The 576716-nt window shown below is 28.4% G+C and overlaps 8 protein-coding genes and 1 long non-coding RNA gene across 15 annotated transcripts; 6 read left to right on the top strand and 3 right to left on the bottom strand.

Annotated features, from left to right (window-relative positions):
- Nucleotides 1-257503: 257503 nt before the first annotated feature.
- On the bottom strand, nucleotides 257504-464350 carry LOC142238010 (uncharacterized). Of its 2 annotated transcripts, none has more exons than XM_075309498.1 (3): nucleotides 464273-464350; nucleotides 430363-430749; nucleotides 257504-257673 (listed from the first exon to the last, which is right to left on the bottom strand). In XM_075309498.1, exons 2-3 carry the CDS (start codon nucleotides 430558-430560, stop codon nucleotides 257524-257526), a joined length of 348 nt encoding a protein of 115 aa, XP_075165613.1. In that variant the 5' UTR covers nucleotides 430561-430749; nucleotides 464273-464350; the 3' UTR covers nucleotides 257504-257523. The 2 variants fall into 2 exon arrangements, with proteins under 2 accessions (XP_075165613.1, XP_075165612.1); XM_075309497.1 differs by lacking the exon at nucleotides 464273-464350 and adding an exon at nucleotides 440568-442164.
- On the top strand, nucleotides 446763-451212 carry LOC142239121 (uncharacterized). Its single transcript, XM_075310899.1, has 3 exons — nucleotides 446763-446895; nucleotides 446958-447273; nucleotides 450655-451212. Exons 1-3 carry the CDS (start codon nucleotides 446840-446842, stop codon nucleotides 450736-450738), a joined length of 456 nt encoding a protein of 151 aa, XP_075167014.1. The 5' UTR covers nucleotides 446763-446839; the 3' UTR covers nucleotides 450739-451212.
- Nucleotides 458014-458610, top strand: LOC142238011 (ATPase inhibitor mai-2, mitochondrial). The gene is made up of 2 exons (XM_075309499.1): nucleotides 458014-458179; nucleotides 458281-458610. The coding sequence occupies exons 1-2, from the start codon at nucleotides 458127-458129 to the stop codon at nucleotides 458486-458488; spliced, it is 261 nt and encodes an 86-aa protein (XP_075165614.1). The 5' UTR covers nucleotides 458014-458126; the 3' UTR covers nucleotides 458489-458610.
- Nucleotides 464351-464505: 155 nt separating the features above from the next.
- Nucleotides 464506-467674, top strand: Mthfs (methenyltetrahydrofolate synthetase). Its single transcript, XM_075309496.1, has 3 exons — nucleotides 464506-464792; nucleotides 464886-465141; nucleotides 467379-467674. The coding sequence occupies exons 1-3, from the start codon at nucleotides 464673-464675 to the stop codon at nucleotides 467606-467608; spliced, it is 606 nt and encodes a 201-aa protein (XP_075165611.1). The 5' UTR covers nucleotides 464506-464672; the 3' UTR covers nucleotides 467609-467674.
- Nucleotides 467675-470704: 3030 nt separating this feature from the next.
- Nucleotides 470705-479115, bottom strand: vir (VIR_N domain-containing protein). Its single transcript, XM_075308936.1, has 4 exons — nucleotides 478913-479115; nucleotides 476480-478838; nucleotides 475137-476423; nucleotides 470705-472834 (listed from the first exon to the last, which is right to left on the bottom strand). Exons 1-4 carry the CDS (start codon nucleotides 478976-478978, stop codon nucleotides 470868-470870), a joined length of 5679 nt encoding a protein of 1892 aa, XP_075165051.1. The 5' UTR covers nucleotides 478979-479115; the 3' UTR covers nucleotides 470705-470867.
- An 11734-nt stretch (nucleotides 479116-490849) lies between these two features.
- On the top strand, nucleotides 490850-528621 carry LOC142239080 (uncharacterized). 3 transcript variants are annotated; one of them, XM_075310844.1, is made up of 7 exons: nucleotides 490850-490974; nucleotides 505749-506059; nucleotides 522822-523083; nucleotides 523144-523243; nucleotides 523313-523495; nucleotides 526801-527287; nucleotides 527356-528621. In XM_075310844.1, exons 2-7 carry the CDS (start codon nucleotides 506003-506005, stop codon nucleotides 528451-528453), a joined length of 2187 nt encoding a protein of 728 aa, XP_075166959.1. In that variant the 5' UTR covers nucleotides 490850-490974; nucleotides 505749-506002; the 3' UTR covers nucleotides 528454-528621. The 3 variants fall into 3 exon arrangements, with proteins under 3 accessions (XP_075166959.1, XP_075166957.1, XP_075166958.1); XM_075310842.1 differs by having other exon boundaries at nucleotides 505732-506059; XM_075310843.1 differs by lacking the exon at nucleotides 490850-490974 and adding an exon at nucleotides 491144-491299 and having other exon boundaries at nucleotides 505732-506059.
- Nucleotides 528622-537717: 9096 nt separating this feature from the next.
- On the bottom strand, nucleotides 537718-538725 carry RpS15 (ribosomal protein S15). Its single transcript, XM_075310344.1, has 3 exons — nucleotides 538605-538725; nucleotides 538337-538422; nucleotides 537718-538270 (listed from the first exon to the last, which is right to left on the bottom strand). Exons 1-3 carry the CDS (start codon nucleotides 538611-538613, stop codon nucleotides 537922-537924), a joined length of 444 nt encoding a protein of 147 aa, XP_075166459.1. The 5' UTR covers nucleotides 538614-538725; the 3' UTR covers nucleotides 537718-537921.
- Nucleotides 538726-548569: 9844 nt separating this feature from the next.
- Nucleotides 548570-548937, top strand: LOC142241561 (uncharacterized). Its single transcript, XR_012723693.1, has 2 exons — nucleotides 548570-548659; nucleotides 548727-548937. It is a non-coding gene; the product is annotated as an uncharacterized LOC142241561 (long non-coding RNA).
- A 724-nt stretch (nucleotides 548938-549661) lies between these two features.
- LOC142238644 (putative sodium-coupled neutral amino acid transporter 10) lies at nucleotides 549662-561954 on the top strand. 4 transcript variants are annotated; one of them, XM_075310341.1, is made up of 7 exons: nucleotides 549662-549963; nucleotides 550025-550323; nucleotides 558746-558863; nucleotides 558973-559378; nucleotides 559443-559591; nucleotides 559664-559800; nucleotides 559867-561954. In XM_075310341.1, the coding sequence occupies exons 2-7, from the start codon at nucleotides 550237-550239 to the stop codon at nucleotides 561511-561513; spliced, it is 2544 nt and encodes an 847-aa protein (XP_075166456.1). In that variant the 5' UTR covers nucleotides 549662-549963; nucleotides 550025-550236; the 3' UTR covers nucleotides 561514-561954. The 4 variants fall into 4 exon arrangements, with proteins under 4 accessions (XP_075166456.1, XP_075166455.1, XP_075166458.1 ...); XM_075310340.1 differs by having other exon boundaries at nucleotides 549662-550323; XM_075310343.1 differs by lacking the exon at nucleotides 558746-558863 and having other exon boundaries at nucleotides 549663-550323; nucleotides 559039-559378.
- The last annotated feature ends 14762 nt before the right edge of the window (nucleotides 561955-576716 follow it).

The raw sequence follows: 576716 nt of genomic DNA, 5'->3' as shown, positions 1-576716 counted from the left end.
GAAAAAGAGACCTGGAGAGTATGCTGCAAGTAAAATAATGGAAGTAACCAATTGGCACCTTAAAACTATATCCACACAAAGAAAATTTCATTAAATTTTTTTTCTACCAGTGTATGCCCTAAGCTGAAAAATAATATGTTTGAACAATACAATTAATATTTTGTTTGGACCAATTCTGAAAATATATATGCTTGAAGCAAAATGTGTTTGGGGTATATGTTACAGAAGCGATTTTTTTTTTTTTGAGGGTATATTTAAGAAAAATGTGACTGTTTTTGCTTGTCCCGACAAATACCGGAATGTACGGCGCAATGTCCCGGATTTTCGCAACCATCATCTGACAACCCTAGTTATCAAGGCATTGTTTTATTTTTATAGAAAATTTTGTGAAAATTTTATTTCTTTAGAAAATTTTGTGTAAATTTTATTTCTATAAAAAATTTTATCAAAATTTTATTTCTATAGAAAATTTTGTCCAAATTTTACTTCTATAGCAAATATTGTCAACATTTTATTTCTATAGAAAATTTTGTCCATCTTTTATTTGGCTATAGAAAATTTTGTCCAACTTTTATTTGGCTATAGAAAATTTTGTCAAAATTTTATCAAAATTTCATTTCTATAGAAATTTTTTTTCACAATTTTATTTCTATAGAAAAATTTGTCAAAAAATTATTTCTAAGAAAATATGTGCAAAATTTCATTTCTATAGAAAATTTTGTCAAAAAATTATTTCCATAGAAAATTTTGTCAAAATTTTACTTCTATAGAAAATTTTGTCCAAATTTTATTTCTATAGACAATTTTATCAACATTTTATTTCTATAGAAATTTTTTTCAAAATGTTATTTCTATAGAGTTTTTTTTTCAAAATTTTATTTGTTTAGAAAATTTTTTCAAAGTTTTATTTATTTAGAGATTTTTTTCAAAATTTTGTTAAAATTTTATTTCTATAGAAAATTTTGTCAAAATTTTATTTCTGTAGAAAATTTTGCCCAAATGTTACTTTTATAGAAAAAGTTTTATTTATTTAGAGATTTTTTTTCAAAATTTTTGCAAAATTTCATTTCTATAGAAAATTTTGCCAAAAAATTATTTTCATAGAAAATTTTGTCAAAATTTTATTTCATTAGAAAACTTTGTACAAATTTTATTTCTATAGACAATTTTGTCAAAATTTTATTTCTATAGAACATTTTGTCAAAATTTTATTTCTGTAGATTTTTTTCTTCAAAATTTTATTTATTTAGAAAATTTTCTCAAAATTTTATTTATTTAGAAATTCTTGTCAAAATTTTATTCCTATAGAAAATTTTGTCCAAATTTTACTTTTATAGAAAATTTTGGCAACATTTTATTTCTATAGAAAATTTTGTCAAAATTGTATTTCTATAGAAAATTTTGTCCAAATTTTACTTTTATAGAAAATTTTGTCCAAATTTTACTTTTATAGAAAATTTTGTCCAAATTTTACTTTTATAGAAAATGTCGCCAAAAAATTATATCTAAGAAAATTTTTCCAAAATTTCATTTCTAGAGAAAATTTTGTCAAAAAATTATTTTCATAAAAAATTTTGTCAAAATTTTATTTCTATAGAAAATTTTGTCGAAATTTTATTTCTATAGATAATTTTATTAAAATTTTATTTCTATAGAAAATTTTGTCAAAATTTTATTTCTATAGATTTTATTATCAAAATTTTATTTATTTAGAAAATTTTCTCATAATTTTATTTATTTAGAAAATTTTGTCAAAAAATTATTTTAGCTACACTTGTAGTTTAGTCAATGCATGGTTTTATTCCTATAGAAAAACTTTTTATTCCTATAGAAAATTTTGTCCAAATTTTACTTTTATAGAAAATTTTGTCAACATTTTATTTCTATAGAAAATTTTGTCAAAATTGTATTTCTATAGAAAATTTTGTCCAAATTTTACTTTTATAGAAAATTTTGTCAAAATTTTATTTCTATAGACAATTTTGTCAAAATTTTATTTCTATAGAAAATTTTGTCAAAAATTTATTTCATTAGAAAACTTTGTACAAATTTTATTTCTATAGACAATTTTGTCCAAATTTTATTTCTATAGAAAATTTTGTCAAAATTTTATTTCTGTAGCTTTTTTTTTCTTCAAAATTTTATTTATTTAGAAAATTTTCTCAAAATTTTATTTATTTAGAAATTCTTGTCAAAATTTTATTTCTATAGAAAATTTTGCCCAAATGTTACTTTTATAGAAAATGTTGTCAAAAAATTATTTCTAAGAAAATTTTTGCAAAATTTCATTTCTATAGAAAATTTTGTCAAAAAATTATTTTCATAGAAAATTTTGTCAAAATTTTATTTCATTAGAAAACTTTGTACAAATTTTATTTCTATAGCCAATTTTGTCAAAATTTTATTTCTATAGAAAATTTTGTCAAAATTTTATTTCTGTAGATTTTTTTTCTTCAAAATTTTATTTACTTAGAAAATTTTCTCAAAATTTTATTTATTTAGAAATTCTTGTCAAAATTTTATTCCTATAGAAAATTTTGTCCAAATTTTACTTCTATAGAAAATTTTGGCAACATTTTATTTCTATAGAAAATTTTGTGAAAATTGTATTTCTATAGAAAATTTTGTCCAAATTTTACTTTTATAGAAAATTTTGTCCAAATTTTACTTTTATAGAAAATGTCGCCAAAAAATTATATCTAAGAAAATTTTTCCAAAATTTCATTTCTATAGAAAATTTTGTCAAAAAATTATTTTCATAAAAAATTTTGTCAAAATTTTATTTCTATAGAAAATTTTGTCGAAATTTTATTTCTATAGAAAATTTTATTAAAATTTTATTTCTATAGAAAAATTTGTCAAAATGTTATTTCTATAGATTTTATTATCAAAATTTTATTTATTTAGAAAATTTTCTCAAAATTTTATTTATTTAGAAAATTTTCTCAAAATTTTATTTATTTAGAAAATTTTGTCAAAAAATTATTTTAGCTACACTTGTAGTTTAGTCAATGCATGGTTTTATTCCTATAGAAAAAATTTTTATTCCTATAGAAAATTTTGTCCAAATTTTACTTTTATAGAAAATTTTGTCAACATTTTATTTCTATAGAAAATTTTGTCAAAATTGTATTTCTATAGAAAATTTTGTCCAAATTTTACTTTTATAGAAAATTTTGTCCAAATTGTACTTTTATAGAAAATGTCGCCAAAAAATTATTTCTAAGAAAATTTTTCCAAATTTTCATTTCTATAGAAAATTTTGTCAAAAAATTATTTTCATAAAAAATTTTGTTAAAATTTTATTTCTATAGAAAATTTTGTCGAAATTTTATTTCTATAGAAAATTTTGTCGAAATTTTATTTCTATAGAAAATTTTATTAAAATTTTATTAAAATTTTATTTCTATAGAAAATTTTGTCAAAATTTTATTTCTATAGATTTTATTTTCAAAATTTTATTTATTTAGAAAAATTTCTCAAAATTTTATTTATTTAGAAAATTGTGTCAAAAAATTATTTTAGCTACACTTGTAGTTTAGTCAATGCATGGTTTTAAGCTGAAATCAAAAACAACAATAGTGATTGAAGAATAAACCAACAATAACAAAACAAAACGAATGAAGTATGTGGAAGCACGTTCAAAATAAACCCAGCCAATTGCACTCAAATCGATGATTTGAGAGTGGCAATTTATTTCGAATTTATTTCGGCATAAACCGGCTATCGTAAACCTTTTTTCGGAAGGTTAAAGTGTGGTTCACTTTGGGTTTAGTGAACTGCCTGAATTTATTCTGATAATTGGTTGATAGTTTTGCTGCAAGTAGAGGATGCTGATGAGGAATGTGGTAATTCCGAAACGTGCGTCCATCCAACCATCTTGCAGTCTATAGGGCTTTGCCCAAATAAATTTGACAAATATACTTTTCCTCTGTTGGTTAAGCTACACTTGTAGTTTAGTCAATGCATGGTTTTAAGCTGAAATCAAAACAACAAAAAAAAATTTTATTTCTATAGAAAATTTTCTCAAAATTGTATTTATATAGAATTTTTTTTTTCAAACATTTATTTCTATAGAAAATTTTTGTTAAAATTTTATTTATATAAAAAATTTTGTCAAAGTTTTATTTCTATAGAAAATTTTGTTAACATTTTATTTCTATAGAAAATTTTGTCAACATTTTATTTCTATACAAAATTTTGTCAACATTTTATTTCTATAGAAATTTTTTATCAAAATTTTATTTCTATAAAACATTTTGTTAAAATGTTATTTATATAAAAAATTTTGTTAAAATTTTATTTATATAAAAATTTTTGTGAAAGTTCTATTTCTATAGCATATTGTGTCAAAATTTTATTTCTATAAACATGTTTGTCAAATTTTTGTTTCTATAAAAAATTTCCCAAAATTTTATTTCGTTAGAAAATTTTATCAAAATTTTATTTCTATAGAAAATTTTGTCAAAATTTTATTTCTAAAGATTTTATTTTCAAAATAAAATCTATAGAAAATTTTGCCAAAATTTTATTTCTATAGAAAATTTTCTCAAAATTTTATTTCTATAGAAAATTTTGTCAAAATTTTATTTCTATACAAAATTTTATCAAAATTTCATTTCTATAGAAATTTTTTTTCACAATTTTATTTCTATAGAAAAATTTGTCAAAAAATTATTTCCATAGAAAATTTTGTCAAAATTTTACTTCTATAGAAAAATGTCGCCAAAAAATTATATCTAAGAAAATTTTGTCGAAATTTTATTTCTATAGAAAATTTTATTAAAATTTTATTTCTATAGAAAATTTTGTCAAAATTTTATTTCTATAGATTTTATTTTCAAAATTTTATTTATTTAGAAAAATTTCTCAAAATTTTATTTATTTAGAAAATTTTGTCAAAAAATTATTTTAGCTACACTTGTAGTTTAGTCAATGCATGGTTTTAAGCTGAAATCAAAAACAACAATAGTGATTGAAGAATAAACCAACAATAACAAAACAAAACGAATGAAGTAAGAGGAAGCACGTTCAAAATAAACCCAGCTAATTGCACTCAAATCGATGATTTGAGAGTGGCAATTTATTTCGAATTTATTTCGGCATAAACCGGCTATCGTAAACCTTTTTTCGGAAGGTTAAAGTGTGGTTCACCTTGGGTTTAGTGAACTGCCTGAATTTATTCTGATAATTGCTTGATAGTTTTGCTGCAAGTAGAGGATGCTGATGAGGAATATGGTAATTCCGAAACGTGCGTCCATCCAACCATCTTGCAGTCTATAGGGCTTTGCCCAAATAAATTTGACAAATATACTTTTCCTCTGTTGGTTAAGCTACTCCTGTAGTTTAGTCAACGCAATGGTTTTAAGCTGAAATCAAAGCAACAAATAAAATTTTATTTCTATAAAAAATTGTCTCAAAATTGTATTTATATAGAATTTTTTTTTTTTGCAAACATTTATTTCTATAGAAAATTTTGTCAAAATTTTATTTCTATAAAAATTTTTCTCAAAATTTTATTTCTATAGAAAATTTTGTCAAAATTTTATTTCTTTAGAAAATGTTCTCAAAATTTTATTTCTATAAAAAATTTTGTTAAAATTTTATTTATATAAAAAATTTTCTCAAAATTTTATTTCTATAAAAAATTTTTGTTAAAATTTTATTTATATAAAAAAATTTGTCAAAGTTTTATTTCTATAGAAAATTTTGTTAACATTTTATTTCTATAGAAAATTTTGTCAACATTTTATTTCTATAGAAATTTTTTATCAAAATTTTATTTCTATAAAAAATTTTGTTAAAATTTTATTTATATAAAAAATTTTGTTAAAATTTTATTTATATAAAAAATTTTGTGAAAGTTCTATTTCTATAGCATATTGTGTCAAAATTTTATTTCTATAAACATGTTTGTCAAATTTTTATTTCTATAAAAAATTTCCCGAAATTTTATTTCTATAGAAAATTTTGTCAAAATTTTATTTCTTTAGAAAATGTTCTCAAAATTTTATTTCTACAAAAAATTTTGTTAAAATTTTATTTATATAAAAAATTTTCTCAAAATTTTATTTCTATAAAAAATTTTTGTTAAAATTTTATTTATATAAAAAAATTTGTCAAAGTTTTATTTCTATAGAAAATTTTGTTAACATTTTATTTCTATAGAAAATTTTGTCAACATTTTATTTCTATAGAAATTTTTTATCAAAATTTTATTTCTATAAAAAATTTTGTTAAAATTTTATTTATATAAAAAATTTTGTGAAAGTTCTATTTCTATAGCATATTGTGTCAAAATTTTATTTCTATAAACATGTTTGTCAAATTTTTATTTCTATAAAAAATTTCCCAAAATTTTATTTCTATAGAAAATTTTGTCAAAATTTTATTTCTATAAAAATTTTTGTCAAAGTTTTATTTCTATAGCATATTTTGTCAAAATTTTATTTCTATAAACATTTTTGTCAAATTTTTATTTCTATAAAAATCTTTCCCAAAATTTTATTTCTATAGAAAATTTTGTCAAAATTTTATTTCTATAGAAAATTTTGTCAAAATTTTATTTCTATAGAAAATTTTGTCCAAATTTTATTTCTGTAGAAAATTTTGTCAACATTTTAATTCTATGGAAAATTTTGTCAAATTTTATTGCAATAGAAAATTTTTTTCAAACAATTATTTTCAGAGAAAATTTGTCTATAGAAATTTTTTATCAAAATTTTATTTATATAAAAATTTGTAAATGCCTCTTAGTTGGAGAAGAATATTTTGCAAAATCTATCAAAACGTCAAGAATTTACCAATCTGCCACACAATTACAAAATCGATCATTTTTTTTGGAGAATTCTACCAAAAAAGTTTTCATAAATTTTGATTCCGAATCCTTTTAAATTACTTATAATCAATGCTTTAACATAAAATCCAAAAAATGCGTCTAATACAATAATTTTGACCACATTCTGCTTTTAAAATCGTGGTGTTAAAATGTTGGAGCCTGAAAGTATGCAAAGTAATGCCACTATTCCTACACAAAGAAAATTTCATTAAAATTGGAGCCTGAAAGTATGCATAGTAATGCCACTATTCCTACACAAAGAAAATTACATTAAAATTGAGTCAACGAAAATATTTCATTGATATAATGAAACATTTTCATTGCGACAATGATAATATTCGTTAATAGTACGAAAAAATTCGTTGATAAATAGACAATTCATCTTAAAATTAAAATATTTCCATATATCTATAATTAACTACATATTAATCTATTTGACGTTAATTTTTGTTTTTTCTTAATCTACAAGCAATCACTAAAATATGCTTCCTACTAAAAATTTACTTATAAATTTGGAATCGGGTTTTTATTACATGAACATTTAATTTCCTCTTAGTTTCTTTTAGTTTTGAGTTAACACTAAAGGTTTTTAGGCATATGCAGTATATACTACCTACAGATAAAATTTTTTTTTTTAACACTTTTTATTATTTTTTTAAATTTTAATTATGGAAAATCGATATAGCTTCTGTATTCAATTATTGAAGTATTCAAGTATTCGGTGATAATTGTTATGCAAACATAAACTTTTGCAGATGCACAAAAATTATACAAAACAATTGAAAAAGTTTATATAGTTAAATACACAAAATATATACTCTAGTTATTTCTCTATGTAATTAAATTATATATTTAAGAGATTTGATTTACAGCTATTCGAATGTTTGTATGTGTTTTTAATTACAGGTAAATACGTAAAATTTTATGTTTATGTTTACTCAAGCTTTTGCCTAAATAATGATGTCAGTAAAAACACTGAATTTAAAGCATACTTTTAGGTGTTTAAGAAAGATTTAATATATTGCATACTTTAAGGAAATATATAAGCAAAAAATGCCTAATTTTATCAGTATTCATTCAAAAGACTAGATTTGTTTACAGAATTCATAAATCTTCGTTTCAAGCTACTAAGCCTCCAAATCAATGGCACAATATTTTTATCAGCTTGCAAAATCTAACTGACAACTGCAAATTTCACTTTTATTTATATTAGTAATACCATTACATTTTAAATATAGGCTTTGATGTTATTATTTCAATTGATTGTATATTTATTTTTAATTAAAATAATTTGTTTTTGTTTATTGAATTTTTATCTCCAACAAGGCAATGTGATAAATAAATACAAAATACAGAGAATCTATTAAATAAAAATATGATGCTGCCTATTTTTGGGATCAATTGGAAAAATACAAGATTAAAAAGAAGAATTTGGGGAAATTGACATGTAATGTATCAAATAAAATTTGCATACTTTGAGCAATAATTGAAATTTAAATTTATGGAAAATTTTAAGGATAGTAAGGACTAACTAAACGTTATAGTGACGAGGCCAATAGAAATGAGAGTAATTGCTTATTTTATTGAATTACTAAAAGACAATTTTTGCAATGGTTTTGGGAAAATAGACCACCACAAAATTTTCCCGCAAACATTTTATAAACACATCTGTCCATAAGAAATCGTTGTCGATTTCCGAGATTGTAATTTAATTGAGTAAAATTTTTTTGTAGTTTTGATTTTTTCAAATATGACGATATTTTAATAATTATAACGTTTATAGGTATATGCAATAAGCATTAAATATTTAATGTTGGTAATGCCGCTATTTCGATATATTAAAAAAAAAAATATTGTATGGCATACTTTTGGGGATTAATAGAAAATCAAATGTATTGCATAGTTCAAGTAAAGCGTATTATGAATATGGGAAAAGGCAACCATATTATGCTACTGATTTTTTTCCATTGAACACCAACAACAAGAAATCGTCTTTTCACTTGCTAGAAATATGTATATTAATAAATTGTATTATATGGCATACTTTTGGGATTAAAATAATCATATTAAATGTATTTCAAGCAAAACACGTTTAATTTAGAAAAAAAAAAACATATTAATAACAATTAAATTATTTATGTTTTTTTTTCAATAATTTATGCTATTTATCACAAAATTGTGTATGATAAGAATCCTGCAGACTTTCCCAGCAAAAAAAGAGCTTCAAACAAAGTAGTTTGGATCCCCAATTGTGATCCGGAAGTGACGAGGCCAATCAGCTCCAATGAATTTTACATGGGCTTGTCATAGGACTCCAGTTTTGGATCCTTTGCATTGTTTTAGAAATTGTGCCTTGGAAGTTCATTTGGATGAAGAAATTAAAAAAAAAAAAAACTAAAAAACAATTTCTTTTTCCAATTTCCCTGTTTTACTTTTATCTGGATTTGTTGTTACAATTTCATTTTCTTATTATTTAATTTTTTACAAATTGGAAAACTTCTTCGCTTTTACCTGGGGTTGAGCCTGGGTCTGTTGGCATCATAAGAGAACGCCTTAGCACACTCAGCCACAAACGCCATGAACCTAACATGACACCACGGCATGATATTATAACTAAAGGGTGATTTGTTAAGAGCTTGATAACTTTTTTAAAAAAAAACGCATAAAATTTGCAAAATCTGATCGGTTCTTTATTTGAAACGTTAGATTGGTCCATGACATTTACTTTTTGAAGATAATTTCATTTAAATGTTGACCGCGGCTGCGTCTTAGGTGGTCCATTCGGAAAGTCCAATTTTGGGCAACTTTTTGAGCATTTCGGCCGGAATAGCCCGAATTTCTTCGGAAATGTTGTCTTCCAAAGCTGGAATAGTTGCTAGCTTATTTCTGTAGACTTTAGACTTGACGTAGCCCCACAAAAAATAGTCTAAAGGCGTCAAATCGCATGATCTTGGTGGCCAACTTACCGGTCCATTTCTTGAGATGAATTGTTCTCCGAAGTTTTCCCTCAAAATGGCCATAGAATCGCGAGCTGTGTGGCATGTAGCGCCATCTTGTTGAAACCACATGTCAACCAAGTTCAGTTCTTCCATTTTTGGCAACAAAAAGTTTGTTAGCATCGAACGATAGCGATCGCCATTCACCGTAACGTTGCGTCCAACAGCATCTTTGAAAAAATACGGTCCAATGATTCCACCAGCGTACAAACCACACCAAACAGTGCATTTTTCGGGATGCATGGGCAGTTCTTGAACGGCTTCTGGTTGCTCTTCACTCCAAATGCGGCAATTTTGCTTATTTACGTAGCCATTCAACCAGAAATGAGCCTCATCGCTGAACAAAATTTGTCGATAAAAAAGCGGATTTTCTGCCAACTTTTCTAGGGCCCATTCACTGAAAATTCGACGTTGTGGCTCGTTAGTAAGTCTATTCATGATGAAATGTCAAAGCATACTGAGCATCTTTTTCTTTGACACCATGTCTGAAATCCCACGTGATCTGTCAAATACTAATGCATGAAAATCCTAACCTCAAAAGAATCACCCTTTACCTCTGAGAGGTTCTTTATTATTGAATGAAAAAAAAAATAAAGAACGCTGGTTCAAATCTCACCAGCGGCATTTTTTTTTATAAAATATCTTTCTTAAAAATATTTTTTTTATGTAACAGGTTGGCTGATAAGTCCCCAGTCTGACAAATAGATGACGTCACTAGTATTAAATGCATATTATTTTTATATAGTACCAACCTTCAAATGATTCGTGTCAAAATTTGACGTCTGTAAGTCAATTAGTTTGTGAGATAGAGCGTCTTTTGTGAAGCAACTTTTGTTATTGTGAAAAAATGGAAAAAAGGAATTTTGTGTTTTGATAAAATACTGTTCTCTGAAGGGAAAAAATACGGTGGAAGCAAACATTTGGCTTGAAAATGAGTTTCCGGACTCTGCCCCAGGGAAATCAACAATAATTGATTGGTATGCAAAATTCAAGCGTGGTGAAATGAGCCCGAAAGAGGTGGTTACCGACGAAAACATCCACAAAATGATTTTGAATGACCGTAAACTGAAGTTGATCGAAATAGCAGAGGCCTTAAAGATATCAAGGAAACGTGTTGGCAATATCATTCAGCAATATTTGGATATGCGGAAGCTCTGTGCAAAATGGTTGCCGCGCGAGCTCACATTTGACCAAAAACAACAACGTGTTGATGATTCTGAGCGGTGTTTGCAGCTGTTAACTCGTAATACACCCGAGTTTTTTCGTCGATATGTGACAATGGATGAAACATGGCTCCATCACTACACTCCTGAGTCCAATCGACAGTCGGCTGAGGGGACAGCGACCGGTGAACCGTCTCCGAAGCGTGGAAAGACTCAAAAGTCCGCTGGCAAAGTAATGGCCTCTGTTTTTTGGGATGCGCATGGAATAATTTTTATCGATTATCTTGAGAAGGAAAAAACCATCAACAGTCGAAATCGTGGCAAAACGGCCCAAAGGAAGAAGAAAAAAGTGTTGTTCCACCAAGACAACGCACCGTGCCACAAGTCATTGAGAACGATGGCAAAAATTCATGAATTGGGATTCGAATTGCTTCCCCACCCACCGTATTCTCAAGATCTGGCCCCCAGCGACTTTTTCTTGTTCTCAGACCTCAAAAGGATGCTCGCAGGGAAAAAATTGGCTGCAATGAAGAGGTGACCGCCGAAACTGAGGCCTATTTTGAGGCAAAACCGAAGGAGTACTACCCAAATGGTATCAAAAATTTGGAAGGCCGTTATAATCGTTGTATCGCTCTTGAAGGTAACTATGTTGAATAATAGCAAGTATATACGGCCGTAAGTTCGGCCAGGCCGAATCTTATGTACCCTCCACCATGGATTGCGTAGGAACTTCTACTAAAGGCTGTCATCCACAATCGAATTACTTGGGTTGCGATAACACTTGCCGATGGCAAGGTATCGTAAAACTTTAAACACTGTCTTCTAAATTGTAAGTTAGCCCATACGGGGTATATATTAAACAAAAAAAGGCCGATTAAATACGTATATAATATAGTTTGACAAAATTTTCTATAGAAATGAAAACTTGACAAAATTTTCTATAGAAATAAAAACTTGACAAAATTTTCTATAGAAATAAAATGTTGACAAAATTTTCTATGGAAGTAAAATGTTGACAAAATTTTGTATAGAAATAAAATGTTGACAAAATTTTCTACAGAAATAAATTTTTTACAAAATTTTCTATAAAAATAAAATTTTGACAAAACTTTCTATGGAAATAAAATTTTGACAAACATTTCTATAGAAATAAACGTTTGACAAAACTTTCTATAGAAATGAAATTTTGACACAACTTTCTATAGTAATAAAATTTGTCAAAATTTTCTATGGAAATAAAGTTTTGGTAGATTATTTTTGGCGATATGGACCAATTTTTGTGTAATAAGTCATCGGCTATATATAACTAAAGACCGATATTGACCAATTTTTACATGGCTGTTAGAGGCCATATATTGACAAAATGTACCAAATTTCAACCGCATCGGATGACTTTTGATATATATAATTATGGACCGATATGGACCAATTTTTGCATGGTTGTTAGATACCATATACTAACACCATGTACCAAATTTCAACTGGATCGGATGAATTTCGCTCCTCCAAGAGGCTCCTGAGGTCAAATCTGGGGATCGGTTTATATGGGAGCTATATATAATTATGAACCGATATGGACCAATTTTTGCGTGGTTGTTAGAGACTATATACTAACATCAGGTACCAAATTTCAACAGGATCGGATGAATTTTGCCCCTCCAAGAGGCTCCGGAGGTCAAATCTGGGGATCGGTTTATATGGGGGCTATATATAATTATGGACCGATATGGACCAATTTTTGCATGGTTGTTAGAGACCGTATACTAACATCAGGTACCACATTTCAACCGGATCGGATGAATTTTTCCCCTCCAAGAGGCTCCGGAGGTCAAATCGGGGGATCGGTTTATATGGGAGCTTTATATAATTATGGACCGATATGGACCAATTTTTGCATGGTTGTTAGAGGCCGTATACTAACATCAGGTACCAAATTTCAACCGGATCGGATGAATTTTGCTGCTCCGGGAGGCTCCCCAAGCCAAATTTGGGGATCGGTTTATATGGGGGCTATACGTAAACGTGGTCCGATATGGCCGATTTTCAATTCCGTCCGACCTACATCAATAACAACTACTTGTGCCAAGTTTCAAGTCGATAGTTTGTTTCGTTCGGAAGTTAGCGTGATTTCCACAGACGGACGGACAGCCGGACAGACGGACGGACATGCTTAGATCGACTCAGAATTTCACCACAACCCAGAATATATATACTTTATGGGGTCTTAGAGCAATATTTCGATGTGTTACAAATGGAATGACAAAGTTAATATACCCCCATCCTATGGTGGAGGGTATAAAAACGAATTTTGACAAAAAATGTGTTTTTCTTTGTTAGACCGGGGACTTATAAGCCAACCTGTTAATACATCGTTTTTATTATACCCTCCACCATAGGATGGGGGTATATTAACTTTGTCATTCCGTTTGTAACACATCGAAATATCGCTCTAAGACCCCATAAAGTATATATATTCTGGGTCGTGGTGAAATTCTGAGTCGATCAGAGCATGTCCGTCCGTCCGTCTGTTGAAATCACGCTAACTTCCGAACGAAACAAGCTATCGACTTGAAACTTGGCACAAATAGTTGTTATTGATGTAGGTCGGATGGTATTGCAAATGGGCCATATCGGTCCACGTTTACGTATAGCCCCCATATAAACGGACCCCCAAATTTGGCTTGCGAGGCCTCTAAGAGAAGCAAATTTCATCCGATCCGGCTGAAATTTGGTACATGGTGTTAGTATATGGTCTCTAACAACCATGCAAGAATTGGTCCACATCGGTCCATAATTATATATAGCCCCCATATAAACCGATCACCAGATTTGACCTCCGGAGCATCTTGGAAGACCAAAATTACTCTGATTCACTTGAAATTTGGTACGTGGTGTTAATATATGGCCTCAAACTCCCATGCAAAATTTGGTCGGTGTCGGTCCATAATTATATATAGGCCCCATATAAACCGATCCGCAGATTTGACCTCCAGAGCCCCTTAGAAGAGCAAAATTCTTCCCATTAGGTTGAAATTTGGTACGTGATGTTAGTATATGGTATCCAACAACCATGCAGGAATTGGTTCCTATCAGCCCATAATTATATATAGCTCCCATATAAACCGATCCCCAGATTTGACTTCCGGTGCCTTTTGGAGAAGCAAAATTCATCCGATCTGCTTGAGATTTGGTACGTGGCGATCGTATATGATATTTAACAACCATGCCAAAAGTAGTCCATATCAGTCCATAATCATATACAGCCCCATATAAACCGATCCCGAGATTTGGTTTTGGAGCTTCTTGGAGGAGCAAATTTCATCCGAGTGAGTTGAAATTTGGTACATTGTGCTAGTATATGGTCGTTAACAACCATGCGTAACTAGGTCCATATCGGTCTATAGTTATATATATCCCTTAGATAAATCGATTTCCAATCACACAAAAATTGATCCATATCAAGTTCATAATTGTATATAGCCCCCATATAAGCGACCCCCATATTTCAATTCTGCAAAGAGTTCATATCGATTCGTAATTATTTGTAGACTTAACTTTACATAACTTAACATAACTTTTTTGTCTAATATATACCACGTATGGACTAACTCACAATTCAGAAAACGATGTTAAGAAGTTTTAAGATACCACAACCCAAGTAATTTGATTGTGGATGACAGTCTTTCGTAGAAGTTTCTACGCAATCCATGGTGGAGGGTACATAAGATTCGGCCTGGCCGAACTTACGGCCGTATATACTTGTTTTATTTTTTTTTCGTCATGCATTTTTGTACAAATATATTTTTTCATTGGCCAAACCTTCTCAAAAGAACTTCCATGGAAGTGGAAAAGTCAAACGGCACAGGTTCAAATCCAGCGGGATGATTTCTTTTATATTTTTCTTTTTACTTTTTTTATTAATTTTCTATTCTCTTCTTTTTTGTGAAATTTAATTGTCCAAAATTTACTTAAAACGGTCCAATCCCGTACATTCTAAGACTTGTCCAAAAGGACTGCATCGGAATTGGAAAACAATTTATGGGGGATTCCGATATGCGCTTTAAACGAAATGTTTGTGGAACAACTTTCACAACTTGGTCCACAACGGTCCATAATTATCGGTAAATCGGTAAATAATTATATATAGCCCCTATATAAACCGATCCCCAGATTTGGCTTGCGGAGCCTCTAAGAGAAGCAAAATTCATCCCATCCGGCTGAAATTTGGTACATGGTGTTAGTATATGGTCTCTAACAACCATGCAAAAATTGGTCCACATCGGTCTATAATTATATATAGCCCCCATATAAACCGATCTCCAGATTTGGCTTGCGGATCCTCTAAGAGAAGCAAATTTCATCCGATCTGGCTGAAATTTGGTACATGGTGTTAGTATATGGTCTCAAATGACCATGCAAAAATTGGTCCACATCGGTCCATAATTATATATAGCCCCCATATAAACCGATCCCCAGATTTGGCTTGAGGAGCCTCTAAGAGAAGCAAATTTCATCCGATCCGGCTGAAATTTGGTACATGGTGTTAGTATATGGTCTCTAACAACCATGCAAAAATTGGTCCACATCGGTCCATAATTATATATAGCCCCCATATAAACCGATCCCCAGATTTGGCTTGCGGAGCCTCTTGGAAGACCAAAATTCATCTGATTCAGTTGAAATTTGGTACGTGGTGTTATTGTATGGCCTCGAACACCCATGCAAAAATTGGTCGAAATCGGTCCATAATTATATATAGCCCCATATGAACCGATCCCCAGATTTGACCTCCAAAGCCTCTTGGAAGAGGAAAATTCATCCGATTCGGTTGAAATTTGGTACGTGATGTTAGTATATGGTATCCAACAACCATGCAAAAATTGGTCGAAATCGGTCCATTATTATATATAGTCCCCATATAAACCGATTGACCTCCGGTGCCTTTTGGAGAAGCAAAATTCATTCGATCTGGTTGAAATTTGGTACGTGATGGTAGTATATGATATTTAAGAACCATGCCAAAAGTGGTTCATATCAGTCCATAATCATATATAGTCCCCATATAAACCGATCCCGAGATTTGGTTTTGGAGCCTCTTGGAGGAGCAAATTTCATCCGAGTCAGTTGAAATTTGGTACATTGTGCTAGTATATGGCCGTTAACAACCATGCCAAACTAGGTCCATATCGGTCTATAGGTATATATAGCCCTCAGATAAATCGATCCCCAATCATACAAAAATTGGTCCATATCAAGTTCATAATTGTATATAGCCGCCATATTAGCGACCCTCATATTTCAATTCTGGCTCTCTACGTGCCGTGCAAAAGTCTTTATCGATTCGTAAATATTTGTAGACTTACCTATACATACCTTTTTTGTCTAGTATATACCACGTATGGACTAACAATTTAGAAAACGATCTTAAGAAGTTTTAAGATACCACAACCCAAGTAATTCGATTGTGGATGACAGTCTTTCGTAGAAGTTTCTACACAATCCATGGTGGAGGGTACATTCGGCCTGGCCGAACTTACGGCCGTATATACTTGTTTCGACATTTTATTAATTCTTACTCTATTTTAATTCTTACTCTATTTTTATTTATTTTACTAATTCTTACTCTATTTTTAACTTATTTGAAACAAACGAAGTTTAATTTTTTTTGTTGGATTACTGTTGCCCAAAATATGCCAATTTGATGGTTCAACAATATTATATTATGTTTAATATAGAAATTTACTTCACTACATCATCTTAGCATAGTTGATTTTAAGTTGCTGTTAATGGAAAATATTCATAATTGCCACACTGGTACACATTTTTACTAATTGTTAATTTCAAAGGCAACATTCTAGCTAGCATCTTAGGTGAAATTAATGAAATCCTTGCAGATTTGCCCATTTCAATCAACATCAGTAGCTAATATATTTTCATCATAAAATGATAAATATCAATGAAATACAAATTAATATTCATATGATATGACCATGGTCAAGTCCTAATGTTGAAATAATGTCTTTAGATATTCATTGTAATCCGTTGTGATAGGTAAAAGGGACATACGTGTCTTAATTTAATTGGAATTGTCCTTGTTATGTTGCAAGGCTTAAATATATATTAATGTACTATATTTGTAGGCAGGACAAAGAATAAATTAAGTAAATTGCCACACTTGAAAAAAAAAATTAGAACATATTTAATTCTATTTAGTTAAATTTTTTTCTATTTAGTTAAATTTATTTTAATTTACCTTAATATTATTTATTTTAATTTTGTTTCATTTAATTTAATCAAATTTAATTCCAAATTAAAAAAAAAATGGAGTATCTCTGGAAACAAGAGTAACGATTAAATTTACTACAATTTATTTTAGAACATCCTTCACTAAAAGTTAAGGTAAAAATCTTTGTTATATTTCTTTTTTTGAGTGTATATTCTTTCATTGCTATTTCAAACGCTTCGAAACGTATGTACTTATTGAAAACGAATTTACTAGCCCAAATATTATGCAAAGCTTGAGGCATTAGTAAAATAATTACAAAGACCACTATAAAGAGTTTATTGTTTATACCCTGAAAAGCAATGGAAAGAATGTACCATCGGTATGGGCAAATGCTAATCTTTCGGTCTTCCATATTGTGTCTTTGAGATTTATTACAAATGTATCTAAGTAGGTAAACACATTTTAGGTCTATATAACCCCATTGACATGAATATTGAAATTATATGCAGGATATTATATTGTGTATCCTTACATTACATGACAATATTTTAAAGTGACCATTTTAATTGATAATTAATGAAATATCGTAGGATCACATATAAAATTATAGTATGTCACAACTATGAATAATTAATGAAATATTTTTGGGATTTATTTAATAGGAATGTCATTTCTATAGGAAATTTTCTGAAAATTTCATTTCTATAGGAAATTTTCTGCAAATGTCATTTCTATAGGAAATTTTCTGAAAATTTCATTTCTATAGGAAATTTTCATTTCTAAAGAAATATTTCTGAAAATTCATTTCAATAGAAAATTTTCTGAAAATTTCATTTCCAAAGAAACATTTCTGAAAATTTCATTTCTATAGAAAAATTTCTCAAAATTTCATTTTTAAAGGAAATTTTCTGAAAATTTCATTTCTATAGGAAATTTTCTGAAAATTTCATTTCTATAGGAAATTTTATGAAAATTTCATTTCAATAGGAAATTTTATGAAAATTTCATTTCTATAAAAACTTTTCTGAAAATTTAATTTCGATAGGATATTTTCTGAAAACTTAATTTCTATGGGAAATTTTCTGAAAATTTCATTACTACAGGAAATTTTCTGACAAATGTACTTCTATAGGAAATTTTCTGAAAATGTCATTTCTGTAGGAAATTTTCTGAAAATTTCATTTCTATAGACAATTTTCTGAAAACTTCATTTCTATAGGAAATTTTCTCAAAATTTCAATACCAAAGTAAATTTTCTCAAAATTTCAACTCTTTAAGAAATTTTCTCAAAACTTCATTTCTATAGGAAATTTTCTGAAAACTTCATTTCTATGGGAAATTTTCTGAAAATTTCATTTCTATAAGAGATTTTCTGAAAATTTCATTTCTATAGGAAATTTTCTGAAAATTTTATTTTTATAGGAAATTTTCTGAAAACTTCATTTCTATAGAAAATTTTCGGAAAAATTCATTTTTATAGGAAGTTTTCAGAAAACTTCATTTCTTTAAGAAATTTTATCAAAATTTCATTTCTATAGGCAATTTTCTGCAAATTTCATTTCTATAGAAAATTTCATGTCTATGGAAAATTTTATCAAAATTTCATTTCTATAGACAATTTTCAGAAAATTTAATTTTTATAGGAAATTTTATCAAAATTTCATTTCTATAGGAAATTTTCTGAAATTTTCATTTCTATAGGGAAATTTCTGAAAACTTAATTTCTATAGGAAATTTTCTGAAAATTTAATTTCTATAGGAAATTTTAATTTCTAAAGAAATATTTCTGAAAATTCATTTCAATAGAAAATTTTCTGAAAATTTCATTTCCAAAGAAACATTTCTGAAAATTTCATTTCTATAGAAAAATTTCTCAAAATTTCATTTTTAAAGGAAATTTTCTGAAAATTTCATTTCTACAGGAAATTTTCTGAAAATTTCATTTCGATAGGAATTTTTCTGAAAATTTTATTTCTATAGGAAATTTTCTGAAAATTTCATTTCTATGGCACATTTTCTGAAAATTTCATTTCTATAGGAAATTTTATGAAAATTTCATTTCAATAGGAAATTTTGTCAAAATTTCATTTATAGAAGAAATTTACTGAAAATTTCATTTCTATTGGCAATTGTCGGAAAATTTCATTTCTATAAGAAATTTTCTGAAAATTTCTGAAAATTTCATTTCTATAGGAAAATTTCTGAAAATTTCCTTTCTACAGGAAAGTTTCTGAAAATTTAATTTTTATAGGCAATTTTCTAAGAATTTCATTTCTATAAGAAATTTTCTGAAAATTTCATTTCTATAGAAAATTTATCAAAATTTCATTTCCATAGGATATTTTGTTAAAATTTCATTGTTGAAGGAAATTTCCTGAAAATTTCATTTCTATAGGAAATTTTCTGAAAATTTCATTTCTATAAGAAATTTTCTGAAAAATTCATTTTTAAAGAAAAATTTCTGAAAATTTTATTTCTATGGGAAATTTTGTAAAAAAAATTATTTCTATAGAAAATTTTATGAAAATTCCATTTCTATATGAAATTTTCTGAAAATTTCATTTCTATAGGAAATTTTCTGAAAATTTCATTTCAATAGGAAATTTTCTGAAAATTATATTTCCATAATTTCTGAAAATTTAATTTCTATATGAAATTTTCTCAAAATTTAACTTCTATATGAAATTTTCTAAAAATTTCATTTCTATAGGAAATTTTCTCAAAATTTCATTTTTATATGAAATTTTCTGAAAATTTCATTTTTATAGGAAGTTTTCTCAAAATTTCATTTCTATAGGAAATTTTCTGAATATTTCATTTCTATAGAAAATTTTCTGAATATTTCATTTCTATAGAAAATTTTCTGAAATTTCATTTCTATAGAAAATTTCCTGAAAATTTCATTTCTATAGGCAATTGTCTGATAATTTTATTTCTATAGCAAATTTTCTGAATATTTCATTTCTATAGGAAATTTTCTCAAAATTTCATTTCTATAGGAAATTTTCTGAAAATGTTATTTCTATAGAAAATTTTCTGAAAATTCCGTTTCTATAGGAAATTTCTCAAAATTTCATTTCCATAGGAAATTTTCTGAAAATTTCATTTCTATAAGAGATTTTCTGAAAATTTCATTACTATAGAAAATTTTATCAAAATTTCATTTCTTTAAGAAATTTTATTAAAATTTCATTTCTATAGGAAATTTTCTGAAAATTTAATTTCTATAGGAAATTTTCATTTCTATAGCAAATTTTCTGAAAATTTCATTTCTATAGGAAATTTTCTGAAAATTTTATTTCTATCGGAAATTTTCTGAAAATTTCATTTTATAGGAAATTTTCTGAAAATTTCATTTCTATAGGAAATTTTATCAAAATTTCATTTCTTTAAGAAATTTTATTAAAATTTCATTTTTATAGGAAATTTTCTGAAAATTTAATTTTTATAGGAAATTTTCTGAAAATTTAATTTCTATAACAAGTTTTCTGAAAATTTCATTTCTATAGGAAATTTTATCAAAATTTCATTTCAATAGGATATTTTCTTAAAACTTAATTTTTAAAAAAAATTTTCTGAAAATTTCATTTCCATAGCAAATTTTCTGAAAATTTCATTTCTATAGGAAATTTTATGAAAATTTCATTTCTATAGCAAATTTTCTGATAATTTCATTTTTAAAGGAAATTTTCTGAAAATTTCATTTCTATAGGAAATTTTCTGAAAATTTCATTTCTATAGGAAATTTTATGAAAATTCCACTTCTATAGGAAATTTTCTGAAAATTTCATTTCCATAAGAAATTTTCTGAAAATTTCATTTCTATAAGAAATTTTCAGAAAATTTCATTTCCATAGAGATTTTCTGAAAATTTCATTTCTATAGGAAATTTTCTGAAAATTTCATTCATATAGCAAATTTTCTGAAAATTTCATTTCTATAAGAAATTTTATCAACATTTCATTTCTATAAGAAATTTTATCAAAATTTAATTTCTATAAGAAATTTTGTCAAAATTCCATTTCTATAGGAAATTTTCAGAAAATTTTATTTCTATAGGACATTATCTGATAATTTAATTCTGATACGAAATTATCTGAAAATTTTATTTCTAAAGAAAATTTTCTGAAAATTTCATTTCTATAGGAAATTTTCTGAAAATTTCATTTCTATAGGAAATTTTCTGAAAATTTCATTTCTATAGGAAATTTTCCGATAATTTCATTTCTATAGGAAATTTAGTGAAAATTTCTTTTCCATAGGAAATTTTCTGAAAATTTCATTTCTATAGGAAATTTTCCGAAAATTTCATTTTATAAAAAATTTTCTGACAAATGCATTTCTATAGGAAATTTTCTTGAAACTTCATTTCTATAGGAAATTTTCTGAAAACTTCATTTCTATAGAAAATTTCTAAATTTCATTTCTAAAGGACATTTTCAGAAAATTTCATTTTTATAAGAAATTTTCTGAAAATTTCATTTCTATAAGAAATTTTCATTTCCATAGGAGATTTTCTGAAAATTTCATTTCTATAGGAAATTTTCTGAAAATTTCATTCATATAGCAAATTTTCTGAAAATTTCATTTCTATAAGAAATTTTATCAAAATTTCATTTCTATAAGAAATTTTATCAAAATTCCATTTCTATAGGAAATTTTCAGAAAAATTTATTTCTATAGGACATTATCTGAAAATTTAATTTTGATACGAAATTATCTGAAAATTTCATTTCCATAGGAAATTTTCTGAAAATTTCATTTCTATAGGAAATTTTCTGAAAATTTCATTTCTATAAGAAATTTTCTAAACATTTCATTTTTATAGGAAATGTTCTGAAAATTTCATTTCTATAAGAAATTTTCTGAAAATTTCATTTCTATAGGAAATTTTCCGAAAATTTCATTTTATAAAAAATTTTCTGACATTTCTGTAGGAAATTTTCTGAAAATTTCATTTCCATAGGAAATTTTCTGAAAATTTCATTTCCATAACAAATTTTTTGAAAATTTCATTTCTATAGGAAATTTTCTGAAAAGTTCATTTATATAGAACATTTTCTGAAAATCTCATTTCTATAAGAAGTTTTCTCAAAATTTCATTTCTATAGGAAATTTTCTGAAAAATTCATTTCTGTAGGAAATTATCTGAAAATTTCATTTTTATAGGAAATTTTCTGAAAATCTCATTTCTATAGGGAATTTTGTCAAAATTTCATTTCTATAGGGGATTTGTCAAAATTAAATTCTTTTGTTAAAATTTTTATGAAAAAAAAACATTTTTTGTGCATATTTTCGATGAGCTACAGATAGGATTAAATGCCCTTTTAAAAATACGAATTTTTAATGGAACTCCAGCATTCTTTTGCCATAGGTTATGTGTGTATGTGTTTTTTTTTTTTTTTTTTGCAACAAGCTTAGTCCTCCTTAAGTACTATTCCAATGCCAAAATCTCTCCTTAACCTCTATTCGTTGTAGTCACCCTTTATCCACCATTCATTTTATGACAAATTCTTTAATAAAATAAAACCGCAATTGTGTAAATAAACTGCATTTAAAAGTACTTTGAAATAAATTGTGTTTGCTCAACAAAACCAAAGGGATTACTAAACATTTTAAGATGTCAGCATAATTATGTAATTGTATGTGGTTACGTTCGATACACTCAGACACTCATACGCTGAGTGTAACATATGACAATAAAGGATTACACAGGTAACCATACAAAAGAAACGTGGGCATATATGACAGTAGGGGGTAGCTAGAGAGGATTATAATTCTAAAGAGTAATTTACTGGAACAATGGAGGATGAATTCAATGTAAATTAATGTAGGATATCGTTAAATTTTGGTTGCCTTCTTTCGGGATGGATACTTGAATTTGTCATTGCATAGTTTTTTGGGGGAAATACTTTTATGGTTTAACGAAATAGGTTGGTGGGGCGTGCGGATTCTATACCATTTTCTATCGAGAAAAAAAAATTGGGGAAACATTCTGTTCAATACAAATTAATTCGATGTGAGTTCTTTTATAATATTTAAATTGCATACTTTTAGGGATAGGACAATTTTATGATAACATATTGAAGGTCTAACAGAATAAGTCGGCCAGACTGGTATGTTCTATACCATTCTCTATAAATGCAAAGAATTTCATTAGTTGTAAGATTTCTCTCTTATAATGTTAGCAAAGAATTAATCATAACTACTAAACTATGACTAGTCCTGTTTCAATTGTCATATAAATGTCAGTCGTATCTAGCTTTCATATGAAAAAAATATTAAAAAGGTGAAAATTCAAAGTAAAACTCAAAGTAATGTTACTCTTCAATACCTGACATATGAAATGCTGGACAGTAAAATCTTTTCAAGAACCTTCGAGGAAAGAAACAAAAAATAGTATATGGTGTTACGGGCAACACTGGTATTCAGAATTTAGTACTTGTTAATGTTCCCTAATTTGCAGGTATCTGGAATTTCAAAGGCTATGAGATAGACATTGAATAGATAGGCCTCGAATCTCCGACAATCATTGACAATCGTCGATAATTTGATTGATGCTTACTTAGATTGTAATCAATTTCAGGGCCTTGGATTTCTAGATGCATATTAAAGAGGATAAATGGAAATTTCACAAAGTATTAATTTTCATAATTTTCATTAATTTATGACCCACAGAGGAATATCAGTTCTGAATGTCCAGAGGGTAAAATATTTTGCAATCAATATACACTCAACCCAACAAAAATTTATTCTATATTTTGAATAATTTGTGCTTAGATTGTAGTAAGATTAAAATCAGACTATTTAAACAAACTCCTACAGTCTGTCAACTATTTAATATTTAAATTTCAGAAAACTATGTGGAAATGCCTATTCTATACAAAATTGAATTAAAATATATACCATTCCCAACGAGTGTTGATATGAGACGATATCTATATTTTTAAATTGAAATGTTTGCTATGAAGAAACTAGAAGCTACACACATTGAAAGGAAGCAGTTTTACAATTTCGATCCTCTTAAGTTCAAAAACTAATTTCATTTTATTTTCTAATTTAACCTAAGTTTATTTAATTTTGTCAAAAATAATTTATTGAATTTTATTTAGTTTAATTTCGTGTAATTTAATCTAATGTAGGTTAGGTTAGGTGGCAGCCCGATGTATCAGGCTCACTTAGACTATTCAGTCCATTATGATACCACATTGGTGAACTTCTCTCTTATCACTGATTGCTGCCCGATTCCATGTTGAGCTCAATGACAAGGGACTTTTTATAGCCTTAACCGTGGGAAACCTTTCCCATATTTCTGCAAAAACTGACAGCGAAGGAGAACCACTATATAAGTCCAGCATAAGTGATCTGCTGTTTAGAGAGGATTTTATAAAATCTCTTTTTGAATTATTAAAGCCAATTTCGAGAGCAATTGCGGTGGATTATCCTACCTCAGTAATGCCGGTGACATTTCTGAGGGTTTCAAAGCTTTTCTAAGTGGTTTCACTGAATGTGGAACACCGTTCGGACTCGGCTATAAAAAGGAGGTCCGTTGTCATTGAGCTTAACATGTAATCGGGCAGCACTCAGGGATAAGAGAGAAGTTCACCAATGTGGTATCATAATGGACTGAATAGTCTAAGTGAGCCTGATACATCGGACTGCCACCTAACCTAACCTAACCTAACCTAACCTAACCTAACCTATGTATAGCCCATCACAAAAGATAATCTATCAAAATTTTATTTCTATAGAAAATTTTGTCAAAATTGTATTACTTTAGAAAATTTTGTAAAAATTTTATTACTATAGAACATTTGGTAAAAATTTTATTACTATAGACAATTTTGTCAAAATTTTATTGCTATACAAAATTGTGTCAAGATTTTATTTCTATAGCAAATTTTATTTCGTGTTTTGTTTTTTATTGTGGGTTTGTACTTCAATCATATTTGTTGTTTTGATCTCAGCTTTAAAACCATTGTGTTGACTAAACTACAAGAGTAGCTTAACCAACAGAGGAAAAGAATGTTTATTTCTATAGAAAATGTTGTCCAATTTTATTGCTATAGAAAATTTTATCAAAATTTTATTTCTATAAAAAATTTTGTCAAAATTTTATTTCTATAGAAAATTTTGTCAAAATTTTATTTCTATAGAAAATTTTGTGAAAATTTTGTTTTTATAGAAAATTTTGTCAAAATTTTATTTCTATCGAAAATTTTGTCAAAATTTTATTTCTACGGCAAAGTTTGGCAAAATGTTCTTTCTATAGGAATAGAAAATACAAAATTTTGTCAATATTTTATTTCTATAGAAAATCTTGTCAAAATTTTATTTCTACATAGGTTAGGTTAGGTTATGTGGCAGCCCGATGTATCAGGCTCACTTAGACTATTCAGTCCATTGTGATACCACAGTGGTGAACTTCTCTCTTATCACTGAGTGCTGCCCGATTCCATGTTAAGCTCAATGACAAGGGACCTCCTTTTTATAGCCGAGTCCGAACGGCGTTCCACATTCCAGTGAAACCACTTAGAGAAGCTTTGAAACCCTCAGAAATGTCACCAGCATTACTGAGGTGGGATAAACCACCGCTGAAAAACTTGTTGGTGTTCGGTCGTAGCAGGAATCGAACCCACGACCTTGTGTATGCAAGGCGGGCATGCTAACCATTGCACCACGGTGGCTCCCTTTTATTTCTACATAAAATTTTTTCAAAATTTTATTTCTATCAAAAATTTTGTCAAATTTTATTACTATAGAAAATTTGGTCAAAATTTTTTTTACTATACAAAATTTTGTCAAAATTTTATTGCTATACAAAATTGTGTCAAGATTTTATTTCTATAAAAATTTTGTTAAAATTTTATTTCTATAGAAAATGTTGTCCAATTTTATTGCTATAGAAAATTTTGTCAAAATTTTATTTCTATAGAAAATTTTGTCAAAATCTTATTTCTATAGAAAATTTTGTCAACATTTTATTACTATAGAAAATTTTGTCATAATTTTATTTCTATAGAAAATTTTGTCAAAATTTTATTACTTTAGAAAATTTTGTCAACATTTTATTTCTATGGAAAATGTTGTTAAAATTTTATTACATTAGAAAATTTTGTCAAATTTTATTACTATAGAAAATTTGGTCAAAATTTTATTACTGTAGAAAATTTTGTCAAAATTTTATTGCTATACAAAATTGTGTCAAGATTTTTTCCTATAGAAAATTTTGTTAAATCTTTATTTCTATAGAAAATTTTGTCAACATTTTATTTCCATAAAAAATTTTGTCAAAATTTTATTTCTATAGAAAATTTTATTTCTATAAAAAATTTTGTCAACATTTTATTGCTGTACAAAATTGTGTCAAAATTTTATTTCTATAGAAAATTTTGTTACAATTTTATTTCTATAGACAATATTGTCCAATTTTATTGCTGTAGAAAATTTTGTCAAAATTTTATTTCTATAGAAAATTTTGTCAAAATTTTATTTCTATAAAAAAATTTGTCAAAATTTTATTACTATACAAAATTGTGTCAAGATTTTATTTCTATAGAAAATGTTGTCAAAATTTTATTTCTATAGAAAATTTTGTTAAAATTTTATTTCTATAGAAAATTTTGTTAAAATTTTATTTCTATAGAAAATTTTGTCAAAATTTTATTTCTATAGATAAAAATTTTGTCTACATTTTATTTCTATAGATAATTTTGTCAAAATTTTATTTTTATAGATAATTTTGTCAAAATTTTATTTCTATAGGAAATTTTGTCAACATTTTATTTCTATACGTATTTAATCGGCCTTTTTTTTTTTGTTTAATATATACCCCGTATGGACCAACTTACAATTCAGAACTCGGTGTTAAGAAGTTTTACGATACCTTGCCATAGGCAAGTGTTACCGCAACCCAAGTAATTCGATTGTGGATGACAGTCTTTAGTAAAAGTTTCTATACAATCCATGGTGGAGGGTACATAAGATTCGGCCTGGCCGAAATTACGGCCGTATATACTTGTTTATATTCTATTTTAGTTTATTTTATTTTACTACTATTTACATTAGTTAATTTAACATAAATTGATTTAATTTAATTCACTTTAGCATAGTGTATCGTAATTAAAATTTACTTTAAATTTTAAATTATATGCATTGTTTTTTTTTTTTTTTATCAAAACCTCCATTTGCCATATGAAGTCTCAACAAATATTGCAATCTTCATGTTCACTATGTGGTATAGGTGTTGTGCAATGAAAAGCGGAAATGCCAAAGGACATTTGTTACACCATTAACCGTTGACAGACAGAGAGTAAGGCAGGGCGTTCCATATATGTTCCGACAGAGAGTAAGAGCATGAAACTCTAAAACTTTTGGCTCTTTGGCTACAGTACAAAATATGTGTCTTCAGAGTTGGCAATTTTTCCCAACAGTGGGTGGTGAAATGAAACCATTGTTCGAGGACCCTGTCCTGTTTGTCAGCCATATTTCGTAGTGCTACCCATTTGTAAAATAAAACCCAAAAACAAAAACAACAACAGCCATGCACACAAGTATGGGAATGACGAATAAGAAGAAAAAAAGAATACAAAACAGAACTCACAATGAGGTCTGCCAAGATTGAATTTTCTGGGTCATTAAACTTTTACATATGGGTACTGTTGGAACAGTAGGAGAGCTCCAAGCTCTGAATGAATGCAGCAACGGAACAAAAGTATTCGTTTCACCTTAGGGACAAACTTGCATTTGTGTTGTTTTTGTTTTGCATGTTTGAATGTGTGTTACTACATTCATTTGTTGTCGTTTTTTTATTTTTCTTTTGCTTAGTATCATTCAAACAAAGGACGACTGAAAAAAATTAGAAAACATTGTTTCTGGCTACAAAAATGAGAAATAAGAGAACATTTTAAGCAATTTGGGGGGGGGGAAAATCCAATGAAAAATCTTTAGTAAGTTTTGTTTTTAATAGAAACTATAGAATGGTCCTTCGAGATGCAATCAATTTTGAAGATCTAGAATAGGCCAGAGATTTTATGTCAGAGGATGATTTGAGCTTTTGTTTTCTTTTTTTTTTTATTAATTTGATGGTTAAAAAAGATTTTGTTTTCTAGCAGAAATGAAAAATCTTACCATTGTGTGATTATATGGGACTATCTTGTGAAGGTAACAGTGAAAATAAACTTACCTGAAAATATAAGAAAAAAAAAAAAACATTGAGGGTCAGTACTTGTAAAATTGCATGGCTTTGGCCCCGGAAGAGCCTTTGGGTTTATAAATACTTGGGAACGGTAACGCTGGCTGGAAACGGGGGCCCTCGTTTCCAGCCACAACATATAATAATATTTAATAATAATGTAAAGGGTGATTTGTTAAGAGCTTGATAACTTTTTAAAAAAAAAAAAACGCATAAAATTTGCAAAATCTCATCGGTTCATTATTTGAAACGTTAGATTGGTCCATGACATTTACTTTTTGAAGATAATTTCATTTAAATGTTGACCGCGGCTGCGTCTTAGGTTGTCCATTCGGAAAGTCCAATTTTGGGCAACTTTTTCGAGCATTTCGGCCGGAATAGCCCGAATTTCTTCGGAAATGTTGTCTTCCAAAGCTGGAATAGTTGCTGGCTTATTTCTGTAGACTTTAGACTTGACGTAGCCCCACAAAAAATAGTCTAAAGGCGTCAAATCGCATGATCTTGGTGGCCAACTTACCGGTCCATTTCTTGAGATGAATTGTTCTCCGAAGTTTTCCCTCAAAATGACCATAGAATCGCGAGCTGTGTGGCATGTAGCGCCATCTTGTTGAAACCACATGTCAACCAAGTTCAGTTCTTCCATTTTTGGCAACAAAAAGTTTGTTAGCATCGAACGATAGCGATCGCCATTCACCGTAACGTTGCGTCCAACAGCATCTTTGAAAAAATAAGGTCCAATGATTCCACCAGCGTACAAACCACACCAAACAGTGCATTTTTCGGGATGCATGGGCAGTTCTTGAACGGCTTCTGGTTGCTCTTCACTCCAAATGCGGCAATTTTGCTTATTTACGTAGCCATTCAACCAGAAATGAGCCTCATCGCTGAACAAAATTTGTCGATAAAAAAGCGGATTTTCTGCCAACTTTTCTAGGGCCCATTCACTGAAAATTCGACGTTGTGGCAGATCGTTCGGCTATTCATGATGAAATGTCAAAGCATACTGAGCATCTTTCTCTTTGACACCATGTCTGAAATCCCACGTGATCTGTCAAATACTAATGCATGAAAATCCTAACCTCAAAAGAATCACCCTTTATTACAATTTCAATTATATAAATACACTAGCGTAACCCGGCCCGCTTCGCTGCGCCTTCCGAAGCGTATTTTGGAGGAACATTTTGCGTTAACTTAGTCAACTTCGAAAAGATTTGAATTCTTTTAAACAAATCGGACTACTTGATTTTTTGTTTATAGGTACAAATACGGCGGGAGAGGGTGTACCTTCTTCTATATTTCTTGTGAATTTTAAGTGTGGTTTGTCAAGGAAAGGTATCCTTCTCCTCAACATATCTGAAAATTAAGCATTATATTATAATAACATATAAAGAATTACTGTTTCCCATCCAATAAATGGGAAAAGGCAAAAGTAGTAAAAAATTTTACCGCATTAACATTTGCTAAAATGTTGGAAAATAATGCACCCTCTACGTTGGCTGCCAATTTCATGTAAATTTTAATTCTTTACTAAAAAGAAGTCTGGCAGAAGCCTGTGCAAAAATCATAAAATTATGTACCGAGTTCCCATTTAAGGACAACCCTCTACTTTCAACTTAAGAAAAAAAAAACGGACAAAAGGGAACCCTCTCGTTACTAATAAGAAGTCTGGAAGATAGAAGTCTGTGCAAAAATCATAAAATTATATATACCGAGTTCCCATTTACGGACAACCCTCCACTTTCAATTTAAGAGAAAAAACCGACAAAAGGGAACTCTCTCCCCACCTTCGCTCCACTCTGACCTGACATCGGACTATCACGTACCCTATATTAATTTCGCAACTACTCAATGGTCCCTATAAATTCTATCGAAGTAAATCGACAAAGTTTATTTCAATTTTCCCCTTCCCCAACCAGATATCGCAAAATTAATATATTAATTTAAAAATCATGTATAAATTTCATCACCTCCTCCCACGTTCCCTGTAAATTTCAAGTAGATCGGAGATGTTTAATTTTTGCTCTATTGTTTTAAAGGGACGTCACTTTCCCCGATATAATATCGACAAACACCGTAGTGAATAGCACCCCTAACCTTCCCTGAAAATTCTTGAAACTTTCCTTCAAGTGTGGGGCAATGAAGGTTGCCTCTTCATTTTTTATTTCATGTTAGCCTGATACCGAAACAGGCAATTGACGTCCAAATGCATTATATCTAATTATACAATTATTTTTCGAGCTTTATGGACAGATATAGATTAAGGAACATGGTTAATAGAGCCATTTTTTTTTTTGCAGTTTTAGAGGAGGACCTCCTCCCCGACCAAATGTCGAAAAGCGTATCTTTTGTAAACGTCCCAGAAAATGTCAAGCAAATTATAAACCTAAAGGGGCGGCCTCTCTTCCGTCCAAAAATCACAAAATCAGGTATCAACTATTACGGTTGACAGAGGTAACGATCTCTCCCCAGTCCTCTGTAAATTTCAAGTAACTCGGTAAAGTTTAATTGTTTCTCTGCATGTACTTAAGAGAAGCGAATGTCTCCCTATGCCCTTTTATTTTTATTAAAAAATCAGGAACCTGATATAAATTTCATAACCTCACCCATTTTTCCGTAAAATTTCAGTCGGGGGAGTTTAGTTTTGTTTTCACTGTACTTTAAAAAAAGTCGGGCAAAGGGGTGGTCCCCCTCCCCGACCAAATATCGAAAAATAATGTAGCGGATTTTTGTCTACATGCCAACCCCAACATTCAATGAAAATTTCAAGCAAATCGCATAATTTTGTTCCAAGTTTCAAAAAGTAGGGCAAGGGGGAGGTCCCCCTCCCTATCCACATATGAAATCATCGGGTACCCCATATTAATTCCATAACCTCACCACATGTTCTCTGTAAATCTCAGATAATTTAGAGAATTTTAGTTATTTCACTGTACTTTAAAAAAAGTCGAACAAAGGAGAGGCCACCCTCCGCCACCAAATATCGAAATAAAAAGTAGCGGATCTTTGTCTAGATGCCAACCCCAATCTTCAACGAAAATTTCAACCAAATCGGTCAACTTTGGTCCAATTTTCAAAAAGTCCGACAAAGGGGAGGTCCCCCTCCGCGACCAGGTGTCAAAAAATGAGGTACCCTATTTTCACCACATGAACGCCCCCTACGATCTCTGAAAGTTTCAAGTAAATCGGTTCAGCCGTTTCGGAGCCAACTCGGTACATACAAACAAACAAACAAACAAATAAACAAACATAGATTGAATTTTATATATATATATATAGATAGATTTGAAATATTATATTATAAAACTACTAGCGTAACCCGGGCCCGGGTTTCGTTAACTTAGTCAACCATATCCTTCGAGCTGAAAACAAATTCGAAAATTCTTTTAAAAAGTAGGGTGGTCAGGGGAAGTCTGGCACAAAAACTAAAGAACTGATTACTCACTCCATGGTTTCCACACATATGTTCCGTATATTTCACAACAAGTGAGTAGAAAGTAGAAAGTCGGGCGGGGCCGACTATATCATACGCTAAACCACCTCTACTGAATTAGTAAACATTGTTTGTGGGGTACCAATGGTATGGGTTTGTGTGATAAACCGCATTTCCATATTTAAGAACATTAAGGGGTACATGGTTAAGGGAGTGTTGCAGTTGGTCTTTAGTGTTGATGTATGGTTGACAACCTGTCTGCCGTCTCGTCTGTGTAGATACTCTAGCAAGTGTTTGTCCAGCTCAAAGTTTAATACATTTCTGTCGAACTTATTGAAGTTTCGTCTCCTAGAAGTGTCGCGAATTTCTATAGGTAGTATAGCATCTTCGCTTTGCAATGCTAAAAAAAAATTGATGGTCGTTTCCTTGTCTCTAATTCCTTCGATTCTTTTATCTTCGAAATCAAGTTCTCAGGCCCAAAAGTAACATCTGGGATGGTGCTCTCACAACCGGACAGCCGGAATGCATAATAATCATGCCTATCCGTGCGAGCATATCTACAATCTTCCTTCCTCTTGGCTCTGTAGTTGTATGCCGAGAATACTTTCTTTAAATTTAGTCGGTAAGCAGAACAGCGGAGAGAGTTTGAAGATGGGCATGTCTCCCCGAGGAATGTAATCCACAAGATGGTACTTAGTAAGAGCAGCTGGAAGGACTTTGATCACCTTTAGTTTAGAATATTGCTATAAACAAGTCACCCCGCCCCTCCCACTATAATGAATTGGTTTTCGCATTTGAAGCAATTTTAATAAATAAATCAATTTTGTGTTTTTAATAAAAAAAAATATTCTTCTCTGTGTCATTGATTTTTGTTTAAATAAAAAACGAATTGAATCAAAGACTTTAATTAAAACAAGTATACACGGCCGTAAGTTCGGCCAGGCTGATTGTCATTCACAATCGAATTACTTGGGTTGCGGTAACACTTGCCGATGGCAAGGTGTCTTAAAAAATTCTTAACACCGTCTTCTAAATTGTAAGTTAGTCCATACGTGGGATATATTAAACAAAAACAAAGGCCGATTAAATGCGTATACAATTCAGTTCGACAACATTTTCTATAGATATAAAATGTTGACATAATTTTCTATAGAAATAAAATGCTGACATAATTTTCTATAGAAATAAAATTTTGACAAAATTTTCTATAGAAATAAAATTTTGACAAAATTATCTATAGAAATAAAATTTTGACAAAATTATCTATAGAAATAAAATTTTGACAAAATTATCTTTAGAAATAAAATTTTAACAAAATTATTATTAGAAATAAAATCTTGACAAAATTTTCAATAGAAATAAAATTTTGACAAAATTTTTATTAGAAATAAAATTTTGACAAAATTATCTATAGAAATAAAATTTTGATAAAATTTTCTATAGAAATAAAATTTTCACGAAATGTTCTATAGAAATAAAATTTTGATAAAATTTTCTATAGAAAAAAAATTTTAACAAAATTTTCTATAGAAATAAAATTTTGACAAAAGTATCTATAGAAATAAAATTTTGATAAAATTTTCTATAAAAAAAAATTGTGACCCAATTTTCTATAGAAATAAAATTTTGACAAAATTTTCTATAGAAATAAAATTTTGACAATATTATCTATAGAAAAAAAATGTTGACAAAATTTTCTATAGAAATAAAATTTTGACAAAATTATCTATAGAAATATAATTTTGATAAAATTTTCTATAGAAAAACAAATTTTGACAAAATTTTCTATAGGAATAAAATTTTGACAAACTTTTCTATAGAAATATAATTTTGACAATATTATCTATAGAAATAAAATGTTGACAAAATTTTCTATAGAAATAAAATTTTGACAAAATTATCAATAGAAATATAATATTGATAAAATTTTCTATAGAAAAACAAATTTTGACAAAATTTTCTATAGGAATAAAATTTTGACAAAATTTTCTATAGAAATAAAATTTTTACAAAATTATGTATAGAAATAAAATTTTGATAAAATTTTCTATAGAAATAAAATTGTGGTAGATTAGTTTTGGCGATATGGACCAATTTTTGTGTGATTGGCTATTGGCTATATATAACTATAGACCCATATGGACCAATTTTTGCATGGCTGTTAGCGGCCATATACTAGCGCAATGTACCAAATTTCAACCGAGTCTGGGGGTCGATTTATATGGGAGCTATATATAATTATAGACCTATATGGACCAATTTTTTCATGGTTGTTAGGTACCATATACTAACACCACATATCAAATTTTAACCGGATCGTATGAATTTTCCTCCTCCAATAGACTCCGGAGGTCAAATCTGGGGATCGGTTTATATGGGGTCTATATATAATTATGGACCGATATGGACCAATTTTTGCATGGTTGTTATAGACCATATACTAACACCACATACCAAATTTCAACCCGATCGGATGAATTTTGCTCCTCCAAAAGACTCCGGAGGTCAAATCTGGGGATCGGTTTATATGGGCGCTATATATAATTATGGACCGATATGAACCAATTTTTGCATGGTTGTTAGAGACCTTACACTGACACCACGTACCAAGTTTCAACCGGATCGGATGAATTTTGCTCCTCTAAGAGGCTCCGAAGGTCAAATCTGGGGATCGGTTTATATGGGGTCTATATATAATTATGGACCTATATGGACTAATTTTTGCTTGGTCATTAGACACCATATACTGACACCACGTACCAAATTTCAACTGGATCGGATGAATTTTGCTCCTCTAAGAGGCTCCGGAGTTCAAATCTGGGGATCGGTTTATATGGGGCTATATATAATTATGGACCGATATGGACCAAGTTTTGCTTGGTCATTAGACACCATATACTGACACCACGTACCAAATTTCAACTGGATCGGATGAAATTTTCGTTTCTTAGAGGCTCCGCAAGCCAAATCGGGGGATCGGTTTATATGGGGTCTATATATATAATTATGGACCGATGTGGACCAATTTTTGCATGGTCATTAGAGAACATATACCAATACCATGTACCAAATTTCAGCCGGATCGGATGAAATTTGCTTCTCTTAGAGGCTCCGCAAGCCAAATCGGGGGATCGGTTTATATGTGGGCTATATATAATTATGGACCGATGTGGACCAATTTTTGCATGGTTGTTAGAGAAATTTGCTTCTCTTAGAGCGATCACAAGCCAAATTTGGGGGTCCGTTTATATGGGGGCTATACGTAAAAGTGGACCGATATGGCCCATTTGCAATACCACCCGACCTACATCAATAACAACTACTTGTGCCAAATTTCAAGTCGATAGCTTGTTTCGTTCGGAAGTTAGCGTGATTTCAACAGACGGACGGACGGATCGACTCAGAATTTCACCACGACCCAGAATATATATACTTTAGGGGGTCTGAGAGCAATATTTCCATGTGTTGCAAACGGAATGACAAAGTTAATATACCCCCCATCCTATGGTGGAGGGTATAAAAATATATGCATAGTGATATATTCTAATTTTTATATACTTATACAAAAACTTAAAATAAATATAAAAACTATCTCCTTAACGCCCTCAAAAATATTTTCTCCCTAAATCCACTACCTAATAATTTTAGCAAAACTAAATCCCAAGTTAATCAAAACAAAATGAGGTACAGCTTTCGTTAGTGACCTACAACACAACCACAGGACTTTGTGTCATGTCTCCCAAATTAGTAAATTGGATTATATAAAAAAAAAAATTTGTCGGTAAATATTTTGTTATACATGAGACCGAGTTACATATTTAATATTTTTTCAAATAAACAAGTTCTCTAGTTTGTTTGCATACTTTTGGGTGAGGGAGATATTTAACATTTACTCCATGGCATAATTCTGGGAAAATTGTGTCAACCAGAGATTCATAGGATTTTTGTTTATTTATTTACTTTTTTTTTTTGCTTATTTTACATAAACAAAATTTATGACTTGGGTAGTTATTTTTCAAAAGTAATTACTCGAATGGGACGGAGAAAGGTTTACATTCCCACTTGGATATCAGTTTCCATGAAAATAATCTGGGGTCACACAAAAAATATATATCAAATTGAACCACATATCCATAGAAAAATGACAACATGGCAGAGTTGATTACAACCCACAATTTCCAATGAAATGCTGAATGTAGAGAGAGAGAGAGAGCAAGATATATAAAAATTGGATGAGATATTGTAATTCATTTCGTTGAAATACAATTTCCGTTACAGTGGTCTTTCCAAATAACCAACGTATTAGAAAATTTCCAATTATCCCCTGTGTCTATGACATTTTTATACAAGAATAATTTTTCTAATAATTAAATATATTTTATAAGAAACTAAAGATGTTCTTATGTAAGCCAATTTTAAATAAAAAATGAAACGGAACGAAACGAAATGGGACTGAGCTCAGGCTACCATCGGTGACGGCAGATGGTGGTTCGCTGGACAACCTATAAGGTCAGCTGTGAAAAATAAGCAGCCCCCAACTAAGAGCGGCGAAGATTGAGGACGTGCTATAAAAAGGCTAGTATATCCGATGGTGTCTTTGCGACATGGCGATCGGATGCCGCCATTAAGTAGGCATCCCGTCGAGCCGACAGTTGTGGCATTCTGTTACCTGAGTTCCTGGGAGTGAAATCTCAGGGAAATGGCTTCCAGTCTAATGTCACACCCGTCCCGTCTTGTTAAACCCCTGGCAGGGCTTGGAGAACGCTCTGTTTCAGGCAACTATTAACTTGGCATGTAGGTTCTGTTGATACGGCATCAGATTAACAGCCGACCTGGCTCTGAACACGAGTACACATAACGTCGTGGGTCAACCCTAGCGAGGGCCTTACTGCTTGCATAGAGACCCTCGGGATCACTCCAAAGGCAACTACATTGTCGGACACAGATAACGGCTCCAAGTTGAAACCCATATCGCATGGGTACTCTAACGACCAATGTAGCAGACGAGAGAATAGATTCTATTTTTGAAAGAAGCTCAAATGTACTCCATTCGCCGACAATTGCGGCGCGCCCCATGTTGACGAATGAAGGAGAGACAGGCTAGGTTAAGATTAAATTTAAAATTGAAATTAATATTAATATCAATATTAATGTTAATATTAATATTAAAACTAGCACATACTAGCAAATACTTTATGCGAAAGGGAAATTTCGTTTGTCTAAAATTTCATTCCGGAAGAAAATATTTTTTTTTGGGTGTACCCTCAAGAAGTTAAATCGGTCTATATCGATGCCTTACCAAGGTTAGGTTAGGTGGCAGCCTGGTGTATCAGGCTCACTTAGACTATTCAGTCCATTGTGATACCACATTGGTGAACTTCTCCCTTATCACTGAGTGCTGCCCGATTCCATGTTAAGCTCAGTGACAAGGGACCTCCTTTTTATAGCGTCCTAAAATACCTCTAGATTTCTAATTTCCGACAAATTGGATATAAACTACGGATTCTAGAAACCCCAAGAATAAAGTCTGGAGATAGGTCTATATGGGGGATATACCAAAACATGAACCAATAGGCACCATTTGCGACACACCTATTTGTGATCTTAAAATACCTCCAGATTTTCAATTTCAAGCAAATCGGCTAGAAAATATTGTCTCTAGACGCCTAAGAAGTAAAATCGGGAGATCGGTCTATATGGGGGTTATCCCAAAAAATGCACCGATACACCTCAATTTCGGCACACATATTTGTGGTCCCAAAATACCTCTAGATTTTCAATTTTAAGGCAAATCGGGTAATAAAAACAGTTTATAGAAGCCCAAGAATAAAAATCGGCAGATCGGTCTATATGGCGGCTATACCAAAACATGAACCAATAGGCACCATTTGCGACACACCTATTTGTGATCTCAAAATACCTCCAGATTTTCAATTTCAAGCAAATCGGCTAGAAAATATAGTCTCTAGACGCCCAAGAAGTAAAATCGGGAGATCGGTCTATATGGGGGTCATACCAACAAATGCACCGATACACCTCAATTTCGGCACACCACTTTATAGTCCTCAAATACCTCTAGATTTTCAATTTTAAGGCAAATCGGGTAATAAAAACAGTTTATAGAAGCCCAAGAATAAAAATCGGCAGATCGGTCTATATGGCGGCTCTACCAAAACATGGAATGATACGAACCATTTTCGACACACCACTTTATGGTCCTAAAATACCTCTCGATTTTCAATTTCAGGCAAATCGGATAGAAAACACAGTTCCTAGACGCCCAAGAAGCAAAATCGGGAGATCGGTCTATATGGGGGCCATACCAAAACATGGACCGATACGGACCATTTTCGGCACACCTTTTTATGGTACCAAAATACCTCTATATTTCCAATTTCAGGCAAATCGGATAGTAAATACAGTTTCTAGAAGCCCAAGAAGCAAAATCGAGAGATCGGTCTATATGGGAGCTATACCAAAACATGGACCGATGGGCACCATTTTCGTCACATCTTTTTATGGTCCTCAAGTTCCTCTAGATTTTCAATTTCAGGCAAATTGGATAACAAATCCGTTTTTTATAAGCCCAAGACCCCAAATCGGGAGGTCGGTTTATATGGGGACTATATCAAACCCTTGACCGATATAGCCCATCTTCGAACTTGACCTGCCTGCAGACAAAAGACGATTCCGTGCCAAATTTCAGGACGATAGCACCATTATTGAAGGCTGTAGCGTGATTACAACAGACAGACGGACATGCTTATATCGTCTTAGAAATTCTCCCTGATCAAGAATATATATACTTTATATAGTCGGAAATCGATATTTCGATGTGTTACACACGCAATGACAAACTTATTATACCCCCATCACCATTCTATGGTGGTGGGAATAAAAAGTAAAAGTAAAATTAAATTTAAAATGAAATTAAAATTAAAATTAAAATTAAATTTAAAATGAAATTAAAATTAAAAATAAAATAAAATAAAATAAAATAAAATTAAAATTAAAATTAAAATTAAAATTAAAATTAAAATTAAAATTAAAATTAAAATTAAAATTAAAATTAAAATTAAAATTAAAATTAAAATTAAAATTAAAATTAAAATTAAAATTAAAATTAAAATTAAAATTAAAATTAAAATTAAAATTAAAATTAAAATTAAAATTAAAATTAAAATTAAAATTAAAATTAAAATTAAAATTAAAATTAAAATTAAAATTAAAATTAAAATTAAAATTAAAATTAAAATTAAAATTAAAATTAAAATTAAAATTAAAATTAAAATTAAAATTAAAATTAAAATTAAAATTAAAATTAAAATTAAAAGTAAAATTAAAATTAAAATTAAAATTAAAATTAAAATTAAAACTAAAATTTAAATTAAATTAAAAATTAAAATTAAAATTAAATAAAAAATTAAATTTAAAAATTAAAATTAAAATTAAATTTAAAATGAAATTAAAATTAAAAATAAAATAAAATAAAATAAAATAAAATAAAATTAAAATTAAAATTAATATTAAAATTAAAATTAAAATTAAAATTAAAATTAAAATTAAAATTAAAATTAAAATTAAAATTAAAATTAAAATTAAAATTAAAATTAAAATTAAAATTAAAATTAAAATTAAAATTAAAATTAAAGTTGAAATTGAAATTAAAATTAAAATGTAATTAAAATTAAAATTAAAATTAAAAATAAAATAAATTAAAATTAAAATTAAATTATGATTAAAATTAAAATTAAAATTAATATTAAAATTAAAATTAAAATTAAATTAAGATTAAAATTAAAATTAAAATTAAAATTGAAATTAAAATTAAATTTAAAATGAAATTAAAATTAAAATTACAATTAAAATTAAATTAAAAATAAATTAAAATTAAAATTAAAATTAAATATAAAATAAAATAAAATTAAATTTAAATTAAGATTAAGATTAAAATTAAAATCAAAAAATTAAAGTTAATGCTAAAATTGAAATTGCAATCAAAATATTAAAATTAAATGTAAAATTAAAATTGAAGTTAAAATTAAAATTAAAAATAAAATGTAGTTTAAAACTTAAAATAAATATATAATTAAATTTATTGAAATTGCATTGAAAAACAAAAAACCAACTACCATTAATATTAAAATAAACTTATGTGTTAATAGTAAAAATTTTTCATAATGTAATTTTCTTCGTTGAAAAACCAATCGAACAATACTAACTTTTTAATAAATTCAAAGAAGAAACCTTGCTCATTATATTGCTTTTCTGATGACCACATAAAACCCAAGTGAGTATATGAGGATTTTCCAACAACTCGTAAATGGTCACTTTTGATGACTCGAGTATGAGATTTTTGCCTTTTTACTCTTGAAATCGTAGGATTGTGCCCTTCTAACAAATTTCATCATAATACACAAACAAGCCAATGTAGTGGCCATCAAGCATCATTACATCCAGCTCTAGTGGGTGTTTTTCAACATCGTTCAAAAGATGTGAGATGATAAAGAAGACTTTTGTCATATAAATTAAAGGGCTGGATTGTGAGGGACCACAAAATGCCACCACCACCACCACCATAAAGGATTTTTGTAATGCAACTCAAAATGGGAAAATAAAATGGAAACTGTAAAAAAAAACAAAATCCCCATTCATGGGCTAATGTTAAAGAAGATAAATAAATCTGCATTTAACTGTTTAACATCATCATCAGCTTTGGCACAAAATCCACCAGCTTTAGGACTTGGTCGAGTGAACGTTGCCACAAATGTTCTGGACATATGTTGGTTGCGAAAGTCAAAGTCAACTAAGGCAAGCGAGCGAGGATACGAATTCCGGGGAACCAAGTTTCACTTCAGCATATCCTGTTTGCTGTTTGGTCTCACCATTCGAAAAACGATCATCTGGCTGGCGATGAAGGTTTTTCATTCAACAGACACTCCCTCGCCTCACTCGACTACCATACCAACTACGCCACACCGCACCATTCAATGACAATTCGAAATTTACCATTTTGCAAAGGATATAGTGAAGTAAACCGCATTACAATGATTCCAAACAAGCCATTTGAAAATAGTCAGAGCGCATCCGCTGCCACAATCACTATTCATTCATTCAGTCGTTCGTTCGTTAGTTCTTCCATTTGCTATGCGGACATAAAATAGCCTTTATCCCTGATGGTGTTCAATTTAAGGATGAAAGTGTAATAAATGAGGAATGTACTAAAAATATTGAGAAATGGTAAAAAATGCAAGAAAGAGACTTTTGATAAATTTCTGATCTGTATTCTTTAGATCAGAAGACTTCCTTCCAAAAGATAAGAAGTCAGCGTTGCCATTGCGAATTTCGCAAAAAAAATGCTTAAAAAGTGCCAATCATGACATGAAAAGTGACACATTTCTTTATACACAGAAAAAAAATGCACGAAAATTTTTTCAATTAGAATTTTAATTAAATTTTAAAAAATATTCAATTAAAAATTTAATTGATTCAAGAAATGTTTTAATTGAAACAAAAATCAATCAAAAACATTAATAGTATCAATTAATTTTTTATTTGGATCAATTAATTTTTTAATCGGCCTTCAATTAATTTTTTAATTGATACTATCATTTCTGTAATTGAAGACATTTCAATTAAAAAATTAATTGAATCAATTAATTTCGTGATTGAATAAAAAAAAAATTTTTGTGTGCAATATATTGTGAAGAAATTGAATTTATCTAGTTTTTCTATATAATTGTGAAATTACTTTTTTTAATTAAGATCTAACGTAACGGAGGCGCACATTTGGAAGGGCAATTGTCAATGTATGGCATAGACAAAATTTTCTATAGAAATAAAATTTTGACATAATTTTCTATAGAAATAAAATTGTGAAATAATTTCCTAAAGAAATAAAATTTTGCGAAATTTTTCTAAAGATATCTTCTATAGAAAAGAAATTTGGACAAAATCTTTTAAAGAAATAAAATTTTGGCTCATTTTTCTATAGAAATATATTTTTGGAAAATTTTTCTATAGAAATAAAATTTTGACAAAATTTCCTATAGAAATAAAATTTTGACAACATTTCCTATAGAAATAAAATTTTGACAAAATTTTGGCAAATTTTTCTATAGAAATACATTTTTGACAAAATGTTCTATAGAAAAAAAGTTTTGATAAAATATTCTATAAAATAAATTTTGACAAAATTTTCTATGGAAATAAAATTCTGACAAAATTTGTATAGAAATAAAATTTTGAGAAAATTTTCTAAAAAAAAAATAAATTTTGACAAAATTTTCTATAGAAATAAAATTTTGAGAAAATTTTCTAAACAACTAAAATTTTGACAAAATTTTCTATAGAAATACAATTTGGGCAAAATTTTTTAAAGAAATAAAATTCTGGCAAAGTTTTCCATAGAAATAAAATTTTGACAAAATTTTCTATAGAAATAAAATTTTCACAATATTTTCTATAGAAATAAAATTTTGACAAAATTTCCAATAGAAATAAAATTTTGACAAAATTTCCTATAAAAATAAAATTTTGACAAAATTTTCTATAGAAATAAAATTTTGAGAAAATTTTCTAAAAAGAATAAAATTTTGACAAAATTTTCTATAGAAATAAAATTTGGGCAAAATCTTTTAAAGAAATAAAATTTTGGCAAATTTTTCTATAGAAATACATTATTGAAAAAAATTTTTCTATAGAAATAAAATTTTGACAAAATTTTCTATAGAAATAAAATGTTGGCAAAATTTTCTATTGAAATAAAATTTTGTCAAAATTTGTATATAAGCAAAATTTTGAGAAAATTTTCTAAAAAAATTAAATTTTGACAAAATTTTCTATAGAAATAAAATTTGAGAAAATTTTCTAAAAAAATAAAATTTTGACAAAATTTGTATAGAAGCAAAATTTTGAGAAAATTTTCTAAAAAAAATTAAATTTTGACAAAGTTTTCTATAGAAATAAAATTTTGACAAAATTTCCTATATAAATAAAATTTTGACAAAATTTCTTATAGATATAAAATTTTTACAAAATTTTCTATAGAAACAAAATTTTGACAAAATTTTCTATAGAAATTAAATTTGGGCAATATCTTTTGAAGAAATAAAATTTTTGGCAAATTTTTCTATAGAAATATATTTTTGGAAAAATTTTCTATAAAAATAAAATTTTGAGAAAATATTCTAAAAGAAATAAAATTTTGGCAAATTTCCTATAGAAATAAAATTTTCACAAAATTTCCTGTAGAAAAAAAAATTTTAGAAAATTTTCTAAAAAAATAAAATATTGACAAAATTTTTTTATAGAAATAAAATTTTGACAAGATTTCCTACAGAAATAAAATTGTGACAAAATTTTCTGTGGAAATAAAATTTTGCAAAAATTTTCTATAGAATAACAGTTTGACAACATTTTCTATAGAAATAAACTTTTGACAAATTTTTCTATAGAAATAAAATTTTGACAAAATGTTCTATAGAAATAAAATTTTGACAAAATTTTCTATAGAAATAAAATTTTTACACAAATTTTCAATAGAAACAAAATTTTGACAAAATTTTCTGGAGAAATAAAATTTTGACAAAATTTTCTATAGAAGTAAAATTTTGGCAAAATTTTGTATAGAAATAAAATGTTGCAAAAATTTGTATAGAAATACAATTTTGAAAAAAAAATCTATAGAAATGAAATTCTGAAAAATTTTTTTTATAGAAATACATTATTGACAAAAAATTCTATTAAATTTCTGACAAAATTTTCTATTGAAATAAAATTTTGCAAAAATTTTCTATTGAAAAAAACTTCGATAAAATTTTCTATAGAAATAAAATTTTGCAAAAATCTTCTATTGAAATAAAATTTTGCAAAAATTGGTATAGAAATAAAATTTTGACAAAAATTTCTATAGAAATTAAATTCTGAAATACATTATTGACAAAAATTTGTATTAAATTTCTGACAAAATTTTGTAAAAATTTTCTATTGAAATAAAATTTTGCAAAATTTTTCTATTGAAATAAATTTTTTATAAAATTTTCTATAGAAACAAATTTTTCTATAGAAGTCAAATTTTGCAAAAATTTGTATAGAAATAGAATTTTGACAAAAATTTCTATAGAAATGAAATTCTGACAAAATTTTTTATAGAAATACATTGTCGACAAAAATTTATATTTAAATTTCTGACAAATTTTTCTATAGAAATAAAATTTTGACAAAATTTTCTATAGAAATAAAATTGTGGAAAACTTTTCTAAAGAAATGAAATTTTTATAGAAGTAAAATTATTGTTGCTTTTTATCATGCATTGACTAAAGTACAAGTGTAGCTTAACCAACAGAGAAAAAGTATGCTTGTCAAATTTATTTGGGTCCTATAGACTGCAAGACGGTTGGATGGACAGTCCCAAGTGAACTACACTTGAACCTCCCGAAAAAAAATTGCAAAAATTTTCTATAGAAATAAAATTTTGCAAAAATTTTCTATAGAAATAAAATGTTGACAAAATTTTCTATAGAAATATGATTTTGATAAACTTTTCTGTAGAAATAAAATTTTGAACAATAAATTTTTCGTTTGGTAGGTTTTTTGGTAAAATTTTCTCCAATTTTAGGTAGATTATTGTTGGCTCGAGTGGCAACCGTGGTTATGGGGACAAAGCCATTATAGGAAGCACGAAAGTGTCTCTGAGGCCCATGCCTGGCATAGCGACGTCTGGAGAAGATCACCACTTTGTGGTGCAAGCCTCACTCTAAAATGGCCTGGTCGCATAGGTTCACCGAATCGGCGAATTATCGTGGCCATAGCTCGATAGAAATGAAGCGGTGAACCACCTTTTTAAACCCAGTCCGTGGTCTGCGACCAAAATGTTTCTAGGGGAAATGTACCACCAAAACTCCCTGCCGGAATGAGATTTCAACAATTCACCAACCTGTTGTTGCCGTTCCTCCTTCTGTGAAAGTGAGGAAGATTTAAAAAAAATATACTCTGAGTAATCTACCTACCAGTTAATCAAGCAATTCTAGCAACGGCACAATTTCCTGCATGGTCCAGTTAATTATGAGGTCATGATAGATATTCTTTTAACCTGACATCTTCATGATGCACACATATATGTGCGGGGGGGTGGAGGGGTGGGTACGCGATGACTACCATATCTAACGCAGTATGGTTTAAGTAATTCAAGTCATACAAGGTATCGTCCTCAATTGCAAAGGGAAGACGAAGAACACGTAGATCCTGGTCAGTTGCAATGTAGCAGCCCCAATATTGCATCTGTTTCTTGCCTCCCCCCATTGTGGAATCATGAAAGTGGTATATCTCCTCTTCAAAGTATAAAATCCTCTCCATTTGGTCATGGACATATGAACATATTTGTTACCTGTGAATGGCACAAGAGGAGGAAGGCACAGAAAAAAAGAGATTTATAAAGTGGACAACCTCATCTTGGGTCAAATCAAGCATACGAAGTGAATTTGAAAAAAAACTTGGTATGACCATATTATGGCCTAGAAAGGTTGGTAGAGGACGAATCAGGTATACTAGCACGTACTAACTGACAGTTTATTGGAAACAAAAAGAATCTGCTAACCTATCTCCATATGCAATAATGTTGGGAGAATGCTTGCATATATCAAGCTGGGGGAGATATCTGCATTATTTTCGATTAGGTTTTGCAAATCAATTCTTGTTGCATTACTTTGCATTTGCATTAGAGACCCTGGAATATATCAATGGAGGCCAAAGACATTGAAGTTCACTATGGGTGAGGTGTTTGATGGGGCTTGGGACTGAATATAGTAGTTGATGGTGGTCAACAAGAATGCTCTTAACGCATCTAGATGGGTAAATTAAGGCATCTAGATTCATTCGAACGAGTGATATCAAATGATCAACTATCGATAGAAATCTATCAATTATGAGTAATCTTTCACATCAGTAGATCGAAAAGTGGCTAAGAGCACTGAAAGAAAAATTAAAAACTACTCGACAAATCTCCTATAGAAATAAAATTACGAAATAATTTTCTATAGAAATAAAATGTTGACAAAATTTTCAATAGAAATAAAATTTTAACAAAATTTTCTATGAAAATAATATTTTCACAAAATTTTTTAATAGAGAAATTTAGACAAAATTTTTTATAGAAATAAAATTTTGACAAAATTTTCTATAGCGATAACATTGTGACAAAATTTTCTATAGAAATAATATTTTGACAAAATTTTCTATAGAAATAAAATTTTAACAAAATTTTCTACAGAAATAAAATTTTGACAAAATTTTTTAAAAATTTTTAACAAAAATTTTCTATAGAGATAAAATTTTGACAAAACTTTATATGGAAATAATATTTTCACAAAATTTTTTATAGAGAAGAAAATTTTGAAAAACTTTAGCACAATTTTCTATAGAAAAACAATTTTGACAAAATTTTATATGGAAATAATACTTTCACAAATTTTTTTATAGAGAAGAAAATTTTGAAAAATTTTAGCACAATTTTCTATAGAAAAAAAAATTGACAAGATTTTCTATAGAAATAAAATTTTAAAACATTTTCACAACATAATATTTTGCGAAATTTTGTATAGAGAAAAAAATTTTGAAAAATTTTAGCAAAATTTTCTATAGAAATAAAATTTTGATAAAATTTTCTACAGAAAAAAAAAAATTGTGACAAAATTTTCTACAGAATTACAATTTTGACAAAATTTTCTATAGAAATAAAATTTTGACAAAAATTTTTATAGGAATAAAATGTTGACAAAATTTTCAATAGAAATAAAATTTTCTATGAAAATAATATTTTCACAGCATTTTTTATAGAGAAATTTTGACAAAATTTTCAATAGAAATAAAATTTTAACCAAATTTTCTATTAAAATTATATTTTCACAAAATTTTTTAATAGAGAAATTTAGACAAAATTTTTTATAGAAATAAAATTTTGACAAAATTCTTTATAGAAATAAAATTTTGACAAAATTTTCTATAGCGATAACATTGTGACAAAATTTTCTATAGAAATAATATTTTGACAAAATTTTCTATAGAAATAAAATTTTAACAAAATTTTCTATAGATATAAAATTTTAACAAAATTTTCTACAGAAATAAAATTTTGACAAAATTTTTGATAGAGAGAATTTTTTATAGAGAGAGAAATTTTTGAAAAATTTTTAACAAAAATTTTCTATAGAGATAAAATTTTGACAAAATTTTATATGGAAATAATATTTTCACAAAATTTTTTATAAAGAAGAAAATTTTGAAAAATTTTAGCACAATTTTCTATAGAAAAAAAAATTTGACAAGATTTTCTATAGAAATAAAATTTTAAAACATTTTCACAACATAATATTTTGCGAAATTTTTTATAGAGAACAAAATTTTGAAAAATTTTAGCAAAATTTTCTATAGAAATAAAATTTTGATAAAATTTTCTACAGAAAAAAAAAATTGTGACAAAATTTTCTACAGAATTAAAATTTTGACAAAATTTTCTATAGAAATAAAATTTTATGTAATTATAATAAGATATAATGCATTTGGACGTCAATTGCCTGTTTCGGTATCAGGCTAACATGAAATATAATAAAATTTTGACAAAATTTTCTATAGAAATAAAATTTTGACAAAATTTTCTATAGAAATAAAATTTTTACAAAAATTTCTATAGGAATAAAATGTTGACAAAATTTTCAATAGAAATAAAATTTTAATAAAATATTGTATAAAAATAATATTTTCACAGCATTTTTTATAGAGTAATTTTGACAAAATTTTTTATAGAAATAAAATTTTGACCCAATTCTTTATAGAAATACAATTTTGACCAAATTCTTTATAGAAATACAATTTTGACAAAATTTTCTAAAGCGATAAAATTGTGACAAAATTTTCTATAGAAATAAAATTTTAACAAAATTTTCTATAGAAATAAAATTTTGACAAAATTTTTTATAGAGAAAAATTTTTGAAAAATTTTTAACAAAAATTTTCTATAGAAATAAAATTTTAACACAATTTTCTATAAAACTAAAATTTTGCCAAAATTTTATATGGAAATAATAATTTCACAAAATTTTTTATATAGAAGAAAATTTTGACAAAATTTTCTATAGAAATAAAATTTGGAAAAAATATCTATAGAAATAAAATTGTGAAATAATATATAATAAAGAAATAATATTTTGCGAAATTTTTTATAGAGAACAAAGTTTAGAAAAATTTGAGCAAAATTTTCTATAGAAATAAAATTTTGACAAGATTTTCTATAAAAATAAAATTTTGATAAAATTTTCTATAGAAAAAAAAATTGTGGCAAAATTTTCTACAGAATTAAAATTTTGACTAAATTTTCTATGGAAATAAAATTTTGACAAAAATTTCAATAGAAATAAAATTTTAACAAAATTTTCTATGGAAATAATATTTTGACAAAATTTTTTATAGAGCAGAAAATTTTTACAAATTTTTAACAAAATGTTCTATAGAAAAACAATTTTGACAAAATTTTATATGGAAATAATATTTTCACAAATTTTTTTATAGAGAAGAAAATTTTTGACAAAATTTTCTTTTTTTGAAATAAAATTTGGAAAAAATATCTATAGAAATAAAATTGTGAAATAATATATAATTTAGAAATAATATTTTGCGAAATTTTTTATAGAGAACAAAATTTAGCAAAATTTTCTATAGAAATAAAATTTTGACAAGATTTTTCTATAGAAACAAAATTTTGACAAAATTTTCTATAGAAATAAAATTTTGACAAAATTTTCAATAGAAATAATATTTTAACAAAATTTTCTATGGAAATAATATTTTGAAAAAAGTTTGTATAGAGCACACAATTTTTACAAATTTTTAACAAAATTTTCTATAGAATTTTGATAAAATTGTCTATAGAAATAATATCTTATTAAATTTTCTAAAGAGAAGAAAATTTTGAAAATTATTCTATAGAAATAAAATTTTGACAACATTTTCAATAGAATTAAAATTTTGACAAAAACTTTTAAAGAGAAGAAAATTTTGAAAATTTTTCTGGAAAAAAATGTTGACAAAAAATATTTTTGGCTCGCGTGGTAACAGTGTTTTTAGGGCCAAAGCCGTTATACACAGCACGAAAGTGTCTCTGAAGTATTTTGGCCTATGCCTGGCATAGCGATGTCTGGAGAAGATCGCCACTTTCACTATAAAATGGCCTGGTCGCATTAAAACTTTTGACAAAAATCTCTCTAGATATAAAATTTTGGCAAAATTAAAAAGTTTTGACAATATTTTCTATAGAAATAAAATTTTTACAATATTTTCTATAGAAATACACTTTTGAAAAAATTTTCTATAACAATAAAATTTTGACAAAATTTTCTATAGAAAAAAATTTTGACAAAATTTTCTATAGAAATAAAATTTTGACAAAATTTTCTATGGAAATAATATGTTACCAAGAAAACACTCTGTGCCAAATTTCATCAAAATCGATTAATAATTTCATACATGTCGATTAATAATTTCGTTGGCAATTTACACCAATTTCCCGTAGAGCGGTTAGTAAAGAAGCCCAATTTGGTCCCTTTTTTCGAAATTTAATGTGATTTTTTCCACATTCAATTGCCTTCGTCCATGTGCCAAGGAATAAAATTTTGACAAAATTTTCTACAGAAAAAAAATTACCAAAATTTTCTATACAAATAAAATTTTGACAAAATTTTCTATAGAAATAAAATTTTGACAAAATTTTCTATGAAAATAATATTTTGACCAAGAAAACACTCTGTGCCAAATTTCATCAAAATCGATTAATAATTGCATACATGGACAGAGGAACAGACAACAAAGACTAGATCGATGCATGAGATGATTTTGAGTCGATCGGTATATATTTTATGGTGTATAAAATCAATATTTCTGATAGGCACATTTTTTGGCAGATCACAGTTATTATACCTTGACCACTATGTGGTTTAGGGTAGGTTAGGTTAGGTTAGGTTATGTGGCAGCCCGATGTATCAGGCTCACTTAGACTATTCAGTCCATTGTGATACCACAGTGGTGAACTTCTCTCTTATCACTGAGTGCTACCCGATTCCATGTTAAGCTCAATGACAAAGGACCTCCTTTTTATAGCCGAGTCCGAACGGCGTTCCACATTCCAGTGAAACCACTTAGAGAAGCTTTGAAACCCTCAGAAATGTCACCAGCATTACTGAGGTGAGATAATCCACCGCTGAAAAACTTTTTGGTGTTCGGTCGTAGCAGGAATCGAACCTACGACCTTGTGTATGCAAGGCGGGCATGCTAACCATTGCACCACGGTGGCTCCCGTGGTTTAGGGTACAAAAATAAATTTTAAAGTTGATTGGTCGTTTTTTAAGATTGCAAAAATTCGACTACAACTATTCGATTTTTTTAACAAAAAGACGATTAGTCAAAAAGTTGATTTTCGACCTTGGCATCCCTACTATTGTATATTGCAAGTTCATGACCATATGCATTAACACCTAAACATATGCAACATACTGCAGCAACTTACATTGATATGGCAAAAAACCTCTTTGTGGCAAACAAAATCCAAACATTATTAAATAACACTCAATGCAAAACAAAAAAAAAAGAAAAAAAACTAAAACATAAAAGCAAAGACAAAAGTGCAAATTTTTCATTTTGTCACGTACTATAAATTACCTTTGTTTGTAAAAGCAATGGACTAAAATGAAAACGACAAAACTCAAATACTAATTTATGGCAAGGGGGTGGAGGGAAAAACGTCAGGTCTGCCACAATACAGTAGAAACTACAAAGAACAATAAACAATTAAAACTTATATAAAAACAAAGGAAAGTATATAAAAAATTGGGGGCAAAAACATATATAATCTCGAATTTATTCTGTGAGGCGGAGCAAGAAAATAATATAGAGACTCCCTGATGTATGCTTTAAAAAAAAACTACATACTTTTGTCATAAATATATCTCGTTTGTTAAACAAATATATCACACTTTTTTTATTTATTTAACTACACTATGCTAGTAGTGAAAATTTATTCAAGCAAGGACCGTAACCAGGGTTATTGTATAATAAAGTACCATAATTAATTAATTTATTTAATATCAGTCGGGGTTTCTTTCCTGACGCTTAACTCTAGAACGCACAAACCGATTTCCACGGTTTTGCATTCGTTGGAAAGGTCTCGGGCTCCGTAAGGTTTATAGCAAAGGCAATTTAAGAAAAGTTTCAATGGAAAAGCGAGAATATCTTTTTAACATACAGCGCACATTTCAACCATTTATAATTTGAATTCATTGCAGTTGCTTTTGTTATAAAATTATTTTATTTTATCACATGAAAAATGTTCGGAGAACGTAGATTGACCCTCATGTGGTGAAAATAGGATACCTCATTTTTTGATATGTGGTGGAGGTGGGCGACTCCCCCTTGCCTGACTTTTTGAAAATTGAGCCAAAGTTCTCCCGTTTAGGTGAAATTTCTAAGGAAGGTGTGGGTGATGTCTAGACAAAGACCCGCTTTTTTATTTTTCGATATTTGGTCGCGGAGGTTAGGTTAGGTTAGGTGGCAGCCCGATGTATCAGGCTCACTTAGACTATTCAGTCCATTGTGATACCACATTGGTGAACTTCTCTCTTATCACTGAGTGCTGCACGATTCCATGTTAAGCTCAATGACAAGGGACCTCCTTTTTATAGCCGAGTCCGAACGGCGTTCCACATTACAGTGAAACCGCTTAGAGAAGCTTTGTTGGGGAAAAGTATACCTCTCCTTGACAAACCACGGTTGAAATTCACAGGATATGTAGAAGATTGACCAACGATTTGAATACAGACCAATTAAAAACAAACAAGTATATACGGCCGTAAGTTCGGCCAGGCCGAATCTTATGTATCCATGGATTGCGTAGAAACTTCTACTAAAGACTGTCATCCACACCCTCAAAAAAAATCGCTTCTTTAACATATGTTCCAAACATATTTTGCAGGAAGCACATATATTATTGGATACTGCCGAAACATTAATATGTTTGTTTTATGTGAACATATGATATGTTTGGAAGCATTTTGAGCCCAAAAATATTATATGCTTGGAAGAATTTTTCCCAAAGACGATTGTGCTCATTCCCTAACATTATCGTAATTTTCACTTCCACGAAATTTTTAGTTCTTGGCACCTTTTTCTGTAATACAAATAATGTTGAAGAAATTATTCACTTTTATAAATTTTTTAAATTTTACCTTTCGCCTGCACGGAGAATCGAACCGAGGACCATACTGTTTGTAAACCAACACACTATCCACTGGGCTACGTAGCTGTTATGGTCACCAGCAGATAATTATCGTTATAAGTTACATTTATATAGCATAGTTTGCAGCGCCCACGAGCCCATGCAAACATAACATTATTTAACAGAAACATACATTTGTTTGCCACGTGGAGCAGTGGTCCCACCGAACATTTTTTTTTGTTTTTTTTTTTTTTAATTTACACATTTATATTTATAATATATTAAATTTTTATTATGAAACTTCGAAATGTGGGTTATTAAAGATTTATAGTCAGTAACAGTGCTTGATATAAACGAAATTGGCTGATTTTTGATAAAATATTATTTTTTTTATTGCAAAAATAACAATTTTGTAACAAAATATGTTTTTGGTACAAAACTTTAAAATTTGGAAGGAATTCAAAAACTCTAACAAAAGAAGAACGTGGAGTCGAGTATAAACATACATAAATAATTTTATAATATAAACATAAATTTATTTAGGCGTGAACAGTTTTTTACTAGCATTTAATACCATCGCTCTAAAATGCCTTTTATTTTTCTTTAATAATTCATTTTAAAGAAAATAAACTTTTTAAATTGTTTTAGCTGCAAAACTCGAACTTAATGCCCGCTTTTATATTTGAAGGTGTCCGTCAACTCCTCGTGGACTACTTATTAATAAAGAGGAACTAAACTTTGTTTTTATACATTTTACTGCGTAATTTGTCACAATTTCCTCCTTATTTCATTTTACTGTCCCAACTCTAAAAAGAGTATAGTGCCCTTTTTGTTATTTTTATGAAGACCACTGATTTCTTTTAACGAACCAAGAAAAAAATTGTGCCCATAATGCCAAAATGATAAACAAAACACATGTCCACACATACATAAAATGCTGCTCTCAAGGCGAAAACGTATGCTGTTTGTTTTTCAAATGTCTATTCTCTTGGTTCGGAATGTCCATTCTCTTTATTCAAATTAAATAATATTTAGACTTAAGCATATCAAATTTTTGGCCTTATAATAAAACAGTTTTCCGAAACAACATGCAAGCGGTTTCACAGAAATTGTTCTCTTTTGATTCTTTCGGTGTGTTATGTTGATATCTTTCGTCAACTCTCCCGGTTTCCATCTCTATTTCTTTCTCTATACTCTCTCTCTGTCGCTTTGAATAAAATATCACAACATATGTATGTTTAGTCGAAATTTGTAAATTCATATATGTTGGCATTCACACATATGATTTTTATGAAACATTCATGCCCCAAACATAATATATTCTAACATATTAACATAGATGTCCCAAACATTTAGTGTTAGTTTAGGAACATTACATGTTTGCACTTAAATAAATTGTGTTTAAAAATTGTGCCCGAAACACATTTTGTTTATATCGGAACATATGAAAAACATATTTTTCTAAGAGTGCACAATCGACTTTCTTGGGTTGCGGTAAAACTTGCCAATTGCAAAGTATCTTCAAACTTCTAAACATCGTCTTCTAAATTGTAAGTTGGTCCATACGGGCCGATTAAATACGTGTATAATTCAGTTTGACAAAATTTTCTATAGAAATAAAATTTTGACAAAATTTTCTATAGAAATAAAATTTTGACAAAATTTTCTATAGAAAAATTTTCGTAGATTATTTTTGGCGATTTGGACCAATTTTTATGTGATTGGTCATCGGCTATATATAACTATAGACCCATATGGACCAAATTTTGCATGACTGTAAGCGACCCTAACTAGCGCACATTACCAAATTTCAACCGAATCGTATGAATTTTGCTCCTCCAAGAGGCTCCGGAAGTCAAATCTGGGGATCGGTTTATGTGGGGGCTATATATAATTATGGACCGATATATACCAATTTTAGCATCGTAGTTAGAGACCATATACTAACACCACGTACCAAATTTAAACCGGATCGGATGAATTTTGCTCCTCCAAGAGGTTCCAGAGGTCAAATCTGGGGATCGGTTTATATGGGGCTATATACAATTATAGACAGATATGGACTAATTTTTCTATGGATGTTAGACACCATATACTAACACCACATACCAAATTTCAACCGGATCGGATGAAATTTGTTCCTCCAAGAGGCTCCGGAGGTCAAATCTGGGGATCGGTTTATATGGGGGCTATATATAATTATGGACCGATATGGACCAATTTTTACATTGTTGTTAGAGATCATATACTAACACCACGTACTAAATTTCAATCGGATCGGATGAATTTTGCTCCTTCAAGAGGCTCCAGAGGTCAAATCTGGGGATCGGTTTATATGGGGGCTATATACAATTATAGACCGATATCGACCAATTTTTGTATGGTTGTTAGACACTATATACTAACACCACGTACCAAATTTCAACCGGATCGGATGAATTTTGCTCCTTCAAGAGGCTCCAGAGGTCAAATCTGGGGATCGGTTTATATGGGGGCTATATACAATTATAGACCGATATGGACCAATTTTTGCATGGTCATTAGAGACCATATACTAACACCATGTACCAAATTTTAGCCCGATCGGATGAATTTTGCTCCTCTGAGAGGCTCCGGAGGTCAAATCTGGGGATCGGTTTATATGGGGGCTATATATAATTATGGACCGATATGGACCAATTTTTGCATGGTCATTAGAGACCATATACTAACACCATGTACCAAATTTTAGCCGGATCGGATGAAATTTGCTTCTCTTAGAGGCTCCGGAAGCCAAATCTGGGGATCGGTTTATATGGGGGCTATATGTAATTATGGACCGATGTGGACCAATATTTGCAAGGTTTTTAAAGACCATATACTAACAGCATGTACCAAATTTCAGCCGGATCGGATGAAATTTGCTTCTCTTAGAGCTATCGCAAGCCAAATTTGGGGGTCCGTTTATATGGGGGCTATACGTAAAAGTGGACCAATATGGCACATTTTCAATACCATCTGACCTACATCAATAAGAATTACAAGGGTTGTAACGACACCAAGCAACTATGGCCCCATTTAAACTTAAACCGCACACTAGATATGCTAGTGTTCTCAAGGCGTCAGATAGCACTCGTGATATCTGCTATAACGGGTCGCTGTCTGATTTGCAAAAACTATAGGTGCGAAGTATAATGACTATTGTATAAGCTGTCATAATGTGGAGGAAAAGGAATCAATTAAACACCTCTTGTGCGAGTGTCCTGCTTTTTGTGTAAGGCGTAAGCGAATTTTAGGAGCATATAGCTTTAGATTACTGGCTGACCTGGAAAACGTTAACTTAAGCAGTTTGTTAATGTTTTTGGAGCAATCTGGTTGGTTCCACAAAAGTAAATAATAGAGAAGGTTCAGTGGTTAAGACTAGAAGTGCCCATATGTAATAGGTACTTTTAGTTAAATGTGGTATCACAATGGACTGAATAGTCTAAGTGAGCCTGAAATTTAATCGGACTGCCTAACCTAACCTACATCAATAACAACTACTTGTGCCAGCTTGTTTCGTTCGGAAGTTAGCGTGATTTCAACAGACGGACGGACATGCTTAGATCGACTCAGAATTTCATCACGACCCAGAATATATATACTTTATGGGGTCTTAGAGCAATATTTCGATGTGTTACAAACGGAATGACAAAGTTAATATACCCCCCATCCTATGGTGGAGGGTATAAAAATAATTAAATAATCTTATTTCCTAATTGAAGACAAAAAAAAATATTTTACGTTACCTCGCAGACTTATAAAATAATTGTATAATCTTGTGTATATTTTTTATATATTTAATATAAAATTTAATTTATTTGTTGTTGGTCACTGCTGAAAAGAACTCTAAAATTAAGTGATAAAAAAGAAAGAAATTCATTACAGAAATATATGATTTAAACAAAGAAAAAAGAATGGAAAAAGTGGCTACAAAAACATTAGAAACAAATGGAAAATCTAATTAAGAAGCCATTCTTTTTTTTTGTGTGTTTAACTTCAGTAGTAACTGTTGAATCCTGGGGTATATCAAGAGCGGTTAGTAGTTCGACAGATAATTAAGCGACACAATGTGCTCAGGGCGAAAGCATATTCATTTATATATTGGAATGGTTAGATGATGTTTTCAACTGTTTTATCGTGCATTTGTATTAAGAGTTTCAGGCAGGGCTACCAATAAAATTTTAAGAAAAATCGTCAGTTTTTCAAAAAGAAAAAAAATCGTCATAATCGGCACATACATTTTAAAAATCATCAAAAAATCTGTAAAGTATATAAAATATTAAAATAAAACATATTTTTTTGTTTAAAAATATCACAAACATATTTATTTCATATAGAAAACAGAAAATGAACATGTACATCAATGTAATTCAATAGTAAAAATATAACGATTCAAGTTAATTAAATTAACTTAATAACTTTGATCTGCAAAAAATGTGCCTACCACATACATTGATTTTTAAATATATACCGATCGGTTGAGAATAACCTCCCGAGTCAATCTACCCCTTTGTGTTCGTCATTCCATGTATTTGTGTTCGCATGACTCCGGTCGTAATTATTAATCGAGTTGGATGAAATTTAGTTCAGAGCGTTTTTTTGGCACAAGGACGAACAACTATTGAATTTGGAAAACATCGGATCAAATTTAGATATAGCCCCCGTACATATATACCACCCGATTTCAACAAATGGGAGCATACTGCATTTATTTACTATTTAATCGACGGTCTTCAAATTGAAGACAAAGTAATTTTTCAGGCACCCTTAAAGTACGCAACATTTTATCGAAATAGATTCAGATTTCCATATAACTCCCATATAATAGGTTGGCTGGTAAGTCCCCGGTCTAACAAAGAAAAACACATTTTTTTGTCAAAATTCGTTTTAGTTTATAGTTCCCTTCGAGAGCGATGCAACTATTATAACGACCTTCCAATTTTTTGATACCATTTTGGTAGTACTCCTTCGGTTTTGCCTCAAAATAGGCCTCAGTTTCGGCGATCACCTCTTCATCGCAGCCAAATTTTTTCCATGCGAGCATCCTTTTGAGGTCTGAGAGCAAGAAAAAGTCGCTGGGGGCCAGATCTGGAGAATACGGTGGGTGGGGAAGCAATTCGAAGCCCAATTCATGAATTTTTGCCATCGTTCTCAATGACTTGTGGCACGGTGCGTTGTCTTGGTGGAACAACACCGTTTTGCCGCGATTTCGACATTCAAACGCTCCAATAACGTCATATAATAGTCACTTTTGATGGTTTTTCCCTTCTCAAGATAATCGATAAAAATTATTCCATGCGTATCCCAAAAACCAGAGTCCATTACTTTGCCAGCGGACTTTTGAGTCTTTCCACGCTTCGGAGACGGTTCATCGGTCTCTGTCCACTCAGCCGACTGTCGATTGGACTCGGGAGTGTAGTGATGGAGCCATGTTTCATCCATAGTCACATATCGACGGAAAAACTCGGGTGTATTACGAGTTGACAGCTGCAAACACCGCTCAGAATCATCAACACGTTGTTGTTTTTGGTCAAATGTGAGCTCGCGCGGCACCCATTTTGCACAGAGCTTCCGCATATCCAAATAATGATGAATGATTATTTAAGGCCTCTGCTATCTCGATCAACTTCATTTTACGGTCATTCAAAATCATTTTGTGGATTTTTTGATGTTTTCGTCGGTAACCACCTCTTTCGGGCGTCCACTGCGTTCACCGTCCTCCGTGCTCATTTCACCACGCTTGAATTTTGCATACCAATCAATTTTTGTTGATTTCCCTGGGGCAGAGTCCGGAAACTCATTATCAAGCCAAGTTTTTGCTTCCACCGTATTTCTTCCCTTCAGAAAACAGTATTTTATCAAAACACGAAATTCCTTTTTTCCCATTTTTTTCACAATAACAAAAGTTGCTTCACAAAAGACGCTCTATCTCACAAACTAATTGACTTACAGACTTCCAATTTTGACACGAATCATTTGAAGGTTGGTACTATATAAAAATAATATGCGTTTAATACTAGCGACGCCATCTATGTGTCAGACCGGGGACTTATCAGCCAACCTGTTATATGTATCGCCCAGTTGGCCCAAATTTAGATATAGCCCATACATATTAGATATAGCTCATACATATTAGATATAGCTCATACATATATAAATACTGTCATATTTTTACAAATTTGGCTATTTACCTACACTATTTGAGCGGTTTCCTTTTTTTTAATAATGGACTTAATTTTACTGCTATACGAATACTTTAGGTGTGAAATGAAGTATAGCTCCTGTGTGTAAGACATTTCTAGCAAAAACTTGCAATTTCGACGACTTCCAGTAAAAATTCTTGAACGAAGTTTATATCGAAAAATAGGCATTTGCTATTTTTTGAGTAAAAAATGCCGATAAATCGGCAAAATTGGCAGCCCTGGTTTCAGGTCCAAAGCAAAAATAAGAGATGTTTTTTTTATCTATAACTAGCATGATTTCAAAAAAAAAAAAAATAATAATAATAATAATAATAATAATGTACCTCTAATTCTTTAAGGACTTTGCCCGTCTAATGCGATATGATAAAATCCTAAGAACTCGCCATTTTAAATTTCAAAACGCCAAACAACATAACAACCTACCTTAATGTCTAATGCATGAGTGCATGTGTTGATGTCGATTTAAATGAAATGCACAGCCAACACTATTTATGGTTAGCAGCATTTGTTTGTATTCAAGTATTCACCAAAACACAACATTTTAATTAGCTCCTAAAAGTATGCCATATATATGTACACTTTAAAATTCATTAAATCAACCATAAGAAATCTGGACGATGAATATAATCAAAAGGAGGCAATGACGGTTTTGTTAAGGACCTTTACAAAGGAGCTACATTTTGTTAATTTTAAATAAAATTAATTAAAATTAAAATTACAATTAATACTAAAATTAAAATTAATGTTAAAATTAATATTAAAATTAAAATAAAATTTAAAACTAAAATTAAAGTTAAAAAAACGGGTCAATGACGGTTATGTTAAGGACCTTTACAAATGATATACATTTTGTTAATTTTAAATAAAATTAATTAAAATTAAAATTACAATTAATATTAATATTAAAATTAATATTAAAATTAAAATTAAAATAAAAATTAAAGTTAAAATTAAAATTAAAATTAAAACTAAAATAAAAACTAAAATTAAAATTAATATTAAAAATAAAATTAATATTAAAATTAACATTAAAATTAAAATTAATATTAACATTAAAATTAATATTAAACAAAGTTTAATTAAATAGAATTTAATTTAATTATAAAAATATATATATGAAATAGTAGTTGGTAGAACAGGCCCAATACTGCAAAATAAGCACGCAAATCAGACCTAATAAGTCGCATTTTGCGCCACTGGATCGGAATTTCATTCACTAAAATATGTGCTAAGCTTCATATGTAGCCATGGTTAATTTCGTTTTCTCTAATTAAAGCACAGACAGACATCTGAATATGTCAAAACAGAATTTTGCCAATTAAGAACTTTTCTTATAAAAATAATGCTGTTTAAACAAAATTTTTATCAAGTATTTATTAAATTCCAATTGCATCCTTTTTTGATAAAAAGCAAATAGGCAGTCTGGATAAAGTTTCAGGCTCTAAATATAGAAGGATTTCCAAGTTATTGTCTTATCTTTTGTCCTATCACTTTGTCAACTAATCAATTTCTTATCCCAAAAAGTCGAAGTCAACTCAATGTGACACAAGTCTACTTGTGATTTTTTTTTTGATAATTAATTAAATATGGAATGGAAAATTATTATATCCTGCGCCACACTGTCGAACAGGGTATTATAAGTTAGTGCATATGTTTGCAACACCCAGAAGGAGACGAGATAGACACATGGTGTCTTTGGCAAAAATGCTCAGGGTGGGCTCCTGAGTCGATATAGCCATGTCCGTCTGCCCGTGAACACATTTTTGTAATCAAAGTCTAGGTCGCAGTATTAGTCCAATCGACTTCAAATTTGGCACAAGTATGTGTTTTGAGTCAGAAGAGACCCCTATTGATTTTGGAAGAAATCGGTTCAGATTTAGATATAGCTCCCATATATATATTTCGCCCGATATGGACTAATACGGTCCCAGAAGCCAGAGTTTTACCCCAATTTGGTTGAAATTGTGCACAAGGAGTACAGTAAAGTCAAGTGTGTTAATTTTGATTAAAATCGGTTCAGATTTAGATATAGCTCCCATATGTGGGAACAACAAATTTGAAGGATTTCAGATGGTGTCGAAAATGGTCCACAAAGTGGTGCACTGTATTATGTAGTCGGCCCCGCCCGACTTTAGACTTTCCTTACTTGTTTTAACTATAAACGAATCCTTGTGTCCAAAAATGTATTTACGACCATTCTTAAATTTCCATATTGCATACTTTTAGGCTTTTTAGGAGCTGCTGAATGTATGTGAATATCTCCAAAGGGTATATTTTGGAACGGTACACTAAACATTTTTTTTTCTGATTCAACCACGAAATTAATTGATCAACTTAATTTTTTAATCGAAATGTCTTCAATCACAGAAATGATAGTATCAATTAAAAAATTACTTGAAAGTCAATTAAAAAATTAATTGAAAGTCAATTAAAAAATTAATTTAAAGTCAATTCAAAAATAATTTGAAGTCAATTCATTTTTGTGATACTCATTTTTGTGAGTGATTTTTGTTTCAATTAAAAAATTTGTTGAATCAATTAAATTTTTAATTGTATATTTTTCAAAACTCAATTTAGACTTTAATTGGAAAAATTTTGCTAAACTTTTTTCTATGTATTTCCTCCCTTAAACTGGAAATGTCAATGTCTAAACTTGGAAGAAATGGTAGGAATATTTTTTGGCAAATTAATTTAAAAAATTTGTGATAATTTTAAACCAAAAATTTAAAAAATTTTGTAATTTGTCACATAAAAAATCACAATTTAAAGGTGATATATTTTATGAGGATATATTTAAAAAACTGGACCCTCGATTACGATTGCCACAGTTGGTTGAAATCTACCAACAATGGTTGATTTTTTTTTTGTTTATTAGATTATTGATGTTTTGGTAGATTTTTCCAAACCCTCCACTCCAATTAAATAGTAGTTCAATTGTCTATAGAAATAAAATTTTTGAAAAAATTTTCTACAGAAATAAAATTTTGACAAAATGTTCTACAGAAATAAAATTTTGACAAAATATTCAATAGAAAGAAAATTTCTACAAAGTTTTCTCTAGAAATACAATTTGGACAAAATTTTCTATAGAAATAAAATTTTGCAAAAATTTTCCATAGAAATAAAATATTGACAAAATTTTCAATAGAAATAAAATGTTGACAAAATTTTTTATAAAAATAAAGTCTTGGCAAAAATTTCTACAGAAATAAAATTTTGACAAAATTTTCTACAAAATTTTTACAAAATTTTCTATAAAAATAAACTTTTGACAAAATTTTCTATAGAAATAAAATTATGCAAAAATTTCCTAAAGAAATAAAATATTGACTAAATTTTCAATAGAAATAAAATTTTGACAAAATTTTTTATAAAAATAAAGTCTTGGCAAAAATTTCTACAGAAATAAAATTTTGACAAAATTTTCTATACAAATAAAATTTTGACAACATTTTCTATAGTAATAAAATTTTGACAAAATTTTCTATAGAAATAAAGATTGGACAAAATTATCTATAACAAGTAAGGAAAGTCTAAAGTCGGGCGGGGCCGACCATATTATACCCTGCACCACCTTGTAGATCTAAATTTTCGATACCATATCATATCCGTCAAATGTGTTGGGGGCTATATATAAAGGTTTGTCCCAAATACATACATTTAAATATCATATTTAAATATCGATCTGGACAGAATTTGATAGACTTCTACAAAATCTATAGACTGTAAATTTAAGGCGGCTAATGCACTAGGGTGTTAGTAAAAAAAAAAATATGGGAAACATTTAAATCTGAAGCAATTTTAAGGAAACTTTAAAAGTTTATTTATGATTTATCGCTCGATATATATGTATTACAAGTTTAGGAAAATCAGAGTCATGTTTACAACTTTTCGACTAAGCATTGGCGATTTTACAAGGAAAATGTTCGTATTTTGACCATTTTTGTCGAAATCAGAAAAACATATATATGGGAGCTATATCTAAATCTGAACCGATTTCAACCAAATTTGGCACGCATAGCTATAATAATAGTTCTACTCCCTGTGCAAAATTTCAAATAAATCGGAGCAAAAACTTGGCCTCTGTGGTCATATGAGTGCAAATCGGGCGAAAGATATATATGGGAGCTATATCTAAATCTGAATCGATTTCAACCAAATTTGGCACGCATAGCTACAATGCATATCGGGCGAAAGATATATATGGGAGCTATATCTAAATCTGAATCGATTTCAATCAAATTTTGCACACTTGACTATAATACTAATTGTACTCCTAGTGCAAAATTTCAACCAAATTCGGCCAAAAATCTGGCTTCTGGGGCCATATAAGTCCATATCGGGCGAAAGATATATATAGGAGCTATATCTAAATCTGAACCGATTTCAATCAATTTTTGCACACTTGACTATAGACTAAGTTTTATGTTTGTACAAAATTTCAAGCAAATCGGTATAAAACTCTGGCTGCTGGGTCCATATTAGCCAAATTTGAAGGCGATTGGATTTAAATTGCGGCCTAGACTTTGATCACAAATGTGTTCACAGACAGACGGACGGACGGACAGACGGACAGACGGACATGGTTATATCGACTCAGGGACCCATCCTGAGCATTATTGCCAAAGACACCATGTGTCTATCTCGTCTCCTTCTGGGTGTTACAAACATATGCACTAACTTATGATACCCTGTTCCACAGTGTGGCGCAGGGTATAAAAATAAAATTTGGACAAAAGTTTGTGTAGAAAAAAATTTTGATAAATTTTTCTATAGAAATAAAATTTGGACAAAATTTTCTATAGAAATAAAATTTTGACACAATTTTCTATAGAACTAAAATTTTGACAAAATTTTCTACAGAAATACAATTTTGGCGAAATTTTCTATAGAAATAAAATTTTGAAAAAGTTTTCTATAGAAATATTTTTTTTTTACTGTTGGTTTGTACTCCAATCATATTTATTGTTTTGATCTCAGCTTTAAAACCATTGCGTTGACTAAACTACAAGTGCAGCTTAACGAACAGAGGAAAAGTATGCTTGTCAAATTTATTTGGGCAAAGCCATATAGACTGCAAGATGGTTGGATGTACAGCTGTTTCGGAATTACCACATTCCAAATCAGCAATTAATTACCAATTATCAGAATAAATTCGGGTAGTTCACTAAACCCAAAGTGAACCACAATCGAACCTTCCGAAAAAAAAGGTTTATGATAGTTGGCAAAAAATTTCTATAAAAATAAAATTTTGAAAAATTTTCGATAGAAATAAAATTTGGACAAAATTTTCGATAGAAATAAAATTTTGACAAAATTTTCGATAGAAATAAAATTTTGACAAAATTTTCGATAGAAATAAAATTTTGACACAATTTTCTATAGAAATAATTTTTTGAAAAAATTTTCTACACAAATAAAATTTTGGAAAATTTTCCATAGAAAAAAAAATTTTGAAAAAATTTTCTACAGAAATAATCTTTTTTATTGTTGGTTTGTACTTCAATCATATTTATTGTTTTGAGCTCAGTTTTAAAACCATTGCGTTGACCAAACTACAAGAGTAGCTTAACGAACAGAGGAAAAGTATGCTTGTCAAATTTATTTGGGCAAACCTCTATAGACTGCAAGATGGTTGGATGTACAGCTGTTTCCGACTTACCACATTCGTCATCAGCATCCACTACTTGCAGCAAAACTATCAACCAATTATCAGAATAAATTCGGGTAGTTCACTAAACCCAAAGTGAACCACAATCGATCCTTCCGAAAAAAGGTTTATGATAGTTGGCAAAAATGTTCTATAAAAATAAAATTTTGCAAATATATTCTTTAAAAATAAAATTTTGACAAATTTTTCTATAGAAATAAAATTTTGCAAACATTTTCTACAGAAATAAACTTTTGAAGAAATTTTCTATAGAAATAAAATTTTGACGAAATTTTGTATAGAAATAAAATTTTACAAAAATTTTCTATAGAAATAAAATTTTGACAAAATTGTCTATAGAAAAAAAATTTGGACAAATTGTTCTATAGAAATAAAATTAGGACAAAATTTTCTACAGAAATAAAATTTTGACAAAATATTCTATAGAAATAAAATTTTGCAAAAATTTTCTATGGAAATAAAATTTTGAAAAAATTTTCTATAGAAATAAAATTTTGTCACAACTTTAAAATATGACTTTTTTTTAATTTGGTGGATTGTGATAAAATTTTCTTCACATTTTGATAGACTACTTATGGAAATGTTACGGAAATGTTATTTATTAAAAATATATTTAACTCAGAAAATTGACTGATTTTGCCCATTGTGATAAATTCGGCCTGCCTTTGAAATGCTCAAGCACCAATTTACGGAGCTTGAATATTACGAACATGTTAAAGTGGCATTTATGCTGATATACAAAAAGAAAATTTATAAAAAAAAAACAAACAAACAAAAAAACAAAAAAAATCAAAATTTTTTTATGTTTGAGAGAACGCAACATTGGTAAACCATGATCTCTTCAATCGTTTGCCAAGTATATAAAAGTTAAAAGGACAATGTCAGCTATACATTAACAAATTGCCAGCAACATATACAAAATTTAATTGGAATTTATTTATACTCTCTATGCCAGACATTGGAGTATACTTGAACATATACACGCATATGGTGAAATGAACATTTTCAGTTTAATATTTTAAAAGGTAAATATGGATTTCCCCCTCATTATTATTAAAATGAAATCGGTGATGAGATCAATGTGGTAGGTAAAGGACATTTTTTTATGGCATGAATATTCCAGACGGTAGCTCATCTGACCTACAAAAGTCGAAAATCAATTTGTTGACTAATCGATATGTACGTGTAAAAAAATCGAACTGTTCGTGAAACTCAAAATCGATTCGAGAAGATGTGTTTGCAAAATTTTACTTCTACAGAAAATTTTGTCAAAATTTTATTCCTGTAGAAAATTTTGTCAACATTTTATTTCTATAGAAAATTTTGTCAGAATTTTATTTCTATAGAAAATTTGTCAAAATTTTATTTCTGCAGACAATTTTATCAACATTTTATTTCTATAGAAAATTTTGTCAAAATTTTATTTCTATAGAAAATTTTGTGAAAATTTTATTTCTATAGAAAAGTTTGTCAAAATTGTATTTCTGTAGAAAATTTTTGTGAAAATTTTAGTTCTATAGAAAATTTTGTCCAAATTTTATTTCTATAGAAAATTTTGTCAAAATTTTATTTCTATAGAAAAGTTTGTCAAAATTGTATTTCTGTAGAAAATTTTTGTGAAAATTTTAGTTCTATAGATAAATCTTAGTTCTATAGAAAAGTTTGTCAAGATTTTATTTCTATAGAAAATTTTATCAAAATTTTATTTCTATCGAAAATCTTGTCAAAATTTTATTTTTATAGAAAATTTTGTCATAATTTTATTTCTATAGAAAATTTTGTCAAAATTTTATTTCTATAGAAAATTGTGTCAAAATTTTATTTCTATAGAAAATTTTGTCAAAATTTTATTTCTATAGAAAATTTTGTGAAAATTTTATTTCTATAGAAAAGTTTGTCAAAATTGTATTTCTGTAGAAAATTTTTGTGAAAATTTTAGTTCTATAGAAAATTTTGTCCAAATTTTATTTCTATAGAAAATTTTGTCAAAATTTTATTTCTATAGAAAAGTTTGTCGAAATTGTATTTCTGTAGAAAATTTTTGTGAAAATTTTAGTTCTATAGATAAATCTTAGTTCTATAGAAAAGTTTGTCAAGATTTTATTTCTATAGAAAATTTTATCAAAATTTTATTTCTATCGAAAATCTTGTCAAAATTTTATTTTTATAGAAATTTTTGTCATAATTTTATTTCTATAGAAAATTTTGTCAAAATTTTATTTCTATAGAAAATTGTGTCAAAATTTTATTTCTATAGAAAATTTTGTCCAAATTTTATTTCTATAGAAAATTTTTTTAAAATTTTATTTGTATAGAAAATTTTTTCAAAATTTTATTTGTATAGAAAATTTTGTCAAAATTTTATTTCTATAGAAAATCTTGTCAAAATTCTATTTCTATAGAAAATCTTGTCAAAATTTTATTTCTATAGAAAATGTTTATTTCTATAGAAAATTGTGTCAAAATTTTATATCTATAGAAGATTTTGTCGAAATTTTATTTCTATAGAACTTTTTACCAATACTTTAATTTTTATAGAAAATTTTGTCAAAATTCTATTTCTATTGAAAAGTTAGTCAATATTTTATTTCTTTAGGAAATTTTTACTCAATTTTATATCTATAGAATATTTTTTCAATATTTTATTTCTTTAGGAAATTTTTGCATAATTTTATTTCTATAGAAAATTTTGTCAAAATTTTATTTCTACAGAAAATTTTGTCAAAATTTTATTTCTATAGAAAGTCTTGTCAAAATTTTATTTCTATAGAAAATTTTTATTTCTATAGAAAATTATGTCAAAATTTTATTTCTATAGAAAATTTTGTCAAAATTTTATTGCCATAGAAAATTGTGTCAAATTTTTATTTCTATAGAAAATTTTGTCAAAATTTTATTTCTATAGAAATTTTTACCAAGACTTTATTTTTATAGAAAATTTTGTCAAAATTTTATTTCTATTGAAAAGTTAGTCAATATTTTATTTCTTTAGAAAATTTGTGCATAATTTTATTTCTATAGAAAATTTTGTCAACATCTTATTTCTATAGAAAATTTTGTCAAAATTTTATTTCTTTAGAAAATTTTTGCATAATTTTATTTCTATAGAAAATTTTGTCAACATTTTATTTCTATAGAAAATTTTGTCAACATTTTATTTCTATAGAAAATTTTGTCAAAATTTTATTTCTATAGAAAATTTTGTCAAAATTTTATTTCTATAGAAATTTTTGCAAGACTTTATTTTTATAGAAAATTTAGTCAAAATTTTATTTCTATTGAAATTTAGCCAATATTTTATTTCTTTAGGAAATTTTTACACAATTTTATTTCTATAGAAAATATTGTTAAAATTTTATTTCTATGGAAAGTTTTGTCAAAATTTTATTTCTATAGAAAATTTTCGCATTTTATTTCTATAGAAAATTTTCTCAAAATTTTATTTCTATAGAAAATTTTCTCAAAATTTTATTTCTATAGCAAATTTTGTCAAAATTTTATTTCTATAAAAAATTTTGTCAAAATTTTATTTTTATAGAAAATTTTCTCAAAATTTTACTTCTATAGAAAATTTTCTCAAAATTTTATTTCTAAAGAAAATTTTGTCAAAAAATCGATTTTTTTATTAATTTCGAACAATTTAACTCGGTAATTTTAACTTTTGGTAATTTTCACAATCTAATCAGATTTTGAAGGTAACCAAAATCGACTAATCGATCATTAAGAAAAACAAAAAATTGGAGAGTCAAAAACCGACTGTTTCAAATTTAAAAAAAAAATAAAACTGAGATGTCTTCTTTTCAATTATTTGGAAAATTACATGCCCAATGGCAAATTTGCAAGCTTTACAGGCGATAATTGAACTATTCTCAAATGGTGCCTCTAAATGCCTTACCTTTATGATTTGTGTGTCACTTTCTGATCCCTTTATGGCACTTGCCGTAATGCTCTACAAAATGTCCTTTTTGTCAAAAATGTCAATGTCAAAAACATCGTAACATTTTAGATAGTGACCATGGTCTTTTAACTGAGAGTAAAATAAATTGGTCGAAGACTATAAACATTTTTGTTCCTTTAATTAATTGTATTTTTATTTGCACTGGGTGGAATTGGCTACGGTGAAATGTGTCGCCACAAAAACAAAAAGTCCTAATGACATTAGTTTTCCCTTCGAATATGATCGTGACAACTATATCAACTTCTCAACGTGCACCACCAAAACCAACCTAACCGAGCCTTTCTAACATTTAATTTAAACAATCCAATTATTTACATAAAATTTTCCTCGTTGTTTGTAAAATATTTATTGTAAACCCTTGCTAACTATATTGTGATAACACTGAAAAATATTTCTAAATTAATACTAAACTTTTCAAAAATTGTTAGCAAAGTGAATGGGAATTTATAGAATTACTCCTAAAACTATGCCACGCCATTATTGTTATTTTATAAAATAACAACAAAAAGTACAAACTAAAAGTATATAATATCTGCATCTACATATATGCATAGGAAATATGTAGCCATGGAAAACAGGAAAACTGTTGGCCATAGCAGGGTACGCGTGTGTGAGTGGTTGTGGAAATGCGTACATGTTAACCTTTTTTATATCACACAATGAAACGACCACATATTTTAACGAATTTGTAAACATTTTGTAAACAATTTTTATATGAAAACCACAAAAATAAATATACAATAAATTTATATGAATTACAAATACACAAAAGCAGATCCGGTGGAAAATTGTGAATATGTAACACACCCTTTCGATGTGGGTGGGTAAATGGGAGAACAACCAACAGGCAAATATTAACCCACACACAATAGCAAACTGTGAGAATTCGACCGACAAATGGATAGACCAACCAACCTAATAACTAAACATAACTGTAAACATAGTAATAATAATAAAAAAAAAAACAGTGAAGGAAACTAAAAGTTAACACAATACATATTTGTTTGCTGGAAGCTTGGAAGACAGGGTGAAGCGAAAGAAATACTAACTTTCTAATAATGAATACCCATGAGAATAGAAAATAATTATTTATACAAGACATAAATTATTTCTATAGAAAATTTTGCCACAATATTATTTCTATCGAAAATTTTGTCAAAATTTATTTCTATAGAAAATTTTATCAAAATTTTATTTCTAAAGAACATTTTGTCAAAATTTTATTTCTATAGAAAATTTTGTCAATATTTTATTTTTATAGAAAATTTTATCAAAATTTTATTTCTAAAGAAAATTTTGTCAACATTTTAGTTCTATAGAAAATTTTGTCAAAATTTTATTTCTGAAAATTTTGTCAAAATTTTATTTCTGTATGAAATTTTTACAAAACTTTTATTTCTATAGATATTTTTGTCGAAATTTTATTTTTCTATAGAAAATTTTTCCACAATTTTATTTCTAGAAAATTTTGTGAAAATTTATTTCTATAGAAAATTTTGTCAATATTTATTTCTATATAAGATTTTATAAAAATTTAATATAAATTTAAATTTCATAAAAATTTTATATCTATAGAAAATTGTATCAACATTTTATTTCTATAGAAAATTTTGTCAACATTTGATTTTTCTAGAAACTTTTGTCAAAATTTTATTTCTATAGAAAATTTAGTCAAAATTTTATTTTTATAGAACATTTTCTAAAAAATGTTGTTTATATAGAAAATTTTGCTAAAATTTTATATCTATAGAAATTTTTTGCAAAATTTTATTTCTATAGAAATGTTTTGCAAAATTTTATTTCTATAGAAAATTTGGTCAAAATTTTAATTCTATAAAAATATTTTTGTAAAAATTTTATATCTAGAGAACACTTTGTCGAAGACTTATTTCTATAGAAGTTTGTTTCAATATATTATTTCTATAGAAACTTTTGTAAAATTTTAATTCTAAAGAAAATTTTGTTAAAATTTTATATCTATATATAATTTTATCAACATTGTATTTCTATAGAAGTTTGTTGCAAAATATAGAAAATTTTTACACAATATTTTATCTTTGTATAGCAAAATTGTGCAAAATTTAATTTCTATAGACATTTTTGTCAAAATTTTATTTTTCTATGGAAAATGTTGCCACAATTTTATTTCTAGAGAAAATTTTGTCAAAACTTATTTCTATAGAAGATTTTATCCAAATTTAATTTCTATAGAAAATTTTATGAAAATTTTATTTCTAGAGAAAATTTTATCACAATTTTATTTCTATAGAAAATTTTGTCAATATTTAATTTTTATAGAATATTTGTCAAAATTTTATTTCTATAGAAAATTTTGTCAAAATTTTATTTCTATTGAACATTTTCTAAAAAATTTTGTTTCTATAGAAAATTTTGCTAAAATTTTAATTCTATAGAAATTTTTTGTAAAATTTTATTTCTATAGAAAATTTGGTCAAAATTTTAATTCTATAAAAATATTTTTGTAAAAATTTTATATCTAGAGAACACTTTGTCGAAGATTTATTTCTATAGAAGTTTATTTCAATATATTATTTCTATAGAAACTTTTGTAAAATTCTAAAGAAAATTTTGTTAAAATTTTATATCTATATATAATCTTATCAACATTTTATTTCTATAGAAGTTTGTTGCAAAATATAGAAAATTATTACACAATATTTTATCTTTGTATAGCAAAATTGTGCAAAATTTTATTTCTATAGACATTTTTGTCAAAATTTTATTTTTTTATGGAAAGTGTTACCACAATTTTATTTCTAGAGAAAATTTTGTCAAAACTTATTTCTATAGAAGATTTTATCAAAATTTAATTTCTATAGAAAATTTTATGAATCTTTTATTTCTAGAGAAAATTTTATCAAAATTTTATTTCTATAGAAAATTTTGTCAACATTTTATTTTTATAGAAAATTTGTCAAAATTTTATTTCTATTGAACATTTTCTAAAAAATTTTGTTTCTATAGAAAATTTTGCTAAAATTTTATTTCTATAGAAATTTTTTGCAAAATTTTATTTCTATAGAAAATTTGGTCAAAATTTTAATTCTATAGAAAATTTGGTCAAAATTTTAATTCTATAAAAATATTTTTGTAAAAATTTTATATCTAGAGAACACTTTGTCAAAAATTTATATCTATAGAAGTTTGTTTCAATATATTATTAAAATTTATTTCTATAAAAGATTTTATCAAAATTTAATTTCTGTAGAAAATTTTATGAAAATTTTATTTCTATAGAAAATTTTGTCAACATTTTATTTTTATAGAAAATTTTGTCAACATTTTGTTTTTATAGAAAATTTGTCAAAATTTTATTTCTTTCAATTTATCTCTAAAAAAATGTTGTTTCTATAGAAAATTTTGCTTAAATTTTATTTCTATAGAAATGTTTTGCAAAATTGTATTTCTATAGAAAATTTGGTCAAAATTTTAATTCTATAAAAATATTTTTGTAAAAATATTATATCTATAGAACACAACACTTTGTCAAAAATTTATTTCTATAGAAGTTTGTTGTAATATTTTATTTCTATAGAAAATTTTGTAAAATTTTAATTCAATAGAAAATTGCGTTAAAATTGTATATCTATAGATAATTTTATCAACATTGTATTTCTATAGAATTATATTTTATAGAAAATTTTTTAAAAATTTTATTTCTATAGAAAATCTTGTCAAAATTGTATCTTTCTATAGAAAGTTTTGTCAAAATTTTATTTATATAAAAAAATTTGTCAACATTTTATTTGAATCTGTCAAATTTTATTTCTATGGAAATTGTTATCATAGTTTTATTTCTATACAAAATTTTGTCAAAATTTTATATCTATAGAAAGTTTTGTCAAAATTTTATTTCTATAGAAAATTTTGTCAAAATTTTATTTCTATCGAAGATATTTGCAAACTTTTAGTTCTATTGAAATTTTTTGCGCAATTTTATTTCTATAGAAAATTTTGTCAAAATGTTATTTCTATAGAAAATTTTGTCAAAATTTTATTTCTATAGAAAATTTTTGCAAAATTTTATTTCTATGGAAAATTTTGTCAAAATTTTATTTCTATACAAAATTTTGTCAAAATTTTATTTCTATAGAAAATTTTGTCAAAATTTTATTTCTATAAAAAATTTTGTCAAAATTTATTTCTATAGGAAATTTAATAATTTCTATAGAAAATGTTATCAAAACTTTATTTCTATAGAAAATTTTGTCAAAATGTTATTTCTATAGAAATTTTTTTTAAAAATTTTATTTCTATAGAAAATTTTTGCAAATTTTTTTTCTATTGATATTTTTTGCAAAATTTTATTTCTATAGAAAATTTTGTCAAAATGTTATTTCTATAGAAAATTTTGTCAAAATTTTATTTCTATAGAAAATTTTTGCAAAATTTTATTTCTATAGAAATTTTGTGCAACTGCGATGAATTCAAATTATAAATTTTTGTAATGTGCGCTGTATGTAAAAAAAGATTTTTCCACTTTTCCGTTTAAACTCTTCTTGAATTTTCTTTGCTATAAACCTTACGAAGCCCGAGACCTTTATAACGAATTCAAAACTGTGGAAATCGGTTCGTGCTTTAGGAAGGAAAACCGGACTTATTATACCCACCACCATAGAATGGTGACGGGGGTATAATAACTTTGTGATTCCGTTTGTAACACATCGAAATATCGATTTCCGACTATATAAATTATATATATTCTTGATCAGGGACAAATTCTAAGACGATGCAACCATGTCCGTCTGTCTGTCTGGCTGTCTGTTGTAATCCCGCTAAACACAAAAAAATCTCACGAAAATTTTTCCAATTAAAATTTTAATTGAATTTTGAAAAATAGTCAATTAAAAATTTAATTGATTCAACAAATTTTTTAATTGAAACAAAAATCAATCACAAAAATAATAGTGTCAATTAATTTTTTAATTGGATCAATTAACTTTTTAATTGACCTTCAATTAATTTTTTAATTGATACTATCATTTCTGTGATTTAAGACATTTCAATTAAAAATTCATTGGATCAACTAATTTCGTGAGTGAATCGGAAAAGTTTTTTTGTTTGTGTGTACAGTCTTCAAAAATGAAGCAATCGTGCTGAAATTTTGCACAAACTCGTCTTTTGTCTGCAGGCAGGTCAAGTTCAAAGATGGGCTTTATCGGTCCAGATTTTGATACAGTCCCCACACACAAAAAAAATTTCACGAACAGTTTTCCAATTAAAATTTTAATTGAGTTTTAAAAAATATTCAATTAAAAATTTAATTGATTCAACAAATTCTTTAATTGAAACAAAAACCAATCACACAAATAATAGTATCTATTAATTTTTTAATTGGATCAATTAACTTTTTAAGTGACCTTCAATTAATTTTTTAATTGATACTATCATTTCTGTGATTGAAGACATTTCAATTAAAAATTAATTGGATCAATTAATTTCGTGATTGAATCAGAAAAACATTTTTTTGTGTGCATATAAACCGACCTCCCTATTTGGGGTCTTTGGCTTATAGAAACCGTAGTCTTAATCCAATTTGCCTAAAATTTTAAATCTAGAGATATTTTAGGATCCAAAAGAGGTGTGCCAAAAACGGTGAGCATCGGTCCATGTTTTAGTATAGCCCCCATAAGAACGATCTCCCGATTTTACTTCTGGGCTTCTAGAATCCGCAGTTTTTATCTAATTTACCTGAAATTGGATATCTAGAGGTATTTAAGGACTATAAAGAGGTATACCAGAAACGGTGAGTATCGGTCCATGTTTTAGTATAGAACGATCTCACGATTTAACATCTTTCCAGAAACCGTAGTTTTTATCGAATTTGCCTAAAATTGTAAATATAGTGGCATTTTAGACTCACAAAAACGTGTGTCGGATTTAGTTTTAATCGGTCCATTTGGTAAGGCCTCTATATAGACCGATTTCACTTCTTGAGGGTATAGACCGATCATGAAAATTACTTGAAACTCAATGTAAACTTTCCAGATTTTACTTCTCGGTTGAAAATCTACAGATTTACGATTTCAAATCAAGACGTTATTTTATAATTTTCTTGTACACTTACAAGAGATGTTAATGATTCCTCTAAAACTCAAACAAAAAAAAGTCTTCATGGGTAAAATCTTTGAATTTATCGTCGGGAAGTGTAATGGTTGAACTGCTCTGCTTGATCTGTCATCAAACCTTCCAGAAATTTCAAAGCAAACTATAATATATGATTCATGGTGGTGTGTATTTAAGATTTGGCCCGGCCGAATTTACTTACTGCTGTATATACTTGTTTTTATATATATTAGATTGGTTGCAAAATTTTATTTGTATGTAAAATTTCATCGACGTTTTATATCTATAGAAAATTTTGTCAAAATTTTATTTCAATAGAAATATTTTGCAAAATTTAATTTCTATATAAAAATTTATATATAGAAGTGCCTCTTAGTTCGATAGAAATGTATTGCAAGATATACCAAAACATCAAGATTTCTACCAACCTACCAAATGGAAAAACATCTAACATTTTTGGTAAAATTCTGCCAACTGTGGCAACCGTGCTCAGTGATCGGCCCTGACCAATACAACCAAAGAGACCCTGTATCTATTTTGTCTCCTAATTGGCTCTGCAAACATATGCACTGACTTGTAATACACTGTTCCACATTGTGGCGCAATTTATTAAAAGTAATAATATTAAATGAAATAAATTTTAAAATAAATTTTAATTCAAATTAATTTAATTGATGCAATTTATGTCAATAAATTTCCAATACTCTTTATAATGTATTTTTTTTTACTTTCAGCATTACTTTTGGTATGCCCCGTATAAAAAAACTAACATATAGAACAAATCTACTGAGAAAGAGAGGCAGAGGGATATGCAGAGAGAGGCTCCCAAATTCCACCAATTTTTTATTTGATATTTGTGTATACTCTACAATACTCTTTGTATAGTAGCCACCACTATAACCACAAAGTAATGGCATGATCCACAAAGACAATTACATACCAACAAAACACACCCACTGGCTTGAGCTGTGATGATTTAAAGGATTATAGTTTTTCTGATGTTTGTTTTTTGTCATATTTTTCGGCAAAACATTTTTTCACAATAATAGTTTTCGAGTTAAATAAATGGAAATCATCAGTGAAAAATAAAAATAAAATCCATCTAAAAACCTAAAAGGCTAACTGTAAAGGTATCTAGGAAATGAGAGACAGATGGGAGAGAGAGAGAGAGTGCGAGCGATGGGTAATTAGTTGGATATATAAATAACAAATATATGTTCGTCGTGAATATTATGTCCATTTACTAAAGTACTTTGTTGTGGATTTTAAATGCTGCCATTTTCAATTCATAAATATTTTATACCTAAACAAATGGTGAATTTTCTATGAAAGTTGGAAAAATATCTATTAATGATAGGATACAGGTCTGATAAAATGATAAACTGATAAAATGTGAGGATGATGAAATTCTCGAGTACAGAATAGAAGGACCATTGGTCATCGTTTACGCCATGATTCAAGGATTCAAACCCAGACTCTAACGTCCTTTCAAGGGGGGGGGGGGGGTTAGTTCCTTTAAGACTGGTATATTTTTTTAATCATAAACAAGTAAGGAAAGTCTAAAGTCGGGCGGGGCCGACTATATTATACCCTGCACCACTTTGTAGATCTAAATTTTCGATACCATATATAAAGGTTTGTCCCAAATACATACATTTAAGTATCACTCGATCTGGACAGAATTTGATAGACTTCTACAAAATCTATAGACTCAAAATTTAAGCCGGCTACAGCACTAGGGTGGAACACAATGTTAGTAAAAAAATATGGGAAACATTTAAATCTGAAGCAATTTTAAGGAAACTTCGATAAAGTTTATTTATGATTTATCGATCTATATATATGTATTAGAAGTTTAGGAAAATTAGAGTCATTTTTACAACTTTTCGACTAAGCATGGCGATTTAACAAGGAAAATGTTGGTATTTTGACCATTTTGGTCGAAATCAGAAAAACATATATATGGGAGCTATATCTAAATCTGAACCGATTTCAACCAAATTTGGCACGCATAGCAACAATGCTAATTCTACTCCCTGTGCAAAATTTCAACTCAATCGGAGTTAAAAATTGGCCTCTGTGGTCATATGAGTATAAATCGGGCGAAAGCTATATATGGGAGATATATCTAAATCTGAACCGATTTCAACCAAATTTGGTACGCATAGCTACAATGCTAATTCTACTACCTGTTGCAAATTTTCAACTAAATCGGAGCAAAAACTTGACCTCTGTGGTCATATGAGTGTAAATCGGCCGAAAGCTATATATTGGAGCTATATCTAAATCTGAACCGATTTCAACCAAATTTGGCACGCATAGCTGCAATGCTAATTCTTCTCCCTGTGCAAAATTTCAACTAAATCGGAGCAAAAAATTGGCCTCTGTGGTAATATGAGTGTAAATCGGCCGAAAGCTATATATGGGAGCTATATCTAAATCTGAACCGATTTCAACCAAATTTGGCACGCATAGCTACAATGCTAATTCTACTCCCTGTACAAAATTTCAACCAAATTGGGGTAAAACTCTGGCTTCTGGGACCGTATTAGTCCATATCGGGCGAATGATATATATGGGAGCTATATCTAAATCTGAACCGATTTCAATAAAATTTGGCACACTTGACTATAGTGGTAATGGTTCCTCTTGTGCAAAATTTTAAGCAAATTAGGGTAAAACTCTGGCTTCTGGGCCATATAAGTCCATATCGGGTGAAATATATATATGGGAGCTATATCTAAATCTGAACCGATTTCTTCCAAAATCAATAGGTATCTATTCTGAGCCAAAACACATACTTGTGCCAAATTTGAAGTCGATTGGACTAAAACTGCGACCTAGACTTTGATTACAAAAATGTGTTCACGGACAGACGGACATGGCTATATCGACTCAGGAGCCCACCCTGAGCATTTTTGCCAAAGACACCATGTGTCTATCTCGTCTCCTTCTGGGTGTTGCAAACATATGCACTAACTTATAATACCCTGTTCCACAGTGTGGAGCAGGGTATAAAAATAAGAAAATAGGAACAACTGATTACACTGAAAATTTATCATTGCACTCGGCTGTCGTATTTTCTTTTTATTAGCAATAATTATTTTGCACCCAGAGAAGGCATATGATCACCTCAAACATGTTTTAAGAGCAAAATGTTATTTTTGGGTGTTGACCATGTAACATGGTTTTCGCAACCATGTTATTTGCTCAGAAATCATGTATCTGATTTCGGCAAGCAGGTTATATTTGACGAGAAAATAACATTGTAGTGACAAACATGTTACATGGTCACCATCCAAAAATAACATTTTGCTCTTGAAACATGTTTGAGGTGATCATATTCCTTCTCTGCGTGTGGGTACAAGAAACATAAAACATTTACCTTATCAATACAATTTGCGGACCAATATATCCTATACCCGTTGTTAACTTACCTGGAAGAAGAAGAAAATATTTTTTAGTACATAAAATAAATTATGAATAATTTTACAATAAACAAGTATATACGGCCGTAAGTTCGGTCAGGCCGAAGCTTATGTACCCTCCACCATGGATTGCGTAGAAACTTCTACTGAAGACTGTCATCCACAATCGAATTACTTGGGTTGCGGTAACACTTGCCGCAACACTAAAAAAGGCCGATTAAATACGTATATAATTAAGTTTAAAGTTTCTATAGAAATAAAATTTTGACAACATTTTCTTTAGAAGTAAAATTTGGAAAAAATTTTCTATAGAAATAAAATTTTGACAAAATTTTCTAGAGAAATAAAATTTGGAAAAAATTTTCTATAGAAATAAAATTTTTAAAAATTTTCTATAGAAATAAAATATTTACAAAATTGTCTATAGAAATAAAATTTTGACAAAATTTTCTATAGAAATAACATTTTTACAACGTTTTCCATAAAAATAAAATTTTGGTACATTATTATGAATATGAACCGATATGGACCAATTTTTGTGTGATTGGGGATCGGCTATGTATAACTACACGGATGAAAAAGACTGTTTTTCATATGTTTGGCTATAAACATTATATGTTTGGAACACAAATTTTTAAACACAATATTTTTGAGTGCAAGCATATAATGTTCATAAACTAGTATAACATATTTGGGACATATATGTTAATATGTTAGAACATATTATGTTTGGGACATAAACTGTTTTTAAATATAATATGCTTGGATGCAAACATATATTAATTTAGAAATAGCATATAAATGTTTGGGCAATAGCCAAAAATATATATGCTTGAAGTAAAATATGTTTGGGAGTATATGTTACAGAAGCGATTTTTTGTGAGCGTGTATAGACCGATATGGACAAATTTTGGCATGGATATTAGCGGCCTTATACTAACACCACGTTGCAAATTTCAACTGGATCGGATGAATTTTGCTCCTCCAAGAGGCTTCGGAGATCAAATCTGGGGAACGGTTTATATGGGGGCTATATATAATTATGGACCGATATGGACCAATTCTTGCGTGTTTGTTAGAGACGACATTCTAACACCATGTTCCAAATTTCAACCGGATCGGATGAATTTTGCTCCTCCAAGAGGCTCCGGAGGACAAATCTGGGAATCGATTTATATGGGGGCTATATATAACTATGGACCGATATGGACCAATTTTTGCATGGTCATTAGAGAATATATACCAACACCATGTACCAAATTTCAGCCGGATCGGATGAAATTTGCTTCTCTTAGAGGTTCCGCAAGCCAAATCGGGGGATCGGTTTATATGGGGGCTATATATAATTATGGACCGATGTGGACCAATTTTTGCATGGTCATTAGAGAACCAATACCATGTACCAAATTTCAGCCGGATCGGATGAAATTTGCTTCTCTTAGAGGCTCCGCAAGCCAATTCGGGGGATCGGTTTATATGGGGGCTATATATAATTATGGACCGATGTGAACCAATTTTTGCATGGTTGTTAGAGACCATATACTAACACCATGTACCAAATTTCAGCCGCATCGGATGAAATTTGCTTCTCTTAGAGCGATCGAAAGCCAAATTTGGGGGTCCGTTTATATGGGGGCTATACGTAAAAGTGGACAGATATGGCCCATTTGCAATACCATCCGACCTACATCAATAACAACTACTTGTGCCAAGTTTCAAGTCGATAGCTTCTTTCGTTCGGAAGTTAGCGTGATTTCTACAGACGGACGGACGGACGGACATGCTCAGATCGACTCAGAATTTCACCACGACCCAGAATATATATACTTTATGGGGTCTTAGAGCAATATTTCGATGTGTTACAAACGGAATGACAAAGTTAATATACCCCCATCCTATGGTGAAGGGTATACAAATTAATAGAAATAATAAAGGATTAAAAACATTTTTTGAGTAGAACGAAACTAATTTATTGCAACATCTGATAAAGCAGTGTTGTACAATTTTGACAAAATTTTCTTTAGACATACAATTTTACCAAAATTTTTTTATAGAAATAACAATCTGCGAAAATTTTCGATAGAAATAAAATTTTGACAAAATTTCCTATGGAAATGAAATTGTGATAAAATTTCTTAAAGAAATAAAATTTTGATAAAATTTCTTAAAGAAATACAATTTTGCAACGATTTTCTATAGAAATAAAACTTTTACAACATTTCTTATAGAAATACAATTTTGACAAAAATTTTCTATTGAAATAAAATTTTGACAAAATTTTCTATAGAACTAAAATTTTGACACAATTTTCTATAGATATTTTTCTATTTCTATATTCTATAGAAATAAAATTTTGTAAAAATTTTGCAAACATTTTTTATAGAAATAATATTGACAAACTTTTCAATAGAAATAAAATTTTGACAAAATTTCCTACACTGGTAGAAACAGTTTCGTTAATACGATGAATTTCTACGTTGTATTAACGAAATTCTTCATTAAAAGTCAGCCAACGTTGCATTTCGTTATAACAACGTAATTTTACGTTATATTTGCGAAACCCTTTATGGAATACATTTCGTAGTATTAACGAATAATTACGTTGCTCTTACGTAGCCTTTTCGTTGCATTAACGAATATTATTCGTTGTATGAATGAAATTTATTCATTGTATGGATGCAGCTTATACGTTGTATGAACGAAAATCATTCATTGTATTAATATATAGAAATATATAGAAATAAAGTTTTGGCAAAATTTTCTAGAGAAATAAAATTTTGACAACATTTTCTATAGAAATAAAATTTTGACAAAATTTTCTACAGAAATGATATTTTACGAAAATTTTGACAAAATTTCCTATGGCAATGAAATTTTGACAAAAATTTGAAAAAAAAAATTTTGCAAAAATTTTCAATAGAACTGAAATTTTGACAAAATTTTGTATAGAAATAAAATTTTGCAAATCGTTTCAATAGAACTGAAATTTTGCCAATTTTATGTCTATAGAAAATTTTTGTAAAATTTTATGTCTATAGAAAATTTTTGTAAAATTTTATTTCTTTAGAAATTTTTGGCAAAATTTTATCGAAAATTTCAATAGAAACTTTTTGCAAAATTTTATGTCTATAGGAAATTGTCTATAGGAAATTGTAAGTTATATGAAAAGATGATGTACAGTGGGAGAAAAGATGATTCAATTTGTAAGAGAAAATTTCCCAAATGTTTTCTCCATAAGGAGTTAGCATAAAGGGCCCAAAATTGAGTTAAAGGGTGATACGGTCAAAATGTGGTCAATATAAACTTGACGTATTTCTTTCAATTTTGCATTTAAACCTGAACACCCCTCATTTTGAAGGTGTGTGTGTGTAGAATGTTGCTCCTATTTTGATTTTGGAATTCACTCTTCAGTTGTCAAAATGCCGTCCAAGCAAGACGAGCAGCGTATCAAAAATTTGCTCGCGCATCGTGAAAATCCGAGCTACTCGCACGCAAAGCTGGCAAAATCGCTAAAAGTTGCCAAATCAACCGTTACAAATGTAATTAAAGTGTTTGGGGAACGTTTGTCGACTGCATGGAAGTCTGTATCGGGGGGAAATCGAAAACCGGAAGCCGCTGAGACGACAAAGAGAGTTGCCGGTAGTTTCAAGCGAAACCCTAACCTCTCTCTCCGAGATGCCGCAAATAAGCTGGGTGTATCGTCTACAACCGTGCGTCGAGCCAACAAACGAGCCGGACTATCGACTTACAAGAAGGTAGTGACTCCAAATCGCGATGATAAACAAAATACGACGGCCAAAGCGCGATCCCGGAGGCTGTACACGACGATGCTGACGAAGTTTGACTGCGTGGTAATGGACGACGAAACCTACGTCAAAGCCGACTACAAGCAGCTTCCGGGACAGAAGTTTTATACGGCAAAAGGAAGGGGAAAGGTAGCAGATATTTTCAAGCACATAAAACTGTCAAAGTTCGCAAAGAAATATCTGGTTTGGCAAGCCATCTGTACCTGTGGCTTGAAAAGCAGCACTTTCATAGCTTCCGGGACTGTCAACCAAGAAATTTACGTGAAAGAGTGTTTGAATAAACGTCTGCTGCCTTTCCTGAAGAAACACGGTTGTTCCGTACTGTTTTGGCCGGATTTGGCAAATTGGCATTACGGTAAAAAGGCCATGGAGTGGTACGCCGCCAACAACGTGCAGCTCCGCCCAATTGAGAAATACTGGGCTATTGTCAAGCGGAACCTAAAGAAGACCAAAAAAACTGCTAAGGACGAGCAGCAATTCAAGGCAAACTGGCTTTCTGCGGCGAAGAAGGTGGACAAGGTGGCTGTACAAAATCTGATGGCAGGTGTCGAGCGTGAGGCTGGCAATTCGGGTTTGGATAAGCGAAAGCCTAACTGAATATTTTTCCTGAATTTTATACTAATTGAACTTGAAAAAGAAATTTAATTTGATTTTTTAAATAAACGATTTCACCGATTTACACGCGTTTTCCCTTGACCAAATTTTGACCGTATCACCCTTTATCTCTCCCAGCCAGATCTATACTAAAGGCTGTGGAAAGGTTCATTCGCCCGAACCGAAACATGTACAGTCCAGGCGTGTATAGATTTGTATCTGGCGTTTTCTTTTCAATGGCTATATTAACCATGTTCCTTAATCTATATCTGTCCATAAAGCTCGAAAAATAATTGTATAATTGGAAATTGTTCTGGAAATTTTATTTCTATGGACCATTTAGCCAAAACTTTATTTCAATAGAAAATTTTCCAAATTTTTGCAAAATTTTCAATATTTCTAGATTACCAATTTCAAGCCAATCTGGTGAAAATAAAAATTTCTAGATGCCCAAAAAATCATTATCATAGAAATAATTTGGTAATATATTTTCTGTGTATATTATAATTTTGTTGTAATTATGAATTTTTGCGCTTGTTTATTTATTTATTTTGTTTAATTAATTTTATTGATGCAGACAAACATTTATTTTCGGTGCACATAATCATTTGCCTATTACAGTAGAATTACTCTAAGGCAACATCTATAATCATTTAAAACTTTATATTCTAGGGATAAATACTGAAAATTATCAACTTTTATTTGGTTGAAACCCATTTTTAAACCCACTCTCTCCAATATCATTTTGCCAAATTTAGTGTTACATATTAGTGTTTTCCCATAGATTATGAATACCCACAAACGCGCTTTTAACTTGGCCCATTGTTTACTGGGCCAACAAAAGATTATAAAATTTCTAAACTGTCACATACAATTTTAATGTCCACCATGTAATACCACTTAAAATTTAAAATCCTATAATACCCCATATACACATACATACATACATACTCGTACATATAGATATAGGGCACATTCAAAAGCCTACAAAATAATCCTATCCCCCAAACACACACATACATAGGCGAACACAATGAATTGAGCCTAGTGGGTATTATGATTGTTTATCTGGTTAAAGCGATGGCTGAAGACCTTCATGTAGAGTATGCTTAAGTGTCATGTAGGTTTATATAAAAGAAAGAGTGAGAGAGCCAGAGAGCGAGAGATATAGGGTGAGTGTATTTTAAAATCTAATGTTTGTTTACCCAACGGGGTTTCTAATCATTTTCCTGTATGTAGTTTTAAACAATTTGCTGTGGCCTCGTTTATATTGACTATAAATTAATTGTGAATGAATGTTAGCTACCAGTGGCCATTGAAGCTAGAAGGACATTAAATGTTTTGTAGGCGTATTTGTAAATATATACCTATATGCGTGTGTTGGGTGTGTATGTTGTTGTTGTTCATATATTACTAAAACTATACTGTTGCATTATTGGTAATAATGATTTTAAGCCTACACTAAACAAAATATTAACCGAATGTAAAATAAAATCAAAAAATTGCAAAAAAGTTTAATTTTAATTAAAATAAAATCCTAAATTTCTACACAGAAAGAAAAATTTCATTACAATTATACCAATGAAATTTTTTCCATAGACATAATGAACAAATTTCATTAATGCAATGAAAAGATTCCACAATAGTAGACAAAAATTTGTGCAGAAATGAAATTTTGACAAAATTTTCTATAGAAATAAAATTTTATATTTCATGTTAGCCTGATAACGAAACACGCAATTGACGTACAAATGCATTATATCTAATTATACAATTATTTTTCGAGCTTTATGGACAGATATAGATTAAGGAACATGGTTAATAGAGCCATTGAAAAGAAAACGCCAGATACAAATCTATACACGCCTGGACTGTATAATTATAATTGTATAATTAGAAATAAAATTTTGATACAATTTTCTATAGAAATAAAATTTTGACAAAATTTTAGATAAAAATAAAATTTTGACAAAATTTTCTAGAGAAAAAAAAATTTGACAAAATTTTCTATAGAAATAAGTTTTGTCAAAAGTTTCTATACACCCTCAAAAAAATCGCCTCTCTAACATATGTTCCAAACATATTTTGCAGGAAGCATATATATTATTGGATACTGCCGAAACATTAATATGTTTGTTTAATGTGAACATATTATATGTTTGGAAGCATTTTGAGCCCAAAAATATTATATGCTTAGAAGAATTTTCCCCAAAGAAGATTGTGCTCATTCCCTAACATAATTTTCACTTCCACGAAATTTTTTAGTTCTTCGCACCTTTTTCTGTAATACAAATAATGTTGAAGAAATTATTCAATTTTATAATTTTTTTAAATTTTACCTTTCGCCTGGACGGAGAATCGAACCGAGGACCATACAGTTTGTAAGCCAACACACTACCACTGAGCTACGTAGCTGTTATAGTCACCAGTAGACAATTATCGTTATAAGTTACATTTATATAGCATAGTTTTCAGCGCCCACGAGCCCATGCAAACATAACATTATTTAACAGAAACACACATGTGTTGGCAACGTGGAGCAGTGGTTAGCATGTCTGCCGTACATGCCGTACATGGGTTCAATCCCACGACCCTTTGCATGCTTGATATAAACGAAATGGACTGAGCTTTTGGATAAAATATAATTTTTTATTGCTAAAATAGCAATTTTGTAATAAAAAACTGTTTTTGGTATAAAAGTTTGAAATTTTGGAAGGAATTCAAAAACTCTAACAAAAGAAGAACGAGTCGAGTACAAAACATACATAAATAATTTTATAATATACACATAAATTTATTTAGGCGTGAACAGTTTTTTACTAGCAATTAACACCATTTTAAATGCATTTAAAACTTATCATGATTTGTACTTAATTTAATTTTTAACTTTAAGACCGGTATTAAGTTGGCATTATCGCTTTAAAATGACCCTGTTTTGCCTTTTACTTTTCTTTAATAATTTATTCTAAAGATAATAAATTTTTCAAATGGTTACGCTACAAAACTCGAACTTAATGCCCGCTTTTATATTTGAAGGTGTCCGTCAACTCCTCTTGGACTACTTATTAATAAAGAGGAACTAAACTTTGTTCTTATACATTTTACTGTTTAATTTTTCACTATTTCCTCCTTTTTCATTTTACTGTCCCAACTCTAAAAAGAGTATAATGCCCTTTCGTTATTTTTATGAATATCCCTTTGTAATTTGTGTATATTTTCCACCGTTTTTTTTTTTTTTGTAATTTCCTTTGCCTGAATATTTTGACTTACTCCTCGTACGTTCCGGTTTCTTTTAACGAACCAAGAAAAATAGTGTACCCATAACGCCAAAATGATAAACAAAACACATGTCCACACATACGTAAAATGCTGCTTTCAAGACGAAAACACATGCTGTTTTTTTTCTCTTGGTTCTGAATATCTATTCTCTTTATTCCGAATACTCATTCTAATATTCAAATTAAATAATATTTAGACTTAAGCATATAAAATTGTTGGCCTTATCATAAAGCAGTTTCCGAAACAACATATAAGCGGTTTCACAGAAATTGCTCTCTTTTGATTCTCTCGCTGTGTTAATTTGATATCTATCGTCAGTCAACCCTCCCGGTGTCTATCTCTATTTGTCGCTCTCTGAATAAAATATCACAACATATATATGTTTACTCGAAATTTGTAAAATTATATATGTTTACATTCACACATATAATTTTTATGAGACATGTATGCCCCAAACATAATATATTCTAACATATTAACATATGTGTTCCAAACATGTAGTGTTAGTTTGGGAACACTACATGTTTGCACTTAAATATATTGTGTTTAAAAATTGTGCCCGAAACACATTTTGTTTATATCGAAACATATGAAAAACATATTTTTTTAACAGTGTAGAAATAAAATTTTGAGCAAATTCTTTATAGAAATAAAGTTTTGACAAAATTTTCTATAGAGATAACACTTTGACAAAATTTTCTATAGACAAAATTTTGTATAGAAATAAAATTTTGACAAGATTTTCTATAGAAATAAAATTTTGACAAAATTTTCTATAGAAATAACATTTTGAGCAAAGTTTTTTAGAAATAAAATTTTGACAAAATTTTTTATACAAATAAAATTTTGCAAAAATTTTCTATAGAAATAAAATTTTCACAAGATTTTCTATAGAAATAAAATTTTGACAAAATTTTCTATAGAAATAACATTTTGAGCAAAGTTTTTTAGAAATAAAATTTTGAGCTAAGTTTTTTAGAAATAAAATTTTGACAAAATATTTTATAGAAATAAAATTTTGACAAAATTTTGTATAGATATAAAATTTTGACAAAATTTTCTATAGAAATAACATTTTGACAAAAATTTCTATAGAAATAAAATTTTGACAAAATTTTCTATAGAAATAACATTTTGAGCAAAGTTTTTTTAGAAATAAAATTTTGAGCAAAGTTTTTGAGAAATAAAATTTTGACAAAATTTTTTATACAAATAAAATTTTGACAAAATTTTCTATAGAAATAAAATGTTGATATAAATCTCTATAGAAATAAAATTTTGACAAAATTCTCTATAGAAATAAAAGTTTGACAAAATTCTCTATAGAAATAAAATCTTCAGAAAATGTTCAATAGAAATATTTTTTTTTTGTTTTTCAAATTATTCTATAGAAATAACACTTTGACAAAAATTTCTGTAGAAATACAATTTTGACGAAATTTTTAATAGAAATATAATTTTGACAAGATTTTCTATAGAAATAAAATTTTAACAAAATTTTCTTATGAAATAAAATTTTGACAAAATTTTTTATACAAATAAAATTTTGACAAAATTTTCTATAGAAATAAAATGTTGACATAAATCTCTATAGAAATAAAATGTTGACAAAATTCTCTATAGAAATAAAAGTTTGACAAAATTCTCTATAGAAATAAAATCTTCAGAAAATGTTCAATAGAAATATTTTTTTTTTGTTTTTCAAATTATTCTATAGAAATAACACTTTGACAAAAATTTCTATAGAAATAAAATGTTGACAAAATTTTCTATAGAAATAACATTTTGAGCAAAGTTTTTTTAGAAATAAAATTTTGAGCAAAGTTTTTGAGAAATAAAATGTTGACAAAATTTTCTATACAAATAAAATTTTGACAAAATTTTCTATAGAAATAAAATGTTGACATAAATCTCTATAGAAATAAAATTTTGACAAAATTCTCTATAGAAATAAAAGTTTGACAAAATCCTCTATAGAAATAAAATCTTCAGAAAATGTTCAATAGAAATATTTTTTTTTTGTTTTTCAAATTATTCTATAGAAATAACACTTTGACAAAAATTTCTGTAGAAATACAATTTTGATGAAATTTTTAATAGAAATATAATTTTGACAAGATTTTCTATAGAAATAAAATTTTAACAAAATTTTCTTATGAAATAAAATTTTGACAAAATTTTCTATAGAAATAAAATTTGGACAAGATTTTCTATAGAAATACATTTTTGGCAAAATTTTCCATAGGAATAAAATATCAAATTCTTAGAATACGCAAATAGGCCTTACTTGAAAACAAAGCACAATCCTTAACAGAAAATTGGGGTTTATTTTCTTAATGCAAACGGGCCTGAAAAATAAAATAAAGTTACGCCCCAAAAAAATATAAAAATTTGGTGTTCCATATAATTTTTGTTGGGATCCATAGGCGCTATGTACATTACATAGCGCCTATGGACATTTTTCTAAAGTGTAAATTTAAATCCTCCACTTCCTCCTTTTCCCTCGTTATCATTATTCGTTGATAGGCCGGAAAACGAATATTGCCCATGTAGAAATTATCCTCTTTCCTTAGGTATTGTTCACGATAATTATTTTGATTGAAAATCCTTCATGACATCGTTAATTATATGACCAAAATGTGTACGTGAGATTTTCGTGGGAATGTTTGACAACGAAAGTGGATAACTTTCGAATGTTGAAAGGGGAGTTAGCTTGGTGGTTGTGGCTTTAAAGGAGCAGGTTATTGGGGACAATGGTGATGGAGTGGCAAGATGCGTGATTTCTTAACATCTATAACATCTTTCTACATATTCATAGATTGGTTATGGGATTTATACTCTTGACAGTTATAGGCAATTGACTTGGATTTTCCGAGCAATAGTGACAATTTCTTCATCAGCCAGGTATACATGTGAAAACTTTGGGATTTTCACATAACAGACATTTTATAGGTTAAACTAGTTTGGGATAAAATTAAAATGTGTTAAGGCATTTATGTGCATATCTTCTCATTGAAAATGCAGTAATAATGGTTTTAAGTAGTAAGAACACTAATGGTATAAAATGCCTACATTATTGTTGATAATATTGAGAAAGAGATCACAGATCAACATTCAAAGAAGGAGAATTTTTAAAGGAAAAGAAGCGTAGTAAAATATTGTGATTGGAAATATTTTGACGACAAGCATTTACGATTTTCATAGGATATAATTACCTGTGGTGAAAATTTTTTTACATTTAGGAAGAAGTTGTATGGACTTTTGGTTTTGTGGAAGGTTATCTGCAGTCTTCAAAGACACAAAATATCATCAATAACTTTCCAATTTAAGTCGTAATTGATTTTGGAAGAATATCGCACCAACTTGTTTAAGAAAAGTGTATCTCAAACTTACCAGTTTGAAGCTCTGATGGAAACTGTTACTCTGTTTCATTTTAGTTTTGGGACTGGTTTCCCTCGGAGCCATGTTCATGAAAATTGAAATGAAAAATGACTCAAAAAAATTATATGGAAAACATCTAAATAATTTGTTTATATTTTTGGAGAGTAACTTAATTTCGTTGTGGAGCCCATTTGCATTATGCAAATGAAAATACAAAAACCAAGTTTCCTTTGTGCGATTGTGGACTCTATGAATTTGAGCCCCAAGAAAATTTCCCCCAAAACTTAAAAGCAACAACTTTCACAGTTGGTAGAATTCTACCACAAATGGTAGATTTCATGCTGTTTGGTAGATTGGCAGAATTTCTGATGATTTGTTAGATTTTGCAATATATTAAATATTATTAAATTTTAACAAAGTCTTCTATAAAAATAAAATTTTGAGAAAATCTTTTATAGAAAAAAAATTTTAACAAAATGTTCCATAGAAATAAAATTTTGCACAAATTTTCTATAGAAATAAATTTTTGCAAAATTTTCTACAGAAATAAAATTTTGCACAAATTCTCTGTAGAAATAAAATTTTGCCAAATTTTTATATAGAAATAAAATTTTGCCAAATTTTTTTATAGAAATAAAATTTCGAAATAAAAATTATATAGACATAAAATTTTAAAAAAATTGTCTATAGAAATAAAATTTTAACAAAAATTTCTATAGAAATAAAATTTTTAAAAAAATTTTATCTAGAAATAAAATGTTGGGAAAAATGTTTATAGAAATAAAATTTTGACAAAATTTTATACAGGAATAAAATTTTGACAAAAAATTTTATAGAAATAAAATTTATACAAAATTCTCTATAGAAATAAAATTTTGACAAAATTTTTGATAGAAATAAAATTTCGACAAAATTCTTTACAGAAATAAAATGTTGACAAAAAATTTGATAGAAATAAAATTTCGACAAAATTCTCTATAGAAATAAAATTTCGACAAAATTCTCTATAGAAATAAAATGTTGACAAAAATGTCTAAAGAAATAAAATTTTTACAAAAATCTCTATAGAAATAAAATTTTAACAAAATTTTCTAAAGAAATATAATTTTAAGAAAATTCTTTATAGAAATAAACTTTTGACAAAAATCGCTATAGAAATAAAATTTTGACAAAATTCTCTATAGAAATAAAATCGTCAGAAAATGTTCAATAGATTTTTTTTTTTCAAATTGTTCTATAGAAATAACATTTTGACAAATGTTCTGTAGAATTAAAATTTTGACAAAATTCTCTATAAAAATAAAACTTTGACAAAATTTTCTATAGAAATAAAATTTTGACAAAATTTTCTATAGAAATAAAATTTTGACAAAATTTTCTATAGAAATAAAATTTTGACAAAATTTTCTATAGAAATAAAATTTTGATAAAATTTCCTATAGAAATAAAATTTTGCAAAAATTGTCTATAGAAATAAAATTTTAACAAAATTTTCTATAGAAATAAAATTTTAACAAAATTTTCCATAGGAATAAAATATCAAATTTTTAGAATGCGCAAATAGACCTTATTTGAAAACAAAGCTCAATCCAAAACAGAAAATTGGGGTTTATTCTCTATAGAAATAAAATGTTGACAAAATTTATGATAGAAAAAATTTTGACAAAATATCAAAAAAAAAAATCAAATTTTGAAAAATTTCTATAGGAATAAAATTTTGCCAATTTTTTTTAAAGAAATAAAATTTTGACAAAATTCTCTTTATAAATACAATTTTGAGAAAATGTTAAATAGAACTAAAGTTTTGACAAATTGTTTATAGAAACAAAGTTTTGACAAACATTTCTATAGAAATAAAGTTTTGACAATTTATTTTTATTTTTTTTTCCTATAAAATTGTGACAAAATTTTTTACAGAAATAAAATTTTAACAAAATTTTTTATAGACATAAAATAGTGACAAAATTTTCTAACGACATAAAATTTTGACAAAATTCTCCATAGAAATAAAATTTTGACAAAATTTTCTATAGAAATAAAATTTTGATAAAAATTTCTATAGAAATAAAATTTTGACGAAATTTTCTATAGAAATAAAATTTTGACAAAATTTTCTATAGGAATAAAATTTTGACAAAATTTTCTATAGAAATAAAATTTTGGGAAAATTTTCTACAGATATAAAATTTTGGGAATATTTTCTATAGAATTAAAATTTTGACAAAATTTCCTATAAAAATTAAATTTTGACAGAATTTTCTATAGAAATAAAATATTGACAAATTTTCTATAGAAATAAAATTTTGACAAAATATTCAATAAAAAACAATACAAAATTTTCTATAGAAATAAGATTTTGACAAAAAATTTTTTAAAGAAATAAAATTTTGACAAAATTTTTTTAAAGAAATAAAATTTTGACAAAATTTTCTATAGAAATAAAATTTTGACAAAATTTTCTATAGAAATAAAATTTTGAGAAAATTTCTACAGATATAAAATTTTGGGAATATTTTCTATAGAATTAAAATTTTGACAAAATAAATAGAAATAGAAATAAAATATTGACAAATTTTCTATAGAAATAAAATTTTGACAAAATATTCAATAAAAAACAATACAAAATTTTCTATAGAATAAAATTTTGACAAAAAATTTTTTAAAGAAATAAAATTTTGACAAAATTTTTTTAAAGAAATAAAGTAGAAATAAATTTTTGACAAAATTTTCTATAGAAATAAAATTTTGACAAAATTTTCTATAGAAATAAAATTTTGAGAAAATTTTCTACAGATATAAAATTTTGGGAATATTTTCTATAGAATTAAAATTTTGACAAAATTTCCTATAAAAATTAAATGTTGACAAAATTTTCTATAGAAATAAAATATTGACAAATTTTCTATAGAAATAAAATTTTGACAAAATATTAAATAAAAAACAATACAAAATTTTCTATAGATATAAAATTTTGACAAAATTTTTTTTAAAGAAATAAAATTTTGACAAAAATTTTTTAAAGAAATAAAATTTTGACAAAAAAAATTTAAAGAAATAAAATTTTGACAAAAAAAAAATGTTTGACAAACATTTTCTAAAGAAATGAAATTTTGACAAATTCTCTTTAGAAATAAAGTAGTGACAAAATTTTCTACAGAAATAAAATTTTCCAAAAAAAAAGACTTTTTGTTTAGTAGTTTTTTGGTAACATTTTCTTTAAAATTTGGTAGATTATTTTTGACTCGAGTGGCAACCGTTAGTGGGACCCCAAAAAATTATATGAAAAACAAGTATATACGGCCGTAAGTTCGGCCAGGCCGATACCCTCCACCATGGATTGCGTAGAAACTTCTACGAAAGACTGGCATTAACAATCGACTTACTTGGGTTGTGGTATCTTCTTAACATCGTTTTTCCATTCAGAACAAAGTGGGTATAATTACCCCCATTGTCAAACCCAGAATGCAAAATTGTAAATAAAAATAGGTCCCACTTAAAAACGAAGCACAATCCAAAAAAGGAATATTGGGGTTTATTTTCAAACGAGCCCCAAAAATAAAAGTTACTCCTGAAAGACATACAACTTTGGTGATGTTTTTTCATATAGTTTTTTAGGGTCCTACTTCATTTGGGTTTTTGGGGCCCATATTCATAAATCGCGTTATGAAGCATCGTCCCACTTTTGAGGGTCCTATTTTATTTTTTTTTTTTTTCCTTATTTTTATATATTTCATTTTTTTTATGTTGTTGGACTTTACTTCGTATCATAAAATGGAGATTAATTTTATTGTGAAATATAACCAAAATGTTTGGGTCTTATTTTGTTTCTCTATGGGGCGATATTTCGCGGAACCCCTAAAAATCCTTTTGAAAAATTATTCAATCTAAACTAATTATTTACTTCAATTAAATTTATTATTTTTTTATTAGCTATAATTTCCAACGGATTTAATATCTGTTTACCATTTAAAAAAAGCATAAATTCAAACAAAATATTATCGAAAATACACAAACATATATTGATGTTTGTTTTTCTCCTAACTTATTCCAAAGCATATACATATGAGCACAGGATCAAGCCACGTCAATAGATCTGTGCTGAGTGCAAATATTATGCCATTACTATAAACTAATGATAAATATTTGTATTCATTATGCAAAATAAAAAAAAAACATTGGTATTTTGATTTTTTTTTTCTCGTTTACCATAACTAACACAATCACATCCGGTGCGGAGTGCACCATGAGCGAAGTCAGGAAGCAGTTCGGCATTGCCACAGATATTTGGCAAACAGTTTTTGTTTTTGTTCTGTAGCTTTGACTGTTGGTGGCTCTTTCTCCGACTTTGGTTATGTGTGTGTGTGTGTGCAAGGGAAAGCCCAAAGTAAAATAGACATCTACAACAAACCAGGTTATTATTGCAGATTTTGTTATGTTGAGGTTTTCAGATTATGTAGGATATTAGAAGCAGTGTTGCCAGTATTGGAAGATTTTTTTCTGACATTTTCAATAGGAGATTTGATGGCGAATTTCTAGGGTATTAGAAGCAGTGTTGTCAGTTATGGGATTTTTTTTCACGCGAATGGATACGACATTTCTGCTAGAAGGTTTGACGGGGAATTATCCAAAATTTGCCAAATTTGTTGGGGAATTTTTGAAAATACTACTACAAGCCAGTTCTTGTGATGCTACGTTCCCACTGACTCGTTTTCCTCATTCGTTTTTATACCCACCACCATAGAATGGTGACGGGGATATAATAAGTTCGTCATTCTGTTTGTAACACATCGAAATATCGATTTCCGACTATATAAACTATATGTCCGTCTGTCCGTCTGTCTGTCTGTGGTAATCACGCTACAGTCTTCATGCTGAAATTTTGCACAAACTCGTCTTTTGTCTGCAGGCAGGTCAAGTTCGAAGATGGGCTATATCGGTCAAGGTTTTGATATAGTCCCCATATAAACCGACCTCCCGATTTGGGGTCTTGTCTAAATCATTTCATTGTTCTAAATCATTTCACCGTTCACACCGAGTTGAGACGGTTGCCATGGAAACTCGAAATTCCGATTTTCTCTAAATTCAAATATACGCACCGTTTGTTCAAATAAATACCGCGATCGCAAAGGGAAACATTTTTAAACCCTGCGCCACACTGTGGAACAGGGTTTTTAAGGGCAAGACCCAGAAGGAGACGAGATAGACACATGGTGTCTTTGGCAATAATGTTGAGGGTGGGTCCCTGAGTCGATATAACCATGTCCGTCTGTCCGTCCGTCCGTCCATCTATCTGTGAACACATTTTTGTGATCAAAGTGTAGGTCGCAGTTTAAGTTCAATCGCCTTCAAATTTGGCACAATTTCCTGTTTTGGGTCAGAATAGAAGCTTATTGATTTTGGAAGAAACCGGTTCAGATTTAGATATAGCTCCCATATACATCTTTCGCCCGATATGGACTTATATGGCCAAAGAAGCCAGAGTTTTGGTCCAATATGGTTGAAATTTTGCACTAGGAGTACAATTAGGAGTATAGTCATGTGTGCCAAATTATATTGAAATCGGTTCAGATTTAGCTATAGCTCTCATATATATATATATATATATATATATATATATATATATAGATATATATATAGATATATATATATATATATATATATATATATATATATATATATATATATATATATATATATATATATATATATATATATATATATATATATATATATATATATATATATATATATATATATATATATATATATATCGGGGATTAGGGATCGGCTATATATAACTATAGACCGAAATGGACCAATTTTGGCATGGTAATTAGCGGCCTTATACTAACATCACGTTGCAAATTTCAACCGGATCAGATGAATTTTGCTCCTCCAAGAGCCTTCGGAGATCAAATCTGGGGAACGGTTTATATGGGGGCTATATATGATTGTGGACCGATATGGACCAATTCTTGCGTGTTTGTTAGAGACCACATTCTAACACCACGTACAAAATTTCAACCGGATCGGATGAATTTTGCCCTTCTAAGAGGCTCCGGAATTAGAATCATGGGATCGGTTTATATGGGGGCTATATATGATTATGGACCGATATGGACCAATTTTGGCATGGTTGATAGGGACCATATACCAACATCATCTACCAAATTTCAGGCGGATCGGATGAAATTTGCTTCTCTTTGAGGCTCCGCAAGCCAAATGTGGGGATCGTTTTATATGGGGGCTATATATAATTATAGACCGATGTGGACCAATTTTAGCATGGTTTTTAGAGACCATATACCAACACCATGTACCAAATTTCAGCCGGATCGGATGAAATTTGCTTCCCTTAGAGTCTCCGCAAGCCAAATCGGGGGATCCGTTTATATGAGGGCTATATATAATTATGGACCAATTCTTGCATGGTTGTTAGAGACCATATACTAACACCACGTACCCAATTTCAACCGGATCGGATGAATTTTGCTCTTCCAAGGGGCTCCGGAGGTCAAATCAGGTGATCGGTTTATACGGGACCTATATATAATTATGGACCGATTGCGACCAATTTTTGCATGGGTGTTTGAGGACATATATTAACACCACGTACCAAATTTGAACTGAATCAGATGAATTTTGGTCTTCCAAGAGGCTCCGTAGGTCAAATCTGGCGATCGGTTTATATGGGGGCTATATATAATTATGGACCGATATGGACTAATTTTTGCATGGTTGTTAGAGACCATATACTAACACCATGTACCAAATTTCAGCCAGTTCGGATGAAATTTGCTTCTCTTAGAGGCACCGCAAGCCAAATCTGGGGATCGGTTTATATGGGGGCTATATATAATTATGGACCGATGTGGACTAACACCATGTACCAAATTTCAGCCGGATCGGATGAAATTTGCTTCTGTTAGAGGATTCGCAAACCAAATTTGGGGGTCCGTTCTGACCGATCTGGCCCACTTGCAATACCATCTGACCTACATCGATAACAACTACTTGTGCCAAGTTTCAAGTCGATAGACGACCGATCGACGGACATGCTCAGATCGACTCAGAATTTCACCACGACCCAGACTATATATATACTTTATGGGGTCTTAGAGCAATATTTTGATGTGTTACAAACGGAATGACAAAGTTAATATACCCCCCATCCTATGGTGGAGGGTATAATTATACCCAAATTAAATTCGTATTTCTCACAAAATAGTTCAGTATTTCTTTAAATTTGTAAATTTTACTACAAATGCGTCCATCATTAACTTCGTATGTCACTAAAGACATTCTTGCAATTTTGAACTCCAATTTTTTCCTTCAAACTACAAAATGTTCTTTATCAAGTGAAAAATATGTATGTCTAATAAAAATTTCTAGAATTTGGCGAAAAATATTTACTTATTTGTGTAATATGGGTTTTATATCAGTGTTTGTAATACTGTTTAGTTAAAATTTTCTAAAAATATTCAAAATTTTCTAAAAATTAAATAAAAGCTTTGTCTCTAGTGGGTTCACTGTTTTTTTTTTCAGAATATTTAGAAGAACGGTTTTGAAATTAAAGCAACCTGAAGTTTGAGGCAATACATATGAGCCACCCGGTATGTACTTCAGTTATTTTTCCTCACAAATTCAGACTACCTCCAATGTATCCTAAGCCATACCTAACAAAAGATCAAAGCCGCTATAACAGCAATAAAAATAAAACTAAAAAACTGTTAACAATAACTATTGCTTTGCGGTATATCCTGTCAGCATTACAATGGGCTTCGTGTGAGTGTGTGTTTGCGCTTGCACATCCGTTCTATTTAGGTTTTATTTTCTCTCCAAAAGGTTCACGCAAGCTAACAAATCCAGGCTTTGTTATTGTACATGAATATAAATTGATGTACCTATAACCACTCTCTCTCTCACACACACATATATACACAGTCACGCAAACATGTATTCATACATTCAAAAGCAATACGAACAGGGATCTGTTGTTGTTTACAATGGTTTCCGATTTTTCTTTTTCATTTTCTCTCTTCTAACAACGTAAAAAGCAAATTTTAAGCTTTGTGTGGAAGCATTGCCTATAGCAAAGAGCCTATAGTGATTTTATGTTTTTTTGTTTTTTTTTTCCAGAGAACAGGATATAGAATGTGGGTTTGGTGTATTTTTATAGATACGGATATATATGCAAATACAGTAGAGGTCATATAATTAGGAACCATCATTGTATACCATAGCTAATATTTAAAGGGATCATGGGCTGCAATCAAAAATTGGACTTTAATTAAAACATCGACACATATGCTTAACTTGTTCTCAATGGAAGCAGTCCGAATTGATCATAAAAAGCAACTTTTCCCTAAAAACTTAAAATTACCTAATATGGTGGAGCCTCAACACAAATTGATAAATTTTTCGTAGACAGTGAATATCTCCACTATGATTCGAAAATTTCAATGATATTCATAGTTTCATTTTTGGTTTATATTATATTCCCTCACGTCACCTTAGAGATGAGCTCAATGTATATTTGAATGTTGTCCTTACCAATACGACCACCACTGTATGAATCAGTACATGGGTATTATTATGATAATAGCATATTATTCTAGTATCTGCATAAGTATATACTAGTGTTTCTACTTAGGTTAGTATATGCATTATATTTACTATACCATGTATATGTATTTATTTGCATAAAATATTTCAGATTTAAAAAGGGGCCAAAAATTACAAGTGGTTCAGCAATAAAATGCAAACAAGTTTATTTGAAAACAAAAAAAAAAAAACAAAGACAAAAACATTGGAACTTTAGTTACACAGGCTTAAAATGTAAAATTTTTGTCCAAACGAACTTTTTGAGGAAATTTCATATAAAAAATTTTGCAAATATTTTCTATAGAAATACAATCTTGCAAAAATTTTCTATAGGAAAAAAAATTTCCAAAATTTTCTATTAAAATAATTATGACAACATTTTCTTAAAAAAATTAAATTTTGACAAAACTTTCATGGAAATAATGTTTTGCCAAAATTTCTATAGAGATAAAATTTTGACAAAATTTTCTATAGAGATAAAATTTTGCCAAATTTTCTATAAAGATAAAATGTTACCACAGTTTTCCATAAAATAAAATTTTCTATAGAAATATAATTTTGACACAATTTTTTTTTATAGAAATATAATTTTGACAAAACTTTATATCGGGACAAAATGTTGACACAATTTTCTACACACTCAAAAATAAGTTTACTTGGATTCAAAGATTGTGACTTTCCCTTAAGGATTTTGGTATTGATTCCGAGCCAAAGATGCGGTTTCTTTAAAATAAAAACAACGGACCTCCCTGGCTTTAAATCTAGGATAAATAAAATTAAAATTAGATACAGATCTCATTCATTGAATTTTTATCCTCCTTTTGCGATATATTAATAAAGATATTTATGAACAAACAAATTCCAATTTAAAATCCAAATTATGACAAAAACAGTTTTCTTAATATTAAAAAAAACTTTAAACCAAAGATGCAAATCCTTAAAATTAGTCTTAGCCTATATTTGAAGCGTTTTTATCTTAAATTTAAAAACACAATATGTTGATTGAAAGACGATTTCTTTAAATTAAAAGTATTTTTCTTTATTTTAAGGAAAATTTGTTTTACTTCAAAGATCTAAAACTTCAGCAGAGAGACGGAAAATTTCAAGATTTGTGTCCTAAATCTAATGAAAAAACAAGTAAGGAAAGTCTAAAGTCGGGCGGGGCCGACTATATTATACCCTGCACCACTATGTAGATCTAAATTTTCGGTACCATATCACATCCGTCAAATGTGTTGGATGCTATATATAAAGGTTTGTCACAAATACATACATTTAAATATCAATCGATTTGGACAGAATTTGATAGACTTTTACAAAATCTATAGACTCAAAATTTAAGTTGGCTAATGCACTAGGGTGGAACACAATTTTAATAAAAAAAATATGGGAAACATTTAAATCTGAAGCAATTTTAAGGAAACTTCGCAAAAGTTTATTTATGATTTATCGCTCGATATATACGTATTAGATGTTTAGGAAAATTAGAGTCGATTTAACAAGGAAATCATTGATCATTTTTGTCGAAATCAGAAAAACATATATATGGGAGCTATATCTAAATCTGAACAGATTTCAATCAAATTTGGCACACATGACTATATTACTAATTGTACTCTTAGTGTAAAATTTCAACCAAATTGGGCAAAACTCTGCTTTCTGGGGCCATATAAGTCCACATCGGGCGAAAAATATATATGGAAGCTATATCTAAATCTGAACCGATTTCAATAAAATTTTGCACACTTGACTATACGACTAAGTGTTATGTTTGTAAAAAATTTCAAGCAAATCGGTATAAAACTCTGACTGCTGGGTCCATATTCGTGCATATCGGGCGAAAGATATATATGGGAGCTATGTCTAAATCTGAACCGATTTCTTCCAAAATCAATAGGGTTCTATTCTGATCCAAATTAGGAACATGGGCCAAATTTGAGGGTGATTGGACTTAAATTGCGACCTAGACTTTGATCACAAAAATGTGTTCACAGACAGACGGACGGACGGACAGACGGACATGGTTATATCGGCTCAGGGACCCACCCTGAGCATTATTGCCAAAGACACCATGTGTATATCTCGTCTCCTTCTGGGTGTTACAAACATATGCACCAACTGATAATACCCTGTTCCACAGTGTGGCGCAGGGTATAAAAATTTTGAAGCAAGGATTATAAACTTTAATTTAATTAAAATGCCATTATCTTATAGAATTTTGTCCTCAACTTTGGGTAAATTTCGATTCCTAAAATTTAAGTTGCATTATCTTCCATATTAGGTTAATATTTTTTCAGTGCAGAGATAAAATTTTGACAAAATTTTCTATGGATATAAAATTTTGACAAAATTTTCTATGGAGATAAAATTTTGACAAAATTTTCTAGAGAGATAAAATTTTGACAAAATTTTCTAGAGACATAAAATTTTGACAAAATTTTCTAGAGAGATACAATTTTGACAAAATTTTCTATAGAGATAAAATTTTGACAAAATTTTTATAGATATAAATATTTGACAAAATTTACTATAGAGATAAAATTTTGACAAAATTTTCTATAGAGATAAAATTTTGACAAAATTTTCTATAGAAATAAAATTTTGACAAAATTTTCTATAGAAATAAAATTTTGACAAAATTTTCTACAGAAATAAAATTTTGACAAAATTTTTTACAGAAATAAAATTTTGAAAAAAATTTCTTTAGAAATAAAATTGTGAGAAATTTTTCTATAGAAATAAAAGTTTTAGAAAATTTTGAGATTTTTTTTTTGCTGAAATAAAATGTTAAAAATGTGTTTTTTTATAGCAGTAAACGTAGTTCAATAGAAATAAAATTTTGCCAACATTTTCTATAGAAGTAAAATTTTGCCACAATGTTTCGTAAAATATCATGTTTTCTATGGAAATAAAATTTTGCCAAAATTTTCTATAGAAGAACTGCTTGTCAATATTTTGCATAAAAAAAAATAACGGACAACTTTTCGTTAGGAAATAAAATTTTGTCAAAATTTTCTATACAAAAAAAATGCAAAAGTCTTCTAGAAATAAAATTTTCCCAAAATGTTCTATAGAAATAAAATTTTCCCGAAATTTTCTATAGAAATAAAATTTTGCCAAAATTTTCTATACAACTAAAATTTTGCTAACATTTTCCTTACAAAAAATTTGACAAAATTAACAAACAAATTTAATTAAAAAATTGTGACACAATTTTATATAGAAATAAAAGTTTGAAAAATTTTTCTATAGAAATCAAATTTTGACAAAATTTTCTATAGAAATAAAATTTTGCCAAAATTTTCAATAAAAATAAAATTTTGCCAACATTTTCTATAGAAGTAAAATATTGCCAACATTTTTCATAAACTATCATGTATTCTATGGAAGTGAAATTTTGCCAAAATTATTTATACAAATAAAATTTTGCAAACGTTTTCTATAGAAATAAAATTTTGTCAAAATTTTCTATAGAAATAAAATTTTCCCAAAATTTTCTATAGAAATAAAATTTTGCCAAAATTTTTTATACAACAAAATTTTGCCATCATTTTCCATAAAAAAAAAAATTACAAAATTTTCGTTAGGAAAAAATTGTGACACAATTTTCTATAGAAATAAAATTTTTTAAAAATATTTTTGAGTGTTGTTGACCTATTCTGTTTATTAATTTTGTTCGGCTTGAGGTCATAGAAACAATTAGTGGCACTAACCGAAATATTGGAAATATATATTAAAACAAATCAATAATCGATTGTTTCTATGACCTCAAGCCGAACAAAATTAATAATCAGAATAGAAATAAAATTTTGCAAACGTCTTCTATAGAAATAAAATTTTGTAAAAATTTTCTATAGAAACAAAATTTTGGCAAAATTTTCTATACAACTAAAATTTTGCCAACATTTTCCATAAAAAAATTGACAAAATATTCGTTAGGAAAAAAATTGTGACACAATTTTCTATAGAAATACAATTTTGCTAAAATTTTGTGAAGAAATAAAATGTTGCCTAAATTTTCTGTAGAAATAAAATTTTGCAAACAAAAAAAAAAATCCATAAAAATAAAAATATTCTATAAAACGACCATTTAGTAAAAAAATTCTCAAAATTTTCTTTTATAGAAAATTCATGTGTAGTTGACTTTGGGTTTAGTTAATTACCCAAATGTATTCTGATAATTGGTTGATAGTTTCACTGCACGTAGCGGATACTGATCAGGAATGTGATAAGTCAGAAATGGCCGCCCATCCAACAATCTTGCAGTCTAAAGGGCTTTGCCCAAATAAATTTGACAAATATACTTTTCCTCTGTTAGTTAAACTACTCTAGTAGTTTAGTCAACACATGGTTTTAAGCTGAAATCAAAACGACAACAATGATTGCCGAATATACAAACAATCATACAAACAGAAATAAAATTTGGTAAAAAAAAATTCAATAGAAATAATTTTTGAGAAAATATCTTATAGCAATAAAATTTTGAAAAATCAAAATTGAGAAAACTTAAAACAGTAATAAGATTTTAAGAAATTTTGTGAAAATTTTATATAAAAATAAACTTTTGAGAAAGTTTCCAACAGAAATAAAATTTTGACAAAACTAACAAAACAGTAGAAATTATATTTTGACAAAATTTTCTATAGAAATATAATTTAAAAAAAATGTTCTTTACAAATAAAATTTTGCAAAAATTGTCTATAGAAATAAAATTTGTCTACGGACAAAACATTTTGGGAAAATTTGTTATAAAAATAACATTTTTCAAACAAAAAATCATATAATTTTTCTATAGAAATAACATTTTGGAAAACATTTCTATAGAAATAAAAAATAGACAAACATTTGCATAGAACAAAAAGTGTGACAAAATTTTATATAGAAAGAAAATTTTGAAAAAAAAAAATTTTTTGCAAAGAAAAAAGTCTAAAGAAATAAAAATTTTGCAAAAATAAAAATCTATAGAAATATTTTTTAACAAAGAAATAAAATTTTGACAAAATTTTTTGTAGAAATAAAAAGTAAAATTAGACAAAAAATCTATAGAAATAAAATTTTGACAAAAATTTATGTGAAAATATAATTTTGAGAAAATTTTGCAAGCTGTCTATAGAAGTAACATTCTACAAAAATTCCCAATAAAAATAAAATTTCCAATAGAAATAAAATTTTCAAAACTCTTATATAGAAACTAGCGTAACCCGGCCCGTTTTGCTGCGCCTCCCGAACATATTTTCGTTAACTTAGGCAGCCATATCCTTCTATCTGAAAACAAATTTGAACTCTTTTAAAGAGTAGGGTGGTCAGGGGAAGTCTGGCACAAAAACTGAAGTACTGATTAATCACTCCATGGTTTCCACACACGAGTCCCGTACATTTCAAAAAATTCGGACTACTTGCTTTTTCGTTTATATACAAAAATAGGGCGGTTATGCAGATGTAAAACGGACCGGCTTAACAAAAGTCGGGTAGGGGGTGTTCCCTTTCAACCATTTTTTTTTATTTAATTGTTCTGTATTCAAATCGTTGGACAATCTTCTACATTTCCTGTGAATTTCAGGCGTGGTTTATCAAAGGGAGGTACACTTCTCCTCAACATACCGTCCAATAAATCGGAAAAAGTAAAAGTACTTAAAAATTGACCATATTAACATTTGTTAAAGTGTCGGACACGGAGAACATGCCTTTCCCGAACATATACTGGAAAATGAAGCACCCTCTACGTTGCCAGTCAACTTCATGTAAATTAAATTTTTTTACTTAAAAAAGTCTGGCAGAAGCCTGGGGCAAAATCATAAAATAAAATTATTTTATAATAAAAGCAACTGCGATAAATTCAAATTAAAATTTTTGTAATGTGAGCTGTATGTAAAAAAAAAATCGCTTTTTCTTTGCTTTAAACCCTACGGAGCCCGAGAACTTTCCAACAAATGCCAAACAAATGGAAATCGGTTTATGTGTTCTGGAGTTATTGCGTCAGGAAGGAAAACCCGACTTATTTTTATATAGTAGATAAAATGTTGCAAAATTTTCTAATGGAAAAAAAATGTATAAAATTTTCTATTTTTCTTTTTTCAAAAAGTTTCTATCGAAATTACATTTCTGCAAAAATTTTCAATAGAAATAAAATTTTTCAAAAATTTTCTATAGAAATTAAAATTGTTAAAAGTTTTCTGTAGAAATAAAATTTTTCTAAAGAACAAAATTTTTGCAAAAATTGTCTATAGTCATAAATTTTTTAAAATTTATCTACAGAAACACAATTTTGCAAAAATGTTTCTGCGAACCAAATATTGGTAATTTTTTGCACAAAATTTTGAGACAATTCTCTATATGTGTATACACAAAAATTTGGAGAAAAATTCCAGAAATAAAATTTTGACAAAATTTTCTATAGAACTAAAATTTTGACAAAATTTCTTATAGAAATGAAATTATTGACAAAATTTTATATAAATATAAAATTTTGCAAAAATTTTCTATAGAAATAAAATTTTACAAAAATTATAGAAATATATTGTTTTGAAATTGTGTATAGAAATATTTTTTTGAAAATTGTCTATAGAAATAAAATTTTGCCAAAATGTGATATAAAAGAAAATTTTTCAAAAATTTTCTATAGACTAAAATTTTAAGAAAATTTCCAATAGACAATAAATGTTGAGAACATTTTCTATAGAAATAAAATTTTGAGAAAAAAGAAATTATATTACAACTTTTTCTATAGAAGTAAAAATTTTGCAAAATATTTGTGTTTAAATTGAATGTTGTATATTTTTCTATAGAAATAATTTTTTTTTTTACATTTTCTGTAAAAATAAAACTTTTCGAAAATTTTCTATAGAATTAAATAATCTATAAAATAAAATTTTGAGAAACAAAAAATAATTTTACAAATTTTTCTATAAAATATAAATTGCAAAATATTTGTGTTAAAATTAAATGTTGTAAATATGTCTATAGTAATCATTTTTTGTTTTAATTGTCTATAGACATAAAATTTTGCACGAATTTTCTATGGAACAAAAATTTTACATATATCCCTATTATACATTATCTAAAAAATTTAAATTACAATAATAATTGTAATTTAAATGAAAAATTATAAGTAAAAATAGTATTATCATCTTGTTAAGGAAAATTAAGTCTATCTCTGGAAGAGCATATTTGGATGTACATTAATACGAATGACGTGGGAAAACTTCCAGTTTTTTTGCTGGGGTCTTATATGCAGCTCTTTGTTTTATTGCTATCTTTTGATAACTTCATTTATCCTTTAGCTTCTTTTAGGTTTTCTCCAAATTAAGTTTTCTTATCACATTTCAAGCAGACAGTAAATGGCATTGTTTCTTGAATTGAATGTCAGCCACTCATTCAGATAGCCAAGCGCACCCATTCATTGCATTATTTTATTTGTTTGTTTGCTTTTTTTTGTATTTTATTTCCCTTGATAACTTTTTCTTCTTATTTTACAGTCCCTCAATTGGAGTAAAAAAGATTTCTTTGATTTATCCAAATGTTGCGAAACCCAAGCAGTCCCAGTAAATGAAGCGATTTTATTTCGGTTTCTTTGGTATCTGCTGAGAGTTAAAAGCAGTGGCAGTGAGAATAAACCTTGAATAGGACACAGGGCAAGACATAGGGGGACAAACTGAGAAGAAGCTAAATAAATATGTTGTTTTTTTCATACATTAAAAATAAGAGATTTTCTCTGTATTATATATTTTTTCGTAATTTTTTGTTTATTAAATTTCAAATAATACATAATCCCTAACCTTATTATTATTTTTAGTGTTAATTAACACAATCATTTAAAGAAAATATTTTTGAAAGACATTGACTTGATTTTCCACAAACATAATTCACCTTAAAAATTTCGTTGTTACAACACAACACCATTTGGTAATTTTTGGCGTTACGCATAAATCCAGCTTAGAAACTCTCAAAGGGCACTTAGCATCGATAATTTCCTAAATAAATAAGCCAATGGCAAAGGCTCGAAGAAGAGAAAAAGCGTGTAAATGGGAAATGATATTTTGTGCCAAAATCGCATTAACGCACTTAGAGCTTTCATTTTATGAATCCCTTAAAATCCCTGTGGTATGTTGGCAAGGACAGGATAAAGTCAACATGAAGTTGGCTTGCCTTACAGTACATTTACATTACAGAACATACCCACCACAACAATAACACATACAGGGAGACATTTTACTCTCCTTCTAATAAAATTTGTGTAGTGATAAAAATGTCGCAATCTCTACCTCTCTCTCTCGCTCAGTCTCCATTGCTGACACGCATTAAAGTAAAGTTGAAACGGAAAACGGATATGAAAATGATAACTTCTGGTTTTTTTTTGTGGACATTTAGAAATTAGCGGAGACAATTATGAGAGAAACTATGACCACAATTAGAGTGTTTTTCATACTAAGTGCAGAATACCGAAGGCTTTCAGGATTTGTTGTTAATTTGTTTTGCTTAGAGAAAAATAAACGAAATTAAATTATTTAAAATAAAAACAAGTACAAGCAACTTTAAATCAGTCAAGCAGATACTTAAATATTTTAAATATATTCTTTTGAGCAAATTTTAACGTAACAGATTACAGGATAATTTATAAGTTTGTATGAAAATAAAATTCTGACAAAATTTTCTATAGAAATAAAACTTTGAAAAAAAAAAACAAAATCTATAGAAATAAAATATTGACAAAACTATCTATAGAAATAAAATATTGAAAAAATGTTCTATAGAAATAAAATATTGACAACATTTTCTATAGGAATAAAATTTTAACAAATTTTTCTATGGGAATAAAATTTTGACAAAATTTTCTATAGAAATAAAATTGTGACAAAAATTTCTATGGAAAAAAAATCTGACAAAATTTTCTATAGAAATAAAATTGCGACAAAACTTTCTATAGAAATAAAATATTGACAAAATTTTCCATAGAAATAAAAATCTGACAAAAGTTTCTATGGAAATGAAATTCTGACAAAATTTTATATAGAAATAAAATTTTGACAAAATTTTTTATGGAAATTAAATTTTGACTAATAATAAAATTTTGACAAAATATTCTATAGAACAAAAAATTTTGACAAAATTTTTTTATAGAAATAATATCTTGAAAAAAATTTCTATAGAAATCTAATTTGGACAAAGTTTGCTATTTTGACAAAATTTTCTATGGAAATTAAATTCTGACAAAATTTTCTATAGAAATAAAATTCTGACAAAACTTTCTATAGAAATAAAATATAGACAAAATTTTCTATAGAAATAACATTTTGACAAAAGTTTCTATGGAAATAAAAATCTGACAACATTTTCTATAGAAATAAGATTCTGACAAAACTTTCTATAGAGATAAAACTTGGACAAAATTTTTCTATAGAAATAAAATTTTGCAAAAATTTTCTATAGAAATAAAACTTTTGACAAAATTTTCTATTGAAATACACTTCTGACAAAATTTCCTTTTGAAATAAAATTGTGACAAAATTTTCTATAGCAATATTTTGACAAAATTTTCTATATAAAAAAATAAAATGTTGACAACATTTTCTGTAGAAATAAAATTGTGACAAAATTTTCTATAGCAATAATATTTTGACAAAATTTTCTATATAAAAAAATAAAATGTTGACAACATTTTCTGTAGAAATAAAATTTTGACAAAATTTTCTATATAAATACAATTTTGAAAAAAAAAACTTCTATAGAAATAAAATTTTGACAAAATTTTAATAGAAATAAAATTTTGACAAAATTTTCTATAGAAATAAAATTTGGACAAAATTTTCTATAGAACTAAAATTGTGACACAATTTTTTATAAAAATAAAATGTTGACTAAATTTTCAATAGAAATAAAACCTTGGCAAAATTTTCATAAAAATAAAATGTTGAAACAACAAAATTCTATAGAAATATAATTTTGACAAAAATTTCTGTAGAAATAAAATTTTGACAAAATTTCTGTAGAAATAAAATTTTGACAAAATTTTTATAGAAATAAAATTTTGACAAAATTTTCCATAGAAATAAAATTTTGACAAAATTTTATATAGAAAAAAAATGTCGCAAAAATTTTCTATAGAAATAAAATCTTGAAAAAATATTCTGTATAAATAAAATTTTTAAATAAATTTTCTATACAAATCGAATTTTGACAAAATTATCTGTAGAAATAAAAATTTTACAAAATTTTCTATTGAAATAAAATCTTGACCAAATTTTCTATAGAAACAAAATTTTGACAAAATTTTCTGTGGAAATAAAATTCTGACAAAATTTTCTATAGAAATAAAATTCTGACAAAACTTTCTGTAGAAAAATGTTCTATAGAAATAAAAGATTGACAAAAGTTCCTATAGAAATAAAAGTTTGACAAAATCTTCTATAGAAATAAAACTGCGACAAAATTTTCTATTGAAATAAAATTGTGATAAAATTTTCTATAGAAATAAAATTTTGACAAAATTTTCAATAGAAATAAAATTTTGAAAAAATTTTCTATAGAAATAATATTTTGACAAAATTTTCTATAGAAATAAAATCTTGACAAAATTTTCTATAGAAATAAAATTTTAACAAATTTTCTTTAGAAATAAAATCTTGAAAAAAAATCCGTATAAATAAAACTTTGATACAAAATTTCTATGGAAAATTTTTCTGTATAAATAAAAATTTTACAAAATTTTCTATTGAAATAAAATCTTGACCAAATTTTCTATAGAAATAAAATTTTGACAAAAGTTTCTGTGGAAATAAAAATCTGACAAAATTTTCTATAGAAATAAAAATCTGACAAAACTTTCTGTAGAAAAATGTTCTATAGAAATAAAAGATTGACAAAATTTTCTATAGAAATAAAACTGTGACAAAATTTTCTATAGAAATAAAATTGTGACAAAATTTTCTATAGAAATAAAATTGTGACAAAATTTTCTATAGAAATAAAATTTTGACAAAATTTTCAATAGAAATAAAATGTTGACAAAATTTTCTATAGAAATAAAATTTTGACAAAATTTTCTATAGAAATAATTTTGACAAAATAAAACTTTGGAAACATTTTCTATAGAAATCCAATTTTGAAAAAAAATTCTATAGAAATAAAATTTTTACAAAATTTCCGATAAAAATAAAATTTTGACAAAATTTTCTATAGAAATAAAATTGTGACAAAATTTTCTATAGAAATAAAATTTTGACAAAATTTTCCATAGAAATAAAATTTTGACAAAATTTTATATAGAAATAAAATTTCGCAAAAATTTTCTATAGAAATAAAATCTTGAAAAAATTTTCTGTATACATAAAATTTTGAAACAAATCGAATTTTGACAAAATTTTCTGTAGAAATAAAAATTTTACAAAATTTTCTATTGAAATAAAATCTTTATCAAATTTTCTGTAGAAATAAAATTTTACAAAAGTTTCTATGGAAATAAAATTCTGACAAAATTTTCTATAGAAATAAAATTCTGACAAAACTTTCTGTAGAAAAATTTTCAATAGAAATAAAAGTTTGACAAAAGTTTCTATAGAAATAAAATTTTGACACAATTTTCTATAGAAATAAAATTTTGTTGTTGTTTTTTTGATTTCAGCTTAAAACCATGCATTGACTAAACCACAAGTGTAGCTTAACCAACAGAGGAAAAGTATGCTTTTCAAATTTATTTGGGCAAAGCCCTATAGACTGCAAGCATAGGTTAGGTTAGGTTAGGTTAGGTTAGGTTAGGTTAGGTGGCAGCCCGATGTATCAGGCTCACTTAGACTATTCAGTCCATTGTGATACCACATTGGTGAACTTCTCTCTTATCACTGAGTGCTGCCCGATTCCATGTTAAGCTCAATGACAAGGGACCTCCTTTTTATAGCCGAGTCCGAACGGCGTTCCACATTGCAGTAAAACCACTTAGAGAAGCTTGAAACCCTCAGAAAATGTCACCAGCATTACTGAGGTGGGACCGCTGAAAAACTTTTTGGTGTTCGGTCGAAGCAGGAATCGAACCCACGACCTTGTGTATGCAAGGCGGGCATGCTAACCATTGCACCACGGTGGCTCCCTGCAAGCATAACTCTTTTCCTTTGCCAAACTCAAATCATCGATTTGAATGTAGTTGTCTGGGTTTGTTTTTGAACGTGCTTCCTTCATTCGTTTTGTTTGTTATTGTTGGTTTCTCTTCAATCAGTATTGTTGTTTTTGATCTCAACTTAAAACCATGCATTGACTAAACTACAAAGTTTCTATGGAAATAAAATTCGGACAAAATTTTCTATAGAAATAAACGTTTGACATACTTTTCTATAGAAATAAAAGTTTGACAAAATTTTCTATAGAAATAAAATCTTGAAAAAAATTTTCTGTATAAATAAAATTTAAAAAAAAAAAAACCTATAGAAATCGAATTTTGACAAAATTTTCTATAGAAATAAAATTTTGCAAACATTTTGTATAGGAATAAAATTTTGAAAAAATTTTCTATAGAAATAATATTTTGACAAAATTTTCTATAGAAATAAAATTTATAAATAAAACTTTGATACAAAATTTCTATAGAAAATTTTTCTGTATAAATAAAAATTTTACAAAATTTTCTATTGAAATAAAATCTTGACCAAATTTTCTATAGAAATAAAATTTTGACAAAAGTTTCTATGGAAATAAAATATTGACAAAATTTTCTAAAAAAAATAAAATTTTGACAAACTTCTCTATAGAAATAAAATTTTGACACAATTTTGATAGAAACAAAATTTCGACAACATTTTCTATAGACATAAAATTTTAAAAAAATTTTCTAAATAAATAAAATTTGACAAAATATTCTATTGAAATAAAATTTTGATAAAATTTTCTATAGAAATAAAGTTTTGACAACATTTTGTATAGAAATAAAATTTTGACAAACTTTTTTATAGAAATAAAACTTTGAAAAATTTGTCTATAGAAAAAAAAATTTAACAAATTTTTACAGAACTAAATTGTTGACCAAATTGTCAATAGAAGTAAATTGTTGGTAAATTTTTCTATAAAATGAATTAAAAAAAATCGATCATTTCAATCACCAATTAATCCATACATCTGTCATAATATCAGTTCGCATTATTTAAGTAGAAAAAGTTAAACCTTAAGCTCTTTAAAATTATATAGCTAAATTTATATAAATGAATATTGTAACTATTATTAAACAAAAAAGAAATTGAAATTGAATTGAACATTTCTGTTAAAATAAAATGTTGACAAAAATTTCTTTTAAAATAAAATTTTGACAATTTTTTTTATAGAAATAAAATTTTCCTATAAAAATAAAATCTTCACAAAATTTTCTATTAAAATAAAATTTTGACAAAATTTTCTATAGAAATAAAAATTTGAAAAAATGTTCTGTAGAAGTGAAATTTTGCAAAAGTTTTTCCATAGAAATACAATTTTGGCAAAATTTTCCATAGAAATAAAATGTTGACAAAATTTTCCATAGAAATAAAATTTTGACAAAATTTTCCATAGAAATAAAATTTTGTCAACATTTATTTTCTATAGAAATAAAATTTTGGTATCTCAATAATAGTAGCGTTTTCTCGTTTCCCGTTTTTCCATGTTCATATTGCATAATTTCCAGGACTGGGTCCGCCTGAAAATATGCAACTATTTTAATATCTTATTATTTGTACATTTGAATGGCAAATGACATTTGTAACAAAACTTTTACAATTTTAGCTATTTTACGTAATTAGCAATACTTAGCCTATATCAAATGGAGTCCCCATAAACAAAGCACATAGAAAAATTTACCTGAAAAGAAAAAGAAAGGTGATATTATTAAATGTTGGCATTTCTTTTTTTCTGTGAAGTTTAACAATGTAAAATATTAGAGAAGAAGAAAGAAAACAGAAGAACAAAACTTGTTTTCTTAAGAATAAAAAAGGATACAAATTAATAATTTTACAAACTGTTGCATACTTTAAGGGACCTAAAAAAAACTATTCATATATTGCCTACTTTTAGGCTTAAAAGTGACAATATGTGTTATGGAAAAGCAATAGAGGTAGATTAACAAGGCCTAGCCAAACAATGCTAACAAATGTGCAAGAACAGCAGTGATTCCATGTGGTATCCAAGAGATAGGAAATAAATCTCCCGTAGGGGTAGTAAAGAAGTCTTTTCTTGGCAAATAGCCAAAGATTTGTATTTTCTGTTGACTTCAATTTTCCAAACATCAGACTTACAAAAGTCAGGAAGTTATAGATAGAAAAATGAGATTTTTTTGACAAGAATGAAAGCTTATGAAAATAAAGTGTTAAAGAAAATTTATAGGGTTCCTTACGAACTGTCATAATTTCATCTGTACATGGACACAATTTGCATAAAAAAGTATAACATAAATGTTAATATGATACCGAAATATTATTTGTATATTCACCATTAAATGGTAATGCGAACCGTAGTTTCCTATATATTAAAAAAAAAAAAAACTTTGTTAACAAATTCTTAATAATAAATGTCTTATTAAAGAAATTTTCCTTATCGAAATTACAATACATTTTTAAGAGGCTTAAATGAAAACCGCTCTATTTTTAAATTTCATGGGAGAATTGTTCACTGTATCATAACTTCCTATCACTTTTTTTATGATGCCTTATACGGCACTGATATCTGTTTCGCAAACCATCTATTTTCTATCGCTGTTCTGCTTATTGCTTGGTTTCGTATTTTTTAGCATTTTTTTCTTTCTCTATGGAAATAAAATGGTAAGCGCCTGATAACACACTTTTTATTACCAACTGAAAAACAAGTTGGAATAGGGAGGCGCAAAATCAAATATTCAGAGGAATACATATTCCAGTGCATATGCAGGATAAGTACAGCAAACAATTGGGATTGCAAAATGTCAAGAGGAGTTGTTTAAGAAAATATTCAAGCATATGATACGTAATTTGGGAAAATCAGGCGAGACATATATATGAGAGCTATATTTAAATCTGAACCGATTTAGATGATACTGAGCAGGTTGGCTTGATATTACAAAGGATTACCTTGTATTAAGAAAGATCGGCTAGTAAATGATGGCATTATGATCAAAAATATATGGTTATTAGGGCCAAATTTGGGAAAATCAGTGGGTACATATATATGAGAGTTATATCTAAATCAGAACCGATTTAGATGATATTTTGCAGGTATAGTTGATATTGCAGAAATTTACTCTGTTCAACATTTTAATAAGATTAGTGAATAAATATGACTATTATGGCCAAATTTGGGAAAATTGGGCGATATATATATAAATGGGGATATATCTAAATCTGAACCGATTTGAATGATATTTGCAGGGGTATTTAGTACTATAAATATTGAAATTTTGCCATCTGTTAATATGATCTGTTAATGAATAAGGGTTTTATGTCTAAATATGGGGAAATCGGGCGATACTTATATATGGGAGCTATATCTCAATCTCAACCGATTTTAGTGATATTTTGCAGGTATACCACAGAGGGTTACGTTGCATCGGTGGTGAAATAGAATATTTTGTGTCAAATAAATAAATCAAATCAAATGAAACTTGATGATGATCGGTTAGTAAAGAAGCGCAATGTGACCACAGTTGCCACAGTTGGTAGAATTCTACCAACAATGGTAGATTGTTTACTGTCTGGTAGATTTGTAAAATTCTTGGTGTTTTGGTACATTTTGTAAAACGTGCCTCCCCAACTAAGAAGTAGTTGGAAAGGATATTGATAATATGTTGCAAAAATTATCATAGAAATAAAATTTTGCAAAAATTTTCTATAGAAATAAAATTTTGCAAAAATTTTCTATAGAAATAAAAATTTGACAAAATTTTCTATAGAAATAAAATAATGAAAAAATTTTTATAAAAATAAAATTTTGACAAAATTTTCTACAGAAATAAAATAATGAAAAAAATTTTCTATAGAAATAAAATTTTGACAAAATTTTCTATAATAATAAACTTTTGACAACATTTTCTACAGAAATTAAATTTTGACAAAATTTTCTATAGGAGTAAAACTTTTCAAAAATTTATTATAGAAATAAAAATTTAACAACATTTTTAATAGAAATAAAATTTTGACAAAATTTTCTATCGAAATAAAATTTTAACAAAATTTTCTATGGCAGTAAAATTTTGGAAAAATTTACTATAGAAATAAAATTTGGGCAACATTTTTAATAGAAATAAAATTTGGACAAAATTTTTAATAGAAATAAAATTTGGACAAAATTTTCTATGGGAGTAAAATTTTGGAAAAATTTACTGTAGAAATAAAATTTGGACAAATTTTTCTTTGGAAATAAAATTTTTAAATTTTTTTTATAGAAAAACAATTTTGACAAGGTTTTCTATAGCATTAAAATTTTACAAAAATTGGTATAGACATAAAATCTTGCAAAAATGTTCTATAGCAATAAAATTTTAAAAACATTTTTAATAGAAATAAAATTTTGACAAAATTTTTTATAGAAATAAAATTTTAACAAAATTTTCTATGGGAGTAAAATTTTGGAAAAATTTACTATAGAAATAAAATTTGGGCAACATTTTTAATAGAAATAAAATCTTCACAACATTTTCTACAGAAATAAAAGTTTGCTAAAATTTCTAGAGAAATCCAATTTGGACAAAATTTTCTTTGGAAATAAAATTTTTCAAAAATTTTCTAAGAAATAAATTTTTGTCAAAATTTTCTATAGAAATAAAATTTTGAAAAAATTTGCTATAGAAATAAAACAATGAAAAAATGTTCTATAGAAATAAAATTTTGACAAAATTTATTATAACAATAACATTTTAAAAACATTTTTAATAGAAATACAACTTTGACAAAATTTTCTATAGAAATAAAATTTTAACAAAATTTTCTATAGAAATAAAATTTTAACAAAATTTTCTATGGGAGTGAAATTTTGGAAAAATTTACCATAGAAATAAAATTTGGGCAACATTTTAAATAGAAATAAAATTTGGACAAAATTTTCTATGGGAGTACAATTTTGGAAAAATTTACTATAGAAATAAAATTTGGATAAAATTTTCTTTGAAAATAAAATTTTCCAAAAATTTTTTTCTTTTTTATAGAAAAAAAAATTTTTTGACAAGATTTTCTATAGCATCAAAATTGTGCACAAATTTCTATAGACATAAAATTTTGCAAAAATGTTTTTTAGCAATAAAATGTTAACAACATTTTTTAAAGAAATAAAATTTTGACCAAATTTTCTATAGAAATAAAATTTGGGCAACATTTTTAATAGAAATAAAATCTTCACAACATTTTCTATAGAAATAAAAGTTTGCAAATTTTTCTAAAGAAATACAATCTTTGGAAAATTTTGTCCAAAATTTTCTTTGGAAATTGACAAAATTTTCTATAGAAATAAAAATTTGACAAAAATTTCAAAAATTTCCTATAGAAATAAAACTTTGACAAAATAAAATAAAGGAATAAAATTTCGAACAAATTTTCTATAGAAATAAAATTTTGCAAAATATTTTCTATAGAAATAAAATTTGGACAAAATGTTCTACAGAAATAAAATTTTTTATAGAAATAAAATTTTTTACTGAAATAAAATTTTGCAAAAATGTTCTTCTGTATAAATAAAATTTTGACAAAATTTTATTTATATTTTATTCTATAGAAAAAAATTTTCAATAGAAATAAAATTTTGACAAAACTTTCTATAGAAATAAAATACTACAAAAATTTTCTAAAGAAATAAAATTTTCACAAAATTTTCTATAGAAATAAATATTTGACAAAATTTTCTATAGAAATAAAACTTTGAAAAAATTTTCAAAAATTTTCTATAGAAATAAAACTTTGACAAAATAAAATAAAGGAATACAATTTTGCACAAATTTTCTATAGAAAAAAATTTAGCAAAAAATTTTCTATATAAATAAAATTTGGACAAAATTTTCGATTGAAATAAAATTTTGCAAAAATGTTCTTTTATACAAATAAAATTGTGACAAAATTTTCTATAGAAATTAAATTTTTACAACAGTTTCTATAGCAATAATATTTTGACAAAATTTTGATGTGAGTTCAGAAATAAAATTTGGACAACATTTTCTATAGAAATAAAATATTACAACAAAATTCTAAAGAAATAAAATATCCACAAAATTTTCTACAGAAATAAAAGTGTGCTAAATTTTCTAGAGAAATACAATTTGGACAAAATTTCCTTTGGAAATAAAATTTTCCAAAATTTGTTTTTTTATAGAAAAAGAATTTTGACAAGATTTGCTATAGCATTAATATTTTGTAAAAATTTCTATAGATATAAAATTTTGCAAAAATTTTCTACAGAAATCAAATTTTGCAAAAATTTTCTACAGACATCAAATTTTGCAAGAATTTTCTACAGAAGTAAAATTTTGGAAAATTTTTCTATAGAAATAAAATTTTGAAAAAAAAAATCTATAGAAATAAAAGTTTTCTATAGGAATAAATTTTTGACAAAATTTTCTATAGAAATAAATATTTGACAAGATTTTCTATAGAAATAAAAATTTATAAAAATTTCAAAAATTTTCTATAGGAATAAAACTTTGATAAAATAAAATAAGGGAATACAATTTCGCACAAATTTTCTATAGAAATAAAATTTTGCAAAATATTTTCTATAGAAATAAAATTTGGACAAAATGTTCTATTGAAATAAAATTTTGATAAAATTTTTTATAGAAATAAAATTTTGACAAAATTTTCTACTGAAATAAAATTTTGCAACAATGTTCTTCTATATAAATAAAATTGTGACAAAATTTTCTATAGAAATAAAATTTTGACAAAATTTTCTATAGAAATAAAATATTACAAAAATTTTCTAAAGAAATAAAATTTCCACAAAATTTTCTACAGAAATAAAAAAGTGCAAAATTTTCTAGAGAAATACAATTTGGACAAAATTTTCTTTGGAAATAAAATTTTCCAAACATTTTTCTATAGAAAAAAAATTTGACAAGATTTTTTAGCATTAAAATTTTACAAAAATTTTCGATAGCAATAAAATTTTGCAAAAATTTTCTACAGAAATCAAATTATGCAAAAATTTTCTACAAAAATAAAATTTTGCAAAAATTTTCTACAGAAATCAAATTTTGCAAAAATTTTCTACAGAAATAAAATTTTGGAAAATTTTTCTACAGAAATAAAATTTTGGAAAATTTTTCCACAGAAATAAAATTTTGAATAAAATTTTGGAAAATTTTTATATAGAAATAAAATTTTGAAAAAATTTTCTATAGAAATAAAAGTTTGCAAACATTTCCATAGAAATAAAATATTGACAAAATTTTCTATAGGACTAAATTTTTGACAAAATTTTCTATAGAAATAAAACTTTGACAAAAAAAAAATAAAGAAATAAAATTTTGCCAAAATTTTCTACAGAAATAAAATTCTGCACAAATTTTCCATAGAAATGAAATTTTGCAAAAAATTTTCTATAGAAATAAAATTTGGACAAAATTTTCTATAGAAATAAAATTTTGATAAAATTTTTTATAGAAATAAAATTTTGACAAAATTTTCTACTGAAATAAAATTTTGCAAAAATGTTCTTCTATATAAATAGAATTGTGACAAAATTTTCTATAGAAATAAAATATTACAACAATTTTCTAAAGAAAAAAATTTCCACAAAATTTTCTACAGAAATAAAAGTTTGCAAAATTTTCTAGAGAAATACAATTTGGACAAATTTTTTTTGAAAATAAAATTTTTCAAAATTTTTTTATAGAACAAAAATTTTTACAAGATTTTCTATAGCATTAAAATTTTGCAAAAATTTTCCATAGCAATAAAATTTTGCATAAATTTTCTATAGCAATAAAATTTTGCAAAAATTTTTTACAGAAATCAAATTTTGCAAAAATTTTCTATAGAAGTCAAATTTTGCAAAAATTTTCTGCAGAGATAAAATTTTGCAAAAATTTTCCACAGAAATAAAATTTTGGAAAATTTTTCCACAGAAATAAAATTTTGAATAAAATTTTGGAAAATTTTTATATAGAAATAAAATTTTGAAAAAATTTTCTATAGAAATAAAAGTTTGCAAACATTTCCATAGAAATAAAATATTGACAAAATTTTCTATAGGACTAAATTTTTGACAAAATTTTCTATAGAAATAAAACTTTGACAAAATAAAATAAAGAAATAAAATTTTGCCAAAATTTTCTACAGAAATAAAATTCTGCACAAATTTTCCATAGAAATGAAATTTTGCAAAAAATTTTCTATAGAAATAAAATTTGGACAAAATTTTCTATAGAAATAAAATTTTGATAAAATTTTTTATAGAAATAAAATTTTGACAAAAACTTCTATTGAAATAAAATTTTGCAAAAATGTTCTTCTATATAAACAAAATTGTGACAAAATTTTCTATAGAAATAAAATTTTGACAAAATTTTCGATAGAAATAAAAATTTTTCAAAATTTTCTATAGAAATAAAATTTTGACAAAATGTTGGTGTTAGTTCATACTATCAAAATCCATTATGAGTAAGTTTTCCCATTTTCTATAGAAATAAAGGTTTGCAAAACTTTTCTATAGAAATAAAATTTTGGCAAAATTTTCTATAGAAAAAAAAATTAACAAATTTTTACAGAACTAAATTGTTGACCAAATTGTCAATGGAAGTAAAGTGTTGGTAAATTTTTCAATAAAATTAATTCAAAAAAAAAAAAGTCGATCTTTGTGATGAGACATTTTTAAATGAGATGGATTCTACTAAAATTTTATTTAAATTTTTGTAGATTTTTGTTGACATGAGTGGCAACCGTGTATATGAACCCTTTGTCGAAATCGTGCGATTGATATATGTGGGGGCCATATCTTCGTCCTTGTACCATAAAAAGGCTTTGTGCCAAATTTTATCAAAATCGGGTAAAAATTGCGAAAAACAAATACAGGACCAGGATGGGATCTTAGATAAATTTTTCTGATAACTACATGTTTTGGTAGATCAAACTTATTATGTGATTGAAATCGATTACACATTTAATCAAGTATAGTTTTTATGTCTAATTAGTTATGTGATTTGAAGTCTGGCATTTTCGTGATTGAATCCATTTTAATTAAAAAAATTAATTGGATCAATTGTGATTGAATCAGAAAGATACTGCATGTAGCCCTTATCTATATGAGTTACATAAATTTCTTGGGTTCTGAAAATCTCGTTCCAGTTGATTCCCTTTTAGACGATAGGAGAACTGATTTGTATGACACAGAATTGATAAGCGATTTTACGAAATCTTCATTAATCTCTTAAGGCTTATTGCACACCTCTTGAAGGAAAAATTTAACAACTTTTTAAAAATAAACAAAAAAGTTTGCTATTCTTTTCCATAACCATAGAATAATGTTCATACGAATCGGGGATTTGTATTTACAAGCTTTAATATGTGTTTCCAATGCTACTGGTGGTGGCAGAGTGTGTGTGTGCATGTGTTTTTTGTTAGAGTTTCATTCTATGTAGCGGTGATGGGCTCTGTTATGTGTGTGTATGTATGTGCTCGCATATAAGTACGAGTTTGTATTGCTGAAATAGAATGCCCTTTTTTATCCCTTGATAAGAAACGAAAAAAAGTTTACTCTCTCTTTTTTTTATTCTTTTGTGTATACAGATTTGCAAGGATTTTTGCTGTTATTTTTTTTTTACCTCTACGCGACAGAGATCAGGCTATGATGGCCTATTTGCATGTGAAAGAAAGAAGAAAGACCAAAGCAAATAAAGGCATACAATCGCATCCATAGATAACGATCAAATAGTTATAAGTAAACTAAACAGCTTAAATTTAGAAATGATTGCTCTTGGAGATTAGTCGTATGTATGTATGTATGTATGTATGTTAGTTTTTTTTTTTTTGTTTTTTTTTTTTTTTTGGTATTTGTAAATTTGCTTTGGTTTTTGATAACAACGGTTTTTTGTGGTTGTCTATTCCCTGGGCTGGTAAATTTTAAATCGATGTATTGAGAAAATAAAAATAAGCTCAAATTTAACAATAATGTAAAGAAAATAATTAGGAACAACAAAATTTTCTATAGAAACAAAATCTTGATAAAATTTTCTATAGAAATAAAATTTTGACAAAATTGTCTATAGAAATAAAATTTTGACAAAATTTTCTATAGAAATAAAATTTTGACAAAATTTTCTATAGAAATACAATTTTGACAAAATTTTCTATAGCAATAAAATTTTGACAAAATTTTCTATAGAAACAAAATCTTGACAAAATTTTCTATAGAAATAAAATTTTGACAAAATTTTCTATAGAAATAAAATTTTGACAAAATTGTCTATAGAAATAAAATTATGACAAGATTTTCTATAGAAATACAATTTTGACAAAATTTTCTATAGGAATAAAGTTTTGACAAAATTATCTATAGCAATAAAATTTTGACAAAATTTTCTATAGAAATAAAATTTTGACAAAATTTTCTATAGAAATAAAATTTTGACAAAATTTTCTATAGAAATAAAATTTTGACAAAATTGTCTATAGAAATAAAACAAGTAAGGAAAGTCTAAAGTCGGGCGGGACCGACTATATTATACCCTGCACCACTTTGTAGATCTAAATTTTCGATACCATATCACACCCGTCAAATGTGTTGGGAGCTATATACAAAGGTTTGTCCCAAATACATACATTTAAATAACGCTCGATTTGGACAGAATTTGATAGACTTTTACAAAATCTATAGACTCAAAATTTAAGTTGGCTAATGCACTAGGGTGGAACACAATTTTAGTAAAAAAATATGGGAAACAATTAAATCTGAAGCAATTTGAAGGAAACTTCACAAAAGTTTATTTATGATTTATCGCTCGATATATATGTATTAGAAGTTTAGGAAAATTAGAGTTATTTTTACAACTTTTCGGCTAAGCAGTGGCGATTTAATAATGAAAATGTTTGTATTTTGACCATTTTTGTCGAAATCAGAAAAACATATATATGGGAGCTATATTTAAATCTGAATCGATTTCAATCAAATTTAGTACACATGACTATACTACCAATTGTACTCCTTGCGCAAAATTTCAAGCTAATCGGGATAAAACTTTTGCTTCGGGGTCCATATAAGTGCATATCGGGCGAAAGATATATATGGGAGCTACATCTAAATCGGAATCGATTTCAACCAAATTAGGCACGCATAGCTACAATGCTAAATCTACTCCCTGTGCAAAATTTCAACCAAATTGGGCTAAAACTCTGGCTTTTAGGACCATATTAGTCCATATCGGGGGAAAGATATATATGGGAGCTATATCTAAATCTGACCCGATTTCAATCAAATTGTGCACAATTTCTGGCTTCTGGGGCCATATAAGTCCATATCGGGCGAAAGATATATATGGGAGCTATATCTAAATCTGAACCGATTTCCTCCAAAATCAATAGGGTTCTATTCTGACCCAATTTAGGAACATGTGCCAAATTTGAAGGCGATTGGACTTAAATTGCGACCTAGACTTTGATCACAAAAATGTGTTCACAGACAGACGGACATGGTTATATCGACTCAGGGATCCACCCTGAGCATTATTGCCAAAGACACCGTGTGTCTATCTCGTCTCCTTCTGGGTGTTACAAACATATGCACTAACTTATAATACCCTGTTCCACAGTGTGCCGCAGAAATTAAATTTTGACAAAATTTTCTATAGAAATAAAATTTTGACAGAATTTTCTATAGAAATAAAATTTTGCCAAAATTTTTTATAGAAATAAAAATTTTACAAAATTTCCTATAGAAATAAAATTTTGACAAAATTTTCCATAGAAATAAAAAGTTTCTATAGGAATAAAGTTTTGACAAAATTTTCTATAGAAATAAAATTTTGACAAAATTTTCTATAGAAATAAAATTTTGACAATATTTTCTATAGAAATAAAATGTTGACAAAATTGTCTAGAAATAAAATTTTGACAAAATTTTCTATAGAAATAAAATTTTGACAAAATTTTCTATAGAAATAAAATTTTGACAGAATTTTCTATAGAAATAAAATTTTGACAAAATTTTCTATAGAAATAAAATTTTGACAAAATTTTCTATAGGAATAAAATTTGGACAAAATTTTCTATAAAAATAAAATTTTGACAAAATTTTCTATAGAAATAAAATTTTGACAGAATTTTCGATAGAAATAAAATTGTGACAAAATTTTCTATAGAAATAAAATTTTGACAAAAATGCCTACAGAAATAAAATTTTGACAAAATTTTCTATAGAAATAAAATTTAGACAAAATTTTCTATAGAATTAAAATTTTGACAATATTTTCTATAAAAATAAAATTTTGACAAAATTTTCTATAGAATTAAAATTTTGACAAAATTTTCTATAGAATTAAAATTTTGACAAAATTTTCTATAGAAGTAAAATTTTGACAAAATGTTCTATAGAAATAAAATTTTGACAAAATTTTCTATAGAAATAAAATTTTGACAATATTTTCCATAGAAATAAAATTTTGACAATATTTTCCATAGAAATAAAATTTTGACAAAATTTTCTGTAGAAATAAAATTTTGACAAAATTTTCTATAGAAATAAAATTTTGACAATATTTTCTATAGAAATAAAATTTAGACAGAATTTTCGATAGAAATAAGATTTTGACAAAAATGCCTACAGAAATAAAATTTTGACAAAATTTTCTATAGAAATAAAATTTTGACAAAATTACACATCTACAGAATTTAGAACAAATCAAGCCGTTATTTCATTGTTATTTTATTAAACACTTACACAAGATGATTTAGAATTCCTCTTAAACTCAAACAAAAATGGATCTTATAAATCCAGAAGCTGATGGAAAGAGTATAATTTGAACCGATCTTCTTTAGGTTGAGTGTTTCTTAAAATCCACCTGAAATTCTATATATATATTACAAAATAACCTACTACGACGAAGAGCTATCAGATATTTGGGTATTTAAGATTCAACCCGGCCGAAATTTGGTAATGTTGGTAAAGAACCCTAAAGCACATAGTGGTCAAGTTCAAATACTAAATTTACAAAAAAAGAAACTAATTTAAAGCTACCTGTGCCAATTTATTTGTTCCTCAAAAATGTGCCTTTTTATTTTTTATAATTTAAATATTTAAAGAACATTTAAAAAAATGGTCTAGATGCTTAATGCAGATACAATCCAAATTATTTTTTTTTTTAATTTCAAATAGTATGAACGTATCATTTTTAACATGTGTTTTTTTAAACAAAATTGTTTGATGTACATATACTTATGTGTGTCACTGTACTTATTTTTAAGTCAAATTATTTCTAAATTTTTTTATTACCAAATCATTCGAATATGGGAATTTCTTAACATCTCTGTTGGGCCCATCCTTTTTGAAATTGTTATTATTCCTTACTTTCATCACTCATTTTGTGACATACTGTTGCTAAGGACATGGGAAAAATTTGTCTTTCAAAATCTGGTCAACAAGTCAGTTACATAAGAAATCACCCATCATATCTTACCAACACCACCAGTGGAAATTTTCTAAAAACATGTTTCTGTAATTCGATGGCAACTAGCCTATGACGGCAAAGATAAATTCCAAAGCAAAATGCAAGAGATATTGATGAATCTCAGCCTTTGTGGAACTAATACAAATGAATGGCTTGTATTTGTAAATGAAGATTTACTCAGAAGAATAGAGGATACTCACTCATTCATACAATTTTCTTTGTTTGTTGGCATTGGATTTTACTTCATTCCTAGAATAGAGGAGAATCCACTCACTCACTGATCACTCTTTATGCTAGTCATGTGTACGTACTATGCATCAATTGTTATCCTATCATCACACGACGAACGGCTGGGCTCATTCTTGTACTACACACACACTCAACACGCACAACATTTGTGTATGCAAATTCTTTAAAGGCGAGGTGGTTGAGCATTAGTAAATAACAACATTCATCTCTCTCTGTCTTATCTCAGTTATGTGTCTACGGGTTTGTGTGTTTATCGTATAACACTCAAGTCTTCCACTGTTGTTCTCACCCACAATCTTAATGTTAACAATAGCATACGCAAAAAGGGGCGTTATGTACAGCAAGTGACTGTGATGATTTTCGTTTGATGGGTGATGTTCATTCTTGGTTTTTGGCGATGCATTTTGATGATTTTACGTTTTCCTATAGAAGTTGAATTTCAATATTGTAGCTACATCTTTTACAAAAAAATGAGAAGAGCCAAAACCAATATCAATGGTTCATTTCTTTGGAAAAATTTTGCAAAAATTTATTTCTATAGAATACTAGCGTAACCCGGCCCGCTTCGCTGCGCCTTCCGAAGCGTATTTGGAGGAACATTTTGCGTTAACTTAGTCAACTATATCCTTCGTGCTGAAAACAAATTCGAAAAGATTTGAATTCTTTTAAACAAATCGGACTACTTGATTTTTCGTTTATAGGTACAAATACGGCGGGAGAGGGTGTACCCTTTCCTCCAAATTTTTTTAATAATGTTCTGTATTCAAGTAGTTGGACAATCTTCTATATTTCTTGTGAATTTTAAGTGTGGTTTGTCGAGGAAAGGTATCCTTTTCCTCAACAAATCTGAAAATTAAGCACTATATTATCCAATAAATCGGAAAAAGCGAACGTAGTAAAAAATTTTACCACATTTATTTCAATTTTCCCTTCCCCAACCAGATATCGAAAAATCATATACCAATTTAAAAATCATGTATAAATTTAATCAACTCCTCCCACGTTCCCTGTAAATTTCAAGTAGATCGGCGATGTTTAAATTTTGCTCTATTGTTTTAAAGGGACGTCACTTTCCCCGATACAATATCGACAAACACCGTAGTGAATAGCACCCCTAACCTTCCCAGAAAATTCTTAAAACTTTCCTTCAAGTGTGGGGCAAGGAAGGTTGCCTCTTCGTTCATAACGTTCCCCCACTGCTTTTGTAAATTTCAAGAAAACTTAATTTTTTTTTGCAGTTTTAGAGGAGGACCTCCTCCCCGACCAAATATCGAAAAGTGATGTAGCGTATCTTTTGTAAACGTCCCAGAAAATGTCAAACAAATTATAAGCCTAAAGGGGCGGCCTCTCTTCCGTCCAAATATCACAAAATCAGGTATCAACTATTAATATCGTAACCTCTCCCCAGTCCTCAAGTAACTCGGTAAAGTTTAATTGTTTCTCTGTATGTACTTAAGAGAAGCGGATGTCTCCCTATGCCCTTTTATTTTTATTAAAAAATCAGGAACCTGGTATAAAAGTCATAACCCGTTTTTTTTCCATAAAATTTCAGTCGGGGGAGTTTAGTTTTGTTTGTTCTTTCAAAAAAAAAAAAAATCGGCAAAGGGGTGGTCCCCCTCCCCGACCAAATACCGAAAAATAATGTAGCGGATTTTTGTCTAGATGCCAACCCCAACATTCAATGAAAATTTCAAGCAAATCGCATAATTTTGTTCCAAGTTTCAAAAAGTAGGGCAAGGGGGAGGTCCCCCTCCCCATCCACATATGAAATCATCAGGTACCCCATATTAATTCCATAACCTCACCACATGTTTTCTGTAAATCTCAGATAATTTAGAGAATTTTAGTTTTTTCACAGTACTTTAAAAAAGTCGAACAAAGGGGAGGCCCCCCTCCGCCACCAAATATCGAAATAAAAAGTAGCGGATCTTTGTCTAGATGCCAACCCCAATCTTCAATGAAAATTTCAAGCAAATCGGTCAACTTTGGTCTAATTTTCAAAAAGTCGGACAAAGGGGAGGTTCCTCTCCGCGACCATATGTCAAAAAATGAGGTAGCCTATTTTCAGCACATGAGTGCCCCCCACGATCTCTGAAAGTTTCAAGTAAATCGGTTCAGCCGTTTTCGCGCCAACCCGGAACATACAAATAAACAAACAAACAAATAAACAAACATAATTTGAATTTTATATAAAGGGTGATTTGTTAAGAGCTTGATAACTTTTTTTTTAAAAAAAAACGCATAAAATTTGCAAAATCTCATCGGTTCTTTATTTGAAACGTTAGATTGGTCCATGACATTTACTTTTTGAAGATAATTTCATTTAAATGTTGACCGCGGCTGCGTCTTAGGTGGTCCATTCGGAAAGTCCAATTTTGGGCAACTTTTTCGAGCATTTCGGCCGGAATAGCCCGAATTTCTTCGGAAATGTTGTCTTCCAAAGCTGGAATAGTTGCTGGCTTATTTCTGTAGACTTTAGACTTGACGTAGCCCCACAAAAAATAGTCTAAAGGCGTCAAATCGCATGATCTTGGTGGCCAACTTACCGGTCCATTTCTTGAGATGAATTGTTCTCCGAAGTTTTCCCTCAAAATGGCCATAGAATCGCGAGCTGTGTGGCATGTAGCGCCATCTTGTTGAAACCACATGTCAACCAAGTTCAGTTCTTCCATTTTTGGCAACAAAAAGTTTGTTAGCATCGAACGATAGCGATCGCCATTCACCGTAACGTTGCGTCCAACAGCATCTTTGAAAAAATACGGTCCAATGATTCCACCAGCGTACAAACCACACCAAACAGTGCATTTTTCGGGATGCATGGGCAGTTCTTGAACGGCTTCTGGTTGCTCTTCACTCCAAATGCGGCAATTTTGCTTATTTACGTAGCCATTCAACCAGAAATGAGCCTCATCGCTGAACAAAATTTGTCGATAAAAAAGCGGATTTTCTGCCAACTTTTCTAGGGCCCATTCACTGAAAATTCGCCGTTGTGGCAGATCGTTCGTCTATTCATGATGAAATGTCAAAGCATACTGAGCATCTTTCTCTTTGACACCATGTCTGAAATCCCACGTGATCTGTCAAATACTAATGCATGAAAATCCTAACCTCAAAAGAATCACCCTTTATATAGATTATAGGTAACTTTGTTTTCTCTTGTTTTATTAGCGTTGGTTTTCGACTAAACTACAAGCGTAGGTTAGGTTAGGTTATGTGGCAGCCCGATGTATCAGGCTCACTTAGACTATTCAGTCCATTGTGATACCACAGTGGTGAACTTCTCTCTTATCACTGAGTGCTGCCCGATTCCATGTTAAGCCCAATGACAAGGGACCTCCTTTTTATAGCCGAGTCCGAACGGCGTTCCACATTCCAGTGAAACCACTTAGAGAAGCTTTAAAACCCTCAGAAATGTCACCAGCATTACTGAGGTGGGATAATCCACCGCTGAAAAACTTTTTGGTCGTAGCTGGAATCGAACCCACGACCTTGTGCATGCAAGGCGGGCACGCTAACCATTGCACCACGGTGGCTCCTACAACTACAAGCGTAGAGGTATTTAAGGCGAATATGGAAGTTATTAAACTATCGTCCATGAAACGGTCTTGCAGTCTCAAGAGGTTAAGGTTACTTCTATACAAAATATTGTCCATATTTTATTGCTATAGAAAATTTTGGCAAAACTTTATTCTTATGGAAAGTTTTGGCAAAATCGTATTTCTATAAACATTTTTGGCGAAATTTCATCTTAACAAATATGTTTGCGAAATTTTATTTGTACAGAAAATTTTAGCAAATCTGATTTCTGAAAACATTGTTTTGATTTCAGCTTAAAACCATGCATTGACTAAACTACACTTTTATTTCTATAGAAAATTTTATTTCTATAGAAAATGCGATATTTTTATTTATATAGGAAAATTTTGCAAAAATTTATTTTTACTGAAAATTTTGGTGAACGTTTATTTCTATGAAAAAAAAATTGTCCAAATTGTATTTCTATAGAACATTTTGGCTAAATTGTATTTCTATAGAAATATTTCGCCAAATTTTACTTCTATAGAAAATTTGACAAAATTTTAGTTCCTTACAAAAATGTTTATCAAATTTTATTTCTATACAAAATGTTGACAAAATTTTATTTCTATTGAAAATTTTGCCAAAATGTTAATTGCTTAAAAAAAAATATTTTCATAGTTTATTGCTGTAGAAAATTGTGATCAAAATTTTATAGAAAATTGCATCAAAATTTTATTTCTATAGAAAATTGTCCTAAAACTTTATATTTGTACAAAATACATAGAAAGAAAATGTTTCTTTCTAATAAAATTTTCGCAAAGTTTTATTTCTATATAAAATTTTGACAAAATTTTATTTCTATATAAAATTTTCGCAAAGTTTTATTTCTCTATAAAATTTTGTGAAAATTTTATTTCTATAGAAACTACTGACGACATTTTGATCTATATAGAAAAATTTGGCAAAATTTTATTTCTACAAAAAAATTTAGCAATCGTTTATTTCTATGAATAAAAGAATTATCAAAATTGTATTTCTATAGACATTTTTGGCTAAATTGTATTTCTATAGAAAATTTTAGCAAAGGTATATTTTTATAAAATCATTTGACAAAACTGTATTTTTATATAAACTTTTGGTATATTTTATTTCTGTACAAAATTTTAGCAAAATTTTCTCTCTATAGAAACTTATCAAAATTGTATTTCTATAGAAAATTTTGTGAAAATTTTATTTCTATGGAAAATTTTGTCAACATTTTATTTATATATAGAAAATTTTGGAAACAAAATTATTTTTATAAACAATATTGGCAAAATTATATTTCTATGCAAAATTTTGGCAAAATTTTATATCTTTAAGAATTACATTTCTATAAACAATTGTTAAAAAATTCTAATTCCACAGAAATTTTTATTCAACATTTTATTTATATAGATTTTTTTTTTCAACAAAATCTTAATTCTATAGAAAATTTTGTCAAAATTGTATTTCTATAGAAAACAACATCTACATCTTATTTCTATAGAAAATTTTGTCAACATTTTATTCTATAGAAAATTTTGTCAAAATTTTATTTCTATAGACAAATTTGTCAAAATCTTATTTCTGTAGAAAATTTTGTCAAAATTTTACTTCTATAGTAGATTTTGTAAAAATTTTATTTCTATAGAAAATTTAACAAAAATTTTATTTCTATAAAAAATTTTGGTTAAAGTGTATTTCTATAGAAAATTTTATTAATTTTTTTTTATATAGATTTTTTTTTTCAAAATCTTAATTCTATAGAAAATTTTGTAAAAATTGTATTTCTATAAAACACTTAATCAAAATCTTATTTCTATAGAAAATTTTGTCAACATTTTATTTCTATATACCCTTTGTGCCAAAATTTTATTTCTATAGAAAATTTTGTCAAAATCTTATTTTTATAAAAAATGTTGTCAAAATTTTATTCCTACAGAAAATTTTGTCACAATTTTATTCTACAGAAAATTTTGTCAAAATTTTATTCTATAGAATTTTTTTTTCAAATTAGAAACTGTTGACAAATTTTATCTTATTTATTTTTTTTATTTCTATAGAAAATTTTGTCAAAATTTTATTCTATAGAAAGCATTATTTCTATAGAAAATTTTGGTTAAATTGTATTTCTATAGAAAATTTTAGCAAACGTTTGTTTCTATAAAATAATTTGACAAAATTGTGCTTTTATATAAACTTTTGGTAAATTTTATTTCTGTAAAAAATTTAGGCAACATTTTAGTTCTATAGAAAATTTTGTTAAAATTTTATTTCTATAGAAAATTTTGACAAAATTTTATTCTATAGAAAATTTTGTCAAAATGTTATTTCTATAGAATATTTTGTCAAAATTTTATTTCAATAGAAAACTTCATCAAAATGTTATTTCCATAAAAAAATTTTCAAAATTGTATTTCTATAACATTTTTTGTCAGAATGTTACTTACACAATCTTAATTCTATAGAAAATTTTGTCAAAATTTCATTCTATAGAAATTTTTGTCACATTTTTTACTTCTATAGTAGATTTTGTAAAAATTTTATTTTTATAAAAAATTTTGTAAAAATTTTATTTCTATAGAAAATTTTGGTTAAATTGTATTTCTATAGAAACTTTAGCAAACGTTTGTTTCTATAAAATCATTTGACAAAAATATATTTTTATATAAACTTTTGGTAAATTTTATTTCTGTAAAAAATTTAGGCAACATTTTAGTTATATAGAAAACTTTGTCAAAATTTTATTTCTATAGAAAATGTTGTCAAAATTTTATTTCTATAGAAAATTTAGTCAAAATTTTATTTCTATAGAACATTTTGTCAAAATTTTATTTCAATAGAAAATTTCATCAAAATGTTATTTCTATAAAAAAAAATGTCAAAATTTTATTTCTATAAATTTTTTTGTCAAAATGTTACTTACAAAATCTTAATTCTATAGAAAATTTTGTCAAAATTGTATTTCTATAGAAAACTTCATCACAGTCTTATTTCTATAGAAAATTTTGTCAAAATTTTATTCTATAGAAACTTTTGTCAACATTTTATCTATACAGAAAACGTTGACAAATTTTATTTCTATAGAAAATTTTGTCAAAATTTTATTTCTATAGACAATTTGCCAAAATTTTATTTCTATAGAAAATTTTGTCAAAATTTTATTCTATAGAAAATTTTGTCAAAATTTTATTCTATAGAAATTTTTGTAAAATTTTTTACTTCTATAGCAGATTTTGTAAAAATTTTATTTTTATAAAAAATTTTGTCAAAATTTTATATCTATAGGAAATTTTGGTTAAATTGTATTTCTATAGAAAATTTTAGCAAACGTTTGTTTCTATAAAATCATTTGACAAAATTGTATTTGTATATAAACTTTTGGTAAATTTTATTTCTGTAAAAAATTTAGGCAACATTTTCTATGTTGTCAAAATTTTATTTCTATAGAAAATGTTGTCCAAATTTTATTTCTATAGAAAATTTTGTCAAAATTTTATTTCTATAGAACATTTTGTCGAAATTTTATTTCAATAAAAAACTTCATCAAAATGTTATTTCTATAAAAAAAATTGTCAAAATTTTATTTCTATAAATTTTTTTGTCAAAATTTTATTTCTATAAAATTTTTTTGTCAAAATGTTACTTACAAAATCTTAATTCTATAGAAAATTTTGTCAAAATTGTATTTCTATAGAAAACTTCATCAAAGTCTTATTTCTAAAGAAATTTTTGTCAAAATTTTACTTATATAGAAAATGTTGACAAATTTTATTTCTATAGAAAATTTTGTCAAAATTTTATTTCTATAGACAATTTTGCTAAAATTTTATTTCTATAGAAATTTTTATCAAAATTTTACTTCTGTAACTAGAAGATTTTGTAAAAATTTTATTTCTATAGAAAATGTAACCAAAATTTTATTTTTATAGAAAATTTAACCAAAATTTTATTTCTATAGAAAATTTTAGAAATTTTTATTTAACAGTTTTTTATATAGATTTTTTTCAAAATCTTAATTCTATAGAAAATTTTGACAAAATTATATTTCTATAGAAAACTTCATCAAAATCTTATTTCTATAGAAAATTTTGTCAACATGTTATTCTATAGAAATTTTTGTCAAAATTTAACTTATATAGAAAATGTTGACAAATTTTATTTCTATAGAAACTTTTGTCAAAATTTTATTTCAATAGACAATTTTGCCAAAATTTTATTTTTATAGAAAATTTTGTCAAAATTTTATTCTATAGAAATTTTTGTCAAAATTTTATTTCTATAGAATATTTTGTCAAAATTTTATTATATAGAAAATTTTGTCAAAATTTTATTCTATAGAAAATTTTGTCAAATTTTTTACTTCTGTAGTAGATTTTGTAAAAATTTTATTTTTATAAAAAAAATTTGTCAAAATTTTATTTCTATAGAAAATTTTGGTTAAATTGTATTTCTGTAGAAAATTTTAGCAAACGTTTGTTTCTATAAAATCATTTGACAAAATTGTATTTTTATATAAACATTTGGTAAATTTTATTTCTGTCAAAAATGTAGGCAACATTTTAGTTCTATAGAAAATTTTGTTATTTCTATAGAAAATTTTTTCAAAATTTTATTTTTATAAAAACATTTTTTTCTATAAAAACATTTTGCTTTTATTTATATAGAAAATTTTTGCAACCATTTCTTTTTATGAAAAAATATTCGCAAAATTTAATTTCTGTATAACTTTTTGGCAAAAATTTTGTTTTAGGAAATTTTGTCCAATTTTGTTAGAAGGTTCTAGTGTATTCAGCCCTCTGGGATAAATTAGCTTTTATAGAAAATTTTGGCAAAAGTTTCTTGTTAAAATGTTCTTTTTTTATTTATTATTTTTCTTTTATTTTTTAAGTTTTATCAGTATATGTTTTTAAATTTTATTCTAATTTTTTAGAAGGTTCTAGTGTATTCAGCCCTCTGGTTTAAATTACCTTTTATCACTGAGACCAGCCCAATTCTATGTTATGCTTCTACGTTTTATAGCCGATTGCGAAGGGTATTCCACAATGCGGTGAAACTACTTAAAGAGGATTTGAAACACTCATAAATTTCATTTGTAATACTGAAAAAGTTTTTGGTGTTCGGTCGAAACTGGGATTGAACCAATTACCCTTTGTATATAAGGTGGACATGCAAACCATAGCACCACGATGGCTCTCGTGTGCAGTTCAAAATAGGTTTGATGAATTTACCGAATTTATTCTTATAGTTGGTTGATAGTTTCACTGCAATTCGGGTATGATGGCGAGGAATGTGGATGCTCTGAAATGATTGTCCATCAATGCGTCTGGCAGTCTGAAATGGGTATGCCCGCGTCATTCACGATTGCCACAGTTGGTAGAATTCTACCAAAATGGGTAGATTTTCTTTTTCCAATTAAGAAGTACAATTTTCGATAGAAATAAAATTTTAACAAGGTTTTTAATAGAAATAAATTTTTGACAAAATTTTCTATTAAAGTAAAAGTTTGCAAAAATTTTCTGTAGAAATAAAATTTTGATAAAATTTCCTATAGAAATAAAATTTTGATAAAATTTCCTATAGAAATAAAATTCTAACAAAATATTCTATAAATTCAATATACAAATTTTCTTTCGGATACCGTAACATTTTTTATACTAAACACAAACATTTGACCAACAACTTCAAAATAAGTTTTTTTTTTAATTTGGTAGCTTTTTTGTAAATTTTTTCAAACTGTGGTAGATTAATTTTAGCACGAGTGGCAACCGCTATTCTTAAAGTTTAGGCGACATATGGTAAATTAAAACAGTAATTTAAAAATGTTGCAATATTTTTATGTCTATGAAAAATATACAAAAAATTGTTAAAGTTTTTAAGATTTCTGTTGTTGTACAAATTTTATTGTGTGAATTCGTAAAATATCCTGCTGTAATTTTTGTGAAATTTCCATTTGGAAAATATTGCCATGAAACCAATATACAAGAAACAAAAAAAAAAACAACAAAAAGTGTTTATGATTTTTCAGTTCGACTTCAATTCTTACTATTTACAGTAATCTGGGTATTATCCTTGCTATTGTAGCCGAAGAAGGCTACAAACAGTTATCCAAAAATATGAAAAAATATTCTTACTGCAAGTGAAATGTAATATAATTTTCATCCTTTTCAATGGCATGTTGTCCGTTACATTTTTGCTATGAATTTTAATGGAAGAAATGTCTGAGAAGTTTCATTGAACTGGTATTACAAAATAAAGCTGATGTCGTTTGGCATAGTTTTCCTTTGCTTTCACATTTCTTGTTGGACTGGTAAGTGTAGATCCAATTGGAACTTTTGGACATTTTGATATTTTCAAAAGCAGTATTATCATAACTTAAAGTAGCTTAAAATGTCAATTCAAAATTCGATAGACAGAAGATAGACGCTTGTCCAAGTTGAAAACTTAGGTTAAGAATATTTGTCTCCTTGGTAACAATGACAGCTTACATGATTACATTTTAAAATTGCTCAAGTTCTTAAGAGTCCATTTGTAAAAGCATCGAAAAAATCATCATTTTTTGTTCCAGTTAAAACATTAATTGCATTTAAAAAATTATTTAATTAAATATATTAATTCGATGCAAATAACTAATTACTGAAATTAATTGAATTGAAAATTCATATTCAGTTAAAAATTTACAGCAAAAAAAGCGTTGCGAAAAATATAGTGAAAATGTTCTTTTTGGATCCGGAAGTGGTGCAAAATTGTCGCAGAAGCGATGAATTTAGCATGAGCTTGTCGTAAGACGGATGTCCACCATTTCAACAGCTGTTGCACTGAATATGCATCACTTCTTTAAATATGATCCGAATTCAGTGTTTTGGATGTGAATTAAAAAAATTTTGTGGTATTTTGACAAATAATTAATTTTTGTAAATTTTTATGATTTTTAATGCAATCTAAGGCTTGTCTGATACCCTTGATCTCGAATATTTTGAAAATTTCGAAATTTTTCTGGAATGAATTTAGAAAAATTTTCGACCAAATTTAAATAATTTATACCAATTTATTAATCCTTACCCTGTCTTTAACATAATTGAAACAAAAAATGTTAAAACTGCCCTTTAAAAGTATGCAAAAAAGCGAGTTATAAAAAAATTAAATTAAAAGAACTACCTGGGTACACCCTCACAAAAAATCGCTTCTGTAACATATACTCCCAAACATATTTTCCTTCAAGCATATACATTTTTGGGTATTGCCCAAACATTTATATGTTTGATCTCTACCAATATATAATATGTTTGAAAGCATATTGGTCTAAACAATATATGTTTGGGTAGTCTAAGTTCCAAACATTTTGTATTTTTGCATCCAAATTCAATAATGTTGTCTACCAAAAAACAATATGTTATTATGTGAACATATAATATGTTTGGAAGCATTTTGCACCCAAAAATATTATATGCTTAAAAAAAATTCTCCCAAACAATATTGTGCTCAAAATTTTATTTATTTATTTATATATTTACAATCATAATGAATTATGAAAATAAACAGGTAATATAGGTGCTAACAACATAGGTTTTCGACCTGAATGCTCAAAATTTTGTTTCTGCCCAATTGTATATTCCCCCACATCTTTCTCACTTCCACGAGATTTTTTAGTTCTTAGCACCTTTTTCTGTAATACAAACATTGTAGAAGAAATTATTCAATTGTATGATTTTTTTATTTTAATTTTACCTTTTGCCGGACGGGGATTCGAACAGCGGACCACACAGTTTTTAAGGATCAAAGAAGTAGCTGATCAATTGCCCAAGGAAAAATAAAATGTTAATTTTGTAATAACAAGCAACAACCACCAACTTAATTCAATATCGCTCCCTGTTAAATAGCGCTCCAAGCTACTAAACACATATATGTTTATAGGCTATTTCTAAATTAATATATGTTTGCATCCAAGCATATTATATTTACAAACATTTTATGTCCCAAACATAATATGTTCTAACATATTAACATATATGTCCCAAACAAGTTATGCTAGTTTATGAACATTATATGCTTGCACTCAAAAATATTGTGTTTAAAAATGTGTGTTCCAAACATATAATGTTTATAGCCAAACATATGGAAAACAGTCTTTTTCATCCGTGTAGTTATAATAAACAACATCTCTGGAAGGACATTTTTAGAAGTGCTTTTAAAGTTGTGCCTTTAGAAAAACTTCAAACTTTTGTTTGCTGGGAAGTTAATTTAGTAAACTGAAGCATGTTTAAGATTTATCTATATTTGGTTTATGTACCTGAATTTATGTATTTCTATACGTATTAATTAAATGTATAAATTTTGCCGTGGTCACTTATCACGGTTGCCATCCGAGCCAAAAATATTGAAGAAAATTTTACCAAAACAGCCAAAAACTTTTTTCCAATATTTTATTTTTATAGAAAATTTTGTCAAAAATTTTACTTCTATAGAAAATTTTGTCAAAATTTTAGTTCTATAGAAAATTTTGTCAAAATTTTATTTCTATAAAAAAATTTTGTCAAAATTTTATTTCTATAAAAAATTTTGTCAAAAATGTTTACTTCTATACAAAATTTTGTCAAAATTTTATTTCTATAGAAAATTTTGTCACAATTTTATTTCTATAGAAAATTTTGTCACAATTTTATTTCTATAGCAAATTTCATCAAAACTTTATTCTATAGCAAATATTGTTAAAAATTTTGTTTCTAAGAAAATTTTGCCAAAATTTTATTTTTTTACAAATTTTTGTCCAAATTTTATTTCTATAGAAAATTTTGTCAAAATTTTATTTCTATAGAAAATTTATCAAATTTTTTTTTTTATAAAAAATTTGTCAAAATTTTATTTCAATAGAAGATTCTATAAAAAATTTTGTCAAAATTTTATTTCTATAGAAAATTGTGTCAAAATGTTATTTCTAAAGAACTTTTTTCAAAATTTTATTTCAATAGAAAATTTTTGCAAAATCTTATTTTTATAGAAAATTTTGTAGAAAGTTAATTTCTATAGAAAATTGTGTAGAAAGTTTATTTTTATAGAAAATTTCATCAAAATTGTATTTCTATAGAAAATTTTGTCCAAATTTTATTTCTATAGAAAATTTCGTCAAAATTTTATTTCTATAAAAAATTCTAACGAAATTTTTTATAAAAAATTTCGTTAAAATTTTATTTCTATACAAAATTTTACTTCGATAGAAAATTTTCAAAATTTTATTTCTATAGAAAATTTTGTCAAAATTTTATTTCTATAGAAAATTTTGTCAAAATTTTATTTCTATAGAAGGTTATGTGGCAGCCCACTTGGACACAGGCTCACTTGGACTATTCAGACCATTGTGATACCACAGTGGTGAACTTCTCTCTTATCACAGAGTGCTGCCCGATTCCATGTTAAGCTCAATGACAAGGGACCTCCTTTTTATAGCCGAGTCCGAACGGCGTTCCACTTTCCAGTGAAACCACTTAGAGAAGCTTTGTAACCCTCAGAAATGTCACCAGCATTACTGAGGTGGGATAATCCACCGCTGAAAAACTTTTTGGTGTTCGGTCGTAGCAGGAATCGAACCCACGACCTTGTGTATGTAAGGCGGGCATGCTAACCATTGCACCACGGTGGCTCCCGTATAGAAGATTCTATAAAGAATTTTGTCAAAATTTTATTTCTGAAGAAATTTGTTTCAATTTTTTTTTATAGAAATTTTTGCAAAATTTTATTTCTATAGAAAATTTTTGCGAAATTTTATTTCTAGAGAAAATTATGCAAAATTTTATTTCTATAGAAAATTTTGTCAAAATTTTATTTCTATAGACATTCTTTTCAAAATGTTATTTCTATAGAAAAATTTTTCAAAATGTTATTTCTATAGATTTTTTTTTTCAAACTTTTATTCCTATAAAAAATTTTATTTCTACTAAAAAATTTTGTCAAAATTTTATTTCTATAAAAAATTGTTTTCAAAATTTTATTTCTATAAAAATTTGTTTTCAAAATTTTATTTCTATAAAACATTTTGTCCATATTTTATTTCTATAGAATTTTTTATCAGAATTTTATTTCTAAAGAAAATGTTGTTAAAAGTTTTTTTCATTCGTTTTGTTTTTTAAGCATTGTTGTTGTTTTTTTATTGCAGCTTAAAACCATACATTGACTAAACTACAAGTGTAGAAGATTCTTTAAAAAAATTTGTCAAAATTTTATTTATATAGATTTTTTTTTTCAATTTTTTTTTCTATAGAAATTTTTGCAAAATTTTATTTCTATAGAAAATTTTTGCAAAATTTTATTTCTAGAGAAAATTTTGCAAAATTTTATTTCTATAGAAAATTTTGTAGAAAGTTTATTTTTATAGAAAACTTCATCAAAATTGTATTTCTATAGATTTTTTTTTTTCAAAATTTTATTGCTACAGAAAATTTTTTCAAATATTTATTTCTATAGAAAATTTTGTCAAAATTTAATTTCTATAGGAAATTTTGTCAAAATTTTATTTCTATAGACATTTTTTTCAAAATGTTATTTCTATAGAAAAATTTTTCAAAATGTTATTTCTATAGAATTTTTTTCAAACTTTTATTCCTATAAAAAATTTTATTTCTTCGAAAAGTTTTGTCAAAATTTTATTTCTATAAAAATTTGTTTTCAAAATATTATTTCTATAAAACATTTTGTCCATATTTTATTTCTATAGAATTTTTTATCAGAATTTTATTTCTAAAGAAAATGTTGTTAAAAGTTCTTTTCATTCGTTTTGTTCTTTAACCATTGTTGTTAATGTACATTGACTAAACTACAAGTGTAGAAGATTCTTTAAAAATTTTTGTCAAAATTTTATTTATATAGATTTTTTTTCAATTTTTTTTTGTCTATAGAAATTTTTGCAAAATTTTATTTCTATAGAAAATTTTTGCAAAATTTTATTTCTAGAGAAAATTTTGCAAAATTTTATTTCTATAGAAAATTTTGTAGAAAGTTTATTTTTATAGAAAATTTCATCAAAATTGTATTTCTATAGATTTTTTTTTCAAAATTTTATTGCTACAGAAAATTTTTTCAAATATTTATTTCTATAGAAAATTTTGTCAAAATTTAATTTCTATAGGAAATTTTGTTAAAATTTTATTTCTATAGACATTTTTTTCAAAATGTTATTTCTATAGAATTTTTTCAAACTTTTATTCCTATAAAAAATTTTATAAAAATTTTATTTCTACGGAAAATTTTGTAAAAATTTTATTTCTATAATTTTTTTTTTCAAAATTTTATTTCTATAAAACATTTTGTCCATATTTTATTTCTATAGAATTTTTTATCAGAATTTTATTTCTAAAGAAAATTTTATTATAAGTTTTTTTCATTCGTTTTGTTTTGTTATTGTTGGTTTTGTTCTTTAAGCATTGTTGTTGTTTTTTTATTGCAGCTTAAAACCATACATTGACTAAATTACAAGTGTAGCTTAACCAACAGAGGAAAAGAATGTTTGTCAAATTTATTTGAGCAAAGCCCCATAGACTGCAAGATGGTTGGATGGACGCACGTTTCGGAATTACCACATTCCTCATCAGCATCCTCTACTTGCAGCAAAACTATCAACCAATTATCAGAATAAATTCAGGCAGTTCATTAAACCCAACAATGAACCACACTTGAACATTCCGAAAAAAAGGTTTTATATGATAGCCGGCTTATGCCGAAATAAATTCGAAACAAACATATCTCTTTCCCTATGCCACTGTCAAATCATCGATTTGAGTGTAGTTGGCTGGGTTTATTTTGAGCGTGCTTCCTCTTCCTTTTTCCATTCATTTTGTTTTGTTATTGTTGGTTTTGTTCTTTAAGCATTGTTGTTGTTTTTTTTATTTCAGCAATAATACCATACATTGACTATACTACAAGTGTAGTTTAACCAACAGAGGAAAAGAATGTTTGTCAAATTTATTTCGGCAAAGCCCTATAGACTGCAAGATGATTGGATGGACGAACGTTTCGGAATTACCACATTCCTCATCAGCATCCTCTTTTCCTCTGTTGGTTAAGCTACACTTTTAGTTTAGTCAATGTATGGTTTTAAGCTGAAATAAAAAAAAAAACAACAGCATTTTATTTCTATAGGAAATTTTGTCAAAATTTTACTTCTATAGGAAATTTTGTCAAAATTTTATTTCTATAGAAAATTTTGTAAAATTTTTTTTCTATAGAAAATTTTATCAAAATTTTATTTCTATAGAAAATTTTATCAAAATTTTTTCTATAGAAAATTTTGAGAAAGTTTTATCAATATTTTATTTCTATAGACAATTTTGTCAAAATTTTATTTCTATAAAAATTGTTTTTCAAAAATTTATTTCTATAAAACATTTTGTCCACATTTTATTTCTATAGAATTTTTTATCAGAATTTTATTTCTAAAGAAAATTTTGTTAATGGTTTTTTTTTTATATAAAACAACATAAAAAAAGTATCTCGTAGGTGGAGAGGAATATTTTGGAAAATCTACCAAAAACATCAAGAATTGTACCAATCTACCAAATAGTAAAAAATCTACTAATTTTGGTAAAATTCTATTAACTGTGGCTACCGTGTCACCTATACGTATAAGTATTATTAATATATTAATATCAATTATACGCAGGGACGTCATGGCAAATTAAATACGAACAATTTTCAAAATTAAAAATAAAAATCTACCTTTTATTTTTACATAAGGTTATATTAAAATATCACAAAATGTTTGCCATATGAGCATGGGAGAAAAAAATATATTCATTAAGTTTTGCTCATTCTGAAATTAAAACCAAACAATTTTTTTTTAGGTGTTCAGCATCTTTCTATACTTGGTTTGTCTATTTGAATGCACGTAATTCTTTATATAAATATATATTAAATGTATTTATTTATTTTTCTATGGATAAATGTTTGCCAAGGTCACCACTGCGTATAAGTGATATTAATATATTAATATCAATTATACGCAGGGATGTTATGGCAATTTTTATACCAAAAACTACGATATTTTCAAAATAAAAAGAGACTGCGTTTTTTTACATACATAGGATTAATTTGAACTATCATAAAATTGATGTCATATGACAATGGGAGAAAAAAAAATATTCATTAAAGTTTGACTAAAACACACACACTCCCTCACTTTTATTCAACAACTCCTGATTATGTGAAACATGCAAGCTGTCTTTTTCTGTCTCCTGATTTCAACAATTTCAACTATTTCCGCTTGTCCTGCATTCTCCTCGTGCAATGAATATCGACTAATGTGAGACCTACTTAGTCGGAAGCAAATTGCTGAGTGAAAACTTTAAAAGGAAATTGCATAAATAAGCATTTACAAATAAATCAAGAAACAAAAATTAATTTTATACGTTCTCTTTTCGTTTTCGTACAAACAAATCAAAGTTTTTCTTAAGCAAAACAAAAAATATATATATGCCAAACTTTACTTAAAAAGTGTAGTACGAATTGTACGACTTAAAATAAACTTATTTGCTTTGTGAGAAAGTGTCTTGAGAATGAACAGAAAACTTTTAATTATTTGAAATAGTTTTCTTAAGGCATGTGAATGAAGACGACAGCATAATAGGCATTTATAACTTAATTTCATTTGGGAGATTGTAGACTAACGTAAATTGGGAATAGTTTACAATTTTTCAAACAAAAGAAAAATTAAAAAAAACACAAAGAAAATTAAAAAAAAAATTAAAAAAATAAAAATAAATTTTTATAGGCATTTCTCCTGAATCTATATTCTATATACAATTTTGATACAATTAGGTAACATCATAACAGATTTTCCTGCAATGTTAACGGTATAGATTTTTGTGTGGCTGCGTTTCATGGTTATTACAAACTGGCTTCAGATTTTTGGTAGTTGCTGTAAATATTTCTTTTTGTGAGCTAATTTTCTACTTGAATAAATTCTGAAGGCTATTGCCTGGTTTAGGTAATGACTTATGCCAATAGTTTACAAGGGATTGAACAAAAATATGGCAAATATCTTTGCTCGAAAAAATATGAAACTGTGGCGCCATACTTATCTGACAGGTAAACTTAATAAATTTCTGTTTTTGATGACCATTTGTTCTACAAATTGGCTGTATAGGTTGACGGTATTTTCTAGTCCTTGTTGTTGAAACACAATAATGACTCACTAAATTGGTATATAGAACTAAATAATTTCAATTAGCCTAAGCGTTTATATACTAATTAAATTAAATTAAATGTTGTTGCAATGGGAATGTTGCCAACCATTTCAACAGAGTGAAAAGTCCGACTTTTATATATCGTGGTTATGAAGGCATCAATAGAATACGAATAATATTTAAATCAAATATTGGGCTAATAGAAGCCAATTAATGTATTTTGAGAATAAAAAAGGGCAAAACAAAGAAATCAATCGATTTTATATACTGTGATGGAATGACGGACATGGGTACGAATGAGTGTTTATAATTCAATTCATATCAATTATACGCACCAAAGGCCAATTTAATAACGAAAAAAAAACTATAAATAAAAACTATTAAACATTTTTTAAGAGAAAAGAATATTAATTGTATAAGCTTAGATTTGTAGATTTGATATATTTTATTCTACCATGTAGTGGAGAACAAACACAAATACTAATTATCGAAAATCGTTTCATTATTTTTCAAAAATTTTCCGATTACAATCTATAGCGTTTTGCATGCGTTTGAATTAATCGTAGGATCACTTTTGCCGCTCTGATTGAGGTATCTCCTAAACATGCATTCTGAACGTCTCAGGTGTCGAAATACCTCTCATTTTACGATAATAAAATGAAATCATTCGGAGCCATGTCAGGACTATACGGTGGATGACCAATCACAACGATGTTTCGAGTGCTCAAAAAAGCAGTTCTTTGAGACGATTTATGGGAGCTCGCGTTGTCATGGTGAAGAGGGATCGGCAGTTGGTTTTCCTGATTTCTTTGAAGACAACTCGCAAACAAACAGTTGTATATCACTCAGAATTAACTATTTTGAGTTGTTCTAGTGATACGATTGCGACATGTCCAGTTTATCTTGAAAAAAATATGCGATGATATGCTTGGAAGTGCTCCGTGAGCGAGCAATTTTTGTTGCAGGAATCGAACGGAACCACAACCTTGTGTATGCAAGGCGGGCATGGTAACCATTGCACCACGGAGGAATGGTTAGCGAACATTTTGTTGGGTGTCAAGATTTTTGATTTCTATTAAAAATTTGGTCAAAATTTAATATCTGTAGAAAATATGTCAAAAGGAAGGAATGTGATTACCCCAAACATGTTACAAGTGCACCATGTTAGGTTGGGTTATGTGCCAGCCCGATGTATCAGGCTCACTTAGACTATTCAGTCCATTGTGATACCACATTGGTGAACTTGTCTCTTATCAATGAGTGCTGCCCGATTCCATGTTAAGCTCAATGACAAGGGAACTCCTTTTTATAGCCGAGTCCGAACGGCGTACTACATTGCAGTGAAACCACTTAGAGAAGCTTTGAAACCCTCAGAAATGTCACCAGCATTACTGAGGTGGGATAATCCACCGCTGAAAAACTTTTTGGTGCTCGGTCGTAGCAGGAATCGAACCCACGACCTTGTGTATGCAAGGCGGGCATGCTAACCATTGCACCACGGTGGCTCCCGCACCATGTTACTATTTCACACGAAACATGTTACATATAAACATGATCATAGAATTTTGCCAAAATTTATTTTTATAAAAAATTTTCCAAAATTGCCCAAATTTTAATTCTATAGAAAATTTTGTCAACATTTTATTTGTACAGAAAGTGTTCACAAAATTTTCTTTGTAAAAAATTTCTATAAAAATTTTATTTCTTTATAAAATTTTATGAACACTTTATTTCTATAGAAAAGTTTGTCAAACTTTTATTTCTATAGAAAATTTTGTCAAAAATTTACTTTTATACTGTGAATTGATAATTAAATTAATATCGTTTACAAGCCCTAATGACCATCGAAAAACATTTAAATTCAAATAGTACAGAATCCAATATTATTGCATGAAATTTAATGTTTTCGTTACCACGTTTAAAATGATTCATTTCATAACACAAGCCGTCTAATGACAAACATTTTAATGAAAATTGAAAAGCCTCACATTTTCAACATTTTTTGGAAAAAAAATTCTAAAGAAAAATTTCGATAGGAATAAAATTTTGACCAAATTTTCTATAAAAATAAAATTTTGACAAAATTTTCTGTAAAAATAAAATGCTGACATAATTTTCCATAGAAATAAAATTTTGACAAAATTTTCTATAGAAATAAAATTTTAACAAAATTTTCTATAGAAATTTAATTTTGACACACTTTTTTTGGAAATGAAATTTTGACAAAATTTTTTATAGAAATGAAGTTTTGCCAGAATTTTCTATGGAAATAAAATTTTGACAAAAATTTTCTATAGAAATAAAATTGTGACAAAATTTTCTATGGAAATAAAATTTTAACAAAATTTTCTATTGAAATACAATTTTGACGTTCTATAGAAATAAAATTTTGACAAAATTTTCTATAGAAACAAAATTTTGACAAAATTTCTATAAAAATAATATTTTTGACAAAATTTTCTGTAAAAATAAAATGCTGACATAATATTCCATAGAAATAAATTTTGACAAAATTTTTTATAGAAATAAAATTTTGACAAAATTTTCTATAGAAATAAAATTTTGACAAAATTTTCTATAAAAATAATATTTTTGACAAAATTTTCTATAGAAATAAAATTGTGACACAATTTTCTATAAAAATAAAATTTTGACAAAATCTTCTATAGAAATAAAATTTTGACACAATTTTCTTTAGAAATAAAATTTTAAGAAAATTTTCTATAGAAATAAAATTTTGACAAAATTTTCTATTGAAATACATTTTTGACAAAATTTTCTATAGAAATAAAATTTTGAAAAAATTTTCTATAGAAATAAAATTTTGACAAAATTTTTTAGAGAAATAAAATTTTGTCCAAATTTTTCTATAGAAAAAAAATTGAAAAAAATTCCTATAGATATCAAATTTTGAAGAAAAAAATTCTATAAAATTTTGACAAAATTTTCTATAGAAATAACATTTTGAAAAAAAATCATATAGAAATAAAATTTTGAATAAATTTTCTATAGAAATAAAATTTTGACAAAATTTTCTGTAAAAATAAAATTTTGACAAAATTTTCTATAGAAATTAAATTTTGACACAATTTTCTTTAGAAATAAAATTTTGACAAAATTTTCTATAGAAATAAAATTTTGACAAAATTTTCTATAGAAATAAAATTTTGACAAAATTTTCTATAGAAATAAAATTTTGACAAAATTTTCTATAGAAATAAAATTTTCTATAGAAATAAAATTTTGACAAAATTTTCTACAGAAATAAAATTTTGACAAAATTTTCTATAAAAATAAAATTTTGACAAAATTTTCTATAAAAATAAAATTTTAACAAAATTTTCTATAGAAATAAAATTTTGACACAATTTTCTTTAGAAATAAAATTTTGATAAAATTTTCTATAGAAATAAAATTTTGACAAAATTTTCTATAGAAATAAAATTTTGACAAAATTTTCTATAGAAATAAAATTTTAACAAATTTTCTATACAAATAAAATTTTGAAAAAAAAAATCCTTTAGAAATAAAATTTTCTATAGAAATTAAATTTTGATAAAATTTGCTATAGAAATAACATTTTGACAAAATTTTCTATAGAATTAAAATTTTGCAAAATTTGCTATAGAAATAACATTTTGACAAAATTTTCTATAGAAATAAAATTTTGGGAAAATTTTCTATAGAAATAAATTTTTTACAAAATTTTCTATAGAAATAAAATTTTCATTCTTCTTGTTTTGTTATTGGTGGTTTTGTTCTTTAAGCATTGTTGTTGTTTTTTATTGCAGCTTAAAACCATACATTGACTAAACTACAAGTGTAGCTTAACCAACAGAGGAAAAGAATGTTTGTCAAATTTATTTGGGCAAAGCCCTATAGACTGCAAGATGGTTGGACGGACGTACGTTTCGGAATTACCACATTCCTCATCAGCATCCTCTACTTGGAGCAAAACTATCAACCAATTATCAGAATAAATTCAGGCAGTTCATTAATTGGTTGCTGCAAGTAGAGGATGCTGATGAGGAATGTGGTAATTCCGAAACGGCGTCCATCGAACCATCTTGCAGTCTATGCAATAAAAAACAACAGAAATAAAATTTGGACAAAATTTTCTATAGAAATAAAATTTTAACAAGTGAAATCAAATTTTAACAAAATTTTCTATATTCAAACAAAATGTTCAGATATTCTATAGAAATAAAAATTTTACAAAATTTTCTATAGAAATTAAGTTTTAACAAAATTTTCTATAGAATTAAAATTTTGACAAAATTTCTATAGAAATAAAATTTTGACAAAATTTTCTATGGAAATAAAATTTTGACAAAATTTTCTATAGAAATAAAATTTTGACAAAATTTTCTATAAAAATAACATTTTGACAAAATTTTCTATAGAAATAAAATTGTAACAACATTTTTTATAAAAATAATATTTTGAAAAAAAAAAACTTTTAACAAAATTTTATATGGATATAAAATTTTGACAAAATTTTCTATAGAAATAAAATTTTGATAACATTTGCTATAGAAATAACATTTTGACAACATTTTCTATAGAATTACAATTTTGACAAAATTTTCTAAAGAAATAAAATTTTGACAAAATTCTCTATAGAAATAAAATTTTGCAAAAATTTGCTATAGAAATAAAATTTGACAAAATTTTCTATAGAAATAAAATTTTGACAAAATTTTCTGTAAAAATATCATTTTGACAAAATTTTCTATGGAAATAAAATTATGACAAAATTTTCTATGGAAATAAAATTTTAACAAAATTTTATTTTCTATGGAAATAAAATTTTAACAAAATTTTTTATAGAAATGACATTTTAACAAATTTTTCTATAGAAATAACATTTTTGATAAAATTTTCTATAGAAATAAAATTTTTGCAAAATTTTCTATGGAAATAAAATTCTAACAAAATTTTTTATAGAAATGAATTTCGGCATAGGCCGGCTATCGATGTAAAACCTTTTTTCGGAGGGTTCAAGTGTGGTTTTTGTTGGGTTTAATAAACTGCCTGAATTTATTCTGATAATTGGTTGATAGTTTTGCTGCAAGTAGAGGATGCTGATGAGGAATGTGGTAATTCCGAAACGTGCGTCCATCTAACCATCTTGCAGTCTATAGGACTTTGCCCAAGTAAATTTGACAAACATTCTTTTCCTCTGTTGGTTAAGCTACACTTGTAGTTTAGTCAATGTATGGTTTTAAGCTGCAATAAAAAACAACAACAAATGAAATTTTAACAAAATTTTATATGGAAATAAAATTTTGACAAAATGTTCTATAGAAATAAAATTTTGACCAAATTTTGTATAGAAATAAAATTTTGAAAAAATTTTCTATAGAAAACAATTTTTAGAAAATTTTTTATACAAATAAAATTTTTGCAAAAATTTGCTATAGAAATAAATTTTTGACAAAATTTTCTGTAACAATAAAATGTTCACATAATTTTTTATAGAAATGAAAGGACAGGATTTTCTATGGAAATAAACAGGATTTTCTATGGAAATAAAATTTTGACAAAATATTCTATGAAAATAAAATTTTGACAAAATTTTCTATAGAAATAATATTTTGACAAAATTTTCTATAGAAATAAAATTTTGACAAAATTTTCTATAGGAATAACATTTTGACATAATTTTTTATAGGAATAAAATTTTGACAAAATTTTCTATAAAAAATAAAATTTTGACCAAATTTTCTATAGATATAAAGTTTTGACTAAATGTTCTATAGCAATAAAATTTTGACAAATTTTTCTATAGAAATAAAATTTTGACAAAATTTTCTATAGAAATAAAATTTTTACAAAATTTTATATGGAAATGAAATTTTAACAAAATTTTATTTTATTATTTTATTTTATTTCTATAGAAAAATAAAATTTTGACAAAATTTTCTATAGAAATAAAATTTTGACAAATTTTTCTATAGAAATAAAATTTTGACAAAATTTTCTATAGAAATAAAATTTTTACAAAATTTTATATGGAAATGAAATTTTAACAAAATTTTATTTTATTATTTTATTTTATTTCTATAGAAAAATAAAATTTTGACAAAATTTTCTATAGAAATAAAATTTTGACAAATTTTTCTATAGAAATAAAATTTTGACAAATTTTTCTATAGAAATAAAATTTTGACAAAATTTTCTATAGAAATAAAATTTTTACAAAATTTTATATGGAAATGAAATTTTAACAAAATTTTATTTTCTATGGAAATATAATTTTAACAAAATTTTTTATAGAAATGAAATTTTAAGAAATTTTATATGGAAATAAAATTTTGACAAAATTTTCTATAGAAATAAAATTTTGAGAAAATTTTCTATAGAAATAAAATTTTGACAAAAATTTCTATACAAATAAAATTTTGACAAAATTTTCTATACAAAAAAATTTTGACAAAATTTTCTATAGAAAACAATTTTTAGAAAATTTTTTATACAAATAAAATTTTTGCAAAAATTTGCTATAGAAATAATTTTTTGACAAAATTTTCTTTAAAAATAAAATGTTCACATAATTTTTTGCAGAAACGAAATTTTGACAAAATTTTCTATTAAAATAAAATTTTGACAAAATTTTCTATGGAAATAAAATTTTGACAAAATTTTCTATAGAAATAAAATTTTGACAAAATTTTCTCTAAAAATAATATTTTGACAAAATTTTCTATAGAAATAATATTTTGACAAAATTTTCTATAGAAATAAAATTTTGACAAAATTTTCTATGGAAATAAAATTTGGCAAAAAAATTTTCTAAAGAAATAAAATTTTGACAACATTTTCTATAGAAATATAATAAAATGTTGTTAAAATTTTCTATAGAAATGAAATTTTGACAAAAATTTGTATAGAAATAAAATGTTGACAAATAATCAAATGCAGGATTAATTTTAAAAATAACAACAAAAAGGAATAGTTTAATTTTAGATCACTTTAAGGGGGCGATCTTAGTTAAATACATAACATCTGAGTCTTATATAGCCCCCAAATTCGACATTTTCATATTTGATTTCTAGATCTATAATGATGATGTGCTTAGTAGTTATAATTGCGACCTGTAGTCATCTGCAATTGTCTAAAAAGACCAAAAGTCCACTCAGTACCAAATGTTTGAGTGCTACTGTCGTCTTTCATTCTCCATCGGTATTATACCACGTGAGATGGAGATAACTAAAGCTATATATTGGCCTATTTTACTACACCTAACATTTCTCTATTATTTTTGGTATATGTGTGCGTATAAGTACTGGTAATTGAATTAATAATCATTATACGACCCAATGGTCATGAAGGAACCACCTATAGATAAGTCACACATTTTTACAATAATAATTGTTGCAAAATATCCTCAATGCATACTCATTAATAAGATTTTATGGAGATGTTATTTTTTTATACTTTGGATTTCATTCAAATTATCCTTTGGCGATAGTTTAAAATTACAATAACTTATGAGTCCAATCTTCAAAGGAGTCCCATTATGCAAACACTTTAGATTTTTATAGATTTAATTTCCTTAAATTTCTTTGTCTTCATGCCTTTCCGTTCACTTGATTATCTCTGGTCGTCTATACTCAAAAGAGTTCACCTTAATCGATTAAGTATAATTACATAAACTCAAATCGATTAAGAGAATAAAAGATAAGGATGATGCCAAGAAAAAAAATTAACACTTCCCATAATGCCACCAACATTCATTACCTGCCCTGATATCGTCGCGAAACAGCAGAGTAACGGTAATGAGGAAACCCACTTTGAACTTTTGTATATAGCTCTTTGTGTGCCGCCTATAGAACATTCATTAGCATTAACCACCACTAAAAATTTCGATAAGCCATAGCGACTCCATAAGACCACGTTAATATGCTTTAAGTCGAAATTCAGGTGAAAAGACAGAATCCAAAAAAGCAAGTAAATACCGAAAAACATCCATACTAAATAGTATATTGATGCGTTCTCAGATAATGTATCGAATTTCCATTAACATATTCGCAATAAAGTCCCACAAAGTGAGTCATGCGTAAAAGCACTAGATGATATTAAAACGCAATAAAATTCCCAGAAGACTTAAAATATCTCATCATGAAAACACTGGCTTACAAAGTTTCATTATAAAAAGTTTAAATGAATTGAATTTACATATACTGACTAAATTACGTTTAAATTAAATGAAAATAAATAAAATTAAATTTAAATTAAATTTAAATTAGGTTTAAAATTAAATTTAAATTAAATCTTTATTTAAATTTTAGTTTTATAAATTTAATTTTAATAATTTAAATTTAAATTTTATAAATTTAATTTTAATAATTTAAATTTTAATTTTATAAATTTAATTTTAATAATTTAAATTTAATTTAAATTTAACTTTATTTAATTCATTCTAATTTTATTTAATTTAAATATAATTTAGTCAGTATATACAAATTTAATCCAGTTAAAATTATTCAAATTTAATTCAGTTAAAATTAAAATTAAAATTGAAACAAAAATTAAATTAAAATTAAATTGAAATTAAATTAAAATTAAATTATAATTCAAAATTAAAATTAATATTAAAATTAAATTATAATGCAAAATTAAAATTAAAATTTAAATTAATTCATTCAATTCACTAAATTTAAATTTAAAATTTTTAATTTAATTTAAATTTAACTTTATTTAATTCATTCTAATTTTAATTAATTCAATTTTATTTAATTTAAATATAATTAAGTCAGTATATATGAAAAGATGAATCTATATCTGTCCATAAAGCTCGAAAAATAATTGTATAATTAGATATAATGCATTTGGACGTCAATTGCCTGTTTCGGTATCAGGCTAACATGAAATATAATAAGCAACGATGAGCCCGTCGTAAAACTAGGAAAAACACGACTAATGTACGCGTTAGAATTGTTGTTGTATCCTGGAAACCAGTTTCTGTAAATTGTCGCATGTTGTAGTTGACTGTAGAAACAATAAGCATTGTTCGACTGTTCACCACTTAGGTGAATTTTAACAAATTCATTCATTCGTCGGTTCATTCGCCCGAACCGAAACATGTACAGTCCAGGCGTGTATAGATTTGTATCTTGCGTTTTCTTTTCAATGGCTCTATTAACCACGTTCCTTAATCTATATCTGTCCATAAAGCTCGAAAAATAATTGTATAATTAGATATACAAATTTAATTCAGTTAAAATTAAAACTAAAATTAAAATTAAATTAAATTTAAATTAAAAATAAATTTAAAACCATATGTGTATATGCCATACACCATATGTCTATATGCAATACAATTCCCAGAAGACTTAAAATATCTCATCATGAGAACACTGGCTTACACAGTTTCATTATAAAAAGTTTAGTTAAATTAAATTTAAATATACTAACTAAATTACGTTTAAATTAGATTAAAAAAAAATTAAATTTAAATTTAATTTAAATTAAATTTAAATTTAATTTAAATTAAATTTAAATTTAATTTGCACACAGGTCTTTATTTAAATTTTCGATTTTATAAATTTAATTTTATTAATTTAAATTTAACTTTATTTAATTAAATTTTATTTAATTTAAACATAATTTACTCAGTATATTAAAATTTAATTCAGTTAAAATTAAAATTAAAATTGAAACTAAAATTAAATTAAAATTAAATTGAAATTAAAATTAAATTAAAATTAAATTATAATTCAAAATTAAAATTAATATTAAAATTTAAATTAATTCATTCAATTCACAAAATTTAAATTTAAAAATTTAATTTTAATTTACCTTCAAAATTATAATTATAATTCAAAATTAAAATTTATATTAAAAGTAAATTAAATTATAATCCAAAATTAAAATTAATTAATTCAATTCACTAAATTTAATTTTAAAAATTTAAATTTAATTTAAACTTAACTTTATTTAATTCATTCTAATTTTATTTAATTCAATTTTATTTAATTTAAATTTAATTAAGTCAGTATATACAAATTTAATTCAGTTAATATTAAAATTAGATTAAATTACAATTTTAATTATAATTTAAATTAAATTTAAAACCATATGTCTATATGCAACACAATTCCCAGAAGACTTAAAATATCTCATCATGAGAACACTGGCTTACACAGTTTCATTACAAAAAGTTTAACTAAATTAAATTTAAATATACCGACTAAATTACGTTTAAATTAGATTAAAATAAATAAAATTTAATTTAAATTTAATTTAAATTAAATTAAAATTTAAATTTGCACACAGGTCTTTATTTAAATTTAAATTTTCGATTTAAATTTAAATAAATTTAAATTTTCGATTTTATAAATTTAATTTTAATAATTTAAAATTAACTTTATTTAATTAAATTTTATTTAATTTAAACATAATTTAGTCAGTATATTCAAATTTAATTCAGTTAAAATTAAAACTAAAATTGAAACTAAAATTAAATTAAATTAAAATTAAATTATAATTCAAAATTAAAATTAATATTAAAAATAAATTATAGTTCAAAATTAAAATTAATATTAAAATTTAAATTTAAATTTAAATTAATTCATTCAATTCACTAAATTTAAATTTAATTTAAATTTAACTTTATTTAATTCATTCTAATTTTATTTAATTCAGTTTTATTTAATTTAAATATAATTAAGTCAGTATATACAAATTTAATTCAGTTAAAATTAAAATAAAATTAAATTTAAAATTAAACTTAAATTTAAAAACTAAAATTAAAATTAAAATAAAATTAAATTAAATTAAAATTTTAATTTTAATTTAAATTAAAATTTTAATTAAAATTTAAATTTAAATTTAAATTTAAATTTAAATTTAAATTTAAATTTAAATTTAAATTTAAATTTTAATTTAAATTTAAATTTAAATTTAAATTTAAATTAAATTTAAAACCATATGTCTAAATGCCATACACCATATGTCTATATGCAATACAATTCCCAGAAGACTGAAAATATCTCATCAACAGTTTCATTATAAAAAGTTTAACTAAATTAAATTTAAATATACTGACTAAATTACGTTTAAATTAGATTAAAATAAATAAAATTAAATTAAACTTAAGTTTAAATTTGCACGCAGATCTTTATTTAAATTTAAATTTTCGATTTTATAAATTTAATTTTAATAATTTAAATTTAACTTTATTTAATTAAATTTTATTTTATTTAAACATAATTTAGTCAGTATATTCAAATTTAATTCAGTTAAAATTAAAATTAAAATTGAAACTAAAATAAAATTAAAATTAAATTATAATTCAAAATTAAACTTAATATTAAAATTTAAATTAATTCATTGAATTCACTAAATTTAAATTAAAAAATTTAAATTTAATTTAAATTTAACTTTATTTAATTCATTCTAATTTTATTTAATTCATTTTTATTTAATTTAAATATAATTAAGTCAGTATATACAAATTTAATTCAGTTAAAATTAAAACTAAACTTAAAATAAAATTAAAATTTAAATTAAATTTACAACCATATGTCAATATGCAATACAATTCCCACACACAAAAAAATTGTTTTCTGACTCAATCACGAAATTAATTGATCCAATTATTTTTTGTAATTGAAATGTCTTCAATCACAGAAATGATAGTATCAATTAAAAAATTAATTGAAGGTCAATTAAAAAATTAATTGATCCAATTAAAAAATTAATTGATACTATTAATTTTTGTGATTGATTTTTGTTTCAATTAAAAAATTTGTTGATTCAATTAAATTTTTAATTGAATATTTTTTAAAACTCAATTAAAATTTTAATTGGAAAATTTTTCGTGAATTTTTTTTCCGTGCAGAAGACTTAAAATATCTCATCATGAGAACACTGGCTTACACAGTTTCATTATAAAAAGTTTAATTAAATTAAATTTAAATATACTGACTAAATTACGTTTAAATTAGATTAAAATAAATAAAATTAAATAAAATTAAATTTAAATTTAATTTAAATTAAATTGAAATTTAAATTTGCGCACAGGTCTTTATTTAAATTTTCGATTTTATTAATTAAATTTTAATAATTTAAATTTAACATTATTTAATTGTATTTAATTACATTTTATTTAATTTAAACATAATTTAGTCAGTATATTCAAATTTAGTTCAGTTAAAATTAAAATTGAAACTAAAATTAAATTAAAATTAAATTAAAATTAAATTAAAATTAAATTATAATTCAAAAATAAAATTAATATTAAAATTTAAATTAATTCATTCAATTCACTAAAACCCAATTTAAATATATACAATAATTTTAAATTTAATTATATATGAAACATATTTAAATTTAATAAATTTGATTAAAATTAAAATAAATTATATCAAAGAGGTTTTCATTCCATTTTGATGATAATTTGATATAAAATATTTTCTCATTTTCGTGATTCCTTTCAGCACCTAAATAACTCCTTTGAAAGGAATGTAGTAATACCTTGCAGTATTTGCTGCAGTATAGTGCGCCATCAGCAATTTTATCAAATTTTTTAGCTATTCATTACTTTATATTCCTCTTTTTCAACTCTTATATCTAACGTTGACGAAAGTTTCCATTTCCAAGTGTTCACCTTGGTAATCGAAAAAAAAAATACACACGAACGAAATTGAGGAAAATAAAGCAAGAATCTAAACAAATAAACAGATAGATTTCAAAGCAGTATTTATAAACCTCAAGGTTTTACATCCTCCCCGGCAATGAAATATAACAGAAAAGTGTGGTGATACAAAAAGTAAACGTGGAAGCATTGAAAAAGCTAGCTAGCTACACAGCAAATCGTGTTGGTTTTCATGACGTTAGTACTCTCATTAATTGCTGAAAGCAATTTTCTATCAAATGTTCTTGTGGGTAGTGATGGTGATGACGACTATGATGTTGCCTCTTCTAGCGAAAATCTCTAAAGGAAAAAGATAACTCACATCGTTATTTTTTTTTTTTAATACAACAAAACAACTTTAAACGAACGGTAGAATGAAATAAATTTTTAAATGTTTCTTAATGGAATATATCTATGCATTGAAATTTTATTTAAATTAAATGATATACGAAATTGAATGAATATGGCATAGTACCCTGGAGCGTATGACTATTGATAATTCAATTAATATGACTTATACGCACCCTGTATTCCTTATGTGGTGCGAAAATATTAATAAACCATTTGCTTTATGATCGAAATCGCATTTTTATAAAATTTAAAATGCTTTGTTCGAAAGGAAAAAGGGCATTCCAAATTGCCAACGGGGAAATTTTCAATGTATTATGAATATAGTGTAATACATACAGCAGGAATGTAGGGAGAAAGTCTTAAGGACCGTGGGAGTAATGACCGAGTATTTCGGATTAGATAAACGAATGTTGTGGGTAAGGCATGTTTTGAAGAAGGAGAACAGGTATAGGTATGCAAGAAACCGGCCAAATGCAAAACAAAAAAAATTATAGTAGAATGAAAAAAAACTGGATGCTCTATTCACCCTGGCTTTATCGAACCTGATAGATTTGTGGAATCATTAGCAAATTGCTAGATGTTCGAAACAATTTTTTTTAAGAACGAAACTTTACTATTTCCAAAAATTTCAATATGAAGAATAAAATTAATCCACGGCTACATTTTGTTCTAAAGGGTGATACGGTCAAAATTTGGTCAATATAAACTTGACGTATTTCTTTCAATTTTGCATTTAAAAAACCTGAACACCCCTCATTTTGAAGGTGTGTGTGTGTAGAATGTTGCTCCTATTTGGATTTTGGAATTCACTCTTAAGTTGTCAAAATGCCGTCCAAGCAAGAAGAGCAGCGTATCAAAATTTTGCTCGCGCATCGCGAAAATCCGAGCTACTCGCACGCAAAGCTGGCAAAATGACTAAACGTTGCCAAATCAACCGTTACAAATGTAATTAAAGTATTTGGGGAACGTTTGTCGACAGCCAGGAAGTCAGGATCGGGGGGAAATCGAAAACCGGAAGCCGCTGAGACCACAAAGAGAGTTGCCGGTAGTTTCAAGCGAAACCCTAACCTCTCTCTCCGAGATGCCGCAAATAAACTGGGTGTATCGTCTACAACCGTGCATCGAGCCAAAAAACGAGCCGGACTATCGACTTACAAGAAGGTAGTGACTCCAAATCGCGATGATAAACAAAATACGACGGCCAAAGCTCGATCCCGTAGGCTGTACACGACGATGCTGACGAATTTTGACGGCGTGGTAATGGACGACGAAACCTACGACAAAGCCGACTACAAGCAGCTTCCGGGACAGGAGTTTTATACGGCAAAAGGAAGGCGAAAGGTAGCAAATATTTTCAAGCACATAAAACTGTCAAAGTTCGCAAAGAAATATCTGGTTTGGCAAGCCATCTGTACCTGTGGCTTGAAAAGCAGCATTTTCATAGCTTCCGGGACTGTCAACCAAGAAATTTACGTGAAAGAGTGTTTGAATAAACGTCTGCTGAAGAAACACGGTTGTTCCGTACTGTTTTGGCCGGATTTGGCATCTTGCCATTACGGTAAAAAGGCCATGGAGTGTTACGCCGCCAACAACGTGCAGTTGGTTCCCAAGGACAAGAACCCTCCTAACACGCCAGAGCTCCGCCCAATTGAGAAATACTGGGCTATTGTCAAGCGGAACCTAAAGAAGACCAAAAAAACTGCTAAGGACGAGCAGTAGTTCAAGGCAAACTGGCTTTCTGCGGCGAAGAAGGTGGACAAGGTGGCTGTACAAAATCTGATGGCAGGTGTCAAGCGTGAGGCCCGGCAATTCGGATTTGGAAAAGCGAAAGCCTAACTGAATATTTTTCCTGAATTTTATACTAATTGAACTTGAAAAAGAAATTTAATTTGATTTTTTAAATAAACGATTTCACCGATTTACACGCGTTTTCCCTTGACCAAATTTTGACCGTATCACCCTTTACCTGTATGTGTGATATAAATTTGGACATATAAACATAAAACTGTAAATCAGTGGGTGGATCTCTCGCGATTAGAAATTGAGTACTACGAAATTATTAGCATGCGGTATCATATTAGTCCATAATAGTATAGTAGCATTAACAAATTTCTCCCCATAAAAATAATAATTATTTTAAACAAATTTAGTTAGTTTAAACAAATTTAGTAATATTCTCTTATATTTTGAAAGACTATTTTTTCCACCAAGGCATTTTATTGTATAGCAAATTGCTATTGTATTTCGTGTCATGAAGCGTATGAATTTATCATACGCCACATGGTACGAGATACTGAAAATGTAATTAATATTACTTATACGCACTCTTGAAAAAAACCACTCACGATTCCATATTTAATACTACAAAATTGTTATCATGTTGAATTATTTTAGTTCATAATAGTAAGTAGAGTATCGTTACCAAATTTCTCCCCATAAAAATAAGAAAGAACAATTACAACTCTATTTATTTTCTCAAGGCATTATATTGCGAATTGCTATTGTATTTTTATACCTGCACCACACTGTGGAACAGGGTATTATAAGTTAGTGCATATGTTTGCAACACCCAGAAGGAGACGAGATAGATATATGGTGTCTTTGGAAATATTGCTCAGGGCCGGCCCCTGAGTCAATCTAGCCATGTCGGCCTGTCCATCTGTAAGTGAACACATTTTTGTAATTAAAGTTTAGTCCAATCGACTTCAAATTTGGCATAAGTATGTATTTTGAGTCCGAATAGAATCCTATTGATTTTGGAGGAAATCGGTTCAGTTTTAGGCATTGTCCCCATATATATCTTTATCTCCAATATCTACTAATATGGCCACTGAAGCCATCATTTCAGCCTGATTTACTTTAAATTTTGCCCAACGATTGCAATTGATAGTCTCGTAAAGTGTACCGAATGTGGTTGAAATCCGTGCAGATTTGGATATAGCTCCCATAGATATCTTTCGCCCGATATGCACTTATATGGCCCCAGAAGTCTGAGTTTTGCCCTAGTTTGCTTTAAATTGTGCATAGGTTGTAAAAATAGCATTGTAATTATGCATACCAATAGCATTTTTATTTCTATATAAAATTTTATTTCTATATAAAATTTTGTCAAAATTTTATTTCTATAAAAAATTTTGTCAAAATTTTATTTCTATAGAAAATTTTGCCAAAATTTTATTTCTATAGAAAATTTTGTCAAAATTTCATTTCTATAGACAAATTTCTCAAAATTTTATTTCTATAGAAAAATCTGTGAAAATTTTATTGCTATGGGATGTTTGTTTTTTCAAAATTTTATTTCTATAGAAAATTTTGTAAATTATTTTTCTATAAAAAAATTTTTCAAAATTTTATATCAATAGAAAATTTTGTCAAAATTTTATTTCAATAGAAAATTTTGTCAACATTTTATTTCTATAGCAAATTTTGCCAAAATTTTATTTCTATAGAAAATGTTGTCAAAATTTTATTTCTATAGAAAATTTTGTCATAATTTTATTTCTACAGAAAATTTTGGCATAATTTTATTTTTACAGAAAATTTTGTCAAAATTTTATTTCTATAGAAAAATTTTGTCAAAATTTTATTTCTATAGAAAAATTTTGTCAAAATTTTATTTCTATAGAAAAATTTTGTCAATATTTTATTTCTATGGAAAATTTTGTCAAAATTTTATTTCTATAGAAAATTCTGTCAAAATTTTATTTATATAGAAATGTTTTTCTAAATTTTATATCTATAGGATATTTTGTAAAAAATTGTTTTCTATAGAAAAATGTCAAAATTTTATTTCTATAGAAAATTTCTATAGAATATTTTTTCAAAATTTTATTTCTATAGGACTTTTTTTTTAATTTTATTTCTATAGAAAATTTTGTCAAAATTTTATTTTTATAGAAAATTTTGTCAAAATTTTATTTCTATAGAAAATTTTGTCAAAATTTTATTTCTATAGAAAATTTTGTCAAAATTTTATTTCTATAGAAAATTTTGTCAAAGTTTTATTTCTATAGAAAATTTTATCAAGATTTTATTTATATAGAAAATGTTGTCAAAATTTTATTTCTATAGCAAATTTTGTCAAAATTTTATTTTTATAAACAATTTGTCAAAATTATATTGCTATAGAAAATTTTGTCAAAATTTTACTTCTATAGAAAATTTTGTCAAAATTGTTTTCTATAGAAAATTTTGTCAAAATTTTATTTCTATAGAAAACTTTGTCAAAATGTTATTTCTATAGCAAATTTTGTCAAAATTGTATATCTGTAGAAAATTTTGTCAAAATTTTATTTCTATAGAAAATTTTGTCAAAATTTTATTTCTATAGAAAATTTTGTCAAAATTTTATTTCTATAGAAAATTTTGTCATAATTTTATTTCTGTACTGCAAGATACATGCATCTAAACTATCAACCAATTATCAGAATAACTGCCTGAATTTATTCTATAGAATTTTTTTCAAAATTTTATTTCTATAGAAAATTTTGTCAAAATTTTATTTCTATAGAAAATTGTGTCAAAATTTTATTTCTATAGAAAACTTTATTTCTATAGAAAATTTTGTCAAAATTTTATTTCTATAGAAAATTTTGTCAAAATTTTTTTTTTATAAACAATTTGTCAAAATTATATTGCTATAGAAAATTTTGTCAAAATTTTACTTCTATAGAAAATTTTGTCGAAATTTTATTTCTATAGAAAATTTTGTCGAAATTTTATTTCTATAGAAAATTTTGTCGAAATTTTATTTCTATAGGAACTTTTTTTCAAAATTTTATTTGTATTGAAAATTTTTTCAAAATTTTATTTCTATAGAAAATTTTGTCAAAATTTTATTTCTATAGAAAATAATGTCAAAATTGTATTTCTATAGAAAATTTTGTCAAAATTTTGTTTCTATAGGATCTTTTTTTAATTTTATTTCTATAGAAAACTTTGTCATAATTTTATTTTTATAGAAAATTTTGTCAAAATTTTATATCTATAGCAAATTTTGTCAATATTTTATTTCTATAGAAAATTTTGTCAAAATTATATTTCTATAGAAAATTTTGTCATAATTTTATTTCGGTAGAAAATTTTGTCAATATTTTATTTCTATAGAAAATTTGACAAAATTTTATTTCTATAGAAAATTTTGTCAAAATTTTATTTCTATAAAAAATTTTGTCAAAATTTTATTTCTATAGAAAATATTGTCAAAATTGTATTTCTATAGAAAATTTTGTCAAAATTTTGTTTCTATAGGATTTTTTTTTAGTTTTATTTCTATAGAAAATTTTGTCATAATTTTATTTCTATAGAAAATTTTGTCAAAATTTTATATCTATAGCAAATTTTGTCAATATTTTATTTCTATAGAAAATTTTGTCAAAATTTTATTTCTATAGAAAATTTTGTCAAAATTTTATATCTATAGCAAATTTTGTCAATATTTTATTTCTATAGAAAATTTTGTCAAAATTTTATTTCTATACAAAATTTTGTCAAAATTTTATTTCTGTAGAAAATTTTGTCAATATTTTATTTCTATAGAAAATTTTGTCAAAATTTTATTTCTGTAGAAAATTTTGTCAAAATTTTATTTCAACAGAAAATTTTGTCAAAATTTATCTATGGGCTGATTTTATCACGTTTATATTTTCGTGCCTGAAACGATTTATTTTGTTTGCGTATTCTATAGCCACATCCACAACAAATGTGGACAATTTCAATCATGTGGCGTAAATAGAACGTTCGTGAACATTAATTGGATGATTTATCCACCTTCATGGTTATGTAAAATTCTTAAAATAGAACATTTATAAAAAAATGATTTCATTCTTAGAAACCAGGTGAGAAAGATGTTGAAATTTGCCAAAAGAAGATTTCATTTTAATATCGTTGGAATTATTTTGGTGCAAAATTCCCATTAAATTCTCTACACCACAAATACAATTCCATAATCTCAGGCACACTCACACACACATATACATAGACACAAACCTAGCTAGTGTATATGTTCACTGTAATCCTTTGCCATAATATAAGATTACACTTAATTTACTTTCTACTCTAATGCTGTCAGAGCGTATAAGTGATATTAATTCAGATAAATAGAAAATGCCTGTACTAACAACCATGTATTTCCAACCAACACATAGAAAAATATTTTCCCACACACACCAGTGCAAATATCCTTTCGTTTTTACATATACATAGAAAGGTGTTAACCAAGTTTACGGTATAAATTCTCGTAATTTCTTACATTTCTTTTTTTGGAAATTTTAAGTAAATTGAAATATTTGTACATTTTAATGTAGGCAAATACGCGTAAATTCATTGTTAAGCCTGAAAAGAAGAATAATTGGTATTATTCTCACCGAGAACAATTCACCTATGGCACAATGTTTTTTCTTTACTAGTTAGCTGTTTGTGAAAGTGAATTACATTGTATGTGTGTGTACGTGTTAGTGTATATTGGTGTGTGTGTGTGTTCATATCCTTACAAGGTACTTTTGTTTTCGTTCTTCTCTACAGAAAATTAAATAAACTCGTATATCTTGGTCTTTTTTTTTTCGTTTCGTTTTTGTTTTGGCTTTCCTTGGTTCTCGTACTCGACATTCCATGGCAAGATATAGCATTTTACCCACCCAACGAAAACTTTGCCTTCTTATCTTTAGCTCTTAGACTAGGCTTAGAATGTAGTTAGCATAATAATGATAATGGGTTTGTTGAGGGGGGAGATGATATTCATGATGATAATGATGATAATGATGATGGTGATGGTGATGACGATTCTACCTTCCTTTTCTGTCTGGGTGGATAATATCGTTCTCCATTCTCAAGAATAAAAACATATTTGTAAGAAGAAGATATTTTTGCAAAAGACATAAATATATAAGGCTTACTGTCTACATGTAAAATAGGTAATAACGCGAAGTCTTCTTAAAGTTGAACAACTTGTGTAAAGGATTTTTTTTCAGTTTCTTATAGAAGGGAAAATTTTCTTTCTCAAAGTTTTAAGATAAACCATGTATGTATGCTGTAATCAATACAATAAAAATTACACAAATATTTTTGTACTTACGAAGAAAAAATATTTTATCCAAAAAGTTCCAGATATGTAATGCTTACCTAAAAAAGAAAAAAAAAAAACACAGAAAGTTAGAAAATCAAATTTTTCCTATACACAAATAAAATTTTTTCACTGAAACTAATTAATAAAATAACCAAAATAAAATGGTAGCGCAGAGGGTGAATCTCTTACGATATCAACTTGGGCAATAAAAAATTTTTAGCATGTGGTATTACTTTAGTCCACACTGAAGAAAGAATATACTTGTATTCAATCACGAAATTAATTGATCCAATTAATTTTTATTTGGCATTATAGAAATTATAGTACCTAGAAAAAAATATCGCCAACATATTTTCAATTAAAACTTTCATTGAATTAATAAAAAATCAATTAAAAATGTACACAATTAATTTTTATTTCAATTAAAAAAATTATTCAACCACGGAGTGATTAATCAGTACTTTAGTTTTTGTGCCAGACTTCCCCTGACCATGCTACTCTTTAAAAGAGTTCAAATCTTTTTGAATTTGTTTTACGCTAGTATTTTATAAAATTTAATTAAAATTTTATTTGTAAAAAATTTCGTTGCTTAAAAGTAAGTACAAACGTTCTCAACATAAATGTGAAAAAAGAATAATTACAGCGTTTTTATTATTCTTTGAGAGGCTATTGTATTTTGTATAGCATCCTATGAACACTGTTGCGCTCCAATTGGTAGAAATCCTCCAAAAATTTTTAGATTTTTTACTATTTGATAGAATTCTTGATGTTTTGGTAGATTTTGCAAAATATTCCTATCCAACTAAGAGTTACTTCAATTTTCTATAGAAATGAAATTTAGAAAAAAATTTCTAAGTAAATAAAATCTAGACAAAATTTTTTATGGAAATAAAAATTTTGAGAAAAATTTTTATAGAAATAAAATTTTGACAAAATGTTCTATAGAAATAAAATTTTGACAAAATGTTCTATAGAAATAAAATTTTGACAAAATGTTCTATAGAAATAAAATTTTGATAACATTTTCTATAGAAATAAAATTTTGAAGATTATCTATAGATATAAAATAAAATGTAGACAATATTTTCCACGGAAATAAACTTTTTGAAAAAAATTTCTATGGGAGTAAAATTTTGTCAAAATTTTATATGCAAATAATATGTTGACAAACATTTTCTATAAAAATAAAATTTTGAGAAAAATTTTCTATAAAAATAAAATGTTGACAAAATTTTCTATAGAAATACAATTTTGACAAAATTTTCTATAGAAATACAATTTTGACAAAATTTTCTATAGAAATAAAATTTTGACAAACTATTCTATAGAAACAATATTTTCTATGGGAGTAAAATTTTGCAAAATGTTACTAAAGAAATAAAACTTTTACAAAATTTTCTATAGAAATAAAATTTTGACAAAATTTTCTAAAGAAATAAAATTTGAACAACATTTTCTATAGAAAAAAAATTTTAAAAAATTTTCTGTGGAAATAAAATCTTGACAACATTTTCCATGGAAATAAAATTTTGACAAAATTTTCTATAGAAATAAAATTTTGGAAAATTTTTCTTTAGAAATAAAATATGGACAAAATTTTCTATAAAAATAAAATTTTGATAAAAATTTTCTATAAAAATAAAATTTTGATAAAGATTTTCTATAAAAATAAAATTTTGACAAAATTTTCTATAAAAATAAAATTGCAAACAGTTCCTATAGACAATATTTAATATAAAAATAAAATTTTGACAAAATTTTCTATAAAAATAAAATTTTGTCAAAATTTTCTATAGAAATAAAATTTTAACAAAGTTTTCTATAATTGAATTAGATAATCTTCTGCATGCATGTTAATTTTCAACAATATTTGACTTTTGTTTAATTTCATATAAAGGTCTTTAACCTGTTTTTGCCTTTAATAATATGTATCTTAAATAACATAGCTTATATTGCCAGCCAGTGTCTCATTTGTTGTAATATCTACTGTGATAAAATCTCATTAAATGAATTGTATTTAAAAATCAAATTAATAAAGAAGAATTTGAAAAATGGAAATGGAACAAAGTTTTCTATAGAAATAAAATTTTGACAAAATTTTCTATATAAATAAAATTTTCTGTAGAAATAAAATCTTGACGACAATTTCTATGGAAATAAAGTTTTGACAAAATTTTGAAATAGAAATAAAATTTTAACAAAATTTTCTAAAACAATAAAGTTTTGACAAACTTCTCTATATAAATAAATATTTTAAAATTTGTCTATGGAAAGAAAATTTTGACAAACCTTGCTATGGGAGTGAACTTTTGAAAAAATTTTCTATAGAAATAAAATTTTGACAACATTTTTTATAGAAATAAAATTTTAACAAAATATTCTACAGAAATAAAATTTTGACAAAATTTTCGATGGGACTAAAATTTTGCAAAAATTACGATAGAAATAAGATTTTGACAACATTTTTAATAGAAATAAAATTTTGACAAAATTTTCTATGGGAGTCAAACTGTGGAAAAATTTACCATAAAAATAAAATTTTGACAAAAATTTTCTACGAAAATATAATTTTGACAAAATTTTTTACAGAAATAAAATGTTGAAAAAATTTTGTATAGAAATAAAATTTTGATAACATTTTCTATAGAAATAAAATTTTGATAAGATTATATCTATAATTTTTCTATAGAAATAAAATTTTCTATGGGAATAAAATTTTGCAAAAAGTTACTATAGAAATAAAATTGTGAATAAATTTTTAATAGAAATAAAATTTTGACACAATTTTCTATAGAAATAAAATGTTGAAAAAATTTTCTATGGGAGTAAAATTTTGGAAAAATTTACTATAGAAATAAAATTTGGACAAAATTTTCTATAGAAAAAATTTTTGACAAAATTTTCTGTGGAAATAAAGTTTTGACAAATTTTCTATAGAAATAAAATTTGAGAAAATTTTTCTATAAAAATAAAATATGGACATAATTTTTTATTTTGGAAAAATTTACTATAGAAATAAAATTTGGACAAAAATTTTCTATAGAGAAAAATATTAACAAAATTTTCTGTGGAAATAAAATTTTGACAACATTTTCTATGGAAATAAAGTTTTTACAAAATTTTCTATAGAAATAAAATTTGGGAAAAATTTTCTATAAAAATAAAATATGGACAAAATTTTCTATAAAAATAAAATTTTGACAAAAATTTTCTATAAAAATAAAATAAAAAATTTGACAAAGTTTTCTCTAAAAATAAAATGTTTACAAAATGTTCTATGGGAGTAAAATTTTGAAAAAATTTACTATATAAATAAAATTTGGACGAAATTTTCTATAGAAAAAAATCTTGACAACATTTTCCATGGAAATAAAATTTTGACAAAAATTTCTATAGAGATAAAATTTGGGAAAAATTTTCTATAGAAATAAAATATGGAAAATTCTTATAAAAATAAAATTTTGACAAAAATTTTCTATAAAAATAAAATTTTGACAAAATTTTCTATGGGAGTAAAATTTTGCAAAAATTTACTATAGAAATGAAATGTTGACAACAATTTTAATAGAAATAAAATTTTGACAAAAATTTTAATAGAAATAAAATTTTGACAAAATTTTCTATAGAAATAAAATTTTGACCAAATTTTCTGTAGAAATAAAATCTTTCTATTCAAATAAAATATTAACAAAATTTTCTAAAAAAAAAATAAAATTTTGACAAATTTTGAAATAGAATTTTGAGTTGTCTATAGAAATAACATTTTGACAATATTTTCCATAGAAATAAAATTTTGAAAATTTTCTATGGAAAGAAAATTTTGACAAACCTTGCTATGGGAGTGAACTTTTGAAAAAATGTTCTATAGAAATAAAATTTTCACAAGATTTTTTATAGAAATAAAATTTTGACAACATTTTCTATAGAAATAAAATTTTAACAAAATATTCTACAGAAATAAAATTTTGACAAAATTTTCTATGGGAGTAAAATTTTGCAAAAATTACTATAGAAATAAGATTTTGACAACATTTTTAATAGAAATAAAATTTTGACAAAATTTTCTATGGGAGTAAAGTTGTGGAAAAATTTACTATAGAAATAAAATTTTGACAAAAATTTTCTATAGAAATAGCATTTTGACAAAATTTTCTGTGGAAACAAAATCTTGACAATATTTTTTATGGAAATAAAATTTAGACAAAAGTTTTTACGAAAATAAAATTTTGACAAACTTTTCTATAAAAATAAAATTTTGACAAAATTTTTTTTAAAAAAATAATATTTTGACAAAATTTTCTATAGAAATAAAATTTTGACAAAATTTTCTATAGAAATAAAATTTTGACAAAATTTTCTATAGATACAATATATTGACAAAATTTTCTATAAAAAATTAAATTTTGAAAAAAAATACTATAGAAATAAAATTTGGACAAAAATTTTAATAGAATAAAATTTTGACAAATTTTTCTATAGAAATGAAATTTTCTATTTATTTACAACATTTTCTGTTGTAAATAAACATTAAATGACTGTAGTATGTAGCATGTTCAAACATATTTTTTTCGGTGCCTGTATATAAAGAAATACATGTATCTGGTTCCTATCTACTTAACATTTTCCCCAACCTTACGATTTTCACATTTTGCAGAAGTACTTGAATATTTGAATCTCACGCACATAGACACACACACATACACAAGTACACTTAATGGTAAGATTTAACTTGATCTTATGCCTCAAATGGGGAATGTGTAGTGGTGGTATGTAAAGCAGGATTAACAGCATACGATGTTAAAATGTAAGTCAGTTATGTGCTATATGCAACAGTGTTTGTATGTGTGTGTGTGTGTGGTTACGCAGACAGAAAATTTTAATGTTACATTATTATATTAAGTATGTATGTATGGTATAATGTAATGGGTATTTAATGCTGTTTTATGTTATCCCATAAAAATTCATGTCATTTACATTAAAATACTAAGCAACAGCCATGTGACACCTGTGCGGTTATCACTCACTTCCTAGAAAGTGTCTTCATTTTTCGTTGCAGAGCTGTAAACTGGGAAAGTATGCAACCACGGATTACTTTGTTAAAGAAATTTACTTAAACGGTAACTTAATTAAAAAATATATATATATTTTATATATTAAATCAATAAATTATTTGCAAATCAAATTATATATACATAATTATAGCTAAATGGGATTAGAATTAATTAAAAAAAAATAAAACATAAAAATACATAAACAATATTTCTTCATTATTTTCTCTCAGCTTCAACCATCTCCAACTTCTCTGAATTCAATTTTTATACCCTTCACCACTACTGTAGTACAGGGTATAATAAGTTTGTGCATTTGTATGTGACGCCAAGAAGGAGTAATCATAGACCAACCTTTTACTATACGGATCAGCTTAGAATTAAATTCTGAGTCGATTTAGCGATGTCCGTCTGTCTGTCTGTCTGTTGATGTATTTTTGTGTGCAAAGTACAGCTCGCAGTTTTAGTCCGATTGTCGTAAAATTTGGTATAGGGTCCTGTTTCGGCTCAACGACGATCCCTATTGATTTTGGAAAAAATCGGTTCAGATTTAGATATAGCTGCCATATATATTTTTCACCGATCTGGTCATAATTGGCGTGTATATCAACCGATCTTCCTCAAATTTCGTACATCCGAATATTTTATGGGTCTCGAAAAACTTGCAAAATATCAGCCAAATCGGTTCAGATTTAGATATAGCTCCCATATATAGCTTTCGGCCGATTTACACTCATTTGCCCACAGAGGCCAATTTTTAACTCCGATTTAGTTGAAATTTTGCACAGGGAGTAGAATTAGCATTGTAACAATGCGTGCCAAATTTGGTTGAAATCGGTTCAGATTTAGATATAGCTCCCATATATAGCTTTCGGCCGATTTACACTCATTTGCCCACAGAGGCCAATTTTTAACTCCGATTTAGTTGAAATTTTGCACAGGGAGTAGAATTAGCATTGTAACAATGCGTGCCAAATTTGGTTGAAATCGGTTCAGATTTGGATATATCTCCCATATATAGCTTTCGCCCGATTTACACTCATATGACCACAGAGGCCAATTTTTAACTCCGATTTAGTTGAAATTTTACACAGGGAGTAGAATTAGCATTGTTACTATGCGTGCCAAATTTGGTTGAAATCGGTTCAGATTTGGATATATCTCCCATATATAGCTTTCGCCCGAGTTACACTCATATGACCACAGAGGCCAATTTTTAACTCCGATTTAGTTGAAATTTTACACAGGGAGTAGAATTAGCATTGTTACTATGCGTGCCAAATTTGGTTGAAATCGGTTCAGATTTAGATATAGCTCCCATATATAGCTTTCGCCCGATTTACACTCATATGACCACAGAGGCCAATTTTTAACTCCGATTTAGTTGAAATTTTACACAGGGAGTAGAATTAGCATTGTTGCTTTGCGTGCCAAATTTGGTTGAAATCGGTTCAGATTTAGATATAGCTCCCATATATAGCTTTCGCCCGATTTACACTCATATGACCACAGAGGCCAATTTTTAACTCCGATTTAGTTGAAATTTTACACAGAGAGTAGAATTAGCATTGTTGCTATGCGTGCCAAATTTGGTTGAAATCGGTTCAGATTTAGATATAGCTCCCATATATATGTTTTTCTGATTTCGACAAATATGGTCAAAATACCAACAATTTCCTTGTAAAATCAGTGGCGATTTTAGTCGAAAAGTTGTAAAAATGACTCTAGTTTTCCTAAACTTCTAATACATATATATCGAGCGATAAATCATAAATAAACTTTTGCAAAGTTTCCTTAAAATTGCTTCAGATTTAAATGTTTCCCATCTTTTTTTACTAACATTGTGTTCCACCCTGGTGCATTAGCCGACTTAAATTTTGAGTCTATAGATTTTGTAGAAGTCTATCTAATTCGGTCCAGATCGAGTGATATTTAAATGTATGTATTTGGGACAAACCTTTATATATAGCCCCCAACACATTTGACGGATGTGATATGGTATCGAAAATTTTGATCTACAAAGTGGTGTAGGGTATAATATAGTCGGCCCTGCCCGACTTTAGACTTTCCTTACTTGTTTATTTTTATTTATTATTTAGTTTTTTTTTGTAAAAAGGACATCTATAGACAAAATACAAAACGACTTTTTCTCATACCCAATACGAATTTAAATTGCTAAATTAAGTTAATTTAAACCAAATTAAAGTTTTTGTTTCTTTTTTTTTTTTTTTTGTTTTTATATTATATTATTCTCTTAGTGCAAATTTGTAAGGCCTTTAAATGTCTACCACTGGGATAAGTAAAATTTACGCCATAAATTTATGACATGGGAAACTCATTTAATACATTATATACGTAAAACGAATTTAATAAGCATACACAATGTAGATGATTACCAAAGCAAACAAAATGGCAATATAATTTAATGAGATTTACTGAGGGCGGGGGCAAACCACCATAATCTTTGTGGAACCAAAAAGGAATTACTCATGGATATAGAAAAGTGACAGAGACATTCAATTGCCGATTAAGAATGTTAAATATGATAAATAATAGTTCAAATTAATTTTAATTTTATTTATAATTTTAATGTTATTTATAATTTTAATTACATTTATAATTATTTTTTTTAGGTTAGGTTAGGTTAGGTGGCAGCCCGGTGTATCAGGCTCACTTAGACTGTTCAGTCCATTGTGATACCACATCGGTGAAATTTTCTCTTATCACTGAGTGCTGCCCGATTCCAAGTTAAGCTCAATCGGCTTTTTATAGCCGAGTCCGAACGGCGTTCCACATTGCAGTAAAACCACATAGAGAAGCTTTGAAACCCTCAGAAATGTCACCAGCATTACTGAGGTGGGATAATCCACCGCTGAAAAACTTTTTGGTGTTCGGTCGAAGCAGGAATCCAACCCACGACCTTGTGCATGCAAGACGGGCATGTTAACCATTACACCACGGTGGCTCCCAATTATTTTATTTTTTTTTTTTTATAATTTTAATTTTAATTTTATTTATAATTTTAATTTAAATTTTATTTATAAGCCACCGTGGTGCAATGGTTAGCATGCCCGCCTTGCATACACAAGGTCGTGGGTTCGATTCCTGCTACGACCGAACACCAAAAAGTTTTTCAGCGGTGGATTATCCCACCTCAGTAATGCTGGTGACATTTCTGAGGGTTTCAAAGCTTCTCTAAGTGGTTTCACTGGAATGTGGAACGCCGTTCGGACTCGGCTATAAAAAGGAGGTCCCTTGTCATTGAGCTTAACATGGAATCGGGCAGCACTCAGTGATAAAAGAGAAGTTCACCACTGTGGTATCACAATGGACTGAATAGTCTAAGTGAGCCTGATACATCGGGCTGCCACATAACCTAACATACCCTAACCTAACACCACGTACAAAATTTCAACCGGATCGGATGAATTTGGCTCCTCCAAAAGGCTCCGGAGGTCAAATCTGGCAATCGGTTTATATGGGGGTTATATATAATTATGGACCGATATGGACCAATTTTTACATGGTTGTTAGAGACTATAAAGTAACACTACGTACCAAATTTCAGCCATATCGGATGAATTTTACTCCTCCAAGAGCCTCCGGAGGTCAAATCTGGGGGCTATATATAATTATGGACCGATATGGACCAATTCTGGCATGGTTGTTAGAGACCATATACTAACACCACGTACTAAATTTCAACCAGATCGGATGAATTTTGCTCCTCGAAGAGGCTCCGGAGGTCAAATCTGGCAATCGGATTATATGGGGGCTATATATAATTATGGACCAATATGGACCAATTCTGGCATGGTTGTTAGAGATCATATACTAACACCACGTACTAAATTTCAACCAGATCGGATGAATTTTCCTCCTCGAAGAGGCTCCGGAGGTCAAATCTGGCAATCGGATTATATGGGGGCTATATATATGTATGTACCGATGTGGACCAATTTTTGCATGATTGTTAGAGACCATATACTAACACCATGTACCAAATTTCTGCCGGCTCGGATGAAATTTGCTTCTCTTAGAGGTTCCTCCAGTCAAATCTGGGGATCGGTTTATATGGGAGCTATATGTAATTATGGACCGATGTTAACCAATTTCTGCTTAGTTTTGGAGACCATATACTAATACCAAGTACCAAATTTCAGCCGGATCGTATGAAATTTGCTACTCTTAGAGTATCCGCAAGCTAAATCGGGGGATCGGTTTATATGGGGGCTATATATAATTATGGGCCGATATGGACCAATTTTTGCGTGTTTTTTAGATACCATATAGTAACACCATGTACCAAATTTCAGACAGATTGGATGAAATATGCTTCTCTTAGAGGCTCCGCAAGCCAAATCTGGTGATCAGTTTATATGGGGGCTATATGTAATTATGGACCGATATGGACCAATTTTTGCATGGCTATTAAAGACCATATACTAACACCACGTACCAAATTTCAGCCGGATCGGATAAAATTTGCTTCTGTTAGAGGCTCCGCAAGCCAAATCGGGGGATCGGTTTATATGGTGCTATATATACTAACACCACGTACCAAATTTCAGCCAAATTGGATGAAATATGCTTCTCTTAGAGGATCCGCAAGCCAAATCTGGGTATCCGTTTATATGGAGGCTATACGTATTTGCAATACCATTCGACCTACATCAATAAAAACTACTTGTGCCAAGTTTCAAGTCGATAGCTTGTTTCGTTCGGAAGTTAGTGTGATTTCAACAGACGGACGGACGGATTGCTTAGATCGACCCAGAATTTCACCACGACCCAGAATATAAAGGGTGATTCTTTTGAGGTTAGGATTTTCATGCATTAGTATTTGACAGATCACGTGGGATTTCAGACATGGTGTCAAAGAGAAAGATGCTCAGTATGCTTTGACATTTCATCATGAATAGACGAACGATCTGCCACAACGTCGAATTTTCAGTGAATGGGCCCTAGAAAAGTTGGCAGAAAATCCGCTTTTTTATCGACAAATTTTGTTCAGCGATGAGGCTCATTTCTGGTTGAATGGCTACGTAAATAAGCAAAATTGCCGCATTTGGAGTGAAGAGCAACCAGAAGCCGTTCAAGAACTGCCCATGCATCCCGAAAAATGCACTGTTTGGTGTGGTTTGTACGCTGGTGGAATCATTGGACCGTATTTTTTCAAAGATGCTGTTGGACGCAACGTTACGGTGAATGGCGATCGCTATCGTTCGATGCTAACAAACTTTTTGTTGCCAAAAATGGAAGAACTGAACTTGGTTGACATGTGGTTTCAACAAGATGGCGCTACATGCCACACAGCTCGCGATTCTATGGCCATTTTGAGGGAAAACTTCGGAGAACAATTCATCTCAAGAAATGAACCGGTAAGTTGGCCACCAAGATCATGCGATTTGACGCCTTTAGACTATTTTTTGTGGGGCTACGTCAAGTCTAAAGTCTACAGAAATAAGCCAGCAACTATTCCAGCTTTGGAAGACAACATTTCCGAAGAAATTCGGGCTATTCCGGCCGAAATGCTCGAAAAAGTTGCCCAAAATTGGACTTTCCGAATGGACCACCTAAGACGCAGCCGCGGTCAACATTTAAATGAAATTATCTTCAAAAAGTAAATGTCATGGACCAATCTAACGTTTCAAATAAAGAACCGATGAGATTTTGCAAATTTTATGCGTTTTTTTTTTTAAAAAAAGTTATCAAGCTCTTAACAAATCACCCTTTATATACTTTATGAGGTGTTAGAGCAATATTTCGATGTGTTACAAACGGAATGACAAAGTTAATATACCCACATCCTATGGTGGAGGGTATAAACAACTCTTGATCTTTATTCGGATAAAATCCAATTTAATTTCAGTTTTTCAATTTTTCTTCCGTTCCCTTTAACGGAAAAAAACTTCCTTATATTAAGGAACAAGTTCATTAACATTAAGACAACCAAATAAAACTTTCATAGATACTATGAAACTTTTCGTTATTGTTAGGATTTTTCTACGAAACAATGAAACTTTTCATAATATTAATGAACATTTTCACTATCTTAATGACAATTTAAAGTTATTTCAATGCACAATATCCGTTGGCTCAAATGTAATGAAACTTTTCAACATTTTCTGCTTAACAAAGGAACAGAATCATCATATTAATGAACAATTTCACTATTGTAATGAAAATTTAACATTAATGAAATTTTCTTTTGTGTGTTCAAACCCCCATATCCTATTTCTTTTTCGCCTGTTGTACCCAGCTATCAAATTTGAATGAAAAAACTCTTGATTTTTATTTGGAGATAACCCAATTTAATTTCAATTCTTCATATAGCCATTTAAACTTTGCCATTCCATCCATCCATCCATTTATATTGAGAGGATACTAAGCGAAACATTGGCTTTTTCATCAAGAAATCTGTGTACGCGGAAAAAAAAGAAACTCAAAACTGCAACATAACTATAAAAAGACCATAATAAAGACTTTAGTCATACATAAAAGTTTCACCAAACATCGAGAAAACTATGCGCAATAAAATGGGAACCGGAAACGTAGTCAGAAATTCAGACGTGAAACATTGCTTGGCGAGTGTTAAAAACAAAATTCCTCAACTATGGCCATCATCATCAGGCCTCAACAGACGGTGGAGAAATGGGGAGGGGGAAGGTAAGCATACAAGTAAATACTTCTGTCAGAGTATTGCAAAAGTCATGAAGAGAGTTGAGACGAAACCACAGAGTGTTGGATGTTGGAATTCCCAAAGTTTGGTATGACCCCGCATATGCAACGGCAGTAGCAGTAGCAGTAGCAGCAGGAATCTATGAAACTAAAGCAAGGATAATAGCAGCAATACACAATACTCATCACATTGCTGACTTTGTACTCTCAGTACTTTTGACATCCTGCCACAAACCCAGTGAGTAACTGCAATAAAATGCATAAAATCTCAAGTATGGCAAACACAGCGACTTTTGTAACAAACGAAAGAACATTCCAACGATCAGCAACGAAACAAGGAAAACGAAACTCTGAAATAAGGTCAACAATCGTAAATGTTTAAGCATCACGATGGTGGAAAGGACAACAATAATGTCCTGATACAAACAACGGACTAAAAGTCAACTACTTCAGATATCAAAGCAACAACAACAACATCAACACAAGAACTTTGGTAAAAGTTCATTTCAGGCAAAAGAAAAATCAAAAATATCACAAAAACACCAAGAATGGACCTCACCTTAAAGTTTAGTAGCAATAAGGTGAAAAACTTTAATGGTTTGAGTTTTAAGACAAAAAAGTAAAATATAAAGCATATATTAAGGGGTATTTATTACGGTTTAATTTTATGGAGTTAATTAGCAAAACATTCTGAAAAAAAATCCAGGAATTTCTACAAACAAAAACTCTGTGAAAATAATGTGATTAACTCTAATAGAGAAAATGTTAAAGAAAAAAAATAAGCATAAATAAGCATATCACAAGGCAAAGTTATTTTTACTAAAAATGAAGTATATTTTAAGGGGATTTATATGTGACAAACTAAAAAAAGGAGAGAAACCAAATTACCTTTCTAAATTTCCCAAGTAGTATTGTCTATGACATAGAAATGCCTCATGCGAAATACCATTAATATCAAAAACACCCTACCCCAAACGTCAATATATTATTTCTATAGACAATTTTATCACTATTTCTATAGCAAATGTTATCAAAATTTTATTTCTATAGAAAATCTTGTCAAAATTTTATTTCTATCGAAAATTTTATCAAAATTTTATTTCTATAAATTTTTTTCTCAAATTCTTATTTTTATCAAAAATTTTGTCAAAATTTCTATAGATTTTTTTTTTTCAAAATAATATTCCTATAGAAAATTTTGTCAAAATTTTTATTCTATAAAAAATTTTGTCAAAATTTTTATTTCTATAGAAAATTTTGTCAAAATTTTATTTCTATAGAAAATTTTGTCAAAATTTTATTTCTATAAAAAAATTTTGTCAAAATTTTATTTCTATAAAAAAATTTTGTCAAAAATGTTTACTTCTATACAAAATTTTGTCAAAATTTTATTTCTATAGAAAATTTTGTCAAAATTTTATTTCTATAAAAAAATTTTGTCAAAATTTTATTACTATAGAAAATTTTGTCAAAATTTTATTTCTATAGAAAATTTTGCCAAAATTTTATATCTATAGAAAATTTTGTCAAAATTTTATTTCTATAGAAAATTTTGTCAAAATTTTATTTCTATAGAAAATTTTGTCAAAATTTTATTTCTATAGAAAATTTTGTCAAAACTTTATTTCTATAGAAATTTTTCTCAAAATTTTTTTCTATAGAAAATTTTGTCCAAAATTTATTTCTATAGGAAATTTTGTCAAAATTTTATTTCTATAGAAAACTTCATTTCTATAGAAAATTTCATTTCTATAGAAATAAAATTTTGTCAAAATTTTATTTCTATAAAAAAATTTTGTCAAAATTTTATTTCTATAAAAAATTTTGTCAAGAATGTTTACTTCTATACAAAATTTTGTCAAAATTTTATTTCTACAGAAAATTTTGTGAAAACTTTTTATTTCTATAGAAAATTTTGTCAAAATTTTATTTCTATAGAAAATTTTGCTAAAATTTTATATCTATAAAAAATTTTGTCAAAATTTTATTTCTATAGAAAATTTTGTCAAAATTTTATTTCTATAGAAAATTTTGTCAAAATTTTATTTCTATAGAAAATTTTGTCAAAATTTTATTTCTATAGAAAATTTTCTCAAAATGATATTTCTATAGAAAATTTTGTCAAAACTTTATTTCTATAGAAATTTTTCTCAAAATTTTTTTCTATAGAAAATTTTCTCAAAATGTTATTTCTATAGAAAATTTTGTCAAAACTTTATTTCTATAGAAATTTTTCTCAAAATTTTATTTCTATAGAAAATTTTGTCCAAAATTTATTTCTATAGGAAATTTTATCAAAATTTTATTTCTATGGAAAAATTTGTGAAAATTTTATTTCTATAGAAAACGTTGTTAAAATTTTATTTCTACAAAAAATTTTGTCAACATTTTATTGCTATAGAAAGAAACAATTTTATTTCTACAGAAAATTTTGTCAATATTTGTTTAAGCAAAGCCAACTATTAAAAATCGTTTTCAGGAGGTTCACGTGTAATTCATTTTGGGTTTAGTAAATTACCCGAATTTGTTCTGATAATTGGTTGATATTTGTGCTGCAAGTAGAGGATGCTGATGAGGAATGTGGTAATTCCGAAACGGCTGTCTTGCAGTCTATAGGGCTTTGCCCAAATAAATTTAATGAAAAAAAATCAAATAAATCAAAATCGAAACAACTATAAAAATGTTATTTCGATAGAAAATTTTGTCAAAATTTTATTTCTACAGAAACTTTTTTTAAAATTTTATTTCTATAGAATGTTTTACCAAATTTTATTTAATGGGAAAAACACGGGGAAAATTTCAAAAATTTAATTTCGTGAATTATCCACTTTAATAAGACTTTACCTTAAAACCTTTTTTTTTTATTTCTTAAACACTTTTGTCGAAATTTTATTTCTAACAAAAATTTTGTCCAAATTTTATTTCTATTAACAATGTTGTCAAAATTTTATTTGTATAGAAATTTTTCTTAAAATTTTATTTCTATAGAAGATTTTATCAAAATTTTATTTCTATAGAAGATTTTATCAAAATTTTATTTTCATAGGAAATTTTGTCACAATTTTGTTCTTATAGCAAATTTTGTGAAAATTTTATTTCCATAGAAAGTTATGTCAACATTTTATTTCTATAGAAATATGTATCAAAATTTGTCCAAAATTTTTTCTATAGAAAATTTTAACAAAACTTTGTCAAAATTTTATTTCTATAGAAGATTTTATCAAAATTTTATTTTCATGAAAAATTTTTTTGTTTCTATAGACACTTTTGTCAAAAATTTTTATTTCTATAGAACATTTTCTCAAAACTTTATTTCTATAGACAATTTTGTCAAAATTTTGTTTCCATAGAATTTTTTTTTTTTTTTTATTTCTATAGAAAATTTTGTCTAAATTGTATTTCTATAGAAAATGTTTTCAAAATTTTATTTCTATAGTAAATTTTATTTCTATAGAAAATTTTGTCAAAATTTTATTTCTATAGCAAATTTTATTAAAATTTCATTTCTATAGAAAATTAGGTCAAAATTTTATTTCTATAGCAATTTTTATTAAAATTTTATTTTTATTGTTTTCGTGTTTTGTTTGTTACTGTTGGTTTTCTCTTCAATCATTATTGTTGTTTTTGATTTCAGCTTAAAACCATGCATTGACTAAACTACAAGTGTAGCTTAACCAACAGAGGAAAAGAATGTTTGTCAAATTTATTTGGGCAAAGCCGTATAGACTACAAGATGGTTGGATGGACGCAAGTTTCGGAATTACCTCATTCGCCATCAGCATCCTCTACTTGCAGCAAAACTATCAACTAATTATCAGAATAAATTCAGGCAGTTCGCTAAACCCAAAGTGAACCACACTTGAACCTTCTGAAAAAAGGTTTATGATAGCCGACAGTACAAACCAACAATAAAAAACAAAATTTTAGTTGTATAGATAATTAAGTCAAAATTTTATTTTTATAGGAGACTTTATCATAATTTTATTTTTATACAAAAATTTTTCACATTTTTATTTCTGTAGAAAATTTTGGCAAAATTTTATTTCTATAGAAAATTTTATCAAAATTTGATGTTCATAGAAAATTTTGTCACAATTTTGTTTCTATAGAAAATTTTGTGAAAATTTTATTTCTATAGAAAGTTATGTTTAAATTTTATTCTCTTGAAATTTTTATCAAATTTTGTCAAAATTTTATTTCTATAGAAAATTTTATCAAAACTTTGTCAAAATTTTATTTCTATAGAAGATTTTATCAAAATTTTATTTTCATAGAAAATTTTGTCAAAATTTTATTTTCATAGAAAATTTTGTCAAAATTTTATTTCTATAGAAAATTTTGTGAAAATTTAATTTCTATAGAAAATTTTGTAAGAATTTTATTTCTATAGATAATTTTGGCAACATTTTATTTCTATAGAAAATTTTGTCAAGATTTTATTTTTATAGAAAATGTTGTCAAAACTTTATTTCTGCAGAAAATTGAAGTACCTCTTGGTTGGAGAGGTATTCTCTAAGCCTACTGGGTTAAGCAGTATACTTTATTCTCAGTATTATCACAAAGATCCCTCATGACCCTCTAGGCTATTCGTGGAAGTATGTGCTATTCCAAACGGGTCCCTACTTGTTCATCATTTATTGCATGAAATAAAATATTTTACTAGTTACACAATATTCTCATGTATGAGTGTGTGTGTATTTATGTGCATCTGAATGTCAGTATCTGCATAAACTCATGCATGCTTGAGTATGCATAAAACATATTTACTGAACTGGATGCGACAATAGAGACAAATAAATCTTTTTTATGGCACTTGAAGTTACAACCAACTGTCTGTAACAATTGCCAAATGGCTACAAACACTCATGGCTTCCTTAAAGCCAAAAAGGGAAGTGCTGAACAAAAGCGCAAGAGGTGTGGCAGGCTATGTCCAAAACGGACACTAACATATATTAAGAGAAATAAGAGGGTATGTGTGTGTGTATCTATATGTGTAAAGATTGCTGTGACAACATGTACGGAATACAACAATGATATAAAACAATATTTATGGCCAACGCCAAAGCGTAATATCATAGAGGGAGTTTCTCCAGCGCCTACAAACTCAGATCTATGTATGGAAATTTAATATTTTAATTTCATTCAAAAGTTCTTATCGAAAAAAAGGTTGTACAATTTGTAAATAAGAAAAATAGACTAAAATTAAAATTAATAAATATAATTAAAAATTAAAATTGAAATTAGAACTAAAACTGAAACTAAAACTAAAACTAAAATTAGAATTAAAATTATTAAAATTAAAATTAAAATTAAAATTAAAATTAAAATTACAATTAAAATTAAAATTAAAATGAAATTAAATTAAATTAAATGATGAGATGGAATGGAATGAAATGAGATGAGATGGAATGGATTGGATTGGAATAATACAATGTTAATTAATTCTTAATTAAAATTAAAAAATATAATTAAAAATTAAAATTAAAATTGAAATTAAAATTGAAACTAAAATTAAACTTAAAATTAAAAATAAAATAAAAATTAATATTAAAATTAAAATTAGAATAAGAATTAAAATGAAATGAAATTGAATGAAAAATTAAAATTAAAATAAAACTAAATTAAATTTGAAGTTAGAATTAAAATTAAAGTTAAAATTAAAATAAAACTAAAATTAAAAATAAAATTAAAACTAAATTTAAAATTAATTATTTAAAATTAAAAATTCAAATAAAAAATTAAAATTAAAATAAAAAATTAAAATTAAAATTAAAATAAAAAATTAAAATTAAAATAAAAAATTAAAATTAAAATTAAATGAAACAAACCTAAAAACAAGTGTTTCACAAAATTCATTAGCTTAGTGAGTACGTATTGCAATTATGCTCATGTTACATTCATATGCTCTTTTTTGTCGTCAGTGCGAGGAGGTTGTTGTATATGCGTATGAAAAGGAGCAATGAACCTCTAGATCCTTGTATATCAACAAATCCCTCTTGGCTAGTGTTCTGGACTAGCCGTCAGACTTTATAGCATTGCTAAGTACAAATGAAAAATTGATAAATGAAACTAAAGGCAAGAAAAATGGCTCCAACAACTAAACCTGAGGCAGTTTTTGTTTCTGGTCCTTACAAAAAGGATGTAGGTGTTTATGGCAAAATTTATTTGGATAGGCAGACGAGGTATCACTGGCTAGACAAAAATGTTTTTTTTTTTATTTTTATATTTACACAAAAGAGAAGTCCAATGTGTGATGCCTCGTAACCGAACAACGAAAAATATACAAAAATGTTGTTTTGCCTTTTTTGGAATTTGGTATTGATTACAATCTAGATATTTCTCAATAAGGAATTATTTTGAAAATATTGATATATTTTTAATGGGATATTTTGCCTTAGAGGTTGCAGAAAGTTCTTCAACAAAAGGAGCTACTTTGAATTTCCAAGTATTTCGGCAGCTGTCACCTTTGAAATTTGAATACTATGATATTTGACAAATAGAAATTATGTCATTACTAAAAAAATTATGAAGAACTCATTAAAATTATATAAATGTACTATAAAAATGGAGAAAACCTTGAAGTTAAATTTCGCAAAAGTAAAAAATTGTTGGGTCGCCGTGAAGCACGTTGACATACAGCAGTAACCAAATTTCTAGAAAATTCGAGATATTGGTACATATTCCACTTCATTTTTCACTTCACTTTTGGTGTTCTGGTTAAAATTGATATTGAACCCATGACCCTTTGTCTGTAAGGCGGGCATGCTAACCATTGTACCACGGTAGCTCTCACAAATGCCATAATGCTGTCATATATAATTTGACACGTTTATTGTCTTCACCCATGTAAGTGAAAAAAAGAGCAACCTGTGTCAATATCAATTTTACTATCGGAATATTTTTGACAGATTTTATTACAACACCACATATATTGGAGGGAATGTCAATATTATTCCTTATGTTTTTGTTTGGAAAATTCCATCCAACCGAGTTAGAAGGTGAAGCCAAATCAAAATATGTATCTAAAGACAACAACATTCATAAGTAAATATTTTCCAAGATTTTTATGGAAACAAAGGAAATGATAACAGTGATTTTTTTGTATTCACGCAAAAGGAAACAAAAATTGGTTGGTTCTAAATTAGACATTTCACAATGATGGTCGGATAAATTCTTATTTGCACCATAGGATGCAAGAACAAGTCACTATTACATAGTGAATTATCGTAATCAGATACTGAATACATTTTAGACAGATCGGATACCTATAGTTTGTTTGTATTGTGTGAAGAAACGTGATTGTTTTGATAGATTTTGCAAAATTTCAATATCAACTAAGAGATACAATTTTCTATGGAAATAAAATTTTGACGAAATTTTCTATAGAAATAAGCTTTTGACAATATTTTCTATAGAAATAAAATTTGGACAATATTTTCTATAACAATAAAATTTTGACAAACTGTTCTATAGAAATAAGATGTTGACAAAATTTTCTATGGAAATAAAATTTTGGCAACATTTCCTATAGAAATAAAATTTTGACTAAATTTTCTTTAGAAATAAAATTTTGACAAAATTTTCTAAAGAAATAAGCTTTTGCCAATATTTTCTATAGAAATAAAATTTTGACAAAATTTTCTATAGAAATAAAATGTTGACAAAATTTTCCATGGAAATAAAATTTTGGCAACATTTTCCTATAGAATTAAATTTTTACAAAATTTTATTTAGAAATAAAATTCTGACAAAATTTTCTTTAGAAACAAAATTTTGACAAAAATTTTTATAGGAATAAAATTTTGACAAAATTTTATAGAAATAAGATTTTGAGAAAATTTTCAATAGAAATAAAATCTTGAGCAAATTTTCGATAGAAATAAAATCTTGAGAAAATATTCTAAGAAAATAAATTTCCAACAAAATTTTCTATGGAAACAAAATTTAGGGAAAATTTTCTATAGAAATAAAATCTTGATAAAATTTTCTATAGAAATAAAATTTTGACAAAATTTTCCATAGAAATAAAATTTTGACAAACTTTTCTATAGAAATAAAATTTTGACAAAATTTTCTATAGAAATAAAATTTTGATAATATTTTCTATAGAAATAAAATTTTGACAAAACTTTCTATAGAAATAAAATTTTGAGGAGATTTTCAATAGAAATAATATTTAGAAGAAATTTTGACAAAATTTTGTATCGAAATAAAATTTTGACAAAACTTTCTTTAGAAATAAAATTTTAACAAAAATTTTTATAGAAATAAAATTTTGACAAAAATTTTTATAGAAATAAAATTTTGTCAAATTTTATATACAAACTAGCGTAACCCGGCCCGCTTCGCTGCGCCTTCCGAAGCGTATTTGGAGGAACATTTTGCGTTAACTTAGTCAACTATATCCTTCGTGCTGAAAACAAATTCGAAAAGATTTGAATTCTTTTAAACAAATCGGACTACTTGATTTTTCGTTTATAGGTGCACATACGGCGGGAGAGGGTGTACCTTCTTCTATATTTCTTGTGAATTTTAAGTGTGGTTTGTCAAGGAAAGGTATCCTTCTCCTCAACATATCTGAAAATTATGCTCTATATTATAATAACATACAAAGAATTACTGTTTCCCATCCAATAAATCGGAAAAAGCAAAAATAGTAACAAATTTTACCACATTAACATTTGCTAAAATGTTGGAAAATGATGCACCCTCTACGTTGGCTGCCAATTTCATGTAAATTTAAGTTCTTTACTAAAAAGAAGTCTGGCAGAAGCCTGTGCAAAAATCATAAAATTATGTACCGAGTTCCCATTTACGGACAACCCTCTACTTTCAATTTAAGAAAAAAAAACGGACAAAAGGGAACCCTCCCCCCACATTCGCTCCACTCCGACCTGATATCGGACTACCACGTACCCTATATTTATTTCGCAACTACTCAATGGTCCCTATAAATTCTATCGAAGTAAATCGACAAAGTTTATTTCAATTTTCCCCTTCCCCAACCAGATATCGAAAAATCATATACTAATTTAAAAATCATGTATAAATTTAATCACCTCCTCCCACGTTCCCTGTAAATTTCAAGTAGATCGGCGATGTTTAAATTTTGCTCTATTGTTTTAAAGGGACGTCACGTTCCCCGATACAATATCGACAAACACCGTAGTGAAGAGCACCCCTAACCTTTCCTTCAAGAGTGGGGCAAGGAAGGTTGCCTCTTCGTTCATAACCTTCCCCCACTGCCTATGTAAATTTCAAGAAAACTTATGAATTGTTGTTTTTTTTTGCAGTTTTAGAGGAGGACCTCCTCCCCGACTAAATATCGAAAAGTGATGTAGCGTATATTTTGTAAACGTCCCAGAAAATGTCAAGCAAATTATAAGCCTAAAGGGGCGGCCTCTCTTCCGTCCAAATATCACAAAATCTGGTATCAACTATTAATATCGTAATCTCTCCCCAGTCCTCTGTAAATTTCAAGTAACTCGGTAAAAGTTTAATTGTTTCTCTGTATGTACTTAAGAGAAGCGGATGTCTGCCTATGCCCTTTTATTTTTATTAACCCATTTTTTCCGTAAAATTTCAGTCGGGGGAGTTTAGTTTTGTTTGTACTTTCAAACAAAAAAAAAAATCGGGCAAAGGGGTGGTCCCCCTCCCCGACCAAATATCGAAAAATAATGTAGCGGATTTTTGTCTAGATGCCAACCCCAACATTCAATGAAAATTTCAAGCAAATCGCATAATTTTGTTCCAAGTTTCAAAAAGTAGGGCAACGGGGAGGTCCCCCTCCCCATCCTCATATGAAATCATCGGGTACCCCATATTAATTCCATAACCTCACCACATGTTCTCTGTAAATCTCTGATAATTTAGAGAATTTTAGTTTTTTCACTGTACTTAAAAAAAAGTCGAACAAAGGGGAGGCCCCCCTCCGCCAACAAATATCGAAATAAAAAGTAGCGGATCTTTGTCTAGATGCCAACCCCAATCTTCAATGAAAATTTCAAGCAAATCGGCCAACTTTGGTCTAATTTTCAAAAAGTCGGACATAGGGGAGGTTCCTCTCCGCGACCATATGTCAAAAAATTAGGTACCCTATTTTCAGCACATGAGTGCCCCCCACGATCTCTGAAAGTTTCAAGTAAATCGGTTCAGCCGTTTTCGCGCCAACCCGGAACATACAAATAAACAAACATACAAACAAATAAACAAACATAATTTGAATTTTATATATATATAGATAAGATTTTAAGAAAATTTTCAATATAAATAAAATCTATAGCAAATTTTGGATAGAAATAAAATCTTGCGAGAATTTTCTAAGAAAATGAGTTTCCAACAAAATTTTCTATGGAAACAAATTTAGAGAAAATTTTCTATAGAAATAAAATTTTGACAGAATTTCCTATAGACATAAAATTTTGAGAAAATTTTGACAATATTTTCTATTGAAATACAATTTTGAGGAGATTTTCTATAGAAATAAAATTTTAAGAAAACTTTCTAGACAAATAAAATTTTTAGAAAATTTTGACAAAATTTTCTATAGAAATAAAATTTTGGCAAAATTATCTATAGAAATAAAATTTTGACAAAATTTTCTATAGAAATAAAATTTTGACAAAATTTTCTATATAAATATTTTTTAAGAAAACTTTCTAGAGAAATAACACTTTGAGAAAATTTTGACAAAATTTTCTATAGAAATAATATTTTGCCAAAATTTTCTATAGAAATAAAATTTTGACAAAATTTTCTATAGAAATAAAATTTTTCCAAAATTTTTTATAGAAATAAAATTTTGACAAAATTTTCTATAGAAATAAAATTTTGACACAATTTTCTAAAATAATAAAACACTATAGAAATATCAATTTTCTATAGAAATAAAATTTTGACAAAATTTTCTATAGAAATAAAATTTTGACACAATTTTCTAAAATAATAAAACACTATAGAAATACCAATTTTCTATAGAAATAAAATTTTGACAAAATTTTCTATAGAAATAAAATTATAACAAAATTTTCTATAGAAATAAAACCTTGACAAAATTTTCTATAGAAATAAAATTTTGACAAAATTTTCTATAGAAATAAAATTTTAACAAAATTTTCTATAGAAATGAAATTTTGACAAAATTTTCTATAGAAATAAAATTTTGACACAATTTTCTATAATAAAAAAACTATAGAAATATCAATTTTCTATAGAAATAAAATTTTGACAAAATTTTCTATAGAAAAAAAATTTGACAAAATTTTCAATGGAAATACAATTTTGAGGAAATTTTCTATAGAAATCAAAAAAAAATCTAAAGAAATAAAATTTTGACATAATTTTCTTTAGAAATAAAATTTTGAGAAAATTTTCTATAGAAATAAATTTCCGACAAAATTTGCTTTGGAAATAAAATTTTGACAAAATTTTCTATAGAAATAAAATTTTGACAAAATATAAATAAAATAATAAAATTTTGACAAAATTTTCTATAGAAATAAAATTTTGAGGAAATTGTCTATATAAATAAATGAAACAAAAATTTTCTACAGAAATAAAATTTTGACAAATTTTTAAAAAATTTTCTATAGAAATAAAAATTTGACAAAATTTTCTATAGTAATACAATTTTGACAAAATTTTTTATAGAAATAAAATTTTGACAAAATTTTCTATAGAAATAAAATTTTGACAAAATTTTCTATAGAAATAAAATTTTGAGGAAATTTTCTATAGAAATAAAATGTTGACAAAATTTTCTACAGAAATACAATTTTGACAAAATTTTCTATAGAAATAATATTTTAACAAAATTTTGACAAAATTTTCTATATTTAGAAATGAAATTTTGACGAAATTTTCTATACAAATAAAATTTTGACAAAATTCTCTATAGAAATGAAATTTTGACAAAATTTTCTATAGAAATAAAATTTTGAAAAAATTTTCTATAGAAATAAAATTTTGACAAAATTTTCTATAGAAATAAAATTTTGACAAAATTTTCTATAAAATAAAATTTTAACAAAATTTTCTATAGAAATAAAATTTTGACAAAATTTCGATAGAAATAAGATTTTCGATAGAAATTAAATTTAGACAACTTTTCCTATAGAAATAAAAGTTTTCACACAATTTTATATAAAATTTAAATGTTCAACAAAAAAAAAACTATAAAAATAAAATAATGTTAAAATTTTATATTTTTTATTATGATCTATAATAGAAAATTCCATTGTGAGTAAGATCTTCCATGCACTCGAAATATATAATATTGCAAAATCTGAAATAAACTTCTAAAATAAAATAATAAAACATTTCCTTCAAAGAAAAAAATTTTTGACACTATTTGATAAACTAAAAACATCAAAATAATGATTTTTGGTAGACTTTTTTAAAATTTGCTTCAAATTTTGGTAGATTATTTTTGGCACGAATGGCAACAGTGGTTTGAATTTGTGCCATGGCGTGATATTTTATGACAATCCTATCTCATATAATATTAGCAGATGCTGTTAATGTAATTGTGCAAACTACAACCCAGCAATTCTGTGATAAAAATTTCAATAATTTTTACATTAGAAAATTCTCCTCTGGTTTATGAAATTTTTGCATAATGCCTCTCTCTGTTAATTAAAGGACTGTCATGGATTTTAATTGATTTGCTAGACAATTGAAATCATCTTCAATTAAAAAAAACACTCACATCTCGTCCCGGTCAAGTATTTGCACTTGGAATGACTGACGATTTTGTTGTTGGTGGTATTTTTGAACACTTGATGCCATCAATGAGATTTGAGATACTTATGCATTGGCAGTTGAGCATAAATAAAATTCAATCGCTTTAAGTTTATGGACAATAAACGTTGCCTACTCAAAAATGCGGAAATGACAATTTTATTATATGGCAATAAAATTCATTTTAAATTTTATTTGTCTTCAATCAGTTGCTGAGTGTTTAAATCATAAACGGTGTGGGTTGGAAAATTATATTGGGCCAATAGAAAACTCAATTTGCAAAGGGAAAATAAGTATATTTTTAATGTCCGTCTAGAGGATGAATTCGATCGGCAGACGGACATGGATAAATCGTCAGGTATCACACTTCGATATGCTACAAAAGAATTAGGTTAACGCTTGCCACATTTGGTAGAATTCTAACTTTTTGGTTCTTAATAGAATTCATGATTTCTATAAGAAATAAAATTTTGACAAAATTTTCTACAGAAATAAAATTTTGACAAAATTTTCTATAGAAATAAAATGTTGACAAAATTTTCTATAGAAATAAAATTTTGACAAAATTTTCTATAGAAATAAAATTTAGACAAAATTTTCTATAGAAATAAAATTATGACAAAATTTTCTATAGAAATAAAATTTTGAGAACATTTGCTATAGAAATAAAATTTTGACAAAAATTTCTATAGAAATAAAATTTTGACAAAATGTTCTAAAGAAATATAATTTGGACATAACAAAATTTTGATAAAATATTCTATGGAAATAAAATTTTGATAAAATATTCTATAGAAATAAAATTTTGATAAAATATTCTATAGAAATAAAATTTTGACAAAATTTTCTATAGAAGTAAAATTTTGAGAAAATTTTCTATAGAAATAAAATTTTTGATTTTTGATTTAAGCTGAAATCGAAAAGAACAAAAATGATTAAAGAAAAAAACCAACAATAACAAGACAAAACGAAAGAAGTAAGAGGAAGCACGCTCAAAATAAACCCAGCCAACTGCACTCAAATCGATGATTTGACGGTGGCAAAGGAAAAGAGATATGTTTGAACGGATTTATTTCGGCATAAGCCGGCTATCGTGGAAACCTTTTTTCGGAAGGTTCAATTGTGGTTTTCGTTTGGCTTTAGTGAACTGCCACCGTGGTGCTGTAATGGATAGCATGCCCGCCTTGCATACACAATGTCGAGGGTTCGATTCCTGCTTCGACCGAACACCAAAAAGTTTTTCAGCGGTGGATTATCCCACCTCAGTAATGCTGGTGACATTTCTGAGGGTTTCAAAGCTTCTCTAAGTGGTTTCACTGCAACGTGGAATGCCGTTCGGACTCGGCTATAAAAAGGAGGTCCTTTGTCATTGAGCTTAACCATCGAATTGTGGAAGCACTCAGTGATAACAGATAAGTTCACCAATGTGGTATCACAATGGACTGAATAGTCTAAGTGAACCTGATTCAACCTAACCTAACCTATCCTAGTGAACTGCCTGAATTTATTCTGATAATTGGTTGATAGTTTTGCTGCAAGTAGAGGATGCTGATGAGGAATGTGGTAATTCCGAAACGTGCGTACCTCCAACCATCTTGCAGTCTATAAGGCTTTGCCCAAATATATTTGATAAACATTATTTTCCTCTGTTGGTTACGCTACACTTGTAGTTTAGTCAATGCATAGTTTTAAGCTGAAATCAAAAACAACAACAATGATTTAAAAAAAACAACAACAACAACAACAACAACAAAACCCGTCCTCGTTGCAGTCGGGTCTACGGCCCGGGACGGACACAGGGTTTTCAACCCTGTCCAAGGACTGCAAACCCCCATTTGGAGTATGCTTATTTCCCGAAAAACTCGAAAATGCCAACTCCAAAGGGCTACAACAACAACAACAACAACAAAACAAAACGAAATACAATTTTGACAAAATTTTCTATGGAAATAAAATTTTGTGAAAATTTTCTACAGAAATAAAATTTTGACAATATTTTCTTTCAAAATAAAATGTTGACAAAATGTTCTAAAGAAATATAATTTGGACATAATAAATTTTTGATAAAATATTCTATAGAAATAAAATTTTGATAAAATTTCCTATAGAAATAAAATTTTGATAAAGTTTTCTATAGAAATAAAATTTTGAGAAAATATTCTATATAAATAAGATTTTGACAAAATTTTCTATAGAAATAAAATTTTGATATAATTTTCTATAGAATTAAAATTTTGTGAAAATTTTCAATAGAAATAAAATATTGACAAAAATTTTCTGTAGAAATAAAATTTTGACAAAATTTTCTATAAAAATAAAATTTTGATAAAATTTTCTATAGAAATAAAATTTTGAGAACATTTTCCATAGAAATAAAATTTTGACAAATTTTCTATAGAAATAAAATTTTGACAAAATTTTCTACAGAAATAAAATTTTGACAAAATTTTCTATAGAAATAAAACTTTGACAAACTTTCCTAAACAACTAAATTGTGACAATATTTTCTATAGAAACAAATTTTGACAAAATTTTCTCGACAAATAAAATGTTGACAAAATTGTCTATAGAAATAAAATTTTGGCAACATTTTCTATAGAAATAAAATTTTGACAAAAATTTTCTATAGAAATAAAATTTTGACAAAATTTTCTATAAAAATAAATTATTGACAAAATTTTCTAATTAAATATAATTTGGGCATAATAAAATTTTAATAAAATATTCTTTGGAGACAAAATTTTGATAAAATATTCTATAGAAATAAAATTTTGAGAAAATTTTCTATAGAAATAAAATTTAGACAAATGTTATACAGAAATAAAATTTTGAAAAAATTTTTTACAGAAAAAATTTTTTTGTTTTGTTATTGTTGGTTTTGTTATTTAAGCATTGTTGTTGTTTTTTATTTCAGCTTAAAGTCTATAGGGCTTTGCCCAAATAAATTTGACAAACATTCTTTTCCTCTGTTGGTTACGCTACTCTTGTAGTTTAGTCAATGTATGGTTTTAAGCTGAAATAAAAAACAACAACAAAAATTTTTTTGACAACATTTTTTATAGAAATAAAATTTTGAGAACATTTTCTATAGAAATAAAATTTTGACAAATTTTCTATAGAAATAAAATGTTGACAAAAATTTCTACAGAAATGAAATTTTGACAAAATTTTCTATAAAACTAAAATTTTGATAAAATTTTCTACAGAAAAAAATTTTGACAAAATTTTCTACAGAAATAAAATTTTGACAAAATTTTCTGTAAAAATAAAATTTTGATAAAATTTTCTATAGAAATAAAATTTTGACAAATTTTCTATAGAAATAAAATTTTGACAAAATTTTCTACAGAAATAAAATTTTGACAAAATTTTCTATAAAAATAAAATTTTGATAAAATTTTCTATAGATATAAAATTTTGATGAAATAAAATTTTGACAAAATTTTCTATAGAAATAAAACTTTGACAAACTTTCCTAAACAACTAAATTGTGACAATATTTTCTATAGAAACAAATTTTGACAAAATTTTCTTGACAAATAAAATGTTGACAAAATTGTGTATAGAAATAAAATTTTGGCAAAATTTTCTATAGAAATAAAATCTTGACAAAAATTTTCTATAGAAATAAAATTTTGACAAAATTTTCTATAAAAATAAAATATTGACAAAATGTTCTAACTAAATATAATTTGGGCATAATAAAATTTTAATAAAATATTCTTTGGAGACAAAATTTTGATAAAATATTCTATAGAAATAAAATTTTGAGAAAATTTTCTATAGAAATAAAATTTAGACAAATGTTATACAGAAATAAAATTTTGAAAAAATTTTTTACAGAAAATTTTTTTTGACAACATTTTTTATAGAAATAATATTTTGAGAACATTTTCTATAGAAATAAAATTTTGACAAATTTTCTATAGAAATAAAATGTTGACAAAAATTTCTACAGAAATGAAATTGTGACAAAATTTTCTATAAAAATAAAATTTTGATAAAATTTTCGATAGATATAAAATTTAGATGAAATTTTCTATAGAAATAAAATTTTGACAAAATTTTCTATAGAAATAAAATTTTGACAAAATGTTCTAAAGAAATATAATTTGGACCTAATAAAATTTTGATAAAATATTCTATAAAAATAATATTTTATAAAAAAATATATACTAAAATTTGGAGAACATTTTCTATAGAAATAAAATTTTGGACATAAAAAAATATTCTATAGAAATAAAATTTTGAGAACATTTTCTATAGAAATAAAATTTTCTATAGATATAAAATTTTGACAAAATTTTCTATGGAAATAAAATTTTGTGAAAATTTTTATAGAAATTAAATTTGAAAAAATTTTCTATAGAAATAAAATTTTGACAAATATTTCAATAGAAACAAAATTTTCACAAAATTTTCTATAGAAATAAAACTTTGACAAAATGTTCTAAAGAAATATAATTTGGACATAATAAAATTTTGATAAAATATTCTATGGAAATAAAATTTTGACAAAATTTTCTATAGAAATAAAATTTTGAGAACATTTTCTATAAAAATAAAATTTTGACAAAATGTTCTAAAGAACTATAATTTAGACATAATAACATTTTGGTAAAATATTCTTTGGAGACAAAATTTTGACAAAATTTTCTATGGAAATAAAATTTTTTGAAAATTTTCTATAGAAATTAAATTTTGACAATATTTTCTTTCAAAATAAAATGTTGATAAAATTTTCTACAGAAATAAAATTTTGACAAAATTTTCTATAAAAATAAAATTTTGATAAAATTCTCTATAGATATAAAATTTTGATGAAATTTTCTATAGAAATAAAATTTTGACAAAATTTTTTTACAGAAATAAAATTTGACAAAATTTTCTACAGAAATAAAATGTTGACAAAATTTTCTATAAAAATAAAATTTTGATAAAATTTTCTATAGATATAAAATTTTGATGAAATTTTCTATAGAAATAAAATTTTGACAAAATGTTCTAAAGAAATATAATATGGACATAATAAAATTTTGATAAAAAATTCTATTGAAATAAAATTTTGATATAATTTTCTATAGAATTAAAATTTTGACAAAATTTTCTGTTGAACTAAAATTTTGACTAACTTTCCTAAAGAACTAAAATTTTGACAATATTTTCTAAGAAATAAATTTTGACATAATTTTCTATTGAAATAAAATTTTGACAAAATGTTCTATAGAAATAAAATTTTGATATAATTTTCTATAGAAATAAAATTTTGACAAAAATTTCTATAGAAAAAAAATGTTGATACAATTTTCTATAAAAATACAATTTTGACAATATTTTCTATAGAAATAAAATTTTGACATAATTTTCTAAAGAAATTAAATTTTTACAAAATTTTCTATAGAAATTAAATTTAGACAAAATTTTCCTATATCTATCTGATTTACGGCTATTTTCATGTAACTTTAACTGTCAGTTAACAGAAAATAAACTGCGAATATCTTCTCTCCAGTTGACTTTAACTGAAAAATTTTCAACAGTTAAGATCCTAACTGACGTATGGAATAAATAGGCAAAATGACAGATATCTCCACAGTACAACTTAAAAGTTCGTTAGCTAACGAAGCACTAACTGAGCTTCATGAAAATGGGAGTTAATAGTTTTTTTTGTTTCTTGTCAAAACGAAATCATTTTGCTTCTCCTGAAAACAAAGTAAAAAAAATCCTTTTCAAATTTGATTACAATCCATATTCAATTTTAGAAAATTTTTAAAATCTTTGCTTTTGCCAGAAACTTTTTGTCTCTAAATTAATTTTGATGTTTACTACACTTCATGGCTATCCTAGAGCAGGATACAGGCTATATGTATATATATTTTTCATTCAATAATAAAACAAAAATGGAAAACTTCAAACACTTCACATCCGTTGACCTAAATTTGAAGAAATAAAACAACAAAAAAAAGCGAAACAAACTGAAAACACCAACTGACGCTGGTACAATGCAAAACAGGACATAAACAAGTCCAAAATGAATGTGAATATCATCACATTGTGGTATACACCAAATGCTTAGATTGTTCAAGGAGTGTTTGTTAAATGTTGGATGTTGTTTTTTTTTTCTTGTGATTCCTGGTGGTATGTACGAACGATAGATCTGGGTTTGGATAGCATCCAAATTCTAACTCTATTGTAGATGGTTACGTGGCCAACATCACACAAAAAGTAGCTTTGAAGTGGTTTTCTATTCGGTTAAACAAAACAGGATCCTCTTGGGAAATACAATTCATTGAAAAGCTAACAAATTTTATTCGATGTGAAAACAGACATAGAAAAAAAAACTTGGGTGAGAATAAACAGAGAAGAGAATTGGGAACTGCTGGTATTCTACATTATGGAAAAATATGAGTAGGAAAAAACTGAAATTTAAATTTAATTACCAAGAATTTTGAGTAAACCAACTCCCTCAGATATCTTAGGCAAATCAAAACGTTATGAAAATTTTCACAACAAAAGGATACTTTAACAAGAGCTGTTTAAATGTGTAGTCTATTGTATAATTTTTCTTTTTTTTTAATTTAAAATGATTGATTTTTTTTAATTTTTAAAATTATATTAAATTTTAAATTTTTAAATTTTTATTATTAAATATTCGTTTTATTTATGTCACCTTTTTTATATCTTTTTTTTTCAATATTAAATGTCCAATAACTTACCACATATATTAATAAAAATAAGAAATTGTATAGCCTTAAAATATTTCATAATTGTATTATGAAATTTTCCTTATTGTATTGCAGTTCAATTTATGGGGGCAAACACATTTGTGACATACCTGTAAAGAAAATTGAGAAAGAGAAAAAAATATTTAATAAAAGCCATAACATAAATACAAATAAAAAATTATGACATGAAGCCAAGAAAGAAGAAAATATAGAAGAGGCGTTGTCATTTTTTTTTTGTTGAAACTTCCATAACTGCAATGCATTAATGAAATGAAAATTTATTAGAAAAATGTCTCATGGGAAAAAAATAACAGAAAAGGAAGGATGGTGATATCTAAACACTTTCCGATAATAACAGACTAGCATAGCACTTTGGCTTCAAACAGAGTATAAAAAAAAATCTCTTGTGGCAGAACTGAGTCAGTGATTAAAAGCGAGCGTTTATCTTCCAGCCTCCGTCTCCTACTTGATTCAATCTCCTCAAAATGTATTGAATTTCCTACATGCGATGTACAAGGTTAAGGTAGTAGTAAATAAAAAAGAGTAAAAACATAAGTACAAGGACGAATAATGTTGATTTTTTTTTTTTAGATTTAAATAATCTGCTTAATTTTATTTAATTTTATTCAGTTTGTATATTATTTTATTCTAAATTAATTTTTTATTGTAATTTTATTATTAATATTAGTGTTAAATAAAATTAAGTTATAAATTAATAAATTATCTTAATTTAATTGAAGTCATTTTAAATTAATTAAATTAATTTATTTATTTATTTTTGGAATCCAATTTAGTTTACTTTTACTTTTAATTGCAATTTAAATTTTAAATTTCAAATTTTAAGTTAATTTTTATTTTTATTTTTTATTTATCATTTTCAAATTTTAATTTTAAGTTTAATTTTAATTTGTTTCATTTTTATAGAATGGTGACGGTAGTATAATAAGTTTGTCATTCCATTTGTAACACATCGATATATTGATTTCCGACTATATAAAGTATATATATTCTTGATCAGGCAGAAATTCTAATAATTTAACTTAATTTAATTGAAATTATTTTAAATTTATTAAATTAATTAATTAATTAATTTTGGAATCCAATTTAGTTTACTTTTAATTGCAATTTAAATTTTAAATTTCAAATTTCAAAATTCAAATTTTAATTTTAATTTTATTTTTCATTTTTATACCCACCACCATAGAATGGTAACGGGGGTATAATAAGTTTGTCATTCCTTTTGTAACACATCGAAATATCAATTTCCGACTATATAAAGTATATATATTCTTGATCAGGGGGAAATTCTAAGACGATATAACCTATATGTGGCTGTCTGTCTGGCTGTCTGGCGGTCTGTCTGTCTGTTGTAATCACGCTACAGTCTTTAATAATGAAGACATCGTGCTGAAATTTTGCACAAACTCGCCTTTTGTCTGCAGGCAGGTCAAGTTCAAAGTTGGACTATATCGGTCCAGGTTTTGATATGGTCCCCATATAAAGCGATCTCCCGATTTGGGGTTTTGGGCCTATAGAAACCGTAGTTTTTATCCAATTTGCTTGAAATTTGAAATCTAGAGGTATTTTAAGACCGAAAAGAGGTGTGCCAAAAATGGTGAGTATAGGTCTATATTTTGGTATAGCCCCCATATAGACCGATCTCTCGATTTTACTTCTTGGGCTTCTAGAATCCTTAATTTTGATCCAATTTGTCTGCAATTAGAAATCTAGAGGTATTTTAGAACCATTAAGAGGTGTGCCGAAAATTGTGAGTATCGGTCCATGTTTTGATATACCCCTCATATAAACCGATCACCAGATTGTACTTCTTGGGCTTATAGACACCGTAGTTTTTATTTAATTTGACTGAATACTTATTTTGGTGCAATTGCCAGAAATTGGACATCTAGCGGTATTGTAGGGCCGTAAAGAGGTGTGTCAGAAATGGTGAGTATCGGTCCATGTTTTGGTATAGCCCCCATATAGACCGATCTCTCGATTTTACTTCTTGGGCTTCTAGAATCCTTAATTTTGATCCAATTTGTCTGAAATTAGAAATCTACAGGTATTTTAGAACCGTTAAGAGGTGTGCCGAAAATTGCGAGTATCGGTCTATGTTTCGGTATAGCCCCCATATAGACCGATCTCCCGATTTTACTTCTTGGGCTTCAAGAAACCGTAGTTGTTGTCCGCTTTGCCTGAAATTAGAAATCTAGAGGAATTTTAGAACCGTCAAGAGGTGCGCCGAAAATGGCGGATATCGGTCCATGTTTTGGTATAGCCCCCATATAGACCGATCTCCAGATTTGACTTCTTGTGCTTCTAGAATCTGTAGTTTTTATCCAATTCGCCTGAAATTGGACATCTAGCGATATTGTAGGGCCGTTAAGAGGTGTGCTGAAAATGGTGAGTTTCGGTCCATGTTTTGGTATAGCCCCCATATAGACCGATCTCTCGATTTTACTTCTTGGGCTTCTAGAATCCTTAATTTTGATCCAATTTGTCTGAAATTAGAAATCGAGAGGTATTTTAGAACCGTTAAGAGGTGTGCCGAAAATTGCGAGTATCGGTCCATGTTTTGGTATAGCCCCCATATAGACCGATCTCCCGATTTCACTTCTTGGGCTTATAGAAACCGTTGTTTTTATCCTATTTGCCTAAAATTGGAAATCTAGAGGTATTTTAGGACCACAAATACATGTACGGAAAATGGCTAGTATCGGTCCATGTTTTGGTATATCCCCCATATAGACCAATCTCCCGAGTTTACTTCTTGGGCTTATAGAATCCGTAGTTTTTATCTAATTTGCCTGAAATTGGAAATCTGTAGGTATTTTAGGGCCACAATGAGGTGTGCCAAAAATGGTGAGTATCGGTCCATGTCTTGGTATAGCCCCCATATAGAACGATCTCCCAATTTTATGTTTTGGGCTTCTAGAAAGCGTAGTTGTTGTCCGCTTTGCCTGAAATTAGAAATCAAGAGGTATTTTAGAACCGTTAAGAGGTGTGTCGAAAATTGTGAGTATCGGTCCATGTTTTGGTATAGCCCCCATATAGACCGATCTCCCGATTTGACTTCTTGTGCTTCTAGAATCTGTAGTTTTTATATAATTTGCCTGAAATTGGAAATCTATAGGTATTTTAGGACGACAATGAGGTGTGCCGAAAATTGCGAGTATCGGTCCATGTTTTGGTATAGCCCCCATTAAGGCCGTGCCAGGATTTTAATTCGGAGGGGGGGGGGGGGCTGTTCAACTTAAAAAAAAAAATATTCATATAATCTCATGTGTAGAAAATTTTATTTATGCATAGGTATGTATACAATATTTTTATAATATTAAATTGAGCCGACGGGCTTTTTGGGCAGCAAATAAATCAATGACTTCTTCAGACGGCACATTTATTCGGCGATGAACCGACATTAATGCCAATCCTTTGAGTCTAAAGGGTGATACGGTCAAAATTTGGTCAAGGAAAGACGCGTGTAAATCGGTGAAATCGTTTATTTAAAAAATCAAATTAAATTTCTTTTCAAGTTCAATTAGTATAAAATTCAGGAAAAATATTCAGTTAGGCTTTTGCTTTTCCAAATCCGAATTGCGGGGCCTCACGCTTGACACCTGCCATCAGATTTTGTACAGCCACCTTGTCCACCTTCTTCGCCGCAGAAAGCCAGTTTGCCTTGAACTGCTGCTCGTCCTTAGCAGTTTTTTTGGTCTTCTTTAGGTTCCGCTTGACAATAGCCCAGTATTTCTCAATTGGGCGGAGCTCTGGCGTGTTGGGAGGGTTCTTGTCCTTGGGAACCACCTGCACGTTGTTGGCGGCGTACCACTCCATGGCCTTTTTACCGTAATGGCAAGATGCCAAATCCGGCCAAAACAGTACGGAACAACCGTGTTTCTTCAGGAAAGGCAGCAGACGTTTATTCAAACACTCTTTCACGTAAATTTGTTGGTTGACAGTCCCGGAAGCTATGAAAATGCTGCTTTTTAAGCCACAGGTACAGATGGCTTGCCAAACCAGATATTTCTTTGCGAACTTTGACAGTTTTATGTGCTTGAAAATATCTGCTACCTTTCCCCTTCCTTTTGCCGTATAAAACTCCTGTCCCGGAAGCTGCTTGTAGTCGGCTTTGACGTAGGTTTCGTCGTCCATTACCACGCAGTCAACCTTCGTTAGCATCGTCGTGTACAGCCTCCGGGATCGCGCTTTGGCCGTCGTATTTTGTTTATCATCGCGATTTGGAGTCACTACCTTCTTGTCAGTCGATAGTCCGGCTCGTTTTTTGGCTCGATGCACGGTTGTAGACGAAACACCCAGCTTATTTGCGGCATCTCGGAGAGAGAGGTTAGGGTTTCGCTTGAAACTACCGGCAACTCTCTTTGTCGTATCAGCGGCTTCGGTTTTCGATTTCCCCCCGATCCAGACTTCCTGGCTGTCGACAAACGTTCCCCAAACACTTTAATTACATTTGTAACGGTTGATTTTGCGATTTTGCCAGATTTGCGTGCGAGTAGCTCGGATTTTCGCGATGCGCGAGCAAAATTTTGATACGCTGCTCTTCTTGCTTGGACGGCATTTTGACAACTGAAGAGTGAATTTCAAAATCAAAATAGGAGCAACATTCTATACACACACCCTCAAAATGAGGGGTGTTCAGGTTTTTTAAATGCAAAATTGAAGGAAATACGTCAAGTTTATATTGACCAAATTTTGACCGTATCACCCTTTACTCTCGCTAGTCGAATTTCTAAGATACGTCTTTAATCTCTTCATTGTTGAAAATGAACGTTCGGATGAGCACGTAGTAACTGCAGGGATGGAAAATGCAGTACTATAGTACTTTTTTCAAAACGTTTTCACCCCGGTCAGTACCGTAGTACCCCCGCGAATGATTTAGTACTTTTTGTGTATACATTTTTGCGTCGCTATCAGATTTGTGGTACAATAGCTTTGACAAAATATTTTAATATTTTGAGAAAGTCTTTATCAACCTTATTTGCTAATAGTCTTTTACAAATATGGCAAAACAGACATGTTCATGTGGGAAGAAAATCTCGATTTTGTAAAAGACATAGTCAATCGATTTTTTATTTCGGTAGAAAATGTCAAAATTTTATTTCTATATAGAATTTTTGCAAAATTTTATTTTTATAGAAAATTTTGTCAAAATTTTATTTCAATTGAAAATTTTGTAAAAATTTTATTTCTATAGGAAAGTTTTGCAAAATTTTATTTCTATAGAAAAAATTTTGCAAAATTTTTTTTCTATAGAACATTTTTGCAAAATTTTATTTATATAGAAAATTTTGTCAAAATTTTATTTTCTTTAAAATTCAGTCTCTTGACAATAATTTTCCAGTGAAATTTTTGTTGAAATTTAGTAAAATGTACCTTTCCGCTCAAACAATAACCATTTTTGTACTTTCTTAAAAATTGTATTTTCCATCCCTGAGTAATTTGATTTGTGCAAGTTTTATAGGTAAGCGTTTTTCAAAATAAAACCTCCAGCTTTTCTTCAACATCTTCGATAAGATTTTTCTATGCAGCTAAAAATATATATTTATTTATAAAGGGTGATTCTTTTGAGGTTAGGATTTTCATGCATTAGTATTTGACAGATCACGTGGGATTTCAGACATGGTGTCAAAGAGAAAGATGCTCAGTATGCTTTGACATTTCATCATGAATAGACTTACTAACGAGCCACAACGTCGAATTTTCAGTGAATGGGCCCTAGAAAAGTTGGCAGAAAATCCGCTTTTTTATCGACAAATTTTGTTCAGCGATGAGGCTCATTTCTGGTTGAATGGCTACGTAAATAAGCAAAATTGCCGCATTTGGAGTGAAGAGCAACCAGAAGCCGTTCAAGAACTGCCCATGCATCCCGAAAAATGCACTGTTTGGTGTGGTTTGTACGCTGGTGGAATCATTGGACCGTATTTTTTCAAAGATGCTGTTGGACGCAACGTTACGGTGAATGGCGATCGCTATCGTTCGATGCTAACAAACTTTTTGTTGCCAAAAATGGAAGAACTGAACTTGGTTGACATGTGGTTTCAACAAGATGGCGCTACATGCCACACAGCTCGCGATTCTATGGCCATTTTGAGGGAAAACTTCGGAGAACAATTCATCTCAAGAAATGGACCGGTAAGTTGGCCACCAAGATCATGCGATTTGACGCCTTTAGACTATTTTTTGTGGGGCTACGTCAAGTCTAAAGTCTACAGAAATAAGCCAGCAACTATTCCAGCTTTGGAAGACAACATTTCCGAAGAAATTCGGGCTATTCCGGCCGAAATGCTCGAAAAAGTTGCCCAAAATTGGACTTTCCGAATGGACCACCTAAGACGCAGCCGCGGTCAACATTTAAATGAAATTATCTTCAAAAAGTAAATGTCATGGACCAATCTAACGTTTCAAATAAAGAACCGATGAGATTTTGCAAATTTTATGCGTTTTTTTTTTTTAAAAAGTTATCAAGCTCTTAACAAATCACCCTTTATAAAAATATTCATTCATTTCGGGGGGGGGGGGGTTTGATCCCCTTCACACCCCCCCTGAATACGGCCTTGGCCCCCATATAGACCGATCTCCAGATTTTACTTCTTGGGCTTATAGAAACCGTAGTTTTTATCCAATTTGCTTGAAATTGAAAATCTGGAGGTTTATAGTACTATAGTTAGGTGTGCTGAATATATTATGTATAAACCGCCCCTCCGATTTGGGGCCTAGATTCTAGAATTCAATGTAAAATTTCCAGATTTTACTTCTAGTAATCATTTAAATAATGGTGGGTAAAAATCTGCAGATTTTAGATCAAGGCTTTATTTAACCATATTCTTGTACACTTACACGAGATGATTATGATTTCTCTAAAACAAAAATAGTTCTTTTAAATACGGAATCTGATCTAGTCTTCATAGGTAAAATTTTTAAATGTATCTTCGGGAAGCGCACTGGTTGAACTGATCTGCTTGAGAGAATATTTGTCATAAAACCCCCTGAAATATTATCAAATAAGCCGCTACAGCGAAGAATTTTCAAAGGAAACAATAATATTTGATTCATGGTGGAGGGTATTTAAGATTCGGCCCGGCCAAACTTACTGCTGTATACACTTGTTTGTTTTTCATTAATTCAAATCAATTAAAATTCTTAGTCACTTAGTCTACATATATTTAATAAATACAGTACATAAATAATAACCGAAATGAGGTTGCATATTACAATTTATATTTTAATTTATTTTAAAATTTATATATACAATGCAAATTTCATTCCTCTCGATGCTACACTTGTTTCTCAAACAAAGTGTAATCCCGTCCTCCGGTGAGGTCACAAAAATTAATGTGAATTCCATATAATGGATTGCTAGTGACAAAATGTCAGACAAGCTCAACTGAGGAAAAGCATTCTCTTATCCTTTGTTTATGATGTCGTCAACACTGATGATAATGTGATTTTCCCCATCATCTTCAAGGATTGATGGCAAGTTTTCTTTGACACATCTTAACATTACATGGACTTACGTATAATGTCATGTACTTGAGGTGACAAGGTACAATAATTATATTTTCGAAAATCCTAAGAATAGACTTTTCAAATGACATGCATTCAAAAACATAGAGATGAAATTCTTTCAGGACTACTCCAGTAATTATAACAATAATGAGTGTTAAGTTTGCTTCAAACAGTTCTCCATCATCCGTGATGAAAACTTAAAATTTTGTGAATTTCGTCTTCACTCAATTTTAAACATCTTCATTGGGAATTATTTCAAGCAAAGCTGCTAAATCACGTCTCATCGTTCTTGTTCGTCGTTGTCACGTAAGGACCTAATTTTACTTTTACATGTAAAACACATCATAAAAAATAATAAAAAGCCCAAGAAAATCTTCTAAACTTTCCCTAGAGTTGAGTAATTTTCCACCTCACTGTTTAGGAAACGAGAGTGAAAATGTTCATTTACTACAGCAAAAAAAAAAAAACGAACAGAACAGATGATAGAAGTCTGAAAAACCTCAGCAATTTCTTTCTTAACTATTCCCTATGAGAATCTACGAGATCGGGCGCGTGTGTGTGCGAACATTTTATTATTTCGTTACATGAGCCAAGAAAACTTCCGTCAGAGTCTTCACTTCGACCTCTCGGATAACCATGCCACAAGTAGCTTATTCAAGTAGTTCCTCCACCATCAACATCATCATCTGCACCATTACCTTTCGTCAATAGTTCCCTGTGGGAGTTTCCCTTTTGCTTATAGCTCTATAGTGCCAGTGAGTAGGAGTTTCAAGCATTTTTGTAAAAAAAAAAAGGGTTAATGAGTGGCAAATGAGTTTAACGCTAATGTACCTTAAATAATGGGTGTTTTCTTTGGGGAAATCTTTAAGACATTTTCTTTTGGATTTGGATTTTTTACGATTATTCGTTTGGATTTTTTTAATCTAACATAACATACAACAAAGAAATCAAGAACTATTTTAGTTTCTGTTAGTCGTAATAATAAACTTTGAAATGGAAAATCAGGAATTAAAAATAATTTGTATCGTTTTAAATTAAAAAAAAAAAAACAACAAAAACAAATGTAGATTAGATTGAAATTACATTTCCATAAAATAAGTTTTCATTAAATTATATTTAATATCCTAAGCGCTGGATAGCAAAAAAGAAAACATTTAATTATTTTAAAAATTTTCTTTCTTAATTATTATGTTATTAATTTTTAATTTGTATCAATCACCATTGCCAATTGAACAATTAATTCAAATAATTAATATTTTGGCTTGAGTTTGGTTTTAATTAAATAATTATGTGAATCCATAAAAGTTTTAATTGAGAATATTATTAAAATGTCAAAAGAATATATATCGTTATGTCTATTTTTACATAAGTTTCTTTTTTGGAGACACATTTCTCACTCGTTGCAAAAATAATCTACCCCAATTTGAGGAATATTGTCTCACAAATATACCAAATTTAAAAAATCTTATTTTGAAGTTTCTTTTTAAACTTTTAATTTCTATAAAAATTTTTCTCAAAATGTTATATCCATAGAAAATTTTTTTTATCAACATTTTATTTCGAAGAAAATTTTGTCAAAATTTTATGTTTATAGAAAATTTTGTTAAAATTTTATTTCTACAGAAAATTTTGTAAAAACTTCATTTCTATATAAAATTTTGTCAAAATTTTATTTTTATAGAAATTTTCTCAAAATGTTATTTCTATAGAAATTTTCTCAAAATTTTATTTCTATAGAAAATTGCATTGTTAATGAAAAATTTCCAAAATTTTATTTTAGTAGAAAATTTTATTTCTATAGAAAATTTTGTGAAAATTTCATTTCGTTGTTGTTTTTTTGGTTTCAGCTTAAAACCATGCATTGACTAAACTACAAGTGCAGTTTAACCAACAGAGGAAAAGAATGTTTGTCAAATTTATTTGGGCAAAGCTCTATAGACTGCAAGATGGTTGGATGGACGCACGTTTCGGAATTACCACATTCCTCATCAGCATCCTCTACTTGCAGCAAAACTATCAACCAATTATCAGAATAAATTCAGGCAGTTCAATAAACCCAAGGTGAACCACACTTGAACCTTCCGAAAAAAGGTTTACACGATAGCCGGCCTATGCCGAAATAAATTCGTACAAACATATCTTTTTTCCTTTGCCACCGTCAAATCATCGATTTGAGTGCAGTTGGGTGGGTTTATTTGGAACATGCTTCCTCTTTTTTTCATTGTTTTTTTTTTTTTTTTCTTTAATCATTGTTGTTGTTTTTGATTTCAGCTTAAACCCATGCATTGACTAAACTACAAGTGTGGCTTAAATTTCCTCAAAATTTTATTTTCATAGACAATTTTATCCACATTTTATTTCAAAGAAAATTTTGTCAAAATTTTATGTTTATAGAAAATTTTGTCAAAATTTTATTTCTAGAAAAAATTTGGCAAAATTTTATTTATTTAATTTTATTTCTAAAGAAATTTTTGCAAAATTTTGTCAAAATTTTGTGTTTTTAGAAAATTTGGTCAAAATTTTATTTCTACAGAAAATTTTGTGAAAATTTCCTTTCTAGAGAAAATTTTGTCAAAATTTTATTTATTTAATTTTATTTCTAAAGAAATTTTTGCAAAATTGTATTTCTATAGAAAATTCTATGAAAATTGTACTTCTATAGAAAATTTTATTTCTAAAGAAAATTTTGCAAAATTTTATTTGGTAGAAAATTTTATTTCTATAGAAAACTTTATCAAAATTTTAATTCTATAGAACATTTTCTCAAAATTTTATTTCTATAGAAAATTTTGTTAAAATTTTATTTTATAGAGATTTTCTCAAAATTTTATTTCTATAGAAAATTTCGTCAAAATTTTATTTCTGTAAAAATTTTGTCAAAATTTTATTTCTAAAGAAATTTTTTCAAAAATGTATTTCCATTGAAAATTTTAATAAAGCGTTAAATCTATAAAAAAGTTTTCTCCAAATTTTATTTCTATAAAAAATTTTGTCACAGTTTTATTTCTATAGAATATTTTGTCAAAATTTTATTTCTATAGAAAATTTTGTAAAAATTTCATTTCTGTAGAAAATTTTGTAAAAATTGCATTTCTATAGAAAATTTTATTCTATAGAAAATTTTATTTCTAAAGAAAATTTTGCAAATTTCTTTTTGGTAGAAAATTTCATTTCTATAGAAAAATTTGTCAAAATTGTAATTCAAAATTTTGTCAAAATTTTATTTTTACAAATTTTCTCAAAAATTTATTTCTATAGAAAATTCCATTGCCAATGAAAAGTTTGCAAAATTTTATTTTATGTTTATAGAAAATTTTGTCAAAATTTTATTTCTACAGAAAATTTTGTGAAAATTCCATTTCTAGAGAAAATTTTGGCAAAATCTTGTTTCTAAAGAAATTTTTGCAAAATTGTATTTCTATAGAAATTTTTGCAATATTGTATTTCTATAGAAAATTTTATTTCTAAAGAAAATTTAGCAAAATTTTATTTTTATAGAAAATTTTATTTCTATAGAAAACTTTGTCAAAATTTTAATTCTATAGAAAATTTTGTCAACATTTTATTTCTATAGAAAATGTAATTTCTAAAGAAATTTTTGCAAAAATGTATTTCCATTGAAAAATTTAATAAAGCGTTATATCTATAAAAAATTGTCCCAACATTTTATTTCTATAGAAAATTTTGTCACAGCTTTATTTCTATAGAAAATTTTGTAAAATTTCATTTCTATAGAAAATTTTGTAAAAATTGTATTTCTATAGAAAATTTTATTCTATAGAAATTTTTATTTCTAAAGAAAATTTTGTCAAAATTTTATTTCTAAGAAAATCGTCAAAATTTTATTTCTGTAGAAAATTTTATTTCTCCCGAAAATTTTATTTCTATAGAAAATTTTGTCAAAATTGTATTTCTAGAAAATTCTGTCATATTTTTAAATTTGGTAGAAAATTTCATTTCTATAGAAAACTTTGTCAACATTTTAATTCAAAATTTTGTCAAAATTTTATTTTTAACGAAAATTTTGTCAAAAGTTTATTTTTACAAAATTTTTCAAAAATTTATTTCTATAGAAAATTCCATTGCTAATGAAAAAGTAGCAAAATTTTATTTTGGTACAAAATTTTATTTCTATAGAAAATTTTGTCAAAATTGTATTTCTAGAAAATTCTGTCATAATTTTATTTATATAGAAAATGTCATTTCAAAAGAAATTTTTGCAAAAATGTATGTAAATGTAAATTTTAATAAAGAGTTATTGCTATAGAAAATTTTGTCAAAATTTTATTTCTCTATAAAATTTTTGTCAAAATTTTATTCCTATAGAAAATTTCGTCAAAAATCTATATCTATAGAAAATGTTGTCAAAATGTTATTTCTATAGAAAATTTTATTTCTAAAGATATTTTTGCAAGACTGTATTTCCATAGTAAATTAAAAAAAAAAAAGTTTTATACATATGTACAATTTTCTCAAAATTTTATTTCTATAGAAAATTTTGTGAAAATTGTATTTGTACAGAAAATTTTATTCATAAAGAAAATTTTGCAAATTTTTATTTTGGAAGAAAATTTTATTTCTATAGACACTTTTGTCAAAATTTTAATTCTATAGAAAATTTTTTCAAAATTTCATTTCTATAGAAAATTGTGTCAAAATTTTTTTCTATAGAAAACTTTGTCAAAATTTTATTTCTATAGAAATTTTCTCAAAATTTTATTTCTATAAAAATTTTATTGTTAAAGAAAATTGTGCAAAGTTTTATTTTGGTAGAAAATTTTATTGTTATAGAAATCATTGGCAACATTTTATTTCTGCAGAAAATTTTTTCAATTTTTTTTTCTATGGAATAATTGTCAAAATTTTGTTTCTATAGAAATTTCTTTTTGTAGAAAATTTTATTTCTAAACAAAATTTTGCAAAATTTTATTTTTGTAGAAAATTTTAATTCCATAGAAAATTTGTTCAAAATTTTATGTACATAGAAATTTTGGTAAAAATTTAATATATATAGAAAATTAAATGCAAAATTTACTTAAAAAGGTCTAGCATTCAACCAAAAAGTCAAATATCTACCATTTTTGGTAGATATTCGAAATTTTCTCATTAGAGTTAACTCTGGTTGACCATGATATTTTGCTATGGGTCGGAAAACATTTTAGGGAACACACGCCACCGACCCGCTGACAGCATCTGAAGGTTCCTAAATGGTAAATATAAAATAAATTGTATTATTGTATTTATTTCTTATTTTTATTATGAAATAACGATTTCAATTATTGGATACATTTTATAAACACTATTCATAAAATACATACTTTATTTTTTATATACATAGAAAACATTTGTCCCCTACCCCACAAAAAAAAACACCAAATTATTTGGACCACCTCATGATGTCGTGGCAACTGTACTCATGTCCATAATACAAGAACCCTGAAAAGCAACAAGCATAAGTTGCCATAGAAATGACCAATCATACGTAGGAAGTAGTAAAACTTATATGATGATTTTTATTTTATTTTATTTTTTTTTTTTTTTGTGAAAAGAAAACTTTCAAGTGCATACAACATTTTAATCATTGACCAAAATCCATTTGTAAAATGTCAAGTACATAACATCATCACATGTAGCACTAAAACTTTGTTAATTTTCCAAGAACAAAGATCATGCTAAGAAACTTTTAAGTGTAAATTAAACACTAGCAAATGCTTCAAATTAAACATGTTGAATGATTGTTTTGCAATGAGGACAAGGTTAACATTTTTTGGAGGAGAAAATCAGCGAGTGAAGCAACAAAAAGTCAAGGTTTCGTTTCGTGGAACATGTTGATCCAATCTACAAGGATTAGCTGTGGATTTATTCATACGGATGGTTTACATAAACTTACATAAATATGAAATCAAATTTTATATTCAAAGAAATAAAATTTTGACAAGATTTTCAATAGAAATAAAATTTTGAGAAAAATTTCTTTATAATTAAAATTTTGACAAAATTTTCTATAGAAATAAAATTTTGATACAATTTTCTTTAGAAATAAAATTTTGACATAATTTTCTATAGAAATAAATTTTGATAAAATTTTCTATAGAAATAAAATTTTGACAAAATTTTCTATAGAAATAAAATGTTGACAAAATTTTCTATAAAAATAAAATGCTGACAAAATTTTCTATAAAAATAAGGTTTGGCAAATTTTTCTACAGACATACGATTTTGATAAAATTGACTATAAAATTAAATTTTGACAAAATTTTATACAGAAATAAAATTTTTCTAAAATTTTCTATAGAAATAACATTTTGAGAAAATTTTCTATAGAATCAAAGTTTCGACAAAAATTTCGATAGAATCAACATTTTGAAAAAAATTTCTATGGAAATAATTTTGTGTCAATAAATAATAGAAATAAAATTGCAGAAATAAAAATTTGACAAAATTTTCTACAAAAATAAAATTTTGACAAAATTTTCTATAGAAACAAAATTTTGTTGTTTTTTTTTTTTTTTTTTGATTAAAACCATGTATTGACTAAACTACAAGTGTAGCTTAACCAACAGAGGAAAAGAACGTTTGTCAAATTTATTTGGGCAAAGCCTTATTGACTGGAAGATGGTTGGATGCAGCGTTGCCAGAATTGTTTCACCAAAAACCGCTAGATTTGCCCAAAAAAATAGCTAAAAAAAAGCTAAAAATGCTAAAAAATAGCTAGAAAAAAAGCTAATTATTTTGTATCAAAAGTCACATTTTTGATTGAAATTTAACAAACTTAAAGACTTTATTTCACTTACAATGCATATTATTTTCATTTTAATTCCACTTCTGTGAGACTGTAACAATATCTAAGGCATATTAGCTCTGTTTGCGTATTCGATACATTTTGATTACTATCACAATTTTTTTACTGGAAGTCCTTCGTTTTGTGGGAGCTACCTTCCCAACACCTCTATTTTATTTACTTGTTATTTTAAAATATTAAATGATCTAAGCATGCTTTGGATTTGGTAAAAAAATGATTTGTCATTTTTTTAAATAAAATTTTAGTTTGGTTTTGAAATTGTGAAAAATTCGAAATACATTACTTTTATTTAAATTGTAGAAAATACCTATAGTTTATTCCCATCTACTATTTTAATTTAGTAATATCGTAATAACTTTAGAACATTATAATAACATAAAAAGGATAAACGAGTCAAATAATAATATTCCCAATAATTTACTGACAGTTTATCTAACAAATTTGTATGGTAATAGTAGATTTAAAGTTTACGATAACTTTTATGTATATAATGAAAAAACTTTACAACAAGGTGTATTTGCTACAAAAATGCCCGAATAATGGCTGGACTCATTATTAATGTTTCACCTGAGCTTTGAAATATGTGGAAACCCTTATACTTGCAGCAAGGCTTAGATAAAAACGCCGATTTATCCATATTTCAATAGAAACATGTCGAAAATAAAAAAAGCCAAAAATAGCTAAAAGGGTCATGAAAAAAAGCCAGAAAAAAAGCTAAAAGCTAAATGCATTTTTTTCCCGCTAAACGTCTTCAAAAAAAGCCAAATCTAGCGGGAAAAAAGCTAAATTGGCAACGCTGGTTGGATGGACGCACGCTCAAAATTATTTGGACAAAGCCCTATAGACTGCAAGATGGTTGGATGGACGCACGTTTCGGAATTACCACATTCCTCATCAGCATCCTATACTTGCATCAAAACTATCAACCAATTATCAGAAAAATTCAGGCAGTTCACTAAACCCAAAAGTGAACCACACTTGAACCTTCCGAAAAACGGTTTTACATGATATCCGGCTTATGCCGAAATAAATTCGTACAAACATATCTCTTTTCCTTTGCCACCGTCATATCATCGATTTGAGTGCAGTTGGCTGGGTTTATTTTGAGCGTGCGTCCATCCAACCATCTTGCAGTCTATAGGGCTTTGTCCAAATAAATTTGACAAACATTCTTTTCCTCTGTTGGTTAAGCTACACTTGTAGTTTCGTCAATGCATGGTTTAAAGCTGAAATCAAAAAAAAAAACAACAACAATGATTAAAGAAAAAAACAACAATAACAATTTTCTATGGAAATAAAATTTTGACAACATCTGCTATAGAAATCAAATTTTGAAAAAATTGTCTATAGAAATCAAATTTTGATAAAATTTTCTGTAGAAATAAAATTTTGATAACATTTTTTTAGAAATAAAAGTTTTGACAAAATTTTTTTTAGAAATAAAATTTTGATAAAATTTTCTATAGAAATAAAATTTTGACAAAATTTTCTATAGAAATAAAATTATGATAAAATTGGCTATAGAATTAAATTTTGCCAAAAATTTATATAGAAATAAAATTTTCATAAAATGTTCTATAGAAATAAAATTTTCTTTAGAAATAAAATTTTGACAAAATTTTCTATAGAAATAAAATTTTGACAACATTTTCTATAGAAATCAAATTATGATAAAATTTTGATAAAATTTTCTTTAGAAATAAAAGTTTTGACAAAAATTTTTAGAGAAATAAATTGTTTATAGAAATCAAATTGTGATAAAATTTTCTATAGAAATGAAATTTTGACAAAATTTTCTGTAGAAATAAAATTTTGACAAAATTTTTTATAGAAATTAAATTTTGACAAAATTTTCTATAGAAATAAAATTTTGATCAAATTGGCTATAAAATTACATTTTGCCAAAAATTTATATAGAAAAAAAAAATTTCGTAAAATGTTCTATAGAAATAAAATTTTAACAAACATTTTCTATAGAGATACAATTTTAATAAAATTTTCTTTAGAAATAAAATTATGAGAAAATTGTCTATAGAAATAAAATTTTGAGAAGATTTTCTACAGACATAAAATTTTGGTAAAATCGTCTAAAGAAAAAAAAAAAACTTTTGAGGAAATTTTCTATAGAAATGAAATTTTGATAAAATTTTGCATAGAAATAAAATTTTGACAAAATTTTCTATAGAAATTAAATTTTGACAAAATTTTCTATAGAAATAAAATTTTTATAAAATGTTCTATAGAAATAAAATTTTGATAAAATTGGCTATAGAATTAGATTTTGCCAAAAACTTATATATAAATAAAATTTTTATAAAATGTTCTATAGAAATAAAATTTTGATAAAATTTTCTTTAGAAATAAAATTTTGACAAAATTTTCTACAGAATCAAAATGTTGACAAAATTTTTAAATTTTTAAAATTTTAACAAACATTTTCTATAGAGATAAAATTTTGATAAAATTTTCTATAGAAATAAAATTATGACAAAATTGTCTATACAAATAAAATTTTGAGAAAATTTTCTACAGACATGAAATTTTGGTAAAATCGTCTAAAGAAATAAAATTTTGAGGACATTTTCTATAGTAATAAAATTTTGAGGAAATTTTCTAAGAAATGAAATTTTGACAAAATTTTTTATAGAAATTAAATTTTGACAAAATTTTCTATAGAAATTAAATTTTGACAAAATTTTCTATAGAAATAAAATTTTGACAAAATTTTCTATAAAAATAAAATTTTGATAAAATTGGCTATAGAATTAAATTTTGCCAAACATTTATATAGAAATAAAATTTTTATAAAATGTTCTATAGAAATAAAATTTTGATAAAATTTTCTTTAGAAATAAAATTTTGACAAAATTTCCTATAGAAATAAAATTTTGACAAAATTTTTATAATTTTAACAAACATTTTCTATAGAGATAAAAGTTTGATAAAATTTTCTATAGAAATAAAATGATGACAAAATTGTCTATTGAAATAAAATTTTGAGAAAATTTTCTACAGACATGAAATTTTGGTAAAATCGTCTAAAGAAATAAAATTTTGAGGACATTTTCTATAGTAATAAAACTTTGAGGAAATTATCTATAGAAATAAAATTTTGACACAATTCTCTACAGAAATTAAATTTTGACAAAATTTTCTATAGAAGTAAAATTTTGATAAAATTTTCTATAGAAATAAAATGTTTACAACATTTTCTATAGAAATAAAATTTTGACAAAATTTTCTATAGAAATAAAGTTTTTACAAAATTTTCTATTGAAATAAATTTTTTACAACATTTTCTATAGAAATAAAATTTTTACAAAATTTTCTATAGAAATAATATTTTTACAAAATTCCCTTAGAAAAGAAAATTTTGAAAATTTTTCTGTAGAAAATTAAATCAAATTTTAACAATTTGTGCAAAATAGAGTTTTATTTAGAAAATTTAGTGTTCGAATTACAACGGTGGTATAAACCCCTTGTTTTATTGGTTTATTTAACTTAAAGGGTAACCTAACCTTGTTTAATCTCACCACCTAGAATTATGTGACTCTGTGAGAAATTACTAGAATTTATAATCCATACAAAGTGCATGAGAAATGAAAATTGTATTGTATTGGTTGGCCAACGTTTGTTGGAACACTAAATGAATTACTTTAAATTTACTTAACAAAAAAGAAAATACCCCAACAACACTTGGCACTATGCCTCTTCTCTCAACCATTTATTTTCTAAATATTTAGTTTTTGTTTTTATTATTTTTTTTTTTCAAGCACATGAGCACATTCATGAGTGTCAGTTTGCAAATTTATTTTCCTTTAAGCCTTTCAAGAACAATATACATAGTTTCTTGGTTATTTACCCCAAATAGCCCACATATCAGTTGTAAGGCTCTAAGGCTTAGCCAAGGATATTTTGTTGTAGTCGTCGTCATTTCGTTTGAGATAAACAATTGTGCTATGTTTAAAAAAACATCTATAGAGAGTGGTTATACTTGTTAAAAACAATACACTCAGAAAAAAAATTAACAACCTAGGGACTTAACCCTAGATTGGACTAAACTTAACTCAAACCATGGCGCCTGAAAATAGGCAAAAGAAATTTGAACTCCAACACTCTAACACCAAAGAAGATTTCTCTGCATGTATAGTGGTAAGTGTTGCTATCCTTTCTCGGAGTTTAATTTTATTTTGCTTTTATGTAACAGATTTAATTTGTTTCAAGAATTGTGTTGTACCTTGCAGCATTTAATGCAGCCTTCTTGCTATTTTGTCCTTAGATTTGTTTTGTTTCAATTTCTAACAGTATTTCTATAAAAGTGGTCCGAAAAATGCTTGTGCATTGCTGATATATGTGTTGTTTAGGGAACTTGATTTTTTCATACTCTTAACAATTCAATTATAAGAGATTTTTTTACCATATTGTTGCATATGACCAACAAACCAACAAAGGCACTAGGTTTCTAAAACTCAAAAAACGTTTTATTGGATCCATAGATTTTGACCTCCCCATAATGTCTGAACAAACACGTGGCTTCTTTAAAATAAATACAGTTTAGCTTTAAATCCAGGATAAATAATGTGAAAATTAGAAAACTGGTCTAATTTATCGAATTTTCATGTCACTTTTATAAATCCAATTTATAACATATACCTTGCAGTAAAAAAGGTTTTCTTGATTTCAATAAAAAAACTTTAACTACAAGATTCACTATTTTAACATAAAGTCTTAGCATATATGTGAAGGTTTTTATATTTAATTCAAAGATTCAATATATCAGTTAATTTAAAGATCACTTTTTTAAATCCAAAATGTTTTTCTATATTTTAAGGAAAACTTTCCTTAGATCAAAGCTATGCGACTTTATGGAGGGACGCAAATTTCTATAGAAAATATCAAAATTTTATTTTTATAGAAAATTTTGTCAGAAAGTTTTGTCAAAATTTTATTTCTATAGAAAATTTTGTCAACCTTTTATTTCACTTTTTTTCACTTTTTTTTTGTCAAAATTTTATTTCTATAGAGAATTTTGCCAAAATTTTATTTCTATAGAACATTTTGTCAAAATTTTATTTTCTATATAAATAAATTTTCAAGAACATTTTCTATAGAAATAAAATTTTGCAAAAATTTTCTATAAAAGAAAATTTGACAAAAATTTCTATAGAAATAAAATTTTGCAAAAAATTTCTATAGAATTAAAATTTTGGCAAAATTTTCTATAGAATTAATTTTTTGACAAAATTTTCGGTAGAAATAAAATTTTTTATAGAAATAGAATTGTGAAATAAATTCTCTATACAAATAAAAAATAGACAAAATTTTCTATAAAAATAAAATGTTGATAAATTTTTATATAGAAATAAAATTTGACAAAATTTTCCATAGAAATAAAGTTTTGAAATACCATTTTAACAAAATTTTCTATAAAAATAAAATTTCGGTTTTAAGCTGAAATAAAAAACAACAACAATGCTTAAAGAACAAAACCAACAATAACAAAACAAAACAAATGGAAAAAGAAGAGGAGGCACGCTCAAAATAAACCCAGCCATGTGAATTCAAATCGATGATTTGACAGTGGCATAGGAAAAGAGATATGTTTGTTTCGAATTTATTTCGGCATAAGCCAGCTATCAATGTAAAACCTTTTTTCGGAGGGTTCAAGTGTGGTTTTTGTTGGGTTTAATAAACTGCCTGAATTTATTCTGATAATTGGTTGATAGTTTTGCTGCAAGTAGAGGATGCTGATGAGGAATGTGGTAATTCCGAAACGTGCGTCCATCCAACCATCTTGCAGTCTCTAGGGCTTTGCCCAAATAAATTTGACAAACATTCTTTTCCTCTGTTGGTTAAGCTACTCTTGTAGTTTAGTCAATGTATGGTTTTAAGCTGAAATAAAAAACAACAACAAATTTCGCAAACATTTTCTATAGAAATAAAATTTTGCAACAATTTTCTAAGAAAGAAAATTTGACAAAAATTTTCTAAGAAAGAAAATTTGACAAAAATTTCTATAGAAATAAAATTTTGGCAAAATTTTCCATAGAATTAAAATTTTGACAAAATTTTCTATAGCATTAAAATTTTGACAAATTTTTCTATAGAATTAAATTTTTGAAAAAAATTTCTGTAGAAATAAAATTTTGACAAAATTTTCTGTAGAAATAACATTTTGACAAAATTTTCTATAGAATTAAATTTTTGACAAAATTTTCTATAGAAATAAAATTTTGACAAAATTTTCTACAAAAATAATATTTTGATTAATTTTTCTATAGAAATAAAATTTCAAGAAAATTTTCTATAGAAATAAAATTTAAAGAAAATTTTCTATAGAAATAAAATTTCAAGATAATTTTCTATAAAAATAAAATTTTGCAAACATTTTCTAAGAAAGAAAATTTGACAAAATTTTCTATAGCAATAAAATTTTGACATATATTCTCTATAGAAATAAAATTTTGACAAAATTTTCTATAGAAATAAAATTTTGGCAAAATTTTTTATAGAAATAAAATGTTGAAATAAAATTTTGACAAAATTTTTTACAGAAATAGAATTTTGACATAAATTCTCTATAGAAGTAAAATTTTGACAACTTTTTCTATAAAAATAAAATTTTGATAAATTTTTCTATAGAAATAAAATTTTGACAAAATTTTCTATAGAAATAGCATTCTGAAATAAATTCTCTATAGAAAAAAGTTGTTGATAAAATTTTCTATAAAAATTAAATTTTGACAAAATTTTCTGTAAAAATAAAATTTTGACAAAATTTTCTATAGAAATAAAATTTTTAACAAAATTTTCTGTAAAAATAAAATTTTTACAAAATTTTCTATAGAAATAAAACTTTGAAATAGAATCTTGAAATAAAATTTCGACAAAATTTCCTACAGAAATAGAATTTTGACATAAATTCTCTATAGAAATAAAATGTTGACAATATTTTCTATCAAAATAAAATTTTGATAAATTTTTCTATAGAAATAAAATTTTAATAAATTTTTCTATAGAAATAAAATTTGGACAAAATTTTCTAAAGAAAAAAAATTTACAAAATTTTCTAGGAATGAAAATTCATAAATTTTTATATAAATAATTATTTTGACACAATTTTCTGTAGACATAAAATTTTGACAAAATTTTCTATAGAAATAAAATTTTGAAATAAAATTTTGGCAAAATTTTCTATAAATATAAATAAAATTTATAAATAATTTTATAAATAAAATTTTGACATTTTCTATCAAAATAAAATTTTGATAAATTTTTTCATAGAAATAAAATTTTCTATAGAAATAAAATTTTGAAATAAAAATTTGCCAAGACTTTCTATAGAATTAAAATTTTGACAAAATTTTCTATAGAATTAAATTTTTGATAAAAATTTTCTGTAGAAACAAAATTTTGACAAAATTTTCTATAGAAATAATATTTTGAAAAAAAAAGTCTATAGAAAAAAAAATTGAAATAAAATTTTGACAAATTTTGATATAGAAATAAAATTTTGACATAAATTCTCTATAGAAATAAAATTTTGACAACATTTTCTATCAAAATAAAATTTTGATAAATTTTTCCATAGAAATAAAATTTTGACAAAATTTTCTATAGAAATAAAATTTTGAAATGAAATTTTGACAAAATTTTCTATAGAATTAAATTTTTTATAAAATTTTCTTTAGAAATAAAATTTTGACAAAATTTTCTGTAGAAATAAAATTTTGACAAAACTTTCTATAGAAATAAAATTTTGACAACATTTTTTATAGAAATAAAATTTTGAAATAAAATTTTGGCGAAATTTTTTATAGAAATAGAATTTTGACATAAATTATCTATAGAAATAAAATTTTGACAAAATATTCTACAAAAATAATATTTTGATAATTTTTTCTATAGAAATAAAATTTCAAGAAAATTTTCTATAGAAATAAAATTTCAAGAAAATTTTCTATAAAAATAAAATTCTTCAAACATTTTCTAAGAAAGAAAATTTGACAAAAATTTGCTATAGAATTAAAATTGTGACAAAATTTTCTATAGAATTAAATTTTTGACAAAATTTCTACAGAATTAAATTTTTGACAAAATTTTCTATAGAAATAAAATTTTTACAACATTTTCTACAGAAATAGAATTTTGACAAAATTTTCTATAGAAATAAAATTTTGACAAAATTTTTTTATAGAAATAGAATTTTGACATAAATTCTCTATAGAAATAAAATTTTGACAAAATTTTCTATAGAAATAGAATTTTGACATAAATTATCTATAGAAATAAAATTTCAAAAAAATTTTCTATAGAAATAAAATTTCAAGATAATTTTCTATAAAAATAAAATTTTGCAAACATTTTCTAAGAAAGAAAATTTGACAAACATTTTTATATAAATAAAATTTTGACAAAATTTTTTATAGAATTAAATTTTTGACAAAATTTGCTACAGAATTAAATTTTTGAAAAAATTTTCTATAGAAATAAAATTTTGAAATCGAATTTTGAAATAAAATTTTGACAAAATTTTTTACAGAAATAGAATTTTGACATAAATTCTCTATAGAAATAAAATTTTGACAACATTTTCTATCAAAATAAAATTTTGATAAATTTTTCTATAGAAATAAAATTTTGACAAAATTTTCTATAGAAATAAAGTTTTGACAAAATTTTCTATAGAAATAAAATTTTGACAAAATTTTCTATAGAAATAAAATTTTGACAAAATTTTTCTATAAAAATAAAATTTTAATAAAATTTTCTATAGAAATAAAATTTGAATTTTTGGTAGATTATGTTTGACATGAGTGGCAAGCGTCCATGCAGTCCCTTTATATACCTACTTCGACAACCCTTACTTTTACATACTTTTACCTAGGTTGGATTTGCAATTTTTACACATCATCATCATCATAAAGTAACTGAACTACTACTACTTTCAATTGAAAATGAAATTCCAATATTGATTTCTGATTTTCCATTATCGACAACAAACAATATTACATTTAAATTGTATCTCCCTAAGAAGTATGTCTGCCTACTGCCTATAGATGCTATAATAACATTCAAAGAGCGTATAAAATGGCACAAGAACACAACAAAAAAACACACACACAAAACAAAAGAGAAATATTGTCATTCAATCAATATCCTGACAAAAGCATTGGTAGACTTGGTAGTAATATAGATTGGAATCTCTGCCGCCACAGCATCAATGACAAAATGAATATGAGGAGCCAAGAGGAGACTATTGTAATACTGAATACGATATTAAAATATAAATTGACATCGTAGGTGACAACTAGTGTGGGGTGGGGGAGGAGGAGAGGAGTAGGGGAAGGCACTTTAGGGCCCCCGGCCTCTTCCCAGGTGTTCTATGGTTCATATGGAAATATCAACCATCAACTCCATGAGATGAAAATCTAGAGCATCATAAGTTCAGTCTGTAATAAGCAGGAGAATCTGGATAAAGCCACCTGATGTTCAATGGAGAATGATGACAGGGTGGGGTAGGCAAAGAAAACAGCCAGTATTAAAAACAAATATTGATGAATATTCCTTTTTTTCTTTCTTCCCCTTTCTCTGGCTTCTTTCAATTCCTCCTTCCTTCCCTTAAATAGTCAGATTGCAAGTAAATGGGTATTGGTTATATATCCCTTTTTGTTTACCAGCAGAATATCTTTATTCCATGAAGTATCCTCCTATCTATGCTACTTTTTCCTTTTAAGTAAATTGCAATCTTAGTTAATGGGCCATGGGAAAGGGTTGATATTTTACCATCAATATGCTGGTTCAATGTATTTGCTCTTGAAACATAAGACTTTTGGCATTATTCTCTAGTATTACCTGTGAAACTGTTTCTGTCAGTGACACCATTAACTTGGCCAAAGTAATAAAAATTTATTGGAAGGTTTTTATTTGTGTGTTTTTTTTTTTTTTTGTTTAATGAATATAATTTGTGGGAAAATTATAATATCATGAACACTTTTCATTTAACTATGTTATGGAATATAGAAAGTGAAGTGAAGTTATGATTATGACAGTAGTAATGATGCATTTTTTTCAAGAGGAAATGGGTATACTTGGAATGCAAAAGACTTCAACACAGAAATTAATTAATTTTTAATTGCAATATCTTCAATCACAGAAATGATAGTATCAATCACTAAAGTCAATTAAACATTTAATTGTTCCACTTAAAAAATTTATTGATGCAATTAATTGTTGTGATTGATTGTTATTTAAATTAAAAACTGTTTAAATTCAATTAAAATTTTAATTGGAAAATTTTTGGTAATATTTTTTTCTGTAAAGGAAAATTAGTTGGGGGCCACCATGGGTTCACTGTCGCAATGAAATCATTCCATCGATTCAATTTTAATGAAATGACTTCAAATCCGTATATACCAAAACACTTCATATGTTTGTAACTAACCAAATATTTACGCAAATTGGATACCATTGCATTCTTCAATCGTTCTTCAATGACGATAGAGAAATAACAGTTTGACTGTAATTGTGTTGCAATTGGTTGCCTCCTACTCTGGAAAAATATTGACGTTAGGTCAAAATTTTAGGACACGCAATCTACACATTATCAAGGACAATTTTGTTTTTTTTTTTTTTTTATAAAGAAATTTTAATTAAAAGAAAGTTTATAATATTTTCTTCACAAATTTATTTCATTAAACTGAGGACACGATTCTTGAAAATTTCCATCCCTTCGTTAAAAAAAAAGTATGATTACAAAAATCGTTGTCAAATTATCTGATATATTGAATCTTTAGATTAAAGATACAAACGCTTCATGTATAGGCCTTATGCCTTATTTTAAGAATTTTCCATCTTTGGTTTAAAGTCATCTTTGATTTAAAGTCTACGTGAATAACTTTATTAGCATATCACTAAACCAGAATGAAAATTTGATATATGAGGTCTGTATTTTAATTTTATAGAGCTTAAATTTAGGGCTAGCAAGCTCCCTAAAAAGTGTCATTAAGGGAATTTTAAAATTCCCTTTTTGGATCGAAGAAATTTTTTTTTTTTTGAGTGTATTTTAAGAAAAATTTGCATTAATATTTAATGTGCTGTTCCATTGGTACGATTGTGATACGTCGAGTTTATCCGAAAATATGCGAAGCATTTCCAAGTAAATACTTGGAAATGCTTCGTGCATGGTTAATTTTTTTTTGGATTTGGCTCATCTTAAAACACCCATACAGTCGACAACTTTTTACTTTCGGGGTCATACGCGTAACTCCAAAATTCATCACCACCACGATATCATAGACGTGTTTCGAAACACCACGAACCATGGACAATTCAACAGGACCAAAATCTCCAGATCTCAATCATGGTTGCCACAGTTGGTAGAATTCACGCTGCTTTGGTATATTTCGCAAACTATTCCTCTCAAACTAAGAGGAAAAAAAAATTTTCTGTACAAATAAGATTTTCTGTAGAAATAAAAATTTTCTATAGAAATAAAATTTGGACAAAATTTTCTATAGAACTAAAATTTGGACAAAATTTTATACAGTAATAAAATTTTGTCAAAATTCTCTATAGAAACAAAATTTGGACAAAATTTTGTACAGTAATAAAATGTTGACAAAATTCTGTATAAAAATAAAATGTTGATAAAATTTTCTATAGAAATAAAATTTTGACAAAATTTTGTATAGCAATAAAATCTTGACAAAATTTTATATAGAAATAAAATTTTGACAAAATTTTCTATAGAAATAAAATGTTGATAAAATTTTCCATAGAAATAAAATTTTGACAAAATTTTCTAAAGCAATAAAATTTTGACAAAAATTTCTATACAAATAAAATTTTGACAAAATTTTCCATAGAAATAACATTTTGACAACATTTTCTATAGAAATAAAATTTTGACAAAATTGTTTATAGAAACAAAATTTTGATAAAACTTTCTATGGAAAACAATTGACAAAATTTTCTATAGAAATAAAATATTGACAAAATTTACATAGAAATAAAACTTTGACAACATTTTCTATACAAATACTATTTTGACAAAATTTCCGAGAGAAATAAAATTTCGACAAAATTTTCTATAGGAATAAAATTTTCTTTGGAAAAAAATTTTACCAAATTTTTTGTAGAAATAAAATTTTGACAAAAATTTCTATAGAAATAAAATTTTAACAAAATTTTCTATAGAAATAACATTTTGACAAAATTTTCTATAGAAATAAAATTTTGAGAAAATTGTCTAAGTAATCAAATCTCGACAGAATTTTCTATAGAAATGAAATTTCTACAAAATTTTCTATAGAAATAAAATTTTAACAAAATTTTCTATAGAAATAACATTTTGACAAAATTTTCTATAGAAATAAAATTTTGATAAAATTTTGTATAGACAAAAAATTGACAAAATTTTTTATAGAAATGAACTATTGACCAAATTTTCTATAGAAATAAAACTTTGACAACATTTTCTATAGAAATACAATTTTGACAAAATTTTCGAGAGAAATAAAATTTTGATAAAATTTTCTTTGGAAAAAATTTACCAAATTTGTTGTAGAAATAAAATATTGACAAAATTTTCTATAGAAATAAAATTTAGAGAAATTTCTCTATAGAGATTAAATTTTGAGAAAATTTTCTATAGAAATAAAATTTTGAGAAAATTTTCTATATAAATAACTCTTGACAAAATTTTCATAGAAATGAAATTTTTAACAAATTTTGCTATAGAAATCAAATTTTGACAAACTTTTCTATAGAAATAAAATTTTGACAGAATTTTCTATAGAAATAAAATTTTGACAAAATTTCCTATAGAAATAAAATTTTGACAAAATTTTCTATAGAAATTAAATTTTGACAAAATTCTCAATAGAAATAAAATTCTAACATATTATTCCTTAGAAATAAAATTTTGACAAATTTTTTATAGAAAAAATTTTGATAAAATTTGCTATGGAAAAAAATGATAAAATTTTTTATCGAATTAAATTTTGGACAAAATTTTCTTGAGTAATAAAATTTTGACTAAATTCTCTATAGAAATAAAATGTTGATAAAATTTTCTATAGAAATAAAATTTTGAGAAAATTTTCTATAAAATTAAATTTTGAGAAAATTTTCTATAGAAATAAAATTTTGACAAAATTTTCTACACAAATAAAATTTTGACAAAATTTTCTATAGAAAAAAGTGTTGAGAAAATTCTCTATAGTAATAAAATTTCGACTAAATTTTCTATAGAAATGAAATTTCTACAAAATTTTCTATCGAAATAAAATTTCGAAAAAATTTTCTATAGAAATAAAATCTTGACAAAATTTTCTATAGAAATAAAATTTTGACAAACTTTTCTAAAGAAATAAAACTTTAACAAAAATTTTCTATAGAAGTAAAATTTTTACAAAATTTTCTATAGAAATAAAATTTTGAAAAAATTTCTACAAAAAATCAAATGTTGACAAAATTTTCAATAGAAATAACATTTTAACAACAATTTTCTATAGAAATAAAATTTTAACAAAAATTTTCGATAGAAGTAACATTTTTACAAAATTTTCTATAGAAATAAAATTTTGACAAAATTTTCTACAAAAAATCAAATGTTGACAAAATTTTCAATAGAAATAACATTTTAACAACAATTTTCTATAGAAATAAAATTTTAACAAAAATTTTCGATAGAAATAAAATTTTGACAAAATTTTCTATAGAAATTTGGACAAAATTTTCTATATAAATAAAATTTTAACAAAATTTTCTATAGAAATAAAATTTTGACAAAATTTTCTACAGAAATAAAATTTGGATAAAATTTTCTATAGAAATAAAACTTGGACAAAGTAATACAATTTTGTCAAAATTCTCAATAGAAATAAAATGTTGATAAAATTAATAAAATAAAAGAAATAAAATTTTGGCAACATTTTCTATAGCAAAAAAATTTTGACAAAATTTTCTATAGAAATACAATTTTGACAAAATTTTCTATAGAAATAAAATTTTGACAAAATTTTCTATAGAAATAAAATTTTGAGAAAATTTTCTATATAAATACTTTTGACAAAATTTTCATAGAAATGAAATTTTTAACAAATTTTGCTATAGAAATCAAATTTTGACAAACTTTTCTATAGAAATAAAATTTTGACAGAATTTTCTATAGAAATAAAATTTTGACAAAATTTCCTATAGAAATAAAATTTTGACAAAATTTTCTATAGAAATTAAATTTTGACAAAATTCTCAATAGAAATAAAATTCTAACATATTATTCCTTAGAAATAAAATTTTGACAAATTTTTTATAGAAAAAATTTTGATAAAATTTGCTATGGAAAAAAATGATAAAATTTTTTATCGAATAAAATTTTGACTAAATTCTCTATAGAAATAAAATGTTGATAAAATTTTCTATAGAAATAAAATTTTGAGAAAATTTTCTATAAAATTAAATTTTGAGAAAATTTTCTATAGAAATAAAATTTTGACAAAATTTTCTACACAAATAAAATTTTGACAAAATTTTCTATAGAAAAAAGTGTTGAGAAAATTCTCTATAGTAATAAAATTTCGACTAAATTTTCTATAGAAATGAAATTTCTACAAAATTTTCTATCGAAATAAAATTTCGAAAAAATTTTCTATAGAAATAAAATCTTGACAAAATTTTCTATAGAAATAAAATTTTGACAAACTTTTCTAAAGAAATAAAACTTTAACAAAAATTTTCTATAGAAGTAAAATTTTTACAAAATTTTCTATAGAAATAAAATTTTGAAAAAATTTCTACAAAAAATCAAATGTTGACAAAATTTTCAATAGAAATAACATTTTAACAACAATTTTCTATAGAAATAAAATTTTAACAAAAATTTTCGATAGAAGTAACATTTTTACAAAATTTTCTATAGAAATAAAATTTTGACAAAATTTTCTACAAAAAATCAAATGTTGACAAAATTTTCAATAGAAATAACATTTTAACAACAATTTTCTATAGAAATAAAATTTTAACAAAAATTTTCGATAGAAATAAAATTTTGACAAAATTTTCTATATAAATAAAATTTTAACAAAATTTTCTATAGAAATAAAATTTTGACAAAATTTTCTACAGAAATAAAATTTGGATAAAATTTTCTATAGAAATAAAACTTGGACAAAGTAATACAATTTTGTCAAAATTCTCAATAGAAATAAAATGTTGATAAAATTAATAAAATAAAAGAAATAAAATTTTGGCAACATTTTCTATAGCAAAAAAATTTTGACAAAATCTTCTATAGAAATACAATTTTGACAAAATTTTCTATAGAAATAAAATTTTGAAATAAAATTTTGACAAAATTTTCTATAGAAATAAAATTTTGACAAAATTTTCTATAGAAATAAAATTTTGACAAAATTTTCTATAAAAATAAAACTTGGACAAAATTTTCTATAGTAATACAATTTTGACAAAATTCTCTATAAAAATAAAATGTTGATAAAATTTTCTATAGAAATAAAATTTTGGCAACATTTCCTATAGCAATAAAATTTTGACAAAATTTTCTATAGAAATAAAATTTTGAGAAAATTCTCTATAGTTATAAAATCTCGACAAAATCTTGTATAGAAATGAAATTTCTACAAAATTTTCTATAGAAATGACATTTCGACAAAAATTTCTTTAGTTATACAATTTTGACAAAATTCTCTATAGAAATAAAATGTTGATAAAATTTTCTATAGAAATAAAATTTTGACAACATTTTCTATAGCAATAAAATTTTGACAAAATTTTCTATAGAAATAAAGTTTTGAGAAAATTCTCTATAGTTATAAAATCTCAACAAAATCTTCTATAGAAATGAAATTTCTACAAAATTTTCTATAGAAATAAAATTTTGACAAAATTTTCTATACAAATAAAATTTTGACAAAATTTTCTATACAAATAAAACTTTGACAGCATTTTCTATAGAAATACAATTTTGACAAAATTTTCGAGAGAAATAAAATTTCGACAAAATTTTCTAGAAAAATAAAATTTTTATAAAATTTTCTATTGAAATAAAATTTTGACAAAATTTTCTATAGAACTAAAATTTTGAGAACATTTTCTATAGAAATAAAATTTAGAGAAATTTCTCTATAGACATTAAATGTTGAGAAAATTTTCTATAGAAATAAAATTTTGAGAAAATTTTCTATAGAAATAAAATTTTGAGAAAATTTTCTATATAAATAAACTCTTGACAAAATTTTCTATAGAAAGGAAATTTTGAAAAAAATTTTTATAGTAATCAAATTTTTACAAAATTTTCTATAGAAATAAAATTTTGAGAAAATTTTCTATAGAAATTAAATTTTGACAAAATTCTCTATAGAAATAAAATTCTAACATATTTTTCTTTAGAAATAAAATTTTGGCAAAATTACATTTAATTTCCAGAGTATCTTGGGTTTGCGTTAATAAAAAATAAATTCCGATTTGTGATGATTTATCTCTCGTGCATCTGAGAAGAAGCTCTAATGCTCAATTTAATATCCCTTTCAAAAATCTACCGTCTACCATTGTCCTCGTTTCTGCAATATGAATTCTATTAAATTTACCACAATCTACCAATCATATTTTCGTTTCCGATTATGCTAGAAATCCTTAACAAAAGCATCCTCGTTAAGCTAGCGAACTTCTTGATTTGCTTTAGAATTGAAAAATAAAAAAAAAAAATAGAAATTCCTAAACCAAATCATTCAAGTGCCATAACCAGTGTGTGGGTAAAGAGCAGGATGTTAATGGAGAATGCAAATCGAAAACTTGCTATACCAAACAAATATAGACAGCTTATGGCACCACCTCTGCTAGTTCTACTACAATATCCATTGTCCTTAGTCACTTTTGGTTGCCCCCGCCTGCCGTTATGTACCATCACCACCACACAAACATAAGGTGCCTGCCAGGCAATCATAGTAAATTGTTGGCACTATGGTTGCCATTCGTTCATCCCAAAGTTTCAGTTTTACGGGCAATACAAGTGCAAAATGGAAATAGGTATAGTTCGCACTCGCACTCGCTCTCTTTCTCTTGGTATGTGATTGACATTTGTCGAATAGTTTTTGAACACAAAGTGTAGATGGCTGACTGACTGACTGACGATCGATCGATAAAAGCAATTTGCGTGTCATGCTGTAGTTAAAATTCCAGCAAATTGCCAACGATAAATTATATACATCGATGCTGTAAATGAAATGAGTTCAAGAAGACCAAAAAAAAAAAACAGCACACACACAGACATACATTCGACCAAGCTAGAAGATTGCTAAATTGGAATGCAAAGAAAAACATCATGGAAATCAGGTTCCAACAACAATACGCAAGCAATATACTTAAATTGAAGCTATAAAAATTGGTGATATAGAATAAATAGTGGCGCCACATCCAAGAGCCTTAGAGAAATTGTTTTCATTTTTATGTAGAAATTCATATTTAGATTTGTAAAAAAAAAATCACAATATTGAGCGAAATCAAGGAGCTTCCATTGACATAAAGAAGAATGAACATTTTCGTTAATACTATGAAATATTCATTACTATAATAAAGTAATAGGTACCCAACAAAACAGCGTAGCCAAACAAACAATGAAAACGTTCCTTTTGGATCCGATGTGTGTGAAGATAAATTCGAATTTGAAATTTGCAGCAAATGCTTAGCCGAGACACAAACCAGCACCAAAAATATTTTTCAAATTCGAATTTAGGATTTCAAATTCGAATTTGGATTTTTAGTATTTGGCTTATTATTCAAAAACTAAGCCGCGTGCGATATAGAGAGTAGGCTCATTGGAAAGGGCTTGAGCTCAGCTTTCATAATCACAAAAGTCTTCATTAGAAAACTATTTGTGAAAAGCGAAAATTTGAAAACAAAATTTTCAACAAATTTTTACAACGGGCCCACTATGCCAAAACTAAGCCCCGTGCGATATAGAGAGTAGGCTCATTGGAAAGGGCTTGAGCTCAGCTTTCATAATCACAAAAGTCTTCATTAGAAAACTATTTGTGAAAAGCGAAAATTTGAAAACAAATTTTTCAACAAATTTTTTACAACGGGCCCACTGTGCCAAAACTAAGCCGCGTGCGATATAGAGACTAGGCTCATTGGAAAGGGCTAGAGCTCAGCTTTCATAATCACAAAAGTCTTCATTAGAAAAGTATTTGTGAAAAGCGAAAATTTGAAAACAAAATTTTCAACAATTTTTTACAACGGAGCCCACTGTGGCAAAACTAAGCCGCGTGCGGTATAGAGACTAGGCTCATTGGAAAGGGCTTGAGCTCAGCTTTCATAATCACAAAAGTCTTCATTAGAAAACTATTTGTGAAAAGCGAAAATTTGAAAATGCTTTTTCAACAAATTTTTACAACGGGCCCACTGTGCCAAAACTAAGCCGCGTGCGATATAGAGACTAGGCTCATTGGAAAGGGCTTGAGCTCACCTTTCAGACCCACAATAGTCTTCACCATATAGATGTAATTAAATTTTAAAGTTTTATTTAAAGGATAAACAATTTCTCAATATTGTCAATATTCTTTTTTGTATACATACAATCACGAAATTAATTGATACATTTAATTATTTCATTGAAATTTCTTATATCACGAAAATGACATTAAAAAAATTAATTGATGTCAAGAGCAAATTTGAATTAATTTTTTAAATGACTAAATTAAAAATTTAATTGATGTTGATTGCAAAACTCAATTAATTTTTTCATTAAAAAGTTAATTGTATCAATTAGTTTTTTACTTAAAAATTTTAAGATTATTAATTAATTTAATGTTTCCATCTGGATTAAAAAGTTAATTGCATCAATTAATTTATTAATTGGAAAATTTTTCAACTTCTATCAACTTTTTCAAAGGAAATGTGTTAAAGCTTTTTTTTCTGTGTAGGACTCACACTTTGGGAACAGCTGATATTTATCAATAAACTTTTATGTTCACTGCGTTTGAATGCGAAAATCAAAATTTTGATATATCGCAAAATTAATTGCTCCAATCAATTAATTAAATGTTTTTTCTATCACGAAAATGATAATATCAATCATCTATAACAACTAAAAAATTAGTTGTTCCAATTGAATTTTGCAATTGATTTTTGTTTTAACTAAATAAATAATGAAATCAGTTAAATTGTGATTAAAAAGATTTTAAATTAAATTATTAATTAAAACATTAATTTAAAATATCTTGGTGGTATTTTTGCTGCGTGATGAAGATTTTGTTGATTCGCGAAAAAATACTACCAACGTATTTCCAATTAAACTTTTAACTGATCAATCACGATAGTATTAATCATAGAAGTAATTAGAAATAAAAAATATTCTTGGTTAAAAAAGCAATTGTTTTCTTCGGCTCTTTCACTTAATTTTTAATTGCTTCAATTAAAAATTTGATTGATTTTGGTAGAAAACTAAATTTTTTATTAGAGACAATCAATTGTATAATTTTCTATTATTTATTTATTTATAATTATTTTACCAGTCGAAGAAATATTTTTTTGCAATTGTTTAAGAGTTTATATTTTTTATATTTATTATTATATAATGGGCTTAAATTATTTAATGAACTGCCAATTGTATTAAAAAATGAAAATAACATACATTTCTTAAAAAAGCGCTCATTTTGTATGTAAAAGAAAATGTTGAACCTGCTTCGTAATGTCAAATTACCAAATTAAATAAACAAAATTTTAATTTTATTTTAATAATTTAAAGAAGTTAATTTAATAATTTAAAGAAGTATTAATTAAAATTAGGCATGTTATGCTAAATAAATAAATTGGATTTATTCATTTTCAATATGATATTTCTTTTTAAATTTGATTTTCATATTTGCGCTCTTCACAAATACTTTTCTAATGAAGACTTTTGTGGAAATGAAAGCTGAGCTCAAGCCCTTTTCAATGAGCCTAGTCTCTATATCGCACGCGGCTTAGTTTTGGCACAGTGGGCCCGTTGTAAAAATTTGTTGAAAATTTTGTTTTCGAATTTTGGCTTTTCACAAATACTTTTCTAATGAAGACTTTCGTAGAAATGAAAGCTGAGCTCAAGCCCTTTCCAATGAGCCTAGTCTCTATATCGCACGCTGCTTAGTTTTGGCACAGTGGGCCCGTTGTAAAAATTTGTTGAAAATTTTGTTTTCAAATTTTCGCTTTTCACAAATACTTTTCTAATGAAGACTTTTGTGATTATGAAAGCTGAGCCCTTTCCAATGAGCCTAGTCTCTATATCGCACGCGGCTTAGTTTTTAAATAATAAGCCAAATACTAAAAATCCAAATTCGAATTTGAAATCCTAAATTCGAATTTGAAAAATATTTTTGGTGCTGGTTTGTGTCTCGGCTAAGTTTTTGCTGCAAATTTCAAATTCGAATTTATCTTCACACACATTTGGATCCGTAAGTGTTGCAAAATTGGTTCAGAAGCAATGCATTTTACAAGGGTTTGTCATAGGGCAGAAGTCAGATTTTTAAGTATGCGCTCCATTTATTTCGTGTAGGTTTTTCATATATGATGTTTATACCCTAAACTGCATATTTTTCAAGGTATAATAACTGCCAAAAAAATGTGCCTACCAGAAATATTGATTCAAACCCCCCATAAAATATATACCGATCGACTCAGAATGCCCTCCTTAGCACGGTCACAACTCGTGCCAAATATAATCTAGTACAATTTTCGAAGAAAATATAACAAAAAAAAATTCCAAATCAAAATTTTATTTCTACAGAAAATTTTCCCAGAATTTTATTTCAACAGAAAATTTTCTCAAAATTTAATTTCTATAGAAAATTTTCTCAAAATTGTATTTCTAAAGAAACTTTTCTTAAAATGTACTTTTCATAGAAAGTTTTCTCAAAATGTCATTTTCATAGAAAATTTTCCCAAGAATGTATTTCAATAGAAAATTTTCTCAAACTTTTATTTCCATAGAAAAATTTTTCAAATTTTTATTTCCATAGAAAATTTTCTCAAATATTTATTTCTACAGAAAATTTTCTCAAAAATTTATTTATATAAAAAATTTTCTCAAAATTTTATTTCTATAGAAAATTTTCTCAAAATTTTATTTCTATAGAAAATTTTCTCAAAATTTTATTTCTATTACAAATTTTTTTAAAATTTTATTTCTAAAAAAAATTTTGTCTAATGTTTATTTCTATAGAAAATTTTCCCAAAATTTTATTTCAAAAGAAAATTTTCTCAAAATTTCACGTCTATAGAAAACTTAGTCAAAATTGTATTTCCATAGAAAATTTTCTCAAAATTTTATTTCTATAGAAAATTTTCTCAAAATTTTATTTCTATAGAAAAGTTTCTCAAAATTTTGTTTCTATTGATTTTTTTTTACATTTCTACAAAATTTTATTTCAATAGAATATTTGGTCAACATTTTATTTCTATAGAAAATTTTCTCAAAATTTTATTTCTATAGAAAATTTTCTCAACATTTTATTTCTATAGAAAATTTTCTCAAAATTTTATACCCATATAAAATTTTCTCAAAATTTTATTTCTATTAAAATTTTTTTTAAATTTTTTTTCTAAACAAAATTTTGTCTAAAGTTTATTTCTATAGAAACTTTCCCAAAATTTTATTTCTATAGAAACTTTCCCAAAATTTTATTTCTATAGAAAATTATCTCAAAATTTTATTTCCATAGAAAATTTTCTCAAAATTTTATTTTTATAGAAAAGTTTCTCAAAATTTTGTTTCTATTGATTTTTTTTACATATCTACAAAATTTTATTTCAATAGAATATTTGGTCAGCATTTTATTTCTATAGAAAATCTTCTCAAATATTTATTTCTACTGAAAATTTTCTCAAAAATTTATTTATAAAGAAAATTTTCTCAAAATTTTATTTCTATAGAAAATTTTCTCAAAATTTTATTTCTATAGAAAATTTTCTCAAAATTTTATTTATATAGAAAATTTTCTCAAAATTTTATTTCTATTCAAAATTTTTTTAAAATTTTATTTCTAAACAAAATTTTGTCTAAAGTTTATTTCTATAGACAATTTTCCCAAAATTGTATTTCTAAAGAAAATGTTCTCAAAATTTCATGTCTATAGAAAACTTAGTCAAAATTTTATTTCAATAGAATATTTGGTCAAAATTTTATTACCATAGAAAATTTTCTCAAAATTTTATTTCTATAGAAAATTTTCTCAAAATTTTATTTCTATATAAAAGTTTCTCAAAATTTTGTTTCTATTGATTTTTTTACATTTCTACAAAATAGAATATTTGGTCAACATTTTACTTCTATAGACAATTTTCTCAAATATTTTCTGTAGAAATATTTTCTCAAAAAATTATTTATATAAAAAATTTTCTCAAAATTTTATTTCTATTGAAAATTTTCTTAAAATTTTATTTCTATAGAAAATATTCTCATAATTTTATTTCTATAGAAAATTTTCTCAAAATTTTATTTTTAAACAAATTTTTGTCTAAAATTTATTTCTATAGAAAATTTTATCAAAATTTCATGTCTATAGAAAACTTAGTCAAAATTGTAGTTCAATAGAATATTTGGTCAAAATTTTATTTCCATAGAAAATTTTCTCAAAATTATATTTCTATAGAAAATGTTCCCAAAAATGTATTTCTATAGAATTTTTGTTTTCAAAATTTTATTTCTATTGAAAATATGGTCACGATTTTATTTCTGTAAGAAATTGTATCAACATTTTATTTCTCCAGAATTTTATTTGTACAGAAAACTTCCTCAATATCCCAGCAAAAAAATTGGAAGTTCTTCCACAGGCACAACTTTAAAAGCACTTCCAGAAGATTCACTCCCAATGATGTTCTTTATTTTAACTTCCCAGGAATTTCTTTTAATTCAATTTTTTATAACTCGGTTTGTTCATACTTTTAATGGGTAATTTTAACTTTTTTGTTTCAAATGGGTTAAAAGCAAAGTAAGAATTCATAAGATGGTTGATAGGTAGAATTCTCGATGTTTTGGTAGATTTTGCAAAATATTCCTCTCCAATAAAAATTTGAGAACATTTTTATAGAAATAAAATTTTGAGAAAATTTGCTATAGAAATAAAATTTTGAGAAAATTTTCTATAGAAATAAAATTTTGAAAAATTTTTTCTATACAAATAAAATTTTGACAAAATTTTCTATAGAAATAACTCATTTAAATTTTGTCGAAAAAAATGCTAAATCCAATTTGAAAAAATTGTGCATTTTTGAAAATATTTGAGGTCAAACGTTTCCGAAAAGCGTTAAAATCCATTAAAAATTATAAAAAATATTTATTTGACAAAATATTAAAAAGTTTTTTAATTTACATCCAAAACATTGAATTCGGATCACACCTAAAGAAGTGATGCAAATTCAGTGCCCATGTTAAATTCATCGCTTCTGCGCCAATTTTGCACCACATCCGGATTCAAAAAGAACACTTTCATTACTTTTTTGGCGATGTTATTTCCAATGAAAATTGTCTAAAAATTTTACTTCTATAGAAACTTCTTTCAAAATGTTAATCCTGTAGAAAATTTTCTCAAGATTTGATTTCTATGGAAAATTTTCTCAAAAATTTATTTTCATAGAAAATTTTCTCAAAAATTTATTTTCATAGAAAATTTTCTCACAATTTTATTTCTATAGAAAATATTGTCAAAATTTTATTTCTATTGAAAAATTTCTCAAAATTTTATTTCTATTTTCTCAACATTTTATTTCTATAGAAAATTTTGTCAAAATTTTATTTTTATTTGAAAGTTGGTCAAAATTGTATTTCTAAAGATAATTTCCTCAAAATTATTATTTTTATACAAAAATGTTTTCAGAATTACATTTCTAAAGAAAATTTTCTCAAAATTTTATTTCTATAGAAAATTTTCTCAAAATTTTATTTCTATAGAAAATTTTCGCAAAATTTTATTTCTATAAAAATGTTCGCAAAATTTTATTGGAGAGGAATATATTGCAAAATCTACCAAAACATCGAGAATTCTACCAATCAACCAAACATTAAAAAATCTACAATTTGTGGTAGAATTCTATGCCACCGTGGTGCAATGGTTAGCATGCCCGCCTTGCATACACAAGGTCGTGGGTGCGATTCCTGCTTCGACCGAACACCAAAAAGTTTTTCAGCGTTGGATTATCCCACCTCAGTAATGCTGGTGACATTTCTGAGGGTTTCAAAGTTTCTCTAAGTGGTTTCACTGCAATGTGGAACGCCGTTCGGACTCGGCTATAAAAAGGAGGTCCCTTGTCATTGAGATTAACAGGAGGTCCCTTGTCTTTGAGAATCGGGCAGCACTCAGTGATAAGAGAGAAGTTCACCAATGTGGTATTACAATGGACTGAATAGTCTAAGTGAGCCTTATACATCGGGCTGCCACCTAACCTAACCTAACCATTTCTATAAAAAATTTTGTCAACATTTTATTTCTATAGAAAATTTTGTCAAAATTTTATTTCTATAAAAAATTTGTCAAGATTTTATTTATATAGAAAATTTTGTGCAAAATTTTATTTGTATAGAAAATTTTGTCAAAATTTTATTTCTATAGAAAATTGTGTCAAAATTTTATTTCTATAGAAAATTTTGTCAAAATTTTATTTCTATAGAAAATTTTGTCAAAATTTTATTTCTATAGAAAATTTTGTCAAAATTTTATTTCTATAGGAAATGTTGTCGAAATTTAATTTCTATAGAAAAGGTTGTCACAATTTTGATCATATAAAAAATTTTGTCAAAATTTTTTTATATTATGACATAACCTAACCTAATCCATAGAATATTTTGTCAAAATTTTTTTTCTATAGAAAATGTTTTCAAAATTTTATTTCTCTAGAAAAATTTGTCAAAATTATGTTTCTTTAGAAAAATTTGTCAAAATTTTGATTCTTTAGAAAACATTCTTCAAAAATTTATTTTTATAGTAAAATTTTGTTAAAATTTTATTTCTATAGTAAAATTTTGTTAAAATTTTATTTCTGTAGTAAAATTTTGTCAATTTTTTTTTTCTATAGAAAATTTTATCAAAATTTAACTTTTATAGAAAATTTTGTTAAAATTTTATTTCTATAGATTTTTTTTCAAAATTTTATTTATATAGTAAATTTTACCAAATTTCGCCAAATTTCACTAATGTGGTATCACAATGGACTGAATAGCTAAGTGAGCGTGCTATCATCTCTGGCAAACGTGATAGTAAGCCGACTACTTCATTCAATGAGGACTTTGTACCCCAGTTCGTTGTGAAGGCATGCTGGTACTGTGAGAGCAATTTCTAATGGCTTCAAAATCACTGTGCTCCTCTTAAATAAAAATTCCAATTTATAAGACTATAACTATTTTTTTAAACTATTTTCATTGGGGAAATTTCCTTTTCATTCAGACATGCGTCATGGGAAAACCCCATTTGGAAAGTTCTAAATTTTATTACATTTATTATTGCAACTGCATTGTTAGTTACCATGGCATAATTTTTTCCATGGAAAAAAACAAACATTATCACGCGCTTTCTGTTTTTCTTTTTTTTTTTTTTCTATACGAAATTGGTATTGCTTGGTAGTCTCTGTTCATGCTAACTAACTTTGTTTGCATTGTCAATGGAGTGATTGCTATTGAAATGGGTGGTAGAAAAGAAACAAAGCAACAAAAAAAAACAGATAAAATTAAAATCAATTAAAATTTCATTGATTAATATTTTATGGATGTGCTTGCACAGAGATCCGTCCGATGCGTCAGTGGCTTGTGTCGGCTGCCATGCGTTTCATGTCATCATGTCCCTGTATGCCATGTAAATGCCATTTATCATGTGTCCCCTTCAATAATTTGCACATTGAATAAACGACTGTGACAAACAATGGAAGCAATATTGAAAATTTATAGCTCAAGGATAATCAAATATGAGAAATGAAACAAAGCAAAAAGCCAACAAGCCAAGATGGAAAAACTCAGGAAAATATGTAAACATTAATGGTGTTCAATTAAAAATCAATTGGACAAAAGGGTGAAAGAAAAAAATGGACAAAATAAGACACTAAAGTTTGCAATGTAGGTTATTTGGCACCCTAAACCAAATTGGAAAGTGTACTTTGTTTGGGATGAACAAAACTCCCAAATCACCGCCGAGTAAGATAGGACGAAATAAAATATATTGACGTAAAGCCAAAGATTTTATGTCTTTAAAATACTAACGAGTGAGTTTTACTTCCCAGCAAAAAAAAAATGGAAGTTGTTCCACAAACATTTCTTTCAAAGCGCATCCCTGAATTCCCCATAAATTTTTTTCACTTCCAATGCAGTATTTTTCGACGAAATTAGGCCGTTTTAAGTGAAAATCTAAGTTTTGAACAATTACATTTCGCAAAAATGAATAGAAAATCAATAAACAAGTAAAAGAATAATAAAAAAAAATAAAATAAAAATAATCTCCGCTGGGATTTGAACCTGTGCCGTTTGACTTTTTCACTTCCATGGAAGTTCTTTTGAGGAGATTTTGCAAACTACAATAATTTTTAATTTTTATACCCACCACCATAGAATGGTGATGGGGGTATAATAACAGGTTGGCTGATAAGTCCCCGGTCTGCAATATTACTTTTTTTTTTAAATACCAACCTTCAAATGATTCGTGTCAAAATTTGACGTCTGTAAGTCAATTAGTTTGTGAGATAGAGCGTCTTTTCTGAAGCAACTTTTGTTATTGTGAAAAAAGTGGAAAAAAAGGAATTTCGTGTTTTGATAAAATACTGTTTTCTGAAGGGGAAAAATACGGTGGAAACAAAAACTTGGCTTGATAATGAGTTTCCGGACTCTGCCTCAGGGAAATCAAAAATAATTGATTGGTATGCAAAATTCAAGCGTGGTGAAATGAGCACGGAGGACGGTGAACGCAGTGGACGCCCGAAAGAGGTGGTTACCGACGAAAACATCAAAACAATCCACAAAATGATTTTGAGTGACCGTAAAATGAAGATGATCGAGATAGCAGAGGCCTGTTGGTCATATCATTCATCAATATTTGGATATGCGGAAGCTCTGTGCAAAATGGGTGCCGCGCGAGCTCACATTTGACCAAAAACAACAACGTGTTGATGATTCTGAGCGGTGTTTGCAGCTGTTAACTCGTAATACACCCGAGTTTTTCCGTCGATATGTGACAATGGATGAAACATGGCTCCATCACTACTGAGTCCAATCGACAGTCGGCTGAGTGGACAGTGACCGGTGAACCGTCTCCGAAGCGTGGAAAGACTCAAAAGTCCGCTGGCAAAGTAATGGCCTCTGTTTTTTGGGATGCGCATGGAATAATTTTTATCGATTATCTTGAGAAGGGAAAAACCATCAACAGTGACTATTTTATGGCGTTATTGGAGCGTTTGAAGGTCGAAATCGCGGCAAAACGGCCCCATATGAAGAAGAAAAAAGTGTTGTTCCACCAAGACAACGCACCGTGACACAAGTCATTGAGAACGATGGCAAAAATTCATGAATTGGGCTTCGAATTACTTCCCCACCCACCGTATTCTCCAGATCTGGCCGCCAGCGACTTTTTCTGGTTCTCAGACCTCAAAAGGTTGCTCGCAGGGAAAAAATTTGGCTGCATTGAAGAGGTGAACTGAGGCCTATTTTGAGGCAAAACCGAAGAAGTACTACCAAAATGGTATCAAAAAATTGGAAAGTCGTTATAATCGTTGTATCGCTCTTGAAGGGAACTATGTTGAATAATAAAAACGAATTTTGACAAAAAAAAAATGTGTCCGGAGACTTATCGTCCTGAAATTTGGTTCGAAGAAGGGCTATATCGGTTCCCATATAAACCGACCCCCCGATTTGGGGTCTTGGACTTCTAGAAACCGTTTTTTATCCAATTTGCATGAAATTGGAGATCTAGAGGTACTTGAGGACCATAAAGAGATGTGCCGAAAATGGGGCGTATCGGTCCATGTTTTGGTGTAGCCCCCACATGAACCGATCTCCCGATTTTACTTCTTGGGCTTCTAGAAACTGAATTTTCTATCCGATTTGCCTGAAATTTGATATCTAGAGGTATTTGAGGACCACAAAGTGGTGTGCCGAAAATGGTGCCTATCGGTCCATGTTTCGGTACAGCCCCCATATAGGCCGATCTACCGATTTTACGTCTTGGGCTTTTAGAATATGTATTTCCTATCCGATTTGCCTGAAATTTTAAATCTAGAGGTACTTTAGGACCGCAAATAGGTGTGGCGAAAATGGGGCGTATCGGTCCATGGTTTGGTATAGCCCCCATATAGACCTATCTCCCGATTTTACGTCTTGAGCTTTTAGAAAATGTATTTCCTATCCGATTTGCCGGAAATTGGAATTCTAGAGGTACTCTAGGACCGCAAATAGGTGTGCCGAAAATGGTGCATATCGGTCCATGTTTTGGTATAGCCCCCACATGAACCGATCTCCCGATTGTACTTCTTGGGCTTCTAGAAACTGAATTTTCTATCCAATTTGCATGAAATTGGAGATCTAGAGGTACTTGAGGACCATAAAGAGATGTGCCGAAAATGGGGCGTATCGGTCCATGTTTTGGTGTAGCCCCCACATGAACCGATCTCCCGATTTTACTTCTTGGGCTTCTAGAAACTGAATTTTCTATCCGATTTGCCTGAAATTTGATATCTAGAGGTATTTGAGGACCACAAAGTGGTGTGCCGAAAATGGTGCCTATCGGTCCATGTTTCGGTACAGCCCCCATATAGGCCGATCTACCGATTTTACGTCTTGGGCTTTTAGAATATGTATTTCCTATCCGATTTGCCTGAAATTTTAAATCTAGAGGTACTTTAGGACCGCAAATAGGTGTGGCGAAAATGGGGCGTATCGGTCCATGGTTTGGTATAGCCCCCATATAGACCTATCTCCCGATGTTACGTCTTGAGCTTTTAGAAAATGTATTTCCTATCCGATTTGCCGGAAATTAGAATTCTAGAGGTACTCTAGGACCGCAAATAGGTGTGCCGAAAATGGTGCATATCGGTCCATGTTTTGGTATAGCCCCCACATGAACCGATCTCCCGATTGTACTTCTTGGGCTTCTAGAAACTGAATTTTCTATCCGATTTGCCTGAAATTGGATATCTAGAGGTATTTGAGGACCACAAATAATAGGTTTGCCGAAAATAGGGTCCATCGATCCATTTTTTGGTATAGTCCCCATATACACCGATTTCACGATTTTACTTCTTTTAGAAACCATAATTTTTATCCAATTTGCCTGAAATTTGATAATTACAAGCCATAAATAGGTGTTCTGAATATATTGTGTATTGTTAGAGATTTTGATATATCGCCCTAATAAACCGCCCTCCGAGTTGGGGTCTAAATTCTGTAGGTTTTTTCATGTTTTTGGCATAGCACCCATATAGACTGATCTTCCGATTTAACTCCTTTGACTTATATAAACCGTAGTTGTCATCAAAATTTCGCCTGAAATTTTAACGGATTTAGTTTTTATTGGTCCATTTGGTAAGGCCTCCATATAGACCGATGTTACTTCTTAAGGGTATAGAAGGCGCACTGATCATGAAAATTACATGAAACTGAAACAAAATTTCCAGATTTTATTTCTTCTAATCAATTGAATAATGGGGGGTAAAAAATCCACAGATTTTGGATTTCAAATCAAGGCGTTAGTTCATCATTTTCTTGCACTCCTACACTATAGTCAAAATATTGGTTCCAACTATGTTCAGATTTAAATATAGCTCCCAAATACATGCACACTAATTGAGTGATTTCCTCTTTTTTTAATAATGGACTCAATATTAGTGACATGCTAACTCTGTAGGTGAAAAATCAACTATAGCCCCTAATATCAGACATTTCTGCTAAGATTGTGACATAACTCCCATAAAATTGTACCCCTTAATGTTCTTAAATATGGAAATGCGATCTATCTCTCAAATCCATACCAATGTTACCCCACAAATGCTTATGTTTACTAATTCATTGGGGGTGGTTTAGGGTATGATATAGTCGGCCTCGCCCGACTTTCTACTTTACTTACTTGTTTTTCATAGATCTTATTTATTAATATTAAATCATTACATTTTTGAATAATCGTTATTATCGCTATTCCATTGGTGGCTATCTTCTATGTATATAGAGAGGCTACCAGCTTAGAAAAATAGCCCTTGACATGTGTGATTTCGTTCATATATATGTATAAAAATGATATACATGCGACAAATGCTATAGACTACAATTCGCAAATGTTATCACCATCATTTGTTATCTCTAACAACCAATATATTTGCATTAGAGCATAGGACTTCTCCCCAGAGATACATATAAGGGCCCTAAGAAAATAAACAGCAATGTACTCGCTCTCTCTCACTCTCCCTATTTTGTTTTCTCGGCCAGCCACACACAAAATAATGAACATGATTAAAATTGAAATTAAAGCAATATCACATTTCACACATAAATATTCTCCCTCACACACTCACATATAGAGAGATAGAGACAAACAATGACATACATTACACTTTGCTCTCCCCACTCCTCTTTTCGAGGGAAAAAACATATATCACCATACACCATCGTTTGGTTACTATAATGAGACATTGACAAATGAATTTAAACATGTTAGTCCAGTCTCAATGACATTGGCAGCCACAGCAACAGGACATCACTGGCAAAAGGAAGTAATATTGTAGCGACAAATTTAAGGTCAATAAATTTGCAAAATGGAAATATGTGGGGGAAGAAGTGATGTACATGTATAGGAATATTCTAACTGCATTTTTAGTAGGCAACGTAAAAACTTGGAAAATTGTGAAAAAAAAAGAAACGAGAAACAATGTAGATGTTTTTTTTATGGTAGAATAATCTCAATAACATAGTAAATAATATAGAATGACAACATGAGATTAGATCACAGTGGCTGTCAAAATCAATGCAGTGCAAAAATCTATAGAAATAAAATTTTGACAACATTTTCTATAGTAACATAATTTTGAGAAAATTTTCTATAGAAATAAAAGTTTAACAAAATTTTCTATAGAAGCAAAATTTTGACAAAATTTTACTATAGAAATAAAATTTTAACAAAATTTTACTATACAAATAAAATTTTAACAAAATTTTCTGAAGAAACAAAATTTTGACAAATTTTTCTAGAGAAATAAAATGTTGACAAATTTTTCTAGAGAAATAAAATGTTGAAAAAATTTTCTATAGAAATAAATTTTTGAAAACAGTTTCTATAAATATAAAATTTTGACAAAATCTTCTATCGATTAAAAATTTTGACAAAATTTTTTATACAATGAAAATTGTTACAACCTTTTCTATAGAAATAAAATTTTGACAAAATTTTCTATATAAATAAAATTATGCACAAAGTTTTCTATAGAAATACAATGTTGACAAAATTTTCTATATAAATAAAATTTTGCACAAAATTTTATATAGAAATAAAATTTTGGCAATATTTTCTATGGAAATAAAATTTTGACACAATTTTCTATAAAAATGTTGACAAAATTTTCTATAGACATAACATTTTGACAAAATTTTCTATAGAAATAAAAAATTTGGCAATATTTTCTATAGAAATAAACTTTTGACAAAATGTTTTATAGAAATAAAATTTTGACAAAATTTTCTTTAAAAATGAAATTTTGAAAAAATTTTCTATAGAAATAAAATTTTGACAAAATTTTCTATAGAAATAAAAAAATTTGGCAAAATTTTCTATAGAAATAAAAAATTTAGCAAAATTTTCTATATAACTAAAATTTTAACAAAATTTTCTATAAAAGTTACATTTTGATAAAATTTTCTATAGAAAAGAAAAATTGACAAAATTTTACTATAGAAATAAAATTTTAACAAAATTTTACTCTAAAAATAAAATTTTACAAAATTTTCTAAAGAAACAAAATTTTGAAAAATTTTCTAGAGAAATAAAATTTTCTATAGTAACACAATTTTGAGAAAATTTTCTATAGAAATAAAAGTTTAACAAAATATTCTATAGAAATAAAATTTTGACAAAATTTTACAATAGAAATAACATCTTAACAAAATTTTACCATAGAAATAAAGTTTAAACAAAATTTTACTATAAAAATAAATTTTTCAAGAAAATTTTCTAAAGAAACAAAATTTTGACAAATTGTCTAGAGAAATAAAATTTTGACAAAATTTTCTATAAAAATACAATTTTGAAAACATTTTCTACAGAAATAAAATTTTGACAAAATTTTCTACAGAAATAAAATTTTGACAAAATTTTCTATACAATGAAAATTTTGACAAAATTTTTTATATAATGAAAATTGTGACAACTTTTTCTATAGAAATAAAATTTTGACAAAATTTTCTATAGAAATAAAATTTTTACAAAATCTTCGATAGAAATAAAATTTTGACAAAATTTTTTAGAAATAAAATTTTAACAAAATTTTCTATAGAAATAAAATTTTGGCAAAATTTTCTATTGAAATAAAATTTTGACACAATTTTCTATAAAAATATTGACAAAATTTTCTATAGACATAACATTTTGACAAAATTTTCTATAGAAATAAAAAATTTGGCAATATTTTCTATAGAAATAAACTTTTGACAAAATGTTTTATAGAAAAAAAAATTTGACAAAATTTTCTTTAGAAATGAAAATTTGAAAAAATTTTCTATAGAAATAAAAAATTTGGCAAAATTTTGTATAGAAATAAAAAAAATGCCAAAATTTTCTATATAAAAAAAAATTAAAAAAAATCTATAGAAATAAAATGTTAACAAAATTTTCTATAAAAGTAAAATTTTGATAAAGTTTTCTATAAAAAAAAAATTGAACAAAATTTTGTATAGAAATAGAATATCGACAAAATTTTCTAGAGAAATAAAATTTTGACAACATTTTCTAAAGAAATAAAATTTTGACAAAATTTTCTATAAAAATTAAATTTTGACAAAATTTTCTAGAGAAATAAAATTTTGACAACATTTTCGAAAGAAATAAAATGTTAACAAAATTTTCTATAAAACTTAAATTTTGATAAAATTTTCTATAGAAAAAAATTTGACAAAATTTTACTATAGAAATAAAATTTTAACAAAATTTTACTATAAAAATTAATTTTTGAAGAAAGTTTTCTAAAGAAACAAAATTTTGACTTAGACTATTCAGTCCATTGTGATACCACATTGGTGAACTTCTCTCTTATCACTGAGTGCTGCCCGATTCCATGTTAGTCTCAAAGACAAGGGACCTCCTTTTTATAGCCGAGTCCGAACGGCGTTCCACATTGCAGTGAAACAACTTAGAGAAGCTTTGAAACCCTCAGAAATGTCACCAGCATTACTGAGTTTGGATAATCCACCGCTGAAAAACTTTTTGGTGTTCAGTCGAAGCAGGAATCGAACCCACGATCTTGTGTATGCAAGGCGGGCATGCTAACCATTGCACCACGGTGGCTCCCTTCTATACAAATAAAATTTTGACAAATTTTTTTATAGAAATAAAATTTTGACACAAATTTTCTATATAAATAAAATTTTGACACAAATTTTCTATATAAATAAAATTTTGACAAAATATTTCTATGGAAATAAGATTTTGACAAAATATTTCTATAGAGATAAACTTTTTGTCAACATTTTCTATATAAATTAAATTTTGACAAAATTTTCTATATAAATAAAATTTTGACAAAATTTTCTATAGAAATAAAATTTCTATAGAAATAAAATTTTGACAAAATTTTCTATATAGATAAAATTTTGACAAAATTTTCTCTACAAATAAAATTTTGACAAAATTTTCTCTAGAAATAAAATTTTGACAAAATAAATAAAAGTAATTTTTTTTGGTAATTTTTTTTTATTGTAACATAATGTTATGGATTGTATTATTATGGACCTTTGTTTAATTAAAATTTCTTAATTTTTAAGAAATTTGTCCTTTTTTTAGTGCATGAAAGGACCTCACATTAACTATGATTTCCTCATGACGCACACACACACCCACATCTATAGTCAAATATGTAGCCCCACATACAAACACTGAATTTCCCTTTGTTGAGAGAATACATTCAAAAGACCTGTTGGTGAAACATATCCGGATGGTCAGTGCCAAAAGTTCAAATGATACAAAGGATAATGCTGAAATGAACAAATATATGGTTTCACAAATAAAGAAGATTTTGCCACAAACTGATGGCATAAACAAGGACATGATTTGACACAATTCACCATGATGGAATATATGAGGAAAATGTCGAGATGGATGGTCATCAATGTGAATGGTTGGTGGTAGCTTATAGCTAGACACAATGTAACTATGCTCAAGACGTAAATAGAAAATGAGAGTTTACAAGGATATCAATTACATAGAAAGAAGAGATGGTGATTGAGAGGGTGTGGGAAGAGGTAAATTGTGTTGGGACAGTAGAAAGAATAAACTTGAATTGAAAAATTCTTAATGGAACGTCATTTACGGACACCAGTAATTACATAGAATTTCAACACAACTTAAACAAAAAAAAAACAAATTAAAAAACAACTTATTTTGAAATTTTAATGTTTATTATTTTATTTCAGAAGTTCATTTCAGCATTGGTTTCATCATATTATATATTATGATCTTTTTTTATTAGCGACAATTTTTTGGGTGTACAAATATCCCCTGAATGGTAACTGTGTATAATTTTAATTTTATTTCATAGCAAATTTATTGCAAAATTTATTTCTAGAAAAAAACTTTATTTTTAGCAAGAAATTTCAAAATTGTATTTCCATAGAAAATTTTGTCACAATTATATTTCTATAGAAAATTTTGTGAAAGTTTTATTTTTATAAAAAATTTTATCAAGATTTTATTTCTATAGAAAATTTTGTCAAAATTTTATTTCTATAGAATTTTTTTTTTCAAAATTTAATTTCTATAGAAAATTTTGTCAAAATTTTATTCCATTCTTTTTGGTTTGTTATTGTTGGTTTTGTTCTTTAAGCATTGTTGTTGTTTTCATTGCAGCTTAAAACCATACATTGACTAAACTACAAGTGTAGCTTAACCAACAGAGGAAATAAAAATTTATGTCAGAATTTTATTTCTTTTGAAATGTTTGTTAAAATTTTATTTCTATAGAAAATTTGATCAAAATTTTATTTTTATAGAAAATTTTCTCAAAATCTTATTTCTATAGAATTTTTTTTCAAAAATTTTACTTCTATAGAAAATTTTGTGAACATTTTATTTCCGTAGAAAATTTTTTCAAAAATATTATATCTATAGAAAATTTTCTCAAAAATTTTATTTCTATAGAAAATTTTGTCAAAATTTAATTTCTTAAGAATGTTTTGCCAAAATTTTATTTCTATAGAAAATTTTCTCAAAAATTTTATATCTATAGAAAATTTTCTCAAAATTTTATTTCTATAAAAATTTTTGGCAAAATTTTATTTCCGTAGAAAATTTTGTCAAAAATTTTATTTCCGTAGAAAATTTTTTCAAAAATTTTATTTCTATAGAAAATTTTTTCAAAAATTTTATTTCTATAGAAAATTTTGTCAAAATTTAATTTCTTAAGAATGTTTTGCCAAAATTTTAGTTCTATAGAAAATTTTCTCAAAATTTTATTTCTAAAGAAAATTTCTCAAAATTTTATTTCTATAGAAAATTTTCTCAAAAATTGTATTTCTATAAAAATTTTTGGCAAAATTTCATTTCCGTAAAAAATTTTTTCAAAAATTTTATTTCTTAGAAAAATTTCTCAAAAATTATATTTCTATAGAAAATTTTGTAAAAATTTTATTTCTACAGAAAATTTTCTCAAAATTTTATTTCTAAAGAAAATTTCTCAAAATGTTATTTCTACAGAAAATTTTCTCAAAATGTTATTTCTATAGAAAATTTTTTCAAAAATTTTATTTCTATAGAAAATTTTTTTCTATAGAAAATTTTGTCAAAATTTAATATCGTAAGAATGTTTTGCCAAAATTTTATTTCTATAAAAAATTTTGTCAAAATTTTATTTCTATAAAAAATTTGTCTACATTTTATTTCTATAAAAAATTTTGTCTACATTTTATTTCTTATATTACATGTTAGCCTGATACCGAAACAGGCAATTGACGTCCAAATGCATTATATCTAATTATACAATTATTTTTCGAGCTTTATGGACAGATATAGATTAAGGAACATGGTTAATAGAGCCATTGAAAAGAAAACGCCAGATACAAATCTATACACGCCTGGACTGTACATGTTTCGGTTCGGGCGAATGAACCTTTCCACAGCCTTTAGTATAGATCTGGCTGGGAGAGATAACTCAATTTTGGGCCCTTTATGCTAACTCCTTATGGAGAAAACATTTGGGAAATTTCCTCTTACAAATTGAATCATCTTTTCTCCCACTGTACATCATCTTTTCATATAACTTACAAGTCCCTTAATCTTATTTTTATTTCGTTTTGTTACATAGTAATGCAACAACACGAAATTTATTTTTAGAAAGCTAGTTTGTTAGAATTCACCTAAGTGGTGAACAGTCGAACAATGCTTATTGTTTCTACAGTCAACTACAACATATGACAATTAACAGAAACTGGTTTCCAGGATACAACAACAATTCTAACGCGTACATTAGTCGTGTTTTTTCCTAGTTTTACGACGGGCTCATCGTTGCTTATTATATTACATGTTAGCCTGATACCGAAACAGGCAATTGACGTCCAAATGCATTATATCTAATTATACAATTATTTTTCGAGCTTTATGGACAGATATCGATTAAGGAACATGGTTAATAGAGCCATTGAAAAGAAAACGCCAGATACAAATCTATACACGCCTGGACTGTACATGTTTCGGTTCGGGCGAATGAAACATGTACAGTCCAGGCGTGTATAGATTTGTATCTGGCGTTTTCTTTTCAATGGCTCTATTAACCATGTTCCTTAATCTATATCTGTCCATAAAGCTCGAAAAATAATTGTATAATTAGATACATTTTATTTCAATAAAAAAAAAATTCTCAAAATTTCATTTCTATAGAAAATTTTCTCCAAATTTTATTTCTTAAAAAAATCTTAAAATTTTATTTCTATAAAATATTTTGTTAAAATTTTATTTTGTAGAAATTTTTTTCAAAAGAAAATTTTCTCAAAAAATGTATATCTATAGAAAATTTTGTAAAAATATTATTTTATTTTCTTAAAATTTTATTTCTCTAGAAAATTTTGTCAAAATTTAATTTCTATAGAAAATGTTATCAATATTTAATTTCTATAGAAAATGTTCTCAAAATTTTATTTTTATAGAAAATGTTGTTAAGAAGTTAACAACAAAAGTACACAGGGCATTAAATTTGCCGGTTTTAATAACGCTTTGTGAATTTGGAAGAGAATTTGGTTTAATTTTCGAAGGAGGCAGTTCCTTGTTCCTTTAAAGCATTTTACTTTTTTTCTGTGCAGATTACAAAAATGTGCCTGCCTGCCTGTAAGACACACGGAAATGGCGAGATCAACTCAATGTAATTTATGGCGTTTTTCGTAAATATTATGTTAAAGTACATACATTTGATCTTATTTGCATAAAAAATTAGTTTATCGAGGGACATTTCTTTCTTTGACAATAAAACCTAACGTGGGATTCATTCTTTCCTAAAACTTTACATTGTGGACTCTCATTAAATACTCACATATTTAGCACCAGCAAATGCCTTAGGATCAATAAAAACTGACTGAGTGTGTGAACCGCATGGGAGGTAATTTCCATTATTCCTGCCTACAAATCCAATCATCTATCACTCTTGTAGACATTCACATACATCCTTTATAGGATTTTAGGGGGAAGAGATGCGGGTAGAGGCTAAAAGACCTCTGTAGGAATTTGTGCATATAGAAGACTTCTCATATGACGTTTCCCTATGACTGACCAATGACGCTTAAGCTGGACATGACATTAGTCCTAATGCAACATCATCATGTTCACCAATGAATGGCATGCATGCATACTCCCTGAACCCAACACCCACTTTTAACAATTGCTCTTGCTCAAAAATGAATCCACCTAAGAAGCAATATTTCGTTCTCTTCTCTAGCTATTATCCTAATGCATTCGCAGTATGTTGGCCTAAAATGATGGTCTTTGCCATGGTGGTGGTGGTCATTTGTATGTTAGCTTGTCCCCTTGTGCTTAGGAATTGATTTACAAGTTGCATATGTATATGGCCTCTCTTTGACCATATCTCATCCCTAGTTGTATTTTGCCTGAGTTCTGGGTCTTGGTAAGCAAGCTACTTTCCAACATTTGTACTTCATTAGGTATTAACGTTTCCACCATGGAATCCGATGGACTCGGGACAGAGAAGGGGAGAAAGTCTACTTCCATTTTTCAAAGAATTCCTATGGTAAACTACATCCTACTTTGGGTGAAGCGATATGCTTTGAACTTCGAAAGTAGATAGAATTTTGTAAGGTTTCTTCCTTGTTTGTAAATTTTCTAAAATATCACAAATGTGTCATCACAACATAGAACTAACACGAACAAAAAATTTTAAATTAAACTCCAGCTTGCATTGATTATCGAATACAGCTGAAAGATTTACTGTGGTAAAAACCACTGTTGCTAGAATATATTCCTCAAAATTTTCTGTAGAAATAAAATATTGACAAAATTGTCTATAGAAATAAAATTTTGACAAAATTTTCTATAGAAATGAAATTTTGACAAAATTGTCTATAGAAATAAAATATTGACAAAATTTTCTGTAGAAATAAAAGTTTGAGAAAAATTTCTATAGAAATAAAAGTTTGAGAAAAATTTCTATAGAAATAAAATTTTGAGAAAATTTTTTATACAAATAAAATTTTGATAAAATCCTCTGTAAACATAAAATTAAAAAAAAAATCTGTAGAAATAAAATGTTGACAAACTTTTGTATAGAAATAAAATTTTTACAAAATTTCGCTAGAAATGAAATTTTGCCAAAATTGTCTATAGAAATAAAATTCTGACAAAATTTTCTATAGAAATAAATTTTTATTATATTACATGTTAGCCTGATACCGAAACAGGCAATTGACGTCCAAATGCATTATATCTAATTATACAATTATTAATCGAGCTTTATGGACAGATATAGATTAAGGAACATGGTTAATAGAGCCATTGAAAAGAAAACGCCAGATACAAATCTATACACGCCTGGACTATACATGTTTCGGTTCGGGCGAATGAACCTTTCCACAGCCTTTAGTATAGATCTGGCTGGGAGAGATAACTCAATTTTGGGCCCTTTATGATAACTCCTTATGGAGAAAACATTTGGGAAATTTCCTCTTGTATCTGGCGTTTTCTTTTCAATGGCTCTATTAACCATGTTCCTTAATCTATATCTGTCCATAAAGCTCGAATAATAATTGTATAATTAGATATAATGCATTTGGACGTCAATTGCCTGTTTCGGTATCAGGCTAACATGTAATATAATAAGCAACGATGAGCCCGTCGTAAAACTAGAAAAAACACGACTAATGTACGCGTTAGAATTGTTGTTGTATCCTGGAAACCAGTTTCTGTTAATTGTCATATGTTGTAGTTGACTGTAGAAACAATAAGCATTGTTTGACTGTTCACCACTTAGGTGAATTCTAACAAATTAGCTTTCTAAAAATAAATTTCGTGTTGTTGCATTACTATGTAACAAAACGAAATAAAAATAAGATTAAGGGACTTGTAAGTTATATGAAAAGATGATGTACAGTGGGAGAAAAGATGATTCAATTTGTAAGAGGAAATTTCCCAAATGTTTTCTCCATAAGGAGTTAGCATAAAGGGCCCAAAATTGAGTTATCTCTCCCAGCCAGATCTATACTAAAGGCTGTGGAAAGGTTCATTCGCCCGAACCGAAACATGTATAGTCCAGGCGTGTATAGATTTGTATCTGGCGTTTTCTTTTCAATGGCTCTATTAACCATGTTCCTTAATCTATATCTGTCCATAAAGCTCGAATAATAATTGTATAATTAGAAATAAATTTTTGACAAAATTTTCTACTTGAAAAAAAATTTTGACAAAATTTTCTATTGAAATAAAATTTTGACAAATTTTTTTATAGAAATAAAATTTTGAAAAAATTTTCTATAGAAATGAAATTTTGACAAAATATTCTAAGAAGTAAAATTTTTACAAAATTTTCTATAAAAGAAAATGTAAACAAAGTTTTCCATAACGTGTGGACAAAACTTTCTATAGAAATACAATTTTGTCTAAATTTTCTATAGAAATAAAAAATGTTTTATACAAATAAAATTTTGACAACATTTTCTATAGAAATAGAATTTTGACAAAATTTTCTACAGAAATAAAATTTTGGCAAAATTTTCTTTGGAAGTAAAATTTTGATAAAATTTTCTATAGAAATAACAATTGACAATTTTTTTTATAGAAATAAAATTTTGACAAAATTGTCTATAGGGTGACAATTCTGACAAAATTTTCTATAGAAATAAAATTATGACCAAAATTTTCTATAGAAATAAAATTTTGACAATATTTTCTACAGAAATAGAATTTTGAAAAAATTTTCTATAGAAATAAAATTTTGGCACAATTTTCTTTTGAAATAAAATTTTGACAAAATTGTCTATAGAGTGAAAATTCTGACAAAATTTTCTATAGATATAAACTTTTGAGAACATTTTGAGAAAATTTTCTTTAGAAATAAAATTTTGACAAAATTTTTTATAAAAGAAAATGTAAACAAAATTTTCCATAACGTGTGGACAAAATTTTCTATAGAAATAAAATTTTGTCAAAATTTTCTATAGAAATAAAAAATGTTTTATACAAATAAAATTTTGACATTTTCTATAGAAATAGAATTTTGACAAAATTTTCTACAGAAATAAAATTTTGGCAAAATTTTCTTTGGAAGTAAAATTTTGACAAAATTTGCTATAGAAATAACAATTGACAAAAATTTTTTTATAGAAATAAAATTTTGACAAAATTTTCTTTAGGTCAAAAATTTGGAAAAATTTTTCTATAGAACTAAAATTTGGACAAAATTTTCTACAGAACTAAAATTTGGACAAAATTTTGTCAAAATTCTATTCTAGAAATAAAATTATGGCAAAATTTTCTATAGAATAAAAGTTTGAGAAAATTTTCTTTAGAAATAAAATTTTAACAAAATTTCCTATAAAAATAAAATTTAAAAAAAATCTATGGAAATAAAATATCACAATTTTCTATAGAAATAACAGTTTGAAAAAAAAAACTTAAGAAATAACATTTTGACAAAATTTTCTATAGAAATAAAATTTTGACAAAATTGTCTATAGGGTGAAAATTCTGACAAAATTTGCTATAGAAATAAAATTATGACAAAATTTTCTATTGAAATAAAATTTTGACAAAATTTTCTACAGACATAGAATTTTGAAAAAATTTTCAATAGAAATAAAATTTTGGCAAAATTTCTTTAGAAATAAAATTTTGACAAAATTTTCTTTAGAAAAAAATTTTGACAAAATTGTCTATAGAGAGAAAATTCTGACAAAATTTTCTATAGAAATAAACTTTTGAGAACATTTTGAGAAAAATTTCTTTAGAAATAAAATTTTGACAAAATTTTCTATAAAAGAAAGTGTAAACAAAATTTTCCATAACGAGTGGATAAAATTTTCTACAGAAATAAAATTTTGGCAAAATTTTCTTTTGAAATAAATTTTGACAAAATTTTCTATAGATATAAAATTTTGACAATTTTTTTTTTATAGAAATAAAATTTTGACAAAATTTTCTTTAGGTCAAAAATTTAGACAAAATTTTCTATGGAACTAATTTTTACAAACTTTCCTATAAAAATAAAATTTAAAAAAAATCTATGGAAATAAAATATCAAAATTTTCTATAGAAATAACAGTTTGAAAAAAAAAACTTAAGAAATAAAATTTTGACAAAATTTTCTATAGAAATAAAATTTTGACAAAATTGTCTATAGGGTGAAAATTCTGACAAAATTTTCTATAGAAATAAAATTATGACAAAATTTTCTATAGAAATAAAATTTTGAAGAATTTTCTATAGAAATAAAATGTTGACAAAATTTTCTTTGGAAATAAAATTTTGACAAAATTGTCTATAGAGTGAAAATTCTGACAAAATTTTCTATAGTAACAAACTTTTGAGAACATTTTGAGAAAATTTTCTTTAGAAATAAAATTTTGACAAAATTTTCTATAAAAGAAAATGTAAACAAAATTTTCCATAACGTGTGGATAAAATTTTCTATAGAAATAAAATTTTGGCAAAATTTGCTTTTGAAATAAATTTTGACAAAATTTTCTTTAGATATAAAATTTTGACAATTTTTTTTATAGAAATAAAATTTTGACAAAATTTTCGTTAGGTCAAAATTTTCTATAGAGTGAAAATTTTGACAAAATTTTCTATAGAAATAAACTTTTGAGAACATTTTGAGAAAATTTTCTTTAGAAATAAAATTTTGAGAAAATTTTCTTTAGAAATAAAATTTTGACAAAATTTTCTATAAAAGAAAATGTAAACAAAATTTTCCATAACGTGTGGATAAAATTTTCTATAGAAATAAAATTTTGTCAAAATTTTCTATAGAAATAAAATTTTGGCAAAATTTTCTATAGAACTAAAATTTGGACAAAATTTTGTATATAACCAAATTTTGGACACAATTTTCTATAGAAATAAAATATTGACAAAATTGTCTATAGAGATAAATTTTGACTCACTTAGGTCAATATTTTCTTATTTGCATTTTGTGTGTGTTTAAGCCCACTGTGCCACACCGTGGCAATAGTGAAAATGGCAACAAAGAATATAAACATAATGCGATTATGTTAATGTCTTTCGTTATTTTACCAATACATGATTAAAACGAATGCCAAAAGAAATGAAAGGAATATTCCTTGTCGAACCCTTTTGATAAACCAAACACAAAGAATGGAGCACAGATAAACAGAATGGGAGAATTTCAATTAATATTGTTCGAAGACTAAAGGCAAATCGTAAGGAATACCTACACATACACAATACAGGCACATAAAGTGAGATATAAAAAGGTGGGAGTATGTGTGTTTGTATGTATGGGAAGCCTTATGCCTTATGCCAGCAGATACAAAGTGGAGAACTATATCTACAATAGGCCTACTAATATCAATAAATGTGGCAAACTGGATCCAAAGAAGAATTTACTACAATCAGTTCTATGAGAAATATTTTAGAGATGCCCATCTGTATTTTTTTTATTTCTATAAAAAAATTTTCTCAAGATTTTATTTCTATAGAAAATTTTGTCAAAATTTTATTTCTGTAGAAAATTTTATCAAAATTTAATTCTATCGAAAATTTTGTCAAAATTTTATTTCTATAGAAAATTTTATCAAAATTGTATTTCTATCGGAAATTTTCTCAAAACTTTATTTCTATAGGAAAATTTGTCAAAATTTTAATTCTAAAAAATTTTTTTGTTCAAATTTTTATTTCTATATAAAATATTGTCAAAATTTCATTTCTATAAAAAATTTTGTCAATATTTTATTTATATAGAAAGTTTTGTCAAATTTTAATATCTATAGACAATTTTGTCAAAGTTTTATTTCTATAAAAAAAATTTGTGAAAATTTTATTTCTATAGAAAATTTTCTCAAACTTTTATTTCTAAAGAAAATATCTCCAAATTTTATTTCTATAGAAAATTTTGTCAAAATTTAATTCTATCGAAAATTTTGTCAAAATGTTATTTCTATGGAACATTTTTTAAATATTTTATTTCTATAGAAAATTTTGTAAAAATTGTATTTCTATCGGAAATTTTCTCAAAATTTTATTTCTATAGAAAATTTTATCAAAATTGTATTTCTATCAGAAATTTTCTCAAAACTTTATTTCTATAGAAAAATTTGTCACAATTTTATTTCTAAAGAATTTTTTTTTTAAATTTTTATTTCTATAGAAAATTTTGTCAATATTTTATTTCTATAGAAAGATTTGTCAAAATTTAATTTCTATAGACAATTTTGTCAAAGTTTTCTTTCTATAAAAAATTTTCTCAACATTTTATTTCTATAGAAAATATTGTCAAAATTTTATTTCTATAGAAAATTTTGTCAAAATTGTATTTTTATAGGAAATTTTGTCAAAATTTTATTTCTATAGAAAATTTTGTCAAAATTTTATTTCTATAGAAAATTTTGTCAAAATTTTATTTCTATAGAAAATTTTGTCAAAATTTTATTTCTATAGAAAATTTTGTCAAAATTTTATTTCTATAGAAAATTTTGTCAAAATATTATTTCTATAGAAAATTTTGTCAAAATTTTATTTCTATAGAAAATTTTGTCAAAATTTTATTTCTATAGGAAATTTTGTCAAAATTGTATTTCTATAGAAAATTTTGTCAAAATTGTATTTTTATAGAAAATTTTGTCAAAATTTTATTTCTATAGAAAATTTTGCCAAAATTGTATTTTTATAGAAAATTTTGTCAAAATTTTATTTCTATAGAAAATTTTGTCAAAATTTTATTTCTATAGAAAATTTTGTCAAAATTTTATTTCTATAGAAAATTTTGTCAAAATTTTATTTCTATAGAAAATTTTGTCAAAATTTTATTTCTATAGGAAATTTTGTCAAAATTGTATTTCTATAGAAAATTTTGTAAAAATTTTATTTCTATAGGAAATTTTGTCAAAATTGTATTTCTATAGAAAATTTTGTCAAAATTTTATTTCTATAGAAAATTTTGTCAAAATTTTATTTCTATAGAAAATTTTGTCAAAATTTTATTTCTATAGAAAATTTTGTCAAAATTTTATTTCTATAGGAAATTTTGTCAAAATTGTATTTCTATAGAAAATTTTGTCAAAATTGTATTTTTATAGAAAATTTTGTCAAAATTGTATTTCTATAGAAAATTTTGTCAAAATTGTATTTTTATAGAAAATTTTGTCAAAATTTTATTTCTATAGAAAATTTTGTAAAAATTTTATTTCTATAGAAAATTTTGTCAAAATTGTATTTCTATAGAAAATTTTGTCAAAATTTTATTTCTATAGAAAATTTTGTCAATTTTTAATTTTGTCAAAATTTTATTTCTATAGAAAATTTTGTCAAAATTTTATTTCTATAGAAAATTTTGTAAAAATTTTATTTCTATAGGAAATTTTGTCAAAATTGTATTTCTATAGAAAATTTTGTCAAAATTTTATTTTTATAGAAAATTTTGTCAAAATTTTATTTCTATAGAAAATTTTGTCAAAATTTTATTTCTATAGAAAATGTTGTCAAAATTTTATTTCTATAGGAAATTTTGTCAAAATTGTATTTCTATAGAAAATTTTGTCAAAATTGTATTTTTATAGAAAATTTTGTCAAAATTTTATTTCTATAGAAAATTTTGTCAAAATTTTATTTCTATAGAAAATTTTGTCAAAATTTTATTTCTATAGAAAATTTTGTCAAAATTTTATTTCTATAGGAAATTTTGTCAAAATTGTATTTCTATAGAAAATTTTGTCAAAATTGTATTTTTATAGAAAATTTTGTCAAAATTTTATTTCTATAGAAAATTTTGTCAAAATTTTATTTCTATAGAAAATTTTCTCAAAATTTTAGTTCTTTAGAAAATTTTGGCATAATAGTATATATTATGCCCTACACCCCCGAAATATCTGCCACTGGATACAAACATATGAAGAATATGAAAGAAATGCACAAACACCTGTACTAACTTTGTCTAAAGAATTTTCACAAGGAAAGCTTATCGCACATACCTAGAGCATTTAAGATAATGAAAATGGGAGGTGGTAGTGGTGGAGGTGGTAGTAAAGAAGCTATACAACATTAATTAAGTATGACATAAATTTCCGGTGAAAATTAAATACGACATTCCACAAGTGAGATTAAATGCGGCATTTTTGGTCGCAGTCATGTAGACCTTTCATGCATGTATGTGAAGTTGAATGTCACAAATAAATGGTGAGAGGATATTGTATGTTTTCGTTATTCTTTTGGTTTGAAAATTTTGCGTTAAGAATGAATGAGAATGTTAATGACATTTTCAATTAACAACAACGACAACAATCGTGAAAAGAAAAAACTTATTTAATTAAAACGGCAAATAATTTAAAACACACATTAGCCAACCACAATTTATTTTATAATTGGATAGTTTTATAAGTAGACTTTGATTTATTTCATTGTTTTGCTTTAAAAATAATCAATACCCAACAAAAACTCAAATTGGTAATTAATTACTATTAAATGGAAATCTTCTTTACCTTCCCAAAGGCATGTCCTATAAGGAGAGTACTGCCCAGCAGACTTAGTAAGAGCTAAATTGTCAGCATAGACTAAAAGTAAGAACCAAAATGATTTTGCGAGAAAACAAAACCTTTCATTACCAATTAATCTTGGAGGTAACCTAGTACCAAATCGGTAAGTAATTACTATTTGCACCTCAGTAATTACTATTTTCACCTCAACTACTTACCCAGGCTTTGCTATGTGGGAGTACTCATGAAAATCTGGTTTATGGTAAACGAAAACGTTCGGTAATGGCAAGTCATTATTTCCACGCATTCGGTAATGCTCGGGGTAAGGCATATATGGTCTTAATGATTTTCACATCAACCGTATTTGTTGGGTACAATTTCCAAAGTACTTAAATCCCTCCAATTTATGATGGCAGGCAAATTACAAAGTATTCCTACATTGTTAATTATTATTCAAAGAGTGACGTTCAGTCCTTGTCATGTTTGACAGCATTTGTCTAGCTCTTGTCCCTAAATTATGATGCTTTTGTCCCCAAAAAACCCAATTTAAATTAAAATTCTTCACAAAACATCACCAATACATTTATGAAACAAAAGAAAGAAATAAGCTCTGATGTATCAGTAATAATTTAAAAATTGAAAAGAATATAAAATTATTGTAAAACCGCCATCCAAATGCTCGAGATATGAAAATGGGGGTTCAGGTACCATGTATTTATGAATGAAAATTTACTTCTAAATATTCAAGTAGTAAACTGGGGTTGTAGACACGGATGCCACAGTTGGCGGAATTCTTCCTAAATGGTAGATTTTTTACTGTTTGGTAGATTGGTAGAATTCTTTAAGTTGTGGTAGATTTTGCAAAACATATTCCTCTCCTACTAAGAGGTACTTCATAATTAGAAATAAAATTTTGACAAAATTTTATATAGAAATAAAATGTAGAAAAAATGTTCTATAGCAAAAAATATTGACAAAATTTTCTACAGAAATTAAGTTTGTACAAAATTTTCTATATGAGTAAACTGTTTGCAAAATTCGCTATAGAAACAAAATTATGACAAAATTTTCTATAGAAATAAAATGTTGACAAAATTTTCTATAGAAATAAAATTTTGACAATATTTTTTATAGAAATGAAATTTTGAAAAAATTTTCTATAGAAGCAAAATTTTAATTTTTTTTTGCTTAGAAATAAAATGTTGGCAAAATTTTCCATAGAAATAAAATGGTGACGAAATTTTCTATAGAAATACAATTTTGACAAAATTTTCTATACACCCTCACAAAAAATCGCTTCTGTAACATATACTCCCAAACATATTTTGCTTCAAGCATATACATTTTTGGGTATTGCCCAAACATTTATATGTTTGATCTCTTCCAATATATAATATGTTTGAAAGCGTATTGGTCTAAACAATATATGTTTGGGTAGTCTAAGTTCCAAACATTTTGTATTTTTGCATCCAAATTCAATAATGTTGTCTTCCAAAAAACAATATGTTATTATGTGAACATATAATATGTTTGGAAGCATTTTGCACCCAAAAATATTATATGCTTAAAAAAATTCTCCCAAACAATATTGTGCTCAAAATTTTATTTATTTATTTATATATTTACAATCATAATGAATTATGAAAATAAACAGGTAATATAGGTGCTAACAACATAGGTTTTCGACCTGAATGCTCAAAATTTTGTATATTCCCCCACATCTTTCTCACTTCCACGAGATTTTTTAGTTCTTAGCACCTTTTTCTGTAATACAAACATTGTAGAAGAAATTATTCAATTTTATGATTTTTTTATTTTAATTTTGCCTTTTGCCGGACGGGGATTCGAACATATTTACAAACATTTTATGTCCCAAACATAATATGTTCTAACATATTAACATATATGTCCCAAACATGTTATGCTAGTTTATGAACATTATATGCTTGCACTCAAAAATATTGTGTTTAAAAATTTGTGTTCCAAACATATAATGTTTATAGCCAAATATATGAAAAACAGTCTTTTTCATCAGTGTAGAAGCAAAATTTTATTATTTTTTTTTTTTTGCTTAGGAATAAAATGTTGACAAAATTTTCTATAGAAATAAAATGTTGACAAAATTTTCTATAGAAATACAATTTTGACAAAATTTTCTATAGAAATAAAATTTTGAAAAAATTTTCTATAGAAGCAAAATTTTAATTTTTTTGCTTAGAAATAATATGTTGACAAAATTTTCTATAGAAATAAAATTTTGACAAAATTTTCTATAGAAATAAAATTTTGAAAAAGTGTTCTATATATGCAAAATTTTATTTTTTTTTTGTTTAGAAATAAAATGTTGACGAAATTTTTCTATAGAAACAAAATGTTGACAAAATTTTCTATAGAAGCAAAATTTTAATTTTTTTGCTTAGAAATAAAATGTTGACAAAATTTTGCATAGAAATAAAATGTTGAAGAAATTTTCTATAGAAATAAAATTTTGACAAAATTTTCTACAGATATAAAATTTTGAAAAAAATTGTCTATAGAAATAAAATTTTGAAAAAAATTGTCTATAGAAATAAAATTTTGAAAAAAATTTTCTATAAAAGCTAAATTTTAATTTTTTTTGCTTACAAATAAAATGTTGACAAAATTTTCTATAGAAATAAAATGTTGACAAAATTTTCTATAGAAATAAAATTTTGAGAAAATTTTCTATAGAAATAAAATTTTGAAAAATTTTTCTATAGAAGCAAAATTTTAATTTTTTTTTGCTTGGTAGTTTTTTTTTTTTTTTTTTGTAAAATTTTGTTTGTTTGTTTGTTTTTGGCTCGAGTGGCAAACGTGGTTGTATATCAATATGAAGATGAACCATCTTCATCATTTCTGTATGGGGTTGTAGAGCATAATATATAAAATTTTGAGAAAATTTTTTATAGAATTAAATTTTTGACAAAATTTTCTATAGAAATGAAATTTTGACAAAATTTTCTATAGAAATAAAATTTTAACAAAATTTCCGATAGAAATAAAATTTTGAGAAAATTTCCGATAGAAATAAATTTTTACAAAATGTTCTATAGAAGCAAAAATTTTATTTTTTTTTTTTTGTTTAGAAATAAAATTTTGACAAAATTTTCTATAGAAATAAAATTTTGACAAAATTTTCTATAGAAATAAAATTTTGAAAAAATTTTCTATAGAAGCAAAATTTTATTTTTTTTTTTTGCTTAGAAATAAAATGTTAACAAAATTTTCTATAGAAATAAAATTTTGACAAAATTTTCTATAGAAGCAAAATTTAATTTTTTTTTTTTGCTTAGAAATAAAATGTTGACAAAATTTTCTATTGAAATAAAATGTTGGCAAAATTTTCAATAGAAATAAAATTTTCTATAGAAATAAAATTTTGAAAAAATTTTCTATAGAAATAAAATTTTGACAATATTTTTTATTTCTGGATGATTATCGTTGACCTTTTTATTTATCTTTAAGAATTACTTTTGTTTTTCACACTCTGTGTAAAGCAGAGTGTGAAGCTGTGTACGCCAGAACAACTCCTTGAAAACGGTTTCGACGAAGTCAACCGAAATATTGGAAATAAAAATAAAAGAAAAACATCATATCTATGTTTTTTAATCGACCTATAGCCGAAACTATGAACAATAATTCTTAAAAATATTTTTTATAGAATCAAAAGTGTAAAAAAATATTTATAGAAGCAAAATTTTAATTTTTTTTTTCTTAGAAATAAAATTTTGACAAAATTTTCTATAGAAATAAAATGTTGACAAAATGTTCTATAGAAATAACATTTTGCCAAATTTTCTATAGAAATAAAATTTTGAAAAAATGTTCTATAGAAGCCAAATTTTAATTTTTTTTTTGTTTAGAAATAAAATTTTGACAAAATTTTCTATAGAAATATAATTTTGACAAAATTTTCTATAGAAATAAAATTTTGAAAAAATTTGCTATAGAAGCAAAATTTTATTTTTTTTTTGCGTAGAAATAAAATGTCGACAAAATTTTCTATAGAAATAAAATTTTGAAAAAATTTCTGTGGAAATAAAATTTTGACAAAATTTTCAATAGAAATAAAATTTTGAAAAAATTTTCTATAGAAGCAAAATTTTAATTGTTTTGCTTAGAAATAAAATGTTGACAAAATTTTCTATAGAAATAAAATTTTGACAAAATTTTTTATAGAAATAAAATTTTGAAAAAAATGTTCTATAGAAGCAAAATTTTAATTTTTTTTTGCAAAATTTTAATTTTGTTGACAAAATTTCCTATAGAAATAAAATTTTGACAAAATTTTCTATAGAAATAAAATTTTGACAAAATTCTCTATAGAAATAAAATTTTTACAAAATAGTCTATAGAAATAAAATTTTGAAAAAAATTTCTATAGAAGCAAAATTTTAATTTTTTTTTTTTTGCTTGGTAGTTTTTTTAGAAAATTTTCGTATTTTATTTTTGGCTCGAGTTGCAGCCGTGGTTGTAGAAGCAGAATTTTAATTGTTTTGCTTAGAAATAAAATGTTGACAAAATTTTCTATTGAAATAAAATGTTGACAAAATTTTCTATAGAAATAAAATGTTGACAAAATTTTCTATTGAAATAAAATGTTGACAAAATTTTCTATAGAAATAAAATGTTGACAAAATTTTCTATAGAAATAAACTTTTGAAAAAAATGTTCTATAGAAGCAAAATTTTAATTTTTTTTTTGCAAAATTTTAATTTTGTTGACAAAATTTCCTATAGAAATAAAATTTTGACAAAATTTTCTATAGAAATAAAATTTTGACAAAATTCTCTATAGAAATAAAATTTTTACAAAATAGTCTATAGAAATAAAATTTTGAAAAAAAATTTCTATAGAAGCAAAATTTTAATTTTTTTTTTTTTGCTTGGTAGTTTTTTTTTTTAGAAAATTTTCGTATTTTATTTTTGGCTCGAATTGCAGCCGTGGTTGTAGATCAATATGAAGGTGAACCATCTTTCTGTATGGGATAATTTGTCCAAATCTTGTTTCATTGGACACTTCAAAATAGTATAAATACCTGTTAAACATTTTTCATATTTCAAACATACCTGAAAAATAGAGAATAAAATATGTTCATTAGAATTTAAAAAAAAAACTTAATAATATAAATGTAATGCCGGTGACCAAGTAAAGACTCCTTGGGAGACACATAAATGTGCTAGAGCAAGTTGAGATGAAAAAAATTTCATTTTTCTTATATCATCTTAAAATTAACTGAAATTTTAATTACTCTAAAGACATACGACTGGAACCGCTATGGTCCTTAACAAACGTGCAAAAATTAGTCCACATCGGTCCATAATCATATATAGCTCCCACATAAACCGATCCACAGATTTGGCTTGCGGAGCCTCTAAGAGAAACAAGTTTCATCCGATCCGGCTGAAATTTGGTACATGGTGTTTGTATATGGTATCTAACAACAATTCAAAAATTGGTCCACGTCGGTCCATAATTATATATAGCCCCCATATAAACCGTTCCCCAGATTTGACTAGCGGAGTCTCTAAGAGAAACAAATTTCAACCGATCCGGCTGAAATTTGGTACATGATGTTGGTATATGGTCTTTAACAACCGTGGAAAAATTGGTCCACATCAGTCCATAATTATATATAGCCCCCATATAAACCGTTCTCCAGATTTGACCTCCGGAGCCTCTTGGAGGAGCAAAATTCAACCGATCCGGTTCAAATGTGGAATGTGGTGGTAGTATATGGTCTCTAACATCCATGCAAAAATTGGTCTACATCGGTGCACAATTATATATAGCCCCCATATAAACCGATCTCCAGATTTGGCATATTTCATCCGATCCGGTTGAAATTTGGAACGTAGTGTTAGTATATGGCCGCTAACAACCACACCTAAATAGGTCCATATCGGTCTATAGTTATATATAGCCGATCTCAAATCACACAAAAATTGGTCCATATCGGTTGCCACTCGTGCCAAAAATAATCTACCAAAATTTTATTTCTATACAAAATTTTGTTAAAATTTTATTTCTATAGAAAATTTTGTCAAAATTTTATTTCTATAGAAAATTTTTTCAAATTTTATTGCCATAGAAAATTTGGTCAAAATTTTATTTCTATAGAAAATTTTGTCAAAATTTTATTTCTCCAGAAAATTTTGTTAAAATTTTATTTCTATACAAAATTTTGTTAAAATTTTATTTCTATAGAAAATTTTTTCAAATTTTATTGCCATAGAAAATTTGGTCAAAATTTTATTTCTATAGAAAATTTTGTCAAACTGAATTATTTACGTATTTAATAGACCTTTTTTGTTTAATATATACCCCGTATGGACTAACTTACAATTGAGAACACGTTGTTAAGAAGTTTCAAGATACCTTGCCATCGGCAAGTGTTACCGCAACCCAAGTAATTCGATTGTAGATGACAGTCTTTAGTACAAGTTTCTATGCAATCCATGGCGGAGGGTACATAAGATTCCGCCTGGCCGAATTGACGGCCGTATATACTTGTTTTATTTTATTTTTTATTATTTATTTTATTATTTTATTTTTTTTTTATTTTTCAGCATTTTTATTTTCAGCAAATTTATCAGCTATGGTATTTGATCTCTGGCCACACTAGTGGCATTATTTTGTTTTGGTTTTTTGTGGTGAGAACAGTTTTAAAATCACTGGGAGATCATTGAGAGAACTAAGAGAGTGATGGATATTAAAAAGTTGAAGTATTGTTTCTGAGAGCAAATCATTGCTCTTATGGTATTTGTGAATATTCATTTGAGTGGGAACATGCCTATAATAAATAGATGTTGTGGTCCTACACGCAGAGAAGGAATATGATCACCTCAAACATATTTTAAGAACAAAATGTTATTTTTGTGTGGTGACCATGTAACATGTTTGTCACTAAAATGTTATTTTCTCGTCAATTATAACCTGCTTGCCGAAATCAGATACATGATTTCCGAGAAAATAGCATGGTTGCGAATACCATGTTACAGGGTCACCACCCAAAAATAACATTTTGCTCTTAAAACATGTTTGAGGTGATCATATTCCTTCTCTGGGTGTATTTGTCTTTTAATATGCATTGATTTAATAACTTTCTATTTCCAATGCCAATGACTATAATTTTCATTGTTTTTTTTTTTGTCATTCGACAATTTTCCATTTGACATCGCAATAAACTCTACGGAAATTTTTTGTGTTGTGTATGCAGCGATATTCCAACTATTAATCAATCAGCTTTAATAAATATCTGTTTTTAATTCCATTGAATACAAATTCCTATACACAGCTTCAGCTTCGGTTGACCTCCATTTCAAAAACAAATCTGCAATATTTAGCAATCATTCGATGCAATGACAAAGTATAAAAAAAAATCAAAATGAATAGTTAGAACGATTATCTCTCTAAAGACTAATATACACCCCAATATTGTAGTACAGGCGGGGGGGGGGGTTTATAAACGGCCAAATGTATTTCGAGAAAATTCGAAAACTGACCTCAACTTGATGATAGAGTACCAGCAATAGCAAGCATCTAACCAATGCTTGATCTCTGAGTCCTAGCCATCGTAACATCAAAAGCTTTTTAGTGTGGTATGGACAATGAGGATTTGTTACCCGATACCCGCGAGACCGCATGTCAATGTTTTGAACTTTATCTTGGTTGATTTAGCAAAATAATGCAGTGCAGTATATTTGAAAGTTCACTCACACACAAGAAATAGCCACATGTATTATTATTGGTCCTGTGGCCCATATGACCCGAAAAAAAACCAACACAACCATAAAGACTTCATTGGCGCTTGGCGCTTTATTTATGATGTTGTCTAATAGTGGTCGTGGTGGTGGTGATGGTATGTGGCTGTGATGGCAACTCTGATATTTAGGCTAGGCACCACCATCAAATCAACAACAACAGAAATCCAATATGGCTTAAATTACATATGGACTACATATAATGACAATAGCGTACTTAAAAGTTGTCGCAAAGCAAATGTAGTACACAACAGACACAAATACACAGTCTACGGACTCCCTTTGAGACTGGATTGTGAAGGCTTTTTAGTTGCTATCAGGACGATACAGTTCAAAAAGCATTCGCAATGCAATAGCCGGCAGCAACGAGGTTTGAATCGAAATTTAAAGAAAACACATCTGTTGATAAAATAAACCTTCTTTTATGCTTTTACAGTATAGCTGATATGTATTGCAACCAACTTCAGGTTGCTAACACTTCTCGCAGAGTAGGACTACGGTAACCTCAAATCGATTTCTAGAGCAAAATGTTAATTTTAATTAATTTTTTCATCAAATTTTTTTTATGCCCAAATAAAAATGTGATTTATACTATACTTTGCGTGATTGAAGATATTTTAATTAAAAAATTTATTAGATCAATTAATTTAGTGATTGAATCATAAACAGTTTTTTTTTGGATGCAGATTAGGTTATGGATAATGACACGGATCCGTGTAAAGCGGATTTTTTCCGCTTATACCATAGTTGGACTATTCCGGCCGGCATAATCCCATGGTATAATGTCTCTCAGATCTGCCTAGGTTCTTCACCCAGAGGTCTTGGTGAAAACGAGAATACTAATCTGACTGCAGTTTCGCAAATCGGCAATAGTCTGAAAGACATAAGAGCCCAATATGTTGTTTCTTCTAAAAGATAATCTATTAAGACGGAGGATATGGAATATTTTTATCGCAGAAATGAACATGTTTGCCAAAATCCAACACATAATGTTTACGGCAGCCATCTTCCCCGTCCACAAATAATATTTTGCTTACGAAAGATGTCGTTTGACAGCTGACGGATTTATTACGTAGACAGTTCATTTTACTGTTCAAAAGCTTTCAAAAGCATTTTGATCTATTGCATTCAAAAATAAAGCCATTCGTGATGGACTTAAAGCGCGGTAATGCGATTACGAAAGCCACTTATGGCTATAAAACCATAAGTGGCTTTTGCAAGAGGCTATCGATTTCTCATCACGGTGGCCACTTGTTCCAAAAATAATCTATCAAAGTTTGAAGCCATTTTTACCAAATATCTACAAAATTTACAAAAAAAAAATACTTACTCCCCATGGGACTTTGATACTATTATACGAAAATTAAAATATTAACCTTAAGAAAAATTTTATTTCTATAGAAAATGTTGTCAACATTTTATTTCTATAGAAAATTTTGTCAAAATGTTATTTCTATAGAAAATTTTGTCAAAATTTTATTTCTATAGAAAATTTTATAAAGATTTTATTTCTATAGAAAATTTTGTCAAATTTTTATTTCTATAGAAAATTTTGTCAAAATTTTATTTCTATAGAAAATTTTGTCAAAATTTTATTTCTACAGAAAATTTTGTCAAAATTTTATTTCTATCGAAAATGTTGTCAAAATTTTATATTCATAGAAAATTTTAGAAAAATTGTATATCTATAGAAAAAGGTGTCAAATTTCTGTAGAAAATTATGTCAAAATTTTTTTGAATTCATAGAAAATGTTGTCAAAATTTTATTTCTATAGAAAATTTTCGTTTTGTTTTGTTATTGTTGGTTTTGTTCTTTAAGCATTGTTGTTGTTTTTTGATTTCAGCTTAAAACCATGCATTGACTAAACTACAAGTGTAGCTTAACCAACAGAGGAATATAATGTTTGTCAAATTTATTTGGGCAAAGCCCTATAGGCTGCAAGATGGTTGGATGGACGCACGTTTCGGAATTACCACATTCCTCATCAGCATCCTCTACTTGCAGCAAAACTATCAACCAATTATCAGAATAAATTCAGGCAGTTCATTAAACCCAACAATGAACCACACTTGAGCCATCCGAAAAACGGTTTTGCATGATAGCCGACTTATGCCGAAATAAATTCGTACAAACATATCTCTTTTCCTATGCCACTGTCAAATCATCGATTTGAGTGCAGTTGGCTGGGTTTATTTTGAGCGTGCTTCCTCTTTTTTCCATTCGTTTTGTTTTATTATTGTTGGATTTGTTCTTTAAGCATTGTTGTTGTTTTTTGATTTCAGCTGAAAATCATGCACTGACTAAACTACAGCTCTGTTGGTTAAGCTACACTTGTAGTTTAGTCAATGCAGGGTTTTAAGCTGAAATCAAAAAACAACAAAATTTTATTTCTATAGAAAATTTCGTCAAAATTTTATTTCTATAGAAAATTTTTCCAAAATTTTATTTCTATAGAAAATTTTTCCAAAATTTTAATTCTATAGAAAATTTTGTCAAAATTTTATTTCTATAGAAAATTTTGTTAAAATTTTATTTCAATAGAAAATTTTGCCAAAATTTAATTTCTATAGAAAATTTTGTCAAAATTTTATATCTATAAAAAAATTTTGTCATAATTTTATTTGTATAGAAATTTTTTTTCAAAATTTTATTTCTAAAGAAAATTTTATTTCTATAGAAAATTTTGTCAAAATTTTATTTCTATAGAAAATTTTGTCAAAATTGTATTTCTATAGAAAATTTTGTCAAAATTTTATTTCTATAGAAAATTTTGTCCACATTTAATATATATAGAAAATTTTGTCAAAATTTTATATCTATAAAAAAATTTTGTCATAATTTTATATGTATAGAAATTTTTTTTCAAAATTTTATTTCTAAAGAAAATTTTCTCAAAATATTACTTCTATAGAAAATTTCGTCAAAATTTTATTTCAATAGAAATTTTTTCCAAAATTTGATTTCTATAGAAAATTTTGTCAAAATTTTATTTCTATACAAAATTTTGTCAAAATTTTATTCCTATAGAAAACCTTATCAAAATTTTGTTTATATAGAAAATTTTGCCAAATTTTATTTCTATAGAAAATTGTCTCAAAATTTTATTTCTATAGCAAATTTTTTCAAAATTTTATTCCTATAGAAAATCTTATCAAAATTTTTTTTATATAAAAAATTTTGTCAAAATTTTATTTCTATAGAAAATTTTGTCAAAATTTTATTTTTATAGAAAATTTTGTCAAAATTTTATTTCTATAGAAAAATTTGCCAAAATTTTATTTCTATAGAAAATTTTGTCTAAATTTTATGTCGTCTTGTTTGTTATTGTTGATTTCTCTTCAATCATTATTGTTGTCCTTGATCTCAGCTTAAAGCCTTTAAAATTTTATTTCTATAGAAAGAATTTCTGTAAAAAATTTTATTTCTATAGAAAATTCTTTCAAAATTTTATTTCTATAGAAAATTTTATACAAATTTTATTTCTGTAGAAAATTTTGTACAAATTTTATTTCTATAGAAAATTTTTGTCATAATTTTATTTGTTCAAGATTTTATTACTAAAGAAAATTTTCTCAAAATATTATTTCTATAGAAAATTTTGTCAAAATTTTATTTCAATAGAAAATTTTTCTAAAATTTTATTTCTAAAGAAAATGTTCTCAAAATATTATTTCTATAGAAAATTTTGTCAAAATTTTCTATTCATAGAAAATTTTGTCAAAATTTTATTTCTATAGAAAATTTTATCAAAATTTTATTTCTATAGAAAATTTTGTCAAAATTTTATTAACATAGAAAATATTGTCAAAATTTAATTTCTATAGAAAATTTTGTCAAAATTTTATTTCTATAGAAAATTTTATCAAAATTTTATTTCTATAGAAAATTTTGTCAAAATTTTATTTCTATAGAATATATTGTCAAAATTTTATTTCTATAGAATATATTGTCAAAATTTTATTTCTATAGAAAATTTTGTCAAAATTTTATTTCTATAGAAAATTTTGTCAAAATTTTATTTCTATAGAAAATTTTGTCAAAATTTTATTTCTATAGAAAATTTTGTCAAAATTTTATTTATATAGAAAATTTTGTCAAAATTTTATTTTTATAGAAAATTTTGTCAAAATTTTATTTCTATAGCAAATTTTGTCAAAATTTTATTTCTATAGAAAATTTTGTCAACATTTTATTTCTATAGAAAATGTTATCAAAATTTTATTTCGTCTTGTTTGTTATTGTTGGTTTCTCTTCAATCATTATTGTTGTCTTTGATCTCAGCTTAAAGATTTTAAGCTGAGATCAAAGAAATTTTTTTATATTTTTTTTTAGAAATTTTTTTCTAAATTTTATTTCAATAGAACATTTTGCTAAAATTTTAGTTCTATAGAAAATTTTGTCGAAATTTTATTTCTATAGATAATTTTGTCAACATTTTATTTGCTGTAGAAAATTGTGTCAATGTCCACCAAAATATCTGAATCTCAATGCGCTGGACTTATGCAGATGATCACTCCACACTCCTAATTTTGTCAAAATTTTATTTCTATAGAATATCTTGTCAAAATTTTATTTCTATAGAAAATTTTGTCAAAATTTTATTTCTATAGTCATTGAGCTTAACATGGAATCGGGCAGCACTCAGTGATAAGAGAGAAGTTCACCAATGTGGTATCACAATGGACTGAATAGTCTAAGTGTGCCTGATACATCGGGCTGCCACCTAACCTTACCTTACCTTACCTTCCTCTTTTTTCCATTCGTTTTGTTTTATTATTGTTGGATTTGTTCTTTAAGCATTGTTGTTGTTTTTTGATTTCAGCTGAAAATCATGCACTGACTAAACTACAGCTCTGTTGGTTAAGCTACACTTGTAGTTTAGTCAATGCAGGGTTTTAAGCTGAAATCAAAAAACAACAAAATTTTATTTCTATAGAAAATTTCGTCAAAATTTTATTTCTATAGAAAATTTTTCCAAAATTTTATTTCTATAGAAAATTTTTCCAAAATTTTATTTCTATAGAAAATTTTGTCAAAATTTTATTTCTATAGAAAATTTTGTTAAAATTTTATTTCTATAGAAAATTTTGCCAAAATTTAATTTCTATAGAAAATTTTGTCAAAATTTTATATCTATAAAAAAATTTTGTCATAATTTTATTTGTATAGAAATTTTTTTTCAAAATTTTATTTCTAAAGAAAATTTTATTTCTATAGAAAATTTTGTCAAAATTTTATTTCTATAGAAAATTTTGTCAAAATTGTATTTCTATAGAAAATTTTGTCAAAATTTTATTTCTATAGAAAATTTTGTCCACATTTAATATATATAGAAAATTTTGTCAAAATTTTATATCTATAAAAAAATTTTGTCATAATTTTATATGTATAGAAATTTTTTTTCAAAATTTTATTTCTAAAGAAAATTTTCTCAAAATATTACTTCTATAGAAAATTTCGTCAAAATTTTATTTCAATAGAAATTTTTTCCAAAATTTGATTTCTATAGAAAATTTTGTCAAAATTTTATTTCTATACAAAATTTTGTCAAAATTTTATTCCTATAGAAAACCTTATCAAAATTTTGTTTATATAGAAAATTTTGCCAAATTTTATTTCTATAGAAAATTGTCTCAAAATTTTATTTCTATAGCAAATTTTTTCAAAATTTTATTCCTATAGAAAATCTTATCAAAATTTTTTTTATATAAAAAATTTTGTCAAAATTTTATTTCTATAGAAAATTTTGTCAAAATTTTATTTTTATAGAAAATTTTGTCAAAATTTTATTTCTATAGAAAAATTTGCCAAAATTTTATTTCTATAGAAAATTTTGTCTAAATTTTATGTCGTCTTGTTTGTTATTGTTGATTTCTCTTCAATCATTATTGTTGTCCTTGATCTCAGCTTAAAGCCTTTAAAATTTTATTTCTATAGAAAGAATTTCTGTAAAAAATTTTATTTCTATAGAAAATTCTTTCAAAATTTTATTTCTATAGAAAATTTTATACAAATTTTATTTCTGTAGAAAATTTTGTACAAATTTTATTTCTATAGAAAATTTTGTTAAAATTTTATATCTATAAAAAATTTTTGTCATAATTTTATTTGTTCAAGATTTTATTACTAAAGAAAATTTTCTCAAAATATTATTTCTATAGAAAATTTTGTCAAAATTTTATTTCAATAGAAAATTTTTCTAAAATTTTATTTCTAAAGAAAATGTTCTCAAAATATTATTTCTATAGAAAATTTTGTCAAAATTTTCTATTCATAGAAAATTTTGTCAAAATTTTATTTCTATAGAAAATTTTATCAAAATTTTATTTCTATAGAAAATTTTGTCAAAATTTTATTAACATAGAAAATATTGTCAAAATTTAATTTCTATAGAAAATTTTGTCAAAATTTTATTTCTATAGAAAATTTTATCAAAATTTTATTTCTATAGAAAATTTTGTCAAAATTTTATTTCTATAGAATATATTGTCAAAATTTTATTTCTATAGAATATATTGTCAAAATTTTATTTCTATAGAAAATTTTGTCAAAATTTTATTTCTATAGAAAATTTTGTCAAAATTTTATTTCTATAGAAAATTTTGTCAAAATTTTATTTATATAGAAAATTTTGTCAAAATTTTATTTTTATAGAAAATTTTGTCAAAATTTTATTTCTATAGCAAATTTTGTCAAAATTTTATTTCTATAGAAAATTTTGTCAACATTTTATTTCTATAGAAAATGTTATCAAAATTTTATTTCGTCTTGTTTGTTATTGTTGGTTTCTCTTCAATCATTATTGTTGTCTTTGATCTCAGCTTAAAGATTTTAAGCTGAGATCAAAGAAATTTTTTTATATTTTTTTTTTAGAAATTTTTTTCTAAATTTTATTTCAATAGAACATTTTGCTAAAATTTTAGTTCTATAGAAAATTTTGTCGAAATTTTATTTCTATAGATAATTTTGTCAACATTTTATTTGCTGTAGAAAATTGTGTCAATGTCCACCAAAATATCTGAATCTCAATGCGCTGGACTTATGCAGATGATCACTCCACACTCCTAATTTTGTCAAAATTTTATTTCTATAGAATATCTTGTCAAAATTTTATTTCTATAGAAAATTTTGTCAAAATTTTATTTCTATAGTCATTGAGCTTAACATGGAATCGGGCAGCACTCAGTGATAAGAGAGAAGTTCACCAATGTGGTATCACAATGGACTGAATAGTCTAAGTGTGCCTGATACATCGGGCTGCCACCTAACCTTACCTTACCTTACCTTCCTCTTTTTTCCATTCGTTTTGTTTTATTATTGTTGGATTTGTTCTTTAAGCATTGTTGTTGTTTTTTGATTTCAGCTGAAAATCATGCACTGACTAAACTACAGCTCTGTTGGTTAAGCTACACTTGTAGTTTAGTCAATGCAGGGTTTTAAGCTGAAATCAAAAAACAACAAAATTTTATTTCTATAGAAAATTTCGTCAAAATTTTATTTCTATAGAAAATTTTTCCAAAATTTTATTTCTATAGAAAATTTTTCCAAAATTTTATTTCTATAGAAAATTTTGTCAAAATTTTATTTCTATAGAAAATTTTGTTAAAATTTTATTTCTATAGAAAATTTTGCCAAAATTTAATTTCTATAGAAAATTTTGTCAAAATTTTATATCTATAAAAAAATTTTGTCATAATTTTATTTGTATAGAAATTTTTTTTCAAAATTTTATTTCTAAAGAAAATTTTATTTCTATAGAAAATTTTGTCAAAATTTTATTTCTATAGAAAATTTTGTCAAAATTGTATTTCTATAGAAAATTTTGTCAAAATTTTATTTCTATAGAAAATTTTGTCCACATTTAATATATATAGAAAATTTTGTCAAAATTTTATATCTATAAAAAAATTTTGTCATAATTTTATATGTATAGAAATTTTTTTTCAAAATTTTATTTCTAAAGAAAATTTTCTCAAAATATTACTTCTATAGAAAATTTCGTCAAAATTTTATTTCAATAGAAATTTTTTCCAAAATTTGATTTCTATAGAAAATTTTGTCAAAATTTTATTTCTATACAAAATTTTGTCAAAATTTTATTCCTATAGAAAACCTTATCAAAATTTTGTTTATATAGAAAATTTTGCCAAATTTTATTTCTATAGAAAATTGTCTCAAAATTTTATTTCTATAGCAAATTTTTTCAAAATTTTATTCCTATAGAAAATCTTATCAAAATTTTTTTTATATAAAAAATTTTGTCAAAATTTTATTTCTATAGAAAATTTTGTCAAAATTTTATTTTTATAGAAAATTTTGTCAAAATTTTATTTCTATAGAAAAATTTGCCAAAATTTTATTTCTATAGAAAATTTTGTCTAAATTTTATGTCGTCTTGTTTGTTATTGTTGATTTCTCTTCAATCATTATTGTTGTCCTTGATCTCAGCTTAAAGCCTTTAAAATTTTATTTCTATAGAAAGAATTTCTGTAAAAAATTTTATTTCTATAGAAAATTCTTTCAAAATTTTATTTCTATAGAAAATTTTATACAAATTTTATTTCTGTAGAAAATTTTGTACAAATTTTATTTCTATAGAAAATTTTGTTAAAATTTTATATCTATAAAAAATTTTTGTCATAATTTTATTTGTTCAAGATTTTATTACTAAAGAAAATTTTCTCAAAATATTATTTCTATAGAAAATTTTGTCAAAATTTTATTTCAATAGAAAATTTTTCTAAAATTTTATTTCTAAAGAAAATGTTCTCAAAATATTATTTCTATAGAAAATTTTGTCAAAATTTTCTATTCATAGAAAATTTTGTCAAAATTTTATTTCTATAGAAAATTTTATCAAAATTTTATTTCTATAGAAAATTTTGTCAAAATTTTATTAACATAGAAAATATTGTCAAAATTTAATTTCTATAGAAAATTTTGTCAAAATTTTATTTCTATAGAAAATTTTATCAAAATTTTATTTCTATAGAAAATTTTGTCAAAATTTTATTTCTATAGAATATATTGTCAAAATTTTATTTCTATAGAATATATTGTCAAAATTTTATTTCTATAGAAAATTTTGTCAAAATTTTATTTCTATAGAAAATTTTGTCAAAATTTTATTTCTATAGAAAATTTTGTCAAAATTTTATTTCTATAGAAAATTTTGTCAAAATTTTATTTATATAGAAAATTTTGTCAAAATTTTATTTTTATAGAAAATTTTGTCAAAATTTTATTTCTATAGCAAATTTTGTCAAAATTTTATTTCTATAGAAAATTTTGTCAACATTTTATTTCTATAGAAAATGTTATCAAAATTTTATTTCGTCTTGTTTGTTATTGTTGGTTTCTCTTCAATCATTATTGTTGTCTTTGATCTCAGCTTAAAGATTTTAAGCTGAGATCAAAGAAATTTTTTTATATTTTTTTTTTAGAAAATTTTTTCTAAATTTTATTTCAATAGAACATTTTGCTAAAATTTTAGTTCTATAGAAAATTTTGTCGAAATTTTATTTCTATAGATAATTTTGTCAACATTTTATTTGCTGTAGAAAATTGTGTCAATGTCCACCAAAATATCTGAATCTCAATGCGCTGGACTTATGCAGATGATCACTCCACACTCCTAATTTTGTCAAAATTTTATTTCTATAGAATATCTTGTCAAAATTTTATTTCTATAGAAAATTTTGTCAAAATTTTATTTCTATAGAAAATTTTGTCAAAATTTTATTTTTATAGAAAATTTTGTCAAAATTTTATTTCTATAGCAAATTTTGTCAAAATTTTATTTCTATAGAAAATTTTGTCAACATTTTATTTCTATAGAAAATGTTATCAAAATTTTATTTCGTCTTGTTTGTTATTGTTGGTTTCTCTTCAATCATTATTGTTGTCTTTGATCTCAGCTTAAAGATTTTAAGCTGAGATCAAAGAAATTTTTTTATATTTTTTTTTTAGAAATTTTTTTCTAAATTTTATTTCAATAGAACATTTTGCTAAAATTTTAGTTCTATAGAAAATTTTGTCGAAATTTTATTTCTATAGATAATTTTGTCAACATTTTATTTGCTGTAGAAAATTGTGTCAATGTCCACCAAAATATCTGAATCTCAATGCGCTGGACTTATGCAGATGATCACTCCACACTCCTATTCATCCAACACGACGCAGGCCAATCCCACTCCACACGCGTCAACCAAACATTGCTTAAAAAAGATAGTCCTCGCTTCATTTCTTCCCCAAAATGGTCACCAAAATCGCGGAATCTCAAGTCGTTGGATTTTTGGACTTTTATCCTAGGCATAGGCGTTGGCAGTAAGGTTAGGGTGTAAGCTTGGCATCACAAAAAAATACAAAAATGTCGATCATGTCAAGACGGTGCCTAGTCGGCAATGGGCCAGAATATCGCAGAGCCATTTTCGTGCAGCGTGTCATGGCTTTGTTTGAAAGCCATAATTCGTGACAATGGTAACCAATTTGAACAAATCTAAATTTATTCAACACATCCGACAGTTGTTGCTTTGGAACTATAAAATTAAATAATGGCGCTTTATTTTATTGCATTACATTATCAGCATCCCTGTATATAACATACTCTACCCAGCAAAAAAGGCGTGGCCGAAAAAAGCATTGAAAATGTTCTTTTCGAAGCCGGAAGTAGGCTCAAACGCAAGCAATGAATTTTAATGGGCTTGTTATAGGATGGAAGTCATTTTTAATATATAATTAAATTTTTTACATTTGGTAAAAATCCTTTAACTCCCAACCTCGTTTGCAAAATAGATTTAGAACAAATGTATAATGAGAAAGTCAATGCTCTCCGTTTTGTTGTTGCTACCGATGGCGATGGCTATGTTTCTTTTGTTGCTTTGCATTGTTAGCTGCTGCCTCTGTTGTTACCAAAATGCCGCATTCGATTCAAATTTTCATGCCATTACTGCTGTTGTAACATTCAACCACAAATAATCATCAACAGTTTAAGCAACAAACGAAACGAGAAACAAAAACAAAAACAAGGACTGTGTAAAAAAATAAATATGATTAGAAAAAAAAAAACAACAAATGGCGCTTACAAATGGGTTAATTTAACACAGAGAAAAATATGACGAAAATATATCAAATTAAAAATTTGATTGAAGTTGAAAACTGATACAATTAACTTTTTAATCAAATTAATTAAGAAAAATTAAGAAAATTAGAAATCAATAATAATTGAAATTAATTAATTAAGAAAATTAGTGAACATTTTTAGATTATTAATTTAAATATCAACTATCTCAAAAACCCTCTTTAATTCAATAGAAAACATATAATTGAAAATTGTTCCTAAATAATTAATTTTATCCACACTGCAAACATATTAACATAATATGAAAGATTATGGAACCTAAATTTTAGGTTACATAATTTACACAATATTAAGGACAATTTTTTTTAAAATGAAGAAATTTTATTTAAAAGAAAGTTTATAACCATTGTTTTAAAAATTCTCAATTTTGCACCACATCCGGATCCAAAGAGAACATTTTCACTACAAGAAAGTAATTGAAAATACACAGAAAAAAATTTCACGAAATTTTTTTTAATTAACGTCTTAATTGAGTTTTAAAAAATATTCAATCAAAAATTTAATTGATTCAAAAAGTTTTTATTTGAAACAAAATCAATCACAATAATTAAAAGCATCAATTAATTTGACTTTCAATTAATTTTTTAATTGATACTATCATTTGTGTTATTGAAGACATTTCAATCAAGAAATAAATTGAATCAATTAATTTAGTAATTGAACCAGACATCTTTTTTGTGTATAGTTACGTTTTTAATTCAAGAAATTAATTGAGTTTTGCAATCACCATCAATTAAATATTTAATTGAATCAATTAAAAAGATTAATTGAAAATTTCCAATCAAATCAATTAATTTTTTTAAACAAATATTTTTTATGACCAATTAAAACTGTGAGTGCTACTATCATTTTTTGATTGAAGATATTTCAAAAACAAAACAAAAAAAAAACAAGTAAGGAAAGTCTAAAGTCGGGCGAGGCCGACTATATTATACCCTGCACCACTTTGTAGATCTAAATTTTCGATACCATATCACATCCGTCAAATGTGTTGGGGACTATATATAAAGGTTTGTCCCAAATACATACATTTAAATATCACTCCATTTGGACAGAATTTGATAGGCTTCTACAAAATCTATAGACTCAAAATTTAAGTTGGCTAATGCACTAGGGTGGCACACAATTTTAGTAAAAAAATATGGGAAACATTTAAATCTGAAGCAATTTTAAGGAAACTTCGCAAAAGGTTATTTATGATTTATCGCCCGATATATATGTATTAGAAGTTTAAGAAAATTAGAGTCATTTTTTCAACTATTCGACGAAGCAGTGGCGATTTTACAAGGAAAATGTTGCTATTTTGACCATTTTTGTCGAAATCAGAAAAACATATATATGGGAGCTATATCTAAATCTGAACCGATTTCAACCAAATTTGGCACACATAGCTACAATGCTAATTATACTCCCTGTGCAAAATTTCAACTAAATCGGAGCAAAAAATTGGCCTCTGTGGGCAAATGAGTGTAAATCGGGCGAAAGCTATATATGGGAGCTATATCTAAATCTGAACCGAGTTGGCTGATATTTTGCAAGTTTTTCGAGATTCATAAAATATTCGGATGTACGGAATTTGAGGAAGATCGGTTGATATACACGCCAATTATGACCAGATCGGTGAAAAATATATATGGCAGCTATATCTAAATCTGAACCGATTTTTTCCAAAATCAATAGGGATCGTCTAAAACTGCGAGCTGTACTTTGCTCACAAAAATACACCAACAGACAGACAGACGGACATCGCTAAATCGACTCAGAATTTAATTCTAAGCCGATCCGTATACTAAAAGGTTGGTCTATGATTACTCCTTCTTGGTGTTACATACAAATGCACTCACTTATTATACCCTGTACCACAGTAGTGGTGTAGGGTATAAAAAAAAACAAACAAAACAAATATATACGGCCGTAAGTTCAGTCAGGCCGAAGCTTCTGTACCCTCCACCATCCACAATCGAATTACTTGCGGTATCACTTGCCGATGGCAAGGTATCTTAAAACTTCCTAACACCGTCTTCTAAATTGCAAGGTAGTCCATATGTGGTATATATTAAACTGAAAAAAGCCTATTAAATACGTATATAATTCAGTTTGACAAAATTTTCTATAGAAATAAAATTTTGACAAAATAAAATTTTGACAACATTTTCTACAGAAGTAAAATTGGGACAACATTTTCTATAGAAATAAAATTTTAACAAAATTTTCTATAGAAAAAAAATTTTGTCAAAATTTACTATAGAAATAAAATTTTGACAAAATTTTCTATAGAAATAACATTTTGACAAAATTTTCTATAGAAATAAAATTTTGACAAAATTTTCAAGAGAATTAAATTTTTTATAAAATTTTCTAAAGAAATCAAATTTTGAAAACATTCTCTATAGAACTAAAATTTTGACAACATTTTCTATAGAAATTACATTTTGCCAAAATTTTCTATATATATAAAATTTGACAAAATTTTCTATAGGAATAAAATTTTGACAAAATTTTCCATAAAAGTAAAATTTTGACAAAATTTTCTATAAAAATAAAATTTTGGTGGATTATTTTTGGCTCGAGTGGCAATCATGATTATAAACCGATATGGACCAATTTTTGTGTGATTGGGGATCGGCTATATATAACTATAGACCTATATGGACCAATTTTGGCATTGTTATTAGCGGCCATATACTAACACCACGTTGCAAATTTCAACCAGATCGGATGTATTTTGCTTCTCCAAGAGGCTCCGGAGATCAAATCTGGAGATCGGTTTATATGGGGCCTATATATAATTATGGACCGATATGAGCCAATTTTTGCATGGTTCTTAGAGACCATATACTAACACCACATACCAAATTTCAACCGGATCGGATGAATTTTGTTCCTCTAAGAGGCTCTGGAGTTCAAATCTGGGGATCGGTTTATATGGGGGCTATATATAATTATGGACCGATATGGACCAATTTTTGCATGGTTCTTAGAGACCATATACTTACGCCATGTACCAAATTTCAGCCAGATAGGATGAATTTTGCTCCTCTTAGAGGCTCCGGAGTTCAAATCTGGGGATCGGTTTATATGGGGGCTATATATAATTATGGACCGATATGGACCAATTTTTGCATGGTTTTTAGAGACCATATACTTACGCCATGTACCAAATTTCAGCCAGATAGGATGAATTTTGCTCCTCTTAGAGGCTCCGGAGTTCAAATCCGAGGATCGGTTTATATAGGGGCTATATATAAATATGGACCGATATGGACCAATTTTTGCATGGTTCTTAGAGACCATATACTTACGCCATGTACCAAATTTCAACCGGATCGGATGAATTTTGCTGCTCTTAGAGGATGCGTAAACCAAGTCTGGGGATCGGTTTATATGGGGGCTATATATAATTATGGACCGATATGGACCAATTTTTGCATTGTTGTTAGAGACCATATACTTACGTCATGTACCAAATTTCAGCCAGATAGGATGAATTTTGCTCCTCTTAGAGGCTCCGGAGTTCAAATCTGGGGATCGGTTTATATGGGGGCTATATATAATTATGGACCGATATGGACCAATTTTTGCATGGTTGTTACAGACCATATTCTAACACCACATACCAAATTTCAACCAGATCGGATGAATTTTGCTGCTCTTAGAGGATGCGTAAACCAAGTCTGGGGATCGGTTTATATGGGGGCTATATATAATTATGGACCGATATGGACCAATTTTTGCATTGTTGTTAGAGACCATATACTTACGCCATGTACCAAATTTCAGCCAGATAGGATGAATTTTGCTCCTCTTAGAGGCTCCGGAGTTCAAATCTGGGGATCGGTTTATATGGGGGCTATATATAATTATGGACCGATATGGACCAATTTTTGCATGGTTGTTACAGACCATATTCTAACACCACATACCAAATTTCAACCAGATCGGATGAATTTTGCTCCTCTAAGAGGCTCTGGAGTTCAAATCTGGGAATCGGTTTATACGGGGGCTATACGTAAAAGTGGACCGATATGGACCAATTTTTGCATGGTTGTTAGAGACCATATACTTACACCATGTACCAAATTTCAACCAGATCGGATGAAATATGCTATTCGTATAGGCTTCGCAAGCCAAATCTGGGGGTCCGTTTATATGGGGGCTATACGTAAAAGTGGATCGATATGGCCCAATTGCAATACCATCTGCCCTACATCAATAACAACTACTTGTGCCAAGTTTGAAGTCGGTAGCTTGTTTCGTTCGGAAGTTAGTGTGATTTCTACAGACGGACAGGCGGACATGCTTAGATCGACTCAGAATTTCACCACGACCCAGAATATATATACTTTATGGGGTCTTAGAGCAATATTTCGATGTGTTACAAACGGAATGACAAAGTTAATATACCCCCCATCCTATGGTGGAGGGTATAATAATTGGAACAATTAATTTCGTGATTGTATCAGAAAATTTGTTTGTGTATATGTACCCTCCTCCGAGGATTGCGTACAGAGTTCTACCGATAACTACTTTGCCTTCCCAACTTAAACCATCTTAGCATCCCACAAAAAAGAGAGCTTCCAAAAAAGTAGTTTGGATGCCCAATTTGTGATTCATCTCCAATGAATTTCACATGGTTTTGTCATAGGACGGAAGTACTCCATTTTTGAATCATTTGCATTGTTTTAGGAGCTGTGCCTTGGAATGAATGGAAAAAGCGTCGAAATGTCGAAACGTCAATTAATTTCGTGATTGAATCAGAACAAAATTTTGTGTGTGCGTGAAAGTGATTGCCATTTGTTATATATATCATTCCATAATGATGGAGTGGAAAAAATTCCAAAGTAGTAAATTTTAATTCTTAAAAATTTATTAAGATGCATTAGCTGTTCTCTTTCGAAAATAGTTACGCTCCAGATAATTTCTACAGCCCTTTTTAGGTACTTGTGATTTATGAGATTATATCCTTCGTCATTTCTCAAATTTCAACAACAACAACACTACGCACTACATTTACAACATTGCTAACCTTGTCTACATTTTTTTGGCTGTATCTTAAAAAAAAAAACAAATTTAAAGCATATCATACAGGCGCAAGTTTCATCCATGGTTAAAAATTCTCATACTTGAAAATTTTTTAAATATGAAACAAAAATGAAAGAAGACCATAATAAAAAGTTCATTATTAACTTTAAGACATGTTTTCTGCTCGAGGGTTTAGTTGGTAAGTTGATGGATGTGTTGTGTGTGTGTGTTTTTTTTTTCGTTTTGTTTGGGGAATTTACAAAAATGTTCCGAGATAAAGGCTGAATGTGTGTGTGTGTATTTGTATGTGGCTCGAGAGCTTAAGGTCCTTTCATTAATATTAATTGTACTTGGAAAAAGTATTAAAAAATACATAGGCTTTCATAGACAAGTTATGAAGGCAAACAAAAAGAGAACTGAAGTATTATGGCCACACAGGATAATTCGTTAGTCCTGTACATGGAGAGAAAAAAATTGTTGTTTTTGTTCTTATGACAGCTTAAGAGCCATCCTATGCAATGATAAGTGCCACAGCAATAAATGGGTAACCAAGCAATACATGGATGAAAAGCTGTTTATTAAGAGAATTGATAGAATACCACCAACAATACCGTATGCGTGGGAATAATGACTTACCATCACTAAGCACTTTAGGTTACCATACATCCACACGTAACCCACACATTTGTCGCACACTAGATTGTTTGTTTATATCTCGTTCACGCTTATAATTTAGCTCTCGGTAATGCTGCAGAGAAATGCTATCCTTATAGGGCATGCCCTTGATTTTTTTCGTTGATTTTTTTTAGGAAAATAAAATTAGACATTCCTTTAAAAATTACGTGTTTTTATAAATTAATAAATAATAAACTGGTTATGATTGTTATTATTTTTTTTAACGCCGTCCATCGTTTTTGTATGCGGTGTTTGAAACCCGAGAAATCCCAACTTTCAAATAAATCCGGGGGTTTCGAATACGAAATCGAAATTCTGTTATATTTGACTAGAACTATTTAATAAAAAATATCTGATTTTAAATTTTTTGTTTAGTTAAGGTATAATTACATTGAAGAAGTGATCAAAAGAGCGAAACAAAAAGAAAATTTTAAACCTTTTTTACTTATTTCGGAATGGACAATTTTCCAATTTTTTCTGGCAATATTTTTAGAATTTTGTACTTACTGTGGTATCAGTAAGTACAAAATTCTGTTATATTAGTTTTTAAATATTTTTACCTTTGGACAGTGTTACCGTTGTCCCACTTTAGTAACAATTTTGCCACAGAGATAAAAATTTCACGAAAATTTGTCCAATCAAAATATTAATTGAGTTCTACAAAAATATTTAATTAAAAATTTAATTGATTCAACAAAATTTTTAATTGAAACAAACATCAATCACACAATTTCATAGTCATAATTTTATTTCTTTAGAAAATTTCGTCAAAACTTTATTGCTATAAAAAATTTTATCAATATTTTATTTTTATAGAAAATTATGTCAAAATTTTATTTCTTTTGAAAATTTTGTCAAAATTTTATTTCTATAGAAAATTTAGTTCTATAGAAAATTTTATTTCTATAGAAAATTTTGTCAAAATTTTATTTCTATGGAAAATTTTGTCAAAATTCTATTTGTTTAGAAAAGTTTGTCAAAATTCTATTTGTTTAGAAAAGTTTGTCAAAATTTTATTTCTATAGAAAATTTTGTCATAATTTTATTTGTATAGAAAATTTAGTCATAATTTTATTTATTTAGAAAATTTCGTCAAAACTTTATTGCTATAAAAAATTTTATCAATATTTTATTTTTATAGAAAATTATGTCAAAATTTTATTTCTATTGAAAATTTTGCCAAAATTTTATTTCTATAGAAAATTTTAGTTCTATAGAAAATTTTATTTCTATAGAAAATTTTGTAAAAATTTTTATTTCTAAGGAAAATTTTGTCAAAATTTGATTTCTATAGAAAATTTTGTCAAAAATTTTATTTCTATAGAAAATTTTGTCAAAATTCTATTTGTTTAGAAAAGTTTGTCAAAATTTAATTTTTATAGAAAATTTTGTCATAATTTTATTTGTATAGAAAATTTAGTCATAATTTTATTTATTTAGAAAATTTCGTCAAAACTTTTTTGCTATAAAAAATTTTATTAAAATTTTATTTTTTATAGAAAATTATGTCAAAATTTTATTTCTATTGAAAATTTTGTCAAAATTTTATTTCTATAGAAAATTTTGTCAACATTTTATTTCTATAGAAAATTTTGTCAAAACTTTATTTCTATAGAAAATTTTGTCAAAATGTTATTTCTATAGCAAGCTTTGTTTTATTTCTGTAGAATATGTTGTCAAGATTTTATTTCTATAGAAAATTTTGTCAAAATTGTATTTCCATAGAAAATTTAGTCATAATTCCATTTCTTTAGAAAATTTCGTCAAAACTTTATTGCTATAAAAAATTGTATCAATATTTTATTTTTATAGAAAATTATGGCACATTTTTTTTCTATTGAAATTTTTGTCAAAATTTTATTTCTATAGAAAATTTTATTTCTATAAAAAATTTTGTCAAAATTTTGTTTCTATACAATATGTTGTCAAAATTTTATTTCTATAGAATTTTTTTTCAAAATTTCATTGCTATAAAAAGTTTTGCCAAAATTTTCTTTTTATAGAAAATTATGTCAAAATTTTATTTCTTTGAAAATTTTGTCAAAATTTTATTTCTATAGAAAATTTTGTCAAAATTTTATTTCTATAGAAAATTTTTTCAAAATTTTATTTCTATAGAATATTTTGTCAAAATTTTATTTCTATAGAAAATTTTGTCAAAATGTTATTTTTATAGAAAGCTTTGTTTTATTTCTATAGAATATGTTGTCAAAATTTTATTTCTATAGAAAATTTTGTCAAAATTGTATTTCCATAGAAAATTTAGTCATAATTTTATTTCTTTAGAAAATTTCGTCAAAACTTTATATCTATAAAAAAATGTATCAATATTTTATTTTTATAGAAAATTATGTCAAAATTTTATTTCTATTGAAACTTTTGTCAAAATTTTATTTCTATAGAAAATTTTAGTTCTATAGAAAATTTTATTTCTATAGAAAATTTTGTCAAAATTTTATTTCTATGGAAAATTTTGTCAAAATTTTATTTCTATGGAAAATTTTGTCAAAAACTTTATTTCTATAGAAAATTTTGTCAAAACTTTATTTGTTTAGAAAAGTTTGTCAAAATTTTATTTCTATAGAAAATTTTGTCAAAATTTTATTTCTATAGAATATTTTGTCGTAATTTTATTTGTATAGAAAATTTTGTCATAATTTTATTTATTTACAAAATTTCGTCAAAACTTTATTGCTATAAAAAATTTTATCAATATTTTATTTTTATAGAAAATTATGTCAAAATTTTATTTCTATTGAAAATTTTGTCAAAATTTTATTTCTATAGAAAATTTTATTTCTATAGAAAAATTTGTCAAAATTTTATTTCTATAAGAAATTTTTGACAAAATTTTATTTCTATAGAAAATTTTGTCAAAATTTGATTTCTATCGAAAATTTTGTCAAATTTTAATTTCTATAAAAAAAAATTTGTCAAAAGTTTATTTCTATAGAAAATTTTGTCAAAATTTTATTTTTTGTCATAATTTTATTTCTTTAGAAAATTTCGTCAAAACTTTATTCCTATAAAAAATTTGACAAAATTTTACTATTATAGAAAATGATGTCAATATTTTACTTCTATAGAAAATTTTGTCAAAACTGTATTTCTATAAGAAATTTTTGACAAAATTTTATTTCTATAGAAAATTTTGTCAAAATTTGATTTCTATCGAAAATTTTGTCAAATTTTGATTTCAATAAAAAAATTTGTCAAAATTTTATTTCTATAGAAAATTTTGTCAAAATTTTATTTTTTGTCATAATTTTATTTCTTTAGAAAATTTCGTCGAAACTTTATTCCTATAAAAAATTTTGTCAAAATTTTACTTTTATAGAAAATTTTGTCAAAATTTTATTTCTATTGAAAATTTTGTCAAAATTTTATTTCATCCGTTTGTTTTGTTATTGTTGGTTTTGTTCTTTAAGTATTGTTGTTGTTTTTTGATTTCAGCTTAAAACCATGCATTGACTAAACTACAAGTGTAGCTTAACCAACAGAGGAAAAGATAAACCCAGCCAATTGCACTTAAATCGATGATTTGAGAGTGGCATACGAAAAGAGATATGTTTGTACGAATTTATTTCGGCATAAGCCGGCAATCATGTAAAACCTTTTTTCGAGAGGTTCAAGTGTGGTTCATTGTTGGGTTTAATGAACTGCCTGAATTTATTCTGATAATTGGTTGATAATTTTGCTGCAAGTAGAGGATGCTGATGAGGAATGAGGTAATTCCGAAACGTGCCTCAATCCAACCATCTAGGGCTTTGCCCAAATAAATTTGACAAACATTCCTTTCCTCTGTTTGTTAAGCTACACTTGTAGTTTAGTCAATGCATGGTTTTAAGCTGAAATCAAAAAACAACAACAAAATTTTATTTCTATAAAAAATTTTGTCAAAATTTTATTTCTATAGAAAATTTCGTCAAAACTTCATTCCTATAAAAAATTTGGTCAAAATTTTATTTTTATAGAAAGTTATGTCAAAATTTTATTTCTATAGAAAATTTTGTCAAAATTTTATTTCTATAGAAAATTTTGTCAAAATTGTATTTCTATAGAAAATTTTGTCAAAATTTTATTTTTATAGAAAATTTTGTCAATATTTTATTTCTATAACAAATTTTGTCAAAATTTTATTTCTATAGAAAATTTTGTCAAAATTTTATTTGCATAGAAAATTTTGTCCAAATTTTATTTCCATAGATAATTTTGTCCAAATTTTATTTCCATAGAAAATTTTGTGAAAATTTTATTTCTATAGAAAACTATGTACTTCTTAGATGGAGAGCAATATTTTGCAAAATCGACCAAAACATAAAGAATTCTACCAAACAGTAAAAATGTACCATTTTCGGTAGAATTCTTGCAACTGTGGCAACCGTGCTTGGAACACAAAATCATATCTCTAAAGTTTGATTTAATTTTATATTTATTTATTTTAACTTTAGACTAAAAACATAAAACTCTCCTGTTCTTTGGTTTATTTACTTTTTTATTTCAAACTACAAGAAAATGTTTTTGTTTTATTTTTAATTTTACCCTAAAAGGCTAAATTTTCATTGTTGACAAATTTTTTAAATGATAATATTAATTGTAGAAAATTAGCAAAATATTGTATCAAAGTTAACAACAAGTAGAAAACAAAATCGAAGACAGTATCAGAAAGATTTCATAAATATAATTTTTTGTTGCATTTCTAATTTTCCCAAAAAGGCAAAAATTACATTGTTAAAATTTATTTAAATAATATCGTTACATTACCAAAATAGCAAAATTTTATTTTTTTTTAGACGGAAGTTAACAACAAGGCCTCAAAGTATCACCTAGATGAGCAAAAGTCCGACAGAGCGGACGGACATCGTTATAGTCAAACTATATGACAAAATTTGTATAAATAATTTTAAATATAACAATTTATAATTAATTTTTCATTTCATTTATAATTCATTCCTCCTCAATTAATTTAATTTCTTAACATCTTTTATTTTCAGTGTCTCTAAGTGGATACGTTTTTGGATAAAGTTCAGCCCATTGTTGTCTTCCCTAACCATCGTCTTCGTCCTTCGATATGAAGGCTGGCATGAGTTTGTTGTATGTTCATTTTTATCGTTTATGTCCGCCTGTCAGTTTCGTTTTCGTTTTCAATTTTCCCTTAAATATTTATAGGAACCTTCTTTCTTTGTACAACGGCAAGGGATGTTGGTGTTTACCATCACCCTCCATATTATATATCAAGTTTCATAATTCTTTTTTTTTTCGCCTAAAGTTGTGTTTTCCAAAAGATTTTCTGTTTTCTACTTTCCCCACTATTTCTATTTTCCTTTCGTTAGTTGTTTTTTTTGATAAACGTATTTCCACGCCATATTTGTGAAAAGTTGGAAATGAAAAAAAAAATACTTCAAACTTTAGTTTTTTTTTGCTTTTCATGGATACAAACATGTACGTTACTTTTGTTATAGCTGTGTGTAGTAGTAGTAGTAGTAGAGCCTTCTGCTGAGGTGTTTCGTGCTGTTTTCTATATTGCGGAAATATAACGAAGAATAAGGACTCAATAGAACTTCACTTGAAAACAAGAAGAAGAAACAGAAAATGGGGAGAAGGAAACGAAAAGTTACTGGACTGATATGGGTATAAAAAAAAGAAAGCATGTACTTTCAACAGACCAGAACACTTCAACTGAAAAGTTATGAAAACTAAAATGTATGAAAGCCCAGATGATACAAAGAAGAAAAAATAATATATTAAAAAAAATAAATAAAGTAATTTAAACAAAAAAAACATGTTCCATTGATGTTTGGCATTTCATAGGAAAAATCATTTATTGGTAGTAGATCAATATCATTAACAGGAAATGGCTTTGAAAAGGTTTGTCAACGTAGTATATTCTCGTACATTGAATTTATTTTGTTTTCGCAAAGTTCTAAAGCGAAAATATATGATTGATTAAGATAACATAGTCGAAGAATCTGCCTGACAGGTTGAAACAAATATACATTGACATTTCGATATATTGGTTTATATTATATAAAGGAAAGTATTTTAAAAGATTCACTGGTTAGGTTAGGTTATGTGGCAGCCGAGGTATCAGGCTCACTTAGACTATTCAGTCCATTGTGATACCACTTCTCTCTTATCACTGAGTGCTACCCGATTCCATGTTAAGCTCAATGACAAGGGACCTCCTTTTTATTGCCGAGTCCGAACGGCGTCCCACATTCCAGTAAAACCACTTAGAGAAGCTTTGAAACCCTCAGAAATGTCACCAGCATTACTGAGGTGGGATAATCCACCGCTGAAAAACTTTTTGGTGTTCGGTCGTAGCAGGAATCGAACCCACGACCTTGTGAATGCAAGGCGGGCATGCTAACCATTGCACCACGGTGGCTCCCTGATCCATTGGTAGAAAACATCAAACATCAAATATTAATTTTTTTTTTTGGAAAAATTTATAAGCCATCTATTGACATTTCGGTCAAATTTATTATGAAAAGTATTTGAAAAGTATAAAATTTTGACAAAATTTTCTATAGAAATAAAATTTTGACACAATTTTCTATGTGTATAAAATTGTGATACTATTTTCTATAGAAATAAAATTTTGGAAAAAATTTTCTACAGAAATAAAATTTTTAAAAACATTTTCTATAGAAATAAAATTTTGACAACATTTTCTATTGAAGTAAAATTGACAAAATTTTCTCTAGGAATAAAATTTTGATAAAATTTCCTTGGGGAATAAAATTAAAAAAAATTCTAAAGATAAAAAAATGAAATTATGACAAAATTGTCTATAGAAACAAAATTTTGACAAAATTTTCTATAGAAATAAAATCTTGACAAAATTTTCTATTGAAATAAAATTTTGACACAATTTTCTATATGTATAAAATTGTGATAATATTTTCTTCAGAAATAAAATTTTCGCAAAATTTTGACAAAATTTTTTTATAAAATTAAAATTTTGACTAAATTTTCAATAGTAATAAAATTTTGACAAAAATTTCTTGAGAAATAAAATTTTGGCAATATTTTCTATAGAAATACAATTTTGACAAAATTTTAAATAGGAATAAAATTTTAACAAAATTTTCTATTGAAATAAAATTTTCACAAAATTTTCTAGAGAAATGAAATTTTGACAAAATTGTCTATAGAAAGAAAATTTCAACAAATTTTGTTCTATGGAAATAAAATTTCAACAGAATTTTTTCTATAGAAATAAAATTTTCACAAAATTTTCTATAGACATAAATCGTTGACAAAATTTTCTAGAAAAATAAATTTTTGACAAAATTTTGTATAGGAATAAAATTTTGACAAAATTTTCTATAGAAATAAAACAAAAGAATTTTTTCTATAGAAAAAAAAACTTCAACAGAATTTTTTTCTATATAAATAATATTTCGACAAAATTTTCTATATAAATAAAATTTCAACAGAATAATTTGTATAGAAATAATATTTTGACAAAATTTTCTATATGTATAAAACTGTGATAAAATTTTCTATAGAAATAAATCTCTGATGCAACATGCATTTTGAAAGCCAAAAACGACAAACAGAACAAGATAACATTTTGACAAATTTTTCTATATAAATAAAATTTTGACAAAATTTTCTATAGGAATAAAATTTTGACAAAATTTTCTATAGAAATAAAATTTGGAAAAAAATTTTCAATAGAAATAAAATTTTGACAAAATTTTCTATAGAAATAAAATATTGACAAAATTTTTCTATTGAAATAAAATTTGGACAAAATTTTCTAGAGAATTGAAATTTTGCCAAATTTTCTATAGAAAGAAAATTACGACAAAATTTTCTCTAGGAATAAAATTTCAACAGAATTTTTTCTATAGAAGTAAAATTTTCACAAAATTTTCTATAGACATAAGTCGTTGACAAAATTTTCTAGAAAAATAAATTTTGACAAAATTTTGTATAGGAATAAAATTTTGACAAAATTTTCTATAGAAATAAAACAACAGAATTTTTTCTATAGAAAAAAAAAACTTCAACAGAATTTTTTTCTATATAAATAATATTTCGAAAAAATTTTCTATAGAAAGAAAATTTTGACAAAATTTTCTATATAAATAAAATTTCAACAGAAAAATTTCTATAGAAATAAATCTCTGATGCAACATGCATTTTGAAAGCCAAAAACGACAAACACAACAAGATAAAGTTTTGACAAATTTTTCTATATAAATAAAATTTTGACAAAATTTTCTATAGGAATAAAATTTTGACAAAATTTTCTATAGAAATAAAATTTGGACAAAATTTTCAATAGAAATAAAATTTTGACAAAATTTTTCTATTGGAATAAAATTTGGACAAAATTTTCTAGAGAACTGAAATTTTGCCCAATTTTCTATAGAAAGAAAATTACGACAAAATTTTCTCTAGGAATAAAATTTTGACAAAATTTTAAATAGGAATAAAATTTTAACAAAATTTTCTATTGAAATAAAATTTTCACAAAATTTTCTAGAGAAATGAAATTTTGACAAAATTGTCTATAGAAAGAAAATTTCAACAAATTTTGTTCTATGGAAATAAAATTTCAACAGAATTTTTTCTATAGAAATAAAATTTTCACAAAATTTTCTATAGACATAAATCGTTGACAAAATTTTCTAGAAAAATAAATTTTTGACAAAATTTTGTATAGGAATAAAATTTTGACAAAATTTTCTATAGAAATAAAACAAAAGAATTTTTTCTATAGAAAAAAAAACTTCAACAGAATTTTTTTCTATATAAATAATATTTCGACAAAATTTTCTATATAAATAAAATTTCAACAGAATAATTTCTATAGAAATAATATTTTGACAAAATTTTCTATATGTATAAAACTGTGATAAAATTTTCTATAGAAATAAATCTCTGATGCAACATGCATTTTGAAAGCCAAAAACGACAAACAGAACAAGATAACATTTTGACAAATTTTTCTATATAAATAAAATTTTGACAAAATTTTCTATAGGAATAAAATTTTGACAAAATTTTCTATAGAAATAAAATTTGGAAAAAAATTTTCAATAGAAATAAAATTTTGACAAAATTTTCTATAGAAATAAAATATTGACAAAATTTTTCTATTGAAATAAAATTTGGACAAAATTTTCTAGAGAATTGAAATTTTGCCAAATTTTCTATAGAAAGAAAATTACGACAAAATTTTCTCTAGGAATAAAATTTCAACAGAATTTTTTCTATAGAAGTAAAATTTTCACAAAATTTTCTATAGACATAAGTCGTTGACAAAATTTTCTAGAAAAATAAATTTTGACAAAATTTTGTATAGGAATAAAATTTTGACAAAATTTTCTATAGAAATAAAACAACAGAATTTTTTCTATAGAAAAAAAAAACTTCAACAGAATTTTTTTCTATATAAATAATATTTCGAAAAAATTTTCTATAGAAAGAAAATTTTGACAAAATTTTCTATATAAATAAAATTTCAACAGAAAAATTTCTATAGAAATAAATCTCTGATGCAACATGCATTTTGAAAGCCAAAAACGACAAACACAACAAGATAAAGTTTTGACAAATTTTTCTATATAAATAAAATTTTGACAAAATTTTCTATAGGAATAAAATTTTGACAAAATTTTCTATAGAAATAAAATTTGGACAAAATTTTCAATAGAAATAAAATTTTGACAAAATTTTTCTATTGGAATAAAATTTGGACAAAATTTTCTAGAGAACTGAAATTTTGCCCAATTTTCTATAGAAAGAAAATTACGACAAAATTTTCTCTAGGAATAAAATTTTGACAAAATTTTTTCTATGGAAATAAAATTTCAACACAGTTTTTTCTATACAAATAAAATTTTCATAAAATTTTCTATAGACATAAAACGTATAGGAACAAAATTTTGACAAAATTTTGTATAGAAATAAAACAACAGAATTTTTCTATAGAAAAACAAGTATATACGGCCGTAAGTTCGGCCAGGCCGAAGCTTATGTACCCTCCACCATGGATTGCGTAGAAACTTCTACTGAAGCCGACGGCAAGGTATCTTAAAACTTCCTAACACCGTAATATATACCACATAGTCCATACGTGGTATATATTAAAAAAGGCCGATTAAATACGTATATAATTAAGATTATAAGTTTCTATAGAAATAAAATTTTGACAAAATAAAATTTTGACAACATTTTCTATAGAAGTAAAATTTTGACAAAATTTTCTATAGAAATAAAATTTTGACAAAATTTTCTATAGAAATAAAATTTTGACAAAATTTTCTATAGAAATAACATTTTGACAGTTTCCTATAAAAATAAAATTTTGGTAGATTATTTTTAGCTCGAGTGGCAACCATGATTATGAACCGATATGGACCAATTTTTGTGTGATTGGGGATCGGCTATATATAACTGCAGACCGATATGGACCAATTTTGGCATGGTTCTTAGCGGCCTTATACTAACACCACGTTGCAAATTTCAACCGGATCGGATGAAGTTTGCTCCTCCAAGAGGCTCCGGAGGACAAATCTGGGGATCGATTTATATGGGGGCTATATATAATTATGGACCGATGTGGACCAATTTTTGCATGGTTGTTAGAGACCATATAATAACACCACGTATCAAATTTCAACCGGATCGGATGAATTTTGCTCCTCTAAGAGGCTCCGGAGGTCAAATCTGGGGATCGATTTATATGGGGGCTATATAATTATGGGCCGATATGGACCAATTCTTGCATGGTTGTTACAGACCATATACTAACACCATGTACCAAATTTCAGCCGGATCGGATGAAATTTGCTTCTTTTAGAGCAATCACAAGCCAAATTTGGGGGTCCGTTTATATGGGGGCTATACGTAAAAGTGGACCGATATGGCCCATTTGCAATACCATCCGACCTACATCAATAACAACTACTTGTGCCAAGTTTCAAGTCGATAGCTTGTTTCGTTCGGAAGTTAGCGTGATTTCAACAGACGGACGGACGGACGGACATGCTCAGATCGACTCAGAATTTCACCACGACCCAGAATATATATACTTTATGGGGTCTTAGAGCAATATTTCGATGTGTTACAAACGGAATGACAAAGTTAATATAGCCCCCATCCTATGGTGGAGGGTATAAAAAAATCAACAAAATTTTTTCTATATAAATAATATTTTGACAAAATTTTCTATAGAAAGAAAATTTTGACAACATTTTCTATATAAATAAAATTTCAACAGAATTTTTTCTATAGAAATAATATTTTGACAAAATTTTCTATATGTATAAAACTGTGATAAAATTTTCTATAGAAATAAATCTCTGATGCAACATGCATTTTGAAAGCAAAAAACGACAAACACAACGAGATAAAATTTTGACAAATTTTTCTATATAAATAAAATTTTCACAAAATTTTCTATAGGAATAAAATTTTGACAAAATTTTCTATAGAAATAAAATTTGGACAAAATTTTCAATAGAAATAAAATTTTGACAAAATTATTCTATTGAAATAAAATTTGGCCAAAATTTTCTAGAGAACTGAAATTTTGCCAAATTTTCTATAGAAAGAAAATTACGACAACATTTTCTCTAGGAATAAAATTTTGACAAAATTTGTTCTATGTAAATAAAATTTCAACAGAATTTTTTCTATAGAAATAAAATTTTCACAAAATTTTCTATAGACATAAATCGTTGACAAAATTTTCTAGAAAAATAAATTATTGTTGTTTTTTATCTCAGCTTAAAGCCATGCATTGACTAAACTACAAGTGTAGCTTAACCAACAGAGGAAAAGTATGCTTGTCAAATTTATTTGGGCAAAGCCCTATAGACTGCAAGATGGTTGGATGTACAGCTGTTTCGGAATTACCACATTCCTCATCAGCATCCTCTACTTGCAGCAAAACTATCAACCAATTATCAGAATAAATTCGGGTAATTCACTCAACCCAAAGTGAACTACACTTGAACCTCCCGAAAAAGGGTTTGATAGTCGGCTACTGCCTAAACAAATTTGCAAGCATATCTCTTTTCCTTTGCCAAACTCAAATTATCGATTTGAATGTATATGGCTGGGTTTGCTTTTGAGCGTGCTTCCTCTATCTTCATTCGTTTTGTTTGTTATTGTTGGCTTCTCTTCAATCGTTATTGTTGTTTTTGATCTCAGCTTAAAGCCATGCATACACTGAAAAAAAAGCATACTCGGTTCCAAAGATTTTGTCTTTACTTTAAAAAATTTGGTATTGATTCCGAGCCAAAGAAGCGGAGAATACAAGTAAGGATGCTTTTAAGACACAATTCTCTTTTAAATTTAGGTTTTGTGTACTTGCTTCTAGGAAGCAAATTTTAATTTTTCACTTTCTCAGTATTTTGTCTTCATATGCTATCAAAGTCCTTTAAAAACGAGTTAACGGCAACTTTATTTTCCAAATTAGGACTCGACTTCCAATAGAAATTATGCTATGTTTGAAGTAAAAAACTTTAAAATAAAGTTTTGAAAAACATGTCCTATATTTGAACGATTTTTTGCTTTGTAGTCAAGATGCAAAAAGACAACAAATTTAAAGACAATTTCATTAAATTTAAAGAATTTTTCTGAATTATTAAAGTCAAGTTGACCTTAGCCTATAAATTGTTTCTTTCATGTTAAGATACCCATTTTTAAGTCAAATCACTTAATTATAAGGACAATACGACTTCATTGAAAAGTTTATCGACTTTTGGACAAGGAAAATAACTTTATTTTAGAGAAATGCGTCTTCTATGCTAAGCAAAATTTGTATTCGTATTTTAAAGACATGAAACATTTGACCTCACGACAATATTTTTTTCAGTGTAGAGTAAACTACAAGTGTAGCTTAACCAACAGAGGAAAAGTAAATAAATTTTTGACAAAATTTTGTATAGGAATAAAATTTTGACAAAATTTTGTATAGAAATAAAACGACAGAATTTTTTCTATAGAAAAAAAAATTCAACAGAATTTTTTTCTATATAAATAATATTTTGACAAAATTTTCTATAGAAAGAAAATTTTGACAAAATTTTTCTATAGAAATAATATTTTGACAAAATTTTCTATAAATTTTGACAAAATTTTCTATGGAAATAAAATTTGGACAAAATTTTCAATAGAAATAAAATTTTGACAACATTTTCTATAGAAATAAAATATTGAAAAAATTTTTCTATTGAAATAAAATTTGGACAAAATTTTCTAGAGAACTGAAATTTTGCCAAATTTTCTATAGAAAGAAAATTACGACAAAATTTTCTCTAGGAATAAAATTTTGCCAAAATTTTCTCTAGGAATAAAATTTTGAAAAAAATTCTAGGGGAATAAATCTCTGACGCAACATGCATTTTGAAAGCCAAATGACTGCATAAAACAACCAAATCAACAAGATAAAATTTTCACAAATTTGCTATAGAAATAAAACTTTGACAAAATTTTCTATAGAAATAAAATTTCGACAGAATTTTCTAAGAGAATAAAATTTTTAAAAAAATTTCTAGAGAAATAAAATTATGACAAAATTTTGTATTTGAATGAAATGTTGACAAAATTTTCAATAGAAATAAAATTTTGACAAAATTTTTTATATATATAAAATTTTGATAAAAGTTTCTATAGAAATAAATCTCTGACGCAACATGCATTTTGAAAACGAAAAGACTGCATAAAAGTACAAAATCAACGAGATTAAATTTTGACAAAATTTTCTAGAGACATAGTAATTTAACACAATTTTCTAGAAAAATAAAATTTAGAAAAATTTTGTATAGGATAAAATTTTGACAAAATTTTATATGTTGTTTATGGATATTTTGGTACAATTGATTTTCGATTTCGTCGATTAAATCGACTATCATTGAAATTATAGGTTTCTGTTTGCAAGACGGAATACAACCACTTAGTGGTAATAAAACGTTTTGACAAAATTTTATATTGAAACAACATTTTGACAAAAGTTTCTATAGAAATAAAATTTTGACAAAATTTTCTATAGAAATACAATTTTGACGAAATTTCCTACAAATAAAGTTATGACAAAGTTTTCTATAGAAATTAAAATTGGACAAAATTTCCTATCGAAAAAAAAATTTGAAGAAATTTCCTTTAGAAATAAAATCGTGACAAAATTTTCTATAGAATTATAATTTTGACGAAATTTTCAATAAACATAAAATTTTGACAAAATTTTCTAAAGAAATAAAATTTTAAAAAAATTTCCTATATAAGTAAAATTTTGCCAAAATTTTCTATTGCAATAAAATGTTGACCAAATTTGTTATAGGAAAAAAATTTAACAACATTTTCTACAGAAATAAAATTTTGACAAAATGTTCTTCAGGAATAAACTTTTGACATAAAAACGACTATCTATGGAACCATGACCATTCGAATACCACTGCATAGTCTTGCTAAAGTTCCATAATAGAAGATTTAATAAATATTGTTTATCGTTATTTTGGTACAATTGATTTCGTCGATTAAATCAACTATCATGGAAATAATAGGCTTCCGTTTGCAAAGCGGAATATAAGCACTCAGTGTACAAGCTTGCTACGATTTGTAATCTTTTCGCTTAAAATCGGTCAAATGGGATTTAGTAACGATCGACTTCCAATTGTTCTGTAAAAAAATCACTATTTGTAGCCCATCAAAATTGTCATAATAATCGGTGATTGCATTTTTCGATAAACTTCGGATTTCGGAATAGCCAGACAAATTATTCCATTTAAAAACGTCGTCAAGTATTAAGATTAGATAGGTTACGTGACATTTTTATTAAATGCTATTTTGGCATTTATGCAACATTACCGGGTTATCAAAAATTTGGGTAGACATTCGTATTTGCAGATTTAGATTTTCCTGTCTTATGAATTTCGATTTTTGTAATGAAGTTTTTTTTTTGACTCGGCAACAATCGTTAAATTAATTTCTTATATCCAATTCCATTAGTTCCATAATATTGAATATAAAGTAAAAATATGGTCTTCTCCTTGTCTGCTTATTTAAAATAATGGAAAAGTTTTTCACTTTTCCATTTTAGATTATCTCTAACACTTGACCCACATGATAAACGAGAAAATATTTATTTCTTAGCCCTCATCTGGCTCATAAAGATTTTATATTGCCATTAAGGAAATGTTCTGCTAATTGTTGTTATGACTCCCCCAAGGCAGCTCAACAATGGCTTTAAAACAAACGAATTTTTTTAACAACATGGGGAAAATATGTCAATTTTTCTAATCGCTTTGGAAAATTGTTATAGGATGGATGAATACTCAAAAAAGTATCTCGAAGAATGTTGATATTATCTAAATGTAAATAATCTCTACTTCATTGTCATATCACTGGTAAGGGTGGCGGATGACCCATTAAGAGTTATATCTCCTGCTATAATATTAAAAAAAATGTAAAAACAAACTATAATTATTATGATATTAGACACGTGTCATCCTTTCTTAATAGATTGGTGTTTCGATAAATATTTAACTATGTCTAAGGGCTTTACAAAATACACTGAAAAAAATTATTGTGCATATTGGAAATTTGTGCATATGTTTGCAACAGCCAGAAAGATGGACGAAATAGCCAAAAAATGTCTTTGGTTGTCATAGATGGTAGAATTCTACGAAAAATGATTTTTTTTTTTTAATTTTCTATAGAAATGTTGATACAATTTCATATAGAAATAAAATTTTGACAAAATTTTCTATAGAAATAAAATTTTGACAAAATTTTCTATATAAATTAAATTTTAACAAAATTTTCTAACGACAACAAATTTTAACAAAATTTTCTATAGAAATAAAATGTTGACAAAATTTTCTATAGAAATAAAATGTTGACAAAATTTTCTAAAGAAAAAAATTTAACAAAATTTTCTATACAAATAAAATTTTTACAAAATTTTCTATACAAATAAAATTTTAACAAAATTTTCGATAGAAATCAAATATTGACAAAATTTTCGATAGAAATCAAATTTTGACAAAATTTTCGATAGAAATCAAATTTTGACAAAATTTTCTATAGAAATCAAATTTTGACAAAATTTTCTATAGAAATCAAATTTTGAAAAAAATTTCTAAAGACAAAAAATTTTAACAAAATTTTCTATAGAAATAAAATGTTGACACAATTTTCTATAGAAATAAAATCTTTACAAAATTTTCTATAGAAATAAAATTTTGACAAAATTTTCTAAAGAAAAAAATTTAACAAAATTTTCTATACAAATAAAATTTTGACAAAATTTTCTATACAAATAAAATTTTGACAAAATTTTCTATACAAGTAAAATTTTGACAAAATTTTCTATACAAATAAAATTTTAACAAAATTTTCGATAGAAATCAAATTTTGACAAAATTTTCTATAGAAATCAAATTTTGAAAAAATTTTCTATATAAATTAAATTTTAACAAAATTTTCTAAAGACAAAAAATTTTTACAAAATTTTCTAAAGACAAAAAATTTTAACAAAATTTTCTATAGAAATAAAATCTTTACAAAATTTTCTATAGAAATAAAATTTTGACAAAATTTTCTAAAGAACAAAAAATTTAACAAAATTTTCGATAGAAATCAAATTTTGACAAAATTTTCTATACAAATAAAATTTTGACAAAATTTTCTATACAAATAAAATTTTAACAAAATTTTCGATAGAAATCAAATTTTGACAAAATTTTCTATAGAAATCAAATTTAAAAAAAAATCTATATAAATTAAATTTTAACAAAATTTTCTAAAGACAAAAAATTTAAACAAAATTTTCTGTAGAAATAAAATGTTGACAAAATTTTCTATAGAAATAAAATTTTTACAAAATTTTCTATACAAATAAAATTTTGACAAAATTTTCTATACAAATAAAATTTTGACAAAATTTTCTATAGAAATCAAATTTTGACAAAATTTTCGATAGAAATCAAATTTTGAAAAAAATTTTCTATATAAATTACATTTAAACAAAATTTTCTAAAGACAAAAAATTCTAACCAAATATAGAAATAAAATGTTGACGAAATTTTCTGTAGGAATAAAATTTTGACAAAATTTTCTAAAAAAAAAAAATTTAACAAAATTTTCTATACAAATAAAATTTTGACAAAATTTTCGATAGAAATCAACTTTTGACAAAATTTTCTATAGAAATAAAATTTTGACAAAATTTTCTATAGAAATAAAATTTTGACAAAATTTTCTATAGGAATAAAATTTTGACAAAATTTTCTATAAAAATAAAATTTTGACAAAATTTTCTATACAAATAAAATTTTGACAAAATTTTCTATACAAAAAAAATTTTGACAAAATTTTCGATAGAAATCAAATTTTGACAAAATTTTCTATAAAAATCAACTTTTGACAAAATTTTCTATAGAAATAAAATTTTGACAAAATTTTCTATAGGAATAAAATTTTGACAAAATTTTCTATAGGAATAAAATTTTGACAAAATTTTCTATAAAAATAAAATTTTGACAAAATTTTCTATACAAATAAAAGATTGACAAAATTTTCGATAGAAATCAAATTTTGACAAAATTATCTATAGATCAAATTTTGACAAAATTTTTTATAGAAATAAAATTTTGACAAAATTTTCTAAAGAAAAAAATTTTGACAAAATTTTCTATACAAATAAAATTTTGACAAAATTTTCTATACAAATAAAATTTTGACAAAATTTTCTATAGAAATCTAATTTTGAAAAAATTTTCTATATAAATTACATTTTAACAAAATTTTCTAAAGACAAAAAATTCTAACAATATTTTCTATAGAAATAAAATGTTGACAAAATTTTCTATAGGAATAAAATTTTGACAAAATTTTCTAAAGAAAAAAAAATTTAACAAAATTTTCTATACAAATAAAATTTTGACAAAATTTTCGATAGAAATCAACTTTTGACAAAATTTTCTATAGAAATAAAATTTTGACAAAATTTTCTATAGAAATAAAATTTTGACAAAATTTTCTATAGGAATAAAATTTTGACAAAATTTTCTATAAAAATAAAATTTTGACAAAATTTTCTATACAAATAAAAGTTTGACAAAATTTTCGAAGGAATCAAATTTTGACAGAATTATCTATAGAAATCAACTTTTGACAAAATTTTTTATAGAAATAAAATTTTGACAAAATTTTCTAAAGAAAAAAATTTTAACAAAATTTTCTATACAAATAAAATTTTGACAAAATTTTCTATACAAATAAAATTTTGAGAACATTTTCTATATATATCAAATTTTGAGAACATTTTCTAAAGAAATCAAATTTTGATACAATTTCCTATAGAAAAAAAATGTTGACACATTTGTCTATAGAAAAACAATTTGAAAAATTTTCCTATGAAGAAAAAAAAATAAACTAAAATATTGACCAAATTGCCTATAGAAATTAGAGGTGTGCACGTGACACGAAATTGTCGTGACTCACGCGTGAGTCGCGATTCGCGCTGACGGCAACGGCGTGAGTGTGCGTGAGTCACGAAAATAATATCTTCGTGAGTAACGAATTTCGGAAAGACACACTCACGAAAATAACCCCGGGTACAAACATAAAATGCTTACGAGTTGAATTCATTTATAATTTTAGTGACACCATAGGTGTAAAGAGTTTTATAACAAGCTCGATTTTAATCATACTCATGTTTTCAACCAGGTTCTATAAGTAAATTGCTCATAAAATTATAAATGGGTGTGAGTGAATAAGATTTCTCCGTCGTGAGTGTGCGTGAGCAAAATATTACTCACGTGCACACCTCTAATAGAAATCAAATTTTGACAAAATTTTCTATAGAAATAAAATTTTGTCAAAATTTTCTATAGAAATAAAATTTTGTCAAAATTTTCTATAGAAATAAAATTTTGACAAAATTTTCTATAGAAATAAAATTTTGACAAGATTTTCTAACAAAATTTCTAAAGAAATCAAATTTTGATACAATTTCCTATAGAAAAAAATTTTGATACAATTTCCTATAGAAAAACAATTTTGACAAATTTTCCTATAGAAATAAAATTTTGACAAAATCTTCGATAGGAATCAAATTTTGACAACATTTTCTATAGAAATAAAATTTTCACAAATTTTTCTATACAAATAAAATTTTGACAAATTTTTCTATACAAATAAAATATTGCCAAAATTTTTTATAGAAATAAAATTTTGACTAAATTTTTTATAGAAATAAAATTGTTCCAAAATTTTTTATAAAAATAAAATTTTGACAAATTTTTTTTATAGAAAAATTTTTACAAAAATTTTTATAGAAATAAAATTTTGAGAAAATTTTCTACAGAAATCAAATTTTGATACAATTTCCTATAGAAAAAAATTTACAAATTTTTCTATGGAAAAACAAGTTTGACAAATTTTCCTATGGAAATAAAATTTTGAAAAATTTTTCTATGGAAAAAAATAAAATGAAATATTGCCAAAATTGTCTATAGAAATAAAATTTTGACAAAATTTCCTATAGAATAAAAGTTTGACAATTTTTTTTATAGAAATAAAATTTGCTATATTTTCACAAATTTTTCTATACAAATAAAATTTTGACAAATTTTTCTATACAAATAAAATTTTGCCAAAATTTTTTATAGAAATAAAATTTTGACAAAATTTTTTATAGAAATAAAATTTTGCCAAAAATTTTTTATATAAATAAAATTTTGACAAATTTTTTTATAGAAAAATTTTTACAAAAATTTTTATAGAAATAAAATTTTGAGAAAATTTTCTACAGAAATCAAATTTTGATACAATTTTCTATAGAAAAAAATTGACAAATTTTTCTATGGAAAAACAAGTTTGACAAATTTTCCTATGGAAATAAAATTTTGACAAATTTTTCTATGGAAAAAAATAAAATGAAATGTTAACAAAATTGTCTAAAGAAATAAAATTTCGACAAAATTTTCTATAGAATAAAAGTTTGACAAAACTTTTTATAGAAATAAAATTTGCTATAGAAATAAAAGTTTTCGAAAATTTTCTATAAAACTAAACTTTTGACTAAATTTTCTACTGAAATAAAATGTGGACAAAATGTTCAATATAAAAAAATGTTGACAAAATTTTCTATAGAAATAAAATTTTGAGAAAATTTTCTATTTGAGAAAATTTCTTTTTGAGAAAATTTTCTTAAAATTAATTTTTCATTAAAAAATTTCAATTTTCGGTACACGAGTGGCAACCGTGGCGCCATCCCTATTTGCCTACAAAAAAAAAGTTAAAATTTATCGGCAATTTCTTTCGGAAATCTTTGTCTTCTATTAGGGGATTTCTTATATAAAATGAATTTCCGGTTTCTTAACCTTTCCTGTGAGTGTATATACCGAGAGCCATTCAAGCGGATGACAACAAGTTAGTATTTATGCCGGAGAGACACAGAGCAAAAAGGTCCAACATCTGACTATTATCTCATTGGAGGAGCATACTCATTATTCTTTACAAAAAGAAAAGGATATTTTACATTACCCCTTTGCATTTTCCCGTATTTTCCGGTTGTTCTAGCAAAAACCAACAAAAAGAATCAGGTCAAAATGTACACAAGATAAGAGAAGAAAGAATGATGGCAACCAGCACACACACACAAAAGGCCGAATGGGTTGAAAGTTTGTAACCCCAAAAAGAGTAATGCCTATATGTGAAGGTGGTAGGGAGGAAGGTTACCTCCTAGTGTCGTCATAAGATCGCCCATCATGGAGGTACAAAGTGAAATTGGTTAAGCAATGGTTTTGGGATGTTTGGTATACCCAAAGCACCCCCACCTGACCCACCAAAAACACTTTAAGGCCAAATTCCTTTGCCTTTTACGAATGTGGGAATTCGAATGCGTAATGCATGCGTGTTGTTGGGCCTATAAACCGCCAGCAAACGAGCACCATAACGAGCGTGGTTAACGTATGAAATTTGCACACATTTTAAAATCATATTCTTGAGTGGTTGTGGGGGGAGGGGGGACGACATTCGAGCCATTGTGGATAATAAACTGTAGTAGTCCACCAGTAGTGGGGAAGAAGCAGGACGATAATATGTCCACAATAGGTCATAGTACATTACATGTTACAACTATACCTTGGCACTTCAAACAATGACCCATAAATGAAACTTAGAATTATTAGTGGAGTAGAGGTTTGTGTTTCTTTAGATTTTCATTTTGTCCAGTGGAGGGGATCAGATCAGCAGCGTTTCGTTTTGGTATGGACGGGGTGGGGATGGGGTAGCGAATTCCATACGCTACTTCCAGTTTCTGTTTCAATTTTGTACCAAATTCTGTCTTAGGTTATGTTAAGTACAGTGGCCAGCTCGTTTTTGTAGGCTCACCTAGCCGCCTATTCAATCCATTGTGATATCATACGAGTAGGTGGTGAACTTCTCTCTTATCAATGAGTGCTGTCCGATTCTATGTTAAGCTCAATGGCAAGCCAAGCACTTAGTACTCTCACCAGAATTACTGAGGATATAACCTAAGGTTGAAAAACCTTTTAGCGTTCGCTTGAAATTGAGATTGAAACCGTGAATTTTCGCATGCAAGGCGGGCAAACAAACCATTGCACTATGGAGGCTCCTATGTTAGGTATCAGAACTGTCTGCCTCAGAGGATATAACCCAAGGTTGAAAATCCTTTTAGTGTTCGCTTGAAATTGGGATTGAAACCGTGAATTTTCGCATGCAATTGCATTACGGGGGTTCCTAGGTTAGTTTAGGGAATAGCGGAAGCCCGTTATTTTTCTACTGGCTTAGACTATTCAGTCATTTTGATCTCACAGGTGGAATACTTCTCTCTTATCAATGGTTGCTGCCCAATTCCACGTTTAGCTCAATGACAAGGGTCCGCGAAAAGTAAGTGGCAGGTCTGCTTGTTTCTTGTCAGATCTGCGAATGTCCACAATTCTGGCAAACACCTTGAATTGCTGGGTTCAGAAGAGGGGGTAATTGTCAAGTACCTGGAGATTCCGGATCTTAGCTGTCAGGTCTGTTGGATTCACAGGACGTACAAAAGATGCCTTGTGATGTCAGGCTAATGTCCACAAAGATCTTGAATTGCTGAATTCTGACCTAGAGGTAAATGTTTAAGTACCTGTAGATGCCGAATTTTGACTATGATAGCACCAGCTCTAGGCAGCCATCTCTCACCATCGCTAACAGGTGGTAGTCACAACGCTGCACTGTACACAAAGATCTTGAATTGCTGGATTCGGACATAGAGGTAAATGTTTAAGTACCTTGAGATGCCGAATTTTGACTGTATAGCACCAACTCCAGGCAGCCATATCTCACCATCGCTAACAGGTGGTAGTCACAACGCTGCACTGGTAGGAAGTCATTGTCTTATGAAATACTACAGTGTATATGACCTCCAATACCTCCCTTATTCCCTCAACACTGTCATCGCCCATCAGGTGATACTAAGAAGTCGAAAAGGCGCAGGACGCGCAAAAACTATCTTCGTAACGTAAAGCAAAAGTCCACAATTCGGGCTAAGATCTTGAATTGCTGGGTATAGAAATGAAGGTAATTCAAGTTCCTGGAGATGTCGGATCTTAGCTGGGATAGCACCGATCTGGTCTCTCCAGGCAGCAGTCTCTCATCATCGCAAACAGTTTGGGGTCATCCTTCCAGCGCAACACTGCACTGGTAGGAAGATATTGACTTCGTGCACGGATGAAAAAGACTGTTTTTCATATGTTTGGCTATAAACATTATATGTTTGGAACACAAATTTTTAAACACAATATTTTTGAGTGCAAGCATATAATGTTCATAATCTAGCATAACATGTTTGGGACATATATGTTAATATGTTAGAACATATTATGTTTGGGACATAAAATGTTTGTAAATATAATATGCTTGGATGCAAACATATATTAATTTAGAAATAGCCTATAAACATATATGTGTTTAGTAGCTTGGAGCGCTATTTAACAGGGAGCGATATTGAATTAAGTTGGTGGTGGTTGCTTGTTATTACAAAATTAACATTTTATTTTTCCTTGGGCAATTAATCAGCTACTTCTTTGATCCTTACAAACTGTGTGGTCCGCTGTTCGAATCCCCGTCCGGCAAAAGGTAAAATTAAAATAAAAAAAATCATACAATTGAATAATTTCTTCTACAATGTTTGTATTACAGAAAACGGTGCTAAGAACTAAAAAATCTCGTGGAAGTGAGAAAGATGTGGAGGAATATACAATTGGGCAGAAACAAAATTTTGAGCATTCAGGTCGAAAACCTATGTTGTTAGCACCTATATTACCTGTTTATTTTCATAATTCATTATGATTGTAAATATATAAATAAATAAATAAAATTTTGAGCACAATATTGTTTGGGAGAATTTTTTTAAGCATATAATATTTTTGGGTGCAAAATGCTTCCAAACATATTATATGTTCACATAATAACATATTGTTTTTTGGAAGACAACATTATTGAATTTGGATGCAAAAATACAAAATGTTTGGAACTTAGACTACCCAAACATATATTGTTTAGACCAATATGCTTTCAAACATATTATATATTGGAAGAGATCAAACATATAAATGTTTGGGCAATAGCCAAAAATGTATATGCTTGAAGCAAAATATGTTTGGGAGTATATGTTACAGAAGCGATTTTTTGTGAGCGTGTGTGTACGACATCAAATACCGTCCTAATTCCCTCAACACTGTCATCGCCGATCAGGTGATTAATCGAATATTGGTCTGTTCTGAAATTGAATAGGACGAGCTCGGCTCGGTTGTGCCCTCCTGGATGCGGCATTTTTTGGGTGGTTTTACGAAATTTTATCAGGTGCTGGAGGATGAGTAAGTCGCAGTGTTGCCTCATCGAGAGCATTTTGGACTCATGCTGCAGATGCTATTCTGGTGCCTAGAAGTGGCATCCAGTGGAAATCCAGACGAGGATTTTGTTATTGTAGTCGCTGGGAATTAATGAATGAACAAATAAGGAAAGATAGAGAAGACAAAACAAATTACAAGAATTAATCATTTAAGCTTCTACATCCAGTACGAGGAAGCGAGCTAGTGGATGAGTCCAAAGGGAATTAGGGGTCAAATCTGTTGGTTTCGCAGGACACGCAAAAAGATGTCTCGTGATGTCCACAATTGGAGCAAAGATCTTGAATTGCTGGATTCGGACGTGGAGGTTACTGTTCAAGTAACTGGAGATGGCGGATATCAGCTGGGATAGCATTAACTTGGTCTCTCTCGTCATCGCTGCCAGGTGGTTGTCTTCCACCTAGTGAAACATTACAATGGTAGGAAGATATGGGCTTCGGAACCGCTGCCTTGTGTATGGCATTCAATTCGACCATTATTCCCTCGTAGCTGTCATCGCCGATCAGGTGATTAATCGAATGTTAGTCTCGTCTATAGTCTACGAAGATGGGAGCCCTCCTGAATGTGCCATGGTTTGGGTGGTTTGCCGCATTTTTTCATGTACTAGTGGATGAGGAGGTCGCACTGTTACCTCACCGAAAGCATTTTGGACGCATGCTGCAGATGCTATTCTGGTACCCTGGAGTGACATACAGCGGTCATCCCCAGCGCGGTATTGCATTTCCAGTGGGTCTCGCTTATACTGTGGACCGCCAGTAACTTGGCCCCATAAGGAAACGATCAATAGATTCATAGGTAGTTGCAATCGTCCCTTTATCTTTCCCCCAAGTGCCACCAATACCTTCAGGAACTTGTTTCTACTAGCACCGTTTTTAGCAACCATTTCCTCATGCTTTCAAAAGTAGCACCAAGAGCCTTTGGGTTCTTGCATTTGAAGATGCTCTGGCCAAGAGTGCGGATATCGAGCTCTTGGTTAATCTCTTTGTTCCACAATGTCAAAACGGTTGTCGTCGAGCAGAAAGTTTCAGATTCCTGCGGACAAAAAAAATCCCAAAGAGCAGGAAGTTGAACTTCAATCTTCATCTCGAGCGCATTGTTTGTTCCTCCTGACCGAAGATTGTTTTCCTTTAAATTCCATATAGGACTATCTACCTGTCCTTAAAGTTTGCCAACTATCTCAATACGATGAAGGGATGGAGGCCTCCATAATACCTCTTAAGAGAGATGTGTGGTTTTTTGACCCATTCCCGACGAAGCGCCGTCTTCAGATGGTCGACATTTTGGTATTTTTAGAGTCAACCTTAATTTTCAAAATTTCCCAGGAGCAAAAGTTCAACGGGTTGAGATCCAAGATTTTGGTGGCCATTGTGCGGTATTAATGAACTGAGGAACCTCTTTGTAAGCCATTCCATATATGCGATAGTGATGAGTTCAGTCGTTGGAATGACCATGACATGCGGTCGCAATGTTTGTTTGCCCAGGTCTGTCTTTATTATAGTTTCCTGATAAAATTTGCCATTTATTTTATTAAATACAAGAGGAGAGCGAACATTGACCATTACGGCGACCGATATCATAACCATCGGCAGCGCTTGAGTTCTGTTGGGCAATCGCAAGTGTAAATTTTCAGCTGGCAAGTAAACCCGATCAATGTTCACTGTGGAATGGATTTTCATCGGAGAAACCGGTGGATTTCGTGAAAGCGAGGCACCTCTTTGGCACTTTCAAGTTTAGCTTATTTTTGTACATCGGTTAGATCTTAATTTTTTGGAATTTCAATAGCTTTAGTCCAAGCTCATTTTTCAATATTTTTTGCATCCGTTTTCGCGATATGTTCAGCTCATGTACAAATTTTCTAACACTGTTCCCTGAATTTCAATCAAATCTGACCTTCACTTTACGGGTCATTTCCGGTATTGTTAACATTTTTCGTCAACTTTTGGGATGTGATGCAACACTGCCAATATCACGAGCAATCGTGCAGTGCTAGTAATTCATCTGTTATCAACCTTTCTACAGAGCCGATATGGCTCCCTATTAAGATTCTTTCTGTCTTGCAAATCTTGAAAAATGCATATCCCTTTATTAATTCTAATTTGCCACGGCACTGCTTGGTGTCACTCTTACCTCTATTTTGTACTATGGCTGTCATACCTAAAAGGTGCTAGACTTTTATGGCACGTGACACATATAGCAAGAATACATTTTATTACAACTACAAGTCAACCTCTATCACAAATGAGTTTCGAAAGTAGTTGTGAAAATGAAAACGACCACGTGGATGAAAAGAAAGCATAGATATTCGCCTACCTACTGACCCCACCATCATCATCTTTAAAATCAAAAAACTAGGAAGAAGGGCAAAACAAGAAGTGAGATGGGGAAAAATGTAAAATGGGGAGAAAACATGGCAAAAAGAATTCCCAGAATACGTGATTTTTTTGCCTACCAATGTTCCTCCCACACCCAACAATCAAATGAAAAGACGAAGAAAAAGAAGAAGTGGAATGTTTCCTCCATCAACTAAGGCCCACGAAACAAAACGAAAAAACTCTCTGTATATTTTTAAATATCCGGCTAAAAAGAACGAAGGCAAAAAAACTTGAACGGATATGGTGGATTGTGTACGTGCCTATATGACTTTCGACAGGTATACCGGTCGTTTATGAGACCAAACGGCCATCATCGCTTTCCTCTCTAGAGAGTATCATAATCGCTGTGGTAATGACCAAGAATATATGAAATAAAATTTATGGAACCAGGAATTATAAATAAAAGTGATGATGATGGTGGGACTATACCATTAATAGCCGGTTATTTGAAATGTTATATGAAAGTTTACTTCATACTTTTGCTATAACGAGAACCATACAAACGGAAGCTATTGCGGGGACAAACAAGATGGGGTTTCCATATTCAAATTTTCAGTTAGAGAAAATTAAAAGAAAGTATTTAGGTAAGGTAAGCTATAGAGATCGAAGCCACCGAGGTGCAATGGTTAACAAGCCAAAGGTTCATGGGTTTAATAGCAGTTTCGAACAACCAACGCCTAAAAGTTTTTTCAGCCGTGGATTATCCCCTCTCAGTAATGCTGATTACATTTCGGAGTGTTTTAAAGCTTCTCTAAATATGGAACTATATATGTACTAATGCAAAACGTCGTTCCGACCCGGCCAAAAGATGGAGGTCTTACGGCCACGAGAACTCTAGCGCCACCCATGGACGCTCCCCTCTCGTATTCATCCACGTGAGGTCAAAATAAATGACGATTTTTACGAGGAAAATGTCCTAAAGACAGATTTGAAGCCCTGGTCAGACAAAGATTTCGGCCGAAAACCATGGACATTCCAATAGGACTCAGCACCATCGCACTCAGCACGCCTCAGGCAAGAATAGCCTAAAAATAAGGTCCCTCGCTTCATTTCTACCGGCACAATGGTCACCAACATCTCTGGAACTCAATCGGTTGGAGTTTTGTGTCTAGGGCATTTTGGAGATTAAAGATTCCAAAGTGCCGACCATCTCAAGACGACACTTGCCAGGAATAGTCCATAATACCGCAGAGCCACTTTGTACTACTTGCCACATGTAGCGCGTGATGACTTTGTCGAACGTTTGAAGACCACAATTCAAAGGTAGCGAATTCGAACAAAACTAAACTGATTCTAAAATTTTATGTTAGGAGGAAGGTGTGCGTCTGACGAAGATTGTACTTTGCAGGTAAAGGAGAAGGTGTTTGCCCAACGAAGATTATACTTAGCCGACGAATGGGGATAGGAGATTTTCCGTTAACGATTTTGCTTCACTAGCGACGGCGAGGGAAGTTGTGTGTCTAACGAAAATTATATTTCGCAGGTAAATGGGGGAATCACAGGCAAAATGGTGAAGACGAAGATTCTAATTCGCTGGCGTTGGTGAAGGAGTTTTTCTCACTAAGGTTTTACTTCGCAGAAGCGGAGGAAGCAGTTTGTCTGACGAAGAGTATACTTCGCAGACAAATGAGGAAGAAGAAGATTTTACTTCATTGGCGCTGAGGAAGGAGTTTGTCTCACGATTATACTTCGCAGGAAAATGGGGAAGAGTTTGTCCATGGAAGATTTTAATTTGCTGGCGCAGGCTGTGGAAGGCGTGACGAAGATTATACTTCATAGACCCGGATGAAGTAGTTGGTCTCACGAAGATTCTATTTCACCGACGCGGTGGGCAGGGACAGGAGGGACGGAGCACCCTGTCTTACGAAGATTAAACTTCGGAGGTAAATGGGGTAAGACGAAGATTTTACTTCGCTGGCACGGGGGCGAAGGAGTTTGTCTCACGAAGATTCTACCTCGCACGAAAATGGGGAAAAAGTTTGTCCGACGAAGATGTTACTTCGCTGGTGCAAGGGAAGGCTTGTGTCTGACGAAGAGTATTCTTCACAGGCGTGGTTGGAAGGAGTTTGTCTCACGAAGATTATACTTCGCACGCAAATGGGGGAAAGTTTGTCCGACGAAGATTTTACTTCGCTGGCGCGATCGCAAGGCCCGTGTTTGACGAATATTATACTTCGCAGGCGCAAGGGGAAGGAGTTTGTCTCACGAAGATTATACTTTGCAGGAAAATGGGGGAAGAGTTTGTCTGACGAAGATTTTTCTTCACTGGCACCTGCGATGGAAGGCATATGTCTGACGAAGATTATACTCGCACGCCCGGGGAAGTAGTTTGTCTCACAAAGATTCTATTTTGCTACGCGGAGGGGAAGTAATTTATCTTACGAAGATTAAACTTCGGAGGTAAATGGGGTAAGACGAAGAATTTACTTCGCTGGCACGGGGGCGAAAGAGTTTGTCTCACGAAGATTCTACTTCGCAGGAAAATGAGGGAAAGGTTTGTCCGGCGAAGGAGTTTGTCTCACGAAGTTCCTACTGCGCAGGAAAATGAGAGAAAGGTTAGTCCGACGAAGATTTTACATCGCTGGTGCAAGAGGAAGGCGTGTTTTTGACAAAGATTATACTTCGTTGGCGCGGTTGGTAGGTATTTGTCTCACGAAGATTCTACTTCGCGGACTTTACTTGGCTGACGTGGGGGGGGGGGGGTGGTGATGTGGTGAAGTAGTTTGTCTCACGAAGTTCCTACTTAGCTGACGAAGAATTTACATCGCTGGAGGGGAAGGCTTGTGTCTGACGAAGATTATACTTCGCAGACGTGGTTGGAAGGAGTTTGTCTCACGAAGATTATACTTCGTGTGCAAATGGGGGAAGAGTTTGTGCAACGAAGATTTTACTTTGCTGGCGCTGCCGCAAGGCGTGTGTCTGACAAAGACAATACTTCGCAGGCGCGGGGTAAGGGGTTTGTCTCATGAAGATTATACTTCGCATGCGCAGGGGGAAGGAGTTTGCCTCACAAAGATTTTACTTTGCAGACGCAAAGGATAGTCGTGTATCTGACGAAGATTATCGCTGGCGCTGGCGTAAGGAGTTTTTGTCACGAAGATTATACTCTCGCTAGCCGCCAAGAAGGCATATGTCTGACGAATATTATACTTCGCAGGTGCGAGGAAGGAGTTTGCCTCACGAAGGTTCTACTTCGCTACTTAACTAGCGCAGGGGTAGGCGTTTGCCTCACGAAGGTTCTACTTCGCTAGCGCGGGGGGAACGCGTGTGACTGACGACGATTATACTTTGCAAATGCGGGGAGGAAGGCGTGTGTCTAACGAAGATTGTACTTCGTAGGTAAATTGTACTTCGTAGGAAGGAGTCTGCCCGACGAAGATTTTACTTCGCTGGCGCGGAGAGGAAGCAGTTCGTCTGACGAAGATTTAACTTCGCAGGCAAATGGGGGAAGACAAAGATTTTACTTGGCAGGCGCGGGGGAAGGCGTGTGATTGACGAAAAGTATATTTCGTCAGCAAAAGGTGGAAGAATTAGTGCAACGAACTGAGCCAGTGATCCTCTACGGAGGTTTAGTACATTTTAGTTGAGGCTGAGATTTACTCGGCTCTAAATAAAATTCGGGTTTACCTCCTTGGCGATCGCTAACCAACTGCCCAGTCTTTTTTCCAGCTACTCCTTTTATAGATAAGGTCGTCCTGTGGCCAAGCATCACATACCTACTGTCATAATCAGTTGACACTCCAACTGGTCATTGTTTCTCAATTCCAATATGTGGCGCTATCCTACCTTCCTCTACATTTAAAACTTAACTTGAAAGGAACCATTATTACATTTTATTTTAATTTAACTAAAACAAAGCATTAATTTATTACAATAACTAATACAAAATCTCCTTCCAATGATACTACTTTCAAATTTATAATATTAGAAAAACTATAATTTACTTCTCCATGTTCTTGTGGGTAAAAACGAGTGGTTGCCCTTTTTGTGCACTTTTTGGACGCTTCACTATCTTCACTATCGATATTATAGTAACGACGATAGTACTAGAAACGAAATATTTATCAACATTTGAATGCTGGAGGGATGTAACAATAAGGTCCTGTATTTTTTTTTTTACAAAAGAAGGGCAAAATAAAAGGAATTAATTAAAACAAGTGGCACACCATGACAAAAAAGTTGTACAATAATGCAAAAAATATGATATTTAGTGGCACTCCAAAAAGTGTAAGTTTTCGAATGCAATCCGAAATTCAGATACATCACATCTGAAGAACGAATGCGAAATGAAGGCGGCAGATGCGTAAAAAGACGACTTCCTACCTACGCAAAGCCTTTGAAAAATTCAATCTTCCTAATCCGATTTTGCACCAGATCCAAAGCAGAATATTTTAATTGCTTTTGTTGGCAACAATTTTTTTCTGAGTGCGAGTTTACTCCACTTGCTATGTAGCACGAAGAGAAATTTGAATATAAATTTAATTAATGCACTTTCTATACCATTTAGCACAAACCAAAACTGAGACCTCTTCACCTATGGAGGTAAACCAGGCAAGAGTTTCTATCGGCAATAACCAAACTTTAGACAATATTTAGAACAAAATTCATTCAAAGTTCGAAACTTTGCGACAACAGATAACAAATAAGGGACCATAAAAATCCCAATCCCTACTCCTCTGGAGGTATTTTACTCTACAGTTCTTGTTCAATCATAAAACAAAACGAAATGTGCACCACCGATTCTCTGTAGTGGTACGGCAAAAGTTTCTCGTGTTTTTCAGCACCGCCACCACAACTATCACCACACGAAAAAAAAAACACCAAACCTAGCAAACGAGAAAGAGTTTTTAAATTGCTTTTTCATATACGACCTAGTCGATGCAAAACAAAAAAAACAGAAAGAGTTCACAGCAAGAGTATGTGAAAATTAACGCTTACTCTGTGTTTTAATATTAAGCTGTGGCATATAATACCAAGTAGGGTTCGGTTTCCAATGTTGTCCAATTTATTATTTACGTGGTGTTAAAAACTTGCACACATGAGCCTGATACTGATTCGTTGTTTAGGAAAACTCATTTCAAGTAGGAAAAATTGGAGGAAAGCCATAGAGTACAGCCATAGGGCCTTTACACCAGGGGAACAGTCGTTTTTAGTCAAAGACAAAGTTTTTTGTAGAAATAAAATTTTGGCAAAATTTTCTATAGAAATAAAATCTTTTAAAAATTCTCTATAGAAAACAAAATTTTGGCAAAATTTTCTATAGAAATAAAATTTTAACAAAATTTCCTACAGAAATAAAATTTTGACAAAATTTTCTATAGAAATAAATTTGTGACAAAATTTTCTATGGAAATAAAATTTTGACAAAATTTTCCATAGAAATACAATTTTGGCAAAATTTTCTAAAGAAATAAAATTTTCTATAGAATAAAATCTTCACAAAATTTTCAACACAAAAAATTTTTGACAACATTTTCTATAGAAAACTAAATTTTGACATAATTTTCTACAGAAATAAAATTTTGACAAAACACTCTATAGAAATAAAATTTTGACAAAATTTTCTATAGAAATAAATTTGTGACAAAATTTTCTATGGAAATAAAATTTTGACAAAATTTTCCATAGAAATAAAATATTGGCAAAATTTTCTAAAGAAATAAAATTTTCTATAGAATAAAATCTTCACAAAATTTTCAACACAAAAAAATTGTTGACAACATTTTCTATAGAAAACCAAATTATGACAAAATTTTCCATAAAAATAAAATTTTGACAAAATTTTCTAAGGAAATAAAATTTTGCAAAGATTTTCTGTAAACATAAAATGTTGGTATATTATTCTATAGAATAAAATGTTGGAAAAATGATGTATAGAAACGAAAATTTGGTAAAATTCAATAGATAGAGATTCAATTTTGGCAAAATTTTCTAAACAAAACCAAATTTTAACAAAATTTTCTATAGAAATCAAAATGTTGGCAACATTTTCTACAGAAATAAAATTTTGACAAAATTTTCTGCAGAAATAAAATTTTGACAAAATTTTGTTGACAACATTTTCTATAGAAAACCAAATTATGACAAAATTTTCCATAAAAATAAAATGTTGACAAAATTTTCTATAGAAATAAAATTTTGACAAAATGTTCCATAGAAATACAATTTTGGCAAAATTTTATAAAGAAATAAAATTTTCTATAGAATAAAATCTTCACAAAATTTTCAACACAAAAAAATTGTTGACAACATTTTCTATAGAAAACTAAATTATGACAAAATTTTCCATAAAAATAAAATTTTGACAAAATTTTCTAAAGAAATAAAATTTTGCAAAGATTTTCTGTAAACATAAAATTTTGGTATATTATTCTATATAATAAAAAATTTGGCAAATTGATCTATAGAAAAATTTTCTAAACCCAACAAAATTTTTAATTATTTGTGATGGGCTATTTTCGGTCAATTTTTTTTTTTATTGACAAACAATTTTATTTCATCATTTCCTGGACAAAATTTTCTATAGAAAACAAAATTTTCTATAGAAATAAAATTTTGACAAAATTTTCTACAGAAATAAAATGTTAACAAAATTTTCTACAGAAATAAAATTTTGACAAATTTTTCTACAAAAATAAAATGTTGACAAAATTTTCTATAGAAATAAATTTTTGTCAAAATTTTCTATGGAAATAAAATTTTGACAAAATTTTCTATAGAAATAAAATTTTGATAAAATTTTCTAAAGAAATAAAATTTTCACAAAATTTTCTATAGAATAAAATCTTCACAAAATTTTCTACACAAAAAAATTTTGACAACATTTTCTATAGAAAACAAAATTTTGACAAAATTTTTTATAAAAATAAAATTTTGACAAAATTTTCTAAAGGCATAAAATTTTGGTGTATTATTCTATAGAATAAAATGTTGGAAAATAATCTATAGAAACGAAAGTTTAGTAAAATTGAATAGATAGATAGATTTTCTAAAGAAAACAAAATTTTCTGTAGAAAACAAACCTTTCTATAGAAATAAAAGTTTGACAAAATTTTCTATAGAAATAAAATTTTGACAAATTTTTCTGTAGAAGTAAAATTTTGACAAAATTTTCTACAGAAATAAAATTTTGACAAATTTTTCTACAAAAATAAAATGTTGAAAAAATTTTCTATAGAAATAAAATGTTGACAAAATTTTCTATAGAAATAAAATTTTAATAAAATCTTCACAAAATGTTCTACACAAAAAATTGTTGACAATATTTTCTATAGAAAACGAAGTTTTGACAAAATTTTCTGTAAAAATAACATTTTGACAAAATTTTCTAAAACATTCAATTTTGGTATATTATTCTATAGAATAAAATGTTGGAAAAATAATCTATAGAAACGAAAGTTTAGTAAAATTCAATAGATAGAAATTCAATTTTGGCAAAATTTTGTAAAGAATTCAAAATTTTCTATAGAAAACAAAATTTTCTATAGAAATAAAGTTTTGAAAAAAATTTCTACAGAAATAAAATTGTGACAAAACCCTCTATAGAAATAAAATTTTGCCAAAATTTTCGATAGAAATAAATTTGTGACAAAATTTTCTATAGAAATAAATTTGTGAAAAAATTTTCTATGGAAATAAAATTTTGACAAAATTTTCCAAAGAAATAAAAGTTTGGCAAAATTTTCTAAAGAAATAAAATTTTCAATAGAATAAAATCTTCACAAAACTGTCTACACAAAAAAATTGTTGACAACAGAAAACTAAATTTTGACAAAATTTTCTATAAAAATAAAATTTTGACAAAATTTTCTAAAGAAATAAAATTTTGCAAAGATTTACTGTAAAGATAAAATTTTGGTATATTATTCTATAGAATAAAATGTTGAAAAAATGATTTATAGAAACGAAAGTTTGGTAAAATTCAATAGATAGAAATTCAATTTTGGCAAAATTTTCTAAACCAAACAAAATTTTAACAAAATTTTCTATAGAAAACAAAATTTTCTATGGAAATAAAATTTTGACAAAATTTTCTACAGAAATAAAATTTTGACAAAATTTTGACAAAATTTTCTATAAAAATAACATTTTGACGAAATTTTCTAAAGACAAAATTTTGGTATATTATTCTATAGAATAAAATGTTGGAAAAATGATCTATAGAAACGAAAGAAAGAATGTTGGGTAAAATTCAATAGATAGAAATTCCATTTTGGCAAAATTTTCTAAAGAAAACACAATTTTCTATAGAAAATAAACCATTCTATAGAAATAACATTTTGACAAAATTTTCTACAGAAATAAAATTTTGACAAAACTTTCTACAGAAATAAAATTTTGACAAAATTTTCTACATAAATAAAATTGTCAATAGCAATAAAACCTTGATAAAATTTTCTATACAAATAAAATTTTCACAAAATTCGCTATACAAAAAAAATATTCACAAAATTTTCTAAAGAAATACAATTTTGATATAGGTTTTTAAAAGAAAAATTTTTTGACAAAATTTTCTAAAGAAATAAAATTTTGACATAAATTTCTAAATAAATAAAATTTTGACAAAATATTCTAAAAAAACTAAAATTTTGACAAAATTTTCTAAAGATATAAAATTTTGACAAAATCTTCTATAAAAATAAAATTTAGAAAAAATTTTCTATAAAAATAAAATTTAGAAAAAATTTTCTATAAAACTAAAATGTTGGCAAAATTTTCTATAGAAATAAATTTTGACAAAATCGAAAAGTGCACTGTTGAAAAATTAGTCGAAAAATGTTTTTTTTTTTATACCCTAACCCACATAGTGGTTAGGGTATAATAACTTTGATCTGCCAAAAAAAATGTGCCTACCAGAAATATTGATTTTAGACCCCATAAAATATATACCGATCGACTCAGAATCACCTCCTGAGACGATCTAGCGCTTGGTGTCCGTCTGTCTATCCATGTATTTGTTGTTCACAGGATTCCGGTTGCAATTATTAACCGATTTGGATGAAATTCGGTATAGGGTGTTTTTTGGGCACAAGGACGAACGCTTCTGAATCTGGAAGAAATAGGATCAAATTTAGATATAGCTCCCATATATATGTATCGCCCGATTTCAACAAATGGAGTCACGTTGCGCTGTTTTACAAACCGATCGTCATCAAATTTTGCACATAGTAAACTTTTTCATCACCCTTTAAGTCTGCAAAATTTCATCGAAATCGGTTCAGATTTAGATATAGCACCCATATATATGTATCGCCCGATTTTCCAAAATTTGGCCATAAAAACCTTATTTATTAAGCGATCTTACTTAAACTTGGCTTACTCTAATCTTTTATGGTACTGAAAATGTGTGCTAAAAATTATCGAAATCGGTTCAGATTTAGATATAGGTCCCATATATATGCATCACTCGATTTTGGCATTTTTGACCATAATACTCTTATTTATTGACCAATGTTATTCAAATTTGAAATGTTGATGCACTAGCTGATCGTATTTAGACTTACATGTAACTCTTACATTATAATAATTCCCGATTTTTAAAAATTTGGATTTATTACCCACAACTAATTGACCGATTTCCTCTTTTTTAATAATGGACTCAATATTAGTGGCATACTAACTCTTTAGGTGAAAAATAAACTATAGCTTCTTATATTCTGATTGTTACAAAACTCCCATAAACATATACTTCCTTTATGTTTTTAAATATGAAAATCCTATACCAATGATTCCCCACAAATGCTTATGTTTACTAATTCAGTAGGGGTGGTTTAGGGTATGATATAGTCGGCCTCGCCCGACTTTCTACTTTACTCACTTGTTTTTTTTTTTTATTTCAACCATTAACTTCATTGGCCTTACACATAAGGCCCAAATGAAAATTATATCGTTTCAAAATTAGACCCTTCTCTAGATCTATTCACTCAACTCTTTAATGGACTTACAACACCAATCACTAACGCAGCAGCAGCAGCAGTGTCATCGACACAAAACCATCACCATGTAACGCCACCAGTGCCACAAAAATTCTATTCACACTAAATGACGACCAAAACTAAACGTGAACAAAACAACACCAAAATTCAATGAAATAAAATTGAATGAAATGTTGAATCCGCATGTACGACAGTCTATAGCTTATTCGGAAATTGCATGACACCCACACCTTGTCCATACTTGTACTTCTACTGAATGGAACTGATGTCATAAAACTCGAGGGGTTAGTAAATGAGCCTTACGAATGATGGTTACACCACAAGCGAGCCCACGATATCAGGACAACATTGGCTATTGATTTTATTTTTGTAGCTTCAAACTAAATTAGGGGTTTTCCCTTGTACCTACAAACAACCGAATTACCTGTTACATGTGTGGGGGTTCATTATGCGAGAATTCAAAGGATGATTAGTTTTGGATAAAACAAAAATGTTGGTATTCTGAGAAGTAACAAACATATATAGATTTTTGGTAATATTATATACATTGGGAATTAATTAGTAAAAATGAGATATACGAATGGAATATATATTTGAAATCGAAACATTTAGGTGAGGTTTAGTATGAAAGAGAAGTCAAACTACATCCGTCTCATGTGTACAGATATTCACCTAAAATTGTTTTTTTAAGTCATTATTTTTTTATTAAAAAAATATATCCATAAATTTTTTTTATTTCTGTAGAAAATTTTGCCGAAATTTTATTTCTAAAGAAATTTTTGTCACAGATTTAGTTCTATAGACATATTGTCACAATTTTATTTCTATAGAATATTTTGTGAAAATTCTATTTCGGGAGAAAATTTTGCCAACATTTTCTGTAGAAAATTTTGTCAAAATTTTATTTCTTTAGAATATTTTGTGAAAATTTTATTTCTTTAGAAAATTTTGTCAAAATGTTATTTCTATAGAAAATTTTGTCAAAATTTTATTTCTATAGAAAATTTTGTCAAAATTTTATTTCTATAGAAAATTTTGCCAAAATATTATTTGTATAGAAAATTTTACTAAATCTGTACTTCTGTAGAAACTTTGTCAAAATTTTATTTCTATAGAACATTTTGTCAAGATTTTATTTTAATAGAAAATTTTGTTAAAATTTTATTTCTATAGAAAACTTTGATCAACATTTTATTTCTTTAGAAAATTTTGTCAAAATTTAATTTCTGAAGAAAATTTTGTCAACATTTTATTTCTATAGAAAATTTTGTCAACATTTTATTTCTATAGAAATTTTTTTCAAAATTTTATTTCCGTAGAAATTTTTTTCAAAATGTTTTCTATAGAAAATTTTGTCAAAATTTTATTTCTATAGAAAATATTGCCAAAATATTATTTCTATAGAAAATTTTCCTAAAATTGTATTTCTGTAGAAACTTTGTCAAAATTTTATTTCTATAGAAAATTTTGTCAAAATTTTATTTCTTTAGAAAATTTTGTCAAAATGTTATTTCTATAGAAAATTTTGTCAAAATTTTATTTCTATAGAAAATTTTGTCAAAATTTTATTTCTATAGAAAATTTTGCCAAAATATTATTTGTATAGAAAATTTTACTAAAACTGTATTTCTGTAGAAACTTTGTCAAAATTTTATTTCTATAGAACATTTTGTCAAGATTTTATTTTAATAGAAAATTTTGTTAAAATTTTATTTCTATAGAAAACTTTGATCAACATTTTATTTCTTTAGAAAATTTTGTCAAAATTTAATTTCTGAAGAAAATTTTATTTTTATAGATACATTTTATTTCTATAGAAAATTTTGTCAACATTTTATTTCTATAGAAATTTTTGTCAAAATTTTATTTCTGGAGAAAATTTTATTTCTATAGAAAATTTTGTCAAAATTTTATTTCTGGAGAAAATTTTGTCAAAATTTTATTTCCGTAGAAAATTTTGTTAAAATTTTATTTCTGTAGAAATTTTGTCAAAATTGTATTTCTGCAGAAACTTTGTAAAAATTTTATTTCTATAGAAAATTTTGTCAAAATTTTATTTCTGTAGAAAATTTTGTCAAAATTGTATTTCTGTAGAAACTTTGTCAAAATTTTATTTCTATAGAAAATTTTGTCAAATATTTAATTTTTGTAGAATATTTTGCCAAAATTTTATTTCTATAGAAAATTTTGTCAAAAATTTATTTCTATGGAAAATTTTGTGAAATATTTAATTTTTGTGGAAAATTTTGTCAATATTTTATTTCTATAGAATATTTTGTCAAATTTTTATTTCTGGAGAAAATTTTGTCAAAATTTTATTTCCGTAGAAAATTTTGTCAAAATTGTATTTCTGTAGAAAATTTTGTCAAAATTGTATTTTTGTAGAAACTTTGTCAAAATTTTATTTCTATAGAAAATTTTGTCAAAATTTTATTTCTGTAGAAAATTTTGTCAAAATTGTATTTCTGTAGAAACTTTGTCAAAATTTTATTTCTATAGAAAATTTTGTCAAATATTTAATTTTTGTAGACAATTTTGTCAAAATTTTATTTCTATAGAAAATTTTGTCAACAGTTTATTTCTCAAAAAAAATTTTTGTCAAAATTTTATTTCTATAGAAAATTCTGTCAACTTTTTTTCTTTAGAAAATTTTGTCAAAAAAATTTTTGTTGCAGAAAATTTTGTCATAATATTATTTATAACGAAAAATTTGTCAACATTTTATTTCTTTAAAAAATTTTGTCAAAAAATTTATTTCCATAGAAAACCTTGTCAAAATTTTATTTCTATAGAAAATTTTCAGAAAATTTTCTATAGAAATAAAATTGTCAGAATATTATCTATAGAAATAAAATTTTGACAAAATTTTCTATAGAAATAAAATTTTCAGAACATTTTCTATAGAAATAAAATTTTCAGAAAATTTTCTATTGAAATAAAATTTTCAGAAAATTTTATATAGAAATAAAATTTTGATTTAATTTTCTATAGAAATAAAATTTTCAGAATAATTTCTATAGAAATAAAATTTTGACAAAATTTTTTATAGAAATAAAATTTTGACAAAATTGTCTATAGAAATAAAATTTTGACATAATTTTCTATAGAAATAAATTTTTAAAAAATTTTCTATAGAAAAATAAAATTTTACAAAATTTTCTATAGAAATAAAATTTAGAAAAAAATTCTAAAGGATAGAATTTTGACAAAATTTTCTATAGAAATAAATTTTTGACAAAATTTTCTATAGAAATAAATTTTTTACAAAATTTTCTATAGAAATAATATTTAAAAAAAATTTTATAGAAATAAAATTTTAACAAAATTTTCTATAGAAATAAAATTTTCTATAGAAATAACATTTTTACAAAATTTTCTATAGAAATAAAAATTTACAAAATTTTCTATAGAAATAAAATTTAGAAAAAAAAATTCTAAAGGATAGAATTTTGACAAAATTTTCTATAGAAATAAATTTTTGACAAAATTTTCTATAGAAATAAATTTTTGACAAAATTTTTTATAGAATTAAAATTTTAAAAAAATTTTCCATAGAATTAAAATTTTAACAAAATTTTCTATAGAAATAATTTTTTTACAAAATTTTCTATAGAAATAATATTTAAAAAAAAATTATAGAAATACAAATTTAACAAAATTTTCTATAGAAATAAAATTTTCTATAGAAATAACATTTTTACAAAATTTTCTATAGAAATAAAAATTTCAGAAAAGTTTCTATAGAAATAAAATTTAGAAAAAATTTCCTATAGAATAAAATTTTGACAAAATTTTCTATAAAATTAAAACTTTAACAAACTGTTCTATAGAAATAATATTTTAACCAAATCTTCTAAAGAAATAACATTTTTACAAAATTTTCTATAGAAATAACATTTTCAGAAAATTTTCTATAGAAATAAAATTTTTACATAATTTTCTATAGATATAAAATTTGGACAAAATTTTTTTATAGGAATACCATTTTGACAAAATTTTCTATAGAAATAAATTTTTTACAAAATTTTCTATAGAAATAAAATTTTAACTAAATTTTCTATAGAAATAACATTTTGCCAAAATTTTCTATAGAAATAAAATTTTGATAAAATTGTCTATAGAAATAAAATTTTGACATAATTTTGTATAGAAATAAAATTTTAACAAAATTTTCTATAGAAAAAAATTGTACAAAATTTTCTATAGAAAGAAATTTTTAACAAAATTTTCTATAGAAATAACATTTTGGCAAAATTTTCTATAGACATAAAATGTTGACAAAATTTTGTATAGAAATAATTTTTTTACAAAATTTTCTATAAAAATAAATTTTTGACAAAGTTTTCTATAGGCATAAAATTTTGACAAAGTTTTCTATAGACATAAAATTTTGGTAAAATTTTCTATAGAATTAAAATTTTAACAAAATTTTCTATAGAAATAAAGTTTTTACAAAATTTTCTATAGAACAAATTTAAAAAAAAAATCTATATAAATAAAATTTTAACAAAATTTTCTATAGAAATAAAATTTTCTATAGAAATAACATTTTTACAAAATTTTCTATAGAAATAAAATTTTCAGAAAATTTTCTATAGAAATAAAATTTTCAGAAAATTTTCTAGAAATAAAATTTTGAAAATATTTCTTAAAAAAAAATGTTGACAAAATTTTCTATAAAAATAATATTTTAACCAAATCTTCTAAAGAAATAACATTTTTACAAAATTGTCTATAGAAATAAAATTTTCAGAAAATTTTCTATAGAAATAAAATTTTGACATAATTTTCTACAGATATAAAATTTGGACAAAATTTTTTATAGAAATAAAATTATCTGAAAATCTTCGATAGAAATAAAATTTTGAAAAAAATTCCTATAGAAAAAAATGTTGACAAAATTTTATATCAAAATTAAAGCTTAGCAAAATTTTCTATAGAAATAATATTTTGACCAAATCATCCAAAGAAATAACATTTTTACAAAATTGTCTATAGAAATAAAATTTTGACATAATTATCTATAGAAATAGAATTTTGATAAAATTTTCTATAGATATAAAATTTTGACAAATTTTTCTATAGAAATAAAATTTTGACATAATTTTCTATAGAAATAACATTTTGGCAAAATTTTCTATAGAAATAAAATTTTAACAAAATTTTCTATAGAAAAAAAATTTACAAAATTTTCTATAGAATTAAAATTTTAACAAAATTTGTGATAGAAATAAAATTTTGATAAAATTTTCTATAGAAATAAAATTTTGACAAATTTTTCTATAGAAATAAAATGTTGGGAAAATTTCAAAATTCCATTAATAATACGAAAATTTTTCACCAATGAAAATAAAATAGATTAAATTCCGTAAGGAAGTTGTGTGTTATTTGAATTGAAAAATATGAAAAAATTCATTGAATTTAATCATTCTCATTACAAATGGCAAAATTTTCGTAAGTATACATTTTATTGTATTCAAACTCATCCTTATAGCAGAAGTGGTTTAGCGCTAAACCCATAATCGACTTTATCCTTCATGCATCACAGGATTAAATATGTTAACACTTGCCTTCCTTAACCAAATACATTTGTAAATATTTTATGTATTTGAGGGGTTGAGGGGGGAAAGCGTCAGCAAAAGGGTTGCCATTCACATTTCTGCATTTACTTTTATGGTTCTCCTTTGACTACATTTGTCGTTTGTGACGTTTCATTTCGTTGTCGTCTACAACAAAATAAAACAAAAACAAAAACCGGAACTTCCTTCATTACAAGGATGATGAAGAATCATTATGGTAGTTGACGTTGATGATGATGGTAATTATTTAGATACATATTGTATGTTGTTTTTGTTGTATTTTTTATTATCTGAGTTTATTTGCCTATGTCTCGTCTTCCGCCGTTTTATGTCCTCGTTAGAGTAGGCATCCTTGTCCATTACCAGATGTTCTTGTATAGTCTTCATCATTTTTTGTCTGAATTTTAATTTGAAATTTCTACTTGACTACAGTTAACCTATGCAAGTGACTTGTGTGTGATGTTTATTAAATGTCACTGTGATGGAAATTCCCATCTGTTACATGGTACGATTTGTTATGAGTACATTACAAGGAAACTGCTTAGATACTATGCCAAAGGATATAACTCCAGATGTATTTTTAAATGTATGAAATGGGATGTATTTCTTGATTTTTATTTGCACGAAAAAAACATATTCGTGAGGCCAAAGATTTTTTCTCTTTAAATTACAAATACGAATTTAGCTTAGCGTAGAAGGCTCATTTCTGTAATATACTGTTTTTTTTTTTTTCTTCTGCAAAAGTTGATAAACTGTTCAGTGATGTCATATTGTACTTATAGTTACGCGATTCTATTCAAAATTGGGTATCTTTACATGAAAGAAAAATTTGGAACATAGCATAATATCTACTTGAAGTCGAGTCGTTTTAACCCGTTTTGAAAGTATCCTGATAGCACATGAAAAAAGAAAACTGAAAAATCGAATAAATTCAAATTTTTTCCTAGTATCAAGTAACCAAAACTCAAATGTAAAATATACAATTAAAAAATATTTTTTGGCTGATATGTAATGCAACAAAGAAAATGGCTATATATTTGTATTAATTTTATTGATCGAAACAAAAATGTCGAAAATAACATTCAATTTAAGAATCAGTTTATATTTGTTCGAATTGGAAACCTTTGACACGAATTAGGACCTTCAAACGATCATCAAATTCTGCACGAAAGTGGCGCTGCGGTATTTGGGCCCATTACCGGCAAAGCGTCGTATTGCGATTATCGACACTTAAGTATTTTTTAGTGCCAACCTTATTACCCACACAACCCCAGATGCAAAAGTCCAACGGATTTTATCAAAAATCTACCAAATTAAAAAAAATGGTCAAAATTAATTTTTTATAGAAAATTTTGTCAAAATTTTATTTCTATAAAAAATTTTGTCAAAATTTTATTTTTTTAGGAAATTTTGGCAAAATTTTATTTCAATAAAAAATTTTGCCAAAATTATATTTCTATAAGAAATTTTGTCAAAATTTTATTTCTATAAAAAATTTTGTCAAATTTGTCAAAATTTTATTTCTATAAAAATTTTTGTCAAAATTTATTGCTATAGAAAATTTTGTCAAAATTTTATTTCTATGGAAAAATTTGTTCAAATTTTAACAGGTTGGCTGATAAGACCCCGGTCTAACAAGGAAAAACACATTTTTTTGTCAAAATTCGTTTTTATTATTCAACATAGTTCCCTTCCAGAGCGATACAACGATTATAACGACCTTCCATTTTTTTGATACCATTTTGGTAGTACTCCTTCGGTTTTGCCTCAAAATAGGCCTCAGTTTCGGCGATCACCTCTTCATTGCAGCCAAATTTTTTCCCTGCGAGCATCCTTTTGAGGTTTGAGAACAAGAAAAAGTCGCTGGGGGCCAGATCTGGAGAATACGGTGGGTGGGGAAGCAATTCGAAGCCCAATTCATGAATTTTTGCCATCGTTCTCAATGACTTGTGGCACGGTGCGTTGTCTTGGTGGAACAACACTTTGTTTTTCTTCATATGGGGCCGTTTTGCCGGGATTTCGACCTTCAAACGCTCCAATAACGCCATATAATAGTCACTGTTGATGATTTTTCCCTTCTCAAGATAATCGATAAAAATTATTCCATGCGCATCCCAAAAAACAGAGGCCATTACTTTGCCAGCGGACTTTTGAGTCTTTCCATACTTCGGAGACGGTTCACCGGTCGCTGTCCACTCAGCCGACTGTCGATTGGACTCAGAAGTGTAGTGATGGAGCCATGTTTCATCCATTGTCAGATATCGACGGAAAAACTCGGGTGTATTACGAGTTAACAGCTGCAAACACCGCTCAGAATCATCAACACGTTGTTGTTTTTTTTTATGTAAAAATTATATTTGTATACAAAATTTTGTAAAAATTTTATTTCTTATATTATTTTTGAAAAATTTTGTCCATATTTAATTTCTATAGAACATTTTATTTCTATACAAGATTTTTTTTTTTATTTTATTTGTATAGAAAATTTTCAAAAAATTTTATTTCTATACAAGATTCTTTTTTTTATTTTATTTGTATAGAAAATTTTGTAAAAATTTTATTTCTATAGAAAATTTTAGCAAAATTTTATTTCTATACAAAACTTTTGTTTATATAGAAAATTTTGTCCATATTTTATTTCTATAGAAAATTTTCTCAAAATTTTATTTCTATAGAAAATTTTATCAAAATTTTATTTCCATAGAAATTTGTGCCAAAAGTTTATTTCTATAGAATATTTTGTCAAAATTTTATTTCTATAAAAATTTTTCTACAGAAACTTTTGTCAAAATTTTATATCTATAGAAAATTTAGTCCAAATTTTATTTCTTTAGAAAATTTTGTCAAAATTTATTTTCTATTGAAAATTTTATTTCTATAGAAAATGTTGTCAAAATTTTATTTTTATAGAAAATTTTGTCAAAATTTTACTTCTATAGAAAATTTTGTCAAAGTTTTACTTCTGTAGAAATTTTTGTTAAAATTTTATTTCTATAGAAAATTTCATCAAAATTTTATTTCTATTGAAAATTTTTGCACAATTTTTGTTTATATAGAAAATTTTTGCAAAATTGTTGTTTATATGGGAAATTTTTGCAATATTTTTATATATATAGAAAATTTTTTCCATATTTAATTACAATAGAAAATGTTCTCAAAATTTTATTTCTATACAAGATTTTGTCAAAATTATATTTCTATAGAAAATTTTGTCAAAATTTTTGTTTCTATAAAAAATTTTGACAAAATTTTATGTCTATAGAAAATTTTATCAAAATTTTATTTCTATAGAAAGTTTTGCCCATATTACATTTCTACAAAAAATTTTCTCAAATTTTTATTTCTATACAAGATTTTGTCAAAAATTTATATCTATAGAAAATTTTTTCAAAATGATATTGCAATAGAAAATTTAGTCAAAATTTTATTTCTATAGAATATTTTGCCAAAATTTTGTTTCTATAGCAAATTTTGTCAAAATTTCATTTCTATAGAAAATTTTGTCAAAATTTCATTTCTATAAAAACTTTTGTCAAAATGTTATTTCTATAGAAAATTTTGTAAAAATTTCATTGCTATAGAAAATTTAGTCAAAATTTGATTTCTACAGAAAATGTTTGCAACATTTTTGTTTATGTAGAAAAATTTGTCCGTATTTAATTTCTATAGAAAATTTTCTCAAAATTTTATTTCTATACAAGATTTTGTCAAATTTTTATGTCTATAGAAGATTCTGTCAATATTTTATTTGTATAGAAAATTTTCTTTAAATTTTGTTTCTATAGAAAATTTTCTTTAAATTTTGTTTCTATAGAAAATTTTGTCAAAATTTTATTTCCAATTTAATGTCCAAATGCATTATATATAATTGCCTTTTTCGGTATCACGGTATCAGGCTAACATGAAAAATAATAAAATTTTATTTCTATAGAAAATTTTATCAAAATTTTATTTCTATAAAAAATTTTGTCCGTATTAAATTTCTACAAAAAATTTTCTCAAATTTTTATTTCTATACAAGATTTTGTTAAAATTTTATTTCTATAGAAAATTTTGGCAAAATTTTATTTCTATAGAAAATTTTGTCAAAATGATATTGCAATAGAAAATTTAGTCAAAATTTTATTTCTATAGAAAATTTTGTTAAAATTTTATTTCTATAGAAAATTTTGTCAAAATATTATTTCTGTTGAAAATTGTTGCATAATTTTTGTTTATATAGAACATTTTTGCAAAATTTTTGTTTATATGGAAAATTTTTGCAAAATTTTTATTTATATAGAAAATTTTGTCCATATTTAATTTCAATAGAAAATGTTCTCAAAATTTTATTTCTATACAAGATTTTGTCAAAATTATATTTCTATGGAAAACTGATATAAATCTTGGTTGGAAAGGAATATTTTGCAAAATCTATCACAACATCAAGAAATCTACCAATCTACCAAACAGTAAAAAACTACGATTTTTGATAGAATTCTACCAACTATAGCAACAGTGATTGAGATCCGCAGAGTTTAGAGGGCTATGTGCGGAAATAAAACGAGAAGGATCATCGTTTTTATGCTATTTTCGGTTAACGCGTGTTGAGTGCGTAGTGCTGAGTCCTGTCGGAGTGTCTATAGTGTACGGCTGTAATAGTTGTCTGTCCATGACTTCAATACTGTCTTTAGGACATTATTTCTATAAAATTTTCGGCATTTATTTTAACCCCACTGTTGATGAATACGACCGGGGAGCATCCATGGGCGGTGCTTCAATTCTGGCGTCGAACCGAAGGTGGAGATTTTCAGCTGACCTCTTCTACAATCGTAGAAGAAGTGAGTAAAATGATCGGTGAACAACCGATCATTTTGGTTGTTCACAAATTGCGAGGAGTCTTCGCGAGGAACTTCCGTGTTCAGCCCTTCTGGGTTGACGCATGGTGAGTCCAGTTTACAGTCTGTGGCCAAAATGTTTGTTTGTCCAGCCATCGGTATCTCATAAATGCCGACTATTTTCCCAATAATATTCGGAACGACCATCGGCAGCACTTGGTGTAAAATTTAGGTGTAAATTTTTAGCTGATCTCTTTGCCAAGTAAACGCCTTAATTTTTTTATGTTCACATTTAGATTGACTTCTTATCGAAGGAAATCAAATTTGGCAACTGACCATCTTCGTGCAAGCGAAGCAACTCCTTAACTCATTCCAGTCTAACGTTTTTTGTGCATCGTTGATCTCTTGCATTTTTTGTGGAACATCAGGAAGGATTAATAGAGTCATTAAGCATCGTTTGATGTCATTGCCGGTACAAAAATAATGTAAATCCCTCTTAAGTAAAAGAATATCCCAGTTATATCTGGAGTCTTTACACAATTTACCCCTGTCCCTATACTGGGGGCAATTCAAATATGAACTAAGTGAACACGAATAATACAAAGTTGGTGCGTTAAATTACCATTTACCCTTTTTGAATTTACCTTTTAAAAGCAAACCACACTCACCAACGCCATCATCATTTCTCACCGCCTGCTTCGCCATCAGATGATGTATGGTAACAAAAGTTTCCTCAGGCATCCCATCCGTTTGTTTGTTTATTATTTTTTTTTTTTCAACTTTTTTCGCTTTCCTTAACACACGACCACCGAACAAATTTCCATGCTGTTGATTTTTTGGGTTGTGTCCCATGTATGACAAAAGCAGCAGTTACCCAATAACCCATGGTCATTAAACTTTCGAGGTGACTTTATGGACAAATTGTAAATAAAAATGCCAAATATTCCCATGTCCAAACGCGCGCAAGAACGCTCGTTTATAAACACGCCCCAACAAAGAAAGAAGCAAAAAAAACGAAACGAAACGGTCACACTTCATACTATATCCGATGAACCAAATGTTACCTGATGCAAAATAAAATACAAATAACTCATTTGCCTCGAATCAGAGGCTAAGGGCAGAGGACAGAAAATTGTAAATTTTACAGGCGAATGAAGAAAGTGGACTACTACAAGAAAATAAAAATCAATAAAAACAATTCAACATTGTTTAAATAAAAACTTAAGAGAGATATAAAGCTCTGATGGAGTAATTGGCAAGATTTTTAGTATAGTTGTGAGTTCGATAGGGAGAGAAAATAACAAAATTTTCTCTATGTAACCGTTGGGAATTTCTGAAAGTCAACTACAATTTGTAGCTTTATAAATAAAAATTAACGAACAAACAAAAACATGGCACAACAACTGCCACATTTTAACATAAACGCAAATACGAATTAAATCCATTAATATCAATGAATTTTTTTTTCATATTAGATCTCAATTATATCAGTCATCGTTTTATCAATAATTCAACGAAACTAGCCTCTTGAAATTAAGTTCCTGTGACCCAGTTTTCCTAACATACATAAAATTTCCACTGAAATATTTGCATACTTTTAGGCTTAACACTTGTCCTTTTGATAACACTATCCCAGCAAAAACTTTATAAAATAACTATTTAAGGTGAAAAACGTATTCACATGCGTTGACTAAACTACAAGAATAGTTTAACAAAAGGAGAGAAAATGTCGAAATTTTGTGAAAATTTTATTTCTATAAACAATTTTGTCAAAATTTTATTTCTATAGAAAATTTTGTCAAAATTTTATTTCCATAGAAAATTTCGTCAAAATTTTATTTCTATAAACAATTTTGTCAAAATTTTATTTCTATAGAAAATTTTGTCAAAATTGTATTTCCATAGAAAATTTCGTCAAAATTTTATTTCTATAGAAAATTTTGTCAAAATTTTATTTCCATAGAAAATTTTATCAAAATTTTATTTCCATAGAAAATTTTGTCAAAATTTTATTTCCATAGAAAATTTTGTCAAAATTTTATTTCCATAGAAAAAAAATTTTATTTTATAGAAAAGTTTGTCAAAATTTTATTTTTATGGACATTTTTCACACAATTTTATTTCTGTAGAAAATTTTTGCAAAATTTTATTTTTATAGAAAATTTTTGCAAAATTTTATTTTTATAGAAAATTTTGTCAAAATTGTATTTCTATAGAAAATTTTGTCAAAATTTTATATTCTATGGATTTTTTTTTAAATTTCTATTTTTACAGAAAATTTTGTCAATCTTTCTACAGAAAATTTTGTTACAGTGTTATTTCCACACTTCTATATTTTAGGAAATTTTGCCAAAATTGTATTTCTGTAGAAAATTCTGTAGAAAATAAAAAAAATTTTATTTCTATAGAAAATTTTGTCAAAATTGTACTTCTATAAAACCAAAATTTTATTTCATATTCATATTCATCTTTATTTAATCAAACCGAGCCCATGCGGACTATATGTTGATAGATAATACAAACGATTACAGATATTTGCTTGAAATGATTAAACTAACTAATACATATTTTAAAAACATTAAGTGAAAAATACTATAATAAAACGAAATATATATGAAAATTATGAAAATAAAAAAAGAAAATTTATTCAAATTTTTATTTCCATAGAAAATTTTGTCAAAATTTTATTTCCAAAGAAAATTTTGTCAAAATTTTATTTCCATAGAAAATTCTGTAAAAATTCTATTTCTATAGAAAATGTTGTCAAAATTCTATAAAATTTTGTCAGAATTTTATATTCTATGGATTTTTTTTCAAAATTTTTATTTTTACAGAAAATGTTGTCAATTTTTTATATCTATAGAAAATGTTGTTACAGTTTTATTTCTAAAGAAAATTTCTCTTACCTCATTTTTTTTATTAAAATTTCTGTATTTTGGGAAATTTTGCCAAAATTTTAATTATATAGAAAATTTTGTCAAAATTTTGTTTCCATAGAAAATTTTGTAAAAATTCTATTTCCATAGAAAATTTTGTCAAAATTTTATTTTTATAGAAAAGTTTGTCAAAATTTTATTTCTATGGAAATTTTTTGCACAATTTTATTTCTGTAGAAAATGTTTGCAAAATTTTATTTCTATAGAAAAATTTGTCAAAATTTTATTTCTATAGAAAAATTTGTCAAAATTTTATTTCTATAGAAAATTTTGTAAAAATTTTATTTCTATCGAAAAATTTATCAAAATTTTATTTCCATAGAAAATTTATTCAAAATTTTATTTCCATAGAAAATTCTGTCAAAATTTTATATTCTATGTTTTTTTCAAAATTTATCTTTTTTTTCATAAAATTTTGTCAATCTTTTATTTCTATAGAAAATTTTGTCAAAATTTTATTTCCATAGACAATTTTGTCAAAATTTTATTTCTATAGAAAATTCAGTAAAAATTCTTTTTCTATAGAAAATTCTGTAAAAATTCTATTTCTATAGAAAAATTTATCACATTTTTCCTTCTATAGAAAATTTAATCAAAATTTTATTTCCATAGAAAATTTTGTCAAAATTTTAATTCCATAGAATATTTTGTCAAAATTTTATTTCTAGAAAATTCTGTAAAAATTTTATTTCTATAGAAAATTCTGTAAAAATTCTATTTCTATAGAAAATTTTATCACATTTTGCCTTCTATAGAAAATTTTGTCAAAATTTTATTTATATGGAAAATTTTGTCAATTTTTTTCTATAGAAAATTTTCTCAAATTTTTATTTCTATAGAAAATGTTGTCAAAATTTTATTTCTATAGAACATTTTCTCAAATTTTTATTTCTATAGAAAATTTCGTCAAAATTTTATTTCTATAGAAAATTTCGTCGAAATTTTATTTCTATAGAAAATTTTGTCAAAATGTTGTTTCGATGGAAAATGTTGACAAAATTTTATTTCTAAAGAAAATTTTGTAAAATTTTTATTTCTATAGAAAAATGTTGTCAAAATTTTACTTATATAGAAAATAATGTCAAAATTTTATTTCAATAGAAAATATTGTCAAATTTTTATTTCTATAAAAAAAAATTGGCAAAATTTTATTTGCATAGAAATTTTTGTCAACATTTCATTTCTATAGAAAATTTTGTAAAAATTTTATTTCTATAGACAGTATTATCAAAATTTTATTTCAATAAAAATTTTGTCAAAATTTTATTTCTATAAAAAAAAATTTGTCAAAATTTTATTTGCATAGACATTTTTGTCAACTTTTCATTTCTATAGAAAAATTTTTCAAAATTTTATTTCTTTAGAAAATTTCGTCAAAATTTTATTTCTATAGAAAATTTTTTCAAATTTTTATTTCTATAGAAAATTTTGTTAAAATTTTATTTCTATAGAAAATTTTGTCAAAATTTTATTTCCATAGAAAATTTTGTCAGAATTTTATTTATACGGAAAATTTTGTCAAAATTTTATTTCTATAGAAAATTTTTACAAATTTTTATTTCTATAGAAAATGTTTTCAAAATTTTATTTCTATAGAAAATTGTCTCAAATTTTTATTTCTATAGAATATTTTGTCAAAATTTTATTTCTATTGAAAATTTTGTCAAAATGTTTTCAAAATTTTATTTCCATAGAAAAATTTTGTCAAAATGTTGTTTCGATGTAAAATGTTGACAAAATTTTATTTCTAAAGAAAATTTTGTAAAATTTTTATTTCTATAGAAAAATTTTGTCAAAATTTTACTTCCATAGAAAAATTTTGTCAATGTTTCATTTCTATAGTGAATTTTGTCAAAATTTTATTTCTATAGATTTTAGTATCAAAATTTTATTTCAATAGAAAATTTTGTCAAAATTTTATTTCTATAAAAAAAAATTTGTCAACATTTTATTTGCATAGAAATTTTTGTCAACATTTCATTTCTATAGAAAATTTTGTTAAAATTTTTGTAAAAATTTCTATAGAAAATTTTGTCAAAATTTCAATTCTTTAGGAAAATTTTTCAAATTTTTATTTCTATAGAAAATTTTATCAAAATTTTATTCAAAATTTTATCAAAGTTTTATATTTTACGGAAATTTTTTTCAAAGTTGTATTTTTATAGAAAATTTTGTCAAAATTTTATTTCTATATAAAATTTTGTTACAATTTTATTTCTATAGAAAATTATCCCTTACCTCATTTTTTTATTAAAATTTCAATATTTTAGGAAAATTTGCCAAAATTGTATTTCTCTAGAAAATTTTGTCAAAATTTTATATCCATAGAAAATTTTGTCAAAATTTTATTTCTATAGAAAACTTTTGTCAAAATTTTACTTCTATAGAAAAATTTTGTTAAAATTTTATATCCATAGAAAATTTGTGAAAAATTTTATTTCTGTTGAAAATTTTTTTGTCAAATAAATAACTTGAAAATTATATTTCTTGTCAAAATTTTATTTCTGCCTTTTCATGTTTATTATTTATTATTCATTCATTTCGTAGCAGCACTGTGCTAGTATGTCCACATTTGCTTTGTTCCAATTTTCGTTGCTTTGGCATAATGGATATTGATGGATGTTATGTTGGTCCTGTATGCCACAACGTGGTGATTTAGTATTTGTCCTGAAGTTGTCATTGCAATAGAATAAAATTTATGACCTTCGAAAAAAAAAGAGTTAAAATTTCAACTTACCCCTTGTTGGACAAAATGCGAAAGGTCTTTGTAACAAACAAACACAAAAATACGTAAATAAGAATGATACCAACCTGAAATAAGAAAAAGGGGAAATAACGATTTTTATATATGCTACAAAGAAAAATTTTTGTTTCATAGGGTGTAACAAATCTATACAAAATCACAATGTCTAGAGGCCATTTTTTATTATTTATTATTAATATTACAAAAAAATAATTCCAGAAAAAACAAGCTCTTTGAAAATTTTCATTGGCATTGATACAAATCGAATGCAAAATTGCCAGACAAAATTGCAAAAATATTTATAAGCTTACACATCTTGGCAAAGCAAAAGCAAACAAAAAATCATATAGACATCACCAATTACGCCGACGTTATTGGATTCTAGCGGATATTTGGGGGCGTTAATGTGAGATGTAAAGTACAATCTATAAAATGACTTCATAAAGCCACCACCACAAAAAAAAATACAGAAAATTGAAACAGATTGAATAGACTTCACAGAACACGCAATGGTTGTGCTCAGGCGTTTTTAATAAAAAACTATAATGTCAGAATAATAATAAAAGAACAAAGAGAAAAATTGATTTAATAAACATTCCATGTTAAAAGATAAACAAGTAATTAAACACAAAAACAAAGTATCAACAGTATCTTTTTTTTCAATTACGATAGCTAGTGTCCTTACACATAAATTTTTTATTAAAATCTTTATTGTATTTCAAAAAAAAAAATGTCCAATTAAAATTTTAATTGATTTATTTAATTAGGTACACAAAATTAAAATCAATGGATATTTGCTAGGGAGGGGGACCTCCCTACCCTGAAAAAAATATTGTCAAGGATTTTATGTCCTTACAATAAAAATTTTGCTTAGCATAGAAGACGCATTTCTCAAACTTTTTTTTTCCTTTTTCAAAAATCGATAAACTTTTCAAGTCGATTTGTGCTTATACCCAGCCAAGCGATGCCAGAAAATAGTAAAAATGTTCTTTTTGGAACTATGAATTAAAAATGAGCTTGTGCATTATTTCAACCGTCATTGCACTGAATTTACATCACTTAAGGTGTGATTCAAATTCAGTGTTTTCGATGTGAAATAAAAAAAATTTGTAATATTTTGCCAAGTAAATAACTTAAAAAAAGCGAATTAAAAAAATTGAATTAAACTTATGACTACCGTTGTCCACTTAGGAGGACATTCGAAAACGACAACCATTGAAGAGAGACCATTTGATGAGATGACCATGAGACCAGTAAATGGACATTCATACAAAAACTATAGCTTTTATTTTTTCGGTTTTTTTTATTATTTTTTTTTTTATTTTTTCGCACATGTCGAAAGATATTATACACAGAACACAAGTCTATTATAAAACTGATTCTAAAACGAACTAATATTTATTGCAAAAATGTTATTTTGTTTTAGTTTATTTTTAAAAATTTGTAAAAAATTTTCCCCGGCCCAACGATTTGTTCTTTATTTCATGTATATCTCAAAAATTTTTTTAAACTAAATGGTAATAAAATTTCAATGACATACAAATTAGTTCAATTCGTACACTTCTCAAAAATTGTAAGCATGAACTACAGTGTGATTAAAATGGGAATGATCTAGCGCCTAAGATTTTTCATTCTTTTTAGTTCATTTTTTCTTTTCGAGAAAGATGCATTTCGTAAATGGTAATTAAAAATCCAAAAATATCGGAAATTTTTCGTTAATTTAATTAATCTAAAACTTTGGAATTTTATTTACTTCAATTTTCGCATGAGATAGTTAATTTTTCCCATAATGTAGTTTTTTTTGTGTAGACCAAATAGCCCTTATTTTCATAAGGCCATTTGGTCACAATACAAGAATCAAATCTTCAGCACAAACTCATATACCTCTTGAACTAATTGAGATTGTTTTTCAAAATTACAAATTTTTCATGGTCATAGAAGTCTAAATCGCCCGAAAGATATATATGGCTATATCCAAATCTGAACCGATTTCAACCAAATTTGGTATGTGTATCCACGTGTTCACAGACAGACGGACATGGCAAAATCGACTGAGGAGCCGGCCCCGATCATTATTTTCAAAGACACTATGTGTCCCTCTTGTCATCTTCTGGATATGCATTTACTTACAATACCCTGTTTCACAGCATGGCACAGGTCAAAAATTTAATTTTATAGAAAATTTTCTAAAAATTTAATTCTATAAAATTTTTTCAAAATTTTATCAAAATTTTATTTCTATAGACAATTTTGTTAAAATTCTATTCTATACAAAATTTTTCAAAATTTTATATCTATATAAAATTTTCTCAAATTTTTATATAGCAAAATTTTATTGCTATAGAAAATTTTCTCAAAATTTATTTCTACAAAATTTTTAGCAAAAATTTATTTATATAGAAAATTTTGTTAAAATTCTATTCTGTACAAAATTTTTCAAAATTTTATTTCTATATAAAATTTTCTCAAATTTTTATTTCTACAAAAATGTTTGCAATATTTTATTTCCATAGAAAATTTTCTCAAATTTTTATTTCTATATAAAATTTTCTCAAGTTTTTATTTGTACAAAATTTTTCTCAAATTTTTATTTGTACAAATATTTTTGCACAGTTTTATTTCTATAGAAAATTTTAGCAAAATTTTATTTCTACAAAAATTTTAGAAAAATCTTATTTCCACAGAAAATTTTAGCAAAATTTTATTTCTATAGAAAATATTTCAAAATTTTATTTTTATAGAAAATTTTCTCAAATTTTTATTTCTACAAAAATTTTTGCAAAATTTTATTTCTATAGAAAAATTGTATTTCTATATAAAATTTACTCAAATTTTTATTTTTACAAAAAAATTGATGATTTGACAGTGGCATAGGAAAAGAGATATGTTTGTTTCGAATTTATTTCGGCATAAGCCGGCTATCAATGTAAAACCTTTTTTCGGAGGGTTCAAGTGTGGTTTTTGTTGGGTTTAATAAACTGCCTGAATTTATTCTGATAATTGGTTGATAGTTTTGCTGCAAGTAGAGGATGCTGATGAGGAATGTGGTAATTCCGAAACGTGCGTCCATCCAACCATCTTGCAGTCTATAGGGCTTTGCCCAAATAAATTTGACAAACATTATTTTCCTCTGTTGGTTAAGCTACTCTTGTAGTTTAGTCAATGTATGGTTTTAAGCTGAAATAAAAAATAACAACAATGCTTAAAGAACAAAACCAACAATAACAAAACAAAACAAATGGAAAAAAATTTAACAACATTTTATTTCTATAGAAAATTTTTCAAAATTTTATTTCTATAGAAAATTTTCTAAAATTTTTATTTCTATAGAAAATTTTCTAAAATTTTTATTTCTATAGAAAATTTTATCAAAATTTTATTTCTATAGAAAATTTTCTAAAATTTTTATTTCTATAGAAAATTTTCTAAAATTTTTATTTCTATAGATAATTTTATCAAAATTTTATTTCTATAGAAAATTTTCTAAGATTTTTATTTCTACAACAATTTAAGCAAAATTTTATTTCAATAGGATATTTTATCAATTTTTTTATAGAAAATTTTATCAAAATTGTATTTTTATAGAAAATTGTATTCTATATAAAACTTTGTCAAAGTTTCATTCTATACAAAAATTTTCTACAAATTCTATTTCTATATAAAATTTGCTCAAATTTTTTATTTCTACAAAAAATTTAACAAAATTTTATTTCTATAGATACTTTTTCAAAATTTTATTTCTATAGAAAATTTTCTAAAATTTTTATTTCTATAGAAAATTTTATCAAAATTTTATTTCTATAGAAAATTTTGTCAAAATTCTATTCTATACAAAATTTTTCAAAATTTTATTTCTATAGAAAATTTTCTAAAAATTTTATTTCTATATCAAATTTTCTCAAATTTTTATTTCTACAACAATTTTAGCAAAATTTTATTTCAATAGGATATTTTATCAAAACTTTTTTTCTATAGAAAATTTTATCAAAATTGTATTTTTACAGAAAATTGTATTCTATATAAAACTTTGTCAAAATTTCATTCTATACAAAAATTTTCTCTAAATTGTTTTTCTATAGAAAATTTTCTAAGAATTGTATTTCTATATAAAATTTACTCAAATTTTTATTTCTTCAACAATTTTAGCACAATTTTATTTCTATAGAAAATTTTCTCAAATTTTTATTTCTATAGAAAATTTTATTAAAATTTTATTTCTATAGAAAATTTTGTTAAAATTCTATCCTATACAAAATTTTTCAAAATTTTATTTCTATAGAAAATTTTCTAAAAATTTTATTTCTATATAAAATTTTGTAAAATTTTTACTTCTACTAAAATTTTAGCAGAACTTTATTTCAATGGCAAATTTTATCAATTTTTTTTTATAGAAGATTTTATCAAAACTGTATTTTTATAGAAATATTTTTCAAAATTTTATTCTATAAAAAATATTCCCAAATTTTTATTCCTACAGAAAATTTTCTAAAAATTTAATTTCTCTTATAAATTTTGTCACAATTTTATTTCTATAGAAAATTTTGATAAAATTCTATTTCTATAACAAATTTTTTTAAAATCTTATTTCTACAAAAATTTTTCTAAAAATTGTTCTAAAATGTTATTTCTATAGAAAATGTTTACAACATTTTATTTCTATAGAAAATTTTTGCAAAATTTTATGTCTACAGAACATTTTTGCAAAATTTTATTTCTATAGAAAATTTTATCAAAATTTTATTTCAAAATTTTATTACTATAGAACATTTTCTCAAATTTGTATTTCTATAGACAATTTTATCAAAATTTTATTTCTATACAAAATTTTGTTAAAATTCTATTCTATACAAAATTTTATTTCTATAGAAAATTTTCTCAAATTTGTATTTCTACTAAAATGTTTGCAAAATTTTATTTCTATAGAAAATTTTTGCAAAATTTTATTTCAATAGAAAATTTTATCAAAATTTTAGTTCTATAGAATATTTTATCATAATTTTATTTTTATATAAAAATTTGTCCAAATTTTATTCTATAGAAAATTTTCTCAAAATTTTATTTCTATAGAAAATTTTCTAAAAATTTAATTTCTCTTATAAATTTTGTCAAAATTTTATTTCTACAGAAAATGTTGTTAAAATTTTATTTCTATAACAAATTTTGGTGAAATCTTATTTCTATAAATTTTTTTTTACAAATTTTATTTCTATAGAAAATATTCTCAAAATTTTATTTCCATAGAAAATTTTTGCAAAATTTTATTTCTATAGAAAATTTTCTCAAAATTTTATTTCTATAGAAAAATTTTGCAAAATTTTATTTCTATAGAAATTTTTCTAAAAATTTTATTTCTATAGAAAATGTTCTCAAAATTTTATTTCTATAGAAAATTTTTGCAAAATTTTATTTCTATAGACAATTTTTGCAAAATTTTATTTCTATAGAACATTTCATCAAAATTGTATTTCTATACAAAATTTTCTCAAAATTTTATTTCTAGATCGTCTATACGTTTGTTGACCCTTTGTTTCTTGACTATACTGAGAAAAATATTGTTCTAATATGGAAGATTACACAATATTAAATACATATTTCTTTAAAAGAATGACATTTTAATTAATGGAAAGATTATAATCGTGGCTTTTTTCATAAAATTAAGGCACAAATCATGAATTTTGGGCCCCTCCGTAAAAAACCTTAAGGTAGGGCAAATTTTCCTTAAAATAAAGAGATTTTTTTTTTATTTAAAAAAACCTTTTAAATTAACTGATATATTGAATCAGTTATAATTTGAGACTTATTTTCTGAATTTTGCATCTTTGGTCTAAATGTTTTATAATTATTTTTTTTAATAAGAAAACATTTATTTTCTTTGAAGTATCCAAAAAGATTCCTAAAAACGTGTTTATTTTAAGAAGATGCGGATCTTCGGCTGGAAATCAATACCAAAATAAAATCTTTGAATCCAAGTAAACCTTTTTGTTAGTGTACAAATCTTCCATGCTTTACAAAATATAGGAGATGTTTCGCAATACTTTATTTTAACGTTTTTACTTGAAACATAGCATACATTTTACTCTACGTCGAGTCTGAATTTGGCAATTTAATATGTCGTTATCTCGGTCCTGAAGGAATTTGATAGAACAAAATATCAAAATCATTAGTATAAAGACAAAATCTGTTCTTGCTACATACGTGCATTCGTGAAGCGCGGCCATATTTCTTACACTAATCCATTAAAATTTTATTATAATTTTATTTACTGATAAATTAAATTTTAAATTCATATTTCTCTCTCTCTCTCTCTCTCTCTCATTCCCTTCTATCAACGATAATTTATTTAAATTGTAATTGGTAGTAATTTATCTCAAATTGTGACCAGATTAAATTACAGCTGCACAAAATGACAGTTATAATTAATTCAATTGAGCAGAAAAAAAGAAACGAATAAATTTGTCGACGGGGATGCTGTTTAGTTTTTCCGCAAGGTGACTTTTTTCCATCGTTTTAGAAAAAAAAACCACAAACAGGCTTAAAAAATAGAACGTAAATAATGTCTGATGACTTTCAAAACAAGATGACTAAGTCACTGAAAATTATCATGATGCATAGACACAAAAACCCATGAAAAAAGTCAACCACAGGTTATCTGTCTATCTTGGGGGGTTTTCACATCTAGCAAATATGCCTGTGTTGATGGCCGCATAAAATTTTCTATAAAAATCAAATCTTGACAAAATTTTCTATAAAGTAAAATTTTGACAAAATTTTCTATAGAAATAACATTTTGATAAAATGTTCTATAGAAATAAAATTTTGACAACATTTTCTAAAGAAATAAAATTTTCCATAAAGTTTCTATAGAAATAAAATTTTGACAAAATTTTCTATAGAAATAAAATTTTGACAAAATTTTCTATAGAAATAAAATTTTGACAAAATTTTCTATAGAAATAAAATTTTGACAAAATTTTCTATAGAAATAAAATTTGGACAAAATTTTCTATAGTAATAAAATTTTGACACAATTTTCTATAGAAATAAAATTTTGACAAAATTTTTTATAGAAATAAAATTTTGACAAAATTTTCTATAGAAATATAATCCATAAAAAAGTCGACCACAGGTTATCTGTCTATCTTAAGAGGGTTTTCATATCTAGAAAATATGACCTGTGTTGACGGGCTTATAATTGACATTTCTGTTTTAGACGAAAAATTTCTATAGAAATAAAATTTTGAGAAATATTCTAAATTTTACAAAAATTTTATATAGAAATAAAATTTTGACAAGATTTTCTATTGAAATAAAATTTTGCAAAAAAAATAATATAGACATAAAATTTTGCAAAAATTTTCTGTAAAAATAAAATTTTGAGAAAATTTTTTATAGCAATACAATTTTGCAAAGATTTTCTATAGCAGTAAAGTTTTGACGAAATTTTCTATAGAAATAAAATTTTGACAAAATTTTCTATAGAAATAAAAACCGATGAAAAAAATCGACCACAGGTTATTTGTCTACCTTAGGGGGGTTTTTATAACTAGGAAGTATGGCCTGTGTTGACGGGCGTATAATTGATATTTCTGTTTTAGACGAAAAATTTCTATTGAAATAAAATTTTGAGAATATGTTCTATAGAAATAAACTTTTCAGAAAATCTTCTATAGAAATAAAATTTTCAATAGAAAGTAAAAATATTGAATTTAAGAAAGATCGAATAAAATCAAAATTTCTGAAATAAAATTTTGCAAAAATTTTCTTTAAAAATAAAATTTTGACAAACATTTTCATATAGAAATAAAATTTGGAGAAAATGTTCCTTAGAAATAAAATTTTGAGAACATTTTCTATAGAAATACAATTTTGCAAACATTTTCTATAGAAATAAGATTTTGACAACATTTTCTATAGAAATAAAATGTTGACAAATTTTTCCATAGAAATAAAATTTTGACAATGATTATAGAAATAAAATTGTGAGAAAATCATCTATAGAAATAAAATTTTCAATAGAAAATAAAATATTGAATAAAATAAAGATCGAATAAAATCAAAATTTCTGAAATAAAATTTTGACAAAGTTTTCTATAGAAGTTAACTTTTGCCAAAAATTTTTATAGAAGTAAAATTTTGACGAAATTTTCTATAGAAATAAAATTTTGATAAAATCTTCTATAGAAGTAAAATTTTGACAAATTTTTCCATAGAAATAAAATTTTTGCAAAAAATTTCTATAGAAATAAAAATTTGGCAAAAATGAGTATACGAGTAGAAATAAAATTTTGACAAAATTTTCTATAAAAATAAAATTTTGACAAACATTTTCATATAGAAATAAAATTTGGAGAAAATGTTCCTTAGAAATAAAATTTTGAGAACATTTTCTATAGAAATACAATTTTGCAAACATTTTCTATAGAAATAAGATTTTGACAACATTTTCTATAGAAATAAAATGTTGACAAATTTTTCCATAGAAATAAAATTTTGACAATGATTATAGAAATAAAATTGTGAGAAAATCATCTATAGAAATAAAATTTTCAATAGAAAATAAAATATTGAATAAAATAAAGATCGAATAAAATCAAAATTTCTGAAATAAAATTTTGACAAAGTTTTCTATAGAAGTTAACTTTTGCCAAAAATTTTTATAGAAGTAAAATTTTGACGAAATTTTCTATAGAAATAAAATTTTGATAAAATCTTCTATAGAAGTAAAATTTTGACAAATTTTTCCATAGAAATAAAATTTTTGCAAAAAATTTCTATAGAAATAAAAATTTGGCAAAAATGAGTATACGAGTAGAAATAAAATTTTGACAAAATTTTCTATAAAAATAAAATTTTGACAAACATTTTCATATAGAAATAAAATTTGGAGAAAATGTTCTATAGAAATAAAATTTTGAGAAAATTTTCTATAGAAATAAAATTTTGACAAATTTTCTATAGAAATAAAATTTTCACAAAATTTTCTATAGAAACAAAATTTGGACAACATTTTCTATAGAAACAAAATTTGGACAAAATTTTCTATAGCAATAAAATTTTGACCAAATTTTCTATAGAAGTAAAATTTTGACAAAAAATTCTATAGAAAGAAAATTTTGATAAAATTTTTCCATAGAAATAAAATTTTGACAATTTTTTTTCTATAGAAATAAACTTTTGACAATTTTTTTCTATAGAAATAAAATGTTGACAAAATTTTCTATAAAAATAAAATTTTGACAAAATTTTCTGTAGAAATAAAATTTTGACTAAATTTTCTAAGAAATAAAATTTTGCAAACATTTTCTATAGAAATAAGATTTTGACAAAATTTGTTATAGAAATAAGATTTTGACAAAATTTGTTATAGAAATAAAAGTTGGACAAAATTTTCCATAGAAATAAAATTTTGAGAAAATTTTCTATCGAAATAAAATTTTGACAAATATTTTCATATAGAAATAAAATTTTGAGAAAATTTTCTATAGAAATAAAATTTTGACAAAAATTTCAATAGAAATAAAATTTTGACAAAAATTTCAATAGAAATAAAATTTTGACAAATTTTTCCATAGAAATAAGTTTTTGACAATTTTTTTTCTATAGAAATAAACTTTTGACAATTTTTTTCTACAGAAATAAAATTTTGAGAAAATTTTCTATAAAAATAAAATTTTGACAAAATTTTCTATAGAAATAAAATTTTGCAAAAATTTTCTATACAAATAAGATTTTGACAAAATTTGTTATAGAAATAAAGTTTGGAAAATTTTTTCTATAGAAATATTCCTTTTAACCTTTATTTCTTAGAGATTGTATTAAAAATTTCCCCAAAGTATATCAGTTGATAGTTTTTTTTGGTAAGAAGAAGAAAAGATCATAAAGCCATCTCCATTGATGTCATTGTTATATTTCTGTTTAAAGATTACAAATCTGAGACTTTTATAGTCTGTTGACTTTTATTGAAGCTTAAATGCAATTAAATATTTTTTTATAAAATAAAAAAAATAAAAAAAAAAAACAAAATATGTATGCATTGCAATTGTGTTGTTGCCTAGAAAGATTCAAACGATTTTCCTTGAATTGATTTTGTTATTGATTTTGTCACTACTGAATTCCTATGGAAATGGATGAACCTATAAAAATGAAGCTATTGGAAATATCAACCACTTGCTATATAAATAAACGTATTAACACACCGATGAAGTGGATTCAGGCAAATTCGAACGATGATGATGGAAAACACAATTGTTGTTTATTGTTTCAAAAGATTAAAATGCATTTTTAAATACCCTCAAGGCTTGTCATAAATAAAAATAAATTAATAAAGTAAAACCAAAAAAAAAACACTGGCATAAAAGTGGACAATAAATCACAATTTCTCTATATCGACAGAAAAAAAAAATAAAATATGAAAAAGGCAAAACATTAATAGCATATGTATTTATGAAAATGAATGTTTATAAAAAAGAATGGAAGAAAAATCTACATGCATTGTTTTGGGATAAAGTTCGTTTGTGTTTTTCTATTATTTTTTACTTAAAAAAAATCCCAATACTGAATCAGAATTCAATTTTCCGTCTCATAGGAAAAACCATATATTTTCATATGACAAAAAATTTGTTTTTGTTTTTTGATTATAAATGAGAATACTGGTGTATGGCAGTATGTTGCTGCATGTTTGCATAAATATCATCTCTACACAGAGGTTAAATAAAAAAAGTGGATACATGTTTGAAAAAGCCCGTATGAATAATATTATCAATAAATCCATATTGTATAAATATAAATATTTAATTTACACATATCGAAAATAATTTAAAAATAATAGATAGATGTTTTTATTGCGTTTTTTGATGACAAGTAGAACAAGATTCTGAAAATAAAATTGAAAGTCTATGTTAATTTTTTCAATCACACACGTTAAGGTGAGTTTAGCCGCTAAAACCGAAATTAAATCAGTAAAAACAGTATAAAATTGTACCTCTTTGATGAACATTTTATTAAAACTTGATGTCCCCATCATATTATCCCTAAGCAACTTTTCACAAAGTTATCGCAAACAAGTAAGGAAAGTCTAAAGTCGGGCGGGGCCGACTATATTATACCCTGCACCACTTTGTAGATCTAAATTTTCGATACCATATCACATCCGTCAAATGTGTTGGGTGCTATATATAAAGGATTGTCCCAAATACATACATTTAAATATCACTCGATCTGGACAGAATTTGATAGACTTCTACAAAATCTATAGACTCAAAATTTAAGTTGGCTAATGCACTAGGATGGAACATAATTTTAGTAAAAAAAAATATGGGAAACATTTAAATCTGAAGCAATTTTAAAGAAACTTCGCAAAAGTTTATTTATGATTTATCGCTCGATATATATGTATTAGAAGTTTAGGAAAATTAGAGTCATTTTTACAACTTTTCGACTAAGCAGTGGCGATTTAACAAAGAAAATGTTGGTATTTTGACCATTTTTGTCGGAATCAAAAAAACATATATATGGGAGCTATATCTAAATCTGAACCGATTTCAATCAAATTTGGCACTCATGACTATATTACTAATTGTACTCCTAGTGCAAAATTTCAACCAAATTGGGCCAAAACTCTGGCTTCTGGGGCCATATAAGTCCATATCGGGCGAAATATATATGTGGAAGCTATATCTAAATCTGAACCGATTTCAATCAAATTTGGCACACATGACTATACTACCAATTGTATTCCTTGTGCAAAGTTTCAAGCTAATCGGGATAAAACACTGGCTTCTGGGTCCATATAAGTGCATATCGGGCGAAAGATATATATGGGAGCTATATCTAAATCTGAATCGATTTCAACCAAATTTGGAACGCATAGCTATAATGCTAAATCTACTCCCTGTGCAAAATTTCAACTAAATCGGTGCAAAATATATGCCTCTGTGGTCATATGAGTGTAAATCGGGCGAAAGCTATATATGGGAGCTATATCTAAATCTGAACCGATTTCAATCAAATTTTGCACACTTGACTATACTACTAATTGTACTCCCTGTGCAAAATTTCAACCAAATTGGGCCAAAACTCTGGCTTTTAGGACCATATTAGTCCATATCGGGCGAAAGATATATATGGGAGCTATATCTAAATCTGAACCGATTTCAATCAAATTTTGCACACTTGACTATACTACTAATTGTACTCCTAAAGCAAAATTTCAACCAAATTCGGCCAAAACTCTGGCTTCTGGGGCCACATAAGTCCATATCGGGCGAAAGATATATATGGCAGCTATATCTAAATCTGAACCGATTTCAATCAAATTTTGCACACTTTACTATACGACTAAGTGTTATATTTGTACAAAATTTCAAGCAAATCGGTATAAAACTCTGGCTACTGGGTCCATATTAGTGCATATCGGGCGAAAGATATATATGGGAGCTATATCTAAATCTGAACCGATTTCTTCCAAAATCAATAGGGTTCTATTCTGACCCAAATTAGGAACAGCCAAATTTGCCAAATTTGAAGGCGATTGGATTTAAATTGCGACCTAGACTTTGATCACAAAAATGTGTTCACAGACAGACGGACAGACGGACATGGTTATATCGACTCAGGGACCCATCCTGACCATTATTGCCAAAGACACCATGTGTCTATCTCGTCTCCTTCTGGGTGTTACAAACATATGCACTAACTTATAATACCCTGTTCCACAGTGTGGCGCAGGGTATAAAAACGGCAATTTTAGCGGCTAAACTCGAACTTAATACTCACCTTTAGGTAAAAATTTAAATTTTAAAAATTCCCTCAAGATTAAAAGAGATCACAAAAAACCATGGAATGCATTTTTTTTCCTTTGATAGAATTCACCAGCTCATTTCCTTTACTATTTCACTTCCATTTTAGATTTTCTCTATTTGAACATCGTACAGTAAAAGCATGAATAAAAATGAAAATTGATTTTTCTTGTAATTCAATTTATTATGGTAGTTACTGAAATTTTCCTAAATTCCTATTGCCATGGCCACACAGAAGGTGATATGAATTTTCTATGACTCAAATCAAAGCAGACTAGAGTGGTAGTAGTAGTAGTAGTAGTGGTGATGATGCTGTGCGTGTATGTGTGTGTATCTTTCAGTCGTCTATGGTCTACAATTTGCCTCAATCTAAATTCATGATAAATGTGTTTGCCTCAAAATTATTTAATTATTGAAATTTTATTTTAGTCTTTGAGTCTTGGTCATCTAACCATACCAAAATCATCAAAGCCAAAAACATTTTTCATTGATTCACTCTTTGAAGTTTATAGCTAAGGAATTTATTTATGTTTTTAGGGCCAATGGCAAAGGAAAATTGGGGCTAATTTAAATTTCCATTGTTTTTCTATTTTTAAAATAATAAAACTGTTCTTTGTTTTCTTAGGATCATGAAGGAGCCCATAAAATCAATCAAACAGAAAAAGGGTTCTTTCCATTTTTATGCCATAAACCATAAAACAATGGCAGAAATGTGTTAGGCCACAAATTAAAAATCATCATTTTCTACACCTCGTACATCAAGAAGGCAAGAAGAACATTAAGTATTCTTTTGAAGATTTGTTTTTTTTTGTTCTGGGGGAGAATCGTAATGTAAACAAATTTATCGATGAGTTGTATCAATTAGAATAGGGATATATAATATAAAAATAGAAATTAAAAAAAAATCTATGGAAATGAAATTTTAACAAAATCTCCTAAACAAAAATGAAATTTAGACAAAATTTCATAGAGAAATTAAATTTTGATAAATTTTCCTATAGAAATGAAATTGTTGCAAATTTTCCTATAGGAATGAAATTTTCACAAAATTTTCTAAAGAAATTTAATTTTTATAAAATTTCCAATAGAAATGAAATTTCACAAAATTTCCTTAAAATGAAATTTCACAAAATTTCCTTAAAATGAAATTTTGACAAAATTTCCTATAGTAATGAAATTTTGACACAATTTCCTATAGTAATGAAATTTTGGGAAAATTTATTTTTATAGAAATGAAAATTCGGTAAAATAACATTTTGACACAATTTAAATAAAATTTTGACAAAACCTCCCATAGAAATGAAATTTTGACAAATTTACACAGAGATATTAAATTTTGAAAAAATTTAAGGCAAGAAGAACATTAAGTATTCTTTTGAAGATTTGTTTTTTTTTTGTTCTGGGGGAGAATCGTAATGTAAACAAATTTATCGATGAGTTGTATCAATTAGAATAGGGATATATACTATGAAAATAGAAATTAAAAAAAATCTATGGAAATGAAATTTTAACAAAATCTCCTAAACAAAAATGAAATTTAGACAAAATTTCATAGAGAAATTAAATTTTGATAAATTTTCCTGTAGAAATTAAATTGTTGCAAATTTTCCTATAGGAATGAAATTTTCACAAAATTTTCTAAAGAAATTTAATTTTTATAAAATTTCCAATAGAAATGAAATTTCACAAAATTTCCTTAAAATGAAATTTTGACAAAATTTCCTATAGTAATGAGATTTTGACACAATTTCCTATAGTAATGTAATTTTGGGAAAATTTATTTTTATAGAAATGAAAATTCGGTAAAATAAAATTTTGACACAATTTAAATAAAATTTTGACAAAACCTCCCATAGAAATGAAATTTTGACAAATTTACACAGAGATATTAAATTTTGAAAAAATTTCTTAGAGATATTAAATTTTGAAAAAATTTCTTAGAGAAATGAAATTTTGAAAAAATTTCTTAGAGAAATGAAATTTTGATAAAATTTCCTAAAGACATTATATTTTAACAAAATTCCTTTTTGAAAAGAAATTTTGTTAAAATTTCATATAGAAAAGAAATTTTGCAAAACGTTTCCTTAAAAATGAAATGTTGACAAAGTTACACTGAGCCACCATGGTGCAATGGTTAGCATGCCCGCCTTGCATACACAAGGTCGTGTGTTCGTTTCCTGCATCGACCGAACACCAAAAAGTTTTTCAGCGGTGGATTATCCCACCTCAGTAATGCTGGTGACATTTCTGAGGGTTTCAAAGCTTCTCTAAGTGGTTTCACTGCAATGTGGAACGCCGTTCGAACTCGGCTATAACAAGGAGGTCCCTTGTCATTGAGCTTAACATAGAATCGGGCAGCCCTCAAACCCAGAGAGGGAATATGATCACCTCAACCATGTTTCAAGAGCAAAATGTTATTGTTGAATGGTGACCATGTAACATGTTTGTCGCAACCATGTTATTTTCTCGGAGATTGTGTGTCTGATTTCGGCAAGCATATTATTTTTGTCGAGAAAAGAACATTTTTGCCATAAACATGTTACATGGTCACCATCCAAAAATAACATTTTGCTCTTGAAACATGGTTGGGGTGATCATATTCCTTCTCTGCGTGCAGTGATAAGAGAGAAGTTCACCAATGTGGTATCACAATGGACTGAATAGTCTAAGTGAGCCTGATACATCGGGCTGCCACCTAACCTAACCTAACCTACACTGAAAAAACAGCGAACCCACCAGGAAGAAAACTTTTGGTTAATTTTAGAAATTTTTTTTAAATTTTTACAAAATTTTAACTAAGTAGTATTACAAACGCAGACATCTCGCCGATATCACAAAAATAAGTAAATATTTTTCGACAAATTCAAGAAAATTTTTTGGACATAATTAATATATTTCACATGTTAAAGAAATTTTTTTAGTTTGAAGGACAAAAATTGGAGTTCAAAATTGCAAGAATGTCTTTAATGACATACGAAGTTCATGATGGACGCATTTGTAGTAACATGTAAAAAATTTAAAAAAATAATGAACTATTTTGTGAGAAATACGAATTTAGTAAATCTTAATTTGTGTATAATTTTTTTTCTGTTTTTTAGTTCATTTAACTAACGTATGCAAAAAATTAGTAGAGTAAAGGAAACATAATAACTCCAAACATAATAATTCCCTGAACTAAAATAAAGTTAAATTGGCTTTAGTGAAATAGAGAATTTACTTTTTTTTTGAGTGTGCCTATAGAAATTAAATTTTCTAAAATTTTCTATAAAAATGAAATTTTGACAAAATTTCTTAGAGAAATTAAATTTTGACAAAAATTGCCCAGAGAAATGAATTTTTGACGAATTTTTCTATAAAATGAAATTTTTAAAAATTTCCTATAGAAATAAAATTTTGACAAAACATTCTATAGAAATGAAATTTTTCTAAAATTTCCTAAAGAAATTAAATTTTAACAAAATTCCCTATAGAAATGAAATTTTTGCTTAAAATTCTTATGGAAATGAAATTTTTGTTTAAATTCCTATTGAAATGAAATTTTGAGAAAATTCCCTATAGAAATTAAGTTTTGAGAAAATTTCCTATAAAAATAAAATTTTCTAAAGAAATGAAATTTTAACAAAAATTTCTTACAGAAATGAAATTTTGCTAAAATTCCCTATAGGAATTTAATTTTAACAAAATTTCATATCGTAGAAATGAAATTTTGACAAAATTTCCTGTAGAAATGAAAATTTGACAAAATTTTCTGTAGAAATGAAATTTTGTCAAAATTTCCCAGAAAAATGAAGCTATGCTAAAATTTCCTATAGAAATTAAATTAATTACCCAGAGAAATTTGTTTGCTAAAATTTCCCAGAGAAATGATATTTGACAAAATTTCCTATAGAAATTAAATTTTGCTAAAATTTTCTATAAAATTGAAATTTTGACAAAATTACCTATAGAAATAAAATTTTGACAAAATTTCCTATAGAAAAGAAATTTTGACATAATTTCCTATGGAAATGAATAGAAACGAAATTTTTGCAAAATTTCCCAGAGAAATTAAATTCTAACATAATTGCCCAGTGAAATGAAATTTTGGCAAATTTTCCCAAAAAAAAAAAATATAGACAAAATTTCTCAGAGAAATAAAATTTTTATAGAATTTCCTAGAGGGATGAAATTTTAACAAAATTTTCTAAAGAAATGAAATTATGAAAAAATTGCATATAGAAATAAAATTTTGAAATAATTGCCTATACAAATCAAATTTTTACAAAATTTTCTAAAGCAATGACATTTTAAGAAAATTTCCTATAAAAATTAAATTTTGAGAAAATTTCCTATAAAAAGAAAGTTAAAAACAAAATTTCCTATAGAAATAAAATTTCAACAAAATTTCCTATGTAAATGAAATTTTGACACAATTGTCTATGGAAATGAAACTTTGACGAAATTGTCTATAGAAATGAAATTTTGCTGAAATTTCCCAGAGAAAGGAAATATTAACAACATTTCCCAGAGAAATGAAATTTTTGCACAATTTCTTAGAGACATTTTTAGAAAATTTTGCAGATAAATAAAATTTTGCAAAAAAATTAATTTCTATAAGAAATAGAAATGAAATTTTGACCAAATTTTCTACAGTAATGAAATTTTGGGAAAATTTTCGAATAGAAATGAACTTTTAAAAACATGTTTTTAGGAATGAAATTTTGAATAGATTCCCTATAAAAATTAAATTTTGCTGAAATTTCCCAAATAAATCAAATTTTGCCAAATTTTCCTATAGATATTAAATTTTGACAACATTTTTTTTATAGAAATGAGAGTTTGAGAAAATTTCTTATAGAAATGAAATTTTGAGAAAATTTCTTATAGAAATGAACTTTTGAGAATATTTCCTATAGAAATGAAATTTTCGGAAAATTTCATTTCTATAGAAATTAAATTTCTATAGGAAACCTAACCTAACCTATAGGTTAGGTTAGGTGTCAGCCCGATGCATCAGGCTCACTTAGACTATTTAGTCAATTGTGATACCACAGTGGTAAACTTCTCTCTTATCACTGAGTGCTGCCGGATTCCACACTTAAAAAAAGTTTACTTGAATTCAAAGATTTTGACCTTCCCTTAAGGATTTTGGTATTGATTCCGAGCCAAAGATGCGGCTTCTTTAAAATACAAAAATTTTTTTGGCTTTAAATCTAGGACCAATAAAATTAAAATTAGGATACATATTTCATATATCAAATTTTCATTCTCTATTCGCGTTTTATTAATAAAGGTACTCAATGACAGTTAAAAAATTATAAATTATAAAATTATAAATTATACAAATTAAAATTATAACGGATACTACAAAGTACAAAATGTTTTATTAATTCCAAAAAAACCTTTAAACCAAAGACGCTAAATCCTCAAAATAAGTCTTAGCCTATATTTGAAGCGTTTTTATCTTAAATCTAAAATTTCAATATTTCAGTAAGGACAATTTCTTTAAATCAAAAATGTGTTTCTTTACTTTAAGGAAAATTAGCCTTAGAGCAAAGACATGCGACTTTAACGGAAGGACGCAAATTTACAAAATTTGTGTCCTAAATTTAATGAAAAAAAAATTTTGAAGCAAAGATTATAAACTTTATTTTAATTAAAATTTAATTATTTTAAAGAATTTTATCTATATATATAAAATTCAATCTATGTTTGTTTATTTGTTTGTTTGTTTGTTTGTTTGTATGTTCCGAGTTGGCTCCGAAACGGCTGAACCGATTTACTTGAAACTTTCAGAGATCGTAGGGGGCGTTCATGTGGTGAAAACAGGGTACCTCATTTTTTGACACCTGGTCGCGGAGGGGGACCTCCCCTTTGTCGGACTTTTTGAAAATTGGACCAAAGTTGACCGATTTGCTTGAAATTTTCATTGAAGATTGGGGTTGGCATCTAGACAAAGGTCCGCTACTTTATATTTCGATATTTGGCGGCGGAGGGGGACCACCCCTTTGTTCGACTTTTTTTAAAGTACAGTGAAAAAACTAAAATTCTCTAAATTATCTGATATTTAAAGAGAACATGTGGTGAGGTTATGGAATTAATATGGGGTACCCGATGATTTCATATGTGGATGGGGAGGGGAACCTCCCCCTTGCCCTACTTTTTGAAACTTGGAACAAAATTATTCGATTTGCTTGAAATTTTCATTGAATGTTGGGGTTGGCATCTAGACAAAAATCAGGTACATTATTTTTCGATATTTGGTCGGGGAGGGGGACCACCCCTTTGCCGGAATTTTTTTGTTTGAAAGTACAAACAAAACTAAACTCCCCCGACTGAAATTTTATGGAAAAAATGGGTTATGAAATCTATATCAGGTTCTCGATTTTTAATGAAAATAAAAGGGCATAGGGAGACATCCGCTTCTCTTAAGTACATACAGAGAAACAATTAAACTTTACCGAGTTACTTGAAATTTACAGAGGACTGGGGAGAGGTTACGATATTAATAGTTGATACCTGATTTTGTGATATTTGGACGGAAGAGAGGCCGCCCCTTTAGGCTTATAATTTGCTTGATATTTTCTGGGACGTTTACAAAAGATACGCTACATCACTTTTCGATATTTAGTCGGGGAGGAGATCCTCCTCTAAAACTGGAAAAAAAAACAAAAATTCTTAAGTTTTCTTGAAATTTACAAAGGCGTTGGAGAAGGTTATGAACGAAGAGGAAACCTTCCTTGCACGACACGTGAAGGAAAGTTTCAAGAATTTTCAGGGAAGGTTAGGGTTGCTATTGACTACGGTGTTTGTCGATATTGTATCGGGGAAAGTGACGTCCCTTTAAAACAATATAACAAAATTTAAACATCTCCGATTTACTTGAAATTTACAGGGAACGTGGGAGGAGGTGATTAAATTTATACATGATTTTTAAATTAGTATATGATTTTTCGATATCTGGTTTGGGAAGGGGAAAATTGAAATAGACTTTGTCGATTTACTTCGATAGAATTTATAGGGACCATTGAGTAGTTGTGAAATTAATATAGGGTACGTGATAGTCCGATATCAGGTCCGAGTGGAGCGAAGGTGATGAGAGGGTCCCCTTTTGCCCGTTTTTTTTTTTTCTTAAATTGAAAGTAGAGGGTTGTCTGTAAATGGGAACTCGGTACATAATTTTATGATTTTTGCACAGGCTTCTGCCAGACTTCTTTTTAGTAAAGAACTTAAATTTACATGAAATTGGCAGCCAACGTAGAGGTTGCATTATTTTCCAACATTTTAGCAAATGTTAATGTGCTTTTTTTTACTACTTTTGCTTTTTCCGATTAAATGGATGGGAAACAGTAATTCTTTGAAAGGGTACACCCTCTCCCCGACATTTTTTAAGACGAACCGTTTTACATATGCATATCCGCCGTATTTGTATCTATAAATGAAAAAACAAGTAGTCCGATTTGTTTGAAAAAATTAAAATCTTTTCGAATTTGTTTTCAGCACGAAAGATATGGTTGACTAAGTTAACGCAAAATGTTCCTACAAATACGCTTCGGAAGGCGCAGCGAAGCGGGCCGGGTTACGCTAGTCCTTAATATTTTGTAAATTTCGCATCCTAAAATTTAGGTTGCGTATTGCTTAATATCACGTAAATATTTTTTCTTTTGCCTATTAAACTCAATGACAAGCGACCGAGTCCGAAAGGCGTCGCACATTGCCATGAAACCACTTAGAGAAGCTTTGAAACACTCAGAAATGTCACCAGCATTACTGAGGTGGGATAATCCAACGCTGAAAAACTTTTTGGTGTTCGGCCGAAGCAGGAATCGAACCCACGACCTTGAGTATGCAAGGCGGGCATGCTAACCATTGCACCTAGGTGGCTGCCAAATTTCCTATAGAAATAAAATTTTCACAATATTTACTATAGAAATGAAATTTTGGGAAAATTTCCTATAGAAATGAAATTTTGCTAAAATATTCTACAAAAATTAAATTTTGACAAAACTTCCTAAAGAAATAAAGTTTTGACAAAATTTCCTATGAAATGTAAAAAATTTCATAAAAAAATTACATTTTGATAATTCTGTTGTTTTTTTTTTTTTTGACAAAATTTCCTATAGAAATGTAATTTTGATAAAATTTTCTATTGAACAGAAATTGTGACAAAATTTCCCACAGAAATGAAATTTTGCTAAAATTTCCCAAAGAACTGGAATTTTGCTAAAATTTCCCAAAGAACTGGAATTTTGATAAAATTTCATATAGAAATGAAATTTTGATAAAATTTTATATAGAAATGAAATTTTGCTAAAATTTCCTAAAGAAATGAAATTTTGCTAAAATTTCCTAAAGAAATGAAATTTTGACAAAATTTCCTAACGAAATGAAATTTTGCAAAAATTTCCTATAAAAATGACATTCTGAGAAAATTTCCTATAGAAATGAAATTTTGCTAAAATATTCTACAAAAATTGAAAAATTATAAAACAACAAAAAATTATAAAACAAAACTTCCTACAGAAATAAATTTTTGACACAATTTCCTATAGAAATGTAATTTTGATAAAATTTCCTAAAGAAATGAAATTTTGACAAAATTTCCAAAAGAAATGAAATTTTGACAAAATTTCTTGTAGAAATTAAATTTTGACAAAAATTTCCTATAGAAATAAAATTTTGCAAAAATTTCCTATAAAAATGAAATTTCGAGAAAATTTCCTATAGAAATGAAATTTTGCTAAAATATTCTGCAAAAATTAAATTTTGACAAAACTTCCTACAGAAATAAAGTTTTGACACAATTTCCTATAGAAATGTAATTTTGCTAAAATTTCCTATTGAAAGGAAATTGTGATAAAATTTCCCAAAGAACTGAAATTTTGATAAAATTTCATATAGAAAAGAAATTTTGATAAAATTTCATATAGAAATGAAATTTTGACAATAAATAAAATTTCCGAAATAAAATTTTGACAAAATTTTTTATAGAAATGAAATTTTGGAAAACTTCTGTAGAGAAATTATATATTTTTATACCCTCCACCATAGGATGGGGGGTATATTAACTTTGTCATTCCGTTTGTAACACATCGAAATATTGCTCTAAGACCCCATAAAGTATATATATTCTGGGTCGTGGTGAAATTCTGAGTCGATCTGAGCATGTCCGTCCGTCCGTCCGTCCGTTGAAATCACGCTAACTTCCGAACGAAACACGCTATCGACTTGAAACTTGGCCCAAGTAGTTGTTATTGATGTAGGTCGGATGGTATTGCAAATGGGCTATATCGGCCCACTTTTACGTATAGCCCCCATATAAACGACCCCCAAATTTGGCTTGCAGAGCCTATAAGAGAAGCATATTTCATCCGATCTGGCTAAAATTTGGTACATGGTGTTGGTATATGGTCTCTAACAACCATGCAAAAATTGGTCCATATCGATCCATAATTATATATAGCCCCCATATAAACCGATCCCCAGATTTGAACTCCGGAGCCTCTTAGAGGAGCAAACTTCATCCGATCCGGTTGAAATTTGGCACGTGGTGTTAGTATATGGTCTCCAACAACCATGCAAAAATTGGTCCATATCGGTCCATAATTATATATAGCCCCCATATAAACCGATTCCCAGATTTGGCTTGCGGAGCCTCAAAGAGAAGCAAATTTCATCCGATCTTGCTGAAATTTGGTACATCGTGGTAGTATATAGTCTCTAACAACCATGCAAAAATTGGTTCACATCGGTTCATAATTATATATAGACCCCATATAAACCGATCCCCAGATTTGACCTCCGGAGCCTCTTGGAGGAGCAAAATTCATCTGATCCGGTTCAAATTTGGAACGTGGTGTTAGTACATGGCCGCTAACAACCATACCAAAATTGGTCCATATCGGTCTATAGTTGTATATAGCCGAACCCCAATCACACAAAAATTGGTCCATATCGGTTCATAATCGAGCCAAAAATAATCTACCAACATTTTATTTTTATAGAAAACATTGTCAAAATGTTATTTCTATAGAAAGTTTTGTCAAAATGTTATTTCTATAGAAAATTTTGTCAAAATTTTATTTTTATAGAAAATTTTGTCAAAATTTTATTTCTATAGAAAATTTTGTCAAAATTTCATTTCTATAGAAAATTTTGTCAAAATTTTATTTCTATAGAAAATTTTTGTTAAAATTTTATTTCTATAGAAAATTTTGTTAAAATTTAATTTCTATAAAAAATTTTGTCAAAACTTTATTTCTATAGAAAATTTTGTCAAAATTTCATTTCTAAGAAAATTTTGTTAAAATTTAATTTCTATAAAAAATTTTGTTAAAATTTTATTTCTATAGAAAATTTTGTCAAAATTTTATTTCTATGGAAAATTTTGTCTAACTGAATTATATACGTATTTAATCGATCTTTTTTGATTTAATATATACCATGTATGGACTTACATACAATTTAGAAGGCGGTGTTAGGAAATTTTAAGATACCTTGCCATCGGCAAGCGTTACCGCAACTTAAGTAATTCGATTGTGGATGGCAGTGTTTAGAAGAAGTTTCTACGCAATCCATGGTGGAGGGTACATAAGCTTCGGCCTGGCCGAACTTACGGCCGTATATACTTGTTTTTTTTTTTTAATTTTTTCCAAAATCTGTTGATGTACATTAACACCCCCCAACCAGCTAGAAGAAAAATTATTGCGCTATCAATTTGCAGAATTTAAAATCTCCTAGAAAATAAGTCGATAAACCGCCCCCATTAACAATTTTTCTCACACTCCAAAATGGTCATAATTTTCGAGGAAATAAATGTCTAAATAGAAATTAACATACAACGCACATAGCCACCGCCACAACTAACATAATAAGTCAATATAAAAACGCAAAAAACACAATACAATACAATATATAATAAACTGACTATAAAAAAACACTCGAAAAGAGAATAATAAAGCCAATAAATTTTCAAACAAATAATCCTCCCCGCATATTCTACCACACAGAGAGCAAATAACAAAAAAAAACCAAACAGTGAAAAACAATTGATATTTATTATGTTGGAATTCTGCGAAAAGTAAGGAAGCGTGAATAAAAAAGGGGTTGAGGAAAAAAGTGGTGGCGTACTGAGTGAGTCTATGTACTTTAAGATACCCCAAGTCAGAAAACTTAAAAGATATGTGCGGGCGAGAATTAAATTGTTGATGATTGTGGTGATAATGATGATGATGGGTATGGATAAGAGTACCTTTTTGGAAGACATACTCTAGAAAGGACGGAAGGAACGAAGAGACGTAACAAACCCATCATCATTATCATCATTGACCGACAAAAAAAAACACCTCCTCGAATCCAACGCAAAGAATTTTGTTCTAAAGCAAAAATACTTTTGCCTAATTGGTATTCATTATGGGAAGCTATGAGGAGAAAACACATGTTCAGATGTTGGTTGTTTGTCGAATGGTCAGAATGATGGAATGACTGAAATACTTACATGCATTCGAATGAGAATTGGCCCCAAACCAATACGAATGTATCTACAATTGCTTTGAGATACACTGAAGGAAAAAAGACGATAATTTATTCTACGATTAAAATTTTAATCGACAAAGATTTATTATCGTGGCCATTGTGGATACGTTAGGTCGCTAGCAATTCATTACAATTCATAGGGGTACTGAAGAATACGCTTCAAAGTCCTGCGAAGTTAGGTTAGTTATAGTGGCAGCCCGTTATTTTAGTCTCACTTGGACTACTCAATTCGTTGTGATACCACAGTCAACGGCTGCTGCCCGATTGTATGTTTAGATCAATGACAAGGAAACAGAGAAGTGCAACCGGTGGTATTTTTTTTTCATCCGGTATTACTCGCAAAAAAACCGGTGGCATTGAGTAAAACACCGAAATACCTCCTGGTGTCTTACCGTTAATACAACTACAACAAGAACAACACTCGGAGTAAGAGTGCCAGGGTCGTGTGGTGTTTTTATTTTTGACTACCACAACCATACCCCTATTCCTACAAAAGCATTAGCGATAGCTAATAACAGTTGGCATTGCATAAATAGAGTGAGAGCTTATAGGTTGGATGTTTACTCCGTTGTTTTCAGCATCTCGATTTGCAGCTAAGCATAAATTTGAGCAGTGGTCTTAACAAGCATTTCTACTTTTGGTACTTTTCAACAGGAAATATGAATAAAAAACTAGTACACCGTATGGTACACCGGGCCTATTCAGGTACACAGGGTTTATTCCGATATACCGGGTATATTCCTTACACCGGCTCTAATCCGATATACCGGGTCTATTCCTGTAGACCGGGTCATTTTCCGGTATATGGGGTCTATTCCGGCCTGATACATCGGGCTGCCACCTAACCTAACCTAACACTACAGTCCGGAATTCATCTAAATCACTAAGTATTAGATCCAATGGCTGAGATTCCGTTCTACACTGAAACTTCCAATCACTTAGATTCCGGTATGGCTAAGTTATCGTGATACACAGTTGTGAACTTCTCTTTTTATCACTGGTTGCCGATTCCACTTTTAGCTCAATGACAAGGTAAATCGCAGATATCTGGAATAGTTCAGAGGCTCAAAGATATTAAAAGTCCTTTTGCTTCTGAAGTCTCTTCAAATTTCCCTAGTAAAAGTTAATCATTGGACCTTTTTGGTATTAACAGTAGATATTAAGCCCTATTCCCAAGATATGTTTTTTTTCTAACACTTTTCTAAGTGTATCCCATACACAATAAACTTTAGTAGAATGGGGTGAACCATTCAAAAGAGACATGCTACAACATAACATGAGGATGAGGGTGAAGCGTGTTTCATAATGACCATTTATGAAATTTTAGTTTATTTTATTTAATATTAACATCATAATTACGGAAATAACCATAAATTAAAGTCAACCGGCGGCAATGGCAATGAGCATTGACCAATGGACGATGGCGATGTGCACCAACCCCAATAACGACTCAACAAATCCAAAAATTAAAGCGCCAAAAACCCACAAACACGCGAACTCATTCCCCCACAAGAAGACATTTTGGTGTGTTTGGAGAAATATGAAATACCAGCATCAAAAATTATCTCAAACCAAAAGTGAATACATTTTCGAAGCAGCAGTCAAAGGAATATATTAGAACTTGTGTCTGCATTTATATATATGGGTTATTGCACTGAAGTCCGTTGGGAGAATAAGAATGGGAAACTAGGATTTTTATACAAGTTCTGAGCTGTTTCAATTCATTTTGGAAGCCTATAGCGGTAAGGACTCCTTTCCGCCAAAGTTTTTAGGCCTATAATGCCCTAAAAATCTTCTGGGCTGGTGGCCAGTATTTTAGAACCAGACTCACCTGGAGAAGAACAAGTATATATGGCGCAAAGTTCCGCAATGGCTTTTAAAATACCCTAAGAAATAAAATTTTGACAAAATTTTCTATAGAAATAAAATTGTGACAAAATTTTCTATGGAAATAAAATTTTGACAAAATTTTGTATGGAAATAAAATTTTGACAAAATTTTCTATAGAAATAAAATTTTTACAAAATTACGATTGACATAAAATTTTGACAAAATTTTATATAGAAATAAAATTTTGACAAAATTTTCTACGGAAATAAAATTTTGGCAAAAAAAATTTAGAAAAATTTTTTTATAGAAATAAAATTTTCTATTGAAATAAAATTTTAAGAAAATTTTCTATTGAAATAAAATTTTAAGAAAATTTTCTATTGAAATAAAATTTTGACAAAATTTTCGATAGAAATAAAATTTTAAGAAAATTTTCTATCGAAAAAAAATTTTAAGAAAATTTTCTATTGAAATAAAATTTTGACAAAATTTTCGATAGAAATAAAATTTTGACAATATTTTCTTTAGAAAACAAAATTTTGACAAAAATTTCTTTAGAAAACAAAACTTTGACAAAATTTTCTATAGATATAAAGTTTTGACAAAATTTTCTATAGAAATAACATTTTGACAAAATTTTCTATAGAAACAAAATTTTGAAAAAATTTTCTATAGAAATAAAATGTAGAGAAAAATTTTCTACAAAAGTAACATTATGAAAAATTTTTTATAGAAATAGAATTTTGACAAAATTTTCTGTAGAAATAAAATGTGGCAACATTTTATTTCTACAGAAATTTGGTATAGAAATAAATTTGGTATAGAAATAAAATTTTGACAAAAATTTTCTATAAAATAAATATTGACAAAATTTTCTATAGATATAAAATTTTGACAAAATTTTTTATAGAAATAACATTTTGACAAATTTTTCTATGGAAATAAAATGTTGACAGAATTTTCTATAGAAATAAAATGTTGACAAAAATTGTATACAAAAGTAAAATTTTGAAAAATTTTTTATAGATATAGAATTTTGACAAAATTTTCTGTAGAAATAAAAAGTTTCCAAATTTGCTATAGAAATAAAATTTGGACACAAATTTTCTATAAAATAAATATTGACAAAGTTTTCTATAGAAATAAAATTTTGACAAAATTTTCTATAAGAATAAAATGTTGACAAAATTTTCTATAAAGGGTGATACGGTCAAAATTTAGTCAAGGGAAAACGCGTGTAAATCGGTGAAATCGTTTATTTAAAAAATCAAATTAAATTTCTTTTTTAAGTTCAATTAGTATAAAATTCAGGAAAAATATTTTTTAGAGAAACTAAAGTTTTGCCAAAAATTTATATAGAAATAAAATTTCAACAAATTTTTACAATAGAAATAAAATATTGAGAACATTTTCTATAAAAATAAAATTTATGCAAAATTTTCTATAGAAATAAAATTTAGACCAAATTTTCTATGGAAAAAAAATGTTTGACAAAATTTTCCATAGAAATAAAATTTTGACAAAATTTTCTATAGAAATAAAATGTTGACAAAAATTTTATACAAGAGTAACATTCTGACAAATTTGTATAGAAATAGAATTTTGACAAAATTTTCTGTTGACAAATGTTTCTGCCAAATTTGCTATAGAAATAAAATTTTTGACAAAATTTTCTATAGTAGTAAAAATTTTGACAAAATATTCTATAGAAATTAAATTTTGACAAAATTTTCTATAGAAATAAAATTTTGACAAAATTTTCTATGGAGAAAAATTTTGACAAAATTTTCTATAGAGAAAAATTTTGACAACATTTTCTATAGAGAAAAAAATTTTGACAAAATTTTCTACTGAAATAAAATTTTGACAAAATTTTCTATAGAAACAAAATTTTGACAAAAATTTTCTATGGAAATAAAATTTGAGCAAATCTTCTATAGAAATAAAATTTTGATAAAATTTACAATAGAAATTAAAATTTTAGCACAATTGTCTATAAAAATAAAATTTTAACAACATTTTCTATAGAAATAAAATTTTGACAAAATTTTCTATAGAAATAAAATTTTGACAAAAATTTTCTATGGAAATAAAATGTTGCCAAATTTTCTATAGAAATAAAATTTCAGAAAATCTTCTATAGAAATAAAATTTTGATAAAATTTTCTATAGAAATTAAAATTTTGACAAAAATGTTCTATAGAATACAATTTTGACAAAAATTTTCTATAGAAATAAAATTTTGACAAAATTTTCTATAGAAATAAAAAATTTGACAAAATTTTCTATAGAAATAAAATTTGAGAAAATCTTCTATAGAAAAAAATTTTTGATAAAATTTTCTATAGAAATTAAAATTTTGACAAAAATGTTCTATAGAATACAATCTTGACAAAAATTTTCCATAGAAATAAAATTTTGACAAAATTTTCTACAGAAATAAAATTTTAGCAAAATTTTCTATAGAAATAAAATTGTGACAACATTTTCTATAGTAATAAAATTTTGACAAAATTTTCTATAGAAATAAAATTTTAACAAAAATTGTTTATGGAAATAAAATGTTGACAAAATTTTCTATAGAAATAAAAAATTTGACAAAAATTTTCTAAAATATAAATAAAATTTAAGAAAATCTTCTATAGAAATAAAATTTTGATACAATTTTCTATAGAAATTAAAATTTTGACAAAAATTTTCTATAGAATACAATTTTGACAAAAATTTTCTACAGAAATAAAATTTTGACAAACTTTTCTATAGAAATAAAATTTTAGCAACATTTTCTATAGAAATAAAATTTTGACAACATTTTCTATAGAAATTGAATTTTGACAAATTTTCTATAGAAATAAAATTTTGACAAAATTTTCTATGGAAATAAAATTTGAGAAAATCTTATATAGAAATAAAATTTTGATAAAATTTTCTATAGGAATTAAAATTTTGACAAAAATGTTCTATAGAACACAATCTTGACAAAAATTTTCTATAGAAATAAAATTTTGACAAAATTTTCTATAGAAATAAAATTTTAGCAAAATTTTCTATAGAAATAAAATTTTGACAACATTTTCTATAGAAATAAAATTTTGACAAAATTTTCTATAGAAATAAAATTTTGACAAAAATTTTCTATAGAAATAACATTTTGACAACATTTTTCTATAGAAATAAAATTTTGAAAAAATTTTCTATAGAAATAAAATGACAAAATTTTCGATAAAAATACAATTTTGACAAAATTTTCTATAGAAAACAAAAATTGACAAAATTTTCTATAGAAAACAAAAATTGACAAAATTTTCTATAGAAATAAAATTTTGACACAGTTTTTCTATAAAAATAACATTTTGACAAAATTTTTCTATAGAAATAAAATTTTGACAAAATTTTCTATAGAAATAAAATTTTGACAAAATTTTCTATAGAAATAAAATTTTGACAAAATTTTCTATAGAAATAAAATTTTGACAAAATTTTCTATAGAAATAAAATTTTGACAAAATATTCTATAGAAATAAAATTTTTACAAAATTTTCCATCGAAATAAAATTTTGACAAAATTTTCTCTAGAAAAAAAAAATTTGGACAAAATTTTCTATAGTAATAAAATTTTGACAAAATTTTCTATAGAAATAAAATTTTGACAAAATTTTCTATAGAAATAAAATTTTGGCACAATTTTCTATAGAAAAATTTAAAAAGTTTAATTCTAAAAATATAAAAAATATAAAATATAAAAAATATATTTCAAGGACATCCTTACCCATGCGCTAAGACTTAGAATAGTGCCAGCGTACTTTTATATACATACCTGAAAGAAAGAAAAAATAAAAAATTATTTAATAATAATTTTAATATATACGAGGCAAAATAAGGTATGATTATCCCTTGTTTTCAATAATAAAAGGACAATGTAATTATAGGATTGAATAAAATCGAATAAAGAATTAATTTCGAGCTCATCTTTATCCGTGGATAAACAAAGATTAAAGATCAAATCAAATTAAAGTTAGTAATGAAATTATTAAAATATTTTTTTTCTGAAAGTTAACTTATATATGAAACGGCTCATATAACCAATTATGTATCAAAATCATTGTCGTCATATAGAACTAAGTACAATGCCGACAGACAAAAACCCATCTGTAGCATTAACACCAGGCAAGAGTAAAAGAGGACTTATAAACTCAAATATACACCAACACACAAATATATCTACTAAAAGTGAACAGACACACACACTCCCATACAGACAAATACTCATTATTTAAACATTCAACATTAAATAGCCATTGGGCAAAACGAGCAAATGTTATGCATGAGAATTGTTCAACGAAATATTTTAAGTTTTAAGGAACCCAAAGCTCGAACTCAAAAGTCCTGTAGAGGGAATTGCCAAAGTAGAATGACCATATAAATGAGCCGAGAGAGAACGAGAGAGGGAGACGGGGAGAACGAGAGAAAGAACCTAAGCAAACATGAATATTATTTTAATTGCCACCACTGCAATGCATTCGAAATGAGACTTGTTGCAAATGCATAAACCATAAAAATGAAAACAATTTTCTTTCCATTGTTCTCATATGTGGGGGCTGGAATTTATCTAAGCTCCATAGGTATTCAGGAAAATGAATGAATGACGTGTTATATTTATAGTCATTGCGGTTAATATCTGCATTGTAGTAGAATTTCATACATGTGTTGTGTCATATGGTTCACACTTAATGTATGCAATATTTTGATTTAAAAATAATATTCATTATAAATTGAGGATTTTCTTTATGATCTACATATATTAATATTCTATTGCTGAATTTTATAAATGGTCATTTATTTTCAGATTTCATTACTAGGATTTGGTATATTTAGGATATTAGACTAAATAAATTGTTGTGTTATATACACAATTAGAAGTTTATATGAAGAAAGATTTAATTTCTAAATTTCCTGAATGAGAAAAGAAAGAAAATAAAACTTGAAATTTATTTGAACATTGCATATTCCATCTGACCACAAGGTAATGACATTAACAGAGCTCTGTTAAGTATTTAACAGTATGATAAAGTAAAACAAGTCCGAAAACGATAAATTTGGACGAAAAAAATATAAGTTCGTACACTGAAAAACAGTGAACCCACCAGGAAGAAAACTTTTGGTTAATTTTAGCAAATTTTTAATATTTCTAGAAAATGTTAACTAAACAGTATTACAAAGGCTGACATCACGCTGATATCACAAAAATAAGTAAATATTTTTTCGAAAAATTCAAGAAAATTTAGACATAATTAATTTTTTCACTTGTTAAAGAAAATTATGTAGGTTGAAGGAAGAAATTGAAATTCAAAATGGCAAGAATGTCTTTAGTGATATACGAAGTTCATGATCGACGCATTTGTAGTAAAATTTAAGAATTTGAAGAAATAATGAACTATTTTGTGAGAACTAAAATAAAGTTAAATTGGCTTTAGTGAAATAAAGAGTTCACTTTATTTGAGTGTAGCTTTGTGGAACAGTGTATTGTTATAAGCGAGAGAGAGATCCATGGTGTCTTGGGCAATAATACTCATTGTCGATCCCGGTTGCCACTCATGGCAAACAATTATCTACCAAAATTTGAAGAAAATTTTACCAAAAATTAACGAAATTAAAAAGAAATATTATTTTGAATTTTGTTGGTCAAATGCTTGGGGTTAGTATGCAAAAAAACTGTTTTATTATGTTATTTCAGAAACAAACTTTCAGAGGTTTCACTGTATATTATGATCTCTCCTAATAGCGACAAATTTTCGGATGTATAAATATTCCTAGAATTGTAAATGTTTCGAAATTTAAACGTTTTAAGTATTTGAGCTTGCCCCAAGGGAAGGTTACTACTTCTACCAAAAGGGAGAACTTGCTCACAATGGGTGGGGAGCCACCGTGGTGCAATGGTTAGCATGCCCGCCTCGCATACACAAGGTCATGGGTTCGATTCCTGCTTCGACCGAACACCAAAAAGTTTTTCAGCGGTGGATTATCCCACCTCAGTATTGCTGGTGACATTTCTGAGGGTTTCAAAGCTTCTCTAAGTGGTTTCACTGCAATGTGGAACGCCGTTCGGACTCGGCTATAAAAAGGAGGTTCCTTTTCATTGAGCTTAACATGTAATCGGGCAGCACTCAGTGATAAGAGAGAAGTTCACCAATGTGGTATCACAATAGACTGAATAGTCTAAGTGAGCCTGATACATCGGGCTGCCACCTAACCTAACCTAACCTACTCACAATGGACTTGATAGTATGACCTAACATGAAAATCCGTAGAAAATTTTCTCAAACTTTTTGGAGTTGTAAAAATTTTATTTCTCTAGAAAATTTTGTCAAAATTGTATTTCTATAGAAAATTTTCACAATATTTTATTTCTAATGAAAGTTTTCTCAAAATTTTAGTTCTCTAGTAAATGTTCTCAAAATTTTATTTCTATACAAAATTTTCTCAAAATTTTATTTCTATAAAAATTTTCTCAAAATTCTTTTTCTATAGAAAATGTCCTCAATATTTTACTTCCATAGATATTTTTCTCAACATTTTATTTCTGTAGAAACTTTTCGCAAAAGTTTATTTGTCTAGAAAATATTGTAAAAATTTTATTTCTATAGAAAATGCTGTCAACATTCTATTTCTACCGAAAATTTAGTCAAAATTGTAGTTCTATAGAAAATTTAGTTAAAATTTTATTTGTATAAAAAGAATTTTCAAAGTTCTATAGAAATAGCAAATTTGCTCAAAATTTTATTCTAAAGAAAATTTTCTCAAAATATTATTTCTATAGAAAATTTTGCTAAATTTTATTTCTATAGAAAATTTTGTCAAAATTTCATTTCTATAGAAAATTTTGCTAAAATTTCATTTCAATAGAAGAGTTTGTCAAAATTTTATTTCTATAGAAAATTTTGTCAAAATTTTATTTTTATAGAAAATTTTGTCAAAACTTTATTTCTATAGAAAACATTGTCAAAATCTTATTCCTATAGAAAAGTTTATCAAAATGTTAGTTCTCTGGAAAATTTTGTCAAAATTTCATTTCTATAGAAAATTTTGTTAAAATTTAATTTCTATAGAAGAGTTTGTCAAAATTTTATTTCTATAGAAGAGTTTGTTAAAATTTTATTTCTATAGAAAATTTTGTCAAAATTTTATTTTTATAGAAAATTTTGTCAAATTTTAATTATGTAGAAAATGTTGTTAAATGTTCTCAAAATTTTATTTCTATAGAAAATTTTGTCAAAATTTTATTTCTATAGAAAATTTTGTCAAAATGTTATTTCTATAGAAAATGTTGTCAAAATTTTATTTCTATAGAAAATGTTGTCAAAATTTTATTTCTATAGAAAATTTTGTCAAAATCGTATTTCTATAGAAACCATTGTCAAAATCTTATTCCTATAGAAAATTTTATCAAAATATTAGTTTTCTGGAAAATTTTATCAAAATGTTAGTTCTCTAGAAAATTTGGTCCAAATTTTATTTCTATAGAAAATTTTGTCAAAATTTTATTTTTATAAAAAATTTACTCAAAATTTTATTTCTATACAAAATTTCCCCAAAATGTTATTTCTATAAAAAATATTCTCAAAATTTTATTTCTATAGAAAAAATATTCTCAAAATTTTATTCGTAAAAATTTGTAATATTTTATTTGTAAAAATTTTATTTCTATAGAAAATTTTGTCAAATTTTAATTCTGTAGAAAATTCTAGTTCTCTAGAAAATTTTGTCAAAATTTCCATACAAATTTTATTTCTATAGACAATTTTCTAAAAATTTTATTTCTTTGGAAAATTTTCTCAAAATATTATTTCTAAAGAAAATCTTCTCAAAATTTTAGTTATCCAGAAAATTTTGTCAAAATTTTATTTCTATAGAGAATTTTCTCAAAATTTTATTTCTATAGAAAATTTTCTCAAAATTTATTTCTATAAAATTCAATTTCAATTCGAGAATCCTTCCAAACAGTAAAAAATATACCATTTTTAGTCGATCGACTTCAAATTTGCCACAAGTATGTATATAGGGGCAATCGGTTCAGATTTAGATATAGCTCCCACATATATCTTTCGACCGATTTGCACTCATATGACCACCATGTCATATGACCATATTTTTTTACGTGAAATTTTTCGGCAGTTATTAAAATGGGCCCAGGAAATTGAGCCCCAAACAGTGCCACATATGTGTAGCGATGCTTCATAATGAATATGAGTCCCAATAAAATGTAATTGAAGCATTAAAATCGACTGCGACTGGCTGCGCTTCTTATACTGAATATCGGGTGTGATGCAATTTTCATTTTAGCTATATTGAGTGGAAACGTATACAAATTAATCAAAGCGTGTTAACACCCCATTCACCATAACATGTTATTTAACTTCGATGTCAAGCTAAAAACCGCAGAGCTTAATGGTCTACCCTCTAATTACACTGTTAATTACAGACATGGATAGAATTCAACTGCTTCTCTCACCTATTAATTGCCTAATATCCACCTTTGATTACTTCTTCTAGTGTAAAGGTCAATTCACTATTAAATCACCACACCACCCTCTCCTTCCGCACTCTCCATTAATGACTTAAACAAACAACAAAGCTAATACAATGCATGGTATTAAAATGTGCTCTCTCTCTCTCACACTCTACATAGAGCAAAACAAATACTATTTAATGATGCTCATTTGATGAGTTAGCGAAGGGGACATATTATGGGGGAAGGGTAAGTAAAACAAGATAAATAATTGATTTGTGTGTTTTTATCTTTATCGGTCAACACACACACACTACACACTTACAAACAAACTCTCAGACTAAGTCAGTTCGTTGATAACCTTGAAAATGGGGGAAAGTAGTGTAGTATGTCTAAATATATGATATAGTAGACGTCTTAACACGAAATATCATAACAACAATAAAGTTAGTATGAAAAGACAAAGAGCATATTGAAAGAGAGATGATGGTAGCAATATACATAACAGCAGACAGTATAACATTGACTTAATAGTAATATTTAATTAACATTTAGACCTTTGAACTTCTTCCCTCTTTAAAAGCCAGAGTACATATGTGTGTGGGAGTACATGTGCGTGTGCAAAGAGGGAGCATTTTCATGACAATCCCTTTTTCAAAAAGCAAAAAGCAAAAAGCTAAAGCATGACTGAAGATATATTTGAGAATGTGGACACCATTAGCATGATTATGAGTCGTTTGATAAATTCAATGACCTACACATAGGCTTGTTGCATTATAAAGACTGCAATGAAATGATATTACTCATAACCTCACATCCGTATAACGCCAACAAACCATACATAAACTCAAATGCCCTGTGGCACCATATTTATGTACACCACTTTTAAGAGATGACTGTTTAAGAAGGGATAAAAGATATATGGGTGTATAATAAAATCTGACAACCCAGCAAACATTTTCACATTACAGAAAAAAATATGTATTGGAGCATGAAATTAATTGATTGATCAAATTAAAAATTAATTAGTACAATTAATATTGGTGATTGGTTTTTGTTTTAATTAAAAATTAATTGAATCGATTAAATTTTAAATTGAATATTGTTTAAAATTCAATTACATTTTTGGAAAAAATTTTGGTGACTTTGTTAATTGATAGAATGGCTTTTCACCCACCCCGTTTTGCATCGAAAACAATGTCCAGAATACTGAATACTTATAGCCACTCGTTTTGTATATTAATGATCGTCGTAAATTTCCAAAAAATATTTACGACATGACGTTGGAGGGAATATGTGTATACAAAGAAGAGTTAGCGAAGTGAGAGAAATGATGAAGACAACAATCAATGTGTGAAATGAAACGAATAACGTTGAAGGAGGTTGAACAGGGGAAAAACAATTTGTCGGCAAAACAAAAAAATATTGGTAATATTCAAAGAACAAAAATATTAATAGAAAATGTAATCACATTAAAATGGGTCGATCAAAATTGGGTTTGTAATAAAATTGAATTAAGTTAAAAAAAACTGTAGTCTCTACCAAGAAACAAAAATGATAATGTAGATACCCTACGGAAAAGAATCAGCCACAGGACTTGGGAAATTTTTGCCTAAATTTAGGGACTTTTTTATGGAATTTTTTCGAAATCAGTTCAGTATCATTAATTAGTTTTACATGAAACTCTTTATGTTTCTACATCATTGAAATAAAATGCTGTGCTATAGAAAATTTTGTTAAAATTATTGTTATTTCAATGATGTCAAAATTTTCAATGTCGTCAAAATTTAAAAAACAAAACTTTGCTCCTCTTTATTCCACGGCATACGGTAGGGTGCAAATGGAAAATTTGGGCTAGAAGCGGACACAGGATTTTATTTCAGAGGCTCAAGTGCTAAGTTATTATTTTGACCAGCTGGGCTAAAACAAATCATTTCATTAGAGCGCAGGCCTAACTATTGGGGGATCACTCTGTTCTTCACTCATTTGCACAATGTATCCAATGCTAAATATAGAAATGATGAAGATGGTTTACCATCATATTGATCTATTGACTATTTAGAATAAATTTTATTTTTAATTTCTCGACCGCTACCAGATCTAACACAATTTTATATTTTGTTCATTTTTTTTATCTTTTTTTTTTATAAAAAGTTGTCAAAAGGATATTGGGGATTTAAAATTGGAATATTCGGAAATTCTCAACGGTAACGTTTGATGGGACCCTGGTACACGGTTGTCACAATTGGAAGAATTCTACTAAAAATGGTCGATCTTTTTACTTTTTACTTTTTACTTTGCAAACATTTTCTGTAATAGCAATAAATTTTTACAAAATTTTCTATAGTAAGAACATTTTTTATAAAAATACAATTTTGACAAAATTTTCTACAAAAATAAAATATTGACAATATTCTCTATGGAAATAAAATTTTGATAAAATTCTCTATAGAAATAAAATTTTGACAAATTTTTTCGAGAGAAATAAATTTTTGCAAAAATTTTTTATAAAAAAAATTGACAAAATTTTATACAGAAATAAAATTTTAACAAAATTTTCTATAGAAATAAAATTTTCTACGGAAATGAAATTTTAACACAAATTTTCTATAGCTTTAAATGTTGATAAAATTTTCTATAGAAATCGAATGTTTACAAAAATTTTTACAGAAGTAAAATTTTAACAAAATTTCCTACAGAAATAAACTTTTGACAAAATTTTATATAGTAATAAAATTTTGACAATATTTTCTATAGAAATAAAATTTTTACAAAAATTCCTAAAATTTCACAAAATTTTCTATAGAAATAAAATTTTGACAAAAATTTCTATAGTAATAAAATTTTGACAAAATTTTCTATAGAAATAAAATTTTGACAAAATTTTCTATAGAAATAAAATTTTGACAAAATTTTCTATAGAAATAAAATTTTGACAAAATTTTCTATAGAAATAAAATTTTAACAGAATTTTCTATAGAACTAAATAAAAATAAAATTTTAACAACAAGTTTTTTGACTAAATTTTCTATAGCTTTAAATTTTGACAAAATTTTATATAGAAATAATTTTCTTTAGAAATAAAATTTTTACAAAATTATTTATTTATAGCAATAAATTTTGACAAAATTTTCTATAAAAAAATTGACAACATTTTCTACAGAAATAAAATTTTAACAAAATTTTCTATAGAAATAAAATTCTCTACGGAAATGAAATTTTAACAAAAATTTTCTATAGCTTTAAATTTTGATAAAATTTTCTATAGAAATAGAATGTTTACAAAATTTTTTACAGAAATAAAATTTTAACAATATTCTCTATAGAAATAAAATTGTGATCAAATTCTCTATAGAAATAAAATTTTGACAAATTTTTTCGAGAGAAATAAAAATTTTGCAAAAATTTTTTATAAAAAAAATTGACAAAATTTTCTACATAAATAAAATTTTAACAAAATTTTCTATAGAAATAAAATTTTCTACGGAAATGAAATTTTAACACAAATTTTCTATAGTTTTAAATGTTGATAAAATTTTCTATAGAAATCGAATGTTTACAAAAATTTTTACTGAAGTAAAATTTTAACAAAATTTCCTTTTGACAAAATTTTATATAGTAATAAAATTTTGACAATATTTTCTATAGAAATAAAATTCTGAAAAAAATTTTCTATAAAAATAAAATTTTGACAAAATTTTCTATAGAAATAAAATTTTGACAAAATGTCCTATAGGAATAAAATTTTGAAAAAAATTTTATAGGAATAAAATTTTGAAAAAATTTTCTATAGTAATAAAATTTTGACAAAATTTTCTATAGAAATAAAATTTTTACAAAAGTTTCTATAAACATAAAATTTTGCAAAATAAGATTTTTGTGTTTGGTAAAATGTTCTCCAAATTTGTTCGATTATTTTTGGCTCGAGTGGCAACCGCGCCCTGGTACCTATCCCAGTTTTCTTTAAACATAAAAAAGCGTTGCAGCGGCTTCATTCATAGTTGTTATAAGATTTATAGAAAATCTTGTCAAAATTTTATTTCTATAGAAATTTTTTTTCCAAGATTTTATTTCTATAGAAAATTTTGTTAAGATTTTATTTCTATAGAACATTTTATTAATATAGAAAATTTTTGCAAAATTGTATTTCTATAGAAAATTTTATATTTTATTTCTATAGAAGTAATATTTTAATAGAATTTTCTATAGAACTAAAATTTTTAAAAAATTTTCTACGGAAATAAAATTTTAACAAAAAATTGTTTGACTAAATTTTCTATAACTTTAAATTTTGACAAAATTTTCTATAGAAATAAATTTTTTACAAAATTATTTACAGAAATAAAATTTTAACAAAATTTTCTATAGATATAAAATGTTGACAAAATTTTATATAGTAATAAAATTTTTACAAGATTTTCTATGGAAATTAAATTTTGACAACATTTTCTATAGTAATAGAATTTTGACAAGATTTTCAATAGAAATAAAATTTTGACAAAATTTTCTATAGAAATAAAATATTTACAAAATTATTTACAGAAATAAAATGTTAACAATATGTTCTATAGATATAAATTGTTGACAAAATTTTATATAGTAATAAAATTTTTACAAGATTTTCTATGGAAATAAAATTTTGACAAAATTTTCTATGGAAATAAAATTTTGACAAAATTTTCTATAGTAATAAAATTTTGACAAGATTTTCTATAGAAATAACATTTTGACAAAACTTTCTATAGAAATAACATTTTGACAATGTTTTCTATAAAAATAAAATTTTATTACTATCGAAAATTTTGCCAAAATTTTGTTTCTATAGAAAATTTGTGAAGTACCTCTTATGACATAATCGACCCTTATTCAATAATAAGACCGATCAGTGAGTAAGTGATCAGTAGGCTCACAGCATCAATGATTTCCGGAACAACAACTTATTTTGGACGACCTTCGCGAAATTCGTCTTGGTGTAAACCACGACCTCGGATTAATTCATCATACGATCGATAAAAACTGGTTCTTAACGGAGCTTCATTGCCAAAAAATTGAATTAAGTTCATCTGCTACTGAGTTAGGTTAGGTTAGGTGGTAGCCCGATGTATCAGGCTCACTTCGACTATTTAGTCCATTGTGATACCACATTGGTGAACTTCTCTCTTTTCACTGAGTGCTGCCCGATTCCATGTTAAGCTCAATGACAAGGGACCTCCTTTTTATAGGCGAGTCCGAAGGGTGTTTCACATTGCAGTGAAACCACTTAGAGAAGCTTTGAAACCCTCAGAAATGTCACCAGCATTACTGAGGTGGGATAATCCACCGCTGAAAAAATCTGCTACTGAGTTAATCCACGTCGAAAGTTATAAAAACTAATCGCATGAAAATGTTCACAATTTGATTCCATTTTTTTTGGGTGAGATGAATATTTTAGCTCTCGTATGTCCAAAAATGTTCTAAGTACGTATAACCTCAAAAATGTCAAATTTTACAATAGAGCTAGCAGTTGACAAAGTACAACACTAGGGTTGCCAAATTGTGAAATATAAAAGGAAATCCTCGTAAAGATATCATGTCCAGTTTGTCCCATATACCAATGAGAATTTGAAAACACTTCGTGTCAGTTCAAATGTTAAAGTGGAACTGCATTTCATGCGTTAATCCGTCGGTTCATTGAAGAAGTACATTTTCTTTTGAAGGGAACGATTAGGGTACCCAAACTAATAAAAATCAATTCGGAGACATTTTTATTTTCCGCAGAACTTGTGGTTGAATCTGTGAACATAAAGGCGAAAGAGATAAGCATTGTTTCTAAACAATTCTTAGATGAAACAAATTCAAAACTTTAGGCTTAGCCAATATTGGCTCTTCTTCAATCGTCCCACTCTATTATTTTTACAAGTTCATATTTATAGCTATGCGGAAAGTGCGGAAGTACTGGGGAAATCTTTATGTGCATGGGAAATAATAAGAAATACAAATAAAAACAAAAAAATATACAAATAAGAAACGAACTTAAATAAACAAATAAATTATTCTTGAAGTCGGCAGAAAATAGAGGGCAAAAAAATAATAAAAAAAAAGTGAAAAGGTCCACCCATTTACATACGTAGTACGTGTGCATGGGGGAATAAGGAGAAATTTTTCTAATGTCAATGAGTGCGCCAGTTCAATAATTTTTTTAATGCATCGGTAAGGGACTTAATTTTCGAAGTGATGGGCCACACAGTAGTAGGCAACATCTATAGAGAAGAGTTATAGGAAATCAGAAGAATCGACGGCATATCATAGAGGTTCAATGACGATTGCTTTCGTTCGACTGAAGTGCAACAGCTGCGATTTAGTTTAAAATACATCTGTTTTTTACCATTTGTATACTATAATAGTTTTAATACAGCAAACAATAACGGCTTTGTATTTGTTGTTTATTACACATTAATTGTATTGGCAACTCTTTTTGTGACAGTTGATGCAAAACAAACGGCATTAATTACGATGTAAACACCTGCTCCTTCTACTTCTTCTTCTTTCTCGTTATATTTACCATACACCACAAACCAATGCCCCAACGTACCTCGTTAATTGAAAACCAATAGTTAACGACATTACCACGAATCGGTAAACAACAAAGAAAAATATAGAAATAGCTAGAATAAATAAAAAGAGCGATTGGATACCACAAAAACGTGCTATTTGAGAAGACAAAAAAAAACAAGCACAGAAAATGTAACAGAAAGGCTTGCATACGATTTAAGCGGTTGATAAGATAGGAAGAGTAAGAGCGAGAGAGTGTGTGTGCGTGTGTGTGTGGGAAAATAACATGAAATTCTCTTACATAAAAACTTCATTCAATATAACCAGGGCTGCCAATTTTGCCGATTTATCGGCATTTTGACGATTTTTTACTCACAAAATGGACAATTCCGATTTTTTCCGATTTTAGCGATATTATCTCCGTTCATTAGACAAATAGTTTAGGGAAATAAAGTTTTTACATTTTGAAGAAATTTTTGAAAATATTAAGTAAAGGTGAGTACTATGTTCGGTTTTTTCACCAAAACACTAAATTAAAAGTACAAAAATATTTATGAAGACTATTATATTTTTATCAAGTCCTATCAAATAATGGATGGAAAAGATGAATGAATTGATCAATGAATTGATTGATAATCATTTTATATTTCTAAGTTAATTAATTAAGAAAAGTAACCGTGAAAAAAGCTGGTTTTCAGCTTGAAAACTGAACATAGTACTCAGCTTAAATTTGAAAAATTTTGGGGAAAAATCGGAAACAAAACATGGAGTACTTTGGCTTTTCAATTTTTGTCCAAATTCGTACAAATAATCAGGATTCTTCTACACTCCACAGCAAACGTAGAAGCAAAAAACTAAAGTAGGATGATAGCTGGAGAATAATTCATTGGAAGGAATATTCTGTTCCAAAAATAACCTAAAATGAAATAACTCAAATTGTTTTAATACCAAAATTGATAATGATTTATTCAGCATATGCAAAACTTTTACTAATTATGATAAAATTCTAATACAGTATAAAAAAAATAACCACATATAGACATATCTATCGGAAAGACCATAAAAACACCTGTTTTTGAAAACACGGAACTTTTTTTGAGTTTCAAAATATTTAGTTTTTAAATAAAAATGTTACGCAAGTAATAACAATATTTTACAAAAATAGATTTTTATACAAAAATTATGAAATATTTTTGTTTAACTAGAAAATGATTTTTATGTTGTTATTTGCATGCAAAACTGATTTCTTTATAGTTTATTTTATTGATATGCATAGTTGTGTACATTAATTTTCTGTTTTGTATGTGAAATAAATAATTTTGTTGTGTGTTTATACAAAAAAGTTTAATAATATTTATATTGCCGATTTTTTGACGATTTTTAAAATGCAAGTGCCGATTATGAGGATTTTTATCGAAAAAAGTGAAGATTTTTCTTGAAATTTTATTGGCAGCCCTGAATATAACTCACCAAAACAGAGCATAAATGAAGAATTGAGAGAGTTTTGTATAGAATAGCAACAAAAATCAATGTTACAAGCAAGCAACAGAATAAAATACACATTGATAAGCAGAGTGATGGAAACATACGGAAGGACGGACATCGACGAACAATCGATTCACACATTCGCTCATTACTCCGTTTGCATATGAGAGCAATGGAGAATATTGGAGATGAAATAAAGTCCACAAAACACAGCAAATGGTAGAAAAAAAATAAAACACAAAACATACAGTAGGCATCACAAAAACACACATGACACAAACAATGTGGTGCATGTTTTAGTTTAAAAACGAATAAAATGTAAAAACGAAACAATTACACCGCCCCAACAAAATCGATTTCCTTTTGCCAAAACGAAGAAAACTCAACTAAAATAGAGGGGAGTTATAAAGCCGCCTGGCGGTTGTATGGCTGATTGGCAATGTCTGGTACATAGGTAGGTAGGTTCTTCAATACTCATCATTATTTCAAGTGTTGGAGTTCACACACACACGTACACGCCGACGTTCGCCCTCGTATATCAGCCTGGTGGATAGAGAAGAGAAACGAAAAACAACATAAAAACAAATGACTCAAAATGAACAAAACTCTAACAGAATGGTAAACCAACAGAGTCACTGCTGACTGCTGAGAGAGAACAACCATCAATGGCAACCATAGCTACTGCGGCCATAAACTGAAATATGGCAACACAGCGTAAACAATGTTGATTATTGACATTACTTTAGTGCTGCCACCCCAACACAAAATAATAATGGAACTTTACATTACAAGGATGATGAGTAAGAAGATGACTACGACGGCATTAACATGCGTTGACGCATACAATATTGTATCTGCCACCGTCAAAGAAGATGGCGTATGAAAAACCGACCGCATAAAAACTAAAAGTATTCACAACGCACACACACATATGGTGTAGAACAAAACAAAAAAATACGAAACAAACGTAAATAAATATGGTGGAGAATGACTACGAAACAAATGCCTTTTGGAGCATAGGAAGGTAGTATAGGGCTTAAGCTTTGGCAAAAAAAAGAAGAAAGACATTGTAGAAGGAAGAAATAAACAAAACACACACAACAAAATGATAACAACAATCCAGCAAACATGAGGCGGCTCAGAAGCACAGTGATTTATGATGGATATGCAAAGAAGTGGTCATTTAAGAAATCATGTTGCGTTGTTGGTCATAGTATGTTTTGGTTTTTGTGGACATTTTACAAACGGTGAAGAGGAGATTTATAAAATGGGTATTTTTTCATGGGAAAGATATATCAACATTAGCAGCCGTAAGGGACTAAAAGAAAACACAGTAACCGCTTATCCGAAACATGTAAACAAAATTGAGCAACTCTGACATGAGCTGTTTAAATATGAAGATGGAAAATAAATGAAATTCTAAATTTTTAATTCATAAATTAGGCAACTAGTAACAAATATTTGCTAGGGCAATTATTTATGGCACCTTATTGCTTTTAATTTCATATTATTGGACAAGGTAATCACAATAAATATATATTGTGAATCGTAGAAATGTCAAACTGGCAATACTGACGAGCAGTGTTGCCAATTTGGTGCTTTTAGCACCAAATTTAGTGCTTTTTGATTTCTAAAAAGCACCAAATTGCCTTGGTGCTTTCTGGCATTTTCATTTAGTGCTTTTGGTGCTTTTTTTATTTTGAACAGTATTAAGTTTAATTGATACAAAAATTTTGATTAGACTTTCAAGAGCGGAAAAAACTCAAATTTATTGCCAAATATAGAATTTGATTGTTATGAAGTTGTTATTGATTATTATACCCTCCATCATAGGATGGGGGTATATTAACTTTGTCATTCCGTTTGTAACACATCGAAATATTGCTCTAAGACCCCATAAAGTATATATATTCTGGGTCGTGGTGAAATTCTGAGTCGATCTAAGCATGTCCGTCCGTCCGTCCGTCCGTCCGTCCGTCCGTCCGTCCGTCCGTCTGTTGAAATCACGCTAACTTCCGAACGAAACAAGCTATCGACTTGAAACTTGGCACAAGTAGTTGTTATCGATGTAGGTCGGATGATATTGAAAATGGGCCATATCGGTCCACTTTTACGTATAGCCCCCATATAAAGGGACCCTCAGATTTGGCTTGTGGAGCCTCTAACAGAAGCATATTTCATCCGATCCGGCTGAAATTTGGTACGTGGTGTTGGTATATGGTCTCTAACAACCATGCAAAAATTGGTCCACATCGGTCCATAATTATATATAGCCCCCATATAAACCGATCCCCAGATTTGGCTTGCGGAGCCTAAAAGAGAAGCAAATTTCATCCGATCCGGCTGAAATTTGGTACATGGTGTTAGTATATGGTCTCTAACAACCATGCCAAAATTGGTCCACATCGGTCCATAATTATATATAGCCCCCATATAAACCGATCCCCAGATTTGGCTTGCGGAGCCTCAAAGAGAAGAAAATATCATCCGATCCGGCTGAAATTTGGTACATGATGTTGGTATATGGTCTCTAACAACCATGCAAAAATTGGTCCATATCGGTCCTTAATTATATATAGCCCCCATATAAACCGATCCCCAGATTTGGCTTGTAGAGCCTCTAAGAGAAGCATATTTCATCCGATCCGGCTGAAATTTGGTACATGGTGTTGGTATATGGTCTCTAACAATCATGCAAAAATTGGTCCACATCGGTCCATAATTATATATATCCCCCATATAAACCGATCCCCAGATTTGGCTTGCGGAGCCTCAAAGAGAAGCAAATTTCATCCGATCCGCCTGAAATTCGGTACATGATGTTGGTATATGGTCTCTCACAACCATGCAAAAATTGGTCCACATCGGTCCATAATTATATATAGACCCCATATAAACCGATCTCCAGATTTGGCTTGCGAAGCCTCAAAGAGAAGCAAATTGCATCCGATCCGGCTGAGATTTGGTACATGGTGTTGGTATATGGTCTCTAACAACCATGCAAAAATTGGTCCACATCGGTCCATAATTATATATAGCGCCCATATAAACCGATCCCCAGATTTGGGTTCCGGAGCCTCAAAGAGGAGCAAATTTCATCCGATCCGCCTGAAATTTGGTACATGATATTGGTATATGGTCTCTAACAACCATGCAAAAATTGGTCCACATCGGTTCATAATTATATATATCCCCCATATAAACCGATCCCCAGATTTGGCTTGCGAAGTCTCCAAGAGAAGCAAATTTCATCCAATCCGGTTGTAATTTGGAACATGGTGTTAGTATATGATCTTTAACAAGCGTGCCAGAATTGGTCCATATCGGTCCATAATTATATATAGCCCCCATATAAAACGTTCTCCATATTTGACCTCCGGAGCCTCTTGGAGGAGCAAAATTCATCCGATCCGGTTCAAATTAGGAACGGGGTGTTAGTATATGGTCGCTAACAACCATACCAAAATTGGTCCAATCACACAAAAATTGGTCCATATCGGTTCATAATCATGGTTGCTACTAGAGCCAAAAATAGTCTACCAAACTTTTGTTTCTATAGAAAATTTTGTCAAAATTTTATTTCTATAGAAAATTTTGTCAAAATTTTATTTCTAGAGAAAATTTTGTTAAAATTTTATTCGGTTCATAATAAAATTTTCATCATTGTCAAAATTGTATTTCTATAGAAAATTTTATTCAAATTTTATTCGGTTCATAATCATGGTTGCCACTCGAGCCAAAAATAATCTACCAAAAGTTTATTTCTATAGAAAATTTTGTTAAAATTTTATTTCTGTAGAAAATTTTGTCAAAATTTTATTTCTAATTTGTCAAACTGAATTATATACGTATTGGATCGATCTTTTTTGATTTAATATATACCACGTATGGACTTACATACATTTTAGAAGATGGTGTTAATCGGCAAGCGTTACCGCAACTTAAGTAATTCGATTGTGGATAGCAGTGTTTAGAAGAAGTTTCTACGCAATCCATGATGGAGGGTACATAAGCTTCGGCCTGGCCGAACTTACGGCCGTATATACTTGTTTTTTAATTAATATTGTTATTTAGGGTATTCTGTAGGAAAGTTGAGCGATGAGTGTCGAATTTTTGAATTTGGTAAAGATGTCATTAAAAACGTTTGTATTAGATTCAGAAAAGCACGCACAACTGAAATAAGCAATAGACTCCTTCCATATATTAATATTTTGAAAGTTGAAAAACATCACTGATCAAAATGAATTGGACGAAAACATTAAAACTGATCAAAGTGTATACTTGAATAGCGGTTCATAATGGTGAGTACTAAGTTCGAGTTTTGCCGCTAATGTGAAAACTATATCAGTAAACAAGGCATAAAATTATGCATATTTGCTGCAAATTTTATTAGAACTTGATGGGGAATAGCCAAAAGCAAATTTTCACAAAGTTTGTATTCCTTAAAATTAATTACTTAAGAAAAGTAATTATGAAAAATGGTAATGTTAGCAGCTAAACTCGATCTTAATACCCACGTTAACTTCTTAAACTTCAATTCACAAAAGTTGTATAATACATCTTCGGAAGTTTTTTTTTTTTTTTTTTTTTTTTTTTTTTTTTTTTTTTTTTTTTTAGTAGAGCGTTTAATTTTCGATTTTGTGGTGGAAGGTGGTATGTTAGAATTTATAATATATTTTTGGTGCTTTTTGGCCTTGGGGAGTTGGCAACACTGCTGACGAGATGTTCAGCAGAGAGAATAAAAACACAAAAGAACGAAACTGTGAAGCGAAACTGCGTCAGTAGGAGACAGTCATGAGGAAAATTTCTCTAATAGCATGCAGTTTTTATCGGCGCTTCTCTCAAATATCATACAGTTTGCATCGGCGTCACCCAGTTCAATTCTCTGCAGGCTAAATATCTTGGACTTAATAGGTTGGCTGATAAGTCCCCGGTCTGACACATAGATGGCTAGTATTAAATGCATATTATTTTTATATAGTACCGACCTTCAAATGATTCGTGTCAAAATTTGACGTCTGTAAGTCAATTAGTTGGTGAGATAGAGCGTCTTTTGTGAATCAACTTTTGTTAAAGGGTGATACGGTCAAAATTTGGTCAAGGGAAAACGCGTGTAAATCGGTGAAATCGTTTATTTAAAAAATCAAATTAAATTTCTTTTTCAAGTTCAATTAGTATAAAATTCAGGAAAAATATTCAGTTAGGCTTTCGCTTTTCCAAATCCGAATTGCCGGGCCTCACGCTTGACACCTGCCATCAGATTTTGTACAGCCACTTGTCCACCTTCTTCGCAGCAGAAAGCCAGTTTGCCTTGAACTGCTGCTCGTCCTTAGCAGTTTTTTTGGTCTTCTTTAGGTTCCGCTTGACAATAGCCCAGTACTTCTCAATTGGGCGGAGCTCTGGCGTGTTGGGAGGGTTCTTGTCCTTGGGAACCACCTGCACGTTGTTGGCGGCGTACCACTCCATGGCCTTTTTACCGTAATGGCAAATCCGGCCAAAACAGTACGGAACAACCTTGTTTCTTCAGGAAAGGCAGCAGGCGTTTATTCAAACACTCGTTCACGTAATTTTCTTGGTTGACAGTCCCTGAAGCTATGAAAATGCTGCTTTTCAAGCCACAGGTACAGATATTTCTTTGCGAACTTTGACAGTTTTATGTGCTTGAAAATATCTGCTACCTTTCCCCTTCCTTTTGCCGTATAAAACTCCTGTCCCGGAAGCTGCTTGTAGTCGGCTTTGACGTAGGTTTCGTCGTCCATTACCACGCAGTCAAACTTCGTCAGCATCGTCGTGTACAGCCTCCAGGATCGCGCTTTGGCCGTCGTATTTTGTTTATCATCGCGATTTGGAGTCACTACCTTCTTGTAAGTCAATAGTCCGGCTCGTTTTTTGGCTGGATGCACGGTTGTAGACGATACACCCAGCTTATTTGCGGCATCTCGGAGAGAGAGGTTATGGTTTCGCTTGAAACTACCGGCAACTCTCTTTGTCGTCTCAGCGGCTTCCGGTTTTCGATTTCCCCCCGATCCAGACTTCCTGGCTGTCGACAAACGTTCCCAAAACACTTTAATTACATTTGTAACGGTTGATTTGGCAACTTTTAGCGATTTTGTCAGCTTTGCGTGCGAGTAGCTCGGATTTTCGCGATGCGCGAGCAAAATTCTGATACGCTGCTCTTCTTGCTTGGACGGCATTTTGACAACTGAAGAGTGAATTCCAAAATCAAAATAGGAGCAACATTCTACACACACATACACCTTCAAACTGAGGGGTGTTCAGGTTTTTTAAATGCAAACTTGAAAGAAATACGTCAAGTTTATATTGACCAAATTTTGACCGTATCACCCTTTATTGTGAGAAAAAATGGACAAAAGGAATTTCGTGTTTTGATAAAATACTGTTTTCTGAAGGGAATAAAATCCGATGGAAGCAAAAACTTGGCTTGATAATGAGTTTCCGGACTGTGCCCCACGGAAATCAACAATAATTGATTGGTAGCAAAATTCAAGCGTGGTGAAATGAGCACGGAGGACGGTAACGCAGTGGATGCCCGAAAGAGGTGGTTACCGACGGAAACATCAAAAAAATCCACAAAATGATTTTGAATGACCGTAAAATTAAGTTGATCGAGATAGCAGAGGCCTTAAAGATATCAAAGGAACGTGTTGGTCATGTCATTCATCAATATTGGGATATGCGGAAGCTCTGTGCAAAATGGGTGCCGCGCGAGCTCACATTTGACCAAAAACAACAACATGTTGATGATTCTGAGCGGTGTTTGCAGCTATTAACTCATAATACACCCGGGTTTTTCCGTCGATATGTGACAATGGATGAAACATGGCTCCGTCACTACACTCCTGAGTCCAATCGACAGTCGGCTGAGTGGACAGCGACCGGTGAACGGTCTCCGAAGCATGGAAAGACTCAAAAGTCCGCTGGCAAAGTAATGGCCTGTGTTTTTTGGGATGCGCATGGAATAATTTTTATCGATTATCTTGAGAAGGGAAAAACCATCAACAGTAACTATTATATGGCGTTATTGGAGCGTTTGAAGGTCGAAATCGCGGCAAAACGGCCCCATATGAAGAAGAAAAAAGTGTTGTTCCACCAATACTACGCACCGTGCCACAAGTCATTGAAAACGATGGCAAAAATTCATGAATTGGGTTTCGAATTGCTTCCCCACCCACCGTATTCTCCAGATCTGGCCCCAGCGAATTTTTCTTGTTCTCAGACCTCAAAAGGATGCTCGCAGGGAAAAAATTGGCTGCAATGAAGAGGTGATCGCCGAAACTGAGGCCTATTTTGAGGAAAAACCGAAGGAGTACTACCAAAATGGTATCAAAAGATTGGAAGGTCGTTATAATCGTTGTATCGCTCTTGAAGGGAACTATGTTGAATAATAAAAACGAATTTTGACCAAAAAATGTGTTTTTCTTTGTTAGACCGGGGACTTATCAGCCAACCAGTTATATTGTGAATCGTAGAAATGTCACGAAAATTCAAACTGGCAACACTGACGAAATGTTCAGCAGAGAGAATAAAAACACAAGAGAACGAAACTGTGAAGCGAAACTGCGTCAGTAGGAGGCAGTCATGAGGAAAATTTCTCTAATATCATGCAGTTTTTGTCGGCGCTTCTCTCAAATATCATACAGTTTGCATCGGCGTCACCCACTTCAGTTCTCTGCCGGCTAAATCAACGTCAAAAATATCTTGGACTTATTGTGGGTCGCCCTTCATCATTAAACAATGAAGTCGTCAGCATAAGAGTCCGTTTCCTCCTCGTTTTCTTCAAAATATTCCGGTTCTCATAATCATCATCTTTTCCACATGAGATAGTATTTTCTTAAATAACTAGTAATCACTTTACCCTTCTCCCGGTAGTCGATGGGGATCGCACTATTTTGGCCGATGGAACAATCGTTGTTGTGAGTCGGGTAGGTTTGGCTGAACAAGCGAAAAGGCGACGCGTGTCATGTGGCTTTTGGTTGCAGATGGGAAACACGTCAGCTACGCTGCTATCAATTAGCAATTGAGGCAGCGGCACTTGCCGAATATTAGGGCGATTTCGATTCGGTGAAAAGGTGTAACCCTAGGGTTGCACAACTATTCCCCTTCTTTGTCTTATGCCAATGTTATAGAATCAACCTAAAAGGGGTGCTTTGGATTGTCCCTAGGCCTGGAGAGTGTACCAAAGGATCCATGGTTCTTTGATTGGAACAACTTGACGTTCCTTCTGATATCGCTTAATAAAAGTGAGACACCACTTGAAATGGTATCATTGTTGCGCCTTCTACCCGAAGCTAGCGAACACAGTAACCATAGAGCGAATTTCTCCTTAATGAATAAAATTTAATGAATAATTAGAGATTATGTTCCAGCAACAAGCTTACAGCGCTATAGAAATCACATTAAAATAAAAAATAAGAAATAGTCGACTTGTTCATATTTTAAAAAGTAAACTCTTGTGTGATGTGATTGCAATTCCCAATTTCGAGCATACAAAACCAGTGTTCGTAAAATAAGTTTAAACATTCAAGATTAGAAAGTACCTATCCAACAATATCAAACCATATTCTCGCCCAACAATGATGGAAAAACAGACAGAAAAACTCTCTGGAGATTGTTGCTATTTCCACACACACAGAAAACAAGAATTGTAAAGTGTGTTTTTCCAAAGGGAGCATTTTAGTGATTTCATCTAAATGATTACTTTAAAGAAAACATACAAACCAACAAAAAATGTTCTTAGATTCAGAAACGCCAACGTATAAAAAGCCAGCCCGCATGTATTTAAAACAAAAGTCTACGATGAGTACTAGCAACACTTGGATGAATGGTTGGTTGAAATTTTTCTGGAGGGAATGCCTCAAAACTATTTCAAAGCATAATAAATGCGTAGGCTGTGAATGAATGAGCGAAAGAACTTGGATTAATGCACTACAATGGTGAATGGTACACACATTTTTCCAACAAGAAAAAATTTAGCTCGAAGGCATAAAAAAAACAACACACTAGAGAAATTTGACAAAATTTTCTATAGAAATTTTAGCTCGAAGGCATAAAAACCAACACACCAGAGAAATTTGACAATATTTTCTATAAAAAAAAATGAGAAAATTGTCTAATTGCTGATAACATTTTTTATATAAATAAATTAAGAGAAAATTGTCTATAAAAATAAAATTTTGACAAAAATTTCTTTGGAAATAAAATTTTGACAAAAATTTCTATAGAGATAAAATTTTGACAAAATTTTCTTTAGATATAAAATTTTGACAAAATTTTCTACACAAATAAAATTTTGAAAAAATTTTCTATACAAATAACATTGGCAAACTTTTCTATAGAAATAAAATTTTGGCAACATTTTCTATAGCTCGAAGGCATAAAAACACACCAGATAAATTTGAAAAAATTTTCTATAGAACTAAATTTATAAAAATATATCTACAAAAATAAAATTTTGAGAAATTTTTCTACAAAAAAAAATTTTGAGAAAATTTTCTATAGAAATAAAACTTTGGCAAAATTTTCTATAGAAATAAAATGTCGACAAAATTTTCTATAGAAATACAATTTTGACAAAATTTTCTATAGAACTAAATTTTGACAAAATTTTCTATAGAAATAAAATTTTGACAAAATTTTCTATAGAAATAAAATTTTGACAAAATTTTCTATAGAAATACAATTTTGATAAAATTTTCTATAGAAATACAATTTTGATAAAATTTTCTATAGAAATAAAATTTTGGCAACATTTTCGATAGAAATAAAATATTGACAAAATTTTCGATAGAAATAAAATTTTAACAAAATTTTCTATAGAAATAAAATTTTGGCAAAATTTTCTATAGAACTAAATTTTTAAAAATTTTTCTACAAAAATAAAATTTTGAGAAAATTTTCTATAGAAATAAAATTTTGAGAAAATTTTCTATGGAAATAAAATTTTGGCAAAATTTTCTATAGAAATAAAATTGTGGCAAAATTTTGTATAGAAATAAAATTTTGACAACATTTTCTATAGAAATAAAATTTTGACAAAATTTTCTATATAAATAAAATTTTGATTTTGACACACACCAGACAAAATTTTCTATAGAACCAAATTTTTAAAAATTTTTCTACAAAAATAAAATTTTGACAAAATTTTCTATAGAAATAAAATTTTGATACAATTTTCTATAGCTCGAAGGAATAAAAAACACACACCAGGCAAAATTTTCTATAGAACTAAATTTTTAAAAATTTTTCTACAAAAATAAAATTTTGATAAAATTTTCTATACAAATAAAATTTTGACAAATATTTCTATAGAAATAAAATTTTGAGAAAATTTTCTACAGAAATAAAATTTTGGCAAAATTTTCTATAGAAATAAAATTTTGGCAAAATTTTCTATAGAAATAAAATTTTGACAAAATTTTCTATAGAAATAATATTTTGCAACATTTTCTATAGAAATAAAATTTTGACAAAATTTTCTATAGAAATAAAATTTTGATAACATTTTTTATAGAAATAAAATTTTAACAGAATTTTCTATAGAACTAAAATTTTCTACGAAAATAAAATTTTAACAAAATTTTCTATAGAAATAAAATTTTGACAACATTTTCTATAGAAATAAAATTTTAACAAAATTTTCTATAGAAATAAAATTTTAACAAAATTTCCTGTAGAAATAACATTTTGACAATAAAATAAATAAATAAATAAATAAATAAAATTTGGCAAAATGTTCTATAGAAAAAAAATTTTGACAAAATTTTCTATAGAAATAAAATTTTGATAACATTTTTTATAGAAATAAAATTTTAACAGAATTTTCTATAGAACTAAAATTTTCTACGAAAATAAAATTTTAACAAAATTTTCTATAGAAATAAAATTTTGACAACATTTTCTATAGAAATAAAATTTTAACAAAATTTTCTATAGAAATAAAATTTTAACAAAATTTCCTGTAGAAATAACATTTTGACAAAATTTTCTATAGAAATAAAATATTGACAATATTTTCTATAGAAATAAAATTTTGACAAAAATTTCTATAGAAATCTTAAAAAAAAACAAAATTTAATATCATGGCATTTGAGGACTTTCTTTTGTGTTTTGCTTCCAAATGGAAGTTATAAGGAACTGAAAAAAAAACCAATGGGATTTTACAATAAATTCTCTTTGGAGTATGTTTTCCTTATTTGTTTTTGTCATTTCCTATAGAAAATTTCTCTACAAAAAGAGAAAATCATGTGTTTTGTATAAACTCCATTACAATGAGTTAATGTGTAACCAGTTTGCCATTACAGACTATGGAAAATCCTCTCAAATCCATTTAAAAGTACACTCTTCTCATCTATGGCTCTCTCATTTAATATTAAACACTCTCTCTCTCTCTCTTTATGCTCTTTGGGATTATTTTCAAATCATTTCTCTTACTTTTGCCGCTTCCTTATTGTTGACGTTTCAATGGCCCCAGTTAAACTCTCAATGGTCCTTTGCTTCACAACTAATGACTGCCAAAGGGTTCAGTATTCTTTCCGTTCACACATTGATGGTTTATGGCCTACGCTTACACACACACACACACGTGTTCATTAGTTTCTTTCTACTCTGCTTTTCTTATTATCGTATGTCTGGCACGAGTTTTTACCTTTCTCGATGTGATTTTCTTGTATAGCCATATAGTTATGCGAGGGTAGTTGGAAAATTTCGTGTTGTTGCATTACTATGTAACAAAACGAAATAAAAATAAGATTAAGGGACTTGTAAGTTATATGAAAAGATGATGTACAGTGGGAGAAAAGATGATTCAATTTGTAAGAGGAAATTTCCCAAATGTTTTCTCCATAAGGAGTTAGCATAAAGGGCCCAAAATTGAGTTATCTCTCCCAGCCAGATCTATACTAAAGGCTGTGGAAAGGTTCATTCGCCCGAACCGAAACATGTACAGTCCAGGCGTGTATAGATTTGTATCTGGCGTTTTCTTTTCAATGGCTCTATTAACCATGTTCCTTAATCTATATCTGTCCATAAAGCTCGAATAATAATTGTATAATTAGATATAATGCATTTGGACGTCAATTGCCTGTTTCGGTATCAGGCTAACATGTAATGTTATTGTTTGTTTTTCCTATTCAACAAACAAAAAAAATTAAATAAATGGGAATATGATGCAAATGAGATTGTTTTGTGTGCTCTTTACTTCAACGTAAAACAGACAATTTCTCTGTGAAATGAGAGCAAAACAGCAATGATGGCAGATAGTAGAGTTGGTAGTTCAAAAATCAAAAGGAGTTTCTTGTCGTTTTGTTCAAACGTTGATGACTTTTTGACGAGGTTTCAATGAAATGATACCTGAACGAATTGACATTGTTATTGGAAATTGTTACCCTATTTCTAGGCTAAAGATGAAAGAGATGAAGAAGAACATCAGTAATGGTAATGGTGATGGTTATGATGGTGGTGGGTGAGGTATACAATTCGTTAGAGAAACCTATCGACAAAAAAGTCTTCATTAATTTTGAGGGGTTTAACCGGCTTTGGGGTGCAACATTGTTTGCTTTCTTTACCAGCCAGCAAGGATAGTTTGGATAACGGCTTACCTAGAAGATTACACAATTTTTTACGGTTTATTGGGGTGGGGGGAGCTAAACCAAAAAATTTCAAAATGAGATTAAAACAAAAACACACTCCACACAACAACCCTACGGATTTTTATACCCTCCACCATAGGATGGGGGTATATTAACTTTGTCATTCCGTTTGTAACACATCGAAATATTGCTCTGGGTCGTGGTGAAATTCTGAGTCGATCTAAGCATGTCCGTCCGTCTGTTGAAATCACGCTAACTTCCGAACGAAACAAGCTATCGACTTGAAACTTGGCACAAGTAGTTGTTGTTGATGTAGGTCGGATGGTATTGAAAATGGGCCATATCGGACCACTTTTATGTATAGCCCCTATATAAAACGACGCTCAGATTTGGCTTGCGTAGCCTCTAAGAGGAATAAATTTTATCCAATCCGGCTGAAATTTGGTACATAGTGCTAGTATATGGTCTCTAACAAACATGCAAAAATTGGTCCAAATTGGTCCATAATTATATATAGCCCCCATATAAACCGATCCCCAGATTTGGCTTGCGGAGCCCCTAACAGAAGCAAATTTTATCCGATCCGGCTGAAATTTGGTACATAGTGCTAGTATATAGTATCTAACAAAAATGCAAAAATTGGTCCATATCGGTCCATAATTATATATAGCCCCCATATAAACCGATCTCCCGATTTGGCTTGCGGTGCTTCTAAGAGAAGCAAATTTCATCCGATCCGGCTGAAATTTGGTACATGGTGTAAGTATATGGTCTCTAACAACTGTGCAAAAATTGGTCCATATCGGTCCATAATTATATATAGCCCCATATAAACCGATTCCCAGATTTGGCTTGCGGAGCCCCTAACAGAAGAAAATTTTATCCGATCCGGCTGAAATTTGGCCCCCATATAAACCGATCCCCAGATTTGGCTAGCGAAGCCTTTAAGAGAAGCAAATTTCATCCGATCCGGTTGAAATTTGGTACATAGTGCTAGTATATGGTCTTTAACGAGCATGCACAAATTGGTCCACATCGGTCCATAATTATATATAGCCCCCATATAAACCGATCCCCCGATTTGGCTTGCGGTGCTTCTACGAGAAGCAAATTTCATCCGATCCGGCTGAAATTTGGTACATGGTGTTGGTATATGTCCTCTAATGACCATGCACAAATTGGTCCACATCGGCCCATAATTATATATAGCCCCCATATAAACCGATCCCCAGATTTGACCTCCGGAGCCTCTTAGAGGGGCAAAAGTCATCCGATCCAATTGAAATTTGGTACGTGGTGTTAGAATATTGTCTCTAACAACCATGCCAAAATTGGTCCATATCGGTCCATAGTTATATATAGCCCCCATGTAAGCCGATCCCCAGATTTGATCTTCGGAGCCTCTTGGAGGAGCAAAATTCATCCGATCCGATTGAAATTGCAACGTGGTGTTAGTATAAGGCCACTAATAACCATGCCAAAATTGGTCCATAACGGTCCATTTGATTATATATAGCCCCCATATAAACCGTTCCTCAGATTTGATCTCCGGAGCCTCTTGGAGGAGCAAAATTCACCCGATCCGGTTGAAATTTGGAACATGGTGTTAGAATGTGGTCTCTAACAAACACGCAAGAATTGGTCCATATCGGTCCATAATTATATATAGCCCCCATATAAACCGTTCCTCAGATTTGATCTCCGGAGCCTCTTGGAGGAGCAAAATTCATCCGATCCGATTGAAATTGCAACGTGGTGTTAGTATAAGGCCACTAATAACCATGCCAAAATTGGTCCATATCGGTCTATAGTTATATATAGCCGATCCCCGACCACACAAAAATTGGTCCATATCGGTTCATAATCATGGTTGCCACTCGAGCCAAAAATAATCTACCAAAATTTTATTTTTATGGAAAACATTGTCAAAATGTTATTTCTATAGAAAATTTTGTCAAAATTTTATTTCTATAGAAAATTTTGTCAAAATTTTATTTCTATAGAAAATTTTGTCAAAATTTTATTTCTATAGAAAATTTTGTCAAAATTTTATTTCTATAGCAAATTTTGTCAAAATTTTATTTCTATAGAAAATTTTGTCAAAATTTTATTTCTATAGAAATTTTTTTTCCAAATTATCTTCTATAGAAAATGTTGTCAAAATTTTATTTTGTCAAAATTTTATTTCTATAGAAACTTTAATTATATACGTATTTAATCGGCCTTTTTTAGTTTAATATATACCACGTATGGACTACCTTGCAATTTAGAAGACGGTGTTAGGAAGTTTTAAAATACCTTGCCATCGGCAAGTGTTACCGCAAGCCAAGTTATTCGATTGTGGATGACAGTCTTCAGTAGAAGTTTCTACGCAATACATGGTGGAGGGTACATAAGCATCGGCCTGGTCGAACTTACGGCCGTATATACTTGTTTTATCTTAATGCCTAAACGACTAAATTTCCACGATAATTATACCTAAAAAACAAACAAACAGTGATGATTATGGTCAGGTCGAAGCTCATAAAGTATAACACTGCTCTCATTTGCTGAAAGAACCAGTGCCATGGTGTAAAGACGTATGAGTATTTGCTAGCGTTGCTCCTTTTGTAAGACAATTCATAGTTAAATTATAGACCACACTGAAGATGTTTGACAGTGTAACAAACCACGATACTTGCGTCAGCTGATTAAATCAAAGTTTGCCAAGAAAACAATAGCTAAAAAATCACCCTTTATCTTCTTTATCTTTATTGCTCTGCATAAATATTTAATACAATAATCTCACGAATAATACTGGTTTTATTTAAATTTTATATTATCATTTTTTATATTAAATAGCAATTTCGTGTCTATTATCCTTATCTATGAATATTCAGAAAATTACTTATATAGGTTAATGAACTTGAATTGCTTATAACATCGACTAGATAAGAATGCAAGAACAAAAGCTTAATACAAAAAACAAAAAAATAATTTAACAAAATGCAGTTAACCTTTGAATTTACAAATGATAAGTTTGTTTTTTTTTTTTGTTTTGATAGTTAATCACACAATGAAGCAGGTGTGATACTTGCTAAGCGGTACAAATCAAATGGTATTATGACGCCCATATAATCGATTACGTTGGAAGTAAATATCTAGATTTACGATAAGAAGCTCACCAGCAAAGAATTGGCCTTTGATCGCATACGTCAACAAATGAAATTAATGAGCTATTATAAATGATAGCAAACTAGAGAATGTAGAGTAGAAACTTAAGAGTTACGTAGTCAAAGATTTGAATATAAAACTGAAAAAAAAAACAAAATATTTCGTTTCTGCGAATGCGAAGTTTCCTTGGCATTTCTCTGATATAAATTTTTTCTTGTCCAAAAGTCAATAAACTTTTCAATGAAGACGTTTTGTCTTTATAGTTAAGTGATTCAACTTAAAATTTGGTATCCTAACATAAAAGAAAAAATAGTTTGAATAAGGTCAACTGTAATAGTTTAAAATTATAATATAATAATTTAAAATTAATAGAATCCTAAAATTTGTTGACTTTTTGTACCTTGACTTCAAAGCGAACAGGCTATCAAAATTGGAGATATTTTTCAACAATTTATTTTATAGACATTTTTACTTGAAACAGTAAAATTTCTACTTGAAATTGGACATTTAAGTTGCCGTTAACACGCTTTTAAAGGACTTTGATAGGACATGAAGAAAAAAGCTCAAAGGCAAATAAATTAAACTTTGTTTCCTAGAATCAAGTACGCAAAACTTAATTTTAAAAGAGAGTTGTGTCTTAAATTTGTCCTTGTTTCAATTCGCGGAATCTTCTTCTTTGGCTCGGAATCAATACCAAAATCACTATTGTAAAGATAAAATCTTAGGAACCAGACATGCTTTATTGTTTTTTTTTTTTTGTTTCAGTGCATATAGGGTCCATGATAGAAATGTTAAAATGTCCAAAGGTACATATACACTGACAATAAAAAACAAAAACTCGGAAAAACGTGTTAAACTTATGGGGAAAATGATGTATCTGGTCTAAAAATTTAAGTGAATTGTATTCCAGTTCTCGAGATTTCGATGGAAAGTGGAATCAACTTTTATGTTATTTAAATGCCATATTCCTTCTCATAAACGAAAAAATACAGAAAGTTCAAATCAACTACCTATTTCAAAAACAAAACTTTTCGCTACGAAATTTGCATACCAACTATACCAAGCGAAAAATGCATCCCATTGAATTTTGGTATACGAAGAGTTCATCCCAAAGAAATTTCTTTCTGTAGCAAAACGCCATCCCAATGAACTTTCCTATACGAAAATTTCATAGCATTCGATAGAAAAATTGCATTTCCATGAACTTTTCTATACGAATATTTAGTTCCAAAGAAAATTTCTTCACGTAAAATTGCATTCCAATTAACTTTTCTATACGAACATTTTATTCCAATGACCCTTCCTATACTTTCTATTTGTGCCAGTGAACGTTCTCCAAGAAAAATTCTTCCCAAAGAACTCTCCTGTACGGATATGTCATCCTATTACATTTTTCTTCAAGAAAATTTTATTCCAATGAACCTTGCGATAGAGAAATTTAATTCCAATTAACATTTCTATTGGAAACTACCCCCCCACCAATGAACCTTTTTACACGATAATATCATTCCAATAAAATGTTTAGAAGAAAAGTTTATTCTAAATAACTTTTCTATAGAGAAATTTCATCTCAAAATACTTTCTGTAGGAAAAGATCATCCCAATGAGCTATGCTATACTTCATAGCAGTGAACTTTCCTATACGAGAATTTCATTGCAATGGAATTTTCTACACGAATATTTCTTTCCAATAGTAATGAAATTTCTATAAAAAATTTGTGAAATTTTTATTTGTGTAGGAAATTTTGTCAAAATTTTATTTCTATAGAAAATTTTGTCAACATTTTACTTCTGTAGAAAATTTTCGTCAAAATTTTATTTCTATAGAAAATTTTCGTCAAAATTTTATTTCTATAAAAAAATGTTGTCAAACTTTTATTTCTATAGAAAATTTTGCAAAATTTTATTTCTATAAAAAATTTTGTCATAATTTTATTTCTATAGAAAATTTTGTCACATTTTTATTTCTATAGAACATTTTGTAAAAATTTTGCCAACATTTTGTTTTTATAGAAGATTGTGTCAAAATTTTATTTCTATAAAAAATTTTATTTTAAAAGAAAATTTTATTTCTATAGAAAATTTTCCCAAAATTCTATTTCTATAGAAAATTTTCCCAAAATTTATTTCTATAGAAAATTTAATCACAATTTTGTTTTCTAAAGAAAATTTTTGCCAAAATTTTATTTCTGTAGAAAATTTTCGGCAAAATTTTATTTCTATAGAAATTTTGTATTGAACATTTTGTAAAAAAAAAACTTTAAACTTTTAAAGAAAATTTTTGCCAACATTTTGTTTTTATAGAGAATTGTGTCAAAATTTTATTTCTATAGAAAATTTTGTCAAAATTTTATTTAAATGTTAGTTCTATAGAAAATTTTCTTTCTATAGAAACTTTTCTCAAAATTTATTTCTATAGAAAATTTTCTCAAAATTTTATTTCTAAAGAAAATTTTCTCAAACTTTTATTTCTACAGAAAATGTTTTTTTCTATAGGAAATTTTCTCAAAAAATACATGGTTTTAAGCAGAAATCAAAAAACCAGCAACAATGATTAAAAAAAACCAACAATTACAAAACGAAGAACATTTTGTCATAATTTTATTTCTATAGAAAATTTTGTCAAATTTTGATTTCTATAGAACATTTTGTAAAAATTTTGCCAACATTTTGTTTTTATAGAAAATTGTGTCAAAATTTTATTTTAAAAGAAAATTTTATTTCTATAGAAAATTTTCTCAAAACTTATTTCTATAGAAAATTTTATTTCTATAGAAAATTTTCTCAAAATTTTATTTCTACCTATAATTGTTCAAAGTTTTATTTCTATAGAATGTTTAATCACAATTTTGTTTTCTAAAGAAAATTTTGCCAAATTTTCGGCAACATTTTATTTCTATAGAAATTTTGTAAAAATTTTATTTCTATAGAAAATTTTGTCAAAATTTTATTTCTATTGAACATTTTGTAAAAAAAAAAAAAACTTTATAGAAAATTTTGCCAACATTTGGTTTTTATATAGAATTGTGTCAAAATTTTATTTCTGTAGAAAATTTTGTCAAAATTTTATTTTAAAAGAAAATTTTATTTCTATAGCAAATTTTCTGTCTATAGAAACTTTTCTCAAAATTTATTTCTATAGAAAACTTTCTCAAAATTTTATTTCTATAGAAAATTTTCTCAAACTTTTATTTCTACAGAAAATGTTATTTCTATAGGAAATTTTCTCAAAAAATTTTAGTCAATGCATGGTTTTAAGCTGAAATAAAAAAAAAAAACAGCAACAATGATTAAAGAAAAAAACCAACAATAACAAAACAAAACGAAGAACATTTTGTAATAATTTTATTTCTATAGAAAATTTTGTCAAATTTTTATTTCTATAGAACATTTTGTAAAACTTTTGCCAACATTTTGTTTTTATAGAAAATTGTGTCAAAATTTTATTTTAAAAGACAATTTTATTTTAAAAGAAAATTTTATTTTAAAAGAAAATTTTATTTCTATAGAAAATTTTCTCAAAATTTTATTTCTATAGAAAATTTTCTCAAACTTTTATTTCTGCAAAAAATGTTATATCTATAAAAAATTTTCTCAAAATTTTATTTCTACATAAAATTGTTCAAACTTTTATTTCTATAGAAAATTTTGTCAAAATTTTATTTCTATAGAAAATTTTACAAAATTTTATTTCTATAAAAATTTTTGTCAAACTTTTATTTCTATAGAACATTTTGTCAAAATATTATTTCTATAGAACATTTTGTCATAATTTTATTTCTATAGAACATTTTGTCAAATTTTTTTTCTATAGAACATTTTGTAAAAAACAAACTTTATAGAAAATTTTGCCAACATTTCGTTTTTATAGAAAATTGTGTCAAAATTTTATTTTAAAAGAAAATTTTATTTCTATAGAAAAATTTCTTTCTATAGAAAATTTTCTCAAAACTTATTTCTATAGAATTTTTTCTCAAAATTTTATTTCTATAGAAAATTTTCTTTTATTTCTTTTTATTTCTACAGAAAATGTTATTTCTATATAAAATTTTTCAAAGTTTAATTTCTATAGAAAGTTTTGTCAAAAATTTTATTTCTATAGAAAATTTAATCACAATTTTACCAAAATTTTATTTCTATAGAAAATTTTCGGCAAAATTTTATTTCTATAGAAAATTTTATTTCTACATAAAATTGTTCAAACTTTTATTTCTAAAGAAAATTTTGTCAAAATTTTATTTCTATAAAAAATGTTGTCAAACTTTTATTTCTATAGAACATTTTGTCATAATTTTATTTCTATAGAAAATTTTGTCAAATTTTTATTTCTATAGAACATTTTGTAAAAAACAAACTTTATAGAAAATTTTGCCAACATTTCGTTTTTATAGAAAATTGTGTCAAAATTTTATTTTAAAAGAAAATTTTATTTCTACAGAAAATGTTATTTCTATAAAAAATTTTCTCAAAAAAAAATTTTATTCCTATCGAAACTTTTATTTCTACAGAAAATGTTATTTCTATAGAAAATGTTCTCAAAAAATTTTAGTCAATGCATGGTTTTAAGCTGAAATCAAAAAAACAACAACAATTATTAAACAAACAAACCAACAATAACAACACAAAACGAAGGAAAAAAAGAGGAAACACGCTCAAAATAAACGCAGCCAATTGCACTCAAATCGATGATTTGATTTGGTGGCAAAGAAAAGAGATATGTTTCTACGAATTTATATCGGCATAAGCCGCCTATCATGTAAAACCTTTTTTCGGAAGGTTCAAGTGTGGTTCATTGTTGGGTTTAATGAACTGCCTGAATTTATTCTGATAATTGGTTGATAGTTTTGCTGCAAGTAGAGGATGCTGATGAGGAATGTGGTAATTCCGAAACGTGCGTCCATCCAACCATCTTGCAGTCTATATGGCTTTGCCCAAATAAATTTGACAAACATTCTTTTCCTCTGTTGGTTAAGCTACTCTTGTAGTTTAGTCAATGCATGGTTTTAAGCTGAAATCAAAAAAAAACAATAACAAATTTTGTTTCTATATAAAATTTTTCAAAGTTTTATTTCTATAAAAATTGTATTTCTATAGAAAATTTAATCACAATTTTGTTTTCTAAAGAAAACTTTGGCAAAATTTTATTTCTATGTAAAATTTTCGGCAAAATTTTATTTCTATAGAAATTTTGTAAAAATTTTATTTCTATAGAAAATTTTGTCAAAATTTTATTTCTATAGATTTTTTTTTTTAAATTTTATTTCTATAGATTTTTTTTCAAAATTTTATTTCTATAGAATTTTTAATTTTTCAAAATTTTATTTCTATAGAATTTTTTTTTCAAAACTTTATTTCTGTAGATTTTTATTTTTCAAAATTTTATTTCTATAGAAAATTTTGTCAAAAATTTTATTTCTATAGAAAATTTTGTGAAAATTTTATTTCTTCATAAATTTTTGTGAAAATTTTATTTCGGTATAAAATTTTGTAAAATTTCTCTTTCTATAGAAAATTGAAGCACCTCTTAATTGGAGAGGAATGTTTGGCAAAATCTACCAAAACATCAAGAATTCTACCTTGACACTACCAAACAATAAAAAATCTACTATTTTTGATAGAATTCTAGCAATTGTGGCAACCGTAGTTTCTATACGTACATTAAATCCTTATTTATAAATAGAATACGAGTTCACAAGAGATTTTCTGTTTTGAGTTTTTTCCGTTATTACTTTGGAATGAATTAAAGCACTCTTTTTCATTTATCAAAATGGATTAAAATACCAAGTTTGCCACAAATTCCTTTTCATCATACAAACAGTTCATATTTCGAAACAATTTTTCAGAAGTAATAAGCTTCTAAAACTCTTTTGAAATGACCAAATGACAGGTGTAATATAACTCTCTATGATTGTGGGTGAAAGTGAAACATGGAAATGCTCCAACTTAATTCCCAAATCGATGCGATACTAATCTTCTTGAAATACCAAGCATTTGCTGTCCACTGCCCCACAAAAAATTGTTGTTGTTCATCTTTTTTGTTTTTTTGGGAGAACATTTATTGGAAAATTCCAAGTAACCTCCCCAGCTCGTCACCTAAAAGTCGAAATTTGTCGGTCAAATCAATCAAAGGCACTTTGAAGTGGAATTAATGCTACTGCCAACTAAACTCAATAAATAAACTAATCGAATGCCATCATTGCGGGGAGTAAAGGTAAACACACTTAGATAAATCCAATGGATAAATGGACAAATGACTAGCTTGCTGGCTGGCTGGTAGGTTGAATAGAATGGATCGATGGATGGATAGATGGGATATGCTATGTACATATCTATGTCTGCAGTGGTCATTCCTGGTTCTCGCTCTCACTTGGTCCACAAACAAGCAAAGGCAAATAGACAGAGAAAATGCAAACTTTTTTTTTTTTTGCTGTGGGATGGCCTTACAAAAAGTGTCCATTAAATGGTTGACCAAAACACTTGTTCCCTGTGAATCTTCTTCATCCAATCCGGCCAACAACATTATTTGTCTGCCGGTTTGCTAGTCTGTAGCACATAAATTGTAGGCAAACAAACAAATAACACCAAAAAGTGGTATAGGAATAACAAGTGGAGATACATACGTTTCGAGGAGGCGCACGGAAAAATTACCCCACGCTAGACATATAAAGTGGAGATGTTACTGTAGACAACATATCAAGAATGTATAAATGGAGACCATTATTATATACCATCATGTATCCATGGACGATGGGGCAGACTGTTATCCATAAAAGATAAAAAACTCAAAAAAGTCATCATATGTGGCTAGGGAGAATTATTCCCAAATTTCTGAAACTTGATATGTAGAACGATTTTGTGTTTCAATTTCCGGGTAGCCTAACAACAACATGGTATGAAGTTCATCCATATACTAACTTTGCCCTCACTCATATTTCTAATCATTATTTCATATTTCTAATCATTATTATGACCAGCACCTTCCAAGCGGCATGGAAAGTTACAAAAATCACTCCAATGCCAAAAGGTAATGGAGAATTTCTTCCAATTGATATACTTCCGTATCTATCCAAAGGCCTACAGAGACTTTGTCAAAATCCTAGAGAAACATAAGAAAAACCTTCTACCCACAGGACAGTCGGGATTTAGGACTGATCACAGCTGTGAAACCACTTAGAGAAGCTTTTAAATACTCAGAAATGCCACCAAAACTTTTGAGAGGGATTAATCCACCGCTGAAGAAAATTTTGGTGTACGGTCGAAGCAGAGATTGAACCCACGACCCTTTGTATGCAAGGCGGACATGCTAACCATTGTACCATGGTGGCTCCCATTCATAGTCTTGGTCGTCGTGGAATTCCGGGCCGATCCGGAGATATTCGTCCGTCTGTTGAAATCACGCTAACTTCCGAACAAAAAAAGCTATCGACTGGAACAAGTAGGATGTAGGTAAGATGGTATTGCACATGAAATTTTTATTTGTATAGAAAATTTTGTCAAAATTTTATTTCTATAGAAAATTTGCGTTAACATTTTATTTCTGTATTGCACATGAAATTTTTATTTATCTGTAGAAAATTTTCGTCAAAATTTTATTTCTATAGAAAATTTTGTCAAAATTTTATTTTCGTCAAAATTTTATTTCTATAGAAAATTTTGTCAAAATTTTATTTCTATAGAAAATGTTGTCAAAATTTTATTTTTATAGACAACTTTGTCAAAATGAAATTATAGAAATTTTTGCCAACACCTTATTTCTATAGAAAATTTTGTCAAAATTTTATTTCTATAGAAAATTTTGTCAAAATTTTATTTCAATGGGAAATTTTGCAAAATTTTATTTCTATAGAAAACTTTGTCAAAATTTTATTTCTATAGAAAATTTTGTCAAAATTTTATTTATATTGAAAATTTTGTCAAAATTTTATTTCTATAGAACATTTTGTGGAAATATTATTTCAATGGGAAATTTCGTCAAAATTTTATATCTATAGAAAATACATTTTATTTCTATGGAAAATTTTGTCAAAATTTTATTTTTATAGAAACTTTGTCAAAACGAAATTATACAAAATTTTTGCCAACGCCTTATTTCTATAGAAAATTTTGTCAAAATTTTATTTCTATAGAAAATTTTGTCAAAATTTTATTTCTATAGAAAATGTTGTCAACATTTTATTTCTATAGAAAATTTTGTCAAATTTTTTATTCTATGGAAAATTTTGTCAAAATTTTATTTCTATGGAAAATTTTGCCAAAATTTTATTTCTATAGAAAATTTTGTCAAAATTTTATTTCTATAGAAAATTTTGTCAAAATTTTATTTCAATGGGAAATTTTGCAAAATTTTATTTCTATAGAAAACTTTGTCAAAATTTTATTTCTATAGAAAATTTTGTCAAAATTTTAGTTATATTGAAAATTTTGTCAAAATTTTTGCCAACACCTTATTTCTATAGAAAATTTTGTCAAAATTTTATTTCTATAGAACATTTTGTCGAAATATTATTTCAATGGGAAATTTCGTCAAAATTTTATATCTATAGAAAATACATTTTATTTCTATAGAAAATTTTGTCAAAATTTTATTTTTATAGAAACTTTGTCAAAACGAAATTATACAAAATTTTTGCCAAAACCTTATTTCTATAGAACATTTTGTCAAAATTTTATTTTTATAGAAAATTTTATTTCTATAGAAAATTTTGTCAAAATTTTATTTCTATTGAAAATTTTGTCAAAATTTTATTTCTATAGAAAATTTTGTCACAATTTTATTTCTATAGAAAATGTTGTCAACATTTTATTTCTATAGAAAATTTTGTCAAAATTTTATTTCTACAGAAAATTTTGTCAAAATTTTATTTCTATAAAAAAATTTTATTTTTATAGACAACTTTGTCAAAATGAAATTATAGAAATTTTTGCCAACACTTTATTTCTATAGAAAGTTTTGTCAAAATTTTATTTTTATAGAAAATTTTGTCAAAATTTTATTACTATGGAAAATTTTGTAAAAATTTTATTTCCATAGAAAATTTTGTTACTATAGAAAATTTTGTCAAATTTTTTATTCTATGGAAAATTTTGTCAAAATTTTATTACTATGGAAAATTTTGCCAAAATTTTATTTCTATAGAAAATTTTGTCAACATTTTATTTCTATAGAAAATTTTGTCATAATTTTATTTTTATAGAAAATTTTGTCAAAATTTTATTTCTATAGAAAATTTTGTCAACATGTTATTTCTATAGAAAATGTTGTCAACATTTTATTTCTATAGAAAATTTTGTCAAAATTTTATTTCTATAAAAATTTTTATTTTTATAGACAACTTTGTCAAAATGAAATTATAGAAATTTTTGCCAACACCTTATTTCTATAGAAAAGTTTGTCAAAATTTTATTTTTATGGGAAATTTTGTCAAAATTTTATTTCTATAGAAAATTTTGTCAAAATTTTATTAATATAGAAAATTTTGTCAAAATTATATTTCTACAGAAAATTTTGTCAAAATTTTATTTCTATAGAAAATTTTGTAAAAAATGTTATTTCTATAGAAAATTTTGTCAAAATTTTATTTCTATAAAAATTTTTATTTTTATAGACAACTTTGTCAAAATGAAATTATAGAAATTTTTGCCAACACCTTATTTCTATAGAAAATTTTGTCAAAATTTGATTTCTATAGAAAATTTTGCCAAAATTTGATTTCTATAGAAAATTTTGTCAAAATTTTATTTCTATATGAAATTTTGTCAACATTTTATATCTACAGAAAATTTTGTCAAAATTTCATTTCTATAGAAAATTTTGTCAAAATTTTATTTCTATAGAAAATTTTGTCAAAATTTTATTTCTATAGAAAATTTTGCCAAAATTTGATTTCTATAGAAAATTTGCGTCAACATTTTATTTTTGTAGAAAATTTTCGTCAAAATTTTCCTTCTATAGAAAATTTTATCAAAAATTTTATTACTATAGAAAATTTTGTCAAAATGTTATTTCTATACAAAATTTTGTCAAGATTTTATTTCTATAGAAAATTTTGTCAAAATTTTATTTCTATAGAAAATTTGCGTCAACATTTTATTTTTGTAGAAAATTTTCGTCAACATTTTCTTTCTATAGAAAATTTTATCAAAAATTTTATTTCTATAGAAAATTTTGTCAAAATTTTATTTCTATTGAAAGTTGTGTCAAAATTTTATTCTTTAGAAAATTTTGTCAAAATTTTATTTCTATAGAAAATTTTGTCAAAATTTTATTTCTTTAGAAAATTTTGTCAAAATTTTATTTCCATAGAAAATTTTGTCAAAATTTTATTTCCATAGAAAATTTTGTCAAAATTTTATTTCTATAGAAAATTTTGTCAAAATTTTATTTCTATAGGAAACTTTTTCAAAATATTATTTCTATAGAAAATTTTGTCAAAATTTTATTTCTATGGAAAGTTTTGCCAAAATTTTATTTCTATAGAAAATTTTGCCAAAATTTTATTTTTATAGAAAATTTTGTCAAAATTTTATTTCTATAAAGAAAATTTTGTCAAGTGTTACCGCAACCCAAGTAATTCGATTGTGGATGACAGTCTTTAGTAGAAGTTTCTACGCAATCCATGGTGAAGGATACATAAGATTCGACCTTGCCGAACTTACGGCCTTATATACTTGTTTAACTTTACAAACCCATTTGTGTTCTTTTTTTTGGCATTTTTTGTGCAGGAATATAAGTAATGAGAGTTTTCGCTAGGAGTTTTTCCTCCTTGTCCAAGTTATTTATTGGATGGTACTCATGAGTAATACGATTTACAATTTACTATATTATTTAAAAGACAAAAGAGTGAGCGAGAGAGAGAGCAAATATAACAGTTTCTTGTTGTAATGCCATATTAAGATCACATAGCCTTTAAGCTATAAGCTGACAACATTCTTCCAGTAGATGCCTCCAATGGGATTTAAACATTCTAGTTCAAGAGTAATTCAACATCTTGGTAGATGTGATGTTGGAATAGCAAAAAACAAAAAAAAACAACTGAAAATGCCAAACATTTTTCTCAACGTCACAACTGTCAACGTCATCATTGTCATAACGATGCGGATGCCAATGCCATTGATGATGACGATGACAATACTGGTGATGGCATTAGTAGTTCTTATACAAGACGATTATTTGATGCTTGGAATTGACCATAAAATGTCGTGAACATTAGAAAATACTTGGATTGTGTTGCTAGCTTAAGACGAAGGATGGTTGTGAAAGTGGAGTAGAAGTAGCATTCGCTTTACATTGAAGTTTTTTTGAAGAGTCTAAGACAGTGGGAACAGTTCAAAATCATACCATAAAACATTCATTGAGACAGATTTGCGGAAACCAAATGGGGCTCAGTAGACGAAACTTTCTCTCTTTCAGACTCTATATGAATGAGATGATAGAACATATGTACCTCAAAAATACAGAGACATGTCAAGCAAATTTAACAGTTCTGTTGTCTATGTTAACTACTGTGCACATACATTACATTCAATAGCGCATAGCATTCACTCTCTCTTTGGCATATCTCTCAATCAACATGAATTTAAAAAGAACTGATTTTGCAAAATTTTGATTGACTCTTGTAAAGCACAATTCGCTCTGGTTGATCTATCGTCGAAACCAACTTCAAGTTGCTCTCATTTCTAAATCCTAATCTAAGAGATTTATTCCAGTGTCAATTCATTTTATTATTTATAAGCTTACAATAACATTTTGTTCGATTGCCTTCAGAAATAAAGTTATTCGTTATGGAACTCAAGTGTGGTAGTGCGATTGCTTTATATTTGGAAGGAAAACTTGAAGCGGTTATCGTTAAAGCCGAACCATGGCTCGTACCTTGATACTGGCAAAAAAGTGAAGAGCAGATTCGATCCAAATCCACGCCGCCAGGGTAGAAAACTTACTTCGTTATCGGAACATATCGCGAGAACGGATGCAGCACCTATTGAACAAATGAGCATGTTCCAAAGCCATTGATTGATGCACAAAGAAAAGTTGAACTGGAAAGAGCCAAAAAATCTTCACTCTCATGAAAGTGGTCAAATACCTGTTCTGGTTTTGTCTATTCCAAATTGAACAGTTTGTGAAAAAAAAACAAAACAATCGGATTTACTTGCCAACGGGGTCAACCGAAAATTTACACCTTCAATTGCCCACCAGAACTCAGTGTCCTTAAGACAGTATTTTGGAGAGGTTGATACTAATAAATACCAAAGTGTCGATCATCTCAAGAGAGTGTTAGCTTTGGAACAATAAAATTAAAAAAAAAATCATATGACAATATATCACTTAATTTGTTACATTTTAAGTTTCATTTAACTAAAACAATATCCAATTCGGAGAAGTTGAAAAAAGGTTACAGCTGTTCAAAAACAAAAAGGGATGAAAATGCCATGCCGCATCAATTCGCGTAACACAACAATGGTTCTCTGGGTTCCGTTTTGGAAATTTCGATGTAAAAGACGATGTTTTGGGTACCCCATGAATTGTCTGTGAAAAAATTAAGCCATCGAATTGACATCCGCGATTCTGAAGCAAATGGTAACAAGAACCAAACATTGGATCGAATACAACAATAATGTGCGAAAAAGATCATGGTACATGTGTGGTGAAGCTCAAAAAATGGTCGCAAAGTTGGAATTAACGCCTCGAAAGGTTATACTTAGAGTTTGGTGGGATTGGAAAGAAATCATCCACTGTGTTCTTTCAGCGGGGTCGAACGATTGATTATCATTTTACTTGGTGTATCCACCATATAGCCTTATCAAAAGCGAGGGACAAAAACTAGTAAACCAGTCTGTCTTTTTATACCCTCCACCATAGGATGGGGGTATATTAACTTTATCATTCCGTTTGTAACACATCGAAATATTGCTCTAAGACCCCATAAAGTATATATATTCTGGGTCGTGGTGAAATTCAGAGTCGATCTGAGCATGTCCGTCCGTCCGTCTGTTGAAATCACGCTAACTTCCGAACGAAACAAGCTATCGACTTGAAACTTGGCACAAGTAGTTGTTATTAATGTAGGTCGGATGGTATTGCAAATGGGCCATATCGGTACACTTTTACGTATAGCCCGCATATAAACGTACCCCCAAATTTGGCTTGCGAGGCCTCTAAGAGAAGCAAATTTCATCCGATCCGGCTGAAATTTGGTACATGGTGTCAGCATATGATCTCCAACAACCATGCAAAAATTGGTCCACATCGGTCCATAATTATATATAGCCCCCGATTTGGCTTGCGAGGCCTCTAAGAGAAGCAAATTTAATCCGATCCGGCTGAAATTTGGTACATGGTGTAACAACCGGCTGAAATTTGGTACATGGTGTTAGTATATGGTCTCTAACAACCATGCAAAAATTGGTCCACATCGGTCCATAATTATATATAGCCCCCCATATAAACCGATCACCAGATTTGACCTCCGGAGCCTTTTGGAAGACCAAAATTCATCTGATTCAGTTGAAATTTGGTACGTGGTGTTAATATATGGCCTCAAACTCCCATGCAAAAATTGGTCGATATCGGTCCATAATTATATATAGGCCCCATATAAACCGATCCCCAGATTTGACCTCCGGTGCCTTTTGGAGAAGCAAAATTCATCCGATCTGCTTGAAATTTGGTACGTGGTGGAATTATATGATATTTAACAACCATGCCAAAAGTGGTCCATATCAGTCCATAATCATACATGCCTGATATAAAGCGATCCCGAGATTTGGTTTTGGAGCCTCTTGGAGGAGCAAATTTCATCCGAGTGAGTTGAAATTTGGTACATTGTGGTAGTATATGGTCGTTAACAACCATGCCTAACTAGGTCCATATCGGTCTATAGTTATATATGGCCCTCAGATAAATCGATCCCCAATCACACAAAAATTGGTCCATATCAAGTTCATAATTCTATATAGCCCCCATATAAGCGACCCCCATATTTTAATTCTGGCTCTCTACGTACCGTGCAAAAACTCCATATCGATTCCTAATTATTTGTAGACTTAACTATACATAACTTTTTTGTCTAATATATACCACGTATGGACTAACCACCGGAGCCACCGTGGTGCAATGGTTAGCATGCCCGCCTTGCATACACAAGGTCGTGGGTTCGATTCCTGCTACGACCGAACACCAAAAAGTTTTTCAGCGGTGGATTATCCCACCTCAGTAATGCTGGTGACATTTCTGAGGGTTTCAAAGCTTCTCTAAGTGGTTTCACTAGAATGTGGAACGCCGTTCGGACTCGGCTATAAAAAGGAGGTCCCTTGTCATTGAGTTTAACATGGAATCGGGCAGCACTCAGTGATAAGAGAGAAGTTCACCACTGTGGTATCACAATGGACTGAATAGTCTAAGTGAGCCTGATACATCGGGCTGCCACATAACCTAACCTAACCTAACCTATGGACTAACTCACAATTTAGAAAACCATGTTAAGAAGTTTTAAGATACCACAACCCAAGTAATTCGATTGTAGATGTTAATCTTTCATAGAAGTTTCTACGCAATCCATGGTGGAGGGTACATAAGATTCGGCCTGGCCGAACTTACGGCCGTATATACTTGTTTATTTTAAAATATACCGTATACCAAGTTATGAAAATAATCAGTTTTTTAAGCCGATAAAACCCGACTTTCACAAAAACAGTTTTTTTGTCACCCTAGCCGTGACCTTACACCATGAGTTTACCATTTGCTTCAGTCAACTCAGAACACCCTTAATAGGAATAAAGTTGACTTCAAGAGAAGGCTGTAAACGAATAGTTGTTTGCCTTTTTTGCAACTACCCAAAATTATTCATGAGAAAAAGCATCAAAAATTAAAGCAATACAAGTAGACGACTCGTATTCTCAATTATTCAGAATATTAAACTTTTAGAACAAACCTCGTTATGCCAGGCAAAACGATATCCATTAAAGGAAATTGGGTAGCTTTTCATTAAAAACCAACATAAAAACACAAACGGAGAAAACATACAAATAAGCGTTGATGGGGAGGTGTAAAATTCGAGGCCTTCATAAAAAATATTGGGAAATACGTGAAAGAAAAGTTTCTTCAAAAATTTTGCATATTTATTTTTTTAACTACAGAAACGTACATAAAAAAATATTTACATGCACACAAAAAAATGTTTGGTTCAATCAAAATGTCTGGTTCAATCACGAAATTAATTGATCCAATTAATTTTTTAATTGAAATGTCTTCAATCATAGAAATGATAGTATCAATTAAAAAATTAATTGAAGGTCAATTAAAAAATTAATTGATCCAATTAAAAAATTAATTGATACTATTAATTTTTGTGATTGATTTTTGTTTCAATTAAAAAATTTGTTGAATCAATTAAATTTTTAATTGAATATTTTTTAAAACTCAATTAAAATTTTAATTGGAAAAATTTTCGTGAAATTTTTTTCTGTGTGGTTTTAAATATTAGGCAACCTAAATTTAAGGATGCACAATTTACACACCATTAAGGCCAAATTTCTTTAAAATAATTAATTAACTAAAAGAAAGTTTATAGTCTTTGCTTCACAAAATGTTTTTATTAAATTTAGGACAGAAATTTTAGAAAATTGCGTATCTCCATTAATGTCATATGTTTGTGAACTAAGACAAATTTTTCTTAAAGTAAAGAAAAACATTTTTGATTTAAAGAATACGTCATTAAATTAACTGAAATATCGAATCTTTAGATTTAAAATAAAAAAGGTTCAAATATAGGCTAAGGCTTATATTGAGGATTTTTTATTTTTGGTTTAAAGTTTGTTTTTTTTTTTATTCACAAAAAAGTTTTACTTCTTTTTTATGAGAATAGCCTTATAAATATATTCCAAAAAAGAGAATGAAATGAAAAATAAATCTGTATCCTTATCTTAGGTTTATTGATCCTAGACTTAAAGCTACATAGATCCCCAGATCCTTATTTTAAAGAAATCGTATCTTTGGCTCGGACTCAATAATATAATCCTCAAAGGTGAGTACTTAGTTCGAGTTTAGCCGCTAAAATAAAATAAAAATCAGAAAAAAAAGTGAACTCTCTATTTCACTAAAGCCAATTTAACTTTATTTTAGTTCACACTGAAAAAATATTTACGTGATATTAAAGATTACGCAACCTCAATTTTAGGATGCGCAATTTACACACTATTAAGGACAAATTTCTTTAAAATAATGAAATTTTAATTAAAAGAAAATTTATAATTTTTGGTTCAAAAATTTTTTTCATTAAATTTAGGACACACATTTTGAAAATTTGCGACCCTTCGTTTAAGTTGCATGTCTTTAAATTAAACTAAGACAAATTTTCCTTAAAGTAAAGAAACACATTTTTGGTTTAAAGAAATCGTCCTTAAATTAACTGAAATATTGAATCTTTAGATTTAAGATAAAAACGCTTCAAATATAGGCTAAGATTTATTTTGAGGATTTAGCATCTTTGTTTTAAAGTTTTTTTTGGAATTAAGAAAATATTTTTTACTTCGAAGTATCCGTCATAATTGGCATTTGTTTGTACGTGAATAGCTTTATTAATATACCGGAAAAATAGAATGAAAATTCGATAAATGAGATCTGTCTCCTAATTTTAATGTTATAGATCCTAGATTTAAAGCCAGATAGGTCGCAAAAAAATGTCTTTATTTTAAAAAACCCCCATCTTTGGCTCACAATCAATACTAAAATCCTTAAAGGAAGGTCACAATCTTTGGATCCAGTATTTTTTTTTTTTAGTGCATGGAAATATTATGTTTGAAGAAACTTTCCTTTGCTCTAATAAGTTATTGCGTGCGTTAGTTAAATGAACTATAAAATCGCAAAACATTAAAGTGAAACCATTCAGAGAAGCTTTGAAACCCCCAGAAATGTCAACAGCATTACTGAGGTGGGATAATCCCCCGCTGAATAACTTTTTGGTGTTCGGTCAAAGCAGGAATCGAACCCACGACCTTGTGTATGCAAGACGGGCATGCTAACCATTGCACCACGGTGGCTCGTATGGCACTAAAGACATTCTTGCAATTTTGAAGTCCAATTTTTTCAAACTTCAAACTACAGGTGTGCACGTGAGTAATATTTTGCTCATGCTCACGCTCACTCACGACGGAGAAATCTTATTCACGCACACTCACGCACTATTTTTTTACTCACGCTCACGAAAAGAAAATTTGTACTCACGCCCGAAAATCTTTTAAATGTCGTGACTCACGAATAATATCGTGACTCACGAAAAATGTCGTGACTCACGAATAATTTTATGAGTAATTTATCTATAGAACCTGATTGAAAACATGAGTATGATTAAAATCGAGAGCGTTATAAAACTCTTTACACCTAGGATGTCACTAAAATTATAAATGAATTCAACTCGTAAGCATTTTATGTTCGTCCGCGGAATTATTTTCGTGAGTGTGTTTTTTCCGAAATTCGTTACTCACGCACACTCACGAAGATATTATTTTCGTGACTCACGCACGACATTTGGTTGGTTAATGACGCACACTCACGCCGTTGCCGTCAGCGTGAATCATGAAAATTTTCGTGAGTCACGACAATTTCGTGTCACGTGTACACCTCTACTTCAAACTACAAAATTTTCTTTAACAAGTGAAAAAAATTAATTATGTCCAATAAATTTTCTTGAATTTATCGAAAAATATTTACTTCTTTTTGTGATATCGGCGTGATGCCTGTGTTTGTAATACTGTTTAGTTAAAATTTTCTTAAATTAACCAAATGTTTTCTTCCTGGTGAGTTCACTGTTTTTTCAGTGTTGATGGGGTATAGCCCAAAATTGTGAATTTTGCGGCTAAACTCGAACTTAATACCCACCTTAAGGGAAGGTCAACTTTTTTGGATCCATATAAACTTTTTTTTTGAGTGTATAAAATGAATTATACAATTTTACTATATTTGAATGTCGTACTTTCTTTTAAGTGTAATTTGGAATTAATTTCAAAGATTAGATTTTTGGCCGAAAATAAGAGAAATACATATAAGACATTTTCCAGGTTTTTATAAATATACTTGTATCATTTGGCGGCGACTCAGCGGCTTCCATAAATATTTTTTGGCGTAATTATTTTTTCACTTGTTAAAGAAAATTTCGTAGTTTGAAGAAATAAAATGAAATTCAAAATTGCAAAAATATCTCATGTACCATACGAAGTTTAAAATTGACGCATTATTAGTAAAATTTTAAGAAATTCTGAACTATTTACCGTTTTTTTAAGTTAATTTATCTCAAAACATTATAATTCCATTAACGAAAATATAATTAAATTGTCTCTAGAGCCATATAGGGTTCTTTTTTTACTGTAGAGATCATTATTTACATTTCTAGCAAAGGCCCTTAACATTGTCTGAGATAACCTTATTTTCTCCCAATTCGTATACAAAACGCAAAAACTGAGAAAGTGTAACACATGTTATCAATATTTCGACGTAAGTATTACATTTCTCCTATCCATTGTAGTTCTTAATTTCATTTTTTCGCTGCTGCTGCTGCTGCTACGGCTGCAGTTATTCTACTCTCCTTGGTGGGGTGTATCATCATTTCATTTAGACACAATGTAAAGCATACTCACGAATGAATGGCAACCCCCAAGTCACCCATTAGGGTAGCGTCAAACGCTATTACTTATATGCATGTGTATATACAACAGCAGCAACAACAACAACAATAACAACAGGAAACAAAACTGCTAGAATAACGGTAGCAAAATAACATTACGTAGATATCGTACAAAAAATGACGACAATTTTCCCTTTTGTGGCTTTCCATCCTTGCTGTGTGACTTGTGGTCTCTCACCTCTTCTTACCACACACGCACACATATACACATGAACACACCCCACCCACCCAATCACCACAATCCACAGCTATACAAAAATGGTATCTCTAACCACGCAAAAATACTCATCACTCGTATCGAGTACATCTGCACTTTTGTTGTATGAATCAAAGTGTGAGTCTTGCCTGCTCTTCTCGGTCTACCTCTCTTGAAGCTCCACTCTGATACTCTGTTTCTCACTCCGTTTACATTGTAACACAATTGTTTGGTTGTTGTGTATATTGAGAGGAGAGAGTGTTTGTATGTTTATATTTGCCGCCTGTGATTTTCCTACTAATGGCAAACATTGTATGATTGCATTTGTGTTGGTAAACTCACACACCACATGGGCCAACACACGCCGCACTGCCATAGAGGAGCCTTTTGCATGCAGCCTTCCTTCCACTTATAGGTGGGATATGATGGTGAGAGGAGAGAGTACTACAACTAAAGTCATTACGCTTTTGCCTCAATTGTAATTGGAAATTGGTTTTTGTGTGTGAGAGATTTGATATTAAACGCCCACTACTCATTGAATGGCATAAAATTTTTGCTGGAAGAAGCGAAGGCGACAATAAAGGCCACTGTAGCCACCATAACCGGCGGCTACCAACGACCAACGAACCGACCGACTCAGTTAAATTTGTATTATGAACTGCCTCGCGCGTTTTTCAGTCATGCATTTAACTTGTGGCGGCATTTAATGGCCACATTTTTAACGCTTTCACAGAGAACTTCCATACCGTGTGCATACACATACAAAAAGGCAAAAATACTATGGATGGTGGGGGAAGATGCGTGTACAAACGGAGGTTCTCCACTTCCTGTATCCTCGCTGGCTTGTTTACTTAAATTGAATCTATGGCTATGGTGTATTTGTTGAAGTTGGCTTGACAATGGAATGAATTCTGCATTAAATTCCCTTGCACAAATGCCCGGCGAAAACATCCGTTTTCAAACGTAATGGAAAATTGTATGAAGGCTATTGAAATTCGTAAAACGATAAGAAAATGTAGTTTACGTTAAAGTGAGGTACCATTTCTGAGTTTCCTTTTGCCGTTGGGACATCGGAAAGAGTCTTGCGTTTTATTTTTTCTCAATGCAAGCAAGCAAAGCTCACTGGAAGATATTTAAAAAATCATCGAGGAAAAGTGCGGAGATGTAATAGAAATTTAAATGGAGTTTATCTGGTTAGAGATTTCAAAAAATGGCAAAATAAAATAACCAGTGCTAAGTACATTGAACTTCGAACTGCAATCCTTTCGTGGCATGTTCTATGTGAAAATTTACACGTTAGATGCCAATGGCACGAGGACTTCCTTAGGTTAAAGGAGGACTATATGCATGGAGTTTGAAGCGGGCAGACCTACACAGAGATACACCCTGAAAAAATTGCTTCTGTATCATATACCCCAAACACATTTTGCTTCAAGCGTATATATTTTCAGAATTGGTCCAAACAAAATATTGTTTGTATTGTTCAAACCTATTTTGTTTCACCTTAGGGCATACACTGGTAGTAAAAAGTTTTAATGAAATTTTCGTTGTGTGGATATATTTTTAAGGCGCCAATTGGTTACTTCCATTATTTTACTTGCAGCACACTCTCTAGGTCTCTCTTTCTAAACACATATATGTTTATAGGCTATTTCCGAATTAATATATGTTTGCATCTAAGCATATTAAAGTTACAAACATTTTATGCCCCAAACATAATATGTTCTAACATATTAACATATATGTCGCAAACATGTTATGCTAGTTTATGAACAATATATGCTTGTACTTAAAAATATTGTGTTAAAAAATTTGAGTTCCAAACATATAATTTGTACACCCAAACATATGAAAAACAGTCTTTTTCGTCCGTGTACACAAAAAAAATATCACGAAAATTTTTGAATTAAAATTTTAATTAACTTTTAAAAAAATATTCAATTATTTGATGAGTTTAGCTTGATGAGCTTAGCTTGCGCACAAGGTTAGGTTAGGTATAGTGGCAGACCGATATTTCAGGCTCACTTAGACTATTCAATCCAGTGGTGAACTTCTCTCTTTATCACGGTGGGAGCCACCGTGGTTCAAACGTTAGAAAGCCCGCTTTGCATACACAAGGTCGAGGGTTCTATTCCTGCTTTGACCGAACACCAAAAAAGTTGGATTATCCCACCTCAGTTATGCCGGTGACATTTCTAAGGATTTCAAAGCGGAGATTATTCTCATGAGGCTGAAGACCTAGACTCGCTGGGAAATGCGGTAAGCAGACACATGGAACTTGTTGCTTCAGTTGGGCGAGTTATTAGGACGGACTTTATAGCGACTCATCATGCATATGAGGGACAGCTGAGGTCGATTATACCAAGTATAGAGGAGTGGAGAGAGGGACGCATCCATTTTGGAGACCTGAACATATATACGGACGGCTCGAAGATGGATGAGGGCACGAGCAGTGGTATCTACTGCGAAGAGCTGGGTATCAGCGATTCATACAAGATGGATGACGGATGCAACATCTTTCAGGCAGAGGTGTTCGCCATTGCGAAGGCTGCAGAACTACTGTTGATGAGGCCGATATTCAGGAGCAACAACAGCTTCTTCATCGACAGCCAGGCAGCAATAAAGGCCTTAGGAAACCCGAACATAACGACGAAGGTAGTCAGCCGCTGTCGTATAGAGCTTCACTGAACAGCATAATATCACTCTGTGCTGGGTACCTGGACATTATGGAATAAGGGGAAATGAGGAGGCGGATGTGTTGGCTCGTCCTTTTTTAGCTTTAAGTTCAGTCTCCTGTCCAATATAACCCCAAAGTATTTTGCACACTCACCAACGGGAATTTCGATACCACCTAAGAAAATAGGCTTGACCATGGGAAAACTTTCACAAATTTCTGCAGAAACTCACAGCGAATGCTGTCAAACTAAATTAAAAAATGTTCAGGATTTCTTCTATTCAAAATTTGGTTTTCTACAGTAGGTTTACGACTTTTGCGACATACGTATTATACCGTCGCAAATGTATGTCGCAAAAGTCACAGTTTGTGACAGGCCAACCCTGATCGTCACAGATGTCTTCCCCCCGCTATCCTTATATACTTACAGGATCAATAAAAGATATGAGGATTTATGGAAGCAACGCTGGGCTTCATCTGCGACCTGCGAGTAAACCAAGTTGATTTGGGACGACAAGAGCCGCAAGAACTCTGATTTCCTGATGGCGACCCGCTGAGATGATCTGAGAGCACTGATAGGCATCATAACAGGACACAACGCCCTTGGAAAACACATGGTAAGGATTGGCTTAATGGCTGATGATATTTACAGATGGTGTCTGGACCCAGAGGCAACAGAAGACTCCTACCATTTTCTGTGCCAGTGTCCAGCATTATCCTTTAGAAGAAACAAGATACTGGGCTCTTTTTTCTTTCAGGACATAACGGACGTACGAAACTGCAACATGAAGGATATGCTTGCCTTCATAAAGGCCTCGGGATGGAAAACCTAGGAAAACTTTCTCTGGAACTCGCCTGCAAACTCAAATGATTAAGGAGGACGAAGAAGGACAACAATGAGGAAACACAATGGATCAAAATGGTCTAAGTGGGAGACCAGCCCTTCAGTTACGAGCTGGTCTCATCCTCCATAACCTAACCTAACCTAAGGGTTTCAAAGCTTTTCTAAGTGATTTCACTGCAATGTGTGGAACGCCCGTTCGGATTCGGCTATAAAATTTGACGTCTGTAAGTCAATTAGTTTGTGAGATAGAGCGTCTATTGTGAAGCAACTTTTGTTATTGTGAAAAAAATGGAAAAAAGGAATTTTGTGTTTTGATAAAATACTGTTTTCTGAAGGGAAAAAATACGGTGGAAGCAAAAACTTGGCTTGATAATGAGTTTCCGGACTCTGCCCCACGGAAATCAACAATAATTGATTGGTATGCAAAATTCAAGCGTGGTGAAATGAGCGCGGAGGACGGTAATGCAGTGGATGCCCGAAAGAGATGGTTACCGACGAAACCATCAAAAAAATCCACAAAATGATTTTGAATGACCGTAAATGAAGTTGATCGAGATAGCAGAGGCCTTAAAGATATCAAAGGAACGCGTTGATCATATCATTAATCAATATTTGGATATGCGGAAGCTCTGTGCAAAATGGGTGCCGCGCGAGCTCACATTTGACCAAAAACAACAACGTGTTGATGATTCTGAGCGGTGTTTGCAGCTGTTAACTCGTAATACACCCGAGTTTTTCCGTCGATATGTGACAATGGATGAAACATGGCTCCATCACTACACTCCTGAGTCCAATCGACAGTCGACTGAGTGGACATCGACCGGTGAACCCTCTCCGAAGCGTGGAAAGACTCAAAAGTCCGCTGGCAAAGTAATGGCATCTGTTTTTTTTTGGGATGGGCGTGGAATAATTTTTATCGATTATCTTGAGAAGGGAAAAATATGAAGAGTGACTATTATATGGCGTTATTGGAGCGTTTGAAGGTCGAAATCGCGGCAAAACGGCCCCATATGAAGAAGAAAAAAGTGTTGTTCCACCAAGACAACGCACCGTGCCACAAATCATTGAGAACGATGGCAAAAATTCATGAATTGGGCTTCGAATTGCCTTCCCATCCAATGTATTCTCCAGATCTGGATAATATTTGCTTCTGTTCTCTAATTCCGAAATAAAAAAGTCAACCCTCGTATAAATATCATCTCAATATCAGTGATCATGAAACTTTACAAATAACTATCTCATCTCAAGAAGAAATCAGTTACTGTAAGCCAACTAATATGCGAGTTCTGCAATTCAATAACACAATTCTGCGAGAGAAGCTAAATTGTAGTATGGTCAATGCTAATTCGATGTTTGAAAATTTTGAAGATTATTCAGATCTATTATTAAATGATATAAATTCTGCCTTGAAGTGTATGGTAATTTCAAGAACCATAAAAAATAAATCAAATCCGTGGTTCAACCAACACTTGAAATCAATGAAGCATAGAAAAATATATCTCCATAATATGGCCATATGGTATAACAATGAGTATTCATGGAATCAATACAGAATATTTAGGAATCAATACAAGAAACAGTTAAGCCTTGCCAAAGCAAATTACATCAATAGCAAAATAAATGAATGTAGATCACAAAAAGATATATGGAGATCTATTAAAAAGCTTGTGGTAAAGAAGGTGGACACTTGCGTAAACGAAATTGAAATTAATGGAAAAATTTTACGTAGCGAAAAAGACATAGCTGAAGGTTTGAATTTCTTCTTCATCCAAAGCATCAAAAATATATCTGATGGAATTGATTTTATAAATTATGAAAACATCATAAACGTAAATCCAGAATTAAAATTTAGATTCGAAATTTTGGATCTAACTCAAATAAAGGACACAATGAAAACCATGAACAACAAGAAAGATCAAAATATGTTGTCAGTAAATATGCTCACCCAAAACTTTGATATAGTAGGACCACATTTACAAAGAATAATAAATTCATCCCTCCAAAATGGAATTTTTCCCAAATGCTTAAAAGAGTCATGCGTTGTACCAGTTCAAAAAGTGCAAAATATCACTAATCCTGCGGAAATAAGACCCATAAATTATGTTATCTACGTTGAGTAAACTAATGGAGAAGATAGTATACAACCAATTAAGCAATTACTTTGAAGGTAATCAATTATTATATCCAATGCAATCAGGATTCCGAAAAAATCATAGCTGCGAAGCCTTACTAAATCTAGTGGTATCAGGATGGAAAATCGAAATGGTCCAACGAAAAGCTATAGTTGCTGTTTTTCTCGATTTTAAACGAGCGTTTGAAGTAATAAATAGAGACATTTTGATAAAGAAGTTAGAACAATATGGAATCAAAGGGACTGAGTTGGCATGGTTTAGAAGTTATTTAAGCAATAGAACGCAGAGAACAAAGTGTGGAAATTACATATCAGCTCCAATATCTAATGAATTTGGTGTACCTCAAGGTGCAGTTCTTGGAACTCTTCTCTTTCTCATATATATAAATGATTTAGAAAAAGTTGTTGCAAACTCAAAAGTATGTATGTTTGCTGACGATACTCTGTTGTATGTAAGTGGAGAGGATGCAGAAGAATGTGTGCGACAAGTAAATGAAGACCTTAAAGGAATTGAAACGTATTTAAAGATGAACAAGATTAAGATTAATACAAGCAAAACGAAAGCAATGGTATTAAACGGCAGTTCTACTCAAAATATTTGTATGGAAGGAGTAGAAATAGAAAAAGTAGAAGAAATCAAACATTTAGGAGTAATAATTGACAAACATCTTAAATTCGAAGCGCATTTTAACTATATTTGTAAAAAGATAGCCAAAAAGATTTCCTTTTTAAGAAGGATACGTAATCAAGTATCAACTATTTCTGCTATAAATATATATAATACCACAATTAAGCCACACTTTGAATATTGTTCAACGATATTGTTCATGGGAACATTACAATGGAAAGGAAGACTACAGAAGCTTCAAAACAAGGGAATGAGAACTATCCTCAAGTGTAACTTTTTAACACATATAAGCGACATGCTAGATGCACTGAAGTGGTTATCTGTGAATCAGAGAATTATGATGAACGCCTTGATATACATATTTAAAATAAAGAATGGATTGATGCCAAATTACATGCGTGAATATATAGTTTACGTAGCAGATGCCCAGCCCTATAACCTGAGAAATGCTATTGATTTTAGATTAGGATTTTCTTCAACAACTTTTGGTCAAAATTTACTGATCTATAATGGCTTAAGAATGTATAATAATATGCCGGATGAAATAAAAATCGAAACAAATTTGTATAGGTTTAAGCAAAAAGTTATTACATACGTAAAACAAAAATTTTAATTAAATGAAATCCAATTCAAGTAGATATTTATACATATAATTGTACTTAAAAATAGCATAAATATTGCTAAATAAATGAATGAAATGAATGAAATGAAATATAAGTCTACAGTTATCCATTCATTTATCATTACACTACAGTAAGGAAATTGTTTCCCTTTACCGTTAACTCTAAGTCCTTGCATTAATTGCATATTTTTCCTTGGGGGACATCAACGAGGTCCATGTGGACATGGTTTTTCCTGGTACCTTATCTATACTCGTAATTCCAAACTGTAAAAGAAAGCACACACACCAGCCACACCACACATATGTATCAGTTTTTTTTTTTTTTTGTTTTTTCTTCATTATCCAATATTTTGCATTTTCTGAAGACACTTCTTCATTTCCAATTGGAGAAAACAGGAAGAACTTCAATAAACAAAAACAGAAAAAAAAACAAAGACGACACCAATCAATCCAGTCACTTTCAGTTACGAATCCATAGCATGAAGTTGAGTATCAAATGGCCTATAGATCATCTTTGTTACCGGCCAAACAGTTGAAAGGAAATGGATTAAAGAGCCGCTCAGAGTCAATATACCCCGCCAATACGATGGTGGAGAATGGGGAACAATCGAGCAAGAAGGATGAAAAACAATTGACAGTAACACGCGAATGCTGATGACACTATTCACCATAAACGAAGCTGGTGGCAACAAGACAACAAACAAAGAAGATGAGCCAGTCTCCCCCTGGTTCAGAAAATAAAAAAAAAATCGCGCGATAACATCTTGACACGTAGCCAGACACCAGAAGGGGACAAGGAGAGAGAGAGAAAACACTTGAAAACAGAATAATCAAGTAAATGCATTGGCCATTAATGGACTACTGTGGTTCATGTATAGATGGGTAAGGCGGTCAATAATGCCACCATCAACAACAACAAAAAAGGAATGCAAGTGCATCAGCGAATAGTGCAAAAAAAAAGTCCAAGAAAATGCCACACAAAACCGCCTCATCAATTGATGGCAAATAATTACAGTCAAATCACAAAAAACATTTTACAAAAGAGAGTACCAAGAAAAAAAAACCTCACTATGAAGGGGCAATAGAAAGGCGTTTGATACATGCATGTGTGTGTGTGTAAATAGCCAAATAGGAAAATGTCAACAATGAGAAACATTAATGGAATGTACGCACGCTGCATAACAAAAATGAAAAAATGAAATGAAACAAAAACAAACAATCATTCAATCATTAACTCTCTCACTCTCTCTCTCTCTCACGCACAACAGAGTAAAAACACATATTCGCCTTTAAGAAAATTTTCGAATAAGAGAACAAAGGAAAACTGCTCATAAATATTCAATAGAATATGAACTTAAATACGCCACAAGTGTTGTGGTCACCAACAACATTGTAAACCGAGTGCGGTCATCGGTGTATTTTATTCGTAAAAGAGTGTGTGTGGTGTGTGATTTGTGGTAATTCACAATTTCTTGGAATTTGAGGTTAGTTCTAATGCATGTGTGACAGGAAATCAAAAATTTTGAAACAAAACGATAGGATCTATTTTTTTTTTTTAAATTCATATAAGAAAAATGGGTCGTTAATAGAATTTTGAAATTTTTAGTGAAGACCTGCCACAAAGATTGTATCTTATGTTGCTTTCAGTAAAGAAATTCTTTTGAAAACGATCCCAGGTGCGGAAGGTTCGATACTCAATTCCAGTTGAATATCAAAGCTGTGCAAGGCTACTGTTCTCCACTTCACATTTTAAACAAATAAAAATATTAATATGATACTTTGCATCATTTCCTCCAATTAATATTGATTTGAGAAAAATTATATACAATTTCATTTATGAGTTTCACTCTTAAAACATTAACAACTTAGCAGCAGCACAGAAAAAAATTTCACGAGTTTTTTTCCCAATTAAGTCTTAATTGAGTTTTAAAAAATATTCAATTAAAAGTTTAATTGATTCAACAATTTTTTTAATTGGAACAAAAATCAATCACAAAAATTAATAGTATCAACTAGTTTTTCTATTGAATCAATTAATTGTTTAATTGTCTTTCAATTAATTTTTTAATTGATACTATAATTTCTGTGATTGCAGACATTTCAATTAAAAATTAATTGGATCAATAAATTTCGTGATTGAAGACAAAAAAAATATTTGTGAGCCTTAACACAAGTGACTTAAGAGTCTTGTCTATCGAGTAGTTGTTGTTCGTGAGTAAAAAATTGTGGGAGAGCGTTTAATTCTATTTTAAAACACACACTCACGAACAAAATTATTTGTGGATTTAAGACCCAAACTCGCACCCAAAAAAAAATTGCCTTCGAAACTAAAGGAAAAATTTTTCATCAACATAGTTTATCCATTTTATTTCCATTAAGGTAAATTTTTGTGAGAAATAATAAAATTTACTCGTTTCAGTAAAAAAATCCTAAACTGTAAGCAGTTAGGAATAGTTCAATAACTAGAATAAGGCATGGAATTTTACTCATACTGTTTTCTTCGCTGGGTATAAGAATTTCCTACTGAACAAGAAAATTTTATTGACCGATAACAAAGCATTCGTAAAAATAAACAAAAAACGAACTAAAACCAAGTTTCCTCAAAATTAGTGAAATTTCTTATAAAATGATAATTGCGACTTCCTTTATAATAGAAACTTTTTCATATATACGAACAACACTTGGCTTATAAAAATATTTTAGTTCATTCGTACTAAGAAGTATGCAATCCTTTCAAAACTTAAGGAAACAAACTTGTTAGAATATAGGAAATTTTCCTATATTTATATTGTCTACCTGTAATCGATACTTGTCATCGTAATCGATGTGTTTGCGCGTGGGTGTAATCGATATATTTGCGCGTGGTTTGTTTTTTTAGTTGGAATCGCGTTGTTGTGGTATACGGAGAGATTGTTAAAAAATAATATGGTAAAATAATATAATAAATAGCAAATAAAATATATACAATATTTGTTATTTTAAATTAGTGAGAAAATTTTTCGTTTTTTGAAAATAAATCTATCAATGTCGTGATGGTGTATAAAGGAAGAAAACACCAGCAGAATAACAACCCTTTCATTTGTCTTCATTTTGGAATCTTCAAATATCAGGTAATATTCAGTGACGCTAACTTTTTGTAACAAAAATGTTTTATCATTTTTTATATTTGTAGATATTGAAATTGTAAAAGGAGGACAAAATCGTTAGGAAGCAACTTATTAAAAGTGAAAAGTACAAGAAGTAGATGAAAAAGTGCGTTTTACAGTTGATAATATCACATGGAAATTGGAAATAGTGGAATAATAAACTAATATTTCAAGGACAGTCGATGCGGTTGATTCTTAATAAATATATTCAATATATTAATAAAACATGTCTTTTATTGAAGATAAAATTGCTTATATAAATAAATAAAATTGTATTTAAAAACGAAGGCAAGCAGTTCTAATTATGAAGTAAAAGTTTTACCACAAATTTGTAAGATTTGTCCAAATGAATGAAAAAAATTTCAATAAAATCATTCCATATATGAATTCAAATAAGTTAAATTTATTTTCTTTCTTCACAATGAGTTCATTTTAACATAAAGAAGTGGTCACTTTTTTCTGGGTGCGGGGAATCACAATTTTACTGAAGAAAATGTGGCATTTAAATTGCAATATAATTAATCATTGCAATACAGGGTGGTTAATATGTAATGCCAGTAACTTCAGGATGCTATCATTTCTAAACCGCTCGTCTGACAGCTGACAGAATTATTCCAGTGACAGTTAATTTTATTGTTTACTAGCTTACAAAATTATTTTGATCTATTGCACGCAGAAATAAAGTCATTCGTGAGTTGCCACTCAAGCCAAAACTAATGTCAAACTTTGAAGAAAATTTTACAACAATCTATTAAATTAAAATTTTTTTTTGAAGTTTTTAATCAAATCGTTGAGGTTATTATAAAAAAAAATGATTTTTTTTTGCTTCATATGAATGAATAATCCCTCCTATTAGCGTCCTATTTTTTGGGTCTATATAAAGGGTGATACGGTCAAAATTTGGTCAGTATAAACTTGACGTATTTCTTTCAATTTTGCATTTAAAAAACCTGAACATCCCTCATTTTGAAGGTGTGTGTGTGTAGAATGTTGCTCCTATTTTGATTTTGGAATTCACTTTTCAGTTGTCAAAATGCCGTCCAAGCAAGAAGAGCAGCGTTTGTCGACAGCCAGGAAGTCTGGATCGGGGGGAAATCGAAAACCGAAAGCCGTTGAGACTACAAAGAGAGTTGCCGGTAGTTTCAAGCGAAACCCTAACCTCTCTCTCCGAGATGCCGCAAATAAACTGGGTGTATCGTCTACAACCGTGCATCGAGCCAAAAAACGAGCCGGACTATCGACTTACAAGAAGGTAGTGACTCCAAATCGCGATGATAAACAAAATACGACGGCCATATAGAAAATTTCCTGAAAATTTTATTTCTATAGAAAATGTTATTTCTATATAAAATTTTCTCAAAAATTATTTCCTATAGAAAATTTTCTCAAAAAAATTTTGGTCAAACATGTAATTCTTCAAAATATCAAGAATTCCACCAATTTACCAAACAGTAAAAATTTACCATTTTGTTTGGTATAATTCTACAAACTGTGGCAACCGTGGATGGAATTTAAGCCTGATAGCATGCTTACATTATAGTAGGCGGGAAAACTACAAGTGGCTATCGTTTGAGACCTCGGATGACATCATAATATTGGTATCGGGAAAATTGCTAAATACCATCTCAGAAGTGTTGAGTGAGGCTTTATAATATCTTTCAGACTGGACCAGAGGATGTGGATTAGGGGTTAATTCTGAAAAAAATTCCTTCCCTTGAAGAAGGAAGAGCAGGAAAGGAAGAGAAGGAAATACAAAGCTCTTGAATGGACGAACTTGTGTCTCTCGAAATCTGCAAGATATATGGGAGTTCTCTTAGTCGCTAAACTGAACTGGATGGAAAAACCGCAGAGCGCATAAAGAAGGCCCATGCGGCATCCGACAAAAATTTGTCGGAGAGCGATGGTGAATGAGACCTTCCCCTTTTGTTTCTTACTGCGGTTATTAGACCTGTGGCTAAATATGAGTGCCACATTTGGTGGGCAATCGCAAACCACAAAAATCAGATATCGAATAATAAAACGACACTTATGTATATGACACGCGCTATGACGACCACAACCACTGCTGCTTTAGAGGTACTGATGCGAGTCTGCCCACACGATTTGCACATAAAGAAAACATCACAAGTGACACTTATGAGACTTAAACGCTTAGATACACTGGAGATCACTGTTTACTGACATACAGAACTTCTTGCCGAGCGTTATAGAGAGACGGACTATAGGGCGGTTGATCACTTTTATCACGACAAACCGGAATATATTATAGCAAGTATGGCAAAGTGGGATGAATGTAGTATACATTTCGGAACTCTTAATATGTGTACAGATGGATCTAAAATGGACCAAGGAATTGGTAACGGCATTTAATGCAGTGAACTAGGAATACGGGAGTCTTACGCATTATATAGCGATTGCCAAAAACTACTGAATCGCCGTTATTCATCAGCTTCTTCATCGACAGTCAAGCTGCAAAAAGGCCTTGGACACATGTGGAATAGTGGAATAATGGGAAATGAAGAAGTAGAAGTGCTTGCCAAGAAGAGCGCTCGTAGACATTATCTTTGCGAACGTTTATCATCCGCTGTCTTATATCTTCAGATTCCTGTCAAATATGATGAACTATGGCGAAGACGTTGGATCTCTTCGAAAGGAACCGTAGGAATTGCAAAATTCTAATGGCGATGAACAGACATGAATTGCGGTCTTATATTGGCATTATAACTGGACATAACAGCTTGGGAAACAAATGGTATGAATATGCCTTAGGAATAGTGACAGTCCGATATTTCAGGCTCACTTAGACTACTCAGTCCATTGTAATACAACTGTGGTGAACTTCTCTTCTATCACTGTGTGCTGCCCGATTCCATGTTTAGATCAATGGCAAGGGACCTCATTTTTAAAGCCGAGTCCGAACGGCGTTGCACATTGCAGTGAAACCACTTAGAGAAACTTGGAAGCAATCAGAAATGTCAGCAGCATTACAGAGAGGGAATAATCCACCGCTGAAAAACTGTTTGGTGTTCGGTCGAAGCAGGAACCCTTTGCATGCAAGGCGGTTATGCTAACCATTGCACCACGGTGGCTCCCTTAGGACTTATAGACGATGACATCTGTCTGGACCCTTAAATTACAGAAGACTCTCCACTTCCTGTGGCAGTGTCCACCATTATCTTTTAGAAGAAACAAGATACTTAGCTTCTTTTTCTTTCAGACTCTCACCGATCTGCGGAAGAGTAGCTAAGGACTTCTGGATGGATGTTTTAAGCAACTTTTAAGAAAGACGGACAAATGGAAGTTCTTAAGCGAAGAAGAATCACAATCACTATAGTGGTCTAAGTGGACAACTAGTTTTGATAATCTCTACAACCTAACCTAACCTAGAGCCCTGGATGGAAAATAAAACAATAAAAACACAAGAAATAATTCTAAACGTGAATTTGATCGAAATCCATGCCGCAGGATAGTAGCTCATCTTCTGAACATATCGCATGAACGGACTCATATTGCAAAATGAATTTGAACTTAAGCCATTGCAGTTCCAAAAAGTGTAAGGGCTTTGCGATGCACAAACAAACAATACAACTGGAATAAGCAAAGGAGTTAGGTTAGGTGGCAGCCCGATGTATCAGGCTCACTTAGACTATTCAGTCCATTGTGATACCACAGTGGTGAACTTCTCTCTTATCACTGAGTGCTGTCCGATTCCATGTTAAGCTCAATGACAAGGGACCTCCTTTTTATATAGCCTAGTCCGAACGGCGTTGCACATTGCAGTGAAACCACTTAGCGAAGCTTTGAAAACCTCAGAAATGTCACCAGCATTACTGAGGTGGGATAATCCACCGCTGAAAAACTTTTTGGTGTTCGGTCGAAGCAGGAATCGAACTCACGACCTTGTGTATGCAAGGCGGGCATGCTAACCATTGCACCACGGTGGAGTTGCTTCGCTTGCACGAAAGTGGCCAGTTTTCTCCGATAAGAAGCCATTCCAAATTAAGCAGTTTGTGAACAAACTTCCGGATTAACTTCCAAAGAGGTCAGCGCAAAATATACACCAGAGAACTGAAACCGGTGGCTTTTTTCGTATTGCAATCTTACCCTTAAATTGTCGGTAGCAGTGAGTAAGACACCAATTACAATACGATCTTTTGCATTAATACAACGCAAAAATAAAAAAAGCACTAGTATATACCAACATTCGTTTGCAGTGTTAAACCAATTGGCATCGCAACAATGTTCGGTTAACCAAAAACGAATTTGGTCATATACACACAATGAGTGTGATTACACTCAACAACAACTAGCAGGAGTTGGCATCACCTTAAGAGAATTGAGAGAGTACCAAATAAGAGAATACCAAACTGCTGAGATATGAGGTAACCAAGTGGTTGAGTGGTTGTTTTACTACGTTGTTTTCGAGAGACCAACACTCATACTAACAACCTCCGATAGTCGTCGGTTGCGTTGAATATTGGTGGTTGAGATTCATTTTACCAATTGGTATTTTAACATTGCAAATATTGGTGTTTACTGAATACACTGGTCGGTTGCGGTAGATCGCAGCCGTTCTCTGATAGACACCTTGAGTTCAAGTGGTGTAAATCGAAATGAGAGCCTCCATAACGGCCGATGGTCGCCCTGTGCTCCTATTCATCAACCGTAGGGTCGATATAAATGCCGAACGTTTGCGAGAAAATAACCCAAAGACAGTATTGAATCCCTGGGCAGACAAACATTTCGGCCGCAGGCCACCGAAATTCAGCCCCATCGCACTTACCACGCGGCAATTAAAAAGAAGGTTCCTCGTTTCATTTCAACCGTACAATGACCCCCAAACTCTCCGAATCTCAAACCCTTGGACTTTTGCATATTTTAGGGAGTAAATATGGCGATACTCCTGAAATTGGTCAAAATACTGCAGAATCACTTTCGTACAATATGGGATGGCTTTGTCGGCCGTTTAATGCGCCTTGCAGACTATAAGTTTATCCGGACGACAGTGATCGTATCGAATATATCCCATATATTGACCACATTATAAGTTAAGTCCGAAGGCATAATCGATACTGCTGCATGTTTATGGGATCGATAACACATTTACCTATTATTTAGTCATCAACGAATTGTCGTATCGATTGGACACACTGTAAGATGATTTACAAACACAGACATTCCGCCCGGAAAACTTAAGGTTGAGTTACATATCATGCGTTAATCCGTGCGTTGATGGAAGGGTTGAAATTTTTCAGTTTGAAGCACTCTAACAAAACTGTTGCTTTCAAAGAGAAACTTCAACTCTTAAATCAACGGACGTATTAACGCATAGTATGTAACTCAGCGCATAAAGTCCATAATTCATGCTTAATGCATTAAGTTTATCCCTAGGATAATGCTCGTGTCCAACTATTCGAGATAAATCCCAAAGATTGGTCACACTCAGGGTTGGCCTGTCGCAAACTGTGACTTTTGCGACATACTTTTACGACGGTATAATACGTATGTCCCAAAAGTCGTAAACCTAATGTAAAAAAACCTAATTTTGAATTAAAAAAATTGTGAATATTTTTTAATTTTATTTTAGTTATGCTTCCCGATAAAAGGGATGCAAAAAAATGCTTTGTTCAAAACTGCACTAGTTTTACATCTCTCATTCGCAACTCCAAACTATTCTTGGTTTGCGTGGTCCATAATGTCCAGTGGCATCAGCGAATGACTAGCTACAATATTTAAAAATTTTAATTTGTATGGAAATTGGCTCTAATAAGCCAAAACGTGATTTTATAAAATTCTCTCTAAACAAAAATTCACTTTTGCAAGTCTTCTTTCCTTCTAGTTTCTGCAGAAATTTAGGAAAGAAAGGATGAGCGAATACCGGCCGTCACGTTTACTGCACCATCAAATAGTTGTAGTGTATTCGGTACATTAGTTTTAAGCCAGCTGTTCAATAGTTTAAGTTACATTGCAATACAAACAGCTGTTTAGTAATAAGTAATAGAACATATGATTAGATATAAGGATTGTTGTTTATTTTTAAGGATATGTTTGAAAAAAGAAAACAAAATAAGAAATGCCGTTATCTTTGTATAAAAGATCAAGAAAAATTAAATAAAGGGACATTCAAGTTTTGAAGCCTTTAACTGGCATTTCAACTTTAAAAGAAAATCTTTTTATTCAAATTGCTGTGGCACTCAATTGTGCCTGCAATAACAAATCACAACATTTTTTTTTGCCAAGTGGCGTTTTTAAGCGCCGGCACCTCATTAGGCAGGCCAACACATTAAATTTTTGCAACAACATCATCACATCAAACCAAAAATCAAAGTTCATTACATGGCGATCCTGCCGACACGAAAATTCATGCCTGTAGAAGACACTTGCACTGTGGAACCAACTGCTGGTCCGAAAAGGTTAACATTGGAAGAGTATTTAAAAAGAAAACAGAGGGCCTGTGAGGAAAAACTGACTCGAATTCCACCAACAACGAAACCAAAACACCGTAGGGGTGGCAAAATTGTTCGTCAGCGAAGGGAACTTGCAGCACTGAAAGAAGCTATCAACTCTGATCCACCACCATCGTGGCAGCGAGCATCAGAGATGTGGTTGCGTATTGATGCAATTCAGGCTGAGATGCAACAGAGAAGAAACAACAAAACAGCTTGTGAACACAACACTAATAACCACTAAACAACACAATAACTTAAAGGCTGGCACTTTTTGTTTTTATATTGTATATATATATATATTTTATTGAGGAAAATGAATTTAACAGTATATAATTAAAATGAATTATTAATAATATACACTAATTGGTTTTGCTTAAATTAATTAATATATTTATTTTTCACAAAAAGAATAATGTTGCGCTGAATTCCAATATGTCCGACTGATTGACATTTTCTTATTTGACATTTTATACGAATACTTAGGTAATCGGTACTCGGTTTGCATAGGTATGCCAGGGTTGCATTTTTCATATGAAGGGCGTATATACGATTTAAAGATCCGTTAATTTCAAATAGATATAAGGGAGCGTGTTCACATTGTGAATGCGATTTTTGAATAGATTGTATCTGTATTTAAGTTTAATTGAATATATTTTAAAAGTTGTTTGAAAAAAAAAGAAAGCCCAATAATAGTTGTAATACATTATTTATTGAATTCTAGTATTTTATATGGAGTCGTTAAATGGGTATATAAATGAGTTAGAGAAATTAAAGAGTAATTTGAGGAAGAGCGTGAATAGAACTTTCTCTAAGAAGTATATAGAAGACAAGTTTGCTCGGTTGAATTTTCTTAAAGATGAATTTAATGAAGTTGTTGATGAAGAAGAGGTCAAAACTTTAAAATTGCAATTTGAGAAACTACTTGGAGAAACTGAGAACATTTTAAAAACTTTAAACGTAAAAGAAGAAGTTGTGGAAGTAGAAAGTTTTCCCAGTATGGCGTCGTTTGACATATCTATGGTGGGCAAAAACCTACAGGTATTCAAGGGGACATTTAAATTTTTGGATGATTTTATTTCGCAAACTGAATTGCTGCACGATTTGTTGAAGGAAGAAGATAGACCCATATTCGTTAAGTATGTCTATAATTTCAAGCTGTCAACCCAGGTGAGGAGTATTTTAGGTCGTTCCAACAAACCAACAACATGGCGTGAATTGAAGAAAAGTTTAGAAGAGGCATTTCCGAATCCGAAAACGTTGCAACAGGTTTTAACTGAATTGGGTACTACGGTACAAGGAAGGTCGACTATAACTGAGTTTAGGGAAAAAGTTTCAGAGCTTGCAGATCAGTTAAGTGCGTTTGAAATTGGGAATTTGTCGAACCCATCACAGGAAACGAAGGATGCAATATATAAAGTGAGTGATGGCATGGCACTTAATGTATTTGTTAAGGGTGTTAGTGCTGAATATCAACCTATATTATTATCGAACATGCCAAAAACTTTGAGTGAGGCAGCACAGAGATGTATTACTGCCGAGAAGAATTTAGATTCGGCAGATAAGAACATGTTTTTCATAAATAGAGGTCATAATAGGAATTTTAGAGGTGGAAGAAGTAGGAATGATAATGGTAACGATAGTAGGTATAGTAATAATAATAGATTTGGGAACAACAATACATATAGTGGAGATAGTCAGTTTAAGCCTAGGGAGCGTTTCGACGATAGAAACAGACGCAACAATTGGCGACATAACAATACTAGTATCAACACTAACCGAAAACAAACCAATTATCAAAATAATAACAATAATTACACGAGGAATAGTGGGCACGACGACTTTCGCGGCAATTATTCTCAAAATACCCGGAACCGTTCATATGACGGAAGAACAAATCAACGTTTTCGAGCATTTCCTTATTCAGCCGATGAGGGAAACTACGAAGGCCGGACAATGGAGGAAGCTGTTGTCCAAGAGGGCCAAATATAAGAATTTTCAATATATCGGCAAAATCTAGCGCATTTGTATCTATAAAATGTGGCAATATTGATAAAGAATTAAGATTTTTGATTGACACGGGAGCTGATGTTTCAATTTGCAAAAACCACAATTTTGGCAATATAAATCAAAGTGAAACCGTGAAACTCACTGGCATTACTGAAGACGCAGTACAGTGTATTGGTACTACAACATTGGATTTACATATTGAAAGATTTGTTTTGGATGACAAGTTTTATATTGTGGATGAGAATTTTCCAATCCCAACAGATGGCATTATCGGGAGAGATATTCTGTCAAGATACTTGTGTAAAATAGACTTTGAAACATACACTATTTCGTTTAACATCAATGATGATGAAATCATATTACCAATGAATACGAGACCGATTAATCAAAGCGCCACCATTATACCAGCACGTTCAGAAATGATTTTCCCAATAAGTGTGGATGTGAGAGAAAATAGTATTGTATTAAATAAAAGATTGGCGGAAGGAGTTTTCTTAGCAAATACCATAATACCTGCTAAAGGCATAAAACATGTGAGGATACTAAATACTACAGATGCGGCAGTGAAGATTGACAGCATTGATTGTGAAATACATCCTTTGAGTGAATATGACATTTGTTATGCAAGTCATTCGAAGACACGTAATCCTGAAAGGATTAAAACTTTATTGACCAATATTGATATTGGAACATGTGATCCTGATTCCAGGGAGTCAATTATTGAGATTTTTAAAGAATTTGAAGATGTTTTCCATCTTCCTGGGGATAAATTGAGTATAAATAATTTTTATACTCAACAAATACAAACCATTGATGATTCTCCGGTTTATATAAAAAATTATCGTCTTCCCCACACACAAATGGATGAAATAAATAGGCAAGTTGAGCAAATGAGGAATGATGACATCATTGAAGATTCCACCAGCCCTTATAATTCACCATTGCTAGTAGTTCCGAAGAAATCTACAGATGGAACAAAGAAATGGCGTTTGGTAGTGGATTTCAGAAAACTTAATGACAAAATCGTTAACGATAAATTTCCATTGACACGAATTGAAGATGTATTAGATAGACTCGGAAGAGCAAGATATTTCTCAACGCTGGACATGACGAGTTCGTTTCATCAGATAGGTTTGCACGAGGATTCCAGACCACTCACGGCTTTTTCTACAGGAAATGGACATTTCCAATTTAAACGATTACCATTTGGATTAAAGATATCTTCGAACAGCTTTCAAAGAATGTTAACGATTGCTTTGAGCGGATTGGATGAATCAGCTTTTCTCTATGTTGATGACATAATAGTTTTTGGATGTAGCTTGAAGCATCACAATTCCAACTTGAGAAACGTATTTCAACGATTGCGGAAGTTCAATTTAAAGCTCAATGCCAATAAATGTAGCTTTCTTAAGCCTGAGGTAATTTATTTGGGCCATTTAATAACTGATAAAGGCGTGAAAACAGACCCTGCGAAGGATGAAGCAATAAAAAACTATCCCATACCAGTAAATACAGATGAAGTAAGAAGATTCGTTGCATTTTGCAACTACTACAGGCGATTTATTTCACATTTTGCCGACATAGCTAGACCCCTCAATGCACTGCTGAAGAAAGACAACAAATTTGTGTGGAGTGAAAAATGTCAGAATGCATTTGAAACACTGAAAAAGAAACTTTTACAACCAGAAATTCTTAAATACCCGGATTTTACGAAACCGTTTATTTTAACTACAGATGCATCCAACTATGCACTTGGCGCTGTTCTTTCCCAAGGGGAGATTGGTGCAGATTTACCAATATCATATGCAAGTGCTACACTGCAGAAACACGATTTGAACAAACCTATCATCGAAAAGGAATTGTTGGCCATTCATTGGGGAATAAATTTCTTTAGACCCTATTTATATGGCAGAAGGTTCTATGTGGTCACAGATCACAGGCCTTTAGTATCTCTTTTTACGCACAGTAATCCATCGTCAAAAATGACACGGATAAGAATGGATTTGAGCGATTATGACTTCGAAATAATTTACAAGAAAGGAAAAATGAACACGAATGCCGATGCGTTATCTAGAATAGTTTTAAATAGTGACGCCCTAAAAGCTATGATTCCGGATAAAGTTGAAAATGAAAGAAGGATATTAGCTATCACTAGAAGCATGCAGAGGAAAACTGCACATGGGAAAAACACTGACATGAGTACCGCAGCAAGTACCACGATGTTAAAGCCTGATCAACTTTACATTTGGGAGTGTACTTCTGTAGCGGATATAAAAAACTTGATGAAACTTAAATTTGTACCTCTAGAGGAAAATAGGAAAACAAAGATAGAAGTTGGAAAATACGAAATTATTGTAAGATGCAGCGATAATCCATCTGACTTACGAGCGAGTTTGGAGAAGCTGACGTCGTTGATGCGTGATCATAAGATACGCGAATTAGCTCTGAGCAGAAACGATAATATTTTTAAAACCATGGCCATGGAAGAATTTAAAATAATATTTACAAAAATGCAGAAACATATGAAAACGGATTTGAAAATTTTAATATACGATGAACCGAAAAGAATACACTGTAAAGATACACAACTGAAACTAATAGATGAGTTTCATAACTCAACACATGGAGGACACTTAGGTGTCAGAAAAACAACCCTAAAAATTAAACAGAGATATATTTGGAGAAATATGTACAAGATGATAAAAGGCTTTGTCCTAAATTGCCCGCAATGCAAAATGAATAAACAGACAAGACACACGAAAGAGCAATTTACACTTACCAATACACCAACAACTAGTTTTGAAACTGTTTCCATTGATACAGTAGGACCGTTGAGGTTATCGAATCATTATCGGTATATTCTCACGATTCAATGTGATTTGACAAAATATATTGTAGCGATTCCTATGGAATCAAAGGATGCGAAAACTGTAGCAAGAACGTTAGTCGAACACTTCATACTAATTTATGGGAATTTCAAAATTTTGAAAGCTGATAAGGGCACTGAATTTACCAATCAATTAATGGCAGAGGTATGTAGATTGTTGAGGATAAAACAAATTTTTAGTGCTCCATATCACCATGAAACCTTAGGTTCGATAGAAAGAAATCATAGGGTACTTAACGAATTCTTATTAAATTTCTCCAAAAATGATGAGTGGGATACTTGGATTCCTTATTTTACTTTTGCCTACAATACGTCACCGCATATAGATACAGGTTATTCACCTTATGAACTAATATTTGGAAAACTTCCTTCCTTACCCAACGATGAAATAAATAAAACTAGCCAATTTAACAACACTGATGATTATATTGCTGAATTAAGGCACAGGATAAAATTTTCTCTCGAAAGAGCTAAAGATTTATTAGAAAAAACTAAAATAAAAAGGGTACTCCAAGATGAATCATCAAATTCACTAAATTTGAAAGTAGGAGACCTCGTTCTTTTGAGAACAATGAATAGGAAGAAAAATCAACCGCCATATCATGGCCCATATAAGATACTAGTTAGAGATGGAGTAAACTCAATTTTAGATATTAATGGAATAAAGAAGAAGTACCATAACAATATGTTTAAAAAATGGAATGTATAGAATTGATAAATAATTGAAATGTATGTATTACACAATAAAAAATAATTGAATTGTAATAAAAAAATTCACTGAATTGTATGTATGCTATGTATATATTGATAGGATTTTCAAAAAATAATTTTTGGATATAAAAATTATTTTTTTTTCCAAAGGGTGAGGGTGTAGTGTATTCGGTACATTAGTTTTAAGCCAGCTGTTCAATAGTTTAAGTTACATTGTAATTCAAACAGCTGTTTAGTAATAAGTAATAGAACATATGATTAGATATAAGGATTGTTGTTTATTTTTAAGGATATGTTTGAAAAAAGAAAACAAAATAAGAAATGCCGTTATCTTTGTATAAAAGATCAAGAAAAATTAAATAAAGGGACATTCAAGTTTTGAAGCCTTTAACTGGCATTTCAACTTTAAAAGAAAATCTTTTTATTCAAATTGCTGTGGCACTCAATTGTGCCTGCAATAACAAATCACAACATTTTTTTTTGCCAAGTGGCGTTTTTAAGCGCCGGCACCTCATTAGGCAGGCCAACACATTAAATTTTTGCAACAACATCATCACATCAAACCAAAAATCAAAGTTCATTACATAGTTCATTGTAATTTCGGCTTGGAGTCTCCAATTGAAATAACTCTATTCTCAAGTTTTTTTAAACTCGTTTATAACTTCCTGAGAATTTAAATTTCTTCGCACATATCATCATCTTGGATATCATTCACTGCCTAGCTGAAGGGATTTTTGAGTATTTTGAGTTTGCGACGTTTGCTACTTTTCTTACATTTACGACGCGTATGTGACGTTTACAACTTTGCGACAGTCGCAAACCTAAAATAGCTTAATACAGACCATCTCTGGTCATACTATAAGTTATGTTCAAAGACATAATCGATACTGCAGCTTGTTAATGCGATCGACAACACATTTACTGATATTTTACTTTTCGCCGACAATTTTTAGCTTTTGGTCACACTGTAAGATGCTTTACATTCCGTCCGGATAAACTTATAGTTTTAACTGCGCATTAGGTAGTCAATTCGAATCTAAACTGACTGATTCTAAAATTTTATGTTATCTTCGACATTTTTTGCTTTAAAAAACTGAGACTTTGTGGCATTAAGTTTATCCGTACGATAATGTTCGTGTCCAACTATTCGAGATAAATCCTAGAGATTGGCCACACTATAAGTTATGTTCAAAGACATAATCGATACTGCAGCTTGTTAATGCGATCGAGAACGTATTTATTGATATTTTACTTTTCGCCGACAATTTTTAGCTGTTGGTCACACACTGTCACACACAGTATTTTTCCTCTCTTTGTCCAACTACCGATTTTGCCTAAATTAACACAAAATCTCCTGCTCCTTAACCTGCATCTTTTCAAACTATTCACCTAAATAGCAATCCTTTCTTCTCACAAAATTTGATTTCATTTTCTGATAATCATCTTGTAAATCGTTTCGTATAGCGTAAGGTAAACGAAATTGAAACTTACCTCATCTTTAGCACTGACAATAACTATTAATAATCCAAATAGTACAGCAGTCCAAAGCCATCGATTAGGGCCATAAAATGAACCCATGTGGCGGTGGTTTTCCTGTTGGTGGTATAGTTGACGACGTCGAAGACGTTGTTGATGATGACTAGCGTCGTAGGTCATCGTTGAAGTATTGCTGGAACTTGAAGACAACATTGGTGATGATGAGCTTCTTGTTGCTAGGATATCGTTAATGATGGTAATTTATTTTGTATAGAGGGGGGGTTGTGGTTCTCACTTGAGCGCTGATAGAAGGTAAGACACAAATTCTCAAAGGATTCTTATTGATTGCTTTCCTCACTTTGTTAATTTCGTTAGAATTTTATTTCTTTTATTCTATTATCACTGAAAGTAAATAAAATTATATATTTTTCTTGTTATTAATTAAATTCCTTGGAAATGCGATTTAGATTTATGAATATTAATAGAAGATGAATACTCTACGAGTTGCATTCTCAAAATGGTATACAAATAAGTCTGGAATAAATTTGAATCATAATTGTTCATATTTTTGTATGGTATTTAACCACGACATTGATAGGCTATGTGGTTAGTGTTGCCAGAAACGATGATTTAACGATATTTCAATGTTTTTTAGGGCAACATTTCTAATAGAAATCGCACTTAGACAAAAAAAAACTGTAAAGTATGAACTACGTCGTGTGAAAATAATAAAATTGAAATTTTAGGATTTCCACAAACCAGAAAAATTTAAATCCGGGAAGATTTAATGCCCCAGTGTACTTTTCAACTACAACTCACGAAATTGCATCCGCTCATAGAAAAAAAAAAACAAGTAAGGAAAGTCTAAAATCGGGCGGAGCCGACTACCACTTTGTAGATCCACAAATCCGTCAAGTGTGTTGGGTGCTTTATATTTCGGGTTTTTGTTCCCATATACATATATTTAAATCTGACTCGATCTGGACAAAATTGTTTAGACTTCTATAGACTCAAAATTTAAGTCGGCTAATGCCCTGGAGTGGAACAAAATGTTATTAAAAAATATGGAAAACATTTAAATCTGAAGTAATTTTTAGGCAACAAAAGTGTATTTACGATTTATCGGTCGATAGCTATGTATTAGAAGTATAGGGAAATTGGAGTCATTTTTACAAGTTTACGACTTAGCAGTGGCGTTTTTACAAGGAAACAGTGGGTATTTTGGACAAATTTGCCGAAATCAGAAAACAATATATATATATATGAGATTTATATCTAAATCTGAACCGATTTCAACCAAAGTCAGTCTGAGAACAAGAAAAAGTCGCTGGGGGCCAGATCTGGAGAATACGGTGGGTGGGGAAGCAATTCGAAGCCAAATTCATGAATTTTTGCCAACGTTCTCAATGACTTGTGGCACGGTGCGTTGTCTTGGTGGAACAACACGTTTTTCTTCTTCATATGGGGCCGTTTTGCCGCGATTTCGACATTCAAACGCTCCAATAACGCCATATTATAGTCACTGTTGATGGTTTTTCCCTTCTCAAGATAATCGATAAAAATTATTCCATGCACATCCCAAAAAACAGAGGCCATTACTTTGCCAGCGGACTTTTGAGTCTTTCCACGCTTCGGAGACGGTTCACCGGTCGCTGTCCACTCAGCCACTCCATCACTACACTGGACTCAGGAGTGTAGTGATGGAGCCATGTTTCATCCATTGTCACATATCGACAGAAAAACTCGGCTGTATTACGAGTTAACAGCTGCAAACACCGCTCAGAATCATCAACACGTTGTTGTTTTTGATCAAATGTGAGCTCGCGCGGCACCCATTTTGCACAGAGCTTCCGCATATCCAAATATTAATGAATGATATGATCAACACATTCCTTTGATATCTTTAAGACCTCTGCTATCTCGATCAACTTCATTTTACGGTCATTCAAAATCATTTTGTGGATTTGTTTGATGTTTTCGTCGATAACCACTTCTTTCGTGCGTCCACTGCGTTCACCGTCCTCCGTGCTCATTTCACCACGCTTGAATTTTGCATACCAATCAATTATCGTTGATTTCCCTGGGGCAGAGTCCGGAAACTCATTATCAAGCCAAGTTTTTGCTTCCACCGTATTTTTCCCCTTCAGAAAACAGTATTTTATCAAAACAAGAAATTCCTTTTTTTTCATTTTTTTTCCACAATAACATAACAAAAGTGGCTTCACAAAAGACGCTCTATCTCACAAACTAATTGACTTCAAGACGTCAAATTTTGACACGAATCATTTGAAGGTTGGTAATATATAAAAATAATATGCATTTAATACTAGCTACGCCATCTATGTGTTAGACCGGGGACTTATCAGCCAACCTGTTATATCGACAACGTTAATTCTATAGATATATATGGGAGCTATATCTAAATCTGAACCGAAATCAACCTAAAATTGGCATGTATATCGAGAACGTCAATTCTACTACCTGTACAAAATGTTAAGCTTAACAGGGTAAAACTCTGGCTTCTGGGGCCATATAAGTGCATATCGGATGAAAAATATATATATGGGAGCTATATCTAAAACTGAACCGATTTCTTCTAAAATCAATAAGGTTCTATTTTGACCCAAAACACATACTTGTGCCAAATTTGATCGATTGGACTAAAATTTCAACCTAGACTTTATCACAAAAAAAATGTGTTCACAGACAGACGGACGGACCGACAGGCGGACATGGCTAGATCGACCTGGGGCCGGCCCTGAACCATATTTCCAAAGACACAATTTGTCTATATCGTCTCCTTCTGGGTGTTGCAAACGTATGCACTAACTTATAAAGGGTAATACGGTCAAAATTTGGTCAAGGGAAAACACGTGTAAATCGGTGAAATCGTTTATTTAAAAAATCAAATTAAATTTCTTTTTCAAGTTCAATTAGTATAAAATTCAGGAAAAATATTCAGTTAGGCTTTCGTTTTTCCAAATCCGAATTGCCGGGCCTCACGCTTGACACCTGCCATCAGATTTTGTACAGCCACCTTGTCCACCTTCTTCGCCGCAGAAAGCCAGTTTGCCTTGAACTGCTGCTCGTCCTTAGCAGTGTTTTTGGTCTTCTTTAGGTTCCGCTTGACAATAGCCCAGTATTTCTCAATTGGGCGGAGCTCTGGCGTGTTGGGAGGGTTCTTGTTCTTGGGAACCACCTGCACGTTGTTGGCGGCGTACCACTCCATGGCCTTTTTACCGTAATGGCAAGGTGCCAAATCCGGCCAAAACAGTACGGAACAACCGTGTTTCTTCAGGAAAGGCAGCAGACGTTTATTCAAACACTCTTTCACGTAAATTTCTTGGTTGACAGTCCCGGAAGCTATGAAAATCCTGCTTTTCAAGCCACAGGTACAGATGGCTTGCCAAACCAGATATTTCTTTGCGAACTTTGACAGTTTTATGTGCTTGAAAATATCTGCTATCTTTCCCCTTCCTTTTGCCGTATAAAACTCCTGTCCCAGAAGCTGCTTGTAGTCGGCTTTGACGTAGGTTTCGTCGTCCATTACCACGCAGTCAAACTTCGTCAGCATCGTCGTGTACAGCCTCCGGGATCGCGCTTTGGCCGTCGTATTTTGTTTATCATCGCGATTTGGAGTCACTACCTTCTTGTAAGTCGATAGTCCGGCTCGTTTTTTGGCTCGATGCACGGTTGTAGACGATACACCCAGCTTATTTGCGGCATCTCGGAGAGAGAGGTTAGGGTTTCGCTTGAAACTACCGGCAACTCTCTTTGTCGTCTCAACGGCTTCCGGGTTTCGATTTCCCCCCGATCCAGACTTCCTGGCTGTCGACAAACGTTCCCCAAAACACTTTAATTACATTTGTAACGGTTGATTTGGCAACTTTTAGCGATTTTGCCAGCTTTGCGTGCGAGTAGCTCGGATTTTCGCGATGCGCGAGCAAAATTTTGATACGCTGCTCTTCTTGCTTGGACGGCATTTTGACAACTGAAGAGTGAATTCCAAAATCAAAATAAGCAACATTCTACACACACACACCTTCAAACTGAGGGGTGTTCAGGTTTTTTTAAATGCAAAGTTGAAAGAAATACGTCAAGTTTATATTGACCACATTTTGACTGTATCACCGTTTAATACCCTGATCCACAGTGTGGCGCAGGGTATAAAAATGAATTAAAAATAAAGAAAAAAGTCATTGGCGCCAAATCATGACCCTTTTAATCATACTCTAGTTCATTCTTATTATTTTTGGGAATCGTACGAAAAATTTCTTTTACTTTAGTTCATATTGAACTTATGGGTATGGTCAATGAACGTTATACCGACGTTTAGTTCATAAAATGTTTGAGACATACTTCAAAAGAGGAAAATTTCATTGGGTCCCGCGAAAATTTCAAAACATAATAAAATTTAAATAAAAACAAAAAGTTTTTGTTTGCAATAAAAATAAGTTAAATTTAGCTTTATTTTAACTACGCAATTTTTTTCGGTGGATATTTTACCGCAATAATGCGAACTTAATAAGGGTCTTAACCACGGTTGCCACATTTGGTAGAATTCTACCAAAAATGGTAGATTTTTTTACTGTTTGGTAGATTGGTAGAATTCTTGATGTTTTGGTAGATTTTCTATTTTTATATTTTATTTTCATAAAATTTTCTATAGAAATAAAATTTCGATAAAACTTTCTATAGAAATAAAATGTTGACAAAAATGTCTATAGAAATAAAATTTTGACAAAATATTCTACAGAAATAAAATGTTGACAAAATTTTCTATAGAAATAAAATGTTGGCAAAATTTTCTATAGAAATAAAATTTTGACAAAATTTTCTATAGAAATAAAATTTTGAAAAAATTTTCTATAGAAATATAATATTAACAAAATTTTTAATAAAATTATAATTTTGACAAAATTTTCTATAGAAATAAAAGTTTGATAACATTTTCTATAGAAATAAAATTTTGAGAAAATTTTCTATAGAAATAAAATTTCGATGAAGTTTTCTATAGAAATAAAATGTTGACAAAATTTTCTATAGAAATAAAATTTTGACAAAATTTGCTATAGTAATAAAATTTTGATGAATTTTTCTATAGAAATAAAATTTTGAGAAAATTTTCTATACAAATAAAATTTCGAAATTTTTTGTTTGGTAGAATTTTCTTAAAATTTTGATAGATTATTTTTGGCTCGAGTGGCAACCATGGTCTTAACTAAAAAATATTTGTATGTATAAGAGAAATGCGTGTTCTATGCATGTAGTGTTCAATCTGGCACCATTGCTTGTGGTTTGAAATATTTTTGTAAAATTATTAAAAGACTTCCACGCATACGAACATCAGTAATTATACCCACCACCATAGAATGGTGACGGGGGTATAATAAGTTTGTCATTCCGTTTGTAACGCATCGAAATATCGATTTCCGACTATATAAAGTATATATATTCTTGATCAGGGAGAAATTCTAAGACGATATAACGATATCCGTCTGTCCGTCTGTCTGTCTGTCTGTCTGTCTGTCTGTCTGTTGTAATCACGCTACAGTCTTCAATAATGAAGCAATCGTGCTGAAATTTTGCACAAACTCGTCTTTTGTCTGCAGGCAGGTCAAGTTCGAAGATGGGCTATATCGGTCCAGGTTTTGATATAGTCCCCATATAAACCGACCTCCCGATTTGGGGTCTTGGGCTTATAGAAATCGTAGTTTTTATCCAATTTGCCTGAAATTTGAAATCTAGAGGTATTTTATGACCATAAAGAGGTGTGCCAAAAATGGTGAGTATCGGTCCATGTTTTGGTATAGCCGCCATATAGACCGATCTCCCGATTTTATTTCTTGGGCTTATAGAAACCGCAATTTTTATTCAATTTACCTGAAATTGGAAATCTAGAGGTGCTGTAGGATCACAAATATGTGTGCCAAAAATTGTGAGTATCGGTCCATATTTTGGTATAGCCCCCATATAGACCCATCTCCCGATTTTACTTCTTGGGCTTATAGAAACCGCAGTTTTTAATCAATTTACCTGAAATTGGAAATCTAGAGGTATTGTAGAACCACAAATATGTGTGCCAAAAATTGTTAGTATCGGTCCATGTTTTGGTATGGTCCCCATATAAAAAGACGTCCCGATTTGGGGTCTTGGGCTTATAGAAACCGTAGCTTTTATCCAATTTGTCTGAAATTAGAAATCTAGAGGTATTTTAGGACCATAAAGAGGTGTGCCGAAAATGGTGAGTATCGGTCCATATTTTGGTATAGCCCCCATATAGACCGATTTCCCGATTTTACTTCTTGAGCTTCTAGAATCCGAAGTTTTTATCCTATTTGCCTGAAATTGGAAATCTAGAGGTATTTTCGGGTCATAAAGAGGTGTGCCGAAAACGGTGAGTATCGGTCCATATTTTAGTATAGCCCCCATAAGAACGATATCCCGATTTAACTCCTTGGGTTTCTAGAAACCGTAGTTTTTATCAGATTTGCCTGAAATTGTAAATATTCTGGTATTTTAGGCTCACAAAAACGTGTAACGGATTAAGTTTTTATCGGTCCATTTGGTAATGCCTCCATATAGACCGACTTCACTTCTTGAGGGTGTAGAAGGCGCACTTATCATGAAAATTGCTTGAAACTCAATGTAAAATTTACTTCTACAGATTTAAGATTAAATAAAGACGTTATTTTATAATTTTCTTGCACACTTACAAGAGATGTTAACGATTCCTTCGGGAAGTGTCCTCAAGTCCTCAAGCCCTCCTGACATTTCAAAGGAAACCCTAATATTTGGTTCATGGTGGTGGGTATTTAAGATTCGGCCCGGCCGAACTTACTGCTGTATATACTTGTTTTTATAATTATATTCTCATGGGATAAACGAAATAAGAACTATTTATGTACAATAATGGATATTTGCAATGATTGTTAAAGAAATGCCACAATGCCTTCTCATGCTATCTGAATGATTGGGAGTTTTTACCCGGCAAAATCAAACGACACGAAATATTACCTCAAGCGATAGTTTAGTTTAACCCTTTGTGGTTTTGTGGTTAACCAACTGACTATTTAAAAAAATTAAAAATTAATTTAAGTTAGAAAGACATGTGGTAAGATTCCCAACCGTATGATATCTAAAATTCATTCATAAATAGTAAAATATTTTTGTTGAAATTAAGAAGCAGTTTCTTTGAATTGCTAAAACTTTTATCAGTGACATACAAATATACATTGCTTGAGTGTCTAGATTTTTAGTGTACACAGAAAAAAGTTTTTCTGATTCAAACACGAAATTAATTGATCCAATTATTTTTTTTTATTGATATTGTTTCCAATCACGAAATTGACACTATCAATCACAGAATTGGAAATTAAAAATGTTCTTGATTACAAAAATTAGCTGAATTTTTCGAAACTTTCCATTAATTTTTTAAATTGGTTCAATTAAAAATTTACTCGTTACTTTATTTGCATATTCGATCTCCGAATGTAAGCGAATGGTCAGGGAGAATTTCTAAGACGATATAACCATGTCCGTCTGTATGTCTGGCTGTCTGTTGTAATCACGCTACAATAATGGATTGACCGGAAATTAGAAATCCCCAGGTGTTTTGGGACCATAAATAGTTGTGCCGAAAATTGTGCCTATCGGTCCATGGTTTGGTATAGCCCCCATATAAACAGACACCCCGATTTGGGGTCTTGGGCTTCTAGAAACCGCATTTTCAATCCGATTGACCGGAAATTAGAAATCCCGAGGTATTTTAGGACCATAAATGGTTGTTTGGAAATTAGAAATCCCGAGGTATTTTAGGACCATAAATAGTTGTGCCGAAAATGGTGCCTATCGGTCCATGGTTTGGTATAGCCCCCATATAGACCGATCTCCGATTTTACTTCTTTAGCATCTAGAAACTATATTTTGTATACGATTTGCCTGAAATTGAAAATCTAGACGTATTATGGGACCACAAATAGGTGCGGCGAAAATGGTGAGTATCGGTTGATGTTTTGGTATAGCCTTCATATAGACCGATCTCCCGATTATACTTCTTAGGTTTCTAGAACAAAACAAACTTTTGTTAAAATGTTGGACACGGAGAACATACCTTCTCCGAACATGTACCAGAAAATGAAGCAAACTCTACGTTGTCTGTCAATTTCATGTAAATTGAAGTTTTTACTTAAAAAAGCCTTGCAGAAACCTATTCAAAAATCATAAAATTATAACGACAACCCTCTAACTTCAATTTTCAAAAAATAGGAGAAAAGGGAACCCTCTCATTCGCTTCTCCCCGATCAGATATCGGAAAATCACGTATCCTATATTCCACTAACTACCCAATGGTCCCTCTAAATTCCAAATAATTGGAGTAAAATTTAGATTTTGCACTATTCCCCTTCCCCAACCAGATATCGAAGTCATGTACCCTTTAATCACCTTCACCAACGTTCCCCATAAATGTCAAATAAAATTTTGACAAAATATTCTATAAAAATAAAATTTTGACAAAATTTTCTATAGAAATAAAATTTTGACAAAATTTTCGATAGAAATAAAATTTTGACAAAATTTTCTATAGAAATAAAATGTTGACAAAATTTTCTATAGAAATAAAATTTTGACAAAATTTTCTATAGAAATAAAATATTGACAAAATTTTCTATAGAAATAAAATTTTGACAAAATTTTCTATAGAAATAAAATTTGGACAAAATTTTCTATAGAAATATAATTTTGACAAAATTTTCTATAGAAATAAAATTTTGACAAAATTTTCTATAGAAATAAAATTTTGACAAAATTTTCTATAGAAATAAAATTTTGACCAAATTTTCTATAGAAATAAAATTTTGACAAAATTTTCTATAGAAATAAAATTTTGACCAAATTTTCTATAGAAATAAAATTTTGACAAAATTTTCTATAGAAATTAAATTTTGACAAAGTTTTCAATAGAAATACAATTTTTACAACATTTTCTATAGAAATAAAATTTTGACAAAAATTTTCTATAGAAATAAAATTTTGACAAATTTTTCTATAGAAATAAAATGTTGACAAAATTTTCTATAGAAATAAAATTTTGACAAAAATTTTCTATAGAAATAAAATTTTGACAAAATTTTCTATAGAAATGAAATTTTGACAAAATTTTCTATAGAAATAAAATTTTGACAAAATTTTCTATAGAAATAAAATTTTGACAAAATTTTCTATAGAAATAAAATTTTGACAAAATTTTCTATAGAAATAAAATTTTGACAAAATTTTCTATAGAAATAAAATTTTGACAAAATTTTCTATAGAAATAAAATTTTGACAACATTTGCTATAGAAATACAATTTTGACAAAATTTTCTATAGAAATAAAATTTTGACAAAATTTTCTATAGAAAGAAAATTTTGACAAAAATTTTCTATAGAAATATAACTTTGACAAAATTTTCTATAGAAATAAAATTTTGACAAAAATTTTCTATAGAAATAAAATTTTGACAAAATTTTCTATAGAAATAAAATTTTGACAAAATTTTCTATAGAAATAAAATTTTCTATAGAAATAAAGTTTTGATAAAAATGTCTTTAGAAATAAAATTATGACTCCAATCCAATTGTAATTTTAACTTATCACTAAAGGGAAGTATAAAGAAATTGTAGCCAAACGAGTCTGTTCCGATTTCGAATATCAACATGGGAGATTATGTTTTGAGAATATTTCCTTATCTTTAGTAATTTTTTTTCGCGCGTTAGTTAAATTAACTAAAAAAGGGGTTCATCTTATACCCAATTATACCGAAAGGAGCCAAACAAATTTACTAAATTTGTATTTCCCATAAATTTTTAAATTTTACCCATGTTGAACTTCACATGGCGCAAAAGACATTCTTGCAATTTTGAACTCCAATTTTTTCCTCCAAACTACAAAATTTTCTTTATGAAATAGAAACATAAATAAACATAAACATAATGTCTATTAAGTTTCCTTGAATTTAACCAAATAATTGCTCTTCTTTTCCTTTGGGACAATTATTCTCAAGAGAAAGGTAAAGTTTTGACCATTTGGAAACCAATAAGTTACGGTTTTTGGTCAATGCCATATTAGAAAATTATTTTTGAATGCAACCTGACAAAATCAACTACTATACTATATAAATTTGTAGGTTTTTATTGTTTATTCATTATTGAATTATTTCAAAAATTCAGTTAGTCACCTTCTATCGGTTAAGTGTGGAGAGAAGCAGCAACAAATATGACATTAACGTTAGTTGTAATATACTCTGTTAAATTCTGGCGCTCTTCTGTATAGCGGTTACTGCGCTGTTGTGGGCTGTGTTGTTTCGTTTTGTGCATAAAATTAAATACCAATGACAAAACTTGTATTTATTTATTTTTTTTTTATTCTCCCTGAGATTGGCGTTTTTTCGGGGGGGAATGAACCACAATAGAAAACACTCTCACAAACAAGCTCTTAACGAAATTCAATTCACCTCAGATAAGTATGTTAAAACATAAACACACTAACAACATTTACTCTATGATTTACTCTTCTCATCAGCCGCTAAATGCTGTTTATTCTTCTTCTTGTTGATTTGCGATTCCAAAAAGAGTGTGTAACACTCTTGCTTCTATGCTGTTGTTGGTTAGGTATTATAAATTTATTTCACATAAAATTTGAGATTTATTTATTTTTTCAATCGCCAATTAATTTCTTTGCAAGTGATTTTTGTTTTTTATTAAATGATCAATTTATTTTTTTGTTATTGTTGTGGGAGAACACGTAAACGATCACGTCTGAAGTGGCGGGGAGCAACAAGGGTATAAGTATAAATTTCTAGTTGCGGCAACAAACACACACAACACGTCAAAAACTATTAGATTTTTTGTTTTTTTTTTTTTTAATTACGAAACGCGGCGTAACGCGACACTGGACACTGCGAGTTTTAATCGAATGAAATCTAAAGTGTAAAGCTCGATTTTATGTGGTGGTCATCGGTTGGTTTCGAATAACGTTTTTTCCTTCGATTTTTTCTGAAACTATGCGGTATTTTCGTTGTTTTTGTAGACTTTACAAAAACAGTACACTCTACTTAGGAGGGAGTAGGAGAGCCTGAGAGAGATATGATGGCGACGGCGGGGGTCTCTCAGACGTTTAGTTTATTTATTTTTTTTCTTTTATGTTTACATCAATTTAACTCACACACTGATATTTTCGTTTAATACAAGCACACATAGGCATAAGGTGACAAAAATGGGGGGAGGGTACAGCCGTTAAACAACACATACACCAGGAATTCGTTTGGATTCTTTTTTCTTTGCCGTTTCGTTGGTGTTGTAAAATTTGCGGCCTTCTTCTATTATTTTATTTCACAAATCTTGTAAGCACTTTGCACTTTTTCATTCACTTCTATGAATATTAAACACTTTTTTCTTTTCCAATATCGAATTTTCTAAAATTTCCATAGATTTATTATGGAGGATTTGTGAAAAATATATCATGAAGAATAGCAAACGACTTCTTCAGCCTTATTTCTCCCACTTACTACTGCTGATTCTTCTTCTTCTTCACCGTAATGTGTTTGGTGGTAGTGTAGTTGTTCAAGTACACATACAAAATATTGAAGAAGACTACAAAACAAAAAAACACACTGTATATTTCTCCTTTTTTGTGTGGGTATTCCGTATATTGATGATGTATTCTTGTTGTTGTTGTTGCAGTTATTTCAACCCGCGTTCGTTCGTTCTTCCGTTAAATGTTCACTAACGACCCGTACGACTCAACTTGTTCGCAAGCACTATGTGTACGATGCTACTACATGTTTTTACCCTGTATGCATTGTGGATTGATGGTTCTGCTTGGTATTCTATGTGGAGTTTATTGTTTGGGTACCCAATAAAATGCGCCTGTGTGAGTAAATGCACTCACATAGAGCGAGAGAGAGTGGGAGAAAGAGAGCAAAACAATCTACTACTCTCTTCATTTTGTAATTAGCATCCACAATAGCTGTTGCGAACTTGTTATTTTATTTGCTATTGCTTTGTTTTTATTATTTTTATCTCTCTTCGTCTTATATTTCTATACTTTAGTGCGGATTGTCAAATAATGAGAGATATTCTTTTATTCTCTTATTTTCGGAGCGTTTTTTTGAGTACTGTGATAAACGTTAGAAATGTTAAATAATAATAACAAGAGAAAAGTGGAATCCATTTTTTAAGAGAAATCTACTTGTTAACGAAGTATTGGAGCACTTGAGATTTCCTTTATTAACCGGTTTGTTTGGAGTGAAATTGTTTTGTTGTAAAACGAAATATAAGATGATTACAAATTACGAGGACCCAGTGAAAAGTTAAATCATATAATTTATACAGTGAAACCACTCAAACGTGGACAGCGGACACTTCTCAAAAGAAAACAATTTTCGTCCCAAGAACGCCAAAGTTCTTGATGTGATGTTTGGCTATTTGGTCGTAATTAGTAAACATGAGGAAGGTTAGACAAGACTCTGAAAGAAATGACAGGTAAATAGTGATACAATTATACGCAATTAGTCCTGGGATGAATTTGCCGCAATTGTTACACGCAAAAAAATAATTCTTTCCTCCCAAACGAAATTTTAGACAAACAAAGTTCGTTTCTCATTTGCTTTTCGCTGTAAGGAAGTGTATTTGGAAGAAAAGTATATACTTTTTGTGATAAACGTTTATTCTTTTCCAGGATGTAAAAACAATTTCATAAAGACTAGCTCAGAAAAAAAACATTATTTTCTTGCTAATTGCATTGTCCCTCACATCTTTCTCACATCCACGAGGATTTTTAGTTCTTAACACCTTTTCCTGTAATACCAACAATGTAGAAGAAATTATACGATTTTATAAATTTTTAAAATTTTTTTTACCTTTCGCCTGGACGGAGAATCGAACCGCGGACCATGCACATTGTAAGCCAACACACTAACCACTGAGCTATGTACCTGTTATGGTCATCAATAGATAAATATCCATATAAGTTATATTTATATAGCATAGCTTGCGGCGCCCACGAACCGAATAAACAAAGTTTATTTACCGGAAAAAAACATTTAGTTTGGCACCGTGGAGCAGTGGTAGCTACGTCCGACTCTCATGCCAAGGGTCGTGGGTTCGATCCCTGCTTCGGCCAAAGTTTTTTTTTTTGCTTTTGTTTTTTTTTTACATATATTCCAGATATATTCGGAAGATTCCGAAAAAATGTTCAACATTACATTGTACTATATTAAATTTTGAACTGTAAAATGTGTCTTATTAAAGACCTAAAGTCAGAAAAGAACAGTGTTTGATATAAACGAAATGGACTGTGTTGTTATTTCAAAAATAACTTTTTTATTGAAAAAATAAAAATTTTGTAACAAACGAATTTTTTTGGTGATAAAAGTTTAAAATTTTCGAAGCAATTCAAAAAACTCTAACAAAAGAAAAACGTTTTCGGTACACGTTTTCCAAACGTTTTTTTTCTTTGCGTGTAGCATCGCCTCCCAGCATTCAAAGTTTTTCAATGTTGTATCAGGGATGGAAAATACAATTTTGAAGAAAGTACATAAAGGTATTTTTTTTTTTTTGAGCGAAAAAGTACTTTTCACTAAATTTCAAAAAAAAAAAATCCATTAGAAGATTATTGTCAAGACCTCCTTTAGACTGAATTTTAAAGAAAATACAATTTTGTTTGTCAACTCCTCAATTTTAAATACAAATTTTCTGTAGACATTTTTGACAAAATTTTCTATAAAAATAAAATTTTGAGAAAACTTTCTGAAGAAATAAATTTTTGTAAAATATTAAAATATTTTGACAAAAATATTGTACCATAAATCTGATATCGGCTCAAAAATGTCTACAAAAAATGTACTAAATCACTCGCGGGGGTACTACGGTACTGGTGAAGAAGTATTGAAAAAAGTACTATAGTACTTCATTTTCTATCCCTGTGTTGTATTGTGCTCTCTCAATAATGCTGGTTACATCTGAATGTTTGCGGTTTCACCGCAATGTTAAATGCGATGTTAGATCGAGACACCTGTTCTAAATCGAGAGCGATCCCTCTAAACGTCTTCTGAAGATACATAAGATGAAATAAGCTCTATATATTCTGATTCAAACACACGGGTTCGGTATAGATATCGTTGTACACGTACATATATAATTGAACTTTAAGCGATTGAACCATTTGTAATCAATACTCGGACTGAACTCACTCGCATTAATGCCCGGGGCTCCAATTCGCTTGGTCTGCAAAACTTATAAATCTAATGCAAATCTGTTAAGAATTTCTCAAATAATTGCAGAGGGGTTGTATACACGGTTACCACTCGTGCCAAAAATAATCTACCAAAATATGAAGAAAATTTTACCAAAAATCTACCAAATTAAAAAAAAGTATTTTGAAGTTGTTGATCAAATTTTTGTAGTTAGTATAATTTTTTTTTTATGCGAAAGAAATATTTTATACTGAATTTATAGAAAATTTTGTAAAATGTTTATTTCTGTAGAACATTTTGTCGACATTTTATTTATATAGAAAATGTTGGTCAAAATTTTATTTCTATAGAAATTTTTGGTCAAACTTTTATTTCAAAATGTTATTTCTATATAAAATGCTGTCAAAAGTATCTATATCTATAGAAAATTTTGCCAACATTTATATTTATAGAAACATTTACCAAAATTTTATATCTATAGAAAACTTTGTCAAAATTTTATATCTATAGAAAATTTTGTCATAATTTTATTTGTATGGAAAATTTTGATCAAAGTTGCACTTTTATAGAAAATTGTTAAAATTTTATTTCTATAGATTTTTTTATAGAAAATTTTCTCAAAATTTTCTGAAAGTTTTATTTCTATAGGCATTTTTTTATTTCTACATAAAATTTTATTAAAAAAAAATATTTCTATAGAAAATTTTCTCAAAATTTTATTTTTTTCTCAAAATTTTATTTTTTTTAGAAAATTTTCTCATAATTTTATTTCTATATAAAATTTTCTAAAATGTTTATTTCTATAAAAATGTTTCTCAAAATTTTATTTCTGTATAAAATTTTCTCAAATTTTTATTTCTATAGAAAATTTTTATTTTATATTTATTATATACAAATTTTAAGTACCTCTTAGTTGGAGAGGAATGTTCTGCAAAATCTATCAAAATTTCTACCAATCTACCAAAGAGTAAAAAATCTAACATTTTTGGTAGACTTCTACCAACTGTAGTAACCGTGGTATCTTATGCGAGAATATACGCCTTATATTAAATACCGATGTTTTCATGTGTTTCTCATGGGGAAAATTCAAACAATCGATAACATCGTTAAAACTGAAATTTCAATAGGGCTGTTTTCTTTTTGCACTGAATGCAACATTTGTATGGGCTATCCAGAACATCGTTGCACTGGTGTTCTATCCAGAACATCTCATCAGTGCAAGTCGCGCCGATGTTGCCAGATTGTATTTGGATAAAGTGACGCTTCTTCGATTCACAATAGCAATTTATTGTGACTATTTTATCAAAAAACATGAAATTCAAAGTGATACAGTGTCATAAATAATCGCAGCAGTAAATATTTATTACTAATTGGAGCATTTTATACATTAAAAATGCAAGATTTCACTTCTTTTCTGTGATTGTTTTTAAACAGCTGATGACGGTGTTGCATATTTTTGGAGATGTCCTGGATAAACGAGTACTCCGTTTCCTTTTATTCCTTAACGGCTTAGCATATCCAGTGCTAAAAAAACAGCCCTAATATCAAATTTCGCTAGAACTGCATACAGGGCTTATGGACTATTGGCATAACAGCTTTATCAGTATGCGAAAACCGGTTTTTTGATATTAAAAACACCGGTTCTACCTACAAGTCGATCGAAAATGGGATTTTATATAAAACGGAAAATCGGTGCAAAACGAAAAACCGGTCCACCGGTCTACCGGTTTTCACCGACCGGTTTTGATCACTCTAGACACAGTTATCGGCACGTGAACTAAATTTCCACTAGAGCTCTGTACCAGGGTTTTAACAAAAACTCCGTAAGGGGTTATTATCGACGTTTAACATTTAGCCCCATAAGGAATCCATGGAAAAACTATTAACACGCAAATAAAGTTTACGTCAAACTGTAGCTAAAATGTATCTATATTGAAAGAAGGGGTTTCTTTTGCGATAAACGTAATTTTAGATAAGCGAAGTTTTCTTTCGATGCTAAATAGAAAATTGTTGTAACGTTATTTTTATTTTATTTATTTTATCTTACAGAAAAATTTTTATAACAAAGGGGAATTTCATTTGTCTAAAATTTCGTTTCGAAGGAAAGTACTTTTTCTTTGAGTGTAGGGGTAAATACTTGGTATTGAATTGAATATTTTTCAAAAATTAATTGTTAATGAAAAGAACTTTTTGTCAAAAAAAAAACAATTTATTTTGTTGTTGTATTATTTGCATAATATTTCTCTCTGCGGAAAATGTGGCAGCCAATATGTGGTGCTATAATTCGCTGTGTAATACGAAATCCATTCAGGTATATACGCAGAACAAAATGTAGCTACTCATTATGTTAAAAAAATTATGTTGTTTTTTTAGGTTTTCCAATTCCTTTCTACCGAAATTTCTTCGTTTGCGATTTTTCAGTGATGCTTCAAATCTTCCTATGGGCGGTGGTCTTGAAAAATTACAAGGTAGTTTCAAGGAAGAGGCTTATATTCAATTACAAAACTATAATCTCATAAAGAAAATCCGAGAACAAGGATCCCAATTGAAATGCGAGAGTTGCATAAACGATTGGACAGAATTCGAAAAGACTTTGGATGCTACTGCGTTATCAATGAAGGCTTTGCGAGAATCTTGTTCGGCGAGTAAACATAGGAATTGCAGGGAAGAAGCCTTCTTTTTGAGCGAAGTTAGTATATCCCTAAAAAAAGTATCAATACACAGATTAAAATACCGGTATGAAGCTCATGTTGCTTCTTATAGGAGCAACATTTATGCAATCGATAATACCGTCCCATATAGCAATGGATTTCTTTTATTTAGACAGCTGAAATTCCCGCTACCCATGAGAACTGCATTGCTACTTTTGCTAGCGAAAATTCCGTGAGACGGTAATATCGATTTTTACAATTTTCTCCCACAAGAAATGTATGGTAAAACTGTGTTATTAGGACACAAACGAAGTTGCACTATAAGCCTGATATGATCCTCTGGTGTATATTTCGGAAATTGGTCCCGTAAGAAAGGCATGACAAAACTGTGTTACAAGTACACAAACGAAGTTTCCATTAGATGTGTATACCAGACTATAAGCCTGATATGACCCTCTAGTGGATTTTTTTCGGAAATTGTGTACCGATAATACAGTTAATGGTTGATTTCTTACTTCAGTCGATAACAACTACAAGCGGCATGCTCCTTACCAAAAATAGCTATACATTTTTTACGACTTTACTTAAAAACAAAATTTTTATATCTATAGAAAACAGTTTTACCGGCTTCCACACGAAATTTCCGATTTTGATAAGAAACAATTAGTAAAACTAGCTTATTATCTTAAGTCTGGAGTACAACTCATGCCACATGTCCTTTTGCACATCAATAACGCTTTTTGACATGTGATTAAACGACGTTATCGACTCTTTACAATTCATCCCATAAGAAATACATTACAAAACTGCCGGCAAACAAACGAAGTTTTCGCTAGATGTGTATGTCTGGCTTAAGTCGGCGAAAATTTCGTTTGCGAGGCAATAACACAGTTTTGTCATTGTAGGCCGGTATGCACCTCTAGCGGATATTTCGTTTGTACAGTTTTGTAATGTATTTCTTAGGGGAGCAAAATTTATACAATCGATAAAAACTCCTCGTGGAATTTTTATTAACAAATATATAGTAATGCATTTATTATAAGTAAGGCAAATTTCCGCTAGAGGTACAAACACGGTTGCCACTCGTGTCAAAAATAATCTACCAATATTTGAAGAAAATATTACCAGACATCTACCAAATTAAAAAAAAAATACCAAAAAAATGGACAAACATACTTTTCCTCTATTGGTTAAACTCTTATAGTAAATCTGACCCGATTATTTAAGCTGAAATCAAAACAACAATAAAAATTTTATTTCTATGGAAAATTTTGCCAAAATTTTATTTCTATAGAAAATTTTGTCAAAATTTTATATCTATAGAAAAGTTTGTCAAAATTTTATATCTATAAAAAATTTCTATAGAAAATTCTGTCAACATTTTATTTCTATAGATTTTTTTTTTAACATTTTATGCCTATAGATTATTTTTTCAACATTTTATTTCTAAAAAAAAATTCCAAAATTTTATTTTTATAGAAAATTTTGTCAACATTTTATTTCCAAAACAAAAAAATGTTTCAAAATTTCATTTCCAAAAAAATTTTCCAAAATTTTATTTTTATAGAAATTTTTTCCAAAGAATTATTTCTATAGAAAACTTTGTCAACATTTTATTTCTATAGAAACATTTTTTTAACATTTTATTTCTATAGAATTTTTTTCTAACATTTTTTGTCTTTATTTTTAATATTTTAACATTTAACATTTTATTTCTAAAAAATTTTCCAAAATTTTATTTCTATAGAAAATTATGTCAATATTTTATTTCCAAAAAAAAAAAATCCAAAATTTTATTTTTATAGAAATGTTTTTCCAAACAATTATTTCTATAGAAAATTTTGTCAAAATTTTATTTCTATAGACAATTTTGTCAAAATTTTATTTCTATAGAAAATTTTGTCAAAATTGTATTTCTATAGAAAGTTTTGTCAAAATTTTATTTCTATAGAAATTTTTGGCAAAATTTTATTTCTATAGAAAATTTTGTCAAAATTTATTTCTATAGACAATTTTGTCAAAATTTTATTTCTATAGAAAATTTTGTCAAAATTATATTTCTATAGAAAATTTTGTCAAAAGTTTATTTCTATAGAAAATTTTATCAAAATTTTATTTCTATAATTTTTTTTTCCAAATTTTATTTCTATAGAAATTTTTTCCAAGAACAACAAAAATTCTACTAATCTACCAAACGGTAAAATTTTGTCAAAATTTTATTTCTATAGAAAATTTTGTCAAAATTTTATTTCTATAAAAAATTTTATCAAAATTTTATTTCTATAGAAAATTTTGTCAAAATTATATTTCTATAGAAAATTTTGTCAAAATTTTATTTCTATAGAAAATTTTATCAAAACTTTATTTCTATATTTTTTTTCCAAAATTTTATTTCTATAGAAATTTTTTCCAAGAACAACAAAAATTCTACTAATCTACCAAACAGTAAAATTTTGTCAAAATTTTATTTCTATAGAAAATTTTGTCAAAATTTTATTTCTATAAAAAATTTTGTCAAAATTTTATTTCTATAGAAAATTTCGTCAAAATTTTATTTCTATAGAAAATTTTGTCAAAATTTTATTTCTATAGAAAATTTTATCAAAATTTTATCTCTATATTTTTTTCCAAAATTTTATTTCTATAGAAATTTTTTCCAAGAACAACAAAAATTCTACTAATCTACCAAACGGTAAAATTTTGGAAAAATTTTATTTCTATAGGAAATTTTATCAAAATTTTATTTCTATAATTTTTTTCCAAAATTTTATTTCTATAGAATTTTTTTCCAAGAACAACAAAAATTCTACTAATCTACCAAACGGTAAAATTTTGTCAAAATTTTATTTCTATAGAAAATTTTACCAACATTTTATTTGTATAGAAAATTTTGTCAAAATTTTATTTATATAGAAAACTTTATCAAAATGTTATTTCTATAGACATTTTTGTCCAAAAACAACAAAAATTCTACTAATCTACCAAACGGTAAAGAATCTACCATGTTTGGTAAGATTCTACCAACTGTGGCAACTGTCGGTACATACCGGCTTTGTGGTAGAAAAATGTAAACAATCGATAACAACGCCCAACAGAATTTTTTTAGCAAATACAGTTATGTATTTTTTAAGGTTAGTCGTAATTTCGCCAGTGCTGTAAAATATGTAAATCGTCCATAAAATATGTATAACGTCGATAAAGTTGTTCTAACAACATTTTTGGAATCATAAAAAGCCATACATTTCTTATGGGTAGCATAATTTTCGTTGGACATGCATAGCGAATTAGGACTAGCACATTCTGGAAATGCTAGTGTAAATTGATATAAAGAAAATTGTCGCTGAAATTGCATTTTTTTTTTTAATTTTTTATAAAATAAAAAATTGTAACCCATTTTCTTTACCCATAAATATTTACAGCAAAACGAATGTTCAAAAATTTCGAAACAAAAACTAAAACTAGATGAAATGGAGCACAACACAATTTCAAAAGAGGAAATGTGAATTACAAATAAAGCAGCATAACCAGAATATCGATGAGTCCTCCAAATTCGAAGTCGTCCAAGCAGCTTATATTTTGTAATTTCTTATAGGCAGTTTTTGTGATTTTTAAACTCTATTTTTGTACAAGAATATTTTTTTTACTTATCTATTATTGTATTCCCCTCTGAAATGGCTTACTATGTATTCTGCTATGCAACTTGGACTGACGACTTCATACATTCAATTTTTCGAATTCGTTTTATCGATCTCCGATCATAATTTATTTCAAGTACAACTCAGAATATTTTATAATCGGAGATTCGGAGAAATCATTTTATTATTTGTATGAAAAGAAAGTTCAACTCGCAGTAGATTACATAGAAGGCTTATTAGATGAGTTCCGCAAATACCTCAAAGCTTTATACATAAAACTGGCTTGAGTTGGTTGCGGTGCTCAATATTTACACTTGTAATAAATGTCTACACTAAAAGAAACATGTTGTTAGTAACATCCAATGAATCGGGTAAGATAGCAGAATGCTAAGAAACAGCTAAATGTCCATGGTACACAAATTTGGGCCCTTAATTTTTACCGAAAATCAAAATTTTATTTCTATAGAAATTTTTGTCAAAATTTTATATCTATAGAAATTTTTGTCAAAATTTTATTTCTATAGAAAATTTTATCAAAATCTTATGTTTATAGAAAATTTGGTCAAAATTTTATTAAAATTTGGTCAACATTTTATTTTTATAGAAAATTTTATTATTTCTAATTAAAATTTTGTCAAAATTTTATTTCTATAGAAAATTTTGACAAAACTTATTTCTATAAAAAATTTTGTCAAAATTTTATTTCTATAGAAAATTTTGTCCAAATTTTATTTCTATAGAAAATTTTGTCCAAATTTTATTTCTATAGAAAATTTTGTTAAAAATTTTATTTCTATAGAAAATTTTGACAAAACTTATTTCTATAAAAAATTTTGTCAAAATTTTATTTCTATAGGAAATTTTGTCAAAATTTTATTTCTATAGAAAATTTTGTCAAAATTTTATTTCTATAGAAAATTTTATTTCTATAGAAAATTTTGTCAAAATTTTATTTCTATAGAAAATTTTGACAAAACTTATTTAAATAGAAAATTTTGTCAAAATTTTATTTCTATAGAAAATTTTGTCAAAATTTTATATCTATAGAAAAGTTTGTCAAAATTTTATATCTATAAAAATTTCTATAGAAAATTCTGTCAACATTTTATTTCTATATGCAATTTTTTTAACATTTTCGTCTACAGATAATTTTTTCAACATTTTATTTCTAACAAAAATTTCCAAAATTTTATTTCTATAGAAAATTTTGTCAAAATTTTATTTCCAAAACAAAAAAAATGTTTCCAAAATTTTATTTCCAAAAAAAATTTTCCAAAATTTTATTTTTACATAGAATTATTTCTATAGAAAATTTTGTCAAAATTTTATTTCTATTGAAAATTTTTGTCAAAATTTTATTTCTATAGAAAATTTTTTCAAAATTTTATTTCTTTAGAAAATTTTGACAAAACTTATTTCTATAAAAAATGTTGTCTAAATTTTATTTCTATCGAAAATTTTATTTCTATTGAAAATTTTGTCAAAATTTTATTTCTATAGAAAATTTTTTCAAAATCTTATTTCTATAGAAAATTTTGACAAAACTTATTTAAATAGAAAATTTTGTCAAAATTTTAGTTCTATTGAAAATTTTGACAAAACTTATTTCTATAAAATATTTTGTCAAAATTTTATTTCTATAGAAAATTTTGTCAAAATTTTATTTCTATAGAAAATTTTGACAAAACTTATTTCTATAGAAAATGTTGTCAAAATTTTATTTCTATAGAAAATTTTGTAAAAATTTTATTTCTATAGAAAATTTTGTCAAAATTTTATTTCTATAGAAAATTTTGTTAAAATTTTATTTTCATACGCGTAATATCGATATACAGTAATTTCGATATACACCTCTAACGAAATTTCCTCTATCCATAAGAAATGCATCGATACTTTTAGCGAAATCTTTGGCAGTAATAAATTGCAAAACTCTATCATAAGGAATAAATTGCAAATCTCTATTATCGGTGTGCAACAGGTATTTTTGCAAGGGCTGCATGTCGGGCTTAAATTGGGTTTTAAGTTGGAGTTTATCCGCTAAAATCGAAAATAAATCTGTAAAGGCAGAAAAAAATTATAATTTGTTTAGTATTTTTTACTTGAAGGGGAATGATCCCAAACAACAATTGAAAAAGTTAATTTTCTTTAAAATAAATTATTACAGAAAAGTAACCGTGAAAAATAGCTATTTTAGCGAGATAAGGTGAGTATTGAGTTCGAGTTTAACCGCTAAAGTGAAAACTAAATCGGTGAAAAAAGGCATAAAATTATACATATTTGTTGCAAATTTTATTATAACTTGAATAGCCCAAAGCAAATTTTCACAAGTTTTGTATTCCTTAAAATGGATTATTAAAGAAAAGTAATCGTGAAAAAATTACGATTTTAGCGGCTAAACTCGAACTTTATACCCACCTATTGTCTAGTACTAAGTTCGTTTATGCGAAAAACGAATATCTTCATATATCTCCGTAAATAGGGTCTCAAACCCAGGGATGTTAACTTATTTATGCGAAATAATATACCTGCCTATTTTTTCGTGCGAAAAATCCAGGGTTGTATAAATATTTGCTTTAAAATGCTCAAAACAAAGATTTCGCATTTATTCCGCGCTAACCTTTTTTATATGGAGTATAACAGTTTTTCGCGTGAAAACGTGATCTTAGTACTAGGCTTATAATTCGAAAATTTTCGCTGGTCGTTCATACCGGGCTGAACATGCGAACCCACCATATTAAATTTTGAATACTCATTCTGAATGCCTAATGTATCATAGTTGGCAACTCTATCCCATAGCAAAATAAATAAAAGAAACTGTTATGTTATTCACAATAGGGACAACAACAGAGCAGTAAACGCTCAATAGCACTAGGGGAAGGAAACAAGTTAAATCAGCATTAGATCATCCAAATTTTAAAAAACAAATTTCAAGATGTTTGCTTCATTAAGACGCATTACCCAAAATATAAATACCCAACAAATACGGTATGTATTTCTAAAGATTGGCGCTATATATAAAATATTAAATAAAATTAAGAGATAAACTTCTTTAACATATATTTTGTAATATAATAATATAAAAAATAATTACAAATTTACTATATTATACAAATCTTTTTATAGCCTTATGTCCAAAGGAAAAGGTGGCAGTGGTAAAGGTGGTGGCGGAAAAACTAGTGCACCCGAAGCTGAGGGCAATGTTGACAAAGTGAAAGCTGCTCGCGAAGAGGAATTTTTTCACAAACAAAAAAATGAACAACTTAAGAAACTTAAGAATAAGAAGGAATCTACAAAACAAAAATCTACTGAAGACAAGAAAAAGTAATAGCCACACAAATTTTATATAAGACTGATATGTTTGAAAATTATAAATTTTTTTAAAAACAAAATTATATATATTTATAAATTAAAAGTAAATAAAGTACAATCTGTTGTAACGTATAATTGAGAATACTGGCACAACATACAATTTCTAATGCTATTTTTGGGCATTTCCACTTATCCACACACATCTAAAAGAAATTGAAAGTGCAAATATATATGTACGATAAGCGCTTATATTGGCATCGTTTTTATTTTATTTTATTTTAGTTTTTGTGCCAACATATATGCGAATGACACATATTAGCCAATTAAGTGCATATGAACCTCTAGCAAAACTTTTTTGCTACCATTGGTAACTGCACTGCTATTTTTGCTAATGACAATACGACGCGAGGTATATACGGTACTATCGGCATGCAATACCGTTGGTATACGGTATTATCAGCATACAGAGGTTCATATCGGGATTTGAAGTCTATTGAAACGAAAGCGAAAATTTTGCTACACAAAAAACGCACATCTAGTATTTCTGTAAGGGCATTGCTATCGAAGAAACACGAGTAGAAAGTGTTTTATTGACAATCAAAGACAAAATTGAGGAAAACGCTATAGAAGAAATAGACTACAGATTTGTGCTAAGGCTGTCAGGATGGAATGACCCATGTCATAGTCTGGGTATGATTTTCGGATCGAGTTAATGGTATAAATAGAACTTTGACAAAACTTTCTATAAAAATAAAATTTTGTTAGAAATTTTGACAAAATTTATTATAGAAATAAAATTTTGACAAAATTTTCTATATAGAAATAAAATTTTGACAAAATTTTCTATAGAAATAATATTTTGACAAAATTTTCTATAGAAATAAAATTTTGACAAAATTTTCCATAGAAATAAAATTTTGACAAAATTTTCTATAGAAATAAAATCTTGACAAAATCTTCTATAAAAATAAAATTTTGACAAAATTGTCTATAGAAATAAAATTTTGACAAATTTTTCTATAGAAATAAAATTTTGCCAAAATTTTCTATAGAAATAAAATCTTGACAATATTTTCTATAACAATAAATTTTTGACAAAATCTTCTATAAAAATAAAATTTTCCCAAAATTTTCTATAGAAATAAAATTTTGACAAATTTTTCTATAGAAATAAAATTTTGACAAATTTTTCTATAGAAATAAAATTTTGAAAAATGTTCTATAGAAATAAAATTTTCACAAAACTGTCTATAGAAATAAAATTTTTACAAAATTTTCTACAGAAATAAAATTTTGACAAAATTTTCTATAAAAATAAAAGTTTTGACAAAATTTTCTATAGAAATAAAATTTTGACAAATTTTTCTATAGAAATAAAATGTTGAAAAATGTTCTATAGAAATAAAATTTTGACAAAAATTTCCTATATAAATAAAATTTTGACAAAAGTTCCTATAACAATAAAATTTTGACAAAATCTTCTATAAAAATAAAATTTTGACAAAATTTTCTATAGAAATAAAATGTTGACAAAATTTTCTATAGAAATTGTCTATAGAAGTAAAATTTTGACAAAATTTTCTAGAGAAATAAAATTTTGACAAATTATTTATAGAAATAAAATCTTGGCAAAATTTTCTATAGAAATAAAATATTGACAAAATTTTCTATAGAAATAAAAATTTGACAAAATTTTCTATAGAAATAACATTTTGACAAAATTTCTTATAGAGACAAAATTATCTATAGAAATAAAATTTTGACAAAATAAAAATATTGACAAAATTTTTTATAGAAACAAAATTTTCACAAAATTTTCTGTAGAAACAAAATTTTGACAAAATTTTCTATAGAAATAAAATTTTGACAAAATTTTCTATAGAAATAAAATTTTGATAAAATTTTCTATAGAAATAAAATTTTGACAAAATTTTCTATAGAAATAAAATTTTGACAATTTTCCAAAGAAATAAAATGTTGACAAAATTTTCTATAGAAACCAAGTTTTGCAAAAAGTGGCTATAGGAATAAAATATTGATACAATTTTCTATAGAAATAAAATATTGACCAAAATTTTCAAGGAAATAACATTTTGACAAAATTTTCTATAGAAATAAAATTTTAACAAAATTTTCTATAGAAATAAAATTTGGACAAAATTTTCTATAGAAATAAAATTTTTTAAAAATTTTTCTATTGAAACCAAATTTTGCAAAAAGTGGCTATAGAAATAAAATATTGATACAATTTTCTATAGAAATAAAATTTTGACAAAATTTTCTATAGAAACAAAATTATCTATAGAAATAAAATTTTGACAAAATTTTCCATAGAAATAAAAATTTTGACAAAATTTTCTATAGAAATAAAATTTTGACAAAATTTTCTATAGAAATAAAATTTTGACAAAATTTTCTATAGAAACAAAATTTTGACAAAATTTTCTATAGAAATAAAATTTTGACAAAATTTTCTATAGAAATAAAATTTTGACAATTTTCCAAAGAAATAAAATGTTGACAAAATTTTCTATAGAAACCAAGTTTTGCAAAAAGTGGCTATAGGAATAAAATATTGATACAATTTTCTATAGAAATAAAATATTGACCAAATTTTTTAAGGAAATAACATTTTGACAAAATTTTCTATAGAAATACAATTTTTTAAAAATTTTTCTATTGAAACCAAATTTTGCAAAAAGTGGCTATAGAAATAAAATATTGATACAACTTTCTATAGAAATAAAATTTTGACAAAATTTTCTATAGAAACAAAATTATCTATAGAAATAAAATTTTGACAAAATTTTCCATAGAAATAAAATTTTGACAAAATTTTCCATAGAAATAAAAATTTTGACAAAATTTTCTATACAAATAAAATTTTGACAAAATTTTCCATACAAATAAAAATTTTGACAAAATTTTCTATAGAAATAAAATTTTGACAAAATTTTCTATAGAAATAAAATTTTGACAAAATTTTTTATAGAAATAAAATTTTGACAAAATTTTCTATAACAATAAAATTTTGACAAAATCTTCTATAAAAATAAAATTTTGACAAAATTTTCTATAGAAATAAAATGTTGACAAAATTTTCTATAGAAGTAAAATTTTGAAAAATGTTCTATAGAAATAAAATTTTGACAAAATCTAACATATAAAAATAAGTTAAATCATTTGTCTTATAATAACCACAAAAAATTGATCTTGATAAAAATAAATTTTGATAAAATTTTCTATAGAAAAAAAATTTTGAAAAATGTTCTATAGAAATAAAATATTGACAAAATCGAATATATAAAAATATGTTGGGGTTTCCTTCCTGTAGAAGGACTCATTTACAATTCAGGGGCTATTTATAATATTGCATACACTGAAATAAACTGCTAAAATAAAAAAGCAAAAGATTGATCAAAAACTTAAAAATAAGACTTCTTTTTTAATTTTGGTAGATATTTAGTAAAATTTTCTTCAAATTTTTGGTATATTATTTTTAGCACGAGAGCAACCGTGTTTACATACCAATAATACAGCTTTCCCATGTATTTCTTACGGGAGCCAAATGTAAACAATCGGTAACAACGCCTCAGGGAATTTTCGCAGGCACATATAGCAATGCATTTCTGGTGGGTAGATGAAATTTTGTTAGAAGCACATGCCGGTCTTTCAAGACTAAAGTTTTTTCTTTAAATAACCGTTATGCTTTCTCTACATTTTTATAAGGAAAATATTATATGAAAGTTTGGCAACACTCCCACAAAAGAATCATCCCAAACAAAAATAAACAATGATTAAACGTCATTGAGGAGAAATCAATCACAATAATAAAATAAAAATAGAATAACCGGCGCAGTACTTGCAATTTAACAGAGATTTTGTGAAATTAAACTAAATCTTCTCATAAAATATATAAATAAAGCGCATTTATTTCTTATTCCAGTATGTTATTGACATTGAGACGTATAACACAACGATTGTATCCAAAACAAATACAGTGAGTAGTTTTGTTTTTATGCATATATTTAATATAAAAACAATGTGACCTCATTAAAGTGACGAAAATCTTACATAATTCTATTTAATGCAATATTCTAGACTTGCCAAAATGTCACAAGTAGGTGAATTAGGAAGCGGTGCAGGAAAAGGTGGTGGCGGTGGTGGTTCCATCCGGGAAGCTGGAGGTAGTTTTGGAAAAATGGAAGCTGCCCGTGAAGAAGAATTCTTCCATAAACAACAGAAAGAACAACTTAAGAATTTGAAGAACAAAACAGAAACAGCAAAACCAACAGAGCAAAATAAGTGAAAAATATCCAGTGAGGGAAAGCATAAGCACTTTTCTTTGCCACTCGCATTAATTCATGCAATTTTTTATGTGTAAGACTGTTCTTGTAGTTTCTATAAAAGAATTAAAATTTTTAAATTAAATTTAATTGTATTATTTTTAATATTGAGCCAATCGGATAAAAATTTTATGACACAAGTTTATGGATTTAAGTGTAATGTGAGCTACTTCTACGACATTCTCTACTACGATTATAAACCGCTGTGGTAAGCTAAGGAGTTTGTAACAATACTCCCAATTCCTTGCCTAATCTAAGGCAACTCTTATCCATAACTTGGATTCTAAAAAATATATACCGATATGGAGCACATTCCATTGGCACTACTAGCCAACCAAGTGTAAATAACATCTTTTGTGCACTACTTCATTACAAATTCGGAAAAATTACTTAAAATATCTGAGGATGGAAATTGTGGAACAACACCAGATTCCTGATTTCAATCATTTTGAGCATAGCACACTGTTCTGAAGCTAAGGAGCAACTCCATAATCTTAATTCTATTCATTTTAAATTTTGAGCAATTTTCCAAGGGAAAATCAAAAAAATACTAGACAATTGACTTTTGCAAGATTTATAAAAGCCTAAAATTTAAAAAGCCCAATTCGTCTTTTGCAAAAGTGTATTTTTCTACTTTTCAAAAATGTCTCAAATTGTTCCATTATTGCAGAGTTGACTTTTGAATGAACAAGTTTCAACATTTGCTAATAGGCTCTACATATTACGCTCAAAATCTGCATTTTTCGGTATTTTAAATCTGTTTTTTTTAAGATGATATTTAGTTAAAGTGGATTTTGGAAATGTAATGTGAATGCTGTATAAGGACCATTTTTTTAGGGGTTTAATTTCAGTTTCGGCCGATAAATAAATTTTTAAGTTATGGTACAATTTACCGAGTATTTCAAACCTCTGAGATTTTTTGAAAGGTTAAAGATATCAACATAATTTTTTCTTTGTGTGAAAGGAAAACACATCAGTTTCCTCTCTAATAGGTAGCGATATATGGTCACGATTGCCACAATTGGTAGAATTCTACCAAAAATGGTAGATGTTTTACTATTTGGTAGATTGTTGCAACTAGGAAAAAAAAATTTATAGAAATTAAATTTTTTGGAAAATTCTCTATAGAAATAAAATGTTGACAAAATTTTCTATAGAAATAAAATTTTGACAAAATTTTCTATACAAATAAAATTTTGACAAAATTTTCTATACAAATAATATGTTGACAAAATGTTCTATATTACTAAAATTTTGACAAAATTTTCATTACAAATAAAATGTTGACATAATTTTCTATACAAATAAAATTTTGACAAAATTTTCTATAGAAATAAAATGTTGGCAAAATTTTCTATAGAAATAAATTTCGACATAATTTTCTCTAGAAATAAAATTTTGAAAAAATTTCTATACAAATAAAATTTGGACAACATTTTCTATAGAAATAAAATTTGGACAAAATTTTCTATAGAAATACAATTTTGACAAAATTTTCTATAGAAATAAAATTTTGACCAAATTTTCTATAGAAATAAAATTTTGAAATAAAATTTGGACAACATTTTCTATAGGAAAAAGATTTTGAGAAAATGTTCTATAGTAATAAAATTTTGACAAAATTTCCTATAGAAATAAAATGTTGACAAAATTTTCTATATAAATAAAATTTTGACAAAATTTTCAATAGAAATAAAATGTTGACAAAATTCTCTATATAAATAATATTTTGCCAGAATTTTCTACAGGGTGATACGGTCAAAATTTGGTCAAGGGAAAACGCGTGTAAATCTGTGAAATCGTTTATTTAAAAAATCAAATTAAATTTCTTTTTCAAGTTCAATTAGTATAAAATTCAGGAAAAATATTCAGTTAGGCTTTCGCTTTTCCAAATCCGAATTTCCTGGCCTCACGCTTGACACCTGCCATCAGATTTTGTACAGCCACCTTGTCCACCTTCTTCGCCGCAGAAAGCCAGTTTGCCTTGAACTGCTGCTCGTCCTTAGCAGTTTTTTGGTCTTCTTTAGGTTCCGCTTGACAATAGCTCAGTATTTCTCAAGAACCCTCCCAACACTGGCGTGTCCTTGGGAACCACCTGCACATTGTTGGCGGCGTACCACTCCATGGCCTTTTTACCGTAATGGCAAGATGCCAAATCCGGCCAAAACAGTACGGAACAACCGTGTTTCTTCAGGAAAGGCAGCAGACGTTTACTCAAACACTCTTTCACGTAAATTTCTTGGTTGACAGTCCCGGAAGCTATGAAAATGCTGCTTTTCAAGCCACATGTACAGATGGCTTGCCAAACCAGATATTTCTTTGCGAACCTTTGACAGTTTTATGTGCTTGAAAATACCTGCTACCTTTCCCCTTCCTTTTGCCGTATAAGCTGCTTGTCCCGGAAGCTGCTTGTAGTCGGCTTTGACGTAGGTTTCGTCGTCCATTACCACGCAGTCAAACTTCGTCAGCATCGTCGTGCACAGCCTCCGGGATCGCGCTTTGGCCGTCGTATTTTGTTTATCATCGCGATTTGGAGTCACTACCTTCTTGTAAGTCGATAGTCCGGCTCGTTTTTTGGCTCGATGCACGGTTGTAGACGATACACCCAGCTTATTTGCGGCATCTCGGAGAGAGAGGTTAGGGTTTCGCTTGAAACTACCGGCAACTATCTTTGTCGTCTCAGCGGCTTCCGGTTTTCGATTTCCCCCCGATCCAGACTTCCTGGCTGTCGACAAACGTTCCCCAAACACTTTAATTACATTTGTAACGGTTGATTTGGCAACTTTTAGCGATTTTGCCAGCTTTGCGTGCGAGTAGCTCGGATTTTCGCGATGCGCGATGCTGTATAAGGACCACTTTTTTACTTTTGTATCCTTGGTGATGTTTGCCTTGTCTACAAAGGGGTGTAATTTCAGTTTCGGCCGATAAATAAGTTGTTAAGTTATGGTACAATTTACCGAGTATTTTAAACCTCTGAGATTTTTTGAATGGTTAAAGATATCAACATAATTTTCCTCCACACCACAGTTTCCTCTCTAATAGGTAGCGATATATGGTCACGATTGCCACAATTGGTAGAATTCTACCAAAAATGGTAGATGTTTTACTATTTGGTAGATTGTTGCAACTAGGAAAAAAATTTTTATAGAAATAAAATGTTGACAAAATTTTCTATAGAAATTAAATTTTTTGGAAAATTCTCTACAGAAATAAAGTTTTGACAAAATTTTCTATAGAAATAAAATTTTGACAAAATTTTCTATAGAAATAAAATTTTGACAAAATTTTCTATAGAAATACAATTTTGACAAAATTTTCTATAGAAATAAAATTTTCTATAGAAATAAAATTTTGACATAATTTTCTATAAAAATAAAATTTTGACAACATTTTCTATACAAATAAAATTTTGACAAAATTTTTTATAGAAATAAAATTTTGACAACATTTTCTATACAAATAAAATTTTGACAAAATTTTCTATAGAAATAAAATTTTGACATAATTTTGTCTAGAAATAAAATTTTGAAAAAATTTCTATACAAATAAAGTTTTGACAACATTTTCTATAGAAATAAGAGTTAGAGAAAATTTTCTATAAAAATAAAATTTTGGCAAAATTTTCTATGGAAATAAACTTTTGACAAAATTTTCTATAGAAATAAAATTTTGACAAAATTTTCTATGGAAATAAAATTTTGACAAAATTTTTCTATGGAAATAAAATTTTGACAAAATTTTCTATAGAAATAAAATTTTGACAAAATTTTCTATAGAAATAAAATTTTGACAAAATTTTCTATAGAAATAAAATTTTGACAAAATTTTCTATAGAAATAAAATTTTGACCAAATTTTCTATAGAAATAAAATTTTGACAAAATTTTCTATACAAGTAAAATTTTGACAAAATTTTCTATACAAGTAAAATTTTGACAAAATTTTCTATACAAGTTAAATTTTGACAAAATTTTCTATAGAAACAAAATTTTGACAAAATTTTCTATACAAATAAAATTTTGACAAAATTTTCTATAGAAATGAAATTTTGACAAAATTTTCTATAGAAATAAAATTTTGACAAAATTTTCTATAGAAATAAAATTTTGACTAAATTTCCTATAGAAATAAAATTTTGACGAAATTTTCTATAGAAATAAAATGTTGACAAAATTTTCTATATAAGTAAAATTTTGACACAATTTTCAATACAAAAAAAAATGTTGACATAATTTTCTATACAAATAAAATTTTGACAAAATTTTCTATAGAAATAAAATTTTGACATAATTTTCTCTAGAAATAAAATTTTGAAAAAAGTTTCTATACAAATAAAATTTGGACAACATTTTCTATAGAAAAAACACTTTGAGAAAATTTTCTATAGTAGTAAAATTTTGACAAGATTTCCTATAGAAATAAAATGTTGACAAAATTTTCTATATAAATAAAATGTTGACAAAATTTTCGATAGAAATAAAATGTTGACAAAATTTTCTATATAAATAAAATTTTGACAAAATTTTCAATAGAAATAAAATGTTGACAAAATTGTCTATATAAAAAAAATGTCGACAAAATGTTCAATAGAAATAAAATGTTGACAACATTTTCTATATAAATAATATTTTGACAACATTTTCTATAGAAATAAAATGTTGAAAAAATTTCTAAACAAATAAAATTTTGACAACATTTTCTATAGAAATAAGATTTAGAGAAAATTTTCTATAAAAATAAAATTTTGACAAAATTTTCTATAGAAATAAAATTTTGACCAAATTTTCTATAGAAATAAAATTTTGACATAATTTTCTATAGAAATAAGATTTAGAGAAAATTTTCTATAGAAGTAAAATTTTCGTTTTGTTTGTTATTGTTGGTTTCTCTTCAATCATTATTGTTGTTTTTGATGACAATAATGAAAAAAAATTAACAAAATTTTCTATAGAAATACATTGTTGACAATATTTTCTGTAGAATTAAAATTCTGGAAAAATTTTCTTAGAAATAAAATTTTTACAAATTTTTCTATAGAAATACAATATTTTAGAAAATTCTCTATCTTCTCGGAAAATTGTCTTTTTTCTATAGAAATAAAATGTTGACAAAATTTTCTATAGAAAAAAAATTTTGACAAAATTTTCTATAAAAATGAAGTTTTAAAAAAATATTTTATAGAAATAAATCTGCTACAATTTTCTATAGAAATTTTGGGTAAAATTTTCTGTAAAATTTGGTAGATACAATTTATTTTTTTTTTTCGAACATTTTAACAAAGTGGAGACAGTAGTTTGGTACTAAAAGGGCCGATTTTATGCGGAGTCTTGTTCTATTCCATACAAAATTCTGTGATTTATATTAAAATTGTAGACTCCACAATTTGGTATTTTAAAAAGTTGAGAATTTGAATTTTTCGAAATAGGTGTGTGAAATTTTGTTTCCAACATTTTTTGCTAGGCTTCTCTTAATATTTATTGCTTGTTTCTTATAGGACATCAAATAAAGATAGGTTTTAAGCTTTATATCGGCCATTTTTGGGGAAGTAGTGTATGTTTTTCTCATCCCAAAATCGTCATTTTTGACAGAAATTTTTTTTATTTAAAAAAATTCGGAAATGGCAAAGCACCGGTTGCTTACATTTTAGCTCTTGGTAATGCTGCAGATATGTACTTGCCTCATGCGCTTGGGAAATTAAACAAGATTTCCTTTTAATAGTAATTGCTTAGCAGTTTTGAACGAACTTACCTCCCAGATTATTTGGTAATGAAATTTTTTCCTCACTGAAAATATTACAATGTGTTTCTGAATCGATCTAGGTATGAATGCACCATATGCAGTATATGTATATATCTGTATTTAATTCCCAGAGAACTCACATTACATACCCCAAACTGATAAGAATAAATTTTCACTAAATATCCACCACGTACAGAGAACACCACGAATGAGAACGCAGAGATAGATCAGCTATGAACCGGTCTCAACTCGAAATGCTATTCAAACAAAAACATTCAATGAAAAACAAAAGTATCATTCATGTATGAGATTAATATTTAGTAAACAATGAGTGGTTGAAGAGTTCACACATAATACTATTCAAGACAATCTTTGGACTAGAATAAAAAAACACTGTTCATAAAAAAAGATGGCAAAAAATCTTTCGAATCCTCTCAAAGCCGCCCTTAGAAATCGCATGAAAACCGAAGTTCTTAAATCATTAACACCAGAATCAAAAGCTCGGCAATCTAAGGCCATAACTGAAAAGGTAATAACACAAGCGCCATTAATCCACTAATCTAATTTCGGCTATCTACTTTAGTCATCTCTAATCATCTAATGTTGTATTTATTTCAATTAGGTTCTAAAAACAGAAGCATTTCGTTCGTCAAAACGTATTAGTATTTATTTAAGCACGGCCACCGAAGTAGACACCAATGATTTGTTAAGTGAATGCTTTCGTTTGGAAAAGCATGTCTTTGTTCCCACCTATGAGGGCAGCAATATGGAAATGGTACGACTTAAGAATCTCAAGGATTATGACTCCCTACCGATGACCAAATGGAAAATTAAACAGCCAAGGGCCGATGAGGGTAGAGAAAATGCTCTAACAAATGGTAAGTTTACAAATCTTTTTTCGTCAAGCACAGGACTTTTGTCTTTGGGGGAGCCCTCGATTACAAAAGGCGAAGAGTGAGCCACACTGTTATTTCTCGCAACGAAGTAGGAATCGAGACGATGACATTTGACAGATTTCAGTGAGACAAAATCTTTTTTGACGACATTTTTAGGGGCCCTTGATTAGGCAGGTGAACCATATTATTATCTCTCGCAACAAAGTTGGAAACGAGATGGCGACATTTGACAAATTTCAGTAGGGCAAACCCAACGTCAATATTTGTGAAGGTCCTGTTAATCTAGGAATAGTTTTATCCTTGTATGGGAAAATGTGGATTTTAATTGTCGGCACTAACCCCCTCATGGAACCTAATCAAATTCAAGGACGTTAATTAGCGTTGCTAATTCCAATTTCTATAAAAACGACAAGCTGTAGCTGTTCACTGGTAGATTTTGCAAGCTAGGAATTCGATAATAAAAGTCCCCCAAAGATCATCAGGCATCAGGATGTATTCAAAACTGTCTTGCCTCTTAATCCCATTGACCAGAATCCAGATCATTTATGGCTGCCTTAGCGACTTTGAAACCTTCAGCCATCTGACAAATAAGGAAGATGAATCCTGAAAATCCAATACATAAGAGCAAGAATTATGGAGGGAATTTTTTCGGTCAATTTCTCAGAAAATGGAAGGAATATTATGGCCATATTCTCCGAAGCAATGTAGGCCCCAACAATGCATGCGATTCTGCCAGATTTTTTAAGATAAGTATTGGGCACCTATCTCCAAACTTGTCTTAGTTGATGATTCTCTAACTATATGGGTGATAGACAATGTGTAATTTCGGGACCATTTTCATTCTGATCCGAAGTCCCAAGAAAGTATTTCTATTTTGTCGTAACGACATGAACCGGATCCGAAGATCCCCAAGATTATTAAGTGATGACAACAAATTCATCTTAAAACATGTGGTGAAAAGATGAGCGACATAATACTACGGCCCAATAAGTCGGCTGGTCATCCTTTTATTGAGTACGATGACTACCAATATTACAATAGGATCATCTGAAGAAAACTGTTCTCGTTAACAGAGCACTACGCTTCCCTTAGAACTGCGGCAGAATGTCTCAGCAGTACACCCCTGGATCACCCTGGATATTTGGGTCTCCGTCCCTGGATCACCCTGGATATTTGGGTCTCCGAAACTGGATTTGAAACCACGACCCTATTAATGCAAAGCGAGCTCAATCCCTACCTGTCAGTAAGCAGAGTAGCTGACGTGTGTTCCATCTGCAGCCAGGGGACACGTCACCTTTTTCGTTCCCCAGCTAAAGCTACCCGATTCACCACCAGATCACTCTGGGCACAACCCATCCTAGTCGCAGTTTCTTGATCTGGATACCATAGAACAAAAAATAGATGAAATCACAAAAACATGATACAAGAACAACCCAAGTAACTTTTAGGAGGAAGCACTCAGAGAGACCTATCTCTACGAGTTTCAATTTAAGAATGGACATCAAGCAGCGCTATTCCTGCTACCATATGACAGGCGTCAGCTTTTTGCTTGCTCAGCTAAACCTATCCGTCTTACTACCAGACCACTCTGGACACACCGCATCCTTGGCGCAAAGTTTATTGAAATGGATACCAGCAAATGTACCAAAGCGTAGGACAAAAAATGTATAAAATCGCAAAAACTGTTACAACACCAACAACCCAAACAACTTTTAGGAGGAAACACTCAGAGAGACCTATCTCTGCAAGTTTTAATTTCAGAATGGTATTTCCCCTACTGATCCCAGTGATAGAGGATGGATGTACGAAATGTGGCCCCATCTCACATCAAAAAGTTTTCACAGGGTCCGGGCTCTCACCATTATTCACACATCCAGTATAGAACGCGCACGTTCTCCAAATGTGAATGCTTAACCCAAACAACTTTTAGGGGGAAACACTAAGAGAGACCTATAAATGAATGGGCATCAATCAGTTACTGTTTGGTATTTCCCTACATATCACAGCAATGGATGTCAGAAATGTGGCCAACCATCACACATCACAAAGTAAACCTTTGCATTTCCTTCGTATCCAAAAGTCCGGACAGCTACATCACTATTGAGACATCCAATAAAGAACGCACTCATTCTCCAACTAAATATGAATGCTTATAATGAATATCTATGACTCTCAAATCTCTCCCATTTTTTTTTTCGCAAATTTATCCCCTTTTTCAGGTCATGGCATCGATTTGTTCCTAATACCTGGAGTTGCTTTTACCTTAATTGGAGGTCGTATGGGTCATGGTATGGGTTACTATGATGCATATTTGACAAGACATCATGCCGCCTATCCGAATAAAAAGACCACATTAATGGCTTTAGCTTTTCGCGAACAAATAGTGGATGAGAAAGAATTGCCTCTGGAACCACACGATGTGAAATTACACTCCATAATAACAGAATAAAATTATAAGAAATCCTTTAAATAATATACATTTTGGAAATAAAGGAAAAAATTGTAAATAAGTAAACAGATACATATGTAAGTGATCGAAGGTGAAGGCTTAAAATATTTAATAAGGACTATTACAGGTTCACTTAGATTTACGGAGCCATTTGGGAAAAAATGTCCATGCAAATTAGAAATGAAGGAATGTAATCATAATTAAAAGGCCGAAATTTTGACTTTTGAAAAGTCTGGATAATAGTCGACCTTTTTAATTCTCGATTGAAAAATGAACTTCCAGACTATGTTTGTTGTTTCAGAAGACAGGCAATATTTTCCCTTTTTCGCAAAATTTTATTTCTATAGAAAATTTTCCCAAATTTTTTTTTTCTATAGAAAATTTCGTCAAAATTTTAATTGTATAGAAACTTTTGTCAAATTTGATTTCTATAGAAATTTTTTTCAAAATTTTATTTTTATAGAAAATTTTGTAAAAATTTTAGTTGTAAAGAAAGTTTTCTCAAAATTTTATTTCCATAGAAAGTTTTCTCAAAATTTTATTTCTGTAGAAAAATTTGCAGAAATTTTAGTTGTATAGAAAGTTTTCTCAAAATTTTATTTCTATAGAAAATATTTTCAAAGCTTTAGCTCTAAAGAAAATTTTCTCAAAATGTTATTTCTTTAGAAATTTTTTCAAACTTTTATTTCTATCGAAAATTTTGTCAACATTTTATTTCCATAGAAAATTTTGTCAAAATTTTATTTCTATAGAACATTTTGTCAAAATTTTCTTTCTGTAGAAAATTTTTGCAAAATTATATTTCTATAGAAAATTTTTGCAAAATTTTATTTCTATAGAAAATTTTTGCAAAATTTTATTTCTATAGAAAATTTTTGCAAAATTTTATTTCTATAGAAAATTTTTGCAAAATTTTATTTCTATAGAAAATTATTGCAAAATTTTATTTCTATAGAAAATTTTTGCAAAATTTTATTTATATCTAATTATACAATTATTTTTCGAGCTTTATGGACAGATATAGATTAAGGAACATGGTTAATAGAGCCATTGAAAAGAAAACGCCAGATACAAATCTATACACGCCTGGACTGTACATGTTTCGGTTCGGGCGAATGAACCTTTCCACAGCCTTTAGTATAGATCTGGCTGGGAGAGATAACTCAATTTTGGGCCCTTTATGCTAACTCCTTATGGAGAAAACATTTGGGAAATTTCCTCTTACAAATTGAATCATCTCTTCTCCCACTGTACATCATCTTTTCATATAACTTACAAGTCCCTTAATCTTATTTTTTATTTCGTTTTGTTACATAGTAATGCAACAACACGAAATTTATTTTTAGAAAGCTAATTTGTTAGAATTCACCTAAGTGGTGAACAGTCGAACAATGCTTATTGTTTCTACAGTCAACTATAACATGTGACAATTTACAGAAACTGGTTTCCGGGATACAACAACAATTCTAACGCGTACATTTGTCGTGTTTTTCCTAGTTTTACGACGGGCTCAAAATTTTATTATGTCCATAGAAAATTTTCTCAAAATTTTATTTATATAGAAAATTTTCTCAAAATTTTATTTATATAGAAAATTTTCTCAAAATTTTATTTCTAAGGAAATTTTGTAAACATTTTATTTCTAAGGAAATTTTGTAAAAATTGTATTTCTATAGAAATTTTTTCAAAATTTTATTTCTATAGAAATTTTGTCTAAATTTATTTCTATAGAAAATTTTTGCAAAATTTTATTTCTATAGAAAATTTTTTCAAAATTTTATTTCTATAGAAAATTTTTGCAAAATTTTATTTCTATAGGAAATTTTCTCATAATTTTATTTTTATAGAAAAATTTCTCCAAAGGAAAGGGAAAGAGAGATGTTTGTACAAAGATTTATTTAGGCCAAATACGAATATCAAAAAACTTTTTTTAGAAAGGTCAAGTGTAATTCACTTTTGGTTTAGTGAATTACCCGAATTTATTCTGATAATTGGTTAAATTAGGTTAGGTGGCAGCCTGAGGTATCAGGCTCACTTAGACTATTGTGATACCACATTTGTGAACTTCTCTTATCACTGAGTGCTGACCGATTCCATGTTAAGCTCAATGACAAGGGACCTCCTTTTTATAGCCGAGTCCGAACGGCGTTCCACATTGCAGTGAAACCACTTAGAGAAGCTTCGAAACCCTCAGAAATGTCACCAGCAATACTGAGGTGGGATAATCCACCACTGAAAAACTTTTTGGTGTTCGGTCGAAGCAGGAATCGAACCCACGACCTTGTGTATGCAAGGCGGGCATGCTAACCATTGCATTGCATTGCATTGTTTGACGTTTTGCTGTAAGTGGAGGATGCTGATGAGGTAATTCTGAAACGGCCGTCCATACAACCACATTGCAGTCTATAGGACTTTGTCCAAATAAATTTGACAAACATACTTTTCCTCTGTTGGTTAAGCTACTCTTGTAGTTTAGTCAACGCATGGTGTTAAGCTGAAATAAAAACCATAATAATTTTATTGCTATCGAAAATTTTCTCAAAATGTTATTTCTATAGGACAATTTTTCAAAATTTTATTTCCATAGAAAATCTTCTCAAAATTTTATTTCTATTCAAAATTTTATCAAAAATTTATTTCTAACGAAAATTTTCTCAAAATTGGTAGAGATTGTGAGAAATTTTTTCACAAAAAAAATCGACCATTTTTGGTATAATTCTGCCAACTGTGGCAACCGACCCGTCCGTTTCTCTGACCATTTCCATGCAGTCACATACAATCCGAGAATATTCACAAATAACATGGTCATTCGGCGGCGGACCATTATCCATTATAAAATCAATTTGAAGTTATTCGAATGGTAATGAGATTAGTTGTACAACCAATCTTACAATAAAATTTACAATGCCTTCAAATTTTATGAGCAATTTTTTTGCAAAATTATTACAGCAGCTTGAAATTTATTGATTGTACGTGGAATGTTCAAAATGTTGGAAAAATACGACAATTATTAATACTATCTTTGTCACAAGATTTTATACAGTCCGTATTGTTTTATAAACATTAGTTATATACAAAGTTATAAACAAAGTCATATATTTTTCTCAGTTGTATTTGTTTTTTATTTAGATAGTTTTTTTTGTGTAAAGAACCACATGTAGGTATGTCTTTATTATTAAAGTAAAATTTGTAATTGTTCGTCAAACAGGTATAATTAAAAAAAAGCAAAAAAGGGTGATAAAAAATAACTAAACATCGTTTAACGCATATAGGGCCGCGATCGAAGCCCGCGACCCCGAATTCTACCACTAAAATGCGAGGTGACATAATGTGGCTCTCCCGATGATCCGAAATGCTCACCTGAAGAACGATAATGGGAATGACTGCCCTCATTCCAGGTCAGTGGTGAATTGGTGCGAATGATTTTTGTCTTACGGTAAGCGGCAACAGCTGAAATCCTTGAACCTCGACTGCGACCACGCGAGCCACGCATAAGAGGAGGTATTTTGTTATAACCCGTAGGTCCTGTCGGTTGGGCTCCACATGTTTCCAATGCCAAAAAGTCATCAACATGCAACGAAGGAGGTCTTGAGGTATTCGGAGGTCGTGATCTAAACAGATCTCCCCTAGATGGTGGAGGTCTAACATAGCCTCTACCTCTCATGGAAGTAACAAAGATTTTCTTTTCTGGTCTTCCTGTACTCGGTTCGACTTCTACCCTTCGCGTTCGGAAACAGGGAGCAGTGGGTGTACGTTCACGATTCGATTGTGGTGAAGCCGATAAATGCAATACCCTCTTACAATCCGAAGAGAGATTACATTCTGGGGTCAAACATGTTTGAGCCAATTCAGTTAGATCACATGTCACACGTTCGTATTGTGTCTCAAAGTCTTGTTCTGTCAGATCATCAGTGTTTAATATTTGCAGCCAATATTCACTGGTCATATGATGCATATCATCATTCACATCATCATAGGTGGTGAAAATTGGTCTTACATCATATTGCGTTACAATACTCTCAGTCTGTGGTAGACTTGGTTCGGGAACATTGTTTGTGAGCGTTGATAAATTGGTTGTGTCATTACCAGAAGCTGTTGATTCCTCTTCATTACCTGATGCCGCCATAACCACATCTGTTGACTTCAATAGCTCTTGCAATTGTTGTATATCGGCCTTTAAAGATTTTCCTTCCTCACCAGGGTTTTCAGCTTCCAGAAGTGTAGACAGCTTATCCAGAATATGTGATTTTTCATCGTCTCTGTTAAAAGCCGTTATCAAGGCCAATTCTTGTCCAGTTAATCTCAACGTTCGCAATGGCAAATTGGAATAATTTAGGCTAAGATCTTCAATATGCGTTAGAGATCGCAACAGCAATATAAGCGACTCCACTAGGGAAGCATATACCGATGGTTCATTGATATCATTGAACTTTTTGAGCCATTCTTGAAATTCCGTTTTCTTCTGTTTCAATACCGTGGACAAATGATAGAAGGTTATATCGTGATCGGTTAGAATCACCATATTTCTTACTCCCATGGTGGCAATTTCCTCTTTTAGATCTGTTTGCATAACATTGGTGAATATAGCATCGACTATTTTGGGTATTAGCTCTCGATTGGGTAAAGCTGATGCCAAATTCAGCAAAGGATTTGTATTGTTGTTGGTTAGCAAGTTTTTTGTGGAAATAAACGAAATTTCCGTATCCAAAAAACTCTCCACAATACGATGTATGGAAATTTGACATTTCATGCCTACTTCTGTGGGATTCTTGATTACAAGAATTTGCTGAAACAGCTCCCATAACTTACCCGACAATATGGAGAGAGTTGAGATCTTCAAAGATGGATGAATATTGAGGCGTGCATAAAATTGTAGCAAACGAGACAGCTGAGCTGAGGGTTGTTGTCCTGCACTTGTCCACTCGTTGGTTAATAAATCACTTAGGGTTTTAGATATTAACAATGTCATATTGGGTGCCAAATCGGCTAATTGCACACATACACGAGTCAGAAGATCACTTAATTGGGGAAATGAAGAGGGTGCCATAGCTTCAATAAGTCGAGCTATTTGTGCTCCTTGTGGATGCAAATGAGCAGACCATAATTTTCTTTCTGTTAGCAAACGTTGAGCTTTGCTCTTAAGTGATTCCCGATTGAATGACGAGTCATTTAGGGGTAATGGTACGGGTAGCGGGAGTGGCAGAAGTTCAGCCAATACGAGTAAACCTAAAAACGGGGTGAAATAATTGTAGACAATGGTTATTAGTAGAATTGGCGTTTCACATTTGTGTAGAATTTTCTGTAAACAAATATGATAGCATGCGTAACAAGCTCTTATATTTAAATTGAATGATTCGAATTTTTGTAGTTTGCGAACAGTCTTACTCGGTGCGTGTGGTAAACTTAAGGAATTCACTGACACACAGATAAACAATTCTCAAATATGTTTCCAATTAAAGTCTTAATTATGTTATGCAACGAAAAAATTCTGTGGAGGACAAACCGAGTTTTCCCATGGATTGAGTTTCGATAAAATGGTTTGTAGGTTTATTTAGTTCTAATTTGAACAAGTATATACGGCCGTAAGTTCGGCCAGGCCGAATCTTATGTACCCTCCACCATGGATGCGTAGAAACTTCTACTACAGACTGTCATCCACAATCGAATTACTTGGGTTGCGGTAACACTTGCCGATGGCAAGGTATCTTAAACCTTCCTTAACACCGTCTTCTAAATTGTATGTTATACAATAAGGGGGATATATTAAACAAAAAAGGCCGATTAAATACGTATATAATTCAGTTCGACAAAATTTTCTATAGAAATAAAATGTTGACAAAATTTTCTATAGAAATAAGATTTTGACAAAATTTTCTATAGAAATAAAATTTTGACAACATTTTCTATAGAAATAAAATTTTGACAAAATTTTCTATACAAATAAAATGTTGACAAAATTTTCTATAGAAATAAAATGTTGACAAAATTTTCTATAGAAATAAAATGTTGACAAAATTTTCTATAGAAATAAAATTTTGACAAAATTTTCTATAGAAATAAAATTTTGACAAAATTTTCTATAGAAATAAAATTTTGACAAAATTTTCTATAGAAATAAAATTTTGACAAAATTTTCTATAGAAATAAAATTTTGACAAAATTTTCTATAGAAATAAAATTTTGACATAATTTTCTATAGCAATAAAATTTTGACAAAATTTTCTATAGAAATAAAATTTTGACATAATTTTCTATAGAAATAAAATTTTGACAAAATTTTCTATAGAAATGAAATTTTGACAAAATTTTCTGTATAAATAAAATTTTGACAAAATTTTCTATAGAAATAAAATTTTGGTAGATTATTTTTGGCGATATGGACCAATTTTTGTGTGGTTGGCCATCGGCTATATATAACTATAGACCGATATGGACCAATTTTAAATAAATAGAATAAATAGAAATAAAATCTTGACAAAATTTTCTATAGAAATAAAATTTTGGTAGATTATTTTTGGCGATATGGACCAATTTTTGTGTGATTGGCCATCGGCTATATATCCGATATGGACCAATTTTTGCATAGCTGTTAGCTGCCATACACTAGCCCAATGTACCAAATTTCAACCGAATCGGATGAATTTTGCTCCTCCAAGAGGTTCCGGAGGTCAAATCTGGGGATCGATTTATATGGGGTCTATATATAAGTATGGACCGATGTGGACCAATTTTTGCATGGTTGATAGAGACCATATACTAACACCACGTACCAAATTTCAACCTAACCTATGGCCCATTTGCAATGCCATCCGACCTACATCAATAACAACTTCTTGTACCAAGTTTCAAGTCAATAGCTTGTGTCGTTCGTAAGTTAGCGTGATTTCACCAGACGGACGGACGGAAATGCTTAGATCCACTCAGAATTTCACCACGACCCAGAATATATATACTTTATGGGGCGTTAGACAAATATTTCGTTGTGTTACAAACGTAATGAAAAAGTTAATATACCCCCCATTCTATGGTGGAGGGCATAAAAATCGTGACAAAATAGAAATTTATATAGGACGTCCTAGAGCGAACATTTCCCTTAAAAAATTCCCAATCCCTTAAAAAATTCAAATTCCCTTAATAGGATGTGACATGAACGCATTCAACAAACTCTTTTAAATGAAATAGATCGTATTGACTTTATAGACAATTGCATAGTGATAGCCTGTGATAGACTCACATTGACAACATAATCTTTGTGACACCTTTTTTATAACCTGCGCCACACTGTGCAACAGGGTTTTATAAGTTAGTGCATGTGTTTTTTAATTGTTATAATTCTCATTATCTGCTCTTGGAGCCTGTTGGCTGCTATTTATACAAATTAAAATATAATTAAATTTTGCTGCGTAAAAGTAAAACACCCTGTTTGTAGAGTTTGTAATTCTACAGACTCCGGATAAACCGAATTTTTTACCCTTATTTTTAAAATCATTAATAAACAAACTGCAATTTTCTTCACTTAGACACTTACCTGGAATAAATGTCGATGGACTATCGATATTCTTTAAAATCTCACGAATCATTTGGGTCCACAACGATTTGTGCAATAACTCTTCATCCTGCTCATTAGGCTGCGTATAAGCCAATAAAGTTTGTATAATTTCCTGTTTCGATTTAGCCACCTCAGTAGCTGCGGTACTAGTACTTGGGAAATAGTGTAACAAATAATAGGAACGCATTAAATGATCTATGGCAGTTAAATCCTTGAATTCCACATCACGACATTGTATGGCATATGAAAGCATTTCCCTCAAAATTTGTAAAGTGGGCAACATAATCTGAATGCAATAGGTACCTTGGAGGGTCATCATAGATGGTGTATGTAAGCCTGGTTGTTCAAAATAAGCACATATTTTCTCTAATATTTGTAACATGGTCTGTATGCCATCGGCAGCATAGAATTGTAAAGCCACATAACGATGTTTAAGCTCTTCAGTATCGGCAGATTTGTAGAGTTTTGTGAGGGGACCTATGGCCAGATAACGAAGAATTCTAAGACCCATAATTAAATCTCCAGGAAAAGTGGTTACATATTCCACTGAGCGACCAATTATGTCCACCAATGGGTTTATGTCATCATACGAGAAGATATTTGCCGCTTCCAAAGGTTTCAAGTGGACAAATAACTCTTGTAGTACCGCCGAAACAGAGGGTTCAAATGTTTCATGATTTTTGGCCAATTCCAGTATTCGTTTTCCAAACTCTACCAAATAATCCAAATTTTCAGCATAACGTACAACACAATCGACCATATCGACTGCATAACTCAACACAGGACTTTTGTATTTAGCTCCTGGCGATGATAACTGCCTCTGGGCTTGAAAACGTTGCTCTTGTTTTATAAGATCCATGAATATATGCAGATTGCTATTGAGTCCTATAACTTCAACAGTGTATTGGCGGCCTTCGGTATTGCATGTCTGTGAATAGAGAGCATGTAGATGTGTACTCAAAATACCCATATCGAAATTTTCTCCGGTATTCGAATAATAGACAATAGCATCAAGATGATAGCGGGTCTGCATTTTATAGGACAACTCAATTCCAGCTTTTGTTAGTTGAAGTTCATAGGAACGATTGGTAATTTTCTCTGATATGACCTGCATATCTTCATCCATCAGTTCGGATTCGGTTGAAGCCTCTTTTTCTTTACTTTCACTGCTAGCTTGTGTATCGGAAGATGTTGTTGCCGCTTTGGGAGATCCCGGTTTATCCTCTTCTGTTTTATTTTCATTTTGTGACGATTTAACAGCGATATCTAAAGAAGCATAATAGTGTAGAAAATCTCCAAGAGGCCAAATATATTCCACTTACCTTCCTCGTCTTCCTCTTCCAAATTGACATCATCTACTTCTTGTGGCACATCCTCAATACCCAATAGAATTGCCACCATCATTTGTGCAACTTCAAAACCATCATCCACAAAATAATCAATGCCAATATGAGTGGACAAAAGAGCCTGTAGCAAATCCAAACTTGACAAAAGTAAAAATGAAGGCAAAGAATCACCATTGCTGAATAACAAAAGTAAAGATTCAGCCAATGCATGATGATTAAAATACGATCTCAAAGAGTTGGCAAAACTTCTCTGGGCCGAAGTATCTACGGAAATTTCAAATTTCTTTGAGACCGGAAGAAATCGTCGAGGTTGCTGATACGACAAACAATTATCCTGTAATGCCTCTATAACCTGTTGTATCGCTGCTTCTAATGTTTGAAATGGTTCCATTGATGATGCCTCATAATTTGTAAGGACAAATAAATTGGTGCAAGTCTCTCGTATGGTCAACAAAGCCTCATTTAAATGCAGCTTCTTAATAAGCGATTGCAAAAAATATTTGGTCCTTGTTAGTTTTGAATTGTAAAGCAAATCCAAAATCAATTGATAGCCATCGACAGCAGGTGATAGGAAATGTTGTAGGGCTTGCTTTGTATCCAGTAGAGCGTAAATGGCCTTTAAGAGTAGAAGTTTTATGGACAAGGCCATATATTTCTGATGATATAGTATGAATATGGCCTTAAATGGATCATAGTTCTCAATGTGAAGAAGATATTCGAATAAATGTGGACTGGAGGCCAACAATTCCATTAATCTTGCTCCCGTTTTTATGTGCCTAATCTTAAAGGCAGGTTGTGGCTGCGAACAAGCAGCCTCAAAATCCAAAGCTACCACTAGAACATTGTACATCTGTTTCAAATTTTCCTTTTTCTCGAAAAATTTGGCCAATACTCCATTTCTCCTAGTGAAGTCTTGCGATAGGAAAGCCAATTGATTGATAAACTGCTCACAAAGATAAACAAAACTTTCCTTTTCTTCCGCACTGGTAGCAGCATCTTTAAAGGCTTCTACACAATCACACTTCGTTTGATGCTCATACTTTTTGAGAAGATTTTCGAAAACTTCCACGTCCTTTTCTTGTTGTTTATTGGAGTTTTCTGAGAATCTCTGAACTGTTTGCGTGTATGGATTGAAATCAACTATTGCGGGTTTTGCATTTGCTGCAGCCATTTGTATTTCCTGTTCAAATTCTTCTGCAGCCTGAGCCTGATCATCTATGGCATTAGACTCGTCATCGGGCTCATCATCTAATATTTCATCATCACTCAAGATGGGCTCGTATTGCTCCACAGGTGTTCCTGGGGTTTCTTCTTCTTCTGGCATATTAGTGTCAGGATTTTCGGGAGCACTTGCAGGAGTGTCCAAAGATTCAGTAGATCTTCGGCCATAATTACGTGATTTCAGTGTTTTGTAATGAGCTGCTGCAGCTTCCTCATCACTGTAGTCGGGTGAACGTGGTCTGGCCGGTGAAACAATCGAAGCTGGTGGTGTCCGAGGCCATTTATGTGTTTCTTCAATATCCGACCTGGAGCGATCTGAACGTTTTCTTCTTGATCGGTGACCATATACCGGGCTTCTGGACCAATCATCTCTCATACCTTTATCTCTATCCCTTTCACGCTCACGGTCACGTGAACGTATATACTCTCGATCATTACTTTCAGAGAGGCAACGGTTTCTAGAGGATGTGGGTGACCTTTCGGAAGATCTTGATGATTTTCGCAAACGCCTTTCTCTTTCCTCGGTCGAATCTCTGCGGTAATGTTCAGTTCCACTAGACCCGGACGTAATGCCTCTTCCTCGAATCGCTTCATACTCCAAGTCTTCTCGTTCAATGCCGTGTGCCACTGGTAATTCCCCAGGTAATGGTTCTTTCCACTCCTCTTTCATTTCGTCATCTTGCAAACTCGTATTTCTAGCATCAGCACTTATGTTAGCTGCAATCTCATCCATTTCTTCGGGTTCACAAGGTGCCGGCGGAGGACTGGCAATATTTTCCGTCAAGGAATTCGTCAAAATACCATAAACCGCCAATGTAATTGTGTTGTACCAACCTCGTAGCACTAAGCCATCTGTGGGTATTTTTTCTTGAGGGCACTCCAAATGAATACAATCGTTTTGATTGTACTGTAATTGGCCCAGATTTTCAAAAGCCGACGCTCCCGGCATACCCAAATCGTTTACGAAGAACTCAATGTCAAATTTTGACGGATTGGTGGCTCCCAAACGAACACCTCCTGGAAAATCGGCTTGTACCCGAGCCCCCAGAGGAATAATACGAACCTGTGTGATAAACACTGGCTTCGGAAATTGCACCAAATCTAAATTTATATCCTAAAAAGAGAAACCAATGAAAGAGTTTTCGTTGTGTTTTGTTTGATGTGTAATGAGACATCGATTTCACTCACCGCATCAGACTCATGGGAAAATGTGTCGAAAAATAGTAATTCACTAACATCTTCAGTCTCAGTCATTGTATATCAATTTACCAGACAATAAGTGATAAAATTTATAAGGAAATGTTCCGATTTATGCACAATAATATGCAATTTTCCTTAAATATATATTCACGCAAGCAACCAACCAACATAAAACAAATCTTCCAACTATATGAAAGCTACGTGCTGCTAAAATGCAATGCAAAAGAGTTGCCAACTTTCGGAGAAATATCAGAACAATTTCATGGTACAATCATAAGGTGACAAAAACAAATACAGCTGACTTCAATTTATTTTCAAAAATTTGTATAAAAGCGAGTTTATCCCCATTGCGTCCAAAGGCTCTTCTATAAAAGTCGAAAAGGGGAAATGTACCAAAATTTTTTTATGTATTTATTAGGGCTGTCATTTGGGATCGATTTTTATAAATTCCGGGATTCGGGATTTCAAAATATAGAATCCCGGGATCCCGAATTTTTTTCTGGATTCTTTAAATATTTTATGCAATAACAATATACAGTGCTAAAAAATTGTTATACATTAAACCAATTTAGTCCCTGCCAGCATTTCAGTGCTCAATTTCATTCTCATCGCTACCACAGACTCGTAGGTGACAATGCAACAATCGCCAGCTGTGATGGGGGAAGCGTATGATAAAGTATGAAATGTACATGAAAGTATTTTGTCATCACTATTGTTACAAGAACCATTTTATATTTTGTGAAACACCAAGCGCAACTAGATTCTTCCCTGCCTGCATTTCAAAGTTCCATTTCATCCTCATCGCTACCACAGACTCGTAAGTGACACTGCAACAATCGCCAACTGTGAAAGTATTTCACCATCACTATTCGCATGAAATTATTTTGCCATCACTATTGTTACAAGAGCCATTTTATATTTTGTGAAACACCAAGCACAACCCTGCCAGCATTTCAATGTTCCATGTCATCCTCATCGCTACCACTGACTCGTAAGTGACACTGCAACAATCGCCAACTGTGATAGTATTTTGCCATCACTATTCGCATGAAAGTATTTTGCCATCACTATTGTTACAAGAGCCATTTTATATTGTGTGAAACACCAAGCGCAACCGGCTTATTATAATTTATTTCAATGAAAACGAAAATAAAGTGCTGAAAACATAGTTATTACGCTTAAAATTGTGAAAAGTAAATTGGTGAACAATTTTTGACTCTCCAAATGGAATAAAGAGATAGTTTTTCAAATATTTTTCCAGACACGCTGCCTCCATTGGGAATAAAAGTACTGGCTGATAGACGCTACAACATTTAACTTACAACTTGTAACTCAACATCAATCTCTTATTAATGCATAAAAATGTGTTAAATGTGATGTGATAGCCGTATAAATGTTATATTTATGAGAATTTATAAATGTTTCATAAAATTAATAAACATCTAAACAATCGTGTTTTACTTGACCACAATGATTCTTTTACAATTATCTTAAAATGCACTTTGTCTGATTGTTTGAAGGGGCTCTTATTGGCGTCCTTCTAAATGTATCCAGAAGGGCACCTAATAATTGCACTCATGCGATACTTTTTTGTAGTAACTTCGCGTGGTACAACTTCTTAATAGTGACGGCGCTTTTCCAAGGAGTTTTGGATATGGTATACGACTGTTTTCGACGTAGTGGAGATTCTCAGAAGCGCCCCCAAAATTCAAAAAATGTTGGCAGGGAAGATTCAGACTTGACTTTTAAATTTGAATATTAAGCCATTTGTGTAAAAAAATACAGACTTAAATTTAACTTTAAATACTAAGTGTCTTATTTAGATTAGTGTAGATATATTAAAGCTATAATCACAGTAAGATTAGCCCTTGTGGGTTCCAGGTACACATTTGTTATAGAAATTCTGGTAAGCTTTTGAGTTTGGATCTTCGTTTAGAATACCAACTGGGGATAGGTAAGTAGCCATGTTCCAGGCAAGATGCTTCTCGTCCTCGAAGGTATCTACCATGAGATGGTTATCGTGGGATTCTAACCTTTCAACAAAACGTTGCATATGTTAAGTGAGAGGGAGTATGAACAAATAGGTGCTATTTTAGCCATATCGTATAAATATTGTTACGTTTTTATATTTAGGCGTTTTTAATTACCCAACAATTAAAACACAGTTCTTTTAAATAACGACAATCTACAATTTATTTACTATGACTTCACACTTTACAATTCGTTCACACTGAAGTTATTCGTTTGACGCTTTAATTAAGACTGACTCGTTAGCAGCATGCGAGCGCTTTTATATATGACGGTGTGGCAATACGAGAACATTCTGGTAGCACTACAATATTCTGGCAACGCCAGAACATTCTTAGACAATGCTAGAAGGATCTACGATCATTAAGTTATTCGTCTGGTGGCTGCCAAACACATACACACTCACATAGATATATGCTCGCATTCTACAACAACAATGACAATAGACAATGAGATGAAATGAGAATGCAGAATAACAAAGCAAAGGGGTTGCTATTCTATGAGAGAGTAAGAACTAACATTTCGGTAAGCAAACCAAAGAACATAAAAGAAATTCAGGAAAATACTAGAAAATGAATAGATGATTCCAACAAGTGATAGCGAAATTTTATCGTTACAATTTGAAGTTTTAAATTAACGGAAACTAATTTAAATAAACTTATATCTATAATTATCAAATTCGTAACACTGCCTCCCGCTTAAGCCTGTTCGTCCCGAACAGGCACAGAACCTGTTCCGTAAGGAGCCAATCGTTCCAGATGTACAACTTTCATCTTTGATCTAGGGCTGTCGTCCTTCTGAATCCGGTATACAACATCATTGATCTTCTTGATGACTTTGTATGGGCCTTCCCACTGTGTTTGCAGTTTAGGACACAATCCTTTCTTTCGTTGCGGGTTAAATAGCAGAACCAATTCTTCTTCTTGGAAGCCCTCAGTATTTACAGCACGATCGTATCTCGCCTTCATTCTGTTGCTGACCATTTTTATTTTGTTGCGCACTGATTCGTGAACTTCACCGAAAGTGTTTGAGATGTCGTTTCTGCTTTCTTCCATGGCGAGCTCATTAGGTTTAGCGCCGAATATCAGATCTCCAGGCAACTTCAACTCAGTTCCGAATAGAACATTGGCCGGTGTTCGGGAGGTGGAATCATGAATGGCAGATCTATACGACAGCAAAAACTTTGGTATATGCTCGTCCCAGTCCCTCTGGCCGTTGTCCACTACTTTTCGAAGATGTTCCTCCAGAGTGCGGTTAAACCTTTCTACCATGCCATCGGATTGTGGATGTAATGGTGTAGTCCTCGTTTTCTTGATACCAAGGGATTCACACATCTCTTTGAATATGGCCGATTCAAAATTTCTTCCCTGGTCTGAGTGAATCTCGGACGGCACACCGTAGCGACATATCCAGTTTTTGTTGACAACATCCACAATCGTTTTTGCCTCTTGGTTTGGAATTGCATACACCTCCGGCCATTTGCTGAAGTAATCCATGACCACAAGGACATAACGGTTTCCAGAATCACTTACTGGGAAAGGGCCTGCCACGTCCATTGCTATTCTTTCAAACGGGGCTCCTGGTCTATATTCTTGCATAGGACCTCGACTTTTCCTTGTTGGACCTTTCGCCTTCATGCACTTCTCGCAATTGGCTACCCATTCAGCAATTGATTTCTGGCATCCAACCCAGTAGAATCGTTGCTTCACTTTCTCGGCTGTTTTGGTTATTCCCAGATGACCTCCACTGGGACCATTATGGAACTCCGCCAAAACGTCTCTTATTTTGGAATCCGGTACGATGATCAAATTTCGGCTGCTCTTGCCATCTTCGCTTTCCCATTTACGTTGCAGGGATCCATTGACTAGAACTAAACTATCCCATTGAGCCCAGTATGATTTCATAAGTGGACTTTCGGCTGCGATGTCTTTCTTACCGGGCTTCTTGTTCTCTTCCTTTGCCGACATAATTTTGTTCAAAATGGGATCTTTACGCTGTTCTGTTGGCCAGTCCACTCCAGATTCGATGTGTAACAGCCGAATATCAACAATCTCCTCCTTATGTTCAGCTTTCGAGCAGTGCTTGCATTCTATACTGCAAGGTCGACGTGACAAAGCGTCAGCGTTACCGTGTTTTCCACCTTTTCTATGCTCGATACTGAAATCATAGCTTTGGAGCCTCTCGATCCAACGTGCCAGTTGAGCTTCCGGATTCTTGAATTGGAGCAACCATCGTAGAGCTGAGTGATCAGTCCTGAGCAAGAAGTGTTGTCCATACAAATATTTATGATAATGTTTTACACCCTCTATGACGGCTAGCAGTTCTCGTCGCGTTACACAGTAGTTCTTTTCGGGCTTGGACAACGTTCGGCTGAAATATCCGATGACCTTCTCCTTGCCGTCTATCTGTTGGGATAGCACACCTCCAATACCATGCGCGCTAGCATCTGTATCCAAAACAAATTTTTCGCCCGGAATAGGATACGCTAGAACAGGAGCTGAACATAAAAGTTCTTTTAAATGTTGGAATGAATCCTCCTGTTCGTCGCTCCACTGGAACTTCTGACCTTTTTGCGTCAATTTATGGAGACTAGCGGCGATGCTGGCGAAGTTTGGGACGAATCGTCGGTAATATGTACATAACCCAAGGAAACTTCTTAATTCGTGGAGATTTCGGGGTCGTGGCCAATCTATGACAGCTTGGATTTTGTCTTCATCGGTGGATATGCCCTCTGCAGTCACATGATGACCCAGGTATTTAACTTCCCGCTGGAAAAGAGAACATTTCTTTGCGTTAAGGCGTAGACCAGCGGCTGACAATTGCCGGATAACGTCTTTCAAGTTCTTAAGGTGCTCGTCAAATGTTTTGCCCATCACTATGATGTCGTCCAAGTATATCAAGCACGACTTCCAGTGCAACCCCTTCAGTACCCGCTCCATCAATCTTTCGAAGGTAGCCGGAGCGTTGCAGAGCCCGAACGGCATTACATTGAATTGCCAGAGACCGCCATTAACGCCAAAAGCCGTCTTTTCCTTGTCTTTCTCGGCGATCTCTACTTGCCAATATCCACTCTGCAAATCAAGCGTAGAAAACCATGTTGTTCCGGCTAGTGTGTCCAACGTGTCATCAATGCGTGGAAGCGGATAACTGTCCTTTTTGGTGACATCATTCAGTTTTCTGTAGTCCACGCAGAATCGGGTACTTCCATCTTTCTTTTTGACCAGCACAACTGGGGAACACCAAGGACTTGATGATGGTTCGATCACTCCACTCTCCGCCATTTCCTTTATGAGCTTTTGAACTTCGTCTCTTTTTGCCAGGGGAACACTTCGTGGTGCCTGTTTTATGGGCCTTTCTTCTGCGGTTTTAATTTCATGTTTCACTACAGATGTTCTTCCTTGATTTCCCTTTTCAGAAGCAAAAGCAGAGGCGTTTTTCCACAACAATTGCTTGGCTTTATTTCTCTCTGACGGCGATAGATGACGTGTCCAAGCCTCGAAATACCCTTCTAGATGTTTTCTCACTGCTCCATGTGTCTTTGATGAGTTGCCTTCCAAATTGACTATTGCCTCGGCTGGTGTACATTTTCCAATATCAGAAAATTTTACAATTTGCTCATGATTGTCAGACAAGTTCAAGACACGAACTGGTATTAGTCTCTCTTCGTTCGTTGTTACCAGGGCATTTGCTATCAAGATGTTGTTGCTTTTGTTTTCTGCTTGTTCAACAACCCACAATTGGCCGACTTCACAATCTCCATTCATAGAAACCCATATAATTGCTTCGGCATTCGGTGGTATAGACTCTGACTGGCTCGTTGTCAAACGTCTGACAGGTGTATTCTCGTCGTATCCCACGTTTACCGTTATTTCGGCATCGCACCATGTCATTACACGACGCTTCATATCCAGATTGAGGCCAAAAGCAATCATGAAATCCGCTCCAATTATAACTTCGTCCACTATATCGGCCACAATGAAATCATAAGTAACGGATTTGTTAGCAATAGTTAATTTTACGGTGACCTTTCCATATACCGTTGCGGGTTCCCCTGTAGCCGTGCGTAGCTTGACTCCAATCAGTGGTGTAACTTTTCCTTTTACTAAATCAGATCTAATGATAGACTTTGATGCACCAGTATCCAACGTCAAAGTACGCTTGTCGCCATTAATAACACCCGCAATAGTTAAATTGTTATTTTTCTGTTGAACTATTGCTATGGAGATGGTGGGGCCATCGTCTGTGGGAGCCAGCTCTTGCCCCGCTGAACTAGCTCGATTTAGTTTAAAGGTGACTCACTTGACTGTGGGGTCACCTTCTTATGGCTATTGTTTAATGGAGATGGTGATGTGGACCTTGACCGTTTGCGTCGTGCTTTGCATTCTCGAGCTAGATGTCCCGGCTTATCACAGTTATAGCATTTGATCCGGGATTTATTTGCCTCTTGCTTCATTTCTTGCATTGCCTGCTTCATGGCCTCTTTCATCGACTCAATAACGGACTTTGATTCATCACACTCTGTCTCTACTTTACGTACCTTGTGAATTTGAGGCCGCGCTAGCAATCTCGCAGTCTCCTGTGCAAGTGCGAATGTTACTGTTTCAGCGAATGTAGCCTTTTGTGACGCATATGTTGCACATTTTATATCTGGGTCTCGAATTCCATTGACGAAGGTTTCAATCTTGATACGGTCCACAAGAGGATGACTCTCACCTGGGTATGTCAAAAGCACTAGCCGCTCAACTTCTGTTGCGAAATCTTGTAGGGTTTCATTCGATTTCTGGATTCTTCCTCTCAACTCCATTCTGAAGATGTCCTGCTTGTGCTCTCCACCATACTTGCGTTGAAGTGCCGCTATTACTTCATTATAGTTATTTCTAGAAGCAGCAGGAATGCTTTGTATCACATCAGCAGCATTGCCCTTTAATGCCAATAGAAGTTCAATTGCTTTATCATCGTCATTCCACAAATTTCTACAAGCAACCATTTCGAATTGGAATTTGAAGACATCAAATGACGTTGAGCCATCGAAAATAGGAGTTTTGATTTTTGAGCCCTCGATGACGCGCACTGGACCACCTTTAATTTCCAGCTCTGACATTTTTTTCTCGATGTGCAGAAACTTCTCATCATGAACCATAATTTTCTCATCCACAGAAAGAACTTTCTTATCCAATTCCACAATTTGATTTTCTATATGGTCCACACGTTTTTCCATGCCTTCAGAAATTTGTTGTAGTTTTTCATTGAGAATTCTAGAATTTTCGTCCATCTTTTTTTGAATTTTCGTCCATTTTTTTTGAATTTTCGGCGAATTTTTCTTCCAATTTTCTAGAATTTGCTTCTATTTTTCTAGAATTTTCCTCCATTTTTCTAGAATTCTCATCCATGATTTTTCTAGAGTTTTCCTCCATCATTTTACTCAAAACACTGAGCATTGATGTGTAATCTACAACACTCGAAGCCACAGACGGAGTTTCTACACTGCTGGTATTGACGAGTATTGATTCATCAATGTCTTCCTTATAATCAAACTCATGCGTCGCAATGTCCATATTACGCCGTTCAAACTCTTCCAGTAGACGCTTTTGAAGCTGGGCCTTATTGCCTGTTGTCGGCAGCTCCAGTTTGCTCAATTCCTTTTTTAAGTCTTCCACACGAAGCTCATTAAACTTCATTGTAGATTTTTTTCGTTATCCCACTTCTGACACCAATTGTTACGTTTTTATATTTAGGCGTTTTTAATTACCCAACAATTAAAACACAGTTCTTTTAAATAACGACAATCTACAATTTATTTACTATGACTTCACACTTTACAATTCGTTCACACTGAAGTTATTCGTTTGACGCTTTAATTAAGACTGACTCGTTAGCAGCATGCGAGCGCTTTTATATATGACGGTGTGGCAATACGAGAACATTCTGGTAGCACTACAATATTCTGGCAACGCCAGAACATTCTTAGACAATGCTAGAAGGATCTACGATCATTAAGTTATTCGTCTGGTGGCTGCCAAACACATACACACTCACATAGATATATGCTCGCATTCTACAACAACAATGACAATAGACAATGAGATGAAATGAGAATGCAGAATAACAAAGCAAAGGGGTTGCTATTCTATGAGAGAGTAAGAACTAACATTTCGGTAAGCAAACCAAAGAACATAAAAGAAATTCAGGAAAATACTAGAAAATGAATAGATGATTCCAACAAGTGATAGCGAAATTTTATCGTTACAATTTGAAGTTTTAAATTAACGGAAACTAATTTAAATAAACTTATATCTATAATTATCAAATTCGTAACAATATGCATTGAAAAATCGCCTTGTTTGGGATTGAAAATTCTTTCCGATGCATTTTCTCAACACAGACCGCTCGAAGACTTCCATCTCCTTTGCAACTGAGGGAGAGATTGAAAACCATATTGGAAAAACATAGATCAGAATATATCTAATTGCTGCTTTGTAAATCAGCAGTTTGGTTTCACGAGGAAGATATCGGTTAGGAAGGACTCTGGAGAGAATTCCAGTAATCTTTTTTGCCTTGATTTGGTTCGATCTACAATGATTATTGAATTTAAATAAATTGATATTTCTTTGTTGTTTTGACAGGAATTGCAATGCCATTGACAGAAATATTTAGATTTTTGCTTTGAGGCACTACATGGCGCGCGCATTTCCCTGAGGGGTTCCTTATACATATTGTTTCAGATTTGGATGCATTTACTTTTATGCCCCACTTGGTATAAAATTCATTGATAATGTTGAGATGGATAGTAGAAGAGGAAACTCGTTATGGGTATAGATCATGCAGTCGTCAGCATAGAGAATGGCTTTGGATCTGAGAGTTGTGTGCGGAAAATCGTGTTGGAATAAATTGAACAATAGTGGTGCGAGGACACTGCCTTGCGGCACTCCACTTTTGACATTCCCATATGACGATTTTATGTTGTCGATTTCCACGCAAAATCTACGGTCCGTAAAGTAATTAAAAAGAATTTTTACAATGAATGGATCCACATCTAGGCCACATCTACAAACTTATCATTAACAAGATGATGGTAAACAATGAATATAAAAAAATACACCCAAAGAAATTAGTAGAACAGAAGCACAAAAATATAACAACAAACAACGACTGCTGTTTTAGCAGACTTTTTTCTATGAGTGTAATAATAAATAATTAAAAAAAAAATTGAAGGATAAACAAGTAAGGAAAGTCTAAAGTCGGGCGGGGCCGATATATTATACCCTGCACCACTTTGTAGATCTAAATTTTCGATACCATATCACATCCGTCAAATGTGTTGGGTGCTATATATAAAGGTTTGTCCCAAATACATACATTTAAATATCACTCGATCTGGACAGAATTTGATAGACTTCTACAAAATCTATAGACTCAAAATGCTAATGCACTAGGGTGGAACACAATGTTAGTAAAAAAAATATGGGAAACATTTAAATCTGAAGCAATTTTAAGGAAACTTCGCAAAAGTTTATTTATGATTTATTGCTCGATATATATGTATTAGAAGTTTAGGAAAATTAGAGTCATTTTTACAACTTTTCGGCTAAGCAGGGGCGATTTTACAAGGAAAATGTTGGTATTTTGACCATTTTTGTCCAAATCAGAAAAACATATATATGGGAGCTATATCTAAATCCGAACCGATTTCAACCAAATTTGGCACACATGACTATATTACTAATTGTACTCCTAGTGCAAAATTTCAACCAAATTGGACCAAAACTCTGGCTTCTGGGGCCATATAAGTCCATATCGGGCGAAAAATATATATGGAAGCTATATCTAAATCTGAACCGATTTCAATCGAATTTGGCACACATGACTATACTACCAATTGTACTCCTTGTGCAAAATTTCAAGCTAATCGGGATAAAACTCTGTTTCTGGGTCCATATAAGTGCATATCGAGCGAAAGATATATATGGGAGCTATATCTAAATCTGAATCGATTTCAACCAAATTTGGCACGCATAGCTACAATGCTAAATCTACTCCCTGTGCAAAATTTCAATCAAATTAGGCCAAAACTCTGGCTTTTAGGATCATATTAGTCCATATCGGGCGAGCTATATCTAAATCTGAACCGATTTCAATCAAATTTTGCACACTTGACTATACTAATAATTGTATTCCTAGTGCAAAGTTTCAACCAAATTCGGCCAAAAATCTGGCTTCTGGGGCCATATAAGTCCATATTGGGCGAAAGATATATATGGGAGCTAGATCTAAATCTGAACCGATTTCAATAAAATTTTGCACACTTGACTATACGACTAGGTGTTATGTTTGTACAAAATTTCAAGCAAATCGGTATAAAACTTTGGCTACTGGGTCCATATTAGTGCATATCGGGCGAAAGATATATATAGGAGCTATATCTAAATCTGAACCGATTTCTTCCAAAATCAATAGGGTTCTATTCTGACCCAAATTAGGAACATGTGCCAAATTTGAAGGCGATTGGACTTAAATTGCGACCTAGACTTTGATCACAAAAATGTGTTCACAGACAGACGGACGGACAGACTGACATGGTTATATCGACTCAGGGACCCACCCTGAGCATTATTGCCAAAGACACCATGTGTCTATCTCGTCTCCTTCTGGGTGCTACAAACATACCGTGGGTGCTACAAACATACTGTGGAACAGGTGTGGCGCAGGGTATAATGAAATAATATTAAAAAAAATATTAAAGGTAAAAACAAATGGTAAATTGTTTAAATCTAAATTTAAAATTCAGTGAAGATAATCAAAAGCTACAATGAATTTGAAAATATTGTACAAGTTCCCAACATAAAAAATACTCCCGTCAACGTTTCTCACAAAAAAATATACTTTTCTACCAAAACAATTTTTTTACCACGAAAAGAAGGAAGCTTCATCCAGAAGTTTAAGATCAAGGTATCAATGAAAGAATAAGATCGAAAAACTGTATTTTAAATATTAACAAAAAGGACTGACTGACTGACAAAAAAAATGAAAAAAATCTTGAGGGAAAACCGCTTGGAACACACACACACTTATTATGACAAAGAAATATTCTGCCTTATTAAAACAAAGAAGTGGATCAGATTGAATAAACCTGTGCCGTGGAAGACATTACCCATGATGGTAATGTCCATCATGGGTAGGAGACATAACAAAGTCTTATAAATTTATGGTATGATTGTTGCAGAAAATTGTTCATACATAATCTCCATGCGGCTATTATTACTTTCCTTACCAGAGATCCAATGCATTCGTGGGTTCAATGGACTACAGTTTTCAACAAAAGCTATGCATGCAGTTACATGTACTCGTCTGGTAAATTGGCATATTAATCAAAGGAGAAAAGAACAAAGTGTGAATGGATTTGGTGCAAAACTCTCTGGTAGTATATTTCCTAGTCTACACTAGGATAAAAATTTCATTGTTTTCAATTTTGCCGCATATTTGCTTTTATTTACAAAAAATATAGACTCCTGGAAAATTTTTTCGCTCTCTCGCTCTTTGAAAATCAATTTCGAAAATTTTCTCTGAAAATTTACCATAAATTTCTATAGTTATAAATGTGTTTGATTGCGTTCATATTTTCGATTTCTTTGAGAATGCGAAAAATGAAAAAAAAAAACTAAATAGACAAACATTTCTGGGGTCTTGCTGCTCGGTAAATTTTCTTCATATTCATTTTGGGGGAAAACAAACAAATGGCCCTCTCAATAATATACACTTCAGTTGCTCTAGATGAGTATAAGCAAATTGTGGTTGTTGTTGTTTTTGATTTTGTTGTTGTTGTTTTTTTTTTAATTTTCGAAATTATAGACCCCAAATGAATTTGAGATTTTTTCGAATATGGATCTTTAGTCTGTTTTAGTTTCTCCTGCGGGTCGGTATAAAAATCGAAAATTCTCGGTGTCATTGAAGAAAAACTACATAGAGTGCCTGAGATTGCATTTTAAAAATAGCCATTTTTAGTTTAACAAATTATCGTATAAACGGTATTAAAAGAAAATATCTCTCAAATATATACAACCTATAAAATGCGATTAATTTAAGAAATAAAATTTTTATAGTCAAATTTCAAAAAAAAAAACAACGACAAAAAATAAAACAGAAATCAAAAGTTACTCCCCCAATAAATTGACAAAAAACGAAACCATTCAATCAATTACTTTGTGTCTTCGGTGTTTTTTCCTCTATTCCTTGTGCTGTGCTAAATGAAAATTTCTTTTCAAAAAAATCATTCATAATTTCTATTTTATATAAGAATTTTCTACCATCATCCCAAAAGAACAACAGAAAATATGTACAAGTTTTGAGGAGGTATCCAAGCGAAAAAGTGGACAAGTGAAATTTGTTTTTCTTTATTTTTTGATGTTCGCGTTTGATCATGATGAAGATGAAGAATTAAAAAAAAAATAAATACTGAAATAATACAGTAGCCAGCCAGTGGCTGGTATAATGCGACGTGTAGTGATGATGTGAAAATCAAGTGTATATGTAGCACAATATGCATATACACACACACACACAGCTATACTATTACAAATACGACAAGATTGCGAATATTTGCCCCCTGCTGTTATTACCGATGAATGATGCCACTGTTGTCTCTTCCAAATCCTTATGTACCGTTATGCATCGTTTTGTTGTGGTAGTTGGCAATGTTTATTTCGAAATAATAGAACAGGGTGTCTGTCACTTAACTTGTTTTGTGTTTGACAAGATCCCCTATGTGGTGCAATTGGTATGTGATGAAATGATAAACGGATCAAAAAGTGCCTACGAAGCTTTTTAAAATTAAATTGATTTTGTTGGTTTGCTACGGTTTTAAAGTACTTATAAAAAATAAATTAAAAACAAGATCCCGGGATCACGTTCCCGGAAAAAATCCCTAAGCCACATACATACCCTATTTACAATACATATGGTACATAAAAACAATACATATTTTTATCAAATTTGATTTTCTTGCACTTGAAATTTCCCTTTTCCAAAAATTTTAATATGCCATTACAAATGAAATGAATGAGATCATATAGCGTCCAGGGATGGAAAATAAAGTACTATAGTACTTTTTTAATACGGTCAGCGAGTACCCCCGCGAATGATTTAGTACCTTTTGTGTAGAGTTTTGAGCCGATATCAAATTTATGGTACAAAATAGTTTTGACAAAATGTTTTAATATTTTGAGAAAGTCTTCAACAAACTTATTTGCTAATAGCCTTTCACAAATTTGGCAAACCAGTCAAGTGTGCATGTGAAGAAAATTTTGTCAAAATTTTATTTCTTTAGAAATCTTTGTCAAAATGTTATTTCTATAGAAAATTTCGTCAAAATGTTATTTCTATAAAAAATTTTGTCAAAATGTTATTTCTAAAGCAAATCTTGTCAAAATTTTATTTCTGTAGAAAATTTTGTCAAAATTTAGTTTGCTATTGTGAAAATTTTATTTCAATAGAAAATTTTTGGCAAAATGTTATTTCTATAGAAAATTTTGTCAAAATTTTATTTCTATAGAAAATTATGTCAAAATTTTATTTCTATTGAAAACCATGTCAAAATTTTATTTATATAGAAAATTTTGTCAAAAAATTTATTTCTATAGAAAATTTTGTCAAAGTTTTATTTCTATAGAAAATTTTGTCAAAATTTTATTTCTATAGAAAATTTTGTCAAAGTTTTATTTCTATTTTATTTTGTCAAAATTTTATTTCTATTTTATTTTGTCAAAATTTTATTTCTGTAGAAAATTTAGTCAATATGTTATTCCTATAGAAAATTTAGTCTAAATTGTATTCCTATAGAAAATTTTGTCAAAATTTTATTTCTATAGAAAACTTTGCCAAAATTTTATTTCTATAGAAAAATTTGGCAAAATTTTATTTCTATAGAAAACTTTGTTAAAACTTTATTTCTGTAGAAAATTTTGTCAACATTTAGTTCTATAGAAAATTTTATCAAAATTTCATTTCTATAGAAAATTGTGTCAAAATTTTATTTATATGGAACATTTTGTCAAAATTTTATTTCCATAGAAATTTTTGTCAAAATTTTGTTTCTATAGAAAATTATGTCAAAGTTTTATTTCTATAGAAAATTTTGTCAAAATTTTATTTCTATGGATCATTTTCTCAAAATTTTGTTTCCATAGAAATTTTTGTGAAATTTTTATTTCTATAGAAAATGTTGTCAAAATTTAATTTCTATAGAAAATTTTGTCAAAATTTAGTTTCTATAGAAAATTTTGTTATTTATAAAGAAAATTTTGTCAAATTTTTATTTCTATAGAAAATTTAGCAAAATGTTATTCCTATAGAAAATTTATCAAAATGTTATTCCTATAGAAAATTTAGTCAAAATTTTATTTCTATAGACAATTTTTTGAAAATTTAGTTTGCTATAGAAATTTTGTCAAAATTTTATTTCTATAGAAAATTTTATCAAAATTTTATTTCTATAGAAAATTTGTCAAAATTTTATTTCTATAGAAAATTTTGTCAAAAATTTATTTCTAGTGCAAATTTTGTCAAAATTTTATTTCTATAGAAAATTTTGTCAAAGTTTTATTTCTATAGAAAATTTTGCCAAAATTTTATTTCTATGGAATATTTTGTCAAAATTTTATTTCCATCGAAATTTTTGTCAAAATTTTATTTGTGTGAAAAATTTAGTCAAAATGTTATTCCTATAGAAAATTTAGTCAAAATTGTATTCCTATAGAAAATTTAGTCAACATTTTATTTCAATAGAAAATTTTGTCAAAATTTTATTTTTATGGAACATTTTGTCAAAATTTTATTTCTATAGAAAATTTTGTCAAAATTTTATTTATATGGAACATTTTGTCAAAATTTTATTTCCATAGAAATTTTTGTCGAAATTTTGTTTCTATAGAAAATTATGTCAAAGTTTTATTCCTATAGAAAATTTAGTCAAAATTTTATTTCTATAGAACATTTAGTGAAAATTTTATTTCTATGGAAAATTTTGTCAAAATTTTGTTCATATAGAAAATGTTGTCAAAGTTTTATTTCTGTAGAAAATTATGTCAAAATTTTATTTCTATTGAAAACCATGTCAAAATTTTATTTATATAGAAAATTTTGTCAAAGTTTTATTTCTATAGAAAATTTTGTCAAAATTTTATTTCTATAGAAAATTTTGTCAAAGTTTTATTTCTATAGAAAATTTTGTCAAAATTTAATTTCTATGGAACATTTTGTCAAAATTTTATTTCTGTAGAAAATTTTGTCAAAATTTTATTTCTGTAGAAAATTTAGTCAATATGTTATTCCTATAGAAAATTTAGTCTAAATTGTATTCCTATAGAAAATTTTGTCAACATTTTATTTCTATAGAAAACTTTGCCAAAATTTTATTTCTATAGAAAAATTTGGCAAAATTTTATTTCTATAGAAAACTTTGTTAAAATTTTATTTCTGTAGAAAATTTTGTCATAATTTAGTTCTATATAAAATTTTATCAAAATTTTATTTCTATAGAAAATTTTGTCAAAATTTTATTTATATGGAACATTTTGTCAAAATTTTATTTCCATAGAAATTTTTGTCAAAATTTTGTTTCTATAGAAAATTATGTCAAAGTTTTATTTCTATAGAAAATTTTGTCAAAATTTTATTTCTATGGATCATTTTGTCAAAATTTTGCTTGCATAGAAATTTTTGTGAAATTTTTATTTCTATAGAAAATGTTGTCAAAATTTAATTTCTATAGAAAATTTTGTCAAAATTTAGTTTCTATAGAAAATTTTGTCAAAATTTTATTTTTATAGAAAATTTTGTCAAATTGTTATTTTTAAAGAAAATTTTGTCAAATTTTATTTCTAATGAAAATTTTGTAAAGATTTTATTTCTATGGAACATTTTGTCAAAATTTTATTTCTATAGAAAATTTTGTCAAAATTTTATTTCTATAGAAAATTTTTTCAAAATTTTATTTCTAAAGAAAATTATATCCCTATAGAAAATTTTGTCAAAATTTTATTTCTATAGAAAATTCTGTCAAAATTTTATTTCTAAAGAAAATTTAGCAAACTGCTATTCCTATAGAAAATTTATCAAAATGTTATTCCTATAGAAAATTTAGTCAAAATTTTATTTCTATAGAAAATTTGTAAAAATTTTATTTCTATAGAAAATTTTGTCAAAATTTTATTTCTAGTGCAAATTTTGTCAAAATTTTATTTCTATAGAAAATTTTGTCAAAATTTTATTTCTATAGAAAATTTTGTCAAAGTTTTATTTCTATAGAAAATTTTGCCAAAATTTTATTTCTATGGAATGTTTTGTCAAAATTTTATTTCCATCGAAATTTTTGTCAAAATTTTATTTTTGTGAAAAATTTAGTCAAAATATTATTCCTATAGAAAATTTCGTCAAAATTGTATTCCTATAGAAAATTTTGTCAACATTTTATTTCTATAAAAAAATTTTGTCAAAATTTTATTTTTATGGAACATTTTGTCAAAATTTTATTTCTATAGAAAATTTTGTCAAAATTTTATTTATATGGAACATTTTGTCAAAATTTTATTTCCATAGAAATTTTTGTCAAAATTTTGTTTCTATAGAAAATTATGTCAAAGTTTTATTCCTATAGAAAATTTAGTCAATATTTTATTTCTATAGAAAATTTAGTGAAAATTTTATTTCTATGGAAAATTTTGTCAAAATTTTATTCATATAGAAAATGTTGTCAAAGTTTTATTTCTATAGAAAATTTTGTCAAAATTTTATTTCTATGGAACATTTAGTGAAAATTTTATTTCTATAGAAAATTTTGTCAAAATTTTATTTCTGTAGAAAGTTTTGTCAAAATTTTATTTCTGTAGAAAATTTAGTCAAAATGTTATTCCTATAGAAAATTTAGTCAAAATTGTATTTCTATAGAAAATTTTGTCAAAATTTTATTTCTGTAGAAAATTTTGTCAAAATTTTATTTCCATAGAAAATTTTGTCAAAAGTGTATTTCTATAGAAAATTTTGTCAAAATTTTATTTCTGTAGAAAATTTTGTCAAAATTTTATTTCTGTAGAAAATTTAGTCAAAATGTTATTCCTATAGAAAATTTTGTCAAAATTGTATTTCTATAGAAAATTTTGTCAAAATTTTATTTCTATAGAAAATTTTGTCAAAATTTTATTTCCATAGAAAGTTTTGTCAAAAGTGTATTTCTATAGAAAATTTTGTCAAAATTTTATTTCTGTAGAAAATTTTGTCAAAATTTTATTTCTGTAGAAAATTTAGTCAAAATATTATTGCTATAGAAAATTTAGTCAAAATTGTATTCCTATAGAAAATTTTGTCAAAATTTTATTTCTATAGAAAATTTTGTCAAAATTTTATTTCCATAGAAAATTTTGTCAAAAGTGTATTTCTATAGAAAATTTTGTCAAAATTTTATTTCTGTTGTTTTTTTTTTGCAGCTTAAAACCATACATTGACAATACTACAAGTGTAGCTTAACCAACAGAGGAAAAGAATGTTTGTCATATTTATTTGGGCAAAGCCCTATAGACTGCAAGATAGTTGGATGAACCTTTTTTCGGAAGGTTCAAGTGTGGTTCATTGTTGGGTTTAATGAACTGCCTGAATTTATTCTGATAATTGGTTGATAGTTTTGCTACAAGTAGAGGATGCTGATGAGGAATGTGGTAATTCCGAAACGTGCGTCCATCCAACCATCTTGCAGTCTATAGGGCTTTGCCCAAATAAATTTGACAAACATTCTTTTCCTCTGTTGGTTAAGCTACACTTGTAGTTTAGTCAATGTATGGTTTTAAGCTGCAATAAAAAAACAACAACAATGCTTAAAGAACAAAACCAACAATAACAAAACAAAAAAAATTTATTTCTATAGAAAATTTTGTCAAAATTTTATTTCTATAGAAAATGTTATGAACATTTTATTTTTATAGAATATTTAGTCAAAATTTTATTTCTATAAAATATGTTGTCAACATTTTATTTCTATAGAAAATGTTGTCAACATTTTTTTTCTATAGAAAATTTTGTCAAAATTTTATCCATATAGAAAATTTTGTCAGAATTTTATATTACATAGAAAATTTCGTCAAAAATTTATTTTTATTCATTTATGGAAAATTTATGGAGTATCATGAATTCTACTAATATAACAAACAGCAAAAAAAACTAAAATTTTTGGTAGAATTCTAACAACTGTGGCAACCTTGATTACAATACTACCAGAGAGTATTAAGAAAACAAGAGGACGAAAATTTCTCTTCTACACAAACAACAAATGTCAACCGTATAGATGTCGCACAATGCCTGCAGCTTTGGTATAACCGACGTTGCGGTCGAAGCGCTGCTTTGATAAATTCTTTATTAAGGCATCGGCAGTTTGTAATTTCAAATTGTCTGCCAAAAAATTTACTAGAATGAAAAGATTTATATAAAAGAACATTTGTTATTACAAAGTAGGTTCTAAATCCTATTTTTCTTATGTTTCATAAGGCCGGCAGAGATCTGAACTGAGTGACGGCGACGCAAACGGTATGATATTTGAGAGAAGCGCCGACAAAAACTGCATGACATTAGATAAATTTCCTCATAACTGCCACCTACTGTCGCAGTTTCGCTTGACAGTTTCGTTCTCTTGTTTTCTTAACACTCTCTGATACTACGGTGGTCTTTGTAAGGGGATATAAAACTAAATAAATATTTAAAATTGTGGAGTTGACAAACAAAATTTTATTTTCTTTAAAATTCAGTCTAAAGGAGCTCCTGACAATAATCTTCTATTTGAATTTTTGTTGAAATTTAGTGAGAAGTACTTTTTCGCTCAAAAAAAGCCTTTTTTGTACTTTCTTAAAAGTTGTATTTTCCATCCCTGATAGCGTTTAGCTTTAACATATATTGATTTCCTTACATATTTATTTCACTGTATGCAATCACCGACAATGACATAAAAAACAGTTTGTCTTTATTTAAAAATACTTAAAATAGAAAAAAAAAAACAACACAAATTAAATAGCATTTGTACATGATAAATGAATGTTAAGTATTTTTTTGTTCACATTCCTCCTAAAATAAATCAAGAAATACCAGAATTTTGCTTTGATAATGAAAGTAATTTACAAAGTAAACTGAGACAAATATCATATGATTTTAGTAAGATTTTGTAGGCGCCATTAAAACAAATCCTCCAAGGATAAAAAAGCGTGGATAGATAACGAATAATTTTTCTAGTGTCAAAAAATTATTATGATAATAATGATGGACTCATACGCTTTCAAATCCAAACCTCATGAGTTTCACGCAATTTCTTGAGTCACGACGAATTTCATTTCACGCGTTCTCCTCTAGTACTCACATAATCTTACTTTAGAATAATGTCAAAGGAATGTATCAACAGCTAACACAGACGATATAAATTAAATCACAACAGAAAACAAATAATATAAGTATGTATATTCCGTCACACCCACCTTGTCTTCGTGTCTACTGGGCTTTATTGCGACGCATGAGTGTTATTTTCCATGAAATTGCCTTTGACTATACTTACTGTATAAAATAAATGCCAAGAAGCGTGTCATTTTACTTCGTATTAAAAATGATGAAATTGGTTTATATAAATACGAAAAAAAACATGCCCGGTTCCAAAGATTTTGTCTTTACACTAATGATTTTGGTATTGATTCCGAGCCAAAAAAGCGGAGAATTGAAGTAAGGACACATTTAAGACAAAATTCTCATTTAAATTTGAGTTTTCCGTAAAATTCGCCTTTAAAATAGTCTTGAAAGACCTCTCCTATATTTGAACGCTTTTTTGCTTTATAGTTAAGATGCAAATTTAAATGCAATTTCATTAATTTTAAAGAATTTTTCACAATTATTAAAGACAAGATGGCCTTAGTCAAACAAGATTTTCTTTCATTTTAAGGTACCTATTTTTAAGTCGAATCACTTAATTATAAGGACAAACTGCCCTTATGGAAAAGTTTATCATCTTTTGGACAAGGAAAAAAACTTAATATCAGAGAAATGCGTCTTCTATGCTAGGCAAAAAATGACAGATATTCTCCCATCCCATCAACCTGTACACTTCCCGAAGATAAATTTAAAGATTTTACCTATGAAGACTATATCAGATTCCGGATTTATTATTATTATTATTTAAAAGAACAATTTTTGTTTGAGTTTTAGAGGAATCATTAACAGAAAGTGTGCAAGAAAATAATGAAATAACGCCTTGATTTGAAATCAAAAATCTGCAGATTTTCTGGCAAATTGGATAAAAACTACGGTTTCTATAAGCCCAAGAAGTAAAATCGGGAGATCGGTCTATATATATATACCAAAACCTGGACCGATACTCTAAAATTTCGGTCTAAAATTTCGGTCCTCAGAAAGGAAAACTTTTCATTTACAAAACTTATAGTCGGATATCTACAATAGGTCAACGAGTATTTTCAGCGCAAAAGGAGCGCCTTAACAGCATTCAATTTTCCTGTCAATACTAAAATACTTCTAGATTTCCTAAAACCTCCAGATTTTCAATTTCAGGCAAATTGAATACAAACTACGGTGTCTATAAGCCCAAGAAGTACAATCTGGAGATCGGTCTATATGGGAGCTATACCAAAATATGGACCAATACTCACCATTTTTGGCACACCTCTTTTTGGCCTTAAAATACCTTTAGATTTCCAATTTCAGGCAAATTGGATAACAACTACGCTTTATATAAGCCCAAGAAATAGCATCGAGAGATCGATCGGGCTATACCAAAATATGGGCCGATACTAACCATTTTTGGTACACCTCTTTATGGTCCTAAAATATCTCTAGATTTCCAATTTAAGGCAAATTGGATAAAAACTACTGTTTCTAAAAGGCCAAGACCCCAAACCGGGAGGTCGGTTTATATGGGGACTATATTAAAATCAGGACCGATATAGCCCATCTTCGAACTTGACCTGCCTGCAGACAAAAGACGAGTTTATGCAAAATTTCCCCACGATTGCTTCATTATTGAAAACTGTAGCGTGATTACAACAGACAGACAGACAGAATTAGGACAGACGGACATGGTTATATCGTCTAAGAATTTCTCCCTGATCAAGAATATATATACTTTATATAGTCGGAAATTGATATTTCGATGTGTTACAAACGGAATGACAAACTTATTATACCCCCGTCACCATTCTATGGTGGTGCGTATAAAAAGAAGTTTGTCTAGATTCACATTTTTACTTCCTTAAGGATTTGACCTTCCCTTAAGAATCTTGGTATTGAATCCCAGCCGAAGATGCTGCTTGTTGAAAAAATAAGGACATTTTTTAGGGAGCCAATATAGCTTTAAATCTAAGCTGAATAAAATTAAAACTAGGATTGATATCTTATATATCGAATTTGCTTTCTTTTTTGTGATAAATATACAAAAAATAAATATACGGGGTTGATCCATTTCCCGTAGGGAAATGGATCCACTTAGTTGTAACGTCCACTTAGTTGTAACGTCCACTTAGTTGTAACGTCCTTTCTTTGACATTGTTGCAAATCCTTTTTTATCTGCTTGAGAAAAGAAAACATTTCTTTTACAAAACTTATAGTCGGATATCTACAATCAGTCAACGAGTATTTTCAGCGCAAAAGGAGCACCTTAACAGCATTAAATTTTCCTGTCAATGTTCTATAAATTGTTATTTTTATTACAATGAATTTTTATTTATTTTTTTTTTAATAAAATGAGTATTTAAAACTTATTTTCACTAATTTCTATAATTTCGGTTTTAACCGGTTAACCGGTTTTGAGCAAAATAAAAAAACCGGAAACCGTTTTTTAAAAAATTGTAATTTTCGGATAAACCGAAAACCGTTTTTTCATAAAATCCGGTTATTTGGACACCCTAATCTCTACTCTAATGAAAATTTGCCTTACTTCAATGACAATTAGACTTTTGCGGAGGGACGCAAATTTCAAAGATATGTGTTCTAAATTTAAAGAAAATAATTTTAAAACTAAGATTACACTGTGACGCAAATATCAACTTTTTGACACCAAACAAAAAATCATCTATTCCAGCCGCAAGTACTTGATGATACGAGAAAAGTAATTTCTAAATTGGTTGTTTGGATTTGTTGTGTCCTCCTAAGGGGACATCGGTAGTCAAAGGGTTCAAATAAGGAAATTTTAATTTAAAAAATGTTCATAACACAGTACATTTTTTAAATTAAAATTTCCTTATTTGAACCCTTTGACTACCGATGTCCTCTTAGGAGGACATTGGAAATAAAATCTTAATAAACTTGAAATAATTTCCATACGAGTGAGCACTAAAATGCATTTGTATAATTTGTTTTTTTTAATTTTGAGACAATTTTTCTACTGTACGTCTCTAGTAAATGGACATTAATACAAAAACTTTACCTAATATTATTTCGGATTTTTTTTTTATTTTTCTCACACTTCGATAGATATAGGTCAAACTATTTTCGCAAGGCCATTTGGTCACACAAACTACAGAATAGTCTTCAGGCTTGTTTTTTTTTTTTTTAATTATATGTTCCATAGCAATTGAATCTAAAAATTATGCATTTTGCAATTGTGTTTAATTTAAACCCCTCTTAAACGTTTAATGAGGAGAATTTTAAGCAATACCAAAAGCCACCATGTCGTATGAGTATTTCTTTTTGACTGGGAAATCATTCATTCGTCACCATGGAGAAGTTCACAATAAACTCAATATCACGCCTTTTTAAGATCTTTTCATACAAGGCAAAAGCCAAGACAAAGCAATTTCAACCCTACACCGAAAAAAATAATTATCTAATATAAATGAACCGAATAGTCAAAGTGAGCCTGAAATATCGAAATGCCACTTTACCTAAGCTAACCTAATATAAAAAAAATTAAAAAAGGATAACGTTTAAATCTTTTCTTTAAAATTTTTAAATTAAATTTGGGAAGCGAAATTTGTTTCCCTCCGTTAAATTCATATGCCTTTGAAATAAGGCAAATTTTCTTTAAAGTAAAACAAATGATTTTTGATTTATAGAAATATGCCCATATAGAAAACAATTTGTTGACAGATTATAGGGAAAATTAGTTTATTTTATTTTTTTTTTTGTATATTTGGGAAATTCTAAATGCTCCCAAAAAAAAAAATATTTCCAATTCTATACTTCGTCACTACAGCATTTGATATTATGTTTATAATACATCGTAATATAAGTTGTCAAAACATAAATTATTCCCACAAAATTGGTTGAATCATATTAAATGTTTAATTGCATAAATTGTTTTCATTGATATTGATGAGTGGTGCTATCATTTCCATGATTGAAACAATTTCAATTAAAAATCAAATTAATCAATTACTTTAATATACATGTACAGTATATGTTCAAAATTAATATATTAGATATACGGCCATTTTCATGTAGCTTCGTTATAATTAACCAGTTAACAGAAAATAAATTGCAAATATATTCTCTCCGGTTAACATAAACTGAAGAAATTTCAGAAATTAACTTCCTAATTGACATATGGAATATGTAGGCAATATGACATATATGTCTATAATGCCATTTAAAAGTTCGTTAGCCAACATAGCACTAACGGCCTTAAATTAAAATGGCTAAACATTTTTTACATTTAAATTTTAAATATTTACTTAATGAATGAATGGGTGGGTATATAGTAGATATGAAAAGCCACCTACAACAATGCCGAATGAGAACAATTGAGATTTAGTCCGACAACTCAATATGTGAAATATTTCAATATACTATTTGACACGAAAACAAAAATATGAATTGAATCACAAACCTTTTTATACCCTGCGCCACACTGTGGAACAGGGTATTATAAGTTAGTGCATATGCTTGCAACACCCAAAAGGAGACGAGATAGACACATGGTGTCTTTGGCAATATTGCTCAGGATCGGTCCTTGAGCCGATATAGGTATGTCCGTCTGTCCGTCCGTAATCAAAGTGCAGGTCTCAGTTTTAGTCCAATCAACTTCAAATTTGGCACAAGTTTCTGTTTTGGGTCAGCATAGAACCTTATTGATTTTGGAAGAAATCGGTTCAGATTTAGATATAGCTCCCATATATATATATATATATATATATATATATATATATATATATATATATATATATATATATATATATATATATATATATATATATATATATATATATATATATATATATATATATATATATATATATATATATATATATATATATATATATATATATATATATATATATATATATATATATATATATATATATATGTTTTTTTCGATTTGGGCAAAAATACCCACATTTTCCTTAAAAAATCACCACTGCTAAGTCGAAAACATGTAAAGATGACTCCAATTTTCCTATAATTCTAATATATATCTATCGACCGATAAATCATAAATATACTTGTGCGATTTCAGATTTAAATGTTTCTCATATATATACCCTGCGCCACACTGTGGAACAGGGTATTATAAGTTAGTGCATATGTTTGCAACACCCAGAAGGAGACGAGATAGAAACATGGTGTCTTTGGCAAAAATGCTCAAGGTGGGCTTTTGAGTCGATAGAGCCATGTTCGTCTGTCCGTCTGTCTATGAACACATTTTTGTAATCAAAGTCTAGGTCACAGTTTTAGTCCAACCGACTTCAAATTTGGCACAAGTATGTGTTTTGGCTCAGAATAGAACCCTATTGATTTCGGAAGAAATCGGTTATATGGCCCCAGAAGCCAGAGTTTTACCCTAATTTGCTTAACTTAAGAAGAACAATAAGTACTTTAGTCAAGTGTGCCAAATTTTATTGAAATCGGTTCAGATTTAAATATAGCTCCCATATATATATTTCGCCCGATATGAACTAATATGGTCCCAGAAGCCAGAGTTCTACCCCAATTTGGTTGAAATTTTGCACTAGGAGTACAATTAGTAGTGTAGTCAAGTGTGTCAAATTTTATTGAAATCGGTTCAGATTTAAATATAGCACCCATATATATCGTTCGCCCGATTTACACTCATATGACCACAGTGGCAATCTTTTACTCCGATTTACTTGAAATTTTGCACAGGAAATAGAATTAATATTCCAACTGTCTGTGCCAAATTTGGTTGAAATCGGTTCAGGTTTAGATATAGCTTCCATATATAGCTTTCGCTCGATTTACTCCCATATGACCACAGAGGCCAATTTTTTACTCCGATTTAGTTGAAATTTTGCACAAGGAGTAAAGTTAGCATTGTAGCTATGCGTGCCAAATTTGGTTGAAATCGGTTCAGATTTAGATATAGCTCCCATATATATGTTCTTCTGAATTCGACAAAAATGGTCAAAATACCAACATTTTCCTTGTAAAATCGCCACTGCTTAGTCGAAAAGTTGTAAAAATTACTCTAATTTTCCTAAACTTCTAATACATATATATCGAGCGATAAATCATAAATAAAGTTTTTTGAAGTTCCTTTCAGATTTAAATGTTCCCCATATTTTTTTATTAACATTATGTTCCACTCTAGTGCATTAGCCGACTTAAATTATGAGTCTATAGATTTTGTAGAAGTCTATAAAATTTTGTCCAGATCGAGTGATATTTAAATGTATGTATTTGGGACAAACCCTTATATATAACACCCAACACATTTGACGGATGTAATATGGTATCGAAAATTTATATATACAAAATGGTGCAGGGTATAATATAGTCGGCCCGCCTGACTTTAGACTTTCCTTACTTGTTTTATTGTAGGTTTTATATTAAAATTTATTTGATACAATTTCCTTTTTTAAAACTTTCTAAATCGAATTAACTTCACCTTAAAATATACAACATGCCATTTTTTAAAAACTACACTTTTAGTTTTCCATCTATTTGTGTTTAATATACACATAAAAATCGTGTAAATTCTTAAGCATACATAAATTAAATTTATATTCCAGGAAATTATTAAAAGCAAAACACATCATACGAAAGCCAAATTACAAACGATTTATATATATAGTCATGACTGTGTAAACAAGAACACACATATGCAATATATATATACACAAAGAAAAAATTACTTTGTGTATATATGTAGCATTTGAGTAATTCAAAATATTAAAAAAAAATGAAAAAGAATCCAAATGAAGGCAAGTGACCAAAAGCCTCAACTTCATACACTGAAATAATTTTTTATCCTAAGTACGAGTACAAAGATTTAATGGCCCGACTTAGATTCGTTCTTACTTATTTGTTTTTAAATATTTTTTTTTTCAGAATTGATACAAAAAAAATCTTTTTTATTCAAAATTTATAATAACAAAAGTCTACAAACATTTTTAATTTTTTGTTTGTCGCCTTTCGCCCGCTTTGGGTATGCAATGGCAGCCGGTATTGCGCGGTGACTGTGAAATTTCTAAATATACATATTTTTTTATGTTACAACCGAAATTGTGCGATCAAGCGATTGACACACGCCTGGCCTAAAATGTCCGGCTGTTGGCGGCCCACATATTCATACACACACGATGCGCCCAAATATTTGTTTATAATAAAAATATTCTAAATTAAAAACAACAACAACAACAACAACAACAACAGGACCCAGCTAGACAACAACGTTATTGTGGCATCGTTCATCGCCAGAACCGAAATTGAATTTAACGCGCGCCGCACACACAAAAACGTGCAAAATATAAAATTAAACTCAAATTGTTTTCCTTTCGTTTCGTTTTGTGTAAATATTTCAGTTTATTGTTGTATCAAGGAGTAAATAGAGCAAACCAAAAATAAATTTCATTGTTGAATTATGATGGCTAAAATATCAGCCATTAGATAAACTGTTTTACATACAATAAATTAAAGAAAAAAATTATTGAAAAAAAAAATAAAATTAAAAAACAACTGTGTGAACAAAAGAACGAAAACGTGCGTTTGTAATACTTTGACTGATCAATAACATTTAGTGAAAATAAAAATTTCTTCAATGCAATTTGTGAGCTGATTATTACATTGGAAAATATGTCTAAAAAGCCACGAGGGAATATTCATAAAATTCGCCAATTCGAATTGGAAAAGGTAAGAAAAAGTTTAATATATATTTTTTTAAATCCTTTAGAAATAACAAGTGTTTATATAGGCGATTAATAAAAGCTATAATTAAATACTATTAGCATATATTTGGTTTAAAAATTTTGGCTAATACACAGCAATAAATTAAAAAGTTATGAACTACCTCAGGTAAAAATTTAACAAAATTATATTTATTTTTTTTAGATTTCCATAATGCGTTTTTACAATAACGAAAATTTACTGACATTTTTGGATTATTGAACGAAGCAGATTTCGTTAATTCTGCTTCGTTCTCATAAAATCCAAAATAAACCAATAGTAAATTCCTAACAAATTTTAACTAAACATCGAAATATTGGTTTCAGACCCTATAAAGTCGATATATCATCGGTCGTAGTGAGATTCTTAATCTAGCTAGCGATTCCTTTCACGGTTGCTACTCGTGCCAAAAATACTCAATCAAAATTTTGGGGAAAATTGTAGCAAAAACCACCAAAAAATTTTATCAAAATTTTATTTGCTATAGAAAATATTGTCAAAATTTTAGTTCTATAGAAAATTTTATCAAAATTTTATTTCTATAGAAAATTTTGTCAACATTTTATTTCTATAGAAAATTTTGTCAAAATTTTATTTCTATAAAAAATTTTGTCAAAATTTTATTTCTATAGAAAATTTTCTCAAAATTTTATTTCTATAAAAAATTTTATTTAAATTTTATTTCTATAGAAAATTTTGTCACAATTTTATTTCTGTAGAAAATTTTGTCAAAATGTTATTTCTATAGAAAATTTTGTAAAAAATTTATACCTATAGAATATTTTGTCAACATTTTATTTTTTATGTCCAAATTTTATTTCTATAGAAAATTTTGCCAAAATGTTGGTTCTATAAATTTGCTTGCCAAAATTTTATTTCTATAGAAAATTTTGTCAAAATTTTATTTCTATAGGATATTTTATCAAACTTTTATTTCTATAGAAAATTTTGGCAAAATTTCATTTCTATTGAAAATTCTGTCAAAATCTTATTTCTAAAGAAAAATTTATCAAAACTTTATTTTTACAGAAAATTTTGTCAAGATTTTATTTCTATACAAAATTTTGTAAAAATTTTATTTCTATAGAAAATTTGGTCAAAATTTTATTTCTATAGAAAATTTTGTCAAAATTTTATTTCTATACAAAATTTTGTGAAAATTGAATTCTTAAGAAAATTTTGTCAAAACTTTATTTCTATAATGATGTAGGTCGGATGGTATTGCAAATGAGTCATATCGGATCACTTTTAGATATAGACCATATAAACTGATCTCCAGATTTGATTTTGTGCCAAAAATAATCTACCAACATTTTGAGAAAATTGTACCAAAAAATGATGTCACATTTGTATTTTTATAAAAAATTTTATTTCTATAGAAAATTTTGTTCAAATTTTAGTTCTATAGAAAATTTGGTCAAAGAAAATTTTGTCAAAATATTTCTAAAGAAAATTTTGTCAAAATTTTATTTCTATATAAAATTTTGTCAAAATTTCATTTTTATTGAAAATTCTGTCAAAATCTTATTTCTAAAGAAAATTTTATCAAAACTTTATTTTTATAGAAAATTTTGTCAAGATTTTATTTCTATAGAAAATTTTGTCAAAATTTTATTTCTGTAGAAAATTTTGTCAAAATTTTATTTCTATCGAAAATTTTGTGAAATTTTATTTCTATAGAAAATATTGTGAAATTTTATTTCTTTAGGAAATATTGTGAAATTTTATTTTTATAGACAATTTTAAGCTACACTTGTAGTTTAGTCAATGCATGGCTTTAAGCTGAGATCAAAAAACAAAAAAACAACAATAACGATTGAAGAGAAGGCAACAATAACAAACAAAACGAATGAAGATAGAGGAAGCACGCTCAAAAACAAACCCAGCCAAATACATACAAATCGATGATTTGAGTTTGGCAAAGGAAAAGAGATATGCTGGCAAATTTGTTTAGGCAGTAGCCGACTATCAAACCCTTTTTCGGGAGGTTCAAGTGTAGTTCACGTTGGGTTGAGTGAATTACCCGAATTTATTCTGATAATTGGTTGATAGTTTTGCTGCAAGTAGAGGATGCTGATTAGGAATGTTGTAATTCCGAAACAGCTGTACATCCAACCATCTTGCAGTCTATAGGGCTTTGCCCAAATAAATTTGACAAGCATACTTTTCCTCTGTTGGTTAAGCTACACTTGTAGTTTAGTCAATGCATGGCTTTAAGCTGAGATCAAAAAACAAAAAAACAACAATAACGATTGAAGAGAAGCCAACAATAACAAACAAAACAAAATTTAATTTCTATAGAAAATGTTGTCAAAATTTAATTTCTATAGAAAATTTTGTCAAAATTTTATATCTATAGAAAATTTTGTCAAAATGTTTTTTCTATAGAAAATTTTGAAAAATTGTTATTTCTATAGAAAATTTTGTAAAAATCTTATACCTTTAGAAAATTTTGTCAAAATTTCATTTCTATAGAAAGTTTTGTCAAAATTTTATTTTTATAGAAAATTTTGTCAAAGTTTTAGTTCTGTAGAAAATTTTGCCAACATTTTATTTCTATAGAAAATTTTGCCAAAATTTTATTTCTACAGAAAATTTTGTCAAAATCTTATTTCTAAAGGAAATTTTATCAAAACTTTATTTTTATTGAATATTTTGTCAAAATTTTATTTCTATAAAAAATTGTGTCAAAATTTTATTTTTATAGAAAATTTTGTCAAAATTTTATTTCTATAGAAAAATTGGTCTACATTTAATTTCTATAGACAATTTTTTTCAAAATTTTATTTCTATAAATTTGCTTCCCAAAATTTTATTTGTCAAAATTTTATTTTTATAGAAAATTTTGCAGAAAATTTTATTTTTAAAGAAAATTTTGTCAAAGATTTATTTCTTTAGAAAATTTTGTTATAATTTTATATCTATAGGAAATTTTGTCAAAATTTTATTTCTATAGAAAATTTTGTCAAAATTTTATTTCTATAGAAAATTTTGTCAAAATTTTATTTCTATAGAAAATTTTGTCAAAATTTTATTTCTAAAGAAAATTTTGTCAAAATTTTATTTCTATAGGAAATTTTGTCAAAATTTTATTTCTATAGAAAATTTTGTCAAAATGTTAGTTCTATATAAAATTTTGTCAAAATGTCAAATTTTTTATACCTATAGAAAATTTTGTCAAAAGTCTTTTTCTATAGAAAATTTTGTCACCATTTTATTTCTACAGAAAATTTTGTCAAAATTTTATTTCTATAGGAAATTTTGTCAAAATTTTATTTTTATAGAAAAATTTTCCAAATTGTGTTTCTATAGAAAATTTTGTCATAATTCTATATCTATAGGAAATTTTGTCAAAATTGTGTTTCTTTAGAAAATTTTGTCGTAATTTTATAACTATAGGAAATTTTGTCAAAATTTTATTTCTATAGAAAATTTTGTCAAAATTTTAGTTCTATAAAAAATTTTGTCAAAAATTTTATTTCCATAGAAAATTTTGTCAAAATTTTATTTCTAACGAAAATTTTGTCAAAATTTTATTTCTATAGAAAATTTTGTCAAAATTTTATTTCTATAGAAAATTTTGTCAAAATGTTATTTCTATAGAAAATTTTGTAAAAAGTTTATACCTATAGAAAATTTTGTCAACATTTTTTTCTATAGAAAATTTTGTCAAAATTTTCTTTTTATAGAAAATTTTGTCAACATTTTATTTCTATAGAAAATTTTGTCAACATTTTATTTCTATAGAAAATTTTGTGAAAATTGTATTTCTATAGAAAATTTTGTCAAAATTTTCATTGCTGTAGGAAATTTTGTCAAAATTGTATATCTTTAGTAAATTCTGCCAAAATTTTAGTTCTACAGAAAATTTTGTCAAAATTTTAGTTCTATAAAAAATTTTATCAAAATTTTAGTTCTATAAAAAATTTTGTCAAAATTTTATTTCTATAAAAAATTTTTCAGAATTTTAGTGCTATAAAAATTTTGTCAAAATTATATTGGAGGAACATTTCATATGATCCGGTTGAAATTTGGTACGTGATGTTAGTATATAGCCTCTGACAAAATTGGTACATATCGATCTATATTTATACATAGCCCCTATATAAACCGATCCACTGATTTATTTTCGGGAGCATGTTGGAGGGACAAATTTCCGATTCTGTTGAAAATTGATACGTGAAGTATGGTATATGCCCTCTAACAACCATGCAAAAATTCTTTCCGAATCATAAAAATATATAAACCGTATAGAAACCGATCCGCAGTTTCTACTCCTTGAGTCTTCGGAAGGAGCATGGAAACTCTTCCGATCAGGTGGACATTTTGGTACGTTAATATATGCCCTCTAATAACCAAGCAAGAATTGGTCCATATCGGTATATATTTATATATAGCCCCCATATAAAACGATCCCCATATAATAATAAACGTTATCAATCTTTGGTTCATTATTGATACCGAATTGTACCGATTTCAGCATATATGATATGAATATATTCATATTAATTAATTACTATTATATATATTTCAACGGTAATAAATGTACTAAATACATATATATTTTTGCACTTTAATAATATATAATAAAATACTCGTAGACAAAAAATAATGAAAATATGCTTTCTTTAAAACGTAAATAATTTCTAACAGCTTCCATGCATTATTCAGCTTTGCCCATTCATATCAATTCACATTGATTTATTGTTTTAAATTATAATTGTATATTGAATTGGGTTATGTTTTGGTATTGAATACAATTTTTCTAAAATTCATAAGTAAAAAAATTTATTTGAATTAGTCTGAAATATAGAAATTTCAAAAAAGGGTATAGCAAAAACTTGACACTTGTGGTGTGTTTCACATTCAACATTGGGCAACAACATTAACCTCACTTTAGATGGATACTCAGCTACACCAAAAGAAATTTTAAAATTTGTTCGCTAGACTATGCAGTGCAAATATACAATAGCACACAGAGAAATCCAATTCAATCACGAAATTAAGTGATCCATAGAATTATTTACTTGAAAATCACAGTTTTATTTGGGCATAAAAAATACTTGATTAAAAAATTAATTAATTTCTCAAGGAAATTTCAATTAATTTTTTAGTTGATTCAATAAAATGTTCCACACTGTAATAAGTTAGTAAGTTAGTGCATATGTTTTTAACACCCAGAAGGAGACTAGATAGACACATGATGTCTTTGGCCATATTGCTCAGGATCGGTCCCTGAGACGATATAGCCATGTCCGTCCATCTGTCTGTGAACACATTTTTGTAATCATAGTCCAGGTCGCTGTTGTAGTCCAATCGACTTCAAATTGGGCTCAAGTTTCTGTTTTGGGTCAGAATAGAAACCTATTGAAATCGGTTCAGATGTAGATATAGCTCCCATATATATATTTCGCCCGATATGCACTTACATGGCCCCAAAAGCCAGAGTTTTACACTGATTTGTTTGAAATTTTGCACACGAAGTACAATTAGCAGTATAGTCTAGTATGCTAAATTTGATTAAAATATATCTTTGATTTATATATCTTTCGCCCAATATGGACTTATATGGCCCCAGAAGACAGAGTTTTACCCTGATCTGCTTGAAATTTTCTACAAGAAGTACAATTATTAGTATCCTCAAGTGTGCCAAATTTGATTGAAATCGGTTCAGATTTATATATAGCTCCCATATATATCTTTCCCCCGATTTTCACTCATATGACCACAGAGGTCAAAGTTGTACTCTGATTTACGTGAAATTTCGCACACGGAGTAGAATTAACACGTAACTGTGTACATCAAATTTCGTTGAAATCGGTTCAGATTTAGATATAGCTTCCATATATATGTTTTTCCGATTAGGGGAAAAATGGCCTAAATAGACACATTTTCCTTGAAAAATAGCCACTGCTAAGTCGGAAACATGTGAAAATGAGTTCAATTTTCCTATAATTATAATACACATCTATACACTTTTGCGAAGTTGGCTCAAAATTGGTTCAGATTTAAATGTTTCCCATATTTTTAACAATGTGTTCCACGCCAGGGCATTAGCCGACTTAAATTTTATGTTTATAGATTTTGTAGAAGTCTAACAAAGTTTGTAAAGATCGGGTCAGATTAAAATAAATATGGGAACATAAACCTTTATATATAGCACTCAACACATTTGGCGGATTTGATATGGCCTGCCCGACATTAGACTTTCCTTACTTGTTTTTTAATTAAAAACGTAAATTTATTCAATCAATTTCTTAACTTATGCAGTGGTTTTTGTTTGATTAAAAATGGATTGTTCCAATTAAATTTTTTATTAAAAATTAAAAAAAAACGATAATTTTTTTAAATTAAACTAGTATATAGGCCGTAATTTCGGCTAGACCCACGCAAAGAAAAAAACGTTTGGAAAACGTGTACCGAAAACGTTTTTCTTTGTTAGAGTTTTTTGAATTGCTTCGAAAATTTTAAACTTTTATCACCAAACAAATTCGTTTGTTACAAAATTTTTATTTTTCAATAAAAAAAGTTATTTTTGAAACAACAACCCAGTCCATTTCGTTTATATCAAACACTGTTCTTTTCTGGCGTTAGGTCTTTAATAACACACATTTTACAGTTCGAAATTTAATATAGTATAATGTAATGTTGAACATTTTTCCGGAATCTTCCGAATATATCTGGAATATGTGTAAAAAAAAAAAACAAACACAAAAAAAACTTTGGTCGAAGCAGGGATCGAACCCACAACCCTTGGCATGCAAGTCGGACGTAGCAACCACTGCTCCACGGTGCCAAACTAAATGTTTGTTTCTGTTAAATAAACTTTGTTTATTCGGTTCGTGGGCGCCGCAAGCTATGCTATATAAATATAACTTATATGGATAATTATCTATTGATGACCATAACAGGTACATAGCTCAGTGGTTAGTGTGTTGGTTTACAAAGTGCATGGTCCGCGGTTCGATTCTCCGTCCAGGCGAAAGGTAAAAAAAATTTTAAAATTTATAAAATCGTATAATTTCTTCTACATTGTTGGTATTACAGGAAAAGGTGTTAAGAACTAAAAATCCTCGTGGATGTGAGAAAGATGTGAGGGACAATGCAATTAGCAAAAAAAAACAATGTTTTTTTTGAGTTAGTCTTTATGAAATTGTTTTTACATCCTGGAAAAGAATAAACGTTTATCACAAAAAGTATATACTTTTCTTCTAAATACACTTCCTTGCAGCGAAAAGCAAATGAGAAACGAACTTTGTTTGTCTAAAATTTCGTTTGGGAGGAAAGAATTATTTTTTTGCGTGCCGAAGCTTATGTACCCTCCAGCATGGATTGCATAGAAACTTCTTCTAAACACTGCCATTCACAATCGAATTACTTGGGTTGCGGTAATGCTTGCCGATGGCAAGGTATTTTAAAACCTCCTAACGCCGTCTTCTAAATTGTAAGTAAGTCCATACGTGGTAAATATTAAATTCAAAAAGAGCGATTAAATGTGTATATAATTCAAACAAATAAATATAGAAATAAAATTTTAACAAAATTTTCTATAGAAATAAAATTTTGACAAAATTTTCTATAGAAATAAAATTTTGACAAAATTTTCTATAGAAATGAAATTTTAACAAAATTTTCTATAGAAATAAAATTTTAACAAAATTTTCTAAAGAAATAAAATTTTGACAAAATTTTCTATAGAAATAAAATTTTGGTAGATTATTTTTGGCTCGAGTGGCAACCATGATTATGAACCGATATGGACCAATTTTTGGACTGAATAGTCTGAGTCTGAAACTTAATCGGGCTGTCACTTTAACCTAACCCAACTATAGACCGATATGGACCAATTTTGGTATGGTTGTTAGCGGCCATATACTAACACCACGTTCCAAATTTCAGCCAGATCGGATGAAATTTGCTTCTCTTTGAAGCTCCGCAAGCCAAATCTGGAGATATATATAATTATGGACCGATGTGGACCAATTTTTGCATGGTTGTTAGAGACCATATACCAAAACCATGTACCAAATTTCAGCCGGATCGGATGAAATTTGCTTCTCTTTGAGGCTCCGCAAGCCAAATCTGGGGATCGGTTTATATGGGGGCTATACGTAAAAGTGGTCCGATATGGCCCATTTGCAATACCATCCGACCTACATCAATAACAACTACTTTTGCCAAGTTTCAAGTCTATAGCTTGTTTCGTTTGGAAGTTAGCGTGATTTCAACAGACGGACGGACGGACATGCTTAGATTGACTCAGAATTTCACCACGACCCAGAATATATATACTTTATGGGGTCTTAGAGCAATATTTCGATGTGTTACAAACGGAATGACAAAGTTAATATACCCCCCCCCCCATTCTATGGTGGTGGGTATAAAAAAATCGATAATTTTTTTTAATTAAAAATTACAGTTTTAATACTCTTTTTAATTCGAAATGTTGAACTAAACATGGAATCGGGCAGCATTCAGTCATGAGAGAGAAGTTCAAATTCGATCATTTTTAATTACTACCAAATTGTATTAATAGTTAATGGTATCATTTAATTTTTTAATTGAAAAAAAAAAAACGTAAGCTTTAATAAACTTTTTAACCCTATTCGTACCAAGCAGTGACTTCGAAAGTTGCTTACTTAACTGTAAAAAATGACCTTAAAATGATACGAAAAGCGTTTTGTTTTTTTTTATGCCTTTAACTTTGAATTGTCCTTTTAATTTGCCTTATAATGAATAAAATATTAACAAGTTATCAGGGTTAATTGGAAATGTTACACTAAATATGGAATCGCAGCTTTCAGTGATAAGAGAGAAGTTCACCACTGTGGTAAAAAAAAATGCCACTGTAGCTAACATAAAATAAAACAAGTAAGGAAAGTCTAAAGTCGGGCGGGGCCGACTATATTATACCCTGCACCACTTTGTATATCTAAATTTTCGATACCATATCACATCCGTCAAATGTGTTGGGGGCTATCTATAAAGGTTTGTCCCAAATACATACATTTAAATATCACTCCATTTGGACAGAATTTGATAGACTTTTACAAAATCTATAGACTCACACAATTTTAGTAAAAATATATGGAAACATTTAAATCTGAAGCAATTTTAAGGAAACTTCGCACAAGTTTATTTATGATTTATGGCTCGATATATATGTATTAGAAGTTTAGGAAAATTAGAGTCATTTTTACAACTTTTCGACTAAGCAGTGGCGATTTTACAAGGGAAATGTTGGTATTTTGACCATTTTTGTCGAAATCAGAAAAACATATATATGGGAGCTATATCTAAATCTGAACCGATTTCAATCAAATTTGGCACACATTACTATATTATTAATTGTACTCCTAGTGTCAACCAAAATTGGGCCAAAACTCTGGCTTCTGGGGCCATATAAGTCCATATCGGGCGAAAAATATATATGGAAGCTATATCTAAATCTGAACCGATTTTAATCAAATTTGGCACACATGACTATACTACCAATTGTACTCCTTGTGCAAAATTTCAAGCTAATCGGGATAAAACTCTGGCGTCTGGGCCCATATAAGTGCATATCGGGCAAAAGATATATATGGGAGCTATATCTAAATCTGAATCGATTTCAACCAAGTTTGGCACGCATAGCTACAATGCTAAATGTACTCCCTGTGCAAAATTTCAACGAAATTGGGCCAAAACTCTGGCTTCTGGGGCCATATAAGTCCATATCGGGCGAAAGATATATATGGGAGATATATCTAAATCTGAACCGATTACAATCAAATTTTGCACACTTGACTATACGACTAAGTGTAATGTTTGTACAAAATTTCAAGCAAATCGGTATAAAACTCTGGCTGCTGGGTCCATATTAGTGCATATCGGGCGAAAGATATATATGGGAGCTATATCTAAATCTGAATCGATTTCAACCAAATTTGGCACGCATAGCTACAATGCTAAATCTACTCCCTGTGCAAAATTTCAACAAAATTGGGCTAAAACTCTGGCTTTTAGGACCATATTAGTCCATATCGGGCGAAAGATATATATGGGAGCTATATCTAAATCTGAATCGATTTCAATCAAATTTTGCACACTTGACTATATGACTAAGTATTATGTTTGTACAAAATTTCAAGCAAATTTGTATAAAACTCTGGCTGCTGGGTCCATATTAGTGCATATCGGGCGAAAGATATATATGGGAGCTATATCGAAATCTGAACCGATTTCTTCCAAAATCAATAGGGTTCTATTCTGATCCAAATTAGGAACATGTGCCAAATTTGAAGGCGATTGGACTTAAATTGAGACCTAGACTTTGATCACAAAAATGTGTTCACAGACAGACGGACGGACGGACAGACGGACAGACGGACATGGTTATATCGACTCAGGGACCCACCCTAAGCATTATTGTCAAAGACACCATGTGTCTATCTCGTCTCCTTCTGGGTGTTACAAACATATGCACTAACTTATAATACCCTGTTCCACAGTGTGGCGCAGGGTATAATTAGCTTAATATACTCGTAGCTTTCATAACTAACTTGTTCTTTTGAGTGTAGAGTTGAATATCATCTACAAATTTATTTAGACCCACCTTATTGTATACGTGAATATAGATATAGATTGATTGTATCATAAACACCTACAAATACGATGAAAAAACTGAAATGTTTCGTATTGAGTATTTATTCTAATAAATATTTTTATAGGATAGCCACCTGTTTTGTCATTTTTTCGTGATTTGTTTGTAAATAAAAAAAGCGAAATTTTTTATAGTGATGAAAACTTTGCATCATTTGTTATGGCTATCGATGAAATAAAAATAACCATAAACAATAAGAAATATGTAAAAACAGAAGTAAATTCTATATAATAATCCAACTCAACCCTACTGCTTCATAATTTCACTATATTTGAGAGTTATTATTAAAAACAAGTATATACGGCCGTAAGTTCGGCCAGGCCGAATCTTATGTATCCTCCACCATAGATTGCGTAGAAACTTCTACAAAAGACTGTCATCCACAATCGAATTACTTGGGGTGTGGTATCTTAAAACTTCTTAACATCGTTTTCTAAATTGTGAGTTAGTCCATACATGGTATATATTAGACAAAAAAGTTATGTATAGTTAAGTCTACAAATAATTACGAATCGATATGGACTTTTTGCACGGTACGTAGAGAGCCAGAATTGAAATACGGGGGTCGCTTATATGGGGGCTATATAGAATTATGCACTTGATATGGACTAATTTTTGTGTGATTAGGGATCGATTTATCTGAGGGCTATATATAACTATAGACCGATATGGACTTTTTGCACGGTACGTAGAGAGCCAGAATTGAAATACGGGGGTTGCTTATATGGGGGCTATATAGAATTATGCACTTGATATGGACTAATTTTTGTGTGATTGGGGATCGATTTATCTGAGGGCTATATATAACTATAGACCAATATGCATGGTTGTTAACGGCCATATACTAGCACAATGTACCAAATTTCAACTCACTCGGATGAAATTTGCTCCTCCAAGAGGCTCCAAAACCAAATCTCGGGATCGGTTTATATGGGGGTTATATATGATTATGGACTGATATGGACCAATTTTGGCATGGTTGTTAAATATCATATACTACCACCACGTACCAAATTTCAGCAAGATCGGATGAATTTGCTTCTCCAAAAGGCACCGGAGGTCAAATCTGGGGATCGGTTTATATGAGAGCTATATATAATTATGGACTGATATGAACCAATTCCTGCATGGTTGTTGGATACCATATACTAACATTACGAATCGGATGAATTTTGCTCTTCCAAGGGGCTCCGGAGGTCAAATCTGGGTATCGGTTTATATGGGGGCTATATATAATTATTGACCGATTTCGACCAATTTTTGCATGGGTATTTGAGACCATATACTAACACCACGTACCAAATTTCAACTGCATCAGATGAATTTTGGTCTTCCAAGAGGCTCCGGAGTTCAAATCTGGTGATCGGTTTATATGGGGACTATATATAATTATGGACCGATGTGGACCAATTTTTGCATGGTTGTTAGAGACCATATACTAACACCATGTACCAAATTTCAGGCGGATCGGATGAAATTTGCTTCTCTTAGAGTCTCCACAAGCCAAATCGGGGGATCGGTTTATATGGGGGCTTTATATAATTATGAACCGATGTGAACCAATTTTGGCATGGTTGTTAGAGACCATATACTCACACCATGTACCAAATTTCAGCCGGATCGGATGAAATTTGCTTCTCTTAGAGGCCTTGAAAGCCAAATTTGGGGGTCCGTTTATATGGGGCTATACGTAAAAGTGGACCGATATGGCCCATTTGCAATACCATCCGACCTACATCAATAACAACTACTTGTGCCAAGTTTCAAGTCGATAGCTTGTTTCGTTCGGAAGTTAGCGTGATTTCAACAGACGGACGGACGGACGGACGGACATGCTCAGATCGACTCAGAATTTCACCGCGACCCAGAATATATATACTTTATGGGGTCTTAGAGCAATATTTCGATGTGTTACAAACGGAATGACAAAGTTAATATACCCCCCATCCTATGGTGGAGGGTATAAAAACAGCACATTGCCAAAGTCGGCTTATATGTATGAATGGGAGCTACATTTAAAACATCTGCTTATTATGTGCAAGTTTTTTTTTTTTGTGAAAATTCGGGTTGCTATATTTATTTTGAAAAAGTTGACTTTCGAATTTTCAACATTTTAACTTTTTTATTCATTATTTATTGAAAAGTCCACTTTTTTGTGAACTTTCAGCTAGAAAAATCTCCATCCAAAAATAATCTACCAAAATTTGAAGTCAATTTTACCAAAAATCTACCAACTAAAAAATCTTATTTTGAAATTTTTGATCAAATTTTTGTGATTAGTATGAAAAAAAATTTTTTCTGGAAAGAAATTTTTTATTTTTTTATTTTAGCACTTTATTCCAATATTTTCAATTATTTTATATTATGATCCTATTAACGAAAATATTTCGGATGAATTGTGTCGTATTTTAAACGTGTTAACGATTTTAGCTTGCTCCAAAAAGGAAAAGTTACTACCTCTACAAAAAGGGAGCACTTACAATGGACTTTGATAGTATAATCAAACTAGCGTATCCCGGCCTGCTTCGCTGCGCCTTCCGAAGCGTATTTGTAGGAAAATTTTGTGTTAACTTAGTCAACCACACAGATAAAAATAAGTTTGAGAACCAATAACTTTTGTTGGAAAACCAATAACAAAATTTGTTAATTTTCCTGCAACAAACTAATTTGTACTTTTAATAACCATTATTACAAAAAAGTTGTTAGCAATCGTTACCATCAGAAGGCAACAAATAATCTGTGTTCTCAATAACATAATTTGTAAGTAATTTGTTGAGTACAAAATATTTGTTGTTGAACGTTAGTTTAATCCTCAACAAATATTTTTGAATTTGGACGAAAAAATTTGTATGTGGTTTGTTGGAGTCTATCAATGACCTGTAACTAATTTATTGGTGTATTGACAAAAAATTAAATTGAAATTAAAATTGACCGAATTATGCTATGAATTGTACCAAAATTGCCGGAACAATTTTGGATATATTTTGTTAAGTACACACTGAGAAGAAATGTGCCCAAAATGTTATTTTTGGATGGGGAACTTGTAACATTTTTATGTCGAAAATCCTATACTCACTTTTGTAAATGTATGACGATTTTAAATTTGAGTATTAGTCCAGGGTCTAGCAAACATTTTGACAACTTCTTGCCCAGTGCTAAACATTCTAGTTAATTAGAATTGTAATAACTCTAATCCCGATATTAATATGGGTTTCTCAATTATCTCATACAACAAACACATTTAAGAAACTATCAAACTGAAAAATATAAATTTTTCACAGATATTTATAAATGCTTTTCTGTATTCTCTGATGAGTGAGCTCTTTGTTTGCTATCATACACCATAGACCTTTTAATACATAGATGATCCACTATTCTCTTTAAAAAAAATGTGTCAGTTCCAAAAATTAATTTTCTGACATTTCGTTTTGATTTTTTCGTAAAGAGTCAGTCCCAAACATTAATTTTCGTGCATTTGCTTTTGTGTTGTTCGTAAAGAGCAATGCTGCTCAAAATTAAATTTCGTATTTTCGCGATTTTGGTCACAATTTTTTGTTCAAATATGAACTTTTAATATTTTAATTTATTTATAAATCCTCTGTTGCATCATAAACGTTCTAATTTTGTGTAAAATTGGCAAACTACAAAAAGGAAAACGAAAGAGATTGTAAGCGTGCTCTTATTTTTCTCGTTTATTCTTAATCTTCGGAACTGTCAAAAATAGTTTGACACTCATGGCTCATCTATCTAAAGTCTATAGTCTATGTCATACACGTGCATGTGCTCATACTCATTTTGTTCTAACGGTATTCTTCGCATACTTCTTTTAGCTTTCGTACATATTCTCAGAGATGTGCGCGTAACCAGTCTTGTATTTTTGTTTTTGTTTTCATATCGAAAGCAGTCAACTATTTTCGCAACAAAATAATTTGTTGAAAATTCACAATATTTCTATTATTTCCTCTGTCAAGCATCTACAAACACATTTCAACAACAAATGCCTCATATTCAATAGACAAATTTGTTGAGCATCAGCAGATTTTACATACAAATAAAGTTGTTAATATTTATTTGCAGTTATTTTTTTGTGTGCATATCCTTCGAGATGAAAATAAATTCGAAAAGATTTGAATTCTTTCAAACAAATCGGACAACTTGCTTTTTGGTTTATAGAAATACGTCGTATATGCAGATGTAAAACTGTTCGCCTTAACAAATGTCGGCGAGAGGGTGTTCCCTTTCCATGTTCTGAATTCAAATCATTGGACAATCTTTTACATTTTCTGTGAATTTTAAGTGTGGTTTGTCAAGGAAAGGTATCCTTTAAGCATTATTTAAGCATTATATTTCAACAACATACAAAAGAATCATTGTTTTCCGTCTAATAAATCGGAAAGAGCAAAAGTACTTAAACAATTTACCACATTAGCATTTGTTAAAATGTTTGAGAAGGAGAACATGCCTATCCCAAACATACACCGAAAAATGATGCATCCTCTACGTTGTCTGGCAATTTTATGTAAATTTAAGTAATTTAATTTCAGTTTTTTTGGAAGAAGTCAGTGCAAAAATCATAAAATTATGTACCGAATTCCCATTTACGGACAAACTTTTACTTTCAATCACCTCCTCCCACGTTCCCTGTAAACTTCAAGTAGATCGGAGAAGGTAAATTTAGCTCTGTTGTTTTAAAGGGCCCTCACTTCACCCGATAATATATCGACAAACACCGAAGCACCCTTAACCTTCCCTGAAAATTCCAAGAAATCTATAAACTTTCCTTCAAATATTGGGGAAGAAGATGGTTCCCTCTCCGTCCAAATACCCAAACAACAGGTACTCCACATTGATTTCATAATCTTCCCCCACGGCCTTTGTAAATTCCAACAAAACTTGAGAATTTTAGTTTTTTCAGTTTTGGAAGAGGTCCCCCCTCCCCGACCAAATATCGAAAAGTGATGTAGTGTATCTTCTGTAAACGTCCCAGAAAATGTCAAGCAAATTATAAGCCCAATTTTCAAAAACCAGAGCAAGGAACGGCCCCTCTTCCCGTACAAATATCACAAAATCAGGTATCCAACATTAATTTCATAACCTCACCGCATGTTCTCTGTAAATCTCAGGTAATTTAGAGAATTTTTGTTTTTTCACTGTACTTTAAAACTGTACTTAAAAAAAAATCGGACAAAGGGGAGGCCCCCCTCGGCGACCAAATATCGAAAAATAAAGTAGCGGACCTTTGTCTAGATGCCAACCCCAACCTTCAATGAAAATGTCAAGGTCCAATTTTCAAAAAGTCAGGCAAAGGGGAGGTGGGGGAGGGAGCCACCGTGGTGCAATGGTTAGCGTGCCCGCCTTGCATACACAAGGTCGTGGGTTCGGTTCCTGCTTCGACCGAACACCAAAATGTTTTTCAGAGGTGGATTATCCCACCTCAGTAATGCTGGTGACATTTATGAGGGGTTCAAAGCTTCTCTAAGTGGTTTCACTGCAATGTGGAACGCCGTTTAGACTCGGCTATAAAAAGGAGGTCCCTTGTCATTGAGCTTAACATGAAATCGGGCAGCACTCAGTGATAAGAGAGAAGTTCACCAATGTGGTATCACAATGGACTGAATGGTCTAAGTGAGCCTGATACATCGGGCTGCCACCTAACCTAACCTAACCTAAAGGGGAGGTCCCCCTCGGCGACCAGGTGCCAAAAAATGAAGTACCCTATTTTCAGCCGGTTCAGCCGTTTCCGAGCTTACCCGGAACATACAAACAAACAAATAAACAAACATACTTTGAATTTTAATATATATTTTAAAAAATTAAAATTTTAAAGGTATTGAATTTATAGAAAATTTTGCCAAAATTGATTTCTACAGAAAATCTTGTCAATATTCATTCATTTCTATAGCTATTTTTTAAATTTTATTTCTATAGAATTTTTTTCAAAATTTTATTTCTAAAGAAAATTTTTTCAAACTTTATATTTAAGAACATAATGAAATATACCTTGTGTATATAATATAATATATAATTTATCTTCTTTAATGATCAATTAATTGAACTAATCGAAATTTAATTTTACCTTTTCAGATACAACTAATCGATGAATTTGATATCCTGCAAATTGTTGGTGAAGGATGGTTTGGAAAAATTTTATTGGTTGAACATCGAGCTTCACAAACCGAAATGGTTTTAAAAGCCGTACCCAAACCATATGTGTCGCTAAAGGATTTCTATCGGGAATTTCACTATGGTCTACATTTGGGGATACATCGAAATATTGTAACCACTTATGATGTGGCATTTGAAACAGCAGGATTTTATGTATTTACACAAGAATATGCACCATTGGGTAAGAATTTCGAAATTTACAATTATCAAATATCATTAAATAATTTTTATTTTCTTCCAGGAGATCTAACGTCAAATGTCACAGATACAGGTGTTGGGGAGGTCTACAGTAAGCGGGTGGCAAAACAAATTGGTTCTGCCTTAGACTATATGCATTCAAAGTAATTTAATTTAATTGATTTTATTTTTGTTTTGTAAATGTTATAAGGTTTTTTTTTTGTATTTTTTAGAGACATTGTGCATCGTGATGTTAAATTAGATAATGTTTTAATCTATCGTTCCGATTTTACTCGTGTTAAGCTATGTGATTTTGGTGAATCGTATGAAGCTGGAACTATTGTTGAGCGGCGTAATGAATGGTTACCATACAGTCCACCTGAAGTATTAGAAATAAAACCCGAAGGAACCTACAAGTAAGTACCAATATATGCATATAGCATAGTGAAGCGTTCCAAAATGGGACGCTTCGTCCCCAAATATCTTCAACTAAAATTAAAATTTCTTACAAAAACCAATTTGCGACAGTTGGTAGAATTCTACCAAATAAGAGGTGCTTCAATTTTCTGTAGCAATAAAATGTTGACAAAATTTTTTATGAAAACAAACCTTGACAAAATTTGCTACAACATCTTTTCAAAATTTGCTATAAAAATTAAATTTTAAAAAAATATTCTAAAGAAAAAAATCAAAAACTAAAATTTTATATAGAAATAAAACTTTGTCAAAATTTTTACAAAATTGTCTATAGAAATAAAATTTTGACAAAATTTTCTATAGAAATAAAATTTCTAGAAAATTTTCTATAGAAATATAATTTGTAGAAAATTTTCTATGGTAATAAAATTTTGACAAAAATTTGCTGAAGAAATAAAATTTTGACAATATTTTCTATACAAATAAAATTTTGACAAAATTTTCTATAGACCTAAAATTTTGACAAAATTTGTTATAACAATAAAATGTTGACAAAATCTGCTATAAAATTTTGCCAAAATATGCTAAACAATAAAATTTTGGCAAAATATGGTAAACAATAAAATTTTGGCAAAATATTCTACTAAAAACAAAATTAAAAAGTAAAGTTTTCTATATAAATAAAATTTTGAAAATTTTTTAAAAAAGTAAAATTTTTACGAAATTGTCTATGGAAATAAAATTTTGACACAAAAATTGCGGTAGAAATAAAATTTTGGCAAAATATTCTACGAATAAAATAATTAAAAATAAAATTTTCTATATTAGGGCTGTTTTCTTTTAGCACTGGATACCCTAAGTCGTGAAGGACTAAAAGAAAACAGAGTACTCGTTTATCCAGGACATCTCCAAAAATATGCAACACTGTCATCAGCTGTTTAAAAACAATCACAGAATAGAAGTGAAATCTTGAAATTTTAATGTATGAAATGCTCCAATTAGTAATAAATATTTACTGCTGCGATTATTTATGGCACTGTACCACTTTGAAAATCATGTTTTTCGACAAATTAGTCACAATAAACTGCTATTGTGAATCGATGAAGCGTCACTTTATCAAAATGCAATCTGGCAACATCGGCGCGACTTGCACTGATGAGATGTTCTGGATAGAACACCAGTGCAACGATGTTCTGGATAGCCCATACAAATGTTGCATCCAGTGCAAAAAGAAAACAGCCCTATTAATAAAATTTTGAAAATTGTCTATAAAAGTAAAATTTTTACGAAATTGTATATAGAAATAAAATGTTGACAAAAATTGCTGTAGAAATAAAATGTTGACAAAATTTTCTATAGAAATGAAATTTTGACAAAATTTTCTATTGAAATACAATTTTGACAAAACTTTTTATGGAAATAACATTTTGACAAAATTTTTTATAGAAATAAAATTTTGAAAAAATATTCTAAGGAAAACATTTAAAAAAAAATTTGATAGAAATAAAATTTTCTATAGACATAAATTTTGACAAAATTTGTTATAAAACTAAAACGTTGATAAAATTTGCTACAAAATTTTGTCAAAATTTGATATAAAAATAAAATTTTGACAAAATATACTTTAGAAAAAAAAATCAAAAAGTAAACTTTTCTATAGAAGTAAAAGTTTGACAAAATTTTCTATAAAAATTTTGACAAAATTTTTAATAGAAATAAAATTTGGAAAAAAATTTCTATAGAAATAAAATTTTGACAAACATTTTTTGATTTTGGTAAATTGCAAAAATTTGTCCATAATTATATATAGCCCCCATATAACCCGATTTCATGTCCAGAGCCTCTCGGAGGAGTAAATTTTATCCGACTCGGCTAGAATTTCATGCATATGCCTTCGCACAATCATGCAAAAACTCGTCCATATCGGTCCATAATTATATATAACCCCCATATACATTTTTATAGAAATAAAATTTTGACAAATTTTTTTATAAAAATAAAATTTTAATAAAATTTTTCATAGAAATAAAATTTTGACAAAATATTCTAAGGAATACATTTCAAAAAAAAAAAAAAAACAATTTTGACAAAACTTTTTATAGAAATAACATTTTGACAAAAAATTTTATAGAAATAAAATTTTGAAAAAATATTCTAAGGAAAACATTTAAAAAAATTTTGATAGAAATAAAATTTTCTATAGACATACATTTTGACAAAATCTGTTATAAAACTAAAACTTTGATAAAATATGCTACAAAATGTTGTCAAAATTTTTTAAAATTTTGACAAAATATACTTTAGAAAAAAATTCAAAAAGTAAAATTTTCTATAGAAGTAAAAGTTTGACAAAAATTTCTATAAAAATTGTGACAACATTTTTAATAGAAATAAAATTTTGATAAAATTTTATTTTTAATAGAAATAAAATTTTATTTTTAATAGAAATAAAATTTTGAAAAAACATTTCTATAGAAATAAAATTTTCACAAAATTTTCTATAAAAATAAAATTTTGACAAAAATTTGTTGATTTTGGTAAATTGCAAAAATTGGTCCATAATTATATATAGCCCACATATAATCCGATTTGATGTCCAGAGCCTCTCGGAGGAGTAAACTTTATCCGATCCGGCTAAAATTTCATGCATATGCCTTCGCACAATCATGCAAAAACTCGTCCATATCGGTCCATAATTATATATAGCCCCCATATAAATTATATATAGCCCCCATATTACTTCCTGAGCCTTCTGGAGAAATAAATTTCAGCCGATCCAGTTCACATTTGTACGTGATGTCAGGATACGCCCTTCAACAATCCATCCATAGTAGAGGTGTGCACGTGAGTAATATTTTACTTACGCTCACGCACACTCACGACGGAAAAATCTTACTCACGCACACTCACGCACGATATTGTTTGGTAGGACTCACGCTCACGCACACTCACGCACGAAAATGCCATGACTCACGAAAAATACCGTGATTCACGAAAAATATCGTGACTCACGAAAAATGTTGTGGCTCACGAACAATTTTTTGAGTAATTTACCTTAGCGACGTGTCTGAAAACATGAGCATTATTAAAATCGAGAAAAAAACGACTCACGCGTGAGTCACGAAAATTTTCGTGAGTCACGACAATTTCGTGTCACGTGCACACCTCTAATCCATAGCCCTGGTGAAGGGTACATAAGATTCGACCTGGCCGAACTTTTTGTCGCATATTCTCGTTAATCCTTAAATAATTTGTAATGGAATTTAACCAACATTATTTGTGCATTCGTTTTTTTTTTTTTCAGAGCTGATCCCAATCACGATGTTTGGCAATTTGGTATCGTTATATTCGTATGTCTCACCGGATGTTTACCCTGGCAGAAGGCCGCTTCAGACGATCCACGTTATGTACGCTATCTATTGTGGCAAAACAGTATGATGTTGGCAATAAGACGTACACCAAAACTCTTCAAGTTACTCACATCGCGAGCACAACGTATGTTTAAGAGATTCCTGGAGCCTAGAGCCGATCGCAGACCCAAAAACCTATCGGACTTAACAAAATTCTTGGATGATCGTTGGCTAGCCAAGACCGCTGAAAAAGAAATGGCCGAATATGAAACAGATGAATTGTGTCCATCCATGTATTCATTTCACAGCAGTCCCGATGAGAAGAACCGTTTGCTGTATAATTTGGCTGATTGTGGCATTGAGACCAATGTCGATAGACAAACCAAAAAAATAAGGATTAAGGAGTGGATTGAATCATCGGTAATAACGGAAGAGGACGAGGTGAGCTTTGATGATAAGAACGTTATTGTTAAATTTAAATTACTAAATTTTTCTATTAATTTCCTTAGGATGAAATGGAAGAAACCAATTCGGCATCATCACCTTCCTCTTCGGTTTCCCGAGAACCAGTTCGAGGCCATATATCATCATTGCGTTCTTCGTCCACCGAAAAGCCCAAAGAAATAAAAACCACACTTAAAGATGCCAATCAAAAACATTTTGATCCTCGTACCGGAGTCGTCCAAACTGGGCCCAGTGAAATGGGTATGGCCCAATTCGATACCAGACATAAATCGGATAGTCCTTCCTCCATGGCCAGTAATCTATCTACGATGATGAATAATGATAGTTTAGCTGGAAGTCTTATGACATTGGGTTCTCGAGGAGATTTATTATCAAGCAATTTTGATATATACACATCGAATAATACGGATATAAATCGTAGTGGTGGCCTAAGCAATAGCTATGATCAATTAAGTGATGTCGGTGAGAGTTTTTCCAATCTGCAAACAGTGTCAACTACGAAAAATTCAATTGGTGTTGGTACATCGAGGACCATGAATGGCAAAGGGATATTGCAACGATCCAAATCGGATTCTTTGAAAGCTGCTCTATTTGGCAGTACTCCCGCGATACCGGATAATAGTGGGGTCCAATGGCACACAGGAATTACAACTCCTTTACAGCCACAGCTAAACAACAACAATAATAATAAATCTGTAACCTTTTCCGGTTTGGCCACATCCTTTCAAACTATTGCTCCTATCTTAATGCCTGGTAATATAGCTTCACCACCCAACAATCAACAGCAGCCGCAAGCGCAAGGGCAACAACCCCGAACAAATCAAACTCCTAATAAAAATCAATCAATTTTTTATGATACTCACATAAAGGATAGTGCATATGGTTCGGCAGAAATCAATGATTCTCAATGGAATCAACATAACTCCTATGGGCCATTGACTATGACCGCTAATGGTACCAGAGCACAGAATGGCAATCAAATGCCAACAATGCATAATGGACAGAAAATCAATAGTCCCCCGTCTACAGTGCGAACCCAAAGTTCACAGCAACAAAGAGCTTACACGGGCTCATTAACCGCCAGCATGAAGGATACCGCATACGATCGTGTTAATCCAAATAATTTCAAGATGAACAGATGAATTGTGCCAAAGTGATTTACATTCGTCGTCGTCATCATCTTCTTTTGTATTTGTAGTCCGAACATATACAAGTATCTGTCTGATATTTTTTAATATATATAATATGAATTTAATTTTATGTATTTTTATTGTTAGTATTAAATAAAGAAAATATTGAAAACTCCAAAATTTGTAGCACCAGCATCCATTTATTACATTTGAGGGTTACTTTAAAATATCAGAGGGACCGTGGTAGGTAAGTTTGTCAAAAATTTATTTCAACAGAAAATCATGTCAAAATTTTATTTCTATAGAAAATTTGAACAAAATTTGATTTCTATAGAAAATGTTGTCAAAATTTGATTTCTATAGAAAATTTTGTCAAAATTTGATTTCTATAGAAAATTTTGTCAAAATTTTATTTCTATAGAAAATTTTGTCAACATTTTATTTCTACAGAAAATTTTGACAAAATTTTATTTCTGTAGAAAATTTTGTCAACAGTTTATTTCTATAGAAAATTTTGTCAAAATTTTATATCTATAGAAAATTTTGTGAAGTTTTTATTTCTATAGAAAATTTTGTCAAATTTTTATTTCTATAGAAAATTGTGTCAACATTTTATGTCTATAGAAAATTTTGTCAAATTTTTATTTCTATAGAAAGTTTTGTAAAATTTTATTTCTATACAAAATTTTTGCAAAATTTTATTTCTATAGAAAATTTTGTCAAAAAATTTATTTCTATCGAACATTTTGTCAAAATTTTATTTCTACAGAGAATTTTGTCAAAAATTTTATTTCTATCGAACATTTTGTCAAAATTTTATTTCTATAGAAAATTTAAATTTTGTCAAAATTAAATTTCTATAGAAAATTTTGTCAAAATTGTATTTCTATAGAATTTCTTATCAAAATTTTATTTCTATTGAAAATTTTGTCAAAATTTTATTTCTATTGAAAGTTTTGTAAAATTTTATTTCTATAAAAAATTTTGTAAAAATTTTATTTCTATAGAAAATTGTGTCAAAATTTTGTTTCTATAGAAAATTAAATTTCTATACAAAATTTTATTTCTATAGAAAATTTTTGCACAATTTTATTTCTATAGAAAATTTGTCAAAAATTTTATTTCTATAGAAAATGTTATCAATATTTTTATTTATCTATAGAAAATTTTTTCAAAAATTTTTTTCTGTAGAACATTTTGTCAAAAATTTTATTTCTATAGAACATTTTGTCAACATTTTATCTCTATAGAAAATTTTGTCAAAATTTTATTTCTATAGAACATTTTGTCAAAAATTTTATTTCTATAGAAAATTTTATCAACATTTTATCTCTATAGAAAATTTTGTCAAAATTTTATTTCTATAGAAAATTTTTGCAAAATTTTATTTCTATAGAAATTTTTTTCAAAATTTTATTTCTATAGAAAATTTTTTCACAATTTTATTTCTATCGAAAATTTTGTCCAATATTTTATTTCTATTTCTATAGAAAATTTAATTTGTCAAAATTAAATTTCTATAGAAAATTTTGTCAAAATTTTATCCTAATAGAAAATTTTTTTAAAGTTTTATCCCAATAGAAAATTTTGTCAAAATTTTATATCTATAGAAAATTTTGTCAAAATTTTATTTCTATAGACAATTTCGTTAAAATTGTATTTTTATAGAAAATTTTGTCAAAATTTTATATCTATAAAAAGATTTTTTCAAAATTTTATTTCTATAGAAAATTTTTTCAAAATTTTATATATACAGAATATTTTGAAAAAATTTTATATTTCTATAGAAAATTTTGTCAAAATATTAATCCTTTAGAAAATTATGCGAATGTTTTTTTTATAGAAAATTTTGTCAACATTTTATTTCTATTGAAAATTTGGCAAAATTTTATTTTTATAGAAAATTTAGTCAAAATTTAATTTCTATAGAAAATTTTGTCAAAAGCTGAAATTTTACTTCTATAGAAAATTTTGTCAAAATTTTATTTCTATAGAAAATTTTGTCAAAATGAAAGAAAATTTTTTCAAAATTTTATTTCTATAGAAAATTGTTTCAAAATATTATTTCTATAGAAAATTTTGTCAAAATTTTATTTCTATAGAAAATTTTGTCAAAATTTTATTTCTATAGAAAATTTTTTCAAAATTTTATTTCTATAGAAAATTTTTTCAAAATTTTATTTCTATAGAAAAATTTGTCAAAATTTTATTTCTATAGAAAATTTAAATTTTGTCAAAATTAAATTTCTATATAAAATTTAAATTTTGTCAAATTTTTATTTCTATAGAAAATTTTGTCAAAATTTTATTTCTATAGCAAATTTTGTCAAAACTTTATTTCTATAAAAATTTTGTAAATTTGTATTTCTATAAAAAGTTTTGTGAAATTTTTGTCAAAATTTTATTTCTATAGAAAATTTTGTCAAAAATTTTATTTCTATAGAAAATTTTGTCAACATTTTATCTCTATAGAAAATTTTGTCAAAATTTTTTTTCTATAGAAAATTTTTGCAAAATTTTATTTCTATAGAAAATTTTTGCAAAATTTTATTTCTATAGAAAATTTTTGCAAAATTGTATTTCCATAGAAAATTTAAATTTTGTCAAAATTTAATTTCGATAGAAAATTTTTTCAAAATTTTATTTCTATAGAACATTTTGTCAAAATTTTATTTTTATAGAAAATTTTGTCTAAAATTTTATTTCTATAGAAAATTTTCTGAACATTTTTATAACTATAGAAAATGTTGTCAAAATTTAATTTCTATAGAAAATTTTGTCAAAATTTAATAATAAAATAAATAAATTTGTTTATTTGATTTTTTTTTTCGTTTTTCGTAAACCACGCATTTTAAACGTTTAATGACTTCCCAGCAAAAAAAAAGCGTTGCCAAAAAAATAATGAAAATGTTCTTTTTGGATCCGGAAGTGGTGCAAAATTGACGCAGAAGCGATGAATTTAACACGGGCTTGTCATAGGACGGAAGTTCTCCATTTCAACAGCCATTGCACTGAATTTGTATCACTTCTTTAGATGTGATATGAATTCAATGTTTTGGATGTAAATTAAAATCTGTGATATTTTGTCAAATAGATAATTGTTATAATTTTTTATAATTTTTATTGGATTCTAACGCTTGTCGGAAATGTTTGACCTCCATTAAAAGTATGAAAAAACCAAGTTATAAAAAATTGAATTAAAAGAATTTCCTGGGTAGTTAAAATAAAGAACATCATTGGGAGTTCAACTTCTGGAAGTGCTTTTAAAGTTGTGCCTTTGGAAGAACTTCCATTTTTTTTGCTGTGTTTTCGATTAAATTGATGTTTTTTGCGTTTTAATTTTTATTATGTGTGTGGGTTCTTGCACACAAGAAATATATGTGCCAGAGCTATTAATAGCTCTGAGATGCATGTGAAGTATGATGTGCCCCTTGGAATCGTTTCGAGTGTCACCTGCTCGATCGTTTTTATAACACTTGTTTCGGGCCTCAGATGAATTTTTCGAAAGGCAATCTACAATTACTACCGAAAAGTCATTTATTTGAGATAAATATACTAATACTTTGTATATTGTGGCAGACATCGGGTACCATTCGTATTTTGAAAATATGAAAAATATTACACTATTTTTAATGCAATGAGGACGAGACTTTTGAGTACCATTGTCGGGTTTGTCATCTCCCCCTAACAAATACCATGCGGTATTTCCTCAAACTATGATTATATATCATTGAATTAACTATTCTGGTTGCTTCCCATCCACAAGAATTTATTTTTCTCTCTTTTTGAGATATCTTAACAATGACCACACATTGTAGCTTTTACCCTTTACGAAAATGTTGCTAGCTACGCAAATGTTTAATTGACAATTGTGACAAATAAAAATTCAAAATAACATTTTTTAAACCAAAGATTTTGAAATTTTCAATTTGCTTTAAATTTACGACAGAAAAGTATCGAAATAAATTGTCCTCATAATTGACGGTAAGAATTATTTCAATTATTCTTGCGAACCCTAAGAAAAGTTCCTCATACATCGATACATTTCCAGATTTTCTCTATGGGCCCCTCACCGAATTGTTTAAAATTAATATATGTTGTGTCATTCGGTGAGCCGATTCCAACAAAGTGACCATACCCGGGGGAAGTACCCGGGTCTTAAGATATAGCCCTCCAAAGGGTCAATAAAAACTTGATATATCTCTTTTGTTTTTTGCCCAATCTAGACAAACTTGGTATCATATGAAAGCTTATTCAATGCACTTTTATACGCAAAAAATTTTTAATATTTTTTTAATATTTAATTTAGTTTGGGAGATATAAATAAAAAAAGAAAATTTTTACCCTATTTTTTTGTTATTTTTTACACATAGCTTGAAATCCTATATTCTGGCTTTTCGATTGATGTACAACATGTCTTTATAAGTCCACTTTTAGCAAAGTTATGGAGTTTTTATTCTGAGTAGAAAAAAAAAAATGTATTATTACTGAAATAATTTTTGTATGTTGTAAGTATTAACCCAAGGGGGAAAAGTGGCTGGCCGGACAGAGTCCAAAGTGGGCTAACGTGGACCCAAGGGGGGAGAGTAAATATGTTCCCCCCTTGGGTCTGCGTTAACCCACTTTGGACTCTGTCCCTGGGAGAAAGTCTTAAACCCCGGCCGAAGGCCGGCTACTCTCCCCCCTTGGGTCCACGTTAGCCCAATTTGGACTCTGTCCGGCCGGCTACATTTCCCCCCTTGGGCCTGTGTTAGCCCACTTTGGACTCTGTCCATAGGAGAAAGTCTTAAACCCCGGCCGAAGGCCGGCTACTTTCCCCCCTTGGGTCTGCGTTAGCCCACTTTGGACTCTGTCCATAGGAGAAAGTCTTAAACCCCGGCCGAAGGCCGGCTACTCTCCCCCCTTGGGTCCACGTTAGACCACTTTGGACTCTGTCCGGCCGGCCACTTTTCCCCCTTGAGTTAATACTTACAACATACAAAAATTATTTCAGTAATAAAACAATTTTTTTTCTACTCAGAATAAAAGCTCAATAACTTTGCTAAAAATGGACCTATAAAGACATGTAGTACATCAATCAAAAGGCCAGAATATAGGCTTTCAAGCTATGTGTAAAAAATAACAAAAAAATAGGGTAAAAATTTTCTTTTTTTATTTATATCTCCCAAACTAAATTAAATATTAAAAAAATATTAAAAATTGTTTGCGTATAAAAGTCCATTGAATAAGCTTTCATATGATACCAAGTTTGTCTAGATTGGGCAAAAAACAAAAGAGATATATCAAGTTTTTATTGACCCTTTGGAGGCTTTCAAGCTATGTATAAAAAATATTAGGGTATCATCGAAGACTTTTTGAGATATAATGAAAATAACAAAAAAATAGGGTAAAAATTTTCTTTTTTAATTTATATCTCCCAAACTAAATTAAATATTAAAAAAATATTTTTTGCGTATAAAAGTGCATTGAATAAGCTTTCATATGATACCAAGTTTGTCTAGATTGGGCAAAAAAAGAGATATATCAAGTTTTTATTGACCCTTTGGAGGGCTATATCTCAAGACCCGGGTATGGGTCACTTTGTTGGAATCAGCTCACCGAATGACACAACATATATTAATTTTAAGTAATTCGGTGAGGGGCCCATAAACTGCAGTTGCTCCCTGATAAAACTTCAAAATTTCACAAAAAAAAATACACATAAAAAACCATAAAAATAAATACGAAATATAAACATTTAGCAAATTTTATTTGCATATAGTAAAACTACTCGCCTTGAGTGCAAGAACTCATATGTATGTACTTACCTTTTATTTATAAAAATATTTTAATAAAAATTGCCTCCGGTTAAAAGTTTTGTAAACATTAACGGCTGTTTGTACATAACAGGGTTGCCAACAGTAACAATTTATTTTGATTTTTTACTATCAATAGGCCGTTTTCTTTTAGCACTGGATGCAACATTTGTATGGGCTATGCAGAACATCGTTGCACTGGTGTTCTATCCAGAACTTCTCATCAGTGCAAGTCGCGTCGGTGTTGTCAGATTGCATTTTGATAAAAGACTCTTTTTAGATTCACAACAGCAATTTATTGTGACTAAGCCCCGGTATGCACATCTAGCTAAAAATTTCGTTACTATAAGAAATGCATTGCTATTTATGCTAACGAAATTTTCGGTTGCGTCCAATTTCGTAAGCTGGTACGCACCTCTAATGAAAATTTTAGTTCATAACAGTGTTGTCGATAGCATATTTTGGAGAGATTTTGGCAACTCATGGCAGCAAACATTTAATTTATTACATTCCTTGTGTGTGTGTAAAAGCTTTAAGAGGTCTGTAAATAATCAACAATTTATTTAAGGATCATTTGGAACAAATATTAACTATTTTTAATAGCGATTAGCTGGTTTAAAGTTTGTGTACATTATGCTTCTCTACACTCTATACACAACTCGTTTTTTGTTGTAGACTTAAATAAATTTTTGCTACCGAAAATTTCGGGAGAGGTGCATACCGGCCTTAATCGAAAAACATGAGATTCAAAGTGGTATAGTGTCATAAATAATCGCTATTACTATTTGAGCATTTCATACATTAAAAATTTAAGATTTCACACTCATAGAAAAAAGTCTGCTAAAAACAGCAGTCGATGTCTGCTGTTATATTTTTGTACTTCAGGGTCAAAGGAACATCAATTTATAAAATTTTTAGGTTATACATTTTTCCCTAAACCATATTTAAGAACCAAAAGTAGTGTTTGGTATATTTTTGCAGTGTAATATGCTTACAAACTCCTAAATACGATCAGCAAATATTTTGTTTGCTGTTATGCCTCAATTCGATAAATATTCAGATTTTTGGTCAAATACTATAAATATTCATAAAATATTGTTTTAATTATGTTAGGATAGCTCTTAAATTGACATTTTTATTTGTTTTAGCAAAAATAAAACATGTTTTAGTGTAATCGAGCTTCAAAAATAGCAGGTAATGTTTGCTATTTTAGCAAACAGTGACTGCTGTCCCTTTTTCAGCAGACTTTCTGCTGTTTTAGCAGACTTTTCTGCTGTCCCTACTAACAAATTTCTTTGGGTGCACTTGTTTTCCGTGATTTTTTTAAACAGCTGATGACGGTGTTGCATATTTTTTGGAGATGTCCTGGATAAAGGTAAGTACTATGTTCGCTTTTCGCGTTGAAATTTTCGTGGTTACTTTATTAAAACAGTTCAATATAAAACAGATAAATTAACTCAATTGATGCGCTGTTTCTTGTTTCTCTAGATTTCGACAAGACTTTACAGGAATAAGTTTGTTTTCATTTATAATTTTGATTATTTGAGGAAAAGTAATCGCGAAAATAAAGTGGTTTTCAACTCGAAAACCGAACATAGTACCCACCTTAAACCAGTACTCTGTTTTCTTTTAGTCCGTGACTGCTTAGGGTATCCAGTGCTAAAAGAAAACACCCCTAATATGTTCGTTAGTAAACCCCCATCAACTGACTTTTTGCCGCAAAAATCGCGTTTTCAGCCATAATAGAGTGTTGAATTTGTCCCAATCAAACCATCCAAATAAAAATAACACCAATTACAAAAATTAAGTTCTACATATGGGAAAAAGGAACAAATCTACTTTAGCACAAGTTGTTCAAAATAAAAAAAACATTTTTTTTGAGTGTAGGAGAAGGGATTTTTAATCGAAAATGTAAAGTAAAAAATTTGGCGGAGGAGCCTAGTTTTCGAGATATCCACATCTGAAAATCGGTATTTTCCTTTATATTTCTGTTAATTCTGACAGCAATTTTTCATGAAATGAATAAAATTCCGTTTTTTTCGTATTTGGTAAAAGTGGTACATTTTAAGCAGAAAATATTAAGTAACAATTTTGTCGGAAGAGCGTAGTTTTCGAGATACCGACCCTTAAAAATTAGTTATAGGTGGAATTCGATAAATATTCAGATTTTTTGTCAAATACTATAGATATTCATAAAATATTGTTTTAATTATGTTAGGATAGCTCCTAATTTGACATTTTTATTTGTTTTAGCAAAAATAAAACATGTTTTAGCGTAATCGAGCTTCAAAAATAGCAGGAAATGTTTGCTATTTTAGCAAACAGTGACAGTGCGAACCCGTAACTCCGAAAATAGGTCTTTCCGACAAAAAGTGGTATATAACATTTTGTGTTTAGAATCGAAAAGTCTACACGCTGACCAAAAATTGGACTAATCGGACCACTTGTACTAAACTAGATTTATGCCGGGAAAAACTTGACTCCATGTCTAATAAAAAATGAAATGATTTCATATGTATATTCTACTTTTCAGCATTTACGAGCAGCAGCAATAAAATATTTATGCTCTCCTTGGTGGAGAGTGTGGGCAGCGAACTATTGTTCAGTACTTCGAGTCTTTTTTTTGACAGAAGATCGAGTTTGCATGGAGAAAATTTACCAAAACAACCTCTTTTGCAATTATGTCAAAATACTGAATTTTGAATATTAAAAAATCAGTATTATAAGACATAGACTGAAGACCATTTATTGTTGTTTTCCTAAAACACTCGTAACTTCTTTAATTAGAAATATTAGGAAAATAATAGGCTTCATACGATAAATACTTTTTTACAGAGCATCGGCCTGCCTCGGTCGAGCTCTAATTTACGCACAGTTCGAAGTGGGCTAGCACAATTCGAAATTCTTCGTCCGGGGTTAAAAAAGTCTTTCTCCTATGGGCAGAGTCGGAAAGCGGGTCAACGCGATTCCAAAGTAATTGTAATGGTTCAATTTCAATAAGGCTAAGGTTTATTTTCACACAGTCTCTTAAATCAAAACAGAAAATAATTTTGCTTTGGGGCTCACATTCATTACGAAGCGTCGACCCACTTTTAGGGCCCGGTTTCATTTGGGTTTTGGGATTAGTTTTTTTAGTTGACCCATTTTCATACCGCCATTCCTACAGTGTGTCGGTAATTTTGCCAAGTTTCAGTACTTTTGAATAGACGCCAAAACCTACGTGTCCATCCACTATAAACCATTCTTAATAAATATAGTACGTGACCATTTGAAATGTAGACCTCCTGTTTACTATGATTATAGAATCTTTTTAGACGTTCGTTTGTAAGTAGTTTCTCTCCTCCAGCGACACGACGAAATTTCGTCTAGCTAACAACTTAAATATGGACTACAAATGTTCAGTGATACAATGTCCCGCTTAGTTCACAAGCCTTTCTCTTTCTTTTCTTTAAATAGTTCCCAAATAATCACACTTGCTCAATTTGATGTACATCATTGAATTTGGGTTTCTTTTATTCACTTTTTTAAATAGTAAGAAACTGACAAACCACTTCCAAATACAATATGCATTTCATCAGTAGTGGCTTGCATGTACATTATGGAAAAAAAAACACTATAAACTTTTGGGTTGATGACGACGCAGGAGTTGTTCTATCCAATAATAGTAAATGTAAACAAGTTCCCTTTACTTCAATGGAATGAATCTGGAGCTGTGGGTAGCACCAATACCGGGACGACCGTGCTTAACGGGTTTGTAGGTCAAAGCGAATTCACCCAAGTAATGACCAATCATTTCAGGTTTAACTTCAACTTGGCCGAAATCTTTGCCATTGTAAACACCGATGATGGAGCCGGTCATTTCGGGAACAACAATCATGTTTCTCAAATGGGTCTTGACAATTTCAGGTTTCTCATTTGGTGGAGCTTCCTTCTTGGCTTTGCGCAATTTCTTGATCAAAGCCATGGGTTTGCGTTTCAAACCACGGGAGAAACGCCTGCGGGCACGGCTATGCATCAATTCAACCAATTGGTTGCTAAAACATGAAAACGGAATCCATAAGTAACTGTTATCAATTTAGAACCAACACCTTTATACATACTTGGGCATATCCAACAATTGGTCCAAATCGACACCGCGGTAGGTGTACTTTTTGAAGGTACGTTTCTTCTTAAGAGTTTCATCAACCTACAAATAATAAAATTACGATATTTTAACACCACTTCAGAGAAATTGAAAATTCAAGTTTTGTATTCGAAATTTCTCTCATATGTTGTTAAAAACGCAAAATAACACAGATTCACGGGTCATTTTGCTTTTTTTCTTTAAGGATGCAACATATTTTGAAGGATTTTCGTAATTTTTTTTACCTCAGCCATCTTGACGTATCAGTTTACGGAGCGGAAAGAAAAACAAAAGGGATGGGTATTGCCAGCCTTAATTTTTTTCTTCTACATATCAGTGTTGTCAGCACTGATGGCAAGAGTTGCCAGTTGCATGTCAAATAACAATAGCATTGCCATCATTCAAACACTTATTTATATGTACAACGTTCACATTAGCCATTTTTTTTATTTTTAAGGCCGGTATGCACCTCTAGCGAAAAATTTCATTCCCATTAGAAATGCATTGCTATTTATGCTAACGAAATTTTCGGTAGCGTTCAATTTCGAAAGCTGGTACGCACCTCTAATGAAAATTACAGGGTTGTCAAAGCATATTTTGGCAGCAAACTTTTAATTTATTACAATCATTGTGTGCGTAAAAGTTTTAAAAGGTCTGTAAAAAATAAACAATTTATTTAAGGAATATTTGGAACATATATTAACAATTTTTAAAAGCGATTAGCTGGTTTAAAATTTGTGTACACAGCCCTGTTTTTTTGTTGTAGATTTAAATAAATTTTTGCTACCGAAAATTTCGCTAGTATGCACCTCTAGCCTTTAGCATCAAAATATCTTTACAAACCTCAATTGTTTTTAGTGACAAAAATTGAATTGCGAATTTAACAACTGGTGTATCAGCGTCTATCAGCCAGTGAGTTTCTGCTCGACCGAGGCAGAATGTCTGGAAAAAGAACAGAAAAATATCTCTTTATTCCATTCGGAATATCGAAAATTGTTCATCAATATACCTCTCACAATATTAAGGTGGGTATTAAGTTCGAGTTTGATATAATGATTAATTATTATATTTGGCAACCCTACTAAAGTTAAGTACCAAATGTCATATAAACGAAATAAACACAATATCACTTCTTGTGCAAATCTCAAAGTGAGCGGATGTTTTTCATTTATGATAATTTGGCGACGAGTAAAGAAGAGAACACCACAAGTGTAGAGAAAAAGTGGATTTTGTTTTTACCGTTAGTTATTCACAAGAAAGTCGTAATATATATATTTTGTTTTTGAAACCATGGTGAACGAGAATGGAAGTGCTGTTGTATCCTTTTTTAATTTCGAGCCATTTGATAATAAAAGAACATCATGGTCAAGATGGGTGAAGCGGTTTCAAACAGCACTATCACTTTATGGATGTGATTCTTCCAAGCATCAAATGTTGTTGTTGCACTTCATTGGCCCCGAAACGTATAATATACTGTGTGACAAATTAACTCCTACGTTGCCGGAGAGTAAATCATTTGAAGCCATAGTAAAAGTGTTACAAGATCATTTTGACCCAAAGCCAAATGAGTTATTGGAAAATTTCCGATTCAATATGAGGAAGCAGAAAGAGGGTGAAAAGGTGTCGGATTTTGTGATGGAATTGCAGAGGTTGGCAGCGAATTGCAATTTTGGTGATCATCTGGAGAAGGCCTTGAGGAATCAATTGGTGTTTGGTTTGTTGGATAAAAAGGTTCAGAGCAGGCTGTTGGAGAAAAAAGGGCTGACTTTTGCTGAAGCAATGGATATGGTGATGGCGAGCGAGATGGCAGAGACGGGTGGAAATGAATTGCAGTGTAAGGTGGAGAAGATGAGCGTGAACAAAATGGCGGTCAAGTCGACTAAAGAAGGAAGGTATAAGAAAAGAGTAAGTCGTTATGAAGCAAAAACCTGTTTTCGCTGTGGGGACAACAGACACATGGCCGATCAATGCAAATTTAAAGACGCCGTATGTCATTTGTGCAAAAAGAAAGGGCACATTAAGAAGGTATGCTATAAAGGCAAAAATAAAGTGAATATGATAAACGACAGTGAAGAAGAGAAAACAGTAGAAGAAATTCTGCACATTGCAGAAATACAGAGCCCAACAAAATTACGTAAGAAAATTGTGGTGCCTTTAAAGGTCAATAATCACTTGATTGATTTCGAGATGGACACGGGTGCTCCTGTTTCCATAATGAATTTAAACGACGCAAAGAATTATTTCTCAAAAATTACAGTCGAACCATCAGATATACAACTAACAAGCTATTGTGGCACGAAACTAAAATGTGTAGGTTTCATTCGAGTGAACATAGCTCAATGTCATAACAAGAAATTGAAGTTGTACATCGTCAAGTCGGATCGGAAGCCATTGATGGGTCGAGATTGGTTGCGTCAAATAAAGCTAAATTTGGACGAAATAATTAAAGGCGATGAGGGTAGAGAAGTTGTTAATTCAATACAAACCGAGAACGAATCAAAAATTAAAAAATTGCTTGAAAAGTATCCTGTAGTGGTTTCAAAATCAGTTGGCAAAATAAAAGAACTTCAAGCCCGTTTATATTTGAAGCCAGACGTAACACCAAAATTTGTGAAGGCTAGAAGGGTACCATTTCCACTGATGGAAGCTGTTGAAAAACAATTGGATGAGCATGTTGCTGATGGCTTATTTGAAAAAGTCGAGAAAAGCGAATGGGCTACCCCTGTGGTTATTGTGCCAAAAAAGAATGGGGCGGTAAGAATATGCGGCGACTACAAAGTAACCCTTAACCCGGCTTTAGTAGTAGATGAGTATCCTCTTCCTACGATTGAGGAACTTTTCAGCAAGATGGCTGGAGGAAAAAAATTTTCTAAAATTGATTTGACGAAGGCGTACTTACAACTGGAAATTCATCCAAAGGACAGACATTTGTTAACATTAAACACACATAAAGGTCTATACCAACCGACTCGGATGATGTATGGCATAGCCAGTGCACCTGCAAAATTTCAAAGGTTAATGGAACAAATTCTGAGCGACATTCCTGGCGTTTCAGTTTTCTTAGACGATATCAAGATTACGGCTCCAGACGACCAAACCCACCTGTACAGACTAGAAGAAGTTTTAAAAAGATTCTGTAAGTACAACATGCGAATAAATATTGATAAGTCGGAATTCTTGCAAAACGAAATTGTTTACTGTGGGTATGTGATAAATAAATCGGGCATTAAGCGCATGGAAAGTAAAATACAAGCAATACAACAAATGAAAATGCCATCGAACAAAGACGAAGTTCGTGCTTTTCTAGGCCTTATTAATTACTACGGTAGATTCGTAAAAAACCTCGCCGATATTGCATATCCATTAAACCGGCTATTGCAAAATGAGGTACAATTTTGTTTTGATAAAGAGTGTGAAGCAGCGGTTAATGAAATTAAAAGGCAAATGCAGTCCGATACGGTTCTAACCCATTACGACCCAAGGTTACCAATAACATTAGCTGTCGACGCTAGCCCTACAGGTGTGGGCGCAGTACTTAGTCACATTTGCGAAGATGGTTCTGAAAAACCCATACAATTCGCGTCACAGACCCTTAGTAGAACACAGCAAAAGTATTCCCAAATAGATAGAGAGGCGTACGCTATAATTTTTGGTGTCCGCAAATTTTATAATTATTTATTTGGTAAGAAATTTACTCTAATTACAGACAATAGAGCCATATCGCAAATTTTCTCACCAAAGAAAGGACTACCAGTATATTCAGCAACAAGAATGCAACATTATGCCATATTTTTAGAGCAGTTCAATTATGATATCCAATGCAAGAGGTCAAAAGAAAATTCAAATGCAGATGCTATGTCACGTTTGCCAACACCTGAAAGCGACGAGTTCATTGATGAAGTCCATGTTGTGGAAGAAGAGATTATTGATAATTTACCTGTTACAGCTGAGGAACTAAGGTATGCAACAAAGATGGATTCAGAGGTAAAAACTTTGTTAAATTGCTTGCAGTATGGTCGCGAGTGTAATAGTAAAGACCGTTTTGGAATCACTCAAACGGAATTTTCTTTGAATAATGGCTGCATTTTACGCGGCATTAGGGTGTACATACCAAAAAAGTTGAGAGAACGTGTCTTAGATGAATTACATACAGCACATTTCGGTATATCACGTATGAAAAGTTTAGCAAGAGCCTATGTATGGTGGAACCAAATGGACAACGACATTGAGAATTTAGTGGCTAAATGCGAATCGTGTCAATTAGTACGCCCGGATCCAAAAAAGGTTGAAACGCATTGTTGGGCCAGGCCGAGCAAGCCATTCGAGCGTGTTCATGCAGACTATGCAGGACCTTTCATGGGAAAATACTTGTTCATACTTATAGATTCATTTACAAAATGGCCAGAAATTCATATTGTTCCCAATATAACAACGGAGACAACAATCCAAAAATGTCGGGAAATATTTGCCCAATTTGGTATTCCGAATATATTTGTGAGCGACCATGGAACGCAATTTGTATCCAATGATTTTAAGAGGTTTCTCAAAGAGAATGGTATCGAGCACAAGCTAGGCGCACCCTACCATCCAGCAACTAATGGCCAAGCCGAACGGTATGTACAAACGTTTAAAAACAAATTATTAGCATCGAAGTGCAGCCCAAGCTCAATGAGCAAAGAATTGGCAAAAATATTATTTTCTTACCGGCGAGCTATCCATCCTGTTACTGGAAAATCACCAGCGATGTTGATGTTTGGTAGACAGATTAAATCCCGACTTGATTTATTGTTACCAAAAAATGGTGCCCAGATATATAACCCAAATACAAATGTCAAATATTTTTCAGTTGGTGATAGAGTTTCAGTGCGAGACTATCTGTCTCTTAGCAAATGGAAATTTGGAGAGGTGAAGGAGAGGCTTGGGAAGCTCCATTATAACATTAAATTGGACGATGGAAGAGTATGGAAGCGACACGTGGACCAAATACGGAAAGTAGGCGTTAATAAGAACACTATTAGAAGCGAATCGGAAAGGAAATCTTTTGTAAGTCAACAAGAAATAATCATTTCAAGTAAGCAACAACATCTAGGAATTCCACGAGCTGTGTTACAAGAATCCCTACCACCAGCAAACTTAAATGAAGACCCATCTAAGACTGTCTCAGAAGCAACTCAACTTTCAACTCCTAATAATGCTCTTAGACGCTCTGAAAGACAACGAAAAGTACCAGCACGATTTTTGGATTATTAATTTAAAACAAAAATTATCTATTTTTCATATCATAAACTACCATATATATGCACAGATATTTTATATGAAAGGGAAATGAATTTTCATGTATAAGTACACATCATATATATATATATTTAACAAAAAATTATGTATATATCAAACTCTTTTAAGGGGGGGAAAATGATATAATGATTAATTATTATATTTGGCAACCCTACTAAAGTTAAGTACCAAATGTCATATAAACGAAATAAACACAATATCACTTCTTGTGCAAATCTCAAAGTGAGCGGATGTTTTTCATTTATGATAGAGTTTAAGGTGAGTATTGAGTTCGAGTTTAGCCGCTAAATTCGTCATTTCTTCACTAAGGATGGGTATTAAGTTCGAGTTTAGCCGCTAAAATCGTCATTTTTTCACGATTACTTTTCTTTAAGTTCGAGTTTAGCCGCTAAAATCGCCATTTTTTCACAATTATTTTTCTTTAATAATCCATTTTATGAAATACAAACTCTGTGAAAAGTTGCTTTGGGCTTTTCCCCATCAAGCTTTAATAAAATTTGCAACAAAGATGTATAATTTGATACCTTTCTTTACTGATTTAGTTTTCACTTTAAGGTGGGTATTAAGTTCAAGTTTAGCCGCTAAAAACGTCATTTTTTCACGATTACTTTTCTTTAATGATCCATTTTAAGGAATACAAACTTTGTGAAAATTTGCTTTGGGCTTTTCCCCATCAAGTTATAATAAAATTTGCAACAAATACGTATAATTTCATGCATTTTTCTTACTGATTTAGTTTTCACTTTAGCGATTTTAGCGGCTAAAGGCCGGTACTCTGTTTGTTGGTGCGAAAAAAGTTCCACTCAATCATTGTTTCGCGTTGAAAAATGATAGTGTTGACAATATATTTTGAAGGAAAAAAACATCCATTTTGGAACTTTTTCGCGTTTATTTCATCGAAATGTATTGACAACATCGCAAAATGTCACGAAATTATTACATATACACAGGCAACTAGTGGCTCGATTTACATACACACGCATACAAAATAAATAATTTGAAAAAGAAGAAGAAGGCGAAGTTATTTTACAAATATCTTTGGAATTATAAAAATAAATTTTACAGTGCTGCATTTTATTTTTTGGAACATAGCAATTAATTCTTGTGATTCCATTCATTGCTACCTCGGTACTATACATGTTGGTTGAAGTGCTAATGCTTGTTTTGGAACATCAATTGCTGTGCCTCCTTTTGTTTAAATTATGTTTTGTGTTTATTATCCCGATGCCCAGTACAAATGAAACGATTGTAAAATATAATTCACCAAATAAAGCTTTTATTTTGTTAACATTTGTGTTTAAATTTCATGTTATATATGTACATTATTTATATTCTACCATATATTAGGGAGTGGCTAGATATTGTTGCTAGTTTATTATGGAAATACAACTCCATGTTATACTTTGTTTTATCAATCATCAGATTACATTTTTAAATATTAATCAGATCCACTTTTGTGTTAAAAATTCACAAAAATCAGTTTAATAAATAAATTATTTCTTAATTCACATTGCAAATGGCGCCAAAACATGCGAAAAACTAGCGAAATTTTTTCCATTTGTGGTACTTTGTTTTTTTTCGAGTTGAAAAACTGACGTAACTCGCGTAGTCAGTATTTTCATAACATGGCGCCATTTGCAATGTGAATTAAGAAATAATTTATTTATTAAACTGATTTTTGTGAATTTATAACACAAAAGTGGATCTGATTATTATTTAAAAATGTAATCTGATGATTGATAAAACAAAGTATAACATGGAGTTGTATTTCCATAATAAACTAGCAACCAACATCTAGCCGCTCCCTACTATATGGTAGAATATAAATAATGTACATATATAACATGAAATTTAAACACAAATGTTAACAAAATAAAAGCTTTATTTGGTGAATTATATTTTACAATCGTTTCATTTGTACTGGGCATCGGGATAATAAACACAAAACATAATTTAAACAAAAGGAGGCACAGCAATTGATGTTCCAAAACAAGCATTAGCACTTCATCCAACATGTATAGTACCGAGGTAACAATGAATGGAATTACAAGAATTAATTGCTATGTTCCAAAAAATAAAATGCAGCACTGTAAAATTAGTTTTTTAATTCCAAAGACATTTGTAAAATAACTTCGCCTGCTTCTTCTTTTTCAAATTATTTATTTTGTATGCGTGTGTGTGTAAATCGAGCCACTAGTTGCGTATGTATATGTAATCATTTCGTGACAGTCTGCGATGTTGTCAATACATTTCGACGAAATAAACGCAAAAAAGTCCCAAAATTGCTTTTTTTTTTTCCTTAAAATATATTGTCAACACTATCATTTTTCAACGCGAAACAATGATTTAGTGGAACCTTTCTCGCACCAACAAACAGAGTACCGGCCTTAAACTCGAACTTAATACTCACCTTTAAGCTGAGTACTATGTTCAGTTTTCAAGCTGAAAACCAGCTTGTTTTCACGGTTACTTTTTTTTAATTAATTAATTTAGAAATATAAAATTATTTGCAAACAATTCCTTGGATCTTTTCTATCCATTATTTGACAAGACTCGATCAAAATATAATAGTCTTCATAAATATATTTGTACTTTTAATTTAGTGTTTTGGTGAAAAAGCCGAACAAAGTACTCACCTTTATCCCTGCCAACATTTTTTGAATTTGGGGGCGCTTCAGAGAATCCCCACTACGTCGAAAGCAGTCGTATACGATATCCAAAACTCTTCGGAAAAACGCCGTCACTATTGAGAAGTTGTACCACGCCAAGTTACTACAAAAAAGTATCGCATGAGTGCAATTATTAGGAGCCCTTCTGGATACATTTAGAAGGACGCCAATAAGAGCCCCTTCAAACAATCAGACAAAGTGCATTTTAAGATAGTTGTAAAAGAATCATTGTGGTCAAGTAAAACACGATTGTTTAGATGTTTATTAATTTTATGAAACATTTATAAATTCCCATAAATATAACATTTATACGGCTATCGCATCACATTTAACACATTTTTATGCATTAATAAGAGATTGATGTTGAGTTACAAGTTGTAAGTTAAATGTTGTAGCGTCTATCAGCCAGTACTTTTATTCCCAATGGAGGCAGCGTGTCTGGAAAAATATTTGAAAAACTATCACTTTATTCCATTTGGAAAGTCAAAAATTGTTCACCAATTTACTTTTCACAATTTCAAGCGTAATAACTATGTTTCCAGCACTTTATTTTCGTTTTTATTTAAATAAAATATAACAAGCTGGTTGCGCTTGGCGTTTCACAAAAAATAAAATGGCTCTTCTAACAGTAGTGATGGCAAAATACTTTCATGTACATTTTGTACTTTTTGATATTCACAGTTCGCGATGGTTGTAGTGACATTTACGAATCTGTGGTAGCGATGAGGATGAAATGGAACTTTGAAATGCTGGCAGGGTAGCGGCTAATGCTTAGTACTAAGTTCGTTTCTGCGAAAACCGAATATCTTCATCTATCTCCGTAAATAGGGTCTCAAACACAGGGATGTTAACTTATTTATACGAAATAATATGCCTGCCTATTTTTTTCGTGCGAAAAAAACCAGGGTTGTATAAATATGTGTCTACCCTGCCAACATTTTTTGAATTTGACGGCGCTTCTGAGAATCCCCACCACGTCAAAAACAATCGCATACGATATCCAAAACTCGTCAGAAAAGCGCCGTCACTATTAATAAGTTGTACCACGCCAAGCTACTACAAAAAAGTATCGCATGAGTGCAATTATTAGGTGCCCTTCTGGATACATTTAGAAGGACGCCAATAAGAGCCCCTTTGATTGTTTGAAGGGGCACCTAATAATTCAAAAATGTTGGCAGGGTATTTACTGCTGCGATTATTTATGACACTGTACCACTTTGAATTTCATGTTTTTCGATAAATTAATTACAATAAATTGCTATTGTGAATCGAAGAAGCGTCACTTTATCAAAATGCATCGGCGCGACTTGCACTGATGGGATGTTCTAGATAGAACTCCAGTGCAACGATAGGTTAGGTTAGGTGGCAGCCCGATGTATCAGGCTCACATAGACTATTCAGTCCATTGTGATACCACATTGGTGAACTTCTCTCTTATCACTGAGTGCTGCCCGATTCCATGTTAAGCTCAATGACAAGGGACCTCCTTTTTATAGCCGAGTCCGAACGGCGTTCCACATTGCAGTGAAACCACTTAGAGAAGCTTTGAAACCCTCAGAAATGTCGCCAGCATTACTGAGGTGGAATAATCCACCGCTGAAAAACTTTTTGGTGTTCGGTCGAAGCAGGAATCGAACCCACGACCTTATGTATGCAAGGCGGGCATGCTAACCATTGCACCACGGTGGCTCCCCAGTGCAACGATGTTCTGGATAGCCTATACAAATGTTGCATCCAGTGCTTAAGGAAAACAGCCCTATTATAAATAATTATACCATGTTTAGGTAAGTACTATGTTCGCTTTTCGAGTTGAAATTTTCGCGGTTACTTTATTAAAACAGTTTAATACAAAGGCATATAAATTAACTCAATTGATGGGCAGTTTCTTGTTCCTCTAAATGTTGGCAAGGCATTATGGGAATATTTTTGTTTTCATTAATATTTTGATTATTTCAGGAAAAGTAATTGCGAAAATAAAGTGATTTTCAAATGGAAAACCGAACATAGTACTCGTCTTTTAAGGCCGGTATGCACCTCTAGCGAAAAATGTCATTCCCATAAGAAATGCATTGCTACCCTGCCAGCATTTCAAAGTTCCATTTCATCCTCATCGCTACCACAGACTCGTAAATGTCACCACAACCATCGCGAACTGTGATGGGGAAGCAGATCAAAAAGTACAAAATGTACATGAAAGTATTTTGCCATCACTACTGTTAGAAGAGTCATTTTATTTTTTGTGAAACGCCAAGCGCAACCAGCTTGTTATATTTTATTTAAATAAAAACGAAAATAAAGTTCTGAAAACATAGATATTACGCTTAAAATTGTGAAAGGTATATGGTGAACAATTTTCGACTTTCCAAATAGAATAAAGTGATCGTTTTTCAAATATTTTTCCAGGCACGCTGTCTCCATCGAAAATAAACAAACTGGCTGATAGACGCTGCAATATGTAACTTGCTACTTAAAACTCAACATCATTGTTTTATTAATGCAAAAAATTATGTTAAATGTGATGAGATAAACCGAAAAATGTTATATTTATAAGAAATTATAAATGTTTAATCAAATCAATAAACATCTACACAATCGTGTTTTACTTGACCACAATGATTCTTCTACAATTATCTTAAAATGCACTTTTTCTGATAGTTTGCAGGGGTTCTTATTGGCGTCCTTCGAAATTGATCTAAATAGGCACCTAATAATTGCACTGATGAGAAACTTTTTCGTAGTAACTTGGCGTGGTACAACTTCTCAATAGTGACGGCGCTTTTCCGACGAGTTTTTGATGTCGTATATGATTGTTTTCGACGTAGTGGGGATTCTCAGAAGCGCCCCCAAATTCAAAAAATGTTGGCAGGGTATTTATGCTAACGAAATTTTCGGTAGCGTTCAATTTCGTAAGCTGGTACGCACCTCTAATGAAAATAACAGGGTTGTCAAAAGCATATTTTGGCAGCAAACATTTAATTTATTACAATCATTGTGTGCGTAAAAGTTTTAAAAGGTCTGTAAATAATAAACAATTTATTTGAGGCATATTTGGAACATATATTAACAATTTTTAAAAGCGATTAGCTGGTTTAAAATGTGTGTACACAGCCCTGTTTTTTTTTTTGTTGTAGACTTCAATAAATTTTTGCTACCGAAAATTTCGCTAGAGGTGCACACCGGCCTTTTGGGGGGAAATATGCCATGGTAACACTGCTTCAGTAAAAAACAGCTGCTGTCGGCACCAGTATTGTTACATAAAAACGCTCCATTCGCAACCCCCGCACACCGTACCATTCTCAGACCATTTGTATTGATCGTCGTCAGACCAGAAGTATTCAGTGATGTGTTGTGGGGGCGATGGAACGCTTTTAAATTTTAAAGACGCGTATTAATTTGACACATCGTTATTACTACAAGTGCTTTTCGTTTACACTGCTTTTTGTTTTGCTAACAACAAGGATGATTATTTATTTATCTCGCTAAGAGATAATTTATCAATTTTAACATATAAGTGTTAACACAGTATCGACAACAAAATGAAATTACACCGTATTAGATTTGAAGTTTTTCGATTTTAGTTCGAAATTTGTGTCACGTAGATATTTTGTGTTTTTGGCTATAAAAAGTAAATATTGTTGAAGTGAGTTACGAAAAAAGTGCTAAAATATTGCCAAGCTTAACATTTAATACCATATTTGTAGAAGCTTCAACATTGGCTTCATTTCGGTTGGTAACATCATCGCCCACAACACAAAAAGTGAAAGTTTTACTTGTAAAATTAACTTTCAATGGTAAAGTTCATTGGAACTTAGTTCCTGCTAATAAGATTGGACTTGACTTTGAAGATTCCTTTTATCTCTTTCGGTTTGGTGACCTCTTAGCCGGCTAGTCAACCTTGAAAAATTATTGCAAAATGTTGGCCAATTCCGGTTATGTTATGACACTAGCCAATGGTATCATCGGTGTTGGTATCTTGGCAATGCCGTTTTGTTTTCAAAAGGTATGTATAATCAACGTAGACACAAATAGTATGGTATTTAATCATTTTAAAATGCTTGTTTACACACACACATCTTTTTATGTAAATATTTTCATTTATCTTATACTAATATTTGCATAAATTTGTTAATAACTCAAAGGCACACTAAAACTATTCCTGCTACAGTATGTTAAGTCGAATACAATAGTTTTTGACTGAAGCCAATTGGAGTTGAATGAGTCAGAGTCATTTCTAATTTAAATTAAAAGTTAAAAACTCAGAATTCCGAAGGGATTTTGTCTTTCAACTGGTATTTGAGTTAATGTATGGCTTCCTAAACATAGGCTTAGAATAGGCAGAAGCATTTTCGGAATAAATGGATATCGTTTTCTCCTACCATGATCTGTATTAGATTCCTGTTTCGCTATTGAAAACAATTAAACAATCGGCATTACAAATATCAATTGTGCAATTTTTTTTTTCATTTTTAAAATGCACATAAATTTCTTCCATTCTAATTTTGTTATCTCTGAAACATCGAATTTCTTCTGCTATAACTGAATGTTGGCTATCACTAAAAACTATAAATAATGCAGTGAAGTTCCTTGAAATGTAGGTTATGTTCGTATTCATATCGATATGACGAAAATTAATCAAAAACAAAACCAAGCAAATTAATAGTCACATAAAAATCAGATTTCCTCATTCATCTTAAAATTTTATATTTAAATCTTAAGTCTGCCTAAAGTCTACATAGAAACAAAAATGTCTCCAAAATTTTTCCAATATCAATTTTTATTGGAATAAAACGAAATTTTGATTGGATTAAAACGAAGTTAGCATATAGTCGTATCTTCGACCAAAGAGCAAAAAAAGTTCTCCAGCGGTGGTTTATCTTCTCTCAGTAATACTGCTGACATTTCTAAGTGTTTCAAATCTTCTCTTAGTGGTTTCCCGTGATGTATAACACAGTTCGTGATGTATAACACAGGAGGTCACTTGTCATTGAGCTCAACATGGGTTCGGGTAATTCTCAGTGATAAGAAAAAAAATCACCACATTGGTATCACAATCCTATCCATATTATTACTGGAGTATTCAGAAGCCGTAGGAATATAAAGTTACTGAAGGAATAACAAAGTATTTTTAGCCAACAGTCCTAAGACTGATATTACGAATTTCCCTTTTAAAACGTACCTGAAAAGTAGCTGTTGCCGCAAGACGGAAAATTCACCACGGTGGTATCACAGTCAATCCAGTAACTGTCTGTCACTATACCTACCCTACTTCGTATTATTACTGGAGTATCCAAAAATCGTAGGGATATAAAGTTACTGAACGAATAACGATTTGTTTTTAGCTAACAGCCCGAAACTACTATTACGAATTTCCCTTTTAAACTCAACCCAAAATATTGCTGTTGCCCCAAGAGGGCAATTTAAATAAAATTCTGTTATATTGGTTCTCAATGGATCGTTCACCTCAACTTTTCATCTTTTCTGCCAATTTATTATTTTAATTCTGGGCCATCTATAAAAGCTATTGTTTTTTTTATCAAATTTGCATGCATTTTGAAACGAGCTTTGTTTTTTTTATAGATAAGCTGCGGCTTATGTTTATTACCCGATTTTACTTGCTAAGCAACAAGAAACCATAATTGTTGTCAACTTTATTTTATACACATTTTCTGATATGCTGAGAACGGACTGTTATATTGCTCTATGCATATCGATCAACCCATTTTACTACAAAGTTGCTGATAGGTGTGCAGTGATCCAATGTAACTGAAATTAGAATATGATATTCCATATAAATTGATCTTATAAATATCCTTCTAAACATCCAGAATACTTAATTAGGAAAAACTTTCATTTAAGCCTTCTAGGATTTACGGGTTTCTCTTCATTGACTGGTGGAACCTCTCCTTAGAATGAGTAATGATTTTTATTAACTAACTTAAGTATTAAAGTGATTTAGTCTGGATTAACAACACGTTTAAATAATTAATTAAGACTTTATTTGTATTTTTATGTCCAGCTGATCAGTTTATTTCTCTGCAACTCGTTTCAATCTGTTGTCTCCATCCGCCATGATCTGGATAATGGTGCAATATTCTATAGAAAGTTTGTCAAAATTTAATCTATAGAAAATTTTGTCAAAATTTTATTTCTATAGAAAATTTTGTCAAAATTTTATTTCTATAGAAAATTTTGTTAACATTTTATATCTATAGAAAATTTTGTCAACATTTTATATCTATAGAAAATTTTGTCAACATTTTATTTCTATAGACAATTTTGTAAAAGTTTTATTTCTGCAGAAAATTTTGTTCAATAGGAAATTTTGTCAAAATCTTATTTCTATCGAAAATTTTGTCAACATTTTATTTCTATAGAAAATTTTGCCAAAATTTTATTTCTTCAGAAAATTTTGTCAAAATTTTATTTCTTCAGAAAATTTTGTCAAAATTTTATTTCTATAGAAATTTTTTTTTAAATTTTATTTCTATAGAAAATTTTGTCAAAATTTTATTTCTATAGAAAATTTTGTCAACATTTTTTCTATAGAAAATTTTGTCAAAATTGTATTTCTATAGAAAATTTTGTCAAGCTTTTATTTCTATAGAAAATTTCGTCAAAATTTTATTTCTATAGAAAACTTTGTCAAAATTTTATTTCTATAGAAAATTTTGGGAAAATTTTGTCAACATTTTATTTCTATAGACAATTTTGTAAAAATTTTATTTCTGCAGAAAATTTTGTCAAAATTTTATTTCTATAGAAAATTATGTCAAAATTTTATTTCTACAGAAAATATTGTCAAAATTTTATTTCTACAGAAAATTTTGTCAAAATTTTATTTCTGCAGAAAATTTTGTCAAAATCTTATTTCTATCGAAAATTTTTTCAACATTTTATTTCTATAAGAAAATTGTCAACATTTTATTTCTATAGAAAATGTCAAAAACTTATTTTGTCATATTTGTAGAAGTTATGGTCTGTAATTTCTGTAGAGAATTTTGTCAAAACTTTATTCCTATAGAAAATTTTGTCAAAATTTTATTTCTTCAGAAAATTTTGTCAAAATTTTATTTCTATAGAAAATTTTGTCAAAATTTTATTTCTATAGACAAATTTTGGTCAAAATTTTATTTCTATAGAAAATTTTGTCAAAATTTTATTTCTATAGAAAATTTTGTCAAAATTTTATTTCTATAGAAAATTTTGTCAAAATGTTGTTTCTATAGAAAATTTTGTCAAAATTTTGTTTCTATAGAAAATTTTGTCAAAATTTTATTTCTATAGAAAATTTTGTCAAAATTTTATTTCTATAGAAAATTTTGTCAAAATTTTATTTCTATAGAAAATTTTGTCAAAATTTTATTTCTATAGAAAATGTCAAAAACTTATTTCTATAGAAAAACCTACCAAAACGTCAGTAAAAAATCTACCATTTTTGGTAGAATTCTACCAACTGTGGCAACCGTGATTGTAATATTTGTAGAAGTTATGGTCTGTAATTTCTGTAGAGAATTTTGTAATAATTTTATTTCTATAGAAAATTTTGTCAAAATTATATTTCTATAGAAAAATTTGTCAAAATTTTATTTCTATAGAAAATTAGGACAAGAAATCACTTTACAGATGTTACTCTCATTAGTCTGTCTTTTACATTAATTTTTGTCTTATTTGCACTTTCAGTGTTGATGTTTTTATGAATAAGGTCGTTAATCTATTGAAACGTCTTTTATGTATTATATATTATATACTTTATGGCATAAGTTGTTTAAAATTGTAACTCTACCAGATCAAATCACACACTGCAATCATAAGATTATAATATCTTATTGTGTGTGAAACTTCGAACAAATACAAATTGAAAATTTATTTCTATAGAAAATTTTGTCAAAATGTTATTCCTATAGAAAATTTTGTCACAATTTTATTTCTATAGAAAATTTTGTCAAAATTTTATTTCTACAGAAAATTTTGTCAAAATTTTATTTCTACAGAAAATTTTGTCAGAATTTTATTTCTATAGAATATTTTGTCGAAATTTTATTCCTTCAGAAAATTTTGTCAAAACTTTTATTTCTACAGAAAATTTTTTCAAAATTTTATTTCTATAGAAAAATTTGTCAAAATTTTATTTCTACAGAAAATTTTGTTAAAATTTTATTTCTATAGAAAAATTTTTCAACATTTTATTTCTATAGATATTTTTTTCAAAATTTTATTTCTATAGAAAATTTTGTCAAAATTTTATTTCTACAGAAAATTTTGTCAAAATTTTATTTCTATAGAAAATTTTGTCAAAATTTTATTTCTATAGAAAAATTTGTCAAAATTTTATTTCTATAGATAATTTTTTTTTCAAAATTTTATTTCTACAGAAAATTTTGTCAAAATTTTATTTCTATAGAAAATTTTGTCAAAATTTTATTTCATAGGAAAACCTACCAAAATATCAGTAAAAAATCAACGATTTTTGGTAGAATTCTGCCAACAGTTGCATCCGTGGTTGTAATATTTGTAGAAGTTATGGTCAACAACTATTATTTCTTTTAAAATGAATTCAAGTTGTAATTGAAAAATATTTCTTGAATTCACAAGTATACTCTTTGTTTGATGACTGATGACATTTTTTCAAAGCTTATTGAATTAGAATATATAAAACAAATTATATAGTAGTTTAAAAAACAAATAAGAGCACGTTTCAAACAGTTGGTTAAACACCACTCCTAAAGCTAACAGTTTATTTCTTTATATTAAAATATGAAAATGGCAAACAAATGTGCGAGTTAAACAACGTACTGTTAGGGCTGAAATAGGCTGCTAATTCAAATTGGCTCATATATATTTTAAAATAATCATTATTTCGAATATTTATATCTGCTTTCGCAAGTATCATCTCACAAAGGTACCGATAATATCAATGGAAAGTGATATCGTTCATTTTTTGTTGATATGTTAGCAAGAGAAATCTACTATTGTGTGGTATATTCTCGTAAAGGTCTACTATACATTTCATTGTTTTTTTTCACATGGAAAAAGAAATCAATCTCACCGGTCAAAGCAATGCCAATATCTGTAAGAATTTAAAAACAGCTATCACCAAATAAATGTTCACTATCACTGTTTTTTTACACACACATCATTCAACACGTAGTTGACAGAGTAGATTTCTCGGTCAGTGGTAAAATTCGCAGTGTCAGTGTAGACTCTACAGAGAAGCAAGGGTGTGAAGTTAAAGTTGTTTTTTTAGTCCAGACACAAACCATCGGGGAATTTTTTAAATTTCACTTTGCAACGCAAATTTCGCAAATATTCAAACAAATTTCACCTGAATTTTTTACTATTCGACTAAAAGCAATCAAATATAAACAACTTTAGTTAAGGTTTTTACCAAAAATATATCTAAAGTGTTCAAAGGACTTTTTGGCCGTTTCTGATGGATGACAACGAAAGATAGAGGGTATACGCTGTTAACCCAAACATAGGAGTATCCTTCAGTGAAAGCCTCATGAGAGAGGAGAAATAAGGGAAGTTCAACTCAACTTTTGTATATGTTATTGAACACACTACGGACACAATTTCCACCACATTTTTAAATGAGTAAAAGGTCCAGATTAAGAAGAAAGCTACAGTTTTATTTCCATGACCATAGCTTATTACAATTTTCAAAGGGAAAAAATTATTTATGGCAAAATTTCGATGCGGATTTTCGCCTATTTACACCCTACGACAACGAACTAAGGTGGTTACACGTATGTATGTTAGCTGCACCCTTGGAGCATCCCCTAGTGAAAACCCCAATGAGAAAACACCATCCGTGAGAGGATAAAACTTAAACTTCATCTTTAATTTCACACCCTTCAGAGAAGCGACCGTTAGAGAAAGCCATAATCTTCCATAAAATTCAGGGTCGAGTCTCTTTGATCAGGCAGGATAGCCAACAGGTCTGAAAATGATTTTTGAAGTTACTGTAGGGAAACTATCAATATAGCTACAAGTAAAAATCTTGTTCTCGAAAAGAAGTCGATGTCGACTTTTTGTAATCTTCAATATTTGAATTTTTGGAAAATTGACACTAATCGAAAATCGAATATGAGTTGAAAGGAGAATTTCGAAATTTCTCTAACCTTGCATAGGAAATCTCTCACTAAAACATATGCCTACAAATATCAAGGAAATCATTGATTTTATATCGTTAAAATTCATGTCAGTAATATCCATTTTGTCCGACAATAACTCAGTCTTATTCTATCTTTAGAATGGTACACAGAAACAAATTTCACGTACATTTTTTCTAATTAAAGTCTTTTTTTATTAAGTCTATAGATTAAATAATCCTTACAGACTAATTCTATAAATACATATTTACAAATAACATTATGTATTCAAAAATAGTATTATTTTACGCTTAAGTGTGGTATGATTTTCAGATAGGTCCAGTAAGAAGAAAGACTTATTGAATTGGGAGAACAGACGATGTATTGGGTTATTATTCTCATAATTTGACGTGGAACAAGGGATTTTGAGCAGCTGGTAGTACCGTGACGGCCTCAGAGGAACATTCACAAGGATCCGATTCAAAATATAGACACAATCCGTTCGTCCGTGAATAACATTAGACAAGAAGCTAATATTTAGCATTGCACGGCGGCGACTCTTTAAAGTTGGGAGTTTGATTATATTCAGCCTGTATTCATAACTAGGAAGGTTACTAGAATTCCACCCATATCTGCGAAGACAGAACAAAAGAAATTGTTTCTGAACCGATTCTATTGAATTGGAGTGTATCGCATAAACAGGATCCCAAATTACAGATGCATATTCAAGTATACAGCGCACAAACGAAATATATAACAGTTTTGTTACAACCGGATCAGAGAACTCGTTGCTCCACCTTTTGATGAAGCCAAGAGTTTCATATACTTTGTTAATGGTTAATGAGATATGTCGTCGAAAATCCAATCGTGGGTCCAATGTGACTCCAAGGTCTAGTATAGAATTAACAGATTCAAGTTCACGATCGTTCAAGACATAGCATGAGTGCAACAGTTTTATTCTAAAAAATGGCATATGTTTACATTTCGATATGTTCAGCTCCATCACATTCACTTTGCACCACTGAAATAATCTGTCTAGATCTTCTTGTAAAAAAATATTTTTTTAATTGAAACAAAAAATCAATCACAAAAATTAATAGTAACAATTATGTGATTGAAGACATTTCAATTAAAAATTAATTGGGTCAATTAATTTCGTGATTGAAGGCTAACATTATTTTTTGTGTGTAAGATCGATCTCTGATTAACTGAATTCAGATCTCATTTTGTCCAATACTTTGTCCATTTCTTTTCGGTTCCATTAGGAATACCCTCCATCGAGAATTTTTTGTTGGTCTTTGCTTCATCCTATTTGAACTCACTTCAAATTAAAAAAAAAAACTTCAAAACATGATAAAAATAAAAATTGACTTTTGAAAATTTTCCACTTTTCCAAATTCTGTAAAAATCTAACCTACATAAGATGCGCGTTCCCATATAAGTTCTTAAAAAAATTGCCCATTTGTTCTTTCATGAGATAACCCAATTAACCTTGTCTACACTGAAAAAACAGTGAACCCATCAGAAAGAAAAATTTTTCACGCCGCTATCACAAAAATAAGTAAACATTTTTCAACAAATTCGAGAAAACTTATAAGCCGTAATTAATTGTTTTCACTTGTTAAAGAAAATTTTGTAGTTTAAAGGAAAAACTTGGAGTTTAAAATTGCAAGAAGTGCCATACGAAGTTCAAGATGGGCACATTTGTAGTAATATTTGCAAATTTAAAGAAAAAGATGAACTATTTTGTGAGAAGTACGAATTTAGTAAATCTTTATACATATTTCCCATTTTTTTTACCCCTTTACTCTAAAAAATGTTTAGAGTAAAGGGAAATTTCTCCAAACATAATAATTCTATGAACGAAAATAATGTTAAATTGGCTTCAGTGAAATACCAAACCAAATAATAACCCCCAGTTTCTTAAGGACCAAAAAGAAAGTATCCAATCGGTTGAATTGTAAAGTTATAAAATCAGCTGTTTCGAATATTTCAGTTAAACGACAAGAGTTCGTTCGTTATAGAGAAACTGATCATTACCCCGACGTTTTTGGAGTAAATATTTAGTCAATTTAATTTTGAGTTTTCAGAGATTAGTGTCTATTTTGTTTATTATCAAATATCCACGTATCAGTTACATATATATTTATTCCGATTTAGATATAGCTCTCATATATTGCACCATAATACTTTCTCATATATCACCAAAGTGATTAACTGCATGAATTCGCCTTAGTTTATAACTTTTTCATCTGCATGAAATTCGATATTCAAAAAAAACTTTTTTTTTTAAGAAAAACCCCCCTCATATCATATTTTCTACACTTTTAGTGCGGCATCATTTTATCAATACTACTACTTGTGATTAGTAACTGGGTAACACGTATTACCAGTCATTATCTTATAAAAACATCGCTGCTAACACGAAGAAAAAGTTTTGAACTTTTAGGTGAGTGTGTCTTTTTGCATTACAAATGACTGTATATTAACACCACAATTGGCATATCATAATGTCATACATATTAACAAGGTCTCTATGTATATCTCCCTCCTCATAGGATTTCATGCCTTTGGTACATCAGGTAAACTTTTAGCAGAGTTATGTATTATTGGTTATTTGTTAGGTACATGCATTACCTATTTCGTTGTTGTTGGCGATCTGGGGCCACAAATTGTCAAGAAAATGCTATCGTTGGAAAATGACTATCATCATTTGCGTACGATCTTAATGTGTGCCGTCACAGCGGTTTGCATTATTCCCTTGGGAATGTTGAAAAATGTCAGTAGTCTTTCGACAGTGTGTACCGCCTCTATAGGCTTCTATGTTTGTTTGGTTTTCAAAATTATTTTGGAATCAAAAACGCATATTGTAAACAATGATTGGGTAGGTGAAGTTGTGTATTGGCGACCGGCTGGAGTTTTACAATGTTTGCCCATTTTCAGTATGGCATTGTCGTGTCAAATGTAAGTGTGTCCCAACAAAAAAAGGTTTCAAGTAATTTTCATTCAATTTTGTTTTTAATTCAAGGCAACTTTTTGAAGTCTTCACCACCATCAATAATCAAAGTTTGGAAAAACTAAATGATATAGTCCGTAATGCTACATGGATTTGTACATTTGTTTATATAGCCGTAGGTTTCTTTGGCTATGTGGCATTTTGTACCCAAACATTTTCGGGTAAGTTTTTGTTTACGCCCCCAAGGTCTATAAGAAATTTGAAGTCCAATCAATGCTTGCTTAATTTTATAGGTAATATTTTAATTAATTTATCGCCTTCTTTTGGAAGTGATGTCATTAAAATTGGATTCGTTTTGTCTGTGGCCTTTAGCTTTCCCTTGGTTATTTTCCCCTGTCGAGCTAGTTTGTATTCTTTGTTATATCGTAAGGTAAGACAATACTTATATGCGGTTTTAAAGTTACAACTAAATGTTGCTTATTTACTGCTCTCACAGGGACAAATGGATGTATCTGCCTATATACCTGAAACCAGATTTAAAGTCATTACCCTTTTTATTGTTATATTTTCCTTAACGGTGGCTTTGATGATCCCCTCAGTTGAATTGATCATTGGCCTAGTGGGTTCAACTATTGGTGTTGCTATTTGTATCATGTTTCCGGCGGCTTGTTATCGGGCCATCATACGCAAAGATACCATGGAGCGAAGTTTGGCCCAGTTAATAATTATTTGTGGTTTTTGTCTTATGATTCTTGGAACCTATGCCAATCTCTCGGCGATCGATGAGAAAAGTTCAGGAGCTCATTTAGAGATACCACAAATTAATGAAAATCTCATAAAACCCAGCGAAATGCCAAAAGATTTTATAGATGAGAAAATCAAAAATATTGAAAAGGCTATTGAACAAAAATTGGCTAAAGAGGAAGAGGAAAATAAAAATATATTAAATCCGAAATCTCCATTGAAGGTAAATGCCTCACAAATAGCAGAACCGGTTGTGCAGAAACCATCTCCGCCACCATTGCCAGTAGATGAAATACATTTAGAAGGAAAAAACGAAGAAAAGGCCAAAGTTCAGGAGAAAATAAAAACGCCCGAGAAAGTCAAAGAAACACCAAATCTGAATCAAGTAAAGCCCAAGGACAATAACGTACCACCTCCTGAAATAAAACCTGCTGAGAAATTACCCGAAAAAGAACAGAAACCCGAAAATCTAAAACCTACTACAAATTCTGGCATTCAACAACAAACCATCGATAATGATGCCATACGAAAAGATGAAGAAATTGCTAAAGAAGAAATGAAACTTGAAAAGAAAGAGGAAAATGAAGAATTAAAGAAAACAAAAGAAGAATTGGAAAAAACCAAAGATTTACTTGAGAAAAAGGTAGAGGAGCTCAAAGTAGAATTGGTCAAACAAAATCAAGAAACTCAAAATCTGGTAGTAGAAAAATTAGGTGAAGTCGTAGAGAAATTTGAAGAAATTGAACGTAAAGTGCAACATCAACAAGATGAAAATTCCTCAATGGTAAAACAACCAGCGAAAGAGCAACCCAAAGAAGACTTAAGTCCCCAAAAGGAAGAGGCGAATAACAAACCAAGCAAAGGAGGAGGGGGTTCCTTAATATCGATTTTGACTGAAAATAGAAATTTAAGCAAAAATCAAATCGAAAACGAAAGTCAAGTATATGAACCACTTTCCTATAAGACAGGTGAATTAATTGAGAATAGCCGTAATGCAAGCAATATGGAAAAACGTTTACCTCTACCCTTGGCCCTGTTGATTAATGCATCACAGGCCAAAATAAATGAAAGTAATGTAGCAAATAAAATAAATGAAACCTTGCAAGTACAAACTCTGAATTCATCTAATAATAAGAGCCGAGATGATGATAAAATAAATGTGGATTCTATAAGGCGGGAAATATTACAATTACGCGAGAAAGACGAAGAGATATCCTCCGACAAACTAGACCCCAAACTAGAAAGCCATCGTAATAAACGCTCTTTCACTGGGGACAAGGAAAATTGTCTACCCGAACCTAAAATAGAAAATCTAATGGCTTCCAGTTTAAATAACAATGGTGGAGGATTAGAAATGAAAATTGGTCATGATTTAAAATCAATTAATTCTCAAGATTAACCTCACGAACCTACAAAGCAGAAAACAAAACCAAGAAAATAGAAATTTCAAGAGATATTGAACCACCCTAAGATAATATATAAGTACAGATACTAGTTTTAATATTTTACAATTTGCATTTAATAGAGCGATATCTGTGTAAACCGTATAGCGGATTCCATATACAAATATATTTTTGTTATAAACGCCACTCTATCGAAATGGAAACAAACCCCCTCTTAATTTAGACTATGAAATGAAATGAAAATGTACCTTCTTAGTATTGTTTTAAGATAGTCTCTAATATATATATATAGAATAGAATGTATCATATTTTTTATATATATTTATTTATTTGTAAATAAATGATCCAATATAAATAAGTTTAGAAAATATTAGACAAAAAAATAATAACTAAAAATAATTTTAACTAAAACTAATAAAAAAAATTGAAAACAAAAATTTCGAAATTATTACGTTAGAGATAATCAATGTACGGTTTGGAATATGTTTATAAAAAAAAAAAAAAAACAAATACATGAAGTACGTTACAATGCCTCAGACCACCTCCCAACCACTGTGATAGTTCATTCAGAGACAGATACCTCCATTGCCGAGAGGATCACGTTTCTCATCTTTGGTAAAGTGGAAACATTTAATCTTGCTCATGGAAAACTCTATCTTATAATCCCAAGCATAGTGAAAGTCCGTTAGTCTTGCATGACGAAGGAGATGTTGCATGCGTAAATTATGGAATACATCACTTGTTTGAGTGTATGCTGATTTATTTACAACCCGTCGCCCTTCATTCTAAAAATAAAGTAAGGAAGTGTTGTATCTCCAAATCACAACAAACAATCTCTACCTGTCCTCGATTCCACACCCCTCCTGACGGCGTCGAGATTGTATCATATGCGACCGATTGCACAATCATGGCATCCGGGCCCACTGTTGATGACATATGCGACCGATTGAACGTCTACCAGTTATTTCACTGCAAGAAATTTGAGGATAACTCCCACCAAATCCTCAGCCACACTATTCACTACATGGAAGTATGCAGGCAGTTGAATGTCACAGTCGACGGTGAAATAATTCCGACCACAAATTACCACAAGATTCTCGGGGTCACATTCGACAGCCTTTTTAAGTCGCCCGCCCATGCCACTGCAATTTGTGATAAGATTCGCGATAAGGCAATTGGCCGTTCAGTGGTAAACTATACAGCGCCAGTGTGGACACCTCAAACGAGCGACACGCAGTGGAATAACATAAAGACCTGTCAGAACGCTGCCCTTAGAACTGCAACAGGATGTCTCCGCAGTACACCCCTGGATCACCTTTATGCGGAGACCAAGATCATCCCAGTGCGTCGACACAATTACATGTTGGCAAACCAGTACCTCTTGGGTTGCTATCGTAGTTTTCATCCAAATCACCATCTTGTGGATAGACAACCTCCACCCAGGAATGTAAGGGTTGATCTTCACCTTCTAGAGCTCGAGATCCAGCGTTATACAAGAGAGCCTCTAGAACAGGCAGCATACCAGACAGGTCTGAACAGGATTCATGAGGATACTGTAGCTGAAGCGGTGAGAAGCTACAAGGTTAATCCTGTTCTCGGAGTCCGACCGCCGCCCATAGCACCGGAGGAGAGAGACCTCCACGGCAGACCAGGGTAGTTTTGGCCCAACTAAGATCAGGCAAGTGCAGCCGCCTCAATTCCTACTTATCAGTGATTGATAGCGTAGCTGACGTGTGTCCCATCTGTAATCAAGGGCCACATGACACTCGTCACCTTTTCGCTTGCCCAGCTAAGCCTACCCGTCTCATCACCAGATCAATCTGGACACACCCCATCCTTGTCGCAGAGTTCCTTGATCTGGCTACTAGTTGAACTACACAAGCATAGAACAAAATGGATGATACTACATTAAAAACTGTTACAACAACAACAATAACTATAAATATAACTGACTAGCAGCGCCTCTAGAGAGAATAGTGGCGAAACTCAATCAACACCCATTCATTAACAAAACGGCCGCTGATCTAAATACGGATAATATAAAACAAGTGAGTAAAGTAGAAAGTCGAACAGGGCCGACTATATCATACCCTAAACCACCCCTACTGAATTAGTAAACATTGTTTGTGTTGTATGAGTGGTATAGGATTGGAAGATAACGCATTTCCATATGTAAGAACATTAAGGGGTGCATAGTTATGGGAGTTTTATCACAATCTGACCAGAAATGTCTGATATTAGGAGCTATAGCTTAGGAGCTTCCATTATTAAAAAAAAAGAGGAAATCGCTCAATTAGTTTGGGTAATAAATCCAAATTTATGCAAATCGGCCAATATATTTATGTACAAGCTACATGTATGGCTAAATGGATCGTCTAATACATCAAAGTTTGAAATTTAAGTAACGTTGGTTAATAAATAAGAGTAACATATGAATATGAAAACAAAAAACAATTCTGTCAAACTTTATTTTAGTTTTAATGGGAATTTTAGCGCCTTCGACGCGTTTTCGACTATAGCCACCTTTATTGTTAATAATTTGGCTTCGTGATTCATTGCATTTCAATATGTCTTATAAGAAAAGTGTAATAGTGGTTTGAAAAAAATTCCAAAATTTTTTTATTTTTGTATTGATTTAGAAAATGCGTTTGGTGGGTGAAGTTTGTTTTCTTAAAATGATGCAAGATAATGCTTTTCATTAATAAAACATCATGGCGCATCTCGTGGTACTATGCCAAAAAATTGGTTATAGCCATAGTGTCCAAATAAACGTTTTTTTTTGAAAATTTGTTTTCTGTTTGTCTCAGGTTTTCGGGTTTTTGTTTTGTTCCAAATATAAAAATGAGTGGAAACAAGTATATACGGCTGTAAGCACCATGGATTGCGTACAAATTTCTACGAAAGACTGTCATCCAAAATCGAATTAATTGGGTTGTGGTATCTTAAAATTTCTTAACATCGTTTTCTAAATTGTGAGTTAGTCCATAGGTGGTATATATTAGAAAAAAAGGTATGTTAGGTAAGTCTACACATAATTACGAATCGATATGGACTTTTGCACGGTACGTAGAGAGCCAGAATTGAAATATGGGGGTCACTTATATGGGGGCTATATACAATTATGAACTTGATATGGACAAAATTTTGTGTGATTGGGAATCGATTTATCTGAGGGCTATATATAACTATAGACAGATATGGACCTAGTTAGGCATGATTGTTAACGGCCATATACTAGCACAATGAGCAAATTTAAACTGACTCGGATGAAATTTGCTCCTCCAAGTGGCTCCAAAACCAAATATCGGGATCGGTTTATATGCGGGCTATATATAATTATGGACTGATATGGACCACTTTTAGCATGGTTGTTAAATATCATATACTACCACCACGTACTAAATTTCAACCAGATCGGATGAATTTTGCTTCTCCAAAAGGCACCGGAGGTCAAATCTGGGGATCGGTTTATATGGGGGCTATATATAATTATGGACTGATATGAACCAATTCCTGCATGTTTGTTGGATACCATATACTAACATCACGTACCAAATTTCAACCGAATCGGATGAATTTTGCTCTTCCAAGGGGCCCCGGAGGTTAGATCTGGGGATCGGTTTAGATGGGGGCTATATATAATTATGGACCAATGTGGACCAATTTGTGCATGGTTGTTGGATACCATATACTAACATCACATACCAAATTTCAACCGAATCGGATGAATTTTGCTCTTCCAAGGGCTCCGGAGGTCAAATCTGGGGATCGGTTTATATGGGGGCTATATATAATTGTGGACCAATTTTTGCATGGTTGTTAGAGACCATACGCTAACACCATGTACAAAATTTCAGCCGGATCGGATGAAATTTGCTTCTCTTAGAGGATCGGCAAGCCAATTTGGGGGTCCGTTTATATGGGGGCTATACGTCAAAATTGAACCGATATGGCCCATTTGCAATACCATCCGACCTACATCAATAACAACTACTTGTGCCTAGTTTCAAGTCGATAGCTTGTTTCGTTCGGAAGTTTGCGTGATTTCAACAGACGGTCGGACATGCTCAGATCGACTCAGAATTTCACCACGATCCAGAATATATATACTTTATGGGGTCTTAGAGCAATATTTCGATGTGTTACAAACGGAATGACAAAGTTAATATACCCCCCATCCTATGGTGGAGGGTATAACAAAGAAGAACAAACTATCCTTCATGCTGTACTGGAAGTACAGTGTGATTTTCGTTTCAAATTTTTCTTTAGAAGCGAATAAAAATGAATTGAGAGAATCGTCAAAAGGCTTCTATTATATACGGATTAATTTGGTCTTAAAGAAAGGACTTAACCACAAAAAAAACACAACGTTCCGAAGGGAAATATTTTTTTATATTTAAATATTTTTTCTTAGGATTAAAGATATCCTATAGATAGTGGCGTAGTAAACGATTATTTTGTGTTACTTAGTGAAAAATGTTGTAAGTGGTTTTTGTTGTTTCTTATTTTCAGTATTTCTCTACAAAAAGTTCGACTTCGGAAAAAAACATATGACAAAGTAGATAGAAATCCCTTAGAAATACACAAAAACCAGTTAGCCGATGGTCAAAAACTGGATTTTACCAATTTCTTCCTTATCCGGTTTCGGTGTAATTGAATCCGGCTAACCAGTGTCGGGTTTGGACACCCTATGTGGCAGTGAGTAAATTTAGCTTGGCGGGACTAGAGAGTAAGTAACATTTACGTTTTTATAGTTAAACCACGAAAAGATCCTGGGGGACTGAATTTCTTGCAGCGAAAAAAACTGGAGAGATAAGTAAAACAAAGTTTACGTATTATAGTCTGTATTGGGTAGCACTCATTAAGAAGATCACCACCTGTGGTGTCACAATAGACTTGTTTATCCGAGTGTGTTTGCAAAAAGCGCTGTTGAAGTATTTGTTTGTTATTCGATTCACTGCAAATTAAGCTTAGGAAACCAATACCCGCCCTCTAACAACCGCACAAAATCGATTTGACATCTGGACACCTCTGGAAGGCTTATTTTGAAGCCAATATCGTTCAATAATTGTATAATGTCTTTATGTGAACCTCCTGGGATTGCAATTTTCTGCCGATTAATTCGACCTGTGAAGTCAGTATCCGTTTTCTAACAATCTCACAAAAATTGGGGCTATTTTGAGTTACATTTAGTCCGAATCTCAAATTTGGCTTTTATTTGATTTTGATATTAGTATTTGTTATTTACCAATAACAAAATCATTGATACATATCGGCTGATAATTGTTTGTAGCCCCCATATACCAGGCATACCGGTAAGAAGTGAGCATAAATATACAAATGTCTCGATGTCGAATTTTGTATCAGAAAGTGATGATTTGCAGAAATCATTAATTTTTTGATTTCATTCGAAGAAAAGTGCTGCAGAGTCGCATCGAATGTTTATCGAGACATATGGTGATCATGCTCTATCAGAAGCAACATGCAAAAGATGGTTTCAATGGTTCAGAAGTAATGATTTTGATGTAAGAAATGAAGAACGTGGAAGACCTCCATAAACGTTTGAAGACGCCGTATTGGATGGAGATTGCACTTCGAGTTAAAAGCAATTGGCAGCAATGTTAAATGTTGCACAACAAACAATTTTAAAGATATGGGAAAGATCCCAAAGTGTGGAAAATGGGTGACAAATGCTAGAATGGGCGCTCATTTCATACCGGTATATCTGGTAAACCCATCTTAGGTTAGGTTAGGTGGCAGCCCGATGTATCAGGCTCACTTAGACTATTCAGTCCATTGTGATACCACATTGGTGAACTTCTTTCTTCTCCCATCTTAGATATTAGAAGCTCAAAAGAGCTTCTTGAGACCGCAATTTTCATCTGATCCGTTTGAAATTTGGTGTTGGTATCGATTCCAAAAAAAGTCACATAAAAAATTAATTCAAAATTATATATGGTCCCCATATAAACCAATCTCTAGATTTGATTTGTCGCGCTATAAAATAACGTAAAAAATAAGTCATACATGACTGCTAGAGCGCTCCTGGATTAATTTTGTCTTTATCGGATATTTCGTAAAATCCAGCCGTTTAAAAATGAGAATTTGTGTACGGCTATAACTTTCGGCTCCATTAAGTCTGGAAGATCTGTGGGAACGAATACATATAGAGTTGAAAGGTATAAGATCTATTTTGAAAGCTTGTCATATCATATTACTATGATGCTAAAAAAATAAACGGCTTTGTGGTTCAAATATTAATAGAGTGCTTCACAAACAACTTTATTAAAAAGTGCAAAAAAGTACATTCCAATTTAAGGTTATATGTATTTGATATTAAATTAATTGTGGAACATTTAGATTCGAACACAATACTAATTCTAAATTATCTATGCATAGGGAATTAAAATAAAACAATTTATTTTTGGTAATAAAAATTATTTCAATTTAGTATCATTGTTTTGTCCATGAAGTTATGACCAGAGAATGAAGCCGACCAATTCTGACAGCGGTTGACATTCAATTTTTGCAATCGGCAGGTGAATCTTGACTGCTGAGCCAACGCAAATATGTCTTCTTGGTGTTGGTCACATATCAATTGATATACCAAACTAACGACTATTTTTATTTATCTTATTTTCCAAATTTTATTTCTATAGAAAATTTTGTCAAAATTTAATATCTATAGAACATTTTGTAAAAATTTTACTTCTATAGAAAATTTTGTTACAATTTTATTTCTATAGAAAATTTTGTCAAAATTTTATTTCTATAAAAAATTTTGTAAAAATTTTATTTCTATAGAAAATTTTGTCAAAATTTTATTTCTATAGAAAATTTGGCATAATTTTATTGCTATGGAAATTTTGTCAAAATTTTATGCTGATCCAACGCAAATATGTCTTTTTGGTGTTGGTCACATATCAATTGATATACCAAACTAACGACCATTTTTATTTATCTTATTTTGCAAAATGTTATTTCTATATAAAATTTTGTCAAAATTTTATTTCTATAGAAAATTTTGTCAAAATTTTATTTCTATATAAAATTTTGTCAAAATTTTATTTCTATAGAAAATTTTGTCAAAATTTTATTTCTATAGAAAATTTTGTCAAAATTTTATTTCTATTGAAAATTTTGTCAAAATTTTATTTCTATAGAAAATTTTGTCAAAATTTTGTTTCTATATAAAATTTTGTCAAAATTTTATTTCTATATAAAATTTTGTCAAAATTTTATTTCTATAGAAAATTTTGTCAATATTTTATTTCTATAGAAAATTTTGTCAAAATATTATTTCTATAGAAAATTTTGTCAAAATTTTATTTCTATTGAAAATTTTGTCAAAATTTTATTTCTATAGAAAATTTTGTCAAAATTTTATTTCAATAGAAAATTTTGTCAAAATTTTATTTCTATATAAAATTTTGTCAAAATTTTATTTCTATAGAAAATTTTGTCAAAATTTTATTTCTATAGAAAATTTTGTCAACATTTTATTTCTATAGAACATTTTGTCAACATTTTATTTCTATAGAACATTTTGTCAAAATTTTATTTCTATAGAAAATTTTGTCAAAATTTTATTTTTTTTTTTTTTTTTTTTTTTTTTTATTATTATTTTATTCAAAAATTCAACTTTAATACAATACAAGTCTGTCCCGCGCCATAAGGCATTAATGGGACTAGTTGGCCAATTATTTATACAATATTAAAAACAAAAATTATACCTATTTAAAAGGTTCATTCATATATGGTTTAATATTTGTTTCAAATTACAATATTATAAATATTACAATTATAGCAGAAGCGATTCAAAGCTATTGCAAAGATAGTATTTGCTCATTTCCTTAAATCTCGATATACGTTGAATGGATTTCAATTCGAGTGGAATATTATTGTAAGTTAAGCCACCTATATAATCAATCCGTTGCTTTGTTTTTTCGAATCTACACCTGGGCAAACGCAAATTCATTCTATTCCTTGTATTAAAATTTGTTTGATTCGTATAGAACTTTATTGTATGGTAACCAATGTTGTAATTACACTTGAAAACATACTTTAAAATATTATATTTATATAAACCATTGATTGGTAAAATATTTTTTGCAAACTCTTCAAATAGCGACAAGGTTGAGAAATTTGGAGATAGATTAAAAACAACTTTCAAAGCTTTATTTTGCATAGATTGAAGTGATCTTAGCTCACTATTATTTTTATTGTATGCATATGATGTAACCATATAATTTAAATGCGATTGTATTAAACAGGAAAATATTGTTAATTTTGTCTTTGTGTTTAATTTGTTTTTCATCTTGTAGAGAAATCCAATTGCGGGAGCTATTTTCCTTTTTAAACTGCGTATATGACAATCCCATGCTAAATTATTTTGTAACATCACGCCTAGATATGTTACGCTTATACATTCATGTATTGATTTTCCATCAATATAGACACTGAAATCGTTGTTAACTGAAGGATTTGGTCGAAATCGAATAAGTTTTGTTTTATCAGCGTTCAGAACTAGTCTGTTTACTCGTGCAAACTCACAGAGTAATGCAGAATCCCTTTCTATGTTTGCACGCAGAGCGATGTCATATTTATAGGGATAGAACAAGCAAATGTCATCAGCGAACATAAATAATTTTCCGCTAAGCTGGAGATTCCGGATATCATTAATAAAAATGGAAAACAATAATGGACCCAAACAACTCCCCTGTGGAACTCCGTGCACTACGGGCCCCACAAAACTTTTCGATTTACTGACATCAACGTACTGTTTCCTATTCTCCAAAAAACTTCTAAATAATAAAAACTCTTTCCCTCGAATCCCATAGATATGCATTTTTTCCAGCAATAATTGGTGATCGACAAGATCAAATGCCTTTGAAAAATCAAAAAATACTCCAGCAACTCCATTGAATCCCCCGTCTAAACCACTACAAATAAACTTAATTACATTTAATACAGCTTCCTCTGTTCCGCATCCACGCCTAAATCCATATTGATTCTCATAAAGCAAATTATTCGATTCACAGTATGTATATAATTTATCATAGATAATCTTTTCAAAAATCTTGTCTATTGTTGACAATACGGCCACTGGTCTGAAGTTAGATACGTCACTAGCATTCACTATTTTGGGTATAGGAACAATTCTATGCAATTTCAAAATGTCTGGATATATCGATAAACTGATCATCCCATTGAAAATTTTTGCTAAGAAAGGTGAAACTATTTCACTGCATTCTTTGAGGAATATGGAAGAAATGCCGTCATGTCCTGGACTCTTACCTGCCTTCAGATTCTCTATAACTTCCATAATACAGTTGTTATCGACTTGTTCAATGGAAAATACGGAATCTATATCACCTGACAATGTATGGAAAATATTAATGTTATCCCCAGGATCAACTAAAATTCCTCGCCTCAAACTCATTACAGAATCTAAAAAGTATGTATTGAGTGCATTCGCCTTATCCAAGTTATTTGAAATCCTTCTTCCTTGTACGTCTTTAAGTTCTAGTTCTTTATGCCCCTTTTTCCCTAGAACCTCATTAATAAAATTCCATCCCCTTTTGGGATCATTTGCTGCCCTGTCAATATTCTCTGCATAATACGCCTCTCTACTTCTCTTGTTGGCAATACTAATTATTCTACTAATCCTCTTTAAGGAATCCTGTATCGCCTCATTTCCTCTTTCCTTCTTTCTCCTCTTCAGCAATTTAAACTTAATCGTTATCAAATGCTGTAAATTTACATTTATCCATGGGGTCATCATAAACCTAGCATGTTTCAAAGTTTTACTGACTGTTGTTGAATATGCAATAGCACCTTGTATACAAGATGTTAATCTGTCTGTCTGATCCTGTACATTCAGTGAACCAAAGTCAGGAGACAACCCATCTGATAAGTAACGTTTGGCCTTTTGGTAGTCACACTTAGTTTTCATTACCTCCACAAAATCATTTCTCATAATCTTACTTTTTATCTTGCAAAAAACTAAATTATGATCTGAAATATCACATTCCACAGAGTCAACATCGACTCTCTCTACAAAATTGGAAAACACATGATCAATGCAAGTATTACTTAAAGGTCTTGTAACCATCTCATGAGCATTCTCACATCCAAAACTCTGAAAGAGATCCAGCATTTCGTTATAATAAGAGCTGTGATAACGATCTATATTAGTATCTCCAACCAAAACTATTGGACTTCCAGCGTGATCATTCAACATTGATTCCAGTGTAAACTTAAATTGTTCAACAGAACATTTCTGAGAACGATAAAAAGTTAAAAATTTCATTGGTCTTGCATTAACTTTAAAGTTTAATAAGGAAATAGCAATAATATCCAAAAACGATTCACTTTTGCAATAATCTACAGTATATACCCATTTATCCCTTACATAAACCGATGTTCCTCCATACCCATCTTCTCTACAACAATGAACTACCTTATAACCAGGAATCGAATAAATTTGAGTGATTGCATTTTGAAACCAAGTCTCTTGAATTGCTATTATATCCGGTAAAATAGGGATACTCGATAGTAATCCTTTCAAACGATTGAATTTATTAATAGATGAAACGCTTCTGCTATTCAAACTTACTATTGTGAAATAAGATTGCTTTAAATTACAAATATTCTTTTGGAAAGATTGAAAACTTTTAAAATATTTATTTTTATTTAACATTAATATCAAAAAATAGAAAATTTAATTCAAAATAATATATTTAAACAGAAAATCATGATGTTAAATAATCATCATCTTCCTCGCCATTCTCCCGATCTTCTGTCTCCGCACCTCTTGCCATCACCTCAGATCTTCTCTTCCAATGCCTATTTGTAGTAGCGTTCAAAAGCATTGTGTCAACGTCATCTTCACATCTTAATAATTGAGGTCTTGAAATATTAGTTTTTTTACAATATACTCTCCCGTTGCGAGAATAAATTTGTTGGTAACCAATCGTTTTCAATGTTTTTGCATGATGTAACAAATTCATATTTTCTTTGCTCAAAAAGTCATTTATATATACATTTTTTGTTTTCTCATCTTCTTTAAGTTTATTTTTTGCTTCCATTATTTTTTCCTTTTCTGCTTTAGTAGTAAATTTCACCACAATAGTTTTCTTTTCATTTTGTCTCTTATTTCCAATAACGTAAACATCTTCAATAGCATTTTTCTCCAGATTTACACCAATAGTTTTCGATAGATTCATTACAGCACTCCTCGGATTTTCATCGCTACCGATTTTCATTCCACTAATTAAACAATCATTTCTAACTCGATAATTATTTAAATCCTTTACTGAATCTTTTAAAGCTTTGTTTTCTGTTTTCAATTGTTTGTTTTGTTTTTCCAGCTGTGATATTTTCTTTTTGTTTTCATTCACGTCTTTCATGATTTCATCAAATTTTTCTGACATATATATTATTGACTCAGACAGCTGATCTAGTTTATCAAGTTTTTTCAATTGCTTTAACTCAGTTTTTATTGTTTTCAATTCATTCTTTATGTCACTCTCTTTCTCTCTTTCACTGTCATCATCCTCTTCCTCTCTGCAATATTCGCACTCAAATGTCTCACTCTCGTTATCAATTAACATCTCAAACTCTCTCTTCGTTAAATCAGTGCAGCTGAGGTGAAATGTTTTCTCGCACTTATCACATTTTATGTAATTTTGCGTTTCTTCTTTAATAACTTTCTTGCACTTGAGACAATTTATTTTCGTTTTTACCAAACTACTACGAACAGTTCTTTTGGGCATTTTATTTCTGTTTGAGCACAGGAACTTATACTTGAATTTTAAAAAGTCTCAATGATTAAACGTTAACGTTTCAATGAAAAATTCAAATAATTGTTAGAGGCGATGAGAACACAGTTGAAAAACACGTCCGATCAGTAGGGTTGCCAACTCTTTTGTCAAAATTTTATTTCTATAGAAAATTTTGTCAAAATTTTATTTCTATAGAAAATTTTGTCAAATTTTATTTCTATAGACAATTTTGTCAAAATTTTATTTCTACAGAAAATTTTGTCAACATTTTATTTCTATAGAAAATTTTTTTTTTTTTTTTTTTTTTTTAATAATTCTGTTTATTTGCAATCTATTTTTCTACAAAACATTAAGCAAATTTTTTGTTACATATCTTAAACTGAATTGTTTAGGCTCCATTGAACCTAACAATATATTCTTTAAAATATCTAATATTTACATGACATTGATAGTTAAGCTTTACTTAAATAAAAGGGAGATCAAGAACATGTCGCCTTTTTAGTCTTCTTACTTCATCGGTATCATCTAACAAATTAATTGCTAATACATTAGAGTGATAACTTAATCTATTCAGATAATTACTACTAAACTTTTTAATTTCGTCTTTAACAAGAGGAATGTTGAGATCTTTGTGAATGTTGTTGTTGTTGACAAACCAGGGAGAGCCAGTAATAAGCCTCAAAGTTTTTGATTGGTATCTTTGAAGAATTTCTATGTTGGAATTGCTGGCAGTACCCCATAATTGAATTCCGTAGGTCCATATTGGTTTTAAAATTGTTTTATAGAGCAGAACTTTGTTATTTAAACTTAGTGTAGATCTCTGACCTAACAACCAATGCATTCTTTTTGTTTTAATGTTTAGATGCTGCCTTTTCATTCGAATGTGCTCATTCCAAGTTAGTCTTTTATCCAAGTGAAGTCCAAGATATTTTACAGAGTATGCTGACTCTATTACTGTTCCATTGAATACAGGTGGAGGACATTCCTTTTTTCGAAGACTAAATGAAACATGGCCAGATTTTTCGGCATTAACCTTAATATTCCACTTTTTGTACCATTCTTGCATTGTATTTAATTGGTTTTGGATTTTTTAGTAGCCTTTTTGTGACATTTATTAGTCGCCAATATTGCTGTGTCATCTGCGTACGTTGCTAATGTTACCTCATCCATTACAGGCATGTCAGCTGTGAAAATTGTATAAAGCACAGGCCCAAGCACACTGCCTTGAGGAACTCCAGCTTTAATTTTTCCAATTTCTGAATCAATATCATTGATGCTAACAAAGAATGTTCTCTCATGTAAATATGACTTTAAAAGCAGATAAAATGGTGAGGGTAACAAATGCTTAAGTTTGTACAGCAATCCTTGATGCCACACTCGATCAAACGCTTGCTGAACATCTAAGAAGACTGATGAACAGTATAGTTTTTTCTCTAGGGCATTTCTAATTACATTAACCACTCTATGGCACTGCTCGGGAGTTCCATGTCCCTGTCGAAATCCAAATTGATGATCAGGCAATATATTGAATGATTCAAGAACTGGAGATAATCGCTTACGGAAGAGTTTTTCAAACAATTTCGAAAGTATGGGCAGCAGGCTAATAGGTCTATACGAAGTTATTATGTTTTCGGGTTTACCAGGTTTTGGTACCATAATAATCTTGGCACATTTCCACTTATCAGGGAAATAACTTAATCTTACAATTGAGTTAAATATTACTGTGAGTAGCACCACTCCTTTCTTTGGAAGTGATTTAACAACTCGTCCATCTATCAGGTCATATCCAGGTGATTTATTTTTGAGCTTTCTAATCTCCGTTTTCACTTCTCGAATGCTAAAGGGTTTAATGGGTAGGTCCATCTGACAGGTTGAATCAAGAAAATCTGAGACTTCTTTTGCTTGAAGACTATTGCAGAAGGAAAAGGGTTTAAACGTTTCTTCTAAATGTAATTTAAAAGCATTCGCCTTGCTTTCGCTCGATCTACACCAAACACCATCCTTGTTTTTTATAGGAACATTTCGCTTCTTCGGCCTCTTGAGATATTTTGTTGCACTCCATAGCCTGTGTTCATTGTTATTGCTATTTACGTTCAAGCTGCTTAGAAAGTTCTTTATATTTTGATTTTTCATTTCTTTAAGCCGTTTCTTTAGAAAGTTTGAGGAACGATTAAAGTTCGTTTTATCTCTTGGATTTCTTGTTCTATGCCAAACTCTACGAAGCCTTCTTTTATTTCTTAATAATTTCCGTATTTCAGAAGTTATGAAATAGTTAGATAGCCTACTGTTTGTCTCTGGAGTGGATATATCAGCCGCTTCTTTTATCAAATCTGTAAAGTATCCAACTGCATCGTCCAATTGCCTCCCATTTTTTAATTCTATATTTAAATTGATTTTTTCATTAATAATTTCCTGAAACAATTCAATATTAGTATGTTTGGTAAATATTGGTCTATTTTGAGTTTTATGGACAATGTTTCCTCTAAAATTTATTATAATTGGGCTATGATCAGAGCTGAGATCGTAGTTTTCCACAATGTGCAAGAGAGATGGCGATATACCACTATAGACCACAAAATCAAGCAGATCCGGTGTCTTATATATATCTGTTGGCCAATATGTGGGACTACCCGTTGAGAGCACATTATAATGATTTTTAGATATGCACTGAAAGAGTTCTTTTCCCTTAGGAGTACATAAGCGAGAACCCCACCATGTATGCTTGGCATTAAAATCACCAGCAACAATAAATTTATTGCCAAGGTTTTTAAAAAAGTCTTCATATTGGGAACATTTTACGTTATGCCTTGGAGGAAAATATACAGAATAAATAAATATCTGTGAATTATCAAAATCAATTTCTACTCCAGCGGCTTGGAGATAGGGCTCATTTATGGATTGGGCAATTTTGTATTTTATATTTGACTTAATAATAACAGCTGCGCCAGCGTGTGCCCTATTATCCGGATGGTTAGCAGTTATTATATCGTAATTATCAATGCGAAAATAAGATTTATCCGTAAAATGGGTTTCTGATACAAGTAAAATGTCAATAAAATTATGGTGTAGAAAAATCTCTAATTCATTAACATGATTTGAAATGCCATTCGCATTCCATTCAGCAATTACAAGATTTACTTGCATAATTTTGACATTAATAAGGACATCATGTTCATTAATGTAGTTGTTAACTCTATTTGCTTAGCAAGCATTGTCTCGATCTTATGAAGGATGTTATCATCTCTTTGTGGATCATTTCTTAGAACATTGGCATACGACCAGGCATTGTCTTGACTTCTATTATCATTCAGGTTTTCTGCATTCCGGCTAAAATAGTTATTTTTGTTGTTAGTTTTTCCGTATTCCATAACGGATTTTCTGTTTGCTAGCTTTTGATATATTGGACAACCTTT

This window comes from Haematobia irritans, chromosome 5 (assembly GCF_050003625.1).
Source record: "Haematobia irritans isolate KBUSLIRL chromosome 5, ASM5000362v1, whole genome shotgun sequence".
Taxonomy (NCBI): domain Eukaryota; kingdom Metazoa; phylum Arthropoda; class Insecta; order Diptera; family Muscidae; genus Haematobia; species Haematobia irritans.
This window is presented reverse-complemented; position numbering and strand designations above follow the sequence as displayed.

Excerpts from the sequence above, each read along its gene's own strand:
- LOC142238010 (XM_075309498.1), bottom strand. The coding sequence starts at position 430,560 with ATGTTGTCTTCAAGTTCCAGCAATACTTCAACGATGACCTACGACGCT. Across the intron at positions 257,674-430,362 it reads TTGTCAGTGCTAAAGATGAG|GTATGTTTGAAATATGAAAA; the intron begins GTAAGTTTCAAT and ends TCTATTTTTCAG.
- LOC142239121 (XM_075310899.1), top strand. The coding sequence starts at position 446,840 with ATGTGGCAGCCAATATGTGGTGCTATAATTCGCTGTGTAATACGAAAT. Across the intron at positions 446,896-446,957 it reads GTAATACGAAATCCATTCAG|GTTTTCCAATTCCTTTCTAC; the intron begins GTATATACGCAG and ends TTGTTTTTTTAG. Across the intron at positions 447,274-450,654 it reads AAGCCTTCTTTTTGAGCGAA|CAAAACGAATGTTCAAAAAT; the intron begins GTTAGTATATCC and ends AAATATTTACAG.
- LOC142238011 (XM_075309499.1), top strand. The coding sequence starts at position 458,127 with ATGTTATTGACATTGAGACGTATAACACAACGATTGTATCCAAAACAA. Across the intron at positions 458,180-458,280 it reads TTGTATCCAAAACAAATACA|ACTTGCCAAAATGTCACAAG; the intron begins GTGAGTAGTTTT and ends GCAATATTCTAG.
- Mthfs (XM_075309496.1), top strand. The coding sequence starts at position 464,673 with ATGGCAAAAAATCTTTCGAATCCTCTCAAAGCCGCCCTTAGAAATCGC. Across the intron at positions 464,793-464,885 it reads CTAAGGCCATAACTGAAAAG|GTTCTAAAAACAGAAGCATT; the intron begins GTAATAACACAA and ends TATTTCAATTAG. Across the intron at positions 465,142-467,378 it reads AGAAAATGCTCTAACAAATG|GTCATGGCATCGATTTGTTC; the intron begins GTAAGTTTACAA and ends CCCCTTTTTCAG.
- vir (XM_075308936.1), bottom strand. The coding sequence starts at position 478,978 with ATGACTGAGACTGAAGATGTTAGTGAATTACTATTTTTCGACACATTT. Across the intron at positions 476,424-476,479 it reads GGAAGAGGAAGACGAGGAAG|ATATCGCTGTTAAATCGTCA; the intron begins GTAAGTGGAATA and ends ATGCTTCTTTAG. Across the intron at positions 472,835-475,136 it reads TCCATCGACATTTATTCCAG|GTTTACTCGTATTGGCTGAA; the intron begins GTAAGTGTCTAA and ends CCCCGTTTTTAG.
- LOC142239080 (XM_075310844.1), top strand. The coding sequence starts at position 506,003 with ATGTCTAAAAAGCCACGAGGGAATATTCATAAAATTCGCCAATTCGAA. Across the intron at positions 506,060-522,821 it reads GCCAATTCGAATTGGAAAAG|ATACAACTAATCGATGAATT; the intron begins GTAAGAAAAAGT and ends TTACCTTTTCAG. Across the intron at positions 523,496-526,800 it reads AAACCCGAAGGAACCTACAA|AGCTGATCCCAATCACGATG; the intron begins GTAAGTACCAAT and ends TTTTTTTTTCAG.
- RpS15 (XM_075310344.1), bottom strand. Across the intron at positions 538,271-538,336 it reads CAATTGTTGGATATGCCCAA|CAACCAATTGGTTGAATTGA; the intron begins GTATGTATAAAG and ends TTCATGTTTTAG.
- LOC142238644 (XM_075310341.1), top strand. The coding sequence starts at position 550,237 with ATGTTGGCCAATTCCGGTTATGTTATGACACTAGCCAATGGTATCATC. Across the intron at positions 559,379-559,442 it reads ATGGCATTGTCGTGTCAAAT|GCAACTTTTTGAAGTCTTCA; the intron begins GTAAGTGTGTCC and ends TTTTAATTCAAG. Across the intron at positions 559,592-559,663 it reads TTGTACCCAAACATTTTCGG|GTAATATTTTAATTAATTTA; the intron begins GTAAGTTTTTGT and ends TTAATTTTATAG.